The 503,882-nt window shown below is 34.7% G+C and overlaps 3 long non-coding RNA genes, 1 other non-coding gene and 1 pseudogene across 5 annotated transcripts; 1 reads left to right on the forward strand and 4 right to left on the reverse strand.

The window, feature by feature from the left end:
* Positions 1-2,596: 2,596 nt before the first annotated feature.
* Positions 2,597-269,892, reverse strand: LOC123379012. 2 transcript variants are annotated; one of them, XR_006582897.1, is made up of 3 exons: positions 269,160-269,892; positions 6,834-6,947; positions 2,597-5,185 (listed from the first exon to the last, which is right to left on the reverse strand). It is a non-coding gene; the product is annotated as an uncharacterized LOC123379012 (long non-coding RNA). The 2 variants fall into 2 exon arrangements; XR_006582898.1 differs by having other exon boundaries at positions 2,597-5,151; positions 269,160-269,890.
* Positions 269,893-297,395: 27,503 nt separating this feature from the next.
* Positions 297,396-338,056, reverse strand: LOC109502156. The gene is made up of 9 exons (XR_006582904.1): positions 335,528-338,056; positions 331,462-331,645; positions 328,676-328,796; positions 309,959-310,033; positions 306,929-306,988; positions 306,034-306,104; positions 300,533-300,581; positions 299,475-299,598; positions 297,396-297,502 (listed from the first exon to the last, which is right to left on the reverse strand). It is a non-coding gene; the product is annotated as an uncharacterized LOC109502156 (long non-coding RNA).
* A 40,871-nt stretch (positions 338,057-378,927) lies between these two features.
* LOC101097452 lies at positions 378,928-390,863 on the forward strand (annotated as a pseudogene).
* A 31,605-nt stretch (positions 390,864-422,468) lies between these two features.
* LOC123379016 lies at positions 422,469-486,667 on the reverse strand. Its single transcript, XR_006582911.1, has 5 exons — positions 486,542-486,667; positions 455,862-456,098; positions 454,641-454,782; positions 440,707-440,765; positions 422,469-427,242 (listed from the first exon to the last, which is right to left on the reverse strand). It is a non-coding gene; the product is annotated as an uncharacterized LOC123379016 (long non-coding RNA).
* Positions 424,151-424,253, reverse strand: LOC111556938. Its single transcript, XR_002736630.1, has one exon. It is a non-coding gene; the product is annotated as a U6 spliceosomal RNA (small nuclear RNA).
* Positions 486,668-503,882: the final 17,215 nt, after the last annotated feature.

Here is a 503,882-nt window from a genome sequence, read left to right on the forward strand (position 1 = left end):
TACACAGTTTTCCCAGGAAAATTAAAATATATTAAATGATACTTTTTGAATAAAAACTAGTGAGGGAAAATTATTTTCAAAACATAGGTACTGATTTTGTTTATCAAAACTTTGACATACACATATGTTATTGGAGGAGAAATAGAGTAGTAAATGGGAAAAAGTACTTCTAAATTGTAACATTTATACCAGAATGGAAAAATCTCTGCAAAAGTCTAGAACATATAAAAGGAAAACCTTTTCAGTTTTATTTCAGTATTATTTTATTCCAGTTTTATTTAGTTTTATTCCAGTATTATTTCACCACTGTATCAGTTTCCATGGCCATGCTCTTTATTTAGGATTACTGACCTGTTATTCCTCCATTGCATAATCATGTACCTTTTTCTCCAGGAGGATAGGACACAGGGGCATCTCAAATAGAGAGATTTCCAGTACCCATTATCTTCCACTGTCCTATGACTTTGAAAATGATTTCATCTCTAGATAGTTAAAAAAATTTTTTTCAGAACATATTGATTTGTAAAAGCACTCTGTGGTTTACTTGTTGAAAATGCACTTAGTACTAATAGCATGCTTCTTCTTTGCCCCTGATATTACAGAAACAGATCATTTTTCCAGAAATAAAGACAGAAATATTTTCATTTTGGAAGAGACTATCTTTTTCCTCCATGTATATTTCGATTGAGGCCTAAAATCTTTTAAGATTCATTGTTTAAAATAAATTAGCCTGCAAAATTAAAAAGTAAACATAAAAAATAGTAATGCTAATGAACATGACTAAGTATAATTCACAATTATAACAAAATATATGAAAATGATCTTTGGATGTTTAGAGGTAAGCTAATGGAAATATGTGTTCAAGATATCTTCATTGTTACATAAACTTTACTAGTTTAGGCTACTGCCAAATAATATACAATAAAAATATGTAGTAGGCAAACATTAGACATGAGTGATGCTATTCTATGATTAATTTTGCTATTTGTGGGATATAGCATTCTTCTATAAATAATCTCAGATTTGGGTATCCAAATACATAAAACAGAGCAAAGGTATATTGAGTTACCATTTTCTGTACTAATTCTTTCCAGGGTTTCTCAGTATACTGCTATCACTGATCACACAGTACATATTCCTTACCCAAATGACTAAAAAATAAATCCAGAAGTATAATTGCAACTGTTCCTCCCCTTTTCTTGGGTAATCTCATTTTAAAGCAATTAGGAAGACAAAGTAAAGTTGGCTTTTAGATGGAAGGGAAGGGTGGCATGGGGAGTCAGTTCCCAACCCAGGTAGAAAGGGTGCCCTGCTGGAGAACAGCAGGCTTACACTGAAATTTTTGAGAGAGAAGAAAAGTTCTTTGCATGGTACTTGTAACTCTTCTCTACGTTTGAGGTTGTTTTAAAATGAAAATGCCAAGGGGCGCCTGGGTGGCACAGTCGGTTAAGCGTCCGACTTCAGCTCAGGTCACGATCTTGCGGTCCGTGAGTTCGAGCCCCGCATCAGGCTCTGGGCTGATGGCTCAGAGCCTGAAGCCTGCTTCCGATTCTGTGTCTCCTTCTCTCTCTGCCCCTCCCCCCTTCATGCTCTGTGTCTCTCTGTCTCAAAAATAAAAAACATTAAAAAAATTTTTTTTTAAAAAATAAAATAAAAATGCCAAGAAATATAATTATGGAACTTTGTGCTTGCTTAATTGCAATAAAATAAAAATAAATCTGATTTAAAAGTTTCAAATAATTGTCTAAACTGTAGATTGGATATGCCCAATAAAACTTCTCATCAAGTGGTTTCTTTTTTTTTTTTTCTCCCACAAAGAAGCCTGACTACATTTTCAAATACTTGTTTAGATTATATGAAGATGGCAGAAACCATTATTTATCCTGGATTTTAATGTATCATTGAGCAGTAAGATAGGTAAACAACTCAATGAATGCTGACTGACTGAAAATTATAAACTATTAACACTCAATATGTATTGAAACAAGTAATACAATGCACACAGCCAGTTACTTCACAGTCTTTTGGAAAAAATCTAATCACAACTTTAAGCTTAGAAACCTATTCCTTTTAGGCAGTCTTATTTTCTCTGTAACTTGGTATTTTGTATGTAGAAATAAAACTGTTAGAATGATTAAGGATTTTAGAAATGGATTAAATCAGACCATCGTTATGTGGTGATGGTCTTCAATGACATGAACTAAAAAAATAAGCAATGAGCGTAGATAATCTTGTGTTGACTGTGAAGTGTGATAGAGACAGAAACAGCCTACTTCTATCTCAGCATTTATTTGAGTAAACACAAGTGAACACAGCTCTACATTCTTTCTAAAAATAGAGCCATTTCTCAAAGGTCTGACCACTTACGTATTTTTTGTTATAAACCTATTTATGGATCTCATATTTTTTCAGTTACAATGGATTTTTGTATGCAGTGATTGGTAGGTAAGAAGCTTAATAAACTTATTTTAAAAAGTGTTTAACTTTATTATTTGCTTACACGTTTAATATCTTAGAATAAAAACAGATGAATTAAAACATGTGCTAAAACTCATTAGACACTATGCATTTGAATAGTGTTCATATATGTGTAGAGCAAATAGTGTTAGGAGCTGAGGTTTATTTTCTGTAATTCTTCACTTACTTGGTAAGTGTGGTTGATGAGATTATTTTTTTAAACAAATATTCAGTGTCTCTTCCCCACACTGTCATGAAAGAGTATATTTTCTTTTACCCAAAGATGTTGGGTTGGCTGTGTGACTTTCTTTGGCTCCTGTGGTATTAGTGGAGGTGACGCAAGTAAAAGTTTGAAAACTGCTTTGAGGTTGGACTTGCTTTCTTGTGCTCTACCTTCTGCAGAGAGAACATACCTCAAATAGTTGTTGGCCCAAGGAAGGTTACATTCTTGTGAAGGAGGTAGAAAGAAGTGTCCCTTTATTCAGAGGTAGTAATACAATTAAAGTTCTTTATCAAGTAAGTACCATAATGTAGAGGGATCATAGGGAGAAAAGAAAAATCTGCAAATGGCAAAGACAGGAAAGGGAAGTTGGGAAGATGAAAAAGGGAAATTTGTAATAATACAAAGAATAGATATGGTAATGTCATCTAATTAGCAATTTTAGTCCAGACAGTTGCAGAAAAGTGTTACCACACACTCTAATGTTGTATTATATATTCTGATACATTATAACATCAAAATATAAAAAAAATATGGAAACTTACATTCTTTCATCCCCTTATATACATAACAGTCTTGAAGTCGATGCTGATGCATCTGTTTACATTATCCATATAATTATTCTAACTCTCCACTTCCATTTCTTATTAAAAATCTAATTCAACTAAAAATTGAAGGGGATACATATTGACACTAATTGGTAAAAAAAAGTCTGCTTTGGAAATTTAATTTTGAATATAATCTGAAGAGCACAAGTGATTATGTGTGATATTAAAATTTAATATCAATATTGCATTATTCCATTATCAAATTATCACTTAAATGAGCCTGGATTGGATTTATTAATTTGATATATGGGATTTCTTTGCAATATTTTTCTCAACAATTACTGAGGTACAGTATATGAGATTTTAATTAATATATGTAATCTTTATAAGGCAGTTTAAGTTCTTAAATTTTCATGTTTTTCTTCTGTTTATAGGCTTTTCTCCAACTTTTAAGATTCTTCTATCATTCATTAAATCATTCAAGTAAAATTTTTGACATATTCAAGTTTCTTACTATAGAAGGCTGACAGATTAAAAAAAATCATCTCATTAATTAAATGCACAAAAAACATCATTCAATTTTTTTCATTGATTTTGTGATGGTTTTAAATTAAGTTTATTCATTCACCAGGTATTGACTGCCTTTTGTGCATTAGGCATTGTTAAGAGGCGGCAGAACAAAATATTTAGCAAAACTATGTAATATTTTGGCTTTCATGGAACTTAAAATCTAGGTAAGGACAGATAATTAACCTAAAAATTTCACAAATGAAAATTTTGCCTGTTGGTCAGTGCCACAAAGGAGAAGTACATAATAAAATGAGAATCCCTTGACTTATTTAGCCAGGGAAGATTTCCATGAAGTGGTGAATGAGCTGAGGTCTAAGAAAGTAGATGCTAGGTCACAAGGGGATAGTCATCATATTGTATGCACATAGGAAACCATATGTGAAATGGTCCTAGGCAGGAGAAATTGCTGGGATATAAACTGGGGAAGGGACAAATAGCTACTACCATTGTGTGTATGGGTCTAGAGTCAATGAGAATAATATTGCAAACACAAATCCAATTTAAAAAGGCTATCATTTTGGTTATAATTTCATATTATAATTTGGTGCTATGCTAGAACCATAGGCCATAGCTGGTATTTTTCTTCAAAGTCAAAATTACGCAGCATGGGAATTACCTCAAGTCAGTAGACTGCTTTGCTCATTTCTTTGATTCTGGCTGTGTATAGCAAAGAGAATCTTTGAAGCATATGGTGGGAATGGCTTGTTTATTGTTAAAACAATGCTGTATAACAACCTACCCTCAACATCCAATGGCTTAGAACAGCTATGCAGTAAGTATAGTTCACAAATACACAGGTAGGCTAGATGATTCTGCTGGCCTCAATTGGACTTACTCTTGGGTCTCTGACCAGCACTTTATCTGCCAGAAGGCTCTTATGATCTCTTCTGGGCCTTTGTACATTTCTGTTGGCTATTAGAAAGCAGCCTTAGCTGGAACAACTAGGGTGATTCAGCTCTGTACCAGTTGCCTTATCTTCCAGCAGGCTTGGCAAGAGAGAGGCAGCAAGAGAGGAAGCCACTACTTTCCCAGTGGCTGGAACAAGTTACATGACAAGAACCAGAGTCAGTGTAGAGAGGATTACCAAAAGGCATGGGTGATGAGACTGGTGAAAAATTGGGACCATTAATTGAAATTATCAACCACACATGACATCTGGAGCAGGAACTGTAGTATCAGTAAAACAGGAGCACTCTGCTTTTAGTGAGTTTTCTAATAGGTTGTAGAGCCAGATAATGAAACCCCAAAGTCAGTGTGGCTGGAGCACAGAAAGCCAACGCTGGCAAAGCGGGAGTCAGACTGGAGAGGTTGGTCCGATGGGGAGTCTTCTTTCTGAAGAGAGTGGAATTTTTTTTCCTGAGTGAATGTATAAAATAAACAATAAACTTTCCTATTAGGGAAAAATTACAAATTTACAGAGAAACCATAATTAGTTTCTTTGGTATGTAATATTCCAAGAATAAGACTGAAATTTAATCATTCTAATGAAACAAAAAATATAAAAATCTCATTCTAATACATAAATCTACAATTTGACCTTAATTTAAATACCCTTTTCTTCTGATTCTTTGATGTTTTTAAATGGAAAAGAATTTTCCTATTAACTTCAGTACAAAAGCTGATTTGTTTTGTTTAAAATAGTTCAATTTGTTATCTGTTTTTAGTTTTTATGCTTATGATAAAATATGAGGTTTATATGGCTTATTACTCTTTTAGTTTTCCCAAAGTGTATTATCTCATTTTAATATCTTTTGATTCTCAACAATGCTTACTTTTGTTGGATTTCATGATATTTTTGAAGTATGATATACATGTAGAAAAGTGCACAGAACATATGGAGACAACTCACTTATCAAATTGAACGTAGTTGTATAAGCAATGCCTCAATCAAGAAATAGAATATTACCACTGCCTCAGACACAATTCATTCATTCTCTCCCAAGAACTACCACTCCTTCCCCAAAGGCAGCCTCCATTCTTATTTCAATCACCATTAACTAGTTCTGCTTTTTTGAACTTTATGCAAGAAGAATGATATAGTCTGATTTATCTTGGTCAACTTTGTGTTTGTAAGCTTAATGCATGTTTTATGTAGCAGTATTTTATTGGCTTGAATTCTTGGATAGAATCCTAGACATGAATACACTATGACTGATGTATTCTATCATGGATGAACATTGGTTATTTCCAGTTTTGTGGTTATAATAAAATGGTGCTTTATTTGTAATCTTGTACATGCCTCTTAGTATAGATGTGTGTACATTTTCAAGAGTCATATACATATGACTACATACTTAGGAGTACTGGATTTATGCCTTTCAGTACATACCTAAGAAAATTGGAGGGTAGATATACCTATGCTGTATACCAAGGAATAGTGGGAAAATACAAGAATATTAAGTTCACCTACAGTATATAATGCCAAATAGTTTTTTAGGGTGGGTGTTACTTATTTTCCCTTCCTCCAGCAATGTATATTTTTATTATTTCAGTTACTCTCAAACACTGGTACTGTCAGCCTTTATATAAGCCATTAATTTATTTTATCCATTCTGATACCTAAATAGTTAAATATAATTGAAGTTTTACTTTGTAATTCCCTGGCAAGGAAACAGGCTAAACACCTTTAATTTTGTTGTTGGACATTTGGATATCCTTTTTCCTTTCGTTTTGCTGCTGTTGTTGTTGTTGTTGTTGTTGTTGTTGTTGTTTTGTGTTGTTTTGTGTTGTTTTGGTTTGGTTTTTTTTGAAGCACATCTTTAAGTCATATTTTGCTTTTAGATTGTCCATTTTGTAGTGACTTTTTCTTTTATATTGTATGTCTTTTTGTTATTGATTACAGGAGTTTAAAAATGTATTCTGTGTTTGAGTCCTCTACTGGGTATTTGTGGTATGAGTGTCCTTTCCCAGCGTGTGGCTGTACTTTCATTCTTTTATTGGAGTATTGATGAACAGAGTTCTTAATTTTAATGATACCCAATTTCCCAGTCTTTCCTGTTTGGTACTTATTATGTCCTATTTAAAATATCATTGCTTACCCCAAGATCTTCAGGATACTCAATTTTTTTCTTCTAAAATTATTTTACCATCCATAATTAGATTTAGAGCCTATCTGGAATTTATTGGATTTTGTATATATACAATCCAGTCTTCTGCAAAGAAAGATAAATTTATTCAGTCTTTTAAACACTAATACATTTTTCTTGCTTTATTATACTGAAGAGGGCCTCTGGTAAAATATTAAATAAAAGTAAGCACAACAATGAATCTTTTTCATTCCCATTCTCAAGGACAAAGCTTTCAATTTCACATTTTTTTTAATGTTTACTTATTTTTAAGAGTGAGAGAGACAGAGCATGAGTGGGGGAGGCACAGAGAGAGAGAGGGAAATACAAGATCCGAAGTAGTCTCCAGGCTCTGAGCTGTCGGCACAGAGCCCCACACAGGGCTTGAACCCATGAACCGCAAGATCATGACCTGAGCCGAAGTTGGACACTCAACCGACTGAGCCGCCCAGGCACCCCAAATTCACACTTATTTCTAATTTGCTTTGAAAACAATATAATCATGAATGGTTGTAGATTTTTTTTCAAGTGTTTTATGTGTTATTGAGTTGAACATATTATTTTCTCTTTTATGTTATTAATATGATATTGTGAATTACAATTCATTTTCATACTGTTTAATTTTTAATTTTAAATTGATTTCAGTTATTTAAGCTGAAATAAATTGATCCTCTCTATATTATCCTTTTATTTTTATTTAAAAAAATTTTTAATGTTTATCTATTTTTGAGAGAGAGAGAGAGAGGCAGAGAGTGAGGTGGTGAGGGACAGAAAGAAGAGGGAGACACAGAATCCAAAGCAGGCTCTAGGCTCTGAGCTGTCAGCAGAGAGCCTGACAGGGATCTTGAACCCACGAACCATGAGATCATGACCTGAGCCAAAGTTGGGATGCCTAACCAACTGAGCCACCCAGGTGCCCTTTATATTATCCTTTTAAAAATACATCCCTGGATTTATATTAGAGTTTCCACAAAAACAGAAAATATCTCTATATCTATAGGGATAAAAGAGAGGGAAGGAGATGGAGGGAGAGAGGGAGAGAAGAGAGAGAGAGCACTGCAACTACTGATTATTCATATTTGGCAATTGTTTTCCTTAAAAATCAACTTGCCTATGACATTTCCCATAAATCTCATAAAGGTTACTTATAAAGTTTCCCAAACTTCAGTGTCTGAATTCAGTGATACTCTTCTACTCTTAGCGCCAAGGAAAGTAGTTTACAAACACAAAATTCCACAGTGCTTTGCAAAATCTTTTTATCCTTTACTATCACGACATCTCTATAGTTGACTATGGTGACCAGATATATGGACACTGTTAACAAGACTATTCACATTTCCACATGCCTTCTAATCTTGGTACTCTTTGTAGGAACAGTAGCATTCTATAGCAATCATAGAACATGTGTTGCTCTGTCCTGATATTCCGAGCAGGCCCCACATTGCTTAATGAAACCATCTAACTACTTCCCAAGGTAACCCTCCTTTTCATTCAGACAGATATTCTCTATATCTCTATTTCTTATTATCTTTATTGTATTCCCAAACATTATTCCAGCCTACTATTTATTGAAACAAAACAAAAACCTACTTCTTATCCTCTAAGCAATTGATCGCTTTTTCTTTAAAATCTTGCACAAAATTCACTCTGCAAGTTACTCAATTTTTCTCTGGCTCATAACTGAAGAAAAAAAGGTATTCTTATTGTATCACATTTTTGATAGCAATAATAAAAATTTCATATAGAAGTTATAGGCTGAAGTTTAAATTATTATAAATGGAAACATTGATTAATCCAAGCCCATTTCATACTGAATCTGCACAATTCAGTTCACTTAAAATATATATACCGATAACAACTATACCTTAAGCACTTGAGAGAATAAAATATTAATAATACATGGTCACAGCACAAGCTTGTTATGTACATAATGATACAGGTATAAATAATTTATATAAGAACATACTAACAATTATAAACTATTAGAAGCATAAAGAGTTGTAATGAAATCAGAACAAGAATAATAGTCCTGATAATTTTGGTAGCCAAAATTTTTGCATCAGTTATGCGGAACTGCTGCTAAAATTGTCAGCCAATCTATATTAGCCAAATGGATGACCTCAATCATTATTTTTTTTTCTTTTTGGCTTTCTTGTGAGGACTGTACAGTCATAATCCTTTTTTCAGCTTTCAGGAGGAAATTAACACATCCATTAAATTTTTAATCCATGAGCTTGTTTTCCCAATTTCTAAAAATATCAGACATTCAGTCCATGATTTTATAGAAATCAGAAATAATTTTTGAGCAGCTGCATTTTTCCCCTGCATCTTTCAAATTTGTTTTAGGTACTTTAAAATTAACAGATGCTTTTATTTCTCAGGATCTCAGTGATAAAAAGGAGAATAAATAGAAGTTTTGTAGTAGCCACTTCTCTTGACTGTACCTATTATAAGAACATATACAATATATAAAGAGAACTACTTAAAGCCATCTTGATTTCAGAATTGTTTATATTATTTGTATTGACTTCTTAGTTTTAAGAGGATGAATACAATCTTATTTCCACAGAAAATCAAACACTGTCAGAAAAGACGGGATTGCAGTTGATTCTATCCTTTTGATGTGGGGGGGGGGAACCCAGATGAATCAACATAGGCAAGAGAGGACTGACAGCAAAATAATAATCTACCATGTGCCAGGCATTATCGTAGACATGTGTTTCATTTCATTTACACTGTGATCCTTTCAAACATGTATTACAGTGCCTAATTTTAACTTACAACTCCCAATCGAACACAAAAGACATCTTTCTATGCACATGAGAACCTGATACAGTTTTATTGTCAGACTTTGGGAGCTTTAATTGTCTTTCATTGCAAAGGTCTTCATCTTCCAAGTTTTTGAAGATGGATTGTTCTTATATTCTTTCTTACGAGTTCCAGCCCTTGTAGATGACTGAAATTTAGACCGAATACTTTTCCTATTGCCCTAATAGTTGCCTTCAGTCTGCACCATGTTGTAATATCAGTGTCAACACTGATGCCAATATTGACACCAACAGAGGTATACACACCCAAGAGCAAAAGTGGCACCAATGCTGATGTCAGTACTAATACATCAATAACAGCACCAATATCAACATCAGCACCAATGCTGACATCATAATAGTAACATCAACACCAGCACCATTGCTGACACCAATATTAATACAACACCAACACCATTATGATCACTAATACCACTCTAACCATGAATAATAATGCCAGCATCAATATCAATACAATTACAATACCGATGCCTTTAATTTATTTCATGTCTAGGGCAATACTAGCATTCTACCTGCTAGCATCTGTGTCTTTGTCGTAGGGTTTTTTTCTGTCCTTTAAATTTTTTTTAATGTTTATTTATTTTTGAGAGAGAGAGAGAGAGAGCAAGCAGGGGAGGAGCAGAGAGAGAGAGGGAGACAGAAGACTAGAAGTCGGCTCTGTACTGACAATAGAGTCCAACGCGCGCTTGATCTCACGAACTGTGGTATCATGACCTAAAGTGAAGTCGGACACTTAACTGAGCCACCAAGGCATCCCCTAGTATGGCTCAGAGAGGCCATGTAACTCACTCATCATCTTAAGGTTAGCAAAGTGGTAGAATCAGAACGAGTTCTAAAGTCTGATTGCAACAAATGTAATATACTGTAGACCTCTTCATATTAGTTCTGAAATCTTTCAAGAAGAGTGTATTCTCCATCCCTTGCCCCACCTTGCCCCACCTTGCCTCGTGTAGGCTTCTTAAAATTAAACAGACATCATTCAGTTTTTGGCTTTCAGAAAGAAAGCCTCCATTCAGCTTTCAGAAAGAAATGAACATATTCATTAAATTTAATTTGAATTTCCCAACCAAATTGCAGAAATTTCTTCACTGATTGATCTTTCAACAATGTGTGTAATTGCTCATCTAGTCCCTCATTAAGGTTTCAGTGGGCCTCGGTTCTTCAACCACAGTTGAAGAATTTATTAAAATAGTTTTGAAGAAACACTTTTATATTTAGATTCTTAGCACAGAGACTTAGGTTCACATGTGACTTTTTGCTAATGTGCCAACGCATCCAACTATTAGCCTGGGAACCCTATTTTTCATGATCCCCAATAACCATAGTGATGCAAAAGTCACACTGTTTCATTCTAGACAAACTTTTATTTGCATTGTTCAGGACAGTCAATGGAGTTGATTTTGCCTCCCAATTCATATCACTAATACCGCCTTCTAAGCTTTTAAGTGTTCCAAATCCCCACTTCGAAAGGAATATTCAAGGGCCCTTGTAGCTCCTCATTATTTTTAATAAGTTCTCAGCAGCCAAGAGGCCACATTAATGGTTGAGAGACTCCTTTCCTTCATTTATCTTATTAAACTTTTATAATAACAAAGGAGTAAAAACCTAGGGTTTCCAGGTGCACAGAGAAATACACATTGATAAGATCACATCAAGGTGGAAACCTCATGCTTTGCTTATCTCAAAGCAATCCCAAACAGTCATTTACTCTATGAGAGTCAGCTCCAATCATGGTCTCTGCTTCCTCTGTCCAACTAATTATATTTTCCTGCCTCTACCTCCAATTGACAATTGAGAGTAGTCCATATTTTCAATTATTTCCTAATTTTTACCATCTAAAATATTCTTTCTAGGCTAGCTCTTTCTGATTGGTGTCCTATTTTTTTTCTGCTTTTACAATCTAACTCCTTAAAATCATTGTTTATTCTATCTCCACTTTTTAATAACTCTCATTCACTTCACTGCTCAAACTTCTCAACCAAGATGTGGCTCCACATTTTCCATATCCTACTTTACTCTTTTATTCATTAGTACCTCTCATGTGTAATTTACTAGATAATATACTCATTTTCATATTTATTAGTTAACACCTGTCTTTTTCATTAGATGTAAGTTTGAACATAGCCAGGGATATTCTCCACTCACCAAGCCCCCCCCCCCAGATATGAAGGGGGGCTTCATAATTCCAAGTATGTAGAATAGTGACTGGTAAAAATTAGTACTCAATTAACGTCTTATAGTGAATGAAAGGCCACAGTATCTGACCTGTTTACTTCTATTCATGAAAACTTTAAAAATCATAGACTATATGTTACTAATTAATCTTTTTCTTCTCAAATCCTTTTAATATATTCAAGGATGAATAAAATATTAAATTCTATGTTGCGATTACTTGTAAGTGAAGATGGAAGACTTTCTTTGGTGTGTGATACTTAGTAAACATTTCCCACAGTAGTAGCAACTGTAGTGACAAGATAAAGACTAAGATTTGATGAATGGATGCCATGGGGGAAAGCATTTCAGCTATGAGAAATAGCTTGAGTAAATGTGGAGAACTGGGAACGAATATGGCATTCATGAAGTCATCAGGGAGATAGCAGTCGAGAGCAAATATTACGCAAAGGAGAATTAATGTTAGTTAGTAGCTGGGGAGAGGCAAAGTATGGAGAACAGTAGGGTCTGACCAAAACCCCTTGATTTTAGAACAAAAAATAAATGAACAAATAAGCTCTCGATCTGGAAAGTGGAATGATAAAATACATGTTTTAGAAAGACTGGGCATTAACATCACTTGTAGTCTGTAACTTGAGATGTTCAGGGTACTAATGGAAAGTGCAATTAATAAATAATTTTTAGTAACTACTTCATGCCGAGCTCTGTCCTGAGTGCTTTAAATTTTTTATTTAACAAAAAGGTAATAATGCAATAGAAATGATTTTTTTTGTGCAAAATACATTAGTCTCCCACTCTTACAAGCAAAATTAGGACTCACCTAATAATATACTACATTTAGAGATATGGTCTTTTGATTTCTCAGATATATCTCAATGTTATGTGAAAATGTCCTGACTATAATGATAACTATATTCAACTACACCTGTTTTTTCTTTAGGGCAACGATATTACTTGCTAAAGTGTCCTATATTTGAAAGCATTTAATATGTGTTTCTGCATAAACTGTTTACTTTACAATATGAATGCATATATTTGTACATGTGCACATCCATATATAAGCATTGTGAAAAAATGTATCTATTTCAGTATATTACATCTTAAAAGGTGTTGAGAATATAGTTACAAGATTTAGTAAAGATTGGCCAATTTTTTATGTACTAATCTACATATGCATTGTAGTTAATAGATACTTAATTGGATTTATTCATATGTTACAATGTTTTCTGTATAAGAATTCAATAATGACCATGATAGAATATTCTATTAACTGATCAGTAAGGTGGCTGACTCTCTTCTTCCAATCATTTTCTGTGTTCTTTTAAAATATTTGGGAGAACTAATTTACTTAGTCACCTTACTACAACTTTTCTATCTTTATAAGAAATGCAGCAGTGGCCTTCGTTAGGATTTTTATTCAGGAAATAGGTACATATTTTTATCTATGTCCTCTAAGAAGAGTGCAAGGGATGTGAGTTAGATATAAAGAAAATGTTCTTGACAGTGTGAGCTGTTAAACATTGGACTAAGTTATAACAAGGGAAGGTTAGAAGACTTTACAAATGAGATGAATTATCATCTTAATAACCTAGCATAAAAGCACGTAAGAAATGTCATTCAAGATCAGACAAGTGTCTACCCAGCTGCTACCACGAAAATACTTAGAATGTTGTAGCTTCCTTCCCCAATATTAATCTTAAAAGAATGTAACTCAAGTACTCTTAGTTTCACAACAACACTTAACACAGTATTTGAGCAGTGAATTTACTCCACTTTAAACATATTCATCTCTTCATCGAGGACAACTACTTTTAGGATATCAGATAATAATTTTCCTTATTATTTTTTGACTTTTGCCATTCCGGCTTTATGGATGGGTCCACAGTTAATTAACTAACATACACATTCATTCATGTGATAGAGATAATTTGAAATATCATTAATTAGAAGAAAATGAGATAGGCAATGTATGAACTCAATATAAATGGCACTTTTTCAATCTGATCTCAGTGAAAAATTGCATTCAGTCGTGAGAACAGAGACCCACAAACCATTACTGTAACAAGACAGGGAACTCTTTCAAAACAATATACAAAAATATACTGTAACGTGTGGGAATGGAATGGCAGGTCACAGTATCATCAGGACTAAAGATGCTTCCATTCTTCCAATTAGCCTTCAGTAGGATATACTTATTGTTTCATGGTCATAAGAGGGAAGCTAGAGCTCCACCATTCACATATATGTTCTAGGAAGGAAGAAGGGAAAAATCTAAGAGCAAAATTTACCTGCCAGACAGACATAATCTTCCTTTTAAAGTATCGTTACTTACAGCCTACCCAAGAAATTTGGCCAATACGTAATTACATGGCCAGATGTACCACTGCAAGGTGGCTAGAAAATATCATTACTAACTCAGGGATATTTCCTCCACAAATGAATCAGAGTTCTGTTAGTAAGGAAGCAAACAAGAAATGCACATTAGACAAACAATGAAAAGTCTATGCCACATCTTCTACATATGCACCTTATGTTCATTGTACTAGTCCCATGCTAATTATCTATTTCTATATTTCCTTTTGTTTGCTCTTTGCTGTTTATTCCCCCTGACTAAAATGTGCATACCTTGTTCGCTACCAGTTGAAATCTTTACAGGTTCTGACTTTAGATCTTTGTTTCCTCAACTGTTCTTTCTCTACATTTTCCATCTGCTTCTATTTATGACCTCTCCTTTGTTCATAAATATGTACTATGCTCTCCTTTCATAAAATAAGAAATCATTTCTTTCCTGATCTTAATTTGCTTTTCAGCTACATGCATTTTTTAATTGTGTATTTATTAACAATTCTGGTTATTTTCTCTTTGCCTTCCAGATCTAGTCTTCATCCTTCTTTACGAGGAAGATATTAAATTAATGGTTTTCAAGACTTCAGGTGTCCTTTAGTTGTGGCAAAGAGGAAACTATCGGGGATAAGGGAGAATGAATGTGGAGTATTCATTTTCCCAATTCTATGCCTTAGAGATAAGTTTTAGGCTTGTGTGTCTTGACTAAAAGTCACTGTTCCTGTCAAGAAAAACCTGGGTTCCTGTAATTAATTATTTTATCCTAGTTCTTAGGTCTTAGGGGTAGTGACTGCCTAGCTGTAGTTCCCCTAGATCTGCCCCTATCACTGTAATTATTGTATTGCATTATATTATAAACTATTTTAAATCCTGATGAAAATTGACTCTATTTTTTTTTAAATTTTAATTCCAGTATACTTAACATACAGTGTTATATTCGTTTCCTGTTTTGTTACCGTAAATTTGTTCCTTAACTCTGCTATCTGAATTACCTTCTTTGTTCTCCTTTCAGAGAAGTCATTTATTGCTACTTGACAATGTTAACAGACCTCTGAAGATCCATTCCAAATCAAGGACCTTTCCCTCGAAGAAATGGTGCACATTAGGAAAACATCTGAGAGAACAGAGGTGAGTGAAAGCCTTATACTGGAAACAGATCAGAAGCATAGGGCACAAAATGAGTAGAAAACTAAGCCTGTTTTATATTTATCAGAGAAAATTAATACCGCATGGTCAAGTGGCTTGAAACAATTTAAAGCTGTCACACTAATATATTTGAATCACCAAGCATTTTCATATATTCTATGGAAGCATGTTCTTTAAAAATAGCATTTGGTTATACCATAGATTACCTAGATGGATCAATGGAGAAATTAGTGACTTTTAAAATATGTATCATTAGGTATTATGAACTATGAAGTAAGATTTACTCTAGAGCCCTGAAAAACATGGAAAATTGCAGCTAAATTAAATATGGAAAACAATAAAGTTGTAGTTAAATTACATACAGCACCAGTAAAATATAAAATAGTTAAATATTTTATATAACACTACCTAAATGAGTTTCATTGGTTTTATTTCTATTGCACTTTTTAATTCTATTGAACTTCCTTCTTTAAATAACATAGCACATATGATTACCCAAAAAAATGCAAACATCAATTCATGATTAATCTTATGACATATTATTTGAAAATATTTGATATTATGACTAAATTAAAGATATTGTTCTTAAAGATTAAAGATGATATTTAGCAACGTTATTCTATGGGTCTAACTGGGTTTTTGGAATAACAGTAAGAATGATATAAAACTAAATTCAAATTTTTAGCTAAATCTGTTTTTATTGTGTACATACAGAGATGTTGGTAGGAGGAATGACTAATTACATTAAAAAATTCTCTTGATATAATATTACCAAGGTAGTAGTTTCAGACTAATTCAAAACAGTTTGCCTTTAACTATCTCTCCTTTGAGAACCACAAGAGAAATGCACATGAGAAACGCAGGGAACAAGACCTGAAAAGATCACACTGAATGTTAATCATAATTACCCTTGGGTGGTAGGATTTCTGATGCTTTTTCTGTTTTTGTGTTTGCTCATTTGTGTTTCTAATTTTTATCTATGATAAATATATGTTCCTTATAAAATTAAAAAAAGAAATTATCCAAGGGGCACCTGGGTGGCTCAGTAGGTTAAGTGTCTGACTCTTGATTTTGGCTCAGGTCATGACCTCACAGTCATGGGATCCAGCCCTGCGTTGGGCTCTGCACTGATAATGCAGAACCTGCTTGAGATTCTATCTGTCTCTCTGCCCCTCTCCTGCTCATGCTCCCACTCTCTCTCAAAATAAATAAACTTAAAAAAAAATAAATCACCCATAACCTAAAAATGCTAATGAGAGGTGTCTGGGTGGTTCAGTTGGGTAAGCATCAAGCTCTTGATTTCAGCTTAGGTCCTGATCTCATGGTTGGTGGGATTGAGCCCTGCATCGGCTCTGCACTGACATCAGAGCCTGCTTGGGATTCTCTCTCTCTGTCCTTCCTCTGCTTGCATGCATGCTCTCTTTCTCTCAAAAAAACCCAAAACAAACAAACAAAAAACAAAACAAAAAAAAAAACACAGAAAAAAACTTAAAAAAAAAACAAAAAAATAAAAAATGTTAATTTTGAGAATATCTCATCATAACAAGCTGTCTCTTCCTATTAAAATCAACATCTCAGTTTCACTGATTTTAGAATATATCTGAACTTAACTTGATTCATTTCAGAACACACTGTTAAGTATCTATTATGTGCCCTGTGTTCCCTGCTAAGCCCTGAACAAGAATGAAGAGATGTAGTCTCTATCTTGAAGGCAGCCACAAAGATATTATAAATTATACTACAAAGTCAAAGGGGTATGAAGTCTACTCTAGGATTATACCAATTAAAGGACAGAAGAGGCTATTATTACTTTCTACTTTTTGGGGAATAAAGGATTTTTACAAGATAGCTATTTTGTTCAGAATCATAAATGATGAGCAAAATCTTAGCATATAGAAGGCTAGAACAATATAGAAAAAATGTGAGGATTTTTAACTTTGAGAAAGGAATACTAAGGTGATGTTTCAGTGTCCTTCAATTATAAAAATTACTATTATGTGGAAGAGGATATAGTTGCATTCTGTGTTGCCTTAGCCAGCAAGACTAGGGCATATCTTTGTTTTAATCATCCGCTGTTGGGTGATATGCTATATATAAACACACACACACACACACACACACATATACATACACACATATACATATATACGTGATATATATGTAATCTGCTTTTACATATATACGAATGCACACATATATCCTACATATATACCCATACATCTTACATATATATCCATCTATCTTACATATATATACATGTATGTATATATATGCACATATATGTATATATATCTTACATATATACATAATGTTTATTGAGAGTTTATCTTTGCTCTTAGTTTCACATGCAGGGTAACATCATGTCAACTATTTGTAACATTATGGACTGTAAATGGATGAGGAGGAAGTTTTTATTGGGTAAAATCTACTCAACAATTTATGTCAAATGTAAAGACAGTCTAGTAGATTGTTCTTTTTCTATTTTCATCAATGAACTTAATAGAGAATGAAATCAGAGTCAGAAACTGTCAAGTACAGAGATGAGAAAGTTTACTACAGGGAGAAATCAACTACAAAAGTTTAGTCTTGTGTTATGATGTGCACAAGCAGATAAGAGTTTAAAGACTATAAAATATCTTTAAGGCCCGAGTTATAGACCCAAACTTGAATTCAAGAATCTGGATAATTTTTGTGATTTGTGAACTCCCATTTGTGCTTCTTAAACCTGGGGGAAAAAAAGTCTACATAGAAGTAAGAAGAAATCACAAAAAGGAAGCTGACCCCTTAGTAACAAAGTGCTTGCTTTAAATGGAACTTAGTATGCTTTTATGTTTGTCTACTGCCACAAAGTTTCCTGTCTATAGTGTAGAAATATAAATGAAATAATGTAGCTCTTGGAGAAGGGAGTGCTTCCTTCAACGTCAATTACAAAAATTCAACATAGTCACTGAGTTTGAATATGTTGGAATTCTAGTAAGATGCAGTGTTTTGATTATTTTTTGATTAATTGAAATTCATCTTCTATGTTTTTGGAAAACTTTTACACCATGATTAAAAACTACCCCAGTTCGATGGACAAAGCATAATTACATTTGGTGTTAGTGGATGTTATAAGAATAACTATGATTAATTATCCTGAATATTCAAACATGTTTATATTCCATAAATGTTGGCAAAGAACTACCATATGTTGGCACTGTTCCAGGTATTAAAAAGATCAAACAAAAAATAAAATAGTAGATATTGAAGAACAGTACCAGTTGTTGAGGACATCAGAGATTACAATGAATTCATTCAACAATTATTTATGTACTGCTATAGGCTCATCATTGTTCTGGGTGCTGAGCATACAGTAAGAAAGAGCATGAACAAGAGAAACCGACAAACAACTGCCTTCATTAAACTTATTGCTAAGGTAATAATCAGAGGGCACTGCATGTAAAGAAGTTAATTTGGTGGAAAGAGGATATAAATGGTCTTTGCTAACCACTTCTATTTTCTCAGTGTAATAGGAATGAAGATGATCAGTTGAGAGTATGAAAGAAGACTATTGATAGTTTGAGGACAGAAAGGAAGGTGTGAAGTATTCGTTTAGGAAAGGAAAACAGGATTTACTGGAAGCACTAAAGACCTGTAAGAAGTTTGTGACCAGAAACTGACTTTGAGCATGGCTTGCATGTTTTTGTTTTTCAATTTTTTAAATGTTTATTTATTTCTGAGAAACAGAGAGAGAGACAAAGAGAGAGAAGAGAAGGGGCAGAGAAAAAGTGAGACACAGAATTTGAAGCAGGCTCCAGGCTCTGAGCTGTCAGCACAGAGCCTGATGTGGGGCTTGAACTCATGAAACATGAGATCATGACCTGAGCCAAGGTTGGACACCTAACCATCTGAGCCACCCAGGCACCTCATGCTTGCATGTATTTTTCCAAATAGATGTAGAATGCCAAGTTAGATTAAACCAGAATTGAAACTTTCCTCAGCAAATATAAGGCACAGGAGTAATAATAATGATTGGTGTGGAATCTGAGTCAGAAAAGGAAAAGGCTGAGGAAAATGTAGAATTAAGAAGAGTGAAAAAATGGCAGAATCAATGAATTCCAGGTTTCATAAAGAGTGAGCTACAACCAAAAGGTTGTAAATGGAGGGTTGGATGCTTAAAATTGAGAGTACAGAGGGGGTACAATTATTAGTAAAAAGTTCTAGAGCCTGATCATAAGAATGAGTTGAATGAAGAAAAGAGAAGAACAAGACATTGGAAATGAGGAAGTCCAAGCAACCAAAACCAGGATTTTGCAAATATCAGATACAGAAGCACTGAAATAATCAGAAAGCACTTGCACTGATCCTAGGCCATACTTTGCAGGAACTAATATAATATAAACCTCTAACAGTCACATGATTTTACTCATTATTCTTTATCCTAAAAATTAAATCACATAAAACCATTCAAACATACTAGGTATCCAAATATATTACTACACAAATGTACATATGTGTTTGTGTCCCAAATAATACAAGGTAGTCTTTTTCTTGAGCCACGTCTAATATTAGCATGGGTATGTAAGCAAAGGAAAAATAACTCTGGCTTCTAAAACCTTGAAAACTTCATTACTCTTCAATCTAGATTTGCCTGAAGAATATTATATAGAAGGAAGCATAGCACACAACCCTCACCAAAACTTTGTAAAACTTCTCTTAATCACTTTTTTGTCCATTCAATTTCTTTAAAAAACTGGTTTCCCCATCTATGCTAATGTACTTCTCTTTTTATTGCCTAATGCCCTTTGCTGTCTGGTCACCCTGATGAAACTGTAAGGCAATCTGGGACTTCTGGCACCTTGCCATTTCTATCTTCTCTCATTATGAAGCACAGGTCATATGATTTCCTTAACAGGTATGAGAAAGAAAAAGTTAAAAGTATTTATACTTTCATATATTTAGTCCCTATGAGATACATTTATGCTTATATAATAGGAATAAATATTTATTTGTATATGTCAAATATTAAGACACAGTTTACTCAATGACATGAGATGCAGTGGTTTACCTTAACTGTTGAGAATCAGAACTGTGGGAAATAAAAGTTTTATTAAATGATAGATCTTCACTGGTTGCATAGTCAGGTAAGTTTGAGAACATGACTGTAAATAAATGAATGAGGAATTGAGTTTGACATTTTCATGATGAAATATGAAGCACATTTTCAATAATTTCCGTGATCCCCTAAATATCATTCAGAAATGCTAGCTGACCTAAATTTCCATTTGGCTAATGACTTTCTTTGCAAAGCATATGACAAACTGTCACTGCCATAACGCTAGTAATACATCAATAAATTCCACCTTTTCTGAGTTTTTGTATATTTATACCAAAAGCAATGGAAAAATCCCCAGTAGAATAGAAATTGACATAATCTCTTATAGAACCAAGAGAGAATATTAATGTTTAAAACATTCATGTATTTGAATATAATGCAAAATGCAGGACTGGATATGTCTGTTAAATAAAGAACATTTAACTATATCCTAAGGTAAGCATTCTCATTTCTCATTTTTGGGTATAAAAAAATAACCTGGAGAAGTCTATAACAATATTTTTGGAAAAAGTACTTGCGAAGTCTAGAGGATTTCAATAAGCAAAACTTTATTTTCTTTTTTCTAAATAAGATTAAATCCCTAATAAATAATATGAATACACTTCTATCTTATCTGCTTAGGTTTCTCAATGGGAGTAATTAATAGGAAATAGGTAGAGAGAAGAAAAAACATTTTGATGTACATATTTCAATTATTAACTACAACGCTATAAACTGAAATTCTTATTAATTTATATACTTGAATAACTATTAGCTCATGATTAGGCGTTCTGACCACTGAATGACATGGGATCATTTTTTTTAAGTTTATTTATTTCATGGGAGAGAAAAAAACAAGAGTCGGGGAGGGGCAGAGAGGGTGAGAGAGAACCCCAAGTAGGCTCTGCACTGTCAACACAGAGCCCCACACAGGGCTTGAAATTAAGAACCATGACATCATGACCTGAGCTGAAATCAAGAGCCTGACCCTTAACTGACTGAGCCACCCAGGGGCCCCCATGAGGTTACTTTAAATTGATATTTTATAAATAGTTTGGTATTTGCATGGAAAATCTTTTATAAATAGTTTGGCATTTGCATGGAAAATAGTTTGGCATTTGCATGTGAAGGTCTGTTGCTGTAGGCAGAGATTATGTGATTATAAGAAAATGAAGCAAGGCAAGGGAGCTCAAACAAAAAAGATACTGGGCAGATGCGTACCACGTTACCCAGAAAAGTGAAAGGAAGCAGAGTCTCCCTAGGGCCTACAGTTAAGCATTCATCACCATTCATTCACATCCTCTTTCTCTCTCTTTTATACACACCTCTGCAACCCTGTTGATGCTAAACAGGCTCTCATCTCTGCCTACCATCTTGCTTCTTTTATTCTCTTTCTAGACTAACCGCTTTACCTTTACTCACAAATGGCCCATATATGGCTGTCCTAGTGGAGGCTTTTATGTAGCCTCTAGTTCAAGGGCCAAAGTCAAACTAGATATCTTGAGTTGCAAATTTACTACCTTGTATCAGTTGATCAGTTGAGTGGCCCAGAACCAATGAACTGTGATGTAGAAAGCAGTATTGAGACAAGGCACAATGTGGGGAAGTAACTCTGGGAGCACATTCTCTGAGAATGGCCCAAGGACAGTGATGGTTAAAATTCCCACCTATTTGCTATTATAAAAAGGACTAGAAAGTTCCTTATCCCATGTACCCTTCCACAGTTGCTCCCAGAACTCCCAAGAATTTCTATTCAGAAATCAGTTCATTTTTGGGGAAAGCACATTCTCTGAGAAATTGAAAAACCTTAGGGGAGGGACACTTGGGTGGCTCAGTGAAGCCATGTACCCTTCCACAGTTGCTCCCAGAACTCCCAAGAATTTCTATTCAGAAATCAGTTCATTTTTGGGGAAAGCACATTCTCTGAGAAATTGAAAAACCTTAGGGGAGGGACACTTGGGTGGCTCAGTGAAGCATCCAACTGTTGATTTCAGCTCAGGTCATGATCTCATGGTCAGTGGGATCAAGCCTTGCTGACAGTGCAGATTACACTGATAAGACATAACTAAAAAATACGTGTTTATTTGAATGAACTCAGTCATCTGCTTATAGTAAGTTTTAACTGCAAGGAACTTCAGATATCATCTAATCTCATTCTTTAGTTAGGGGAATAGGGAGAGTAAATTACAGAGGTTTAAGGCATGCCCAAGTCAATGTGACTGATTTTTCAAAGTCAAGGCTAGAGTCCAGTATTATTAACTTGAAGTCTAGTACTATTTCAACCGTATTGAAGTGTTTCTTTCTTTTTTTTTTTTTTTTTTACAATTCAGTTTGACCAGTGTACCAAGGAAATTGAAATTCTGTTGTATTGGAAGTGTATCAGTTTTCTTTTGCTAATGTTGAGACTTAAAACACAAATTTATTATTTTGCAGCTCTGCGAGGTCAGAAGTCTGTGTTCCTTTCTGGGGGCTCTAGGAGTGAATCCATTTCCTTGCCTTTTCCAGCTTCTAAAGTCTGCCCACAAACTGTCTAAAGTCTCCTTCCATCTTCAAAGCTGGGGGTGGTGAGTTGAGTCCTTTAACATCAAAACACTCTATTCTCTGCTTCAATCCTCACATCTTCTCATCCTTTTCATTTTTAATGACTTATGATAACATTAGGTCCACCCAGCTGATCCAGGAAAATCTATTTCAAGATCAGCTGATGAGTAACCTTAATTTAATCTGTAACATTAATTCCCCTTTGCTATACAACCAAACATATTCACAGATTTTGGGAATTAGGACATGAAAATATTTGAAGGGGATCTGGAGGGAAGCAATTATTCTGCCGCAAAGGAGGTAATTCTTAAGGAGGTCAATTAAGAAGGGACAATTATCAGGGAATGGATGGGTTGTGTGAAAGACAAGTTTCCTTTGGTCTCTGCCACATTTGCCATTCTGGCTCCTCCTCCCGACTTCTGAATTTTCTTTCTTACATTAACTAGGCTCCCATTCTTCTGCTGTACCTCCTAAATATAGGCATTTCTCAAGACTCAATTCCAGGCCATCTATTAAACTACTTTTTTCATAAAATTTGCCTGCTTTCAGTAGGTCATCTTATACCTTATCCAGTCAGTCATCTTACTTAAATTATTCCTCATTACTAACAATTTCTTTTTTCATCCCACTGAATCTAATTCTTTCTAGTCATTTGTGGGAAAAATTAATATCTCTATTTGCACATGTAGGGGGAAAAAAACAGAAATTGCTTTGGTGACTTCATATAACCCAAATCAAGAAGACAGTGATGTGGCTGAGAATAGAGTTTAGATCAAGTTTAAATTCATGTTTCCTGCAAAGCAGAGCCCAAAAACAAGAAAGAAATCCCACATGAATTAAACATTCTTCTTTGAATCAAAATAAGTTTTTCTTTTCAATATCAACACTTTCACCACAGGACATTCTGTGAACTGAAAAGAAAGACTGTGTGCTGAAGCTGTGTCATGCTAACACTTCAGCAGGTCTATTAACTTCTTGTTGGAAAGCTATTTAACTTGAATAAAACCTCAACAGTTACAATGGTAGGAAGATTTTATGTAACCTTCATTTTTTCTATTAGTGAAAGCTCTCCTACTTTTAAGATCTGAAAAGGCAAGACTTTGCCATTAAAAAAAAAAGTGCAGTCATCTGAAAGACATATTCACAAGCAGTTCACAAATACGGCATTGACTTTTACATGTTACTAAGGCATAGAAGAGGTGTAGTGATGAGATGAGAAATTGACAGAACTTCTAAGTTGAAAATAATACTGATTTGAAATGAATGTATGATTAAAATTAAAATACATACTTTTTTTACATGTTAAAACTTATACTGGAAAGAATTTAAATTTCAATCAAGAATATAAGATTAAAAGAAAATGGCCAATATTTTAGCTATAATTCAATGAATATAATTTTCTTGCACATAGGGACAATTAAAGTTGCAAAACTTTTACATTATTAAAACATAACTGAAATATTGTATTAGTTTCAGGTGTACAGCATAGTCATTCAATATTTAAATATATTACAAAATGGTCACCACAATAAGTCTAGTTACCATCTGTCACCATACAGACTTATTACAATAGTGACTATATTCCCTAGGCTGTATCTTAATTTATAAGACACAAGAGTGTAATTTGTAACTGGGAGATTGTATCTCTTAATCCACTTAATCTATTGTATTCATCCCCTCCCCACTCTCCTCTGGCAACCATCAATTTGGTCTTTGTTATCCAGGAATCTGTTTCTGTTTTGTTTTTTCATATTTTTTAAATTCTACATGGTAAGTAAAATCATGCAGTGTTTGTGTTTCTCTGTCTGATGAATTTCACATAACATAATACCCTCTAGGTCTACCCATGTTTTTGCATATGTCAAGATTTCATTCTTTTTTATGGCTGAATAATATTCTTTCATATATGTATATATATATATATATATATATATATATACACACACACACACACACACACACACACACACACACACACCACACTTTCTTTATTCATCCATTTATTGATGAGCACTTAGATTGATTACTTTGTCTATTATTAATGATACTGAAGTGAATATGGGGCACGTGTCTTTTCAAATTAGTGTTTTCATTTTCTTTGGACAAATACATAGAAATGGAAATGCTGGATTGGATAGTTCTGTTTCTGCTATCTTTAAGAAGCTCCATACTGTTTTCCACAGTGGCTGCACCAGTTTACATCTCTACCAACAGTGTACAAGGTTTCCTTTTCCCTACCAACATCCTTGCCAACACTTGTTATTTCTTGTCTTTTTGTTACTAGCCATTCTGACAAGAGTGAGCTGATAACTAATTGTGGTTATGATTTGCATTTCCCTGATGGTTAGTGATGTTGAGCATCTTTTCATGTGTCTGTTGGCCTTCTCTATGTCTTATTTACAATATATCTATTCAGGTTCTTGACTCATTTTTTAATAGGATATTTTTAATTGGATTGCTTTTTTGATAGAGGGTTTTATTAGTTTTTATGTATTTTAGATGTTAACCTCTTATCAGATATATCATTTGCAAATACCTTCTCCCATTGAATGGGTGGAATTTTGTTGATTGTTTCCTTTGTTGTGTAGAACTTTCTGCTTGATGTAGTCCCATTTGTTTATTTTTGCTTTTGCTGTACTTGTCTTAGGAGACAGATTCAAAAAGATATTGTTAAGAATGGTGTCAAAGAGCTTACTGCCTATATTTTCTTCTACAAGTTTTATGGTTGCAGGTCCTATTTTTAAGTCTTAAAACCATTTGTATTTATTTTGTGTATGGTGTATTTTATATATGATGTAAAAGTGGTCCAGTTTTCCTCACACCATTTACTGAAGAGAGTGTCATTTCCCCATTGTATACTCTTGACTCCTTTTGTTATAGACTAAATGGCCATATAAGTGCGGGTTTATTTTCTGGGCTGTGTATTCTGTTCCACTGATCTATGTGTCTGTTTCTGTGTCAGTACCATACTGTTTTGATTACTGGAGCTTTGTAGTGTACTTTGAAATCTCAGAGCATGATACTTCCAGCTCTGTTCTTCCTTCTCAAGATTTCTTTGACTATTTGAGGCCTTTTGTGGTTCCATGCACATTTTAGAATTATTTGTTCTAGTTCTATGAAAAACGCTGTTGATATTTCGGTAGGGATTGCATTGAATCTGTAGATTGCTTAGGGTAGTATAAACATTTAACAATATTTACTTACTCTTCCAATCCATGAGCACACTGTATCTTTCCATTATTTGTGTTGCCTTCAATTTCCTTTATCAATGTCATAGTTTTCAGAGTATAAGTCTTTTACATTCTTGGTTAAATTTATTCCTAGGTGTTTTATTCTTTCTGATGTCAGTGAAAATGGGACTATTTCTTAATTTCTCTTTCTGATAGTTAATTATTGGTGTACATAAACACAATAGATGTCTGTATATTAATTCTGTATTCTAAAATTTCAGTACTTATTAAACTTATTTTATATGAGTTATGATAAGTCCTAGGCTCCACTTGGCATTTCAGCAGTTAGCTCATGTCTGGTTGAGTTATTAAGATTAAGTTATTTATATTTTATGTTAACATGGATAAACATTTTGAATTTGATAAACTCATTTGAAATCTATAGCTCATAACAATGTATTAAGTGTCTTTATTCTAGTCACTGCAGTAAGTTCCAGAGAGCTAAAAAAGATAAGATACTGTGGAATATAAAACACATCCACAAAAAATTATTAAATAATGAAAAACTTAGTAATAGACATATATAATTTGAATCTTCAAACAAACAAAAAACCTTGTAGGGGTTATCCTGTAAGGTGAAGAGGAGGGTAAGAACATTCCCATCATAGGGAACTTCATTTGAAGACCCATGAAGATAGAAAATAACATAAAATAATTGGGGAACTACATAGTTCAGCATAGTTAGATCATAAAGTTCAAGCAGAGAAGCATGAAGATATGTTTGGAGAGATAGGAAGGGTCTATGGCAAGGTAAGTTAGTTGTGGCATATAGGGAATTTTGATATAAACTAAGGAGCTATTGAAAAGTTTTAGGAGACAGTTTCTGCTTTAACTAGGGCACCCTGGCAATAGTGTGGAGAAAAGGTATGAGACCACAAGATTAAAAGCAGGGAAAGCAAGTAGTTAAGGGACTGCTGAAATAGTGCACAGGAGGGATGTTTTGAACCTCAACAGGGACAGTGGTACTAGTGATAAAGAGGTGGGAAAAGATTAAAAAAAAAAGGAGATAAAACTGCCAGACCAAGGGAAACTGCCAATGGGCAGACTATCTGTGGGGCAGAGAGAGACAGAGCAATCAGGAATAATTATTTTTGGGCTCTTCATTTGAATGACTGGATAGATGGCTTGGCATCAACTTGACTGAAGAAATATGAGTTAGAAAGAGTAGGAACAAGACTTGAGGGATAGGGGGAGAGAGGAGGGAATTTTACTGATCATTGCACTTGCAGGCAAATTGGCCCCTTCTACATTGTGGATGTGAAATGAAAACACAGTGACATCAGAAGGTGTACACTATCTGAGGAGTTTTAATATACAATGGGTATTCTCAGCTACACTAGCATATTTATTATTCTCATTTTTCACTTTGTGATACTGTAGCATTTTATTAGAATTTCTTCTATTTTTCAAATATTCTTCATATATTAAATTGGGTTAAGCTTGCCCATTCATAGAGAAAGGCAGTAATGGATTAGACTGATTTTTTTAAGCATTCTATAATTCCATCCCAGGGTTTACATTTAATTTTAAAAGTTTAAGAAAGTTTATTAAGCATCCCTAGATTTATTAATGAGTTAAGGATTTATCAGCCTTAATTTATTTCATGGAATTATAGCTAAAATAAATAGTTAGCTCAAGCTATCATCTGGTTCATGTTTACTCTGAGATTAATGTTTATGCTTCTTAGATTTGGCTATTACCTCATCACTAAAATGCAGTTAGTAAAACTCAAACCAAATAAAACCAAACAAAAAATCATTTAACCCAAACTGCTACCCCATAAGGTAATAACCCCTATTCATTTCCAAGCAGCCATAAATTAATGGTATGTTAGACTATAAAAGGATTTCAAGGGGTGCTTGGGTGGCTCAGTTGGTTAAATCACATATCTTGATTTTAGCTCTGGTCATGATCTCACAGTTCTTGAGTTAGAGCCCCACATGGGGCTCTGCACTGACAGTGGGGAGCCTGCTTGGGATTCTCTCTTTCCTTCTCTCTCTCTGTCCCCACATCACTCACCCTCTCTCTCTAAAAATAAATAAACTTAAAAGAAAAACAAAAGGATTTCAAAGCCTGACTATATAGACATAAGAAAGACCTTTGTTCTAATAATTGATCCTGGAGCCACATATACTGTTGTGCATTTTCCCTTTGCTTTATTAATATAAGATTTAAAAGGCTAGACATATTAGATCACATAATTATAGAAAGATCTGATGACACAAAATTTCCAGCAACACTAAAATAAAGAGATGTAGATTTCTCACATTTCTGTGCCTCTAAACACTAAAAATTTCTTCACTTACATTTATCATAGTATATTCTGTAGAATTACACTTGCAGTACAAATGTTAGGAAGTCATTTATACCATGATTTGCTCTGTATAGGAGTCCAATAACTTACTTTGTTGTGATATAGTTTCTTTTAACTAAAAGGAATGATCTACAGGGGTGACACAAAGGTGGCATTTAAACTTCCAGGATATGAATTTTAATCATTTCTAAATTTTTATGGCTATAATGTACTAGATGATACCCAAGTGACTTAGAAGAGTTGATATGCTTTCCTAAACACCTAAAAGAGTACTACATTTTGGCCTAGGGAAAATCCAACATTTTATGTTTAATCAATTACAAGAAAAGGTGCTCTATGTATCTGTTGTTTACTTTGCTAAATATTCTTAGAACAATACTTAGATCTCAAAGGAATCAGTGTTATCCAATGGAAATTATGAAACTACTGAAACTAAAAGGATTTAAATGGAGCAATATGAGACATGGTCCATTTATATAACTGCACCTTGGCAAGAAGGTTCAGTGAAAGTCATGACTGGTTTGTTTAACATCTTGGTATATTCCAGATTAGGCAGATGGGTCGTGAGTATGAGACTGATATTTGAAATTTGATCTAGACATAGCTGTGATCATTTCCAGTTTTCTTTGTAAAGCAAATCCCAAGTATTTTTTTCTTCTGCCAGACTTTTTTTAAGAACCACTGTCTTGTAATAATTGTCCTCAACTTTATTTTTTTCCAAACTGGTTTTAACATGTAACTCCACAACTGTTTGAGAGCAATTGAACAAAGACATTTTCCCCAGGGAATGGGAAACAATAATTTTAATTCTACCATAAGTAGAAGTAATGATTCCAAGGTACCAAGTAGCAAGCCCAGCATCCCTATAAACCCACCACAGGGTGAAATTCATTTGAATGAGTATCTTATGGGAAAATTTGGCAGAATCGCTTTGAAGCATTTTTTACATGAGAAATAACACACACTTGTTAATTTCCTAGTAACCAAAGGGCCACATTAAAAAGATTTGCTACAGTTGAGGGATTTTTCAAGGTTATGATATCGCCCATCAACATCAAAACATGAGATGCACAAGACTCTGAAAAAAAAAAAATAAAACCAGTAACTTTCATTTTTATACTCAGTAGTGGGTCCCTGGGAAGTAACTGGATGTCCTTGATACTATACTATGGTTAGTTTCTGCTGCTCCAGGCATTTTGCTGAATACTGTTTTTACCTTTATGGACATGCAATCACGAACAGTGCCAGGAAATGGTGAAATAAGTACATGTACTTATTATTTTGTTCTGTTTATAGTAAGAATTCAGAAAATGTGGAACTCATGATTAGAATGAATGCTTATTGCTTTTCATGTGTTTAAATAATTCAAGTTGGTTGTTTTAAAAATTACGGTGGAATAAATTTGGAGTAAAAACTTCTTTCATTTTTGACTAACATTTGATTTCATGTGGAACTAAATTGTTGAATTTGAAATATAGTAGGCCATGGAATTCTAGTATATTTTTTCTTCATAGTACTGTATCTCTATTTTAATGAATTTAATGCAATTCAGCCTTGGAACTCTAATATGTTTAAAGCCAAAAATGTATTATGGTTCATAATCCTTGGGTTTCACAGATGGATCTACAGTAAGTGATTTAGTACATACAAATATGCAATGAAAGGACAAGCTCGTTGTGATGGAAATATACTTTGTTATGATTCATCCCTGGGAGACAGAACAAAATATAAAATATTTCTCATCAAATTGTATTTTTATATAGCTGCATTATTAGAAATATTACCATTAGGTTTTTTTTTTTGGCCATATTTATCTCATAGCCATAGCCTGATTTTAACAGAGACACAAATGGTTTCAGATGGGGTACAAAGTTCACACTTAACATAATGCTGACAACAACCTTTATTTGGCTATTCCAATCTTTCTTGAGCCAGATATCCACAAATTAACATGAACATCTTATATTAATTAGGAATATTAATGCCTCAAAGGACAATATCATTTAATTTCCCTCTATATCCTTGCGTCTGTCACATAGTAGGATCTCTATAAATGCTTCCAAATGAATGGATGAATTCACATAAAAGTGTCCTGAAAATTTACTATTTATAACCTTAATGTACATTATGTCATTGTCTGTACAAAATGCTTTGACATATTATGCATTAGCTATAAAACTAGAATTTTTAAAGTTCTTTCATATAATAAATTTGGTCATTTTGGGGGGTCTATAATTTAGATAACATATAATTTTACAAAACATAATGACATGCTATATTCCTGCCATATGCAGCAAGCCAGAGGTTTTGACAGCTATGCTGTGTTCCATATATATATATATATATATATATATATATATTATATATATATATAAATAATCAGGAGATTTTAATTTAGGTCAATAACTTATTTTCTCAAAAATGGGCACTATTTCCCATTAACCAAAATAATTCCTACATAGGTGAGGTACTTACGAAGTAACACACTAATGGAAAATATGGACTTAGGTGGGTTCAGGTTTTTAAGACTCATATCCCTAGCAACAAGAAATTCTCAATATAAATACAAAGTAAAGGTTTTTTAAAATCATACATAATATAAACAGAAGTATTATCTTGCTTGATTTGCATTTATCAGCATTTTAATAAAAGACTATATTAACTTCAGTGTTTTATCATTTCATTACTGTTAAATTCCTCGAGAGTTTTGTTTCTTATAAAATGTGGTCAATGGAACTCTAATGTATGAAAATGAGGTGAGGACAACAGATTATACAATTTTTAACATAACCACAAATAACTGTAATAAGGGGTTTATAAAGAAAGCTAAGATAATGTCAACTTCAAACTGTGTCAACACAAGGATAAATTAACCTCCTTGGCCTCAGTTTCATTGCTTCCCAAGACATGTCTTCTCATGTCTATTTATACGCTAAATATCCCATGCATGTAATGCTGTTATTATTACCATATCACTATTTCATCATCATTATTATTTTTGATTAAAAGTTATAAGAATTAAAAAGCCGCAGCACTTCTTCTAACAGAAGGTATAGCTTCATCTTTTTTCCTCTGGCCTAATAGATATCTCACCTTCTAGGAAGAAATCTGGTGACTATGGATGATGATTTTTTTTTATTATGATCTTTTTTTTTTTCTCAGTAAGTTATGACACAGCAAATAAATAAATAAAGTAAATGGAAAGTATGAGGATATACTCTCCACAATAACACATTTTTACTCTGCACTAGACTTTTCATTTATAAATTAAAAAAAATTATTTACATTTTAACCTAATACCTTTATAAATATGATTGAATTTATAAATTCATTGCAAAGAATTGAAAGCTGAATAAAATGTGATTTATTTCAGATTAAGAATATAGCTGGTAAACCTTGAATAATATGAGATAATCAAGACGGATGGATGGATGCTGACTGAGAATATGCTTTTTTATTTATTTCATCATCTGTTAAGGGGTTTTCCAAAAATATTTTCATCAAATTAAACGCTTAATGTTTTTCATTAACACTAAAACTAAGTAAATGATATTAACCTTCAAAAAAATGCCAAGTTTAATTCAAGAATAAAATGTCTTTCCATATCTAGTAATTTGAGCTCTTAACCCCTTACACCAGTGTACAATCAGTACCACTATTTATTTTTCCCCTATCAGCACTTCAGGGTGCTCTAAAGAACTGTTGTTTCAAGGTATTTCAGTAAAAGAAACCTTCAGGCATCTGTGCTTTAAATATTTATCTTGGCAAATTTCATTTTGACACATTTATATCTTCATAACATAACTATTCAACTTTAATTTTCCACGGTGGTACCAGGAAATATATATATTTATCCTGCTATAAAATGGTATATGTTGATATGTTCTTATACGTTAAAATTTGCCATGCTATGGGGCGCCTGGGTGGTGCAGTCGGTTAAGCTTCCGACTTCAGCCAGGTCACGATCTCGCGGTCCGGGAGTTCGAGCCCCGCGTCAGGGTCTGGGCTGATGGCTCGGAGCCTGGAGCCTGTTTCCGATTCTGTGTCTCCCTCTCTCTCTGCCCCTCCCCCGTTCATGCTCTGTCTCTCTCTGTCCCAAAAATAAATAAACGTTGAAAAAAAAAAACTAAAAAACTAAATAAATAAATAAAGGCCTGGCTAGTTACCAACCCCAAGACTGGTAATTCAGTTCTCAAGACTTGGATTCTTCATTCATAAAATGATACAAATAATAGTTTAGCTCATGAAGTAGCTGTGAGGGTTAAATGAAACAATGCTTGTGTAGTTCTTTTTTAATGTTTATTTATTTTTGAGAGAGAGAGAGAGAGAGCGAGCGAGCAGGGGAGGGGCCAAGAGAGAAGGAGACAGAGGATCCAAAGCAGACTCTGCGCTATAGCAGAAAGCCTGATGCAGGGCTTGAACTCACCAACCATGAGATCATGGCCTGAACCTAAGTCAAATGCTTAACCAGTTGAGCCACCCAGGTACCCTGATACTTGTGCAGTCTTAAACATAACTTTTAACATTCAGAAGGTAATGGAAAGAATTACAAGGGAAGTAAGTATGGAGCTCTGGTGAAGCACACCCCTGTTCTCCTTCTGGGTATCATTAATGGTGCAGAAGATGAATTTCGAATACTTTCTCCACCTCATTCCCATCTTAAATGGAGGTTTTATCAATAATCCAGAAAACAGGGGTTCAGATAAATGATAAGCATTTCCCTTAGTATGTGCTAGATTCTTTCTACTCTCTCAGTGAAACATAAAATCAGGAGGGGCCCATGCATTAGAGGAGCTTTAGGGTTACAGTACAATTAGGAGCTAACATTCAAAATGACTCTTATCTCACACATAAATGCTGATAATGGTGGGTAGTATATTAACGGTATCCCTAGTAAGTACTAAGTGGGGCAGGGGGTGATGTTTGCTATTGAGTAGACTTCATGGAGTATCAGAAAGTTCATGATTGCTGCTGCCATTTTCCAATCTTAGGAGGTACCTCAAGTATCATGACAGAAAGAAAAGAACACTAGTTTTGGATAGGTGATTGGATAGAACAGTCCCTGTTCCTTGTCACTTGAAAAGAATCTTCTTTATTATCTTGTTTTTTTAAGATTAACAGTGAGAATAATTTCCAGAGTTCACAGGCCCACATATTAAAGAACAGGATAGGATCTATGTGCCAACCTGAATACTACACTAGGCAAATACAAAATAGTGTACCTAGCATAATGGATGATGTTGTAAGGCAGCAAATCAGGCTGTGGTCTGCTGGGAAATACTGGACATAGCTTGACTCTCTCACGCATCCATGGTCTACAGGTCAGTAAGGAGGCTCTTCTTCTGGGGTAAGAGAAGCAACTGAATCATGTGCTTCTTATTTTCCAAAAAGGCTAATATGGACTTAATCACACACTTTTCAAAAGCAATATGTACTATTGCCATCCTGGGATCCTCAGAAATCTCATCCAAGTATGACACTGGGCTCAAAACCCTGGGATATGTGATCTATATTGATTTTTAGATGCTGCTATTTGGATGTGCCTTCCTTTGCTCCAGAGAAATAAGTGACAGACAGAAACAGAAAAACAACATAAGCACTCCCATCTGAGGGGGGAGACAGTTGAATATTGCAGTCACTGGTCTACAACAATTCAGAAATCCAATGACACAGATATTACCAGGCTACCTATTCTAGGAATAGGGAATTTGTTTTTGTTTTTTTTTTTTTTTTAACCAGATCCTTGTTCTGCTCCCTGGGAATCCCTCGTTCAGTCCATTGTTTTCCATGGCTTTCAGCTCCAACCTTGATTTTTCCTCCTTTCAACTCTCCTTGGCCACTGCTGAAGACATTATTGGAAACATCTCTGAAGACTTTTCCCAGTCTAGTTCTTGCTCTAAGAAAAATAGGGGTCCAATAGGCCTTTCCCCTTTTTAACCACCTCAGCCCCCTTTCATCTACGCAGGCAATGATTTTGTTTGTATAATTTTTTTAAACAATTTGTGGTTTCCAATTAATTTTGTGGTATGAATTTTCTCCACCAAAAACATATAACCACAATTCTACTTTGGTTTGGCATGTCAGGATGCTATGGAAGACACTTGAGATTCTTAGAAACACTTTTTTTCCCCCTAGTTGAGAGGATCTAATATACACTATCTGAATTCTTTCAAATGTCTTAAGAAGGAGTCTCACTCATAACTATACTATTGCCTGGACATGGACCCAGATCTTGTTTTTTTGAGAATATTTTGTCATTTTGATAAACTAGGATAAAAAAGTTTTATTTTCCAACCCAGCTACAAGCAGGTTAGACAGCACTATTTCTGAGGTTGGGCTAGTGACTGGGGCAATAGGGGGCAACCAGGAACGAGTATCACACGCTCTAATAGGTCAACTCTGGTCCTGTTCACAGGACAATGCCACAGTTCTAAAAGGGAATGGAGAAGAGCAAGGCTTCAGAAGTGTTGCACGGTCATTTCCACCACCTTCTAATGACCAGCTCAGGTTCCAGGGGGAAATGGAATCTGTCTCTTTATTGAAAGAGTGAAGAAGGGTGGACATTTTTGCAATCTGGCATAAAAATTATAACATGAACTGTTGGTTAGACATCATGTAGCATTAGGTAACCTGAAATTGATTGTTACCATTTTGTGTTCTTTGTGAGCATCCCATATACCATGAAAGTTAGAAATAGACAGTGGTTGGACAAAGGAAGTCTCTGTTGCTACCATCTGTTGAGATTTCTCTCTATTATCTCATTTAATCTAAAAACCAGACTATTTCCTTGTGTCCAGGAACACAGGGAAGAGCCTAGATACAGTCCGGGGCATTAGAAAATGGCAAATGCAAAATATCAGGCACAGCATAATAGTTAAAAAGAGACTCTTACAATTGATACTAATCATTGCTGGTGTCCAAGAGAAGTTTTCAGAGAGGAAACATAAACAGATCTCAAACCAAGATTATAATCAGAATGGCTTCAGGTTTTACAATTGTCAAAGTGGAAACTAGAAGATAGTGGAGCAATGTGTTTGAAATTCTGAAGGGAAATATCCACAACCTAGCAATCTATACTTATAAAACTTCCAATCAAATAAGAGGATTGAAATTCTTTAAAGTAAGAACTTTAAGGATTTGCTTCTCACGTGCACTGTTAGGAAATTACACAAGGATATGATTCACCAAAGAAGGGAGAAAGAAAAGGATAGGGAGAAGAACAGAAAAAAAAAAAAAAAAGAGGGAGGGAAGGCAGAAAGAAGGTGGATACTGTACACTGGAAAAGAAGATCCCATACTGAGAAGAGGGGAAGGAAATCCCTTGAGGATGGAGAACGCGCAGCCCAAGATCCCTGCTGCTGACAGATGTGTAAAGGTAAATTAGCAGTTTGGAGCAGGTTAAATAATTGGCAGACAAAGAAAGGGAACTCATTATCCACCAACCTAATGAAAGTCAGTGGGATTATCATTCTTATGGGTGATGATGTATATGCTAAAATGAACCGCAAGATAGTGAAGGGTTGGTTGTGTTCCTAACCTGATGGCTATCCTAACTCTTACACTAGTGTCTTCCTGCTAATCAGTATCTATGTAAGAGACTTCTGTTGCCTGTAGGCTACAACGCTGAAGAGAAGACAAATTTGCCAAATAAAAGGAATTACTTTATATTTTTATATATGCTGGTATATTCATAGATTTATCCCTATAAGGATACTGACAAAGCAGAGAAAACTGCTTGCTTCTGGATAGGAAGATTACATGGTTGGATATTAGACACTTCATTATCACTATTTACTCATCTCTTTCTTTCTGTATGTTGAGATGGAACGGTCTTCAAGGAATGCTTTTAAAAGATAAGAGTAATGTGCACAACGTTATGTATGGCAGCAAACCACCGTTTTGGTAAGAAAAATATACATTCACATACACGCATACATGTCTATGCACATAAACATGTATGCACATATATGCAAACACATTTATATTTTTTAGAAATGTCTACTTACTTTTGAGAGAAAGACAGAGGCAGAGACTGAGTGGGGAAGGGACAGAGAGAGGAGACACAGAATACGAAGCAGGCTCCAAGCTGTCAGCACAAAGCCTAACTCAGAAACCATGAGATCATGACCTGAGCCAAAGTCAGACGCCCAACTGACTGAGCCACCCAGGTGCCCCAACACGTTTGTATTTCTTATTCCTACAACACTCTCAGAATATTTTTTTAAACTGGTAAAATTGGTAACGTCTGAGAGAAAAAAATGGATGCACATCAATTGTAGATGGAAGAGGCCTACTTTTCAACTTAAACCTTTTCATACCTTTTGCTTTTGCAACATGTGTCTACATTATTAACTCAACTATAAGATATAAAAATATATTACTTTGATTAAAATGATAAAATTATACAAAAATGTGCCTGCCATAGAAACTGGAGGTTGTCCCCTGAGTCGTTTTTCTACTCTACAGTCTGTCTGGCCGCTTCACCTCAGTCCAATGATACAGCCACTCTATGGGTCTGTTTTATCATCTGAGGTTCAGTAATATTTTACCTAAAACATTTGTAATTCAGGTTTATTGTTATTTCTATCAAGAGATGACAACTTCACCTAATTTTCTGTCCTGTAACACAACTTTTTGTTTTGTTTTACTATTAAGTAACCCACACAGTGCCTAGAACAGTGACTGACAGTGACTGGATACAAGACAGAGGTTTATAGAGTGAATGACTGAACAGATAATGCCCCAATTATTATTGGAACAATTTACCAGGAGTCTGACATTTTAGGCACCATTTAGTTGCACTTAAGGTGTTAATATGCAACTATGCTCTCCCTGGAAGTGTAGCAACTACCCAAGGGTTCACCCTGTTTGAACAGTCTGGAAAGCAAGGCTCTCATTCAGAAAGAACCTGTTATTTGTATGTCTTGTCTCCTCTCCCTCAGTGGCTGCAGCAATACATATATACTCTCAAACTCAGTTGTGATTTAGGTGCCAGACATCAGTAGTCCAATTAGCACTCGTATCCCGACAGAATGAGGGACGAGTCACCTCATATTGTTAGAATTTACAAACTGAAATTCTCAGATTCTGTAGAGAAAGCCTACACCAAGTTGTCAAAAGAAAATCTGACTTGCTTGTTAAAAATGGAAATCTGGTTTTTTTAATATTGTAAATAGATGTTTGTGTCTGATTAGATATGAAAAAAATACCTGTGCCAGAATTTGATGGTGTGGAGGCTTGAGTAACATTAAAAAAAAACAAAACTATTTTTAACCGATTAATGAATAAAAAAGTACATTGCAAGAAATACATCAAAAAAACCTAATTAAATGTTCATCTGCGTTGTGACTACTTTTCTGTGGGTGACTTTTGCGATAATTAAGTTTTCATTTTTTAGGACACATAACTTTACAAAAAAATTCAGAAAGCTACATTCAAAAGTTCTGGTTGAAGGGGGAGACAACCTAAAATTGAACAGTATGGTTGAAAAAATTGTGTATATGTGACCTTAAACCATCTTAGATTTTGATATATTTTAGTAGAGATGAAATCCATATTGTAAAATTTTCCAACCCAACATTAAAATAAAAGAAGTAAAATGTATATGCACATTCATTCATTTATAACAGCTAGTCACAGTTGAGAACAGGCACTGTTTCAGTGTTTGGGTTTTAAAATGTGGATTATACATTAAATTTTTTTTTTGAGTCCTCGTAGCTTCATGTATATGTATCTAAATAAATATAAGCAGCCACTTAACTTTTTTTTTTAATCATGCAAATCTAAACTGCATATCCAAGACAGTTCAAGCAAACATAAGATTCACTCACGGGAGAGTAACAAATGAGTGCATTATTTCTAACTAGATTGATAAAATTTAAATCAATTCTCTAATCCATCTATTTTCCAGCATATAATTCATAAAATTCTTCATACCACACATATTTCTTGAGTGTGTCCTGTACACTAAGAAGTATTCTAGGTATTAGAGATACAGTAATGAACAAAACAAGTTCCAAGTAACCATGTTCACATTATCTAGTCTGCTATGGAACTGCAAAGCACACAGTCAATAAAGGAATTCAATTAAAAGCGTAGAGCTTCTGTTGGGTCAGCTCACACATTGCCAAGCACATAAGGGGAGGATGGAGGGATGGTCAATGTGCTTGGTTTAACACCACTGCTGTTAAACCAAAATTCTTCTCACTTCACACCCTTGCCACATCACACATTCCCCAACTTTCTAAATAGCTGACTCCTTTGAATCACTAGATCTAAAGTGGTGCTGTTCATAGCCTACCTTGCCACATCCAAGTCCCTTTTTAATTGCAAGCTCTCTTTTATTTCCTTCCTAGAACATTTCACAACCTACAGGTATCTCGTTTATCTTGAATTCCTGGATACTCTCCATCACCCTCCAATCTACAACCTCCACACCAGAAGTAAGGTCCTTATGCATCTTGTTCCCTATTGCCAAGCAAAGTCTATGACATATAAAAGAATCTCAGTAAATAATGAATGCAGCAATCTATGAAACATTTAGGAGATACACAGAATAGATAGTAAAGAGTCCTGTATGTAGTGAGCACATAACTCAGCTGACCTAAAGGAAAGAGAGGAGTGAGGCTAATGCTAATGTATGGGAAACGGAGATTCTAACCTCTTGCTCTTAACAACAAAAATATTTTGAACCCAGAACACTGCTTCTGCATTCAGGCCTAACCTGATTATATATTCTGTACTCAATTTCTGTGACACTGCCTCCTTTCATGCTCAGTATATATCTCTATAATAATCTTCTCTTTAGCTAACCTGGATGAGTCTCTCTCTGTGTCAAATAGTATAACCAATCTACCGGAAAACCTTATTTGATTTATGAGTTGTTCCCTTAGAGACTTGTGTCACAATATCTGTGATATAGGATAACATTTTTAAATCCTCTCCTCAGAGAGCTGACATATTTTTCTTAACAGTATTAAACCAGGAAGAAATGAAATTATTCTAGTTATGAGAAAAGATTTACCCTACTCTAGTAGTTGAAATCAATTCAGATTATGTTGATTATCTTGTGTGTGATCTGGAGCCATCAGAATATTTCCTGATGGTAATTTATATCACAATATTAAAACCACAATATCCAAGTTGGGTCCCAGTCATCAGCCAGAGGAAGCAGTTTAATGAAATATAAAAAGCTTTTTGGGTACCCTGAGCTCAATTGAGTTATTCTCATTTGACAGCTAGTTCCAGTTATAAGGCTTACACTCTAAGGAATTCGGAGGTTTATGATTTTTGAGATTACCTACCCTCTCCGTGGCTACCCAGTGGCTGAAGTTTGCTCTGTTTTAGAGATAACAGGTTCTAATTTTTTTATTTAAGTACTAGAAATAGAATGTTTTATCAAGTGCCCTGCATTCTAATGGAACTTCTTAGTATCAGCTGTATCAAGGGCTAAATATTCCACTCATAAAACACTGAATGTTTTTCCGGATTTATACAAACCCTAGGGAATTTTGTCATGAGTGTATTCCTTATGGATGTTTTGGAGAATTTTTGAGATCTGTGACTTGCATACAATTTCAGTGACTAATTTTTACAAGAAGTTCATTTAGATAAATAAGGTTCAGTTAGTATTTTCATTTCTAAGACTTATAGACCTTTCACAAATAACAGAAAGGAATGGCAGCAACATCGTCTCCCACTGGCAGGAAAGGAAGCAACATCTCCATCATTTCCTGTACAAGTACACCAAACTACTTGCATCCGTCTTCTCTGATGTCATTATAGATGCCTCTCACCTATTTCAAGCCACTTTTTTTTCATTTTGGTCCTAGATCCAATCTACTCCTGCCTTCTTAAAAACATTGCTTTTGCAATAATATTCCCCACTATAAATTTTTCCTCTCAGAAACTCTATCCTTAGAGAATAACTTATATTTTATCTTAACAGAATTAAAGCAGTAAGACTTGCAATTTTACTAGAGATGTAAACAGATTATCCTACAAGTATCAACATATAAGTCATGAGCAGTACCTTCTATTCTAAAAGCAATCAAAAACTCTCTTGGCCCAGTGGCGACACATAGTACATGCTTGCAAATGTTGAACAACCAGTTTTCCAGAGGATTGGTGGGGAAGAAGGTAGCTTGTAGCATTTTCCAAAGTCTATGGTATAATACTCTCACCCGGACTGATTTCAAGTCATTAGTGTAATGTCATTGAGTACAGAGTTGCAAACAAATGCTCAGTACTAACTAATATAAGTCGTCTTTCTGCCATATGGACACAGCTATAAATAAACTGAAGCACATTCATTAGAGAATCAATGGTTATGCCCCTTCCACTCCCAAAATCATATACTGAAGTCCTACCTGCCAATCTGATGGTATATTAGAATGTGGGGTCTTTAGGAGATAATTAGGTTTAGATGAGATCATGAGTGTGGTCCCCCATGACAGGACTGTTGTCCTTATAAGAGGAAGGGAGATCAGAACCTTTCTCTCTTTGCCATGTGGGGACACAATAAGAAGGCAAGCTAGAAAGAGGGCTCTCACCAGGAACCAAATATGTCAGCGGATTGATTTTGGACTTCTAGCCTCCAGACCTACGTATTATTAGAAAAGATGCTTTGCATAATTTCAATCTTTTAAAATGTATTAAGACTTATTTTATGGACTAACATATGGTTTATCCTAGATAATGTTCCATGTACACTTGAGAAACACGTACTCGCTGTTGTCATCTTTTTTCTTTGAGATATAATTCACATATAACATTTTATTAGTTATATTAGTTATATTAGTTATAAGGCTTAGAGTGTAAGCCTTATAACTGGAACTAGCTGTGAAACATGATTCGATAAATTTTATATCACAAAATGATCACTTTAAGTCTAGTCAACATCCACCACCACAAATAGTTATGATATTTTTTATTGTGATATGAATTTTAATACTCACTCTTAGCAAGTTTTAAATACGCAATACAGTATTATTAAATGTCTATTGTTTAATCCTCCCAATCTATGGAAATTTGTTATAGCAGCCCAAGCTAATCAAGATAGAATATATAATAGTAAAATCTTGCAAATTATTACAAAGTGATAAAGTTTGAGTTTCTTACCTTTGTTTATTTTTTTTAATTTTCCTTCTTTTTAAATAATAGCTTATTGGAGATATCTAATCTATACTTTATCCATAGGTGATCTTACTTTGGTTCACAGGTTAAAGATGATCTGTAGATTTATGATTCTCAAATCTCTGTCTCTGGCCTTATTTCCAAACTCAAAATCACCCCATAATCCACAATCATTTGCAAAGCTGCTTTCTTAACTTGTATATTTAATAGGCATCTGAAACAGTATATACAAAAGAGAACCCATCCTTTCCTATACAAATTTGGCTGTTATAAAAACCCTGTGGCTTCATGTTTTTACAATGTTCTGAGTTACTCAAACTGAAAATCTGGGCCTCTTCCTTCATTTCCTTTTCCCTCACCTTGCAGATCCAAGTTGAGTAGGTTTTATTTTCAAAACATTTCCTAAATCCATTCACTTCTCCCTATATTACCACCTTTATCTGATTTCTTCCTCTGGACTTATGCATCTTTCTTTTCTCTCTGCCTCATATCTTGAGCTTCTAAAATCTGCTTTCCAAATCCTAAAAAGTACTTTAATTTTGTAGTTTTCTTGATTGTTTCCTTTGCAGTGCAGAAGCTTCTTATCTTGATGAGGTCCCAATAGTTCATTTTTGCTTTTATTTCCCTTGCCTTCAGAGATGTGTCAAGCAAGAAATTGCTGCAGCTGAGGTCAAAGAGTTTGTTGCCTGTGTTCACCTCTAGGGTTTTAATGGTTTCCTGTCTCACATTCAGGTATTTTGTCCATTTTGAGTTTATTTTTGTGTATGGTGTAAGTAAGTGGTCCAGTTTAATTCTCTGCCTTTTGCTGTCCAATTCTCCCAGCACCATTTGCTAAAGAGACCACTTTTTTTCCATTGGATACTCTTTCCTGCTTTGTCAAAGATTAGTTGGCCATACATTTGGGAGTCCAATTCTGGGTTCTCTATTCTATTCAATTGGCCTACAGGTCTGTTTTGTGCCAGTATCATACTGTCTTGATGATTACAGCTTTGTATTAGAGTCTAAAGCCTGGGATTGGGATACCTCCCATTTTGGTTTTCTTTTTCAACATAACTTTGAGTATTCGAGGTCTTTGTAGTTTCATGCAAATTCTATGATTGTCTATTTTAATTTTGAGAAGAATGCCGGTGCAATTTTCATTGGGAGTGCATTGAATGTGTAGGTTGCTTTGGGTGTATTGACATTTTAACAATATTTGTTCTTCCAACCCATGAGCGTGAAATGTTTTTCCATTTTTTAAAATGTCTTCTTCAATTTTTTTCATAAGCTTTCTATAATTTTCAATGTACAGAGTTTTCAACCATTTGGTTAGGTTTGTTCCTAGATACTTTACAGTTTTTGGTGCAATTGTAAATGCGATTGATTCCTTGATTTCTCTTTCTGCTGCTTCATTATTGGTGTATAGGAATGCAACCGATTTCTGTGCATTGATTTCATATCCTGTGACTTTGCTGAATTTATGGATCAGTTCTAGCAGCTTTTTGGTGGAATCTTTTGGGTTTCCCATAATGAGTATCATGTTGTCTACAAAAAGTGAAAGTTTCATTTCCTCCTGCTGATTTGGATGCCTTTTATTTCTTTGTGTTGTCTGCTTGAGGTTGGGACTTCCAATACTATGTTGAATAACAGTGGCTAGAGTGGACATCCACTCTGTGTCCCTGACCTTAGGACGAAAGCTCTCAGTTTTTCCCTACTGAGGATGATATTGGCACTGTGTCTTTCATATATGGCCTTTATGATCTTGAGGTATGATCCTTCTATCCCTACTTTCTTGAGGGTTGTTATCAAGAAAGGATGCTGTATTTTGTCAAATGGTTTCTCTGCATCTACTGAGAGGATTATGTGGTTCTTGTTCTTTCTTTTATTACTGTGGTGTATCACATTGATTTGCAGATATTGAACCAGCCCTACATCCCAGGTATAACTCTCACTTGATTGTGGTGAATAATCCTTTTTATGTATTGTTGGATTTAGTTGGCTAGTATCTTGTTGAGAATTTTTACATCCATGGTCATCAGGGAAATTGTCTATAGTTCTCCTTTATAGCAGGGTCTTTGTCTGGTTTTGGAGTCAAGGTAATGCTGGCCTCATAGAATGAGTTTGGAAGTTTTCTTTCCATTTCTATTATTTGGAACAACTTCAGAAGAATAGGCATTAATTCTTCTTTAAATGTTTGGTAGAATTCCCTTGGACTCACTTTTTGGGAGATTTTTATCACTAATTCAATTTCTTTACTGGTTATGGGTCTGCTCAAATGTTCTGTTTCTTCTTGTTTCACTTTTGGTAGTTTGTATGTTTCTAAGAATTTGTCCATTTCTTCCAGAGTGCCCATTTTATTGGCATATAATTGCTCATAATACTCTCTTATTATAGTTTGCATTTCTGCAGTGTTGGTTGTGATCTCTCCATTTTCATTCTTGGTTTTATTTCTTTGGGCCCTTTCCTTTTCCTTTGATCAAACTAGCTAGGGATTTATCAATTTTTTAAAATTCTGTCAAAGAACCAGCTACTGGTTTCATTGTTCTGTTTTTTTTTTTAAATTAATTTTTTATTTTGATAGCATTGACTTCTGCTCTAATCTTTATTATTTTCTATCTTCTGATGGTTTGGGGTTTTATTTGCTGTTCTTTTTCCAGCTCTTTAATGTGTAAGGTTAGGTTGTTTATCTGAGCCTTTCTTCCTTCTTTAGGAAGGTCTGTATTGCTATAAACTTCCCTTTTATGACTATCTTTGCTGCATCCCAGAGATTTTGGGCTCTGTTGTTATCATTTTCATTGGCTTCCATGTACTTTTTAATTTCCTCTTTAACTTCTTGGTTAAAGAAATTCATTTTTTTTTAGTAGGATGTTCTTTAATCTCCAAGTATTTGTTGTCTTTCCAACTTTTTTCTTGGGGTTGATTTCAAGTTTCATAGCATTGTGGTCTGAAAATATGCACAGTATGATCTCAATTTTTTTTTGTTGTTGAGGACTGATTTGTGCCTCTGTATGTAATCTATTCTGGAGAATGTTCCATGTGCACTCAAGAAGAAAGTGTATTCCAGTGCTTTAGGATGAAATGTTCTAAATATATCTGTTAAGTCCATCCGGTCAAGTATGTCATTGAAAGCCATTGTTTCCTTGTTGATTTTCTGCTTTGATGATCTGTCCATTGTTGTAAATGGGGTTTTGAAGTCCCCTATTATTATGGTATTAATATCAATGAGTTTCTTTATGTTTGTGATTAATTGATTTATATATTTGGGTCTTTCATGTTTGGAGCATAAATGTTTACAACTGTTAGATCTTCTTGGTGGATAGGCCTCTTAATTATGATATAATGCCCTGCTTTATCTCTTCTTACAGTCTTTATTTTAAAATCTAGATTGTCTGATATAAATATGGCTAGTATGGCTTTCTTTTGATGACCATTAGCATGACAGATGGTTCTCCATCACTTTACTATTAATCTCAAAGTCTCTTTAGGTCTAAACTGGGTCTCTTGTAAATAACAGATAGATGAATATAGTTTTCTAGAAGTTAATATTTTTGAATAAAATTTCAGAATTGTGTTGAGCCTAGAGCCCTCTCCCAAGCCCCTCTTTTCCATCTACTATTCCAAACCTGAGGCAGCTATATGAAATTTCTAAGTCAACCAAAGGTATATCCCTTCCTCAGAATGCCTAGTACAGTGCCTTGCACAGAGTAAATGATCCCTTAACAGTGTGTTGTTTCCAAACAGCTTACAAGGGAGGTAACATATAGGCTCATGTGTGAATCTAAAAAATCATCAATCGTCTATTTCTGAGAATCCATATCTTTATCCATCCCAAAGAGCTCTGAACCAAGAATGGAATGGGGTTGGGCTAGGGAAGGGGTAAGGAGGATTGACAGGAGCTGATAATTACAATCATTAAAAGCATTTTTAAAGCTCTTAATTTTATATTTGATAAAATATGTTTGGTTATTTTGCTGAGCAGATAGGAGAAAATCTATTAATTGTAGTTTTCATACCTGTGGGTACATGAGTGTGAACACATACATATGTGTCATTAAGATTTTTATGGAAACACTAAGAAATGAAGAACTTATGAGTATGATAGGATATCCTTGGAAACCAAACCATAATCTTGTTAAATAGATTGAATGCTCCAAGGAGAAATCAAGCAGAATTGAAGGACTACTGCAGAGTTGTGGGAAATATCAGTGACAACACCCAGAAAATTTAACCTATTCTGATTACCTAAAGACTTTTTACTCATTTTGGAACTGTTTATTCATTCAGAAAATTAAAGAAAAAAATAAGTCTAACTGTTATAAGAAAAGTTATGATAGAAAAAAAGAGAATGAACCGAAAATTTCAGATGTTTGATGAGTATCAGTAAATAAGGTAATAAAATATAAATGTTACTATTCAACGGAAAGTAAATACTAAGTAGCAAGTAGGGACTCAGGATAAAACAAGAAGGGAGTGCACAATTCTAAACAGAACACTGATACCTGCCTCCTTATAAGCTTAGGGTAATCAGTGTTGTTGAAGCACTCCAGGACTGGAGGGAGAAGTCTTTGAAACATAGATAAGGTACTAAGTGCAGCAATTAGAGTGATAAAAAGGTTTTGACACTGAAGTAGCCTACTTCACACCATACTCTGACATCCTTTATCTCAGGAAAGAATCAGCATTTAGGAACTGCCATATTAGAAAACTGTGGGAATGCTTTCAAGAATGAGATGGAGCTAGAAAGAGATCAATCCAAGATTGACTTGTAAGCAAGTACTGTAACATAAGGTAAGAAAAGCCAGAGTAAGGCAAATATTGAACATTTTTATTTTCTAGGCAAACTTCATTAAAATATTATGAATGTTGTAGGTATTGGTTCAATAAATCATGATTTGTTATACCAAGTCTAAGGTTATATCATCTTTTGGATAATAACTCATTTTTAGTATAATTTTTTCTCACCCAAAACACACCAAATAAGTATATTATAAATGTAATACTTCAACATTATACTTTGAGACAAAAATAAGATGTACCAATTACTTTATACCTTTTCTAACCAGAAAATATCATAACAAAACTTAAGTTGTGTAACATATTTTGATGGACCCAAGAGAGCTTGCTTTGTACATTTACATTAAGTAATGGTAATTAAGAGGTAGCAACTTTTATTATTTCCACATGTTTTGAAGTGTTATTTTGTTTTATTTTGGATTTATTTTTCTGGAAAGGTTTTTATTTTTATTTTCCCCCCTGCTACAATTCTGTTTTCAAAGTAGTTTGAAATGAAGTAACCAGGAAACTCAACTGGTCAAAAGGAATGCACAGAAAGAAAACTGCATCCTTTAAAGAACGGCTCTACTTTTCCTTCATCACCTAGAATCACTTCTCATTTTTATCCTGGAGTAATACCACATTTTTCTCCATGTAATTTTTCTCCATGTAATACCACATTTTCTAGTTTCCAGTGTTGTTCCTGACATCTCGAGGCCTTGCTTGATGCAAGGGACTGCCCCTTTTGAGGTCAGTCAATTGCTAGGAATTAATAAAAGATTGACAAATCCAGAGCCAATGCCCTCATGGGCTTCTTATATGGGGGTTTTACTTTCAGGACTATTATCCCCCTGTACTAATGACCTCAGGGTCAACTACCAGACAACTAGAAACACCTCCTATGCTCAGAGCCTGCCAAAAATATTCCAACTAGCTAAACCTAAACCTACTTATGCTGCCTTGCCCATTCTCTCCCATGGATACCACATTAAAGACTATTGATCAAATCCTCTTCTCTCTCCTACTGCCTCCTGACCGATCCAGGTGCCTCACTAAGTGGCCCCTAAGATATGATGTGTCCCCTCCTCTTGGGAACTGTAATCAACTATCATAATGTCAGTCATCTTCTGTTTTGTTTTTCTCACCAATACCTGAATAATAAAACCAACAATTTTAAAACCATACAAGACACCCTATTTACGCTATGTTTTTTGTATACAGTATTGATTATATAGAGAAATTATTGTTAATTATGTATACAAATGCATCTTTGTTGATTTATGATGTGAAAATATTTGGGTATCTTAGATGGAAATAATATTTCTCATTAAAATTAGTGGGTTTTTTCCCAACTTAATGACTTTTTCTACCAAAGAGCCATGGTTTTCATGAAAAAAAATCAAAGTCTTTAAAGCAAAAGACAGATACACTTAGCATTTGAGTATTTTTAAAAAAGTTCCATTAACTTATTTGAGATATACATAGCGATGCAGATACATAAAATAAAATATATAAAATGCCAGTAACAGTCTGAGCCATGATCTCATGGGATATAAATGCTGTAATAGGACATTTGATTCCAACTATCATTCCAGAAGCAAAAAAAAAAAAAAAAAAAAAAAAGAGAGAGAGAAAGAAAGAAAGAAAAAAGAAACAAAAACAATGTTACAGTAAATACCTGAACATTTTTGCTTAAGTCCTGAAGTAAAAACTTATTTTTTTTTTCATTTTCATCTAAATAGGCTCTCTAATTACATGTGGAAGTTTCAGCAATTGTGGCCCCCAGAGCCACTGAGAAACCTGTGACCTCTCTAAGAAGATGTGTCAATTCAGTGCTATTAGAGAGGCTGTCAGCATTACCTGAGGGCAGACTGACTTGGGATAATGCAAAACCAAATCAGAGTATCACATCTAAAAGCTTAAGTGAAAAACAGCTAAAATACAAAATTTCACATAATTGTAGCTCTAATAAACAGTCACTGGATAAAATAGTCACATAACTTTAAAAGCTAAACTATGTAGAAAAAGAAAACAAGAAAAAAAGCTTAGAGTATCTTTGCTCTTTTAAAATTTAAGCAAATAGATATTCAGTAAGGAGGAATTCCCTCTTCAACTTATTGGATGCTTTTGAAATATTTATAAAGATGAAAACAACAACAAAAGTGATTCCATACAAAGAAATTAGTAGCAGGACTTGTCATTTTCATTTTATAGTCATATAATGACTGCATATCATCCAGTTTCTCAACTTTGAGAAAATTGCCATATCCACAGAATGGCTGGCGGCAGAAACAGTCTACAAATAGTATAGCTGTGATAGTCAAAATGTCTTGAATATACATTTAAATTGTAGCAATCACTTTAAGGATACAGCATTTCATAATTTGAAGCATTCCACATTTTATTGTAATAGAAAGAACACGGTCTTTGGGGCAGATCTACCTTTGTTCAAAATTAGGTGCTGTCACTCAGAGTAAGGCTTTAGGCAAAAAACTCTCAAATTAACATCACTCTGGTAATAATGATAATAACAATCAGGAGCAGGACAATAAAAACTGGAAAATAATATTTATTGAGCATTTACTACGTGTTAAGCAATGTTCTAAGTTCATTTTGTATATCCACTTAATTCTCAAATCCAATGAAATAAGTATTATTATTGTCTTCATTTTACAAAAGATAAAAGCTGAGACAAAAAAAGAGATAAATAAGTAAAAGGTGAAATTAAAAAGGAGACGTTACACTTTGACATCAAAATAGAAAGGGTAAGAAATAGAAAGGGTAATACAAGACTACTATAAACAATTATACACCAACAAATTAGACAACCTAGAAAAAAATGGATAAATTCCTAGAAACACACACCCCACGAAGATTCAATCACAAAGAAATATGATCTCTAAACAGACCAATTACGAGTAAGACTAAATCAGTTATCAAAAAGCTCTCAAAAAAGGAAAGTTCAGGACCAGATGGCTTCACTGGTGAGTTCTACCAAACATTTAAATAAGAGTTAATACTGGGGCGCCTGGGTGGCTCAGTTGGTTAAGCGTCCGACTTTGGCCCAGGTCATGATCTCACGGTCTGTGAGTTCGAGCCCCACGTTGGGCTCTGTGCTGACAGCTCAGAGCCTGGAGCCTGTTTCAGATTCTGTGTCTCCCTCTCTCTCTGACCCTCCCCCGTTCATGTTCTGTCTCTCTCTGTCTCAAAAATAAATAAACATTAAAAAAATTTTTTTAAATAAGAGTTAATACTAATCCTTCTCAAATTCTTCCAAGAATTCGAAAAGGACTCATTTTATAAGGTCAGCAGTACCTAGATGCCAAAACAGGACAATACAAGAAAAAAAAATCATAGGCCAACATCTCATGATCAAATGGGTTTTATCCCAGATACAAGGATAGTTCAATATGCGAATATCAATATGATGCACCAAATTAACAAAATGAAGGATAAAAATCATATGATATTCTCACTAGATGCAGAAAAAGCATTAGACAAAACACAGCAGGCATTCATGATGAAAACTCTCAACAAATTGGGTACAGAAGGAACCATAAAAGTTCACGACTAGATAAAGCAAAGTGGGAAACAACAAAGGTTGAGGAATCATACTTCCTTATTTCAAACAATATTACAAAGCCAAAATAATCATAACAGTATGGTATTGGCATAAAAACAGACATATATATCAGTGAAAAAGAATAGAGAAGCAGAAATAAACCTATTGATATATGGTCAATTCATTTATGGGGAAAGGATAGTCTATTAAATAAATGTGTTGGAAAAACTGGATAGTCACATGCAAAAGAATGATACTGCACCCTTTTTTTATACCATACACAAAAATTAACTTAAAAGCAATTAAAGATTTTAATGTAAGACCTGAAACTCTGAACCTTCTAGAAGAAAACATAGGGGGTAAATTCCTTGACATTAGTCTTGGAAATAATATTTTGGATCTGACACCAAAAGCAAAGACAACAAAAGCAAAAATCACCAAGTGGAACTATATCATACGAGAAACCTTCTACACAGCAAAGTAAATCATCAGCAAAAGGGAAAGCAACCTATTGAAGGGGAGAAAATGTTTGCAAAACATGTATCTGATAAAATAATAATATTCAAAATATATCAAGAACTCATACAACTCAAAAGCAAAAAACCAAAAAATCTGGTTTTAAAAATGGGCAGAGAAATTGGATACATTTTTCCAAAGGAATTGAATAGACACTTTCCATACCAATGGCCAACAGGCACATTAAAAAAAAAAAAAGCTCAATATTATATCATCAAGGAAATGTAAATCGAAAACACAATGAGATGTCACCTTACAACTGTGAGTATGGTTATCATCAAAAAAACACTAAGAAATAACAACTATTGGCAAAGATGTGGAGGAAAAGAAACTCTTGTGTACTGTTTACGGGAATGTAAATGGGCGCAACCACTGTGAAAAATAGGACAGAGATTCCTCATAGAACTACCAAATGATTCAGTAATTCCATTTCTGGATATTTACCACCCCCCCCAAAAAGAAAAACTTTTCTCTATCATGAAAAGACACCTGCATCCCATGTTTATTGCAGTATTATTCACAATAACCAAGACATGAAAACAACTTAAGCATCCACTGATGAATGACTGGATAAAGAAAACATGATACACACACACATACATGCACACACACACACTGTAATATAGTGTTCAGCCATAAAAAAGAAGGGAATCCTTCTATGTGTAACAACATGCATGGGTTTGAGGGCATTATGCTAAATGAAATAAGTCAGAGAAAGACAAATATCGTATGATCTTACTTACAGGTAGAATCTAAAAACAAAATTAGCATAGGTACAGAGAACAGATTGGTGGTTGCCCGAGGTCAAGGGTGGAGGAGTGGGTGAAGCTGGTCAAAAGATGCAAACTTCCAGTTATAAGATAAATAAGTCCTGGGAATATAATGTACAGTATGGTGACTATAGTTAACAATAACAAACTATATATTTGAAAATTGTCAAGAATATGTCTTAAAAGTTCTCACCATTAGGAAAAAAATAACTATGAAATGATGGATATTAAACTTACTGTGGTAATCATTTCATAATAAATACATATATCAAATCATTATGTTGTAAACCTAAAAGTAATGTAGTGTTGTACATGAATTATATCTGAATAAAACTGGTTGGGGCTGAAAACTGGTATGGATTCCATGTTGCACATTATAACTTCATGTATGTGTGTGTATATATATGTGTGTGTGTGTGTGTGTGTGTGTGTGTATAAATACACACACACACACACACGTGTGTGTGTATGTGTGTGTGTATACACGTTTATTTATTTGAATGGTGGAGGGGAAGAGAGAGAGAGGGAGACAGAGAATCCACAGCAGGCTTTAGGCTCCAAGCTGTCAGTGCAGAGCCCGACATGGGCTTGAACTCATAAACCGTGAGATCATGATCTGAGCCAAAGTTGGATGCTTAACTGACTGAGTCACTCAGGTGCCCTATGAATATATTTTTAAATTATGAAATATAAATGTGTAAGATGGAGATAATACTTATGAAGATATAACAAATTTGCATGAGGAAATTACAAATTACTTTATTAAAGTGTAAGTATGATTTTATTACCTTTAAGAAATGGATTATTGCTCAAATTCATATTTTTCTTTGTTCCCTTCCTTCTTTCCTTACCTTCTTACTTGCCTTCAGCCTTCCTTCCTCCCTTTGTCTTCCTATACCAGCCTAGCTCCTTCCCTTCTTCTCTTTGTACTCCTCTCTCTCCCTCTTTTCCTCCCTCCCTTCCTCTAGCGCTTGTTCTTTGGTCACAGAGTCTTCTCGGTAAATATTTCTTTGGTACTATACACTGTTCTCGGCCTTAAGGATCCTGTGGTGAACAAGATGGGCAGTTTTAATCCTAGTGGAGCTCACAGTCTTGTGGTGGGGAATGGAGGGAAGCATTAGAAAGTTGACCAATTTTTAAAATAGAAAAATGAAAAAAAATGAATAAATAAAAAATAAAATAGAGGAAGTGTGTTTAAGAACTTGTAACAGAGAAGCTGACCTAGACTATGGTTGAGAAATGACTTTCAACAGGTCAAAATTATTTAACACATAGAGATATGATCATAAACAGCTAAATTAATTTTATTTGTTCTGAGATTAAAGATTTGTATTTTCATATATGAAATAGCCATTTCTGTAGAACATTAGATTTATCTAAGGTTATTTTAAGGATGTAATCAAATTTTTAAATTTACATTACAATTACGACTTTAAAAAAACAACACTTATTCCACTTTACAGGAAGTATGATTATCTTATAGCCATTTTCTCTTCTGGAAACATACTTAAAATGTCAATGAAGAAATAATACACCACTTACAAAATTCAGCTTTTACAAAGGGAGCTTTATAGAAATACACCCTGTTGCATAATTCAAAAATACTTTAGAAGTTGGCCTGAAACATCAAAATCATCATGCATAAAATAATCCTCATTATGTTGTTTTGTGAGTCACAGATAATATCATGATTGGAAAAACTGAAGCACAAGTGATTTTTCTCAGCATGGCAAGTCAGTCGTATTTTCACCATATACTTTGCCTATCATTTCAATGTAATCATCTCATGGGGAATTTGAATTGGTTGGTCCAGTTGAAATGCAACTGTTTGAAATGAATGTATTTGAAGATATTATATTTCATATTTTGAAGAATTTAGAAATGAAAGAAAACTCAAGTTCAGTCTCTTAGGAGAAAATTGAAATGTGACTTGAATCCATTGAATAAACTAAGATATATTATTGGCTTCCTACCACCAGTTTTGGTCATTTTTTTCTTTTTTCCTTTTTTTATACCTTTTAAATTTTGGTGGGTTGTTTTGGGGCTTGATTGTTAACAGAATTTCAAGTATTTAACTTTGTTGTTTGAACTGGAGAAGAGTAAGTAGTGTTAAAGGTAAAAAGAGTATTTAATGACAATATAAGAAGTGTGAAAGTTCACCTGCCAGTATTTTCTCCCTACATCAATGCAAAGAGCACACAAATGACTTTTTATAGCTTAGTGCCAGAGAAAATGGTTGTAGCTAGGTCTGTTACTTTTCTATTGCTGTGTAACAAATAACCACCAAGTTACTGGTGAAAAGCAACACAAATTTATCATCTCACAAGCTATCCAGGTCCACTGCTCAGGATCTCACCAGGCTGAAATCAAGTTGTCAACTTCAGGTTCTCTCCAAGCCCACTTGCCCTTGACAGAATTGTTTCTTGAAGCTGTGGGGCTCAGCATCTAGAGGCTACCCACTGTTCCTGGTCTTGTCGCCTTCTCTGCACTTGACAATTTCCTTTCTTAAGACCAACAGGAAAAAGACTCTGCTATTTCAAATCTATTTTGTCTCTGACCTGTAGATCTTCTTTTAGTGGACTCTTTGATTAGGTGAGGGCCACCAGGCCAATCTCCTTTTTCATTAACTGAAAGTCAACTGCTTAAGGACTTTAATTACATTTACAAAATCCTTTCAAATTCACCATATAGGTTAATCATGGGAGTGACACACCTTCATATTCATTGGGTCCACTTGAACCGAAGACGAGTGGATTATGCAGAACATATACACCAGGGGACCAAAATTAGTAGGTCAGTAGAGCATTGTGCCTACCACAAGAGGTTTTCCCCAGGGTTACTGCAATCTGAATCATTTTCAATTATAACATAAATGGGAAATACTATCAGGAGGGAATGGTACTATTTCAAATCAATCATACATTACATGAATGGTTTGTCTTCAAAAAAATAATTAATACAAAAAAGATTAAATGTTAAGTAAACGTGATAAATGCAAAAAATAGAAATTAACCCATTTTTATTAAATTAGAAAAAAGTATCAAAATGCATTGCATCATTATGGATTTTACATTTTTGGTTTAAAAATGAAAATATAGACAATATATTGGAATTTTGTGATGTCTATTTTAAATTATCAACATTACTGGTGATTGAATTTTTAAATTAGGTACAACTGGAAGACTGTTCCTGTATTTTTCTTTCATCGTGGCATATCAGGAAAAATGTTTCACATGAATATGCTTTCAGAATAGGGAAGGAGACAGCAAACTGACACTTATGATACCTTGGAATTAAGGCTGTTCCCAGTCATTAACTGTTTCATTTTAGGCTGGTTACCTCCCATTTATTGCAAACCAGTGGATATATTTTGCATACTTTATTTAAAATATACTGACTCCTTTTTTTTAAATGTTTGTTTATTTTTGAGAGAGACAGAGAGAGGGAGAGAGCAGGGGAGGGGCAGAGAGAGTGGGAGACAGAATCTGAAGCCGGCTCCAGGCTCCCAGCTGTCAGCACAGAGCCTGACACGGGGCTTGAACCCACAAACTGTGAGATCATGACCTGAGCTGAAGTCGGATGCTTAACCAACTGAGCCACCCAGGTGCCCTCTGACTTCTTCACATTTAATATGACTATCCATTTAGAATTATAAGATTCACATCTTATCTTAATGCCTTGGGTCAAAGAAGAATATGATTTTATAAAATGAATACTAAATATATAACAATGAAATTCACAAAAGTTGAAATTATAAAAAAGATACAAAATGTGAATCAACAATAATAACAAAGCCAATGACATATATAAGTTTGATAATTAGAAGTGCTTCCTGGCATCCATATACAAATGGAGCATGAGGACTTCCTGTTGATGTATTATATACAACATACAACTTCCTGCTTATTCCTTAAAGACCTGACAGCAAGCAAAGTATAAAGACAAGTTTAGTCTTGAGTATACCTAATACTAATTTTATAAGAAAGATATTTCTAGTGTCTAGTATACTTATTACTTTTATGGTAACTTGTTTATGACTCCTAACTTCTCTCTGAAGTCAAATGCAGAGAAGAGTTTGAAAAGCCTGGTTGTGAGAAATTCTTTTTGTGCTGCACCAGATCAACAAGTGCTACTTTGCAGGATCCTCCAGGGGGCCATAACCCCATTGTGGAAGTATTTAGTGAAATACATATGAATTTATTGAGGGCCATGATATTGTCAGAGCACAGGCATTGGAGTCTGACAGAGGTGAAAGGCCGTCATTGGGGCTCAGGTACTTGCTAGCCAATGTCCTAAAGTTTGTTATGTAATCTCACTGAAGTCCAGTTTCTTCATCTCTGAAGTCAGATAATATACAAATGATAAATGAAAAATGATTAGTGTGATGCCTGAGGAAGCAGTAAATTTTGTTGTTATTAGGTTATGGGTATTTTATATTTTCTGATAATCAAAAGTGAATTTTTGGCTCCAATTTTACTCTTGCTTTATGAAGCGCTGGAATAGACTGTGGCAACAGTTTAAGCCAAACAACACAGGAGCTCATGTTCTTGCACAAGATAATATTGGTTAAACAAACAAGAGGTCTGTGTTTGTTAGAATACCTGCATATCACTCCTAAACTGATAATATTCTACATTGTTTCTGTGATTTGGGGAACTGGGCATCATTTCAATGCTTCATGTTAAGAGCTGGAAGGAAAATTACATTATGTCAACATGACCCACTCCCAATTTGTGATCATTTTATTTTTCCAGTATTGATGTTTTCCTCTTAAGCTTGAGGGAAAAAATAGTGCATGTAATTGAGGATTTGAGACAATTTAAAAATCATCACTTCAAATTAAAAACAAAACAAAATAAAATAGCCTCTCTATCTAGGACAGAGATCATCTAGGTTTTGCCAGATTTTTAACTCCAGGGAATATTGTTGACATTCTCAGTCTGCCATGGTTCATCAGAACATGGTAGGTCTTTAACAAAGACAGATGTCTGCCCGACCTTCTGCACTAAGTGCTGATCCCCAATTAACGTATCTTTTGCCAACCACTTGATGTTCACACAGATATCAATGATCACTGTCAATCCTATGCCAAGATTTCCTTCATGCAAAATCATTCACAGTTAGGGCTTCTGTAATCAATATAATGGGTCACCAATAGCTATAGTCACCACCATAGCTAACTACTCTATATCTGCTCAGTGAAACTATTTTGTTTTAAAGAACTGTCCCTTTGGGCCTTGAACTGCCCATGTCACACAAAAATTAATATATTAACAAGATAATGCTAGGAAATTAGGCTGATTGACTCACTGCATCAGTCAATATGTTTTCAATGATAGTCTACTCTTTTACAGAAGCTCTGAAGGAAAATGGGAAACAAAATAAATGGTTCTTGTCTTTGAGAAACAGTATTTTTTTTTTGAGAATATGAGAAATTAGGTGACTTAGGGGAAGGAATTCAGAAATATTTAGTGTTTAAATGACCTTAAAGTTAACACCTTTAAAACAAGAAGAAAAATCAAACTGACCTGAATAATCTGGGATCTGGGATAGTATTTAGTAGGCAGAAGTTCATATTCTTCAATTAAGAATGAGAGGGGCCCCTGGGTGGCGCAGTCGGTTAAGCGTCCGACTTCAGCCAGGTCACGATCTCGCGGTCCGTGAGTTCGAGCCCCGGGTCAGGCTCCGGGCTGATGGCTCTGAGCCTGGAGCCTGTTTCCGATTCTGTGTCTCCCTCTCTCTCTGCCCCTCCCCCATTCATGCTCTCTCTCTGTCCCAAAAAATAAATAAACGTTGAAAAAAAAATTTAAAAAAAAATTAAAAAAAATTAAAAAAAAGAATGAGAAGAAAAAATAAAACAAAAAATGATAGACATGAAATTAAGAAAGACTGTTTCCTTCTATACAACAAATTAAATATACAAAAGTAGCATTTAACAAGAGTTGAACATGGTATGGTTAACATCTTTATGATGATGTGAGATATAAGGGTTCAGTGTCCAGCACTCCACAATTTATAGTCTACATAGTCAATCAAAAATTCCGAAGGTTGGGAGACAATTCTCCATCAGGCTCACAGACATCTTGCAAACAGAGGCACTAATTAATCTTTGTAAGGCTATTATTGTAGCAAAAAGCATTGGAAGATATACATAGCACCTCCATCCATTGTATTTAGATTCCTTAACCTCAGATTTCCTCTCCTATAATACATAAAGATTCTATAGCACATAATTGCAATAATAAGATTATAATGATTGTGTTTTGTTATTTGTTCATGATTGAACTTCATTGTAATGCCCTAGATATCTATACATAACTGATGATAGCATATATCTATATTCTCAAAATATATTATTATAGGGCACCTGGGTGGCTCAGTTGGTTAAATATCCAACTCTTGATTTCAGCTCAGGGCATGACCTTGTAGTTTCATGAGTTTGAGCCCCAGATAGAGCTGTGTGCTGACAGCACGGAGGCTGTTTGACATTCCCCCCCACCCTCTGCTACTCCCCTGCTCACACTCTGTATTTCTCAAAAATAAGTAATAAATTAAAAAACACTTAAAAATATCATTATAGCCATTATTATAATACATATTTTCGCATAATATATGAATATTCTAGTTTATTTTTAATGCTAATTGAACAGCCCCTTATTCTGAATTAGAGATACTTTTGGTTTTTATACAATCATTTTCATCTAATATTAAATTTGTTCTTATTCAAAAGCCAATATATAAAAAGCATCTGCTCTATTCCTGATACTATACTAGGCATGAGGCATACCTAGATGACTAAGATACTGTCCCTGTCTTCACTATTATCACTTTTTAGCACAGAAAACTATTCTTTTGTAAGATAAATTTTATCTTGTTATAATTTGATAGAAGACATAATAGAGGATTGAAAACCCAGTATAAAAGCATATCTAAGGGAGTAAGTCATTTTCCATGGATGACTGTGTGAGAAGAGGGTAATGTGAAATAATGTAGTATCATAGTGAAAGGATTTGTAATTTTGAAGTTTCTTTAAGAAATCAAGCAGAGAAGGCTGATAAAGTTAAGGATGAGAAAGGCTTTCTGACAGAGGAACTACACACACACACAGACTTAAAAGCATAAAAACAAAATGAGAACCTAATGGGTAATAAATTTCCTGGTTTAGCAAGACTATACATTTTTTGTTTGTAAATCATTCAAAGATGAAGGGGCAAAAATTAATTGGGGAGATATCTTTAAGGACATTGTGCTTTAAATGCTAAGGTGTTTGGATATTTTCTCTGCAATAATAGGAAGTCACTACAGGTATTTGTATAAAGAGGGATTTGCTGATTTTTTTGTGTTAGGAAAAATTTGTATTATTGCTGTATAGAGTTTGGATCAGAAAGAGAAGAGATAACAGATAGAAAACTATTACAACTTCTTGTGTTCAATGAGAGAATGCTTCCGGTCATCTAGTTTCATGTTTAGAATTGCTTCTCTTGAATTTTTTTAGAAAGCAATTATTAAAGAAAATTTTTGTAACATAAAAATATGTCTATATTAATTCATAGTCAGTGTCTTCTGACGTGTAGGATCAGGGACAAGACAAATATATCCATTATCACTATTACTAGTTAGCACTGTTTTGGAGGTAGTGTCCAATATAATCAGACAGGAGAAAAAACTCAAGGACAAAAAATATAAGACAGAAGTAAAATTATCACTATTTGCAAATGACATGGTAGGATTCATAGAAAACTGTAAAATAATCAACCAAAGGAAAATTTTAAAACATAAAAACGGATTTTAAAAAATAACTAGAAAGACATATATCATTGTCAACATAATTAAGGTATGAAGTCAGTCTGAGCTAATTTTTAAATTTAAAATGCATTCAGTCAAAGTGGTATTAAATATTTTGATTGTAAACCAAGTCATTCTAAAATTTTGTCAAGAAATACATGAGCTAGAACAGCGAGGGAATTTAGGGGGGAAGCGGGGCATGAAGACTAATGCAGAAGAACTAACCCACACACATTAAAATTAATCGTACATTATAATTAAAATTGTGGGTTAAGAACATAGAATGGACAGAATAGGTGTCGTGAAATGGAAACAATGGACAAAAATACATATAAGAGCTAAATGTGGAAGTATGGCCTTTTCTGACTTGTATAACTAAATAACCATTTGGAAAAAAATGAAAACAATCTATCTACCTTTTTGAATACATTTCAATAGTTTAAATGTAATGAACCTATAAATATACAAGAAAGTAAGAGATGAGTACTTTATAAACTCAGAACATTAAAAGCCTTTCTAACAAGGATACAACATGAAGAACCCAAGAAATAAATGATTGATAAATATGACTAAAATACAGACACATATACTAAACATACAAATGTCAATACCAGAAGCAAAGTCAAAAAACCAAAACCTGGTCAAAATTTTCAACTCTTATTATAGGCCATGGACTAATTTTCTTACTATATATTTAGTTAAATTTGACTTCTCATCCAAAATGTACATGTTAATAAGAAAGAGACATACCTCTCAATAAAACTGGGCAAAACATGTAAACAGATAATTCTCTGGCAAATAACAATAGCCCTTAAAGTATTTTATATGCTAAACCTCATCCAAGAGAAATGCACATTAAAATTACACCTAGCACCCATTTCCCCTCCACCTGATTTGCAAATATTTTGCTATTTCTTTACATTCCTTGAATGTCTGAGTTTCCTACGATGTGTATAATGTTGGGGTTAATGGTGAGGTGGTTGTGTAGTGTGGAGGTATGGAAATACATGATGCTGAATCAAACCTCTTTCTCATGATTAGAAAAGTTCCTATTGTAGTCATTTTTGAACTCTGTAACACTAGTACAGTGTTCGCAACATACAAGGCAATCAAAAACAACTACAGAGGTGGCAATTTTTTTGACACCGTATAGTAAAAGGTCATGATGCCCCCAGAGGCAGTTTGCCAGAGTCCAGGATGTCATTAAATCTGCTCTATTTTTTTCACTAGGAATTATATAGGTTTCATTTAGAACATTTAGTAGTAACAAATGGATTACAGGTGCACAAGTTCAAATGTCAGTATCATTTGACAGATTCTAGTCAACTGGAACGAACCTTAAGCTCAACTGTTCAAATCAGAAGCATAAGTAGAATGGTGGATGATTTCTGAGATGTAGTTGACAAGAAACAGTTGCAGGAGAAAAAGAAAACAAAATAATGAAAGAAAATTAGAATGTTCCCCTAAAAATGTGATAATGTGCCTTCACCCATTACAAAGTCATAATGGGGGCACCTGAATGGGTCAGTTGGTTAAGTGTCCAACTGCGGCTCAGGTCATGATTTCGTGGGCCATGGGTTCGAGCTTCATGACGGGCTCTGTACCTGCTCAGAGCTTTGAGCCTGCTTTGGATTCTGTGTCTCCCTCTCTCTCTCTGGTTCTCCACTGCCCATGCCCTCTCTCTGTCTCTCAAAAATAAATAAACATTAAAAAATAAATAAAAAGTCATAATGGAAGCCTCTCTTCTTACCCCAGGGTTCATTTATTGCCTAGAGATGGAGTATAAATACTTTGAGATCCAATCTTCTACAATATAAAAGATTTCCTTAAAGGAGAATTCACTCCTTATAAATAAAATCTATTTCCAATATTTAAGTTAGAAACCAGTATCGCTCATTTTTAAACAACACAAATTAATTTTTAAAGTATTTGATGTTTACCTTAGATATTATAGGATTCTCATTCTTTCAAATATTGTAAGCTATTTTCCCTGCTTCAATGCAGTCTTGAGAACTTAGTTAATTGTCACTTTAATATTGTTAATACTTCCTTCAGTTTCTGAAGTTCTCTTGTAAAGAACATATATTACAGAGTTTAAACTTAGGATTTAGAAATCTAAATTTATCAGAAGTAGTCTTTCAGAAACTCACAGAGCTATGAATCCTTTAAAATATGTTCTTAATTTTGGGGGAAGCTATCTAAATGACACTGATTTTAAATAGTCTGGTTTTCTATGGCTCAAGAGGAGGAAAAAAAAGCCAAATTAGGAATAGAAAGAGGGAGAAGCAGAGGTCTCCCCTCTTTCCCAACATATGGGTATAGAATGGATTGAAAGTAAGTCAATGAATCGCTGATGCCCGCCACGTTCATAGTTAATTCTAGAAAGGGGGTTCCAAATTCCATTTCACCATATACTTCCCCATCCATGACAGTTTTCTTGCAGTGCCCCCTTTAAAGAAGGAAGAGGCCTCTTTATCTTTAGCCCAGGAAAAATGGACTAGAGAGTGCTGCATTAGCTGAAGGGGTCTTGAATTCTTTCCAAGCAAAGAGCTTAGTTAGCATCAAACCAAAGCATTCAAATCTTATTTTTAGAGGTTACTCAGTAAGGATGCTGTCTGAGGACTGCTGAGCAAAATTTTCAGTTGCTTTAATTAAGGCCATTTTGCACAACAGTTAGGAGAAATGGAGTTTCTTTTCTGTGAGGCTGATGAGGTATATTCTTCTTCTTTGTCATGTTTCTGTGTCCTGATAATAAGCTTCATAGTTATAAGTCATTTCCATGTGTTCTTGCTTGGGATCTTAGCAAACTGTCCTTCTGGACTGATAGGAAGTGGTTATATGTTCTACATTGAAGGATAGTATGTATACATTAGAACTACTTTACCAAACTTAAATTACGGTATTTAACTTGCCATATGGAGCTGTGTTATAAATACATTGATTGATATCACCGGATGTATAGTATTTCAGAAACCCATCTGTACCCTCTGTTTGTGTTCTATAATATTTGGAAAAACATTCTTCATCTCTTTCTGTGTAGCAATTTATATTTTGTTTTAGATTTTATTCTCACCTGTATCTTAATATATACATAGTGTATACATAAGTTTCCTATATATATGTATACATATATATGTATTCATACATATGAGTACATGTGCATATATAATAAAAATTTCTAAGAAATATATAAAACATAAGCACAATGCATGCATTCACTGATTTAAAACATATACCAAACGCAAAACACGTCTAAATTCAAACTTCAGAACAAGTCAAAATATCTGAACAACTGAACTAACCATAGCATTTCTTTTCTTTTAACTCCCAGCGATTTAAGCAACAACTGCTGTGTTCAGAGCATTTTTCCTTTCTTTATGAAAACCTTCATAAAAGGCCAAGAAACAAAGATGAAAATTGTTTTATTCTATTTAAATGGTTGCCCTGTGGGGAGCAAAGCCTTTTCCACACCCAAAGCATCATAAATCTGTCAGCATTAGAAAACTCCTACAGGTCTGACTCAGGTCCAGGGAGGCAAAGCTTCTGAAGGCTGCAAGACCTCCAAACTTCTTGAAATAGAAGAAATGTTTCTCTTCTGAATCACCTCCTTAATTTTTTTTTGTTCTTTTTCCTTCAACTTCCATAATTTTGGTGCCCTTAGCCACTTTAATACCACCTGCCCTAGCTTTCACAGGAATGATAGGATTAACACATCAGGGATGATAGAATCTTTTCTGTAGTTGTGCTTAGAAACTGTACCTTATATTTAAGCTATTTATATATTTAAATTATTCCAAATGTTATGAGAACCATACTAAATCTTGGAACACCTAGCAGAAGTATTCTCTAGAATGATAAGATTAAAAATAAAGTGAGAAAAATTCAAAGAGAGATTAATGAATTATGATTTTGGGGGGGGGGAAGCAGAACTGAAAAGTGAGCTGGTTCTTTTATGAAAACTAATAATATGGTCAAACATATTTAAAAACACATTTAAGAAACGAAAAACAAGAATATAAAATTAGAAATGTCAAAGTGAATACAGCAGGAGACACAGAGAACTTTTCTTTTTTAAAGATTACAGTACATTTAGATTTAACTTCTGGGACTGGTAAGCTTTATTAGTTTGATTCCTACTTATCTTAGGTCAAACACAAGTCTAAAATGAATGGGAGGAAGGGGAAACATGAGAGTCACTAGAGAGGAAAACATAGGCCAACACACAAGTGATGTCTCTGCCAAGGGATGATGCTGCTAATGTAGTGCTCTGTTTGATATGATGTACGAGTCAGGAAAGGAAGATGCTCCACTGGGTACACAGAGTATACTTTTGGTAGAAGGCTGGACAATGAACAGGCAATTCCAATGCAGTGTGATGAGCAATACATTGGTGGTGGTGGGGACGGATAGGGGGGCAGTGGGCTGTGGTGTGGAAGCTGTGTACAGAGAACTATCAGAATCATTCTGCTTCAGATGAGTATGAGGTCGCCTTGATGGCATAGGATCCAGGGAAGGGATAGAGATGAGACTTGACGAGATTAGGAGAGCCTATAGAATGAAGCACCATCATTCTCTAGAGATAGCTGTCTCTAGCTTGCTTTTTCTTTGGTTGTCTTGAATCAATCTTCCTGAGTGTCCTTGATATTTTATAGCATGGCATGGGCTATTACAGCACCCATCCTAGTTACTTAGTGGAAGACTTGAGATTTAAACACCGGTAATTTCACTCCACAGTGCAACCACACTCAGTCACTATGCTCTGATGTCCAAAATGATGTGTGAGAATACTAATACTCTAGAATAATTGGTGGGATTGACACCAACTAACCAGTGTTTTTAATCCCTTCAGTGCATATCTGAAAACATAGTGAAATATGCCTGAGCAATAGCATCTAGAAGAAGGCCTGGCAAATATTAGCATTAAATATCCATTTGTTATGTGAAATGAATATTTTTTAAAAAGGAGTAAAGGACTATTTTTAGCCTTCAAGCAAGTTTATCTTTAACAATGAGGCATATGTTTTAATTTTTTACACAGATATTGGAGTACTCCTAGGAAAAATCAAGGTGGCAAAACTGAAGCTCCAACTTTCTGATGTCTATCTAGCTCATTCAATTCCCTTTTTCTCTTTCATTAATTTCAGTGCTTTAACCAAGAAGTCTGGATTCTTTCTCTACTGGTTAGTTAATATCAAGCACACACAGTATCCCAAATCCCTACTTCCTCGGGACAATTAGGTATCCTTTCAGAGACATCAGAATGAAAATGCATGGGTTTAAATTCCAGCTCTACTAATGGGAACTGGGTATCAATCAGACTGGTTGCTGAGCAGCGTACTTATGGGGAAACTACTGGAAGGCAAGATATACATATGAGAAGTTGATATTTTAGGGAGACAAATTTTAATGGCTCTCTCTTGTTTCTGCATATCTTGCAAACAGAGACTATCTAGAGTATCATTGCAATGATGCTTGTGTAGTAAACAGCCTAAGAATATAGGGTATCTCCCTTTGGAAAAAAAGTATAATAAAATAACAGTAAAATAAAAACAAAGTCCTCCTCCAGAACAAAGTCCAGGCAAGGTTATCTTATTATCCATTATAAAACTTCCTATTTTCCTGGTTAGGATTTCCTAAGTGGTAACATGGACCTACTGCATGCACAGCATCCAATTGGATCCCTTTGTGCTGCGCATGTGGGATGTGGGGCAAAGGAACTAACACAAACATGAAACTAATGCATACTACACAGTAAATAATAATGCCTTTGTCTCTGATCCAGGAATCTTGCATCTTCTGCCAGCACCCATGAAACTGGCAGGCTAACTTGTTCACCCATAAGCAGGATAAAATCTCAGAGTCTTCACAGTTTTTCACAGGTTCCTTACTAAAATTAGTAAACCAATCTATTCCTCCACATGCACTTACATATCATGAACCAATAGTGCTTTAACAAAATTAGGACTGTATAATTGACAACGATCTCTTCCTATCAAAACAAAAAAGAAAATTCCCTTTCTTCTCCACAATTTTTGTTTTTGGAAAGCTCCCCTAAATTCCCTAAATTTTTCCATGGGCACTTTCCCTATGCTCTGTTGGATTTTCACATTTATTTCACCTTAGTTTAATACACACTTATTGAACAGCGATGGGGATACTGAGTTACAGAGTTTATGACACTGAGTACAGAAGACAGTGAACTGTTCACACTCATATGACATCCCTTAAATCAATTTTTAATAATTATGTTTAAAAAGCCAAAGCAAAATAAAACTTTTACTCACCCTTGAAAAGTACTAGAACCAAGTATGCCTTGAACTGCACATACGTATTCAGTAACTGATCTGAAATCAGAATGTCCTCATGCCTCTCCAGCCTATAGGTCCAATCAGGTCACATTAATATAAATTCCCCAATATTTCTGGCCTGTGTTTTTTTGTTTGTTTGTTTGTTTGTTTGTTTGTTTTTGGCATAATTTGAGGAAATCAATGTCTACTTCAAAATTCTTCCAAGTTATTTCTGGGAGTCTCTAGAAGATGTCTGAGGCAAATCATAAAGGTGTCTGCTCTGGTTCTGCATTCCTTTGCAGAACTGCTCCACTGGGCATGCCAGTGGCTAGTGTTACCTCTGTTTTTCCAGGGCAATCCCTCCTCTCTCATGGCAGGTATGTTGACCCCTGAGCTGCCAAAACTTTACAAATGTCTGGATCAAAGAGTGCGGCTGTTTTAAAATGTATATGTTGGAAACAATATGGTAAAGTTGTTGCAGCCACAGGAGGAATCAAGGGCAAGGCCTGTAAGGAAAGAGGTTATTATATTCCCAGGTCCCAGAGAAGGGAGACAGTATATGCTGCTGAGGACCACAGGAGATGATACCAGCATAGGTCAAGAGGCAGAGGGATACGAGCAAAGGGAGTGCTTAGGCCATGTCCTACAATGGGGTTTCCACAGAAAAAGTAATGCAAGGCAGGGTAAACAGTTTATGATTGACTAGTTTGAATAATTTCAGCAGGCGTGGGTGGTTTCTAGTTGCCTAGCACCTGGCCCTGGGATAATTCAGGCAGAGGAATATTGCCTGCCAGGGTGCACAGGCCACACCGAGGAGATCTGTGGCTCTACACTGGGTAGTTTGCATATCAAAGGCATGTTCCCAGCTGGGCCCTTTGCTATCTCTAAGAATTGGCTAACCCTAGGAGGGACAGTCTTTTCCCAACAAGAAAGGTTGCTTAAGACATCAAAACATCATATTATACAGAAAATAAGAAATATACATATATAGGCAGAAAAAGGCCTCTTTCCAACCCTGAATTGTATGTCTGCACATGGACTCTGAATCCACACTGCTAGTGTCAAACTTTCAAAACTGTCCTTTCTGACAATAGCTTCTTTGCCTTCTGCCCTCATTTGTTCTCCCTGTGATGGGCAAGCTTAGTCCCTGGGGTCTCGATGAGGAAAGCCATTCTATTATTTGTCATTTTCCTTTTTCTGTGACACATTATCCACATTACAAAATTTTGAAAGCTCTCTTCCCAATATCCATGTCATTTCAAGCAAATAGATACAGATATTTAGAACACAGCTGTTTCTCAGATTAAATTCTAATGTTTATTAATTGGTTGTTAAATTTGAGGCGGAGAAGATCACCTCCCTTTTATGTTTCTAATTCATTGCTTAGGAACCCATCAACTCTTTCTTTAGAACCCCATGAATTATTTATCTAAGTATGTTTGTCACTTAAACAGTTCAAAGTGGTCATTTCAGCCTCTGCAGATAAACAAAGAAAGCCTTGAATGCCCATCAGCCCACCTTGATATTGCCTTAATATGTTTCTGTTGACCTTTTGTTCTATCATAATTAACAGGCCTTTAAACACCCGAGCTGTGATTCTCAGCTGGCCAACGGACCTCCTCCACCCCAGCCAAAGTTGTAGCTCTCAATACACAGATTTTTTTAGTTCCCATGAAGAGTCATCTATAAAACCATCACCTAATTCCAGAAGCATCGTCTACAAAAAGATCCAGACAAGAATTTACTCCCTAGGTCATACAACCTTTTACCCACCCCACCCCCATTCCCCACACTATCTAGTGACGTTTAAGACTTTCATGTTCAACTCTCAAAACACGAAGGGTTTTATTGTGTCTTTCTTCTGCACCTTTCTAAAGGAGGCTAACTTTAATGACTCCAAGATAGTTCTCTGGCAATCCTTTCACTAGAAAATAGGAAAAAATACTTTAATCTCAGGCAGAGTACCCTCGGTCACGGTACCTGTCACACAAGGAGGCTCTGAACAGCAGTTAAGGCTCAGTCTCACCTGACTAAGCATTTATTACTGTTAACAACATAGCTTCAGCGTTTGACCACTGAGTCAAGAAGAAGTCACAAGATACATCTGAAACCCGGTGGGAGTTCATTTTGATAAGTGTAAAAGATGTGGACTTCAAGACAGAAAAAGTATATGGAAAGTAATACAGAGGTCTTGCAAGCGAAATAAGGCAGGGTTTAAAGACATGGAAGAATGGTACGTGTGTGAAGTAGAATACAATGGTGAGAAGTCATTAAATGGAGAGAAGGTATTAACAGATTCTCAAAGCCAATTAAATGAAAAATGAAGTCTAAGCAATTAGCAAAAAATGATAGCTATAATCTAGGAATGTGGTTGAAGATTAAAATGAAAATGAGGTTATATGTAAATTAGCTCTAAGGGTCACGAGCTTAGAGAGGAACCCTTCGGTATTATATAGAAGCTCTGTTATAGTAAAAATAAATAGGACTCAGCCTGGGATGGAGACAGGGGAAGCAAAAAGTACTGATTTTCTGCCAAGGAGCTGTCTCGCTGTATCACTTGACAGCTGTGACTGACAGTCCAGTTTACCTGGGATGGTCTTACTATTTCTTATTTTATTTGAAGAATTAAAGAGAATTTTATTGTTGATAGTACAGAAAAATTTAAGAATCTCAAAAGATACAAATGTAATTTATTAGACATTTAAAGTTTTCTGGAAAACCTGAAAATATTTTGTTTTTTATAAAGATAAATTTAAAAATATTTCCTTTAAAAATTGCAGCTAAAAATTAAATATAGTTAACCAACCTATATTTAAGGCCACTTTAAATATAATAAAGTTTACTACAATTATGCATTAGAATATATCTGATTTAAAATTAAAAGTGAACTAGATTTATGAATCTCCAAATGATAATAAATCTAATACAGATTTTAAAAACTAAAATAAATGCAAATAGTATTTTTATTGTACCTGAACGCCAAAACAACTTATTACGAAAAATATACTGTGGTAAAATATTCTAAGAAAAATGAGATAAGTAAGATTAATCTGATATAGTTAGGGGAATTGAGGGAATAAAGAAAAACTCTGTAATTACCAGTGTACTTTTTGGAGAAGTTTCTCTCCAGATTTGATAATCAAATAGAACTATTATTCAAAATGGTAGTGACCTACATTCTTTAAAAGACTTTACTTTCTATAGTTAGATGATAACTTCTTGATGTAAATAAAATACTTACAAATAGTAATTTTTTTAAGTGGATTTATTTACAGCAACTCTAATTGCTTCCTGAAGATATATTTTTTTTGGTTGCAGGAATTTTTTTTTTTTCCCATTGCATTTCACAGTAGTTCTCTTGTAAATTATTTACTTTCAGACTTTACTAGTATCAGAAAAATAAAGGAATATTAAATGATACTGGCTTTGTAATAACACTGCTGATTTGGGAATAATTTCCACCATAATACTGATTTGTACACTCAGATTCAATTATCTATCTGATCCCCTGGGCTATGTCCCCTTCTGACAAAGCATCTGTGTTGACCTTTACCCTGTTATGTCCATTATAGATACAAAAAAATGAATTGCTCGAAGCACAACATCAAAGCATTGTTTGATAAAAACACAGAGAAATGGCAGATAGTCCAAGGTAAATTGTGCGTGCCCCTACATTAAATATACATTGAAAGTATAAAGAGCAATCACTGGATCACCACAGCAATGGGGAAGTACTTAAAAATTGTCACAATGTAAAATAAGTTGCTCCTCTATTTACTGAACTTGCACTTTTTTTTTTCTTAACGTTTATTTATTTTTGAGACAGAGAGAGACAGAGCATGAATGGGGGAGGGGCAGAGAGAGAGGGAGACACAGAATCGGAAACAGGCTCCAGGCTCTGAACCATCAGCCCAGAGCCCAACGAGGGGCTCGAACTCACGGACCACGAGATCGTGACCTGGCTGAAGTCGGACGCTTAACCTACTGCGCCACCCAGGCGCCCCTGAACTTGCACTTTCATATCAAACTAGATAGATAGGGGCTACCTTTTTAAACTATTAATTGCCTAAGATAAAGACACTAGTAGAAAAGGCAAAAGCTAGGACTGACAGCTAACTTATTGGCAAACTCTGCGAGGATTTTCTACTAATTACAGGACTCCAACATGTGTAGATCTGGGACAAGAACATAAATGGAGACCCAGAAAATGTGGTAAATTGACTGTAAAAATGGTCTCAATTTTCTGCCCCCCTTTTTATCCTCACCCTTGCAATTTGAAATTATACATCCTTTCATCAAGAAAAAGTCTCTTGCCCCTCTCTCTCCCTCTCTCAAATAATTAAAACAAACAAAAAAGAATATTTCTTCTACTTATATTTAATTCATTTACTATACATTCGTATTTGCTTTTTAACCTTTTCTCCTTTTTCCCCCCACCTATAGGGCAGTGCTTTTATTTTCTTGCCTTCCAACTGGATTATTCATGAATTATTGTTTTTTTTCTGTTAGCCTGTAGATTATTTATTCTATTACTAATCTTTTAGAGATTATCCCAGGAATTATACTGTACATATACAAATTAATGCCTTTCTACTTCCCAAATATTGTAAGACTCTTGCCCCTTTATCTTCTTCAAATATATTTGTTTTAATTAAGCAGGTATTTTAAAAATTGCATATCCTTTTTGTTTTACATACTCAATATTCATTTGCATTTAACCACACGTTAACCCTTTCCATTGTTCTTTATTCCTACCTTTATTTAGTTATTTATAGCTGGGACTTTTTTCTGTTTGAAAAAAATTTCTTTAGTATTTTCTCAGTTTTTGTTTTTATGAAAATATATTTTTCTTTCACCTTTGAAGAATATTTTTGCTAAGTTTTGAATTATAGTTAGGAGTTTTATTCTTTGAAATTTTGAAGGCATCCTTCGATTATTTTCTGGTTTACTTCATTTGTAATGAAAAGTCTATAGTCAGTCTTATTCTTTTCAATTATTTATTTGTCTGTTCATTTAATTACTTTATTTATTTATTCAGTGATCATTCACTAGGTGCCTTGAACATGTTCTCTCTTTTTTTCTTTTTGTCACCACCTTGACTCTGATGTGCCTAGGTTTTACTTGTTTGGCTTTAAAAAAAATACGCTTATACAGATTCTTTAATTTTTGACTTGATAACTTCTGACAGGATTTCGAAACACTTTGGCCTTTAGATCTTTAAATATTGCTTCTATCTAGTTTTTCTCTCTTTTCCTTCTAACATATATTAGACTTTGCCATGTGCCTCATATATCTCTTATGCTGTCTGTTTTTTGTTTTTCCCCATTCTATTTCCTCTCCAGGTTTCAGTCTGAGTATTTTCTGCTAGCTTATTTTACGCTTACTAACATATTTTATTCCATCTATGTTGCAATTAAGTTCATTTATCTAGTTCTTAATTGTTGTTTCGAATTCTAAATTTCTCACTTGATTTTTTTAAATCTAAATTCCAGTTTTCTTCTGAAATTATTATTATCTACTATCTGACATATATATTTTTTTAGTATTCATTTTTGAGGGAGGGGGGAGAATATGAGTAGGGGAGGGGCAGAGAGAGAGGGAGAGAGAGAATCCCAAGCAGGCTCTGCACTGACAACGGGGCTCAATCTCATAAACAGTGAGGTCATAACCTGAGCAAAAGTCAAGAATCAAACGCTTAACTGACTGAGCCATCCAGGCACCCCTGACATACGTTAATTATAGTTATTTTAAACTTTTGTCTTCAACCTTCAATGACTTGTTTATATTGTCCATTTCTGTTCTTTTGGTTGTGCCATTTATCTCATCTATGGTGTATCTGGTAAATTTTGCTTGAATATAGCAAGTTGTGTCTAAAAAAGTGTAGAGATAAGTTGAGGCTCTGGTTTATGGTTACTCCCATGGGAGAGGAATTATTTTTGTTTCTCACAGGCAGTTTCAATGAAGAAAGATCATGTTAATCCAAATAATGTTTGAGCTAATTTAAGGCAGAGTTAAAGTCTTTGTAAAGGCAGATTTATAATTCAGTTTTCCTATTCCTAGATCTTATTCCTATCAAAAGGTTTCAGTTTTATGTGGGCTCACATATTCCTATATTCCTTTACTTCTAGGAAACAGACCTTCAGGGTTTCTGACCGAAAAACAAACGTTTTTCAAAGCCCTTCCTCATTGCCAGTGGTGAATTCTAATTTTTGTACTTTAACAGCATTTAACCCTCAAGATCTGCTCATCTCCTTAACATCTTTACCAGGGAGGTATCAAATTGGTGAATACATCAAGAGGGTTATGAGGGAGTGAGAGACAATACTTGGAATGTTGGATTTATGCCATTGTACTTTTCTGTTGAAACTTAATACCTCAAATTTGGTTGCCAGAATCTAATATTATGACATAGATGTTAGAATTTTTACGGCTTCATTAATTCTTTACTGTAGAAAGATTAAGCTAATTCCCCATAGCTAAAAGTAAAAAAAAGTCATATTTTCATCCAATCATCAATGGCTTCAACTTTGTTTTACAAATTATCTCACTGAACTTTAGCATGTATATCTAAAATATTTCTAATCATTATTTAATCATTATAATTATTTATTCTCTAAGTATTTGTTCCAATGCCACTCACCCATGCATATTTAAAGACTATAAGAGAGCACAACTTCTGTGTTTTTTTTATGGATTGATGTAGCTTGACTTTATGTCTGGCACATTGTCCTAATATGTGCCCAGTTTCTAAAAATTAAGTTCTTCCAAGTATTAAAAGGATGAAAGCATCACCCAGAAATCTCCATCTTTAGGGGTCATTCAAGTAAGCTTAAAGGACAATACATAAAAGTTTAGATTTGAAAATACATGCTCTAAATTCAGAACTCTAAAGGCTAATCCAGAAGAGTATCTTGAAAAATAATTAGGAGTAACAAAGTAGGTGTGAAACGTAGTTCTATCAAAATGGAGACGTAACTGAATGTTAATTACGTTTGAAAATTTAATGAATGGGGCACCTGGGCGGCTCAGTGGGTTAAGCGGCTGACTTTGGCTCAGGTCATGATGGCACAGTTCGGGAGTTTGAGCCCTGTGTTGGGCTCTGTGCTGACAGCTCAGGCAGGGCCTGGAGTCTGCTTCAGATTCTGTGTCTCCCTTTCTCTCTGCTCCTCCTCCTCTCGTACTCTGTGTCTCCATCTCTCTCGAAATAAATAAACATTAAAAAAAAGAAGAAGAAAAGAAAATTAAATGGATGATTTGCAGGAAGATACAGGCTAGAAAAAATAGGTTTGTGATAATATTGACCATTAGAAAAAGAAAAATTACAGGAGTGAGAGTCTTCCTAATAGAATTTCCAACTGTTATTTACTTGAATGCATTTTAGGATCTTAATTATTATATATCCTTCAATTTTTAAAATTTATAATGAATGACACTTTTCAATATTGAGAAAAAGCAGCTAAAATAATAAATGGATATTCTAGATCATGTCATGTTATTTCTTATCTGGTCACATAATATAGATTATTTTTTTCAAACAGTTTTCAGGTTCCTTCCAATTTTGTCAGTTTTAAAAGCTGATTTTTAAACATGTGATGAAATGTGTTACACAGTAAATTGAGTTCTAGTATTAAGGTGCTTGAAATGACTAGATTAAAAGTTTTTAGATTTAATGCTTTTATTTCTTAGGTAATGGTTCAGTTATAAAAGTCCACTGAAACAAGAGTATTTAATACATTCTTCAGAGCGAAAAATGCTGACAGATGGAGTAGTACTAGAAATGTACTCAGTTATAAATAAGCATGAATTTGAAACACAGTGATACAGAAGTTATTTAATCATTTGTATATAAATCTTCCTTTGAACCCTCACCAGGTTCATGATTTTCCATTAGCAAATTATTTGAGTAAATTCAATTCATACAGATTTGTCTAACCTCCATTCTATTTCCTAGGTATATCATTTCAAACATTTCTGACATTGATAAAGTGAAATTCATTATGTTTAATAACACCACAATTTCTTTCAAAAACATTTTTCAAACAAAAGTAAGAGACAGTGATGGGTAAATTAATTATCCTACCTAATGTTTTAAAATTATAGGAAAAAGTCTATAATAACTAATATCAGCATTTTAATAATCAGGAAGATAAATGGGAACATGCTAATAGTAAACTATTTTTATGAAGCAAGACATAAATCTTTGAATATTTTAACATCCTAATGTTGAAGCTATGACTCATTTATTGTGCATATTGTACCTTAGGCTCTATTCTAATTTTTAAATGGTTTTAAATTAAAAAGCAGGTAAACACCATTATAGTAAACTCTTCAAAGTAATGTCTGATGTTTTTCCTTTAATGTAATGCACTCTGTCAAATTCCATTTATATTACTTAGAATAAACAGACTAATAAACATAAACCATAATATGGTTAAGCATATTATGTTTAATTTTGGAAGCCATACATCAAAAGGATTTTAGGTTATAAAAAACACTTCAAGAAGGAAAACAATTGAAAGAATGAAAGTCTAGAACCTATGTTTTAGCAAGAATCACAAACAGGGCTGCTTAGCCCAGAAAACACATGTTCAGGGCTACTATATAGAAAAGGAATTATAACCCTTCTACTTGGCCCCATTAATTAAAATATAGAATAAATCAATACATACCACTGAGAAACAGAATTATTCCCACATAAGAAAATGTACTCCTAAAAATAAGAGTCATCTAACTTATCTAAAGATGAAGTGAGCCTGAGAATTCAAGCACCAGATTTGTGAGGGAGAGGAGACACAGGAAAAAGGTGGACTACGAATGTCCATTCAAGCATCTCAAATCTGTTATGAAGAATGATGAGATAACCTATGAACTATTAAATACATAGTTTTAATCCCTAATGAGACTATGGAATGATTTAAATCATCTTATACATGGATAGTAGAGAAAGATTCACCATGTTTTCATATTCTCAATACTAAGAAATGCTAAATTATCTAATCTGACTCTCCCATCTAACACATAAAGAAACTAAGGCCAAGATATATGAAACAACAACTTGTTAAATATTATTGTACAGAGAAAGTAAATTCCCTGCCCACAGACAATGGTATGCTAGTAGTGATTAAGAAATTGGTATTGTTATGAAAGAAGACACCCTGTGTCACACAGAGATTTTGAGTTCTTGGATAAGTTTTTTAGTTTTTCTAAACTTAAATTTCCAGTTATGTAAAGTTTGGATTTAAAGGAGGAAAAGGCTTCTACAAATCTTCATATGAAGGGTAGATAAACAATAAGAAATATGACAAAGCGGAGAAAAAGAGTAATAAGGCCTTTTCTTCATTTTCTACTTACTGCATTCTCTTCTGGAGCTTTTTGAAATGTCTGTATGTTACTATTTTTTTTTTTTTTACATTGGCATGAATTAGGACATTGGTATGCAAAGCCTTATTTCTCTATTATTTGTACAACTTCACTTAATTTTTATTGCCTCTAGGCTGTAATCTTAGAAATAGATAATCTTAGAAATAGGTTAAATTTATGGATTAACATTATGTAATTTACTAATTTTATTTACTAGCTTTATCTTCCAATTTACTTTGGAATTCTTTTTTACGCATCAACGAAAGTTTTGCTTGTTTTTTGTTTTGTATTTCAATTATTTCTAATAATAAGTATATGCAAATCTTGAACATTATATTTGTAACATAAGTGCTAAAAGAGAATGAAATAAAAATACACTGTAGAGACTACTAATCATGCCAAAAGTGATTTTCAATAAAGCAGTGAGCTTGGAAATATACTATTAATGGTTTTTCTGAAAAATTAGGAAAGGCTATAAATTAAGTGCCACGTATTTGATATCGAACTGTATTTCAGATATATTTTGCCAGACTAGATTAATTCTATGTGGTTTGAATTTTTGATAGGTTTCACATATTCTTTTTTGGTAAAGTACAAATATGACAACAAAACTAAGAAACAGATTTTGGATCACCTGTGAAAAATAAATTTGTTTTAAAATATTTAATGATTCAAACATGCCTGGATATAAATGCAGTACATGAGTTAACCTAAAATTACATCAATATTTTTGATTTCTCATGGAAGCATTAACCTTTCAAGACAGAGCTATTTCTAATAGCTCTTCCCAGAAGACTCCTTAAAGTTCCTCCATGATTTGAATTTATATGAATTAGTTATGTGTTGCTGCTCGGACAAGTTGTGATATTTCATTCCTATGGAAGAAACCTGCATTGGTCTTTCCTAGTACAACCAGATCCACCATAATTCCTGATGCACTCCTGACAATACACAGTTATGTTCTCTTAGAAATGTTTATTCCTTTCAAAAACCTTATCCATTATACTTTTTTTTAATAAAGCAAAAAAAAAAAAACAATATTGTGCTCTCCAAAGTTATTTGCAACCTTGAAAAGGATATTTGCCCTCATTGTTAAAAACAGTCTTTGAATGTGATTCAATATTGTCAGTATGCCCTTAGGAACTTGATAGTTCTTTAATTCATTTGATTTGCCTTTACTTTTGCTAATGAATTAAGTTGCTTTGTGAACATGAAAGTTGTTTTTATAAAGAAGTATTTTCAGGAGAGGAATGATATTTTCAAATACATTAAAAAGATGTGTTCACATACACAGTGATTTAAACTGAAGAGTAGGGCACTTGGGTGGCTCAGTCCGTTAAGTGCCTGACTCTTGTATTCTGTGGGGGTCATGATCTCCTGGTTCATGAGTTCAAGCCCCGCATGAGCACACCCCACATAGGGGAGTCCTGCTTAGGGTTGCAGGCTGCACACTGACAGTGCAGAGAATGCTTAGAATTCTCTTTCTCCCTCTCTGTCTCTGCCCCCTGCATGCTTATGCACACACACTCTCCCTTTCCCTTCTCTAAAAAACAAATAAATAAACTTAAAAAATAAAGTAACAAAATAGTTACAATTTAGCAGGGCATCTTCTAAAGATTTATTATCATTTTTAATCAAGGTGGACACAAATATTCATCCTGACTTTACAAAGACATGTAAACTTATTGACAGTCTAAATAGGTAAAACTCTTCTGGATTATAATGACTATCCTTAAAATAATAAACATCTCAGCTATAAAACCATTTCTCAGCCCAACTTGAAATAAAATTTCAAAGAATCTTTGAATAGCTTTGCTTATGAAAATTAAAATAGAGGGACAACTAGGTGGCTCAATCAGTTGAACATTCAACAATTCAACATCAGTTGATTTTAGCTCAGGTCAAGATATCACAGTCTTGAAATTGAGCCCTGAGTCAAGCTCAGTGGGGAATGAGAAGCCTGCTTGGGATTCTCTCTCTGTCCTTCTCTGTGTCGCTTCCCTGCCTGTGCTCTCTCTCTCACTCTCAAAATAAACAAACAAACAAACAAGAAAAAAAATTAAAAAACTTCAAATAGATGGACACAGAGAACAAGAACTCGTGTATGTTATAATCAATATACCCTATTTCATTTAGTTAATGGCAGTCATATATTTCTGTTGTCTGATTTGAATGACCTAGATTCATTCAGCAATTTCTTCTTGTAGCATCAAAAAATGCAATGTGGTATGTGACTTTTATGTTCACTTAAAGTAGGATGTTTATTGTATTCATTGGTTGTGTCTTGTACACGATGTGACATTTAATTATTTGTATTATTATTTCATCATTTACATATTCATTCTGACATTTAATACCCCAATTACAAATAAATGAATCTATACATATGGCATTTATGTTTTAATACATGAAACACAAATGAAAAACTAAGATAGATATAAAAGTTAATTGCTATTTATTTTTAAGTAAGGCCTGCTGCTTTTGTTCCACTAACAAAATCAAAGATTTGGAGACATAGAAAATGGTAGATTATCTATATGGTAGAATCTATGGCTGAGGAACACAATCAAGGGCATTAATGGATTTATTAGAAATGAACACCAGAGAAAAGAGCTTATGTAATCAAGGAACCACCTATCCTAATGAGAGTTTGCATTATCATGACCTAAGCCAAAGTTGGATGCTTAACCAACTGAGCCAATCAGGCACACCCATTCAAGTTCAATTTTAAGGATGAGTATTTATAGACAAATCTGTATTTTCTTATTGCATCATATCATAAAATATGTGTGTGTGTATGCGATTGTGTGTATACAGACACACACACAGTTGTTCCACATTTAGGGATACAAATACTAATCAGTGGATTCAGATGGTGACAGCCTTTTATCCCTTATAAAATTTCCACCAATCCTTTACTTATCAGGCTTAGTTTTCACTATAATCACTGCATAGACTGATTTTTCAGTAAGCCTTAAAAATGGTAATTTTTCTAATTTTATTATTCACCTTCTATAAAGACAGTCTTCTATAAAGAACTTTTTCTTCATCTTGAAATAAAATAATTCTAGGAAGGTAAATTAAATGCTTGATTATTTTCCTAAAAAGCCAAATGGTAAAGAGATAAATTTATAGGTGACTTCATTTGGTTGCTGATTTAGTTGATAGAGGATTATGGTGTGATATGCACCCTAGTAAATAATTTAAAATTATGAATGTGCATGTATATTAAAATGTGAGTGTGTCACTTATCTATATATAAATTTATATGATATATATGGAAAATGTATGTATTCTATATATTTTCTATATATAATATATAAGGAAAAATTATACCTATGTACACTCTTCAACTAAAAATTTGGTTTTCATAATGTGAGTGATCCTCGGGAATCCATGATGGCTTAAATGTCAAGTTTTAAAATTACAGGCTAGATCATTAGTCTTGTCTTACTGCTCAGCTAGTATGAGGAAACAGGGGAAACTGTTTCCTTTTCTGCATATTTTATAGATTCTGCTCCTTCTATTAACTGTGCATCTCTTTCTGTACTTCAAGTTCAAATGCCCCAAAGATGGCTACGTAGATTAGTCCCCATTCTTGGGGTTTTTGTGCTAGATCAGCAGTACAAGGTGACTGGAGACATGGAGCCAACTTGACAATTCATGTGTTAGAAATTACTTATGAATAAACTTTTCATACAATACCATGAATAAAAGTAAATATATATATATTTATATTTATATATATTTATACTATATATATATATATATATATATATATATATATATATATATATTGCTGACTGAATAAAACCAGGCAGACAAAATGAAAGAGTAACATTTTGTATAAACTTCTAGAAAATGCAAACAAGTTCATAGCGACATAAAGTAGAACAGCAGCTGCCTGGATGTAAGGGAAGGGGTTCAGGAGGGAGATTACAATGAAGTACAAGAAAACTTGAGTTGGTGATGAATATGTTTATTATCCTCGTTGCTAAATGACATCATGGTTTTACCAGTATATACATATGTTGAAATTTTTCATACTGTATGCTTTAAAAACATGATGTTTAGTGCATATCATGTATATCTTAATAAAGTTATTGTAAAAATACGTTATGAAAATAAAGAACAATCCGAAGACTATATGGACACTCCAGTGACTAATAAGCAATTCAAGTTTACTGGAGAGACAGAAAAAAGGGGAGGGTTTGGAGTACAGAGTGCTGCAGGAGAAAATCAGTCTGAGGTTAAGCACACCAATGAAAATATTTCAGAAACCCTAGAGTAATACAAGAGCATTTGTCTACCTGATCATTTATTTTTATTTTTGAAAAACTTTATTTTATTTTAGAAAAAACCATTTCAAAAGCTTTTAATAATATAACCAAAAAAAACTGAAATTTAATATTATAACTAGAAAATTGAAAAGTTTTCTACATTACATATTGTATGTCAGTTAATGACAAAGGAAGAAAATTATAAAGCACAGAAAGTATAAAAAGCATAAAAAGGAAATGGGGATGGACAGAGAAAAGGGTGTTTAAAAGAAAGAGAAATAGAGACAGACAGAAAGAAATAAAAAATACAGGCAGAGAGGAAGGCCAAACAGGAAGCTTTCATAGCCTTGGTTTATGCCACACATACTGTTTATCTGGTCAAAAAGTCCTAATTTCTGGAACATCAGTAAACTTTCTGGTAGTTTAAGGTAGTTCTTTTTATAATATGTCCCTCCTAATCTATTTTTCAATTACTTATTTTTATTTACTTTTGGCAGAATTCTCAAAGTTTTCGTGTAAATGAAGGGCTGACTTGGATTTCTAAAATATATCTAAGAAGGAAATATTTTAAACAAATATACTCCTATCATCAGATGATATATACAGACCAATGTGTCAGCTTACAAGAACCCTAAGTCATTATTTGGCTATCTTAGAAGACAAAGATAATTCATGCACAAATCTTTTTATAGAAAAATTGATCCTTCACCTAAAGAATTTAAAACTATTGCTTGTAATCTTAAACTATGAAAATCTTGTTACATGTAAATTTAAAATTTACTTGAAATTAGTAATATCATAAGTAATTACTAGCTGATGGTAAATAAGGTTATACAAGCAATAATGTTGAACAAGGAATTTAAAAAAATTCTGAGGGGCGCCTGGGTGCCTCATTCGGTTAAGCGTCTGAATTTGGCTCAGGTCATGATCTCTGTTTTTGAGTTTGAGCCCCGTGTCGGTCTCTGTGCTGACAGCTCAGAGCCTGGAGCCTGCTTTGGATTCTGTCTCCTCTCTCTGCCCCTCCCACTTGTGCTCTGTCTCTCAAAAATAAATAAACAAAAAAAAAATTTTTTAAATGATTCTGAGATTGAAGATTGTTTCTAAGATACTAGCTAATTCGACTTCTTGAAAGGAAATCATTGTGCAGACATCTAAGTTATTTTCAGGTATGTAGTTCCTAAACTCAAAACGTTGCATGGTAATGTAGAAAATTCAGGGGTAGCACACTGACATAATGGAAGGATTAAATCAGAATAGAGGTTAAAAAATAATGCTCATTGCGCAAACAATTGAATGTGTAGATGTGACCAGCTACACAACAAAAGAACACTTATAAATCATGATGTCCAGAGATATTTGAGGGCCATACAAAATGGTAGATGAGATAGTAAGTGGTTAGAAGATATGGACAAGCACCAACAAGGAGATCTTGCAATAGAATCTGTATGAGTATCAGACAGAAGATTTCAATGTTTTTTTGATCTAATACAAACTCTGCAGCTAGCAATTCATGAGTCATTAGATGTAATACTTGTGGGAGATTTTGGCATATTCTATAAAATAGAATCACAAATCTCCTAATATGGAGTTGGACAAGATGTTGAAGAGTGTTATTATACAAATTAATTAATGTTCTGTAGTGTGCGCTTATTTCAACAATTTAGCAGTTTTTATGCAGTGCTGTGATGATGTTGCTGAACAGTGAATATTTACTGATTATTTAGTTAATTTTATTTTAGAGAGAGAATGCATGTGAGCAGCAGAGAGGGGCAGAGGGAGTGAGAGAGGGAATCTGAAGCAGGCTCCACACTCAGGATGGAGCCTGACGTGGGGCTCAATCCCCCAACCCTGGGATGAAATACCTGAGCCAAAATCCTAAGTTGGATGCTCAATGAACTGAACCACCCAGGTGCTCCAACGTTTTTCAGAAAGAATCTTACACTAGTGTTACTATCTAAAATCCCTCTCTCATGTTACAGATGAGGTAATTGGAGCACAATAGGCATAGGTAACTGAACCAAAATAACAAAATTAGCAGAAAATTCAGTTTTAAACTTTTTGGTTGGGATTTGTGTTAATACCAGCAACTATGTGTCAGTCAATCTTCTGGCAGTAGTAGACACATAAATGAAGAAACCCTACATGCATTAACTTTGGCCTTCATGTAAGGTACCTTGTTTCCAAATGATAGGATAATTTAGGTACCTGTATTGAAGGAATGTGGGGTAGGATTTTGTTGCTAGAATCCTATTAATTCCCACCTCCTTTTAGAATTTCTTGCTGGGACTTTATACGTACTGTCTTTAACAACCAGTTAGAAGTATCCAACCTTAAAAGCAATGTCTCCAGTATAAGTTGCTGGAGAAAAAGGGTAATGCTACATTTAAAATGTTTTTTCAGTATTCCAGTTTTCTCTCTAAAAGTCAAATCCAGATTCTGAAGCCATACATTTTTATTCCAGATTAATGAAAAAGACAACTCTAACTTTGATTTCAATTTCCAACAAAAGGAAACACCATAGTGTCATGATTTAATCAGACATTTGCTCAATCTTACACTATATGATTTCTAATGATGAGTTTTTCTTCAAAATCTTTGTGATGCAGGGTATTTAACAAGATCGTAAATGTAAGGTCTAAGCTGTTGCAGCAGTGAATTCCAAGTATTGATATGGTTCTCTGTCCTTATCTTTAGTTGCCACTGACAGTCATTCTTCCTAGTATTAGAGTATTCATCTAAAGTTTCTTTCACTTGACATCAAGTTGTCTTGAGGATTGAAATGATTTTATTCTTACAAAAGATTGCGTTGAAATTGATCCCATTTTAGCTTACATTTGATTTTGCCATTATTTGAACTGGGCTTGAATATATTTAACACTGAGCAGACAAATTCTTATGGAAGGCTATCTTGATTAACTTGTTCTTCCAGCAAAGTATTGCACAAATTGAAATTGCACTAAAATATATAATATACTTGAATTTTGAGTAGGTTATTCTAGTGCTATTTAACTGGAAAAAAATGGGTAGAAAGTTGTTCTTTTCATCCCCCCAAAGAAAAAGTCTAATGACCTCAAAAGAATCCCTTTTCATTCCCTAAATATTTTACCAGTACACAAAACTAGTAATTCAAGACATCGATAAAACAAGTAAGAAATATTAATTTTTTAGTTTTGGAATTATCCTTCTTTAAACAACAACAACAACAACAACAACACCCCACCTTACCTATGAATGAAAATTCAGAAAGATCAGAAAAAACAGGGGGTAGTAAGCTGGGCTTTGCCATTAGGGAAGTTTATATGCCAGACTTTCTCTTCTCTTGGAGCTAAAATTCTCCTTTTCATTATAAATGGGAAAGGAAAGTTATTTCTTCCTAAAAACTCTTAGTCTTTCCAACTTAATTTAAGCACCTAGAACTGAAAAACTCTCATTTTTACACTTTGCTCCAGTTGTCTTCAATTTATTTGAGTATTTTATGAGCTAAGAAGATAGAATGTTTAATGATTTAAAGAGTTGATAATTCCCTTTCCACATAGACTAAGATGTTTTGTGGATTACATGGTCCTATAATGTTGGTAGGGGATCTTAGTTATCTCCCTTCTTTAAAAACAGGTTATTTATGATCATTTATCTCATTATTTTTATAGTAGAATACAAATGCTTAGCATATTTTAATATAGAAACATAATTTTTCTTCAGATTCATTAGAAAAACATTAAAATTAAGTACTAGAGTAAGTATTACTTGCCTTTAAGAAGATGGGAGCAAATTATCTATTTGATTTAGGCTGTGGAACCAGCAGCCACAAAAATCTATTTTGAAAGAGTAACAAATGAATTTTTGATTGGAAAAAAAAAGGAGGGCAACAGAGTGTCACTTTGTGAATATTTGGTGGTTGAATCTATCAAAAGGTGACCATGAAGAGCATTATTTGATGGGTCAGGAGCCAAATGGGAATCCAATTATCACTACAATGATCATATAATCAAAATACACAGCCTAGCCTTCACTTGAATGAGTTATACCTTTGCTGGTCCCTAAGAGCTACACTCGTTCTCCCAGCACCAGAAGGTGAGAACTGACTTCATCAGAAACCAACATCTTGCTACTCAATCATGTAGCAAATATTACACGTGTTTCTCCATGTTACAAAAGGTAACTAAGGAAGCCAAAAAAGTCACTCTGTTTATGGTAATTTATTACAGCAGCCCCGGGAAACTGATACAACTACTTAAAAAATATTCCCTCTTATTAGTACATGGATTGAATGGGCTCAGTTTGGCAACTCTTGCTTGGGGTCTTTCATGAGGTTGCTGTCAGATAGGCGGGAGTTTTACAGAATTAAAAGCTTGACTGGACTGGACACCAGGAAGGCCCACTAATATGGCAGATCTCTGATGCTGGCTATGAGCTGGGAGCTCAGCTAAAGCTATAAGATTGGAGACATTCCATGTGGCTTGGGTTTCTCACAGCATGGCAGTACCAAGAGCCTCCCAAAAGCATCCCAGGAGTGAGCTTGTCAAGAGACCTGAGCTAAAACTGCAATGTTCGCTATGACCTCACCCCAGAAGTCCCAGACATCATTTCCATTGTATTCTATTGGTCAGGGAAATGCAACGTGGTCCAAATCCAAAGATAGGTGAATTAGTTTCTACTTCTAAATAGGAAAATAAACAAAGTGTTTGTGGTCAACTTTAATTTGTGGTTATGCTTTAACCACGTCAGGTTATACTTTTTAGTTTTAAAACAATGTAGGGTAATCCTAACATTTGAATCTAGACAGTTTTATTTTATAATATGGTATGTCATACAACCTGTTCCAGGAACACGGCTTCTTGATTTTTCCTATACAACCAATATGCTAAAATGTTCCTTCAAAACTTAACATACAGTCTTCGGTTTGTCAGTTTTGCCAAATTCCTATCTAAGTCTTTGGACACAGTTTATGTCCCTGCTCTTCCATTAATCTCTCACCAGTTTTAGTCTAGACCTCCCACACCCTCCATGTGTATGTATAGTAGTGACAGGAACCCAAATGAGACTGAGAACTGGCAATTGGGTGAAAGGCTGCAATAATTTCTCGCAGAGGCTGACATCAGGCTTCTGTGTGCTTACTCCCAATTCCTTCTCATTATATGAACACTGTAACACACTAAGTGGTGCCCATCTATCTTACTCTTCGGAACAACTGGACTCATTCCCTTAATACTTCGTGGTCAATACACACTGTCACTTTGATCTTGCTGCCCACTGATGGAATCACTTCTATTTTACAGTTGTGAGTTTCCACCTAGGCTCTCTCATTATGCTTTACTGTTAGACTGATATTTAATAGCAATGGCACTGCTCTCAGTGCCCGCTTCTGGAGGACAGCTTCCACTGATCACCCTACGGATGCTGCCACCTCCATCGCTGGTGCATTCCTCACTTCTTTAGCAAAGGCAGCGTCCTCTGGCAACTTCTGAGGAGCACAGTCCTCAATGGATTCTCAAGCCATATGACGTTCCCTCCTAACATTCCCAAGTCCCAGAGCTGTCTCCAGTGGAAGAAGAGAGGGTGTAAGAAAGGAAGGAGGAAAATACAGAGTAAATGAAATACAGAGTCATAAGAGCTATAAAGTCAACAAAAATCTGTAACATGGAGGCATAATTTAATAGCTACTTTAGATTGGACTATCAGGTAAGGTCTCTCTGATGAAATGAGGTTTAATCTGAAAACTGAATGAAATGAATGAGCCAATTATTTAAAACTAATAGATGAAAGAGTATTAAGAAGGAAGGTTTAATTTATATTTTGAATTTATATCTTTCTTAATCTTCAAATTTTATATTTCCAATTCTTTCTGGATTTGTCCACACTTACTTCAAATATAACATATAAAAATCTGAATGAATAACCCCTAACCCATAAACTTGCTTGCTGTATTCGTTTCCTAGCTGTGCCATAACAAACTACCACTAAGTTAGGTGACTTAAAACAATAGAAATCTGTTGTGTCTCAGTTCTGGGAGCTAGAAGTCCAAAATCAAGTTGTCACAGTTGGTTCCTTCTGAAGGCCTTGAGAGATAACTGTTCCTGCCCCTTTCCTAGTTTCTGGTGGTTATCAGCAGTCCTTGGCAGTCCTTGGCTCCTGACAACATCACCCCCACCTGTGCCGACATCTCCACGTGGCCTTATTTCCTGTGTATGTGTGGCCCTGTGTGTCCCGTCCTCTCCTTGAAGGTCACCAGTCAATGGATTCAGGGTCTACTCTTATGCACTATGACTCATCTTAACTTGATTATATCTGCAAAGAATATTTTCAAATAAAGTCCATTCACCGAGTCCAGAGGTCAGAACTTGAAGAACACGTCTTTTTAGACAACAGTTCAACCCACAACACTTGCCATCGCCATCCTGTATTCCCAATATTAGTAGTAATGGACACCTATCCCAGCCTATCACTGTCCATTCAGTCACTAAAGTATTTTCCATTAGGTATTTTTAGTATTTCTTAAATGCATCCAATTCTATCCATATCTTGTTATATTATTTTAGACACTCATTACTTTTAGAGCCTTCTAAAAGGGCCTTCCAAAAAGTCTCTTTGCCTCTAATGTCTTCTTTCACTGAATCCATGCTTCCCAAATGCATTCTACAGCCAGATTATTTTTAAATCCAAAAAGAACCAAATATACTTGAATCATGTCACTCTCCTGCTAAAAAACATTCAAGGCTTTTATGGCAAATAAAAAAAAATATATATATATATGTATATATATATATATGTATATATATATAAACAAGTAAAAACAAACTTAAAAATATGATTTTATTTTTTTAAATGTTTATTTATTTATTTTGAGAGGGGGGTAGAGGCAGAGAGACAGAAGGAGAGAGAGAATAGCTTGCACTGTCAGTGCAGAGCCCGACACAGGGCTCTATCTCACGAACCTCAAGATTATGACCTGGGCTGAAATCAAGAGTTGGATGCCCAACTGACTGAGCCATGCAGGCACCTCTAAAAATATGATTTTATATGTTTTAGAGGAATAATTAAAATCTGCCTTTGAATTTAGAAACACTTTCATTCAGCATCACTTCTTACCCACACTGTAGCGTAGGTGATTTTTAGTCTTTGAATCTCACTTTTTTTTTCACTTGTTATATCCAACTAAAATAACTAAATGGAATTATAAGATTATTATGAAGATGAAGAGCTTAGCACAATTCCTGGCACATAGTAAAAGCCTAAAAATTCAGAATTCCCATCTGCCATCTCTCCCATTTGCCACACTCTCATGCCAATCTTGTCTTGCTCTTTGCTGAATGTGCTCATTCAGCAGAATGTCTTGCATTTTCTACATTGTACGATTTACTCTCCTATTTCTTGGCCTTTGCACCTGACTTGAAAATGTGTTGAACTCCCACATTTACTGGGTTATTTTCTTCACAAATCTTTAATCATGTTGGACACAGGTATCAGCTCTGCCAGGAAGCTAACTTTTATTTCTTAGTCTTAGAGTTTCTCCTTGTGCACACTCTTGTCCCAGCATTTGTCAGTGTCAGTTGCGACTGTCATTTCCTATTTCAGTGTGCTTCAATATGCTATCGGCTCTGAGAGCAGGAAGCACACCATAAACTCCTATCACCAGCTCCTAGCACAGTGGTCCATATTTCTAGAATGGAATTGCAGTATCTCCAACTTAAAATAGAGGTTGACATATAGTGAATGAACAATAAAGACATGATTACTGAATGGATATGAAAACTGCTTTATTTAAATTGACAAATATTGAAAGATACTTATCAGGAAATTTCACTCTGACTGTAAACAGTAAGCCAGTATAATTCAAACTCAGAAAGAAAGATGCATAGCTACTTTGATGAGTAAGTACTTGTTTGGCATCCATGAGACTTGGATCCTATCTCTCTGAGCATCTATATAGCTATGGACCAATTACTTTGTTTTTCCTGGTTACAAGTTTCCTTGTCTGAGAAGTAACGTTCTTGGATTACAATCTCTAAGGCCTATTCTAGGTCTAAATTCTTTAATTTTTATATAAGCAATTTTTATTTGAATTGAATTTTTATATATAATTGAAGAACCCATGGCACTTTTTCATGTAGATTTAAATTAAGAGAATCCACCTATATAGCCCTTGAGTTAAAAATAAGTCCTGCCTTGACAATTTTCAATAGGAATACTCTAAGTGCCCTAGTTACAGAAGAATTTTTCATGAGGAATGATGAAGTTTTATGTGTCCCCTTGTTGTCTATCCAAAAAACAAAGTACTAGGTACATTTCCTATAGTTAAAAATTAAAAGTAAATATTCTAAAAAATATTCAGCAGTGGGAGGAGTATGCAGGTAATTAGTTAAATCTTTGCTTTTTACAGATAGACCAGTAGAAACACAGAGGTTAGTCATGGCTGTCCAAAGATATTGGGGGTAAGGCAGTGATGGATGAGAATCCAGTCCTAATTCTTTCAGGGGTGGTCTTACTACTAAGCTAGACTTTTTCTATCTTTGGAATACTGATGACATTATCACTCATTTGAAAACTAGGAGCAATCAGAAACAAACATCCACAAGCACCTATAGCATCTACACAGTTACCAGCATCTATACCCAAACAGCCTGCCTTCTGCCTTGACCCTATTACTATGGATGGCCTCTCCTTGCTCTCCTAAGGTCAACTCTTTCATTTATGCCTAAGATTTCATTCCCCTGGCCTACTCAACAATGTCATTGCTATTTGACTTCTCTCTTCAAAAGCACCATCCATTTTTCACAGTGTAGAGAATCATTCCCATTAGCACACAAACATACTATTATTTGTCTCATGTCAGAACAATTTATTTTGGCCCCACTTTTCCTGAGTTCTAATATCCTGATTTTATTTACAGAAAAACTTCATACCAGAGTTGTCTCTATACTCTGCTTTGCCTTCAGTTTCTCTTTTTCCTTTGGTCTTTTAAAAATTTACTCCAACCAAGCTCAAATTCTTGCTAAGGGAAACACTAGTGTCCACATTGCCAATTCCAGTGGTCAGTTCTGAGTACTCATCTTACTTGTTCTATCAATAACATTTGACAGAGCATAACAGTTGCTCTTCTCTGAAACACCAGTTTCACTTGCATCTCATGACAATGTCTTCTTGATGGTTTTCTTCCTACCATTCAGTCACTACTTCTCAGAGTACTTAACTGTCTTCTGCTCATATGTCCAAACTCTAATTATTGGTGTCCCACGCCCTGGAGATGGAGGGGGCCACGTGACCAGGAATGAGAGTAGCCTCCAGAAGTCCAGAGAGGCTAGTGGCTGAGAGCCAACAAAGAAATGTGGACTCCAGTCCTACAAAAGCAAAGAACTGAATTCTGCCAATGATCTTAATAAACTTGCAAGCAGATTCTACCTCAGAGTCACCAGAGAAGAACTCAACTAAATTGATACCTTGTAATTATTAATTTTACTTGTCACATGGTGTGAGCTAGGGTTTTCCCAGAGAGCTAGTACAACATTTCTGGGTGTATTTGTGAGGGTGTTTCTGAAAGAGATTAGCAGGTGAACTGGTGTACTTGTAAACTAGGTGAACTGAGTAAAGCACAGAGTCCTTCCCAGCGTGGGTGAGCATCATCGAATACACTGGGGGCTCCCAATAGAACCAATGGAAAGAAAGGGCAAATTCACTCTTTGTGTTTGACCTAGTATATCCAACTTCTCCTGCCTTTGGATATCAGTCTTTCTGGTTCTTTGACCTTCAGATACAGGCAAGACTGACAACCACTGTCTCCCCTGGTTCTCAGGCCTTGGACTTAGACTATACCGCTGGCTTTCCTTGTTTTTCTTGCTTCTTGATGGCAGATAGTGGGACTTCCTGGCCTCCATTATTGTCTGAGCTAATTCCTGTAATAAATCTTCGTGTGTGAGTGAGTGTGTGTGTGTGTGTGTGTGTGTGTGTGTGTGTGTGTGTAATAGAATATAGCTATATCTATCCATCCTACTGGCCCTGGTTTTCTGGAGAACCCTAATATACACTTTAACGTCAGCCTTTGAGACCCTAAGCAGAGAACCCAAGCACACCATGCTTGAATTTGACTTAGAGAACTATGAGCTAATAAATGGATATTATTTTAAACTGTGTTTGTGGTAATTTGTTAAATAGCCACAGAAACTAAATATAGCATGTAATAATATGTGTTGAACCAATAACATTTTATTATTCAATCCTTTCAAAATAATTGATATTTTTATTGTCATGAATGATTTTATATTTAATAAAAGATTCAATTTCTCTATTTCCTGAACTATATTTTTGTTTCTTGTCAAATGCATAGTATTATTTTTCAGTTTCACAAGATTAAAAGACAGTTATTTGATAATTTAGAGACCTATTCAGTACAATGTCTCGTTTCTTAGAATTAAATCATATTTACATTTTCATTAAAACTTTTGTTAGTCAATGATGTGTTGGAGTCTTGAAATTTAATGTCTAAAGACAGGCTTAGATTTCAGGCTTTTTCACAATCTGAGGTCAAATGTATTTTTTTTCCACACCACTGGCTACTAATGACAGCTATTCCATTTTTAGTTTGGGAGATCACAATTTGAAAATGATTGAGCATGGCAAATTAGAGCACATATGCATAATAGGTTTTCACCTAGCACCTACTTTCCAAATTCCCATCTATTCTGCACAGCCTCACTAACAGGCAAGTGTTACATTTTAATCACACTTTCTAACACAAGCTTTTCCTTTTTCTGTTGAAAAATAAATTAGGTCTTCTTCCCATCTGCATATCCTCTCATAAGAAGTAAGTGCTATCCTAGTATTTTTATGTTAATTCAAAAGTAAAACCATCATTTCTTAACCTTTTTTTTTTCAATCTTCACAAAATCTACAAGTAACTTTTGGCTTATTACTCAGACTGAGAAATATTTGATGTTAATAGCTAAATGTAAAGATCAATTAGAGAAAGATTTAAATGTTCAGTATCATATGGAAGAGCCAAGATAAAATATGATAGGAGGTGGCTGAACTCTTTTCACCATTTGCCAGAGAATTAAAAATCTGTTATTACTGGTTTAATTGTTCTTCTGGTTGTCAGCTATTTATATAAAATCTTGAAATTTAAAAAATAAAAAGATTCACACTAAGAGATGCCATGCTGACACAGAGGCAGATTCTATTAGATTTATTTTTTAATGTTTGTTTATTTTTGACAGAGAGAGAGAGAGAGAGAGAGAGAGAGAGAGAGAGAGAGAGACAGAGCATGAGTGGAAGAGGGGCAGAGAGAGAGGGAGACACAGAATCGGAAGCAGCCTCCAGGCTCTGAGCTGTCAGCACAGAGCCCGATGCGGGGATCAAACCCATGAGCTGTGAGATCATGACCTGAGCCAAAGTTGGACGCTCAACCCATTGAGCCACCCAGGTGCCCCGAAGATTTCTTAAACCAGATACTACTCTTTTATTCAGTTAATATTTCTGATAAACTGCTGTTCATAGTTCTTAGTTTTCTTGGTTGATTGCCTATGAGAACAAAGTAAATGTTTTTCTCTGGATAACAATTACTACCAAGTGGGAAAATTTCTCCTTTTCACATTAAAAAAGTAGTAAAATTGTAGAATATGCAGCTAAAAGGAGACAGCAATTTTTTTTTTCCTGAGAGTTGATTAAAAATGAAAGCAGAAGTCTCACTCAAGGAATATTATTTGCTTGACTGTACTATCATCTGATGTGACTTTACCTGTGAGATGATAAGTGTTACAAAAAGTGGGCAAAAAGAAGGTCAGAGGTCTTGTTTTCAACTACAGCAGTAAGGCATGTTAAGATATACATTATGTGAACTTGCTTTATTCCTGACTGTATTCCTGTGTATTTTTCTCTCCTTTATCTTCCCTGGAATCCTGCTTTACTCTCTTCTTACATGTTCTTTCTCCAAGTCTCTTAGTAAACTACCTTTTTAAAAAAAATTTTAATGTTTATTTATTATTTTTGAGAGGGAGACAGAGTGCAAGTGGGGGAAGGGCAGGGAGAGAGGGAGACACAGAATCTGAAGCAGGCTTCCAGGCTTTGAACTGTCAGCACAAAACCCCATGTGGGGTTCGAACTCACAAACTGTGAAATCATGACCTGAGCTCAAGTCGGAAGCTCAACCGACTGAGCCACCCAGGCACCCCTACTAAACTACTTTAAATGCTTTTTTGGAATAGGTGAAAGGAAAAAGTCTTTATTCCTCCTGGGTAAGCAATACAAAATAATGGGGAGACACCTTAATTATCAGGCTATTGATATTTATAAACTTTAAACATTTTGCTTATGTATTTTTTTCTCCATGGGGTTGTTGCTAATGAGTTATCCACCAGTAAGATAGATTAAAAATACTCAAGCAATTTATTCCAAAAAGGAAAAAAAAATCTATTTGCTCTTTAAGATCAGGTGTTTGGAGAGTATTTTTTTGTGTGTGTGTGCTTGCTTTTGTTTTTGGCCAATACCTGAAAAACCTTAATTTTCAGGGGGAAATACACCAACTATATTATAAAAATTTGGATGACAAAATTAAACATATTCAAAGAAAGCATAAAAATCATGCTTTAAACAGAACTACCAAGTTTAAAGTAGAAAAAAAAAGTTACACTGAGCAAAATTTGGGTAGTGAAGCTCTGAACTTCAGTTTCTCTATTTATATAATGAAGGTGGTTGGAAAGAAAAATATTGAACTTTATCGCGTTCTGAAATTCCCCGACTGCTAATCAGTTTATTCTTCTGACAATTTAATATGTTGAAAAAGTGAACTTGTTTAACTCATTCTTTCATAGCTTGAACAAGTTCTTTGACGGGTCTTTGTTATAGTGTCCCTGTAGCAGTAAAAATGAAATAAAAATAAAGTTAAAAGACATAATTCTACAGAACAATAAAATCTGGGATCCATTTGTAGCTATGATAAAGACTGTTTTACATGTATCTACAATCAATAAAAGGAGGAAAAAACATCTCTGGAAGTTCAAGGCTCTAGAATCACGCCTACAAGCTCAGACAGTCAGGCTGAATTTATATGAAGCAGAAACTGCATAAAGTTATGAGAGCCATTACAGAAAAAGTTCCATTAGTCTTTTAGCTGAAATAAACTTCAGGAGACAAAAATACAGTGTGGACTAGGAAGGCAAGGGGGTTGAGGGAGTGAAGATGAATTTTTTAGTGGAAAGAATGAAGTATGATATTTAGGAAGCTAAGTAAGCCTGAATGGATACTGGAACAGGTCGGCAAGCTTCTTGGTTGAGAAAGTGAAAAATTGCTTGCCAATCCTAGGGTTAGAAATGCCTTGCGTGCTCTGGGAGGTCTTTTGATTATCTTATCTCAGAGGTTCAATTTGTAGTGAATGAATAATCTTATCATTTAAGGTTGTTGATTATTAACAAAAGGAAATTTTATCTGAGGAAAACAATGGCTTTTTCATGGAAAGTAATACAGCATTAGATCACCTCATGTAAAGAAACCAACAAAAAAACAACTTTTAAATTATTTCCCAGAATACCAAGCTGCAGTATTTGGGGAAAATAGGAATTAGGACTTTTAAGAATCTATTTTGAGAACTGCCAGCAAACAATGAGGGTCCTTGATTTAGCAATTTGGATAATAATTATTTTATTCAATTAATACTCAAATCTCTGCTAAAACGCCATTTCTTCTGAAGACTATTTCCTGGCTAATGCTTTTTCCTAAAACATAACTCCTGGCAGAAACTTCTATCCTTTAATTTCAACCTAATTCAAATCCTCTATTAGCACTTCCTTCTCAGAAGTGTAATTGTTTCTTACATGGCCATATCTAAGATTTATGTTATTTAAAAGGAAGTAGCCGTATCTTATTAAAATCTCTGTTTTCATTGCATGAACCTCATGCTAGTCACTTATAGGCACTTAGTAGTTAATGAGCAAATGAATGATTACCAATACAAACAAGCATTTGTCAGTCCAAGGCTTATCCCAATTTATATGTAACAGCTTAGTCTCATCGGACATTCTGATTTATTTTTTGACCAAAACATTATTTGGTTTGAGATAAAATTCTAGTAACTTCCAGAAACCTTGGATGCTTATCAAAATTATCCATGGAATATTTAGAGATTGACTTATCACCTAATTGATAAATCTAAATTCTTGCCTAATCTGTTCTTCATGGCTTAATACACATGTAGTAGACAGCTGTGTGAATCTCAAAAGTTGAATTTATTATGAACTTCTGAAATGTCTATTTCCAACTGCATGCTTTAATTTTGCCCTGTGGTTTAAAGATTTATCAAGTGCATTTTCTGAATGCCTAGAAAAGGCCTAGCACACTGAAATTGTCTTAATATTAATTATAATAAACCCTTTAAATTTAGGTAATATAATTTTCAGTTCTATCAGGTGATTAAAATTTAATTCTATTTCCTAAAATTACTGACATATGTTTACATGGGAAAGGGTATTAATGTTTATCAAACTTAAAGTCTAAGGATTTAAAACTAGGCTGTTACTCTATGTAAATTTATATCCAGTGTTACATGTAAGGTCAACCATACAGTAAAGTGCCTGGGCAGTTATTCCTGGAAGGTATGTGATTCTTCATCCTGACCAAATTTTATTTATCATTAATTTTATTTACCATGAAAGCTAGGAGAATATTCTTAAGAAAACCAGAAACTATAAATGGACCAGAAAAACCTGTATATTGTAATTAATGACAGCATTCCAATATATTGGGATCAGACAGTCATGTTTGCAGATCCTGGTTTTGTCACAGAGTTAAGTTATTTAAATCTATACAACTCAGTATCTTGATCTACAAAATTCAAGATGCATTCTTCATAACAGAAATAACCCTCAACAAACGCCAGATGTTATTACTACTTTACTGTCTAGCTTTTCTTTTTTCTCTCCTACCTTGTTCTTACCAATCTGATTTTTATTTTCTCTTATTCTTACCTTTTTTTTTCATTTTGTCTTTCTACTTCCTTGGATTTGATGGCAATTCTGTTATTCACTGCCATTCCTCTCCAAATAGAATTTGAATTAAATATTTATTCCAAATAAGATACAAAACTAAAAAAGAGACCTTATCTTCCATTTCTTTCCCTATCTCCCTAATCACAAGGTCTCTGTCCCTCTTACTCTCCCCCTTCCCTCATTTACACCCTAATTAAAGATTAGCAAATAATTTTGATATATAAAAGGACAGATTTAAAACTAATGAAGCTATCAAAGAATATTTAATGCATATCAGAAAATGAAAACATAATTGAAAGATGTACTGAACAAAAAATTTAAGAAGCCTGAGAACAGTTTTCAAATTTTAACATGTTTATGTTGCAGGAAAAACAATGGCCAAATCAATGTCAGGAAAAGAGATGGGCTCAATATAAAAAATGAATTTATAAACTCGAGTTATGACAATGAAGCAAGCAGTGATTTGGGGAAAGTGGCATCAGTAGTCAGAATTTTAGCTTTATCTGAATCATAGCCATGTCCAATGCAAAGAGTAATTTGTTATCTGTCATTCTCTGTGCTTCTGGTCCATGGTGAGTTCCAACATTAGAGAGACCATATTTCAGAGTAAGAAACAAACAGAATACTTCCAAATTATATGAAACGAAGATGTTTCCACATTGCATCTTCTTTCTTCTATACTACAGAAATTGTGTTGGCCTATCTTTCTAGGCAAATAAAACCCACAAGAAGTCCATCAAACTTTATGGGGTGATGTTATGGAAAAGTTCCTGAAGCACTATGCTAACTGAATTGTATTAGGGTTTTGGGATGGCTGTTCTCAGGAAACTCCAGTGTGATTCCACCACTGGCTTTTACCCATCTTATCTAATCAGAATTACATCTTAGAAAAGTGCTTTGCTAATCTTATTATCTGAAGCTATAATATAAAGCTTTCCACTGACATAGGACATTAACTTCTCCTATATCCATTACAACTTTGTTGCTTGATAACAATCTACTTATCTTTGTATTTTTTGGAGAAAAGATTTTTATTGTCTAGCCATCTCAATCCTAGCATTATGGTGAAAATCGAAAGATGAAAACAAAGTACAGTAAACTCAATATTACTAAAATATATACTTAGGTAAACTTCTGTTTAACAGAATGAAAGGTGGTCAGAAGAACAGTGAGTGCTTTGAAGAGAGGAAGTAGTGAATCTTTCAACTAAATACAGTGTTCATAAGTTGACTTTGTGAAAATCAGCACATCAGAGCAATATCAGACACTTTATTCTGCTCTGAAATTTTAGCACTTTTAGGTCCCTACATTGTTCCTGGCCAAATATAAAAGGTGGGAAAATAAAAGACCATTGACCTTCCAAACCTTTACCTGTAAATTTAAGGTACAAGCAAAGGTCAACAACAGTTTCTTTAGGCTTAGAGGTAATTCTTGACAAGTTCAAAAGATGTCAGTGTGAAAAATATGTGAGAGCTCCTATTTTATTGAATTTACTGTGGTGCAGTAAGACTTTCATTCCTGGAGACACCTGAAAGAAAACTGGAGTCCCTGACACAAAAAAGTTTTAGGGTTTAAAATTTGGACCTTGTGAGTCAAACACAATCATAATTTAAAACTGTATATGAATGTGAGAAAAAACATGAAATAGTTGAGTAGTATGTATTTATGATCCTGTCTCATCCTGACATTTCTATGAGATGTTGTCCCTGATTTCAGAAGTACCTGAGAAAAGAGAAAGGGGTAGGTAATTTATCCAAGATAAGAGAACTAAGAAAACATGAGACAGAGTCTGAAATCAAGATGGTGAGGGAGATAAGCAGACTGTGAAAGAGAAACTCATTTAGGTCATTCAAAGGCATCAGTGTTCTCAACAGATAAACACAAAATTTCCATAAGAGAAACATCTTCATTAAAAAGGCAACTGAAAATTTCAAATTTTGCAATAGACCATTTTCTAAGTGTGTTTTGAAATGTGTCACCAAAAACGTTTTTAAAGAAAAAAAATTAGAATTTTTTCTAACCTTGTTAGGGGCAGTAGCAGTAAGATACCAGCTCATGTTTATTATGTCCAGCAGACCCAAGGTACACAGGAGCCCAGTGTCTCCAGGCACTGGCACCATAGCCCCTGCAGGTCATCCAAGGTAAGTGTCAACAAGGAGAATCCCCTGCTTCCAAGATGAGCCCCCCATTCCTATCTCTTCTCCCCAAGCCCGCAGCTGGAGCTGGTTTCCAGCCCTAGGAGAACCTGCCCAACTCCAGCCTGTGGTAATTCAGCAGGGATGGCCACGATGTGAGCACTAAATTGGTGGAAGCAACAAAGACCTCCAGACACAGACAAGACCCAAAACACTGGAACTCATGCTCCATAACCATCCTCCACTGCTGCTCCAGCTTCTGTAGGCAGAACTTCTGGTGAAAAAGCCAAAGGGCTCCTGGGTCCCCAAAGCAGGTGAAGGGGATTCGTGTATCATCTAAGATATATGGAAACTGATTTGTTTTTTTCCTTCAACTGACAGCAATTCCTCAACCTCTTGAGAAGCTCTACAATTTTTAGTAAATACTGTCATTAGTAGGCTTTCCTCCCGATGTCCCCCCGAATTCTGCTTCATGAAAATTCAAAGCAAAATCCTTAATACCTGTCCTTTACAGAAACAGAGAGTATTTGCTCTATGAATTTTTTCAGTTCTTTCATATACAACACATACTGGGGAAATTTTAGTTTTTCCTTAGTTATTATGCATCTCTATCTAGTCTTAAGATTCTATAGCTTTTAATCTTAAGCTTCTAACAACCAGTTCATATTACTTTAATCTTTTCAATAATGTAGACTTACATATTTAATTTCAAAATACTATATCACTATCATTTAATATATGACTCCTATCATTTAGTATATAACTCTCTCTCTAATCTTAATTTTTCTGGAAACTAGTAAGTAATTCCATATCTTTAAATTTATAATCTTTAATCTCAAAGATGATACCATTTATTTTATTCTGCAGAAGTCAACTTACTCTGGAAAGACCATTCTACAAATTTTACTGCTCTGCAGTAGCAGGGCTACATAAGTACAAGTACTACAAATGTTGAATTCTGTGGAACCACAAAAGACCCTGAATAGCGAAAGCAACCTTAAAGAAGAATGAAGCTGGAAACATCACAGTTTTTGACTTCTAGCTATGTTGCAAAGTTTTAGTAATCACACAGTATGATATTAGTATGAAAACAAACCAATGGATAATGGAACAGAATAGACAGCCTGGCAGTAAGCCCACACATATATGGACAATTCGTTCCTGAGAAAGAAACCAAAAATATAAACTGGGAAAAGAATAGTCATTAAATAAAATGATGTTCAGAAAACTGGACAACCACATGCGAAGAAGTGTAACTGAACTCCTTACACCAAACACAAAAATGAACTCGAAATGGATTAAAGACTTTAATGTGAGTCCTGAAACCAGAAACCTCCTAGAAAATATTGGGGGAGAACTCCATGACATTAGTTTTGGCAATGATTTTTTGGATTTAACACCAAAATAAAAGCAAGAAAAGAATAAAGAAAAAAAAACTGTAACTACAGCCAACAAAAAGATTCTATGCAGCAAAGGAAACCACCAACAAAATGAAAAGACAACCTACAGAATGGGGACAACATATTTGCAAATCATATATAAGATGTTATAGCCAAAATATATAAAGAATTCATAAGACTCAATAGGAAAATAAAAACCAAGTTATGAATGGGGAGAACTGAATAGATGTTTTCCCAACGATGACATAACATATGGCCACCAGGTACGTGAAAAGGTGATAAACATTATTAATAATCACGGAAATGCAAATTAAAACCACAATGAGAGAGCACGTGAGACCTGCTAGAATGGCTAAAATCAAGAAGATCACAAACGTTTTAGAAAATGTGGAGGAAAGGAAACCCTTGAGCACTGCTGGTGGAAATGTAAATTGGTCAGCACTATGGAAAACAGTACAGAGGCTACTCAAAAGTTAAAAATAAAACTATGATATGGTCCAGCAATTTCACTTCTGGGTATACATCCAAAGGAAATAAAATCAGAATATTATGATATTTGCAATCTCATGTTCATTAGAGCATTATTCACAATATCCAAGATATGGAAAGAATCTAAGTATCTATTGATGGATGGAAGGATAAAAAAATATATGGTACATTTATACAATGGATTATTATTCATCCATGAGAAAGAAGGAAAATCTGTCATTTGAGCCAACATAGATGGACCTTGAAGGTATTATGCCAGGTTAAATGAGCCGAAGACAAATACTGCATGGTATCACTTATAAGTGCAATATAATCAAAAGCCAAACTCATGAAAACACAGAGTAGAAAAGAGGTTGCCAGGAGCTGGGAAGTAACGGAAATATGGAGAGGTTAATAAAGGGTATACACTTTCAATATAAGGTGAATAAGGTCTGAGGATCTAATGTAAAACTATATGACTACAATTTTATATGATATATAGTCAACTATGATGAGTACCGTTGGTAATACTTTATGTACAACAGTAATTCACTAAGAGTAGAACTTAAATGTTCTCACAAGAAGAGATTCACAAATGTAATTCTGTTCAATTTGGTGACACTGGTTTATTAATTTCCTACTGCCACTTCGAAAAATGTCACACAGTTACGCACTTAAAAGTGCATACATTTATTATCTCAGTTTCTGTAGGTTGAAACAGGCATGGGTTAGTTAGGTTCTCTGCTCCATCCTAGAAGGCAACAATCAAAAATTTCACCAGATTGTATTCTCATCTAGAGGCTAAACTTGTGAAGAATCTGTTTTCAAGCTCATTCAAGTTGTTGGTAGAATTAATTTCCTTGCATCTCTAAGACCTAGGACTCCAGTTTCTTGCTGGCTGTTGCCTTTGACTTCCTTAGGTCCTAGAAGCTGCCCATAGTCCTATGCCTTGGCTCTTCTTTCTTGGTAGTGTCTAATATGGCTGTTTTGTTTCTTCAAGGCCACTTGTTCCAGTCAGCTAAGACAGTGTCTTATGCAAAAAACGTATATAACTTTGCCATATTCTATTGTCTAGAAGCCTGGACTTCAGTCAGAGGAACCATATAAGGGTATTACTCATTGGGGTGACCACCCAAGGTACGTCTGTCATAGGGACCTGTTGAAGGTTTTCTCAGTATCATGACTAAATGACAAAGTGCAAGCATCTGAAAATTAGGCATATATTATTTAATGTTTTTTCCCATATCGCTCGTAAGGGTTTTGCTTGTTTGTTTGGTTTGTTTTGGTATGAAAGTATGCATCCCTAAAAGGTATATTAAAGAACTTTTGTTCTTAGCAGTGTTTCTTAACTACTTGAATACAGAGACTACTAACTCATTATAAAATTTTGTAAGAATAACATTCCACTTAGCTTCTATTTTACTTTTATTACAGGAACAATAAACTTGTAATTTGCTCCATTTTGCATTTATTCATATCTTGAGGTCTTCTCTTCTTGTAGCAAAACATATTTTTGATATTCAGTTATGGTTTCATCTACAATCCTATTTGTTTTTCTTACAAAAAGGGAGAATGAGAGAGAGGAAGCTCTACTGCTAGCAACTGCAGCTTTCAGAATAACAAAGATAGGCATTGAAAGGCTTGGCTGGGTTGCCATCAGTAGCAAAAACAAAGCATTATTTATGAAGCCTGCCTGGCTACAATTTTCCAATGGTAATTTCTATTCCCTGACTCATTCCTCTTTTAGCATACACATTTAATGAAAACATTATGGAACAAAATCCAAAAGCAATCCGATACCAAAGCACACTTAAGTATTGCTTAGCAGGATGAAAAATGTGGTAAGAACACATCACTGTGACTGGGATATTAATGGGACAAGCCGTGGCTTCAGAGTGGCTGTGGGTGTAGAACGTGGCACACCAGGTAAACAAAGTAGCAGTCTTTGCTCTTGGGCCACACAGAAAACCACACCCCTGTGTACTTGTCAGGCTGTCTTCCCTCCTTTTCAGTAAAGCAGTAGCGTTTGTACTTGGAAGCAGTTTCCTTGTGGAAATCATCACGATGGACCAGACGGCTGAGGTAATAATGTAACCAGGGTTACTGAACATTACACTGCTTGCATTAGCAAGGAGATAATATACTTAATCAATCCACAAATACTTTCTGAATTCTTATTAAATGCAAGACACGTAGTGACACATGGGCCTATAATCAGAGGAGATAATGCAAATGACAGTACCTTGTAAACTGTAAATCTCTGTTAAAATGTGAGTTATGATTATTTAGAATAACATAACTCATTATTTATATTATTTTCCAGCCTGACCTCTAAGTGGGAAGACAGTGCTTTTATTCTGTTGAGAGTGGCCCAGAATTATCTGGATTGAAGTACATTTTGGTTACAACAAAGCATCCTGGAAACTGTTTCAAGAGTTTAGCGGTGATGGATGCTAATTAACTTTATTACAGTAATCATTTCACAATATTTCAAAGTGAAAACATTATTCTGTACATCTTAAGTTTATAGGTTATATGTGTCAATTACATTTAACAAAACTATTTAAAAAAAAAAGGGTTAATAGAAAGCAGGTCAAATTCTTAGGAAAGTACCTGCAAGATTCCTTTATTTTCACTATGTAATTAGCAAGATAAAGGGTCTTTGACCCCCACTGAATAAATGGACTAAGAGAGAGAACAGTGCATTTGTAGATGACCAGTATTGTAGACTAATCTACTTTATTAAACAGTGTTTTCAATTAAAGGTGTTTTTCTGCTATGCAAAGTGCTATAGGCCTCGGTACCATCATGTTATCAGTACATTTACCTTTGATTATAAATGTGTAGCCTGGCATAACATTGGTGCATTTTATACATAGAGACATTAAGAAATGGCTCTTATACATTTCACCGGTTATGAAAGGGAAGTTATGATTTAGCCTTAAGCCAACTTCCCTGCCTTGGGCTGTAGGCTTTTTTTCTTATTTTCTATTTCTTTATCATTTACTGAGCAGCTTCTGTTATTCTTCGTTTCTCTTCCATGAATGGAGCCCTGGACTCAAGGCAACATATTCAAGAGAGAGCACTAATCCCAGTTACTTATTAAGCGGGCTTTGAATGCTTATAATTCAACGCCATCTCTTTTGACTTGTCAATTTCGTGTTTCCTTCAGCTGGAGGGCATATACAGGGAATCTCCTTTTTTTTTTCCTTTCTTTCTTTCTTCTTTTTCTTCTTCTTCTTCTTTTTTCATTCTGCTTTGCAGTCAGCACCAGTAATAACAGAACATAGACAACCAACGGCTTCCAACCCAGATGGTTTCTGGTGCTGCCTTCATGTTCTTAAGTGAAGGAGAGTGAGACTTTGCAAACCATTATAATATCCTTCCAATCTGTGCATTGCCATTTTGATGCTAATGCAGTATTCCTAAAGAATATTCCCCAAACTGCTAGTTGCTAAACAGATGCATTCTCCTGACATTCCCCTTCAATTCATAGGGAGTTTTGAATTTAAAGATACATAAAATAGTCTCCTTGCAGTGAAGGCACTTGCTTCTCTGTTTGCCAGTTGGCATTGCATACTTTTAAGGAAACCTTAATGTGTCTTGATTTTAAACTTAATTTCCACCTCCTTTAAATATTGCCAAGCTAATAATCAAGATACCATATTTTAGTACTTGGATTTTTTTTTTTTTTATGTAGAAGGTGCTTGGAGCCTAATTAATATCCTTTGAATCCTCAAGGAACCTAGCATACTTGAGCCCAAAGCATATTGGGACTGAGATTCAACTCTTCCAAATAGCCTCATTTTACCCACCTATCCACCTGTACAGAGATCATTTGGTCAACATTATGCAACAAGTCCTAAAAACCTGAAGTTTTCATTTGAGAGACTCTTACAACATGAGTGATTCCATGGTTATTTGGCATTCTTCTCAGAATATCCTGATGTTGTGTGGAAAGCTCTTGATCAAGAGTGGTTAAGTATTGAATGCCATATGAAGAAAGCCACCAGACAAGGGTAGGTACCTCCAAGCTCACTGACTACACACAGAAGATTAAAATTTAGAAAGAAATGAACTTTCCCAGGATAATCTACTTAAAAATAAAAATATGGTTTGATGGTGCATTTTGTAGAATTATTCCACAGTGTAGTGTAGTTCCTTTAATTAAGAACAATAGTGCTAATATGGGTGACAGAGATAATGATAGCAGAGGAAGCATTTTTGTTTTAAATCGGTTAATATTAAGCTAAATTTTGACTAAATGAAATAAAGCTTAATAAATCTAACATAAGAGAAATGTAAATACAGACTTTTTTTCCTTCTCAGTTAAAAGTCAAATAAGCACACATAGGGCTTATAGGTTGAACTACAGGGTCAGGAACTCAAACACACCTACAATTCCATTGTATGACCTTAACCTCATGTCAAAGACTATAGCATCTGCGTTATAAGCAGCAGGGTAGAAGGGACAGAAGGCAACAATGTGTGTGGGTGCTAGCTGTCTCTTGAGAATGCTTTCTGGAAGTAACTGTACTGCAAAACAACACTTTTTTTATATATTATTTATTTTGAGAGAGACTGAGAGAGAGAGGGAGGGAGGGAGAAAGCAGGGGAGGGGCAGAGAGAAGGCGAGAGAGAATCCCAAGCAGGCTCCATGCTTTCATCACAGAGTCCCACATGGGGCTGGGTCCCGTGAACCCTGGTCATGACATCATGACCTGAGCTGAAGTGAAGAGTCAATTAACCTACTGAGCCACCCAGTTGCCCCCAGACCACTTTGTTTTTAATGATTCATTGTCCACACCATACTACCTGGGTGTATCTAGCTGCAAAGGAGTTGGGGCAATGTGGTCTTCAAGATAAAAATTGAAAGATCCTATTCTTATGGAAGACAGAATAAATTACTGCAGAACAATACCAGCCATAACTGAGAACATATGAAATAAATAGTGACACTTGAAGAAGAAGAATGTACGAATGTCTCCTGAAATGTTATCCAAAATTTATAACAATTTTAAATATATATTTAATAACATGTTTAAAATCATTAAATCCTATCTGAATTCTTGCTATAATAATAAAACTGTGTGATTTAAAAAAGAGTCACCATTGTTATAATAGAATTAGAATATTTCAAGCAAAATATAAACTTCAGATAGGTTGATAAAGTTATTATGGCATTTCAGAGGCATTAAATACAACTTGAGTAAAAAAATTAAAATCATTTAAAAAATGTAATTTCTCCTAGAGGCTGAGAGAAATGTGCTATTCCAACACAGTCCGTGAAGATGAGAATTTGATTAATTTTAATGAGAATTTTCAACTTATTAATCAAAGGAGAAAATTATTTGGTAAAATTAGTAGATTTAATTGGAGAGGCAAGAATAGAGGTAGGCTGAGGGTTGGGTTAGAAGACTGACCATTTAGGGGTGCCTGGGTGGCTCAGTCAGTTAAGCATCTGACTTGAGCTCAGGTCATGATATCAGTGTTCATGAGTTTGAGGCCTTTGCTGACAGCTCAGAGCCTGGAGCCTGCTTCAGATTCTGTGTCTCCCTCTCTCTCTGCCCCTCCCCCATTCACACTCTGTCTCTATCTCTCTCAAAAATAAATAAACACTAAATAAATTAAAACAAAAAGAAGACTGACCATTTACTAGCAGTATATTCTTAGGCAAAATAATTAAATATCCAAGCCTCAGTATTCCTATCTCTAAAATGAGAATTAAAAGACCTACTCAAACAGTTGTTATAAAGACTAAATGATAAAAAATAAGCAAAATGCATATAGTAAGGTATTAAAAAAGATAATTACCATTATAATTGTGCCTCATCATTGCTACATATGTCATTTTTTCTACTATCTGGTTGAGTAGAAAGATGAAAGATGAACTATAGTGGGAGAAGGAGAAGGGGAAGCGAATCTGAAATTGAGTTCATCATTATTGCACACTAGTTATTTAACCCCCCTCAAACATTTACATGAAATTATAATGAACTTCCAGTTTCCAGGTCTATATGCAAGGATCTTGGAAGTTGCCACTTCATCTTAACAAGTAAAAAGCTGAAGAAACTGAAAAAATCAACTCCTCTTTAAGTGAAGGAAGAGAAGGACTAGAAGGAAGAGAAGAGCAAAAAGAAGGGATGGGGGGGGGATACAGGGCAAAATACTGGCCCCCAAGACTGAAGAGAAAAACAGGTGAATGTAAGCAGTTACAGCTTATCAGAGCAGAGACTCACTAGCAGAAACAGTCGTAGGAACCAATGTCTGGGGAAGAAAGCTGAACTAAAATTACTGATTTGCTGGAGACTCAATCTGGACACTGAGAATTAAAAAATCCAGGGGTCCCGAAGATAAAGAAACTTGCCAAAATATTTTGAGGTTTACCTCAACCTGGTTGAGCTCAACCCGGTTCTCACAGTAAATATTGGAGAAAACTCCCTTCCTGCTTCCCGTGGGGGTGGGGGTGTGCTGGAAAAGGAAACATTTGAAGTACCCCAGAGCACTCTGTTCTTCTAAACAAAGCTTGCCCTCAGGAAAACTAGTTTAAACGTTTTTGCTAACCTTATCAGAATCAAAATAATTTTGGGGATGGGAAATATCCAACTCCAGCCCACTTGTGTTTATGCTTGTGCTTATATATACGTGCTTATATGGAAGTGAAATATAGATAGATGACAGATATATAGACAGGGATATATTTATGCTTATATAAGCTTATATATAAATGAAATGAATGGCAGCTATGATATAAAAAATGAGAGGGAATAATCAGCATTTATTTATTATAAATTATTTAAATTACATGTGAAGTGTTACAGTGCTATTTGAAAGCAGAATTAGAGTAGCTATTAAGTATGTATTGCCAACTCTAGAGGAAGTGCTAAGTAAAAAAAAAAAGATGTATAACAGACATGGTAGGATAGGAGAGAAAATGGAATATAAAATGCTCAATTAAACCACAAGACTGAAAAAGAGTGGAAGACAAAGATAAAGAACAAGGTCAACAGCAACAACAAAATAACACACATGGTACATATTAATTCAACTATACCAAGAATGTGAATGGTCAATGTGCATAAATTAAAAGACAGAGATGTCAGAGTGGATCAAAAACAATACCCAATCCTATGTTGTCTGCAAGAAACCCATTTTAATGCAAAGACACATACAGATTAAAATAAAAAATGAATAGACAAAAAATACCATACTAACACTAATCAAAAATACACAGTAGTTATATTAATTTCAGACAGAACAAGGAAGGATATCAGAAATAAGAGGATATGACTAATGACAGAGGGTTCAATTCTCCAAAAAGTCATAACATGTGTGAGCCTAACAATAGAGGATCAAATTCTGTGAAGCAAAATCTTTTAGAACTACAAAGAAAACTAGATATCCACTATCATAGCTGAAGACGTCAACACTCTTATATTAGAAATGGACAGATGCAACAGACAGAAAGGAAGAACGTATTTGAACCAAACAGCATCATAAATTAACTGGATGTAACTGACGTCCATAGACTACTTCATCCAAAAGAGCAGAATAAACATTCTTTTTTAAGCTCAGATGGAATATTCACTAAGCCCACATAGTAGGCTATAAAATGTACTTTAACAAAGTGAAAAGAATAGAAATCATGCAATGTCTGCCCTGAGGCCATAATGAAATTGTACTAAAATCAACAGAAAGATAACTGGAAAATCTCCAGACTCATGGAGATTAAACAATACACCTCTAGTCAACACATGGATCAGGGCACCTGGGTGGCTCAGTCGATTAAGCATCTGACTACTGAGTTTGGCTCAGGTCATGATCTCACAGTATATGAGATAGAGCCTTGTGTCAGGCTCTGCACTGACAGCACAGAGCTTGCTTGGGATTCTCTCTCTCCCTCTCTCTGCCCTTTCCCTGATCATACTCTCTATCTCTCTCAAAATAAATAAACATTTTAAAAAAAGCACACGGATCAAATTAGAAATCTCAATAATTTTTTTTAAAATATTTTGAGTTAAATGAAAATAAAAACATAAAAAAAATTGGATGCTATGAAGGCTGTGCTTAGAAGAAAATTTATAGCATTTAACGCATATATCAGAAAAGAATAAACCTGAAAATGATAAGCTATGTTTCCACCTTATGAAACTAGAAAAAAAATTTAAATCCATAACAAGCAGAGAAAAATAAAAAAGAGAGCAGAAATCAGTGAAATTGAAAATAAGAATTCAATAGAGAAAATTAACAAAACCAAAAGTTAGTTCTTTTAAAAGTCAATAAAATCAATATCTAACCAGGCTAGCAAAAAAAAGAGGACAAAATTACTAACATCAGAAATCAGAGATGGGACATTGCTACCTATCTCATGGAAATTAAAAGGATAATAAAGGAACACTACTACCAACTGCATAGCCAAAAATTAATAATCTAGATGAAATGGGTCAATTTAAAAAAAAAATAATTTGCCAAATGCATACGAGAAAAAATAATTGGCCTTTATTTATTAATGAAATGTAATCAATGGTTATAACCTTATACAACAGAAAACACTAGGTCTAGATGAGTTCACTGGTGAATTCTACCAAATTTTAAGGAAGAAATGATACCAGTTCTCTATGATCACTTTTAAAGATGTACACAGAAGGAGTATCTCCTAATTCCTTCTATGAGGCCAGAATTACCCTGACACCAAAACCAGGAAAAGACACCACAGGAAGAGAAAAGTACAGATCTTTCATTCACATAGATACAAAAATCCTCGACAAAATATTCGCAAGTCAAATCCAAAAATGTATAATAAGAATTAAGCACCATGACCAAGCGAAATTCATACCAGGTATGCAAGCCTGGTATAACATTGAAAAATCTTTTAACACAATCCATCAACAAACTAAAAAGAAAAGTCTCATGATCACATAAATAAATGTAAAAAAGTATTTGACAAAATGCAACATCCATTCATAATAAAAACTCTCAGTAATCCAAGAGTAGAGAGAAAGTTTCTCAACTTGATAAAGAATAGCTAACAAATACCTACAGCTAACACCAGAGTTCTAACTTTCCCATTAGATCAGGTACAAAACAAAAAATGACTCCCTCAACACTTCTTTTCAACATCATACCTGAGAGTTCTTGCTAATGCAGTAAGGCAAACAAAACAAAACAAAACAAACAAACAAACAAAAAAACCCACCCAAGACAGAAATGACACTTCTTTACAGATAACATGGTCATCTACACAAAAATCCGAAAGAATTGACAAAAAAAACCCCACATGCAACTACTAAGCAATTAGAGCGAGATTGCAGGATACAAGGGACACAGGGTTAATAAACAAAAGTCAATGACTTTCCTATATACCAGCAATGAAGAGGCCGAATTTGAAATTAAAAATATAACACCACTTACATCAATGACTCCCCAAATGAAATAGTTATGTTTACATGTAGCAAATCATGTACAAAATCTCTATGCAGAAAACTACAAAACTCCAATAAATGAAATTTAAAAAGGAAAACAATCGAGAAAGATTTCATGTTTACAGATAGGAAAGCTCAATATTGGCAAGATACCAGTTCTTTCCAACTTGATATGTAGATTCAAGCAATCCCAATTAAAAGTCCAGAAAGTCATTTTATGGATATTGACAAACTAATTCTAAAGTTTACTGGACAGGCAAAAGACCCAAAATAGCCAACACAATGTTGAAGGGAAAGCACAAAGTCAGAGGACTGACAATAACTGACTTCAACACTTACTATTAAGGTACAGCAATCAAGATGGTGTGGTATTGGTGAAGGAGTAGACAAGTAGATTAATGAAACAGAATAGAGACCCCGGAAATAGACTCCAATAAACATAGGCAACTGATCTTTGATAAAGGAGCAAAGACAACACTGTGGAACCAAGATGGTCTTTTCCACAAACAGTGCTGGAACAAATGGATGTCCACATCCAAAAAGTAAATCTAGACACAGACCCTTACATCCTTCACAAAAAGTAACTCTAAAAGGACCACAAACCAAATGTCAAATTCAGAAAAACAAAACCAAAACCCTAGAGAGTACCATAGGAGAAACCCTACATGACGTTGGATATGGCCATGACTTTCATAAATATAACATATATAAAATATAACATCAAACACATAATTCATAAAAGAAATAATAGATAATCTAGGCTTTATTAAAATTAAAAAGTTCTTCTGTGCAAGACATTTTTAATAGAATGAGAACACTGTCACGGACTTTGAAAAAAAGCACAAAAAACCTATTATAAGCTTATTCAAAATATACAAAGAACTTTTAAAATTCAACAATAAGAAAACAACCTGATTTAAAAATGGGCAAAAACTGGAACAGATACCCCAGCAATAAAAGATGTACAATTGGCAAATAAGCATGTAAAATGGTGCTCCACATCATATGTTATTAAGGCATTGCAAATTAAAAGAAGATACCACTACATACCTATTAGAGTGGCCAAATTCTGGAATACTGACATCACTAAATGCTGGTAAGTATGTGAAGCAATAAGAACTCTTATTCATTATTGAGAGGCTGCAATTGGAGAAGGGCATCTTGATGATTTCTTACAAAAAAAGTATACACTTAACATGAATCCAACAATTTCACTCCTTGACCCAAAGAGAAGTACCCAGTCATGTAAAGATAAGGACAAAGTAGTCCAGACAATGGAATAGCAAAGGAAAGCCTTCTGCAATAAGAATGAACAGAGGGAGACTGTTGTGACCTGAATGAATGAAGCAGTTCCTAGGACATAGCCAGGGCCACACTCCCTTATGGTTGAAGGTTCCTTATTCAACAGGACCCACCTTCTGTACTCAGAGGTACCACATATCTTTATCACATCTTTTTCAAGGGTCAGAGCTGCTTCTCATTCATTGAAATAGACCCCATAAATTAAAAAAAAAAAAAAACGAAAAAAGGTATTGAAAACCTATGTCTGCAAAAAACTGTGCACTCAGATATTTAAAGCAGCTTTACTTATAAGTTGTCAAAACTTGTAAGCAACCAAGATGTCCTTGAGTAGGTAAGTGGATAGTGTGTTACATCCAGACAATGGAATATTATTCAGCACCACAAAAAATTGAATCAAGCCATGAAAAGACATAGAGAAAACTTGAACTCACATTAGTAAGTGAAAGAAGCTAATTCGAAAATGTTACCATATGATTCCAACAATATGACATTCTGGAAAAGGCAAAACTACGGACACAATAAAAAGATTAGTAGTTGCTAGTGACTGGGAGTGGACGGAGGGATGCGTAGTCAGGGCACAAAGGATTTTACAGCAATGAAAATACTCTGCATAAAATTATAAGGATGGAAACATATCATTACACATTTTTCCAAACTTACAGAATGTACAAAACAAAGAGTGAATCCTAATGTCAATTATGAACTCTGAGTAATTATGATGTGTCAATGCAGAAACTTCATTTGTCATTACTGTAGCACTCTGGTGGGGGGCGGGTATTGATAATCGGAGAGTCTCTGCATGTGTGGGAGGAGAGAGGATATAGGATATATCTGTACCTTACCTTCAATTTTCTTGTGAACATTAACTTTATTTTTAAGAAATACAGTCTTACTAAAGAAAAATAATAATCAAGGAAACTATAATACATGGTATGTGTCCTTACAAAATTTGTGATCTAATTATAGTAATATATTGTAAGCCATGAGAAGTTAAATAACAAATGTAAGATGTGATTCATGGTATTACATGCTGAGTGAGTCAAGAAAGAGCGATGAATTAAGAACAAGAAAATCTCTGAATGACCTGGAGTTTCCCAGGAAAAATGAAATGCTTGAGATATGAGACTCAAGTTGATACTTGACAGATAGTTTGGTTATAGGGAGAGGAGAATGACAAACACCAGCATTCATACCTTTAGGTAGGGTCCCTGCCCTTCTTGTTCTGAGATAAATACAGCAGTTCGCTGCTCCTGAAAAGATTCTTGTGTTGCTTTTTCAAAGGACTGGTGTGTGATTGTTACATAGTGTGGACAATCTTTATAATATTATAGTACTGGGTTTGAAAATGAATTTGATAGGCCACCTGGGTGGCTCAGTCGGTTAAGCGTTGGACTTCAGCCCAGGCCATGATCTCACGGTTAATGAATTCAAGCTCCACATTGGGCTCTGTGCTGACAGCTCAGAGCCTGGAGCCTGCTTGATTTCTGTATCTCCCTCTCTCCCTGCCCCTCCCCTGCTATCGCTCTGTCTCTCCCTCTCTCAAAACTAAATAAACATTAAAAAAACAACAACAACTCTTAGAAAATGAATTTGAAAAACAATTTTTTTTAGAATGTTTATTTTTGAGACAGAGAAAGCATGAGCAGGGGAGGTGGGCATGGCGGGGGGTGGGGGGAGAGAATCTGATGCTGACTCTGTTCTGAGAGAAGAGAGTCTGATCTAGACCTTGAACTCAGGATCCATGAGATCATGACCTGAGTTGAAGTCTGATGCTTAACCAACTGAGCCACCCAGGCACCCTGAAAAACAATTTATTGATTTCATGAGAAAATGCTATTCTAAAGGAAATTTTATATTAAGTAAAACTTGTCTACTCCTGCCTCATTTAAAATGAAAGGGTAGACCCCTTTCTTACACCATTCACAAAAATAAACTCGAAATGGATAAAGGACCTGAATGTGAGACAGGAAACCATCAAAACCCTAGAGGAAAAAGCAGGAAAAGACCTCTCCGACCTCAGCCGCAGCAATTTCTTACTTGACACATCCCCAAAGACAAGAGAATTAAAAGCAAAATGAACTATTGGGACTTCATGAAGATAGAAAGCTTCTGTACAGCAAAGGAAACAATCAATAAAACTAAAAGGTAACCAACGGAATGGGAAAAGATATTTGCAAATGACATATTGGGACAAAGGACTAGTATCCAAAATCTATAAAGAGCTCACCAAACTCCACACCCAAAAACAAATAATCCAGTGAAGAAATGGGCAGAAAACATGAATAGACACTTCTCTAAAGAAGACATCCAGATGGCCAACAGGCACATGAAAAGATGCTCAATGTTGCTCCTCATCAGGGAAATACAAATCAAAACCACACTCAGATATCACCTCACGCCAGTCAGAGTGGCCAAAATGAACAAATCAGAAGACTATAGATGCTGGCGAGGATGTGGAGAAACGGGAACCCTCTTGCACTCTTGGTGGGAATGCAAATTCCCACCGCTCTGGAAAACAGGGTGGAGGTTCCTCAAAAAATTAAGAATAGACCTACTCTATGACCCAGCATAGCACTGCTAGGAATTTACCCAAGGGATACAGGAGTACTGATGCATAGGGCCACTTGTACCCCAATGTTTATAGCAGCACTCTCAACAATAGCCAAATTATGGAAAGAGCCTAAATGTCCATCAACTGGTGAATGGATAAAGAAATTGTGGTTTATATGCACAATGGAGTACTACGTGGCAATAGGAAAGAATGAAATACGGCCCTTTGTAGCAACGTGGATGGAACTGGAGAGTGTTATGCTAAGTGAAATAAGCCATACAGAGAAAGACAGATACCATATGGTTTCACTCTTATGTGGATCCTGAGAAACTTAACAGAAACCCATAGGGGAGGGGAAGGAAAAAAAAAAAGGTTAGAGTGGGAGAGAGCCAAAGCATAAGAGACTCTTAAAAATTGAGAACAAACTGAGGGTTGATGGGGGGTGGGAGGGAGGAGAGGGTAGGTGAAGAGGGCATCTTTTTGGATGAGCACTGGGTGTTGTATGGAAACCAACTCGACAATAAATTTCATATATTAAAAAAATAAAGTTTATTATTAAAAATTTTAAAAAATTAAATGAAAGGCATGTCATTGGTTCAATGTAAATATCATAATATTATAGTCTTGTGAATTTAAAAACGTTAAATGAATAAAGGAGATTTAAAAATTAAGTAAAAAAAATCTGTAATAAATTCTGGGTACCTTGAGGATAATACCTAGTTTTACTTATTGATGCTTATATGAAACCTAGCATATAGAAGACACTCAAAAATCTTTTTCTATCTTGATTTTAAAATAATTCTAATTTAAGTCTAAATCTCACATTAAACGGTTTTTTCACATTTTTGATAAGGGTCCTTAAATAACCAAGTCATGGCCATTATACTGTATATATATTTTTTTGCAAACCTGCACATAAATATACATACATACACATTTAGATCTTAAGGTCTGCATGTATGCAGATTCTAAAATGTACTCAAAGATAATTATTACATAATATGTATATTTAAGAGTTGGTGATTTATGCACAGAATTTTGAATACAGTAACTTTTATGCATATAAATTTATAGACCAGCATATTTTGATTATGGAATGGGGATTCATCCCCTGTTGAACTTAATTATCTGAATGATACATTTTTCTCATATATATTATTTCATCTCCCCATATTTCCAAGTTTTTTTAGCTATTTCTTTAAATAATCAAGCAAGTGATGCTTTTTTAAAAAATGACAGGCCATGGGGCGCCTGGGTGGCGCAGTCGGTTAAGCGTCCGACTTCAGCCAGGTCACGATCTCACGGTCCGTGAGTTCGAGCCCCGCGTCGGGCTCTGGGCTGATGGCTCAGAGCCTGGAGCCTGTTTCCGATTCTGTGTCTCCCTCTCTCTCTGCCCCTCCCCCGTTCAGGCTCTGTCTCTCTCTGTCCCAAAAATAAATAAACGTTGAAAAAAAAAATTAAAAAAAAAAATGACAGGCCAATTCACTAACAACTTGTTCAACTTAAAACTTAGAGATTATTAAATTTCTGAGACTCATTCTGCATTAATACTCATACTGATTTTGAAAGCTTTTTAGTATATTGAGCTTGATATAAAATTAATATAAATCACTACTCAATGTTATTTAAAAGTTCCTAAGCCTATCTGTTGAGTAGCAGACATTTCTATAAATTGCTCAGGTATCAATAAGACCCACATCTGAGCTACAAAGACTGATGTATGTGATATAAGGGCCATGTTCCATTCACTTATCTGCTGAAGCAGTCATGCTCAGTCTTCTAGTTCCTTTTAATGCCTTTCACACTTGGTGATTTCCACATCAAGAGTGATGCACCATCTCTAAAATCTCTCACTGACATATTCTACTTTCTGAGCACATTACTGCATCCATTCAGTTAATGTGCTAAAGAAAGCCCTTTCCCTGAGTTAGAATTCTACAACATTTTGAGAATACCAACCTATGAATCCTATTGCTTCTGTCAATTACTTCCTTCCTTTGTTGCCCTCCTCACCACACCTGTATTTCATGATTCCTAATAATCATATTCTTGCAAACACATTCTCCCTATCTTCTTCATGCTTGGACCCACTAACTGAATAGTTCTGATAAAAGCAAAAAAGTTCAATCCAAATAAATAAGTAAAACCCCACACATGAGGAGTTTGGTTTCACTGTAAATGTGTGGTCACCTTCTACGTGTTTCTTTCCATCTTCTCCTCTCCCACTGCCACCAACTTCTTTCTCCTGATCTCTTCCTTTATACTAGTCTTCAACCTTAGCTATTGCTCTCCCTACTGCCTAATCTTTGACCCACTTTCATTGTGATCTTTGTGAAATGCAAATCACTTACCACCACTCCTGAGCTTCAAAACCTGTAATGGCCTTCAGTGGTCCGTAAGCACTACCCTAAAATCCCTTAAGGAAGTTTAAAACTTGACACCACAGAGCCTGTTTATCTGCTTCTGCTTCTTCTCTTAGGCTGTTTTCCTCTTCAGTACTCTTACTCCACAATTTTATTTCACTTCCTCAAAGATTCCAAGCTCTTTCTCACCTCATCTTAGGTCTTCTTTCATTCCTGTAGCTAGGTTGCTGGAAAGCCCCTTCTCATATTCAGGGAGACCTTCCCTCTTCTCCAGATCTAAGGTAGATTCACCATTATTAACTCTCAGAGGACCTTGTTCTTCTATCAGTTTTCACCATGGGTAACTGCACTTTTATATTTTTCTTTGCTGACTCTTCAATTCTTACAGTAGACTCTATGTTTCAGGCAGCAGAAAACATCATTGGATGCCTTTTGCAAAGTACAGTATGTGGAACACAGAGACTGCTCAATAAGTATTGGTTAAATGGATAAATAGATGAACGGATGAATAAAGTGTGCTATTACTTGGCAAATACAGTAACTTGGGAACATTATACTCTAAATACCAGTACCTAACTAAAGAATCCATTAGAATTTTTTTAAATCACCAATGGATTGACATGTTTTTTCTGAAAATATTCTCTCAATAGGTAATTTGCTCCTAATACAATGAGGTGTACCTTCATTTCTCCCACACAGATGTAATTGTGTAATTACTGATTTTTGTATTTTTAATAGCCAGCAAGAAGTGAATACATCATACGATTCTAATTAAACCTTATTATACACAGGTGGAAACAGGGCCACAGAATTTAAAGGAATCTCCAAATGCCACTACCTAGTACATGGCAGAAATGCTACCAGAATCTATATGTAAATCTTACATCTTCCTTTTCATAAACTGTAATAAAAAATCTTCCAAAAGTTGTTTAGGTTTTACCTAACTACTTATTAAAACTATCATGAGAGAGAGTTTTAATAAGCTAAGTTACTGAGTATTTTAGTTCATACAGTGTAACAATAATTAAATACTTTCCAGCTCAATGGAACCCAGTGTCACTCTGCTGTAGTTGGTTTCCACTGAGCCTGAGGCATCCGTCCACATTATAGTTGTTTCCCCTGATCTATGGGGGGTACATTACAAGGACCCCAGTGGATGCCTTACACTGCATACTATACCCAATCCTAATATATTCTGTCCTTTCCCTACACATACACATCTGTAATAAAGTTTAATTTATAAATTAGTCACAGTAAGATATTAACAATAGCTAATAATAAAAGAGAACAATTATAACAGACTAGAAATAACATGTAACACAAATCTAACAAACATAACAATATAAAAACAAAATAATAAAAGTAATGTGAATGTGGTCTCTCTCTCTCAAAATAACATACTGCCTTGTACTCACCCTTTTTCTTATGATGATGATGATGATGATGATGCAGGATGATAAAATGCCCATGGGATGAGATGAAGGGAGGTGAATGACATAGGCATGATGACGGAGGGTGATGATATGTCAGGAGGAGAGCCATCAGCTTCTGATAACCAGATGACCCTAACTGAATTCACTGAAGGTGAAATTGTAGCGGTGGGGGGACTACTGTATTTCTTTCTCTTCCTTATGTTCCTGGTAGAGGTTTTCCTATATGAAAGATACTTGCTTACTAACATGCACACTGATATTTAAGGCCCATTGAGCCTAATTCAGCTATCACTCTAAACTTATTAAATTGTATTTAGTTCTTGGTTGAGAGATGAAGATAAGATCAGATCTGTCAATTTAACTGTTTCTCTAAGACTTCCAGAAAGGAATTTACAGAGGAATTAGGAGACAGGCAGCTTTCATATTGAATCTCTGTCCATCCAGAGTAAAAACAATAGGCAGAATTTGTTGTAATTACATTCCTTTCTAAAATGAATTAAACTATATAAAAATAAAAATTACATATATATGTATATATGTGTGTGTGTGTATATATATATATGTATGTATATATATATATGTGTGTGTGTATATATATATATATATATATATATATATATATATATATATATATTCCCCTCAGCTTAATACTTGTCAATATGCTTGGAGAGTAAATTGTATTCAGCTTCTTTCCTTATCACCACTCTTTCCCAATTCTCTCCTGTCCTTGTCTCATTGTTTCTTCTTCCTATGGCTCATCTTTTAGTTAACTCAAAAATATTGAGACTTCAACAAAATAACTGTCAGAGAAATGTTTCCAACTAGGCAGGTTCATTCAATTAAAATAAAGTGAGCTCTATTTCATTGGAATAGGTAATGTTCTAGAGTTCCAAGGCAGAGATAATTGCATCCACAGGTCTTACTGTTTTTATTTATGGTTTTATTAAATTGTATTGCTTATTACCATGTACAAGTCTATAACCCACACTCATTCTGCTTTCTTTTTGTATTTCTTTGTTCCTAAAGAATAATATGCCTCTACATCTATTTCTAACCTCTCATTCATAGGTTGTTTTATGTTTTTCCCCTTTAGTTTGTATTGTGATTCTTTCCACTTTGTAGAACCTTTATGTAGAGATCCCTGAGAGCATTAGCGACAGCTATTCATAGCTTGTCTCTGAATTTTAAAAAGGTACAAACACAGTTCTCACTACAATAAGCCTGGCTCAGTTCATCTACATGCCCATCACATTGCAAATCTCTTGATCTACAAGTGGTATGAATCTCAAAATTGAAAAGCATTGTTACCTTGGGCAAATCAAACCTTTAAACTTCAATTTCTTTAGGGATAACAATACTGTCCCTATGCAATCCATAAATTATTATAAGGCTCAAATTACATATTCATTGGAAAGCAATTTGTAACAGATAAATATAATAAAACAAGCTATCATTAGGTCATTTTTCACTAAATCACATGCAGAAAGTAGGAGTACACACAGGGGGCTGTTCACCAATGAGAAACCTCCAAAATGTTTTAGAGGTTTTGCAGTCTTCCTCAGCTTCTCTTCTACTCAAGGAAATGTCAGTACAGAACTCACAGAAGTAAGCATGTACTTCAATTTTTAACTTGCCACTTTAAGTAAAAGATAGCGGGTTTTTTTTTCAAAGTCAGATTTTCACAAATGCAAAACTTTAGCAGGTACATTAAAGATATTGTATTTTAATTTTCTCAGATCAAATTTAATCTCCATATTTTAAACCTTTGTACTGTCCTTTAAGGTTTTTTTATGAATTTAGCATTAATATCTGTTTGATGGCTTTAATATTGTTAGGGTCACAATAATCTCATCCATTTGCTCAAGCACTGGAACTTACATGTTATCTTATATAAATTATTCTGTTAAGTTGCTTAAAAACATTTTTTTTACATTAAGGTGTGGCTATTTTAATTCTTATATAATTCATTAGAATTAGTTAAGTTTCTAAGTTTCTTTCAAATGGTTATGTTTGAAGCTTCATTTTAAATATTCGTTTTGATTTTTCAAATATATTGGGGATGAAAGTACATGTTTTTTGGGGGAACAAGCCCTTTAAGGCACTAAGTTTTAGCTAACAAATCAGTTTGGTTATTGGCTTCACAGAGTTCTAACCTAACATCCTAAAATCAATTGAATTCAAAAGATACTTATTCCTGGGACACCTGGGTCATTCATTTGGTTAAGGTGCTGACTCTTGATTTCAACTCAGATCATGATCTCACAGTTTGTGCAATCGAGCTGGGCACTGGGCTCGGGGCTGACAGCAAGGAGTCTGCTTGAGGTTCTCTCTTTCCCTCTCCCTCTGTGCCTCCCCCACTCACATGAATGCTCTCTCTTTCTCTCTCTCTCAAAATAAATAAATAGACATTAAAAGAGATGCTTATTCCATCAAACATGGTTGGTGAACATTGCTGTCCTCATCAGAATTTACTGATGAATACTTAGCATGACTGGCTGTAGGGAAACTAGACATTGCATGCTCCTAACATGACCATTGTTCTCAGATGTGGCTGCACATTAGAGCTTCCTGAGGCACTTTGAGAAAATAAAGGCAGCAATAAAAAATGCCCAATCCATACTTCAGACAATTAACTACATCTATCTCTGGTGGGAGAACCCATCCTTGCTCCAAAGGATGGAGTGGTTCATTCTCCCAGGTGTGCAGTCAAGATTGAGGATGAGTTTAGCCAAATTTGAATACAATCGAGCCTATAAAGCTAACTTCTATTTACAGAAGGGAATTCAGGTGAGAGACAAGAGCTTTTCAAATTTGAATGCGTACAAAAATCACCTAAGGATCTTTTTAAAATGAGGATTCTAATTGTGGTCTGGGGAATAGCCCAAGATTCTGAACTTATAATAAGCTCTCAGTTGTCTGGAATCCATACCGCTCATTGGCATCCAAATTTTAATTAGCACTGGGACAGAAGACATGTCAAATGACACCAGGAAGCACAAAGTAAAAAATGTGAGATTTGGCAAATCAAAATTAGTTTAGCCTTTTTTTATATCCTTATGGGAATTTTGTTGTTGTTGTTTTTATTGTCATTGCTGTCAGATAAACTTTTTATTATGATAAAATATAAAATTTACTATAACTATTTTTTTTTAATTTTAAAAGTTTATTTGCCATGCATGGCTCAAACCCACAAACCCGTCATGACTCTTGATTTTGGCTCAGGTCATGATCTCGCAGTTTGTGAGATCTCCTGGTTTGTGAAATTGAGCCCCAGGTTGGGATTCTCTCTCTTCCTCATTCTCTCTCTGCCCCTCCCCTACTCATGCTCATGTTTTCTCCCTCTGTCAGAAGAAATATATAAACAAAAAGAGTGGATTTTCTTTTTCTTTTTTCATATTATGTGTCCCTACTGCACCCTTGGATGAAGGGTTTCTTAACCTAATGCTTGTTATTTTTTTAGCCACAGTTCCCATTTCCCTATTTACCTTCCCACTGGCCATGAGATCCAGTTTTAACATGAAACTAGAAGTCCTTTGGGAATAAAATCTTTTCTGATAAAAAGGAATAGATTTGGTTGGTTCATTTATTCACTATTTTTTTTTTATAAATGCTTTTATTTTTTAGTTTATTTATTTGGATTGAGAGACAGAGAGAGAGAGAACATGCACAAGTAGGGTAAGGGCAGACAGAGAGAGGGGGGGGGAGGGAGAGAGAGAGGGGGAGGGGGAGAGAGAAAGAGAGAAAGAAGTCCAAGCAGGTTCCCAACTGTCAGCACAGAGCCTGATGTGGAGCTGGAACCCAAGAACCATGAGATCATGACTTGAGCTGAAACCAAGAGTCCACTGCTTAACAGACTGAGCCACCCAGGGCCACCTCCCCCCCACCCCCGCCATTTTAACTATTTTAGGTGTACTTCTCAGGGGCATTAAGTACATTTGCATTTTTGTGCAACTATCACTACTCTCCCTTTCTGGAACTCTTGTCATCATCTCAAACTGAAACTCTCTACTGATTAAATAATAACTTCCAAATCCCCCAACCCCCAGCCTCTGCTGACCACTATGTTACTGTCTCTAAGAATTTCACTATTCTAGGTACCTCATACAAGTGGAATCATACAATATTTATCCTTTTGGGTGTTGAATCACTTAGTATAGTTGTCTTCAAGACTCATCGTTACAGCATCTATGAGAATTTCACCCCTTTTAAGGCTGAGTAATATTCTAATGTTATCTGTATACCAAATTTTGTTCATCCAGTGATCAACATTTACCTTCTGCCTATTGTGAATGCTGCTGCTATAAACATTACTGTATAGTTTGTCCTTTTGTAAACAACAGAAATATTTGATAATCTGTACTGGATGATTCAAAAGAATGCCAATTTACTAAGGTGTGATTGTGGCATTGCAATTATAAAATAAAATGGTTGGTTGTTTCATTTTGTTTTTGTTTGTTTTTTGCATAGGAGTGAAATAAGATGGTATTTGGAATTAAGTCCTAACAACATTTCAGCAATGAACAATAGGGAAGAAAAAGTCATTAATAAAAGAAATGTGGCCAAATCTTGACAAGTGGTGAGTTTGGGTCTTGGGTTTGTTGGATTGATGCTTTCTATTTTTTTGGATATTTTAAAATACTCAAATACAGAACAAGATATATTTGATACTCAATTTCAGCTTCTGTATTTGTGAGTTTGCCCACTTGCTAAAATATATTGGGAACACCAAAGCCAGTGCTTGTGGTGCTTTTGTGGTCATTTGCCAACATGGACAGAGGGCTGAAAAATTAGTCCTCCAAAACTTTATTTTCCCAGCTGAGGTTAAACAAAGCTACACTCTGCCATCATGATGCACCTCTCATACTATGAACAGATGCCCTTTTTGCAGTTTAGTGTTATGTTTTGTGAATTTTTGTGCTTGTTATTGATTATTTTACTGTTTGAAATGCTGCCCCCCTCATACCAAATATAGCGCTGAAGTGTTTGCTAGTGTTCCTAAGCTCAAGAAGGCTGTGGTATGCCTTATGGAAAAAATACATGTTAGATAATCTTTGTTCCAGCATGGGTTGTACGGCTATTAACAATTAATTCAGTGTTGAGAAACAAAATATAATAAATAAGCCTTCTTTAAACAAAAACACACATAAAAGAAAGTTATGTATTGGTCTATTGAGGAAACATGTGGTTTGTAGAGCCCTAACCCTCTTTCTCCCCTAGGAACAATCATTCAGTATTAGCTGATTTAGGGTTGGCAGTGAATTTATAAAATATAACTACTGTGAATAATTAGGACTGACTATATTTGTTAAATGCCTAGATAATTTATCCACTTAAAGAATCTCAAACTGAGTAGTAAAAATACAATGTAAAACCACACATGATTATTATATTGGTGGCATCACACATAGGCGTTACAGGTAACCAGAGGAAAGTCAAAATGGCAGTGGTGTGTGAAGAGCCTAGACCAAAAACCTGGAGACAGACATTAAGTGCTTATTCCCTATTATTCTCCATCTATAATCAATCACTATTTCCTTTTGGACATCATCCAATAAATAATATGTCTGTACAATCCATCATTTATTCTATCATCACTTCTGGATATGTTGAATAACTTACTAACCATTCTTCCCATCTCCAATATTGTCTTTCTTACATCCATTCTATTGAAAAGGCCATAATGATACATTATTTAAAGTGCCACCCTGATTAACATAATTCAATGACTCCATAGGACTCTAGTAAGGACTTTTAACCCCGGTCCAAGAATAGTGTTCACGGATCAGTCTCCATGAAACTGTATGCAAAACTTTTAAAATGCTACTAAATGGCACACTCCCCATCCTTGGAGTAGACAATGTTTTATCACATTCTACAAGGAGTCTTGGTTACATATCCTTGCCAAAAATTAAAAGCACAAGGTCCTTAACAAAGCCTAGAAGACATCCCATAATCTCATTATTGCTACAATTCCAGCCTTGGTTTTCACCCTTTTCTATTTATGCTGCAGCAACATTAAACTGCTCATAGTCCCCAGCACACCCCATGGCTGTGTTCATCATTACCACATTCATTGAAGTGCTTTTGATCACACATTACTACACTTTACTTGGTTAAGTTCTTATTCTTTATAACACCCTTATCTAAAATTTCTAAATAAATTAGATGGGTTAAAGTAATAAAAAGATCAGCATATCTGAGCATGGGGAGGAGGGAGGTAAAGTGGTGTGAAATGATGTCAGAATATCAGAGGGGTAGTCAAGAGTCAAAATGTGTGGAGTTCTGTAGACTGGGCTGGTAAGTTTGGATTTATTTCTTAAGTCATGAAATTCCATTAGAGAACTGTAATAAGGGAGTTCACAATAGCCAATCTCCATGTTTACAAATATTCTGATATACAGTGTGGACTGTAGGTGGAATGATGGGCTGAAGTAAAGAGATCGATTGGGAGGATGTTGTAATAATCCATTCTAGATGGGTGTAATTTGCCATGGATGGTAGTAGTGAAGATGGAAAGAAGTAGACCTTGTGGATTTAGACTGGGATATGTTTTGGAGGTCAAACTGACACTATATACTGATGGACTCTATATGGGAAAAATGGAAGAACTCCTAGATTTTTTACTCCCGTAATTGGATGGATGATTGTGTCTTTTGGTGAGGGAGCAAAAGAAGAAAGGAAGCCTGACTCCCAATACTCTTGCTTGGAAGACTGAGTGGATGGTAAAAGGAATTATAAATATATAATCCATAAGGAAGAACAGATTTTCTAAGAGATAGACTGGATTATATTTAAACATATTGCATTTTAGGTACTTGTGAATACCTTCTTCAGAAATCTATCTCTAATTCTAAGTAAGTTTTGTTTTCAATGAATAAGTAGAAAGACTATCTTAAAACCAATATTCTTACCCTGATGACATTTATGAAATAACTCTATGGACATAATAAACTCTGTGAGGTGAAGTCTTCTGGCCCATCTGGAGAAGATTCACATTTAATACAATTATCCATACAGTGTTTCAGATTTTCATGTCAAGCTTTTAGGAGTATTGATGGTAGAGATTTATAAACGACTTGACTCGAGTCATTAAAATTAATCCATTTTGGGGGTGCCTAGATGGCTCAGTCGGTTAAGCGTCAGACTTCGGCTCAGGTCGTGATCTTGCCGTCCGTGAATTCGAGCCCCACGTCAGGCTCTGTTAGCCTGGAGCCTGTTTCAGATTCTGTGTCTCCCCCTCTCTCTCTGACCCTCCCCCATTCATGCTCTGTCTCTGTCTCAAAAATAAATAAACGTTAAAAAAATTAAAAAGAAATTAATCCATTTTTAAACAACTGACCTTCTAATAAAATAATAAACAGATTCTTAACAAAATCCTTTAGAAATTAGAGGCTGTAATTTTAAATACTGACAGTTGAGAGAGGACAATGGCTGTAATTCTAACTGTTGCATAAAAGTGACAGAATTTATTCTTTTGATCTTACTGCACAAATACTTCAAATTTTTTTTTTTTTGGGCAACTGTGGAATAAATACTTTGAATTACCTTTACTTAAACTATGCTTTATGACTCAAATTCAGTTACCTCATTAGGAAACTACTTTTCTCAGTTCTTTATCCTCCTTGGATTAAAACTGCTACATGCCATGCCATGGTGACAATGCTTCCACTTGCCCTCTTCGCAGTTACGTATGAAATCCAGAAGGACATTTCCAATCTCAAAATTCACATGGTCCACATGAGCTCCTTATTACTCCTTCAAGTAATTTTTGTCATTTCCCCTTCCATATGCCTCCATGCACTTGAATTTACTTAACCTCACTCATTTAAAAGTTCTGGCTGACTTCCCATTTCCAAATGCCAGTATTTGCATCTCTGAGCCTATGGACTCTTTCCCCAACATTAAAAAACCCACTCTGAGAGTCAAATTGCTGTGGAATTAACATCATCCAATGAGTGACTGGGAGTGGACAAGCACTTCAGCTTTTTCAATACCAAGGTGGGATAATTTGGAGCTGAGGTGCTGTTTCCCAGCCTTTTCACATAGCAGTAAGTCTCAGACACTCTTTGCATCAACTGGCTTAATAAAATAGTACATCTATATTGGCAGGCTTCCTTTGTTCCACCTCCACACTTCCCTACTCAAAATACAATACACTTACCTTCCCAAGTACAATCCTCATGTTTCAACAGTGTCCAAACAGAGATGCTCTCCTACAAACCTACTCTTCTTGACATCTTTCCTAGGTTAATCAAAAACGAAGATTTCAATTCTACTAGCTGCTGGGCTAAAAGCCAAGGTGTCTTTCTTGATTCTCCTTTTTTCACATCTCACGTTTGCTTCATCAGAAATTCTTGTAGAATCTATCTCAAGTTTATTTAGAATTTCACCAGCTGTCTCCATCTTTAGTGACTGTGTTCATCTGCTCTGATTGCCGTAACAAAATACCACTGAGGGGCTTAGACAAATATACGTAAATTTTCTCACAGTTGTGGAGACTAGAAGGCTGAGACCAAGGTGTCAGTAGGTTTGGGTTCTTTACAGGTCACTCTCCTTGGCTTACCTTCTTCCTGTGTTCTCACAAGGCCTCTGGTCTGTGAGTACATTCCTGGTGTCTCTTTGTGTGCCCTAATCTCCTCTTCTCATAAGGACACCAGTCACATTGGATTAGAATCCACCTAAATGGCCTGATTTTAAATTACTTCCTTCTTTAAAGGTTCTATCTACAAACAGATTCACATTTTCAAGTACTAGGAGTCAGGGATTCAACATATGAGATTTGACGTATTCAATTCAGCCCAGAAGAGTGACTCTGCATCTACTGACCCCAGTTTGGCCAAGCCATTAAACTTATTCTGCATGGAAAATCAATAGCCTCCTGTCTGCCCCACTGCCCTTTTCCTTACTGCAGTGAATTCTCAACACAACAGCTAGAGTTATCTCACAGAAACCCTCTCTACTCAAAACTCTTTACTGGCTTCCCATCTGACTTAGAATAAAATCCTATGGCTAACATCATCTACATTGCCTCCACTCCTTTCCTCTCTGGCATCATATTCTATTACTCTCCCCCTCTGTCACACTCATCCAACCACAATGGCTGTTCCCACATTAGGGCCTTTACATGCTGTCTCCTTTACCTGCAGTGATAGTCCCTGCTACCTCTGCATGGCTGTCTCCATTCCTCCTGCCAGGTCTTTATTCAAAACTCACCTCAGGGAAGCCTTTCCTGGCCACTGTATCTAAGAGAGCAACTCCTTCCTGATACTTCCCACATCCTACTACCATGTTCCATTTTCTTCTCCTTAGCACTTGTCATCTTCTAGAATATATATTTTACATGTTTATATGGCTTCTTGACTTTTTCACGAAAACGTAAGCTTTATGAGGACTAAAATTTTTGTCTGTTTTGTTCTTTTGCTACCACAGCAACTAGAAACATGTCTGCAACATGGCAGGTGTTCAAGAATGATCTGTTGGCTGAATGAGTAATTTTCTTCAGCATGTCAGTAAAATCATCATTGTTCTAAGAATTTGATCTAATATTGATTTGTCTGAGTATTACAGAACCTTTGTGTGTATCTTCACCATAATTTTTAGAAGAGCTTTTGTCTTTGAAATGTGATATAGACAATGTACCTTTTTTTATAACCTAATGACTGAAGTGAAATTCGCCTACTGTATTACCTATAAGAGATGAAAATACAGGAAAATAGTAGATGGAAGGGCAACACAACCTAGTCTGGCAGCCTCTGGAAGGTTTCCAGAATGGCATCACCGTTCTGATGTTTAAGGGGAAAATACCCATTCATTTAGCAATGGTTCACAGATTATTATGAACGTGCCGATCACTCATTTAAAAGCTTGGGGTAGAAAGACAAGTAAGGCCTGGGTTCTGCCTAGGAGGACGATCAAGTCCATAAGGAGTCATTCCTTCTGTCTGATTCAAAGTTTTAATTTCCAGCTTTGTGGGGTTATAAAGAAAGAGCAAGAGAAGGAGGATCAATCACTTACATGTTAGTAGTACTAAATTTCTAAGCAAACACACATAGAAAATAATGGGTGTCTTAGTGGTTAAGTGAAAAAAAGTCTTTACATGACTGAAGGGATAGAACAGAGGAGACTTCTCTCTACAGGCAGCCCTAAAATGATGCGTTGAAGCATTCTCGGAAGGCCCATATTGTGTCTTACCTTTCTTCTAGTTTTGACACAATTGATATCCAGCTCATCATAGGAGTGATAGCATAGATGATCAAGCAACCTTAATGAGGCTTCTGCTATGCCTGTAGTTGGATGGAGAATGCGTTCAATACGAAGAATTTTTAAACTGAGGGCAAACTCCATATTTACAAATATAGATTTCTTAACACATGGTTTGCCATCCTACTGAGAAGCCTGAACCTGATTTCTTTCTAGGCATGTGTGTTTGTGAGAGGGGAGAGGACCTTATTTGGGGGGGATGCTTAAACCTGGGCATGATTATTCCAGTCCCAATGTTTCCTCACGGGCACATAATAGTTGCTGTTAGCAATGTACTTTTCTAAAGTTCAAAGCTACAGCATAAGTAAAATAAATGTTTATAGATATCAGGCCTTACAGCCAGTGAAATTGAAACAAACATTCTTAAGTTGCTCCTTAGAGATGCACACAATTAATTGAAGACAGATAATTGCATGTGTAATGGCTTCTTGTACACTAAGTACCTGTTTACAAATCAAATTATTCAATTTGGAATCTCAAGTGTGTGCTGTCTCTGCTCAATTAACCCCTTATGGCTATGCATAAACACCTAGTTTGTAAAAATGGGGCCTTTAATATTTTTAAGATCATTTAAATTATGACTCAAATTTATACAACCAATTGTGAAGTAAAAATCTGTTCTCATTTCCTAAGTAAGGAGATGTAACATATCAAATATTGCTCTGAGTCATTTGCTGCTATTGGTTGAGGCTTACATCTTTATTTGTAAACTTGTATTGAAACAAGTTCTCTATGCAAGTGATACATACTCTAAGAGATATTAAAACATGCCTTATAAAAATCTAAAACGGCAATTTTCTAAAGACATTTGAGAGCGGCAACCAAGCTTCTCTAAAAAGCTGATGCTAAATGCAAAAGTAGGTGTATTAGAGTTTCTCATTTAATCATACATTCATCTGAATGTTACTGCACACCAAATATAAAGCACCATGGAATGTGTGCAAAGAAAACAAAGATACGGTCCCTGCATTTGACACACATTGAGCTGAATCTGATTCATAATGCTCGATTGCTGCAGGAAGCATAGACATGGTGCTCTGAACTCAAATCCTGTTGTCACACAGCCTTTAAAGTTAGCTCCATATATCAGGAAGTGAAGAAATAAGATTTGCATCATCACTTTTGGCCTCAGTTTTCCTAGCTATAGAAGTAGACCAATAATGTAAACTGCCCAGGTAATAATGTGAGAATAAAATGTTTAGCACATTCTAAAAGAAAAAAAAAATACACTTCATTGCTGTCAAAGAAAAATTATTTTTTCTCTTTTGCCATGATTTAGTTGCTGTCATCTTTACAGATGGTTAAAACTGGAGGAAAAAGACTCATAAAATACATAATGAAGCAAAGTCAAGTAGGCAGGGTAAAGAGAAGCAGAGGTAAGTTTAGGATTCATATAGTCAAGTGAGAGTATTTCCTGGAAGGTTGTGGGACCACGTGGCTAAATAAAAGGCAGAGTAATAGGGTTAGAGGCAAACTGTAGAAAGTATGCAGTGGATAAAAATTATACTTGTGTTTATATTGTCCTTTAAAAAGTTTCCTCTCAATAATAAAATTTGCTTTGGAGAACCTGAGTGGCTCTGTTGGTTAAGCTTCCCACTTTGGCTCAGGTCATGATCTCACGGTTCTTGCAGTTTGAGCCCCACATCGAGCTCTCTGCTTTCATCCATAGCCTGCTTTGGATCCTCTCTCCCCTTCTCCCTCTGCCCCTCCCCTGCTAATGCTCATAATCATTCTCTCTCTCTCTCTTTCTCTCTCTCTCTCAAAAAAAAAAAAAAGAATAAATAAACATTAAGGGCAGCTGGGTGGCTCAGTCGGTTAGGGGTCCGACATCGGCTCAGGTCATGATCTCGCAGTCCCTGGGTTCAAACCCCTCATTTGGCTTTGTGCTGACACCTCAGAGACTGGAGCCTGCTTTGGATTCTGTGTCTCCCCCTCTCTCTGCCCCTCCTCTACCCATGCTCTATCTCTCTCCATCTCTCAAAAATGAACAAATATTAAAAAAAAATTAATAAAAAATCAAAATCAACATTAAAAAAAAGTAAAATAAAGTTGGCTTTTTTAGTGGTAGCAAATGAAAATGCAGACATAACCCTGGCATTGCTTCCCCCAGGAGAGGAAAGTTGAAAGAAGGTTAATTAATTTCCCGAGCATTATTGTTTTTAACATTCACTTTAGTGACTGAGTATTGAATGTTTGAATTGGGTGAAGTTTGCCAGTAATCTATATTCATTTTATTCTGCTTCTGAAATATAACTGCATTGTAAGAGGCTTATAGGTTCAGGAAAACCAAAGCTTTCAAAAATGATTTTCTTTTTTGTTTCATCTCCCTCTCCTCCTCCCCTTCCTTCCTCCTTTCCTTCTCTTTCCCCTCCCTCATTCCCTCCTTTATTTTTCCAAAAAGGTGTAAGCAGTGCTCCCTATTTAGGTTTATATTAAAAGGAAGGAATCTTTAAAGTTATTTTTAAATTACTGGTGACTTATGCTCACGATGATTTGACTACATAGGTTTATTGTGTAGTATAAATTAAGTTTAAACAGAAGAAACACCTAAGTTTTATTGCATATGCTCCCATTGTTATAGTTAGGTAGCAAATATATATTCAAAAATAACCATACATCTGTTGCATGCCTTGTGCTGCTCTTTGGGGATTATACTGCCTATGGTGATTGCACATTTCCAGCAGTGATCCAAACCACAGGCTTCTGTGTCCCTGATGCATCTCAGCCTTTTCTGACTCAGATAGCCTTTGAATATGCTTTTGTTATGGCCATTTTCTCCATGCTCAGCAGTGTTTCACGAATGCATTGAGTTGTCAGCTGAAGTATATTTGTTATATACTCATCACTGGAAGAGGATATGTGTGTAATTCCATTAGATGGAAGAGGATTGAAAATATTACAAATTTATCAAATATTCATTACTGGAAAGATGATATCATTATTGTAGCCCTTCAAAACAGTAGGCTGTGGCTTGGCTTGTGTCTGAAATAGTGGCAAGGAAATGGGAAAAGAATCCTTGACTCCATCTATCTCCTTTTGCACTGGTTCTATTCCTTTGTATTATAACTCATTTTTAACTTTGTTATTTTTTGAAGACAAATGTTATTTAGCACATGGTGGTGGAGTAAAATATTTTATTTGAGAAAATTGAAGCATAAAAGCAGAAATAGCTATCTTAAAAATATTGTGAAAGAAAAAAATGGGTATATGTAAAATATTGATAATGGCAGAGCAAGCATTTCTTTTAAAATGCGGATCAGTTTCCCAGAGACAGAAAAATGTGACTTGTTGCCAAAGGTGTCACAGTAACCTTCATATTATTAATAAATAGGTAAGAAAATTTGCAGAAGTAGCACGGAGTAATGGCAAACATCTGAGTCTAAAATAGCATGGCATCACTAAATCTGACTGTTGTTCTGATTTTTATTTCTCTAAAGAACATACGGTATTGGAATATCCTTATCTTTTACCTTTTCTACCTCTTCTGGTAGTGTGTGTGTGTGTGTGTGTGTGTGTGTGTGTGCGCGCGTGCGTGTGTGTTTGCACGCGTGCGTGCACACACAAGGTTTCTGTCAGCAACTGAAAAATATATCAAGATATCTAAACTGCAGATGTCAACTTATTTACTGGATGGAATGGATATTTTCCACATTTCTCCAAAATTAAAAAATGAAATCTGGCATTTCTCCTGTTTATCTGTCACTTACCATTATGTATCAGAATTCCTTAGTTCCATGGTTTATTTTGTAACAAGACAACAATAATCTTCTGTGTTATAAGGTAGAAGTAATGTCTATTTTAAGTATCTCCCCCACACAAGTAACGGTGCATGAGCTCTGTGTTCCTACAGCCGGTGATGACCTCAGATGGCCTGGCGTATTGTGCATGGCTCTCATTCGATTACAACAAACTGAACTAACAGTAATATTTGCTAGTAACTCTAGTAACCATTCTAGTGATAATTGGTTGAATATCTGCCTTATACCACGTACTTGATGTTTTGGTCATTTGGTTCCGTCTTCTTGTTCTCTTTTTAGGGTTTTGGTAGCATAAGCTTTTAACACAAACATGAATTATTAATTGTGGACTTCCTGTAAATTCTACTAGATTACAATAATTCAAGCACAGTTAAAGTCTACATATAAAGAATGTCTCTGGAACAGTGATGAGGCGGTAGGTGTTAAGTGTAGCAAGGGAAGTTGTGCAGGAGGGAAAATACCCGGGTTCCTCCAAATCACATCTAGATAGTCAGTTGCATCCTTTAAACAACACCCTTCTGGAAAAGACTAAGACTTCATTGTCTAATTCATGTTTATATCCCTTTAACACAAAAGCAATGCATTGTAAGTAGTGAAAGCTTGAGACATACTGACTGAATTGGAGAAATTCTACTTCTGGAGAAGCTCTGGAAAAGGTCCTATTCAGAAACATTTTCTGGAACTTTAATGTTCTTAGTAAGGCAGTGTTATTTGCCATCTACCTCCCCAGATCCACAAATAAAGTAAGACCATCATAAGGTCAATTTATCAGACATATTAGAAACGGGACCTTTTGTTAATCAATTATTTGAATATACATCTGCATACCTGCTATATACTAATGACTTTTTACATAGTAGAGATACAACAAAATACACTTAGTACTAAAATTATAGGTATGAAAGATAAAACTACATCAATGGGAATTAGAGTTAAGCTCTAGGAATGCTTGATGGATTATCATTATAAACGTCAATTATCCTATTATAATTCAAGCAGTCAAGAACATTTACTGAATTCTCATAGGACAGAGCATGTAACAATTTACCTTATTGGAACTAAATAGATGGTCAGTAATTTACTTTTATTTTTAGGTCTCTAGCCTGAAACCAGAAAAAAAATTTTCAGAGAAATATTGACATCTTTGCTTTTTTATGTACTTTTATTGCCTTTTGCTAATATTTCTTAAGAAGTTTTACATTTTTTTAATTTTTATAATTGCATTTTTCCTTTTTTTCTTTTAAAAAAATTTTAAAAAATGTTTACTTATTTTTGAGAGACAGAGTGTGAGCGGGAAAGGGGTAGAGAGAGAGGGAGACAAAGAATACGAAGCAGGCTCCAGGCTCTGATCTTCAGCACAGAGCCCAACGTGGGGTTCAAACTCATGAACCATGAGATCATGACCCGAGCCAAAGTCAGGCACTTAACCGACTGAGCCACCTAGGTGCCCCATTTTTCCTTTTTTTCTTATAAATGATTTAGTTCTTTTACAGATTTTTAACATGGGACAGATTTTATTTTTTTTTTATTTTGTTTTTTAACGTTTATTTATTTTTGAGACAGGGAGAGACAGAGCATGAACAGGGGAGGGTCAGAGAGAGGGAGACACAGAATCTGAAGCAGGTTCCAGGCTCTGAGCTGTCAGCACAGAGCCCGCCGCGGGGTTAGAACTCACGGACCGCGAGATCATGACCTAAACTGAAGTCGGCGGCTTAACCAACTGAGACACCCAGGTGCCCCTAACATGGGGCAGATTTTATGTTCACGTAAGTATCCCATGCTTTCCAAAAGATAAGGTTCTTTTTACTTACTTTTCTTCATTGGTTTTAATTTTTCCCTAGGAACCCAAATTGATTATGAGAATAAAAACCTTATTCATCAACCAGCTGCTTAGGTAATGATGTGGTTTTTCTATTTTTATTTTATGTTGTTGAATCATATGATTTACAGAACAATGCTGAAGATTATCAGGAGAGATGTATGTTCTATGCTTAATAAAGAGAAATTCAAAAAGGTGAGTCATCAAGACAGAAATATTTTGAGAAGATAAGTAATATTTTTCCCTGACTTAACCTAATGGGTTTACATTGATCACACTCTTATATTAATCTACTCACTCCACGTCATTCTTATTGTGTTCTGCTAATATAAAAATGCTACCATTTTAAGATATAATTTCCTCCATAGGGGCTACATATTCATTATGCTATAATATTTGGAAAACAACAATTCTATAGGGTGTCATTTTTTTATGAAAAAGAGTAATGCTTCTTTTTTATTAGCCAGAGAAAATGTGAAGGCCAATTGTACTATAAAATGTTTCTATGAGTCACAAAACAACCTGATAACCTTGAGCCCTAACAAGGAATACCATGAACACGAATATCTTTAAGGTATGACTATGTTCAAGGTATGACTGTCTTTGTCACCAACAATTTTTATCAAAAAAGATAGTGGCAACGGGATGAATGCCTAAAAAACAATAAAATATGAAATGGTTTTGGGGAGATACTCTACCAACATGTTACCAACAAAGGAATACATATTGAAGTGTAAGTACAGTCATTAATTGGAAGGTAAAAAACAACAATATTGGAAGAATAGCTAGTTAGCTAACTTATGCTCTTCAGAATTTCTGAAATACATCAGAGAAAAGCATTAGAGTCAAGAAATCTGTGTCCAGAGATTTTCCAGAGAGTACAAAGAAACATCAGAAATCTGCACGTGTGTATTAGATTTATTATTTACATTTTACTTGGAGTTTTCAGAAGTTTTCACTCAGAACTACATTTTAATCCTCTGTTTCTTAACCTTGAAAAATAAACTTAACACATTAAAAAATCATGAATTCATGGTGTTGACATAAAATATTTTAATCACAATGGTATTTACAATCATAGAAAAATAGAGGCACCTGCGTGGGTCAGTTAAGTGTCTGACTTCGGCTCATGATCTTCGGTTCAAGCCCATGTTGGGCTCTGCACTGACAGCTCAGAGCCTGGAACCTGCTTCAGATTCTGTGTCTCCTCCTCTCTCTGCCCCTCCCCTGCTCACGCTCTGTGTCTGTCTCTCAAAAACGAATAAATGCTTAAAAAAATTTTTTTAATAAAATCATAGAAAAATAAACCCATATAGAAGTCCCTTGTGCTTACAGCTCTGGCACAATTATAAAGCCAAACAATTTTACAAATTAAATATAAACTATAAAAACAATAAAATCCAAATTATCAATATCAATTTTGTTTGACAAATAATGTTGTTTTGCTGAAACTAAATTGCCTTTCATGATGCAAATAGTAGCTTCTTAGGCACAGGCTCTTCCAACTGTCATAAAATTTTCAATTTCAAGCTGTACTAAGATTTTTATGTGGAGGACAGTGACACTATTTACTGTTCTCTCAGTGTGAATTGTGTTATTGTGTCCACTCAGGTTTTTTTTTTCCCGTATTAGCTGGTGACAAAATAGTACTATTGCCAACTCAATCATATAATAAACACAAACAGAGTCACGCAAATACAGTGATATTTGGTCTTAGGCATCTAGATGATCCAATATACACTAAAATAACTTTTAAGGTTTTATTACTGAGTACTGAGTGATCTCCTAGGATATGTTTGGAAAGTCTCAGAGAGACATAGAACTCAGGAGGGGAATATTAAATCAATTATAAACACAATACAGGACAAAAAAACCCTAAAACTATCATCTATCAGAATAAATAATGTCAGTAGACAATGTCACACACACAAAAAATAAAAACAAAATGAAAAATCTTCCAAACATCATGCTAGAATATCAAAACGGGAGAAATACAGGAAAAAAAATTGTTTTATAAAAACAAAAGCAAACTGAATTTCTAAAAATGAAAATTATGAAGTAGCAGTTACAATGCAAGTACTTTTATTTTTATTTTTTTCTCCCTCATAGAAAGATAAAGAGTGTTCATTAGGAATAATGCTAGGAGGAGGGTGGGGTCAAATTGAAGGTGGGCTGGGATTAGGACCCGATGCAGAACTACCAGAGCTCAAAGCATATCCTGCTTCTAACCGATTCAGAGCCCAAAAGAAACTAAAGTGGCCAGAAAAGGACAAATATGTTCACAATTATTTTTTGGAGATTTAATTTTGTTTGGCAGCCAGGCCTTTGTCCTTTGATGTAAACTGACTTCCAACTAAACTTGAAATGATTTTCATTCTCTTTTATTTTATTTTCTTATTTTTAGCATCATGATACAGAATGTTTTCCCTGGTTTTTGTCATCAGAAAAGGAGCTGCCTTGCAGGACAGAAGGAAGGGCCCTAACTATCTGATCTTCCCACAGAGCAGTCTGACTATGATGGAAATAGAACCTTCAATGGCATTCCACATGAGGGTTATCTCTGTAGTATCCCAGGCTTGTGTTTTCTCTTCTGTGACTACTGAAATGATAATTCTGTTGTGGTTTAATACAGAATTTTTGTCATAACATCTGCATTTCAATCAGATTCTTGCAGCATTTACTGCATTTCAATCAGATTCTTGTTTTAATGATTTTCTCGAAATGTGTATACTGGGTTGACATCTGTATTAACATTACAATTTAAAGGAAATCCAAATTTCTACATTTCACAGGTAAATTGAGTCCCAAATTGTATTTTGGTTTGGTAAAAGGTAAAAGTAAATAGTAATCAGAACTTCCAAGATATGTGCCAGAGATTTGCTGAATGTGCAAACTTTTAAAAACAGATTCTTCAACTATGGTAATTGATTTCCTGCTTGTAATAACAAAAATAACCATAATTACATAACTATTATATTTGGATTTCTTCCTTATGTGTTTGCTTAAACACATTTTACATAGATATAATGTATGTCTCTGTACAGTCTGGATTCCCATTAATATATCATAAGCAGTTTCCATTCTGCTATGTAGCATTTTAACTATAAGCCTTACCACTAAGTTTTATTAGAAAACATTAGATTATCAGAGAAACCCTAAAACACTGAAAAGCTAACCAGAAATCCAAAATCTAATCACCCAAATGTTATCATTAACATTTTTTAGATTTCAGATTTTCCTTTATCTAAAAATTTACCCCAAATTTCACCTAGACCCTCAATGACACATGTCCATGATGTCCTCTTGAAAACAACCATCAGGCTCTGCCTTCTAACTTTCTTCCCCGGGGAGCAGTGCTTGGTCAATAAAGATAAAAATTAAAAGATGACAAGCTTTGTTTCTTTGAAATTCAGGTGGGATGACTCTAAGATATTGTGGTGGTCCACTCCTAAGAGACATGGGACTCCTCCAAGAAGCAACTAAGGCTGGAGAACTTGGCATGAGCCTGCTAAAGCTCATGGAGTCTCTTTCTACCCAATCCTCCTTTGTTCCCCACTTCTTTTCATAGACCTGCACTGTGGTATGAAGACTTTCCAACTCCTCTTCCTCTACTATATTCTTCAAAGGTATTTTCCCAATAACCTCTCTTATATCTAATTCTCTCTTGACTACATTTTAAGAAATCCAAACAAAGGTAGTGCCAGGAGTAGTTAGAGAAAATAAGAGTAAGTTTTGGAATTAGCCAACTCATCATTCAAGGGGAAAAGATGCCATTGGTAAGATAAGGAAAACATGAATAGTAAGTTATAGCCACCACTTTGGGGACAAAGGCACTTTGGACTCCAGATGAGAAAAGGAGTCAACATGTTGGCCAGAGTAATTGACCCTCATAAGCAGAAGGTGGTGGAGCTGCTTTTATATACCTGGGGCAGGTGGAGTATGTATGCAACCTGGTGATCCTCATGTGCTCCTCAGTATGCTCATGTCTCTTGTAACTGTGGGCATTTGTAACAACCAAGGCCGAAGAAGCTATGGTTGCCAAGGGCGTAGTCCCTCAGGAATAAAGGTTTGGGTCACAAACACAAGGTTAGGCATCAAAACCTGCCAAAGCAATAGCTGAGGGTGAGGACATTTTAGAATAGAAAGTGGAAAAATAGAGAATAAAGTGGAAAATAGCTGAGTGTGACTTAGGTCTTCAAAACCAATTGCAGTCGTGGGTGTTGTAGGTGATGTCCTCAATCACTCTCTTCAACGTTTCCCCTCAAAAATAAAGGGCTATGCCAACTGTACTGGAGCTATTCTTTAAACCTACATTGAAAATCAGATGTATGCACTACAATGGATGGACTACAGAAAATACACTCTTCAGATCTTATTCTGCAGGGATCATAGTTGACTAACAGTTATAACGGCCACTTATCTGGACCCGACCTGATTTTGTGCTGCAGTCATACTTCCCCAGGGCTGTTCTCAGTGAATGATCAAGTGTGGTGGATTGTTAATGTCAGCACTTTTTGCAGTAGCTGAGACAACTCTAATGAGTACTCCCAATGGGCCTGACTGAAAAACTTTTAGAACTGCATTGCTGTTTTGTCTTTTATTTAAAAAAAAAAAATGTTTATTTATTTATTTTGTGAGATGGAGATAGAAAGTGAGCAGGTGAGGAGCAGAAAAAGAGAGAGAGAGAGAGAGAGAGAGAGAGAGAGAGAGAGAGAGAGAGAGAGAGAGAGACCCAAGCAGGCTCCACGCTGTAAGCAGAGCCCTATGAGGCACTTGAACTCCCGAACCATGCATGACCTGAGCTGAAATCAAGAGTCAAATGTTCAACTGACTGAGCCACACAGGCACCCCCATTTTTTTTAAGTTTATTTATTTTGAGAGAGAGACAGAGAGAATGGGCAGGAGAGGAGGAGAGGTGGAAAGGGAGAGAGACAGGGAGAGAGAGAATCTCAAATAGGCTACACACCATCAGCAGGGAGCCAGATATGGGGCTTGAACCTACAAACCACGAGATCACAACCTGAGCAAAAACCAAGACTCAGAAGCTTAACCAAATGAGCCACTCATGTACCCCTACATTGCTGTTTTAGACTCCGCCTATCAAATCTTCTCTTCTTTCCCTTCTCCCTTCACAGGGTCATGCCTGCATTGTAATCTACATGCTCTCCCTGCCTACTTTTTCTTCTTTTTAATCCTTCACAGGAATTTCCCCAATGCATTTATTACTCATCTAATTTCAGTTTGGTATCTGCTTTTCAGAGCACTCAAAATAACACAGGCATGTTCCACATCATCACCTAGAGGTTCCCAGTAGGAACTGAGTCCAGTTGCACACATTAATTATTAACCTGCACATTAGCATACCCTGTTTTGAGTATTTTCCATTCCATGTTTTATATTTTTATTCATCTATCATTCCTTCTTGAGATTAAATTAACATGGTGGTTTTAAAATAATTCATGCAGGTTTTGAAACATCTTGCAAGATGTGGAACCTAATCCCTCACCCCTTGAGTGTGAGCTGAAATTAATCACACAAGTCTAATAAAGAGAATATAGCAGAAGTGATGGTATGTTCAGGTAACAGCAAGAAACTAAGGCCTCTTGCCAATAACTATGTATGTGAGCCCTGTTGGAAGCAGAACCCCCTGGGTTAAGTCATCAGATGATGGGCTGACATCCTGACTGCAACCTCAGGAGAGATCCTGAATCAGAATTTCCCAATTAAGCCATTTCTATACTCCCAACTCCCAGAATCTGTGTGAGATAATGTGTGTTTTAAGATGGTATGATTTTAGGTAATTTATCACTAACAGATAAGTAATGCATCCCTTGGAGCAGGTCCCACTTTCATTCCCATGTTACTATGCCTCCACCAAAGAATCTCTGGGGCCAAAGAATATCCAAGGAGACACTGGTATATACATATCTGGGTTTCTTTGTAATTGCATTGCATCTTGCTTTAAGAGGAAAACTCTGAAAGGACAGCAAGTTTCCAGAAAGGGAACATCTGAAGGGTCTTAGTTTCTTGACAATCTCAGAGTTTTATTTTAAAGAGTACTGGGGCGCCTGGGTGGCTCAGTCAGTTAAGCGTCTGACTTCAGCTCAGGTCACGATCTCACGGTCCATGAGTTCGAGCCCCGCGTTGGGCTCTGGGCTGATGGCTCAGAGCCTGGAGCCTGCTTCTGATTCTGTGTCTCTCTCTCTCTCTGCCCCTCCCCTGTTCATGCTCTGTCTCTCTCTGTCTCAAAAATAAATAAACGTTAAAAAAAAATTAAAAAAAAAATTAAAGAGCACTGTTAAGTTTCTCAGGATCCACATACGAGTGAAGGCATATGATATCTGTTCTTCTCTGACTGACTTATTTCACTTAACAGAAGACCATGTGGGAAGGGAAGGGGAAAAAAATAGTTGCAAACAAAGAGAGGGAGGCAGGCAAACCACAAGAGACTCTTAAATACAGATAACAAACTGAGGGTGGATGGGGGTTTGTGGGGGAGAGGGGAAAATGGGCAATGGGCATTGAGGAGGGCACTTGTTGAGATGAGCACTGGGTGTTGTATGTAAGCCAATTTGACCATAAATTATACTAAAAAAAAGTAATGCATCCTTAAATTTACCACATATACTCCAATTCTTTTCTCAGGATCAGCTTCTGGAGGAATATAATCACACATACTGTCACACATGTTTATCTACATGATATATATACCAAGAATATTATCTACAGGTTTCTTACATGCATGAGTCATTTAGAAACAAGAGTTTATTTTTTACTATTAACATATTTTGAAAGAAATTTCACAAATGTCTCCATATAGCATCACATAAGTCATTCTATACTATTCTATTGTTTTAGCGTCTCAATATGTTCTAGCATCCCCCTTTTTTGTGAGAAAATAAAGATATTTTTCATTTTTAGGTGTCTAATTATTTAAAAAAATGAATAAAATAATACTGGTTGAAAACCACTGATTAAAAATGTAGAAACTTGGGGGCACCTGGGTGACTAAGTTGGTTGAGCATCTGCCTCTTGGTGTTGGCTCAGGTCCTGATCTCACAGTTTGTGAGATCAAGCCCCGTGTGGGGCTCTGTACTGACAGTGTGGAGTCTGCATGAGATTCTCTCTCTCTCCCTGCCACTCCCCAGTTCATGCTCTTTCTCTTTCTAAATTAATAAACATTTAAAAATAAATTTTAAAAAATCAAAACATAAAAATGTAAAAAAATTAAATCAGTCTATTTTGTTTTGTGACATAATTCCTACTTATATTCATACTCATCTTACAACTATAACTAGAACAAAGGAAAGACAGTAAAGGTTTAAAATGATGTGTTTATCAAAATCATGTGCACTGTGACATAATTTCTCACCATCACAAGTGTCCATTCATTAGCTGCTCCACTGAAACAGGGTCAATAAAATTTCAATGTTAATAGAATAAGTCATTCTATTATCTAAATATAAAGAGCATATTTATTATCTAAGGGAAAGCAAATAATGCCATGAACAAGGGTAACTTATAGTCTCATAGTTTTGTCTTCCTTAAATATAATAAAATGTTGTAAGAAGTCACAGGCTAGTTGATGGATTAAAAAAATGAATTAATGGGATGCCTGGGTGGCTCAGATGGTTAAGTGTCTAACTCTTGGTTTCAGCTCAGGTCATGATCTCAGTTTGTGAGTTGAAGCCCCACATCCAGCTCTGCACTGACAGCACAGAGCCTGCTTGGGATTCTCTCTTTCCCTCTCTCCCTCTCTATGCCTCTCCCCCACTTGTGTCCTCTCTCTCTCAAAATAAATAAACTTAAAAAAAGAATAATGTAGATATTATTGTGGGTATATGTTAAGTTTCTCATTTTAGGTATGTCTCTTCTGCTTGAAAAGATATATTTAAGATAATCTTAAGCACACAAAAAAGTCTTATGAGACTAGCAGAGTGGCTCACGGGACACTCACAGAGGAATTTACTAGACATCGAAGACAACAGAAGACAAGGACTCCAATACCATCAATTTGGTTATTTCTTATTTTCTGTAAATGAAGGTACACTTGCTCTAATTTTTGGTCTATAGTATTCTTAAGCAACAACAAAACAAAAGTAACAGTAACAACCATCAGTTATAGAGTATGTAATAACTTCCAGGTACTCTACAGATATTTTACCCTATGTAATCATCACACAGATATTTTACCCTATGTAATTATCCCAAGAGATAAGTACTTTTATTATTACTGATTTACATATGTGGAAACAGACATCAATTATGTGATAAAGAAAAGAACCAAACTGAGTCAAGTCTGATTCAGGAGGCTGCACTTATTACTGCTTTTCACACTGCCGTCCAGAATTAACTTGATTTTCTGAGTCTCAAGTTCAAATTCATGAGAAATGTATCCCCTTTACCAGCATGGATCATCTCCCTACACCTATTTACTTAGCTGTGGCTTAAAGATTGGACCATTTTGTGCTGTGACGTCCTCTTGAAACAAAGGATAATGAAATAGTGGAGGCTTTTCCTAGAAATAAAAACAATGTGTGGCAAAGTACAAAAGAATAAAAAACAGATGAGAAAATATGAACAAACATGAAGGTTTTGCTAAATTTGGATGAGTAAATAATAGTAACTTTTTTTGGTTTTCAATGGATAATTAAATAGTACAGGAAAAGAGCACACAGCAATTGAAGAAGTGTGACTTCTTATCCAAAAAATACAATGATGACAGATTCAATTTTAGAAGCTTAATTTTTTAAATGAATGTTCGAAAAGCATGAAATATTCTTTGCAGTAGCTCAATTTAAAAGTATATTTTATTATTTAATGACACAAACCTGCACAACATTAAACATCCTTGACAGTTACATTTGATGCTAGGTAGAGTGCCTATAAGAGGTGAATTTATGGCTTGGGTACAAAGATACAAGAAGGATTATAGTAAGAGGTGAGTAAAGTGTACTATCTTTTGTATATCCACCTATGTAAATGCCTATCCTCAATGAGACTTTCTAAACTGGTGACAGTTTTATTCCAAAAGAGCCAGGTATCTTCCATCATTTCCCTAGTATCCAAGAGCGTGTGTGTATATGTGTGTGTAAATGTATGTTTATGTACATGTACACACACACACATATATATACACACACAGACATATACACACATATACAAACATAGACATATATATATGTGTGTGTGTGTGTGTGTGTGTGTGTTTATATATCTATATCTAGATATAGAGATATAGAGATATAGAGATATAGATATATAAATTGTTAGCCCAGTTTAGGATTATATGTTGGGCACAAATGGAGAAAAATTGGTGATAAGCAAAGTTTAATGTTACATGGGAAAGTAAAAACTGTTCCAGATTATTTTTCTAAGTATGGTATTTTTACTGATAGCATTTTGAGGGTTTTTTTTTTCCCCATGATCATGGCTATGCTTATTCATTATTTAATTAAAATTAGTAACAGTATATAGAGAGTCTACATATTAAGGCAGAAACTTAATTAACCTGGCAGAGGTGATTTGTTTTTTTGAGATAAAAGGAGAAGAATCCTAACAATACAGACATATTAGACAAAGTCCAAAATTGAAAAAAGACAATCAACCCAATTGTTAAAATTAAGGGAACTGAATTTAAGAAGCATAATGCATAAGATGAAAAAAGACTTTCTTTTTCTCCCCATCTTCTTCAGCTTATTTTTGTAATCATATTTACAAAGTGCATACCACAGAACTAGTATTCAAAATCCAAGCATGTGTGACCCCCCAAACATTTAAGTAAAAACAGAACATGACTCAGACTCTAAATATGACTCAAAAATGATTTTTTAAGTATTAAAGTATACATCATATATAGTGATTTCTTTGAAGTCTGGTTGAATCAGTTTTAAGCTTTGGGTGTGGGGAGAGATTAGAACTTTGCCTCCTTTCCTTCCATACTTCTGAAATGTCACCCATGGTAACGCCGCTTTTTTCCCGAGTCTTCTATTGATTTTCATCCTTCCATTGTAAATAGTTCACATTCAAGTTCTGGCTTTCAGATTTCTATCTTGTTTCTTTTTTTCCTAACTGTATCTAATTATATATGTTGCTGTGGGAAAAAAATACACCAAAATCAAGCACTTTAAAACACACCCATTTATGATTTCACACTTTCTGTGGGTTGGGAATCAGGCATGACCTCTCTGATTCATGGTCTCAGGAGGCTGCATTCATTTCAAGGTTCAAAAGGATCAGGTCCCCTTCCAAGCTCACTCAGTGTCTGTTGGCAGGATTTTGTTCTTTGCAGGCTGTTGAATGAAATCCTGTTTTCTGGCTGTTGGCCAAAGACCACCCTCATTTCCCTTCTAGTGGTCCTCTCCATCACAGCAACCATGTGAGAAGAATGGAAAAATACCAGAAAGATGAAAATCAAAGTGTTCTATAATTGAATATTGGGTGAAATCACATCACTTTTGCCATATTATATATATTGAAAACAAACCACTGGAAATAGCATACACTCAGGGGAGGGGACTCCACAAAGGTGTAAATATGAGAAGGCAAGGATCATTGAGAATCGTTATAAAGGAACCTAACGCATCTACTCTGTACCAGTATCAACCAGGCAACATCAGGATTATTGTGGAGATTTTATTTACTTTCACTTTTTATTATGAAGGGATTTTAGACTTACAGGAAAGTTGCTATGAATAAAATCCCTAGGAATAAATTTATCCAAGGAGGTGAAAGACTTGAACACTGCAAACTCTAAGACATCAAAGGAAGAAAAGGAACATGACACAAATAAATGGAAAAATGTTCAGAGATCTTAGATGGGAAGAATTAATGCTGTTGAAATGTTCTTAATATTCAAAGCAACATACAGAGTCAATACAATCCCAAACAAAATTCCTGTCTTCTTTCACAGTAATAGGAGAATCCTAAGATTTCATGGAAACACAAAAGACCCTGAAGAGCTGAGGGAAATCTGACAAAGATGAGCAAAGCTACAGGCATTGTATTTCTTAATTACAAACTATATTACAAATTTATGGTAATCAAAACTGTATGCCATTGGCATAAAAACAGATAAACAGATAAATACAACAGAGGAGTGAGCCCAGGAGTAAGCCTATGCCTAAATAGTCAATTCATTTATGACAAAGGAGTCAAAAATATACAATGAGGAAAGAATAATCTCTTCAATAAATGGAGCTCAGAAAACTAGATGGTCACATGGAAAGGAATGAAACTGGATCCCTGTCTTATACCATACACAAAAATAAATTCAAAATGGATTAAAAATATGAATGTAAGATGTGAAATCATAAAACCCCAGTAGAAAACATACACAAATCTTCTTGACACTGATCTTGGCAATTTGTTTTTGGATTTGACACAAAACACCACAAAAGCAAAAATAAACAAGTAAAACTGTATCAAATAAAAAAAATGTTTTTTGTGTGACAAAGCAAACGATTAAAAAAGTGAAAAATCAATGCAGTAAATAGAAAATATTTCAAATCACATATTTAATATTGGGTTAAATCCAAAATATATAAAGAACTCAGACAATTCAAAAGAAAAAAATTCCAATAAAAATGTGCAGAGGAACTGAATAAACATTTTTCCAGATATACAAATGACCAACAGGTACCTGAAAAGATGCTCAGTGTCACTAATTATCAGGGAAATGGAAATCAAAATCACAATGAGATGTTATCTGTCACCAGTTAGAATGACTGTTATTAAAAAATACAATAACTAACAAATACTCAGTAAGATTGTGGTAAAAAAGAAACCCTTGTGCACTGTTGTAAGAATATAAATTGATGCAGCCACTGTGGAAAGCAGTATGGAAGTTCCTCAAAAAATTAAAAATAGAATGGTCACATGATGGAGCAATTCTATTTCTAGGTATTTACCCCAGAGATATGGAATTGCTATCTTAAGAGATAATTGTATTCCCATGTATGTTGCAGCTTGTTGACAATAGTCAAGAAATGGAAACAATGTAAGTGTCCATCAAAGGACAGATGGATAAATAACATGTGGTGTATACATACAGTGGAGTATTATTGAGACATAAAATGGAAGGATATCTTGCGATCCTGAAACAGCATGGATGAACTTTGGCGGGGCACCATGCTTAATGAAAGAAGTCAGAGAAAGAGAAATATTGCAGGAAATCACTTACATATGGACTCTTAATGAAACAAAACAGAATTCATAGATACAGAGAACAGATTGATGGTTGTCAGAAAAAGGGTTTGGGGAGATGGGGCAGACAGAGTAGAAGAAATTATTCAAATGGTATGAGTTACCACTTATAAGATAAATAAGTCCTGAGAACACAATATACCATGAGAAGCATAGTTAACAATACTATATTGTGTATTTCAAAGTTGCTAAGACAACATATTTTAAAAGATCTTATCACACACATGCAAAAATTTCTAATTATGTGTGATAATAGATATTAAATGAACTTACTGTGATAATAATTTTGCAATATACACAAATATTAAATCATGTTGTAATCCAAAACTAATACAATGTATGTCAGTTATATCTCAACTAAAAAATTTTAAAATGAAAAAAAGCTGACACAGTATTTCAGAGTTCATTTATATTTTTAAGCCTCTTTAAACTATTTTCACAACTTATATAACTATAATACAACTATTAAGAACACAATATTAATAATATTAAATGAACTAAAGACCCTGCTCAGATATCACTAATTTCTCAACAAATATCCTTTTTCTGTCTCTGGATCCTATAAAAGACTGTGCACTGCATTTAATTTTATTTCTCCGCCTATAAAATGCAAGGTTCTTCTGAGCCACTCAAATACCTTGAATGTATAGAAAAATTAATTTCACGTAACAAATAAGCAACAGAAAAGTTTCAAACTACATATAGAATTGATGACGAGAAAGTAAGAGAACAAAGAATATAACATTCCAATGAACAATCCAAGTCCACTGGGCAGATATACTCATCTGCTCATCTTATCTGCTCACAGAAGAGATGAAAACCATAACCTAGCGTTTCAAACTGATGAAAAAATGACAGAGGCTAAGAGGAAGGAAGAGAGCAGCGGAGCAAGAGGACCCTAGGCTCACCCAGCCTCACAAATACAACTAGATAACTATGAAATCACCATTAATACCCTAGAAATTGACCGGAAGACAGGGAGAACAAACTCCACAACTAAAGGTAGAAAGGAGGCCATATGGAAGAGAGGGAGTGCAGAGATGAGGCTTGGGAGAGAAACAGATCATGGCTTCTGTGCTGGGGAGGGAGCTGTGTTTGCACAGAAGGGTAAGAGACAGCACAAAGGGATTGCATGGGGAAAACAAATTTCCATAGCAGTTGGCTACAGAAATGAGAGGGACTGTACTTTGTCAACTCCTGCAACCAGTGGGGCTTGAAGCCTGGAGTTTTAAAGGTCAATGGAGACTTAGATCAGATAGAGCCTGGGAGTCACTGGGGCTGCTTTTGGAGAGAATGCAGTGCAAATAGCCCACAGACCTACCAGTGCAACCAGTGATCTCAACAGTGCCTGGGGCATACAGGGGGGAGGTTTAGTTGCTTATCTTAGATCATGTCCCAGAGAAGCAGTGTTCACAGAGATATCATTCTAGAAATACAAGAAATGGTAGGTGCCAAATCCCTCTCCTGTCCTTCAGCATAAACACAAGGCCACCTCTCCAAATTAGGCGAGCCCTTGACCTACTCACTTCAGAAAAAGGAGGGACTTATAGCTTTCTGGGGGAAGAATGCTGCTATTTTGTAAACCAATCAGGAATAGTCAGGACTAAGGTTAAGGAACTCAAGGAAAGAATTCAACGTAGACAACAGGAAAATATCAAACAATGGAAAGGATGGGATCTCAGGGATTGAGTATCCTGGTTTCCTGCCCTGGTAGGGCCCCTCCTTTACCTAATTTTACTTGTGACCATCAGCCCCTGTGTATTAAATACCCTGGTCCGTTTTACTGAAAACACTGTTGCTCCCCAAATTGTAGCACGTATCTTAACCCTCCCAGGGGACCAACCCTAGAACTAAAAAGTGATGCCTAATAAAAGATTTTTAAAAAGGCATCAAAGGGGGGAATGTTGGGAAAATGAATAAAGTTTTACACCATAAATGGATGATGGGACTAAAACAAGCTCTGGTCTCTGGCTTCAAAACCCCTCTTCTGAGTTCTTGCCCTGTTTGCCAGGCGCGCACATGAGCCCTCCTGCCAAATATGGAGGCTGACAACTATAAATTACCCCTCCCACTTGCATTCAGAGCTCCGATATTTGGAGAAAGAGTCTCCTCTGAGCCCGCTGGTGTTAAATAAACTTTCAATCCACCAAAAAACAAAACAAAACAAAAAACAAAAACAAAAAAACCACACAAGGCCACCTGTGGGAAACAGTGCAGTGTCAACACTCACTACCTAACTGGCTTATACCAAACTCCACTCTCTGGAACTCTGGAAAAACCACCATTCCCAGTCATCTTTGCCTCAGTCCCAGTGCTGTGGGTCTCCTGACAAAACTGGCCTCAAAACCTGCCAATCCTGTGTCTCCTGACCCAGGAGTTTCAGAAGGCCTCAGTTTCATTGGAAGGAGTGACAACAGTTCTCATTTTACAAGCAGGCCAGAGCACACCAGTGAAAACATGCCACATTCAGGCCAGGGACCTATCAGTGCCCACAATAGGCAAAGAGAGACCCTGTACATGACTGGCATTAACATGACACAACAGCAGAGTGCACACATCTCTCGGGAGACACACACATTGGAGACACTCCTGGAAATACCAGGCCCTGGGAAACAGGGGACATTACTTGACAAGGCATTATAAAACCTCTTCTTTAGGAGCACTTGAGTGGCTCAGTTGGTTAAGGGTCTGATTTTGGCTCAGGTCATGATCTCACAGTACATGGGTTCGAGCCCAGTCTCGGGTTCTGTGTTGATAGCTCAGAGCCTGGAGCCTGTTTCAGATTCTGTGTCTCCCTCTCTTTCTTCTGCTCCCCACCTTGTGCTGTCTTTGTCTCTCAAAAATTAAAAAAAATGTTAAAAAGTTTAAAAAATATATAAAACCTCTTCCTTATAAAGTCATTACCCTCAAAAAGAAGAGACATAGCTGATTTTCCTAACATAGACAATCAGGTAAAGAGACTTAGACAAAATGAGAATACAGAGGAATTTGTCCCAAATGTCAGAACAGGACAAGTCCACAGCCAGAGACGTGAGCAAAACAGATATAAGTAACATGCCTGATGGCAAATTTAAAGCAATGATTATTAAGATACTAACTGGACTTGAAAAGAAAGTGGAGAATATCAGTGAGACTATTAACACAGAGATAAGGAATAACATAGCAGATATAAAGTGATCAATAAGTCAAGTGAGAAATATGATTGATGGGATCAACAGCAGGATGGAAGAAGAAGAGGAACAGATTAATGGCCTAGAAGACTGAGTATGGGAGAGTAATCAAGATGAACAAAAGACAGAAAAAAAGAATTATCCAAAATGGGAATAGACTTAGGAAACTCAGTGACTCCATCAACCATAGTAACATTGATATTATAGGAGTCCCAGAAGACGAAGAGAGAGATGATATCTGACGCCAGTCAGAGTGGCCAAAATGAACAAATCGGGAGACTATAGATGCTGGTGAGGATGTGGAGAAACGGGAACCCTCTTGCACTCTTGGTGGGAATGCAAATTGGTGCAGCCACTCTGGAAAACAGTGTGGAGGTTCCCCAAAAAATTAAAAATAGACCTACTCTATGACTCAGCAATAGCACTGCTAGGAATTTACCCAAGGGATACAGGAGTGCTGATGCATAGGGGCACTTGTACCCCAATGTTTATAGCAGCACTCTCAACAATAGCCAAATTATGGAAAGAACCTAAATGTCCAACAACTGGTGAATGGATAAAGAAATTGTGGTTTATATACACAATGGAGTACTACGTGGCAATGAGAAAGAATGAAATATGGCCTTTTGTAGCAACGTGGAGAACTGGAGAGTGTTATGCTAAGTGAAATAAGCCATACAGAGAAAGACGGATACCATATGTTTTCACTCTTATGTGGATCCTGAGAAACTTAACAGAAACCCATGGGGGAGGGGAAGGAAAAAAATAAAAAGAGGTTAGAGTGGAAGAGAGCCAAAGCATAACAGACTCTTAAAAACTGAGAATTGAGGGTTGATGGGGGGTGGGAGGGAGGGGACGGTGGGTGATGGGTATTGAGGAGGGCACCTTTTGGGATGAGCAGTGGGTGTTGTATGGAAACCAATTTGACAATAAACTTCATATATTGAAAAAAAAAAAAAAGAAGGAGAGAGAAAAGGGGCCAGCAAATTTATTTGAAGAAATAGTAGCTGAAAAATTCCCTCATGTGGGGAAGAAAACAGATACTCACATTCAGGAAGCAGAGAACTCCCATCAAAATTAACAAAAGCAGACCCACACTAATACATATGAATTAAAATGGCAAAATACAGTGATAAAGAAAAAATATTAAAAGCAACAAGATAAAAGAAGAAAGTTAAATACAAAGGAAACCCCATAAAGCTATAGCAGATTTTGCAGCAGAAACTTTTCAAGCTAAAAAGAAGTGGCATGATATATTCATTGAAAGGGGTGAATGGGAAAAATCTGCAGCCAGCAATATTTTTCCCAGCAAGGCTATCCTTCATAACATAAGGAGAGATAAAACGTTTATTAGACAAACAAAACTAAAGGAGTTTGTGACCACTAACCCTGCCCTGCAAGAAATATTAAAGGGAAGAGTAAGTGAAAAGCAAAGATGAAAACTGACACTATTAAAGTAGGAAGGACAAAAGCAGTAAAAATTAATATTTCTGTAAAAACCAGTCAAGGAACATACAACATAAAAGTATGTAAAACATGACACCATATTCCTGGAACGTAGGGAAGAGAGGAGTAAAGAATGAGTTCAAATTTAAATGGCCATCAACTTAACATAGACTGCTATATGCAGGTGATGTCACACACAAACTTAACAGTCATCACAAGTCCAAAACTGCTAATTAGTATTCAAAGAATATAGAGAAAAAAATCCAAATATATCACTAAAGAAAAAAACCCAGCAAACTATGAAAGAAAGACAAGAGATGATCAGAAATGATCTCCAGAGAAACGGGAACCCTCTTGCACTCTTGGTGGGAATGCAAATTGGTGCAGCCGCTCTGGAAAGCAGTGTGGAGGTTCCTCAGAAAATTAAAGATAGACCTACCCTCTGACCCAGCAATAGCACTGCTAGGAATTTATCCAAGGGATACAGGAGTACTGATGCATAGGGCCACTTGTACCCCAATGTTCATAGCAGCACTCTCAACAATAGCCAAATTATGGAAAGAGCCTAAATGTCCATCAACTGATGAATGGATAAAGAAATTGTGGTTTATATACACAATGGAGTACTACGTGGCAATGAGAAAAAATGAAATATGGCCTTTTGTAGCAACGTGGATGGAACTGGAGAGTGTGATGCTAAGTGAAATAAGTCATACAGAGAAAGACAGATACCATATGGTTTCACTCTTATGTGGACCCTGAGAAATTAACAGGAACCCATGGGGGAGGGGAAGGAAAAAAAAAAAACAGGTTAGAGTGGGAGAGAGCCAAAGCATAAGAGACTCTTAAAAACTGAGAACAAACTGAGGGTTGATGGGGGGTGGGAGGGAGGAGAGGGTGGGTGATGGGTATTGAGGAGGGCACCTTTTGGGATGAGCACTGGGTGTTGTATGGAAACCAATTTGTCAATAAATTTCATATTAAAAAAAAATACTTAGCAAACATAAAAAAAAAAAAGAAATGATCTCCAGAAACAACCACGAAACAAGAAATAAAATATATATCTATCAATAATTACTTTGAATCTAAATGGATTAATGCTCAATCTTAGGACACAAGGTGACAGAATGGAATAAACACACACACACACACACACACACACACACACACACACGACTAATCTATATACTGCCTACAAGAGACTCATTTTATTTTTTTTTTAATTTTTTTTTCAATGTTTATTTATTTTTGGGACAGAGAGAGACAGAGCATGAACGGGGGAGGGGCAGAGAGAGAGGGAGACACAGAATCAGAAACAGGCTCCAGGCTCTGAGCCATCAGCCCAGAGCCCGACGCGGGGCTCGAACTCACGGACCGCGAGATCGTGACCTGGCTGAAGTCGGACGCTTAACCAGGCGCCACCCAGGCGCCCAAGAGACTCATTTTAGACATCTTTACATCACCTGCAGATTCAAAGTGAGGGAATAGAGAAACATCTACCATGCCAACGGATGTCAAAAGAGTAGAAATTGCTTATATTGGACCAACTAGACTTTAAAACAAAGACTGTAACATGAGACAACTAATGACACTGTATCATAATAAAGGCAACAATCCAAAAGATGGAACAATTGTAAATATTTATGCACCCAACATGGAAGAACTCAAATACATAGAACAGTTAATAAAAGCATAAAGGAAATCATCAATAATAATACAATAATAGAAGGGGACTTTAACACCTCAAATACATCAATGGATAGATCCTCCAAACAGAAAATCAACGAAGAAACAATGGTTTTGAATGACATATTGGACCAGATGGATTTAACAGATACATTCAAAACATTCAACCCTAAAACAGCAGAGAACACATTCTTTTTAACTGCACATGGAAGATTATCTAAATAAATCACATAGTGGGCAACAAAACAAGTCTCAAGAAATTAGAAGAGATCAAAGTCATAACGTGCATCTTTTCTGATCACAACACTCTGAAACTATAAGTCAATCATGAGAAAAAAATCTGTAAAGACCACAAATACATGGAAGTTAAATAACATGCTACTAAATGATGAATGGGTCAACCAGGAAATCGAGTAAAGAAATTAAAAATCATATAGAAACAAATGAAAATGAAAACACAATGGTTCGAAACCTTTGGGAAGCACCAAAAAATGGTTCTAAAAGGGAAGTTTATAGCAATATAGGCCTATATCAAGAAGCAAGAAAAATCTCCAACAACCTAACCTTACACCTAAAGGAGCTAGAAAAACAACAATGCACAAAACCTAAGACCAGCAGAAGGAAATATTAAAGATTGTGGCAGAAATAAATGATATACAAATAAAAGAAATAACAGATCAATGAAACCAGGAACTGGCTTAAAAAATAAAATTGATAAACCTCTAGCCAGAATTAAAGAGAGAGAGAGAGAGAGAGAGAGAGAGAGAGAGAGAGAGAGAGAGAGAGATAAGGGACCCACATAAATAACCACCACAAAAAATACAATTATAAGAGAATATTGTAAAAACTCTATGCCAACAAATTAGAAAACCGGAAAAAAAATGAATAAATTCTTACAAACTTTTTAACTACCAGAAATGAAACAGGAAGAAATGGTAAACTTTAACAGACTGAAAACCAGCAAAGAAATTAAATCAGTAATAAAAAATCTCCCAACAAACAAAAGTCTACAGACATGATAGCTTCACAGAAAATTCCACCAAATATGTGAAGAAGAGTTAATGCCTATTCTTTTCAAACTATTCAAAAAAATTGAAAAATGAAATTCCCATTTCATTCTATAAGACCCATATTACTCTGATACCAAAACCAGGTAAAGACACCACAAAAAAGAGAACTACAGGCCAACATCTCTGATGAACATAGATACAATAGTCCTCAACAAAATATTAGCAAACTAAATCCAAGAACACATTAAAGAAAATAACCCACCGTGATCAAGCGGGATTTATTCTTGGGTTGCAAGGATTGTTCAATATTCACAAATCAATTAACCTGGCACATCACATCAATACGAGAATGGTTAAGAACCATATGATCATTTTGATAGACGCAGAGAAACCATTTGAAAAAGAACAACATCCATTCGTGATAAAAACCCTCAACAAAATAAGTTGAGAGGGAACATATACCAACATAATATAGGCAATAAAGGAAAAACCCACAGATAACAGCATCCTCAGTGGGGAAAAATTGAGAGCTTTTCCCCTAAGGTCGGGAACAAGACAAGGATATCCACTCTCACTATTCTCATTCAACATAGTACTAGAAGGCCCAGTCACAGCAACCAGACAAGAAATGAAAGAAAGAAACACAATTGGCAATGAAGAAATAAACTTTCACTGTATGCAGATGACATGATACAATATATAGAAAATCTAAAAGACTCCAACAAAAAATGGCGATAACTGATAAATTCAGTAAAGTGGCAGGATGCAAAATCAATCTACAAAAATCTGTTACATTTCTATACAACAATAATGAAACAGCAGAAAGAATTAAGAAAACAATCCCACTGAAATTGTACCAAAAATAATAAGACATCTAGGAATAAACCTAACCAAAGAGGTGAAATACCTGTACTTAGAACTATAAAATCTGATGCAAGAAGTTGATGACACAAAGAAATGAAAAGACATTCCATGCTCATGAATTGGAGTAACAAATATTGTTATAATGTCTACCCTAGTACTCAAAGCAATCTCCACATTCAATGCAATCCCTATCAAAATATCAACAGCATTTTTCACAGAGCTAGAACAAACCATTTGTATGGAACCACTAAAGACCCTGAATAGCCAAAGCAATCTTGAAAAAAGAAAAGCAAAGCTGGAGACATTACAATTCTGGACTTCAAGTTCTATTACAAAGCTGTAGTGATCAAACCAATATAATACTAGCACAAAAATAGACACATAAATTCATGGAACAAAATAAAAAACCCATAAATGAACCTGCAACTAAATAGTCAATTAATCTTTGACAAAGCAGGAAAGAATATCCAATGGGAAAGAATATTGTCTTTTCAACAAATGATGTTGGGAAAACTGGAAAACAACATGTAAAAGAATGAGAGTGGGCCACTTTCTTATACCATACACAAAAATAAAGTCAAAAATGGATTAAAGGCCTAAAGATGAGAGACATGAAACCAAAAAAAAATCCTAGAATTTATTTTGTCTATTGCACAGGCACTAATTTCTCTGACATCAGCTGCAACATTTTTTTCCTAGATACTTCCATCAAGGCAAAGGAAATAAAACCAAAAATAAACTATTGGGACTTAATCAAAATTAAAACTTTCTGCACAGAAAAGGAAAAAATCAATGAAACTAAAAGGTAACTTCTGGAATAGAAAAAGATATTTGCAAATGACATATCTGATAAAGAGTATGCAAAATATATAAAGAACTTATAAAACTCAACACCCAAGGAACAAATAAATGAAAAAATGGGCAGACGACATGAACAGGTATTTCTCCCAAAACAACATAGAGAGAGGCCATCATATGAAAAGAGGCTCAACATCACTCATCTCCAGGGAAATGCAAATTAAAACTAAAGGAGTCATCACCTCACACCTGTCATGATGGCTAAAATCAACAACATAATAAACAATAGGTGCTGGTGAGGTTGTGGAGAAAAAGGAACACTTTTGCATTACTGATGGGGATACAAACTGGTACATCCACTCTGGAAAACACTATGGTATGGAAGTTCTTCAAAAAGTTAAAAATGTAACTACCCTACAATCCTGCAATGATACTACCACATATTTACCCATAGAACATAAAAATAATAATTCACAGTGATACACACACAACTATGTTTATAGCAGTGTTATTTACAATAGCCAAGATACAGGAGCTGCCCAAGTGTCCACTGACTGATTAATGGATAAAGAGGTGGCATATATATATATATACAATGAAATATTACTCAGCCATAAAAAAGAATGCAATCTTGCCACTGCAATGACATGGATGGAAGTAGAGAGTATAATGCCAAGCAAAATAAGTCAGATACAAATATGATATGATTTCATCCATATGTGGAATTTAAGAAACACAACCAATGAACAAAGGGGGAAAAAGAGAGAAACTGAGAAACAGGTTCTTAACTATTGAGAACAAACTGATGGTTACCAAAGGAGAGAGGGGTTGGAGGAATGGGTTAAATGGTAATGGGGATTAAGGAGTACACTTGTGATAAGCACAGTGCGATTAAAATAAAAACTTAAAAAATGATAGATGCTATGAAAGAATATCACACTTCAGAAAAGAGATTAGAGGAAAAGATTTGATAAAAGGAGTAGTCAAAATAAATTAAAAATTCATTTCATAAATTAAAGCTAAATTACAAAAAAAACAGTAAATAAAAGGACGTTATTGAAAGAAGAAAGATTGAAGTTACAAAAGTTTAAAAATGAAAACAATATAATTTAGATATAGAAGATAAAGATTATATAAACACTACATATATTTATAGAAAAAATACATATACGGGGTGGGGGGAGGGGGGAGAGAGAGCGAGAGAGATACAGACAGAAATCCTGAAGAACAAAACACTCAAACAATGAAACATAAGAAAAGTAGAACTCCAGAAAATCTTCCTGACCTAAAAGATAACTGGAGGCTACATACTCAGAGAGCACTGCTAAATCAACCAAGAATTCTAAGACAAGTCAAACTTGTCAAACTATGAGATTTTGAAAAAACATGAAAAAAAAATCCTTAAGGCATTCATGTATAAAGATTAAGTCATTTATAACTGAAAGAACTTCAAATTGTCATATTTTTCAGCATAGTACAAGATATTGAAATAACATTTATGATAATTCAATAAATTGTCAGCCATACTTTTTATCTAGTCGAAAGAAACTTTTTAATGAGGAAGCTTCAGATAAACTGAATAGAAGATACAGACATTCCCATAATTCCTTAGTGAAACATCTACAAACATAAGCCAAAAAAAAAGGAAAAAAAATCAGGATACACTGACATTAAAAAGGGATGGTATTAAATACATATTTAGCTGTTTACCTAAGACTAAATTATGGCTAGCAATACTGTATACTTTGCCAATGTGCATATGCTAAATTTGTCAGAATTGGAGGAAGAGGGAGGATATATGTAGGTATTAACTGGGATAATCCCTATTATTATCCTATTCAACTTGAATGCCTATTCAACTTAGATTCTGGGGAGACAAAAGAAAAGAAAGCAATATGATATAAATGACCACATGTAACAATACAAGTTGGCTTAACTCACCTAACACAACACAATTTTAAGAACAACTTCTGATTGGTTAACAAAGCTAATTCAACATTCTGCCATTTATATGAATCTCACTTAAAGATATTTGGAAGAATTAAAAATTTAAAAGATGAAAAAAAGACATTCAAGGGAAATGCCAAGAGAAAGATGAAATTGATATCTGTTAAGACAGAAATCAGACAAAAACTATTAAAAGATGGGGCGCCTGGGTGGCGCAGTCGGTTAAGCGTCCGACTTCAGCCAGGTCACGATCTCGCGGTCTGTGAGTTCGAGCCGTGAGTTCGAGCCCCGCGTCAGGCTCTGGGCTGATGGCTCGGAGCCTGGAGCCTGTTTCTGATTCTGTGTCTCCCTCTCTCTCTGCCCCTCCCCCATTCATGCTCTGTCTCTCTCTGTCCCCAAAAAAATAAAAATTAAAAAAAAAAAAAAAAAGAAACAAGGGGGTGCGCCTGGGTGGCTCACTAACTTAAACATCCAACTTTTGATTTCAGCTCAGGTCATGAACTCACAGTTCTGAGATCAAGCCCCAGATTAGGCTTTGATCTGACAGCACAGAGCCACTTGAGAATTCCTTCTCTCTCTCCCACTCTCTCTGTCCCTCCCCTGCTCATGTGCATTCCTATTCTATCTCAAAATATAAAAATAAACATTAAAAAAAACCAAAGAAGGATACATTATAACATTAAAGACTACATTTACAATACAGGCATATTTATATCCAATAACAACCAGCAACTTTTGTTCAAAGCAGAAAACAAACCATGCCAGCAGAAACAGTAATACATCGATTGACATGATACATTCTCTCAAGTTTCAGCAAGTCAATAATCTTAGAGAAAAACTACAACATAATGAATAAAGGAGACTTATATAACTAATCATGAATACAAACAATATAGCCTATTATTAAATTCTTTTATTTAATTAAAAAAAATAATTCCAGTATAGTTAATAGTGTTATATTCATTTCAAGTGTACAATATAGTGATTCTACAATTCTATACATTACTTGGTGCTCATCATGATGAGTGTACTCTTAATCCCCTTCCGTATTTCACTCATCCCCCACCAACCTCCCTTCTAGTAACCATTAGTTTGTCTCTATAGTTAAGACTCTTTTTCTTGGTTTGTCTTATTTTCTTTGCTCATTTGTTTTGTTTCTTCAATTCCACATATGAGTAAACTCTTACGGTGGTTGTCTTTCTCTGACTGATTGATTTCACTTAGCGTTATACTCTCTAGCTCCATCACGTTGTAATATAACCTATTTTTTAAATGTTTATTTATTTTGAGAGGGAGAGAGAAAGAAATAGTGAGCAGGGGAAGGGGGGGAGAGGGAGAGGGACAGGGAGAAAGAGATGAGATCACAGCCTGAGCCAAAATTAAGAGTTAGACCCTTAACCAACTAAGCACCCAGGAACCCTTAATATAGCCTCTTTTTAAGTGCACATGGCACACTCATGAAAATGGACCATATTTTAGGCTATACCAGCTTTGTATTGTATCATTTTAGTTAAGATGGAACTACAGTTGTTCTCTCTGGATGGTTCTGAGTTAGAGTTGGCTACAAGAACACTATTGTGAGATGTGGAATGTGGAATGTGGAATGTGGAATTGAAACAACAGACATGTTTTCACTCAAAGGATGCTGTAGCTCATGTACCTTGTGTGGGATATACTGTAGCGCTTTGTTGCGGTGAAGTAGCAGCTGTGTCATTAACTGTTTCAATTCATACTGGTTATTCTGCCTCCTTCAGTTTTTCTAATTCCTGGACCAGTTTGGGTACCGGTCCTTGGCACAGTGCATCACCATTTCTGCATTTCACCTGCACCATCAAATTTGGAGGCCTGGAAGCAGTGAGAGACAGATCCAAGTTCTGGAGAGAGACTGGTGTTAGTTCCAGGTCATCCTTGTGAATTTTAGTTTGTAGCTATAATCCTGTACTTCAGTTCCATCTTCCATGCCAAACTCCAGGTCCACTGCTGGACTCAGGGACCCAGACCGCTTAATCAGGTACCATGATTATTTAAATTCTAATATCTATCCCTTACACCACTCCCAGTAGAATCAGATTTCTTTTTCTAAAAATAACCTTACAATATTTCCCTTTCCAGAGACTCTTCCAGAATCTTGTTACTGTATTCTATCTCTCCTCTTGCTGAAACTGGGAGAGTTTTTACAATTGCATCAACTATTAAAGTAGACTGGAAGTGACTATTGGAACTTATGAAGTTAGGTCATAGAAAATGATAAAGCTTCTGCTGACTCTTTCTTAGGATGGGTGATGTTGAAATACGGATATGATAATGTGAGAAAGCCCAGACCACAAAGCAAGATGCATAAAACAATAGCTGAGACCCTCAAATTTCAGTCCAAGCTGAGTTCCCAACCACATCCTACATACACTAACTGGCAACCATGTTAGTGAATCATCTTGGAAGTAGATCTTTTGCTTTTCAGTTAAGCAACCCCAGCTAACGTAAACAGAGCAGAAATGAACTTTTCCCATTAAGTCCTGACCAAATTGCAAATTTCATGAGAATAATAAATGATTATAGTTGTTTTAACCCACTAAAGTTTTAGAATAGTTTGTTACACAACACTAGAGAATTAAAACAGTCATTTGATATTGCTATAATGAATCAGCCTACCATTTTCTTTCATCTGTTTTATGCCATGGCTGAATAACCGTATGAGTTCAGTAAGCATTAGATATCCTTCCCTTCTCTAAAAGATTTATTAATAGAACAAAGCCAAAATGTTCAATAGCAAAAGATGCTGTGGTTTGAGGGAAGGGCATATTAATCATTTGCACCTTCCTTCCTCCCGCACTCCAATATGACTGTGTCCTCTATGTATACCCAAGAGGCTGAGAGGGATCTGACCATCTTAGTTTGGCCTCTCGGGAGTCAGTTAGCAGGCAGGAAATGAGAGCCAACACCTGATCCTTCTAATAAATACAGTGGCAGTCTCTTAAATAGACAAAGTGGAGTTGTAAATATTTTCGTCTCACCCAACTATTAATCCAAGGGGTTAATTCCTGTCTCTCAGTAACAGCTTTACAGGAATTAGAAACCCTGTGTGAGAACTAAAGATATAACAATTGATACCAAGATTTCTACTCAGAAGACATAGGGAAAAAAATAAGGGAATATTTCTTCATTTATGTGATGAGTGTTTTGTAGAGATTACATAGGCTATAATGCTAAATATACCAATGGTTCAGTGGCCAAAATCATTTTTTTTTAATAATGTTACTACCACCTGTTTTTAGCTTGCAGCACTTACGAGATACGAAAATAAAGAAAAACAGAGAACCTAGCCACACAAGATTTATTTCCATTAAAACTTGGGACACTGTCATAATTAATTGTTCAATTATATCACCTCAGTTTTGAAGGTGGCAAGAAGAAGGGTTGGAAACTCTGTTTTTCCCTCTTTGAAGAGTTTCTTTTCCACTGTCCATGTGAATTTTCCTAAAACAAGTCCCTACCATTATACTAGCATTTTTAGTCTAAAACAGTATAAAAGTAACAATACTGTTTTCTAAATTAAGACATTATCTGTAATGGTTTAATTCCCTTATGCTAAGTCACTAGAAAAAATTAGCTTTTCCAAAAGAAGTTTGGGACTCACAGAAATCTTACTGGGAGAATCAGAAGGTTAGTCAATGCTTTATTCATATCCGCTCACAAGACTTTAATTTATTTAAAATACTTTTTCTCCTTATTTTTTCCACTTAGTAAGGAATTAGAATTTCTGAGAAGTCTTTCTGCTCAGATCCTAAAAATTCGTTTCCTAATAGTACAGTACTGAGTTGACTCACTGTTAATTCATAGCAGGTCTTGGGCATGTTGCCTGGAGTCAAAGGTTGTGGTTAGAAATCATACCAGTGGTGTTTTCTAAATGGCTTCACTGTATATTGTATAACACAGTCAGAATTTCTGTAAAGGCTGAGGCCAAGAGACAAAATTCACAGTGACTTCTGACTCTACCTACTCATTTGTCTGTGTTTGTACATGATAGGATATTATTTAAAAAAACAACAACATCATAGGCTATTCTTCTGTAAGATTATATTCACAATTTCCACCCCCACGCCCTTACAGGAGGAATGGAACTAAATTACTGGAGGATTTTGTTTTTAAATCTGACTTGTATTAGTTGGTAGAGGAAAAATGGAATGTAAATATAAATAGGACAAGGACTGGCTCTTGAGAAATTAATAGTGAAATAAGCCATACTGAGAAAGACAGATACCATATGTTTCACTCTTACGTGGATCCTGAGAAACTTAACAGAAACCCATGGGGGAGGGGAAGGAAAAAAAAAGAGGTTAGAGTGGGAGAGAGCTAAAGCATAAGAGACTCTTAAAAACTGAGAACAAACTGAGGGTTGATAGGGGGTGGGAGGGAGAGGAGGGTGGGTGATGGGTATTGAGGAGGGCACCTTTTGGGATGAGCACTGGGTGTTGTATGGAAACCAATTTGACAATCAATTTCATATATTGAAAAAGAAAGAAATTAATAGTCAAACGAGGGACAAAGGTACACAACATGATACACTATCAAAGGTGTTCAAAGTGAGATTAGAACATGCTTCTATGGAAGCAAGGAACAATTATGGATTAAGTAGAATGAAATTTAGAGCTCTCAGAAGAAAATAGAGGAGATATTCCTTTCTAAGAGAAAAAAAAAACAGTAAAATATAAAAACATACCAAGTATATTTTCTAAGGGTAGGTAGCTAAAGTGAGGTTATGGCATATGGATACGTAACAGCAAAACAAACTGAACTTATATCCACTTGAAATTTGAGTTCAATGATCTACTTGTTTTGTGTTTTATGAATTAAATTTTCAACAACCTGTTAAAAAATAGGTAGGTATTTAGGTTTATTTATTCTAATGGTTTCACAGTCTTCTTTATTTTTTGTTGTTCAGTTCTGTGCTTCCCTGTACTTCAACCTTAGTTCTGTTAAATTGTATTTTCTCTACCTATGCAGCTGCACCAGGTATCTTTAATTGACATATTTTATAGGTGCGAGAATAAATCAGCTGTTATGTTCCCTTTCCAGACTCCTAGAGGTACTGTTTACCACAATGAATACACCATCATCTTGTCAACAACTCCCATGTCTGCACTGTCTGGAAAAAAAGTATGCTGGGAAGTGAACCCAACCTCAATGGCAGTAAATCAGGACATAGGATTGAGAAAACATCCCTTAAAGGGACCAAACATTAATATTCTGACAGATTTAGAAATTAAACTGAAATAGAAAAAGTGATTTGGGTAATAAATTTCACTAAAGAGCAATTTCACTAATAGTTGGCAGAAGGTAAGTTGACCAAAGTTCATCAATAAGTAACAGCATGTTATAGTGAATAAGCTTTCCCAACAGTTCCATTAATCTTTATTCAGAATCATTATTCACTATTTGTGTATATACTACAAAATCCTAATGGTGGAAATACATTTTAGGATTGGGATCTAAGTTAAAATAGTGCACAACTGATTTGACATATTCACATGATTGGCTTTGTCAGAAACGTATTTGGAAACTTACCAGACCAATTGCCTCATTGTCATTTGCAATAATCCAGATGACAAAATCTGTCAGTGAAATATTTTTCCCAGCATGTGGCAGCATCATCAGCTGCTCCACTGTGGACTATTGTTACTGTAGGAAGTGGAAATGTTTACCTTTCTTTTTATACGCAAAAAGGTAAACTGTATGATCATAATCTATACTTCCAATAACTGATAATTTTGAGACTGTGGAAAAAAAAAACCAAAGGAATACAAGATTATAATATGAGAAAAAAGAGGGGTAAAAGTCAGAGCTGGATCCAGTTATACAAATGAGCAAGGGACGTGTGGATATTAGTATCACACAGACAAGGTATAGAGAAGACTATTGCCCCAGGTTTTCAAAGAATTAGTCTAATAAATTACAATTACTGATTACAATATTCCCACATTCAGGGATTAGTAATCCAATATTTACAATTTTTATACTTTAAAATAGTTTTAAACATCCTTCATTATCTTCATGAATGTCTTGGCATCTCACTTTTCTATATAGGAATTTCTTTGCTTGTCCAACTTTCCAGGATCCAGAGTAGGTCACTGACTTCCTCAAGATTGTATGGGAAAAATTACATAGACAGATGGCAATAAGCAGATGAAAAGATGGCCCACACTGTAGGTCATGGTATTATAAGTTAAAACAGCAATGAGTAGCACTACATAAATATTTAAATGGCTAAAATTTAAAAAACCAAAAATATCAAATGCTGGTCCGGTCATTTTTTTTCCAGGTAATTTTTCCATGTAATCTAGCATATCTAAAGTATGTTTTTATACTTAAAAAGAGTCTCAATTCCCACTAACTTGAAGATGTGACATGTTTAAACTAAGGATTCAATTCCTCCTACTACACTTCTGTGTACTTTTATATCTGTAAAAATTAAGTTCATTCTAGATTTCACTGGATCCCCTCCTATTCTATGGATGTTTAGAATAGGTAAGATACAATCCAGGTAAATTGAGTTAACCTCAAGTGTTCCTTTGAAACATTCTAAATATATCAATTGTTTTATGTAGTTAATAAATCAGCAGGTAAGCAGGGTGATGCTAAATGAGACTGACTGATGAATAATAGTGTGATATGTAATGGGGGAAAATGTTCCTATTAAACATACAAGTATGCCAAAACATGGCTAACAGTAGCTTTGATTTTCCAATACCATATTGTGAGACTGTAAAGCCAAAGGTCTTCGAACTCTGATTTCATTTTATTCCCAAACTGCCTTTAATCTTCCTACATTAACGTCTGAGAGGTACCATACATGCAGCTTAATGAACATGTTGTGAGTTCCTTATGTCATCATGTGCAGTAGGAAGGGACAATCAACAATACCTGCCCCTAGGATATATACCAGGCCTTTATATTAATGACTTTACATTGTATTCTAAGGCTGCCCGGAAGTGAACATTTTTGAGGGGTCCTTTTGGACATAGTTTGATTTGCTTATTCTCTCACTGCTGATTCCATTTAGATACAATCATGAGCTAAAGCATAGCTATTTTACTGCTCAGCAGTCTAGCTTTACAAAATCAAGCTGTCTTCTTTCTACATCCTTGAACAAACAGAATGATCATGGCTTGTGAACTGAGTTTCAGGAATCTATGTGAGGTGATGACATCTCAAACAAAAGCTCATGATTTTTCAAATGTAAGATACATCCTTAAGTGAAAAGCCACAAACAAATTATTTACAAGATACATTTAGCATATTGGAATGAGAAGTGAAAACCCAATTCCAAAATTTCAAATTTTAGCTTTATTTTATAATGCTTCAAATTTCAAACTTTATTTCAATACCGATAATCTTTGTTTTCATATATTCACATTAAAGCCACTGTGTCATTTCTTATTTATGACAAAACTCGTTTCCATTAAACATATACCTAAGGAAAAGGCTTTTTTTTTTTCTTTTTTGGCACAGAATACTGAATAGCTCAGAAACATTTTTGGAATAGTATTAAGAGTATAAAAAGTCTCATGACATGCTTAAACTTCTAACTTGGAAATACATGTAACATGGTCTTGGTATTCTTGCCCCAATAGTTGAGAAAATAATATCCATGAAATTACATGTAAGACAAAGAAACTTCTGAGAAATATGTGAAATGCTTAGGTTAAGTATACCTTGAGATTCCAACAGAAGAGACAATGCCAGTAAAAGATTTTGGTCTCAAGTTATATCTTTCTGAGGAAGACAAAAGCCTGATTATTCAGATCTATTTCTCAGTTGAAGAAAAAACACTGTCTTCCTAAAATTCCCTTTTAAGGAAGAAACTCTTCTTACAAAAAACTGCAGCCAGACCTCATATTTGCCACAATTGAACAGATAATTATGGCTAAACTAGCCCAGGATTTACCACAAAATACTTAATTCTACTTCCAGGATTTTATGGTAAAATATTTTTTCTACCTCTGCTATTAAAATGGAAACTTGTCATAAATTACATTTCAACTATATTTCAAAGTCTTTATTTTATTTTAATAAACACTAATGGATTAGTGTATGTCTTGCATAATATGAATTACTGCTGGATGGCTGAAGTCTCTATAACCACCTACCCTTAAATCCAGTCCCCTTTCCATACTAAATTTAGATTTAAAAATATATAGTCTTTAAAACTAGGTATGTGTTCAAAACCTTGTTTTTCTTTCTTTTAATGTTTTTATTTATTTTTGAGAGACAGAGCACACACAGGGGAGGGACGGGGTGGGCGTAGAGAGGATCCAAAGTGGGGACTTTGGCCAATAGCAGAGAGCCCGATATGGGGCTCAAACTCACAAACTGTAAGGTCATGACCTGAGCCGAAATGGGATGTTTAACCGATTGAGCTACCCAGCTGCCCCTCAAAGCTTTGTTTTCCTGTTAGTAGCTATTTATTAGTAGCTATTCTGGAGCAAATCTCTTAGGTCATTTGACTTTTAGTGTCCTTGAATGAATAAAGCAGAGTGTAGTTATAAACTTAGAGATACTGTGGCTAATATGTCTGTTAAGTACTAGGTGCTAAATACTTCTTAAATTACAAAAGTATTGGAAAATCGGATACAGTATAATTATTCTGACATTCTCAACCAAGAAACTAGAGAGGAATTTTTTGATGCTGTATCTACAGAATGAATTCCAGAGGTGATAAGTCTCATTCCTCAGAGATACAAGTGTCTTATCTCTATGACAAAGAACCTCTGGAGCAGAAGCCAAGAACAGTGTGAAAAACAAAAATGTTGTGTACCAAAAACAAAACAAAGCTAACGAAAAAACAAAATCTTATTTCCCGGTTTTCAAAGCTTAAACCTTGAGCTATTAACAAAAGAGGACTCTCCTAGTCTTAATCTATCACTCCAGGAAAAACAAGGAAAAAGAAAAAAGATCAGAATTCAAAAGTATATGGATTTAGTAAATTCAAGTCAATCTCAAACTGATTGCTTCATTTTCAAAATATTTTTGCTAAGGAGAAATTGACACTAAAAATACATCCCATATGATGTTTAAAGAAGGTCACATAAACCTCCTTGAATGCAAGATGCTAAGCCTGTGGCTCAAGTGTCTTAAAACTATGCATGTTCCTATATAGGCCAGGTTTGTATGATGTTCAGTCAGACCACCATCTGACAGTTGACATTTATTGTAGTACCAGACATGAATATCACTTTTGCATTTATAATTTTAGAGACACTTTAAACCAATTGCTTCAACTTTTGAAGCTTACAGGCTTGCAAATTTCAAGAATACAAGCTTTAAAAATGTGACTATTTTGAGAGGAGGCTTGGTAGGGGGTGGTGGACACACATCACTGATGAGAGTAAAAGGGCTTAAGTGGAGGATCCTTTACTTTCCAAATGTAATATGATAGCTTTTATAAAACCAAATTGAGAAACAAGCAAGCTTTTAACTATGAGGGAAAGGAACTGGGCGTTACATATGCGATGAATAAACGTCTTTAAGAGAAGAATGAAATGGGTATTGGATGAATCATGTCTGACTCCTTTGAATGAAAAAAAATGGGTAACTTTTAAGAAAATAAAACAATAAGAAAAAAAATAACAATCTGGTAGACAGGAATGAAAAGCCCACATTTGTGAAGACTCAGACACTATGCAGATTTTTAAATGTACAGTCTAATTTTAATCCCATGTGTGCAATAAGAATTTTGATTCATTCTCCTGTTTTCCCGAATAAGTCTTAAATTAGAATGAAGTTTAAAACATAGTAAATGAGTAGTACAATCATTCCTTAAGGGGCTGTTCATATTATTGGGCCACTGGCTCACTTGTTCAGATGTATCTCCATATTTTACGTATTCCTTTAATATAGTAAGTAGGCACTGAAACATAACCAAGAATTAGTAAAACTGGAAAGAATATCCTCATTATCTTCAGTCAATTTAAGACTGACATTGAATGACAGGCATTCTACCAAAATCATACAGAATCAGAGATAGGAAAGCTGCAAAATGTTTATCAGTTCACATGTTAATTTCAATAAATATTGCAATGTGTTTAATGGGATTTTATCAAAATCATTAAAAGAGTATGCACTTCCAATGTAAAACTTAAAACCAACAGGGAAGTTTAACTTAATTTTTTTTCTTTTTTTTACTGACAGACTGTAGGAGTTCAGTAAAAATAGACTCTTTTCAATGTTATGCTAATGTATTTATGAGTCTATTTTAAATCAAAAAGATAAAAAAGTATGAAAAATAATATTTATAAAAGGAGAACCAGAAAGCTTATTAAATATTTATGGAGAACTTATAATAATAGATAAGTATTTTAAGGTTTAACTAAACATGATGCTATTCTCTATTTTTATCAGTGCCATGTTTATGTTGAGTAAGAGAAAACCTATATATACACGGGCATCTTTATCTAGGTCTTTCCCACATGCTCTCATTTTTTTAAAAAGCTGTTTTTCCCCCATTAACTGGATTTTAATTATTATATAATAGCAAAGTATTTTAAAAACTGTTTCATGAAACCAACAGGGTTTGGATAGGAACCAGCACATTTCTACTGAGATTTATAGGATATTGATATTTTCTGGCACCCTAAGAAACATACTGAAATCCCTCCAAGCCCTCAGATAACACAGTCAGGCTATTAGAATTTTTTTTTTCAGTTTTGTTTGTATTTTCAGGAAAGATTAGGAGCGGCATGATGTTTTGGATCAAGTGTGAGCCAGAAGCACCGATGTGCTAGTTGGAGGTACAAACAGAAACTTTTTGGTGGGTTGTTCCCATCTCAGCTTAGATTTTACTTCCTGTCACTGTTATTTATTTCTTATTTATTTATTTTGGGGGTGGGAAGCTATTCTATGCACTGTCTTGGTGGCCAGAAGAACAGCTGGCACTTGCTATTCTTGAAAGAGGTGCCAAGGATAGAAATACGTGGGTAACGGGCAATGTAAAAGACTTTGAAATCTGTCTCAGCAGCTGTCACTGCAATGGACATAGTACAAACACTCAAAATGTTGCTCTTCACTGCCAAGGCCTTCTGTACTCTTGGCAGCATATCGTCAACAGTTCTGAATGCAGTGTGGCTGCCTTCTAGGTAGCAGGGCTGTGTGGGTCAGTATGTAGGAAGATGCTGGAACTTTCTTTTTGGGGCACATTTGCCGAAAGAAAACAAAGGGAAGGTATCTTTGTTTCTCTGACTTCATACATGTCCTTAATTTTGTGTCTTATGGTCCAGTAAATTTGGTGGTTTTAACAATCCTGTGGTCCTTAAGACAAGATGATTTGGCAGAGGGAAGCTAAATCCATAGGTACAAAATCTGCCATATATATTTAAAAAAAAGGGGGGGGGAGATCTGCCAGATGGCTCAGTTGTTTAAAGGTAATTTTATGTAAACAGCTATTGTTTCTTCATTATCTACAATGTAACTTTAAAAAATATATTTTGTGAACTTCAAAGACCATGGGGTGAGAGAATGTAAATGACTCAATGGATCAAACTGGGAAGAACACTCTATCTCTACATTTTTACATTTTCTTTTTAAGTACCTTTGCTATCTTTGTGCTAGGTCTATAAATGATTATCATATAATTTGGAAAATATCATAAGAAAAAGGTAAATAATCCCATTAGAAAAACAAAATATTAAATTTAAATATATTGGGGGAACATTGAATCTGCCAGACTGGTAACTGCTATAAAGAAATAAATACTTTATACAGCCTAACACTTTAAATGGAAGATAACACTGATTGGCCAAATACAAGCTGAAAGTTTTTAACATGTATCTGGGCTTGAAGCTAAGCACTTAGTAAAAGCCTTGTTGAAGGCTTAACTCTAAATAGTAGGGCTTTTCCACATCTCTTTCAATCTACTCTTGCCAGTAAGATGCTATAATATACATTTATTGTGCCTCTAAACTCAAGTAAAACATATTTTTAAGTGCATTATATAGTGTTAAGAGACACTTATATTAAATGAAAATTATATTGCCTTTACTTTAAGCAGCACGCTGTTTAGGGAAATATCAATGGTAGAATTATTTTAAAAATGCTTGGGTTAAATTGCATGGAGAGAGAGGGAAGGGAGTCCCTATGTTTAGTACCTTTCCATTTCTTTTATATTCTCTTGTATATAACCATACTATAGCTTACTTTAGAAAACTTAAAATAATAATAATTTGTATTTGTCTAACTACATTTTTAATTCGGTAACTTTTTAAAATTATTTGTTCTGGATTAAATAAACTGTTGCCTTTTGAGAACACTTCTAAGTGCACACTGCGATTAAGCACAGGCTTTTGTATGAAGTTCTTAACTTACTTTGGTAAATACCAAGTAGCATGACTGTTAGATCACATGGTAAAAGTTAGTCTGGTGTTGTAAGAAACTGCCACCCTGTCTGCCAACGTGGCTGTACCATTTTGCATTTACACTATTACCTAAGACAAACACAGCTAAACATTAGATAAAGTGGTGAAAATAGATTTTATTCGTTAAGTGCTGACAGTAGGGGAAAGAGCTGAACCTCATTCCCATTTGTGCAAAAGTGATTGGGAGTTTTAAAGGGAGAATGGAATGGGGATGGTGCGCAGGAGTGCAGCAGGGTCAGAGAAATGAAAAATTACAAAGTATAAATGAGATTAGGCAGGTTGCATTTGCTAAACTGTCAGTTATCAGGTTTAGGATTCTATCCTCTCACAGTTATTGGGATAAAGAGGCCCTATAGTTCCTAATGATTACATTTCAAAGGAATGGATCTCGGAATCTTAAAGATCTTAAAGACTCTGACTTTTAAGGGATACATATCCTCAGTTCTAAGTCATTTTTAAACAAAATTATTTCTTTAAATTCAAGTTAGTTAACCTACAGTGTAGTAGGAGTTTCAGGAGTAGAACCCACTGATTCATCACTTACATATAACATTCAGTTCTCATCCCAAGAAGTGTCCTCCTTAATGCCCATCACCCTTTTAGCCCATCCCCCACCCACCTCCCTTCCAGCAACTGTCAGTTTGTTCGCTGTATTTAAGAGTCTCTTATGGTTTGTGTCCTCTGTTTTTATCTTATTTTTCTGAAGTCAGTCAGAGAAAGAGGAGTATCATAGGATTTCACTCATATGTGGAATTTAAGAAACAAAACAGATGAACATAGTGGAAGGGACAGGAAAAAAAAAAGTAAGCCACTTGTAGGAACACTCTAAGAAACTGAGGTCAGGGACTTATGTTCATGTGTTGACTAGAAGGAGCAGCAAATTCTCCTGACAGTGCCCAGCCTTTTCAGGAACCTATGTAATGGAGGGCTCAGGTCATCTGAGGGACACACCCTTGTGCTGCTAGAAGTCATGATAGAAGCCATTTTTCAGGGCAAAGATTTACAGCACATTATTATGTGTCGAGAGTTCTGCAGTTCTCTTCAGCGTTGAGTGTGAGCTCCTGTTGCTCTCCATCCTCACTGGCATTTGGTGTTGGCAGAATTCTAGACTGTAGCCATTTTTAAGTGTGTATCGGTACCTTGTGGTTTTAGTTCATATTTGCTTGATGACATACGATGAACATCTTTTCATAGGCCTTTTACCACCTATACATCTTTTTTGGTGAGATAGTATTTCGGGTCTTATGCCTGCTTTTACATCAGGTTGTTCTTTTTATTGCTGAACTTTAATAGATCTTTGTAGATTTTGATTAATTGTGTTTTATTGGTTAGGTATCTTTTGTAAATACTACTTCCCAGGCTGTGGCTTCTCTTTTCATTCTCTTGATATTGTCTTTCACAGACTAGAAGTTACTGTTTTTTAAGTAGGCTCCACACCCAGCTTGGAGCCCAATGCAGGGCTTGAACTCACAACCCTGGGATCAAGACCTGAGCTGAGATCAAGAGTCGGATGCTTAACCAACTGAGCCACACAGGTGCCCTTATTAAGTTTTTAATTTAATGAAGTCCAACATATTATTTCTTTCATAGACCATGCCTTTATGTATCTCAAAAAGTCATTGCCATACCCAAGGTTGTCTAAATACTCTCTTATGTAATCTTCCAGGAGTTTCATAGTTTTGCTAAAGATCCGGAATAGCAACCCCAATACTGAGAAGAATAGTCAGAAAACTGACACTACCGGACTTTAATAATTACTATAAACTGACAGTCATCAATGCAGTGTGATCCGGGCGTAAGAATAGACAAATAGATGAGTGGAACAGACCCATGTAAGTATAATCAACTGAGGGGCAAAGATAATGCAATGAATAAATTAACAATCTTTTCAACATATAGTGCTAGACCAACCAAACATGAGCAAAAAAAATAAATCTAGACACAGAATCTATACTCTTCACAAAAATTAACTTAAATTAGATTTTAGGCTGAAATTAACAAAAGAATTATCTTCAAGAAAATATTGATCTCTTTAAATGTATGTGGCAGTTCTTTTTATGCCCAGGCTTCCTACTCCCAAATCTTGAGAATATTTTTTTATAATATTGGGATTATCTTGTTCTTCAGTGTTTGACAGGATTCTCAATAAAATTGTTTGGATTTTATCTTTATTTCAGCAAAAATTATTTAATTTCTTGGGGCACTGGAGTGGCTCAGTTGGTTCAGCATCCAACTTCAGCTCAGGTCATGATCTCTCTGTTCATGAGTTCAAGTCCTGCATTGGGTTCTGTGCTGACAGCTCAGAGCCTAGAGCCTGCTCTGGATTCTTTGTGTATGTGTGTGTGTATATGTATGTGTGTGTGTGTGTGTGTGTGTGTGTGTGTGTGTGTGTCTCTCTCTCTCTCTCTCTCTCTCTCTCTCTCTCTCTGCCCCTCCCCTACTTGTGCTCTATCTCAAAAATAAATGATTACACTTTAAGAAAAATTTTTAATTTCTTAACCTTTTATAGCTAATCAGGCTTTACCCCACCCTTGAACCATTTTTAGTAAGTTATATTTCCCTGGGATGTTGCGATTTCTATCCAGAATTTCAATTTTATGTATTAATCTGTTCACAATGGGTCTTTTTAAAAGTGTGCTATATCTACAGTTGTATTTTAATTCCAAAAATATTTGTGGTTTTTTCTCTCATTATTAATGTCTGAATTGTTATTTTTTATGTATTAATCTAGCTTCTCCCAGAAGCAGATAAGAAGATGGAAATAAACATGCAAGAGTTTTATTAAAGGAAACGCCTATGTAAGAGAAAATAGGGAGGGGGATGTGAAAATCTGAGAAAGCTGTCAGACCACAGTGCAAGTCTGAAAACAAGAAAAGAGGAGGAGCAAAGTTTCCTAAGCTGCTATCCAGTCTTTAAAAAAAAGATATGGCAAAGCCTTTGAGGGGTTCCTTGAGCTTAAGTCTGCCGTGAGAAGAGTTCCAGTTCCTCTAGTTGGACGCCTGTGAGGTTCATTCTCATCGCTGCTATAATTAGTCTCTGCAAAGAACCAGTTTTCTTGTTTGTTAATTCTATCTCACTTCATTTGCAATTTCATCATCTCTCCTCTAAACTCTATTATTTCCATTTTTCCTAAAAAACACCTAGTGTTTTTTCTAAAGTGTGATTCTTGCTGAATCTCATAAAGTTTTATACATGAAGCTTTATCGTGCAACTTTAAGAATTTTCTAATTTTTACCATGATTTCTATTATGGCCATTACGTATTTGGAGATTTTTCAAGTTTACTACTTTTTTAAAAGTTGACATTTGGTCCAGAAGTCAACAAACGTCTTGAATAGAAACCATATAAATTCTCATTTTTAATTTTTTTTTCCTCTCAGAGTTTTTAATTGCTTAAATACTGCATGCTTGATAACTCTGAAGACTTTTTTCTTTTGGTCACCTCAGACTGGTGATAGCAGCATGATCCTTTCATTTGGATTTTAAGTCATTAGCTCCAATAGGCAAATGCCGGCAAAGGGGCAAACTTAAGGAGAATTCAAGGCTCATATCAATGTGCTATTGTCCCTTTTCTTAGCCTCTCAAGTCTGGTTGTCATAGATATTTCCTAGCAATTTTTAAACATCTCTATGTATGTATGTATGGTATATATGGCTTATAAAGTATAGAGATAAATAATATATAAGGTAAACATTCATCTCTAAACATATTTTATATGTACAAATCTAATACAACATATATTTTATAAATATATGAATCAGCCTTTTACCCAGTACTCACCTTGTATAACTGCCTTCTATTGGAAGGTTAGTTTTTTTTTTTTTTTTTTTTAATTATTATTTTTGAGAGACAGAGAGAGGGAGACTCAGAGTCTGAAGAGCAGTCTATGACCTGTCAGGGCAGAAGCCCACACTGGGCTGAAACTCAGGAACCGTGAGAAGCTTAACCGACTGAGCCACCTAGGTGCCCCTGGGAAGCTTAGTTTGATACCAGTTATTCTATTATGTATATAACCTCAAGTGCGATTTTTAATCCTAATTTCATGCTTTATTTGGTCTTCTCAAGGATACTTTTTTAAATACTTTTTTTTGAAGTATGATTGACCAAAATACTTCCTTATATAATATTACTCTTTTTAAATAATTCAAGGACTATAGAAAGTGGTCTTTGATCATTCTTCTTCTCCTGGCTCACACAGTAGTTTAAACAAATATCTCAGTTCTATGTTTTCTTCCCTTTTTAAGTTATTAGTCATTCTCATGTCACATTTTGTAGTCAATATAGGTTGAGATTTACCAAGCTGAAAATTTCTTTACTTGCCAAATTTTTCTTGTAGTCAGGACTTCCTTTTAGGGGTGCCTGGGTGGTCAGTTGCTTAAGTGTCCAACTTCTACCCAGGTCATGATTTCATGGTTCGTGGGTTCAAGCCCCATGTTGGGTTCTAGACTGACAGCTCAGAGCCTGGAGCCTGCTTTGAATTCTGTGTCTTCCTCTTTCACTCTCTGCCCCTCTCCCACTCACACACTGTCTTTGTCTCTCAAAAACAAATGTTAAAAAATTAAAGGAAAGAACTTCCTTTTCTACTGCTTTCCTACTCCTTTATATTACTCCTAGAATTTTTAAGATTTTTGAAAACATTTTTTAAATGGACATTTTCTCTTAGTATTTTGGAAAAATTATTCCACTGCCTTTCCAATTCTGTTTTTGTTACTGTGAATTAAACAGCTAACTCTTACTAGGTAATTTATTTTCTGCCTCTAGTCCCTTTTCTTCATCTTTGGTGTTTAGTTTTAAAATGATATGCATTTATTTTTTTATTGATTTTTTGCAATAACTGTTTGTTGATTTTGAGTGTATATTGCTTCTCAAGAGAAAATACTTAGCCATTACTTCTAAAATGCCTTTTTTCCCTCATTTATTAGAACTCACTTTTTCAAGTTTCAAAAACCTTCTATTTTCTGACATTCATTTTGGATGTGCATGCTGGATAATTTCTTCATATAGTTCACTAATATTCCTGTAAGCTATTTCAAATATCTTACCTCTAAATTTCTAATTTATAAATATGTACATATGTTTTCAAATCTTTTAATAATTAAAAATATTTTGACCACCTTAATTATTTACAAATATTAACTAACTTATTTTGCATTGAGTACTTCAGACTTTCAATTCTTGCCTAAAACATTGTGCCATCTTACTAGCAAACTGGTGCAGCCACTCTGGAAAACAGTGTTGGGTTTCCTGAAAATATTAAAAATAGAATTACCCTATGACCCAGCAATACCTCTACTACGAATTTATCTAAAGGATACAGGAGTTCTCATTCATAGGGGCACAAGTACCCCAATGTTTATAGCAGCGCTATCAACAATAGCCAACTTATGGAAAGAGCCCAAATGTCCAAAGATGTGTTCTATATATACAATGGAATACTACTTAGCAATGACAAAGAATGAAATCCTGCCGTTTGGAACAACATGGATGAAAATAGAGAGTATTATGCTAAGTGAAATACATCAGTCAGAAAAAGACAAATATCATATGCTTTCACTCATATGTAGAATTTGAGAAACTTAACAGAGGACCACAGGGGAAGGGAAGGAAAAATAAATTGCAAAGAGAGAGGGAGGCAAATCATAAAAGACTCTTAAACAGAGAACAAACGGAGGGTTGATGGGGGAAAAATGGGAGATGGGCACTGAGGAGGGCACTTGTGGGGATGAGCACTGGGTACTATATTTAAATGATGAATCAGGAATCTACTCCTGAAGCCTAGACTACACTGTATACGGTGTATGTTAGCTAATGTGACAATTATTTTTTAAAAATAATAAACACTTAAACATAAGAAAATAAATTAAAAAATTAAAAAAAATAATTGTAACTGCCTCCTCCCAAAAGAATAAAAAAGAAAACTCATCTATTAAATAAAATGCATGCTAAAATACTTGTCAGAGAAATGTAAATCTGAAACTGTAGTCTAATAGGTAACCTGACATACTTTCTTTGTTAATATATTGCTATAATTAAAAACCTGTGAAAATAATAAATTAAGTGAACAAATAAAAAGGTAGGCTGCAACATGATATGCAAATTAATTTATTATATTAACATTTTTTATAAATTCCTTTCTGCGATACTTTTACATAGCGTCAGGAAGATAGACACTAGATTTCTATGTGAGCTGCTAAAGCGGCATTTACTTTACTTAGTCAAATGGAGATAACGTGGGAGAAATATATATCCATAATATAATTTATACTACACTTAATATAATAAATTAATAAATCATCTTATGTACATAGTATTTGGGGAAGATAAAAATGATCTCTATTCTTCAGGAGTTTATATTCTATTCAAAAAGAAAATAGAGTAAAACACTGAGTGGATGTTAGCGTTGTCATTTAGGTGTGAGGCTGTATTTTCTCTAAACCCTGCTATAACAAATGAAGGCAGGTAAGTCAGTTCAACTGTCTTTTAGTGATCTTTCTCATTTGTCTATGTCATTACTGCCCTACCTAATTCATGGTGTCGTAGTGAGATACAACCTGGTAGTATACAAAATAGTGCCTTATAAAAATCACAACTATGGTTTTGATTTTTATAGTGGAGACATCACTAACACTGTTTCGAAAAAGAAATGAGTTAAGTGTTGCTTTGTCTCTCAGAGAGTAAACCTGAGCCCTTAAGTTTAGTTACTCAAGAACAAAACGAAACAAAACAAAAACTTATAAATACATGTGAAAAGGATAATAAACAACTGGTAGGCAGTCTCATTCTGTTTTCAGTTCATAAGCTAAAGTCTCATTTCCAAAGGCTATCTTGAATATATTTTTATTACAAAGGAGACTGGAGGAGATTAAAGAATGAGCATAATTAATAGAAAACAATGCATCTCTTCTTTTTTTTTTATTTTTTTTTAACGTTTATTTATTTTTGAGACAGAGAGAGACAGAGCATGAACAGGGGAGGAGCAGAGAGAGAGGGAGACACAGAATCTGAAACAGGCTCCAGGCTCCGAGGTGTCAGCACAGAGCCCGACACGGGGCTCGAACTCATGGACCGTGAGATCACGACCTGAGCCGAAGTCGGACGATTAACCGACCAAGCCACCCAGGTGCCCCAACAATGCATCTCTTCTAAAACCACACCCAACTAGGTAGCCTTTTTTTTGGCTTGGTAAAATTGTACCATACCATGCCTCATGGAATGAAGAGTCCAGGGGTCTGTAGGGACACTACGGGCAACTGAGAATGGTGTTCCAAGAGCCTCTTGAGAGAAAAGGGTTGACAATTTACCTTTTTCCTTCAACTTCACTACTGATACATTTTTTAGTGACTGAGAAGAAAAAGTTTTACTGATATCGATGAGCAAAAAAGGTACCAAGTCTTCCACTGTATGAAAGGCAGCGAATGGGCTTTGGTGGTTACCAGAACTCACTTTGCCACCTGGATTATCATGAGAAAAGGCATTATAAGAAGCATGACATTTGGCTGAATCCTGAAACATTTCCTGAAAGTTACAGATAATTAATTAGTATTTTTTGATTTAGTGAGTGCGACATATTTCACTATGCATTTCAGGTGACAAATAAGTACAAACCCCATCCTCTAAGATCTCACATGCTAAAATAAATGTTATAGATGTTAATTATATTATGAAGCAGAAACTAATAAGCAACAAAATTAGACAATTTATATAAAATTAGATTAGCCTTCTACTATTTAAAATTGGGAAAGATTCTACAGATAAAATGGCATTTGAATGGAACTTAAAAAATGTAAAAAGTGGATAGATTAGTATAATATAGAGACATAGAGCAAGGCATTTATCACTGAAGATGGTAGATAAGAAGGGAGAAAAAATACAGAAAAGAGATCTGGGTAGCAATGGTAGTATTTTTGTCAAGAAAGGCATGTATCAAGTCACAATATGCCTTGAATAGCATTTAAAACTAAAATATTCATTTCTTTTATAATCAGGGCTTGTAAAAGACATAAAATAATATAATCTAGCACCATGCCAAACTTGCATTCAATTGAAAGAGTTTATAGTAAGGGTGATCCATTGGGAAGTTTTGTGCCACTGCCCAGACAACAAAGACAACGAAGTTGGAAAACAGGAGAGGGGAGGTGGGAATGGTGAAAACATGCTAACGCCAAACATCGTAGAGAAGAAAGATGGCAACTGTATGGTTTGAACTATACAGAGTCTCTTGTATACCTTGTATACTAACTCTGTCCTGGATTAATTAATTATATTTTCCAACTTTCCTATTCTCTTTTCTGTTCTGCTCTTTAGTCTTAGACACTTGTCTTACTTACATCATCTTCTCAGTTGGGGGGAGATGATTTTAAAAAACACAATGATACAAAATATATTAAAGGTCTATATTCCTATCAGAGTTGACTAAAATTTTGATGTCATTTTTAATCTTCTTAAAATAAACATAAAACTGAAAGTTGTATTATTCATCACCCTCCTCATTGCAATTATCATGAGTTCTGATATATACAGTTCATATGTCAGTATCCAACACTTTAATAGTTTATATTTCTAATGTACATTTACATATACACAAAAAATCATCTACATCTTGTCTTTTCACTGAACATTAAGCAACAAACTAAATTATGCCAACAATGCCTATGATCCATCAATTGGTCTTCTTGAAATATAACTAAAGAAGGATGAAAACTTATGACCATACAAAAGCCTGCACACATGTTTATAGCAGGTTTATAAAGGATTGTGAAAACATGGGAACAATCAAGATGCCCTTCAGTAGGTGAATGGAAAAACTGTCGTACATGTAGAAAATGTAGTATTACTCACTGCTAAAAGAATCAGCTATCAAGCTATAAAAAGATATGGAGAAAACTGAAAATACGAATTACTAAGTGGAAAAAGCCAATTTGTAGAGGCTACATATTGTAAGATTGTAAGGAAATACTGTGGAGACAGTAAAAACAAACAAACAAACAAACAAACAAACAAACAAACAAAAAGATAATAGTTGCCAGGGGCTGGGGGAATAGAGGATATATAAATGGAATATAAGATTTCCAGGGCAGTGGAACTACTCTGTATGACACTATAATGATTATTAACAACACTAAGAATGAACCTAATATAAACTACAGACATTATATAACAATATTGTATCAATGTAAGTTCATCGATTATAACAAATATACCACTCTGTTGGAAGATGTTGATAATGAGTGAGGCTGTGCACATACTTGTAAAGGCAGAAAGTATATGAAAAATCTCTCTGTCTTCTGGTCAATATTGCCATGAGCCTAAAACTGCTTTAAAAAATAGTCTAGGTAAGGGGGGGAGGAATAAAGTCTAGTAACACACATACACACATGCATGCACACATACACAGATGATGCCAGGGTTTGAGTCTTGATTACTGAGAGATGGTACAGTCAACAGAAATAATGGTAGAAAAAGGAAAAAAGAGGGCCATGTTGGGATGAGGAGCTGTGTTCAAAGATCACGGGGGATGTGTGTTAAAGTCAATGTGCTGGCAACACATCTCGGTGGAAGGGCACATAAGAAAGGTGGAAATGTGAAACTCGATTTTCAGAAATACATCAGAACTTTATGGAAGTTATTCTCAATAGAAGTAACTCAATGGAGCCATTTACAATTTTGTATTTTAAAACTACTATTCAGACTTCAAAGTTTTCCAGGCCTTTCATTTCCTAGACTTATGACTGAAGGAAAAAAAAAATCAAACTAGGTAAAATCCCCTTGATATATGTAGACCATTCTAATGTATTTTAATAAAAATTAGGGTTTCCTTAAGTTGAGACTAAACTTTAAAATTCCTCTGCCTAGTTTCAAAGTCAAGAGATATTATCATTTTTATATGAGCTACCAATATAACAATAAATAGTTGCTCTGAAGTATTATACTAAAAATGAATTATGCCCTCAAAACAGGTAACAGGCCCTGTTTTCTTTTGAGAACTTTTTTTTTAATTTTTTAATTTTTTTTATTTTTTATTTTTTTTAATTTTTTTTTCAACGTTTTTTATTTATTTTTGGGACAGAGAGAGACAGAGCATGAACGGGGGAGGGGCAGAGAGAGAGGGAGACACAGAATAGGAAACAGGCTCCAGGCTTCGAGCCATCAGCCCAGAGCCTGACGCGGGGCTTGAACTCACGGACCGCGAGATCGTGACCTGGCTGAAGTCGGACGCTCAACCGACTGCGCCACCCAGGCGCCCCTTGAGAACTTTTTAATGTGTGTTTTAACAGGAAAATTTCTTTTCTTTTTTTGCATACGTGTAATTTGTTTTCACTTTTGTAGTTTTGTAGCAGAGTTCAATTAGAATTTTATTCACAATCAGGCACATGGTTTTATTTAAGTTATTTAATTCAAATGGAAGAGTGTGCCCGAGAAGCCCTTTCCAAATAATTAAAAACTGTCTTTAGTTTAACCCAGATCAAGTGCTTATATTTTAAAACACATGTGAATAGGTTTCCTAGCAATTACCTGCAATCTGTCCCTGAGCTTTTGACATTAAACAATTAAGCTCTATTTCTTGACTTTCAATTAGTATATTCACTATCCCACTCCATATTTGAAAAGTTGATTAATGAATCACCAGAGCAATTTCAATCCTGTCAAAATAAGGGAGAATTCATGATGTTTGTTCTTACCGACTAAATTTTAAATGTTAATTCAGTCTCTGAGACAGGGCTTAGTGCGGGATCAGAAAGAAAGATGCAGAGTGGGAGAGAGAAGCGTAGGTGTCTCCAGAAAAGTTCTAGTGGCCATGTTGAAAGGAGAGTTAGGTGTGGACCTTCCCAGAGAGCTCACAATGCTGCACACAATTTACCTTTTTTTATTATGGTAAAGTTATAGACTATTTTTGACTATTGAGAGGTTATAAAAATATTTGGTTCAGAAACATTCCCTTCCATGTTTCCCAATACAAAGAATTGCTTTAATGATTCTGTTTGGACATCCGAGGCTGCCTCCCATCCCTCTAGGAACCAATTACTCATGCTGAAACATTTGTTTGCTGTCATGAAGACCTGGGTTAGGTGACAGAAATCACAGAATTTCAAAAGATTAGCTGAGACAGAGGAAGAAAATCTTTAAAGAGCCTGGGGGGCAAACATAGAAATAACCCACATGGAAAAACTGAACCAATGATGAAAAATTCCTCCTTTGATGCTTTACAGAGGCAAAAAAAAAAAAATGTGGAAATCATGTTGCTCAAAATAAAATTTATTTTGTAGTTGTATGAAGCCACTTTCAAGGATTATATACTGTGGGAGGTGAAAGGTAACAATGGGTTTGTGTAGCAAACGTTTTATCATGGATTCAGATTTACTGATATCACATATGAGAAGATACATGCCACTGACTATTCAGGGGAGAAATGGAGTTTTCAGAGCATAAATATCAGAAGGTCCCCTACATCTAAAATATTAAATACACTAATGAATGTGAAAGATGAGAATTTCAAAAATTCACAAATTCTCTCTAAAAGAGAGACTGGTTCCTCATTTGGGGCTTTGCAAATATAGGAGGGTCAAGTTCTATAGCTCACTGTACTGTTCCCATACAGTCAGCCAACCTTCTGCTCCCTGCTTATATACCTTGAGGTAACCTATTATGTCCTTGTCTTCCAAACTGCTAGTCTTCAGTGTCTCTGCTTTGGCACCAAAATATTTGTGTTAAATGGGAATCACTGATCCTTTAACTTTTTTTCATGAACACATTTTGGCACGGCTATGTGTCCCTTATCTATCCTGTAGCCAAGTCCCAATTTCTAGTTTTACTGGTTCACTATTGGCTACACTTGCCTTTTGTCCTTTTCCCTGAATGGTCACTTCTTCCCTATGACTCTCTCCACCCCTTCACTTGGCTGAAAACCAGGTTCTTGTTGTAAAGGAACAAATTCTCTCCACTTCATTTCCTACTCTAGGAGAACATTTCTTTTCCAGAAATGTTTTCCCCAGTTGTCTACTTCATCGCATTTCTTTGTCTGAAATCCACAATCGTTTCCAAAATAGCAGTTTCCTATAGAGACTGCCCCAAGGAAGTCTTTTTTCTCTGATAGCCTGTGACTTTACCAAAGAAAAGGCTAATGAACCTGGTCCCTGTTCACCAATTTCAGATTGCTATTCTGTTTTCTTAGTTACTCAAAGGATTCACTGTTTTCAAGTATAAGATTCCATCATGGAGTCAGATTCTAAATGTTAGAGCATGTCTATTACAGATGTCTCTGCATGGGCATCTCTCTTCCCCCTAATTTCCACAACATCCCTCTACGTCACTGAACAGTCTCTCTCAACAGAGACTGTAGGCAGTGCTTGGTCTCTCTTTACTCTTTCTTCCTTACCATCTGTTATAGTATTGACTTGTGTACCAAAATGACATCAATGGTGAATTGTATACTTTAACATCAGAATTCTCTGACTAAAAATGACTATCATTCTTTGAAAAAGACTCAGATACTTGGATTTAAATTTACACCCTCCATTACCACATGATAAAATCTACTGTTAACTACTAAAACCACTCATTTCTATAATTTTTAGAACATTTTTAATATATCAAATGCCTCCTTTTCAGTAATGGATCACTCCCAGCTCTTCAGTCACGTATGTCATATATTTCCTTACCGCGCTTTCACTATTATGTAATACTAACCAGACCCAAATACATCCTTACTACCTCTCAGCGGTTCTTTAATTCTTGTTTTCTCCCAACTATATTCCCCACAATGTCTGCTTCAAATCTTTTCTGATGGTACATAACTGTGAATCAGGGGCCCTGTAATCTTCATCTTTGCTTTTTCCATTTTTTACCAGAGAATGAGATGATTGACAGCATGCTTTCATCAACCCCAACAATCAGAACACTTTCCATACAATATCTGTGTTTCATCACTTAATTATTTCTTATCTCCTTTCCAAGATAGGTTGATACTCCTCTACTTTTTAAAATTTTTTAATGTTTATTCATTTTTTGATAGAGAGAGAGAGCTTGAGTGGGAGAGGGAGACACAGAATCCGAAGCAGGCTCCAGGCTCGGAACTGACAGCACAGAGCCCGACGCGGGGCTCCAGCGCATGGACAGTGAGATCATGACCTGAGCGGAAGCCGGACGCCCAACCGACTGAGCCACCCAAAGTCCCCCAACACTCCACTACCTTCTATGGTCTTACTTTTATGCCTCCTCCCCACCATGCCCCGTTTTCCCCCTGTAAGCTTTAATGTGACATTTCTCAGGATAAGCTTGGTATAGAGGTGAAGAGAATGTGCTCCAGCATAGGTCATCTGAATTCAGATATTCATGCTGCCATTTATTAAACCAAAGAACAGTTACATAAAACTTGTATCAGCTCCCTCATCTGTACAAGGCATTGTACTCCTATCAGTGGTGAGCACAGTGTTTTCAAAAAAAAAAAATTTAATGTTTATTTCTGAGGGGGGGGAGGGGAAGGGGCAGAGAGAGAGGAAGACACAAAATCCGAAGCATTCTCCAGACTCTGAGCTGTTAGCACAGAGCCTGGCTTGGAGCTCGAACCCATGAACCAGGAGATCATAACCTAAGCTGAAATTGGACGGTTAACTGACTGAGACACTTGGGTGCCCTTGAGCATAGCCTTTTGTATTATAAAAAGTATTTTTCCTAATTTCAGCACGACTGATTTTTGTAGTCTGCCAGCTCTTTCACCACAACGTATTAAATGGTCAGATTACTCATTTTAAAATAAAATTCTCCATAACTGGCAAATGTAATTGAAATGAAATGACTTGTCACAATATTTTTATTAAGATCTGTGCACTTTAGTTTTAGCATCACTATATAGGTTACTATATTCTCAGATAAATATATAGAAATTAGTGCTTACAAATATTTTTAATTGATGGAATGACTTACTTCATCTAAGTATTAATAGTTATAATGGCTAGAAATGCAAAGTATCACTTGATGCTGTGATGTTACTATATTAAAGAGCATTCACATATATTAAATATATCTTTAAACTTTCCTGTGTGGCTTTTAAATTTTTTTTTTCAACGTTTATTTATTTTGGGGACAGAGAGAGACAGAGCATGAACGGGGGAGGGGCAGAGAGAGAGGGAGACACAGAATCGGAAACAGGCTCCAGGCTCCGAGCCATCAGCCCAGAGCCTGACGCGGGGCTTGAACTCAGGGACCGCGAGATCGTGACCTGGCTGAAGTCGGACGCTTAACCGACTGCGCCACCCAGGCGCCCCACCTGTGTGGCTTTTAAAAATGTCTTCCATGTATAGAATTGTTGGATCACTATTTTACACCTGAAACTAACACTTTATGTTAATTATATTGGAAATTTTTTTAAATTTATTAATTTCAAACAAAAACAAAGGCCCGTCTTCCATGTTTTGTTCTTGGAAGGAGGGAAAGTCTTCCTTTTAGCTATTCAAATTTTATATTCCCCTGTTCTGCCTAGGATAAAACACATTCATTCTTGAATTCTAATCAAAGCATATAAACTTGTCTGTTACTTCCAACCAGGCAGATGTTACTAGGCTCAATGTCTCTCAGTTGCTATTACTATCTGGCGATGATGTTTGGAAGAGACCTGATAGGGTTGATTTCAGAGTTAGTGGATCCTGTTGGGCACCCACGTTACTCTGAAGAATACTTTGTAATTTGTCTCCATGCACATCATGTTTATTTCCTTAAATGGTAATGAAAATGTGCACATGTACAGATATGAATATTAGGTGTGAAAATACATAAACATAAATGTAAAGAATATTAGAAAAGAAAAAGTTTCACTACTGTGAAACTCTGCAGTGGTTTAAGACATATAAGCAATAGTTTAAAGCCTTAAAACATCATTTGCAATTCATATTGAAGCCCATATCTCTGTCGCAGGCATTTTAAAAGGTTGTGTGCATCAGAGTAGAAAAAGAAATTGCCTTAATCTAAATATGGTCTTGCTACAACCGTCTGGGACAAAAATATGAAATTGGATTCTCCTACATTCAGTGTGTTCTGCCTTTGACCATTATTTACAACCCTAGTGGCTGTTTCGAAAGTACATAGGGAATCCATGTTAAATAATCAAGAATCACAAAAATAATATGTTATGACAAGAAAAAGTCACAGTGAATAGTTTTAATGTCTAATGAGATTTGTCTTTAAACTCTTCAATAAGTTATTTAAATCTAAGCTAATAAAAAAAATCACCTTTTGGCAAAGTTTTGGCCTCGATATACATGATAGAAGGTTCCCTTAAGAAGTAAATAATAAAACTCAGAGATTGGGAATGCATATTCTTCTAATTTAAAATTTAACTTTAATTCTTACAGTGAGTTGCAGTCAAATGTAATAAAAAATGGCAACTAATTGTAGAATAAAATGCATGTTAAATTTAATTGTCTGTAGTAATTCAGTTTTGTTAATTTATGATTGAATTAGATATCAATACTTGGGGAAATATTTTTTTCTGTGCAACAATTCTAAAGTGATCAATTCTCATAAATTCCTGATTGAAGGCCTATTTTGAATGTCAGAAAATACACAACCTAAGTATTTCAGAAAAATACTATTTTCTGTGGCATGGACAATTATGCCTTAAGCAATACTACAATATCAATTTATCAATATAATTGACATAAATTCCTTTAAAAACTGACAGATATTTATCTATTTACTCAGCATCAAATCTAAAGGGCGCTGGCATTTTATACAGTACATTATGTATTATCTACCTATTTTCAGATTTATTGAGATTATGCTATTTAACTTGTCAAATTTACTTTATTTACATAGTTTAAAATATTATGATATACTTTAGTAGTTTTTGGTCCTCAATAAAAGGTCTGTTTCATTTATTTTCTGAGATTTTCACAGTATGTCACAAGGACTAGAATATTTAGATAATGATGGTGATAATCCATGGTATTCTATAGACCTTACAGCCTGAGTACTTTGTAACTTCTAAATCTTCTAGAGCTGAGTATGATCCCTGCAGTTCCCAAGCAGGGAGAAAATGTAATGGACATAATCAGGCTATCTGCTGTAAGAGCATTCTAGTGCTTAATAGCCCTTTATAAACAGGTTTTGTCAGTAAAGAGAAAATGCAGCAACAGACTCTCTTGATTCACTGATAAAAACGGAACAATGTACAGATTATATTGGTTTCTGAATTTTTGATATGGACATCCCTCAAGCATATGAGGCAAATACTATTCCCTTGTCATTTTTTCTTCCCAAATAGGTTTGTATTATACTGAAGGTGTCATTTATTTTGCCAACAAGCTATTGTTTCTGTTATTTGGGGCACAAGTGAACAAAGTATGCACAAAGGATCTTAGGGAGGTATATCCTGCAAATTTGATAAGGAACAACTATGTATCGCTCTTTCCCATCCTTTTTATGTTTTGCATTTTGGCAATTGCCCTGTTCTAACAGATGCCTGCCTCGTTACTTTTGTGGCTCTCCTTCCCATCTCCTAATGGGACATTAGCATAACTTCACGGATGCTGGGTCAGCGATGATTTTTCTGCTGCTTGTGGGACAATTCTTGATATGGAGGATAATCTCATGATTATAGCTAATTACAGTTGATTAGTGTGTGATCTTTCCTTAGAATGTGATTGCCTTTGTGATAGTAATTCAGGAATCATAGGAAAGACATGTGACTACCTAAAATGCATCCTTCTATCCTGGTTAAGTTTTGGAATCCTTGAACAAGGCAACTCCTTTCATCATATAATTTTAAAAAGTTTGCAAATTGAAATACCTCTGATAACATATTCTTCCTAATTGTATACTAATGTAAGGATGTAAAATCATAGAAAGGCAAGGAGAGCCAAGTGGCATTGATTTTTGTAATATTAAAGGAGAGGGGGTGAAGAAGGAATAAAAAATGTAATTGACATCAATTTACATCTTCAAAATTTTAAAAATACAATACGCATAGATTAATTATTTTTACTCTGCATTGTTGTGAGTGTAGGCCAACTGGTTGATTTTCTGCAACTATTAAATAACTTCCCTGTTTAATGATGAATCCCCTTTAGGCTTCTTTTCCTTTGGTCAGACCTTCAGTGTAACTTAACAGCCAGTTGAAAACATTGGTTTGAAATCATTCTGTGTTCTGCAGGTAGTAAACCACACTCACTGACTTGTATAGTGTAAAGACTGAAAAGTATCAAAATTACATTTTGATTTAATGACCAATGGCTGATCAAAGGCAATCAAGGAGAGAAATCTTTGAATAATGAAAGACTATTTTTAAAAGGGTAGAAGACCTATCTTCCCAATATTTGTAATACAGCATTATAATAATGGGCTTTTTTCCTCTTATTTTTATCCTCTTATTTTTTCCTCTTATTTTTACTTCTTTTCATCCTTCCTCCTTCCATCTCCTTTTCTATCAGTCTTTTTCCTCTTCTGATTTTTCTTCAAAAAATAATATCACACTCTGCCTTAATTTCCTTTCTCTGAAGCTATAGGGAAGCATCAAATGTCAACTCAAAACACCTGAAAACTTGTTTCCATTGTGGTTTGCTGAGGTTTGTTTTTCTTCCTGACAGTAACATGCCAAGAGTGGGTATTGAAATAATCCAGGCAGCAGGCATTGATCTGAAATTTTGATGGTTAATTACTGGATCAGGTATCCACAGGAAGTGTGTAATTATTATGATTTGTGAAAAGTAAGTCCCTTGTAGGCTCCTTACCTATTATTTAAACTATAGCACGTGGCTGTAATGAGTGCAATGTGTAGCCAACTACATTTCTAAGGATGATAAATGGGAATCAGATGCAATTATTCCTGATGCTTGACAGAGTTGTGCTGAGAGCATGTGTTTAGACAGTGATGCTCTGTTGAGTGCTTTTTGTTTGGGGCACTAGAGCTAACATTACCGAAAGATTTTAGGCTTATTTTGTATTTAAGCTGCAGACAACAGTAAGGGCTATTATCATTAAGGCAATTTGCAAGTATACTCCTCTCCTGGGTTCAAGCTGGTATTATTTAGGCCACATATAGTTAAGTGTACAACTCTCAGGTTTCCTTGTTACATGGGTTCTTTGGAAATTTTAGATGTTTACACTGGAGGAATAGCATGGTATTCATTTGTTATATAGTGAATTTATGTCTGTAAATATAGGGGAGAAAAACATCTGAAACTTTCCTTTTCCTTTCTTCAACCAGTTTTCTACTTCATGCTCATAAATAACAGAATACATCATCCACCCCACGATATTATAATAGTACATGTTCATATCTTAGAACATATTTCCTCTCTAAAACAACTGCCTACCAAGAACATAGGGAGAAATTTATTTTCATCTGAAATTTAGGAACCTCATGGTCAGTTCCAAAATGTAAATAAAATCTGTTTGGAGGATGGAAATTGCTGCTTTCCTTCTACCTCACCTCATCACAAGTAAATGGTCTTAGAATTGGGAAATATCTTATTTCACTATTTGTCTACTACAACAAAATTTGTCTTTTAGAATATGAAATGTGTTATGCCCAATACATTTGCAAATTAAGTAAGATAAAGAAAACAAATGAGACCCTGGATCAAGGAAAGCTTTACAAAAATAGTCTCAATTTTAATAAAAACACAATTTCTTATTTGACTTTTCTTTTTAACGTCTTCCAGCAACCGTACCAGTTGGGTCACTGGTGATAAAGCTATGTGTAAAATAACCTAGAAATACATGAATCATGATTTAGAATCTTCACAAAATAAAAATTTCAAAGTAAGTAAAATTGGGCTTTGGACTGTAGAGAAGAAAGATTAATTCCCAGAAGGGAAAAGTAAGAGAGAGAAGAAAGGACAGGCCTGGTTTGACCAAAAGTATCAAAGGTGAGAAATGGAAGATACAAGAGAGACCTGAGGAGATGTCTCCTATGACCCTATTCTAAATAGGCTACAGCCGTCTCACTGTACACACAAAAGGCAGTATGTCAGGAATTTCCCATCTGCTTTTGCTTATTGTCTTTTTTGTTTTACTTTGTTGTTTTTTTTTAACTTTTTTTTTCGTGTTTATTATTTGGGAGAGAGAGAGACAGCAAGCAGAGGAGGGGCAGAGAGAGGGAAACACAGAATCAGAATCAAGCTCCAGCCTCTGAGCTGCCAGCACAGAGCCCAACGCGGGGCTCAAACCCACAGACTGCAAGATCATGACCTGAGCTGAATTCGGTTGCTTAACCGACTAGCAACCCAGGCACCACAAGTTTTACTTTGTTTTTTAAATGCAAAATCAGACAGTTATCTAGGGAGGCGGTGTGGAGAAAGAGGACTACATTCACTTGAGTTGAAACTTATTAGGAAGAGCCTTGAAATACATCCAGTCTAATCAACTATGCACTGTTAGTAATTTTTAGCATTTTCTTTATTTTCTTATAGTCTCCTTTATTTCATTTCCTCCCATCATTATATATGTGGTTACATGTAGTTATTACATATGTAGTAGACATGACTATATGTTATGGTCATAAATATGTATTTAACAAGTTATATATTATATATGTAATAGGCATGTGGCGATATATGGTTATATACAAATAATACATATGTATTCTATGTATTAGGATTAATATGACTTCAAATTCTCAGTTCCTCAGAGTATTTCACCCTTTCATTTTAGAATTTCAACATCAGTACTATTATATTTTATGTAAAATGTTAAGATATTGTGGATATTTAACAGAGAATGCTTTAACATATAAAAGTACATTAGTATATTGAATTCCAGGTCAAATTTGTGTCCTGTAATATGATTTTCTAAGTGTGTATACATTCTATTTATATTAAAGGTCTTAAAAATATTACATAGGTTTTAGAAGATAAAAGACTAAAAGATTTTAAAATTTTGAACCTAATTGTGTGCATGCATATGAGTGTGTATTAAGAGAGAGAAGGATGAAATATAGAAAAAATAAAGGAGAAAATGCAAATGGGAGAAAAGAGAGATAACCCAGCTTATAAGTCCTATAATTGGAAGAAGAGAAACAATAATTTCTTTAACTGAAAAATAGTTTCAGTTCAAAGTATGCAAAAGTTGGTGTGCTTATAGTCTCTAGCAAGGATCAATTTTTTACTTGCATGAATAATGTGAATGATCTGCTTGAGGGACAGGTTGACTAATACAAAAAATGTTCTGAAAATTTAATTTTAGAAAATTCAGTAAGCTCTCTGAAGTTGTTAATGGAGCATGACAATATAAGGCTGAGAATCTGAATACAAGTACCAGTGCTCCTCATGTAATTTCCAACTCATTGATTCCTAGGAAAGAGAAGGAAGTGTAGGAATTTCCCGAGTATTTTATAATGGGCAATTTTAATTAAAATCCAACAATCTCTTTTGGCAAAGTTCAATACATTTAAAGTGTAAATCAATAGCATATGTCCAGAAATGCTTCAAGTTATAAATACTGAGTTTCTATAACTAAACAATTTCTGTGGATATAAACTTTTACATCATTCAAAATGTCTATTTTTTTTTCTTCTACTGGAGTTAAAACATCTGTGCAAATATATTAGGGCAATTAGCAAAATTGATATTGGTTTAGCTATTTTTAAACTCACAAAACAAGTACGTATTACTTAAAACTCGACTTACAGTTTACACCTAGAGCCTGCCTAGCTACCTTGAACCATTCTTCTTAATACAAAGATAGAGATATTTGATCTTGTCCAATGAAAAGCATAAAAATACATCAAATACTGTATTATACATTAAATGTTCAGATTTAGCATTTTAATAGTTTTTGATGTTATCTAAAGGCCACAGGATTTACTGAGTTTTAGGCCAAGACATTTTAATAGGATTTAAGATGAGAAATCTATGCTATTCGAACACACAGTTTGACAGTAAAAACTGTAATAGAATCCACACATCTGACTTTATTTTATGTCAAATACACTGAAACTGATTAATCTCTCCCACAGTCATGGACTGAAAAGCTGGAGGATAGATGCTATCCATCTCCTTTCTCCACTTACCAAGGTCATAGTCGTTCTGTAAGACTCATCCTACAAACCACATTTTCTGGAAGCTTTACTGTCTCAGGATTATTAACCCATTTTCTGTGCTCACATAGCATTCTGTCCCCCTCTAGTGTAACACTTGCACAATATTATCATTTTTTATTTCATTATGTGTCTCCTCACTAGACAGTTAACCTCCTACACAGGAGGAGTATCGGGCAGTCAAATTTGTAAGTACAGAAAAGGATGATCAAATGGAGCACATAGATCATGAACAGATATTAGGAGAGTCACTCGTTCTGTCCTCTGAGGAATGTCACCTCAGAATTGAGAATCACAGAAAACAGTCTCTGATCTTGTTATAGCACCAGGGTCAAGGATTATGATGTTTGGCTTAAAAACCCAAAGTATGCTCTCCTCAATCACCACCAACCTTAAATCCATACGGTCTGGTCCTGATTCGCTATTGTCTTGAAGTAGTGTTCTGAGGTACATTATCAGCCTTCCCTCATCGAGGACTGTTAACAAGATCCATGATTAACAGGGCTGTGAAGGTTTGGACTCTTGGAGAATACCTGTCTAGATAAACAGTAGTACTAGTTGCTCTTTCTTTTCCCTTTTCTGGGAGATCGATTCAGTCATTGCTGGGAAAGAAAGTATCAGAAAGAGCCTAGTGTATGCATTACATACTGAATTAGAAAGAGGAGATTGACTTTATTTTTGTTGATTGTTTCCTTTGCTGTGCAGAAACTTTTGATCTTGATAAGGTCGAGTAGTTCATTTTTGCTTTTATTTCCCTTGCCTTCGGAGACGTGTCAAGCAAGAAGTTGCTGCGGCTGAGGTCAAAGAGGTTGTTCCCTGTTTTCTCTTCTAGGTTTTTGATGGTTTCCTGCCTCACATTTAGATCTTTCATCAATTTTGAATTTATTTTTGTGTATGGGGTAAGTAAAGCGGTCCGGGTTCGTTTATCTGCACGTTGCTGTCCTGTCTTCCCAGCGCCATTTGCTGAAGAGACCGTCATTTTTCCATTGGATATTCTTTCCTGCTTTGTCGAAGATTAGTTGCCCATACATTTATTTGTGCATGCATTTCAGGGATCTCTATTCTGTTCCAATGATTTATGTGTTTCTTTTTGAGCCAGTACCATACTATCTTGATGATTACAGCTTTGTAATACAGCTTCAAGTCTGGAATTATGATATCTCTAGCTTTAGTGTTCCGTTTCAGGACTTCTTTGTCTATTTGGAGTCTTCTCTGGTTCCATTCATATTTTAGGACTGTTTGCTCTAGCTCTGTGAAGAATACTGGTGTTATTTTTATAGGGATTGCAGTTGATGTGTAGATTGCTTTAGATTGTATGGACATTGTAACAATTTTGTTGTTCTAATCCATGAGCATGGAATGTTTTTCCATTTCATTGTGTCTTCTTCAATTTCTTTCATAAGCTTTCTATAGTTTTCAATGAATAGATCGTTTACCTCATTGGTTAGGTGTAAATGGAATTGATTCCTTGATTTTTATTTTGGCTGCTTCATTGTTGGTTTATAGAAATACAATAGGTTTTTGTATGATAACTTTGTATCCTGTGACTTTCCTGAATTCACAGGTGAGTTCTAACAGTCTTTTTTTTTGGTGGAATCTTTCAGTTTTCCATGTACGATAACATGTCATCTGTGAAGAGTGAAAGTTCGACTTCTTCTTTGCCGAACTATATGCCTTTCATTTCTTTTGTTGTCTGACTGCTGAGGCAAGGACTTCCAGTACTATGTTGAACAACGGTGGTAACAGTAGACATTCCTGTAGTATTCCTGATCTTAAGGCAAGAGCTCTCAATTTTTACCCATTGAGGATGATATTAGCTGTGGGCTTGTCATATGGCTTTTATGATGTTGATGTATATTCCTTATATTCCTACTTTTATCAAGAAGGAATGCTGTGTTTTGTCAAATGTTTTTTCTACATCTATTGAAATGTTCATATGGTACCAAAAGAATGAGAGAAGATACTTCCAAATGACATTTTGGATAAAGGGTTAATATTCGAAACCTATAAAGAACTTATCAAAATCAAAATCCAAAAAGCAAAGAATCCAGTGAAAAAATGGGCAACAAACATGAACAGACACTTTTCCAAAGAAGACATCCAGATGGCTAGCAGACACATGAAAAAAAGTTTAATATCACTCATCATCAGGGAACTACAAATTAAAACCACAATGAGATACCACCTCATGCCTGTCAGAATGGCTAAAATGAACAACTCAGGAAACATCAGATGTTGGTGAGGATGCTGAGAAAGGGGAATGTTTTTGCACTGCTCATGGGATTGCAAACTGGTACAGCCACTCTGGAAAACAGCCCGGAGTTTCCTCAAGGAGTTAAAAATAAAACTACCCTACAGCCCAGCAGTTATACCACTAGGTATTTATCCAAAAAATACAAAAATGCTGATTCGAAGGGGCACATGCACCATACGTTTATAGCAGGGCTATCAACAATAGTCAAAATGTGGAAAGAGCCCATTTATCTATCCACTGATGAATGGATAAATTTGTGAGATATATATATACATATATGTATATACATATACATATATATATATGTATACATATGTATATATATGTATACATATGTATATATATGTATACATATATATGTATATGTATATATATATGTATACATATATATACATATACATATGTATATATATGTATGTATGTGTGTGTATATATATATATATATATATATATCTCACAAATTTATCCATTCATCAGTGGATGGATACTTGGGCTCTTTCCACATTTTGACTATTGTTGATAGCCCTGCTATAAACATATGGTGTATATATATGTATGTATATATATATGTATATATATATGTATATATATATGTATACATATATATACATATATATATACATATATATATACACATACACACACACACAGACACACACACGTGCAAGGACACACACATACACACAAAATGGAATACTACTTGGTGATCTAAAAGAATAAAATTTTGCCATTTGCCATAATGTGGATGGAACTAGGGTGTATTACATAAAGCAAAATAAGTCAGAGAAAGACAAGTATCATATTACTTCACTCATATGTGGAATTTAAGAAACAAAACAGATGAACACAGGGGGAGGGGAGGAAAAATAAAATAAGAATAGAGGGAGGCAAACCATAAGAGACTCTTAAATACAGAGAACTAACAGAGTTGCTGGAGTGGACGTAGGTGGGAGAGATGGGCTAAAGGGTGATGGGCATTAAGGAGGGCACTTATTGGGATGAGAACTGTGTATTACATGGAAGTGATGAATCATGGTTTTCTACTTGTGAAACCAATACTAGACTGTATATTAACTAACTTGAATATAAGTAAATAAATACAAAAAAATAAAATAAACATGAGAAATACCAGGAGTGCCTGGCTGGCTCAGTCAAAAGAGCATGTGACTCCTGGTCTCGGCGTCTTGGGTTCGAGTCCCACGTTGGGTGTAGAGATAAACAAACTTTAAAAAAAATAAGGAAGACTGGGGCGCCTGGGTGGCGCAGTCGGTTAAGCATCCGACTTCAGCCAGGTCACGATCTCGCGGTCCGGGAGTTCGAGCCCCGCGTCAGGCTCTGGGCTGATGGCTCAGAGCCTGGAGCCTGTTTCCGATTCTGTGTCTCCCTCTCTCTCTGCCCCTCCCCCGTTCATGCTCTGTCTCTCTCTGTCCCAAAAATAAATAAACGTTGAAAAAAAATTAAAAAAAAATAAAATTAAATTAAAAAAATAAGGAAGACCAAAGATAGGAAACCATCTAAATATCTATCAACATGTAATAGATAAATAAAACGTGGTCTCTCTATGCAATAGATTATTATTCAGTAATGAAAAAGGACAGACTATTGATACACACAACACGATGAACGTTGAAAACATTTTCTAAGTGAAAGAAACCAGCGACAAAGGACCATATACTGTATGATTCTATTGATAGGAAATGTCCACAAAAGGCCAATCTATAGAAACAGGAAGTAGATTAGTGATTGCTAGGGGACAAGAGCAGGAACAGAGAGTTAACCCTCTGGGCAAAAGGGATCCTTATGTCATCCATAAGGAAATGGAAATGTTCTAAAATTTAATTGTGCTGAAGGCTGCACAATTCTGTAAATTTCCTGAACTTATTGTACACCTAAAATGAGTTAATTCTGTGGTATGTAAATTATATCTCAATAAATCTGCTTTAAAAAAAAAAAGAAAAAGATGAGAAATTTGACCTCTAGAAATGATCACTTACCCACGAACACTCACTCCCCAGTCAGTCTTATGCAGAACAATGTATTTTCTACCAAATAATGAAATGTAAACTTGTAAACTGGCATAAAGAGACTAATCTGGGATTTGTTTCTCATTTTTAGGTTATAGATTGCTGTGTAACAAACCAATTTACTACTTACTTAGAGCGACTATGGTTTAGTGTTTCTCACAATTTTATGGGTTGCTTGGGCAGTTTGTCTTTTAGTTTCTCCTGGGTTCATGCACATGAACATGTCTGGCAGTTAACACTGCTGGCTGGCTGGCCACACCTGTCTACTACATGTGGCCTGTCAGCTTCCTGTAGGACTGACTGTCTTCCTTACCTTCCTAGCCTCTTAAAGCCTAGGTTTTAAAATTCACAATGTTACTTCTACCACTCCGTGAGAAGCTATTTAAGCAGCCATGTTTTCAATCTACTACAGCATTCTATTACACATACAGTGCTCCCAGTATCCAACATCACCTTCATTCTGTCAAGGTCAGCTACTATTCATGGATAGAGATTAAAATCGTATTATTTGTGGTGGTTGTGCTTAGTGCTTTTCTCGTGTTTCCTCTGTTGACTTGCATGAAAAATGAGGCTAGATCAAAAATTTCCTATTTCTTTTTTTAAATGAATACTCTAAATGAGTAAACAATGGATTTCGAAACATTGTCTCATGTTTGTGAAAAAAAATAAAAATGGAGAAAAAACTCAAGAGTGAAAAGCACTTGGTGCAGAATGTTGAAAGGGGGGGGGGTTCTGTTTCTCCTGATTTCCTTAAAGGACCAAAGGTAAGGAAAGTAGTTTTTATTATTGTAGGACCATTATCCTAAAGACACCTCCAATGGATGGCCACTTTCCTAGGTTTATGAAGATACCACTAATCCTCTTTTCCTTATCCTCAGTACACAAACCAGTCTATAGAAAGACCACAAATAAGCAGTTCACTAAAACAGGGATTTCTAGGTGCAGTGTAGACGGGGTAGCTAGTAGTGTGTTTTGGGAGAACAAATTTTCATAAAGTAAGTAGCAGAGAGAAGAAGCATCCAAAAGAACCAATGAATGGGATTGCCAGCACCAGCCAGAAGGCTGTGCGCTTCGTGCTCTCCATACTGCTGACAGGCAAAAGCATATTCTAGGGCTCCCACTGGCATGGAGCACAATGGAAGAATTGAAAGCCTGCAGGTTAGGGGAATATACATTAATGTAGAGACTAAATTTTTTTTTGTTTTTTTGGGGGGGGGTTGCGAAAGTCTGAGGCTACGTGGAGTAGTCCTTCAAGTCAAGGAGAAGAGAAACTGCAGAAGTGGAGCAACCTGCCCTCCCACTAAGGGGTTTTCCATTGGGCTAAGTGGATAGTCTGAAAGAAAGCCAGGCTTGAGGTCATCTCAAAATTACCCCACTCAAAAGCATAACATTTTAGGGTAAGGGAACTTCTATAAGAAGAAGCTGGGAAAGCACTTCATCGAGCATGAGAGAGGTTGGAAGAGATTCATAAGAGTATATTTCATAGACTAAGACCCACAGGACCTTGATGGGCCCACAAATGTGGCTTACAAGAGAACCTGCAGTGGGGTACCTATCATAAAGAGGTTATCTGTGACCATGTTACAACAGCATGAGCACTCTAAACTTTCTACCTGATACTGACCCTCATTTCTCTATTTTAACAGAATATCAATTTCCTACTTTTCAGCTTAACATGTGCTATTTTAAGAAATGGCCAGTAAAAAGTTTTACTAAAACATAAACTTAAGTTTATGTTAAAGGCAATGACCGGACACTGTTGAGGTTAATAAACCTCTAGGAGGTTCCAACATCATCTTAGAATCTTCCCTTTTATGTCGAGACTCCATACATTTACAAGGAGTTATGACAGACCCAACAGCATAAATCTAAACACTAGGTCATAGCCCAGTGATAAAAATAGACTATGACATTTACAGAATAAAATTTCTACAGCTTTTCACTCTAAAGTGTATTCTGTTTTTAGACGGATTATACAAGCACAGTTCCATTGCTTATATAGCTCATTTCCAGGAGCCATTTCTGAAAATATGAAGTATATTAGCTCCTGTCAGAGTGATCCAGGACAAAAGAAGATGTGAATTCAAAGTTATTGCCAGACCTTTTGCATAGTTTCAGCTTTTCTCCCTCTGCTAACCTTGTCCCCCACGTCCACACTGTCCCTTGCATTATTCTAGTCCCCAGTTATCGTCTTCCTTTGACTGTTTTGTAGCTGCCAAGCCCTGCACTAGGAGTTCCTTTACTTCCTTTCCTTGGTCCAAACACCAAGGTCTGCATTACACTGTCCCACCTGCCACGCATCTCAGAGCCTCTGTTCTAAGAAAAAACTAAAATATAACAATACATACTGCTTCATAAGCTAACACACAGAGGTACAAAAAAAATGCATTTAAAATTTCATACAAAATAATACTTTTGGGTAATTGAAGTCTTTTTTAACTGCCTCAGATGACACCATTTTGTTTACTGAATAAGACAATAAAGGGCATTGAAATTGATAACACGTATGTGGCATTTACAACACATTTCCTACCTTTAATTAGAAAATATGGGGCGCCTGGGTGGTGCAGTCGGTTAAGCGTCCGACTTCAGCCAGGTCACGATCTCGCGGTCCGTGAGTTCAAGCCCCGCATCGGGCTCTGGGCTGATGGCTCCGAGCCTGGAGCCTGTTTCCGATTCTGTGTCTCCCTCTCTCTCTGCCCCTCCCCCGTTCATGCTCTGTCTCTCTCTGTCCCAAAAATAAATAAATTTGAAAAAAAAATTAAAAAAAAAAAAGTAAAAGAAAATAGTAATTCAGGGGCACCTAGGTGGCTCAGTTGGTTGAGCATCTGACTCATAATTTAGGCTCAGGTCATGATTCTGGGGTAGTCAGATCGAACCCCATGTCAGACTCCATGCTAAAAGCTTAAGATTCGCTCCCTCCCTCTGTCCCCCTCACCTGCTTGCGTGCTCTCTCAAATCAATCAATCAATCAATTTTCAGTCTGGAGTTGGTTTGAGGCACCAATTCTCTTAAAAATTTTAAATGAATAAAGTTCAGGTATCTTTTTCTCCTCTAAATGCCTAAGTCCTTTCCTCCAAAAAACTTTCCTCCAACCATTTACTGTATTATAACAACATATGATGTTCATGATTTTCTTGTTCCAAATTTTTACATATTTATTGAGATATCATTGATAAATTATAAACTACATATATTTATAGTGTATAAGTTGGCAAAACTTGACATACATACATACCTGTGAGATCACCACCACCAAGATACTGATCATATCCTCAAAAGTTTACTCAAAAAATTCCCTTTGTAATTCCCCATGCTCTCTCTCCCCACCTTCTACAACCCCATCCCAGGTGAACACTGATTCACTGCTATCACTACACAAAAGTCTACATTTGTGAAAGTTTATGCAGACATAATTACACTGTGTGTATAATTTTGCTGTTTGTCTTCACTCACTCTGCACAATAATTCTGAGACTTATCCAAGTTGTTGTATTAATGTTTTGTTAGTTTTTGTTGTAAGTAACATCCCATTGTATAGATGAACTCTACAGATGAAATTTGTTCATGTATTCACTGGTTCATGGACATTTGTGTTGCTACTAGCTTTTTGGCTATTACAATAAAGCTATCTTAGGAACTTCTGTATTTATGTACACACCTTTGTATGGATGTATGCTTTCATTTATTTAAAAAAAAATTTAAGGGGCGCCTGGGTGGCGCAGTCGGTTAAGCGTCCGACTTCAGCCAGGTCACGATCTCGCGGTCCGGGAGTTCGAGCCCCGCATCAGGCTCTGGGCTGATGGCTCCGAGCCTGGAGCCTGTTTCCGATTCTGTGTCTCCCTCTCTCTCTGCCCCTCCCCCGTTCATGCTCTGTCTCTCTCTGTCCCAAAAATAAATAAAAACGTTGAAAAAAAAATAAAAAAATAAAAAATAAATAAAAAAAATTTAAGCTTATTTATTTGGAGACAGAGATAGCACGAGTGGGGGAGGGGCAGAGAGCAAGGGAGACAGAGAATCCCAAGTAGCCTGTGTGCTGCCAACACAGAATCCAATGCAGAGATTGAACTCACAAAACCACGAGATCACAACCTGAGCTGAAACCAAGAGTCAGATGCTTAACTGATAGAGCCAACCAGACACCCCTATATGCTTCCATTTCTTGATAAATACTCAAAAGTGGAATGGCTGGATCACACAGGGGGTATATGCTTAATGTTTCAACAAACAGCCAAAATGTTTTCCAAAGGTGTTACGCTATTTTACATTTTCCTCAACAGTATCTGAGTATTCCAGTTTTCCTGTATTCTCATCAACACTTGGTGTGGTGAATCTTTTTAATTTTAACCATGTTTATGTAGTAGAAACTCATTGTGGTTCCAATTTGTGGTTCCCTAATGACTAATGACATAAAGCATCTTTTCATATGCTTTTCATCTGTGTATCTTCTTTGGTAACGTGGTCATTCAATGCTTTTTCCTTCATTTATTTTTACTTGGGTTATTTGTTTCTTAGTGTGTTTTTAAAGTTTTTAGAGCAGAGACTTTTCTCCCAGGATTTGGCTCATCTTTCAATTCTCTTAATAGGGTCTTTCAGAAAGAAGTTTTGTTCATCAAAATGTGTGAGTTTATTCTTTCCTAACTTGCACATTTGATGTTTTTTCTATGAAATTTTCAGGCAAAGATCTCAAAGCTTTTTTTTTTTTTTTTGACATTTCCTTCTGGAATCTTTATACTGTTAGCTTTTACATGAAGGTCTCTGATCCATTTTGAGTCAATTTTTACACACAGGTAAGGTATGGTGTAAGGTTTTTCTTTTTTTTTTTTTTTTCTTTTTGCATATGTCTATTTTTCCAACATCATTTTTTGAAAAAAAAATCTGCTTTTCAACATTAATTGTCTTTGCATTGTGAAAAATTAGTTTGCTGTATTTGTATGGATTGACTTCTGGACTACTATGTTCCATTCACCTATTTTTGCATTAATGTCACACCATCTTGATCATTGTAACTTTATAATATGATCACCTGGTGTTAATATTTCATACTGCTATTTTCAAAGTTGTTCGGGCTACTACAGGTCATTTACATTCCCATATGAATTTTACAATCAGCTTGTGAAGTTCTATATCAGAGTCTTCTGGAGATTGTCACTGTGTTGAATCTATAGATGATTTAGGGAGAATTGACATCTTAACAATGGAATGCTTCACCCCATGAACATGGTATACCTTTCCATTTATTAATGTATTCTTTAATTTCTCTCAGCAATGTTTTGTAGTTTCACTGTGAAGGTGATTTATAGCTTTTGTCAAATTTGTACTTAAATATTTCATGTGTTCCATATTATAAATACACTGTCTACTAGGAATGAATAATCCCAAATGGGTATTAATCACTAATCTGAGTATATATCTCATCACCTTTTCTACAGACTCTTATGTCTATTAATAAAGGCAGTTATACTTCTCTCTTTCTAATCTGGATTGCCTTAATTTCTTTTTCCTACTTCAGTTCCAGTACAATGTTGAACACTGGTGGTAACAAGCAGATATATTGGTCTTATTCCTCATTATGTATTCAAGTTCTTGACTTTCTTCTTCTGTAGTGTTTAATCTGCTACAAATTCCTTCAGTTCATTTTTTATCCTCCACATTGTAATTACCATTTCTAGAAGTTCTATTTGGGTCTTGTTTGCCATATCCTCTATGGCTTTACTTAAATGTTTATACATTTCTATTATATAGTTGTTTTAATGTTCTTGTCTGATAATTTTAACATTTGTGTCATCTGGGTGTGTTTAGATGGATTCATTTTTCTCATTATGAGTTTTGTTTTCTGCTTTTTACATGCCTGGTACATTTTCATTAGTTTGAGATACTATAAATTTTACCTTGCTGTGTCCTAGATAATTCTGCATTTCTATAAATATTCAGGAGCTACATTCTGGGAAAGTTATTTGGAGGCAGTTCGATCCTTTCAGAATTTGCTTTTAAAATGTGTTACATGGGACACATTAATGTAAAATGTGTTACATTAGCCCAATATAGAGCTAATTGTTCCCCACTACTGAGGCAAAACCCTTCTGTGTATTCTCCCCAGTGCCTGTGAAACAAAGTTTTCAAGTCTGTGAGAGTGCCTGGCATGGTTACCTATACACCTTTGGGAGTGCATCTCATGCCTTGGGTAGTTTCCTCATACACATGCTCTGATTAGGACTAAGCTAACACTAGATGGAGACTCTTTGTAGATCTCCAAAGCAAAGCTCTTTCTCTGGTACTCTGACTTTTCCATGAAATCTCTTCCATTTTCTGAATCCTTAGCTCAGTCTCAACTTGTGGAGCCCATCAGGCTGTGGATTCCATACAGGTCTCTCTACTTACGCCAGACCCTGGGAAATTTTTCAAGCAGGAAGCTGGACATAACACTGCTGGGCCAATTCTAGGATTCATCCATATTATTGTCTCTCAAGGGTCACTATCTTTGTTGCCTGATGTTGATTCTCTAGAAAACCATTGGGTCACAAAATTTGTTCATGTTTTAGTTGTTTCAAGCAGTAAATCCAGTGAGTATTGCTCAACCGTGTCTGGAAGTGATAAGCAGTTCTTAAAAAATGTTAATCATCCCTTTATTTCCCATCTTTCCATGGGTAACTAGCATGTTTTGCCAAAAAAGGAAAAAAAAAGAAAAGGAAATATTCCCAGATCCAAAATCCTTCTCTTAGTCTAATGCAGACAACCTTTTAAGTCCTTTTAATTCTTTTATGCTATCCAGACACAGCTCTGGGGTAAGTTACATCTCCAGTTCATTCAGTTGACCAAATATTCTAATCAAATTTATGATTTGGGTTAGACATGTATGTAGGATACTGGAATCCTTAGCTTGTGGTTGATAGACATCCTACCACTAGTAATCTACTCCAGCCTTAAATCCATGTGTGGATTCAACACACGTATTGTTGGCTTTGTTTACAATGAATTGGTAAGATTACTGATTTATAGTAAGTTAGTGGAAAAGCAAATAAAGTAAGAGCTATAGCTAACATTTCTTAAGCCCTTTTCACACACCATGCACTATTTTTAATGGTTTACATGTATTAACTCATTTAATTCTTACAATAACATTTTGAGATCAGTACTATTACTGTTCTCATTTTAAGATGAGGAAACTGAAAAAGAAATATGAGGAAACTGAACCATATGTAAACCTATGGTGATTGCATGCATTTACTTGTCCAGCAAACCAGTTTTAGGGAAATATAAGGGAAATACAATTAAGGGATAATTATAAACAAATTGCTAAAAAAAATATAGTATTTAAATAACAAACCAGAGAGATAGAAGATGAAAGAAAAAGTGTAGCAGACAAATTATTAGCATTCAGAAAACTATAGATACATTAGGAAACATTTCTTTTTCCAAAGTTTAAAGGTTTTATTATCAGTACTATCCCTGTCAATAATAGAAGGCAAAAAGAGGGTTTCTTGGAGGTTTTTAATGTTTATTTATTTTTGAGAGACATAGACAGAATGTGAGCAGGGGAGGGGCAGAGAGAGAGAGACACACAGGATACGAACCAAGCTCCAGGCTCTGAGCTGTCAGCACAAAGCCTAGCACGGGGTCCGAACTCACAAACCATGAGATCATGACCCAAGTATAAGGGGACCGCTTAATCGACTGAGCCACCCAGGTGTCCCTTGGAGGTCTTTAAATAGGGAGTTGACTGGCTGGTGAGGAAGAACATAAGACAGCCATTAGAATAGTCTGAAAATGAATTGGAGTGGGTTGGCCCCAATGGAAATAGTAAGGAAGGACATTTGTGAGAGTTATAGTGATAGCGTAATTTAGTATGGCTAAGTGAACACACAGAGGGACAGACACCGTGGTGGGAAATGACAAGCAGAAGAGAAGAGGCAAAGATGGTTCTGATGTTCCAACCCATGGATGATGCTTTAAAATGGTGATGTTACTGATAGAATTAGGGTAGAGAGGGATAAGGAGGATAATAAAAGATCTTTAAAGAATCCTTTTTATGGATGGTAGAATGATCAGGTGGGCACTTTGTAGAATAAGCTGATAACTCCCTTTTAATCAGTGATGTGATCACATGAAAATATTAATGCAGCTTCCAAAAACATTTTATGATTTGAGAGAGATTCAGTTCCCAGAAGAACTGTTATTTAAAATCATTTGTGATTGAGTGTGAAAAGACAGAATAACAGATACCAATATTCATCAGGGGAAAAAATCTGGCATATACTCTATTCTTATTTTTAAAACCAATTTTTTTGGGCTTTAACATAGGTTTGTGGTAATGATATGAACTATGTTACATATGTTATGAAGCTAGAGACCATCAGTTTATAGGGAGATAATTATAAAATTATTGACAAGATTTTCAGAAGGGAAAAGTACATTAAAAAGTAGAAAAGTAACATTTCTTGTCTGATTAAAATTGCTGTTAGTTTTGGTATCTAGGTTTTATACCACTATTAAATCTTTATTTGTAAATTCTAAATTATCTATACATGGCAAGAAGATCTACAAGAACATCTACTAAGGATACCCTTATTCTCAACAGTGGCAGTTGGCAATAGGCCACTGGACTCATTACACAGTATGTAATGAATGCAGAGTTGAGAAAACCTTCCATTTGGTGGCTCAGACGAGGAAACCCCTCAAGAAAGCTGCAGAGCCTTAAAGTCAAAAGCTTAATCAATCTTATCTTACTTGTAAAATTCATGCAATTTTATTTTCAGTTTTGGTAGTTTTCTACATAAACTGAGTATTTTGATGGTTGTGTATGTGCTTTTCCTTGAAGGTGAATCCAGTAGCTTCAGAATCACTTTATTATATACTAAAAGGTAGGGATTTAATCACTTCTTTACCCCTTGCCTAGATTGATAGTTTCCCAAATTTCATTCTGTTTTTTTATTTTTAACTTCAACTAAATTTTGAGCCATTCATTAATAAAATACTGATCTACTGATGAACAACATAATTCTACTGATTATTATGTAAAAAGTTATAACTTCTTAATCATTTATTTTTACCTCTTATTTTTCATGTTTTCTGTTTCCTTTTTTGAATTTTGAGTTAGTTTCTTTTAAAACAAAAAGTATTAACATAGATAAAAATAATTTTTGTTGTTTTTGTTAGCACAGGTAACTAGTGAAGAGCACTGACCCTGCAGATGGAAGGCCTCGATTTAATCTTGGCCCCCAAATTCTGTTGTGTGAACTGAGGCAGGTTGCTGCCTGTTTGTGCTTCGTTTTCACTCCCTGGTAAAAATGAGACTGTAGGAATTATATGTAGCAAGCCAAGCAAAGCACCAATTGCTGAAACATATTTTAGGATACCGTTGCTGCCATTGTTAGGGCAAAGTGTCATTTCACTAAATCTGAGAGTGCTCGTCCTGTTTTGTTTTTTTTTTTTTTCTTCAACGTTTATTTATTTTTTTGGGGACAGAGAGAGACAGAGCATGAACGGGGGAGGGGCAGAGAGAGAGGGAGACACAGAATCGGAAACAGGCTCCAGGCTCGGAGCCATCAGCCCAGAGCCCGACGCGGGGCTCGAACTCCCGGACCGCGAGATCGTGACCTGGCTGAAGTCGGACGCTTAACCGACTGCGCCACCCAGGCGCCCCATCTCGTCCTGTTTAAAAGAGGCTCACAAGGAACATAATAACTGTGCCTTTTGAAAGTCTATCTTTTGCCTATAGATAAAAGTCGTGTGTGTGTGTGTGTGTGTGTGTGTGAGAGAGAGAGAGAGAGAGAGACAGACAGACAGACAGACAGACAGACAGACAGACAATGGAGTAAAAGGTATACTGAAGTGGCTAATCGTATATAAAGAAGTGATTCTGAATAATTACAAAGCTCTAATTATTGAACAGGTTTCCCCGCAAATTTCGTGAGTTTTTATTAGCAGAGTTAGTCAAGCAGGATCAAATTACCACTTACTGGTGATTTTTTTGAAGGGAGTCATGCGCTTAAAGAGTGTTGGAATCAATGACCTCCACAATCCATTAAATTAAAGGATTTTGTGAATTATATACACATAGTAACCAACTATCCTACCATTTAATCTAGTACCTCTGGCTCTTCTCTCCTTTATCACCTATTAAATTAGAGATACAACTTCCCTTGAGGCAGACTCTCATTTTTTCCCTCTTCTGAATTAAGTCAGAAGATGAACCCTCAGCTCTAGTTAAGTATCATGATCCCTTTGCCATGCGGCCACCCTGACTCTAATACCTTGTGGATCTGGCTTTAGCAGAATGGTAAACCTACAGACTAAGCATTTATTTCATTTATTTTACTTGGTGATGAAATTAGGAATTAATTCCCACCTTTTCTCTCCATCCTTAAATTAAATTCACTGAACATGATTAGTAGTTTCAGAGTGCTGGTTCAATATACTTTACACATATTTCTTTACATAATTCTCCAAATCAACACTGAATATGAAATAATTTAATATGTTACCTTCAAGACAGATTTTGCATACCAAATGCACCTGACCTACTGGGCACAGATCCTTCCTCAGGGTCTGTGTATCATTTACTTGAGTCACAGCCGACACCTACTTTCCACCTACCACTTTATACTCTGTCCTGAAACCTTCAATCTTAGAGTCATTTTCAAATGATTCTTTGTGATCCCATTCAATTTGCAAGCTGATTTACATGCCCTATGTCTGTGGGAAATGCCATGATACTTTCAATCTGTTCCACTTAACAAATTTGTTGCACAGTAGGAAAGCTATTCCAATCATTCTTTCATGATGTAAATTTGCATAGAAAGGAGATGTCCCTTTGTCAGTCTTTTGAAGGTTACGGACTTCACCCTGTTTATTAAGTGAACAATGTCAAGAAGCAAATTTTAAGGCACTATTATCTCTGTCCTTTTATCTCTTCTTCTTGTTTGTGGAATTTAAATTCATGCTGTGCAAGCACAAACAAAAAGTACATCAGAGGGAAATTAGATTATTCAAACAAATATATACACCATTTTTAGAATTCACCAATAATAAGTATCTTGCTCATATCAGCAGGAATTATTTGTCCTCTTCCCCACATTTAGGGGTGGGTATTAGAAATACAAGCCAAAGGAATACAGGTATTCTGTATTCTTGAGCTTACTAGAGGACACAATATCAACTTCTACAACTGCTTTATTGCTCTTAATCATTGTAACAATCCTCAGACTTGCGTATTTCTACTGCCACTTTTATTAAAGAGAAATGTGAAAGTTAGAGGAGTTTTATGATCATCTCATGGTAGCACTTGCACAACACCAAAAATAATGGAATCTACTCAAAGCTTCTAAATGAAGAACAATATGATCAAAACAGTGTTTAATTACAACACTTCCTCTCTATATATTTGCCCCAGTCATATCCTCTGGCTAATCCTCTTTAACAGAGCTTTAAAACCTTTTATTGACATTGCCTTTTATTATTTGGAAATAGCCATTAATATCATACCAACAGTATCTTTTTCAGAAATTTGTAATACAATTGAAAATTCTAAACCCTAATATGATATTTACAGTCTCTTTGCATGTACTTATAGAAATAAACCTTTCATGGAGTAGGACTTCAGAGGTAAACAAAGGTCTTCTGATATTTCATTATTAAAATTTAACTTCATGCTTCATTGACAATAAAACTTTCTCTACATGTGGTGGATATGTAAAGAATTATTCTTTCATTTCTACGTTAATATAAATGTGGAATAGTCTAATAAGGGGCTGAAAGGTAAAAACCTGAAGAAACAGGGCATTTCAAGATTAAGGGAATTAGGGCTATGGCTGGGATGGAGAAGTTAACCAACCGAAGTGGCTACTTGAAAAAACCAAGATGAACGCCGGTGAAGATAGTCTTGCAGAGAACAGAATGGAAATTAAGTGATGGCTAGACAATAAGTGCTACATTTCTACAGCTCTAACATACCATCAATTTATTAACAACCTTTCAGAAGTGTTGTGTCATAATTTTGGAAATGTTAAAATATACAACTCAAGGAAAGAATCCTTGGTCTTAAAATACCTAGGTACCTTAAAAAAAGGTTATCATAAATATTGTGACACTTAGACTAGAAGTCATTTTTCTATTCCTTCTAATAAGATTGTAAATACCCAAGTCTATATCACATCTGCCTTTCCTTTAAAATGCATAAGGTTATTCCTATATTCATTACTAAAACCTGCAGGGCTTGGGGCTAGACATGTTTTCTAGCAACAGATAGTGTTGAGTTGTGTTTTTCTGTTTTCTTTTTTGTTTATTTTTAAGGATAAATGGTATACTGGAAGTCTATAGCATAAGATGGCTTATGATTTTTTTAAAGCCTCTTATGTGCCTAATGAATACCAAACGTTGGTCAACCAAGTGGCTGTTGCGAAAGATCACTGGAGCAGGAATAAGGACTGCAAGTGTTGGGATGCGCCAGCACATCTGGCTGTACTGGAAAGCCTACACAAAGAAAATGGCTTGATCAGGCTTTAAATTCCTGGCTTGAGAAATACACAGAGGGCCAAGGAGCTATGATAACTATACTAATATAATCCCTTCTTTCTATTATCACATTGGTTGATGTAGCTGGAAACCAGGCAGAAGTTTAATCCACCATCTCCAATATTTTTTGTGAAATTTAATGTATAAACTGTTAATGACCAAAGCTCAGAGAAATAAAAGGGTATAGAAGCAACCTAACTGTCCATCAGTGGATGACTATATAAAGAATGTGTGGGATTTGTGTATATACACATGCACGCAGTGAACTATTACTCAGCCATAAAAAAAGAATGAAATCTTTCCATTTGGGACATGGATGGACCTAGAGGGTATTAGGCTAAGTTAAATAAGTCAGAAAAATATAAATACCATATGATTAACCTGTGTGTGGAATATTAAAAAAAGGAAGCAGACAGAGAAAAAGATTCATAAATATAGAGATAAACTGATGGTTGCCAGAGGGGAGGGGGACGTCAGGTGAGTGAAGGGGAGTAACAGATACAAATTTCCAGTTATAATATAAGTCATGGGGATGAGAAGTACAACATAAGGAGTGTAGTTAACAATATTGTAATAACATTGTAGTGTGACAGATGGTATCTACACTTGGGATAAGCAGTGCATAATATATAAAATTGTCAAATCACTATATTGTACACCTCGAAATGATACATCATACATCAACTACAATTGAAATTGGAAAATTAAATAAAAAATAAAATGTACTTTAAGTATTCATTGTTTAGCTCACAAATTCATGCATAAGTATTCTTGAACACATTATTTTTTTCTAATGTCTGTATCTGCAAATGGAACCGGAATTTACCTTTGCCCTGCTATAGTATACAGGATGGAGTAGCCTGAGTCAACCAGAGGAATAGTATTTGTAAAGACACAAGAAGGTGACAACTACGAATAGTTTAGTATGGCTAGAGAAAAAGATCAAAGTTGGCAAGTAAAAGATTGCTGTAAAATGAGACTTGAGAGTTTGAAAGGAACAGATAATGAAAGACTTTGGATTTTATTTCATAAGGCAATAGTAAGCAATTAAATTTATATGAGAGTAACATCATGTTTTTTGAAAAATGCCTTGAAAGGTATGATCAGAGACCAGGAGTTCAGTAAACGGTATGGCATAATAATTCATGTGTGATTAGTAAGAACATGGACTTAGGTAGAACCAGTGATGATAAATGTAGTTACCAATTCTATAGACATTAATAAAGTAAAATAAAATGTACATAATGATGGGCATGGGTGGAAAGGAAAAAAAAATAGCAAAGGATAAAACCTAGGTTTCTAGCCCATAGTTAAGAAATGGTGCAATGATGGTAGTAATAAATATGGAGAAGTTACTAAAGCAAAAAAAAAAAAAAAAAGCTTTTCGGTCCTAATGATTTTTTAAATTATCTGTTACAATGGACTAAAACATTAAACATAAAGCTTTTGTGTCCTTAGGGCTGGAAAAAGATTTCATGGTAAATTAGCATGCAAATAATTACAGCTGCCTCATCTTTTTAAATACTTAATCTCAGCAGGCAAGTGTGCTTGCATGTGTAGTAAGTGCCTCCTTACATTAAATCATTGTGTATAAGGAACCAAGCTGATTTTATTCTAGACAGAGCACTTACAGTAAGTGAGTTATAGTTGTGCCAATATCCTATGAAACCACTAAAAAGAACAGTGGATGCAGGTATTATTTATGAACTTAATGTGATAAAATGTATCTGATATAAACAAGATCCATTCATTCATTCATTCATTCTCGTGGGCAGATTTGGCAATCTCCCTCCAGATCACAGTAAGATATGAACCAAAATCTGAATTAAGGGCTGACTCAAAACAATGGGAATCAATTTTGATGAGGAATTAGCCAATAAATAGAATAGGCATTAAATGTTACTGAAGTCCCAAGTAGAACTGACAAGAAGCCATTCATATTCCTTGTTCCATTATGGTATGTCCAGAGTTTTGTTAATGCTCAAAAAGTTCTTTCTCAAAAAATGCATTTAGATTGTGATGTCTCAGAGGAAAATAATGTATTTTAAAGATAATGAATTACTTACCAGATGAAGAAATCAGTGACTTAGGACTTTTTCTTTAAGAGATTTATTTATTTTTGAGAGAGAGTGCACACGTGGGGGAGGGGCAGAGAGAGAGGGGGGCAGAAGATCTGAAGTGGGCTCTGTGTGGATAGCAGTGAACTCAATGTGGGGCTTGAACTCCTGAGCCATGAGATCATGACCTGAACCAAAGTTAGACGCTAAACCAAATGAGCCACCCAAATGCCCCCAATGACTTATACCTCTTGTTGTTAGAAAAATTGGACTAGAATCTGAGATTCTATTTAATGCTTGCTTACAGCCTGAAATCTCATGAGAATATACAAGAGGAGTAGAGGGAGCTCTCATTGTCCAAACTGCCTGGAATGAGGATTCAGGAAAAACCGAATATATTTTTTCCTGTCCATCAGGTAGCTATTTTCCCAAAGAGTGTGTGTTCTAATGAACAGAGAGATTTAAAGAAAAAGGTGCAAAGACATGAAGACCTAAGGGAGCATCTGCAAGGAAGGTCTATTCTTCTTGTGCAAAGTCCTCATCTTAAATATTCTACTCTAATGTGGTAATAGGCAAAGTTTAAGCTAACTGCCTAGTTCTTACTATATTGTAGTTCTTGTCTATATATTAGTTTTGGGTTTTATATTTGAATTGCAGTCCTATCATTGGTCTTATGAAAGTTGACATGATAAAATGCTTTTACTATGTTCCATCCAATTTCCTTCAGGGTTCATTGGAAGAGGGGGTGCTAACATATTCAGTGGTCTACTACACGAAGACTAATAGCTATTATTAGCGATGGGCCAACTTAAGACATGGAAAACATAAGAGGGCAAACATGTAGGAGGAACAGGAAAATTAAGTTTTCCAATTGATACATTAAGAGAGACACCATTTAGAAAAGGGAATGGTAGATATTAGGGAGACACATTCAATAAACATTCTTTTGAGCCAGGCCAGAGGGCCAGTGCTATGAGTAAAGATAGAAAAGAAGGGTACCTGGGTGGCTCTGTCTGTTAAGCATATGACTTCCCCTCAGGTCGTGATCTCAAGGTTCATGGGTTTGAGCCTTGCAGTGGGCTCAGTGCTTACAGCTTGGATCCTGGAGCCTCCTTCAGATTCTGTGTCTTCCTCTCTCTCTCTCTCTCTGTCCCTCCCCCATTCTCTCTCTGAAAAATAAACATGAAAGAAAGAAAGAAAGAAAGAAAGAAAGAAAGAAAGAAAGAAAGAAAGAAAGAAAGAAAGAAAGAAAGAAAGAAAGAAAGACCCTATCCTCAAAGACCTTATGGTTTTTAGCTAAGTAAAATAATATAGTCAATAACTAAAATGGAGAGAAGTATGGGGAAGAAGGTGTGCACAGCGGGCTAGAAGATCCCAGATAATGGGACGTTTAATGTCTGGTGGGCAAAAATAATAGAAGGGGATTTCAAGAGGAAAAGTTCAGTGCTTTCTTATTGCCAGGCAGAATTAACTGAAACTTGTGTAAACCGTGAATAAACTGTACTTGAGAATGATAGTTTTATGCTAAAGAAGACCTGAATTATCTTATTACTTGACACTTATTCCTCTCATTTTCCTCCAGTTTTTATCTTTTTCAGTATATATGGTGGTCTACCAGCCACTATCTCAGACTTAATATTCCCTTCTTTTGAGGGGGGCATCCACAATCATCTATTTCTACTACTACTCGCAGGTTCTTTGATTCTTAAGTCTTCCCAGATCCCTAGCCTTTTTAGGGCTCCAGCCTCAGAGTTCAGCCTTTTGTCATCTTATATCATTTTTAGATTTCAAACAAAACAAAAACAAAAACAAAAACCTATGTCACAGGTTTTAACATGTATTTGTGGACCAGTCAACTCCAAATTCTTCTCTAGGCTTTAGATCTTAACATCATCCTGAGAAAAACTGAAATGTGCTCCAAATTTATTTTTCATTTTGTATTGCCTCTCTTAATTGAATTGTCACTATTCTCTCACTCTAGCAAAAACTCTTATACTGAAAGCATTTCTCTCCCAGCCCTCAAATACCTTTAATAATGTAAGATTCTCTCTCCCAAGTCCCCTTCCAACCATATCCTCATCTTAATTCTCACTGCCATTGCCTTAATTTAGGTCCTCGTTGTCTTTTGCTTAAATAATCAGAATAATCGATTAGTATCTCTAACATCATTCATTTTGACTTATAATCTATCTTCTCTTCTTCCACAAGAATGATCTTAATACAAGTAGAAATGCTATTCTGTCTCTTGCTGGAAACCTTTCTTCGACTCCCATTCATCGGCCCAAGTGATAAATGATATGTTCCTTAGCAACTTGCTTCACATGCAAGCCCTATATGAACTGGCCAGTGCACTCCCTTGCCAACCTCAGAAAAAACATACCTTTGCCCCAGGCCCACTGCTCTTTATTCTCTATCAAACCTAAAGTATAGAGAACTCTTACATTCTGATGAGGCACTTTTATTTATCACCATGGCTATGATTACCAATTCTTTATTCATGACACTCAATTCTGTATCTCCCTCCTGTACCTATTTCCTGTGCTCCAGACATGGATATCCAACTTAAATGTCTATTTCTGCTAACGCGTACGACAGTATCTAAAACCCAACATTTCTACAAACTATGCTTATAATCTTCCACAAACATACTGCATATACAAGTTTTAAGGATTTGTAGTTACTTCAGGGGAATCCACTTATTACTACAGCAATACTTCATTTTATATGCATAAAAACGGACTCAGGAAGGTTTGTCAGGATGCTTAGTGTTTCAAAAATCCCAATTTCAAATAGCTTAGTGAAAAGGACAAGGATCATGTCCTATAATTTAAAGGCCAAAGTCAAATCACATTGGACTCAAACAATCACTTTGGTCTGTTATTCATATTCTTTTTCCTCACCTCCCAATTCCATTTAGAATTTTTCCTCATCGTCTCCTCAGACAGAAGTTCCCCTTTTTTAGGAAATATGGAAGGTGACCACTTTAGATTTGCATCACATACTTTCAGCAGCCATCAGATAAATACAATACAGTTTTCCTTTCCTAAGCATTAAAAAAAAAAAAAAAACATTCCAGTGGAAAATATTGAACATGTACATCCTTCTGAAACAATCAGTGTGACCACAGGGACAGGTTGTTGAGAAACATATTATCCCAGAAGCTAGGAGATGGAACCCCAATGGAACCACATGGACTGAATAAATGTTTAGAGTCATCCAGGAGGTAGGGAGCGGGGGTTATCACACTGTTAGCCAAAGGAAAAATGAATGCTAAGGAGGCAAAAGCAATAGCTACTTGCACATAGTTACTAAGCAAGTAAGTGGTCAAGCAAGGACTCAGACTTCGGCCATTTAGTTCCCACACTCTGCTTTTTATGCTCTACAACAAATATAGTCAGCTGTAACTTAGCAACTAGAGACACAGGGAGATGTAAGACACAGCCCTTATTCCTAGGGAACTGTAAATCTTATACTGTGGGTCATTAGATCCCAACCATTTTATCAACAATTTAGTGTTTTCTCTCAAGAAAGCTATGGTTGAAAGAAAAAGCAAGCAAGCAAGCAAGCTAGCTATGGTTTAAAAAGCCTTGTAAATGTCATTTATTATGTATTAATTGTGTGCACTTTACTGATATAGTGCATTCTATTTTATTATTCAGAAAATTACTTACTGAAATTGAGAATTACTATTTTTAGTGAAGAACACCAAAGGCTAGTGAGCTGGCATATTGCTTCTGCAGAAACCCTCCTGTCACTTGGATAGGTACCTAGCCTTATGTTTCTTCTGTGCCTGTTAGGTTTGTCTTTTATACTCTAAAAGCCTATTTTTCCTTTACCCCTCACATACCAATTTCTAGCCCTTATTGCAGAGAGCTGTCAGCTAGAATCTGGTATAAGAAACTAATTTACAATAGAGTGCTGTTGATCACTGGGGCTGTTCATAAATGTTCTATTCCTTCTCCCTCTGGTTGGACTGTACCTTCCTATCATCTTGAAGTTAGGCATGGTCATGGGACTCACTTTGGCTGACGGTGAGCAGTGGCATATGCCACTTTTCTGAGGAATTTTGAAATCTAGTTTTTAATCCAATGTCTTTTCTTTTCCTGTTCCAGCCATCATGAACACGTGTAAGGAAATGGAATTTCCATGAACCTTCATCCGTGAGTATAATGCCAAACCACATTGGACTGGTAGCATGAGAGGAACACATTTGTTATGGTATTTACCTACTCAGATCCTATGTCATTATAGAATAACATAGCCTATTTGGACCGAATCAGGAATTTTCACTCAAGTCATCCAAGTATGTGGACATGTACCTTTTCCAAAGAATTTACAGTGTTATAAAATGTGTGGAGAAATGTACCAAAGGAAAGAATACACAATGGGGAAATTTTAGAATTTAAGAGCCCTAAGGAGTATTCATATTTGAAAGATTCCGTATTAGATAAGTACTCTTCTGCTTGCTAGCAAATAAAAAACAAAGCAAAAAAGAATAGCCATAAAACTTCAATCTGGAAAGATGATCACAGAAATTTCTTTTTAAGTTCATTATTCTCTGAAACAACTGCACACACAGATATGCCCACTTTATTTTTTAATAAAATAAGGCACCTACCAAATGTAAGGAGGTGTCATTTATAGCAACTTCTAATTTAGTGACATCCAGAACATTAAAAAATAAAGTTCTGAGTCCCTATGCTTCTGTTCAAAATTCTGTCTTGAAGAAAAGAACACGATAAACTGCCCTTTAAACACTGTGAAAGGGAAATAAAACTTTATTATCTCTCTCTAAAGTTAGTTAGGGAAGGTTCTTCAGCTTGTCACAGGAATCTGGGAGGAAGGCTGAAGTTAATGAGCTGCTTGCATTGTGATGGGCTTCTTTGAAAGAAGCTGTGCTTCTCCACAGTGAAGCCATCAGAAAAAAAAAATCAGCATGGTAGCAGGAAGCATCATAATTAATAAGAAGCCCACAATAGAATGCTGTTTAATCTAACATGACTACTACGAACTGTAGACAATAACAGCATGAGTCTTCATTTACAAAGGCAATCTATCACTTTTCCTCCCCAGAAAATGAGAAAGTATCAATCTCTTCAGAAGTTCCAACTTAAAATACTGCAGAACAAAATAAACTTTCTAGAACAAAAAATATTCTAAAAGATGTGGAGACAAATGTGAAAGAGATTTAATCTCTGTATCTGAGATGCAGTAGAGAGTGGAAATCCCATTTACCATCTGTGACTAAATATTCAAATGGCCAACTTCTACTCTCTATAGTACCTTTAAGTGGCCTGTAGCTTATTATCTGAAGGCTTGGGAATTTTAAGTTCTCTCTAATGACTTGATAATTAAGGTAAAGGATAGCTTTAAATATTTCTTGGGGGAATGACTGATTAACCAAGAAACAAAGTTTGCATTCCTCAAATTGGCATTTTGAGAATATGGGAAAGAAAAGCACTGGGAAATGAGAGCTCTTTTGCAACCTTTATTCAGGTGTCCAAATTTGTCGTCTTCTTATAAGACCACTTCCTTTCTCTGCACTGCTTTCTAAGTAGCAGAGTCCTGAACATCCACTTTAAAAGAAATAGAGGATTAGCAAAAATGTAACTTCCTTTTAAAATTTTTGTTCCACAGAAAGTAAATGGACCAGGATACATGAAAACTGGATTAATGTGACACAATTCAATTTATTGATAAGTATTAGCATTAATCAAGTCATCTAGTTGAGGACTGTCATTGGAAGATTAAAAATATGAAAGATTGTCTCAGGATCAATGACCTCCATTATGGACCATCAAAAATTTTACTTTTATTAAAACATGTTTTACAGCACATATTTTGCAGCAAATCTATTTGCAAGTGGAATTACAATTTTTTAAATGCCTGACAGTATGTGTGATGAGGAGGTTCTAAGTGCTGTTAAATGAGCTTTGACTCTTGCCAAAAGCATTAGAAAGATAGGAGGTCCACTGTGGTCTATATTTTTTTCAGAATTCCTGGTTATAAAATAAAATCCTTCTCAGGAAGAAAATTACTATAAAGAATTATTCAAAAATTAAAAAAAAACCTTACTAATAACAAATTTATTTGTATCTCTGGAGAAACTGCAAATATATAAAATTTCAAGTTTGAAATAAATTTCAAGAATAAATTTATAAACATTTTCTTCTTCCAAGACTTCTGGCAAAGATGAGAGAGTAGGGGGATTCTAGGCTCATTTTATCCGATGGATACCACAAGATAACACTCATGTGAGTGTAAATAACCCAGTAAATGACCCCAGTGACATCATAAAATCCACAACTAAATGTAGAGAAGAGGCCACATCAAAGAGGGTAGGAAGGGTGGACCTATGGTCAGGAACTAAATGGACTCACAAGACTATCTGTGGAAGGGACAGAAATGGTGCGTATGGAGAGGGGAGAGAAACAGACCCATACATTAAAGAAGCCCATGTGGGGAACACGAATCCCCATAACATTTGGTTTTGAAAATCAGAGGGGCTGGATTTTGTGACTTCTTATAACCAGCAGGACTTAAAACATGGAATTTTAAAAAAATCAGAAGGCTGGGCTCTGGGAGAGCCAGGAGGGCAAGAGGAAACTGCATCCCCACCCTTAAAGAGACAACAGAACAAAGAGCCCTTGGAAACAAAACCTGGAAGCAGCACTTAGAAAGGCACCTGGGAGCACCTGAGAGGTTCGGTTGGTTAAGCATCAGATTCTTGATTTCAGATCAGGTCATGATCTCACGGTTCATGAGTCTGAGCCCTCTAACTGCTGGCAGTGCAGAGCCTGCTTGGGATTCTCTCTTTCTCCCTTCTCTCTCTGCCTCTCCCCCACATGGACACTACATTCTCTCTCTCTCTCTCTCTCTCTCTCTCTCTCTCTCTCTCTCTCTCTCTCTCTGTCAACATATACAAACTTAGAAAAAAAAAAGATAAGAAAGGCATCAGGGACATACAAGAGGTAGTTATTTACTAATCTCAGAGCCTGTCTCAGAGGAGCAGAAATTTCTGAGGAACTCCTCCAGAAATAAAGGAACTAGCAGGTGTCATTTACCTCTTCCATCCCCCAGCATAAACAGAGGGCCATCTACAGGACTCACTACCTACCTTGTTAGCACTACAGCTAATTGTGCCCCACTCTGTGCTTCCACTAATCCATTCCTTGGACAGCCCATCAGTCTGGGTCCTATAAGTCCCCTTCCACAGAGGAATCTGGGAGTGCAAAGCTTGTTAGCACCACTGCACTCCTCTGCTGTGCTTTGGCATATCAAACCTCTCCAATATGCTCTTGATCACAAGTCATACAGGGTGGTTCCACAGGCCTGGCAGTGTTCACATAGCTCCTACGATGGCCAGTACCATTCCAAAATGGCTCTTGCCCCAGAGAGAGGAAAATATAACTACATAGATAAGCCAGTCAGATGAAGACGCAGCAGTGGGCTGGAGGCCAACAACTGGTCTGATGGCAGTCCCCATACCCTCCCCTGCCACCAATGAGAGCTTCTCAAGGGACAACACAGGAAAAGTGCCCTGCTGTTTGGTGCTACTGCATCTCTGGCAAACACCTTGTCTGACTCAACTCAATCCCAAGGCATCCCTAGACTGGCCCACTAACACCAAAGGGACCAAATATTGCCCATAACAAAGAGAGCCATTACAGAAAACTGGATTGAGGGAAAAAGTGGCTCAGCCACAACAACAGGGCACATACGAGCTATCCCTGAGTCCCAGGTTCAGGTGAAAAGAGGACTCTTCACAGCATGACACTAGAGGCCCTTTTCTTCATAAGGCCATTACTTTCAAGCAGCAAGAGATGTAGCTGTGTTTCCTAACATAGAGAAACAGACACAGAGAGTTAGGCAAAATGACAAGATAGAGGAACATGCCACAAATGACAGGACAGGACAAAAATCACATAAAAAGACCTAACAGAAATGGAAGTAAGTAATATGCCTCATTAAGAATTTAAAGTAATAATCAGTAAGATACTCACTGGACTTCAGACAAGAGTGGAGAATATCAATGAGATCCTTAACAATAAGGTAAAAAAGAACCGCAGATGAAGAACACAATAAAAACGATATATTAGACGGAAGAAATAATATACTAGACAAAACAGAAAAATAAATGAGCATCCCTGAGGACAGAGTAATAGAAAGCAATCAAGCCGAACAGATGAGAGGAAAAAAAAAAAAGGCAAAGTGAGAAGAGACTTAGGATACTCAGGAACACCATCAAGCATAATACTTACATTATAGCAATCCCAGAGGGAGAAAAGAAAGTGGAGGTGGGGGGTGGGGGGTGGACGGTATTTATTTGAAGAAATAATATGTGAAAACTTCATAAATCTGAGAAAGGAAACATTCAGATCCAGGAGGCACAAAGATGCCCAAGCAAAATGAAACTAAAGAAGATCACACCAAGACACATGGTAACTAACATGGTGAAAGCAGTTACATACAAGGGAAACCCCTTAAGGCTATTAGTTGATATTTCAAAAAAAACGTTACAGGACAAAATGAAGTGGTAGGATATATTCAAAGTGCTATTATAGATGGGTTTTCCTAATTTTCATTTTAGATTGTTCATTTTTAGTGTGTAGAAATGCAACTGATTTTTTTGTGGTTTTATATTTTCTAACTTTATTGAATTTGTTAATTTTAATGCTTTTTTCTCAAATCTTTAGGATTTTCTACATGTATCTATAGACACAATTTTTTTTCTTTCTAAAAAATGGTATTCTTAACACAAACTTTAAAACTATATGAATTTAACGTTTGTTACCTTCTGTAACATAACTGTAATAGCCTAAAAGATCTAAGGAATCATATATAAATAAAATATACTTGGAAATACAAGATAATCATTAATTCTGGGGAGTTAGTGTATATAATTCCTTTCCAGTTTCAAACACCTTATATAGGACTTAATCCTCTAGTCTATTAACTTCCTTAATTATACTTCTTATAATTACTTAATCTATTACCCAAACTAGTATTTCAATATGTGTATTCTTAATAGTTACTGACATTTTCAATCACATTTCCTGGAATTCACAATTTTCAAAGGACAAGAAGAAAGCCTAAGCAACATTAATCCTGACAAAACTAAGGCAACCACTACATATACCTTTCATGAATTAATGTCAATACTGTCAATTCTATAAAACATAAATTCTCCATCAGTGAGAACAGCACTCTTAGCTCTATGGTCCTAATTACACATTCATCTTATCTGTGATTTATGTATGTATTACAGTTTGATTAAAATACTACTATATGAACAAAATTCAAGCTTTTATCCATAGCTGGGAGTTTACTTCCCCCCCCACCCCAAAACCTTAAGTTCTGTGAAAGATTTGGCCAGTTGCTTCAATTATATGGGCCTTAGTTAAATCAACATCAATGAAAAGGGTTAGACTAAAAAAAGGAGTTTTCAGATCCCTTCAATATGGAATATGTAAGATTATATAATCTCATAACCCATGATTAAAGAGCTTAAGAGCCATCTACTAAGGGTTAGTTACATTGGAGTCTGAAAGGCTACCCATGTTGAATGTTTTTTAAAAAGCACATTTAATGGAACCAAAGTATAAAGTGAAATAATACAAGTTATTTGTTTTTGGGCATATAGTAGTCCTAAATTTCATTCCACAGCCTTTCTGGAATGCTTTTAAAATAAAAACTTACTGATAAGTTCACATTGATGATCTTATCTACTTTTACCTGTAAACATAAGTACTAGAAAACTTTGGGAAATCAGAATCACTGAATACAGATGGACTGTCTACAAAAGGAAAACTTCACATCTATTTTACATGTACCATTTCTTTCTACTGAAACACTGATTTATCCAAAATTTTTAATGTGAGTTTCATGATCCTAAAGTTTTATTCAGTAACATAGGAGCTAAAGCATCACTCCTAATTATTATCGCAAATTAAAGAAAAAATAAGTATTATGGTGGCGAGCTCCTAAGAAATCAAAACACCCTTGGCAATAGGTGGATTCTGTCTACATTCACATAAATTTTGGCCTATTTTAAAAGTTGAATACTCCTACACTTACATATTCATAAATATAGTGTCTGTACTTTATTTCATGTTTTAAATTGGCAAATTAAGCAGATAAATTCATTCTATCATTATATGACCCCAGTATTCCATTGTTTTTTATATTTTTTTTAAAATTTTCATATAGTAAAGTCCACATATTAAAAGAATGAACACAGCAAAGGGTCAATCATTTACCTACTCTCTGGCCCCATTTTAGTAGAAATGTAATGCTTACAACTGGATCTGTAGTAATCAATAATACATTCATATAGTACTTCCTCATCTACCATTCCTATGGCAAACATATAAAATATGCATAATATGCCAGGAAATATGCAAAGTGTCTTCATTTTAAAACACAAACTTCTGCCTTCAAAGAGTTTATATTTTCTAGTGACAGATTTGGTGAAAGAAATATACCAAAGTATCTGCATTAATTTTAAGATAGAGATTTATAGAGCATACAGTAGAACAAAAGAGAAGGTGTCAGTGCTACTTGATGGGAGGATGGGAGTTAAGATGAAAAAAATTGTCATAGTATCTAAGATATCACAGAGAAATGAATCAAGGCACAGAAGCATGAAACAGCATGGTTTTCTGGACAAGTTCTAAATGGATTGTCTTGGAAAAGAGGGTCCTGGGATGAAAGGAGAAGATGAAATAGACTGAGGTGACCAATCTGTTCAGGGTCTTACAGGCTAAAATATTATTTGGACTTGGTCTCATAGTGGAAAACATTAAACATTGTTAAGAAACAATGTCTTGAGTACATTTATACAGATCTCGCTGGCAGCAAAGAATTTAAGATGGCTTAGGAAAATAAAGATGGCAGAAAGCAATGAAATGAATAGTTGAGGAAATCAGGGATAAAGCATGAAGATGATAGAGTCTGGGCCAAGCTAGCAAACAATTAGCAAGAAGGGCCAAATTTGATTCTGAGCTTCCTGAATGCATGGTAGAGAAAGAAAGGCAGACAAATGAATGATCCCTAATATTCATGAGCCAAAGAGCCTCCTCACTTGTAAGAGGACAAAGCAGTCACCTGCCAGATTTTATGCCCAAAAAGGGGGAAAAAAAAAGCAAATAGTAATTAAGAATGAGCATTTTCTGAAATAGCTGAGAGGGGCATCTGCGTGGCTGAGTTGGTTCAGCGCTGACCTTGTCTCAGGTCACAATCTCACTGCTCCTGAGTTCGAGCCATGCATTGGGCTGTATACGGCCATCTCAGAGCTTGGAGCCTGCTTTGGATTCTTTGTCTCCCTCTCTCTCTGCCCCTACCCTGCTCATGCTCTGTCTCTCGCTCTCTCAAAAATGAATAAACATTTAAAATGTTTTTTTTAATTGCTGAGAAAAATTTCTCCTGAGAGTCTTCTTAAAAAAAACATTGTATTACACACTGCAGCATGTTCTCAACAGCATCTCCAAAATAGAAATAATTACAAGTTTATAGTATTTATTATTTCTCATGCCCTTAATTGTCAGTTGGTAGGATAAATCCAGAATCAATTCAATAAAAGCATTTAGATGAAAGACCGAAATGGCAGAATCCAAAGCTCTTTAGTGGTCTAGCCTGATCCAAGGATAAAGTTGAGATTATCAAATGGACTGGATGAACTGAGTATATCAGTGTATCACAGGAGCCAGAGCAAGTATCTTCTCTTCTGAAAGATTCTTCCAGTACTTGGGGATGTACTCTCATCGTTAATTCATGTCATTTATGCTTCATCTGTGTGGAACATAAAAGCTTCATTCTGTAAATGAGAAACTTCCAAGTTCTTGTTCTTCCAAATTATAAGAAATGTGAACATTTCTAACAGTTCACATGCTTTCACCAATACCAAAGGAGGTACTGTCAGTAAATAGGAAAAACATTATGCTCCCCATGCAGCCTCATGATCACACAGTGCAAACTTCCCTTCATAAAATAGTCAAACAGGGGCGCGTAGGTGTCTCAGTCGGTTGAGCATGCAACTTCCTCGCAGGTCATGATCTCGCAGTTCACGTGTTTGAGTCCTGCACCAGGCTCTGTGCTGACAGCTCAGAGCCTGGAGCCTGCTTTGGATTCTGGTTCTCCCTCTCTCTCTCTGCCCCTCCCTCATTCATGCTCTGTCTCTGTGTCTCTCTCAAAAATAAATAAACATAACATTAATTTATTAATAGACATTAATACAAATTTTAAACAATAAATAAAATGGCCAAACAACCTATCTATAAATTTTGAGACAAAAAAAAAAAAACAACACAAAAAAAACCATGTAAGATCTAGGAATAGTGTCAAAAGTAAATAGGGACTCATTCTTTCAAAGCCAAACACAGATGTAAACATTAGTTTAATGAAATGGTGCAAATTAAGGAAAATGCTATGCCTTATTATTTAACAAACAAACTTGTTCACTCCTTTATTTAATACATCACTGTCAGGCATCATGCCAAGTGTCATGATGTTGGTATGAATAGCATTCGGAGTTTGCATTTCATTGGAGGGGACAGTCAAAAAACAAATGAAAAATAAACATGATCTTGACAATGGCTATGAGGACAAAATGCTGATTATGAGAACAGCAAGCTGAACTTAACATTACAATATTGAAGGGTATGTCAGCAAAGAAACTGGTAACTTGAATAAAGATTCCTGAGTTATGGGGTCAGTTCTAACAGTAGCTTTTCTAGCTTATAATTCATTTTAGGCTAGGCCTAATTTTATTCAGGCCCAAAACCTTACTGGTCTTGTCATTTGCATGACTAAAAAAGAGACCTTCTTGGAGTAGGATAGAAAAAAAAAATCAGCTGAAATTGTTCTGGTAAAGGTTGCTTCATGCCAAACAGGCAATAATAAGGTAATAAATAAGACTTTATATGAGTTCATGGAAAGAACTCATTAAAAGATGACTATATTCTACTCCAGAACTTTTGTCCTAGGTAGTCTGCAAAGTAGAATTTCAGATTTTAGATTATTGCTCTTATGTGGAGAGTCTGGCTGTACTTGTGATATCGTTTATTGTAATTAAATAAAGTGAGATGTGAATTTATCTTTTTTGATATTTCTTCTCTTTCTTAATAGGATTTTTAAGTGAACATAATTCTTAATTTAAGCTTTATTTTACTAAGTGATACATCTATCAGTGTTTTAGTACCAATACAGATTCTCTCCTTTTCAAAACTGATTGATGAAAAGTTCAGATTCCCTAAGAAAAAAATAAGTCTCTAATTTTTCTCTTATGCATGAATTTTACCAACACTAGTAGGGACTGTTTCCTGATTTATTATGTCTGCGGCCATTCTGTTATTGCAGTGTCCATGAAGGAATATTTTCTGTGCTTCATAATTGAGAAATAAGACATGGACAAATGCCTTCCTCTGTCTCCAGAGAATATTTACAAGAATTAAGGCTGAAGTGCAAGTGATTTCAATCATCAGAACAGTGTGATAATCTCAAAGGAAAAAAATAAAAACTTATAGCCTCTTTATGCTATTAAAAATAGAAATCATAAAAATGGAAACATCTCCAACTACTGGGTCATTCAGTAGGTGTTATTAATTCGGGAGGCTGTTCTTGGCAGCAAACCAGAAACTTCCATTTGTGTCAAGAGTCCTGAACCTGTTCCACAATGAGAAGTTACTTAGTTCTCTACTGACATTCTCAAAGAAAATGGCTTATCCCTGCAATTCACTTGATAGTAAAACTATGCAAATATATCCCAGGAGGAAATGCTAACTTTGAACAAAGAAGGAAATTTCATTGATTATTTGCTTGTTTCCAGACTTGGAAGCTGGAGAATGACTCAGTCTCTGATAGAAAACACCCTATTTAAATCCTTAATTCATTCCTGAGCTACAAAAATTTGTATTTGTTATTGTCTTTTGAAGTAAAAAATGTAAGTGAAATCATATTCTGTTCTATATAGTCATTATCAGCAGGCATAGTATGAGGCAGAAATCTGAAGCATATATTTATTGAACCTGAAATAACGGAAATCCAAATGTTTGGAAAATACTTAACAAATTTAAAGAAATAATCTGAGATAACTCCAATGCAGATAAAGATTCAACACCAAGAAAGAAAATCAGAGTATTTACCATTATCTAAGAAGATAAAGTATTAGCTGCAATCATATTTTTTTTTTTTTTCAATTAACTGCATGCCTGTCAGGGAAGATGGCAGTTGTACTAAAAGCTGTTTTGCAGAACCTGAGTGACATGCAAGACTAAGAGGCTTAATCATTACATTATTACTAGTTGGTGCTCATCAAAACTCTACTAGGCCAGTCAGGTGGTCTCTACAGGAAGGCCAGTGGTAATTCTTTTCTCTTTTTAAAGACAACAAAATATATCGGGGTCCCTGAGGGTGGAGCATGGGACTCCTGATCTCAGGATCATGAGTTCAAGCCCCACCTTGGGTGTAGAGATTACTTAAAACAAAAACAAACACAAAACAACTTATATATGATGCAGTCAGAGGAGCTCAAATTCCACTCCAATTGAAGACATTGAGATGTAAGGACAGGTTTACCATTAGCATTTGCAGGGCCTAGCACAAGAACCTAAATCAAGGATAGGGTATAAACCTCAATCTTAACAGTTATAAATGAAGCCACAGATTTTAAGTAAACCATGTTTCATCTTCCTTCCTGGATATCTACAAGTATCAAAATAATATTTAAAACACCCATGTTTTAACATGTTTAAACTTGGTAAAATATTCTAAAAATTAAATTCAATGATTACTGCACATGTCTGGGTATTCCGGCAGAGTCTGAATGAGTAGTAAGGACAATTCATATTTTTGTTTTTCTATTAAATGCAGGTGCTTTGATTTAATTTCAGAAATAAAATCTCTTATTATAATTAGGATGTTCGTGTAACTTGTGCTTTGTTGAGAGTAATACCATATTAAACTTTCTTGAGTGATTCTAATTCTTACATATATATTTTTATTTTAATTCCAATATAGTTAATATACAGTTAGTTTCAGGTGTACAATATAATGATTTATACATATTTTTAATATTAATTTCAGTGTAAAAAAGTTTGCTGGGAACTGCCAGGTGAAGTATCTAAGATTAGCATACTCATATCTCAATTTGGAAAAAGCTGTTCATTTTACAGTGAATGTTAAGGGCTCAGACACACAAGACTGCCAAACACTACAAGGTACAAACACTGTAATGGACTTCTATATGATTAATTTGTTTAAAAAAGACATATTTTAATTTTTTTTATAATTTTCATGTGGCTTAAAAATTATATCCCACTTCTGAAGTTCTAATTTTATTTTTTTTTTATTTTTCTTTTTTACTGAGAGAGAGAGAGCAAGACAACATGAGCAGGGGAGAGGGGCAGAGGGAGGTGGGGGGAGGGAGAGAGAGTGAGAGAGAGTCTCTCAGAGTCTCTCAGGCAGGCTCCATGTTCAGGATGGAGCCTGACAGAGGGTCCTTGCCAAGACCATGAGATCATGACTTGAGCCAAATCAAGTGTCAGACTCTCAACTGACTGAGCCACCTAGTCACTCCAGAAGTTCTAATTTTAATGCTGGGATATCATAAAGAAAGATTTTAAATGCACTCTGTAGACAACTTTGTTAAAATGTGTCTTCAGCTAGAAATATACCTTGATATATCTATACATTGTGATTGCTAAAAATATATATATATTTTATATATATATATATATTATATATATATAATATATATATTATATATATATATATATTATATATATATAGTCTTCATCCCTTTTCTTGTAGAGACCTAAAACCCTTGGAATCTCCTGAGTGGTAAGACCCATACAGGTGTCTTTTATTATTCATAATAAGTGCCATTCAACCATATCTGGGTTGATGTTAATGAAGTGATTTCTAGAAACCCCCTGAGGGTGGAAGGTGGTTACCAGGAGAACTATCCATATAATTTCAGGGTTGGAACTTTTAGCACTGCCCTCTAAAAACCAGGGCAAGGAGAGGGGCTGGAGAATGATCAAATCATTGACTTTTTGTGATTAATGAAGCCTCCATAAAAGCCGAAAAGGACTGGGTTCAAAGAGTTTCTGGGTTGGAGAATTTGTTAAAGTAGCAGTGGAATAATCCACCTAGAGAAATCATGAAAGCGTTGAGCCTGAGCCCTTTCCTTATACTGTGCTCTATGCAACTGGCATTCCTGAATTGTATCCTTTTAAAACAAATGGCAATCTGGTAAGTAAACTGGTTTCCTGAGTTCTGTGGGCCATTCTAGCATATTAATTCAACCCAAGATGGGGTCACGGGAAATCGTAGCCAGTCCATCAGAGGAACAGGTGACAACCTGGTGTCTGAAGCAGTCGAGCTGTCTTGTGGGACTGAGCCCCTAACCTGTGGGATCCATCAGATTGACAATTTAAGAATTGAATTGACTGACCCAGCTGGTGTCTGGAGAATAGGGGAATTTATTAGCATGGAAAACCCACACATTTGTTGATCCTAAGTGTCAGAAGTATTGAGAGCAGTGCTTTGACTAGAGAAAGCAACAATAGTTTTGTGTTTTTTTATGGAGGCAAAAATAATGGTATGTGCTGTAATTAATCTCAGCATTCATTGTATGAGCTTCCACTGTCACAGAAATATTTATTTCCTTGCTGTATTTTCATTATATTAGAATATCAATTTTGTCATGTATTCTTGAAAATCTCAATTTCCTGTAAATATTTTATAATTATTTCAACAATCATTTTAAGTACAATTGTTAGTTTTCTTTGGTAAGTTTTTTACTGACATTAGTACCAAGTAGAAGGTTATACCCAACTGATAAAGTAGGCAGTTAGATATGAGCAGGGGACAAGAGCTGTCCACTGATAAAAGGGTGCAAACCAAGTTCAAGTAGCTGGGACAGACCCCAGGGGATATGCTCTCATTCTCTCCTATGACCACTTTCCTCCTGTAACCTATAGCTTCATTATAATGCATTTTCATTGTAGTTTTAACCCCCTGGTGGACGAAGACTGCCATGGCTGTTTCCGCAAGGACCACACAGGGCCCTAAAATTCCCCCTCTCCCAACAGGTAGGAGAAGTCCCTTAGATGACTGGCTGCAACCCAGTCAGGAACCGCCCCAACTATGACCCATAACCTATTCAAACATAAAAGAACAACCCTGAATCCGTGCTGCAGCTGTCACCTCTGGGTCTACCCCCCTTTCCCATCTTGAGAGTATATTTTCATTTAAACTACTCGTAAACCCTTGCTTGCTTCAGAGTGTGGCTCTGAATTCTTTCTTGGCAGAACTCAAGAACAGAGGCCAGGGAATGGGATTGCTATAGAAATGACTATTTATAAAGCGAATGACCTCTAATGACCCTAATTTAGTTTATAGAAACCACGATTTTCTCTTAAAAATTGTCATTTCAGTAGTTTTTCTTATGCATCTTGATAAACTTAATCAAATTGCTTTAATACAAATTAGCTGACAGTCATGTGTCTGAGAGTGTCTGTAGGGTCAAGTTAGATATATGTTCCATTCACCAATATGTTTCATTTTGTGGTTGATTCAAAATATACTATATTGAATGAATTCTTACCAAAAATATCAGCATTTTGATGATGTCAAAATGCTGATCTTTTGATGATGTCAAAATGATGACATTTTTGGTAGCAATCCGGTAACAACCAAGGCTATGACCTGTATAATCAAATTTAAGCTAAGTGGTATATATGGCACACGCACACACATAAAATATGCTTCTGGATTTGGGGCCAAAATGCCAATAAAGCTCATTACATTGTCATATGTTTGTCATTAATATTTTAGATTTTTTTTAATATCGAATTTTTCAAGTTTCTTCATGCAGGTTATATATAAATATAGACTAAGAATGTAATTGCATAATATACCAAACATTCCTTAGCCATCATGTGCTACCATGAGAATATGCATTAATTTGTCTTATCTCTAGATAAAGGAAACAAGAAAAAATGGATACTTAGCACTGCCAGAAAATGATACTTCTTTATGAAAAGGCTACTGCATTCATCTTCTCTGAAAGGAGGAATGTGACAATTTAATTTGTTTTTATCTGTACACTTCTCCCATTCAAATCGTCCCCATACTCTGAAGCAGTGTCCATCTCCCACTTTGGCTGTGGCACTACCTGCACATCTTTACCTCATTTGAATATTATTGCCATGTGTTAAAGACACAGGGCAAGAGATGTCAAGACTTTTCTGGGCTTCTTTGAAGCAGTTAACATTCTCTGATACTAGCAGCCCAGGGCAGGGTCTAAAAGCCAAACTGTCTACGACAAGGTATTTAATTGCTCAAGATTTATGGCCATTTGGCAATAGTTTCCTGATTCCCTGTGCAATGCTTTCTTTCCCCCCCCCCCATGCCATTTCCAGTGTAAATCTATATACAAATATTTTAGTATTACAAATTTTATCATTCAAAGAAAGCATGAGATAGATAGACTAAAAATGCCCTCCAGTAAACTGTATTCTGTGACTCTGGCATATCACGTATTATAGATATTATACACTTTACATAAAATGAAGAAAAATTTATGGGAGAAAAGGCCAATGAAGTGAGAGTTCAGAAACCTTAATTTTAATTTCACCTTCATAAATGGTTATGCAAATCTTCTAGTCTCTCCATTTCATGTTTTCTTATCTACATATTTTCTTATTTGTTTTGCCTAAGATGTTTTTTAATGTATGAGCCTATGAATATTTGTAGTTTATGGAAAAGTTCGAAAAAGAAGTCTTAGATAGAACTATTATTTAATTACATGTTGGTGGAGACTTTTTTCCACACACAAAAAAGAAAAATGCCCTGCATTTTCTTCCAAAGGTGCAGTTTTCAAAATGGGCCCCCAGAAAGAGTATTATCTGCATAATATGACAGTATGTCACAGAAGTAAATTCTCAAGTTTGAGAACCTCTACTCCACAACCACTGGAGTACCACTGCTCTAGATACATTTATATTTAGAAAGATTTAAAGAGCAAGTGATAAAATTTGAAGGAACTAATTATAGAAGCATTTGACAGATATTAAAGATAGAAACTGTAGGTTTATATAAATAAAGCTGTATAAATGTAACCTTCCCAATATATAATACATAATTAAATGGTAATGCTCATCACCTATTTTCTCTGAGAAAAGGGTAAATCATTTGAGGCCCTAAGTGTCTTTCTATTAACCACAATAGCTAGTCCTTCAAGTAATTCAAACAGGGTCTACATTATTCCAGGTGGCACCAAAATCCCAAATGTGGCCAAGTGAATGCTTCTAGCCAAGAGTCCAGGAGTCCCAGAGAGCTTAGATTTAAGTATACAAAGAGGACCAGCACTCTCCAATCATTGTGAAGTGAGAAGCCAATATTTCCAAGGTTTTTTTTACAAGAAAGCAGTAATTTTTAGATTAATGACTCAAATTTCAAAAACCATACTTTGAGAAATGGCATTAAGCCCAATAGCTAAGTTATCAATGTTCAAAGAAGCAAATATCTAGGATATGTGAGTAGTAAGAAGGACAGGCTCATGGAGAGCCAGTCTCTAGAAGAATAACGTAACTATCCTTGCTTAATCTCATTTAGGTTAATCAGGAATTAAATAGAGAAAAAAAATTAACTACTGATACCACAAATCAGGGTGTGTTATGATGCAATAGGTTTAGGAAACTCATTTTGCTGTGTGATTTTAGTCATTTGATGTTAATTAGGAAGCATGTTTAATAAAGTTACATGTGCAGAAGAATCAGCTAGATATGGTTATTCATCAACATGTGAATTGGGTGGATTGACTATTTTAGTTCACATAGTGCATGTATAGAATGCAGTAACAAGGCTCATTGCTTCCTGCGCATGTATACCTTACTTCAGCATGACAGAAGTAACAAGAATACATTTATGTACTGAGGAGCTAAGAATAGCAAAAGATTGGGGTGCCTGGGTGGCTTAGTCGGTTGAGCATCTGACTTCGGCTCAGGTCATGATCTTATAGTTTGTGGGTTCGAGCCCCACATCAGGCTCTGTGCTGACAGCTTGCTCAGAGCCTGCAGCCTGCTTCAGATTCTGTGTCTCCTTCTCTCTCTCTGACACTCCCCTGGCTCATGCTCTGTCTCTCTCTCTCAAAAATAAATGTTTAAAAAAAATTATTTAAAAAGAATAGCAAAAGATTAAAATAGAGATAACTTTGAAGAAATGGAAGAATTAAAAATTCTGGGAATACACCAATATCCCCTTAAGAGATATTGATTAGCGACAGTTATGTCAAAACGTAGTGTTATTAAAAGCTAGATAAAGCCTGAAATCACTCAAAAAAATAAATGAGGAAGTTGAACTTACAGTATGAAAACATCAGAAAGAACTATGCAAAATAGATACATAATTTAGTTTAATAGGACAATTTAATACAGTTAATATGTAGAACATTTTCCCTTTTTGAAGTATACAGAGAAAGATGGAAAGAAGTTGGTATCATTCTATAGATTTCTGTTATTACTATCAAAAGTCCTATCAAACCAGACTCCTTAAAATTACTATTTCTCTAAACTCAAATTACAAGTCCCAAGTATTTAACTGTTCACTGATATTAAAGTAACTTTGGATCAATATTATTATGCACTCTTTAAAAGGCAATTAACAATATTCAAAATATTTTAATTAAGATTTCATATATTGATATTTGCATTGAGAGTAAAGCATATTATCAGTGATGTTTTCTGGCATACCAAAATATTCTCATATAGCTAAAAATTCATTATTTTGTGAAATTCAGTATTCAAGTTCAAAGAACTATTTCTAAAAATAAAATGCATCATCAGATTTCTTAAGCTTTCTACTATCTTAACTATAGACACGTAGAAGAATTTCAAGTAATTCCTTTGAAAGCCTAGTTTATCACTGCAGTTGTCTTCATACTAAAAAGTTTTGGGTTTCCATTCTGGCATGTAAGAAGCTTCAAAGTTGCTATTCCATTCTGACATGAAGTAAAAAGTTAAACAGAAAAAATTCAACAACTCTAGTTAGATTCTTTAAGAATAGTAAGGTCACAGAAAACAGTACTACCCCCCAAATTGGAGAGACAGGCAAATACAGAGCATTACAATTATCAGAACAGAAATACATGAGCAGAAGCCTCCTTGGGAACCAGTGCAAGGTAAGAAAATCTACACTGTTAACAGACTAGTTCTGGAGACTCCTTATGGCCAACTTTAAGACTAAAACCTCCAGGGAGATCCAGTCACAGGGAGGCTTCCCCATTTTTGTGGAAAAACTTTCAGTGAATATGAGAGAGAAATCAGTTTATGCTTCCAGCAGGGGAGAAGAAAAGCAACCATTTTGAACAATACTAGAGTACTCTGTCCTTAACAAGGTCTTCCCTCACCTAACCTGCTGGGATTTTATCAAAGCCTAAACCAGGAGAAGGGAAATGCTTCATTGCAGTCCACTCTAGACATCCTGTTCTGCTTAAGTGGTGACTGGACTGAGAAACACTTGTCAAGTTCACAGTCTAGAGGCATAAGCTCACTAAAAGACTGAATCCTAATCCAAGGACTATAGAATGCTTTCCCCTTTGCCCCACACTTCACGACAAAGCCTGTTTATAGCAGTTCTTTTTACCTAGTACATCATGTCTGGCTAACACGAAAAAATTTACAAAGCATACCAAAAAGAAAAAAAAAATAGAGCAAGCATTAGAACCAGATATGGCAGGGATATTGATTTATCAGAGTAGGAATTTAAAACAACTGTGATTAATAATCTAAGGGCCCTAAAGGACAAAGCTGACAGCATGCAAGAACAGATTGGCAATGTAAATGGAGAGCTGGAGATCCTAAGAAAATCAAAAAGAAATTCTAGAGATCAAAAATACTACAATAGAAATGAACACCTTTGAAGGGCTAATTAGTACACTGGACATAGCTGAGGGAAGAATCTGAGAGGATTTATCAACAGAATCCTTGAAAACTGAAAAAAAAAAAAAATCCAAAACCTATGAGGCAACTGCAAAAAAGTATAACAAATGTGTAATGGGAATACCAGAAAAATAAGAAAAAGAAAATGTTTGCAATGATAATGAGTGAGAATTTTCCCAAATTAATGTCAGACACCAAACCACAGACCCAGGAAGCTCAGAAAACATCCAGCATAAAAGTGAAAAAAAAAACTGTATTATTCATGTAATTTTAAAACTACATAAAATCAAAGATAAAAATTCTTTCCTACACAGGGACAAAGATAATTACAACCAACTTCTCAGAAAATATGCAAAAAGCAAGTGGAGTCAAGTATTTAGGGCTGAGAGAAAAAAACCAACAACCTAGAGGTTCTATATCCTCTGAAATTATTCTTCACAAGTGAAGAAGACATGAAGACTTTTTCAGACATACAAAAATTGAAGGAATTTGTTACTAATATGCCTGCCTTGCAAGAAATGTTAAAAGACGTTCTTTAGAGACACAAAACTAATATAGGTTACAAACTCCAAAGTATGTAAAGAAAAGAAGAGCACTGAAGAATGAATAATTGAAGATAAAATAATGACTTTCCTATTCTTAATTCATCCAATAGTTAAAGTTTCCAAATAATAGCAATGATGTATTCAATTATGTTATACTTATGTATGCATATATATTATTGTATCCTTATTCTAAGTTATGTGAATTGCTACAATGACACAAGGGACAGGAAAAATAATTAGGATTGTTTTTATAAGGCATATATACTACACAAGAAGCAGTAGAGTATTATTTGGCAGTGTACTTGAATTAGTTTTAAATGTATATAGCAAATTCCAGAGCAGCACCAGTGACAATGAAAACAATAAAGAAGAAATAAAATTGATACACTAAGCAAGGAAAGAATGAGATCCTAAAATGCTCCATTAAATCCATAAATGACAGAAAAAAAGTGAAATAGAAAAACAGGATCGAGAAATATGGGCAGCAAATATAAAAGTAACAAATATGGTAGATTGTAATCCAACTATATCAATAACTACTGAAAAGTGATCTACATTGGGGCGCCTGGGTGGCTCTGTCGGTTAGACGTTCGACTTCAGCCCAGGTCACGATCTCGCGGTCCGTGAGTTCGAGCCCCGCGTCGGGCTCCGGGCTGATGGCTCAGAGCCTGGAACCTGCTTCTGATTCTGTGTCTCCCTCTCTCTCTGCCCCTCCCCCTTCATGCTGTGTCTCTCTCTGTCTCAAAAATAAATAAAAACGTTAAAGATTTAAAAAAAAAAACTGATCTACATGAACAAATTAAAAGATTGTCAGAGTAGATCAAAAAAGACCCAAATATATGTTGTATACAAGAAATCAATTTCAATTAGAAAGACACATACTTATTAAAAGTAAAGGGAGAGTATCAAAACAGTACAGTCCTGGGCACAAAAATGAACACATAGATCAGTGGAACAAATAGCCCAAAAATAAACCCACACTTATCTGGTCAATTAATCTATGACAAAGGAGGCAAGAATACACAATGGGGAAAAAGCAGTAATTTTCAATAAAGGGTATTGGGAAAAGTCAATAGCTACATGTAAAAGTATGAAACTGGACGACTTTCTTATACCTTACTCCAAAATAAACTCAAAATGGGTTAAGGATTTCAATGTGATACCTCAAACCATAAAATTTCTCAAGAAAATTTAAGTAGAAAATCTCTTGGATGTCAACCTTAGCAACATATTTATGGATAGGTTTCCTGAGGCAAGGGAAACAACAGCAAAGGTAAATTAGTGGGGCTAAATCAAAATAAAAAGCCTTTGCAAAGCCAAGCAAGCCACCCAAAAAATGAACAGGTAACACAGTGAAGGAGAGAAGTTATTTGCAAATTACGTATCTGATAAAGGGTTAGTACTCAAAATACATAAAAAAATGTGTACAACTCAACACACCAAAACCTCCCAAAAATCTAATTAAAATGGACAGAAGTCATTAACAGACATTTCTCCAAAGAAGCCATACAGATTGTGAACAGACACATAAAAAGATACTCAACATCACTCATCAGAGGGAAATGCATATCAAAACAATAGTGTTATATCACCTTATATCTGTCAGAATGGCTAAAATCAAAAATACAAGAAACAAGTGTTAGTGAGGATGTAGAGAAAAAGGAACCCTTGCACACTATTTGTTGGAATGCAAACTGGTACAGTCACTCTGGAAAACAGTATGGACATCTCTCAAAAAATTAAAAATAGAACTACCCTACAATACAGCAATCACATTACTGAGTACTGTCAATTGGATATAATGAACATCTATACACTCCATCTTCCAACAACAGAAATATACATTCAAGCTCACATGGAACATTCACCAAAACAGACCACATCTTGGGCCATAAAACATATCTTAACAATTTAAAAGAATAGAAATCCTAGAACATCTGCTCTCAAACCACCATGGAATTAAACCGAGAATCAATACAAAAAGACAGCTGGAAAATCCCAGAATTCTTGGAGATTAAATAACTTCTACTTAACACTTAGGTGAAGGAAGAAGAAAAATACTGCAAAGAAAAAATGAAAAGACAAATCAAAATTTGAGGTATGCAGTGAAAGCAGTGATTAGAGGGAGATTCATAGCATTAAATGCATATACAGTAAAACCTTGATTTGAGAGCATAATTTGTTCTAAAAACATACTTGTAATCCAAAACACTTGTATATCTAAGTGAATTTCAAGAACCGCTGGCTCAGTTGTGATCATGTGACGTTGGGCATCACATATTACTCATATTTTAAGACATCACTCATTCATCAAGTTAAAATTTGTTAGACACGTTTGCCTGTATTCCAGAACACTCAGAGAACAAGTTACTCACAACCCAACGTTTTGCTATATTAGGAAAGATACCTCAAATTAATCATCCAAATCATTCTACCTCAGGAAACTAGAAAAAAAGAGAAGAAGAAAGAATTAGAGTAGAAATCAGTGAAACTGAAAACAGTTAATCAATATAGAAAAGTCAACAAAACCTAAAACTAATTCTTTGAAAGTATCAATAAAATCAATGAGCCTTTAGCCAAGCTAAGAAAAAAAAAATAAATGACACTAATTGCTAATATCAGAAATAAGAGACAGCATATGACTATAGATCATGGATGCTAACAGGATAGAAAATAAATACCATGATCAACTCCAGCCCAAAAATCTGATACCTAGATGAATGGACCTATTCCTTTAAAGACAAAATTATTCATACAGGAAGAAGTAATCTGAATAGGCCTGTATCTACTAAAGAAATTGAATAAAAAATTAATAACTTTCCAAATTAGAAAGTATCTGGCCCAGATGGATTTATTGGTGTATTCTCACATTAAAGTAAGAAATTTGACCCATGCTCTATAATCACTGTCATAAGACAGAAGTAGAGATAACACTTTCTAACTCATGCTATGAGGCCAGTATTACCCTAATACCAAAACCAGTTGAATGAGTGGCAAATACATACCAGTATCTCTCATGAGCATAGATGAAAAAGTCAATAAAATCTTAGCAAATTGAACACAAAATTTAAAAAAAAATTACACACCATGATCAAAAGTGACTTGTCCATGTATACAAAGCTGATTCAACATTAAAAAAAAAAAATCAATAAAAGTCCTATCAACAGGCTAAAGAAGAAATCACATAGTCATATTACAAGTACCATAAAAAGCATTTGACAAAATTCAATATCCATTCATGATAAACACTGTCTGTAAATTAGAAATGAGGGCATGACTTTTCAACTTGATTAAGACTATCCACAAAAACCTACAACTAACATCATACTTGATAAAGGTGGAAGCTTTTCCACTAAGGTCAGGAACAGGCAAGAATGTCTCCTCTCATAATTGCTTCCCAACATAGCACTGACAGTACTGGAAATCCTCGTTAATACAACAAGATTGCAGTGGGGGGAGATAGACAGCTTTGAAAAAATAAACTGTCTTTATTTACAGATGACATGACTATATTCAGAATCGGCATGTAAGTATTGACAAAGTAAGACCCCCCCCAAAAAAAAAACCCCTCATGGAATAAGTGATTGTACCAAGATTGTGGGAAAGAGGTCAACGTGCAAAAGTGAATTTTCTTCCTAAATACCAGCAATGAGTAAGTGGGATTTGAAATTTGAGACCTAACTTACATTCACACCACCCATTATCTACAGATTAAATTCAATTCCAATCAAAATTCCAGAAAGTTATTTTATGCCTATCAACAAAATGTTTCTAAAGTTTGTATGGAGAGGCAAGACGGAGAAGAGCCACCACAATATTGAAGGAAAAGACCAGAGTAGGAGAAATGCACCTGAGTTCAAGGCTTACTATAATGTTATTATTCATCTGGAATTGTAGAACTGGTGAAAGAATAGACAAATGCATCAATATAAGAGAATAGAGAGCCCAGTAATAGACCCACATAGTCAACTGTTATTTGGCAAAGAAGAAAAGGCAACACAATGGAACAAAGATAATCATTTTAACAAATGGGGCTGAAATAACTGGTCATCTACATGAACAAAAATGAATCTAGACACAGACACTACACTCAAAACAAAAATTAACTCAAAAGAGATCACAGACCTAGATGTAAAAAAGTAAATCTATAAACCTTCTAGAAGCAATCTAGGGGGAAACCTAGTTGATCTTGTGTTGGTAATGTCTTTTTAGATATGACGCCAAAGCCATGAAAGCAAGAATGGATATGCTGAACTTTGTTAAAATTCAAGTTCTCTGCCAAAGACACTGTCAAAACCATGAATAGACAAGCCACAGACTGGGAGAATGTATTGTTAACAGACTTGTATGGTAAAAGGTTATTACCCAAAATTACAAATAGTTTAAAATTCAACAAACAACCTGATTAAAAAATGGGCCAAAGACTTTAAATGACTCCTCACCAAAAAGCAGATACACGGGGTGGCAAATAAGCATATGAAAAGATGTTCAATATCCTAGGTCATCAGGGACATGACAATTAAAACAAAGAGATACTATGAGAAGCCTAGGATAATGGCTATAATTGGGCACACTGATAATACCAAATGCTAGTGACAATGTCGAGCAATAGTAATCCTCATTCATTGCTGGTGGAAATGAAAAATGATACAGCCACTTTGGAAGTCATTTTTGCAGTTTCTTATAAAACTAAACATACTGTTAACATACAGTCTGGTCAGTAACCATGCTCCTTCATAATCATTCAAAGGAGTTAAATTTATATTCATACAAAAATCTGCACATGGACATGCTTCTAATGGTTTTATTCATCATGGCCCAAAATTAAAAGCAACAGAGATGTCCTTTAGTAGGTGAATGGATACCTAGACTGTGGTAGAAAAAATGGAATTTGACTCAGTGCTAAGGAAAAATGACCTATCAAGCCACGAAAGGACATGCGGGAACCTTAAATGCCAATCCAAAAAGTCTCTTGAATATATTTTTTCAACTATATCATATCCTGAGAAAGGCACAACTATGACAACATTAAAAAAATCAGTTTTGGGTTTGGAGAAAGAAATAGAGAAGCAAAGAAAATTTTAGAGTAATAAAACTATTCTCTACGATGCAATAATAGTGGATACATGTCATTACGTATTTGTCCAAAGTAAGAATAAACACCACAAAAGAGTGAACCCTAGGAATAAATGTGGAGTTTGGGGATTATGACATGTCAGTACAGGTTCATTAATTGTTAACAAAAATATCACTCTGGTGGGTGATAATGATAATGGGGGAAGCTATGCACATGTGGGCCGGGGACTAAATGGGAAATCTTTGTACCTTCTGCTCAGTTTGTGGTGAACCTAAAAGTGTTCTAAAAAACAAAGTCTATTTAACCAAAAATCTAAGTACTAGGTACAACAACAACAAAAAGTATTGACTACATTTCTGAAGAAAAAGGAGTGGAATAGGTTTCAAACCACTCTCAACTCTTTAAAAAAAAAACAAAAAAACAAAATGAAAATCTGTAGTTTAATATCAGATAAAAGTAATGTGGGGGTGCCTCACCTGGGTGGCTCAGTTGGTTAAGCGTCCAACTCTTGATTTTGGCGCAGGTCATGATCTCACAGCTCCTGAGTTCGAGCCCCACATTGGGCTCTGCACTGACAGTGTGGAGCCTAGTTGGGATTCTCTGTCTGCCTCTCTATCGCTCACTCTCACTCTCTGCCCCTACCCTGCTCATATGTGCTCTCTCTTTCTCAAAATAAATAAATTTGAAAAAAGAAATAAAGGTAATGTGAACACAGTAGTGCAGAGGGCCAAGTGATGAAAGTAGCCACTTACTAGGAAACTTTTAATTTCTTAACTCTTATAACCATAATAAGAAGCGTCATGCTACTAAAATATAAACTGTCTTTGTCAAACCTCAAAAATGAAGTGAGCTGTGATCTTGGTTTATATGATCTCGCTATTATTATTAATCTTTGTTTTCTACTGGAGAATGATGCTGACATTTTAACATAGATATAGATTCGTGACTTAAAAAAAGTTTTAACTTTGTTCTACCACATTATAGTGTGAAAAGTTGGTTACAGTACTTTAGATTTTCTTTCAAATTTTATGTATTTACCACATTCTATTATATTCTTATATGTAAAAATAAGTATAGATTACAATTTACAGATACATTCTTTAACAAAAGCATTTCAATTCTTTTTAATATAAATCATACTTAACTATCAGTGTTCTGTTAAATATTTATCTTTACCTCCAATGCATCCAGCCCAACTCACATACAATTGGAGTTCAACTTGTGTTACTAACTCAATACGCCAATCCACATCACATGAGGTTTATACAGTGTTAGATTAACCACAGTTTGGAGAACAAGAGAGACAGTAATAGCCATGGAGACCTTAGAGAAATCATTCATATTGGCATCAGGATAGATACAGAAGTAACTACTGACCTCAAATCTCCAGAGCAGTCCAAATACTTGTCCTGACTGACCAAACATTTGCACATGCTTTTTCTTTTTTTAAACAGTTCTCAGAAATTATAATGGATTTGGAGAGAAGTCTGCACATGAATGTATTTGTTAGTTTAAAAGGAGAGTTCCACTTTTCTTCACTGGATTATTTGATATGTTGTTTGTTGTGGGAGGACTCTTGTGTCTTAAATTACAAAAACATCCTTGAAGTTGGGATTCAGAAACTTGAATTATAAATAAGCACACGCTTGGGATCACCAAGTTAACCTATGATCTGATTACTGCTGCTAGTATTGTTTATTGTACAAACACATCTAGAGTTTGGTTCTTCGCATAAATGAACTTTTTAAAGGGTTTGTTTATGTAATGGGGCACCTGGGTGGCTCAGGTGGTTAAGCATCTGCCTTCAGCCTTGAGGCTGAAGGAAGTATCAGAAACACACTGACTTTCTCTGAAGCAATTTCCTTGTACACAGAGTCTGAGCAGGGACAGCACCAGGCATTTCCCTGTAAAGGCACCTGCCAATGAGGATTTGACTGGAAGAACCTAGGCAAGAAAGGGGAACTTGTCATGCAGTCTCTGAGGGCAGGCCTGGGCTTAGCTCTTTGTACAGGGTGTGCTTAGGCCACACACGATGCTTGCCTTACTGTAAAGCTATTTGCCACAGTCCTGGTAAATAGTGTGGTCCTTTTGCAGTCTGGTGTGCATGCCATATGATCAAGACAGCTTTTTCACCTTATTTGGTCTCCTACGAGCAAGTAGGAAAAATAGTGAATTTACCCTAAAATGTCCAATCTGTATTTATGTACCTTGTCAGTGTTTTGTTGCTGGTTTTCTAAAACAATCTGATCAATAAATCTTATCCAAATCTAAACAAAACAAAAATAAAACCAAAAAAAAAAAAGAAAGAAAGAAAGAAAGAAAGAAAGAAAGAAAGAAAGAAAGAAAGAAAGAAAGAAAGAAAAGCCCGCCTTGAGATTCTCTGCCCCAACGCTGCTTGTTGCTGGATCCTACAAACCATGAGATGATGTCCTGAGCTGAAATTAATAATCAGACACTTAACCAACTGAGCCACCCAGGCACCCCAAGGAACAAATTAACTTTAATATCTCGCATTAGTAACTGAACAAAGAAAGCTATATTATGTCCGTTAGTTTCATTATTAGCTCTTAATTTTTAAATATGAACATATTTTTTATAATATAGCAGTAATACTTAAACTATTATAGAAAAACTCAATCTTCAAGTCAAAGTGGGGTCAGGAATTTTATATTACCTTGGAAATTTTCTCAGTTTTATAATAATACTTAGTCTTTAATTCCTTTGCTCAGGTACCTTCTGAAGTTTATACCCACAAGAGAGGTAGAGGTGCTTGACAAGCCCCACACTCCTAGACACAACCCAGTGATATGTGGTCAACTTGGTTGAAGTCTCATTGGTGAGTAGTTAGAACTCTGCCTTTCCAAATATACAGGAAAAAAACATTCTTCAGGAGAATAGAAAAAGTGAATTATTTAAATTATCAAGACTAATTAATGTCAAGTTTAATATTCTAAATATTTAAAATACAAATCATATGGCAAAAGTATAGTCACTCAAGTGGAGAAATGGAATGATACTGTATAAGCTTCTGACCAAAAAAAAAAAAAAATGTAATTCTAACCATATAGAAGTATGGACACCCGTTAGGGAAATAAAAACAAGCTACAATGGCTGAGAATCCAGATAGAGGTGTTGCATTTTTCATTTTGAATAGAAAACTCGTCCTAGTTTGATGACAAAGGAAAGTGAATAATGTAAATCCCAGAATAAGCCAGGTGTCTAGAAGCACCATAGGGAATATAACAGAAGGACACACACAACTGAAAGAAACAGGTCTTCTTAAATTACTTCTGGTACCCACAGTACCAGAATCCAACAGACTGTGGTGTCCTCTTCATCATAACCAACACAGTGATTGATTTGGGGCTGTTCCGGCACCTATATTTGGGGATCTAGACAAACAAATGGAATTATATCTTTTACATATTTTTCTTATAAATAGTGCTCTCCCAAGATTATTTTTCATGCTAATGAAGATATATGTATATATAATATATATCTAACACATCATGTAGAAGTCTATGCTTTGTATTAATCTATACAATGTTGAGTTGGATACCCTATTCCAGATCTTAAAAGATAGTACACGTGGTAAGTATGAGAATTATTGGTTTCCTAATTACAGTTTGCCAGACATAGATTGCTTTTCAATTCTAATAAATTATGGATTTTAAGATTAGACCCAGTATTAATTTGTCTGAGTCCCCAGTGCCTCAGTATAACGTAAAGTCTCAAATGAGAGTGTTGGATGCAAAGGCCTGTCTTTGGGACCGGGTAGAACAGGAAGGTTATGTTTTGGTGTCTATTCTGCTTACATGGAGACCAAAATTCCAAAACCTTCTCCTGAAGAGTAGCTAGCTGCTTTCAATTCTTCCAAGGTCAATACAGTATGGCCATGAAGGAAGTCACTGAGTGGAAAGCAGAACGATGGTCAGCATAGAGAAAGGCTGATATTTTAACCAGTTGAGAGTTCTACTGTATAAACTTATCGGCCATGACTGAGATATTAAAGTGTCTAGAAAGACCAATTTGCCAGTAGTGACTGCAGAAAATTGGTGACTAGAAAGAGAAGGCACATATATCTCTGAGCATGGCTCACTTCTGCAGGCAAAAACATGCAATTTAGGGCCCCTATCTGGCTCTTTCCAAGACTATGAAAATCTCTCATGGGTAACATCAGTTTAACATTTTTTTCCTACATCAAACTATTCTGCATTTGAACATACATACATTTTCCAAGATTAAAAACATCCAATGAAAAGGGAGATTGTTGGAAAGATTATCAAGATTGCCTTGACCTATGGGGCACCTTCAGAGAATTTTTATGTCCAGACTTCCTATGATTTAAGATACCTTTCACAGGTAAAGATCTTGCAAATGGGGTTTCTATTTCTCCACAGAACAGCCTCTGTAAATTTCCTGGCAACTCCAGCAAGTTAATCTCTGCTGTTGCTGTTTTGTGGTAGGCCTCTCAAGTACTAGATAGGTAATCTAGGATGATTCATTCTCCAGCTCTTACACATTCTGTTTGTGATGAATGTTCAAGAAATTCATTGATGTTCTGCCCCGATAATAAAGTTTTTGGACTGGTTTTGCAAATCTTTTACTTTAACCAAAGCAACACTGTAATACTTAAGTGCCAGACAGCATCACAGTCAAATTACATTGTCTAGAGCTGGAAAGCAATTTTTGCCGGTAAGATATAGGCTGACATAAATGAGGTGAAAGACAAATGAAGATATGCATGTATTCTGTTTGAGGTATATATTAACAGTTTTGATGTAGTATTTTCTTTGCACAGCTTTAAAAATAGACTTTTTTATAATCTTAATCTAAGTTAAGGTTTGAAGGACCCAAGGCAGACAAAAACAAAACATTTGAGTAATTGAGTAATATTCAGACAAACCCAAGCAATGCATAAAGTAGAGAAATCCAGTCACATCTATGAAGAAGTGGAATAAATCTTTAAGGCTTTCCTTATAAATATTCATTTACACAGACTACACCAAGTACTATGTATGTTCATGTGTCTGCATATCTATCAAATGCCAAAAGTCCACTAGCTAATCTCCATAAAACTAAAACTAGCTAATCTCCACAGACTATAAACCATTAGGTAATTCCTCTCTCAAGTCTAAGTTTTGCTCATAATTTTTAGGCAGCCATTTCTATTAGCTCCTAATAGTGTATGTGTTTGTGGTGCTGGGAATGTAGGGAGTTTTATTTTTGTTGCCTATCTTGTTTTCAAGGTTTATTAAACATGTATTAAGTGGCAGCTATGTGAGGACTAAAAAACCAAAGTAACAAAAACAGACACAGACCCTCCCATTAATGAGCTATAAATAAGAAGGGGGTCTAAAACAAGTAGCATCATTCCAATTGGGCAAAATAGAGAGTAGAGAACCATTCAAGAGACATAGTATCAAACTTCCTAAGAAAGTGAGATTTATTACACATAGGGAATTAGTTTACCAAAAGAGAGACTCTACAAGAGGGAGGACCATGCTTAATTTTGGGTTTAAAGCATTAGGAGAGTTTCCATTCCATCGTCATTTACATGGAGTTTTATACTTTTCATGCTACTAAATCTTGGGATTTAAACAGTGAACCATAGGATCTGCTGCATATTGGGAACAAAACTTTCTCTTTTTTGCTGATAAACTTTGTACTGCTGTCAATATAGCATTTGATATGAAGTCTATATTTACTTTATTCACTAAAGGGACATTTTTTTTTTCTTTCATATGAAAGGTAATTGCTACAAAGCATTATATATTGCTTGCTAATGGAAAGCTGAGAGGAAGTGGTTTAATTTTGGAGTCTGAAAATTAACCTCCATGGATGGTCTTAAAGAGAGGTTTGTTTTTTAAACTATCCTTTCACAGTAGTTCATTACTGTGAAAACTATCCTTTCACAGTAGTTCAATACTGTAAAATTATTAGATAAAACTTCTTTTAAATGATTATTTAAAGCATATAGAGATGGGCCAGTTTGAATGATAAACAAATTTCTTAATTCAGGGGGTAAAAGGGCCTAAAGAATGGGTATACAATTCAACAAAGTTCATTTTAAGAAGCCATATGGGTAAATAAAAAAGCAAGAAAGTATTTTCAGATAAAAGGAATATTCCACTCCCCAATACATCTCACTTTTTAATTTACCTGCTAAGTTCTTATTTGGATCAATGGTTGACCCTCTCCATGAAGCTCTTAAGTATATGTTTGCACAGGTTTTCATAAATGAGTAAATTATATGTATATCTTCAATTTGGTGTCATCAATCTTACTTCATTATATTAACTAACATTCCTGATGCATTTTTGCTTATACTCCCATATTATCATCACACCTCAGACACAAAGAAGTTCCTTGATTTAACATAGTTTTATATGCATGTATAGCTTTTATACAAAGATTAAAAATATATATGAATACATATGTTATACATAGATGCATATGAAGAGTTTCATATAATAATTAGTTCATTTATTATCATAATTATGCTCAAACACGTTTTTGTTCTCAAGTACCTCCATTTAGAAAAATAATGGCTTTCTTATGCAATAATCCATCACAACCCTATATGAAGTGATACAGTTTTCACAGCAAGATTAGATAGTGTTTTAATCTCAAAGGTTATAGTAATGCATCATACCAACAGAAAAATAGATCAAATCTCCTTTGATCTAATTTTCATTCCAGCACACTCACATGGAATTTTCAAAAGCTTATGTCTCAATTTCCCACTTAAGGGTAGCTTATTTCCATAACCCCAGAAGGTTCTTTCCAGCTCTTTTTCAGTTAATCCTCACAACCTTTGCTCCATAAACCATTACTGTTTTCTTACAACATACATTAGTTCCACTTCTTCTAGAGCTTCATAAATATAAATCACATATTATATAATTTTTGTTTCTAGTTTTTGTCAACACAATGCTTTTAATATCCTTTATGCTGTTGTATCAGTTTATTCTTTTTTATTGCTAAGTAATAAATTATATAATAAAATTAGTTGATCATTCTCCTGTTACTAGATATTTGAGTTGTTTCCTACTTTTGAACATTCCTAATAAAGCTGTTATGAACTTCTTTGTGAATTTTCCCCATTTCTCAGGTAAGTAATAAGATTATAATTGGTGAGTCACAGGTATGTTTATATTTATTAAAAAAAATTTCACAGAGCATTTTATAGTTTTAACTTCCATTTTCTTGACGACTAATAATTCTGAGAACTTTTCATGTGTTTATTGATCATTTGTAGGTTTTTGAAGTGTGTTTACATCTTTTGCCCTTTGTGGGGGTTTGTTGAGCTTTTTTATTAAGGATTTGTAAGAGTTCTTTATATATCCTGATATAATTATTACAATGTCAGTTATATGTACCATGGTTGTTTTCTTCCATTTGTAGTTTGCATTTGCATTTTCCTCAATGGTGTTTTTTATGAACATAAAAAATTTAAAAGGTAATCATTTTTTTCTTTTAAGCATCCTGTAAGGTATCTTTCCTACCTTGAAGGTTGTAAAGTTATGCTATCTGTTTCTTTTAGAAACTTTAGAGCTGTATTCTTCACATTTGTATCTATGATTCATCTCAAAGTATATGGTGTGAGGTAGGGCTTAAGGTTCATTTATTTCTTTAGGAATATCCAGGTGTGAAAATGAAATGTAATTTTCCTTAATCTTTGAATTACATTGGCACCTTTGATGAAAATCAACTGATTACATGTCAGTTTGTTTCTGCATCGCCTGTTTTGTTACCTTGGTCTTATTGTTCCTTCTTAAAGCAATTTCACACTCTGTTGAGTTTTGTAGTTTTATAATAGGTCTTAAAATTAGATACTCTATCTTCCTAATAATAAAGGAACATGCCCCCAGTTTATTAGTACCAAGTCCCCTGTCACTACATTGTAGACCTAATCTCTCCCAGATCATTTTTGGTGGTTAATTTTGGAAAGCTGACTATATGAAATGATTTTAAAATTTAAGGATGATAAAATAGCTCCAATAAAATATGGATTGATCCATAGTTAAGCACGTTGATTACATTCATGTATGGGTGAATTATAGGCAAATGTTGGAGTAATCATAATGGAATGGAACCAAGATGATTCTATTTCATCAGTTTTTCATAGCAAAAGTAACTGTTGTCAAATAAATAAAAAGGTTTCTTAGTCTTGTTTCTCAAATCTCCTATTCAAGGTGATTCCCTCATTCTGTGTTCTAAAATGGTTCTCTTCCCTGGTTCCTACTTTTACACACATGCTCATGCACATACACACACCTCATCCCTCCAAAGCCTGGTATCTTTAGGTTTCCCTTTTTACAAGTCTATCTTTAACTTCCCACTCCAACATCTTTTTTCCTGTTCTTTCTACGCAAATACATTTAGATCACGCATGCCTACAAAGAAAACAAAAGTAAAAAAAAAAAAAAAACACTAATCTCTCTTAACATTAATAAACATGTCCTTAATTTACTGCTTATCTCTTCCCTCTCCACAATGTCCCTTGTAGTATCAATTCATATTCATTCATACTGCCTACATATTCATCTGTCCTCATCTTATTTTCAAACAAAGGGCCATGTTCTAGATAGGTTCTTCTTTGTGTAGCCTTTCCTCTAGGCTTCCTTTTATCTCATTCTATTTCTCCTCTGCTTCCCCCTTTCCATTACTCAATTTGTCATTAAACCAAATACTTTGGAAATAAACCAAACATATGAAACCATTCTCAGATGGTGAAGGATTACAAAACTATGCCTGAATTTAACGTAATAGGTAGAAACCATCAATATAGAACAAAGATCTTTTTATGAAAGTAACATTAAGTTGGAGATCAAAACAGTATAATAAACTGATCAAATATCTAACTATACTGTGCATAGAGATTTAATATTTTCTTTAAAAAAACCCAATTTTAAAAATTAAAATTAACAATACAAATGTCCCAGTCATTATTAATTTAAAAAGCTTTGACCTCTTGAAAATTGTGTATACATTTTAGCATTCCACATTTCTGCCTACTTAATCTACTGAACTCATTCATTCATTTAGTAAACATTTCATGATAGTGTAGCTCATTCATGAATTTTTCTATAATTGCAAAACAAAGATTAATGAAATATGGTCTTATATCCAAGAAGTTCATATCAGAAATCTAAGATGTGAGGATTTTTTGTGGAGAGGGGATGATAAGTCTGGCAGGAACATACAAAAAAGACAAGTTCTAGGAAACAAGAAGTAGAACATTTACAAAAGTAATTTCTAAATATTTATGATTGTAAGATTCAGCTAAATCAAGTGTTTAAGAAATGGCTGCTCAGGACCCTGACTTCAAGTCTGTGACAGTGGTTTGGGTAGGAGGCAAGTGGTCACACACTTCTGAGAAATATAGACTTAGGCACTATTTTGAATAGCTACGTGAGAGAGTGAACAAATTAAAACTGTGAATGTGGACATGCAAAAGGGGAATCCTGTCAAATGCTGGTTCTCAAACACGGTCTCAGAATTCACAGCTCATTTGATGGAATCGGTTAGATTTAGGTAATGAGGAAAACGGGGATAGGAGTTGAGAATTCTTCCAAAATGTTTAAGTCTTTGTGTGCTCTCCACAGCCTCTCTTGTCTCATTTCTTCCTCTGCTCACTCACTCCATTCTGGCTACACTGGCCCATTATTTCTCAAATATACTTCATTGTGGAGAATAAGCTTAGGAATTCCCTGAGCCTTCGTTGATCGGTTAACAAGGCATAAAGAATTACAAAGCCATAGTATGATCACAGCCAAGTTTGGGTAAGCAAGATTAGGTAAATAATTATAGAGAGGCCTGGGCAAAGACCCTAATGCAAAGGTATATGAGGTAAGATTAGGCATTCAGGTATTTACCCCCCAATTTAGTACCATAGCAGAAAGCTGCTTTCACAGGAAGGAAGGACCAAATTAAGTAAACAGGTAAATAGGGCTGTAGGCCTCTGTGGGGTGATGTTGCCCAGAGTGGAGCTAATCAGCAAAACAAAGGTGCCTTTTCGACCCTGAGGTTGTATGCTCTGTCTTATGCCCTAGGCTAGCTAAGATAAACAGATATGGTGCCTTATGTGCCTCATGTCTGCCTTTAACAACCATCTTCCCACTGCCAGGATTTTGTTTTATATTGACCTAAACCCCTAACACCATTCATCTTCAAAACCCCCTTTCCCTCAGGCCCATGAGTTAATGATCACAGATTTATTGTCTCTTTGTTCACATCCACCACCATGTTTGTAAGCCTTCTGATCCTAATAAAAATTGAGCAAGGATGTTTATTTGGGGCTCTTGCCTTCTCTTGGACATTAGGCATCTTTCTCATTTTAATCCTGTGTCCTGCTTTCTTGCTGGACAAGAAAGAATTCTAGACCCAGAGTGTAAAAAACTCCATCTCAAGGTCTATTTCCTGTGGCTTGAAATTCTCTCACCTGAGTTATTCATGTGGCTCAGTCCACAGTATCTTTCAGGCCTTTGGTTACAAGTCACCTCATCTGAGACTTCTGTCACCATTTCACATAACATAGCAGTCCACACCTTTCTCCCATTGCTTTGTCTTAGTACACTCTGGTATGAGGTTGATGCTTAAAAAAAATTTGGTTAATTGATTTTAAAAACTCTAGTAGATATAACGAAAATTTTGATGAAATCTTTTAATATCCAAGGAATTAATCTCAAATGTTGGCGTGTCAGGCTCCTTTATAGATTTCAAAAGAGATCATTTTAAGGAAGAGAGCCTTTCCTACTTTGATGGAGATAACACAGCCATGCACTTATTTGAAAGCCCCACTGAATGGTGCTGTGTATTGTATTTGAGAAAGCAATGACCTGCAAATACCAAAGAGCTCCAAAAAAAATTTAGCCTAACTTGTAAAATCAAGTTTCAGAGTTCATGGTTAGCGTTATTTCCAATATAACCACTGTAATATAAAATGGCTCTACTAGTGAATTGCTCAAAAGAGTTAAATATCCAGCTTCAACTTGGGTCTCCCTTAACTTACTTATTATTTTTTTTTTCAAGCAGTGTCCTTAAATTAAAATGATTCCTAGGAATTTTCTGTGAAATACTGACAGGTTTGACATCAGTTTTTAAAGAATCCTGGGACTTACTCAGTTTAAGTATATTTGGTTTGTGGAACGGTGCAGATGCCAAACTGTGTACTGAATAAAAGATACAATGTGGTGATTTGTTCTGAGGGGCAATGAGCCAGAATTCTGCAATTTCACATTAGATGGTAGGTTGCAACAATAAATCTCTTTTAAGAAATGAAACAAATGGGACTGATGGAAAATTTTTAGAAAGGAAATCACCAACAACATATAGGGACAATACCTGTAAAATGTGTTATGTATTTTGATATATATCATTTATAGTACAGCTGCTTTCTAAAAAGGCAGCAATATGAAAGCTTTTGAGAGTCTAGGTACTCCATGTGGTTATATTTTCAAATATAGGATGCATAAATCGAACTTAGTTTTATATGGTACATTTGAACAGAATGTAGAAAATAGAAAATCTACTCTCTAGAAACACTATGAATATGTAAATGATGTTTTATAAATATAGTTCTAAAAGTGAGTCTCCGTTTTCTAACATAAAAATTTCAAATAAGGCTACATCTTTAAGAGAATATTTTTAAGTAGTATTGTTGGAGAAAAAGACAACAATGTTTTAAATAACCAAGTATTTGCCCCATACAACAAGTTTTAGGAACCACTCATTAGCACAAAATATTTTTCTTTACACACCAGAATCATATGAGAAGAGCTTTAAAAAATTATCTTTCCACTGACAGCAAGCCTGAAACACAACAATTTAATAGTAAATATACTTACATACTTTCTATTAGCCTGAGATGTGATCAGTGCCAGCATGTGACATAACAAAGATCAGAAAGTAGACAAAGAGCAGAACAGAAAATTAAATACCCTACACATTAATCTTAATTCATTCATTTATCACATATTCAATGTGTCATCTAAGTATAATTTATAGTATAGCTTTACAGTTTTCATATTACTGCCAAATACTATTATTTCCCTTTAGAAGGAAACTCAGAAGGAAGGATTTTAGGTATTTTCACATTTCTTCATGGAGAGAGTTTCCACTTCTCACTATGATAAAGTCATTTCAGGGGAGGAGGGGTTGCCTTTCTACTACCAACAATTACAAAACTGGATGAAATACATTATGTAACCATTTTTAGACATTGGATTAGAAGTACAGAACTGAGGAGTGCCTGGGTGGCTTAGTCACTTAAGCCTCCAACTTTGGCTCAGGTCATGAACTCCTGGTCTGTGGGTTCAAGCCCCGCATCGGGCTCTGTGGTGACAGCTCAGAGCATGGAGCCTGCTTCAGATTCTGTGACTCCCTCTCTCTCTGCCCCTCCTCCACTCACATTCTCTCTCTCAAAAATAAACATTGAAAAAAAATTAAAAAAAAAAAAAAGACATGCAAAGAAGAAAATGTGCTCTATAAAGAATAAAGCCAATTAACAGGAAGGGACCCCCACTACTCACTAGAAATACAAGAGTTTAATAATTAATATATTTAGTAACTTAAAGAAAGATCTGGTATTAAGGAATTAACAGACTGGAATTCTCAGTCTGTTTATTAAAAATAAACAAAAAACAACCAATCAAGAACTAGCAATACTAGCATAAAAAGTAAAATACAAAGTTACAGATAAACTTCAAAACTGTTATTGTGAGTATAAGAAGCTAGACACAAAAGCATATGGAAGATTCCATTTCTAGGAGACTACAGAATAGGGAAATTTAAGATGACAGACATAACAGAGATTTGGGGTGGGGATTAGGAGTGATGACAGAGAAATTCTCTATGATGTGTGTGGTATATGGTAGAATAATAGCCTTCCAAGGATGTCCACATCTTGTTGCCCGGAACCTGTGATTATGTTACCTCACATGGCAGAAATGGAAGGTAATGTCAAAATCATGAAAGTAGAGGTGATAACAGAAACAGAGGTTGGGGTAATGTGCTTTGAAGACAGAAAAAGGGCCCAGATAACAAGGAATGCAGATGGTCTCTAGAAGCTAGAAAAGTTCAGAAAATGGATTCATCCCTAGAACCTTCAGAAGGAACCAGCCTTGCTACATCTTTATTGATATAATAAGACTCATTTCAGGTTTCTGAACTCCAGAACTGGGAGTTAATCAGTTTGTCTTCTGTTAAGTTACCAACATGGCAATTTGTTGCAGCAGCAAGAAGAAACAAATACAAGGTGGTTGTTATCTGGGTATAGAAGTTTTTTAAAAGTCACTGAAGTGTATAATCACAACCTGTGTATTTAATTGTGCGTAAATTATGCCTCAATAAATTTTCAAATACACTGAAAAAAATCTCTATAGAAAATAGGTTTTGCATGACCAGTTCTAAGGCTATGTTGTCCAACACAGTAGCACCTGTTACATGCTATATGTACATGGGATTTTGAAGTTTTAGCACAAAACAATCCATCAATAAAATTATTACATGTTAAAATATTTTGCATATGTTGGGTTAAAATGTATGAAACCAACTTTACTTGTTTATTTTGTAATGTGACTTCTACAAAATTTAAAATTACATTTGTAACTTTCATTATATTTTAACAGACAATCCTGCCTCAAGTACTTTATGAGTTCAGAGAGGGTTAAATTCATATCTAGTTAGAAGATTCTGGGAGGGAATTCAACCCTGAAAATTTTTCCACAATGCGAGGTTAAGAAGAGAACACAGTATTCCAGGAAATCGGAAATGCAAGGTCAGAATTAGAAGGTGAGAGCTCAATGCATGTTTGAAGAATATCAAATAATGGAGGTTAGTTAGAACAGAGAACTAATATTGAGAAGTAATTGCAGATTAAGTGACTAATCTCATTAATTTTGTTTGAAGTAGCACAGATTCCCAGAATATTAGAAGAGCCCATATTCAAATGTAAACATAAATACCTTGTAATTCCAAACATAAAGGATGTTGGTATTATGGCTAATATTTTATATTGTTTATGAGACTATTCCATTAGCTCAGATAAATTACAAAGATAATGTCTTCCATTAGCACAGAGAGTCAATTGTCTAGGGAATCAATTTTTTTTTTTGTAGCAGTTTCATTCTTAATTTGCTCATCAAGAGAGTGAATAACCTACCAGAGGTCCCACTCTAATTTTTCTGTAGCTAAGCATGTTTTAAATTCATGAAATGGTTAAAACATGATTACAGTATACAATTTTTAAAAGAAAAATGAAAAGATAATTGTTTAAATAGTGGTATCCAGAATATCACACATCAGTTTACATAACCTGGAATACAAAAGAAGTTCTAGATCATTTGGGAAAACTATACACGTCCACATCCATTTAAATCACAGGAAATATTTGGCATGGGAAAAAATGCTCTTGAATAATGGTGATTGTTATAGATGTGTGTCTATACCATAAACACATATACCAAAATGTAGTATATACTTAAATGATAAAGAAGTTTTTGCCACTCTGGTTAATTCTGCAGACTGAACATGCATTATGGTAGCCTTTGAAAATAGGTCTTTATTTTTACGTATACTAGGGAGAGATATGGGTATATAAATACACATATACACATATGAAGTGTAGATTACCTTGTACATAGGAATAAATCTTAATATATATCAAATGTCTTAATAAGCACCTCTTTTTTTAACTTTGATAAAATCAAGAGGAAAAACTAGAACCATCTATAATTTGTTGAAATAAAAAAAAAAAAAACTAAATTCAATACTACCAGTTAAAAAATTAAACTTCTTCTTTGTACTAGCCACTATCACAATTAATAAAATGTTAGTTCCTGCACTCAAATTGGCAATCTATGGAAGAAGACACATGCATGATAGATGCTATCCAAAGTCAAGGATAGTAAGAGAGAGCTCACAAATGTTGTCTTTGGAAGGGTAGCTTGTTAATGGAAACCTCCTGTGATGTGTCAAATCTGAACAGTTTCCTTAGAAATAATGCTTTCAATGCAATGTTAATGATTTACTTAATGGTTTTAAGAAGATTCTTTGGAAGTTCTAGAACAAAATGTGAAATTCTAAAAATACTGACTAGAACATGGTACTTAATATAGAATATCATTACTACAAGAAAAAATGTTAAATTAATAATAGTGTTTTATAATATAACTTCTGTTTTAGAAAGTAAAATTATATATAATTGATCTTGAAAAATATACTATTCAAATTAGGTTAGGTACATATTATAAGCCTGATGAAATGCTGTGTCAAAGGGAATAAACACTCTTGCTAAGTTGTGTTCCAACAAAGCATTTCAAAGAGGTTTCATGTTAATTAATAATAGGCTAATAGATGTTCTCTGCTTTTTAATTAAAATAACTTGAAGGTGACTGTGAAAGTACAACATGATCAACTTCTTGTTTTGTGTGCTTTGTAATTTGAGAACGAAAAGCTGCAGTATGTGATCCATGTTTATGTGCAGTCATTTCTTCCAAAATATTTTATTAGTACCCAGAAAAGAGATAAAGAAGGTTGATAAGCTAAGATTAGTATATAGCCCACCTAATATTGTAATAAGATTGTCTAATTTCTAACTGGAGTTACTTATTTAAAAATGAGTCATGTGGGATACAAGAGTTTGGATTAATGAGGAACTGGAAGGACTTCCAATTTCAGCACTATAGCTGAAAATACTTTTAGAATTCTTATTCCTAAAATGTAAATCATATCATAAAGGGGGGGGAGGTAGAAAGCACTGAAGGATGGCCATAGTTGATTGGGCTGAATCAAGGTTCAGCACACTCTAGGTACAAATAGGGTGAAGAATAAAGAGCTGACTGGCCTTCCTCACTGAGGAATTGGAGGCTTTTACAACTTCAGTGTAGAAGATTCATTTTTCCTCTGTTCAGCCTAAGCCAGAGTTCCTAAAACATTGATTAGGAGACTCAATGGTAAGACAGAGGAATTTATGTTGATCATTATTATTCAGGGTCTATCTCCAACTGCCAAGCTTACAGGCTTGTAATTACAGCTTCCCTCAATGGAATAAATAATCTCAAAAAATTATAGCAATAACTGGCTGTATGACTTCAGTAACCTGCTCTCTGTTGTTGAGAACATGCAACTTTAAAATGTTTGACCATCTTCCAGTATTTGTGAAGATGAAATAAAATGTGATATAATGCATTCATTAGGTTGGAAAGAATATGCCAAAACTTCTAATTTTTGACATTGGTTGCTGATTGATTATATTAATGCTTCTAAGTGATACACTTTATTGTGTTAAAAAAATACAACTTTAACATAAGATAATCTAACAATGAATTTGAGATTCTTCACAATATCATTTGGCATAGTGGCATAAAACAGATGATAAGACTGATTCTATGGATAAATAATGGAATATGGATAATGATTCCATAGTGAAGTTCTCAAGAAATTTTATGCCTTATATTTACCTTATGATCTTCATCAATGTACCTCTATAAATTACCCAGAATGTTCATGTATGTAAGATTTTTAATGGATGTAAACATTTTAAAGTTTTGAGGCCCTTTATTACCTCTTGCAAACCAAATCTTCCTGGTAGAAATTTATTTTATCAATTTCCCTAAATCTATTTTTAATCTTTAAGTTTATTTATTTATTTTGAGAGAGACAGAGACAACACAAGTTGGGGGTGGGCAGAGAGAGAGGGAGAGAGAGAGAATCCCAAGCAGGCTATGCCCTGCTAGCGCAGAGCCCAATATAGGGCTTGAACCCACAAAGCAATGAGATTATGACCTGAGCTTAAACCAAGAGTTAGATGCTTAACCAACTGAGCCACCCAGATAACCCCTACTTTTTTTTAATACCCTATATTACTCCTATTTCCTATTTTATATATTTCTGTTTTATTTAAGAATATTTTATTTGCTATCGAGAATAGATAATACATGCAAATTAAAGAATTCAAAAGGTATACATTGGTAACAGTGAAATACATGACTCTCTTCACTCTTTCCCCCAGTTACTGGATTCTCTTTGCTAGAAGCAATCTCTGTTATCTTCATGTTTATTTTTATAATTATTTAATGCTTACATATATATATATATATATATATATATATATATAATTTTTTTAACTTAAAAAAATTTTTTGAGAAAAAGGGAGATGGGGAGAGGAAAGGGAGGGAGAGGGGGAGAGGTGTAGAAGGGTGAGAGTGGGGAGAGGGGGAGAGAATAGGAGACACAGAATTCAAAGTAGGTTCCAGGCTCCAAGCTGTCAGCACCGAGCCCCACATAGGGCTCAAATTCCTGAACCATGAGATCATAACCTGAGCCAAAGTCACACGCTCAACCAATTGAGCCACCCAGGTGCCCCACACATTTTTAATGCAATGGCATCACTATTTATATACACTATTGCCTAACTAGGTTTTCCCCCTTTAATCATCTTATCTATAACAGACGTTGGCAAACTGCATTTCACAAGTAAAATCTATTCTATCTCTTGTTCAAATAGAGTCACTCATTTATTGTTGTATTATTTATTTTTGCTTTCATACAGCACAAGAGTCGAATTTTGTTGCTAGAGACTTTATAGTCCCCCAAAACTAAAATATTACCTGGCCCTTCATAGTAAAAAAAGTTTGTGCAATAGCTAGAAAGTCTTTCAATACATATACAGAGAGAAGTACCTAAAACTTTTTAACAACTTTGTAATAGCCCATGGAGGAAAGGGAGCATGTAATCTTGAAGCTATCTTTATAGCTATACTATTATACAGTGTTCAGTATGTTTTTAGACAGTATCTGACTGCTTCTATATATAGTGAACATAGTGCATTCCCCCCCACTTCACTTCCTAACTCCCTTTCCCACTTTGATTGTATTTTCCAGAGTTTACCCTTATAGCTTTAAATATACTTGTATTTCATTACTTTTGTTATCAGCATAACATTGGACCCCAAGAAATTATATTATATAAATAATATCCGCTGTTTAAACTTCATCTATCTGTGTTAAATTAACTTCTACCTTTCCTCTCCAATCTCTAACTTTGCTACTTTTAAGGTTGACAGTCTGAATTTTTAGCACTCACCTTCTTTGGAAACCTAGTGCCCCATTTGCTATCATTCTAGTCTCAGAGTAAATGTGAATTTACTGACACCATTTGCTCTGTTTTTCTCTCTCTGGAGATCCAAGAAAAACAGAATTCTATTCTTGGTTATTTTGTGTGTGTGTGTGTGTGTGTGTGTGTGTGTGTGTGTGTGTATATATAAAGCCAAAAGCCTTTCTCTGTCAGTTGAAATGATTTGCTTCCCCTTTATTCTAGAAACTGTATTTTCATATGTGGAACCATTCTTGCATTGTTGGGGTAAATTCCACTTGGTCATAGTGTATAATCCTTTTAATATTCCTTTGAATTTAGGTTGCTATTATTTTTTTTTTAATTTTTTTTAATGTTTATTTATGAGACAGAGAGAGACAGAGCATGAATGGGGGAGGGGCAGAGAGAGAGGGAGACACAGAATCTGAAACAGGCTCCAGGCTCTGAGCTGTCAGCACAGAGCCCAACACGGGGCTCAAACTCACAGACTATGAGATCATGACCTGAGCTGAAGTCGGACGCCCAACCAACTGAGCCACCCAGGCACCCCAAGGTTGCTATTATTTTATTGAGTTTCTTGTTTCATGTATCCTTAAGAAATATTAGTATCCAGTTTTCTTGTTAGGTCTTGGCCTTGGTTTTAATATTAGGCTGATAGTGTCTTCAGAGACTGAGGTAGAAAATGTTTCCTGCTATTTTGGGGAAAAATTTGAGGATTCTTTTATTTTTTTAAACATTTGGTAGCATTTGTGAAAACAGCAGCAATGTGGTCCAGTGTTTTTCTTCTTTGGAATTTTTTGATTACTAATTTATTCTCTTTACTCTTGTGGGTGAATTCAAATTTCCTGTTTCTAGGAATTTGTCCATTTCATCTAGGTTATCCAATTTATTTTGGCACAATTGCTCGTAGTAATCTTATCTTTTTACTTCTATGTCAGTTATAGTGCCCTCACATTCTTTCTTGGTTTTAGTTAATTTTTTCCCCCTTTTCCCTTCCAGGTTCAAACTGGGTTAGGATTTGTCATTTTATTGATATTTTCAAAGAACCAACTTCTGGTTCACTTTTTTTCGAATTTTTCCTGACTTCTTTTTTTAGTTTCACAGCTATAGTTGTATGGAACATTCTATACATGTCTGTTAGGTCTACTTGGTTTATAGTGTTGTTCAAGTCTTCTATTCTCTTGTTTATCTTTTGTGTTGTTCTATCCATCACTGAAGGTGCCGTGTTGCAAACTCCAACTCTTGTTCAACTATTTCTCCCTTCAGTTGTGTTTTTGCATTATATACATTGCCCCTAACAACAGAGCTGCCTTTAAGTTGGAGGGGTCAGTACATTTGTTTTTTAATTTCACTACTGGTAAAGAAGTAGTTACTTCTGTCATTTGCTATATTTTTGTTGCTCATTTCCTCCATTACTACCTTCCTTTGTGTTAGATACAAATTTTCAAGTGTAACTGTTTTCATGCCTTTTTTATTTGTTTTACTAGTTTATTCTTAATGGTGTTCTTGGGAATAATTAATGTCTTAATTTATAACAATGTAGGTCAGATTAATACCATTTTACTTTCAATAGGATACAAAAACTTTGCTGTTTCCTCCACCTCATTTTATTGTTATTGTCACAAATTTCATCTTTATACATGATATGCCCATCAGTACAAATTTATGGTTATTGTTTGATGCATTTGTCCTTTAAATCATATGGGGGGAAAAAGAATTGCAAACCAAAAATACATTATTTAAACAGAGAGAGAGAGAGGAAGAGAATAAATAGGGAAGGTGCACAAGAGAGGGAGACAGGATCCAAAGTGGGCTTGCACAGACACTGGAGAGTACAATGTGGGGCTCAAACTCACACACCATGAGATCAGGACCTAAGCCACAGTTGGATGCGTAAGGGACTGAGCCACCCAGGCACCCCAAATCTGATCTTTACACTTATCTTTGTAGTTATCTTTTTATAAAATTTTTATTTCTTCATATGAATTTGAGTTGATGTTAGTATTCTTTCAAATTCAGTTGATGTTAGTATTCTTTCCGTTCCATCTTTCCTTCTCTACATTTCCCCTGCTTCTTACCCTGATGTGTGCCTCTTCTCATTTATCTTTCTTGAAATCTAGTTACATATTTGTTACTGGTATACAACAATCATTTTATGTATTTATATCAAATGAGTTTACGACAGTAAGTCTCAATAACAGCCATTATGATTTTTATTTTCTTATGAACTTTATTTTTTTTAGTTTATTTTGAGAGAGAGAGTGCACGAGCAGGGGAGGGGCAGAGAGGGGATGGTGAGAACAAGAATCTCAAGCAGGCAGCTCTTACACTTAACTGCCTAAGCTATCCAGGTGTCCCTTCTTGTCAACTTAGAAACTTCCAAGTATGCAATACAGTATTACCTACAGTCACCATAGTATACATTATATCCCCAGGACTTATTTTACAACAGGCAATTTGTCTTTTTGACCACATTTATCATTTCTCACTCATTCTCTTTGTACCCCATTTCCTAACCAAATCTTCTATTGATGGATTGGTGCTCCTTCAGTATAAGGATACTGTGAATTTCCCTCACTGATCTAAGTGGGCTGTTTCTGGTCATGAATTTTTTTTCTTGCCTTCATCAAAGTAGCCTCATAGAAATCTCGCCCTGAGCAAAGCTTTGCAGAAGATTTCCTCAGTCTTTTTTTCCTGAATCCTCGAGTCCCATCTTCTTTGTTTCAAGTATCAAATTGACATCAAAGCCTCACCTTGCATAAAGCAATTTTTATATAGTCTAGGGAAATTTTCATGCTTGGTCTCTGCACCTGTTTCCACACAACCTAAAGGGTGACAGTTCTATAGTTTCAGCTCAGCTTACAACACAACACTCTATTTTTTGTTCTATTTCTGGTTCACATAGGAGATGACTATTTCATAAACCTAGTTATTCAACACACACCCCCCAAGAAAATTTATTAATTCTAGGTTTCTGGGAATGAAGAAGTGTCTGAACACAAGATGTTGCAAAAAATCAAGACTAGAGTTGCATAATACAAAGTATTAATCATTATTGATAAACAGAAATATACAAGTTATGATAGGTTTAAAATTTTTATGTAGAAGAATACCCATAACAAGGAGGTCACATATGCCACCTGTCCAAATTTCCCATCTCTCTTATCAGTGACCAAAATTAGTCATCCTGTGTAAGAATTTACTATTTTTATGCAATGCATAACCCCAACACTCCACTTGTTCTTTCTTCAAAATTTCTCTTTCCAGCCTACGGTCTTCTTTTTGTCTGGTAATCAGCCAAGATAGGCAGACTTCCCCAGGCAATTCTTATGTTTTCCCACTTCAATTCCCAATGACCCATCCTATCAAATTTGAATTATTTTATTTCCCTGGAATTTAACTTTACTATCTGCCTTCCTCATAAAATAACCTAAGGACAAAAATATATAATATAGAATCATATGCCACCCTTTCAAGATAATATGTATGTAGTGAGTTTCATTTGCAAATGATGCTCTGAACTAGAATGGAGACCCGTTTTTATGCATACATGTAAATATTTAAATACACTCTCAATTAAATATATAATTCAAAATGGGTAATTTTGCCTTCTGTTAACACAGCAAATTACATACAGAGTAAAAGTGATTATGATTCTTAGTAACTGTGGATAAACTACATGTTAATTTCAAAGGTTTCACCATTTATTGCCAATATGAAAGGAGTGTGAATTTGAGAATAATATGTATTAGTAGAAATCTGAAGACAATATATTTGAGTATTGTTCCCATACACAGTGTTGTTCAGGTTTTTAGTGAAGTATTACTTGTAGGCATTGAAATGCAGGACCTGCAATTTTAATAAGATACTAGGCAGTCTTACAAAATAATTTGTTAGTTTTTATGTGCTACCCTCTGAAACAGGTAAAACCCTCTGAAACAGTTTTTATGTACTACCCTCTGAAACAGGTATGAAATTTATGAACTAAATTTCATAAACTAGCTATTTCCCAGTCCACCCTAGTTTGGGAATAAAACTGAGCACCAGTCTTCAAGTTCTTCAGCCCTGTTCCTAAATACCTGGTAAGAACTCTAGCTCCATGTCAGTTCTTCACAAATGGTTCTTGGAATTACCTTTAAGTGATTCTCTGAGATCTGCGAAAACTCAGTCTCTACTTTCACATATAAACCTATCCATCCCTCCTTAATCTGGTAATCTTTAAACACTGTTGATATCCAAAGTGGCAGTTCTGTTCCCAAAGTCTTCTAAAGTTTTTATTTCTTTTCTCTTTTTTAAATTTATTTATTTTTATTATTTTTGAGAGACAATGTGTGAGAGCAGAAGGGGCAGAGATAGAGGGGGATAAAGGATCCAAAGCAGGCTCTGTGCTAACAGATGTGAAGCTTAAACTCATGAACTGTGAGATCATGACCTGCGCTGAAGCTGGATGCTTAACTGACTGAGCTACCCAGGCACCCTTCTATTTTTTTTTTTTTTCTCTCATAGAAGGAGATCATGGTTGGTGGTACTGACCCTAGTAGAACTCAGGGCTCAGACACTGAAATGGGAACAAGCTGAAGTTCCATGATTAATCATGCGGTGTCCCTCAATAGCAAAATAACAGATACCCTCAAATTGTAACACTTCTTGTTGTTCAGCATTCACAGAAATTTTAGAGAGACATCTTGTAGTTTACTGGACCTTATCACTGGGTGAGACGCCATTCAATTGGACCTATTTGGGAGCAATGTTGAGACACACATCATCAACTCTCTTTCAAAACTTGCCTCACTAGCTTAAACCAAACTCAAGAAGCTCCTAGGTCCCACCTCTGTATGGACCCTTGCATTAATTTTCCCACCAGCTCATTAGACATGTTCACTATGTACATCTAGCTCTCACTCTGGTACCATACAGGCTGGCTACGTGGTCTTCTAAGCTTAATAGAGCTTATTTGAAGAAAATATCTTATTACTGAACACAGAAAAAAATGTCTGTCTCCAAAGTGCCTTTTGTTATTTCATGCTAAAATTCCAAATACAGTTGGGTTTCTACAAAGTGATTATTGAAGTAATGTTTATTCTGAAATTGATTTGGTAGATTTTAAATTATTGAAACAGATTTAAAAAGCATAGATAACAATTTGAAAATGTGTAACACCATTTTATGCATTTAAGGAGTAAAAATGCTAAATAGCAGTAATTCCCTTTTCTAGACAATTATAATGATATTCAGTTAATTTCTTTTCCAAATGTTTATCTTGTTTGGAACTGAAATGCTATATTGGTAAAGCATCATTGGAGACTATAGCTGCTAAGTAGAAAGATATTCAGAAAGTTAGTTTAATGATATCGGTTTTCCAATCTCTGAAGATAAATGACTTGAATGTAAAATGAGGGATATTATGCTTAATTAGAAAGCTTTGACATCACTTCCAGAAGAAGGTGCTTCTCCCCAGTGACAGGGGTCACAATAGAATATAAACTAGGTATTTTTACAAATGCTACTGGGTAATCTACTTCTGCTTTTCTAGATCTTGAAGAGCTCATTAAATGGCAAGCTTCACATATTATGCTACGCAGGATTTCTGAAATGCTGGAGAATTAAATCCCAGTGGTTCACTGCTTGTCCACTCCATATGATACTGTGGTCCTGGCTTGGAGTAGCTGATGGAAGTCAGTACCTTGGCAGATAAATGGCATTTGTTTAATTTAAATGACACTCGTCATGCTCCCTTTTGTTCTCCAGCACTATGAGGTTAATTGAGCAGATATGAAAAATTAGCCAGGCTCAAATTGCCTCTGCTCTAAGTCAGAATTATTAATCTACTGGCCTTAATTTAAAGCTTCTCCATTTTCTATGATAGACTGAATTATGTAGACTGTGTAAGGGACAAATGCTAATGATAATAACATAATTTAAAATTTTTCATAGGACTAGGAATTTCAGCCTAGTCAAATTTAACAGATTTCAAATTCTAACCAAGAAGATATGGCTTTTCTATCTAATTTATTTATGCCATTATATGCGAAGGGAAATATGAGAGTATGTTTTATCAATGACTTCTAATTTGCACGTTTACTTTTGACCTTCAAAACCATTTCACACTAAATATAATCTTAGATTTCATGAATACAGTGTCTTTCCACTTTATGTAGATAACAATGTGTTGCAGACTTCCTATCTTATAGTAGAGTAATTAAGGCCACATCAATTCTGTTTCCATATAGTAAGTAATTACAGAGGTGATTGGAACATTTCTGTAGAGGATTAGCTTAATTTATCAAGCAGTGGCTCTTGTGGAATAAATGAGCAGAGGCACCTTTCAGCTACATTGTCAACTCTTTTCTACCTATAGGATACTGATGGAATGATTTACTAGAATCCAATGACCTCCATGACTTAGAATTAAGCCCAGCTCCCCAAGTGGGGACCACCAGGGCAGAGTAGGAGCCTAGGGGAAGACAGTACAATTTCCTACTGCATCTCCATACAAATCCATTTCTTCCTGTTCTAAACTGTGTCCAGTTTCCATTTACAATTAAAGCATATCTTACTGTGTACATCAGGTACTAGATGTGGACATCTGTCATAGTCAGAATTCCACTTTGGAATCTTTTAAATCTACAAGGAACCATATTTGAAACTGAAAAGGTAAAGATTTATTTCATGTTAGCATGGCCTCATTTATAGTACTGCATTTTTGCAGCTGTATTTTTTCATGTGTTTTTCACATTTCAAAAATGTATTGTCTGTGTACATATTTTCCTCATTAAGCCTATATAATGACTTTTTTGGAAGACAAGAATTGAAGCACTTGATTCATTTGCAACTGTAACATGGGTACTTACTCCCCTCCCTTATTTTAAGTCTCTAGTATAGCACAGAGTTCAATTTTAGCCATGGAATTTAATTGTGAACATGACTAGGGACAGGCCACACAGAACTTGTGTCAGCTGGCATTATAAGCTCAAGTGAATACTCAGGTCTGTTTACAAATGCCACGTGGTATTAGGAATTATCCACATGTAATATTCCTGTGAGAACAAATGAGACTCTTGGAAGCTGTCTGCATAAATATAGGCAGTAATTTTGAATGAATGGGGGCAAAAAAGAGCATGAGGTAAAAGTGAAAACTAACTTTAAAAACATGTTGTCTATATAGATATTATCTCTATCAGTGGTAATTTCTACATGTGTTGGGAGATAAAAACCATATAAAAAGATAAACCAAAAACAATGATTGCCCTGACCCAGGAATTTACTCTAATTTTTATACTGATTGTCAGTCCTGGAGAAGAAATAAGTTCAAGAAAATAGCTTTTGTTCAGTTTTAAGTTTGTGTTACCTGATTTGTGGTCCAAGTTGTTTAGACAGTATCTCTTATCAGAAAATATCACTTATCTAGTTGGTGAAAATTGTCAAACTATGGAATATTTTGAGTTCTTTGTTAAAAAAGGAAATGGAAATGTACTCAAAAGGTAAATTCAAGGAAGTAATCCAGTTTAATATATTACATCAAGTTTAGAACTTTATTAAAGACGTAAGGAATTTGTTCAGCCTCTTTTCATAGGCTTTAAAATTTTCTACCCTAACATATGCATTAACATGTACACCAGTGTATTAAAGTTATAAGAACCAAGGGCTAAGGTTATCTGTAACTTTGCAGAAGTTTACAATCACACAGGAATTGTTTGTAATTAGAGATAATTTGGCTTCTTTAAAATACAAGTTATTTATATATGTAGAAAATAAGCCATGAAAGGATATAACATTCTGCATACAGAAAAAAAAAATCAACTAAATATAAACTTAACAGGAATAATGCAGAGAACAAGTAAAAAAAAATAATGGAAAAAAAAAAACAATGCAATATTTCTGTAAGGAACAAGAGTGTAGTCAAGGGAAAGGAAGGCATTTCCAAGAAATTAAAACTTCATAGATTGTCAATTGTCATATTGTGTTAAATGAAAAATGTTTCAATCACAATACAAATTGTTTTTTTCTTAAAGCTAGACAAGTCAATTTTAAAATTCATTTGGAAGAATACATACAAGAATAGCTTTGAAAAACCTGAAAATGATCAGTGGAAGAGAGATGAAAGATGTATTAAAATAGAAGGCTGTAAATTAAGTGTGTTTATATTGAAAAATTGAGGGATAAATGGTATGTTTTTAAAAAATTAAAAATTGATTGAAATGAGTAAGGAATTTATGATAAAGGTGGGGTGAGGAAGTTCATTTTAATCAAGAGTACTGAAACAGTTATATGCCTAGATGGAAAAATTAAAACTATATTAAATCCTATCATCCAATAGTATAAATTATATAAATATCAGATAGTTTCTAGCCAAGGGGTAGAGAAAACTTTTCTATGACCTAAGGTTCCAAAACCACCAAGAAAAAGCTTGATAGATTTAGCTACATAAACCAACAACAACAACAAAAAAAATGCATTCATTAAAGTGGGATGAAAAATTACAAAAAGATATATTTACAACTTACATTATAAATATTTTATAGTCCTAACACACAAAATGTTTCTAATTTTGAGGAGACCAACAACCCAATAAAAAGTGGGCATAACACAAACAGTTTATAGAAGAAATTCAAGTATCCCCCAGAGTAAGAGAAGATGCTCAATCCAGTTCATACCTATAATGCGAATACAAATTAAAACTGCATTGATACGCCACTACTCATCTATCAAACCCAGAACATTCAACAGTTTGATAACATAGCATGCTTGTAAGACTATTGCAAAGAGAAATAAACTCTCACATGGTTGGTGGAAATGAAAAATGATACAATTACTACTGTGGTTGCAATATGTGGCTAAATTATGTAAAAGTTTAACACCTAGAAATCTACTCAAACATATGATGGCAAAAAAAAATGAAATGTCTTATGCACACAGCTATTCATTTTTGAATTATTCATAGAACAAAACACCTAGACCTATGTTATTGCTACACAATAGAGTAGTATCTATCTTTTAAAGGAATATGGAAGGAAGGCCTTTGTAGAGTACCACTATATAAAAAGAGGCAGAGAAATATATATATACATACATGCACACATATTTCTAAGAAATCAAGAATAAACCTACAACTAATGAGAATAGGTGAAGGAAGAAAAACAAATATGGGCATAACAAACAAGACTTCCTGGAGTTTAGCTTTTTAAATGAATTTTTACATGGTCAATTATTTAAACGTTTTACAAAGCTCTAATAAAATTTTAAAATTCTCTGAAGCTTCAAAACTTATGAAAATACCCAAACTGCATATTGTTTGCCCAGGAAATAATTACTTTAGAGTTACCAAGCGTAGTCGATATGGAAAAGTTATTCTTCACTAATAAAAAAAATAAGTAAATAAAACAGTTAATAAATGTAGAGGAAATGAGAGGACAAAAAAAATATACGCAATTCACAGGAATTACTGTGGTAGTTTACAATGACAACCCATGGACCCAATAATTCGTTTGAACACTTCTGAGACAATCATCTATCATGTACCTCCTGGAACTGTAGCAGGATTCTCACACAAAGGTATGGGACAACACCGAGGCCTTTCTTTGAGAAAGTGGCTTTATTTGTGCCAGCATGGGCTCAACAGTGTGTAGCCTTTTATGCCATTTCTATTTCTTTGTCTCCTTTATATGGTGACACATTGTCTGATTGGTCACAGTCCAAGGGTTACAGAGTGGCGTCAGAGCTAGGCATATGTGTGTAGGAGTTGATGGGGCCACATGGTCTTGCTTTGTTCTGAGAAGGCCTCTACTACATTCGTTATGGACGGACTCTACCTCTGCCACAGAAAGTTACAATAATCAACAATACAATACACTGCTAACTAAGATATATTTTTGCTAAGATCAATATGCCCATTTACAGGTAATGCAGGGACTAACGGGACATGTTTTGACTCCATAAGGAGATCATCAGCCAAATCCAGAATGTGGAAAGACTGCAGGGCAAATGAGCAAGTCTTCAACAAATAAATAGTATGAAAAATAATGAGACATGAGAACATTACAGAGTAAAAGAAACCTAAGGGACATATCAACCAAATCTAATATGTGGACCTGATGTGGATCCTGATTTGGTCAAACCATAGTAATTTTGAGGCAATCAGGTATATTTGGACACAGACTAGGTATCAGTAAACATTGAATAAATTGGTTAAATGCGATAGTGTACTGTGATTAACGAAATCCTTTTTTTTTTTAATAGATGCTACACTGTGAAGTATTTAAGGTAGAAATTTTATGTCCAAACTTACTTTAGAATACTGAAGTAAAAAAAAAAAAAAGTGGGACAAGATTAGCAAACAATGGTATGCTAAAACTAGGTGTTTAGTAGAGTATCAGTTGATCGTACAATTCACTTTTTTATATTTGAACATTTTCATTTTATCCTGGAAATGTTCAAATATACACAACAAAAGAAGTGCTGCTGAGTCACATGCCACCATTTCAGGGAAGTTGGAAATTGGATGACTAATTGAAAACAATAGAGCATCCATAGTAGCACAATGTGCTTCTGTTTGAAAAGCAAAGATAAGCCTGTAAGAAAGCACTTTTATTTTCTCCGACTTGCATGAAGAGTTAATTAGAAACATGCTAAAGAGAGATCATTCTGAGAAGCAAGCCGTCGGAGGAGAGGCTGACCACTGATAACAGACTGGCTACTCTGGCAAAGACAAACAAACCATGTGAATAATATATAGTTCCTATCAAGTTTAATGAAGGCCAAGTGTGTCAGTGTGAGAAAATAAATATGGACAGCTATATCGTAGTGCATGTATTAGTCCTGATTTTTGGGTGTGCTTTTCACATGTGTTCTAGGTGATTAAAATGAATCACCAGGACACCTGCATAACCATTGGGTATCATAGAATGTGAGATATATTTACATCTATAATTATCCATGTACAGGATTATAAGATTGTGTAAACATATCTTAGCATATTTTGTATGTTTGCTTAAAACTTAAGTCACTTATGAAGCTGAAGCTTCATTTGTACTTTTTATTTTTATTTGTTATATTTTAGACAGAGTGTATGTGCTCCTGGGAGCAGGAGAAAGGGGAGGCTGGAGCCTGACATGGGACTTGGTACCATGACCCTGAACTCATGATGTGCACCCAAATCAAGAGTCGCACACTCAACTGACTGAGCCATCTAGGTGTCCCCGATTTGTACTTTTTAAGTTAATCTTGATTTTCTAAGTTATAGCTGCTAACATTAAGGTATTTTCAAACCTTCCCTTCTTCCCAAAATCAAGCAAAAACATTCACATATAGACTATATACTGTCAAAAACAGCACAACAGGCCTAAAATAGAGTTGATTATGCTCACCAAACAGAGATTTACCTAATTATAGTTTTGGCTCTCCCAGACATGTTTTTTTTTTTTTTTCCCCCCCCCAGATCTGGAATTTTAAACTAGTCAGTCAGAAACTGCCTGGTGAGCACTGGATAGATAATCTACTTAACAGACTCTTGCCATCTTCTAAAGGAATGTAACTTGCAGTAAGCAACCTTCTTTTTGGCCTGGTACAACTTTCTTTTTTTCCCTTCTTTTTGGTCTATAAAAGTCATTTTGTACAGCTCCTCAGAGCTCATTTCTATCTGCTAGATTGGATGCTGCCCAATTTGAATCAATTTTTGCTCAAGTAAATTAAAGTTTTTACTAAGCCTCAATTTATCTTTTAACAGTACTGGATGGTTCATCAGCTAGTTTGCACTTTATTGATAATGCTTATGAGAACACTGCCAAATACGGACCGTTTTCTCAAAGAAACTAAGGCCTAGGTATGTTCGATTTTAATATTTATTTATTTTTAAGAAAGAAAGCTCACATGAACAGTGGAGGGGCAGAGAGAGAGGATCCAAAGCAGAGGCCTTAACCAGGCTCTGCATGGACGGCAGAGAGCCCAATGTGGGACTCAAACTCATGAGCCATGAATGAGATCACGACCTGAGCCAAGGTCAGAGGCTTAACCGACTGAGCCACCTAGTGCCTCTGTGTTCTAGTTTTTATAACACAATGCAGCACAAAATTTTCATACATTTTGTTCATAAAAGAGTATTTTTCAAATAAAAATCCATTTCCCAATTATTTGGATTTCTCAAGTTATGTGCTATTCCTCAAGAGTTTGTATAGATGATACAGCATAAATCTTTGTTCTAGAATTTGGACCAAAACCCACTGATAATCTATTTAGGTCTCTTTCTGGAAATATTTTCTCCTCCATCTTATTGTTCCTCACATGGCATCTACAGTCTTTTGTTTCCCTGTACTCTCACAACACATTAACGCTTACTATATAGGCAAGTTACTACCTTGTAACAATGATTCTCAGACTCAAGTCCCAGCAGATTTAGAGTTCTGAAGAAAAAGGCATTCTTATCGATAGCCTAATCTCCAGGAACCTATAGACTCTGTTACCTGGAGCCCTAACATTTTGCCTCCTTAGTGATGTGGGAAACAAAGGTAGAAGGAAATGGCACATAGAACTAAATTTCCTCTAAACATTGGGGTACATGTGCCCCTACGCATCAGGTTTATATATACAATGGAATACTACTTGGCAATGAGAAAGAATGAAATATGGCCTTTTGTAGCAATGTGGATGGAACTGGAGAGTGTTACGCTAAGTGAAATAAGTCATACAGAGAAAGTTGGATACCATATGTTTTCACTCTTATGTAGATATTGAGAAACTTAACCAAAGACCATGGGGGAGGGGAAGGGGGAGAAAAGTTACAGAGAGGGAGGGAGGCAAACCATGAGTGACTCTTAAGGACTGAGAACAAACTGAGGGTTGATGGGGGATGGGGGAGAGGGGAAAGTGGGTCATGCACACTGAGGAGGCCAATTGTTGAGATGAGCACTGGGTGTTGTATGGAAACCAGTTTGACAATAAAATTAAAAAAAATAATAATAATAAAAGGCAGAGTAAAACCTTTCTCCAGGAACTCCCTACTGTGTTAATGCTAATGCTTTGCTAAGGGGAAAACAATCTTAGCCTGACAATAATTAGCCTCTAGGCAGCTCTTCCTGCCCTTGGGTCCCTTTCCCATTCTTTAAGAAAATCACCTTTTTGAACCAAAGAAGTCTTCAAGAATTCTTTCTTGGTTGTCAGTTCTGGACCCGTGAACCCCACTATCATCCCCAAAGCATCAGTAGTAAATGTCAAAAAAATTCTTCCATTCTCTCCCCGGTTGGTCTCACTTTTTTCTTAATGTGGATTCCCCTTCCTCTAGTGAAAATAAGGACAGTAAAGCAGGTAACAATCCGAGAGAAGAAACTCCTGACAAGAGGTGGTAGGAGTGGAACTAATTCCAAACCTTCATTATGCAGTAATTATCAGACTTGTTCTTTAGAGATGGTTTGGCATGACAGTAGTGAATTAAAGACCCTCATCAATATACAAAAGGGTAAAGGTTCCAGCTCCATTGCACAAATTTGAGAATGGGTAAATATTGCCCAACACAAACTGAAATCAACTTTCCACATTTGCATGTTACAGTAGATAGTGCCTTCCTTAACACTTAAAAACTATAAATGTGCATTTAAGCTGCCTAAATACTGAATCAGTATTCCAAATGTAAGACTACGACAGTAATTATGGCTTCCTGCACATAATATAACAAATTCCACAGCAAATTTACTGGACACTTCCGTTTCCAAAGTGACACCATCATTTTTGTGTGTGTGCCTTACCTGGCAATACTATTGAATGTGCATTCCCAATACAGACGTAAATGGTGAACTGAACAAAATATACTATTAGGTGACGGGATCTTGACAGTTTAATACTGTATGTTACAAAATGCTTAAAAAGCAAATTTCTTCTATTGAAGCAAATGTCGTCTTCATATGACTTACAATGTCACAATCAGCAGTCTTTTATTTTTCTTTTCAGTCAGAAAATAAAATCCAATAAAAAAAACATGAAGCAATATTGTCAAGGGCAGCCCTTCCTTTTAGTTCTATAGTAAAGAAAGACAAACCGCCATGTCAAATGAAGAAGTATAAATCATTTATTGGTCTGATGTGTAGTTTTTGTTGCTCATCGGGTTAGTTTTCCTAAAGTGGGGTTTAGGATTAGAGGCATGTGGGTGCTCCACCTGCAGAGAGGGGGGCTGATTAGCTCAGACAATGACTCAGCAAGAACATCTCCTAGAATTACATACACATATGTTTAAAGAGCTGTGTTAATGAGGAACCTCCTTCAATTAGCAAAGATACAAACAATGGAAAGGGAAGATGTTCACAATAACAAGTCAATCAAAAAAGCAAGCAGCTGGAGAATGTAACGCTAACAGATTTATAAAGGTCTGAGAGAACAGAGCAGGTCAAGGGCTTTTTCTCTGCATATACACAGGTTCTTAGCAAAGGAAAAAAAAAAGCCTCGTGTACATAAAATACGTTCAAAGAGTGGAGCCCCAAATCTTATTTGCTCACTCCTAAGAGCCCCCCAGGTTATTTTAGCTAAAAACAAGTTTCAGTTCTGTAGTTATTTCCTGTCCAGTATGGTAATCAAAATTCTGAAATCATTCAAACATAAGGGAGAAGAGAATTTAAGTCTGGTACTGTCTATTCTCATTAGGACAGAGGTAACAGATGAGAAACTGCCACCCTTCTTCCATGATGTCAAGAGAGGTTGACATGTCAGGGGAGGGGCAGGTAAAGAGGGAGACACAGAGACTGAGGTGGGGGGGGCGGTGGACATGAATTCAGGAGGTGTGAGATCATGACCTGAGCCAAATTTGGACGCTCAACAGACTGAGCCACCCAGGAGCCCTGAAATTCTCTTCTCTAATACAATGCTTTTATAACCTCAGGCATTTGGGACCAGGTGGCACAAAAAGGATTCTAGGCCCCTCCTTTTCATGCCCTGAATGATCTACCACCTCAATTTGGGCTGTGGGAATATTTGTCACGTACGGTTATTCTCTTGCAGCTATCTATATACATGAATAGAACATATAGGATTCATTGAACAGATATATACACAAAAAACATTTATTTTTAATTCTAGCAATTCTCTTTAGTCACATGAACGGGGTGCTTCTCCTCTGCTCACCTTACCATATTGCTTTCTTTAATCCATGAAGATTAACAAATTAAAGTCCTGTTTATAGTACCCAAGGAATACACTGCAGTCTGAAATACGAATTACCAAAATACGTGTCAGCTTATTGTCTGATACAGCCAAAAGAACATTCTTCAAATTCATGGACTTTGCTTGTCTACACAGTGCCAACAATTGTATTTATTTCACTTTAGATAATTTTTCTTTCTATTCTCTGCTACAATACTGCAGTGATGAATTCAAGTTCTTTCTGCACTCTGGGAAATGCCTGCAGCAAACTCTCTGAAAGAGAATCCTATAAAAATCCTTTCTACACCTGAGGGTCAGAGTGGCGTTTGAGACCTTCCTTACCTTAGGGGCAAACAAAACAAACTTTTTCAAGTGGATTATTACCTGGAAGATTCTCCCAGTAGTGTTTAGGATTGATTTCTTATCCTCTACCAGATACCGCCCTTTTGAAAATGTGGAGACTAACATTTCTCCTCAGGGTGTTGCACAGCTTTTGTTGCTATATTACTTCTGATTACCTAGGATTTTCCTTTAGTATGCCGAGTGTGTATCTTGTTTTGAAATTATCCAAGAGATAGAGAAATGTTGATGAGGAAAAAATATACAATTAAAAATCTATGCTATTATTTATGGAAAAAAACCCCACAATTTCTATCCCTCAGTCACTCCCTACCGCACTGTAATTTCTTCTGTTTATACTAATTCCACGAACTGCTCTGACCAACATCACCAGTGTCCCTCTATCTTCCTAATCATAACTTTCTCTGCTCCTCTAAGCCAGGGGACACTTTAGGCTATTTGAACCTTCATCAAAATCATGCTTTCGACTTCCACATCATATTCTCCCATCTTATTTTTTATTTTGTTCTGACAGTTGTCTTCAGTCACATGAATGGAGTCCTTGTCTACTACTCGACTGGCAATATTGCTTTCTCTCTTGGATCCACGAAGAACAACAAATGAAATTCCTGTTTACTCTTAAGGCACATCCATGGTGTTACAGACCACATTTACAGCAACAACTTTTGTGGTCCTATTTTGGGGTGGCACATTAGCATCCAAACTATTTTAATAAGCTTCCTGGACTATATATATATTAAAAGGCTAAAAGCTATGCTTATCAAATTCTTTTGCAGTTGAATATATGAATATGGCTTAGACTTAGAAAGAATGTATAAATTTCTAGAAACATACCATCTACTACAACTAGATCATGAAATAACCGAAAATCTGAACAGATCTATTACTACTAAGGAGATTACATCCGTAATCAAAAATGTCCCAACAAACCTAAGTTCAGGACCAGAAAGCTATTCAATGGCAAATTACACTAGTGGAAGACAAATTAATATGAATATTTCTCAAATTCTTCCAAAAAAAAAAAAAATAGGAGTGAAACATCTCCAAACCAATTTTACAGAGTCAGCATTATTACCCTGATACCAGAAACCAGACAAGGACTATATAAGAAAATTACAGGCCAATAACCTTGATGAACATAGATCTAAAAACCCTCCATAAAATATTAGCAAACAGAATTCTACAAAGTTAGTAGCTTAAACCAATGCTACTTTGTACACACATTTTATAGCAGTATTATTCATAATAGCCATAAGTAGAAGCAACACAAGTATCCATTGATGAACAAATCAACAAAATATACTATATGCGCACAATAAATTATTTTGTCGAAACAAAAGAAACATTCTGATATATGCTATAATAAGGATATACCTTGAACACATAATGCTAAATGAAATGAGCCAGTCACCAAAAGACCCATACTACAGGATTTGACTTACCTGTGGTATCTAAATTAGTCAAATTCATAGAAGTAGAATGACTGTTGTGGGGGTTTGTGGGAGAGAGAGAATGGGGAGTTGTTGTTTAATGGGTATGGAGTTTCAGTTTGTAAGATGAAAAGAGTTCTGGAGATTGGTTGAAAACATTATACTGTGAATATAGTTAACACTAATGAACAGTACACTTAAAAATAGCTAAGATGCTAAAACATAAAAACTTCTAGAAAAAAAATAGCTAAAATGGTAAGTTTTATATTTAACACAATTAAAATTAAAAAAAAATGAAAGCATTTTCAAATACACACAACCCCCCTCCCCCCAATTTTTTTTTTTTTTTACCTTAGAATTCTCCAGGTTGAAAGTCGAACACAGGACTCACTGGGAAAAATCAAGGTGTCTGCAGGGCGATGTCTCCCGAAGTTTCCAGTGGAGAAACTGTTTTCTCTAGAAAAAGCTTCTCGAAACGGTCATGTTACTCGGTGTTTATAGCTGCCTTCCTCTGTCCTTAAAACCAACAAGGTGATTTGAATCCTCTCAAGCTTAATCACTGATTAACTGCAGCTGAAAATGTGTCACCACTTGTAAAGATTGTATGTGATTAGATTGGCGGTTCACAAACTTGGAGTTCTGGGGTGAAATCCAAAACTGGTTCCCATAACAGAGAGCAAGGAGAAACTGAAGAAAGAGTCAGGACAATCCAGACTGGGAGTGGCAGTTTTAATAAGCAAGGGAACTTACTTCTGAGGTTTGTCTTGGGCAGTCAAAAGACAAAATAAATCTTATCACCCATCTGCCAGAATCTTAGAGGTTTATATAGAGGCTTATACTAGGTTCAGCACATATAATGTCCAGATAGATTCAATAACAACTTAACTTTTCCAAGGCTAAATTCTTGAATCATCTCCCAGTGTGGGAATGGTGGGCAGAATGTAAATTCCGAAGACAGAGGAGGGGCCAGAAGCCTCTGATTGCCCAAGCACAGCCCCTGGGTCAATCAGCGGTCAGGTCCTCTTGATGACCTTCTCCTACAGTTGAGCCCACCTGGATAACCCATAGCAGCTACCCATCTCAATCTTTCTTTTTTATTTTTAATGTTTATTTATTTATTTTGAGGTGGGGGAAGAGAAACAGAGAAAGAGAGAGAATCCCAAGCAGTCTCCTCACTGTCAGTGCAGAGCCTGACTCAGGGCTCTAAACCATGAACTGCGAGATCATGACCAGAGCCAGAATCGAGTTGGAAGCTCAACCCACTGAGCCACCCACTCGCCCCACCCCCACCTCCATCCCCATGTCAATTTTAAATACAACCCCTTATGTCAGGGTAGGTAGCATACCCACAGGTTCCAAGGAGTAGGGTACAGACCTATGGGAGGTCATCCTGCCACCCACAGTAACATAGGAGGCAAGCTAGGTAATAAGCGTTTGTTTTGCTGCCACAGTAGCAGTTATAGGAGCATGGCTTTGTAGTCGGTAATCAAAACGGCAGCTCTTTAACCCTGGCATAGAAAGTGTAGTTTTGTTAATAGCTTTGGTAAAAGTGGCTTCCTCTTTCAGTAGTTCCCTGATTATGGCTGAGCTACTTGTCCCTAGAAGTTCAGCCCCAAGTCTACTCCATTAGGCAATTTATCAGTTGGGTATACAATCTAAAATACTGTGTAATAAATCTATTTCTACAAAAATTAGCGACATTGGATTATATTGTCTGAAACTGAACTGTGGCAAGTTTGACATCTCTATTACTAAGCAGAGAACTTCCTGACAAACAATGCCCACTGACCTGATGGGTATCTACTTTTGGGAAATCTTTAGGGATTTCAAAAAACAGCATACAAAACCTAAATTCATAATTTTATCCTCACATTTGGACCTCTTTCTTGTTCCCTGATCTGAATTCCCAGTTTAAGCCTTGGGAATCATCCAATAATAAACTACCTTTTTAAATCTCTAATATTCACTTGAGAATAAAATAGTATTACATCTCCTCAAATTCATACCTGCCTATTGTTCCCTACTATTCATACTTCATCAACTCTTAACAAGATTACTATGAACACCTGTTAACCAATATCTCAATCACTAAAGGCTCTTTTTTCCCCCAGCTTTATTGAGATACAATTGACAAATAACATTGTGTAAGTTTAAGATGTACAGCATAATGATTTGATATATATATATATTGCAGAATGATTACCATAATAAGAATAGTTAGACATCCATTAATCCATAACCTCACACTGTTACTTTGTGTGTGAAGGGGGAAGTGAGGACTTTAAACATCTTTTAAAAAATTTTTTTAATTTTCTTTACTTGGACAGAGAGAGATAGAGAGACAGAGAGAGAGCATGAATAGGGTAGGGGCAGAGAGAGAGAGAAGAGACAAAATCCCAACCAAGCTCTGCACTTTCAGCTCAGAGCCCTGATGCAGGGCTCGAAATCCAGGAACCATGAGATCATTACCTGAGTTGAAAACCAACAGTCAGACACCCGACTGAGCCATCTAGGCACCTGATTACCACAATAAGGGCAGTTAGACATTCATCAGTCTCTCGCCTCACCTCACATTGTGTGTGTGTGTGTGCGCGCGCACGCGCGCGTGTGTGTGTCTATACGTGTATATGGATTGGTGAGAATTTTTAACATCTATTCTCTTAGCAACTTTCAAGTATATAATACAGTACTGCTAAATATAGTTACCATCTGTACATTACACCCCCAGAACTTAACTCATAATTGGAAGTTTGTACTCTGACCAACTTTACTGATTTCCCTCACTCCTTACCCACCCTCCAAACTACCGATTTACTGTTTCTATGAGTTCAGTTTCTTTTAGATTCCACATAGAAAGTGAGATCATACAGTATTTATCTTTCTCTGCTTGATATATTTCACTTAGAATAATGCCCTCAAGATCTATCCACATTGTTACAAATGGCAGAATTATTTTTTACATGGATGAATAATATTCATGAATATAATATTCATATATACGTATATACATATATGCACACACACATTTTCTTTTTTCATTCATCTGTTGATGGACACTTAGTTTTTTCCCATAATTTGGCTATTTTAAATAATGCTGCAATGAGTATGGGGGTGCAGATATCTTTTTGAGATAGAGATTTTGTTTCCTTCAGATACTTAACCAGAAGTAAGAGTGCCACATGTAGTTTTATTTTTAATTTCTTGAGGACACTCCATACTGTTTTCCATAGTGACTGTACCAATTTACATTTTCACCAACAGTGCACAAGGGTTTCCTTTTCTCCATATCCTCTCCTACACTTGTTTTCTCTTGTCGTTTTAATAATAGCCATTCTAACAGGTCTGAAGTGATATCACATTGCGGTTTTGATTTGCATTCTCCTGATGACTAGTGAAGTTGAGCACCTTTTCATGTAACCTGTTGACCATTTGTATGTCTTGTTTGAAAAAAATGTCTATTCAGGTACTTTGCCCATTTTTAAATCAGATAATTTGTTTCTTTGTGCTATTCATTTGTAGGAGTTCCTTACGTATTTTGGATATTAATCTCTTACCAGATAGATGGTTTGCAAACATTTCCATGGGGATATTTGTTTCATGGCTGTACAGAAGATTTTTTAGTTTAATATAGTCCCAATTGTTGGCTTTTTGCTCTAGTTGCTTGTGATTTTGGTGTCACATCCCAAAAATTACCGCCAAGAGGTAATTGTCAAGGAGCTTTTCCTCTGTATTTTCTTCACTGCCCTCACCAAGGCTCTTTCTGAAATGTATATTGGATCATATGACTACTTTGTTAGAAATCTCAAAGACTCCGTATCTTTTTGTCTACACTAACGTATTCACCTGAGCATACTATTTCACTTCTGCTGACTTCCACACTTTCAATTTTCATCACGATTCTAAATGCCACCCATGCTCAAGCACCCTAAAACACCCCTGGCTTCCTGAAACACTATACTCCCTCTTTTAATGAAATGCGATCATTTTTAGACATGCTATTGCCTTTATTTGAACCTCTGTCTACACATACGTGTTCCAGCTACCTAACTCTAACCTCAGCTTCAAATTTTTAGCCTTTGATGAACATCGGAATCTTTGGGTTTTTCGTTTTGTTTTATTTTGTATTGTTTTGTATTGTTTTGTTTTAGAGTAGGGGCTAGCTTGTTTTGTTTTTAATTATCTTGAGTCAAGGCATAATCCCTGGAATTTTCCACTCAATTGGCTTATGCCCAGGAAATTACTGAATGCCTAAGAAATATTCCCAAAATTGTTCTGATGCTCAGTTATGACAGAGAATTAATGTTATGGTGGTTAAACAGATCAGATTTCAGAGCTAGACAGGCTTTAGGTCTAATATAATTTCTGCCATTTCCTAATTGTATGATTGTGGACAAGTCACTTCACTGTCAAAACTTCAGTTCATATAATAATAATAATTAGACTTTCTAAATTGTGAGTTTTTTAAAAAAAACTTTTTTAGAACAGTTGTAGATTTACAGAAAAATTGAAAATGTAGGATAAAGCATTACTAAGTACTCTGCACCCAGTTTACGTTATTATTAATGTCTTATATTAGTATGGTATTTAAGTTACAATTAAGTATTCCTAACTGATATAGTATTAATAACTAAAGTTCATAATTTATTCATATTTTCTTAGGTTTTACATATTGTCCTTTCTCTGTACAGGATCCTAAGATACCCCATTACATTTTGTTTTCATGCCTCTCTAGGCTACTTTTAGCTATGACAGTTTCTCAGACTTTTCTTGGTTTTGGTGACCTTGACAATTTTGAGGAGTACTGCTCAGATATTGTGTAGAATGTGCTTCAATTAGGATTTTTTCTGGTGTTTTTGTCATGCTTAGACTGAGATGATGGTTTTTTGAGAAAAAGAATAGAGATACAAAGTACCATTCTCATCACATCATATCAAAGATACCTGTTAACATGTCATTACAGTTACACTGACTTGATCCCCAGGACAAGTTAGTACTTGTTATATTTCTCCATTGTAAAGTTGGTCATTTTTCCTTGCTTCCATACTGTGCTCTTGGGAAGGAAGTAACTACATGTGGGCTTTACTAAAGGAGTAGGGAGGTATGCCCTCTTTCTTGAGGGCATGGTAGTGATGTATATTATTTGAAATTCTTCTACATAGAGATTTATCTCTTCTCCTTCATTATTTATGTATTCAAATTGCAAATAAATATTGGTATGTACTCATAGATATTTATTTCATATATTAGGCCATAGTTCAATAGTAATTAATTTTGTTATCCAAATTATTCGAGCTTTAGCTCTTGGGAGCTCTGTCATTTGGATCCTATGTCCCTTTGACATACCTCCAACAACATAGTTTTGTTTTGTTTTTTCATTGATTCCTTTCTTTCTGACACTGCAAAACACTCAAAGTTCATCCTTTATATTTTTTACCCTAGTCCTACAATCAGCCATTTATCCCAAAAAGTTCAGGTTCTTTTTATTGTAGGATGGTAGTAGAAATCAAGTTTGGGGTGCTATGAATGCTAATTGATACTGGGGTGTTAATACTTCTAGGTTCTCTCAGCTGTCAGAGCAAGGGAATATATGTGTGTCCACGAATATACATACGTGTGTATAAATATATGTACTTCAAAACATATTTCTGTACATATTTCTATATGTACCTATCTGTATCTATATTATGCTAACCATTAGCTCATACTGATGTCTTCAACTCTAATTTGTTACCTACCATATGGCCATATGAATCATTCTTGACTCCTCCCTTGCTTATTTTGTGGCCATTCTCTCTGACAGTGAGAAATCTAACTCTCACAGTTCTTCATTTACTTACTTCCAGTGTGTGTTTATAGGGATATCAGAATTCTAAGCTTGTACCCTCATGGGAAGTACCTGTTTCAGCTCCAATATAGTGCTCAGGCACAGTTTCTATTCTCTTTAGTGTTATGTACTCTCTCCATTTCCAAAGTTATGGAAGTCAGCATTTTCTTCCCCTACTGTTCAGTGGGTGTTTTACCTTTGCAATATAGTTATATTATTTTGTCACATTCTGCATTCCATCCTTGGATCACCTCAACGATTGTTTTTTTTTTTTTTTAATTTGGCAAACAGTAAGGTTCATTTCTGTGATAAAAAGTTCTATGTGTAAGGTACCCAATATTACCATACCATACAGAATTGTTTCACCCCCTTAAAAATTTGTCTGCTCTCCATCTGCTTAACCCTTTTCCCCTAAAAAGGCAACAATTGATTTTTTTTTTTTTTTACAGTCACTATAGATTTTCATTTTCCAGAATGTAACCAATGACACATTATACAGCATTTTAACACTGGCTTCTTTCACTTAGGAATATACACTTAAAATACTTCCATCATTTTCATGGCTCAATACCTCATTCCTTTTTATCATATAATACAATATAATTGTATGGTGTACCATATTTTTTAAAAATCTATTTGCTTATTGAAGGACATCTTGATTGCTTCCAGCTTTTGGTGAATATGAAGAAAGGTGGTAAAACATTAATGAACAGGTTTCTGTGTGAACATGTTTTCAAATCAGTTGGATAAATGCCTAACAGTGTGATTGTTGGAGCATACGGTAAACTCTTTAGCTTTGTGAGACACTGTTAATTTGTCTTTTGAAGTGTACCATTTTTATTTACACCAGGAAAGAATGAGGGTTCTTGTCATTCTACATATTCACTAGCAATAGGCATTGTCAGGTTTTTGCATTTTAACCATTCTAATAGATGTAAAGTAAAATACAATTTTTGTTTTAATTTGATGGTCCCTAATTACAAATAATGTTGAGCATCATTTTTCATACACTCACTTGCCAACTACATATCTTCTTTGATGTTTGTTCAGGTTATTTTTAAATTGGGATATTTTTCTTACTGTCCAGCTGGAAGAGTTCTTTGCAAATATTGGATATAAGTCCTGTACCATGTATGTGTTTTGTGACTATTTTCTTCAGTCTCTGGCTGTCGTAGACTCTAAGTCTAAAGTTCTCTTTTGGACAGCAAACGAGCGGATGCAGGATTAAAGCGAGAGATGGCTAATGTCCGGGAAAAAACAAGAGCCCCGAATAAGGTCCTTGCCACGTTTTTATTAGGACCAGAAGGATTACAAACATGGCGACAGACATGTACAAAGGGACAATGAATCTGTGATCATTAACTTGTGGATGTGAGGGAAAGGGAGTCTTGAAGATATTCACAGTTAGGGGTTGGGGCTAATACAAAACAAAATCTGGGTGCCTGCTGTCAGAAGGAAGGTTGTTTACAGTGGACACGAGGCAGCACCTCTGTTTATCTTAGCTAGCCTAGGGGATGAGACAAATGGGAATAACCTCAGGGTTAACAAGGCACCTTCTCTTTTGTTAACCATCTGACTCTGAGCTGCTTTGCCTTCAGTGCAATGGTCAATAGTCCAATCCACCAATTTACCTAACCTGACCCTATCCTCCTGTGAGAGCAGCTTTTCTGCTACAGTACTAAACTGGGGGTGCTTCCACCCTGAATATCTAATCTTGTTTATTTCATATACCTATGTATTGGGCACCTTTGTGTCGTTTCTATTTCAGGCCTTTGTCTTTCCCTCTCTGTTTTGGGGGCTCTGCACCCCCTCTTTATTTTGAGGTGCCTTGGCACCTTCCTATTCCTGGCACCTTTATGCCTCCCTATTCTTGGGGTGCCAATCTGATTTACCCAAACTCGGGTGTGAGCCTTTTATGACTTTGTATTTCTTTATGCCTTGTTAACCCATTGGTGTAAGCCCTGGGGGTTCCTAAGCTTATCCCCCACATCTGGCTAATATATTAATTCTCTTAACAATGTCTTTCATGGAGCAGACGTTTTTATTTCAATAAAGTCCAATTTATCTTTTTTTTTTCTTTCACAGATTATACTTTTGGTGTTATATCTAAAAATCCTACATTAAACCCAAGTATCTACTTTTGCTTTATTTTATTTGCATATGGTCATCGATTTGTCCAAAGCGATTTAAAAAATATATAATTTTCCAATTAATTCATTTTGCTCCTTTGTGATAAATTAATTACTTTATTATTAATTACTATATGTTGTTTTTCTTTTTCTAGGTTCTATTTTCTGTTTCATTGACCTATGTGTCTATTATTTTCCCAACACCATGCTGCCAATATTACTGTAGCTTTATATTACATCATAAAATCTGGTAGTATTATCCATATGTAGAAAATAGCTACTGGTATTTTGACCGAAGTTGCAATAATTTATATATCAGTCCAGAAAGAATTGACACATTAACAATATTGAGTCTTCTCTCCATTAACATGAATATCTCTCAATTTATTAGATCTTGGATTTTTTATCAAAGTTTTATAGCTTACACATACAGACTCTATACGTATTTTGTTAGAAATATAACTAAGTATGTCAACTTCACCGCTATTATAAATGGTGTTAATTTTAAATTTCATATTCCAATTGAACATTGCTAACATATAGAAAACCAACTGACCCTTGTATGTTGATATACCCTGTGGCTTTGCCATACTTGCTTATTATTTCCAGGAGCTTTCTGTTGTTGTTGATTCTTTGGGATTTTCTATATAAACAATCATGCCATCTTTAAAAGATAAAATATATAAAATCAATAGAAATAATGAACAGTTGCAATGGTGCAAAGAGACTACACATATCAGCACTATCAGACACAGATGTTGATATTATTAATATTTACTACATTCAAGAACATAAAAGATATATTAATGATTTAATTAAACTCAAAATATAAAAATAAAAACGATCAGGTGAAAATTATAGGGGTAATGAAAAAGTAGAACCAAACAAATGTATATAAGAGAAGATGAGATAAAGCTGAATTAAAAAAAAAGACTATAAGTTAGTAGAAACTATACTGAATGAATATTGAAAGAATAAAAAAATAGAAAGCAGAGAACACATCGTAATATAGACATAGAGGAAACTGTGAGAAAATCCACTATGTGTATAACTGGAACACCTGAAAAGGAGAAAGAGAGGGAATGATAAGGTGGCAAGTGTATTAATTGAAGAGATAATGGGTGGAACTATGTCTGCTGGGACTGCCATAACAAAATACCACAGATCAGGTGGATTAAACAACAAAAACTTCACACAGTTCTGTAGAGTAGAAGTCTCTGACCAAGGTTCCAGTAGGTTTGATTCTTTTGAAGTCTCCTTGGCTTGCAGATTATCATTTTCATGCCATATCCTCACGTGGCCTTTTCACTGTGCTCATGCATCCCTGGGGTCTCCTCTTATAAATACTCCAGTCTTGTTCTACTTAAGAATTTTGGTGGAACACAATGTAGTCTGTAACTAGAACTTCACAAATTTGTTTAAAACACACACACACACACACACACACACACACACACACACACACATACACACACACATTGATCAACATACCCAAGAGCTATGCATAAGCACCCAATCATATGGTAGTTTTAAGTCAAATATTTGATAATTAAATTAAATATAATTGGAGCGAAGATTCCAGTGAAAATACAAAGATTGTTAGACTGTATGAAAAACTGTAGTCAAACACTGTATTATTTGTAAGAAACAAAATATAAGATTACAGAAAATGGGAGGTTGGAAAATAGAATATGCAGAAATACCAAAGGAAACTGATGAAGTTATATGATTATCAAAATAGAATTCAAAAAGTTAGTAAAAATATATCACAGATGAAAGTGTAACCATTATAGGGATGCCTGGGTGACTCAGTTGGTTGAGTTTCCAACTCTTGATCAGGTCACAATCTCACAGTTTGTGAGCTCACACCCCACATGAGGCTCTGCGTGTACAGCATGGAGCCTGCTTGGAATTCTGTCTACCTGTCTCTCTGCCCCTACCCCAGTCATTCTCTCTCTCTCTCTTTCTCAAAAAAAAAAAAAAATAAATAAATAAATAAATAAATAAAAACTTAAAAAAAAGAAAGTGTAACCCTTTATTTTGATAAATAATGAAACCCAGAAAAATACAACACAATTAAAAACATGTACATTTTAAAATATGGTATCGAAATATATAAAGTGAAATTGGAAGATCTGAAAGGAAAAATAGACAAACTCAAGACTGTACTGGAGAACTTTAGCTATCAATAAAACATGTAGATATGTATTTGAAAACAATGTATAAACTTTCAACAGCAGAATTAATTACTTAATCTATATATCATTATATGTTAATATATGTATATTTTTAAATATTTTTTAATGTTTATTTTTCACAGAGGGAGAGAGAGTGAGAGAGAGAGAGAGAGAGAGAGAGAGAGAATGAGTGGGGGAAGGGCAGAGAGAGAGAGGGAGACACAGAATCCTAAGCAGGCTCCAATCTGAGCTGTCAGCACAGAGCTGTCATCAGGGCTCAAACTCATGGACAATGAGATCATGACCTGAGCCGAAGTCAGACACTTAACTGACTGAGCTACTCAGGGTCCCAATATATGTATATTTTTAAATGTTTATTTATTTATTTTGAGAGAGTAAGGGGTGTGCACTTGGGCATGCAGGAACAGGATGGGGGGGGGGAAGAGAGAGAGAGAGAGAGAGAGAGAGAGAGAGAGAGAGAGAGAATCCCAAGCAGACTCTGTGCTACCAGCATAAAGACCAATGTGGGGCTTGATCTCACAAACCCTGATATCATGACCTGAGCCGAAATCAAGAGTTGGACACTTAACCCATTGAGCCACCTAGGTAGCCCCCCACCCCTTTTTTTAAAGTTCAATTTCTTTTTAATCAGTAATCTCTATACCCAGCGTGGGGCTTGAGCTCACACCCTCCAGATCAAGAGTTGTGTGCTCTTCTGACTGAGTCAGCTAGGCACCCTGTATGCTAATATATATTAATTTGTGTGTATTATAATATACATTAATTTACATATATAGAATTCAAAGCCAAACAGCAAAACGAACATTCTTTTAAAGCACATATGGGCTTTGTACAGAAATGACCATATGCTAGTATACTTCAGCAAAATTTAAAAGGCTGAATTTATATAAAGTATATTTTCTAAATTCATTGCCATTACCTAGAAATAAATTTATCATATGTTTAGGAATAAAGAAATATAATTTAAAATAGCAGGTGAAAAATAAAGTCACAATGGTGATCAGAAAGTGTTTTGAGCTGAATGATAAAATGAAAATACTACAAATCAAATCACTGAGATACAAGTGAATCTATCCTTAGAGAAAAATGTGTAGCTCTAACTGGATTTTGTAGGAAAGGTTTTTAAGAACAGCTAAAAGGTACACAGGTGTTTTATGTTCAAAATCAATTGGCAAACACTTAGACTCATTGCCATAGCCAATGAAAAGGAACGCTGGGGAATGTAATATTTTACGATGCATCTAGACAACATTTAACAAAAAAATGTATATTACTAGGGGAAGATAGGAAAATATATATGGAATTCAGTTAGCAGCAATTGCCACACAGTAGCGGTTGGTAAGAGAAATGTGAGCCTGACTCCTATGGACTTAATTTTCCCATCACATGTGACCTGCACAGAATGTACTTATAGTTTCCACTGTATTTCTTAGCATGATCAACTTTACCTGCAGTAACAATCTCAAAATCTCAATGGTTCATCAGAATAAAGCTTTACTTTATGTCTGTTGCAGAGTCAAATGTGAATTAAAAGGGTGGGAGATGGATGGTTGTTCTGCTCCAGGGGGTCATTCAGAAACCTAGGCATCTTCTCTCTCTTACCCTAGAACCCAGGAGTCCTCTGGCTTCTGAATCTCCTGTCTCTCTCTTGTAGACAAAAGGAGAGAGAAGGTTTGGAGGATTATATGAACATCTCCCATAGTAATTTCAAATGTGGTATACGTCACATTTCATTGGCAAGCACTTAATCACATGATTCTATCTACAAAGGGGGCTGGACACTGTAGTCTACATGCCGAGGATGAACACAGAAACAATTTCCCGACCGGAAGGCCAGTTTTTGCTATGTGCACAGTTTTCTAGTACATAATTCCTTAAACAATGCTAATACAACTAGAGTAGCAATATAATATTCTTCTCAGAGTATATGTTATAGGTAAAAACATGTTGGAATTAAATTAAATTAATCCCACTTTACACTGAAGTACACCTTACAGTTGTGAATTATGTCTTTCAAAACTACCATTATTTCTGAAATATCCTTATGATTGATGTTGAAGAAAGCATGGTTATTTACCTATTTTTTAAACATTTTTTAAATGTTTATTTATTATTCTGAGAGAGAGACAGACAGACAGACAGACCATGAGCAGGGGAGGGGCAGAGAGAGAGGGAGACACAGATTCTGAAACAGTCTTTAGGCTCGGAGCTATCAGTGCACAGCTGGACTTGGGGCTCTGAACTCATGGACTGCAAGATTATGACCTGAGCTGAAGTCAGACGCTTCACTGACTGAGCCATCCAGTCACCCCTACTTATTTTTATATATCAGATAGGAGAACTTATTTTTAAATATAATGTTAGGAGAACAAAAACATTTTTTATCAAATGTGGCCAACTTTTTTAAACTTCTGTCATGAATAAAATGCTATGAAAATAGGTTTGTTCCATGGTGCTCCTGTTTTTTTTCCTAATTAAAATTTATTACAGAAATAATATATAACCAAGGATGATTTATTCCACTTAAAATATTCAATATGTCCTTAACATTACAAAATGTATGTCCTGATCAAGTATGAGTCCACCAAATGTGATTTCAAAGAGAGCAAACGATTTCATTAAACAAGATACCACTATGGGGCGCCTGGGTGGCGCAGTCGGTTAAGAGTCCGACTTCAGCCAGGTCACGATCTCGCGGTCCGTGAGTTCGAGCCCCGCGTCGCGCTCTGGGCTGATGGCTCAGAGCCTGGAGCCTGCTTCCGATTCTGTGTCTCCCTCTCTCTCTGCCCCTCCCCCGTTCATGCTCTGTCTCTCTGTCTCAAAAATAAATAAAAAACGTTAAAAAAAAAATAAGATACCACTGAATGTCTACCATCTAATTCAATACAAATTTGATGACAAGTGTCTCTTTCAAAGTTGTTTTTCCAATATTTTTAATTGTGCATATGTCATAAAAATGAGGTCCCCAAATGATAAAACAAAAACTATTAGAATAAACAAAGTAATACAGATGAATTAAAAAAACTATATTGCGATTGCTGAAATATAAGCTAAAATATGGTTATCCTATTTTCTAAGCCTCTGGAAAAAAACATTAACATAACAAAACACAAAACAGCTACAATAACGTCCTAGCATTCCTTTCTTATAGGAAAACTTGTTGATTTTCTTGCTGAATTGATATACAGTATTTACTTCTGTTGCTGACTCCAGCACTTTGTTCCATCTCATTAATTCAAGGAGTAAGAAACATCAAGGAACATCAGGAACATCATTAATCCAAAGACCATTTCTGGCCATGCCTAAGTGAAGCTATTAAAGATATTTCAAGATCTGACTAAAATAGTTATTAAAAAGCCTAACCACTATGTCTCAATTTATTTTCCTAGATAATTGTTACATCTTTGTTTTGGGTCATGGATTGATACATGTCTTTGGTTTCATTTGCTGCATTATTTTCAGGCCAAGGTGAAAAGAAAATCAAAGTCACAATCAAAACTACAAAAAATCTCAAGCTAAGTTTTAGAATTTTCCCATATCATAATACAGTTCTCGTAGAAGGTATGGTTTACTTAGAACCATTAGACACTCTGGTGTATGATCATCTTTCATAGTCTGTATTAAGCAGAAAGTTCAGTTGTTATTCTATGTTTTGTTTAAGAATTGTAATTATATGTCACTACCTGATTAAGAAGTTCAACGGTGCATTACAGGTACATATATGGGCAAGCAGCATGAGCTTTCTGAATTGATTTTTATTTAAATGCATACTACTTTGGGTTTAGTATAATTTTACCACCCATTTATAATTTTACATTTAAAAGTGTGATTATTTCATTAATATCTGTTTCCCCACAAGACTGATAGCCTCATGGTGACAGCGACCTTATCTATTTCTCCACCCTAGCCCAGATAACCTAATCCCTGCTATACAGTTAATAGTTGATGAATGTTTGATTAAAAAACATTAAATTAATCAAATACACTGATAGCAAAATAATAAAATGTATAAATTGTTTTATTCTTGATTTTTTTCTGTCCATATTAATGATTAATTTAATTTTAAATGGTGGCATGGGAAGATACATACCTGCATTGATGCACGTAACACCCATACTCTCTCTCTCTCTCTCTCTCTCTCTCACACACACACACACACACACACACACACACACACACTTTTTTTTTCTAAATTACCAGACATGGAAAGAGTTTAAAGTAACTAAGTCTGACATAATGATTATTTTCCCTCCATTTATTCAAATACATTGACATCAGATCCAAATGTATTCATTTTTTACTTTTAGATTTTTAAATAGTCATTTTTCTATTTATTTCTTTTTATATGACTCAAGGGACAAGGATTTCTAGGGAATTGCCCAGAACTACATAAACTATGTCTCTAAACTAGCCAGGATTTTTAAAAATTTTTTTATTTTTGATTGATACTGGTTAATCATCCCCATTAAAATGGGGTGGATGCTTTTATTCCTAAACTGAGATCCTATACTTTCAGTCCATTTTATCTTCTCTCTTAGTAATTCTCAGAGCAATTGTAATTATCATCTTGTGTTTTCCCAAACCTTCATCATAAAACTCACTGAAGCTCACTTCCCACTTAGCACTGTATAGACCCAGAATCCGTAATACGGTTCATGGATCCATCCTGCTCTGCATCAAAGCCATCAAAGGCACTTTGAATCTAGAGGCAGCATGCTATAGAAGAAAGAGAAACACCAACTACAGTTGTTACAAAACTTAGAGTTCATTTCCAGTTTTGGCCTTCAGAAGCTGTTTAAGCATGTGTATTCTGCTAATGTTTCTGATCTTGGGATTTCTTATCTGCAAATGGTGATCATTCTATATTAACAAAGTTAATAGCACTTACCTTATTAATAATTATAAGCTACATATATGTAAGTTACTCAGAGAAGTCAGTTTCTGGCTACAACATTAGAATGACTAATTATTAGCTGAATTCAATAAAAGTATAATGTCATCTGGGAAGGAAGCCATTGAAAAGAACATAAGGAACATTACAAAAACAAATTTTACTTGGTCAAAATTTTCTAAGAGATTTCTCTGGTTATAAAAATGTCACCATAGCACAACTTTGCATTAGATTTCCTTATTTAACAACAAGGCCAGACTGAGTTTCTGCATTCTTCTGGAAGGCAAGAGACTTCCAGTTATTTCTAATCATACTCGTACACATTTTCATATTAACCTAAAAATATTTTAATAAAATTACAGAGTGGAAGAAATTATCTAGAACACCTAGTTCTAAACTTTTTTAAAACAAAACAATTGATATAGAGGGTAATTATGACTTTCTCATGGTTTCTTAATACCAAACAGAGAGAATAAATGTCAAAACTCTTCATTCCTTCTAGCATACTGGCTCTGACCTCACTGATTTGCTAAGGTCCAGTTCCTTTCTATTCTCCAATTCCTGTTAAATTAAAACTAATTCTACCACCAAAAGAATGTCCTGCAAAATTACACCGACTGGGTCTTTTCCAAGTTCAGAATCGTGCAATGGAAGTACCTATATTTCTATCTACTTCTTGTGTTTTATGATTAATCATGACATTTGCATAACCTCTGTATTTGATCTGCACCACTGAGGAAAACACAGAGAAAGAAAGCATGAGTGGTTAGTGACTGCTAGAGTACTTTGCCCATAGCCTGTGGTATGAAAGGACAGGAGTGGGTTTAAAGTTCTTGGAAATAAAGAGTCAGAAATCCAAAAGTGAGTAGAGACTTCAGAATTTGCCAGCAGATCCCACTAGGTTAGTATTTATAATCCAATCTGCTGGAGTTTATGAAGCAGAAGAGTGAAAAATGTGAGACTCTGCTTGAGGCTGAAAACAAAAGAAGAGTGCCTCATTCTGACTTATGAGACTTATAGGCCAATAAATCTAACATGAGAAATACCATCCTTTAAAAATGAATACATGTTCATCTGTGATTTTGATCTCTAAAAATGATCTTGTTTTGAGAAATAGATTTGAAACGTTGAGCCACTCAGGTTTGCTTACATTCTCTACACTATATTTATTTGGGTAGTGTAAAATGATCATCAAACTACTCATCAAATCTAACAGATGTTAAATATTGAAAGACAACTTCACCTGGCATGGACATGTTACTGAAATGATTCTATAATATGGATGCTATATCATGCTTGAGGGGCACTCTTCAGAAACATAGAACTCTTTAGAAACCCTTTTCTTTATATAAAGAATGACCAAGCTCAAGTGCAAGATGAGAATGGGATGACACAGAAATTTGTGATCGCTTCTGCATTCCTAGTTTAAAATTTCAATGATACATTCTTATACTTAATATATTAAAGGAAAATGAAATATTTAAAACTCATGATTTCCTAAATATTTAGCTACATTTTACTACTGTATACACTCTTGGAGTTATTTACATCTATCGTATCAGTGGGGTGAAAATAGTATGTAAGGGTGGGTTACTACTGAATATCTCTTCTCAGATATGTTCAGAGATGTTGGAGTCATGAAATTGGTCCTAGCTGGTAGGGTCTACAACACAGAAATTGTCAAATACTATAAATCAGTGATTGACTTATTGATTGATTATTATCCCTTTTTTAGTAAAAGGTGAAAGATTTATGCGATCTGAAGAGAAACCAGAGTACTATTGTCCCTTTTTAAAAAAATATGATAAGGAAAATACAGTAATGAAGGTAAAACTTTAAATTATGCTGTGTCTGCAGTTGTTATGTTGTGAATAGCACAAAACATTTAGAACATTTTCTTCTAGTATTCAAAAACTATCACCTAAGTTACCAAAGAAGTCACTCTTGCCATTGACTAGTGAGAGAAGTTCAAACATAGAATGTGTCTTCTTTGTTTCACTTTTGTCTTACTCTGGAACATAAACAAAAATATCAACAAGGATTAATATCAGAATTATACTTGTCAATGATGTAAGTGACTATTCTGTTGTACCAGATAGTAATTAAACATTTATTCATGACTTTGAGACACTACCCTTGATAACAGAATTGTTAAATAGTAGACTTTGGAAGAAATGACAATTCAATTTAGAGTTATAAGTATGCAGAATTCTTGATAAAGAAATTGTTTTACATGTCCCTCATAGTAGAAAGCTTTTTAATAACTTAATATATGTATGTATACACATGCTTTTTTTCTCTCAAAGACCCAGTTTCAAAATTTTGCCAGCTCAAAGAGAAAGTCTTGATATCATATAGAATGATTTCTGATGAGTTTTGGTGCCTACCTGGAACTATTACAAAGATTTGAACAGATGACAGGCAAGATCTAATGTTTAAAAGAATCGTTCTCTGATATTGTATTGAGAATAGACTGATGGTAATAACCTAGTATCAGTGACCCCTAATTTTTAGATAGGGACCCATGACTTAGGATAAAATTACGTTTCCTAGACAATGCTTGCGCTAAGCTGGGCCCATGTGATTGAACTCTGGCTAACAGGTTGTGGGTGAAAGTAATGGGCACAGCCTCCGGATTACTTAAAGGAGAAGTATATTATGTTTCTTGTCTACATATGAGGACACTGAGATAGGTCAACTGAAGTATCTTGTCCAATGTCATACAATCAGTAAACAAGAAACCTGCATCTCAAACTCAGTTGGCTTCTTTCTAGAATCTGTTTGAAGCCACTATATTAAAGGGCCTTATAGTATGTGATGTTTTTTTCACACCAGTATGTGTCAGATGGTGGTTTAAAATTACTAGAGGATTTATATTTCCAGTATATATTTTAAGCAGTCAATACAATTTCATTGAAGTCAAGATGGGTTGGGTCACCTGGGTGGCTCAATTAAGTTTCCGATTCTTGATTTCTGCTCAGGTCATGATCTCATGGTCATGGGATCAAGTCCCACATTAGGCTCCACGCTGAGTATGAAGCCTGCTTAAGATTCTCTCTCCCTCTCCCTGTGGCCCTCTCTTCAGCTCACACTCTATCTCTCTCTCTCAAAATAAATAAACATTTTTAAAAAGTCAAGATGGGTTGGGGAGATGGACAGATGGATGCCTTGGTCTGTGGATCAGAGGCTGCTGCAAGATACGCAGCATTGTCTTGTAACTCACCGCTTGCATATCATTTCAGGTAAAATAAATTTAATCTGTATGATTGTGGTTGTGTATTTGTAGATACACACACATAAACACATGTACACATACATGTATATGTGTGTGTACATGTGTATATGTGTGTGTATCTATGTATCAGTGATAAACTTAAAAATTTCAAAAATATATGCCTAAATGACGATTTTTAGTTTAGCCTACATTTAGTTTATGTAATTTTAATTCAGCATCATAGACACTATTATTCTAAGTCTCAAGAATGTGATCACTCAGAAATCATAAGAGCATAATCTAGTTTGGCTTTATTTCTGAGAAAATAAAAAGGCATGTTTGGAACCATTAAGTGATTTAAAAACTACCAACGTGCACAGTTATTTACCTCCAAAACACAACAAACTAGAAGCAAACATGGATTTTGACTTCTTGAATGATAAATAAGGGTCTCTGAATTCCAACATCTTTGCATTTGCTTTCTGTAGCCTCAGCATAATCACTGCCAACAATTTCAAAATATGAAATATTTCAAAGAACTTTATACAAAGCCTGTCAATAATTTAATTTGCAGATAAGATGAAACCAGGAGAGCAGCAAAAATTGACAACATACCCGAAAGAACACTATATTATTATAAAATGCCAAAGTCTAAACCTAAAAAAGCATGTTAGGAGAAAGTTTTCAAATTACTGGGGCTATCATACTCTAATTTATTTTAGTGTGGACTTCTCTGTTGTCACAAATGATATGAGTGGGCAGACATTGCTTGACAAGCCTGTCTTAGCATCAGAACGGCTATGAAGAATAGGTCATATCAAAGAGAATGTTATTGAAGACACCCTCTTTTGTAAAACTTCAAATTGGATGGAGAAATTTGAGGGAAGAAGAGTTCAATATTTCTCTGAAGCACTGAAAACTGTTTTTATTGAATCACCGGAAAAGGAGAGCACAGACTCTGTGAAATATAGCCATGGTAAAATGTGTGAATTCCTGTGGAAGGTGGAAAGCAATTTTCACAAGATTGGACTGTGAGGGTGTAAAGTTTAAAGAAGTTGCTTCTACAGCTAGATCCCAGTTCTCCAGTAGAAGAATACCCTCCCCACCACCCATAGTGAAATAGTAGCACTGGAACTAGTAAAATTTGATGTGGTAAAGTGTCCCTTTTGAGTTTACAAGGAATAAGTTCTTCAAGAAATAGTAACACTTGAGGATCTTAAAATACCTGTAATGTAAGACTCTATTGCAGGATGCTGTGTGGGTTCAAATGCAGAATGCTACCTAAAGATGCAAAAGCCAATTGTCTAGTAATTGCTGCAGCTGAATCATAAAGTGTACTTTCTTGACATTTCTTACTAAATGGTCTGAATAAATATAAATGACTGTGAGACTCTAAGTTTAGTCCTATACACAAGTGCAGATGAAATGAAAAAAAAATCATTTACTAATTTTGTTGAACTCAGTTCATACTTCCATCTGTGGGTACTGAACTCAAGTAGAAAATGTAGGCCATGCTTTTAAAACAATTACCTTTGTCCAGGGCAGTGTTTTAGATTTCATTTTAGCACTAGGATTTCAGATGAAGTAGCTCAGAGCCCACAGAAGTGAGCATGAGGAAAACATTCAGGGATGCTGTCTTTACAGGTAATTTCAAGTTGAGTGATGTATTTCTTTTTATGACTTTACATGTAACTTGGCTTGTGACTTTCTTTTTAGAAAGTTATCACAGAAATTATAAATGCAAAAACCTTTTTATTCTTCTCTCACAAGAACATAAACTGATGTAAACATGCATGTGTCTGAACACATATACACACATATATAATTTGGGAAGAAGGCCACAAAAGAATAAATTAAAACCCAAATTATTCATTCTAATGAAAGCAAAATAAAACTCAAAGTACCAACTTTAAGCAGTATTGGGTTAATTTCTCTCACGAAAAGAAGACAGATGTAGAAAATTCAGTTTTAATACAGTAGATTCACTTCTTAGGATCTAGGTCTTTTCCTTTTCTTATTTTGCTATCTTTGGCATGTGACTTTAATTTTTACGGTGTAAAGCGGCCATTCTACTTCCAGACATGTGATCGCCAATCCAGGCAAAAAAAAAAAAAAAAAAGTGGGGAAGGTAAATGGCAGGGGGTGGGAGGTGGTCCCCTGATTCCATCCACTTTTCAAGTGATTTCTGGGAGCCCCACCAAGCAATTTCTGGTTATGCTTTTTCCTTTTAAAACTGGATCCTTGGCTATCCTAGTTACAAAGAGTAGCGAAAGGTTAATGTGTTAGCATTTTACAACGTTATAACGAAGGAGGCCCAGGGACACCCAATCTTTGTATAGCCAATCATCATGCCTGCCACAGCAAATCCATAACTCAAATACTTCAACGTTATGGAAGTGTTTCATCACTTATTTCTAGACCAGTGAAACAAACTGTTTAATATTAGTTTTGCCAATATACTATAATTCAGATATTGGATAATAAAATTAAATGAAAGGAAAAAAATAAAGACATTTCTTATATTTAGAGACACTCTCATTCTCAAAGGCATTTGTAACAAGAAGTTAATATACATCATATAAAATGACTGTAATATACTTTTTGAAAGTCCAAAAAACAGTATTTTGGTTGATTATTTCAGTAATTCTGGTTAAATTACCAGAATTTAGGCTAAAGAAGATTCTTAGCTGTTATTACTAAAAAACTTTAAAAAGTTCTCTAATTTCTTTGTTGTGATTGAAACCATTAAATATTTAACAGTGCAGAAAATATTAAATCATGTTCTATGTTTCTGCCAATATAGTTCATGGCTGAAAGTTCCTACTTGTGGAGCTCTCTAAAAACAGGTAATTTCAAAATCCCTCTCCCAGTAACTCAGAATAATTACCAGAGCCTTGAATTTTCTCTGAGACACCCTGGATCACAAATATTAACACCCCTGCTAGCATTTACTATGTTTAGTGTTACATTCAAAGTCTACAAACTGAAGAAACAGGCAGTATTTTCTGTTTTCTTCATCTGCCTTTTTTCTTACTAAATAAACTGAACATATTATGTAAAATGTCATGGAAAAAAGTTTAGTGAACATGGCTAACTTTGTAATAAAAAACAACAACAACTTTTGATAACCTCTGTTAGATTTAATGGAAAAATATCCTGTAAACTGCTATGCACAGGGCAGGGGAGAGGTTTGTGTTGCTCCTGGGAAGGCATGGGTAGGTACATGAGAATAAAAATAAAAGACTTTGAGAGAAATTGGATACCTTAGGCCTTGAGGTGGGTGTTGGGTCCTGTCAATTACAACTCAAGTTTAGAAACACTTGAGTGGGATTCTTGTGAAAATTGGACAAGGGAGTTGAATTTTGTACACAATAGTTAAGGGAGAGGAAGAGAAAACTACTAAAGGCAGCAGAATCCAAATGTGCAAGAAACCCTCAGCTTGTATTTGCATAATATAGACTTGAAGAAAATTGAGTTTGAAAGTTGAGACTGTTTTCCTTTAGTAGTAAATAAATTGCATGTTCTTGATCTGAACATAGCACAATTTTAAATAGAAGCAAAGGGTTTTTGTTCAGAGTTCTTTGATTAAATGAAACAAATTAAACAGGCTGACTTGTAGCCCATTATAGAACCTAGATTTGCAAGGGCTTTAGTCTGCTGGAAAGTAAGGAAAGGTAATTCTCTTAATTGAATGTATGTATATATATTCATGGGCTGAATAACGGCCCCTCCAAAAATGCTTATGTCCTAATCCCTGGAACCTGTGAATATGTTACCTTACATAATTTTATTAATGTGATTCAATTAAGGATCTTATGACAATAAGATTATCCTAGATTATCCATCCAGGTGGGGCCAATATAATTATGGGTTCTTAGAAAAGGGAGTTTGGGTGACTCAGTTGGTTCAGGGCCTGACTCTTGATTTTGGCTCAGGTCATCATCTCACCAACATGAGACTGAGCCACGGGGTTGGGCTAAGTGGGGAGTGCAGAGCCTGCTTGGTATTTTCTCTCTTTCCCTTTCTCTCTGCCCCTCCTCCACTCATTTTCTCTCTCCCTCTCTCTCACAAAATAAATAAATGAGGTTTAAAAAAACTAAGAGGGAGGTTGGAAAAACAGAGTCAGACAAGAAGATTTGAGGATGGAAGCAGAGGTTGGAGATAAGAGAAGATGCTATACTGTTGGCCTTGAAGATGGAGGAAGGGGCCACAAGCTTAGGAATGTGGGCATTTCCAGAAGCTAGAAAAACAAGGAAATTGATTTCCTCCCGGAGCTTCCAGAAAGAATACAGTCCTACCAACACCTGGTAGACTTATGACCTCCCGAATGGGAAGATAATAAATTGGTGTTGTTTTAAGACACTGAGCTTGCAGTAATTATTATAGTAGCAATAGGAAACCAATACACATAATATTTTGAGACTACCATTAATTTCTGTGTTTGGCACGTCTAAGATTGGAAGATTTATTTTCCTTCCAACTCTACGTGAACCTGAATTGCATAGCACTTAAATGAAAGGTTTTCTTACTACTCTAACATATTTCCCTCCTTCAACACATGACCTTATTGTCAAGGTGTGGCCCATCGTTAGCATTTTCTTTCAGGAAAAATTGAATCTTTTCCTAATTCCTATTTTTGTTTTCTCTCATAACTACCACAGGTATTTCATTGTTACTGCTACTGGGCATGGGTCTTTAGAAGGTATTATTCCATTTTTTATGAGCAAGCCAAATACAGGTTTATTGTACTCTAAAGGTCAGTGCACAATTACTGGGGTCACTAATTGACTTTAATTTTTTATGGGATTTTCAGAAACTTGTAGTATATGTTCAGTCTGCATTTGCTATAAAAATGATTTAACAATTGGCAGTATTTCAAAAGTCTTAAAGAAAACACTGCCTGGACAAAAAGCACTGGTGAACTATAAATGTTTCATCAAGGCTAGGTTTCACCTAGGCTATGATGAGGAAATCCTATGTTGTAGAACAACTCTATGATAGGAATCAACTAAAAGCAAAGGAACAGTATATGTGACTGAAACCTATGGGGGAAAAAAAAGGATGCTTTGATGATTTTACTTCTGTCATTTGCCTATTTTTAAATAAACTGAAAATATAACAGAGGAACTATACCAGTATAATTTAATGTACTACACTGTATAGTTTATTGATGGAATATAGAAGTAGCAAAATTACATTACTTCAAAACTTATTCTATGAAATTAGCTCAATTTCTGCTACTTCTATCCATAATTTGTATTATTTCTGCACAACAGCTTTTGTTTATGATTTATAGACTTCAGGAGGTTTTCTATTTAAAAAAAAATTTTAAGACAAGATATCTACATTGAGTGGCAATCCAGATATTCCTGAAGACCCTTGGAATTACTCCACTACTGTTCTTAACATATTTGCTTCCATGTTACAGTGAACATAAAGAAGCAAATTTATCAAAGAGTAATCTTTTAGCTCCCTTAAAACAATGTCTAAATTGTTCAAATGGCTAAAAAACTTCATAGTTCCGGTATGTCTCTCTACGCACGGTTTTCCTTGGGTATTACATTTGGTGTTTAATTTCATTTGCTATTTCATTAATGAGGTGAAATTAATTTCACTTAGGCAATATTTCCATATTATGCCTGGGTATTTGATCAATAAACCATATATTTATTTCAATGTTACATATTGATTATATATTTTATGTATATGTAAACATAGGAGTCTATGTGTATATACATAATTTTATATAAGTCTATGTGGCATTAACATTTTGTGTTCCAAAATTTCTAAGTCTACAGGTCATATGTTTATATATATACATAATTTTATATAAGTCTATGTGGCATTAACATTTTGTGTTCCAAAATTTCTAAGTCTACAGGTCATATGTTTATATAAGCAAACTCATACATTTACAAATATGCTATTTTCAGTAATGAACTGAAGTCTATTAAAATATATATTGCAATAATTTCTAAACAATAATCTCTAGTTAATAATTTCAATTATAGAGATTAAGTTAGATAATTAGTGTTAATGATATTTTTAGCTACTTATTCAGTAATATAGAGATTATAAAATTCAAATAGTCTATATTTATGGGGGCCAGAACCACCTTAGTACTCCACTACAAGCCCAGTAAACTCTCAGTAGCAAGAATAAACTCTACCTTTTTTGACAGGAAGCAAGCAGAATGCACTTTTCCATTCCTTGGAGAGATAAACTGAATTAGGTACATGCAGTATTATGGTGTAAACCAAGGTAAAGTGGGTAATGGAGTTTATATTAGCAACTGCACAAATGAAGTAAGTATGTCTACCTGGTCATGAACAAGAAATTGCTCATAAAAATATACAAGAAATGATACTTCTTTGAACTTATTTGTAATTTGAAAATCATTTTATTTATATCACCACATTTAATATTCAACAACAGAAGTAGATGTTTTTATCTGGCTTCATGGAGAAGTTGTGCATTTTTCCAGTTCATTGGGTCATTAATTGGAGACGTATAGACTATTATGCTGGTAGTAAATGCACTGTTCTTTCTGGCCATATGTATGATTTATTATGCTGGTAGTAAATGCACTGTTCTTTCTGGCCATATGTATGATTTATTGGAAGCTGGATTTTCTTTTACTTGGGACTTCCCTTCATATCAGCCACATACGAACCAGAAACTGACTTTTTCCTTAGGCCTAAAAATAATTATGTAGGCCTATTGAAAAGTTGGGAGTCTAAATGCTGAGACACTATTCTCTTTGCAAAGTTTGTGTAGGATCTCTTTCAAAGGATCTCTACTAGTGAATTCACACCCTCTGTGTGAGTGTGTACAACAAAACCAAATGAACCATGACAAAGTACTTCATATTAGAATGGTTTGTTGAGGGCTAACAATAAGATCTCTCCAGATATGCTTAGCCAAATTGTATACTAACTTAGATCACCATTAAAATGTCATCAGAAAACTCTCTATTCTATGGTGATGTTTTTGCTAGGAGTAATGAAGATAAAAGCCTAAAATGCATTTTTCAGGCAGATATGTAATTAATTTTATTAAACAAATAATATGAAATGTAGTAATACAATATAGGGACACAGAAAATATTTGTTCTCTCTTCTGTTTCTCTGTGCCCATTGTTTCTCTCTGTATCATTGTTCATTTTGTGTGTCAGCTTGACTGAGCCACAGTCTCCAGATTAAACATTATTTCTGCGAGTGTCTGAGAGTGGCATCATCCAATCTCTTGATGGTCTCAATATAACAAAAAGCAGACGAAAGGAGAACTGTTTTCTTTCTTGCTTATTTGAGTTGGGACATTGGTCTTCTGCTTTTGGACTGGAATTTATACCATCATCTCCCATAATTCTTAGATTTTCAGGCATAAACTGAATTATACCACTAGCTTTTCTGGTCTCCAGCTTGCAGATGCTAGATCATGGGACTATTCATATCTACTTATCATGTATGTATGTACATATGTATGTATGTATGTGTCTATCTATCTATCTCCTAGTGACTGTTCCTGAGTCTTTTTTTCAAAGTTTTAGCTAAGATAATCAGATTGGCCCAACCTCTTATACACTCTTAGTACATTTTAGTATGGCCAACCTGTGGGGTTGTGCTGTGGCTCATTGTTCAGCCAATAGTGACAGTGAAAACAGATTCTTTGAGAAGAGGCATCAGAATGACAGGTAAGATACAATTATATAACATACGTAAAAAAGATATTTACTGCCACTAAGCTCTAGAATAGAATATGTCAAAGAGAAACTAAATTTACCAAAGGGAAATCATGTTTATAAATTAATAATATATTCATGAATAATTAATGATCTGAAAAGGATATTACACACTTATTAGAGTTAGTAGGATGAAGAAGGATTCAAAGATCCATTTGACAACATGTTCTACATAGAATACGGTATTCAACTGATAAATACAGTTATTGTGTTTGACCTTAGACAAGAACCTAAGACTGTATATACCCATGTGTTATGAAATTGAAGTACAGTTGAACATTTTTTTGTTTTCCTCCTGTATTTTGTGGTGGAGCTCTGTAAAGGGCAATTTTCTCAGGAATTGTGTACTTAATATTACACAGATTGTGGAAGAAAAATTGCAATGCGTGTACAAAAATTGGGTATCATTAGGCCATAGTGTGACTAAAATAAATTTTTAAGTTTGAGAATTATTCTTTTCTACTACTTACATAGGCTCCATATAAATTGTTTCTTTTTCTTCATGATCTTTTTTCTAGGAAAAGTCATATATTATGTCCAAAGCAAACTCTTCCATTAGTGATGATATCTTCCCACACACAATGAACCAAATGCAGATAAGGCAATTCACAAATATTGGTATTCTTAACAATTTAAATGGATTATCACAAATTCACTTCAATTTTATTTTTATGGTTGTGAAATAAAGTATTGGGGTCTACCTAAAATAGATATAACCTTTCTCTCACTGACACTAAAGTGAATCACTTGTAATTATCCTACAATGATTACTTCTATAATGTATTGCAACAATTCCAGAAAAGTGACAAAAAGAACCCACGAATTTAAAACATTCCATAAACTTTTATGCATAAAACATCCACTAATTTTGAAAATTATGTAGAAAAAAGTAAACTGGACAAAACGTATAGGACACAGGCAAGCATATGGTTAAAATAAATCATATATCCAGCCCTATGATTTTTATTATGCAAAAATATATGTTTTATAGTACAACAAAATATATAGGCAGTTGGGGCAGGGGGATAATTTCCTTACCAGCATTGTTTTTCTTTTCCCATTCTTCTTTTTCTCTCAAATTTTTATAGCACCAAATAATAATAACATTAGAAGTTGACATATTAGCCTGTAACCCTAAATTAGCAATCCCTTGACTGCTAATCACAGTTTTTTTTCCTGCATGCACCTAAATTTCATGTAAATTTCATGTAGCTGAAATATTGTATCTCCCATTTTTATTGTACCATAAGCCATGTCATTAGACCAGATGACTGAAAGAATGATAATGCTTTTAGTTTGGAGGCAATGCAATGAATCACCAGGAAACTGGTGGCAGATGTATCTTTCCAAGAAATAACGATGGAGGGCCAAAGAATACAAAAACTTTTGTACCGAAGTGAAGTAAGTTGAGGAAGTTCAAACTGGGGCACTTTAAATGATCTCGGTCATCTTGATAGACCTGTGCCAAGGGAATTACTCATTTAAGGAACATCATTCCTTTAAGGTTATTTACTCATATTACATCCATTGCACACTAATAGGGGATGGAAGAAATAAAACGTAAATGACTCAAGTTTTCTTTCTTCTTTTCTTTGCTTTTTTTTAGGAGATTATATTCTCTTGCTGAGGCAGCAAAATACATACTATGCACAGACAAAAATAGCATATCATATTTTTGACAGATGTGTTATCTGGTTACCTGAAATCAAATTCTGATGCTAAAACTTAGTAAATAAATTATATTAGACAATACATGTTTTTCTGGTGGCCAGTTTTATTATCTGAACAATGGAATAACAAGTTTTCTATAACTTAATGCCTTATCTAAATCTTCTGAAGAATCCCATAGGAGTACGTCTAATTATTATTCTCATTTCTACAGATAACAAACCAAGAACCAGAGAGAGGATGAAAAATATGCCAAAAGTTACATGGTTTATAAGCTGGGGTTGGAATAATACCTGTATATTTCTAGGACCCACGCTCTTATCTTCTACATTATGTTCCCTTTGACTATTCTCTTTGGCTACTTGCCTCAGGGTCAGATGCAATAAATGAAATCACTTTATAAATAGTAAATTTTTTTATAATGTTAGTTATTATTATAACTTTCTACATATTCTTAATGGATACTATTTGAAAGGCTTACATGATACTTTTATTAAACTAGCATTTCAAAATTTAAACCGCCATAACATTACTGGAGTCATGGTTTCACTTTTTTGGTCAGGTTTTTAGAAATGTATTGTTAGAGATAGCTTCAGTATTATAGACATGGCTCTATAAAAACTTTAGGTCCTTTTTTTCTCAAACTGTTCCAGATAAATTCTAATATCAAAAATATGAGTATCATGATTTTCTTTCACACATATTGCCAGAATATTTTCCAAAATAGCTGCAAAAATTTACATCACCTCCTATGTTTAAATGTGCTAGCTTCATCACATTCTCATCAACATTACATACTACATAATTTTTGATACATTTTTAAAATAGGATTTATATTCTAAGATTGTTTTGTTTTAATTTCTTTCACTATTACATGCATTTAATTATATTATATGTTTGTGGTATGTTTTGTCAAGTCATACTCACACAAATATATTGGTTCTTTATTCATTATAAATATTAATTTTCTCATATTTGAGGTTAACATATTGGATGACAGTTGTTTCTTTTATTTCATTCTTTTCCACTCTGCAAAAAAAAAAAAAAATTAAAGTTGTATCCGAAGCTGCCAAAATAGGTGGAAACTAGTCTAAATACTTTTGGGTCACTGTTTGTATGATTTAGTACATGGACTCATTTTAATCATATATCCTGATACATAATTAGGCAAGAAGCTGTGAGGACTCAATTCACACGTGAGATAATATCCGTGCCCAAGCCACAAAGAGTTGAAATGACTGAAATGTCAATTTACCTATGTCTAAATAACTTGTTTTTATGCACAGTGAGATTCCCATTAAATCCTTTTCCTAAAAGAAGTTAGATTTCGGCACAACAATTTCCTGCTGCTTTTTCATATGGCTCACTTTCCTCTATCATTATATTTGAAACTGCATCATTACTGTTGCAGAACATGAACTTATGATATGTGATGATGCTTTGAGGTAGAAGCACCGCAAATGAGAGTTGAAAGTCGTAATACTTCCTTATCCTTGTCTTCAGTTTGGGGATTGAAGACATTCTTTCTCTTTTCCCCTCTGTTTGTGTGTGGCTATAAAAGACCTTTGTGGTTTTGGCTTGGATCTTTATTTTTTTCCCCAATATAATTGAAAATACTATATTTTCATTTCTATTTCATTTCCAAGGCTTCTCTGTGCTGTAAAAATTCAGGGTTAAATTTTAGGTTGTATAAAGAACTTTTTCATAGACAACAGAATGAAATAATATAAGTATTTTACATGACAAACAGTCAGCAATTTCTTCATAGCTTTCCTGAGAGGAAGGAGCATTTCCATAAAGGGAGAAATACTAGGGAAAATTTCAATAAAGGCCATATCAGAAAGTAAAATTGATATCTATAATAAATCACCTTCTGTACTCCAGTGCCAAACAATGTCTTGACTAGACCTAGAAGGATTATTACCAGAGTGCTTTGGTGTATAATAATTTTGGTATTTTTTCCTCTATATATATCTCTAAAATCTTACTAGTATTTGAAGTTGCACTCCATATTTTTCCTTCTGTAAAAGATACTGCAGTCTGGGATTTTTAAAAGTCAAATAAGGAAGATTTCATCTTCTTTGAATTTACAAAAATTGACCAAAAAAATGACAATAAAATTATTAGCTATTTGGCATGAACACAACTTTCATAGCAAGATTTTATTTTTAAACTTCCATGTAACAGGTTAGTAGAAGTACAACTTTCTCATCTTACAGCTATTGGAACAGCTAACATATACTGAGTGGTTTCAAAGAAACATACTTATAATTAGCAATTAATACTACCTGGGTTTTTGTAACCCAATAAGGAGTGAAATCAGTTTTTATAAACTAAAGGAATTGAATTTAGACATATGTGAAGGACATTTAGACTAGATTGTTATCAATTATAACATTATAATCTAAATCAATCTGGTAACAGATTATTCCACACTGCTATTACTAATATCATTTATAGATGTAAAAAAATGAGGCTTAAATAGACTAATTAATTTGGACAAGATCATAGGACTTGTAAGTGGCAGGTTAGAATTGAAATTCTGATCTATCTGACTCCAGGACTCAGGCCCTTTTGGCTGCTAATTTTGTACCCAAGACTTCATTTGTCTATGTAAATTCCTTCTATGATCACAAAGGTATTTTGTTCTTCATCTTTAACAATGTGTACCTAATCTTTTAGGTCATAGTACCCTTGTTATTTAACCAATGTAACAATAATAACAATGATATATCCACATAACTATTCATTAGAATCTGTGGTAAATGTTTTAAAGCAATTATTATTATTATTATTATTATTATTATTATTATTATCATTATTTTGGTACTAAAAGCTGCCTTATTGTTTACATTTTAAACAAAAGGTACCCAAGATTTAGAGAGGTGAAAGTCCCAGAACAATTTTACACAAGAGGAAATGTTAGAGCTGGGATGCAAATTTAGTTCAGGCTCTGCAAAGCCCAAGCAGGCCTTAACTACAGGGATATGGTTTTCCTCACCTTCTTCTCAGTTGCTTAGATGAGTCTCCTTTCTCAGTCTAATGATGTATGTTATCATTTCTGCAATCACAGTATATCCCGATACATGGCTTAAATTCTGTTTACAAGAGGCTATATTACAGGGCTGTAAAAAGTATGAGTCAGGTTAGAGGCAGGCAGACCTGGGGTCAAATTCCATCTTCCACGTTAGCTAAATATTCACTAAAGGTAGAATAATTGGCTTGCCTAATTTCTTCATTTGTAAAAGGAAATCATAATGGTAATTAAATTCTGGGTTTTATTATTAACTAATACATACAAAATTCAAGGATAGTGACTGCGGCCTAGTAAGATTTGTATTATGATGCTTTATTTCTTTTCACCCCACATTTACTTCTCACATGTGTCTCTCCCTCTTTTCCAAGGACAGCAACTTCCATTCCTTAATTCAGACAATTGGCCTTGAGACTAATACAATTATAATAACCTAAATATATATTGGGTTACTTTGACTACTCGTATGGATACTGGACATATATGCTTCTTTTGGGAGTCAAACTAGTCTCTGTGTGTGTGTGTGTGTGTGTGTGTGTGTGTGTGCCTGTGTGTATATTCTTGTGCTTTCGGAGAATGTTGGCTGTTATATTAATTTTGTTTGAATATTAATTTAGTTTAACTGTCACAACAACTATCATTTACCAAGTGCTGATAAATTGCTAATCTCTGTGCTGAAAGTTTGTTCTTGGCTATTTGCTATTATTCTACATAAAACTTTGACAGGCAGGTACAATTATTATTCCCACTTTCTAGATGAAGAAATCTAAGCTTAGAAATGTTAAGTAATTCTTCTAAAGTCTCATAGCTCCTAGGTAATAGATCCCAGATTCAAACTGAGACCCTCTAAGACTTTATTTTTACTACTACAAAATACACATGCTCATTTGTACATCATGGTCTATTTAATTTTAGATTCTACACTTAAGCTTTTAGCCTTCAAATATGCTGGCAGTGTAGCTAGTGAGAAAATAGAGTCCTCATTATCCTGAACATTTAGGGTAACACAGACAAGGCCACTTTACCTATGAGAAGCATCAGAGGTCTTTCAGGTATTTATCACCTTTTCCTGATCTAAAAGAGAAGAGGCTAATTAAATTAACCACATTGCTTACCCTTGTCCAGTTTACTTGCTATAATTTAAAACTAGCCCATTTTGATATTCAAGACAAGCCACAGCCAAATCCATTTTCAAATAGTATTTTCCCGTTTGGCTAATTTTAACTATCTGATTCAATGAGAAAATTAAATACGTAATGTTTCCTTCTTAGAGGTTGAAAATATAATTAATATAGATATGGGTAAGTAAGAATTATTAAAGACACCTTAATGTATTCTCTTCATCTATCACTTGATATTTGCATGGGGCAGATAAGTGCACTGATGTTGACATTTCCACATTTTTTTCCAATCTTACACACAGATTTCAGAAATTAAATTTATAATACTTGTATGGGAACTTCAATTGACATTAAAAAATTAATTCTCTAAGATGTTCTCTTTTTTTCAGGAGAGTTAGTAACTATTTTACCTTATTTAAATGAAAGTTACATGTCTGAAAGCATCACCAATATGAAGCAGAGTGAACTCCACTGATATTATAGGTCACCTACATAGACATTCAATTTTATGTGTGAAGGCTAAAGATGAGATAATTCATTCAAAGATGTATATTTGGAAAAGGGCCCAAGTGAGATGTCTACAAATTAAACATTTGGCAAAATTCCTTAGATAAATGGAAAAGGTCATTTTGAAAATTTCGTTTGGTGGATTTTAACAGCTGCACTATAAACTGTAATTGCAATTTAAACAACCTCTGATGCCACTCCAGAAAGATCTTAACCTTCTCAACCTGTCACCCCTCAATGCTTGCAAGTAAGACACAAATATAATTTTATGAGCTGCTGGAGAAATTTCCCAATTATTACTTGACTCCACAGTTATTGTTACATGTAACTGACACAAAAGTTAAACATGATCCATGATTCTGTGAAGAAAAAAACATAATACTTGAGTGTGTAATTCCAAATGTATTCATAGAAGAGTCAGAAAATAAACATATTTGATCATTAAAAAAATAATCTTTTCAGACTGATTCTGTATGGGTGGTTTGTTTGTTTATTTATTTTTATATTTACATCAAAATTAGTTAGCATATAGTGAAACAATGATTTCAGGAGTAGATTCCTTAATGCCCCTTACCCATTTAGCCCATCTCCCCCTCCCACAACCCTTCCAACAACCCTCAGTTTGTTCTCCATATTTATGAGTCTCTTCTGTTTTGTCCCCCTCCCTATTTTTATATTATTTTTGTTTCCCCTCCCTAATGTTCATGTTTTGTCTCTTAAAGTCCCCATTTGAGTGAAGTCATATGATTTTTGTCTTTATCTGACTAATTTCACTTAGCATAATACCCTCTAGTTCCATCCACATAGTTGCAAATGGCAAGATTTCATTCTTTTTGATTGCCGAGTAATACTCCATTGTATATATACACCACATTTTCTTTATCCATTCACCCACTGATGGACACAGAAAACACAAATAATCCAGTGAAGAAATGGGCAAAAGACATGAATAGACACTTCTCTGAGGAAGACATCCAGATGGCCAAGTGACAGATGAAAAAATGCTCAACATCACTCATCATCAGGGAAATACAAATCAAAACCACAATGAGATACTACCTCACACCTGTCAGAATGGCTAACATTAACAACTCAGGCAACAACAGATGTTGGCAAGGATGTGAAGAAAGAGGATCTTTTTTGCATTGTTGGTGGCAATGCAAGCTGGTGCAGCCACTCTGGAAAACAGTATGGAGGTTCCTCAAAAAACTAAAAATAGAACTACCCTATGACCCAGCAATTACACTACTAGGCATTTATCCACGGGATACAGGTATGTTATTTCAAAGGGACACATAAACCCCCATGTTTATAGCAGCACTATCAACAATGGTTGTTTTTTTTTTAATTTTTTAATATTTATTTATTTTTAAGAATGAGAGAGGCAGAGCGTGAGCAGGGGAGGGCAGAGAGAGAGGGAGACATAGAATCCAAAGCAGGTTCCAGGCTATGAGCTGTCAGGATGGAGCCCAACGTGGGGCTCGAACTCCTGGAATGTGAGATCATGACCTGAGCCAAAGTCAGACGCCTAACCGACTGAGCCACCCAGGTACCCCTATGGTTGGTGTTAAATACACTGAAGATGGCAGTGTATATTTTCAGGATTGATTTAGGGTACCTGAAAATATTATATATTTCAACAATTTTATAGCAAGGTTATAACTTTTGGTAAAATAAGGTTTATAATATTATATTCATTTTTCATTGGGAAATTCAGACACATTCTTTTGGAAAGAACTTAGTAAATCACATTCAAAACTGTGAAAGCCATAATAAATAAAAATGATGAAGGGTGATTTTTAAAATATAGCACTAATGACATTTAAAATGTGTCAAAAGAAAATCATAGAAATAACAGAAATCTTTAAACAGCTATTGGATTACTCAGTGGGATAGGAGGATGTAGAAGTAGTAGGTCCTTACACCCTTATTTAACAATTTGGCTAATTTCAAATTTTTAAGTATCGTAATAATTTATACCATTATGGTCTCTTTTCTCTTATTCATTTCATGAAGTTATTTTCTCTTTCAAAAAACCTTGGTCATCAACAGATACCAGAGTGTGTGCCTACTGAAAAGATTTTTTTCAAAAGAAAAATAGTGTGGCAACACTTTCCACACTGACTTTTCTGCTAATTTGAGGTACGTTCCATCTGCATTACTCTAGATAATTAGTGTGGAGCCTTGTGCTAAAACTCTTTCAGAAAATAACAAATACAAATGAATACCAAGGAAATTCAGCAAAAATTTTCTCTGTCATTAAGAAATAAATCATAACAAATCAACCTGTTATAAAACAAGAGTTTTTTGAGTCAGATATTAACACCTAATATAAAGTTATCTTGTTCAGTGATTTAGATTTTTAAATGAATACTGCATATAATGAATCGAATGTTCAAAGAAATAGTTTTCTCTTCTAATTTGAAATTTCTAACATAAAAATTAAACAGTGCCATGTAGGGCGCCTGGGTGGCACAGTTGGTTAAGCGTCCGACTTCAGCCAGGTCACGATCTCGCGGTCCGTGGGTTCGAGCCCCGCGTCAGGCTCTGGGCTGATGGCTCAGAGCCTGGAGCCTGTGTCCGATTCTGTGTCTCCCTCTCTCTCTGCCCCTCCCCCGTTCATGCTCTGTCTCTCTCTGTCCCAAAAATAAATAAATGTTGAAAAAAAATTTTTAAAAAATAAACAGTGCCATGTATATTTCCTTATCTTTCATTTATCCTTGCCTTGTAATCTTTTCCTTAGATTAGCATAAACAAATCAATGAAATTTTAGAGAAGACACTGAAAATCTCTACTGTATTATTATACACATTCAATAGTTATTTTTTTTTTTTAATTTTTTTTTCAACATTTATTTATTTTTGGGACAGAGAGAGACAGAGCATGAACAGGGGAAGGGCAGAGAGAGAGAGGGAGACACAGAATCGGAAACAGGCTCCAGGCTCTGAGCCATCAGCCCAGAGCCCGACGCGGGGCTCGAACCCACGGACCGCGAGATCGTGACCTGGCTGAAGTCGGACGCTCAACCGACTGCGCCACCCAGGCGCCCCTCAATAGTTATTTTTTTATTTCTTTTCAATGTTTATTCATTTTTGAGAGAGAGAGTGTGAGCGGGGGAGAGGCAGAGAGAGAGGGAGACCCAGCATCTGAAGTAGGCTCCAGGCTCTGCACTGTCAGCACAGAGCCGGATGCGGGGCTGGAACTCCAGAACCATGAGATCATGACCTGAGCCAATGTCAGATGTTTACCTGACTGAGCCACCCAGGCGTCCCTCATTATTTATTAATTTATAAATAAACTTAAAAAAAAAAAACTAATATTTACCTTGAACTTTAGTGTTTTTATGTGCTTTCACATAAATTGTTACTTCATTTACATTATAATGGTAGTTTCACTAGTGATTCTTACCTTTAACATATGGGGAAACTAAGGCTCAAAACATTTTAAGGAAATTTTCAATACTCAATATTCAATATTAGTGAAACAAATTTAGAACTCAAATCTTGATCATTGAACCTCATATATTGGTCTGTTTTATCATGCTGCCGAAGGGTGTTAGTATATGTCACTCCAAAATATGCCACTTTGGTATGAAGGTTATTTTGATCTAAAGGCACTTGCAAAACAGCAAGTACAAAACACTGGGCCTCCTCTTTCCTTCCTGAAGGCAGGAGAGGAAACTTCCACATGAAAGATGTCCTCTCTTTAACAGAGAAGAAGAACGTCCTAAGAGATGGGGAGCCCAGGCTGAGAAAATTCTGTACAGATATTGTCAAAAAACGACTTTTATCTTTCTTTAGTGTCGCCATATATTTTGGTTAATTTTCCACAATTGCTTCTCTTTGTTCAGCTTAGTATATAAGCACTTAGGTTTTGCCACTTCTTTGAACTTTCACTTCCTTAATGAAGACTCAGGGAGTTACAGTTACAGAGCCCCAGCTGAGACCTAACATGGGTAGAGGAAAGATTTTTTTTCTCCCCTATACCACTCAAGACATTTTTAAGAAAACATTAATTATTTTCCCTGATTAGATCTCTATAGAAAACCAATAAAATTATAAACGGAGTTTAAACTGAACCAGAAATAGTTCTGTATATGGAAGAAGAATTTGGATAATTAAAGTTAATAAATTATGACAGGCAAAAATAAACACAAGCATATGCAATTAAACTAGTGCCACTGAGGACCATATCAGCTATCTGACAGAAATCGCATATGCATGTTATTTATGTAGTTGGATAAAATGACAGCACAACATAAGAACTGTGTCACTCTAATCTCAAGTCTCATGAATACAATTATTCCTTAAAGGAAGAAATTATTTTAGTTTATGAAAGGATGAAAAAAATGACCCACAGAAAGATAGAGAAAGAAAACCAAATATTCTTCCCAAGTCAAAATTCTCAGCTTGTGTAGGGACTTTAGTTTAATAGCAGTGCCTACTCTCTGGTGCACTCTGAAGGGATGAGCCAAACCCTTAGAGATGTTACATTTTTGACATTTCATTAACCATAGCTCTTTCTTTTATTTTCAATAGAGCCAAGTTAAAGTTGCAGATCCCATGGCACATGTGCCCTAGTCAAGTATCTCCTTTGTCAATAACACAACTTCTAATTAGATGTGGTCTAGCAATTTCGTATGAGATATGGAGATTAAACCATGTATTTTTTAACCAAATTAGGTAAACATCAAAGGTTTTTGAAATTCATTTCAAGACAAGAGATTAGCTTATTCAGCCTCTCCCTGCCTATTACAGCTTCATGGGAGGCTTACCTGGTAGTACCATGGAATGTTCCTATAACTCAAAGTTCTATAAGCTTTTAGATACTCAGTGAGATGTGTTGACTTCATTCAGAGCTCCATAGGGTATACAACTATATATATTTTTAATACTTACCAGTGAGTGTGCAAAACAGGGCCCTTAGACACTAAGAGCCTGCCTTGGCCACTTCCAATTATTTAGGCTCCCTGGTAATTTGAAAGAAAACAAAGTGTAAAACCATAGTCACAAAAAAATGTTAATATTTTACATTTGACTAGCTCAACCATAAAACACACAAAATACAATGACTTAAATGTAACAACATTACATTTAAGGTTCTTTTTTGAACGTGAAATTTAGGCCAAATGTACTTTTTGGTTTCTCCATAAAATAAGCCTTGATATAACAGTCTTAACCTCGTCAGGGGTGTGGAAAAACCAAAGTTTGAGTTTAAAACTTTTGGAAAAACCAAACTGTAGTTTCTCAAATAAACATTTTTAAAAGAATACTCAATTAAATATAGGTATTATAGTTAACAGTAGAGTGTGTGTGGGGGGGGTAAATATTGGCTCTGTTATTTGTTAGCTGTATAAACTTATGTTTTGTTTCCTCTTTTGTATAACGCGAATAATATTACTTATTTTATGGGGTTGTTGTAAGGACTAAATGATTTACTATTTATGAAGTGCTTCAGAGAATTCCTTGACACATATGCATATATATCTCTTGTTAAATAAATAACAAAAAGCATTGTATATTATGTTAGTCAACTTCTGTAACAAACACCCCCCAAATCTCAGTGGTTCAAATTAATAGAATTTTGTTTATAACAATATCATGTGAGTTTGGAGGCTCCACAGAAAAATCATACTCAAGGGAGTCAAATAGCATAATAGTTCACTTCTGTGGTTCTCTCATCCCGCTGTGCCTCTCAGGTATCCTCTGCATTCAGCTGGTTGACACATACATGAAGAGAGTATATGGAGGCTTACTTAGTGTGTTTTACGAGAGGTATGCAATTTCTACTCACACTAGACCTCAGTGGCATGGCTCTGTCCAAGTGGAAGAAGGCTGGGAACTGGTAGTCTTTCTGTAAACACAGGACAAGGAAACATGGTTGATTTACGTCTGATGAACCAGGAACATAAATAATAAATGTCACATAAAGATTTTATCCAAAAGAGTTTGAAAAAACTCAGCCCCATGGTACTCAAAGTTTATAAAGAATCTCAAATGAATTTTTGCCTTCCACATTCTTTTTTATTCCAATAAAGATGCAGGAGTCAGTCATATAAAGATGGGGAGTAAGATTGGCAATTAGGTATCTTTTAAATCAATTGGAAATTATTGTTAGTTTGACCATGTAAATACAATAGCTCTAGTGTATTTATGAAGTCTGTTTTTCTTTTGGACAGATCTAGTTCCTTTCCCTCTCCCCACCTATTTTTGGTTTGTTTGTTTTTTATGACCCTAAAAACCAATTTCTCTAAATATTTTATCTCTATTTTAGAGATAAAATAGCTGATTTTATCTCTAAATATTTCTGAACGGCATCCGTTTCCCTCCATCTCTTTGGGATAACTTGAGATCAAATTATCATTTTTTCTTGCCTGGACTATCACATTGACTTCTGAACTGCTCTCACAGTATCTACCTTTGCTTCCTTCCAATTTATTCACTGCAGCCATTTGGTTTTATCCCCTAAATCTTTTTATAACCAGCCCATGTATTTAAGTCTGTTCCACAAAATTCTAATGTAACTGACCCAGGTTTCCTTTGGTGTCACTCTTTATCTGATCTCTACCACACCAGTCATCCTTCACTTCCAGGACATATTGGAATGCCTGCTGCCCCAGGGCTCCAGCAAATGCTATTCCTTATGTCCACAAGTTTCCTTCTCCATGCATTGGCTACTGAATTCCTAGTTATATATGAAATATCTGAGATAGTTCTTCAAAGAAGCAGTGACCACCTAGACTATATATCTCTTTGTTTACTTTTACACTGCACTCTTAGTTCTCAGTCACAGCACTTTTTTTTTGTAATTGTAACTAAATAATAAATGCTGCCATTAGATATATAATCTCTGTGTCCTTACTAAAATGTTACCCACAGAAGAGTGTGTTGATCAGAACATTATCTCTAGCACCTGGCAGTATGTATTACAAAGAAATATTTTGTATTATAAAGAATAGGTATGTATGAATCAATGAGGCTCATTTCAATTCCACATCACCAGATAACTTCATTCATTTCCCAATTTACATTTGATGTCTTATAATATACCAAGGATTATGCTACATGTTATAGATTCAAATTTGAATAATACTCTGGTCTTCACGTTGCTGATAACACAGTGTGGGGACAATAAAGAATGGAAATAATTAAAGGCAATAAGCAGTATATGGGTACAAAGTTCATGAAGAAGCAAATGAATATACATATATATTTTAATGAGGGGATTTTCGGGAAGAGTAATATTTTGGTAATTTTCATTCTGCTTGTCATTGAAGATCTTGATTATCTATCAATTTGGGGAGGACAGGTGCCTGCACAAAGCCCTGTGAACTTAAATTCCAAAGCCATCACTGATTTATGAAATCAGTCTCCTTCTGAGAAAAAGATAATACTATCTTGTTGGAGACATTACTGATTGAAAGGAAGAGAAACAAACTGACTAAAAGAGGTTCATTTTAGAGGTACGAAGAGGTACCGTGGAATCCAGAGCAATAGCTGGAGGTAGCTAATAAATATAATGATGAAAATGTTTTTTGAACCCTTGCTTTATTCATGCATTGAGGTAAGTGCCACACAAATATCTCAAATTAACTAGGTTTCAACAAAAGTGACAATCAAAAAAATTGTGAAGAAAGACTACTCTCAACTGCAATTTTCCCTATTTGTCTTCATGAGCTCCTCTACCTTCTTGTTCTTGTATCTAAATCTTTTAACTGGAAAACACTTGTCCAATGATTTTCTTCATTTTTTGATAATTTACCATGACTGACTCCTCATTGTGAATTTCATAGCTCAACAATCTTACATTCCCAACTTTATATACTAAACAAGATACAAAAAATCTTTATATTAATATTATATTAAGCCCATTAATTTTATGCATTCATTCTTTTAATTTTCTTTTATTGATGCTTTACATAGTATATCCTATGTACTAGGTATTGACTAGAAATATGACAGAGAAAAATACTGTTTAATGTCTGTGACCCAGGTAACTCTCCAGTTGCCAGCACCATTCAATGTAGACCCTAATTGAAAAGAAAAAACAAAAAACAAAAAAACAAAAACGTTTCATATACAAAACAAACATTTGAAACAGAAGAACTTACCCAGAGGTAACATAGTCAAGAAGAAAAAGGGAATCAGTAAAGTAAATATAATAATGATCTATGGAGTTATTTTGAGGGGATAACACATTCGTTAAAAAATGTGAGGGGCGCCTGGGTGGCGCAGTCGGTTAAGCGTCCGACTTCAGCCAGGTCACGATCTCGCGGTCCGTGAGTTCGAGCCCCGCGTCGGGCTCTGGGCTGATGGCTCAGAGCCTGGAGCCTGTTTCCGATTCTGTGTTTCCCTCTCTCTCTGCCCCTCCCCCGTTCATGCTCTGTCTCTCTCTGTCCCAAAAATAAATAAACGTTGAAAAAATGTGAGACACTCTCCACTTTTGTATTAAAGGAAATCATATAAGCTGGAAATCCTTTAGCTATAAAGCCACAAGAAAATTTCCCGAAAATACTGAAAACACACTCACATAGTACAGCTGACCTGTCAGGGGACTAAGGAAAATCCATCGGTTTTCTGCACGAGAGGGAAAACTGAAAATCCAAGGGACGAAGCACAGGCTGAAGCTTTCATGGTGGTGGTGGTGGTGAAGTACAGGTGTATGGGAAGGGAAGGGGTGGTTGCCTATCTCTTTAAATAAAGGGACTTTTTACCTCTAACTTTTTATTTTGATGTAAGTTCAGAATCACAGAAAAGTTGTAAGAGTAGTACACAGAATTCCCATATATTCTTTGAGATTCCAAAAATGTTGAAATCTACTTACATATACTTTTTAATTTCTTCAACCACTGTCTTTCCCTTTGCATTCATTTGAGAGGTATCATGTGAGGATTATTTACTGAAATTAAATGAAAAAGTAATGAACCAATTGTTAAACTAATTTTAAAAAGCTAGGATAGTACAACTAAAAAAAGATGAAGGAGAAATTAGCATGTTCCCTAAATTCAGATATGAATATTATGTACATAGAAACTTCAATTACTTTATCTAAAATTCTCTACTGATAAGACATACATTTTGAACGAAGAGATTGTCACTATGGAACTCAGTAGCCAAACCTTTGAACTCCTGGATGTTTGATAATACAGAGAGTTGCTCCATCTCAGAACTGTGAGAAACAATTTCATCATAAATTACAGTTTTATGTATCCGGGTGATTGTTAACCAGCCGTAGTTGTTTTAGTTTGTGCATACCTACACAGCCAATTCTAACATCTTTGGGGTACAATAAGAGTAAAATGCATTCACTAATGTAATAGAAAGGAATATGCTTTCTATTTAATTATTACCTTAGGAAAAATGATTGAGAACACAAGAAATCCCTGCTCACATTTTACACTTGATTTCATTATCATCAATACCTCTAGTAGTCTGAGATCATTTATCGGCTTATAAACATCTCTTGAAACCTATTCTGTGGAAAATATGTTTTCTGAAATTGTTCTCTACCATTAGTGGCTTCTTATACAGAATACATGCTGTCAAAATTCCCTTTAAAAAGTGTCTCTGTAAACACACAGATTAGTTTAACAACTACAGCTATTTGCTTATCTTTACTCATCTTCTGCATACAAATACACGTCTGTTTTCTATTATTGTTTACTTACAACTGAAACTTAATTATTTTAAAGTCTTACTGATTCACTGGGTACTCACAAACTAAGTTATCTAAAGATTTCTAGATACCATTTTATGCTACTTTATATTCATAATTTGACTTCTGCTTATGTGATGAGTCTAAAAATAGTTGAAAATATGTTTCTAATGCTGATATTCTACTTAAAAGAAACCCAAGACAATAAAGTAGTAGTTTAGAAAGATAGTTCTAAGAGCAACATTTCCATGTTTGTTGGAGCTGGCTCTATGCTGGTAATGCTGATAAAAATGTGCAATTAATTATTCAAATGGTTTCCAAACCTGAGTTTAAATTATGCAAGTAGATTTCAATAAAATTTGCATCATTAGAAAAACATTCAAAAATATTCATTCACCTCATTTTACCTAGAAATACACTACCTGAATTTCAACTTGATGCTAAAACTGCAGTTAGGCCTGTAAAGTCTACAAGACACATATCTGCAATTTTTGTGGACTAAATTTTGTCTGAAGAGCAGATAGATACCAATTATTTTTTGGCTACACAAGGCAGAATATCTGCAGATATCCTTCAGTGAAACAGAATATCCTAGCTTGAATGAAACATTTCTAAGCGCTGAATCAGCAGAAATTTATGCCAGTCCATAGCTTAGTGCTGGGGGAACTTCTACCTGCAGCCCAATGACCACATGATGACCCTAACGGACCTTATTGGACTAGGGAAAGCTAAGCCCCAGGGCATCCATTAGTTCAGCTAAAACTTTAATGTGAAGAGAATGGAATTACTTCACACTCCAATTTAAAAATCAAACAAATAAACAAAAAAACAGCTGTAATCTAAATTTGTGAGAGGAGCTTGAGGAAACTGAGAAGAGAAGACAGTCACTGAAGAAAGCAGAAGTGCTAGAAAAGAAGGGTAGAGATGGATTCCTGAGTCGGATGGGCAAGGACATTCACCTGGTATTCCTGACTTTGTTCCTCTGGAAGAGCAAGCACTGTTATCGTTTGTTTCTTAGATTCTATGAGATCTTGCTGACCTTAAAATAACATTTCTCTGTATTTTTACTCTATTTTTCATCTATTCTGAAACTTGAATGAGGCTGTTTATTAAAACCAAGATAACAGTGGATAGGCTGAGAGATTCAAATCAGAAAAGACAGGAGACCTATGGTAAAGTCCATGGACTTACTGAGTACATAACTTTTTTATTAAATAGAGCCTAATATCCCATCACATATGTCCAAATTTTGCTAGACTAAGAAACATTAACATAAAGCAGATAGAGGGCATACTATAGGCAAAGTGATTGTAGGAGTGATTTGCAAATGTTATTTATTTATTTATTTATTTATTTATTTATTTATTTATTTATTTAATTTATTCATTCATTCATTTTGGTAGATGTGTACTATCTCAGAAATATTCAGTAAATACTCACTGTTTTCGTTAACATATTGATAATGCTGATAATTACATATTTTCTGCATTTGGTTAATTTATCAAGGCAGGATACTAATGAGGTTATAGTTACAGATCGTATAGTCAGCTCAGTTCCATTTAAGTGACCACAGATTGACTTCTCACCTCAATAAGTCACCACTGTTGTGTATCATTAACTGCAATGAGGACTAAATTAAAGTGTGAGATTGCATCTGCAAAACGATGACTACTTTAGAAAAATAATTCAAACCTTGTGCTTTATTTATTATGGGTCACTAGCTTCATCTTTGCGTATGAAAACTAGGATAGTTTATATCTTTCATGATGAGACAGAAAAAAGCAGGCCTTTTTAACATTTTTTTGTCCCTGTGCATTTTCATATAGAAGACTCTTTTTAAAAATATCTTGAAATGTAAATTAATCCTTGCTTAAAGTTTGGAAGACTAATTTCTATTTTTTAACAATTACATCAGCCATTTTAATTGTTTTGATTGTCTGATCTAGCTTTTCCATATAATTGCTCTAAGAAGAGACACTAACAATTAAAGTTGCTCATGCAATTAGAATAATTATCTTACTGTTCTAAACTTACAGTAGATCCAGTGGAATTATTAATGGCAGCAGTCAAATATTATGTAAGTAAATTAGATTTTTTTTACCTCCACTGATTTGATTTGCATTAACTTTTTATATTAAAGAGAAGGGAAGTCTGAGAAAAGAGCAGAAATTACAATGAATTATAGAGTAAGAATTTAGTAAACGAAAAGCTTCCAGAAAACTGTAAGTCCTGTATTTTTCAAAGATAAAAATGTAATGGGTAGCCCAGGTGGCTCAGCTGGTTAAGCATCCAACTCTTGGTTTCGGCTCAGGTCATGATCTCCCAGTTTTGTAGGTTCAAGCCCCCCGCTGGGCTCTGTAATGACAGTGGGGAGCTGCTTGGGATTCTCTGTCTCCTGAGAGTCCAGAAGGTCTGTTCCTCTCCCACTCACGCTGTCTCTGTCTCTCTCAAAATAAATAAATAAACTTAAAAAAAAGATAAAGCTTTAAACAAATAAAAATTTAATGAACTTCTAATCTCAGGACAATTTCTGAATTACTCATATAAAAGTTGTAGGTGGTTCACCAGGGCTTTACTTAAAGTTGGTCTTGAAAGACTTCAGATTATAACCCTGGGTCAATTTGAATAATGGTAAATATTTATTTTATGGACCAAATAGTATTCTGTAAGAATTTATAGCAAAGTTTCTCAAACTTTCTCAGTTTATGGGGGGGGTGTCTCAGTATTTCTTTTTCACAATACCCCTAGGGAAAAAATAGTTCTATTTATTAAAAAGTTAGGTGCAAACAATTTAATAAGCTTTTACATTCTAATAATATCATCCTTAATAAGCATGTGTATCCTTAATATATCGCATTATTGTCTTTAAGAAGCATTTATATCTTAATTCCATTTGAAAAATAATGCAGATAAAATAGAAAACAAAACAAAACAAAGCATCGTATTCCAAATAACCACTATCACAGATGGGACGTCTGCACCTTTCGACACACACACACACACACACACACACACACACACACATGAATAAATGGCAAGTAGGTGAAATTCTTGAGTGTCTACCAGATGCTAATTAAGTGAATTAATTCTCCTTGCTACATCTTGAGTTTAAAAAGGAACCCAAATTGTATTATTGCATTAGTCTCTACTTTTTTAAATGTAAAGAGGAAGTTTACATTGTAAATGTAAAAAGGAATGTGGGCAACACATTAAATCAACTATGCTTACATTACCAAATTCCCATAGCTAAGTGCATGTTTTGACCCAGCACTCATTAAATACCTTATTACTGGATCTGAATGACAAGCTCCAGGGAATCTCAAACTTAATACAATTCTTCCCAATCCCACTCTGTAAACTAATGCAACTTCAATTCTGAGATTCATTTTATGAATAGATTTTGTACCTCAGAGAATATTTCTCTTTCTTTAAACCTACTATGTTGTAAGAAAGATGCATAAGTGTACATACACATAATATAGTTTTATGTTTGATTTGACTATAATAGAATATTATAATCACAATAAACCATTTTTGTGATCAAATATAAGGTAAATCCCTACAGATTATTACATAAAGATTTTTTTCAGGATCTTATACTGGTACACAAAATGTATATATGTAGATATATTATTTGATATACATTGGATTATCTTATACATGTTGTTCAATTTTTCCCTGGCTGGCACAGGGTTGTCAGATTGAGCACAATTTAAAAAAGCAAATACAGGATTTCCAGTTAAATTTAAATTTCAGAAAAACAAAAATACAGTTTTAGTATTCTTATGTCCCAAATATTAGATGTTGCATAATTATACTAAAATATTATTCCTTGTTTATCTGAAATTCCAACTTAACTGGGTGTCTTATATTTTATGTGCAACCCTGGTAGGCAGTTTTTTTTTTTAATTTTCTTTTTTTTCTTTCTGTCTGCCTCTAGCTTCCTTGCCCCATCCCTTTATCCATTACTCCACTGTCCTAAACAAGACAACCTATGTCACAATATAAAAAGTAAATCCTTTGAATATTTATTTATTTATTTATCTATCTATCTATCTATCTATCTCTGTATCAGTTTTTATAACAACAATAGCCGTTACTGAGTGCTTACTATACAAGGCCCTTTTTAAAAGTTTATTTATTTTGAGACACAGAGAGAGAACATGAGCAGGGGAGAGAGAGATGGAGAGAGAGTCCCAAGCAGGCTCCACGCTGTTAGCACAGAGTCCAACGTGAAGCTGGTATCCAAGAACCGTGTGAGAACATGACCTGAGCCGAAATGAAGAGTCAGACACTGAATTGACTGAGCCACCCAGGAGGCCCTAAAATGCAAGGCACTTTTAGGTATGTTACTTACGTGTTCAGTTAATTCCCAGAAAAGCAAACCCTGTAAGTACTTCTAATAGCCTCATTTTACAGATTTAGAAAATGAGGCTACAAAGGTTAAGCAACATGACTGAAGTGGTGCAACTAGGAAATCACATACCAAAACTTGGATTTAGACCCTGGGATAGTGACTTCACATTTTAACCACATATTGTGTTTTATACATACATTTATATACCTGTGTTTTACAAATATTAAACTGAGAGGTCACCTAGGAAATGCTGAGATCGGAAACTCTGGCTGCCCAAATCCAAAAAGTTCAGATAATTCAATTTTCATAAGCCCACTCTTGCATTATAGCTAAAATGGTATTGTAAAATATAGCAAATTAGCATTATAATAAAGTTTGTTTCAAAACTTTGTGTGGCATAAATTATGACTATTGAACCATTTGATTTTTTCAAATCTTATTTCTCTTACTATTTTTCTCTCTACATTTTTCTCTTTCATGTACATATGAAAAGGAAGAGATAGTACAGATTTTACATCATTGTTTATTATAAAAGTATAGATATAAATGTAGAAAATATCTATTAATATTTTTACCAAGCATGTGTGCTTAATCTTAAATTTTTTGGTTTTTGTTTTCTTTTTAGTTTGTATGCCGGTGTAGGTTTTCTAAACAAGAACTATGCACTTACATGTCAAGTCAGTTTGAAACACATAGTAACCATGGTTATCTGAGTCCCAAACTACCACATTCCAATGTTAGTGAGCCAGGCTTGAAAGCAGAGAAGATCTTATAGCTTTTCTTTTATATCTGAACTATAACATGTTTTCAAAACACTGGGGTAATAAATTCTGCACTGTTTAGACAGGAAAAAAAATGTTTCTAAGTTAATAGCCCTCTACCAAAATTTGAGATAAAAAATTGAAAAAATTTATCCATCCACTATCTAGTATTTTCAAATTGTGGTTTTCTATACTAACACATTTGTGATTTAATTCTACATTAATAAGAGCACAAATGTGAATGCCATGTATACTTTCTTCAAGAACAGGCAAAGCCAATACTTAATAATAGCACTGAATAGGTTACATGAAACCTATACAGAGCTGTGCTGACAAAAATAAAAAAAGTATTTGATTATTAGAAAAAGTATCAGTATATGTTTTTAAAAAATATTTTAAGTGTCTAGTAATCTTAGAGACAAAGACCTTCAAATCCTGTTGAATATGTTGATACAAAGAGTGATCATTATAATGACACATTTTAGGGAGCATTATGGAGATACTACTGCTAATGAATAATAAATAATAAAATGAATTGTAATAATATAAATAATTATATCAATAATATGTATTGAATGATTCCTATGGGTCAAGGATCTTTTAAGGGTGATAGATATATCACGATATTTATTTAACCATCACATGGTCATAGTGGGATGGACAGTGTCTTAGTCTGTTGAGTCTGCTATAGTCACACACCACAGATTGGGCGGCTTACAAAGAGCAGACATTTATTGCTCACAGTTCTGCCAGCTGCAAGTCTGAAATTAGGGTGCCAGCATGTCAAGTAAGGACCCTGTTCCAGGTCACAGACTTCTAGTTGGTTCTCACATGGTGAAGGGTTTAAGGATCTCTCGAGAGCCTCTTTTATATGAGTACTTACCTATTCAGGAGAGCTCCACTCTCATGCTTTAATCACCTCTCAAAGGCTCTACCTATTAATACCATCACCTTTTATACTTAGGATTTTAACATATGAATATTGAGGGGACACAAACACTCGGACCATAGCAGGTACCATTTTTGTCCATTTTCAAGTAAGTTAAGGCACAGAAAGATTAAACTAGAGGTACAGCATTACCAGATCCTATGTGTTGTTTAAACACCAGTGGGCTTCCGGCACAGTCTGGCCTCTTAAAAGATATCTGTGAAAGTTTCTCCTGATGTTGAGGAATAAAGATGTAAATTCAAGAAAGAATGTTGCCTCTTAAATAAAAATGTGCACTAATTAAATTTTTATTTAAAATTATTATTAAGCAATACATGTTTGGTATGAAAATTAATCCAATGATTGATAAATATAGAAGTCCCTCTGTCTATTCTCTGACTCCAATAGTACAAATAGTACAATTAGTACTCAACAGTACTCTCAATAAGTACATGAGATCCAATAATCTAAAATATGGGGAGGGGAACCTTACTTTGCCTTATGTTTGACATGATTTTTAAAAGTTTTTATTGTTTTGTATACTTTTTTCAAATAAACTGTGATGTTCTTGGCGATGCTTTCTTTAGTTTTAATTTTGTTATCACCTTATTCTACAACTTTCATATTTTACATATTTACATTACACTGTCCAAAGCAAACCTGTTTATTGTTTATTATCTCAGCCACTATATAAAAATCTTGAACATCTCTCTGATTTATCAACATAGTTCACAAGGTCAAAACAATCACGGTGCCCAGGAGAATATCAGCTATAGGACTGATTATCAGCCAATTCAGTGTATATGCCCACCACTGACCTAATCATAAAGGCAAGGAATTGGTATCAATGCCACCGGTAACTAGGGGAGAGGTCAAGCCCTCCAAAACTTCCTGGCTTCTTTGAAATGGAGAATGTTTCATGGGAAATGATGTTTACCCCATTCTTTAAATAAATCTACTTATTTCTCACACCGAGAGGGCAGATGAAGTGAGTTTAATTTTCTTTTTCCTTTGTAAGAGACCTATGCAGACACTTGTAAAGATTATCTTATTTATCCAGAAAAATTTCCTTATATTCACTGGATATGACTAAGTCTCCATTTAAAAAAATTACATTCAAGGATGTGACCTTTTAATGATAGAATAAGGTCTTTGGACATTTCAGGAAAGCTTTATTGTAAGTTTGAATACTTTTTATTGTTCTGTTTTATTGTTTGTGAAATAGGTAATATGTATGTATAAACACACACATCTCTCTCTCTATATATATATCTGTACACATAGAGAGAGATACAATCTTCTAATGGCTGTTTATTCTTCATCCTTTTTCATTTTGTTGGTATAACCTTTCAAAGCTTTGTGGTTATTATGTGTTTTCCAAAGTAATATCAACCCATAAGTTACTTAATTTATTATAATCTAGTATAATATGATAAGTCAAACTCCATAATTCCACAACAGTCATTGTAGAAAGTTAGCATTCATAAACAGTTATACAGTTTATATTTTCATGTAGATGTCCCTATTTTCACATGGATTTAAGATGTGAAACACACATATAAGTGCTCCTATGCATGCCAATTGATTGAACTATGACAATTATAAATGATTCTTCAGTTTTAAAGAGTTTGCTCTTTTTAATATTCTATTATTCTGACAAATGGATGTTTTCTTGTATGAGTAGTTTTAAATTTAGAAAGAAAAGAATCACTTCAAATAAAAGTCTGAGAGATTTATAAACAAGAATTTCAACAATCATCCTGCTGAATTGTCTAGTTAGACACTGATTTATGAGAAAGATGTTCCTCAGATGAATAAAGGGAAAGAAGAACTCAACTAATACGATCCATAAAACTCAGTGTGGAGTCTATTAGGGCTTGAAGACTTTTTACTAGTTTGGAAAATGAAGCAGATGTCTCATTGAACAGGAGACAATAAAGAGAATACTAAAAATATGCAGCAGCACAGCCACATCTGTGTCAATTTTTCTGACCTGGTATTTTTGAGAAAATTAAGTCAACGCTCATTTTCCACTTGTTTTAGCTATGTCCACTGTAATTGTGACACTGAATTCAAATTTGTAATTCATAAACATGGGACTGAGGTGCCAACCTGAAATAGAAGTGATAACTCAGGTTTTATACTTTAATTCATCAGCCAAACATACCAAACAGGCCAATATAGTATGAAGGTGACAATTTTCTTGTTACTAATGATAACATAATCAATCCAGCTACATATTTCTGGAAAGCAACAAAGTAATGTTCTTCCTAAAAGATGGTGTCTAAACTTGAATGGTTCACATTACTTCACTCTAGTTTTCTGGTTGTATTCTATGATTTTAAAAAATTCCTTTGAAATGAGAGCATTCTTAGTTGTCGTATAAGGGTACCTGATTCCTTTCAAAATTTCTCATAAAATAGTTTTGTGGAATGCAAAACAAAGGAGTGCAAGTTTGTTGCTTTTATATAAACTCAATACCGTAATAATAGTCTCCACAGCTTTATGTTTATAGACTTCTATGTTGTGTACAAAGCACATTCCTAAGATATTTAAATAAGCATATGCAAATATATATAATATTTTCTTATTTTAGTTAAAACAATTAGCAGAAAAGACTTTTAAAATATCACTTGGGATTAAAATTATTTAGAATTAGATAATGGTTACATTGTAATTTTTCACTTGGGCACATGATTTTGGAGATAAGGAAAAAAATCAAATTATTAGAAACTAACCTAGAGGAGCTTCTCTTCAACTGGCAGGAGGAAACCAAAAGATAAAATTAAAAATTTATTATATGCATAAATATTCATTGAGATATTTCATTTATGATTTAATTTGATTCATTTACTTGAAATTGAAATAAGTACATATTAAGGAATATATTCCCTAATATGAATCAGATGACTTAAAAAAAGAAGAACGAGAGAAATAAGTATGTATGAGATATAATCAGGTGTACAATTCCTTATTCAAATCCCAGGGGCCAGATGTATTCTAGAATTGGGATTTTGTCTGAATTTTTTAAAGGTAACATTTTGCATGTATCTTGTATTATGTAACATCTAATGGAGTTCGGGATGGCACCACCTAATCAAACATGTTAATACTTCATATATATACATATATATACGAATATAAAATATGAATATTTAATTTAAACAAAAACATCAATAAATATTCATATATAAAGTAGGTCTTATTTTGTCACTATATGAAAAAACCTTTTGGTGATTAGAATTCTTTGGATACTGGAATTGCAGATGAGACACTTTGGATATGTATTACAACACAAATTTCCCTATTTATGGGTTTATTCTGCTTTGTACTCTGAACTATGTGAAATGTTCCTGGGTTCCAGCCATTTGACTACAGTCATGAGCAGTTAATAATTTTTGATGATCAAGGTGGTATTTGGGCTATTCCAAGCTCTTAACTATTATTAAAACATGAGGAACTTCATTAAGCAGCTCTGAGAATAGGGAGCCTATTATGAGGTAAAAGAATTATGAGGTAAAAGAAAATATTCCTTACTATGCTAAGGACAACCAAACCCAGACAGAATTAGATCAGATGCATTTACATTTATTTACATTTCTATCATCTCATAATCATTAAATTTCTTACTTAGAGTTCTTTTCTTATACTTTCAATTCTTTTATTGAAGTTGTTGTATTATCTCTTATCTTTATGATTACATGTTTCTGTGAACATTATACATTCTTCTCTCAAGTGTTTGTTAATCTTTCATTGAATAAAATGATTTCCATTTTCTTTTCTTTTTCCCCCCATTATATAAACAATCTTATATTATTCTACATATGAGCAAGACTGGTTAGAAAATTACTTATTTTTTTCCCTGAAGAGGTTAAAGAATTGTAGAGGATTGAGCTCTGAGCCAAACTCAGAAATTATGGGCCTTAGAAGTTTAAGTCCTTTTTCAGATTCACAGAGCTCTATGACCATTCAGGCCAGAAAGCTGGGATGTTCCCCCTATATTTGCTCTCAGGCCACAGTATCCTCTAAGCACACACCAAATCTGCACCTTCTTGAATATCCTTAGATTCTGCAGGTACTTGGATGGTTGGTCATCTTCCCATGTCAAAATAAGTCAATGCCAAATATCACAAGTATCACAAACTTGTAAATGGTGGAATGAGAACTTGAAGTCAAGTTCTCTGAGGCCAAGTCTTCAGGTGTCTCTTTTTATAATTCTATAGATATTTCAAAAGGTACCTTTTGATGAGTGGAGTCTTTTATTACCTCAAAATATTTACCCTTTCATGAACTGCAAAATTTGATCTGTTTAATTCTGGCAAATGTCTTCGATATGATTTTGCTCTACTGCTAGATAATAAACAAAGACAAACAAACAAACAAACATTAAAGGGCTGGACTTTAATTATAGACCTAAACCAAACAACTAAGGAAGAATCTCTGTGCCTAGTTCCAGAACTGTGCTAGAAGCTCCACACTTCCTCACACTCATATGTATTCATAAACTGTTTCTAAACATTGACCTTAAAGGAATATCTTTCAACTTGATAAATTTTAGAATCCTGCTACTAACTGGTACAGAATGGATTGTCAGTCTTGAGATTTTGGTTTCACTTGGAAAAGATGGGTTTATTCTATGTTGCCAAAAAAGAGAAAGTGAATAAAGATATGTAATTTAACTCATTAATAAGGGGAAAGAGAAATGTATGAACCTCAGAAGAAGAGAAAAACATGTTTGAAAATTGTTTGATCACTTAAACTTTTTATTCTTATCAACACTAAAGCATATCCTCCATTAGAAAAACAGTAGGTGTGACTGAATTGCTTTTAAATGACTTTCAATGATTCCTTTTTGTGATGAGACATTAGAATAATTTTACTATAATTTCATAAAATTTTATTTTCATTTGTTTTGTCTCTCTGTCAAACTTGAGATGACTGATGAAAAGAATGTGTAAAATAGAATAATTTTTGCTATTGAAAATTGTCTAGGTTTCTGTAGATAGAACTATGATCTCTATTTTTAAAGTTTTAAAATCTTAAAAGAAGAAGACTTGAAGTTTGTGATACTTCTATTAGACAATAAGATGGTGAATTCATCAGAAGGTCAAGGATTTTCAACAGATAATAGTTAATGTTCTGGGAAAATGTTACAAGAATAAATTTCCCAAATTATGTTAAACCTCATAATAAATAGAAGTAAATTTGGAATAGGGAAAATTACAAAAAAATAATTATTGCTTCAAACCTCAAAAATAGTTTCATAATGTAAGAAGCACTATTAAATAAACTGGGCATTTCTTTGTATTTATTGTATAAATACATACATAGTTACATGTCAATTCTGCTGGATTGTATTCAGAGAATTTCTCAGAATTCCTTTTATTAAAAAATGTATCTGCAGAAAAAATTAAATCCCTTAGGAATTTCAAAATCACATCTCAGAGAAATACAAAAGGAAGTACAGACTTGTATCTGAGAATTAATTTTAACCCTTTGTGTCTAGTTTGAAGCTTCTTGTCTTTGTCTAAAATTACAAGCCAGAATTTTGTATCTCCATTGATTATAAAAAAATGTGTACAATGTAAAGAAGTTTTGCATATACTTGTACTGTACATGGGCTGAATTAAAAAAAAAATAAAGAGTTGAAGCAGAACTTTGTAATTTGTGTAAAGTATGAGTGTACAGTTTTACCGTAAAATCCTAAAAATATACATTGTTTCAACTAAAACCAAAAAATTCAGTATTAAAATGTGCAATTGCTTTAAAGATAAAAAAAAAAAAAAGAAAAGCTTAAGTCACCTGAAATCTAGCAAATTATACACTTGATGTAGAATCTATGATTTCCTCTAACTCATATTTGGTAATATTATTACTATTTCAGGATAAGATAGATATCAACTGAAGTGCCCTCTTCAAATTACATTTGAGATCTGCATGCTTCCTTCCCATAAGGGCAACTTCCTTCTTGTTGACTTCTGGCTTCTACAGCTTATGGATCATCTTACCTCCCTTCCCAGTAGTTTGCTCCTGTTTTGGGTCACACTGTCCTAGATGTGATATATGGCCTACTTTATTTGATTTGTATACCATCACTAAAATAACAAGCAAGCAAATAAAAAAAATAAAATGAGCTTATATAATTGATCTCATTATAGGTCTAGAAAAATCAGTTAGGGTGTTTCCACAAAAACACCAAGCCATACATTTTAAATATTGAAAATTATTTCAAAGTTCATTAGCCACTATTCACAATTTTTTGATACCACTGTATTCTTTTTTTTAAGTTTTATTTTTTTATTTATTTTGAGAGAGAGAGAGAGAGAGAGAGAGAGAGAGAGAGAGAGAGAGAGCAAACAGGGAAGGGGCAGAGAGAGAGGGAGACAGAATCCTAAGCAGGCTCAACACTGTGAGCCCAGAGTCCAACACGGGATGGGGCTCAAACTCAGGAACTGTGAGGCCATGACCAAGCCCAAATCAAGATTGGCTGCCCAACCAACTGAGCCACCTAGGTGCCCCTGTTCCTTTATTTATTTATGTATTTTAAGATTTTATTTTTAAGTAATTTCCAGAGCCAACATGGGCTTGAATTCACAAGCCTAAGATCAAGAGTCACACACCCTACTAACCTAGCCAGCCAGGCATCCCTTGTTTCTTTTATCTATTGTGTTCCTCATTCCCCTTTTTCTCTCTGCTTATCTCCATCACCAGGTTTTATTTTGTTTTAGTGTTTGTTTTAATTTAAAGCTACTGATTATCTATCTGCTTCCAACCTGTCTTCTTAGAGTCTCACATGTACTTTAGAGTATTTTCCTAATATATCCTTGAAAAAACTTCTTTCCAAAATGGAACTATAATGCTAGTGAATGAAAGAATCGTTTTTATAGTTACTATAATTATATTTTATAATTATTAAAATCATATAATCATTATTAAAGTTTAGTATTTTTTCAACAAACTCTGTTTTCCAATAGTAAAATTTTGTGGACTCTAAAAAAGCTGTCTGTTTGCTCCCCAAATATAACATTGTCATGACAAAGTACATTTATTATGTAGCTGGAACATTGTGTCATTGAAAGATCTTCTCCTCAGGGGTGGCTGGCTGGCTCAGTTGGTATAGCATGTGACCCTTGATCTCAGGGTTGTTTGAGCCCCATGTTTGGTACAGAGATTACTTACAAATAAAATCCTTTAAAAAAATGAAAAACAAGAAAAACAAGAGAGACATTCTCCTCAGTTTTCTAAGTATGCTTGATGCAATGTATCAAATAGTGTTTGTTGAACAATGAAGATATTTTTCCCATGTGGCCAAGGGACAATGGAATTAAATAAGAGCTAAATATTTTCTACCCTACAGAGGGGATGCCTGTTATGTGTTATATGTTCTATGTTATATGTGGCTCTATACTATGTATTACTTTATGCTATACAATATTATCTCTTTCCCCTAGGTGTTTGCTTTCCAGTCATGTGAAGGGCTCTCTAAATGACTGTCTAGCTTTAGATGTCCTAAATTTGGAATAGATGCTGAGGTAAATGGAAGAGGAAGAACTGGTTCACTCTAGAATGTTCCTTTCTGCATCTTTCCCCTCTGACTCAGTTCTATCTTGGTGGTGAATTATACTCAGGTACATAGGGGAATGTTACTCATCTTTCCCCATAGGTTGTTGGCTCTTCACACTAAATCTCAACCCTAGTGCAATCCTCTATACAGCTGGGTTCACTGTGCCAGACAAAATTTCTATGCATCAGAGAGAGTTTCCAGTAGACCTACGGTAATTGGGGGATAAATAGCTGTTACTGCCATAATATACAGCGTAAGGGATTATACCTGATGGGAAATCAGGCTAAATCCCTGGGCAATGCATGTGGGCCTTGCTCAACACAGATGTTAGGAAATTAGATTATTGCCCTGACAGCTTTAGGCCCTGAAGCATGAGTTCCTGCTTTCTTTGAAGTTGGTGTTATTAATCTTTCCCATTCTGTCCTCAGTATTTCTGGATAAGCTTTAACTTCCATTTGGGCTTTAATGCCTTTAACTTCTTTAACTTCTCCAGGACCAAATTTTCAGAATTGTGAAGTCTGTTGTAGCTAAAATAGCATCCATAATACGTGCACCACTGTTACATGTATCACTAAAAGGAAGGGAAGGACAAATCTCTGCCAATTTAATGTGGACCCAATTTTTTATGTCACCTAGAGTTTTTTTTTTATTCTTATTGAAATGTCTCTTATATATCACTTTCATGCATAAGAAAGAAAACGTGAGAAAAATAATTGATTGATTCTAAAACTATGACTTCTTTATATTCAGAGTACAACTTTTTGAATTGGGATCATCAGTGTGCTTACTTTTCCCTCACATAATTATCCTCTGATTATCAGCATTAATGATTTGTCATTTCCTAAAAGAATGCTGCACTACATTCTCCAGGATTATTACCCAAACAGCTGACACCATTCTAAAATTTTTGATAGATGGGGGCAGGTAATAACAACTACCTTCTCCCAGATGACAACAATTATAAGTTGTCCAAAATTTGGTATGTTAAAATCTCAAAAAAAAAATCCATGAAATAATGCAGTTGCATTTTATCTGGAAATTTCAGATTCTCAATCACCATAACTAAATTATGGGCATGTTGGCTTCCAAACATCTAGGACTCATCCCCCATAAACACTCCTGACTCTGCAGTGGCACATTTTCAGTAGTCAAAAAAAAAATCCATGTATTATTGAGTTCTTGGTAGCACAAGGTTGCATTTTGTGTAGAAAATCTTGCTTCCCTATAACCATGGCGAAAATATGAGTAATTTTAAATTGCTTCCAGTCATAGATTTTGCCCCAATAAGCTGTCCTCATCCAGGGCTTGGAAAATTTCCAGAAACTGGTGGTATAATTCATTGTATCATGGAAAGTGTGGTGCCAACAGAGTCCTATGCATTCTGGGAAATCCCTAATCCCCCCTCCCCCCTCTCTCCATACACATGTGTTCACAATTATTCCAACATTTTCAATGTTGCATGGAGAAATCTTGTAAGCAGATTATAGGGGTTTATATTTCATTAATGAGCCAAGTGCCTATACTGGTAGTAAACTAAGGTTTAATAATTGATAGGTATCCTACCACAGAAAAGGGAGTCTGTCAGCATGTCCATAGTAACTATTCCTCAAGTCTGTGGCCCCAGAAGTAAAACACGGTCCTCTATTCTCCTTGATTTCTTCAAAGGAATGTCTGGAAACATGTGTGCATGTACATAGGAAACATTACCAATATTTGAGAAGACAGAGGGAAAACATGAAAATGTAACAAAAAACTTAAATTGAGTATTCTTCATCCTTATCCTCAACAACATTTTCGTGGAGATCTAAGCCCCCTGACCCTCTCTCATTCTGCTGTTCACAAATTCTTTTCTTATTCCTCCTCTGCTCTCTTTGACACATTCAACATTCTGTTTCACACTCTTCTGCTCTGCTCTATTTTACACACACACACACACACACACACACACTCTCTCTCTCTCACTCCTCTGCTTCCTTTTGTACCATAATTACTACTTCTTTCTTGTCTATAGAGGTTTAATGATCTCTTCTCTATTTCTTCAACTCGTATATTAATTCTTCTAAGGGTTCATGGAGGTAAAAAAAAAAAACTCAAATAGAAATTAAGCCAGCCATATTTCCCATGGCCTGTATAGTTCTCAAAGACATCATGGAAGGGTTAGGCTTGAACTGGAAACTGAAGTACAGAGAAAAATGAGAAGAATCGGAAAGAAATTCTTGGCAGGAAGTCATAAGGAATAACAGAAGCATGAGGGAGAATTATGCCTCACTTATTTGGAGAAATTAGCTCCCCATAATTAGTTTGAACCAGCCAGTCACTTTAGCATAAGCCCTTCGGCTTCACTCGGGCACTCTTGCTTTGGCATCAGTGGTAAAGTGCATGCTTACTAAAATCAATTCATTGAACAGGCTGCATTAGGGAATGTCTTTTTTAGTTCTAATTTCCTAAGCCCCTCCTCCAGAAGTTCATACTAACAGCTTCTGGGATTGGTGCTATGAATATATAATAATTTTATTCGTTTTAAAGTTTCCATCTGACTTAGTGATCAGCTAGATTAGTAAATTACTTCATTTACAATTATTTAATTTAGTTACATGATCTAATATTTGAAGCAATCATTCTGAGGAAGAAAACATGTTTTTCAGGGAGAAACAAGTAATAATGCAAGAGTAAAATTCTGAAAGGCAGAGCCATGGGATGTACCACTAAGATGGGCACTTTAAGACACTGAGTTTACTATGTAGTAAGAAGGTAAAGGGAATTTATAGCATAGGGGAAAATAAAATTTGGGATGTAAATATTATTCCCAAGGAAAGGACCTGGAAAAGTAGTAAAATAAACTTTCTTATATTTGCTATTTTGTTAGCAATGTTAAACAAACATTTGTGTTCATCTGAATATCATCTGATTGACATTGTTTATTATCAAGGCTAGGGTTGGGGGTGGTGGTATTTGGATGAAACTGACTGTTGCTTATATTGTCCAAAGCCCATGAGTCTTGTGAAGGAACTAAAGCATCTTTCTGGTAGAATTATGTCATACATGTTTCTGCACAAGATTACTAACTCTCCTTTGTTCACTGTCCAGAGTCCCCTGGGGGAATTACATTCTACTATGTTTCAACCTCAGGATCTCTAAAAATCTATTTGTTTAACTTAGTAATTGCCACTTAGCTGCTGTGTAATAAACATCTTTTGAATATGTGAATGATTGAATATATGATTGAATGTAGAGCAAGCTCATCCTGAAGAAGGAAAGAAAAGTTTTACTCTCCCACTAAGCTCTCCAGAGTTCTTGGAATGGTCAAACCAGATTTCTTATATCATGTGTCCATACAGCACTTCCATCAAAAATTATATCAACTATCTAAATTTTCCCATAAGTCCTTTAAACCAATGAAAGTCTTTTCCATTATTATAGAACAGCAACCAGAACAATAATAATATTGAATACAATTAATATTTGTATATTTATTGTGTTTCAGAGATTCCCAATAGCCGCCGAAAACTTCTTTCTTCCTCTGGCCAGGCAACCTTTCAGAGAAAATTCTTTTGTAATAAGAGAATGCTTGTAGAAGCTTCTGTGCTGACCTCCTCAATTCCAAAATCTTATATGGCTTGAAGAAGAAATTTTACTTTTAACCTGGTCTTTAGGGGAAACATTCCTGCTGATTCCATGGCCCAAATAACATATGATCTATAGGTTTATGCCATCATGACTAAACAGTGATTTCCTATTTAAATGGTAACTCATTATGCCCTATCATCATGATTATTCATATAGTGATATTAACTAGGCAAAGCTCAACTGCTCTGAGCAGATTAGCTACTCAAAAAGTCCAGTATTTAATATCACTCTTCCTTAACATTTCCAGTAATTGCCTACAGGTTCTTACACCTGTTCCGAATCAAGCCTGATTATTCTGTGATGGCATGGAGACACAGACACTTCTTTACATATCATAAAACGCTTGCGTTCCTGGGTTATACTAAATTTATCTTGTCTATCACATAGTCTGGAATATTTGGGGTTATTTTACATTTTTTAAATTATAAATTGTGTCAAAGGGCTGTTAGACCAAATACCAATCACCTAGAATGGAAGTCTTTGGAAAGGTCACATTTCCGATTAGTCCCTTCCCACTTGCCAAGTGACAAGATCTTGGCCCTCATCTTTCTATGTCCCTACTGAACCTAGTAGCCCTGCTTTGTCACTTATTTTCCCCTTTTTTGGCCTTGTTATCTGCTATGCTTTGACATGACTACTAATAACTCACCTGCACAACCACAGTGGAGACACTGTCAGTTTTGACACTCCAGGGCATCTTCTATTCTTTTTGTGGTTATCTTTTGGAATTCTTCATAAAGTTGATTTCTGAAAGCCCATTCATTTTTCGCCTGCATTCAGGACACATATATCACACTGTTTCCCTCACATTTCCATCTGGACATTTAAAAGGCATCTTAGATGTTAATTCAGAATCTTAATTTCCTCCCCCCACCCCCCCAACCCCGCAACCGTCCCACAGTATTTTCTAAAGCAGCAAATAGCATTCTATTGTTGCAACTGCTTACATAACAAACTTGGAGATACCTGTTTCTCACACACCTCACATCCAGTCAATGAACATATCCTGCCACATCACATTTCATACACACACACACACACACACACACACACACACACACACACGTCCATTTCTCACTCTTTAACAGCTGCCACCATGATCTTAGCTACCATCATTTTGAATTTGGATTATTGCAGTATCTACCTAATTGATCTCCCTGCCTCAGTGCTTGCCCCTTCTACACTCTATTCTCAACATATCATTCTGAGTGATTCCATAAAGTTGTTAAAGAAGATCATTTTATGACTCTTCTCAAAGATCTTCAGTATACTTCTCACATCATGAGCAGTAAAAGGCAGAGTCTCAAAGAGGATTATATGATCTCAAGTGGTTGAGCCCTTTGACTTCTCACCTCATCGCCACCACTCATATCCTCCCTGAGCTTCAGGGGCATCATCTTTCTTGTTGATCTTTGTGACAAGCAATGCCCCACTTGGAGGGGGGGGTGTTACACTTACTGTCTAATCTGACTTAAATATTCTTCTCTCTTTTATCCATATAGCTCCATTCCATATTGTTTTCATAACTGTATTTGTGAAAAAAAAACTCTGACCAAATAACGTAAATAGTAATCCCATATTAACTCACTCCTCCTGCATAATTATTACCTTTACTCTGCTTTAATTTCCTTCCACATAGATACACAAATACTTAAAATTTATTTCCCTGTTATCTAACTAACCATAGCATATAAGCCTCATGACATCTAGGTTTATTTGTTTTCTACTGCTATATCTTTATTACCTAGGAAAATGTTTGGCACAATTGGAGGGTAAACTAAATACTTGCTAAGTACATTGAGAACAACATCTGGGGAATTATAGATTCTTACATAGTGACTAGGACTGAAAGAATAGAAGAATGGGATGGAAATTTTTACCTTTGATTTATCTATCCACATAATAAAAATAAACACATCTTTTTTTTAATTCATAAGATGTGTATGTGAGCATGTGAAGGTTTAAATGATCTCTGTATAAATTCAATAAGCTATTCATTCCATGAACCATTTTACAATGGCAAGAGATCAGTTGGAATTGTCATCAAAGGAACTTGTATAAAGGTCCTATATAAGGATAAACCACGTAAAAATGCACTTAATATCCTTTCCAACCTGACAAAGAACTATATTAGGAGGGTCAATGCCCATTATATAAAAGCCAAATGATAAATTCTCTTCGACTACCAGGAAATATGTTTCTCCTTATATCTTCCCTAACATAAAGTATATTTTATTTAAACCAGAGAATGATATTATAAAAATATCCCCTTGTAGTTAACTTAGTTATTAAATTCAGCATCCATTTTACTCTAGATTTCTGGTTTAATTATTATTTCCTATTCCTTAAATGATTTTTTTCATCTTCTATCCCTATTTTATAGGAAATTATTATTTCCTATTCACCAAATTATTTTTTTTATCTTCTATCCCTAACAAACATTTCTTTGTTTTGGTGTTTTCAAACTTCAAATCAGTTGTATGGAATGGGTTTTTATAATAACCCTCTTTCAAAGGATGTGGTCCATCATATTTCTCCCCATAAGAGAAAATTATTGGATTAAATAATACTGATCTCTTCTTCATTAATAAATCATCTGAAGATATGGAGTAATAGCTCATCTTAATGGACAGAGTCAAACATCCTCTGGGCTAGTGTTGGGAGTTTGATATTCGTTCCATAAGTTGCCTAAACCTAACTACAGGCCATGGCACAGATTGTCTTCTTCCAACAATGAGGTGAATAGATACTCTCTCTCTGTTCTGGCTCCCCTATTAGGGAATAGCAGTTCTTTAGTGTAGGCATAGTTGACATTTAATCATCAGAGTTTGACTGTGGATCCAAGCCTCATTCTCCAAGCCAGCTTTCAGAGCAAGCCTTATACTTGGACTTACTGAGCCAAAGAAATGGCAAAAAGTGGATGAGAGAAAAAAAATCAAATAAATATTTAAAAGGGACAACAACAGGCCAGTACAATGAATGAAAACACATCCGCAGACACACAGCCCTGTGCAATTTTATATTCCTGGGGACAGATTCTGCAAACGTCTGAAGGGAAGAAAGAGATGGTCCACATACAAAATGTAAGGAAAAATAATGGCTTTAAAGTTATCAATATAACACTTCTAGCAAACACGGTGAAAAAATACTTTGAAAACATTTTTACAGAAAATGATACCTAACAAATGATTAAAGACAGAATGAAGATATTTTTAGAAATGTAAAATGTCAAAAATTATCTCCCATTATCTTTTCCTGGAAGTTATTTGATATGCTTCAACGAAAACAAGAGAGTAAACCTAGACCATGACCCCCCTCCCCCCCAAAAAAAAAATACAAGCCTACATTAAACAGGATTTCACTCCTGGAAAGAAATAAACTGAGGAATATATGCGACACTGGTGAAGGGATAAATGATTGATGACAAATGCATACCAGACTTAGAGCAGGCGTAGTTTGGTCTAGGGAAAGTCAGAAGCCTCTGGGAGTTCTTCAAGAGTTTTCAAGTTCTTCAAGAAAATTAAATCAACAAATTCTTGATGCACTGGAATACTGAGAGGGGACTTAAAGAACTGAATGAAAGTTGGGAGTTGAATTAGTGCTGTTTTCATAGAAAAATCTGCAAAAAGTTAAAAATGAGAGTGAACTTCAGAGGGAGAATATGCAAGAAATGAAAATCAACAATATATATGTACATATTAATTGCATTTATATATATACACAAGGCAGAAAAGTATTTACAGTATTAACATAATATTAACAAATACTGTTGGGAGAACCAAAAGATGATAAGGGAATGGATGGGATGGTAAGGAAGATAGGGAATGGTACTTAATTATTTTTGTAATATACCCTGTCGAACTTTTAACTCCTTAAATTCTATTCATGTAGGTAAGATACAGATTCATCCTGTTCACCTGGGATTGCCCATGAGTACATCTGTAGTCTTGGTATAATCATCAATAGCACACCATTCATTCTCAAACGATTCCTAGTCTGGATGATAAATTATAGTGTCACCACGATTTAGAGCAAAAGGGCTTATTTCTTGCTCGTGTTAAATGTAAGGGTTGCACTACTGCTCCTTGTGTTTTCTTTATTCTAAGATCTAGACTGCAGGAACAGCTCCCAATAGGATATGCTGTTCCTATGACAAAGAGGAAAGAACAAGAAGGCAACAAATGAACATATTGGCTCTTAAAGCTTCTGCTAGAGAAAGGCACACTGTCACTTTTGCTCAAGTGGCCAAGGCAAGTCACATGCCCAAGACTGCTATCAGGGGTAGGATGACAAAGAAGGTACTACTTGTCACAGAGTAATAAATCACCAGGTATAATGTCTCTACAAAGAAAGTGGGTATAAGAGTGGGGAGCAACAATAAAATCTGCCACAGTAAATAATGAAAGTAAAACCTGAAAAACATACAATATGAATAATAGCTAAATAACTGCTTTGAGAATTGGATGTGAAATAAAAATAATTTATATTTTGCTTTTTACTTTACTTTAGCCTTTATATATGTAATCACATTTGATACATTAATCATAGAATGTAGATTTGTTAATGTCCATTTTAACAGCTGATGATATTGACATTAAAAGGCTAAATAATCAACTTAATAATTTGATACAAATAACAAAGTGGTCTTGTTACATATTTAGTTGTTTTGATCTTTGCAGATGTCTAGCTTACTGTCATACTCCATGTATCTATGTAAAACAAAAGAGATGTAGAACCATGAGCTGCTTTAGGACCTTAGCAAATTTGAAGTGGTTTAAAATGAGGTTGTATTTCTTTTCACTGGACATGGGGTTGTACCTCATAAATGCAGTAATAAATATTGACTCTTTGATTTCTTATTTTTAAAAATTAAATCTGGTCCAACTGCAAAGTTGTGTTGGGTGGTAAATGAATGATTATGGAATATACATATATATATGTACATTCCATTTAACAGGACTATGTGATTTCTGCTAAAATAGAGACTCAAAATATCTGTTTAAGACTCAATAATAAAAGCATATGAGTATAACTGTTGACTAAAATAAATCTTCTATAGGGATAAAATGTACTGATCATGTATAACAAACACATGAAGGAATGCAGAAGGTAATGACACACTTTTATAGATTTTTATTTTCAAAACAAATTTCTACCCCTATTTGTTCACTTGACTGTTCATTCATTTAATAGTGTTTTAATAATTACTTGTGCCAGTGAGAAAACTTCCTGTTTTAAGAGCTCAAAATCATGTGGTGGTGGCAGAAATATATACTAGCAATTGTTAAAGAGTGATATACATGCTAATACAAATAAATACAAAAGGCCAAAATAACACTTATGATGCACCTGTGGTTTTATAACATTTGAGTCAAGCAGAGAGTTAAGAGAAGAGTGTGAATCTGTCAGTTTGCTCTAGAAAGAGGCAGGAAGAGGAGTGGACAGCAGAGGTTAGATAAAATTCTTCATAGTAGAAGGAAAACACCAGACACATATATCCTCTTTGCAGTTTCTCTGAGATGAACCTTACCAACTTGAAACTGTGTACCAGTGAATCTTAGATCTCACTGCCTTGCTTCATCCTTCACTTCCAAATGCTAGATGTAGCAGTCTATGCTTAAGGAATCTCTAGAAGTACCAGGGAAAATAGGCATGATAGCTTCAATGCATAACAAAAAGACAACGCTGAAGACTCTGAAAGCCTTGAGCAAGAAATTCAAAACACATAGGAGGAGTAGAAGCAGCAAAAGTAGGGAAGGCCAGAAACTCTGGTGCCAGTAAAGGTGCTGGAAAGGTAGGTAAGGTCAATCACAGTAAGGCTTCTGATGTGAAAGGTAAAGTTTTCATTTAAGATTGGGAGGCTTTGGACAGTGGAGGAGCCCAGAATAACCAAGAAACACATCTACTACATAAGATCAATGCCATTTTTAAAGCACCAGGATAAATTGGACTGCTTTGAATTTCCTGCTGTGATTCTAACACTCCCACTGCTCAGCTCTTCCCAAGTGAAGCTTTAATGGCATTACAGAAGCTTTTATTTGTCTGGTAGTATCTAAAGAAGGCTCTCTGTTTTCAGCAGCCAATTCAAACAACCAAAATAACTTGGTTGTTGCCTGTCTCAGACTTAAATTCATTGATTTATTAGAGATTTTTCTATTTTTGGCAATATTAAATTGTGAAATCATTGACTTTTCTTAATAATTTGTTAATGATATGATGTTATCCAAAAAACTGTGTTCTTACTAAATCTGAACAAACAATAAGCATGTTTGAGTACTTATATATATATATAGAAATAGGAACACATATGTATATATTTTATGTCATAGGAACATATATGCATATATTTTATGTCATTTGTGTTAAATTTGTGAAGGTAATTATTTTGTAGCCCAAACCACAACAAAACAAAAACCAAAAAACAATAAAAAGTATCAGAGAACCTAAATGAAAAAAGATCATTTATATAATTTAAGAAATGCTTTAGTTTGTAATTTTTGCACCTAATGCTTATAAAAAAGAAAATTGTTTGAGTCTTTGATCAAATGTTTTTCTTCCCTGAATTACTGTCTTTGATTTTGATTATTGATATGTACTTCAAACACATTGATTTTCAAAATTCTGAACACTGATTTAATAAAAAAGCAATCAAAGCATAGTTTCATTATGGTTAAATAATTATGTAGTACTTCATGACGTGAGCTAATTATAGATTTGGTTCAAGGTTTCCATTTATTTTATTCAATATAGCATCAGGTCTAAGTAACAAGTCTGGCATATTTGGAAAGCAAATAATTATTTATTTTCTATACTTTTTGTAAACTAAAATTAAAATTCTAGCATGCTAAAATAAGTTTTGTTTCAAGTTTTATTTTATTGTTAATTAATAACTAAAATGCCTTGATTGAATTTTAATATAAATTTTAGTTTTATTTAATAAATAATTATGGAGATTAAATTTTATAAAAAGCAGGTCAGATAACATATGATATGTCAAAGTTAATAAATGAATCTAACACATAGGAGAAGGATATGCCAACAACTGTAATAGTTACATTATCAATATAATTATAGGTCAGAATTCAGTGTAGAATTCCCTATGTAAGTAAGATATTGTTATTATAAAGTATAGATGTTTCTTTCCTTCAAAGGAACTTGATGACTTGAAATATAATTAAGCTGATGGCATACACCTTACTTAATCATTTTACTTCTAGTTTCTTGGATTAGCTTGGTTAAATACCATAAAAGGGTATGGTTAGTGTCAGAAAATGAAATACTTTAATATACGCAGTGAAAAATCAATAACTTTTATAGACAATAAATTTAACATTTAATTACATTAACTCAAGCTATGTATGTGCTTATTTTTTCTTAAACATTTAAAATATAAAATACAAAATTAAAAATTTATCACAGTTTGAGTGTCTGATATAGACATTCATTCTTCAAATGAATATTAATGAGATAATTCAAACCAAAAACATTTCAGCTAAATTACCTGTATGACTTCATTTTGCATTGATTTTATATTCAACATTTGTCTTTTTCATAATTGTCTAAAATTAAAAAAAATTACACATTAAAATATGGAATTCAGAGAATTAAGTGAATGGGTAATGAATTTAATCAAGTTTCCCTTAAACTTGACCCCCAGAAGACTAAAATAATTTTCACATAAATTACACAGGGAATTAATTACCTCAATTGACCGTTTTATCTTGCATCATTAATTGGAGATTAAATTCTCTGTTAAGCATTGTCAGGTTTATTTGTAAACATGAAAAATGTAAAAATGAATTTGAAAGTGAGTATTTTTTAATATTTTATTTTGCTTAAAATATGTCCAAAAATGCACAAATATTTTATAGTTTAAACAACAAAATATTTCCAGCATCTATGTAAAATGGAAATTCAGAATAGAAGGAAAGAGTCATTTTATAGAGGGTGAGCCTGTGACTGTGTTATTCCCGGAGGGTAGCTCACATTAGTGAAAGTTGGTGTTCAGAAAGTAAGGGAGGGGTGGAGGGGAGAGAAGGCAAAATTCAAGGCAATAAAGTGCGAAGTATTTGGGAGTCAGAAAACCTAGGCTCTGATTGAGGTTTTAGCTATTATGTGTGAACTTTACCAAGTTACTTAGCTTCTCTGTGAATGTTGATTTTCTCACAGGTAAATGCAAAAATGAATGCAATCTGCACATGGCTATTATGTGGACTGAACAACATATTTTCTATAAATAGCCTGATATCACGACAGGCATATTTCATTAAATATTTTTTCTTTTTCTTTCTCTTTTTCTCTTCATTCTTTTTCCTCCTTTTTCTTCCTCTTTTCCTTCCCATTTCTCCTCCTCCACCTCCTTCTCCATATTTTTCCTCCTCCTCTTCTGCCTTTTTTCCTTTCTCGTCTCCTTCTCCCTTTATTATCATCACTACTGCGAGAATGGGAAAGGGAAAGAAAAGGAGCTGCTGAAGTTTAGAGTCTGATGAAAAGTGAGATATAAGGGAGCCATTTGGTTTGTGCCAGGATAATTTATTGTTTTGAAACCATTTGGGGACATATTAAAAATTGATAAATTACAGTGTTCAGTATGTGCTCAAATGCTACCTAAGACAAAACAAGATAATGGTTAATAAGTAAAATGATCAGTATTTCCCAGATGTTAAAAATTTAGCAAGGCACTCATAAAGAATGTATAATTTAGGAGGTATCAAAAATATTCAAAAATGTTATTTAAAAAGAATTAATTTTGTTTTTTCTGGGACATTTCATGGCTTTGGTGTGGTAAATAAAGACAATGAATCTGTGTTAACTACATCACTACACACATTTAAGTAGTATTTGTTATTAAATTGCATCTCCCTAGTTTTCTTAGTTTCATATATATGAGATAAATCTAATCAACTTGCTTTTGCTATACCATTGAAATGCTAATCATCTGATTAGTACCTAGACTGTAGGCAGAATATAGAAGAGATCATGTATCTGTGACTTCTGCCAAATCCAGAAAATGTTCACATTACTAAATATTACATATTGGAAAAATATGGTCAAAATACAAATTATAATATTATTCATTTGATTATCATGATAATTATAATTGGCTTAAAATCTGCCTCTTTCTGAAAGCTATCTATTTTTTTATTCTTGAAAGCATATTGGCTTTTATAATAAAATTATGTATGTGTGTGTGCACATATACTCATTGTATAAAATTTAGACTATAAAAAAATCATAAAATGTAAAATAAAATTCTGTGTTGCAAACCAGATACAAAGAGTAAATATTTTGTGCACACCTATCCAAAATACACACATATAAATTTATATACAAGTATTTAACAAATGGGATCATAGTGTCTACACCATTTTGTACTCTAAATTAACCATCACATTGTGTCAAGTGGTTCTCCAATGCTAGTGAATTGACTTACATAATAGGAAAAATGTTCACATAGCATTCCATTCCTGTTTACTTTGGAAAGATGACTCTGTGAGAAGAACGACATTTGATAAGACAGACAGATAAGTTTCCCTAAAACTGGGAGCAGTTTCTTTCCAAAGATGATTCAATTTGTGGGTTAAATCTAATTGTTCCTGAATATCTAATAGTATATTTTCAAGCAATGTCCATCAATCATTCAGTAGCAACTGAGTACACTATTCCTATACATTTCCTTGTTATAATTGTTAAACAAATGTTTCATATTCTACAGCTGTGGCAGAGTTCTTATTTTATCTGAAAATCTAATTATTTTCATGATTTTATTTTTCTTGCTTAAAAGAGAAGTATTTCTAAAAAAAATATTGAGAATGCTTTTTAAATTATTAATATGAAAGTGTACTTTAGGAATACAACCACAGTAATAGATCCAGACAGCATGTCTCTGGGTACTAACATGGTGCTTCGTAGTGCTTTCCTTTTAGGTAAAGAAAATGAAAAATATTGATTCTTCAAAGCCATGTTAGTATAGAAAAGGTCAGATATTGACCCTTTGTAGTTTGAAGCTTTATTTATTTATTTATTTATTTATTTATTTATTTATTTATTTATTTATTTATTTATTTTGGTCTGCAGATGGCCTATTCCTGTAAACATTTATTTACAGGAAATAATCAATTTATGAATTTTCCACTTCAGTTATGAACTCTCACACAAAATAAACCTGAGGTTCAATAAACTTTACATTATGCTATTAAAAATAATCTCTTTGATCTTAACCATATCTATATCAGCTAAAAGAGTTAAGGTATTAAAATTGACAAAATAAAATTGGGAATGACTAAAACGTTAAGATTTAACAAGAAAGTACTCTCAAATAATACTAACAAATTCAATGGTAATATATTTGTACCAAATTCTTGATTATATTGATATTTCAAAGGGTTGTTTTGGTCAGTTGCAGATAATACAGATTCCCCAACAAAGTTTCATTTCAATTGCTAAAGAATCCTCTTCTTTGACAGATAATGCTTCCTTTAGATTGGCTCACTTCATTTATTAATTTATTTTTTTTTGGTACTTTTTGAATCTAATGGTACATCTCTAGATCCTTATGCTGAAATTAAGTAACCTGGGAAGAGAAATCATCTTGTCTTACAGTTCTTCTCAAAATGACATACTTGGACTTTCTGCTGGGGTCCACATGTGACCCATGGGAAAATTCACTTATCTTTATCCCACTTCCACTATTCTGCAAACCGCCTTTCTGACCAGATCTCAAACCTTGTACTGCATATCCTTACTCCTCAAAGTGGCACCACTCTCCCAAAGTTTCTATATTTCAAGAGGGGCTATTGCTCATTGGCACTTTTGGCTTCAAAGAACTCAGAAAAAGCAGAGTATCATTATTATTACAAACCTATTACTTTTTTTTCTTAAGAAGATGAAGTTAAGTAATGCTGGGGATCAAAACATTTCAGTGGCTGGGTCATGCTGACCAGTACAAAATTATCTCTAAATTGCTTATTCAAATAACTACACCCAAATATATTCAGTTTGGCTCTGAATTTATCAAGGTATGATAGGATTAAAACTATTCTTGGGACATTGACCACACAATTTAGTCTAATGATTGGTACCTCCACATCCTTCATTTCTTCCCTTCTCTGCCATTTCCTACTGGGCTCAAATCTTACTCAGAATCCATAAAGACTGGAAAATAGAACTTGGAAATAAATAAAGCAAATAATATATTTAGACTCTTTAATATAAAATATTAGACAATGATAGTTTGGTTCCAGTTCTACCCTACAGAGCCAAAACTTTTTAATATAAGACAGAATCAAAATATTGGGGTTCCAAATCCCACCTGAATTTCTAAGTGATATAGTATTTACTCTTCATGTATTTCAGTTAATACATTATTAATTTATTACTGCATCACAAATTGTCTGTAAGTACCACATTAAAAAAAAAGGTGAATATGACTTCCAATTTCCGTGGAACAGGGATTCAGACATAGGTGAACTTGATCTTCTGGTGCAGGATATCCCATGAGGCTACAGTCCAAGGTTCTGGCTGGGACTGCAGTCATCTCAAGGCTGACTGGGACAGCATCTACTTCCAGGCAAACTCGAGGCCTTAGGTTCTCACTGGCTGTTGGACAGGTTCACTTGCCCCATGAACCTCTCCAGAGGACAGCTGATAAGACTAAAAAGGTATATAGCAAGAGAATGGATATCTATCACTTCTGTCATACTCTGTACATTAGAAGTTACTAGGTCTAGCTTTCAGACAAGGGAAGAGGACTGCCCAGCTTATGAAATCTAGAAGATGAAGCTGATTTGGGGCCATTTTAGATGCTGATAGGTAGGGTTAATCATTTATTGTTCATCAACCTTCTAACAGTAGACATATATTTAATACACCATTGACCATTTTTTTGGAGCACTGAAAACTGCTTTAGTTCTAGGGGATACCATGTTGCATAGTACCTGCCTTAAAAGTCTATGTAGAATTCAGATATTAAATGATTCCTCCATGTCCATGAAGTTGAGGGTATGTGAGATGATCAAAGGGAAAGTGAAAAGCCTCCCCACTCAAAAATTTAATTTACAGAAACAGCTTACCATTTGTGATACAGAAATTTTATTTAAACATTTGATACCCTCACAAAGATTAAAAGCATTGCTAATCTACTATTTTGCAGTTATCCAATCAAATAATTAAACAAAACAAAAACAAAAATCTACCAATGAAATAGAATTTCTTACAAAATCGTTTCCTATTTCTTCTTTAACATATAACCACAAAGTTAGTGGCTTAAAAAAACATGGATTTATTATCTTAGTTCTGGATGTCCAGAGTTCAAAATGGGCTACCATCAGGGGATTTTTAAGGCTATATTCCTTTTTGGAGACACTAGACTGGAATCTTATCAGCTTCTAGAAGTTGCCTACATTGTTTGACTTGTCGGTTCATACCATCTTACAAGCCAACAATGACTAGTTGAGTCTTTCTAACACTGTGTCAAAGGGACACTGACTCTCATGCCTCCCACTTTCACTTATAAGGACCTTGAGATGTTATTAGGCCAACCCACATAACCCAGGATAATCCTCTCATCTCAAGGTCTGATGTTTAGCAAATTTAATCCCATCTTCAAATTTAATCCCCTCTTGTCATCTAACATGACATATTCATTGGTTCTGGGAGTCGGATATAAACACCTTTGGGGGCCATTGTTCTATGTATGACAATTTGAAATGTAAGATTTACTTGATGTAAGCTTGGACTACATTTATACATCTTTAATATACACAATACGTGGCACAATTCTTTTAGCAACTTTAGAGCAGATCTATATTTATTTATTTGTTAAATGAATAAGTCAATACATATCCATCAGCTTGAGTTGTTCTGACTTTGCTCTACACAAAGGAGCTAAGTCTCCTAGGCTGAGTATGAGTGGAGAGACACGGACACTTACGTTTTCGGTTCAGAATCCTTTTGACTTGGCAATCCTTTGATTGCCACCATTTCCAAATTATGTTTTCTTTGTTCTTTATTCTTAAAGTATAATGGGCACAGATGTTATTTAAGAAGATATAATGAAAATAAGAGCCACAGGAGGAAAGAAAGGAGTAACCCAGATAAGGTGAATCACCACCAGGAAGGAGCATTAGCGTAGTGAATCAAGTACGCCATCTATCTTCTTTATGACCTAATCATCAGTCCCCTTTTCTCTACGGGTTCAATGACATGACTTCTGTTCTTTATTTTTCCAAGATTCCCTATTATCTGAGTTCTTCTGAGTACTACAGTGGTGCAATTTGATAAAGTCTAATAAATGAACTCCTTATTTTCCTGCGTCCACTTCTAAATCTATGTTATCCATTTTAGTGAGTGGTCTCACACACCGTGGCTAACAAATGGAATTCATCTCTGCTCTTTATCCTCCATCCCCTTCCAACCCAATCCTGTTCAGTCCTGTCATTTCCACGCTTTCACCTCCATCTTCACTTCCTGAGCATACTTAGGCCTCGTTGGCTTGTGCAACTTTAATCTCTGTCTCTTCTGCTTCCCATTTGTCTTTTACATATTGTCAGAAATACATTTTCAAATTCATATATGATTGCAATGATCTTCTACATAAGTTTTCTCAAGGACACTCCATTCATTATAAACTCGAGCCTGGCATTTGGGGCTTTTCATAATTTTACTTGGAACTATTTTTTCAGATTTGTTTGCAATTGTTCCTCTACATATAGCCAGTATTCTAATCCCCCTGATTCATTTGCAGTTTACACAGCACACATCCTTACTTACATGTCTTTATTCAAGGCTTCTATTAAGTATGCCCTTCCTCTCTTCTGCTTCTTAGATTCTTATAATTACCCAGGAAAGCTGTGATTCTCCTCAGCTTCGCTTCCCAGCTCCCAAACCAACTTAAGTAAAATCAATCCGTCTTGTTATTTCATCCACATCTATTTTTAAATCTCTATTATAACAATGGCCTGTCTCCCTCCCTTCCTTCCTTCCCTCCTTCCTTTCCCAGTTTGGCCAAAAAGTATTTAGGCTGGTATTTAACCATCTTGCATTGCGCACCCTGATTTGAATTCAGATGGGATCCTGAATATGTGCACATATATAGTGTGTGTGTAGATATCTAAAATTAAACTCAGCTTGGGAGAAAAGAGCACTGAGTAGTGGAAGAATTCTCATCCAGGGATGTTATGCAAATGTACAGAGCAAGGTCTGGACAACCTTGTCAGTTTTTGAACTTTTCCATCTCCTTATCACTCTCCCCAAAGTAGACCCTCAGGACGTCCCCTCTCTGGGACAGATGCTTCCCTGAGACCCTGGAGACTCTCCTCCTCAGTGTGATGGAGCCACCCAACACAGATTTAATAAATGTGCAAATAATGATGTTAAATGAAAAATAATGCACCTCAGCCTCATGTCATTTATGCTTTTCTCCCAGATGTGCACTGACCCATTACTTACATCAAACTCAGACTATAAATCTTTGCATTTACATATCCTTGGAGTTCTGTGAGTCACACTTCACCTGAATAACTTTAAGAGGCTCCTGAGGGCAAAAGAGATGGAAAATTACATGTTCATCCAGAGACTAGATTACATCAATTATTATTACTGGGCTCTATTATCCTGCTACCCAGTCTCCCCTCTGTGACCATTTTTATTACATAAATTTTTTATTACTATTATTTTTTAATTTGTGAGTACTACGTGTGCACTATGGTGTGCGGTACATGACACAAAGAAGTCATCACTCCTTTTCAGGGTTTTCCAATGAAAGTAATCAAGTTCAATACTTAGGCTTCAGTGTTATTTTATACACACATATACAAATACAAACACTGCACACACACACACGTCAGTAAACGAAGTGACTGAAAACCAATGTGCAAATAGAAAATGATTAATAGCTACTTGATAAGGACAATTTAAAAGGGAATATATATGTCAGTTCACAATTTTAAATCAGAGCAATTTTTTCTATTTCTATTTTTCAGATAGAATTCCGAATACTTAAATAATTTCATGGCGCTTTCTATATATTCCCTTCCGCACCATTACCACATATTCTCAAAGTGCCCCAGGTATTAAATAGTGTCCTCTCCTAGCTTACAACTAGAAAATGTCTCAGGTGTACATATCAAAGTCATTTAGAAGACAGTTGAAAAGGGGAAGTAAACTAGTCTACATGAGTTTCATAGAATCTAGATCTAGGTAGAATCAGAGTTATTAGAGAAAGAGTATTTGTATAATTAGCAGGCCAAGAAAACATGCCATTTGGTGGAGGTTTTACACATTAAGTACGCTGGTACAAGAACTCATGACTGATGAATCTGCCGAATGGCATGCTTTATTTTCAGTAATTAATAAATACAAATGGGCTTTATTACAGCTGGTTTAATTTTTTTTTAAACGTTCATATATTTTTGAGAGAGAGACAAAGTGCAAATGGGGGAGGGGCAGAGAGAGAGGGAGACAGAGAATCTGAAGCAGGCTCCAGGCTCTGAGCTGTCAGCACAGAGCCCAATGCAGGGCTTGGGGCTTGAACTCAGAGCCGTGAGATCATGATCTGAGCTGAACCCACTGAGCCACCCAGGGCCCCTACTGCAGCTAGTTTAAATACAAATCAAATGGAGAGAAGTAGCAGGCTATAGTGGCTATAGGAGCAGCTGGAAAAAGAAAGAACATGAATTACCAGATTGGTGATCACCAGAGCCAGATCTTTTTTTTTTTTTTTTTTTTTTTTGTTTCCTAAATTAAAATCCAATCCTGCTTGAAGCTTGGCTTTGTGATTGCTGAGACACTGTGCTCTCTACTGACTTATTTCCCCCAGAAATTGATATCATATGCCTTCAGCACTTCATGTATTCTGAATCTGCCTCTATTTACAACACGAAGAAGCTAAAGGCAGGAAAAGTAAGAGGTGAGAGGTTAAAACGGAAGAAGAAAAAACAAAAAGAGGGCAAAGGATGGAGGGAGGGATGGAGGGAATGAGTTCGAAGGCTGAGGTATTGGGGGTTTGGGAGGAAATATCAAAGGAATTGAAGACGTAAAGTTACAACTTTGGGGGTACTGATTTATTTTTATTACACAGGTAACTTTCAATATATTTTTAATAAAGTTTTGGAAATAACAAAAAATTACCTACATGGTATGTTTTTTAGGAGTCTATTTTTGGGATAAATTTTAGGTTGCCAAGCAAACTTGTTCAGAAAGCAAAGAGTTTCCATATATCTCCTCCCTACACATGCACAACCTCCTCTGCGGTAGACATCCACACCACAGTAGAACATGTGTTACAATCAATAAGCCTACAGAGGCACATTGTTATCTAAATCTTTATACTATTTCCATAGTCTTGCCTTCTCCAGAATGTCATACAGTGAGAATCATACAATACATAGTCTCTTCAAATATGTAGTACTGCTTTATGTGAGGAAAATGTATAGAAATTATATGTATCCTTATGAAATATTATTTTAACTCAGCATAATACTCATAAAATTGTATCCATCTTATCCAACCAGTATGTATACCTGCTTCATACATTTTAACTCCTGAGGGAATTGTAAGTATTAACCATAGGTTGATCCATTCACTTTAAGGGATGGTTCACAACTGTCATTATCTATAATTTTTTTCTCTTGAATGTTTAATCTACTCATAAAAAAGTTTTCCAATTTCTTTCTGACGGGTGTCAGACTGCTGTCATCCTTATAGGAACCAAGCGTTAAGAGGTCAGTACTAGAGTCTTCCCAGTTAGTACACAGAATTTCTCCTCTTGATTTCTCTGTACTCAGCTTTGCCTAGTGTCTTGGAGTGTCTTATCTATAAAGCCACTTATCTTATTTCATTTAAGTATTCATTTAACCAATATTTATTGTGTATCTATTAATTCTATGCTCTGTTTTAGATGCTTAGGATATGGCAGTGAACAATGCACATAAAAATCTCTGCCTTCATGAAATTTCCTTCTAGTGGAGAAGGGATGGATAATAAGCAATAAAAATAATGACTAAGTAAATGATATAGTACCTCATAATGTAATAAATATTATGGCAAAAAACTAGGTAGTTTATATAAGAATTTGCATTAATAATTTTATAAAGAAATATAAAGAAATTACAACAAAACATATGCTAACCATTTATGTTTATGATGATTATTTAATGAGTATCCATTACATGATATGTGATACATGTAATGAATCTATGACCAACATTGATTAGAACAAATTTAATTAAAATTCAGTTTTATAAGTACACATTTCTATTATAAAGTGAACCCATCAACAAATCACAGAATGAATCTATTTTCTAAGTAAACTTTTTTTTAAACTTTAGTTGTTGATTTTTTTATTTTAGAGAGAGAGAGAGAGAGTGAAAAAGGGAGAGGGGGCAGAGGGACAAAGAGAGAGAGAGAGAGAAAAAAAAATCTCAAGCAGGCTCCACACTGAGCGACATGAGGCTCAATCCCAAGACCCTGGGATCATGACCTGAGCTGAAACCAAGAGTCATATGCTCTACCAACTGAGCCACCCAGATGCCCCTCTAAGCATACTTTTTAAAGAGTAACTTATGGCTTAGCTGAAATGAAAAAAAAAACTATATATATATATATAATGTATATATTACATATACATATATGTATATTTTATATATGTACATATATATATATATACACATATGGAATGAATAATAAAGTATGGATTTTTCAGTTTTTGACTTAGATTAAATTCAATTAACAAATTAATTAAATATTTTTGTAATGAAGGCATATTAATATCTTATTTGAATGAGTTAAATGTTAGTCACTTCATATTTGATACAACTCAAGTAGCTTCAGATACTTCTTTCCAACAACAACAAAAAATCATTGCAAACAATGTTTTTAGGAAATGAAAACATACAAAGTAGAGAATAATTTCACCTATTTATCAATAAAGGAAAGTTACTTTAACAATTTTGTTCGATATACTGAGTGAAACTACACCTTACTACGACCACAGCAACACCCCTAGGGGAAGTCATATATCACTGAATATTCATACACATACATAAAATAGATTCAAACAAACTTACACTAATACAATCAGTCTATTTAAAGCCTTTGTTAATAACAACAAACCCGCCTCCCCCAACCCCAAAGCATCTGTTAACCAATAACTTTCTTTGCCAGTTTGTTCCTCACAATATGTAATATGATAGGGTAGCTTTATAAAAAGAGATTGCTGAGTGTAGCTATGTGTGATATGACCTCCATTTGATGTAACTGGCAATTTCTTTAATGGAAAGTGCTCAGAATTGCACAGCAATTGATTTTGTTTCCTTCCTTTAGTGAACAATAAGTGTTCCTACTTTGATTACTGTTGCATCATAAAGACATATTCAAAACTCCTGAGAAAACAAAGCCAATAACTAGAATCACAATTTATCTTTTACAATAGTTGTATACTATACCTGAGCAAAATTAACATAATTAAAACAAGATTTAAATTTTACTTTGAAAATTGGCCCAAGATTACCTTTGTTATTCAAGAATATCAAGTGAATTCTCCATAACAACTTAATTTTTTTCTTTCAATTCAATGCTTTATAAAATGGCAGCAGAATTCTAGAAGACATATATTACATTCAAAATAAATATTTAAAAAGTTGTAAATGCATATTTTATATGCCTTAATGACTACATGAAGACATTTCTTTTGTAGTATTTGGCATTCAAATCATATAGCTATGTTCCATATATTATTTAAGCATTCTAAAATTAGTTAATTTCTGTTCTAAAATATTTTGTTCTATGTAAGTGCAGAGAGTATTGCAAAGCTCAGGATATGTTGCTAAAATTCATTTTTATAAGGCAGAATTAACTAACTCACTGATATGATAATTATATACAGATATGCCTGCAAATTATTAATAGAATTCACGACTGCACCCAATTTTTATTTTATTATTATTATTTTTAAAAAAATATTTATTTATTTATTTTTGAGAGGGAGATAGAGAGACAGAAAGCGGGGGAGGAGCACAGAGAGAGAGAGAATCCCAAGCAGGCTATGCACTGTCGGCATAGAGCCAAACTCATGAACCCTGAGATCATGACTGGAGCTGAAACCAAGAGTCAGATGCTTTTTTTAAACATATATATACATATGCATATGCATATGCACACATATATGTATAGATTTTTAAGTTTATTTCTTTATTTTGAGAGACAGCGTGAGCACGCAGGCTATATCAGGCTATGCTCTGACAGTGCAGAGCCCAATATGGGGCTCAAATTCACTAATGGTGACATCATGACCTGAGTCAAAACTGAGTTCAACGCTTAACCGACTGAGCCACCCAGGTGCACCGGCACATAATTTTTAGATAATGGCTTTGTGTTATTTATATAGAGTGTTCTCTGAAATATAAAAAAACATTTTATAAAAAATCATAAATGATACATTGCAGGTAAAAAAATAGATTATTTTGTAGGTAATTTGGGTTAAAACTTTTGAAAGACAGTATCTAAAATATATTTTTAAGATTTCATTTTATTTATTTTTATTTTTATTATTATTTTTAATTTTTTTTTAATTTACATCCAAATTAGTTAGCATATAGTCCAACAATGATTTCAGGAGTAGATTCCTCAATGCCTCTTACCCATAATGCCTCTTAATACGCCCTCCCACAACCCCTCCAAGTAACCCTCTGTTCTCCATATTTAAGAGTCTAAGTAATCTCTACACCCAACATGGGGCCTGAACTTACAACTCTGACATCAAGAGTCTCATGCTCCACCAACTTGAGCCAGCCAAGCACCTCTAAACACAGTTTTGCTTCAAATAAGTCTATACCCTCGTGAAGCTATAAGGAAAATGTAGAGATTTTAAATCTAATTGGAGTGAACACATTAATCAAGGAAGCATTAATCTGTGGTTATGAGAGAATAAAAGTAAACTTTCCAGATATGATAACCTTACTGGAATTATTAGAGATAATGCTATTATCACATCAATATACATAACTTTTTTAACATGTAAAAATGTTTTTTCTGTTACAAAGTTTTCTTATTCTCTTGCATTTTTAATACATAAATATTAAAGAGTGTCAGCTTTAATTTCTCTTTGTGCTTTTGTTTAAACACAGTTATATTGAACCAACACTAAGCACACACAAAAAAGCATTTATTTGCCATCAAATATTGCTTCTGGAAGATTTCCATTGCAATTTCACTTGATTTGCTTTTGAATGATGATAACAATAACAATACACACTAACATACATATCCCTCTGCCCCCAGTTTAAGTATTAATATGTAATAGTTTATTTAATCATCATGACTACCTTGTTAAGTGGATATTATTACACAAGTGGAAACTAAGCTATAATTATGTTAAATAACTTTCCAATGTTTCATACATAATAAATGAAGTCAGGAAATGAACTCCAGTCTATTGGGTTATATCAACCATTTTCTTTAAAATATTGAATTTACCTATCTTTACATAAGCATGTAAAAATAATTCCAGACCAATCACCGAATACCTACAATGTGCAGTCATTCATTTTATACAGAGTCTACATATCTGGGAAAATGTTATGTTGATAGTTGATTAGAACTTGAATTAGAATCCAAATTGGCTGTAGCACATTTAAAAATGCTTATTAAATAACTCAAAACTCAAATTGCATTTGTTTTTACTAACAGAAACTTGTTTGAATATTTTGGTAGAATTGATTGGCCAGGAAGAAAAAAACAGATCATAAAGAGACAAACTATTCTAAATATGTTGATCGTTTCTGATGAGCAAGTATTCATTAGTCAAAACATGTTTTATTCACGTAAAAACTACCTAACATTGGAGGACATAAATCACTGAGTTTTAAAAAGTTGCCTATGGGGGGCGCCTGGGTAGCGCAGTCGGTTAAGCGTCCTACTTCAGCCAGGTCACGATCTCGCGGTCCGTGAGTTCGAGCCCCACGTCAGGCTCTGGGCTGATGGCTCAGAGCCTGGAGCCTGTTTCCGATTCTGTGTCTCCCTCTCTCTCTCTGCCCCTCCCCTGTTCATGCTCTGTTTGTCTCTGTCCCAAAAATAAATAAACGTTGAAAAAAAAATTTAAAAAGTTGCCTATGATTTTTCTGTAGGTTTAATGACAAATCATGACACTTTTCATGGCATTACTTTAATCATTACGTGTGCCAGATTCATAATTGTGTATTATATGTACCAGTGAATCAAATAAAATATTTAATCCTTAGTTTACTTCATTCATTATTCATTCATTCATAGGACAAATAACTTGTACTCCTTCCTATGATTCTTCTATCTGCTGAGGATATATTATGAAAAAGATAGACTGGTTCCTTATCCTTTATAGAATTTACATTTTAGTAAGTGAGACTGGCAATAAATAGGTAAAGCATTAAGAGAAAGAAATAAATATGATACTGCTTTAGAAATCAATGGGTAATCTGTAAAGGCCTTTCAGAGAATGTGACATTTTGAAGGGAAGTAAAGGTAAGAAAGAATCTACCCACAAAGAGTGGTGGGAAATCTAATTCAGGGCTCCCAGATGGGAAGAGCTCGGTATGTTCTACAACTCACAGAGGACTAGTGTGATGCTGTACGCGAAGAAAGAGGAAACGTGGCATGAGATGTGCTGGAGAGAAAGACAGGAGCCTGTCATGATAAGACTTACAGGCCACAGATAAATAGCGTGAACATAAGACATTAACAGTTAGTCGGGGAGTTATATATTCTGATTTATATCTGATAGAACTCTGGGTCTTATGTGAGAATGGATCGGAGAGGAATGGGGTAGAAGTGGGGAGGGGATGGTGACCAGTTCACAGTCTATTTTCATAATTTGTTTCACAAAATGATATTTGGACAATGGTGGAGGTAAGGGAATTATGAAAAAGTGGATGCATTGGAGGAAGAATTCGCCTAGCTTTCTGGTGCAAGCTTTTGATCCAATGATGAAAACAAAACAAAACAAAACAAAAACAAAGCAAAACAACAACAACAACAAACTGTGCTCTAGTGAAGATCAAGGGAAATTTTGCCTGCTTCAGCTCCCCATAACATATGCTGGCTTCGTATTCTGTTCAACTGCTTAGATTAAGTGAGTGCATTTGCCTGGTAGCTGTTGAAACTAGGTGCAATAGTCTGAGAAGCAGGTGAGGAGGTGGGGGGCTTGCCCTGTTTGGCAGAGGGCCCTGTTTTTTGCCAATGCTCCTGCTGTCTGCCTCTGAGGCCTAGACACTCCTGCCAGGACTCTAGAGTCTTCTAATGAGTACAATTCCTAACAGACAGTAAAATTAAATGATTGCTATGGCTGCTGAATAAAAAAGAGAAAAAAAGAGAGAACAAGTTCAAGAAATATTTATTTCCTTTAAGGTTAATTGTATTATACCCTTTGTAGATTTTCTCCCATCCCTCTAACTGCTCTTTTTCAATTTCCTTTGAAGGGTTTTCATCTCCATTCTACCTCTAAATATTAAGATTCCAGTTACCCAACACTCTTGCCCTAGGCCTTTTCACTCATTTCCAAGGCTTCAAATATTTATAAATGGTAAGTGTAATATATCTAATTCGGAGTCATCTGAGTTCCAAATCAGTTTATCCTGTCTCTAAACACCCCCTTCTTAGAAACATCTAATAATATAATATAATATAATATAATATAATATAATATAATATAATATAATGTTACATAGTATATTCAAAAATAAATTCTTGCTTTTCCCCACACTGGAGTGAATTCTTCTCTCATTAATGATACTTCCAACCATCTAAGTTTCTATTCTATTCTGATATATTAATTGAAATCTGAGGACTTCCCTCTTTACTACTCAAATATAAAGAAATCATAACTAATCTTTGTCAATTCACTAACCTTAATGTGGTCTGTAAATGTGGTCCTGGCCCCTGCCCGCCTCTGTGGTTTTATCTTGTCCACCTGTCTCCCTCACTCAAATATTTCCAGCCGTCTGGTCTGTTTTCTGACCTCCAATGCTTCAAGCACTTTCATGACGCAGGGCTCTTCTAAATGCTGTAGTCTCTGCTCGGGGTGTTCACCCCCTCTGCCTTCTTGCTTGAACTCTGATAAAGGTTACATCCTGCTCAATGTCCATATTGAACTATAAATATCACTTTCTCAAAAAGGTCTTACGAAACATCTTCCCAGTCTACATTACGTTCATCTACATTTTCCCAAAGCCTTCCCCATTTTTTCTGTATTTACTTTATCATAGTTTGTCATGACACTTCTGTAATTATACCTTTTTTAACATAACCTGAGACACTAAATCATATGCTCCATGGCAGTATGAATCTTGTACATTTTGCTAACTACTAAAGTTGCTAAGCCCTAAAGTTGCTAAGGATTTGGACTTCCCATGTAAGTGCAACAAGAATTCTTCTCTTGTTTTGTTTGCAGTATGGAGAAAATCTTATTTTAAAGAATAATTTTTAGGGGCGCCTGAGTGGCTCAGTCGGTTGAGCGGCCGACTTTGGTTCAGGTTGTGATCTCACGGTTTGTGAGTTCGAGCCCCGTGTTGGACTCTGTGCTGACAGCTCAGAGCCTAGAGCCTGCTTCGGATTCTGTGTCTCCCTCTCTCTCTCTGCCCCTCCGCAACTTGTGCTCTCTCTCTCTCTCTATGTCTCATAAATAAACATTAAAAAAGTTTTGTAAAAAAAAGAATAATTTTTAATAAACAATATGAGATAACTTACATTTCAAAATTAACGATCTTTTCACTTAATAAAGAAAAGTAGAAATTAAAGCAGTTTCAAAACATGAACAGACTGTTACAAAGTACAGCAATATAGAATTATAATACATGCAATTAATGTAGCTTTTGAAATTTTAGTCATTTTTTTAAAGATTTCACATGGCAGGGGAGTTATTAAAAAATGAATAAGAGGATCTGCAGCCAGTGCATTTTCTCACTTCTTATTCTTTTCAAAATATTCCATGCAAATATGTGGATTTTTCCCACTGGTATGCCATTGAAAAATAATTATTCACTAGTGATATGCCATTTTTTGTGGTATAGTTTATTAGTTTGCTTAGAAGTCAGTGGAATTCAGAATTCACTGAAAAAAATTTAACAGCGCAGAAATTATTAAACTTTTGAAAGCTACCATTGTAGCAGGTTGGGCTAATGTTAGGCAATTATTGAATAAACTATTCAATAGGTTACTTAAATAAAACATTTTAAAGTAAAAGAAAATGACAATAAAAGGAATAAGCAAGAAATATTGAGACCATATACTGAAATATTATTTTCAGTAATTCTAATTTTTCCCAAAAGTATACTTTTGTATTTAAATCTACATTAACCATATTCCACAATATTTTAGAATTTTTATCATATTATATAATTATCACTGATTTGTTATTACCAGCTAATAAAGATTCTAATAATAACAACAACAACTAATGACATTTAGGAGGGTATATATTATCTTGTTTTAGGGAACAGTTTGCTTGTTGGTTGTTTTATTTATTTTGTTCTTAAGTGACTGAAATGGATACTTGTATGCAAGTTCAGAGTTATACATTTATATATGCAAAACTTGATAGATGAGAAAAAATGATGAGAAAATACGGTATTCGGAGCAACATTTTCTCATCAACTTAACCTTTATATTTTTCTTTTCTTATTAATGACATATAAAATTCTTTGCAATCTGAATTTTTTTGTAATAATATGAAAATGTGGTTTGGAGAATGAACAATACACCCATGATTATAAGATTGTGACTATGTAATTCTTTGTAATTTCCTGTATATAATTTACTTCTTTCTTTATAGAATTTATTTCTAGCCGGTTCAGTTTCACTAAAAGAGTATCTGAAAAAAGTTAAAAGATTCTTTACTCTTTCCAATGTATCAGGAATATCAGCCTTGATAAATACCATGATGAAAGTTCCAGGACTTAGCTCACAGCCCTACTATTGTCCTCCCCTCCTCTCCTCCTGTGTTCCTGCAAATTAAAATCCAGTTGCTCTGTCTGCAAAGCAGTTTTCCAGATGTCTCCAAGTCTAAGTGAAAAAACGACAGATGAAACATAAAAATGGAAAAGGCTTAAAAAAAATGAAAGCCAGAAAAATGAACCAGGTTGGGCTCAATGTAGTGTGTACAGTCTTGCCTTAATTTTCTTACCAACACCTGTTAGGATCAATATAGATGATAAAACTCACATCATTAGTCCTAAAATGAAATTCTATTAAAGAAAATATCAAACAGTGTAGCTTTTTAAATGCTCAATCATTCAATTTCACCAGTGCCAAGTCATTAAAAAATAATTTTATAGGTCTGTGCAATCTGAGCCATGGATGTTTGTTTTTCCTAAGATGTTAAATGTATAATTTTAAATAGTGGGAAAGATGAACAAGAAATACTTCCTGCAGATAAGAAAATAAATGATTACAACTACTGTCACATTAAAAGTGATCAAGGTTTTCCTAGAAAGGGCCAAAGAAGACAGAGAAGTCCTAGATAATTTTCCAACTCTTCCGTAGCCAGGGATAAGTATTATAGAAAAAATAGATGAGGAGAATGTTGCTGCCTAGTTAACAAAACATACCATCAACATCCAAACAAATCTTTCTTTTCTTTCTTGCAGGATTACTGATTTTATAATTAGAAATAAAAACACTGCCAGATCTCACCCATGTAGTTAAATACATTTCATATGTTATTTTTGTTTTCTAATAAAATGCTTGTTTATTTTTCCTGAAGCCAATTCCTTGAAACAACTTTCCTATTAATTTTTTATAGTATTTTCTATTAGCTAATATTTTGAATTCTTCATGCTTACCCCTTGTTCTTCTGTTCTCTCTGACTGAAATGTTCTTTCCCTGTCCCTACATGCTGTCTCTTTCTTGACAGATAGGACTTCCTGGCCACCTTATTTATATTACACTTCACTTATACCTTCCCCATAACTCCTTATTATACTATCTTAGGTTGTTTTGTTTAAAACAAATAATCATTTAAAATTAATTTTGCTATTTATATTTGTTATTTTATTTTCTATCTTCTCTCTCACGAGAATCTAGGCCCAAAGAGCAAGAACTTGTCTGACTGATTTACTACCATGTAGTGATTTGGATACTTTCACACATAGGCACTTCATACATATTTATTTAATTGCAGCATTTTTTTTTTTGGTAAAGAAAAAGAATAGTGGAGGCAATACATCTTTGTTTTATATATACTTTCCAACTACATTATCTTACTTTAAGAATAATAAAAGATTTTTATATTAACTTTAAAGCTTATATGTACATATTATTTTATTAACGTTACTAATATTGATGTTAATGTTTGTCTTGCTTCTCCAACAACATTTTAATCCATGTATTTGTCTTCTATTTTTTAATTAATTTTAAACGTTTATCTATTTTTGAGAGACTAAGAGACACAGAGTACAAGCAAGGGAGGGGCAGAAAGAAGGAGACAAATTCTGAAGCAGGTTCCAGACTCTTAGCTGTCAGCACAGAGCCCGACACAGGGCTCAAATCCACGAACTGCAAGATCCTGACCTGAGCGAAGTCAGACACTTAATGGACTGAGCCCACCAGGCGCCACTGTCTTCTACTTTTTAAATCTTTCCCAGGACCACTAGAGCTGTTAGTATAAAGACAGTGTTAACCGTGTTAGTTGAAACTGAAAGAAAACAACAAGAATAAAGAAAGCATCGAAGAAAGGAAGGGAGAAAAGAAGGAAGGAAGAATGGAAGGAATGAGGCATGTGTTGAACAATAACTTTTCATATGGTCGACACATTACAAAGATTTCTTTCAAGAAAACGTGACAAATAACCCACTTATTTGAGAGGTATTTTTTTTTAACTTTCTGCTCTTTAAGTTTCTTCTCTATTTTTTTAAAAATTTAAATTAACGTACAATAAAATTAACTTCTTTCTTTTGATGCACAGATCTGAGCTTCAGCTCATCTCTAAATTTGTGTAAGCAGCCCAGATGCTTACAGGTTTCACAGTGGTTCTGTCACCCCTAAACAAAACAAAACAAGCCAAAAAACAAAACCTGCCCCCTACCACCACTAATCCCTGGAAATCACTGATCTGTTCTCTTTCCTTACAATTTTGCTTTTTCCAGGATGTAATGCCAATAGATTAATATAGCATGGAATGATTTGAGACTTGATTCAATCACTTAGCATACTTTCTAAAAAAAAGTTTTATATTTTTTATTTTTATTTTTTTAAATTTTGACAGAGAGAGTTTGAGTGGGGGAAGTACAGAGAGGGAGAGGGACTCCCAAGGAGGCTCCATGCTCAGGGCAAAGCCCAATGCAAGCTGGTTCCAATATCAAGGCCTGAGGCAAAATCAAGAGTTAGATGCTGAACTGAGCCATCCAGATACCCCAACACTCACTATACTCTTGAGGTTAATCCACGTAGTGTTTACATACAGTTTGTTCCCTTTTATTAATGTGTACCATTTTATTATATGAGTATGTAAGAGTATATGTCCCATTTAAGGACATATTGACTGATTTCAGTCTTTGGTTATTATGAATAAGGCTACATGAACATTGGTAGGCAGGTTTTTTTTATATTAAATATAATTTATTGTCAAATTGTTGTTAAATACAACAGTCAGGGCTCATCCCAACAGGTGCCCTCCTCAAGGCCTCACTTTCCCCTCGCCCCCACCCCCATCCACCCTCAGGTTGTTCTCAGTATTTAAGAGTCTCTTATGGTTTGCCTCCCTCCCTCTCTGTTAACTTTTGTCCCCCTTCCCCTCCCCCACGGTCTTCTGTTAAGTTTCTCAGGATCCACATCCTTATGCATAAGTAGACAAGGTTTTACGTGTGCATATGATTTTATTTCCTTAAGGTAAAAAAAAAGAAACTAGAAATTGCTTGAAAACTAGAATTATTAAGTTGTATGGCAACTATACGCCCAGTTTTATAAGAAATTGCCTAAGTGCTAAGTTTGTTTCATTTGTATTACCAACAGTAATGCATGTTGCTGATCTCTGCATCCCGTTAGTAATGCTAATCCTGTGTGTGTGTGTGTGTGTGTGTGTGTGTGTCTGTGTGTGTGTGTGTGTGTGTGTGTTGCCAATCTAAGTGGTGTGCTGTGGTATCTCACTGATGTCATCATTTGTCATTTCCCCACTCACTACTTACGTTGATCATACTGTTGTGTGCTTATTTGCCATCCTGTATATCTGCTTTGTTGCAGTACCTTTACACATATTTTGCTCATTGAAATAGAATTTCAATTGATTATGTTTGAGTTTCAAATATTGATGTTTATTATTGGTGAGTTTTGAGAATTGTTTACATATTCTAGACAGAATTATCTTGTTTGATATCTGACTTGCAAATATTTCCTCTTAGTTTGTGGTCTGCCTTGACATTCTCTTAAGGAGGTCTTTGGCATAGCAAACATTTTTAATTTTGATGAAGTCCTAATTACCATTTTATTCATTTATAGATCATGCATTTCGTACCATATCTAAAATCTCTTTGCCTAACCCAGGTTTAGGCAACTATTTTCATATTTTTCTCACTAAACATTTATAGTTTTACATTTTATAATTCAATATATGGTCATTTTTGAGTAGGATGTGAGGTATAGGTCAAGATTCACTTTAAAAGAAAAATATAAACCTCTAAGTGTGTCCATTTGCTTAAAAACACTTTCATGTTTTCATTGATTGCCTTTACACATTTGTTAAAAAATCATATTTGTTTGTCTCTTTCCAGAATCTGTTTTAGATCTATGTCTGTCCTTATGCCAATACCGCATTTTTGTTACTACAATAGTTTTATTGTTAATCTTAGAATCAGGAGTGTGACTTCTATATTTTTTTCTTTTCCAAAACTGATTTAGCTACTTTATGACTTTTCCCTTTTTATATACATTTTAGAATGTCTCTAAAAACCTTGCTGGGATGTTTTTGACGAATTGCATTTAGTGCATACATCAATTTGGGGGAAATTAACATCTTAAGAATGTTGAGACTTCTAATTCATGATATATGAATTTCCAATTATTACTTTCCAATTATTTAGGTCTTTCTTTCTTTCTTTTTCAGGATTTTGTACTTATCGGTATATAAATCATGCATATATTTGTTAGATTCATATCTATAAACTTCATTTTGTTGGAGCAAGTGAAAATATTTTAGAGAAGTATTACTAATCATTGATTAGTAGCATATAGAAATATGATTGTAATTGGTAGTTACTCCTTACTAAATTCACTCATTAGTTTTAAGGACTAAAAACATGCTTTAGGAGTTCTTTGGTAGATTTCTTGAAATTTCAATTTAAACAATTGTATCTGCAAAGAGAAACATTTCTATTTCTTCCTTTTCAAACTGTATTTTTTTTTTCCCTTATTGCACTGACCAGGACTTTAAGAACTGTATTGAATAATAATGATCAAAGGCGGGTCCCATCCTGTAATGGTTAGCACTCTGGATTCTGAATAATAATGATGAGAGTGTAAATAAATCCTTGACTTGTTTGTGGTCCCAGCAGAAAAACATTTAGACCTTCACCCTAGGATGCTGTCTGTAGGTTTTTGCTAATGCCCTTCATCAGGTTCAGAAATTTATTCCTCTTCCCAGTTTGCCAAATGTCTTATCTTAGATGTTGAATTTTGATAAATACTTCTGCATCAGAAGGTTTTTAAAAATTATTATTTGGTCTATTAAAAGTGGATTGTTACATTTATTGATTTTTGAAATTGGAAACTGCCTTAATTTTTGAGATAACCCCTATTTGGTGGCAATTTCATGTATTGTTGGATTGAATTTGTTAATATGTTGTTAAGGAATTTGTTAATATGTTGTTAATATGTTGAATTTGTTAATATGTTGTTAAGGATTTAGTTCGTATGTTCATAAAGAATATTAGCTTCTTTCCTTTAATGACTTTAGATGACTTTGATATCAGGGTAATGCTGCCCTTATTAAAAATTTAGGGAATAATTTCTTATTTATTTTCTGAAAGTGATTACATGGAATTGCTATTGATTAAAAAAATACATATTTGAGGGGCACCTGGGTGGCTCAGTCAGTTGAGTGTCTGACTCCTGATTTGGGAGCAGGTCATGATCTCAGGGTCATGAGATCGAGCCCTATGCTGGGCTCTGCACTGAGTGTAGAGCCTGCTTAGGGTTCTTTCTCCCCTCTGCCCCTCACCTGCTCACTCATACATGCTCTGTTTCTTTAAATACACACACACACACACAAACACACACACACACACACACACACACACACACACACACACACACACCCCAGCTGGGCATCAGATTGCTTTTTCAGAATGTATTTTATTATGAAATAAATTTATTTATAGATATGGTGCCATTCAGGTTATCTGGTTCTTCTTGAGTGAGTTTTCATAGTTACTGGCTTTCAAAAAATTCATGGTCCATTACATTGAAGTTGTTGAGTTTATGCACATGGGTTCCTCACAGTATTCTACTACTTTATATTCCTCCACATAATATCCCTTTTCATATCTGTGGGATCTCTACAGATGCTTTTCTTTCACTTCTGTAATTATTAGTTTATGTCTTTTGTTTCTTGTTGTTACAATTGTTTTTCAACTTGGCTAGAGTTTATCAATTTCATTAATCTTTTCAATGAACCAGTTTAGAGGTTTATTGATTTTTTCCATTGTTTGTAATTTTCCATTTCGCTGATTTCTGCTATTTATTATTTCTTTTTTTCCTGTTTGCTTTGAGTTTGTTTTGCTCTTCTCATTCTAGTGTCTGAAGGTAGAGCTTGTATTATTGATAGGAGACTTTATATTCTCATAAAAGCATGTAACACTATGAAACTCCCCTCAAGATCTTTTTAGCTGTATCTCATACATTTTGATATATGTATTATTTTGTTCTCTTTGAACTATTTCTAACTTAAGATTTTCCTTTTATCAATATATTATTTATATGTCTTGTTGATTTTTCAACTAATTGTGAGATTTTCCATACATTTTTCTGATACTTTCCATATATTTTTCTGGCATTCATTTCTGGCTTAATTTCATTATGGTCAGGGAACATAATTTGTTAAGGTTTGTTTCATGGGTATCATGCATTTAAAAATACTATGTATTCTATTTGATACGATAGAGTTATATAAATACCAATGAGTTCAAATCAGTAGATCATATTTTTCACATCGTCTATACCTTTACTGATTGTCTACCTACTTTTCTAATCTATTGCTTTGAATACAGTGTTGAAGTTTACTGTTAGACCTGTGGATTTTCTCCTTTAGTTTTATTAGTTTTGTACTGCATGTATCTTATGGCTGCATAGTTAGGTTTATATATAATAAATTTATTATGTCTTCTTAGTGAAATAACCTTTGTATTATTATGAATGCTCAGGAAAGTCTAATATTATGAAGTCTACATTGCTTGATATAAATATAGCCTCTACTGCTTTCTTTTCCTTAATGTTTGCATGGTATTATTTTTCTATCCTTTCCATTTAAACTATTATATTCCATTATATTTAAAATGGGATTCTTATATAAGGCTTAGAGTTGGCTTTCTTTTATTTGTTGAATCAACAATCCCCATCTTTTGTTTTGTATAAATCACTTACATATAAGTATTAATATGTCTGGATTTAGATCTGCCCATGCATTCATTACTTGTTTTCTGTTTGTCCTCTTTCTTTATTACTCTCTTTCCCCATTACAGCTTTCATTTTGATTATTTAAATATTTTTTAGTATTTTATTTTATCCATTGAGTTTGTAACCATATCTATGAACAGTTTTGGGGTTTTTTTTCATTGTTTGCTTTATAAATTACAATACACATTCTAAATTCTTCACAATGTCAAGGATGAAGAAGTCCCAGATTTTACCTCATTACAGAGCAAGCAGCATGAACTTCATGTTCACATCTGTTCCCCTTTCCTCTCAAATCCCGTAAAGGCTACATGAAGAGTCCAGAGCATGCACTTTGGCTTTGCACTATTGCTGAAGAACTGAGTGGCTGGAAATTCACATTTTTATAATAGCTGCAAATATACTTCCCTGGATGGAGATATTATTTTATCATACCAGAATAAGTCAACCTGTCTTCTGTTCTGGATAGATACACTATGTCTGTCTTCAAAGTCTATTAGGTATACAAGCAGTCTTGAAGAGGTATTCTGAAACAATATCTCTGCTCATAAAACAGAACAACACAAAAGACCCACAGATAATTGTTTTCAACGATAGTCACCCCTCATTTCAATTTTGTCTCAGCTTCTATCAGGTTTTCTCATTATACATCCCTCTGTTGGTCACTCTGATTAATGTTAACTATAGAGGTTAATTTAATTGGCCTTATACAGTATTTAATTAAGACTACTATCAAGAGGATTCTAAGAAGCAGGTTAAGACCAGTCTTCAGGACTGACCTCAGTCATGGTTCTCAGAGTCTTAGAACCAACCAGGTAAACAAATTCCATAAACCATTACAATTTCTTTAGGTTTCTGTATTGACCTCTGTACTTGGCCTGATGTATCAATCTAGGTACAGTAGAATGTATTAGTTATTGCACAGGCTGTTTGGGCCCATAAAAAGGAAAATAAGGTACATTGTAACATTCATAAAACTGACCAGAGAGTTGAGGGTGACATGAATGACTTTCACTGCTGAGGTAATGCCATTGTTAAATACAGCTAAAGTCAAAGGACATATTTCATGCCATCTTATCAGCTTGAATATTCCTCTTGTAGGGAAAGCTTCCCACAGGATGGATGTATATGATTCAGCTATCCATCTGGGAACTTTCTTAAGCATCACTTCAGAGTCCTCTCTTAGTCTTTCCTTAAGAATCAGAAGATCTTCTAGGAAAACCCCTAATGTGTATGTCATCTTGTTTTAGAGAGGGAGACAAATTTATGCCTGGATCCCAGAGTGTAATCTTGAAGGAACACATAATGATATCACACCCAAGGAAGAAATTGTGATAGCTATTGGTTTGTTTTACAAGTGTCGGGACCTATATCATTAGGGGCCATGGGTTTAAAGTTATCCTTATTGGCCCTTCTGACTGGTGAATAAGCCTTAGCATGCCAGCAGGGCTGGTACTATGCTGAGGCAAGTAGGGTAACTAGGGTGCAAACCTTAAGGAGTTCTTTATTTTCAGGTTCATGCAGATTCTAGTGCTAGCTCTGGTAATGGGTCTTAATTAAGTGCAAATAATTGAGTCTAGTCTTTTTTTTTTTTTTCTTTTTCTTTTGAGGGTTTACTTGAAAAGAAGTCAGTCCAATCCATCTTGTTTAGGTACCCCAGGAGCTATGTGGCATTTGCTCACTCCAAGGAATGACAGAGTGACCACTACGAGAATGGGGGTGAGGGTAACATCTGGAAGAGAGGAAGGTATTTTGAGTGAGAGGTAGAGGAAGTGAGGTATCCCCTGTTGCTTCTGATAGAATTCTTAGAAATATTAAAGTGTGCTCAGAGTCATCAGGCAGAGAATAGCATATCTAGAATTCATTTAAATTTAAGATGCTTATAATAATTTGGAAGAATCATACCAGGGAGCTTAGTTATGTGAGAAAGTTTTGAGGGTCTTTTGAACCTGGAATGGATGATACGAGGGAGAAAAAAACGTAGACAATGCACCACTGTTTTGTTTGTACTTTGTGTTCTGGTTTCCTTTCCCAATTTATCTTCTGCCTTTAATTTATCAGTACCCTCACACAGTTGCTCCATATTTTCTATTTTGGTTTTCATAGTCAGGGTTGCTATACCTAAAAAAAATCAAAATACAGGGTGCCAAGTTAAATTTTAATTTCAAAGAAATAGCTATTTTGCTATTACAAGTTTATCCAAAATACTGTATGGGGCACCCTTTTACTAAAAGAAAAATGTTGTCTGAAATTAAAACTTAACTAGATGCTCTATATTTTGTGTGTAGAATCTATGAGAGAGGCGGAGCAAACTATAATTATTATCATCTTAGCCAGAATCAGAACCAAACATGTATACTGAAGCACTACTTTTATAACAGAAATGTACATACGCAAATTCTTAAATAGCAGCATTTAGATAAATGATTTTTGGTACATTCATTTGATAGAGTAATGCAAAGTATTTTTAAAAAAGTAACAGAAGAACATTTAATCACATGCGAAAATGTTCATAGTTTATTACTACACAAAGAAATGTTTTACCCCAGCTAACTAGCTACACAGATAGAAACATTGATAGATAGATTTTCCTTTCCTTTATTAGGTGCCTGCTAAGATACACAATTTAAATGAGATCCTGAATCTTATGTCCACATTTCAATTAAAAAAAAAAACCCAAAACTCATCATACTTAGAACCAAGAAAATTTCCACCTAGATGAGAAAGGATAATCAATAGATGCCAGCATCAAAATGGCAGAGATATTGGAATTACCAACAATAATTTTAAGGTGTAAATCATAAAAATGCTTCAAAAAACATTCATGAACGCAGTGGAAAAAAATTAAAAAACATAAATTCTCAGCAGTCTCAGCAAAGAAAAAATGTTACAAAGTAGAGCTGAACAGAAACTAAGAAATGTATAATACAATAGAAAAAGCAATGAATGGGTTCAACAGTAGAAAAGCAAGAACATAAAAAGAATCAGTGAACTTTAAAATTGAACAATGGGCATTACCCAGTGTGAACAATGACAAGAAAATGAAATGGAAAAAAAAATGAATAGAGTCTCCAGGACATGTGGGCATATAACAAAAGTCTGGCAATCATGCCATTGGAGTTCCTCCTTTTATAAGAGAGAGAAAGAGAACATGGTTGAGAAATCATTTGTGGAAATAATGACAGAAAAAGTATCAAATCTTGCAGATAAACTAAAATTACAAATTTAAGCAGATGAGTACATCCCAAACATAATAATCACACCCAAGGAAATTCACACCAAGATAGTAAAATTTATGAAAACTAAAGACAAAGGAAAAAAAATCTTGAAAATAGCTAGAGATATACATTCCTTAAAGGAGAAAAAACTTGAAATAATGGCGGATTTCTCAGCAGAAGGAATGTGTCCTAAGAAGTGACACAATATTTTTCAAGTGATAAAAGTAAAGAACTATGAACCTGGAATTCTATATCCTACAAAGATGAAGAAGAAGAAATCAAAACATTCAAACATGTAGGAAAACTACGAGAATTTCTCACAAATGCCTCTATCCTGAAATAATGGCTCAACAAAGTTCTCTAAACAGATAGCAGAAGGGAAATACAAACATCCGAAGAAAATAACTAAATTATTATTACTAAATAATATTATTATTATTACAAAATTGTTATTATTACTAAAATATAAAATTATTACTAAATATAAAAGACTTTTCCTTGTCTGTAGTTTTAAAAATTATTTTTGAAAATTGAAGCAAAAATTATAATCCTATCTTGTTTCTCAATGTATGTACATACAATATTTCAGACAATTATATTAATAGTGGGAGAAGGTAAATAGATGTAAAGAGAGGTAATGCTTCAACACTTCAATTTATCTGGTAGAATGCTGCCATCAGCATACTTTCATAATTTACATATATACTGTTAATCCTGACTGGCCACTTGAAAAGATATACAAAAAGATATTCAAAATATCACATATAAATGAAAATCGAATTCTAAAAAAATAAAATAAAAAAGTTTAAGTAACCTACATTAATGAAGAAAAAAGAAAGCAGTAGAATTTTTAAAAAGAAAGATCATAACAAAAAAGGCAAATGTAAGCCTTATATGTAACAGTTACATTACATATAAAGAATCTAAATATATAAATTACAAGTCAGTGGTTGGCAGAGTGGATAAAAAAATCATGACTAAACTATATGCCGTCTACAGAAGCTCAGTTGAAATATACTGAGATTTGTAGGCTGAAAGAAAATGATGAAAAAGATACAATATGCAAACATCAATCAAAAGAAGCGAGAGTGGCTACATTAACATCATGTAAAATAAACTTCATACAAAAGACAAATATCATGGAGGGAGGACTATTACATAATTATTGAAGGGTTAATCCACCAAGAAGTTATGGCAATCTTTTTTTTTAATTTTTATGTTTATTTATTTTTGAGAGAGAGAGACAGAGACAGAGACAGAGTGTGAGTTGGGAAGGGCAGACAGAGAGGGAGACACAGAATATGAGGCAGGCTCCAGGCTCAGAGATGTCAGCACAGAGCCCGACAGGGGGCTTGAATTCACGAACCACAACATCGTGACCTGAGTCGAAGTTGGACGTTTAACCAACTGAGCCACCCAGGCGCCCCTGGCAATCTTAAACGTATATATACAAATAATAATAATAATAATAATAATAATAATAATAATAATAATAATAAATTTAAAAAAGAATTATAAAATATGTGAAGCAAAAATAATAAAATTTGGGTTTTTTCAAGTTTTTATTTAAATTTCTGTTAGTTTCAAATACAGTGTAATAGTAGTTTCAGGTGTAGAATCTAGTGATTCATCACTTACATACAACAACCATTGAAAAATGATAAAATTTAAATGAGAATTAGATAAATCCACAATTAAAGTGGAAGTTTTCAACATCCCTCTCTATACATGTGATAAAAAAATGACAGAGAACTATATATACACTCATATTGTACCAATGTCAACCTCTTGGTTTTGATATTGTATTCTAGCTATGTTAAGATGTAACCACTGGGAGGACACTGAGTGAAAGACTTCTCTGTACTATCTTTGCAACTTCCTGTGAATCTATAATTACTTTCAATTGTCATTATTCCTAATAGTTATGTTCTATAAAGTCACCCTGAGCTCTAAATTAGCAAATACTGAACCACTGTCTTTGGAGGAAAATACAGCGTCAGGCTCCTGTGAGCTTCTGGTCACAATATTTCAAAAGTGATCAATACATAACCTTGTTTTATGTGTGTTCCTGTTTTAATACATCTTATTTAATATGTATTTCTTTATATAAATAACTTATATAATTTGTTTAATTTGTATTCTGTTATAGAAATAATTAATTGTGTCAAGTAGTTCTTCATAATAAAATACTAGCTGAGAAGGGTTTAATGACTTCCTGACCCAGGGTAAGTGGCCATAAATTTCTTTGACTTTCAGCTTCAGAGCAATGCTGTCTGTTCCACTTTCTAATCAGTTATCATTTTATAAATTCACATCTTCATCATGCACTATAGATGTTACATGTAACTACAGATGTTACTTCTCCAAGCAGCGTGACATACAGATTAGCAAAATTCTCACTTTATCTCCTTCTCTCTCTGTTTTTTCTGAATGTACCATATTGTTGATTACCACTGAACTCATGGCCACCAGCACTGTAACTCATGACTGAACCAAGCTAATCTAACACAACATATTTTCTTTCTAAGGTACATTATGACATTCATGTGCTTGGGAACACTAGACAGTACTTCAGCACATTACAGTTGGCAGGAAGGGGGCAGCTTAAACAACAAAAACACTAGCAAAAAATACAAAAATGCAAAAATAAAACAAAACAGAACATGGCACTGACTAGACCATGAATATGACACTTGAGTTTGAAAGCTCAAACAAGAAGCAAGAGTATTGACTTGTTCAACCTCAGCTGGGAACACGTGCATTTGAGGACTCAAAAGGCTTTGTTACTCTGGGTATGTCCACAACTGATCAAGAAAGAACTGTGAGTATTGATTTGGGGGCTATAAATAATGTTAAAAAGAGAAAAAAAAGTGATTACCAGGGCTGAGGGTGAGGGGAAATGGGGAGACGCTGGTTAAGGGGTACCAGGTTTCAGGTAGGCAAGAATAAGCTCTATAGATCTAATTTATAGCATAGTGACTCTAGGTAACACAATTGTAAGGTATACACAATTTCCCTAAGATGGTAAATTTTCAGTGATCTCACAACTCAGACATACACAAAAAGTAATGATGTGAGGGGATGAAAATGTTAATAACATTGATTGTGGTGATTATTTCACAGTGCATACATTTATCAAATCATCAGGTTGTACACCTGAAATATACACAATAAAAATCCAGGAGCAGGTGAATTTACTAATACAGAATTCACAAAGAGGAATGACTATTTCAAATTATAGAGCTAAAAATTAGAAGTTAAAAATAAATGACTGGAGGTTGCTGTGCATGAACATCTTACTACCATTTAGTACACAAAATAGCTAGTGGCCTCTTCTGGAATTGTGCAAAACATAATTCAGCACAATTATACACAGCAACCATGGGCATTACATATTCCAGGAGGTACATGGCACATAGTTTGACCATATATGTAACCGTTTAATTGAAAGCATTAGAGACAGACATCCTACTGTGGGAACTGCAGAGCAACAAAGGTGAAGCAACAAGTCATTGCACATCATTAAAAAATTCAGATATATTATTTTGGAATGTGGTCAGGAAACACAAAGCTAAACTGAAGAAACATTCAAAGGAAATCCTAGCCAATTTATGTGGTGCAGTGCTAATGGGAAAATAGCTTTTAATTTTAATTTTAAATTTAATTTTAATTTTAAAAATATTTTGCTAAATAGACTTTTCAGCATTTAATTTTTTAGAAGTTATTAAAACATGATTAGTACTGGCAGAGTAGATATTAATGTACTGCAGCAACTGTGGCTTAGCCTTAGAAACTAAAAAGTAAGCAACATATGTAGATTCTACAGAGTAAATAAATTAAGAAATTAAATGTCTTTCTAACATCCTTGTCACTTTCAAATAGATACCCGTTCCCAGAAAAATAAAATTTGAATAAGAGAAATGATATTTAGTTAGTGCAAATGTTTATGTAGGAAATGAAAGATGAGGAAAAAGAAAAAGTAATCCACACTTTATGTTTAGTTTAGAAAACAAATTATATGAAATAACGAAAATATCTTCAGCAAAGATCACTGAAGCTTTTAATCAGTTATTGATGTCAGCGTGGCTATAGTGAGATGGGAAAGAAATCTAAGATAGTCATTAAAATAAAGCTCTTATTAGTTGCAAATGTCTTTATCCACTTATTCTGTCACACACAGGCAAATAAAGGAGATTATGATTTGTCCTTTCAGAATAGGTTTTAAGTGCTTGGTAACATTTAACTGACACACTCTTCTGTAACAAATTTAATTAACTACAAGCCCTGGGTTTATTACTGATAATTATCCTACCATTGCTTGCAAAATATACCTGTGGCTAATTCCATTATAGTTATAAGGCAACAGTCCTCTTACAGATCAATATTCCGTTTGTATGCCTGATTTCTGCTGCTGGGTAGGTGTGATTAATTAAGCTTAGTGTCACATAATTTTATTTAATGGATTTAAAACAGGATAACTTCAGGTCACAGAGAATAGACAGTGATTTCACAGTTCAAAGGTTAGCATTAATGCACTTCGGTTAATATATTAAAATTAGTCAGTAATAGTAAGTAGTCATCCCTTGTTAGGCAACTCTTCCACTCTTAACCATGTGAAAAGAAAATGTTCTCAATATATACTTTATTTCAATTGCTAGACCAGCAATTTCACAATGGAGACAATTATATATTTGTGCCTGTACCTATCTGAACTATTGGAAGAACTTGAACTTTTTCAATTATATTGTTTTGTTCTCCTTAGTTAAAAACAACATAGGGGCACCTGGGTGGCTCAGTCTGTTGAGCGGCTGGCTTCAGCTCAGGTCATGATCTCATGGTTTGTGAGTTCAAGCCCCGCATCTGGTTCTGTGCTGACAGGTCAGAGCCTGGGGCCTGCTTCGGATTCTGTGTGTGTCTCTCTCTTCCTCTCCCCCATTCACACTCTGTCTCTCTCTCTCAAAAATAAACATAAAAATTAAAACAAAAACAAAAACAATATAGATGTGCATTGTATTCATACACCATGAATTTCTTAAATAACACATACTTATAATTTGAAATAATCAGGGTGAAGTCCAGACTGATTAATGATATCTAAATTAAAATATTTATGAAGGGATGTAGTTTCATTACTGTTCTGTACTTCAAACGATGTTAATCATTAGATCCACTGACACCAGAGTAAATGAAAATACGTTTGAACTGTATGTAATGTTGCTAAGTCACTATGAGGTTTAAAAAAAAATAAATAAAATATTTTGTTCTTCAAAAACGTGAGCTTGGTAATTTTTCATAGAATTTCATGAAAAGCATTAAATTGCATAGAGTACTTCCTTCCTCAAACAGGAATCACAGCAATCGCAACTAAAACGCTCAAATAATGTATACTGTATTTCAAGCACTTTAAGAGCTTTACATATATTCCCTTATTTAATTCTCACAGCAATCTTACAAGACAAGCACTAAAATTATATTCATTTTACAACTGAAGAAGGTGAGGCACAGAAATATTAAATAACTTTTCCAAGGTCACAGAGCTAGTTAGTTGTGAGTTCAAGATGAAAATCCATACCACCTCGCTTTAGAGCTCATGTTTCATATCTACACTTTCTCTCCCAAACACTTAGTTACATTGCTAGTAAATTTTAGATGCTGGGCAATTGTAATCCTGTTTTTATACTTTTTCCCTGAATTCACTTTCATATTTAATGCTCCCATAAATAATAGCATGAAGATAGGTAATTTTTAAACTTCTCAGGAGAAGGGGTCTCCTGTCAATGTGAGGGGACCCACACACTATTTGGCAAGACAAATATGTGAAAATGTAGTATAAATGTACACATTTATGTACATATTCACAAAATTTACTCTGTAGGCTGCTTGCAGCTTACCTTATAAAGCCCAGTTTAAAAATTCTTCCCCAAACCTACTCTACCAATCCTGTCTTTGTTTAAAATTTTGATACCTTGTCAAGGATAGGTGTTTTTGCATTAAATTTGATTTTTCAAAATGCATTAACACATTTATATTGATTATGTAGGGTGTTTGTTTTGTTTTGTATTGGTGTTCTCATGCCTAGGACTTGGAATAAGTGAGTGAGACACAGGTGTCCCATCCTTATAGGCCAAACTTTGAAACATGAGCAGCTTTTATTGTGTTCAATAAAGGCAATGAAAGCGGACTTGTTAGGTCCCCTGGCTCTCTGTGTATTTTCTAATCATGTGAATGCAAACAGATGAAGTTTATGGCCAATTCATGCTCAACATAATATACTACTAGTATATTTAGTTATTCCTAAATTTATCTTTAAATAATAAAATAATATTAAATAAGAAAGTACTTCTTTCATAAATTATATTTTTATAATAAAATTTACATATTTAAGATGGAAAGTGAGATTTTGTCATTATTCTGATGTATTTTCAGTTTCTGAAAAGAAATTCCTATGTAACATAATAGATTTGGGATTACTTATATGTTTCAGAACATCGTATGTTTAATGCTCATTAATGATTACCTATGATTAACATTTATGAATGACTCTTCATCATTTCCACTTTTGCCATTAAATTTAAAAGGTTCGGTAACAAATCACTGGCACTGTCGCTGAGTCTTAAACCCAGAGGCTCTTGTCCATATGAAATCTTGAAGTCCAGATACTGGTACAAGTTTTCTACTCCATAATCTACATACCAGATCTTATAATAGATTATTAATTTATCAGTCTTTAATATATGAGTATGAATTATTTCATAAATATTCTCACAGCAATTTGAAAGAAGAAAACAAGGTGAAATTAGAAGTGGTGGGGCAAACTAAAAATTATTAGCTAATGAAGAGCCACCTCATCTTGGAGAGATATAACAAAACGAAGGTCTAGAGAGACAAGGAGATACCTTGAGGGGTTTGAAACCTGAGGAGTAAACACCTGGAAAAGAGCCTGGGATAAACAAGAAGGATATACTGTAATTGTTTCTAAATACTTAGGTTCAATGAACTGTCATTAGTGTATGTATTCAATTCATAATATAATACTTATCTTTATAAAACAAGATTGCCATGGAATACTTTGATAGTCAAATAAAGAAAAGAGATAGCATTGGATATTTATGACTGCAGATTGTAAACTCAAGAGTAACATTCACTGAGCATGAGAGGGCAGGAAAAACTTATGAGTAATCAGAGATTTCATTTAACTTGTAGAAGCCACCAAAATATTAAATACCTGAAAACTACTATAACTTGGAAATGGATTATAAATCTCAGAGGCTTTTGGCTTTGTTATAATAGGTATATAATTCATATTCTTGGTTTATGGGGAATACTGATTTTTGTATATTCACTCATTTTCCTATACTTTTTAGGAATCCAAGTATATTTAGAATATATCCATGATAGGACAAGAACATGAGAGTGAGTGAGGAGAAGAGGGAGGGAGGCAGGGAGCAGAGAGCACAACCACCAGAATTTCTGCACTTTTACATGTGATTTTCTGAAGAAATGTAACTGGCTTGTTATTTATGCATTTATTCATTCATCAGATATTTATTGATTGATTTTTGAATATTCAAAAATTTCCCTGCTTAGAACCCTTGTTTGGGTTTGAACTCACATTACTGTTTTTTCTGCTGAAACTGGTAATTAAACTTTATTAGAAAGTTGCTGATCACTTCATATATAGAACCAAAGTAAAATTATTTCACAATGGTGAAAAACATGGAAAAGAATATTCTCTGTGGCAGTGGTATAACTGTGGTTTGCTTTGGTGAGAAAATTTGAGAGGGAATGATGGGTGCCACTTCTGGGGAGAAGGTCAAGGAACCAACATGAGCTTCACAAGGTGTTTTCCCCTTGCCACAAGACTGGTGATGTCCCAAACAGGACTCCTCCTCCAGTCTAAGTGTCAAAGTAAAGACATGGAGTCATGTGGCAGGGCCATAGATGACATATAATGAGGATATAACTTGAGGGAGAAATAAACCTTGGTTGTTGTCAACCATTGAGATATGGGAGAAGTTTGGTTATGGTGCTATATAATTTAGCCAAAATTAACGTACTCGTTCTTCAAAATGTTAAAAAGTTGAACTTCATTTTAAATGTTTATTTATTGGGGTACCTGGGTGGCTTAGTTGGTTAAGCATTCAACTTCAGCTCAGGTCATGATCTCATAGTTAATGGGTTCGTGCCCCACATTGGGCTCCGTGCTGACAGCTCAGAGCCTGAAGCCTGCTTCAGATTCTGTCTCACCCTCTCTCTGCCCCTCCTCCGTTCACGCTCTCTCTCTGTCTCTCTCTCTCTCCTTCTCTCTCTCTCTAAAAAAATAAACATTTAAAACAGTTTTAAATGTTTATTGATTTATTTATTTTGAGAGAGAGAGAAAGAAAGTGCAAGCAGGAAAGGGGCAGAGAGAGAAGGAGAGAGAATCCCAAGCAAGCTCCATGCTAACAACACAGAGCCCTACGCGGGGATCAAAACCATGAACTGTAAGAACATGACCTCTGCCGAAACCAAGAATTGGATGCTTAACCCACTGAGCCACGCAGGTACCCTGAACTTCATTTTAGAGTATACAAGTATGACTATTCCAGGTGATGGACAACTATTCTCTGAGAAGCTTTCGTGATCCTGATCTAAACGTACTTTCTGACTGGTTGAAAAACGAATGCCACAACACTTATTCTCCACGAAATTGCTTTGACATTGTTGGTCATCTCAAACAGTCCAAACTTGATAGCCATTACAAATATTACAAGATGTTCTTTTCATCTTGAGAAGTAAATCTGAACATAGTGAAAAATCATTGAAGGAAGAAAACAAAGTGGAATAGGAAAATGTAAAAAAGAACCAATAAGAAAATATATCAAACGCTGCTTCTCACATGCTGATGATAGCTTACTCTGACAAAAAATTTAGATAAGTTTTTATGCATCCCTTGTTCTTAGAGTCTTATGTAAACTTCATTTGCATTATTTTTTTCTGACAAAATTACAAATATGGTTGAAAAACCCAACAAATATATATGTAAATGACAGATAAAAAGCTGAAATTTAACACAGTAGTCACTTAACAGGACTACCATATGTCTGAACATTCATTATGTAGAAAAAACAGTGCGTGAGATTTTGCCTGAGAGACAAATAGATCACATCATATCCTGAAAAACAACATTTAAATGAATTGGAATTATTTTGAATGTTCCAAAAGCAATAAACTTTTCAGAGAGGTGGGAACTTAGTTTGGAATCTACCACAGCTTATGAATGATGATAGAAACACTATATAGAGGATATACATTTTGCAGAACCCCAATATTCTGATGATCTTGCTTTGCTAAACTCAAGATAACTTCTGAGAGAACAGTATACCGGGAGCTATTACGAGCAGTTATCATAAATGTAAAATGATAAGTATTAAAGAAAAGATACTTATTCATATATCAATGAAAAAGAATTACTAAAAAATAATCTGGAGAAGTAAAAAGGAATTTTTTAAGTATAAAGTAGTATTTTAAAAATTCTTACAAGGCTTTCTGCACATTTCATCAAAAGTGCATACCCACTGGATTAAAAAGAAAAAAATCTACCCTGTATAAATTATGAGTGAGGCACTTGCTTTTACTTGATGCAATGGATATACAAGGTGCAAAACAGCTGTTTTCTATCGCTCAACTTTGAAACTAATAAGGACAGGAAAAAACATATTATTCTTATTGTTATATAAATTGAGAAAGAAAGCTAAATTATATATATTTTGACATTTTTATGTTTTCCTAACCTTAATATTTGTGCTGATATTTAAAAGTCTATAAACCTATTTTTGCAAAATATAAAGCTATTTAGGGGTTTGCAGAGAATGTTAGGATACACCATAGATCAGACAACAAGGTTGCACTTAAATTTTTTTGAAGCTGTAATACCAATGAACTTGAAGCTGTGACTCAAAGGTACTAGGTGGTAAGTGGCCTCTAAACTAAATTTAAAAGCATAACAAATGGGTTTTGACAGAGCTGATTTAGGATATTTCCACATGGTAAATCTCCACTTTTCAATCTAACTAAAAATGTGACCCAACAGATGTTGAGGCTCCTATTGTTGTTGAATGTGGTATCACCAGCCACATCTTTAAACTTTTAACAGCATTTCAAGTCACTGCACAGGATATAGGGCCTGATAAACTGACCGTAGTTAGGTACTAAAAAAGAGAAAAGTAGAGATAAAAAATTGAAGAGGCTGTAAATTATAAGCCATTCTATCATCAGATACCCTTAGAGCTAACTTTGACACTGATGGAAAATGAAGTTAAAAGAATGACAGAAGTGTCATATTGTTGTTAGGAAAATGCATGCATTTCTTTATTAAACATACCAGATGTCTAACCCTTTCTGCCACATGTCAGAACACAATAAAGGAAGATCATAGCTGTCGTCTATGTAGTCCCTAATTTATTCTTTTCTTCCAGATGTATCTTTTTGATCATGTAATTTATTGAAGCACTGGATAAATCACAAAATATACATTAAAAACAAAAATATCTATTAAAATATATATTTGCCATATAAAAATAGCATAAAATTTAAAATACATAGCTATTATACATTTTACCCTCACACATTTTTACCCATAAATTATTATAATATTTATAGCATATAAGTCTATACTAATTTAATATCATTTAAAATATATGTGAATAAGGAGTAATTTATACCTAAGGAAATTATCTACACCACTCTTTTAAGAACCAAATATATTGCCTTGTAAACGGCAATGTCAAAGTCAAAGTATAATGTTATTTTTTAAAATATTTTTGTAAGGATTTTTTTGTGCACCACAAGCCAAACTACCTGAAGATGAAAAGTACACTTTTGACCAAAATATCCCTTCCATTTTGTAAACATTCAAGGGGTGATAGAGAATAAAGGGTAATGGGTGCATTTTGATTTACTGTTTTTAAGAGATGGATAGCATCTCCAAGGTAAAATCTGCCAGATTAGAGGTGATCTAATACATCTAATTATCTTGTAGCCTTGCCTCACCAGACTTTGTTGTTGTGTGTCCTATGGAGAGAGAAAAGGCACAACCATGAAGGATAATTCAGCTAGCGGTAGACTGTCTTCATTACAAGTACAGTAAAACCTGGGATTGCGAGTTAACTTGTTCTGTGAGTGTTCCACAAGGTGAGCAAACATTTCTAGTAAATTATAACTTGATGAATGAGTGATGTCTTCCAATATGAGTAGTATGTCACATGATCACAACTGAGCTAATGGTTCTTGATATTTGCTGTGATACACAAGTGCTTTGGACTACAATCATGTTTTCAGAATGCAAACCAAGGTTTTACTGTATATAAAATGAAAGTACCTGAATTTTCCCTTATTCATAATCCCTGAATTATCCCTTATTACCTATTCTGAGACACAGCCACAACAACAACTGCAATTACTGAGAAAGATTAACTATATTTTCCTGCTCATTTGAGTGGACTCCCAATTCTGTCCTGTGGGCTGTCATGTAAAAATCCCAGCAGATTCTGTGTCTAAGTGAAATGTTCTATTCACTATAATGATAGAGATGGACCACTTCTTCCTCCCTGATGATTTGAAATTGCAGGAGCTACTAAATTATTATTATTTTTTAATGGTCTTATTTATCTCCAGTATGGGGACAAAATAAAGCCTAATACAAACCAATCATCGATAGCCTGTAAGTCGAAAAAAAAAAAAGATGATTTATAAGCTTCAATTTGCAAAATATGACAGTAATCATTACTTTAGGTTAAGCTCAACTATAAAGGATTGTGTAGGAAATGGGGGAGTGCCTGAAAGAGAAAATTTATGAGTAAGTGTTGAAATTGAATTAAATGTAGACATTTAACTCCCCAGGCTTGTCACCCACAGATTTCATCAAAAATATTGTATTGAATGTTCTTCAGAAAGAATGAAACTTGGTCTGAGATTTATAAAGCAATGAAGAGCAGAAAGGCATTGGTGAGTACGTGAGAATACCTAAACAAATACTGACTAAATAAAACAAAATAAATAATGCCATGTAGCATTAAATACAATGTAAAACTCACATATGTAATGACTAGTATATAAATCAAATGGGATCGCAATCGAAATTCAGTCCCTTGCATTTCAAGATGGAGGATTAAAGAATAAGTGACTTTAGATTTTAAACATAATAAGAGGGGACAGGACTAAATGATAAACTGACATTTGAAGTTTGAACATTTAAAATTTTCTATGGTAATCAATAAATGAAGCTCCCAATGTAACTGAAGAAAACTATAGAATATTAAAATTCCTCAATGTACAATGAGGCAGGAGTAGAGAAAATAAATGCATAGAAAGGCAGAGTACATGGGAAGCACATAAAAGTGATGGCATAAATCCAAACATTATAAAAATAAAAATGCTTTTCTCACAAAAAAAAATGGAAAGAATAAAAAATAAAAATCCAGTGTTGTATTATTTACCAAAATCATATTAAAATGAGAATAAAAAAAATAAAAGTAAAATGATAGAGTGGATACCTGCATGGCTCAGTCAGTTGAGTGGCAGAATCTTGATTTTAGTTCAAATCATGATCCCAGGGTCCTGGGATTGAACCCTGTGTTGGGCTCCACACTGAGGGTGAAGCCTGCTTGAGATTCTCTCTCTCTCCCTCTCTCCCTCTGCCCCTCTCTTCCACTGGCTCTCTCTCCTTCTCAAATTGAAATAATAATAATAATAATAATAATAATAATAATAATAATAATAATGTTAAGAAATGAAATAAAATAGAAAAAGTTATGCCAAACTAAAGCTTACCAAAAGAAATAATGATAAAATGTTCTTTACATATTTCACTAGAAATAAGGAGGATGTGCTTGAACCTAGCTTGTTTTCCTTGGATCCACTCGTCAGTCTCCCTGGCCGTATCCATTGATACAGGGTTCTGGCCCTTGCAGGCTCTGTGTCACCTGATCAGGAGTGGCAGTGGCAGGAGACTGACGTGGGCAGGAAGGGAAGAGTAGAGTGTTGAAACTGTCTCTCTGTGCATTAGGCTGTGTCTACCCCAGGGGCCCCATTTTCCCTGTAGTTGAAGCACTGTATGGACAGATCCAACCTGGCTCCTGGGGCTCAGGTAACTCCAGCTCCTGCCTTCTTGCCTCCAGTCTAAGTATGGTAGAGGCTTCCTTCTTGTTGTTAATTCCTAGGCTGTCTTAACACTTCCTGTTGGCCTCTCAACTCCCCTGTGAAAGTTCATTCTTGGTTTTCAATTCGCTCTCTTTGAACCACTTTGTGTGGTTTCTGTTTTCCTGACTGGACTTTGACTTCATAGTAGAGATCATCATATGATGTTGCGATTTTTTTTTTCATCAGAAATGTGTAATGATTTCAATTTGGTACCACAACTTCAAGAGATACAACACAGACAAAAAAATGACAGAATTACAAATAGAATTAGGTAACAACCATCACACCAGGAGATTTTTTCTTAATGTTCATTTATTTTTGAGAGAGACAGAGAGACAGAGTGCAAGCAGAGGAGTGACAGAGAGAGTGTGAGACACAGAATGTGAAGCAGGCTCCAGGTTTCAAGCTGTCAGCCCAGAGTCAGTGTAGGGCTCGAACTCACAAACTATGAGATCATGACCTGAGCCAAAGCTGGATGCTAACCGACTGAGCCACCCAGGTGCCCCGACACTAGGAGATTTAACACACCCCAAGCAAAATTTCTCCTCATCTACACCATTCTCCTAAACTTATTAGCTATGAATTCCTACCTCTAGGCAAACTTTATATAAGGCATCAAATGAAAAACAACTCTTGGGTGCACAATTTTCATTTGTGCTACCCATCCTCATTCTCTGTGAGCACATCTGGAATACCCACTATGTACTAGTACTGCACACATGGGGGGGGGGGCATGAGGATGTCTAATTCTGTGGGAATTCAATCAACTCACATCAGTATGAAACAGAAAAAGTATGATGATAAGGACATGTGTAAAAGTGCCATAGGAGAGAAATTGCTTGTGAAGAAAATTAAAACTAGGCCTTGAAGAATAAAAAGAATTTGTGAGGAGAAAATGTCAAAAGCATATTAATGTTTTTCTTGATATATCCAATTTTGCTCATACATTTAGCATGCCAGCTACAATTTCTGGTACCGAGCATAAATAGTGTAAAAATAGAACAGCTACCCTATGGAGCTCATAGTCCACTGGTAAACCTGAGAAGACTCAGGACAGACCTGCTGTCCAGGCAGCAGGAGGGAAAGCCAAGGAGAGTTTCCTAAAGGAGGGGAAGGAAATATAAGGATTTTGAAAAACAAAGAAGGTTGTATATCAGGAGCATGAGAACACTGGCCTTGGGGAACAAGGATGGGGAATGACACTGTTTCAGGAGGTGAGAAAATACTTCTGTAAAGGAAAACATCTTTTACTCTCCCTTAAAAAAAAAGTCCCCTCTGTAGTCCACCACTCTTGCAAACTGAATCCCTGTTAACAAAAGATTTCCTAGCATGACGTTTCTGTAACTGCAACTCCCAAGTCAGCCTATTTTAAACATGGGGATGTTCTCAAAGGAGGTGAGACAAAGATTATACTTTGTATTTGAACTCTGTCTGGAGAACTGTCATTCAGGAAGACATCTTTCCACTTTAACAAGTCTTTTTGGATTTTGGTTCCCTTAGTATCCCTTAAAGTAAAAAGGAAAGAAAGTAAATTTCCTAAAGCCCAGAAATATCAGTTGTTAGTTTAAGGCAACTTTGTTTACTAATAGCTCTAGAAGAAACTGTGAAGCAAGGAAAGATATAAAAACTTTATCTCTTTTAGGTAGAATGTTTTCCCTATTTTATTTTTCTTTCCCTAATTTTCCCTCAGATCGTCAAGTGTTTCTTCAGCTCCCATACAGTACGTGAGTTGCTGTTTGGGAAATGGTACAGATTATGTACTAAACTCAAAATTGACAAACTGAATACTAAAGCCTTTCGAGTCGTAACACAAGGAAAGACGTTTTGTAAAATTTCAGGCAGCATTTTTGGTTGGTCTGGTGTTCTATATATATCATAACAGAGAAGTGGGAAGGGATAAAGCCCTCTTATGGGGTAAATTATGTTCCTTTTCCCAACAATAATTTTACCCCTTCCCTGAAATCTTATCAGGGAAAGGACCTCCTTCCAATAAGAGAGCCAGAAAAACCCTCTTGTCACAATTTTGTTCTCATTTACTGTTTCCTTTTGCATTGAATTTTGATGCTATTCTAAATCCCTAAATATCCTAAAATCAAAATATTGAATCCTGAATACCCTATAATCTTCATAGAAGTAGGCTACAAATTCTAAGTGCAGAGAAGCACTATTCAAAATTGGAATAGAGGACCTCACAATTTCTGAAAAATATAAAGTTTTAGAAATCAAGTGTACCCGTTAGTACCACTGGCAATCAATGGCCCAATTCGCTAACACAGTTATCTACAACTGAGATGGATATTTGATTTTTGAAAAGTTATTGTTTTGGATTTTGCTTATTCTGTTCCACCTTAAAACACATCTGTATATTGCTAAATTAATCCCTTCTACAATTAATTTAACATTTAAAAGAACAAAGGCATTAAAAAGTTTTAGCTATATTTTCATACATGTTCCTAGAGTTATCCTTGTATTAAAAATTTCACAGATGTCAGATTACTCAAAAAAAATCCAACATTACCAAAGCAGTAGCATTTATTATTTAAACTAATACCTTTCAACATGCCCGCAAACTCCCAGACCTGCAAATATTACTCCCTAGAGAGAACTTATCAATCATACCTTTTATGAAAAGCTGTATCACTGTGCTATATTGCATTTCCTTTATACTTCACAAGAAATAGTTTTACTCAAATAGTAAGCTTAAAAATTATTTTGTAGTTTTCCCCAGAATCTTGACATTTCAAGTTTTTGAGGCTCCTGTGTTTTTTAATCTGACCTTTTCTACCTAAATATCATATTTTTGCATTGCATTTTGATAACTCAATAACATTTTTAAATGAACATTGTGTGCTTTCGACTTGAAAGTATACAGAACAACATGGAAGGGTAAGTTCCATTTTTTAATTTAAATTATTTTCATGGCTTTGAGCAAACTTTAACCTTTAAAACAGCCCGGGTACAATTCTGATTAACATCTCCACTATTTAGCCTGGTGATTTAGCAGTGATGAACTCTTTCCCCTATGGCAGTGGTAAACAAACTTTTCTTATCTGAACCAATTGAGAAAAAAAAAATATTTCCATGCCACACATCCTTTCATTCAACATGGAAACATTATTATTGATTTCCATGATGCAGGAATGGAGAAACTGTCTAAGTGAATGCATTCAAGAATATCAACAAGACAATCAACCTTTTATTAGACAGTAAAATATTAATATACATGACTATTTGTGAATTTTCAGCATGAGTGCTTATCCCCAATACTTATATAGTACTTTAGAGTTCCAAGAGAATATTCATATACCTTATATTACCAGAAAAAAGTATGAGTTAGGCGTTATTACATTACTTTGAATTAATAAATTCAGAGCCATGAAGTATGTTGCCTATTCTCACAGGAAAAATTAACTCTGATTATAGTCTTGGAGTCACGTTTTTATATTCCATGATTTATTAATTCTGATGTACCCTAGATATTCTACCACTAAAGAATAAGCCTTTTTATCATAAACAAAGAAGGCATTTTTAAGAACGTCTATGTTGTGTGACTACAGAAACCTAGGGTTTTATTGGGTTCTAGTTCCTAAGTATATCTGGACCACAGGCTTCCAGTCACTAGCAAAAGGGTTCTGGTTTGTGATCCAGCTCCTGAAGATCACCTAGTTACTTGTTCTCTCAGCCTGCCACCAGTCTGCCCATAATTCTCCACTCCAAACACAAGAGCAGATTTCTCCCTTAATACTACAAAACTCTGCTTAGTCCAAGCTGTAACTCTCAACTAAACTTTAGTGAAAGCTTGGAGATAGCAGGACGAAATTACAACTCAGAAAAGAAAATGTTAGCACCAGACAAGGGCCATAAATTCTCCTGGATACCACAAAGGATGAGACTTTACAGGGTAAGTCTTTCTGGCTCTCTCTTGCCTTATTGTCCATTCTCCTGCTGTCAGATGGCAGGGGCCAGTTTATCTCCCTCAATGGTGACATGTTGAACCTGACTTCTACCTTAGCCTTCTCTAGATTGCTGCACTGACAGAGGGAGAGGTTAGTTTCTATTTCCCTGCTCTTGCCTATGTCCATTCAAAATCTTAATAAACTTTAGAAATGCAAAAAATCAAGAACTAAGACAAACTTTCAAATCAATGTGCAGAATAGTTTGGCTTGATATACTCCATAACAACTTGTAATTTGTTTTTTTTTTTCCTTTTGCAAAAAAAAAAAGCTGAATTAATATCTTCTATTAATTCAAAAAAACAGTTTTTGCTTAAAATAAAGATTAGAAACTACTACTTACAACCTTACAACAGTTTCCCCCCCTTCTTTGTCTTCGTGGTAAAGACTGACAGCTTATCACCAAATTCATTCCCTTCGTTTTGGCCATACTTCCCGGCCTCCTTTGCACTTATGTGTGCCATATTAGCCAAAAGACTGTAAGAGTAAAACAAAGCACTTTTCGGCCATACCCATAAAAATCTTTTGTGCCTCATCATTCATGCTTTTCCCTTTTGCAGTTTCAGGCAGAGGAGTATGGCAACCTTGGAAGCTACATATCGAAGGTGGCAAAGCCACAGACAGCAGCCAGCTCTCTCTTATTATGTATTGAATTGGCAAAGCCACAGACAACATCCAGGTCTGTCAGTCATCACTTGGAGGAGATCTCCTATCAGGGCAAGGGCACTGGACTATTCGGTAAAAATAGTTTTCTTGTTTTAAGATATAAAGTTTTTTAAAATAACATCATATTTCCTTACCTAATGCATCTCTCTTCTACCCTATTAAGTTTGAAAAAAAAGTGGTTGTTTTTCAAAATATGTTTTATAGCTTTATGTTCTGGATTCTTTGGCAGAGAAGCAAGAGCAACGATGAAAGCAATAATGGCTCCAGTCCTTCCTGAATCTTCCTTTACTGGTTGTTGGAGGTTCTCTCTTTGCTGGGCTTTAGGAGAGCTGGATGTGAGGCAACCCCAAACTGTATCAGTGCTGCCAGTTTACCTACTCTGTGCCTACAACACCTGGCTTAGTGTAAGCACTTACTACTCACAGGAAACCATGACAGATTATGGATTTTAGTTCCCACATTTTTGGCCTTTGTCTTAACATCCCCACTGGACATTCTCCCCTGTAATCTCCAGTTTCTTCCTCAAATTCTGCCTCTTTCTCATGAGTATGCTTCAGAAGATGTTTCCTTTCAGTTTTATTGCTTCCTAGTTGCTAAAAATCTGCATTTGACAGATCTTAGGATTCTATTCAAAAGCAACATGCACCCCCCCCCCAAAAAAAAAACAAAAACTCCAACCCTACTTCACTGTGATACTCTTTAAAAGGAAGAAAAGCAATGCACCTTGCCCTAAATTGCATTACCTGAAATTGTATAATAAGGAACATCTAAAACCCCACCCCTTCATTTCTGATAAAAGATGAGGATGCCCTGGTTAAGGAACAAAGATAAAGTAAAGGCACATTGGCAGGGGGTTTGGGATCACACCTTAAATGGGCAAAGTGCCCAAAACTACTAAGGCTGGAGACCTGAGAGATGCCTACCACTCTGTGAACAACAACAACTGACACCGTTGATCCGGTTACTCTCTCAAGCTCTCAGGCTTTTCCTTATTAACCCCAAACCCTCTCAAAAGAAGTTCTTACCTGGTTGCTTTATTTGTTGACTACTTACCTACTTCTTAACTACTTAATTAACTTATGAAAATTATGTGAAGAGTCACAAATTCTGTGGAACACTGCAGTGGTTAAGAAATGGACTTTGAAGTCCTAAAGATGTGTATTTGAATCCAGATCCTCCTATTTAACCAAGGACTAAAAATGTTGCTTGATCTCACTAAGTTGCTGTTTTTCACCACCAAAACGTATATGAGAGTATTCAACTCATATGGTTATTATGATCGTTAAGTGAGGTGAATGAAGGTGAAGTACTTGCTAAAATTATTGATGTGGGTAAATAATAAATGGTATTGTTAATCACTGAATCTAATCTCTCTCATCAGTCTTTTTCCTCTTGACCTATCAGAAACATTCAACAATAGTGAATTCCATGAGAATGTCCCCTTCTTTGGGCATCATTAGTATATACCTCCTCCTGAATGGGAACCACTCTTTATTGTGACATTCAATATATCCTGTCAGCCATACTTAGCTGTAGTTTTTCAATATTATTTCAAAAAAAAAAAAAACACTCTTCATGAACTTTCACTCCACTCCAATGAAATTTGGATTAATCCTCCAGATATACATCTCAAATTCTGGATTTTTCCAACTCTTCATTCTAGTTCTTCTGTTTGCAATTACTTGCTAAGCCACCATTGCTGCATTTTCCATAATCTGAGGGGAATTCCTATACATTTTAGAAGCCTAGAGTTTCATAGAAAATATTATGATTTATTTATCATGGTCTAAAGTGATTGAATCATTACACAAATTGCTCCTTTTCTTTTTTTCTTAACTTCACAGAAACTGCCATAACTTCTTGTCCATTAACATTTTTATTTGAGGATTATAAATATGCTTGGACTAGAACAACTGGATTTGTATTTTGTCTAAGCAACAAATATAAGAATCCTGATATGGATTGTTGCTTTCCAACAGAGGTGAGACAAATTAATCCAGCAAGTGACACTTTCTATGACATGTTTTATGCCTAGCTTGTCACTGGTAATTGAAACAGAAGGTAGAGTGGTTTTAAACCTTCCTGATAGGATATCACTTTACTGTGGTTTTTCAACTTTCGCTTCTCTTCCTGTTTCCAAACAGTTCATGGCTCAGATAAGAAACCAAAGTTTATTTGAAAAAATAGTGTGGATTAGTTAAGGTAGCAGGAGTGACAGAACAAAGATAGAACCCACGATAGTGGAACCTGCAATTTCTAGGGGCACTTTTAATCTTCTCCTCTCAACTTAAGAACTTTGTGCACATTTCCTAAAGACAAGGACAAGTTGTTTTATGTCTCTTGTTATGTGCATTCAGGTTTTATAAAGATTGCTATGAAATTATCAACTACATGTTAATAAACCTTTTCAAAATACAACTTGCCAAGATATTCATGATCTCAAAAACTCAACAAATGCAAACATTTACTAGAATATTTAATATAAATGTATAACCAGTATCTCTATTTCTGAGACTATTTCAGGTTAAATATTATTTATTTCCATGAAAACATCATTTTAGTAGGTTTTTCATTTTTACTCTTTCCACATATTTATCTAAATGAGCATAGTGTGTGTGTGTGTGTGTGTGTGTGTGTGTGTGTGTGTGCGCGCGCGCGCGCGCGATGGAATGATGGAATGAGAACAAATTCTCATGAGGCTTATGTAAATTCAGGTCTTCTGACAAGCAGGCTTCAATATGGAAACAAAAGAAAACACTAAAAGATGTATTAGGGAAAATGCCTATGTGATCAAATTAAAAGGGCAAGAGGGAGGTGGTGCCGGGAAAGCTATCCCACTGCAAGTAGCACTGACCTGGTGAAAGAGAGGGAAGGAAGGAAATGTGTTTGCGGCGGGCAGGGCAATCTTAGGTAGATGAAGCCCAGCACTGTTGGCCTCAGTCAGTTATGTTCTTTGATGTCAAAGTTCTGAGGGAACATTGTTATGGTAGGCACAGAACTCAAATTTAAAACCCTCTATTACAGAAGAAAAATAAGAAAGTATACATAAACTTGTTCTTAAGTGATCAGGTTATGTGGTAGTATTTTTTCATTATTTCGACATTGTTATTTATGATGTTTGTACTTTTACTGTTGTTTATTAAAACATCCATTAATTTTTCCACTGAAAAAAACAGCAAAGTGCTTAACATGAATGGATCCTTTATGTCTATCTTTGAGGGCAACCAAGGAAAGGTTTGGGCAATCATCATTACAAACCACAGTAACTTCTGGAAGAAGAAGAAATTCAAAGGATAGATTGAAAGGTGTCTCCTTTAGAGAAGTAAAGTCACAAAGTTGAGCCCTTAAATTCTGCTACAAAGAAAGAAGGATAAGAACATATATAGTAACACCTTGGTTTGTGAGCATAATTCTTTGCACAAATGTGCTTGTAATCCAAAGCGCTTGTATATTAAAGTGAATTTCAAGAACCATTGGCTCAATTGTGATCATGTGATTGTTGGCATCACATACTACTCATATGGCAAGACATCACTCGATTATCAAGTTAAAATTTATTAGAAATGTTTGCTTGTATTTGGAACACTCACAGAACGAGTTCCTCACAATCCAAGGTTTTACTGAATATATGTTCATCTATATATATGTACATACATATAGTACAAAAGTCTAATAAATATGTGGCTCTGATAATTCCTAAGAAAAAAGTCAAGTATTTCAGTTATTTACCATGTCAGATTCTTTACAACTTTAACAAAACGTCAGTTGTTCACTCTTAGAGGTCTTCTGATTGACTAGACAAAGTTTGGATCTGCTTACTTTTAAAAACAGATAGCTGCAGGGGCACCTGGGTGGCTCAGTCGGTTAAGTGTCTGACTTCAGCTCAGGTCACGATCTCACGGTTCGTGAGTTCGAGCCCCGCGTCGGGCTCTGGGCTGATGGCTCAGAGCCTGGAGCCTGCTTCCGATTCTGTGTCTCCCTCTCTCTCTGCCCCTCCCCCGTTCATGCTCTGTCTCTCTCTGTCTCAAAAATAAATAAACGTTAAAAAAAATTAAAAAAAAACCAGAAAGCTGCAATTTTTGTATTTGTAATTTTAAACTAAAACTTAGCAGTTAATTACAAGTAAATACATTGAAAGGATTTTTCTATATATTTCCTCTGTTAGTTTACATGAAGAATTTCCAAGAAGAGCTAAGAACTATACAGTTAGTAATATGTGGCCAATGAGAAAATGATCATAATGATATATGATTATATTTTTGCCAAATGTAGTCATCAGTTATATCAGTAACTAAGATAAGCTGTTGTTCCTGCTAGAGGAGATGAAAGGCACTTGGAAATGCCTCACTCTCTTCTGGGTTCTTCATATCACAATGAAGACACCCATAGATACTTGGCACAGTTAGCATTAAAGCTGTTTTCCCCATATTTGCTGTTTATGATTGACCAATATCTCAATCACCATAAATATTATGTATTGACGTTGACTGGCTGTTTGTATGGCAATCTCTACCTCCTAGCATTGCCCCGGGCACCAGCTGTGTGCAGTGCTCTGAGCCACTGGTGTGACATTTTAAATGCTGCTTTATCAACTAGAATTAACTATCATTGGAGACCATGGAATGAGAAACTATGAGAAACATAAGAAAAACTAAAAATCAACAAAATGAGATTGTACTATCTTGAAAATCATGGATATTTTATTCCTGATGATTTTTCTTCATAATAGTTCCCCTATTTAAAAAAATTATGTTTTTATTTTTGAGAGAGACAGAGATAGAGTGTGGGAAGGGGAGGGGCGCATAGAGAGAGGGAGACACAGAATCTGAAGTGGGCTCCAGGCTCTGAGCTGTCACCACAGAGCCCAACACGGGGCTCGAACTCACGGACTGTGAGATCATGACCTGAGCTGAAGTTGGACGCTTAACTGACTGAGCCACTCAGGCGCCCCAGTTCTTCCTTATTTTTTAAGTGGAGTTTGTTATAATGATGGGAAGACAACAGACTAGGAGGCAAGAAGTGGGAGGAACTTGATTTTGCACTGTAGGTTTAACTTTGGGCATGATATTATTGCATTGACTTCTGTATTCATTACATTTCACCAATGGCCCCAAGATAATCCAGTACTGGGGAACAGGTTGGAAGCAACTTCTACTTTGATATACATGCATATAAATCAAGGGTGTAGCTATTGGTAATGAATAAGGTGGACACTTTATTATTTAAATTTGGGACAGGAATAAAAGAGAAAGGTAGTGATGTAATCATGATCTACTACACAGATCTCCTTTCCTTTCTTTGTTAACAAAGCAGGACAATCTTAAGGGGAATTAGTTGGACATCGAGTGGAAACATTTTATGTTTTATTTTTATTTTTGAGTTTTTTTATTTTGAGAGAGAGAGAGAGAGAACAGGAGCATCAGAGAGATAATGAGAGAGACAGAATCCCAAGCAGCCTCACACTGTCAGCACAGAGGCTGATGTGGGTCTCAACTCGTCAACCATGAGATTGTGACCTAAACCAAAATCATGAAACAGCTGCTTAACCACTGAGCTACCCAGGTGTGTCTCAAGTGGAAACATTTCAAATGTTCCACTTCAAGCGAAAGTTCAATAAATTACATTTTCTATACATAGTTAACAATGATAACTGAAATTTACTAAGACTTAGGTAGGTATCAGCATATCCCAATCACTTAACATGGACTATCTGGTTCAGAAAATACTCTATTAAAATACTCTATTATTTTGTTCATTTCAGGAGTGAGGAGTCTGAGATATGAAGTATGTCCAATGCTTGCCTAAGATCCTGCTAGCAGAAACAAAACAAACTATCTAGAGCCTTTATGCTCAAACACTTGCTTTATTGCCTTCCTTGTTGCTACTGAGAGAAAGACCCCTACAGAGAGGGTATTTCATGGATAAACTTAGGCTATCAGTGTCTGCACAACTGACTTTTAAGATTTTTTTTAGAGGAGGGGCGCCTGGGTGGCCCGGTGATTTAAGTGTCTGACTTTGGCTCAGGTCGTGGTTCATGAGTTCAAGCCCTGTCTCGGGCTCTGTGCTGACATCTCAGATCCTGGAGCCTGCTTCAGATTCTGTGTCTCCTCTCTCTTGCCTTCCCTGATCACACTCTGTCTCTTTCTGTCTCTCAAAGATAAATAATAAAAACACCAAAAAAGATTTTTTAAAGAATTTTTTAGAGGAGATTCCTGAATTTGTTAAGAAACAATAAAAGTTGGATTTAAAGCTTTTAAGATTCTAACTTTTATAAATTTACTCCATTCAGTAACATACTGATATTGTGGACCAAAAAAACCAAAACCACAGTAACAACAAAAAACCCACGAGTTTGGTTTAAACTAAAAGTACAAAGTACACACTTGTTTTATCAATGCCATTAAGAAGTCTTAGTCAGATTTTTTGGAACATGTAAAAGTCTTTGGCTACATAGCTATTCAATGGCCCAAATCCAGCAAACTGACAACACCAAAAGCTGGCCAGGATGCGGAGCAACAAGAGCTCTCATTCATTGCTGGTGGGAATGCAAAATAGCATGACACTTTAGAGAACAGTTTGGTGGCTTCTTACTAAACGAAACATGCTCTTACCAAATGATCCAGCAATTACACCCCTTGGAATTTACCCAAAGTAGTTGGAAACTTATATCCACACAAAAGCCTGCATGTGGATGTTTACAGCATCTTTATTCATGATTGCCAAAACCTGGAAGCAACCAAGATGTCCTTCAATATGTGAAAGGATAAATAAACTGCGGTGCATCAGAAAATGAATTTTTACTTAGCACTAAGAAGAAATGAGCTATCAAGCCATGCAAAGATGTGGAGGAAAGTTAAATGTACATAACTAAATGAAAATCCAACCTAAAAAGGCTACAAACTGTATGATTCCAATTATATGACATTCTCAAAAAGGCAAAACTATGGAAGCAGTAATAAGATCACTGGTTTCTAGGGACTGAGGTAGGGAGGATGAACCCGTAGAGCACGGAGGATTTTCAGGGCAGTGAAAATACACTGTATGACACTTTAGTGAGGGACACAAGTCATTGTACATTTGTGTGTACCTACAGCATGCACAATACCAGGTGCGAACCCTAATGTAAACTTTGGACTTGGGATTATGATGGGTCAGTGTCCGTTTATCAATCGAAACAAAGGTATCACTCTCATAGGGGACGCTGATGATGAGGAAAGATATGCATGTGTAGGGGCAGGAGGAATATGAGAAACCTCTGTACCTTCCTTTCAGTTGTACTATACATCTAAAACTGCTGTTAAAAAAAACTTTAAAAAGCAGTTGGAAACACTTGCTTTCATGTACTACAGAAGAAGAGCAATTTCTCTTGTCCCCCTTCTGTTTTGCAGAATCTCAGTTTGTCGCTCAGCTTTTTCCTAATTACTACAATTCCTCGCCCCGTCAGAATCAGCTTCTCACTCTACACCCATCACATATACACTAGTCTCATTCTTCCTTCCTACCCTGCTATAATGCCAGTTAATTAGAATGTGGATCTGATGTGCTAAAAGAAGAGCAGAGAGAGAGAAGAGAGACAGGAGGAGGAACAAAGAAAAAAGAAAGAAATATATCACTATTCTGGTATACTGCAGCTACCTGGTACCAGTTCAGAGCTTTGAGATAAAATGAATATGCAAAGGACTTGACTTGTATTCCTCCATCTCTTATTGTTAATAAGTCTCTTCATTCATTTTCTTTAACTGCAGTCCTTGATAACCTCGAGCAGCAACACTGAGGATAGTAACAGAAGAGATAAGAGGGAAGACCTCTTCCAACCACTGCTCCTTAATTTCCCTGGATCCCCATTATGTTCCTTACCATTCCTTTTAATACTTTTTTTCTTTTAGATTCTTAATGTGTTAAATAGAAACTTATAAAGTTGTCAGATATCCTAACAATCATATTTTTAAATAACTGTATTTATAATTATATATATGTATATATATGCACATACATACATATGTACATATGTATGTATGCACATATATACGTACATATGTATATATGTGCATATATACATATGTACATATGTATGTATGTGCATATATATACATATGTATATATGTGTATATATGCATATATACATACGTATATTATATGTTCGTATATGCATATATACACATACATATATGTGTATATTTGTACATATATATGTATATTTGTATATATATGTATATATATAATTATGAGCAGCATATTAAATACAACCAGTTTCTGAGTTAAGAAGAGATTGCAGCTAAATTATACACACACACACACACACACACACATTCACACTATTTTTCTGGTATGGCTGTATCTTATTTATGTAGTGTAATCTAGTCCAGTATCTTGCATCTAAGGTCCTTTGAACCTGATATCATGGTAGAAAAATGGAGGATGAATTTGAAGATAAACAAAAAAAAATCACTGGTATTATATCTATATTACTTAAAACAGCTCATCTACAACTGATAAGAAATCACAATTTGAAAGTTGCTTGTGTTTATATCTCTCCTTGTCTTTCACTTGTCCTTTAAAAAAAAGTGTAGGAAAGTTAAGGGGAAAGTTACAGAATATACTATATAAGGATTATGCAGTGAGATTTCATAAGTAGAAATTCTTACTGAACATGAGAAACAATATCCACGAGGAATAACCCATCTCCCACTAGAAGACATTCCCCCCACTCCCTGCAAAAAACTACAAGATGGGTCCTGCTCTCACTTTAAGAAAGAACCTAGTCATTTGGTTGGGAAATTTCCACACATTTGGCAAGAAATTGGAATAAGATACAAATGAAGGTTTGTTCTCAAGTAAATTACTAGTGAATGGTGGATTATTTTGCTGAGTGAAAATTTTCTCTGTAAGACTTGATTCTCAGAGAAATAACCCAGGTTAGGTTAAAGATACCAAAGCAGAAGTGTTTTAAAGGATTACATACTGTTTGAGGTGGGAAGAAATACAGCCATCAATTTATACTTGACAGGTAAGAAAACTGACCTCCAAATACATTAATTAATTTATCCATGTATTAATTTCTAATTATTACAAATATGAATGCCTAAAAGAAAAGATAATACATCTGACCTCATAAAAATTAAAAGCTCTGCAGCACATAAATAAAAAATCATAATGAAAGTTAAAAGATAAATGACAACTAAGACAAATATTAGCAACTTAACAAAAAAAAAGGAATGCTTTCCTTTTACAGAAATAAGTGGTTCAAATTAATTACAGAAAGATGAACAATCCTATGGAAATGAAGCAGAGAACATGGACATACAGCTAACATGAAAACACCCAGTTAACTTATGAAAAACTATTCACTTACTAAAAACAAGTACCTCTGCTAATCTATAAAATGGAAAACGCTTAAATGTTGGATAGCACCATAGTTAAGTGATTGTGAGGAAGCACAATGAGTGGCGTACTACAGACAGGTTTCCCAGCTCAGGAGAGCTGATTTGTTCATTTCTGCACAACTGTAATTTCAGTAACATTGTTCAGGTAGTTAGTATGAAACTGGTGTTGGCTGGAGAATTTTTGTCGCGGAGTTTGCCAATCACTATCAATAAAGATAGTTTTGTGGTTTCGGTTTTTTTGCTTGTTTTTGTTTCTGTTTTTTTAAGCCAGAGACCCACTCGCTAAGCATTCATCAGCATACCACTATGTATACTCACAATTTAATATGAGAATTTAACTCTCTGAGGAACTTGCGGTTGCAGCTACAGCAGAGTTCTAGATGACCCGCTCCCGTTCCTGACTCAGCTCCGTTCCCTTTCTGCGAAGCACAAGTTAATCAGGAAACCACCACTCAGCCACAGCTTTTCAAGACTCCGGGAAGACACCCGTGGAACCATAGGTGGCGATTCATCAAATGAGAATTAATCTACCTAGCAGCAACATAAAGCCTTTCGAAAGAGTATGTGCTGACTTGATCAGAGGCACAAAGGAAAAACATCTCAAAGTGAAAGGACAGGCTGATGCCCACGGTGACTCTGAGAATCACTACAAGAAAACCCTGTGGTGACGGTTCTAAGACCTGGGATCTTTCTCAAATGAGGATCCATATGCGACGCATTGATTCACAAAGTCCTTCTGAGACCTTAAGCAGATTGTTCCCATCAGTACTGAGCCAGGAGTCAACACTGAAGTCACCAATATAGATGTTTAAATCAACCTTTTTAATAAATCGATTATCAGTTGTAAATAAATAAATAAAATGAGAATTTAGTTGATACAACTTTCCTACCAGAATGCTATATATAAATATATAACCAAAATTTTAATATATATATATATATATATATATATATATATATATATATATATAGACTCAGCAATTTCACTTTTATTAGTCTATCCTTAAATGTATTTAGACAGGTGTGTAAACGACTATGAAAAAAAGATGGGCATGGTGTCACTTTTTTAAAAAAAGAAAAACAAATGGAAACACTCTAAATATCCAGTGATAAAAACTGACACAAAAAAACTACGGACATCTAGACAAAGGGAAAATTTTGCATTCATTTGAAAACAAAAAAGAAGTCCCACATATAATGATATGTAAATATCATATACCAAACATTATTTGAAATGAGAAAAGAAAGCAAGTCACCAAATAGTAGACATAGTATGATATCTTTGTGTTAATAAAATTGTATAGCCAAAAACAAACAAACAAATAAATAAGTAACATCTGAAAGGTTAAAAAAATGTTGATTAACACTATTTGCCTTTAGAGAGTGGTACAGTATGATACATCAGGAGAAAATATATACATATATAGATACACCTACAGACACACACATATTTTCTGTTCTTCTATTACACAGAATCTTATATGCACACACATATATGATACATACAATTTTATACATACATATTATATATACAATATTCTTTATAAATTATCCTTATTTAAATGTTTAGTTTCATCAATCATCATTTTTAAAGGGGAAATACTGCTTTGAATAAGATTAATAATTAAGTAAAATGATGACCTAGACTTTGAGTAAAGTATTATTTTTGTGTCTGTTCGCTTTAGTCTAATTGCTTAGTAGGTGCTAGAGTGTTGAGGCCATCCTGACAAAAGAGTTTTCTCTGAAAGCAGAGACACTATTACTCTCAATCTGAGAAAAGAAATATAAAACACTTAGAAATCTCAGAAGGCTAGCCTTATGTGGGATGTGGAGAGGTTTATTTTCTTCTTTAAAAGAGACTTCATGATGGAGTGGATGTGTGGTTTATTGAACTTGTCATGAGTACACGGGTGGAATTAAGCTTGTATATGTATGTTTTGCTAGGGGCAGTATAAGTAATTACAGTATTTTGGAAAATTAGTTGGCAACATTCACTAAGTGCAAAAAAAGTTTTAGTACTCATTGACCCAGGACTTCTATTTCTAGTGTGTTCTAATAAATAATCTGAAACAAGGAACAAGCTAATGGCACCAAGATGTCCAATCGTAGCATCATCTATTTTAATGAAAAGTTGAACAGAGTTTAACTGTCCAGCAATGAAGAAATTCTAAACAAAATGAAGCATTTACATTCAATGGAACAAAATGCAGTCATTAGAACTCCTCAGTACAAGACAATAGTAACATGCTTCTTGATAATTTTTGTATGTTTCAGTACATCTTCTAACTCATGAAAGTGAACAAATCTGACTCTTATGCAGTGTTTCCTACTCCAGAAAATAGCACCATAATCCACAAACATACACAAATTTGGTGTCATTCTTTCACCTCTCCCTGGAAGCCACTCCTATATTCAATGCACTGCTGCATTGGTTAGTGTTATCTACTAAATATTTCTCAAACCCACATCCTTTTTTTCCCCTGTATTTACTACTAACATACTCACAAACATCACTTCTCATTTGGACTACTGTGACAGCATCCAAAACTGGTCTTTTAACATCTTAGCTCCTATAATTCTGATCTTCATATGTAGCCGAAAGATCTTTTCAAAACAAAAATCTGACAAAATTTTGCTGCCTTCTCTTTGTTCTTTGGATTTAAACAAAGAAACTAATAACTATACATATCACAATCATCGTATTCTCTGCCACTAGGAGTTTTCCTGAGTTTTTTTAAATTTTGTTATAGATGTAGAATTTAGTGATTCCATACTTAAATACAATCATCACCACTGCTCATCACAAGTCCCTACTTTTTGACCATCAGCTATTTAACCCATTCCCCTGCCACTCCCTTCCGGTAACCATCAGTTTGTTCTCTACAGTTAAGACTGTTTCTTGGTTTTCCTCTCTTCTCTCCCCCCATGTTCATCTCTTTTGTTTCCCAAATTCCACGAGTGAAATCATATGGTATTTCTCTTTCTCTGACTTATTTTGCTTAGCATAATACTTTCTAGCTCTATCCATGTCAATGCACAGGCAAGACTTCATTCTGTATCTAGTCTATATCATCTATATCTATATCTAATCTATATTTATCTATATCTATATCTATAGATAGACAGATAGATGGATATAGATAGATACATGGATAAAGAAGAAGTGGCATAGATTTATACACACACCCACACACCACCTCTTCTTTATCCATTCATCAGTCAGTGGACATTTGAGCTCCTTCCACAACTTGGCTATTGTTGATAATGCTGCTATAAATCAGGGTGCATGTACCCCTTCGATTTAGAATTTCTGGATTCTCTGGGTAAATACCTAGTAGTGCAATTGCTCAATCATAGGGTAGTTCTATTTTTAACTTTTTGAGCAACCTCCATACTGTTTTCCAGATTACTGCATCAGTTTGTTTTCCCACCAATAGTGCAAGAGGGCTCCCCTTTCTCACATCATCTTCAACATCTGTTTTTTACTATGTTGTTAATTTTAGCCATTCTGACTGGTGTGAGGTAATACGTCACTGTAGTTTTGATTAGCATTTCCCTGATGATGAGTGACACTGAGCATCTTTTCATGTGTCCATTGGTCATCTGTATGTTTTCTTTGAAAAAATGTCTATACATATATCTTCTGCCCATTTATTTACTGGACTATTTGTTTTTTGGTTATTATGTTTGAGAAGTTCTCTATAAACTTTGGATACCAACACTTTCTCAGATATGTCTATGGAAATATCTTCTCCTGTTCCATAGGTTGCCTTTTAGTTTTCTTAATTGTTTGCTTCATGTCTAGAAATTCTTTTCTTTTGATGACGTCCCAATAGTTTATTTTGCTTTTGTTTCCCTTGCCTCAGGAGACATACCTGTAAGAAGTTGCTATGACTGATGTCAAAGAGGTTACTGCCTGTATTCTCTTCTAGGATTTTGATGGTTTCCTATCTCACATTTAGGGATTTCATCCATTTTGAGTTTATTTTTATGTATGTTGTAAGGAAGTGGGCCAGCTTCTTTCTTTTGCATGTCACTCCAGTTTTCCCACTACCATTTGTTGAAGAGACTGTCTTTTTTTTCCATTGGATATTATTTCCTGTTTTGTTGAAGATTAATTGATCATATAGTTGTGGGTTTATTTCTGGGTTTTCTATTCTGTTCCATTCATCTGTGTGTCTATTTTAGTGCCAGTACTATACTGCCTTGATCACTACATATTTGTAATAGAACTTGAAGTCTGGAACTATGGTGCCCCCAGTTTGCTTTTCTTTTACAAGATGGCTTTGTCTACTAGGGGTCTTCTGTAGTTTCATATGAATTTAGGATTGTTTTTCTAGGTCTGAAAAATGCTGATGGTATTTTTATAGAGATTGCATTAAATATATAGATTACTTAGGGTAATATAGGCATTTTAACAGTATGTGTTCTCCAAATGCATGAGCATGGAATGTCTTTCCATTTATTTGTGTCCTCTTGAATTTCTTTTATCAGCAATCTATAGTTTTCAGAGTATAGATCTTCTACCTCTTAGTTTATTCCTAGATATCTTATGATTTCTTGTGCAATTGCAAATGGGATTGATTCCTTGATTTATCTTTCTGTTGCTTCATTATAGGTGTATAGAAATGCAACAGATTTCTGTATCCTGATTTTGTATCCTGAGACATTACTGAATTCATGTATCAGTTCTAGCAATTTTTTTTTTGGTGGATTCTTCCAGGTTTTCTACATAATGTCATCTGCAAGTAGTGAAAGTTTCACTTCTTCCTTGCCAATCTGTATGCCTTTTATTTCTTTGTGTTGACTGATTGCTGTGTCTAGGTCTTCGAGTATTGTGTTGAATAAAAGTGGTGAGACTGTACAGCCTTGTTGTTTTCCTGACCATAGAGGAAAATTTCTCAGTTTTGCTCCTATTGGTAATGATATTAAGTGTGGATTTTTCATATATGGTTTTTATGATGTTGGAGGTATGTTCCCTCTATCCCTACTTCGTTGACAGTTTTTATTCATGAATGGATGTTGTATTTTGTCAATTTTTTTTGCATTTATGGAGAGGATAATATTGTTCTCTTCTTTTATTAATGTGCTAGATCATGTTGATTGATTTATGAATATTGAACCACCCTTGCAGCACAAGAATAAATCCTAGTTGCTTGTGATGAATGATGTTTTTAACGTAGTTTTAGATTCAATTTGGTAGTATTTTGTTGAGAATTTCTGCATCCAAGTTCATCAGGGATATTGGCTTATAGTTCCTTTTAGTGAAGTCCTTTTCTGCTTTTTGGTATCAGGGTAATGCTGGCCTCATAGAATGAATTTGGCACTTTTCTTCCATTTCCATTTTTTGGAATAGTTTGAGAAGAATAGGTATTAACTTTTCGTTAAATGTTTGGTAGAATTCTCCTGTGAAGCCATCTGACCCTGGACCTTTGTTTGTTGGGTGATTTTTGGTTATTGGTTCAATTTCTTTGATGGTTTTAGGTCTGTTTAAGTTTTCTATTTCTACCTATTTCACTTTCAGTAGTTTAGATATATATATAGTTTCTGGTAATTTATCCATTTTTTTCCAGGTTGCCCAATTTGTTGGCACATAGTTTTTCATAGTTTTCTCTTATAATTGTTTGTACTACTGTGGTGTTTCTTGTTATTTATCCTCTCTTATTTGTGATTTTATTTTTTTTTTCCTTTTTCATTTCTTTTTGATAGATCTGGCTAGAGGTTTATCAATTTTAATATTATTTTCAAAGAACCACCTCGTGGTTTCTTTGATCTGTTCTACTGTTGTTGTTGTTGTTGTTGTTGCTTGTTTCTACATCATTTATTTCTGCTCTAATCTTTATTATTTCCTTCCTTCTTCTGTCTTTAGGCCTTGTTTGTTGTTCTTTTCCTAGCTCATTTAGGTGTAAGGTTAGGTTATTTGAACTTTTTCTTGCTTCTTGGGGCAGATCTGTATTGCTATATACTTCTCTCTTAGGCACACTTTTGCTGCGTCTGAAAGGTTTTGGATTATCATTGTCTCATTTTCATTTGTTTCCATGTATTTTTTAAAAGTTTTTTTCTTTTATTTCCTGGTTGACCCATTCCTCATTCAGTAGTATGTTATTTAAACTCCATGTATTTGTGATCTTTCAAAATTTTTCTTGTGGTTGTTCATAGAATTGTGGTCAGAAAATATGCATGGTATGATCTCAGTCTTTTTGTACTTGTTGAGGCCTGATTTGTGTTCTACTATGTGATCTATTCTGGAGAATGTCCCATGTGCACTTGAAAAGAATGTGTATTCTGCTACTTTCAGATGGAATGTTCTGAATATATCAGTTCAGTCCATCTGGTCTAGTGTGTCATTCAAAGCCATTGTTTCCTTGTTGATCTTCTATTTAGATTATTTGTCCATTGATGTATTTGTTTTGTTACAGTCCCCTACTATTATTATATTATTAACATTAAGTATTTTAATATTTGTTATTGTTTTATATATTTGGGTGCCTCCATGTTGGATGCATAAATATTTATAATTGCTGGATCTTTTTGTTAGATTGTCTCCTTTATGATGATATAGTGACCTTATTCATTTCCTGTTACAGTCTTTGGTTTAAAAACTAGTTTGTATGATATAAATATTGCTATTATGGCTTTCTTTTGATGTCCATTCCCATGGCAAATCTTCCTGTATTCCCTCCCTTTCGATCTGTGCAGTGAGAGTCCATAAGAGGTGTGTGTTTGGGGGATAGTTGAAAATAGAAGAGACACAATATGTTCATTAGTGCTGTTAAATTCTTAACTGAGACACTTATTTCAGTAGTAATATCAGATGTGTGATATATGACCAAAAAAGACCCCAAATAGCCAAAGTTATGTTGAAAAAGAAAACCAAAGTGGGAGGTATCACAGTCCCGGACTTTAGCCTCTACTACAAGGCTGTAATCATCAAAACAGTATGGTACTGGCACAAGAACAGATACATAGACCAATGTAATAGAATAGGGAACCCAGAATTGGACCCACAAATGTATGGCTAACTAGTCTGTGACAAACCAGGAAAGAGCATCCAATGGAAAAAAGACAGTCTCTTCAATAAATAGTGCTGGGAGAACTGGACTACATGCAGAAGAATGAACCTAGATCACTTTCTTACACCATGCACAAAAATAAACTCAAAATAGATGGAAGAACTAAATGTGAGACAGGAAACCATCAAAATCCTACAGGATAAAGCAGGCAACAACCTCTTTGACCTCAGCCACAGCAACTTCTTACTTAACACATTTCCAGAGGCAAGGAAAATAAAAGCAAAACTGAAAAACTGGGACCTCTCCAGACAAAAAGCTTCTGGACTGCAAAGGAAACAATCAACAAAACTAAAAGGCAACCAGTGGAATGGAAGAAGATACTTGCAAATGACATATCAGAAAAAGGGTTAGTATCCCAAATCTATACAGAACTTACCAAACTCAGCAACCAAAAAACAATCCAGTGAAGAAATGGGCAGAAGACACGAATAGACACTTTTCTAAAGAAGATATCCAGATGGCAAACAGACACTTGAAAAGATGGTCAACATCACTCATCAAAATGGAAAGACAAATCAAAACCACAGAGATACCACCTCAAACCAGTCAAAGTGGCTAAAATTAACAACTCAGGCAACAATAGATTTTGGTAAGAATGTGGAGAAATGAGAACACTCTTGCACTGTTGGTGGGAATGCAAACTGGTGCAGCCACTCTGGAAATTTTGGAATTTACCGAAAGAATACAGGAGTGCTGATTCATAGGGGCACATGTACCCCAATGTTTATAGCAGCACTTTCAACAATAGCCAAATTATGGAAAGAGCTGAAATGTCCATCAACTGATGAATGGACAAAGATGTGGTTTATATACACAATGGAATACTACTTGGCAATGAGAAAGAATGAAATCCTGCCATTTGCAACAACGTGGATGGAACTGGAGGGTATTATGCTGAGTGAAATAAGTCAGTCAGAGAAGGACAGATATTTTATGTTTTCACATGTGTGGAACTTGAGAAACTTAACAGAAGACTATGGGGGAAGGGAAGGGGAAAAATAGTTTCAAACAGAGAGGGAGATAAACCCTAAGAAACTCTTAAATACAGAGAACTGAGAGTTGATGGAGGGTTGGGGAGGGGGGGGGAAATGGGTGATGGGCATTGAGAAGGGCACTTGTTGGGATGAGCAGTGGGTGTTGTATGTAAGTGATGAATCATGGGACTCTAGACCCAAAATCAAGAGCACACTGTATATACACTGTATGTTAGCTAACTTGACAACAAATTATATATATGAGCAAATAAAAATAAAATAAAATAAATAACTATAAATAGATAAATAAATTTTAAGAGAGTGAAATTGAGTGTGTGGGTGTGTGTATATGTCTATTTAAAATACCTATATGTGTTCACATTAAATGTTAGAACATTTTCATTTCATTCATTATAGAAACATAAATTGTTCTAAAAATTACAAAGTATTCACAACATATTCCCAAATTTCCAATTTATTTAAAAGAAATTTATATTCATGATTAAGCATGAAAATATCTTTATGAAAAAATCACCCTATTTGAAATAGTTTCCCTGGTATATAGTCTAGAGGGTTTTATTCCCTTTTTAATACTATTTCCTACTACTGCAAGATTTTATCGTGCAAATTTATCACTTTTTTCATTTTTAATTAATGATATTTTATTGTTGCTTCTGGAAACATTTTAGGCAAGGAGAGGATTTAATAATTAAAAAATGAACAAATATTACTAGGAAAAATGTGCCAGTAAGAGAAGGATTTTCAGTTTCAGCGTGCAGAATGAGAGCTGTCTGAATCACATTGTATTCAGGGAGATATGCTGAGAAAGGATTCACCAAGCAATATTAATGTTTTACTCAGCCTTTGGGTCATTTTTCAGCAAAAAAGGATAATCACCAAAGGTGAATGCTGTGGTATGCATGGTAAACACAAAGAGAGTGTTAGCATGTGTCAAAGCAACAAGAGACTGATGAAGTTAAACAGGCAGAGGCTCTTGCTACAGAGGAGAGAGGACAGAGGACAGCTACCTTTTAAACTCAATTCTCCTGAAACAAAGAGCTAGAGAGTTTTTAAGAACTGAAAAGAGGGTGAGAAAGAGGGGGAACATAGGCCATTTGTATTTACTAATTTGCCTACACAAAGGAAAAGTAAACTTTCTCATATCTTTATGAAAGGAGATCATTTTAAAATTTAGGGCAAGGCACCCCCTGATGCCAGGCTCCTACTCTCCCTCAGAGACCAAGGGCCTGTCTTCCTTAATGATTACATTTCAAGGGAATGGCCTCTGATCCTTAAGACAATCCTGGATAGTAAATCTGGCAAAAGGCTTTAAAATTATTTTTTATATCTGAAAAGGGCAGAGGAAGAATTCACAATGACAAGTTTTCTAAAGTAAATGATCTAAAGAAAGGGAGGTTAGGGCTTAGATAAAATCTGGAAGAAGTCTGTCTAAAGTTTAGTCAACCTGAAAGAAATATTAGCACCATCTTGGTCACAAGACCTTTTTCTTAATACCTTGTTTTACAATGGTCATATAAGTTATTTATCGTTTTAAGATTCATGCTTACAAGGGAAGCAAAGTTTCAGAGAGCTTGGAATTAGCCCATGATTATACAGCTAGTTCAACTGCAAATTCAAGATGTTCTTACTTTACATGAGTGTTTTCACCTCTACCTTGTGTCAAATTCTTGACTGAGTGAGATATCACTTTATCTCTTTGGAAGAACATGCTTTTTATTCTTAATTTTACCTGTTTCAAAATTGTGTTCACCTTCCAGGGGAAAGAAGTATGGAACTGACTGCTGTATTTATTTTTATCTCTATTAAACACAGCTGTCTGGAACCAGCATAGCACAATGGAAAGTGTCCTAACTAAATGGCACAGCATTTACACTTGAGTATTTTGAGCCTAGAAGATATTATAACTGATCTTCCCTTTTGCCCCCAAATCAGGGATAGGCTGTCTTTTCTCAAGAAGAACTTCCTTTAGAGCCTGACACCCAAACGAATCAGCAAAAGGGTCTTAAGAGTTCTTGACAGCTCTCTGTCAAGTACTCAGACCAACAGTGCATAGCTCTGTGGATCTGACAGGATGAGAGGACAAGCTGCTTGCTATGTTAAAGCAAGCATAAAAATAATGAGCAAAGAAAGTTCATAGACACCATTATGATAGTTGGAGCTAAATAATATATGACATTAATGGCTTGAACTTAACACAGCTTCTTATTAAAATCTCTTCTTTCCTTGAGGGATCAGGAAACACGATAAATTACAAGTCTTTGGTACATGAAGCATTGTAGACAGACGGGTTACTTTTACTTATAACTTGTAGATGAATAAAATTCTATCAAAAATCTAATGAGCTTTACCCGTCCAGATAGTTGGAAACTGAGTAATTTTTAACTTAGTTTTATAACTTTGCAATTTAAGAACACTCTGTTTTTGAATGTGTAACTTTTTGTGAAATATAGCTTTGAATAATTATCTTCCTTCAGAAGCGTATCACGTGATTTCACAGATAAGCAACAATTGGGATGTGAAGCAGGTCATTATAAACTAAACATTTTTAACTCTTCAGACCCAGGAAGCATCCCAGCACAGTCTACCTAATGAATAGGGTAACAATATCTAAACAAGGATTTATATTATGACAACATTTTACACTTAAACTTCTTATGTATTCAAAGTAATTAACAAAATGTCTGGTTAACAAATGGAAATTCAAAAATGTATTATTAATGAATAAAAGGAGGAAATAAAAAAGAAATGTCATGTCTTCAACAAATATTTGTTGAATACCCACTGTATATATCATATTCTAAGCACTTTGCCTCCTTAGGAAATAAAACTGGCAAAGAGTCAATGCTATATTATATATTTGGACATAGATATCAAAACTGTCAACAAAATGATGTTTCTGAGGTTTTAGAATGAATTGCATGGTTTTGTGGAAATTTTATTTTGTTACCTGTGGGAATGGACATCATTAGTTTACTGAGCTACTAGAATATGTAGTATTTATAAAAAGTATGACTTTTACATGAAAATGAAAGAGAATGATGAAGGAATTCCTGTTATGTAAATATGGCTACAAAATTGAAAGACATTAAATACATTAATAAGCTTCCCAGTTGCTAGTGGAATTAAAGCAACAGAACTCTAACAATAGCTTAGGTAGGGTTTGGAATACAAATTAAAAGTATTTTATAAGTCTTTTTCATTTTATAAAACTTTTAATCAAAGAAAAAATTTGAACATAGAAACTTTTTCTTACTTACTTTCTTCAGATCATTATCCACTTCTGCTTAGTTTGATGGTTATATGCAGATTTATTTGAATGTTCTTTTTTAGTTCTAACTAGATGGCCCATTCCTATGTAAGCATAAAGGTAATTAGAGTAAAACTCATTAAAAAAGGTCTATAGTAAATGAAAAACTGTATGTAAAATAATTCATAATTTACAAAAATATAAAAACAATTATGTACTAATATCAAAATAATGTATTGCTGGGTCACATGTGTGGCTCAGTTAGTTGAGCAACTGATGCTTCATTTCAGATCAGGCTGTGACACAATGGTCATGGGATGGAGCCCCACATCAGGCTCCATGCTGAGCATGAAACCTGCTTAAGACTCTTTCTCTGTCTCCCTCTGTCCCTCTCTCCCACTTGTGACCTCTAAGAAATACAAATTAAAAAATAGAAAAAAAAAAGTATTGTTTATCCAAGATCTTTAGTTTACATCTCAATAAAACATTAATATACAAATATTATAAATATAAAAACAATTGAGTCACTGAATTCAAACTCAGCTTAGAATTTTTCAATCCAAAGACTACATAAGTATGAACCTGATGGTAAATTTTCATGTAAAATTCTAAATAAATCCTACAGAATAATCTCTCAGTACAACTTTGACAGAAAATAAAATAAAACTGGTTTAGCACAAGGTTTTAGATGTGTGATCCAAAGAGTGCTTTTACATTATTTTATTTCCCCTTTATCCCATATAACCCCTAAGATTATCACTTTATCATACTTCAATTACTCTTGAAACTTTCTTAAAATCATGAGTTTTCTAGTCAGACAAATCTAGGCTCATATCACAACTATAGCTCTTACTGGTTGGGTAAACAAGGCCAAACAATTTACATTTGCTACTTAGAATATTTCCCATTATAAAGTACAGATTACATAGAAGTTAGAGATTTTCATTGGAATTATACAGATAAGGTCCTTAATATAGTTTCTGGCAGTTAAAAATGAGTCAAGGAAAGGTAACTATTATTAAAATTATTTCTATGATTCTTGTCAGTATTATCAGACACTTTCCCATATCTTTATCAGAATCAATCAGCACCTGGATATTCAAGTAAAATTGATCTTTTTCTGTCAGGAAAAAAATGTTTCTCACTGGAGGTTCTCAATAGATTACTATTAAATGTTATTCAGCAGACAAAACGTTAAAGAAAGCTCAAATATTTTAATTCTGCTAATGAAAGCAGCTTTTTTAAGGGAGGGTGGTGAAATATGCATAAGCAAAAGTAAACAAAAGACATATGATAGGAAAATCTCAGAGGAATGAAAAGGCAGAGCCACTAAAAAAGTAGTGATGGCTGCCTGAAACCATAGAATACCTAGATATGATGTCCTTTTTTAAAAGGATATTTCCCTAGATATCTCTTGTGATGTTATTGGGCCAGCCTAGTTACTAGTCTTCTCAAACTATATTTTTAAATGTCTACTTTACACACAATGTGGTAAAGGAAAGATTTACTTAAAAAAAATAAGAGTCAAATAAACTGTGAGGTCCTAAGGAGATTCTTAAGTAAATTTTATCATCTTAAAAATGTAGAGTAGATAGCTTTCTCCATGGATTTTTTTTTTTACCTAATATGTTACTCTTTCTTTCCAGAGTGTATCTTACATATTTCAATTTGTTCTTTAATTGATTACTTGAAATATGAGGTTTTTTTTATTGTGCAGAAATCATCACTTGAAATCATATTTATGTACGAAAAATAGTATCAGCTGCTACTTACAATACATACTATTACACTGTTAAGTGAGTCACAGAAAGCATCTATTTTTATTTCTAAGAACTCAATAAAATAGGTATTTTTACTTCCACTTAACAAAGGATCTGAGACTTAGATAGGTTAAATTCCTGTCCAATATCCCACAAGTATTGTGGTAGACTACAAATCACAGAATTTAATTAGAAGAGTATTTGTTTTCTATATAGGCTTCATTAATGTTTGTTTAAAAATGAATTAAAAGAATGAGTGCCAATCTCATGTTTTACTGTGATATTTGATTCTTTAATATAGTTTGATTATTGATTCTTTCTGCCAAAGATGTGAAACTGGAAACTGCCTCATGTCTCAGCCCATAATTTCACTCTGATGTCACAATTGCACATATATGAGTTGCATATATATGAGTAGGTTCTGTGAAATTTTCCTAGAAGTCATGAAGTTTATTCCAATACATTTACAATTCAGTATGTTAGTCTTGAAAACTTTATGGACATGAGGCCTTGCTAAATTTATATAACTACAATACAGTAAAATTAAAATAGTCATATGTTAAAAAAAGTCATTGTCTACAGGAGTGTAAATCTAATACACTAAGAAATGACTAACAGGTGTTCTCAATTTTATATTAATTGTTAGACTTCAGAATCTTAGGAATGAACGGGATCTTAGAGGACAGATATTTCAGTATCTAATATAATGTAACAATCTTTCTAAAATACTCCTGACAGGTGTCCAGTTAAACTTTGATTGAATACTTCCAAGGACAAGGAACATGCCACTTTGTAAGGCATCCTATTCCATTTAAAACGATATTAGCTACTGTCCTTAGTTTTTCATAAGCCTCAGTTCATTCTAGATTTTATGGCCATAATTATAAGTACTATAAATTACTTCTGCAGATTCAAGTATAATAGCCTACTCTACAGATTTAACCCCATCCTTACTGATTTTAAGTTTAATTTAGGTAATGCCTAATAGAGAACTCTAATATTTTGACCTAATATACCTGCCTCACGTCTGTCTAAAATATGCAAGTGTGACCTAGTGGCTTACAGTACTTGAATGAGAATTGTGCAGTCAATATCTAAAGAATATAAACCACAGAAATAAAATATGCAAATGTTTTACTGTGGTTGCAAATAATGAAGTGGTCTGAATATCTATCAACAGGTAATGATTGACTGAATTATACTGCACCCATAATATGCAATAATGGAATAAAGATATGAGTTTCTTCTCTCTATCTATTTATAGCAAATACAAGATACAGCTCCTTAAGGTTATGCAAGTTGTAGAATGTTGTGTGCATTATGACAACTTTTTTTTTTACTTTTTATTGTAGTGAAATATACATAAGATAAAATGTATTATTTTAACCACTAATAAGTACAATTCAGGGGCATTAAATACACTTATAATGTTGTGTAACCATCACTGCATTGTTGAGGAAAATAGAAAAAAAAGTTACAGATGTTTTCTTGCATTTGAAAAGTTAAAATCTTAAACAGGATGATGTAGTTTAACATTTTCCTAGAATACAGGATATAAAAGAGAAAATACAGGAAAAATTGAAATGAAAATTGATGTAGAAATTCTCATTCACATAAGAAAAATACATAGAAATGTCTCTTTGTTGAAGATAGAGCCAAGTTCACATGCACACACACACACACACACACACACACACACACACACACACAAGCCTGGAATGATGAATAAAATGAACGAAGAGTGATATCTAAAATAATTATGGTGACATTTCAGAACTCTAAAAGGGTAAACATAGCATCCCTAGAATATAAGCTTCACAATGGCTAATATTTTCATTTTATTGTTCAATTTTCTTTCTCTAGTTTATTTGTTTTTAATGTTTATTTATTTTGACAGAGAGAGGATAGTGAGCAGGAGAGGGGCAGAGAGAGAAGGAGACAAAGAATCCCAAACAGGCTCCATGTTGTCAGCACAGAGCCTGATGCAAGGCTTGAACTGACAAACAGTGAGATGGTGACCTGAGCTGAAATCAAGAGTTACATGCTTAACCAACTGAGCCACTCAGGCGCCCTTCTTCCTCCAGTTTAAAGAAGAGTACCTATTTTGTCTGCAAGTGCTTATTAATAACATTTGTTTAATAAATGAAGGAATGAAAATGAGTGCCAATCTCACACAGTTATATTTTGATTTTTGATACTTTCATTATTGTTTCTGCCAAAGACATGGTGTTGGAGGGTGAGTGACATAACTGAAACTGTTAACAATAAAAGAAAAAGAATATGTAGATTGAACATTTCTGGAACTTTTCTGCATGCATAAGTAAATACTCAAAATATTATTTTTAAATTAAGTATTACTATGATAGGGCAGAGTGATAAGACCAGCTGAGGCAACAAAAGTCATTTAGAGTCAAACCTTTTTTTAATACTCGGATCCCCTCAAATCCATGTTAAATACACTCTAAGTTGTAAAGGGACAATTTTGAAATGCTAGTGCAAGTATCTGTAACTGAATTCTAGTATTTATTTTATACCTCCCTAATGATTTCACACAAACTTTATAACCATGTTGTCTTTCTGCATGAAGATGTTCTCTAGCTGTTAAAATATTTTCATTAGTCGAAGGAACAGGTCAAACATCAGGGGTCTTAGGGTCCTAGGAGCAAACCTAAGGCAGTAAAGGACCCAGATTGGTAAGTAAATATTACACCCCTTGGTGGGAAAATTCAGAAGTTTATTGTACAGTGACTCACAGTGGGGTTGAATCCCAATTGACCACGTGGTTATCCCAGTCACAAATGGATGTTTTTTTTTGGTTTTTCTCCCTTCCATACCAATTTCCTTCTCTATTACCAGAGTTTCTGAAGTCATTTTCCAGATAAACTATTTGCACACAAATGCTTTCTCAGCGTCGTCCTCTGGTGGAATCCAAACTAAAATAAATTTAATATTATACAAAGAGAGAAAATCTTTTCATGAAATAAAATTGTAGATATCTCTGAAAAGAATTTGTCAAGAAAGTACAAAACAGGGGCGCCTAGGTGGCTCAGTCAGTTAAGCATCTGACTCGATTTCGACTCAGGTAATGATCTCATGGTTCGTGAGTTCAAGCTCCATGTTGGACTCCACACTGACAGTGTGGACCCTGCTTAGGATTCTCTCCTTCTCGGTCTGTCCCTGCCCTGCTCTAAATAAATAAATAAATAAATAAATAAATAAATAAATAAATAACTTAAAAAAAAGAAAGTACAAGACGAAACACCTAAAAGGGAATTATGAGGAGGTGGGTTTCAGCTTTGATATGTAAGAGCTTTGAAGTCATCACTCCTGCGCTTACAACAAGTAAAAAAGCTGAACAAAAAGAATGTCAACACCTTTCTTGTATATATCTGATAAATGTATATAGCAAACTGCTATCCCCAAATTTAGAGAGACAAACTTCAGAGAATCACAAATGAAATAAACTTTAACGAACAGAAGCCTTTGGAGCCATAAATTGGTAGGAAAACTTAAATGTTAATTTTGACAAGCTGCCAGTGGTTGAATGTGAACTAGTATGAGAGTGAAAAACTTCTGGGAGTTCAGTCTTAGGGGGGCCCCCACTTTCATGGGTTTCACTTCTAGAAACACTATCATGTTCTCATGTTGAAGATCAGAGAAAAGTTCCCTTATAGATCTGGCAAGGGGAATGTAAAATCACCCCTTTAAAATACAGCCAAGTTATTCTCCATTGAAAAGACTTACTCTCCAGGGAAAAAGAATACAGCTTTATTACACCTAAGAATAAGATTTTTATAAGTCCAGTCACTCTGGCCTTCCTGTCTCACCTAAGGGGAGGAAAAAACCTAAGAAACACTTGTGAAAGTCATGCCCAGAGACAGAGGCACAAGGGGAGGAAAAAACCCAAGAAACACTTGTGAAAGTCATGCCCAGAGACAGAGGCACACCAAGAGACTGACATTCTGTCATGTGATTATATGCTCATCCTCTTGTACACTTTATTACCACATCAACATGTTTCCAGTAAAATAACAAAAGATCACAGCTGAAAGAGCCATAAGGCACACAGACTATTTAAGGGGAAGTTGTTAGTGAAATCTAAACACAATCGGTGGATCAGAATGAGGACCCTATTTGAAGTTTCTGATCCCTACAGCCTCAGACAACATTAAACACTATCCAATTCCTATGAAAATTAACATAAACTCTTCTACTAAAGGTTGATTTATCTCAGTTTCTGTTACCTGACAAATCATGTTTGGCTTTCAACAAACAGATTAGAAGATGTGTCATAAACCAAGAAAAATTATAGTCTAAAGAGATGAAGCAAGCATTAGAATCATAATGGTATGGAATTATCACTCAGGGAATTTTAAATAATTATAACTAATATGTTTATGTTAGGGGCTGTAGTGGAAAAGAAGAGACACTAGAATAGAGAGGCAAAATAAACAGAGAAGTAGACAATCTAAGAAAAAATCAAACGGAAATGGTACAAATAAAAAACACTATTATAAAAATGAAGAATGCCTTTGATGGGCTTATCAGTAAACTGAAAATGACTTAGACACAAGTAAGTGATCATGAGGGCACCTGGGTGGCTCAGTTAGACTCAGGTCATGATCTCACGGGTCTGAGTTCAAGCCCTGCATTGGGCTCTGTGCTGACAGTTGCTGGGGATTCTGTGTCCCTCTCTCTCTCTACCCCTCACCAGCTGGTTCTCTCTCTCTCTGTCTCTCTCTCTCACACACAAAAATAAGTAATAGACATTAAAAAAAGTTAGTGATCACGGAAATATGTCCATGAAAACTTCAAAAACTGAAATGCAAGAAAAAAGAAAGAAAGAAAGAAAGAAAGAAAGAAAGAAAGAAAGAAAGAAAGAAAGAAAGAAAGAAAAAGGTAAGAGAAGCCAGACCAAATTCTAAGAACTGTGGGACGATATGAGATGTAACATACATGGTGACTGGGATGTCAGAAGAAGACAGAGAGAATGGAGCAGCAGAAATATTCGAAATAATAATAGTTAAAGATTTTCCACAATTAATAACAGGCTCCATACCACTGATCCATGAAGCTACAAAAACAATAGGAGAAACAGAAAAAAACCAAAGACATCTAAGTAGATCATAATCTAATGCAGAAATCAAATACAAAGTAAAAAATCTTGAAAGAATTTAGAGGGCAGGGATCTTACTACAGAGTATAACAACTGCATTATTATATAACAAGTATAACAATTATACTGGACATCTTGTCACTACGCAAGCAAAGGAAAGTAGAACATGTTGAAAGAGTAAAACTCTACCACCCTAAAATATGACATCGAGCACAATTATTCTTCAAAAACAAAGGACAAAGAAAGAATTTCTTAAAAGAAAAACCTGAAGAAATTCATTGCTAGAAAGTTTGCCTTGCAAGAATTGTTAAAGAAAGTTTTCAGTAAAACAAAAAATGATATAGATTAGAAACTCAAATCTACATATTTAAAGGAAGAGCAACAAGAAAAGAACAAATGAGAGTAAATAAAATATTTTTTGTGTTCTTAACTGTTCTAAAATTCACTGTTTTAAAAGTAATTATAGCAACAATATATTGGATTGGTGAAATGGATGACAGCAGCATTATCAGAAATGAGAGGAAAAAAACTTGGGACACTTTTATAAGGTACATGTGAATACTTTAGTGTTTGAAGGTGACTTTAAATTAATCATAAATGTATACTACAAACTATAGGGCACTCTTTCTTTTTTTAAGAGCATAATCAATATCGAAACAGATGACAGAAAATGAAATTCTATAAAACCTTCAATTAAAATCAGAAAAGGCAGGTAAATAAAGAAAATGAAAAATAACAAGTGCAATAAACAAATTACAAATAGATACAATCCAACAATATCAATAATCATTTTAAATAGTAATGCTTTAAATATATTAATAAAAATGGTAAAAAAGAGTATCATGGACAACTATGTGCCTACAAATTTGACAACTTATATAAAATGGACCATTTTATTGAAAGGTACAAACTACCAAAAATTATGCAATAAGTAAATAAATAAATAAATTGAATCGGGCTGCATATTTTGAAGAAACTGAAAGTATAATTAACCTTCCAAAAAAAAAAAAGTAATGCATTACGGTTCTACTGGAGAAGTCTACTATTTAAAAAGAAATGGTACCCTTCTACACAACTATTTCTAGAAAGCAGAAGGAGAAGAAATGCTTCCTAACTCATTCTCTAAGGTCTGCATCACCCTGAGCAAAACCATATAAAAACCATTACAAAAACAAACAAACAAGCAAACAAACAAAAACTATAGATCAACATCTATCAAAAACATAGATGCAAAATATTCAACAAGACCTCAGCAAATTGATTCTGACAATATATAAACAGAATTACCATAACCAAGTAGGAATTATTCCAAATAATGTTGGTTGCAAGGTTGGTTGTATATTTAAAATCCAATTAATGTAAACCACCACATCAATACAATAAAGAAGAGAAAACACATGATCATATCAAAACACATGATCTACAAAGATAAGAAACAAGATAAGGATCACCCACCCCATACTCCAATTGCACATCACAACAGAAGTCCCAGGCAGTGCACTAAGAAGGAAGGTATATGATTGGAAAGGAAAAGGTAAAACTATCTTTGTTCAAAGATGATAAAACTATCTACGTAGAAAATCCCAAAGAACCTAGAAAATTTTTCTGCAACTAATTAATAAATATACCAAGGCCACAAAATGCAAGTTTAATATCCATAAATTGACTGCTTTCCCATATGTGAGTAATCAGCAATTTCAATCTGAATTTAAAAAATGCAATTTACACTACCAAAAAAAGTGAAATTCTTAAATATACATGTAGTGAAATATGTACAACATCGATATGCAGAAAACAGCAAAATCATGATGACTAGAATAAAAGCTGATTCAAATAAATGGAGAGATGTTTAGTTTTCAGGGACTGGAAAATTCAAAATTGTAAAGATATTAATTCTTTCCAAATTAATCTATAGACTCATTTAAATTATGATCATAACCTTAAGAAGTTATTTTTTTAGATACTAACAAATTCTGAACTTTGTATGAAAAGACCAAAGACTGAAAATAACCAATACATAACTGATGAAGAATAACAAAGTTAGTGAACTCACATTACCCAAATTCAGTATTTACATTACAAAGCTATAACAGTCAAGGCGGCATGATACTGATGAAAGAATAGACACACAAATAAATGAAACAGAATAGAGAGTTAAAAAAATTGACCCATATGAATACAGTAAACTTTTTTTTTGACAAAGAAACAAAGGCAAATCAAGGGACAAAGAATAATATTTCAACAAATAGTGCTGGAACAATTGGACATCTACATGAAACAAGAAAAAAAGAATCTAGATACAGACCTACACAAAAATTAACTAAAAGTGGATCATATATCCAAATGAAAAACATAAAACAATAACACTTACAGAAGATAGCAGGAGAAAATCTACATGACCTGGTTTTGGTGAAAAGTTTTAAGATGGAAAACCAAAAACATGATTCCTGAAAGAAAACACTGATAATTTAGATATTATTGAAAATTAAAATCTCTGTTCTGCAAAAGACACTGTTAAGAGCATGAAAAGCAGGGTGCCTGAGTGGCTCAGTCCCTTAAGTGACTGACTCTTGATTTCAGCTCAGGTCATGGTCTCAAAGTTCACGGGAATAGAGCCCTGTGTTGGGCTCTGTGCTGACAGCATGGAGCCTGCTTGGAATTTTTTTATCTCCCTCTCTCTGTGTCCGTCCCCTGCTCACATAGGCATGTGCACTCTCTCTTTCTCTCTCTCTCTCAAAATAAATAAATAAACATTTTTTAAAAAGGCATGAAAAGATAAGCCACAGACTTGGAGAAAACATCCCTGATAATGGTCTTGCATTCAAAATGTACAAAACCTCTTAAGCTCAAGAATAGGTACACAACTCCATTCTAAAGTAGGCAAAAGAGCTGAATGGACACCTCGCCAAACAGGATATACAGATGAAAAACACACATATGAAAAATGTTCAATATCATTTGTGATTAGGGAATTGCAAATTAATACAACAATGAGGAATCACTACACACCTGTTAGAATGGCTAAAATCCAAAAACCTGACAATACAAATTTCTGGTGAGGATGTGAAGCAACAGGAACTCTTATGTGTTGCTAGTGGTAATTCAAAATGTACCAGGTGAAGGAACATTATTCAGTGATAAAATGAAATGTTATCTATCCACAAGTAGACATGCATAAATCCTAAATATATATTGCTAAGCAAAAGAAGCTACTCCAAAGAGCCTACAAAATGTATGATTTCAGTTATATAACACTCTTTAATATACAAAACTATATTATAAAATTATACAAAGGTCAGTGATTGCCAGCGGTTCAGGGGAGGACTGGTGAGTTGAATTGGTAAAGCACAAGTAATTTTGTAGTGTTGTAAACTATTTTTGACACTTTAATAATGGATAATTGTCACTAGGTATTATTCAAAACACATACATAGAACTTTACATCACAAACAGTGAACCCTATTGCCCATTTTGCCTTCCTTCCAAAATGTAAGGGATGGAAAGGCAGGAGAACAGAGCACCCTCATCTTGTAGAAATGTGATTAACACTACTGCCATCGGATGATCAAGGTTCTCATTAACAGTGATAAGTCTTGAGGTAACACGGATCCTTGATACAATACAATGAGAATGCAACTTTATCTCTATGGTTTTTCTTGCAAAAACTCAACCTCAGTTTCATCATGAGAAAAGTGGACAAAGCACAAAGGGGAATTCCACAAAGTACCTTGACTCCTCAAATTTGTCACAGTCATCAAAAATGAGGAAACTCAGAAACTATCACACCCAAGATGGGTTAAAGGAGGCACAACGACTAACTGCAACCTGCTATCTTAGATGAAATCTTAAAACAAATAAATGTCCTGGGATGCCTGGGTAGCTCGGTTAAGCGTCTAGTTCTTGGTTATGGTTCAAGTCATGATCTCACTGTTCAAGCCCTGTGTGGGAATCTGTGCTGACAGTGCAGAGCCTGCTTGAAATTCTCTCTCTCTCCCTCTCTGCCTCTCTCTCTCAAAATAAATAAATAAACAAACTTAAAAAAATAAGAAACAGCAACAACAAAAACAAAATGATGTTAGGTCAAAACTAAGGAAATCTGAATGGAATATGGACTCTAATTAATAATTGTACATCAATATGGGTTCATTAATTTTAACAAGCGCACTATACTAATATGCTAATAGTAGGAGAAATAAGTTGAGGGTATATGGTAACTCTCTATTATCTACTCAATTTATTGTAAGCCTAAAATAGTTCTAAACAGTAAAATCTTTTTTTTAAAGGCAATTATTGGAGAGAGTTGTGGAAATCATATACAAAATCTAGTAAATAAAATTATGCATTATAATAGTTGGACAATAAAAATATGTTGATATTGTAGACATACACATATCTAATATAAAGAGGAAAAATTTACTATCATTGCAGTAGATGTTAAAAAAGCATTGATCAAATTTAAAATATTACTTACCAGAATTTAGATGATCCAGTAATAGGATTAATCTCTCTAAACAAGTTTTAAAAATAATAAAGCAAATGAGCAACCTGTGCAACACTAAATGAGTTTCATTATAGTGAAGACTAAGGAAGTATAATATCATTGCAATGATCAAAATGTGTGGTTGAAGTATTAGCTAATACACTCAGACACATATATTAAAAGTTAGAGAATAAATTTCAGTTTTTTCACAGAAAAGTGTTGTTTAAATAAACTAAAATCAAATGAAAATCATTAGTACTAATATGAGAATAATATGGCTACATGGATTTCCTAGGGCTGCTATTACAAAATCTCACAAACTAGGTGGCATAAAACAAGGCAGATGTAATGTCTAAAGGTTCTTGAGGCTGAAGTTCAAAACAAAGGGTTGGTTAGGTTATGCTTCCTTTGAAACCTCTACGGGGGGGATCCTTCCTTGCCTTCTGCAGCTCTGATAGCCTCAGGTGTCCCTGGCTTTTGGTCAACTCCAATCTCTATCTCTTCTTATAAACGCACCCGTTTTTGGATTAGGGTCTTTCAACTAACATGGACTCATCTTAACTTCATTGTATCTGCAAAGATCTTATTTCCAAATAAGGTCGCATTCACAGGTTCTGGGAGTTAGTACTTCAGTGTACCTTTTTTGAGGATACAGTTTAAACTTTAACACTGGTATACAATATAACAAATACATAAATAGGTATCACAGATAATGTACAACATATACTTATATGGTATGTACTTTTTTTTTTTAATTTTTTTTTCAACGTTTATTTATTTTTGGGACAGAGAGAGACAGAGCATGAACGGGGGAGGGGCAGAGAGAGAGGGAGACACAGAATCGGAAACAGGCTCCAGGCTCCGAGCCATCAGCCCAGAGCCTGACGCGGGGCTCGAACTCACGGACCGCGAGATCGTGACCTGGCTGAAGTCGGACGCTTAACCGACTGCGCCACCCAGGCGCCCCGGTATGTACTTTTTTTAAGTTCATTTATTTTGAGAGAGAGAGAGAGAGAGAGAGAGAGAGAGAGAGAGAGAGAGAGAGAGAAAGAGAGAGGACACCAGCAGGGGTAGGTCAGAGAGAGAGGGTGAGAGAATCCCGAGCAGGCTCCACACAGTCAACACAGATCCTGACACTAGGCTCAAACCCATGAACCATGAATTCATGAAATGAGCCAAGATAGAGTTGAACACACTTAACCAACTGAGCCACCCAGGCAGCATCTCTGGTATGTAATTTTATTACAAAAATATATCATAGTGTCTCCATCACATTGTAGCTCCATGACCTTAGATGCTTTCAAAAATCGCTCAGTTTTCTGTTTTCACAGCAGTAAAATGAGATAGTAGTAATACAGGCACCAAGGAGTGATAGTGATGATTAAATGTGTTGCATTTAGGAATGGGGACTAGCATAAAGTCAATTCATGATAATAGTATCTAGTAATTAAATTGTAAGAAATGTAAGCCCTATGTGAAGGATCATATAAAACTTTACCATGAAGCATTAAGAATAATTTATTCAATAAATATCCTATCTTGGAAAACATTCTAAAGATAAACATTTCCCTCAATAAAAGTACAGATTAATGCAAACTCAATTAAAACCCAATTTCAATTTATGGAAAAACCTTATAATGATAACCATCTGTCATTTGATGCAAACTGTGTAACAACTCTGAAGAAATTTTTGAAAAATAAAGGTAGTAAGAGAAGTATTATAAGCTATAAAAACCTGATTTTAAAAACACTATATTAATCAAACATAATGATAATGGTGTATGAATTAGACTTTTGTATTTAAGTCTCATTTGGATCAGCGGATGAAGAATTATTAATTTAATATTGCTTCTGAGAATATAAATTATATATTAAGTATACTTTGAATTTATATTCAATATGAAAACAATTTTCAGATGAATATGACAGCTAACTGTATGGAAAAAAACTAACAAATCAAAGGCAAATATTTATTAAATTCTCATGGTGGAGAAAAAAAATGGTGTATTAGTTTAAAAATATTTACCCAGCAATTCCAACCTCTGTAAATTTAAAAAGGGAAAAGTACATTTGAAAAAAATATTTATTGAATATTAAGAGAAAATAACTGGAAGTGAAATAAATACCTATTAACAAAGAAAAGTTTAAATAAACATAGTACATCAATACAATTGAATTATATTGAGTATTATGTAACCATTAAAATATATTTTGTGGGGGCGCCTGGGTGGCGCAGTTGGTTAAGCGTCCGACTTCAGCCAGGTCACGATCTCGCGGTCCGGGAGTTCGAGCCCCGCGTCGGGCTCTGGGCTGATGGCTCAGAGCCTGGAGCCTGTTTCCGATTCTGTGTCTCCCTCTCTCTCTGCCCCTCCCCCGTTCATGCTCTGTCTCTCTCTGTCCCAAAAATAAATAAACGTTGAAAAAAAAAATTAAAAAAAATATATTTTGTGAAATAATGAGTGAATAAAACCATCTTCCTATATAATTGTAAATGAATTAATGAGTATTAAACTAATGTATTCAGTGTCCTCTTCGGTTTTACAAGGAAATAAATGTGTTCAATAGAAATATATAAACAAATGTAATTATTTTAATGTATTATATAATAAACTTCTATTATTTATATAATCCTAACAAAAAATAAGGGCTCGTTTTTGAAATTTAACATAAGCAATAAAACTTTGATTTATCAGTTCAAGATCTTTCAACGATACACTCACAATTCATATTTATCTCTACCTAATGCATTAGAATGGTTCTTTCTAGCAGCACTCTGCAGACAATCTGCCCCATTTTTTTTAAAAGGGTAAGATTTTTCCTCCACTAAATCACAGGCTTATTATCTGACCAAATATGTTGTTTGAAATTATATAAATCTAAACATTTCTTTATAAAAGTCCAAAATTCTGTAGGAATATCTGACAAGTGTAGACAGAGCCCCTTCATCGTATACCCAACATTTTACACTGTATTACACTAAAGAGCAATTTGTTTCTGTCTCTCAGGGTCGAATCATCCAAATAGAAGTCAGTTCTAAGTCAAATCCCATGAAGTCAATATTAATCACCAACTACTGATGTTCACCCAAATCCTACACACTGGCATTTACTCTTAATAATGAACAATCACTGATGAAAAATAAATATGGAAAAGTTTTCAGAATTTAACAAACTTTAAACAAATCAAAGGTTTGACAGGTAACTCATTTCCTTAATAAATTAGTGGTTTACTGTGGGAGAAAAAAATCCAAGAACAAAAGTTACATAAAATGTGATATACTTTGGGTATTAAATTAAGGAGGCATTACTAGCTGAGAAGGTATCAAAACATAAATTAATAAAATAGTATGTACGTAAGAAAAATTAATAATATGCTTAACTTAAATTATTTTTAAAGATAATGTACTCTCAGATCAGGAAAAATAAAGTATGACAATACTGACACATGAAACATAATTACATTAAAAATACATGTTTTGCTTAAGCAGTTCTTGAATCAAGCCTGTAAAACGAGTCTTCGAATATTTGCTATTACCAAAATGGAAAAATTTATGGTGTGTATATCAGAAGAGAAGTGAAGGTATTAATTTTTAGATATAATTGAAAAGACTATTTATTGAACTAAATTTTCAGAGAGAAATGAAAGGGGTGAGAGGAAAAAGTCTGCTATTACTTGCTGGTGACCTTAGGCAAACGTTTTCAATGTCTCAGTTTCTTCATCTAAAATAACATTTCTAAGCCTTGGGATTTTGGATCAGACAGGTTTTTTTTTTTTAATTTTATTTATTTATTTTTTTAATTTTAAGGGGTGTTCTATGCATTGTATGATGTTCGCTAGCATCCTTGGTCTATACCCACTGGATGCCAGGATACCACTCTGTATACATCCTATTATGTGGATTTTCTATCACTATTACACAGTAATTTTCCCAAACATAAAGGTCTTATTCCAAGGTATTTTCAGAGAATTAGCAAAATTAATGTGGAAAAAATAGATATACAATCAAAGTACACAATATATACACTTAGGAATACATTATCTTCATTATATTTCACTTCATATAAAATCGTAACTTGGAAAGGAGGCAAGTTTCTTAGTCTTGCGATATATATCAAATGCGTTTCTTTTCAACATTTGATATTGAAAATGATCAAAAATTTTCCTGCATTTAAAATTATCTATTAAATACAAATTGGTAGACTTATTTATTTTTCAAACACTAAAAAATAATTACATGGGGGCTTCCGTTATTCCTTATTTGGGTGGTTTAGTTTTCTTTCTAGTATTTTGTGCTTTTACTACTATACATATAAGAATATTGTGTAATTTTTTTTTCAGTTGCTAACATTTATTCATTTTGTTTAATGGTTTTCCATATTTGCTTTCTAAGTGACATTTGCTAAAATGCCATGTTATTCTCCATATCTCTCTGCAGAGCACATTTATCCTCAATTTTTTATAATTCTTTCCTGCAATTATATGGGATTCTCTTTGTTATTAGAGATTGCTTTTTGCAGTAGAAGGACATTCTTCTCACTTTTAATTATGTTGTCTCTTAGAGGCACTTCCCCCCTCCCTGCAACAGTTGGAAAACTTGTTCTCAATGTACCATATGGTTGTCACCAAATTTTTTTATTTCTTCACATTTGATTAATATTCCTACAGTGTTATGATTAGTAAACACATTACCTTCTGTCATGCTGTAAGTTTAAATTATTGACCTCCAAGCAAACATTTATGAAATTCCTTTTATCTTTTTTCTCAATATAAAATAAACGGCTCTCCTGAGGAAATGTATATTTTCCCTTGTATGTTTCCAAAAATAAAGCATTTATTTTGGAGGTGTTTTAATTTCAACATACAGCATTAACATTACTAATCTATATTAATAAAGAATTCCAGATCCAAAATAAGACAGCCCCTTCTTTCAGTAAATCTTTGGTATTCTTGAGTTTAATTGTGGTTGTATCTTATTGGTATATAGGAGTCTGATTTTCCATGTCTGAGTTAACAGTTCCTGTGACGAGGCGGACATAATGATCCTGATTAAGCAGGGTTGAGATGTGGGTGCATCTCTTATGTGGACAAGATAGGAAAAAATACAGACGACCCATATGTCCTACATCTGTAATATCATATCATATCATATAATGTTATAGATGTTGTTATATATGTTGATTTTATATATATCAATCACATTCTGTAATTATGTTATTTTATTTAAAATCATAACTATCCTGAGTGAATTTATTACTAAAGAGTACCAACTCTCTCTCTCTCTCTCCCAGCCCCTGCCTTTTCTTTTACATGCACTCACACACGCACATACCACTGATCATTTTGAGGTTCCCCCCTTTTTTTCATAATATAGGACTTCATTGTCTGATCTTTTTTACAAGTATGACTTATGTTGTAATCAAAAAACGTTACCTTACATAAATGTGTGAAACATTCTGTTGCAGATAACAGAAGTTATTAACCCAAACTAGTTTAAGCTCACCTGGCAATTTTTTGCTTTAGACAACAGAAAATCCACATACACAATGTGGCTTCAGAAATGGCTAGATTTAGCTTCATAAATGATGGGTCTGAACCCTACTTCTGTGTCTCGACCAGATTTGGGTTATGTCTCCATCTCAGAGTTAACAATTCCTGTGACAAGGCAGGCATAATGATCCTGATTAAGAGGGTTGAGTTGTAGGTGCATCTCTTATGTGGATGAGATAGGAAAAATTGCAGACGACCCAAGAACATGGAGATTAGATAGATATAGATATAGATAGATGTAGATACAGACATTTCTCAAAAAGAAAAAGAATGTTGAATAGATGGAAATAGGAGATGTCTCTTCCATGTGTGGTTAAGTTTTGGTCTGAAACAAATGCATGAACTATTAATTTCCTGAGGGCAGTGTCCACTGAATAAATTGTTGAAAAGGTAAATGAATCTTTGTTAATAAAATAAATATATCCAGATGTGCTTGTCACATTAACATGCCTCCCTCATCCTCTATATGATAGGAATTCTAGCAGAGGACAATGTTGGCAAGTATCTTCTCAGATACCTTAAGGATACTCATAGGAACTTTCTATTCACTATAAGAATTGACCAAACTATCCTCATTCTGTCAGACATACCTAGTCACGCAAACGTGGTACTCAAAGGAACTGACGATAAATAGGAGAACTTTATCATACTAATGATATCTTACCACTCCTTGGAAACCAGAAAGCTCAATGTACTATGCTGTTTTGTGTTAATCATGTAGAAGTTTGACATTTTGCAGGCAAAACCATGGATCTTTCTTGCAAAGTGTTCAGAAAAAGATCAAGGTAGATTTAACAAAGGATTTAATGCCTAATACTATTTACATATTTGTTGAATAAATGAATAAATGAAGGAATATAAAATAAATTTCAATGAGCTATAATTGAGTTAGAGTGAAAGTCTTGGTTTCTTAAAAAATTAAGCAGAAATCTCTTCGGTTATGATACTTCGTGAAGCTGAAATAAACATATTAATCACTTTCTAAACTAAAATGTATTAAATACTTCCTGTTTAGTAATCAGGGATTAAATAATAAAACTGAATCTTCCTGATATTTGTAGAACCGTTCTGTGCTCATTAACATAAATCCTAGTATCTGTGATTACCGTCCACAATTTACATGTAAATGTGGAAAGTGTTCGATGCTGTGCAGCTCATTCAGTTCCACATACTGTGGAGATCACCCTCCCTTAAATAAACACCTGGCTTTATCACTTTTAAAAATTCCTGGTTTCACTCTTATGTGGATCCTGAGAAACTTAACAGGAACCCATGGGGGAGGGGAAGGAAAAAAAAAAAAAAAGAGGTTAGAGTGGGAGAGAGCCAAAGCATAAGAGACTGTTAAAAACTGAGAACAAACTGAGGGTTGATGGGGGGTGGGAGGGAGGAGAGGGTGGGTGATGGGTATTGAGGAGGGCACCTTTTGGGATGAGCACTGGGCGTTGTATGGAAACCAATTTGACAATAAATTTCATATATAAAAAAAAAAGAAAAAAAATTCCTGTAAGTTAAATAATTTTAAGCCATTCATTTATTTTACCTGAATCTCTTTACATCAGATGCTTGGTGGGACTTCTAGTGTAAAATGTAGTGTGAACTCAAGAAAGTATTTAGAGTCCCTAAAAGAGCATACAGAATAGAACTCTGAATAACACAGGAGAAGAATTAGCCATCGTATAACTATAACATAATAAACAGGAAAGCACTCAATAAAATATTACAGTAATTAACTGAATCCTATATTTGTGTATACAAATGGAATCTGCACATGTTAGAAAAGCAAAGTAATTAGTATCTTCTACTTGAAACTGATTAATTCTCTTTTGAAACTGAGGGAGTTCAGAAGAGACTAAGTGTTCAATCCATTTTAAGATAAACTTCAGAATGTTTTTTTAGATTTTGGAAAGATATGTATTGCAGAGGAACTTCAAATAAATGTGACAAAGAAGGGCCAGTATTAAAAGTAGGTATGAAAAAGAAGATCAGAAAGAAAAATCTCACTTCAGAAATGTAACAATTAGATTTTAAAACAGGAATAAAGTACTGCACTGTGAATGTGTGGAAGAAAAATCAACAATCCAGAAAAAGCACAGGATTAAATGGGAGGGGTAAAAAAGACCTGTCCTCCATTAACAACATCATTTAAAATTGCAAACATACATGAAATGTCAGTTAAAAATGTTAGAATTAATTTTGCAGGACAGCCAATGCTTGGGAAGGCTGGACTAACCTAAGGCATTTTAATCTATAAGTGAGGCTTTGTCCAAGATCCTGCTGGATACAGCGCTCCTGAGAAGCTAAAGACTTGACAACACTCATTAATGTTCACACAAAGATGCTGTCTAAAAAATGTAATCCATGTTGGATATGTATTTCCAGATTAGATACGAAAGATGAATAAAAATATTCCCATAAATCTTTGATGTCTTAAAATTCCTTTGGTCAAAGATTTTCCTAACTTTTTGATGCTAGGTAATGTTTGCTTTTGTTGTTGTTATTTTGTTTTCTTTTGTTTTCAATTGCTAGCATTTATTTTTAAATTAATTACTAAAAGCCCTTAAACATGTCCTGAGGTTTAGACATCTCTTTAATTTTGATTTTTATTCTCGTTATTGCTATTAAATGCCAGAATTATATTTGCCTCATCTCTGTAATTATTGCTTTATCTCTCTAAGAAGCTTTTAAAACTCAGAGCCTTGAACCTGTTTTTTATTACAATTTAAGAGAACAATAGCTGAGGGTTTTTTTTTTTTTTGGCATATTTTCCAGGTTTGAAGGACAGAGAAAATCCCTCAAAATTTAATCACATGCAGATATTTAGAAGGAGGCATGGGAGGTAATAAATTTTATATTTAACGTAATTAATTGCTTGGCTAATCCTTTGAAGTTTGAATAAAATATCTCCATAATTTAACATTAATTTCCATTTGGATAATGCAATGAATAATGTATTATGCTTTGTTAACTAGATATCTTTTAATAGGAATAAGAGTGAGCAAGAAACTAGACAAAAAGTTTTATGCACAGAATTGATTATAGAAAAATAAAAATAACTATTACATAGAAAAATGGTATAAATAATTCAGTTAATATCATTAATAGTCTTATCTAAGAAATATCAGGGGTTTTTAAATTGTTTTTTCTGAGCTTAAATATTAACATCACATCAAATTTTATTTCTTTTTATGTCCTTTTGCTTCAGTGTACCGCAAAAAGTAAGGCAGTATCTTCTTTTACAAGCATAATACCTGAGACATTGTGGGAAACGTGGCTACAAAATCTGTATTAAACCAAATAAATTATAGTATTAGATATTCTCTCCTCTTGTAGTCAAAAACTTAGCTAGTAATTTTCAGGGTGCCTTATTAACTTTTAAGGGCTGAGTGGAGAGTTCTAAGATTGCTATTTGACTGGTATAGATAAGGACTGTTATTGGCAGTATTTACAATATTACAGGTTTTCCCCTTTGCAAATATGAAAGCAATCATCTATAAAGGTTATTTAAGTAAAAAAAGAGTTCGCTAAAGCAGTAGGGAACATATCTTAATATTTCTCATTTATACTGTGCTTTTCTACACTTACAGTATGATACATGCAATTTAAAACTTTTACTATCCTTGTTGGCTTTAGTTAGGCACTTTATGGTACATGAAATAGTAACATGATTCCAAATGGTCAACTGTACAAACACTGTCATTCTAGTATTAGATGTGCCATTCTCACCCATCCTGTCATGGAAAGAAAAATATCTCCTTAGATTCTGGTTTATCCTTGCTGTGTTTCTTCCTATACAAATAAATGGTATATATTTTTTAAATTATTTTTTATTCAAAAAAAATTTAACGTTTATATTTTATTATTGAGAGACAGAGCATGAGCATGGGACAGGCAGAGAAAGAGGGAAACACAGAATCCGAAGTAGGCTCCACGCTCTGAGCTGTCAGCATACAGCCCGACATGGGCTCGAACCCACAAACTGTGAGATCACAGTCTGAGATGACTTCAGATGCTTAACCGACTAAGCCACCCAGGCGCCCCTTTAAATATTTTTTTAATGTTTATCCATCCTTGAGAGAGAGAGACAGAGTGCCAGTGGGGTAGGGGCAGAAAGAGAGGGAGACACAGAATCCGAAACAGCCTCCAGGCTCTGAGCTGTCAGCACAGAACCTGACAGGGGGCTCGAACTCATAAATGGCGAGATCATGACCTGAGCAAGAGTCAGAAGCTTAACCGACTGAGCCACCCAGGCCTCTGTGGTGGCTCAGTATATATATATTTTAGATCTCATTTTCTATAAAGAGTGCTATACTGAAGATAGTCTTTCCGCCTCACCTTTTTTGAAAAAGGTGACTAACACATCCCTTGGGATTTCCTCCACTTTATAAATATCCGTATGTTTTCAAGTTTTTCGGGTATTTTTCTACTTCTTTTTATATTAACACAGTAAACTTAAGATATTTTGTGTACAATTCTTTAATTTTGATATATATATATATATATATATATATATATATATATATATACAGACTTTTATAAACACCATTGTAATAAACACCAGCCCCGAATCTATTGGGTATTACCCCTTTGCAGTCACATCCTCTCCTCTCTCACCCTGGCAACCACTCATCTGTTCTCCTTGACTATAGTTTTGTGATTGTGAGAATGTCGTGTCAGTGACGCATATAGTTTTTAACAATTTGAAACTAGCATCTCTCACTCAGTGTAATCAAAACTATCAAAACTATTTATGCATATCAAGTTTATTCACTGTTATTTCTGATTAATATTCTGGTGGGTGGATGTGCCAGGGGACACTGACCCATTCACCCACTGAAGAACATCTGTGTTATTTCCAGGTTTTGGAGATTATGAAAGAGCAGCTATAAACATTGGTGTACAAGTGATTGTGTAAATATAGGTTTTCATTATTCTAGAACAAATATATGAGTAGAATTTCTGAGAAATACAATTAGTTTAACTATATAAAAAACTGCCACAACTGTCTAAAGTAACTACACCATTTTGCTTACCTACCATCACTTTACGCCAAGTCCCATTTAGTCTGCATCCTCACCCACACTTGGTGTTACTAGCATTTTTCATTTTAACTATTCTATTAGGTGTGGAATAGTATCTCATTATGGTTTTAATTTGTGTTTCCCTAATAGCTCAGAATATTGAACTTGGTTCATATGCCTAATTGCTTTCCATATGTCCTATCTGATGAGGTTTCTCAAGTCTCTGATTTTTTTTAATTGGGTCATTTGTTTTCTTACTATTGAATTTTGAGACTTCTTTATAATATTCTGGATAAAAGTCCTTTTTCAGATATGTTATCTGCAAATATTTCCTTCTAATTTGTAGCTTGTTTGTTTTTTCATTCTGTTAGTATCATTTCATCCTCTTAGTATCATTACTTTTCTATGGCATTTTAGGCATGCAGTTTATGTCTATTAAGTATAATTTGTCCATTTTTTTTATGCTTCTACATTTTTACTTGCAGTTAGAAAGCATTTCTGCACAAGGAGGAATTCACCTACGTTTTCTTCGAAAACTTATTTGGTTTTATATTTTTATATTTAGAGCTCTGAACTCTAAATATTTAGCCTTGTGCAATGGTGTGAGATTTGGATCTGATTTTATCCTTGTCAAACGACCAGCCAATTATCCAAATAATGTTATTTAAAAAGCCTCTTGTTTCCCAAAAGATTTGAGATGCTACCCTCATCTCATATTAAACTGTCATATATTTTTAGTGTAATTCTGAACGTTTGTTTCTCTGGTTAGCATGACTCTTCATGCATCAGAACCATGTGTTTTAATCATGTAATGTCTATGTTATAATCCAGTGTGGGTTTATTCTCTTTCAAAGATTTTCTTTTTTTTTATGGAACACGTCACAAATTTGTGTGTCATCTTTGCACAGGAGTCATGCTAATCTCTATATTATTCCAATCTAGTATATGTACTGCTGAAATGAGCACTCTAATGGTGTCCTTAATCAGTATACCTAATGCTAGTACCACAATCAATAAATATATGCTAATTTTTTCTTGCCCTATTTCCTTTCCTTATTTGTAGCACTATATTGTAAGATACACGTGACATACATCATATAAAGCATTTTATTCCAACACCATTCATACATTCCTTTTAGTCTTTAATCTAGAATTAAGTATACAAAATGTCTGTTAGTCCTTTTGTTGTTATTGCCCCTATTCTCTCTTGATTGGATGAAGTTCATCTTCTAATAGATTCCTCAGGAAGGGCTAATGAGTACACAATTCCTTGACCTCTTGCATATTTAATCTTTTCATGTAACCTTGATAGAAACAGTTTTGCTGTTTATGAAATTCTTTGTCCACAATTATATTTGAGTTTCCTGAAAATGTTGATCCCTCTCTCAAATTTTTCTTGTTTTCCATAAGTACATAGGATGGAGCATGGCCAGTAGCTTGGTGGAATGTGCTATTTATTTTTTCACTTAGAGCAAAGATAAATTGAGGATGGCCTCTTATATTTATCCTAATAGCATGAATGGATATTTATAGTTTTATTTGTTCTTATTTTTATTTTATTTTTCTGTTTTAGAGGCGTGAAGAGGACATGTTGCAAGATTTATATTTATACAACCACCATTATTATTATAATTCAGAAAATATGTAAATGAAATTATTTTGCTACCAAATATGGAGACAAACATAAAATTCCTAGGTCATTGTCAAATCAGTAGCTTATTTTGTGTTGTAACTTGCCGGAGATAGTGACACCACTAGCTGTTTTTGCTTATATAGCAATAAGGGCAATGCACTCCCATGTAGTTGGGCTTAATGAATGCTTATTGGCTGAATAAATACTATATGTTGCTGAAAAATTAGTCAAAGGCATAATCCTACAGTTTATTCATGTTAAAATCAATCCCAAACACCAGAAATGATGCTCAGAAAATGTTATTTTTCTTGGCTATTTAATCTTAAATGTATGCCAATAAACCTAATAGTCACTGAGAAAAGGGAATCATGGAAGTTCAATAGCTGATTTGTGTTCTTTCTTCCTTATATCCATATGGATCTTTTTGACAACAATGCACAAACCTTCATTATCCACCTAATTGCTTTGAGGCAGCCTCCCTCAAGGTGGACTATTCCAAATCTCAAATGTCCTCAAGGAATGAAAGGACTACTCAGCCTTTAAAGTAGAGCAATAACAAATTTATATCATTTTGCCCTTTCAAAGCCTTGCTAATCATTAAAGAATGAGGCTAGGATAAGCAGCATCAACATCACTTAAGAATTTATCAAAATCACAAAATTTCATGTGTCTTCTCAGACTTAACTAAATTAGAACCTGCATTTCACTAATACCCCAAGTAATTTAGATGATTATTAAAGTTTGAGAAGCACTACTTTATATGGATTGGAAAAAAAATTTAATAAAAAAAATACTAACAAAAGATAAGGAAGAAAAGGAAGAAATCAAGGTTGTCTACAACAGAGTTGAATTTAGCCATAATATATTTAAGCAACATCAAGAAAAAAGATGAAAAGGCTAAGACACCAGCTACAGATTCAAAAGTCAAAGCAGCTGAGAAAGGGACAAGTTCTTCCATATCTAGGTATCTTTTCCTAGATCTATAATCATACATTTTCTTGAGATGCTTAGGAATCTATAGAAAACATACGTTTTTCATTCTGGACCTAAAAATAGCAAACCATATGAACTTGAAAAAATTAGTTTGTCTCTCAGCATCAATTTTCTTATGTGTGAAATAAAATGGTTGGCTAACAATTATAGTTTGACAATAATGTGAATACGGTCCTTTACAACAAAGAAAAATACTGTCAACTGAGACCATATTAGAAATAATGTTCTTCCTTTCTTCCTTCATTCCTTCTTTCCCTGTGTAGGAAAAAAGTCTCAAGGGCAGGGAACATTCTATTTATTTTTTAATCTTCAGAATCAAGCATAATAATGTCTCATGGTGAGTTCCCAGATGATGTTAGTGGATCAAACTGACAGAATACAATCACCAATGTTGGAGAATTCAGGTATTTCTTGCTTAGTAGATATCTGGTGGCCTCTCTTAGTGATAACTTTTTGCCAAGTGTTAATACAGTTTGGAATGTAGTAAAGTTTATAACAAGGTAAGATGTAAAAGACAGATATTGTTCTGGGTTAAGACTATTAATGTACAACTCATTCCATTAATTTTTCTTTTATTTTGAGAATATTTTATTTGTGCAAGTGTACAAATGTCTGCAAGGAAAATATTTACAAAAGATATAAATTTGCTGTTATGTTACTGCCTATATTTAGACTTAAATGCAAACACAATTTTATCGCTAATTAATTGGCTAACACTTGACAATAATAAAAATAAACATTAGTAAATGAAATCATTAAATAAATAAAAATGTAAATATTTCAGATACTCATTATTGACCTCTCTACAAATATTGTTAGTATAGATTATTTTTTCCAAATGTTTATTTATTTTTGAGAGAGCATGCAAGCAGGAGAGGGGCAGAGAGAAGGGGACTGAGGATCCAAAGTCGGCTCTGCACTGACAGCAGTGAGCCTGATGTGGGGCATGAACTCATGAACCGTGAGATCATGACCTGAGCTGAAGTCTGATGCTCAACCAACTGAGCCACCCAGGTGTCCCAATACAGATTATTTCTAACACCTGGACTAGATGAATGTATAATACGTATCTTTGGACCTGTAGTCATACTGGAAGTTTTGTACTGATATACATCAAAGCACCAAACTATTCTAACTTATATGTGCATGCATCTGTATTGACATTTCAGGATTATCTGTAAAATGCCTAATTTTATTCCAATATTGATACAGATACTAACACATAAAGATTTAATACAATGAGCTGTAAGGTAATCAAATGAAATTACCTAGAATCACTAATTATCCTTTTGTGGTAGTTGGCTTGATCTCCATCTACTTCTTAATATCCTGAAAATGGGTAAAAATATGGAAGCACCTTCATTTAATCTTAAAAAATATCACATTTCATTTTCAACATAAAAATAAGGCACTCAGAGTAAAGGGTAAATTTGTTAGTTTTATTACTGGGAAAAAAGAGGAAAGTACTAAAATAAACTTTTTCTCCAACTTTGCAATTCATACCAATGTGTCTAGTAGTATCATTGAATTCTGATGGCCTCAAACAGACATAACCATAAATGCTAATTAGGAAAAAAGAAGAAAGTTAGGATGCTTCATTAATAATTAGAATGTGCTCTTACTATATAACCAGAATCAGAGTTCAAAAATAATTCATATTTTAATTAATTTCTTAAATATTTGCATGCAAGTCCAGTACAACTTGATCTTCAAAGACATACTGCATCAGTATTCTCTAAATATTACTGTGGAGAGTTTTAATAAGTTTATGGTTATTATAAGGCTGGAAGTTATAGTTAATTACTTTTTCTCTCTTGCAACCTATTAATAGTCTTCATGAAAATAAATTAGTCCTTTCCATATGCATGCATTATCACCAAGCCCAGCGATTTACTGATTACAAGTATAGAATGGAAAGGATAAGAACTGAAGCTCACATTTAGAGAAACAAACCTTGCTCCTACTCCACTTCCCACCTCTTAGGACTGAATCTTCTACTAGCTTAAACAATTAAAACTTTTAGGGGATTTTTTGTTTTGTTTTATTCTCATTTGAATGATCACAAATGGGGATACTAACAGTACCAGATTTAAATGTTACATTTTAGCAATATTTATTTTAATTTTCTGCTATATTTTTGTAAACCATTTATGATTTCACCAAAATTCAAAATGCATTTCTCCTTGCTCTTAGATTTTCACCATAACCACAACGCTATTTGTTTCTTTTGACTGTTTAATCATTTCACTTTCTCTTGCCTAACTTAATGTGCGTGTGTGGACATGTTTACATGTTGGTGCTTAAACAACAAAATAATCAAAAGATCAAGATCAGGATTCAGTTTCTCAAACTATTGCTCATCTTAACTTAAAAAGTTATGGACAAGCTTCCCATCCCCCAATGTGTTGAAGAGATGTGAAGAAAAACATTTGCAAAGGCAATTAAGAGTCTAGATGTAATTAGAACAACACAATCATTCTCATGAAAGATATGAAAAGCAGATAAAAGAAAATGGATCATTTTTTGTTGTTCTTTTTAAAAAAACATGTCTCAACAAAGCAAACAAAAACATTGATTTGAAAAGATATATGCACCCTTATGTTTTATTGCAGAATTATTTATAATAGACAAGATATGGAAGTGTCCATCAATAGATGAGTGGATAAATAAAATGTGGAATATTACTCAACCATTAAAAAAGAATGAGATCTTGCCATTTGCAACAACATGGATAGGCCTAGAGGGTATCATGCTAAGTGAAATCAGTAAGAAAGACAAATGTCATAGGATTAAATTTATATGTACAATATAAAAAACAAAACAAACAATTAAACAAAGAATGGTCTCTTAAATATAAAGAGTAAATTGGTGGCTACCAGGGAAGTGGTGGGTAGAGGGATGGGCAAAATAGATAAAGGGGATTAAGAGGTGAAAAAATCTTCCAGTTATATAATAAATATATCACAAAGATGAAAAGGAAAGCACAGGGAATATAATCAATAATATTGCAATAATACTGTATGGTGACAGATGGTGACTACTCTTACTCTGGTGAGCATTGTGTAATATATAGAATTGTCAAATTATATGTTGTAAACCTGAAGCTAATATCATATTGTATGTTATTTATACTGAAAAAAGAATACAATCCAGGCCGTGGTGGTATAATGTAGCTCAAATTTTTATTCATTTTCTTATGTGTGGCCTGAACCAAGGTTCAGGAAAATTTGTAACCTCCTGCTTCAATGAATGGAATTCACGGAATAAACTTGGGAGTTAAATCTAGATATTTGCTGAAGGAAAGTTATGTACTAAAAGACCAAGAAGCTAAATCTTACAACAAGGAGACTGTCCTTTTTAAGGGTGGTAATACAGGCCTGATTTTGTATGGCATATAGCCTTCATTAAGTAAATCCACATGAAGAACCCTGGATCAGCTAATTCATAGAGAAAATGTATTAGAGATATAGTACCTATAATAGACAAGTAGATCCTCATGGCTGATAAAAAAATATGATTTATTTTATATAGTTACCTTTTCACTTTAGCCAATTCATCACATATTATGTTTCAAACTTATAAAGTGCAGCAACATTCATTTACACCCATGTGCGCGCACACACACACACACACACACACACACACAACACACGTTAGGCTGCACATGGGTTCTCTTTCCAGTCATTACCTAATCCTTTAGGGACCCTGGAAACATTGGGTTCAAGAGATTCTATAATTCTTTTCTAGGTTTTCTCATTTATTTAAATAAAGCCTCAGTGATGAACATATTTATATGCAGAAGTTCCCCCTTGTCTTTCTAGGTTAATTCTGGAAATATAAATTTCAACGTTATTGGCAGATATATGGCAACTGAAGTCAGCAAGTTTATGTTATTCTTATTTTCATGTTTATGGCATTGGTTTATGTGTACCTTAAATTCACAGATAAACTCCACTTAGCCACAAAACATAATACTCCCATTGGATATTCCATTAGCAGCAGCCCATTTTATCCAAGTTAAATTTTACCCTGGGATTAAACATTAAATTCATAGCATAGAGCAAGGCCTTCTACGCTTGGGGTGACACTTGACTGTGGCATTTCGGGAGTGGTTTGTATGAAAACAATACATGGAACAATTAAAGGTATAAATATGCTGTCTTTATCAAGCCATGGATGCTGACTGAGGAATGAAGTGAAGGGAAATCTATTCTTTCTCTTTATGGTGACTATAAATTTGTAAATTTGGAGTGGATAAAATATCCTCAAATTTTAAATTAAATATATGCAATATAAATATTAGGATTCATGGATTTTTCTTCAATGAAGCACATAAACAAAGTTAACAGATGGGGTGACAGCTTGGACTTTGATATTTACAACATCTACAACTGACAAGGGATTAGCATCAGGAATTTAGGAGGAACTTTTGCAAAACAACTAGAGACAGGAAAAACAATAGGAAATTGAGCAAAGAATATGAATACGCCAAGAAGTTAAAGTAGAAAATTCAGATTAAATTAAAACTAAACTAATATATTCACACCAATGGAAATTCAGATTAATACAATAATGAGGCAACATTTTAAGATGATATGCTTAGCAAAAACTAAAAGATAATACCAATGTAAGAGATCTGGGAAAATTCAGTGGCTCATGGCAGAACTGTAAACTGGCTATATTCTAAAAAGAAAAACATTGTGGAACTTCGTGAAATTAAGTAGCATACATTAACATTCCAGAAATTCAGTACTGGGCATTTTTCACCAGAGAATCTCCCATTGACATATAAAGGAACATGAATATGCTCATTTTCATGGTGGGAGAACTTACATGTAGGAAAATCTAGATATCTATTTTTAGGGGGAAAAATAAGTAGGATTCTTTGGATATATGCCTCAAAAGAGGCATACAGGGACACCTGGGTGGCTCAGTCAGTTAAGCATTGGACAATGAATATTGGCTCAGGTGATGATCCTACGGTTCATGAGTTTGAGCCCCGCAACCAGCTCGGCACTGATAGCACAGAGCCTGCTTGGGATTGTCCTTGTCTCTCTCTCTCTCTCTCTCTCTCTCTCTCTCTCTCTCTCTCTCTCTCTCTCTCTCTGTCTCTGGCCCTCCCCCACTCTCTCTCTCTCTCTCTCTCTCTCTCTGAAAATAAATAAATAAGCTTAAAAAAAAGCAGCATACTAGAAACAGAAAAAGAAACTAGAACATATCTTAAACTTCTGATGTTAATTCTATTCTTTAACATTATAGTAGAAACCCTATTTTTTTTGTTTTTTCTTGTTCTTTGATTTATTCATCTTCACCCTAATAATGCTGAATTGCTTTGTTATATTTGACTGTCATTTTCATAACTTTGTTTTATATTGTCTTTGTATTTGTCTTTATTTTTATGTTCCCTCTCTTAAAATATGGCTAATTTTAATACATTTCTCATGTTTTTAATCGTCAAAATAATTAATGTTAAATGTAGATTTATTAATGTAATTTAATTTATATTTCCTTTTTACTTTCTTTCTTTTTTTACATTTTTAAAACATTTTTTCTATGCTTCCATTTGTTCTTTTCTGCATATTTTGAATTATTATTCATCTTTTTCCTCTACTAGGTTATAAGTTATATGCCCTATTTCTATCAAATGTGTTGTTGAAATTTTAAAATGTGTATTCATTCAACTGGGTTCACAGATGATTACTAACATTCCTCTCCTCCTGAAAAATAGAATAATCTTAAATGGTCCTGTGAACTAACTATGCTTCTTCTTATCCTGTGTTGAGTTACTCTCATTTGCTTTTTTAATTCCTCAGAGAGAATTATCATAGTGTTTTACAGCTGTGGATATTTAATCCATGTTTACAGCTTTTTCTTACTATCTGTCTTGCATCTTGAATTATTTTAGGTATCACTTTACACTTTCCTCTTCTTTGAGGACATACTGTAGAATATATATATATGTATATATATATGTGTGTGTGTATATATATATATACATATATACACATATATATACACACACACATATATATACACATATATACATATATATACACACATATACATATATGTATATATATTCTACATATATACATGCATATATGTATATGCATGTATATATTAGTTTTTAGGCTGCATTCTACTCTTGAACACAAATAATACTTTCTTATCTGAAAAAGGGTAAATCTGCAGTAAGTTTTGTAGGTATTTTGAAGCTATTACTCCATTCTGTTGTCTTTATATACTTACTGTTAAAACATGTCTTGTTTTAACAAGTGAATCCCCCATATGTAATATCTTCTTTCTCCATATATAATCTCTTCTTTCTCTGATTATTTTTAAGATATTATTAAGTTTTTGGCACACTTAATTATCTGCACATTATATGTAGTTTGTTATGGACTAATTATATTTATCTTTGTTGGAATAAGCAGTAACATCAGTATCTGAAAATTCATAGAGAATAAAATCAATATGGTCATCTTAAAACATTCAGAAGAAGCATATTAAATAAAAATGCAACAACTACCTATGATTTTAAAAACAAAAGTAATAACCCTAGGAAGAGAGAAAAACATCCTCAATCTGATAAACAGCATTTTGGAAAAATATATAAAAAGAAACACAAAACTACAGCTAACATCATTGTTAATGGTGAAAGACTGCATACTTTTCCTCTAATAATGAGAAAAAGACAAAGATATGCACTAAAAACGACTATTTAACATTGTTCTACAGATTACAATAAGTCCAAAGGACAAGGGAATGGAATAAATAAATCAAAGCATGCACTTTGGATATACAAAAATTGTACATTTACAAATAAAAATTTTATTTACAAAAGGAAAAATGGAATCAAAAGTATGAATGAAGGGAAAATAAGATAATATAAAAAATAGAGAGAGACTTTACATTGACCAAGGATTGTAGAGAAGTTAACTCCATATAAGCTAGCTATCAAGCATATGAAAATGTACTCATATCATTAGTCATGAAGGGAATGCAGATTAAAATTACATTTTGAGGGGCGTCTGGGTGACTCAGTCGGTTGAGCGTCCAACTTCGGCTGAGGTCATGAACTCACAGCTCGTGAGTTCGAGCCCCACGTCGGGTTCTGTGCTGACAGCTCAGAGGCTGGATCCTGTTTCGGATTCTGTGTCTCCCTCTCTCTCTGCCCCTTACCCACTCACATTCTGTCTATGTCTCTCTCAAAAAATAAACATTAAACACAATTTTTAATTACATTTTGAAACAGTTACAAACATACTACAATTAATAAATAGTTAAAATGATACTATCAAATGCTGACAAATATGAAGTCATTGGAACTTACAGACTCTTGGTGTGGATGTACAATTTTACAAGCCTATGAAAGCAATTTATTAGTTTCTTATAAATTGACACACACAACACAGCAATTCCTTCCAAGAGAAACAAAAACATAAAATGCTCTTTATCCTCAATAGCCAGAAACTAAAACATCTCAGATTCACATGAACAATGTAATTACACATGAATATGTAAACAAACATGTGTGTGTGTGTGTGTGTGTGTGTGTGCGCGCGCGTGTGTGTGTGTGTGTGTGTGTGTGTGTGTGTGCTGCCATGTGAATAGTCTTGATGCTCCCAACTACCTGGCTACAGCCAGGTCAATGATCCTATTCAACCATAAGTTCTTTCCTTGGCAATTTAAACCCAGGTGCAGAGGCCCTTCATAAGCGAGGCAGTGAGAATTTGGGGGCACACATCTGGTTTAAACATAGCAATAAGAAAAACCTGATTTTTAAATATCTTTTTTTTTAATTTTGTTTTTTAACGTTTATTTTTGAGACAGAGAGAGACAGAGCATGAACGGGGGAGGGGCAGAGAGAGGGAGACACAGAATCTGAAACAGGCTCCAGGCTCTGAGCTGTCAGCACAGAGCCCGACGCAGGGCTCGAACTCACGGACTGCGAGATCGTGACCTGAGCCGAAGTCGGCCGCTTAACCGACTAAGCCACCCAGGCGCCCCAGAAAAACCTGATTTTTAATAAACATGGACTATAAAAGCAAGTCTCTACTAGCTCTGCTGAATGAAAAAAATAGTAAGTAGGGGTGCCTGGGTGGCTCAGTCGGTTAAGCGTCCGACTTCAGCCAGGTCATGATCTCGCAATCCGTGAGTTCGAGCCCCGCGTCGGGCTCTGGGCTAACGGCTCAGAGCCTGGAGCCTGTTTCCAATTCTGTATCTCCCTCTCTCTCTGCCCCTCCCCCGTTCATGCTCTGTCTCTCTGTTTCAAAAATAAATAAAAAACGTTAAAAAAATTAAAAAAAAAAGTAATTTGGATTTTAATAGAGATACAGTAGTAAATTATTAATAGAAAATAAATATCAATAGATTATTAAAATACACTGATGACAAAAAAGCTTTTTCATGAAAAGCTCTCTTATGAATAATTTTATTATAGAAACAGTAATTATTTACATAGATTTTTAAATTAATGTGAAGTTAATTTATGTGATTATGAATCATAGTTAATGTAACTATGGCAGTAATTTAGGCTATAGTTTCTGAATCTTTAGGTTTAGCAAATTGACTGAGCTAAACATTGGAGACTCATAACCACACTGGAGCAGGATTCTCCCACATAATGGAAGATAAAATAGAAAATAAAAACAAATATATGACATTTAAAGAAATCCTCAATAACACAGAGCCAAACACTCTGCAAGATTCAGTGACTATTTTCATATCCAGTTAAGCAACTGACGAGATACAGATAATAGTTCACATAGACACCCAAATATTTTTGAAATTGACAAGAAAAATAAAAAGTAACTCAATTACTAAAATGAAACTACTGAGGTAAGATGAATGTATCATGTGTTACATGAATATGAGCACTAGAAAGAAGGCTAAAACATGGATCTTTTTAAATATATAAAATGTATACAATCTAAATAGGAGTGGGATTCAAAATGAGTTGGCAATAGAAAGAAGATAAGAGGGGCAAGGGATTCGACAGCCAGAACTTGAAGGTTTTCCAGACTTATATAGGACAATTTTGAAACCCCAGCTATTACACCTGTGGAAGCACCTAACTATAAAATACTCTAAATAAATGTAGTCAAAAGAGTAAGAGATTGAAGTGATCCAATCAATCCTCAGATGATTATCAGAAGACCAATAATCCTCAGATCCACAAGGAGGTCAAAGTGGGAAGGGGGACTTCATTTCACTGAAGGCATATTACTCAGAGATAGCTACATACAGTAAAAGGAAAATGTGAATGGGGAATAGTGGCAAGAAATTTAGGAAAACTCAGCTGTTCCCCTTTTAGTAGCACCTGCATGGTAAGGGTTATGTGACATTATCTTAGATAAGGAGTAAGGGCTTCAAGACCCAGAACAGAAAATGGAATAATACCTGCTCATCACCTCTATCACTTTACTTGGCCCCTAAATGAGCTTGAGTACAACAGTGAAAAATGAACATCGAGGTATTAGATTTTTCTTCCCCTTGTTGAACCCAAGTATTTTATAAATGTTCCATTATCCAGCATGAAGGATTACAGATGAAAATACAAAAGAAAAAAAAAGTGTAAAGATATAAACATGCATGGCGCCTGGGTGGCTCAGTCAGTGGAGTGTCTGACTGATTTCCACTCAGGTCATGATCTCACAGTACATGAGTTCAAGCCCCAAGTCAGGCTCCACACTGACAGCCCAGAGCATGCTTCAGACTCTCTCTCTCTCACTCTCTCACTCTCTCACTCTCTCTCTCTCTCTCTCTCTCTCTCTCTCTCTCTCTCTCTCCCCCTCTTTCAAAATAAGTAAATAAACAAAAAAAAAAAAATGAAGGTAAACATGCATTGTGGGAAAACAACAACCACTCTTTAAACACAGTGCCACACGACCTATGACTTACAACTTAGGATATTTCACATCCCCATCCTACTCCATCCACTGTAGTCCTTTCCTTTACTGCTACTTACATGGGTCCTTGTTTCTCTCTTTCCCACCCCATTTTCAGAATTTCCTACCTCTACCTTCTCTGTCTGATAGAATTCTCAGGATTAGAACTCTTCCGTTCCAGGGGCGCCTGGGTGGCGCAGTCGGTTAAGCGTCCGACTTCAGCCAGGTCACGATCTCGCGGTCCGTGAGTTCGAGCCCCGTGTCGGGCTCTGGGCTGATGGCTCAGAGCCTGGAGCCTGTTTCCGATTCTGTGTCTCCCTCTCTCTCTGCCCCTCCCCCGTTCATGCTCTGTCTCTCTCTGTCCCAAAAATAAATAAACCTTGAAAAAAAAAAAAAGAACTCTTCCGTTCCAAACTGTCTTGAAATGTAATGATTTCACTACATTTGTATTTGTATGGGATCTATGGTCATTAAGCCACAATTTGGGCTGCCACATCTGTGTCTATTTTGCTCCAAATACCTAATAATTGCTCTTTCCTTAAGATAGGTCTACATTAAAATAGGTCTTTCCCATAATTTTACAAGCTTTTAAATTATAAAATATTTTAAAGAATGTATTGATCATCTCAGTTATTATATACTCTTTTTTTTTCTTAATACCTTTTTTTTTAAGTAGACTCTAAGCCCAGCACAGAGCCCAGTATGGGGCTCAAACTCACAACACTGAGGTAAATACCTGAGCTGAGATCAAGAGTCAAATGCTTAACCAATGGAGACAGCCAGGTGCCCCTTAAAACTTTTTTTTTAAATTGAAGTATAACTGACATATATTATATTCAGTTGTACATTCTAATGATTCCATATTTGTATGCACTATGAAACGATCACCACTAAGTAAGTCTGTCATCATCTGTCAGCATAAAAGTCACAATCTTTTTCTCATGAGGAGAACTTTTGAGATTCATTCTTAGTGACTTTCAAATACACAATAAAATATTATTGACACTAGTCATGTTGTTCATTACATCCTCATGGCTATTTACTTTAAAACTGGAAGTTTGAACCTCTTCACCTCATTCACTCCCCAAAACTGCCAAGACCAATATCAAGGAGCTAATTGCTTATGTTTTCTTCTATAAGTTTTATGGTTTCAGGTCTTAGGTTGAAGTCTTTACTTCATTTTGAGTTAATTTTTTAATATGATGTAAGACATTGATTTAGTTTCATTCTTTTGCATAGGGCTGTCCAAATTTTTCCAGCACCCTTTATTAGAGAATGTCCTTTCCTTATTTTATATTCTTGACTACTTTATCACAAATAACTGACCATATATACATAAGCTTATTTCTGGGCTCTTTGTTCTTTTCCATTATTTGTGTGTCTATTTTTATGCCAATACCATACTGCCTTGATTATTATAGCTTTGCAATTTGATACATCCAGTTTTATTCTTTTTCTACAAGATTTCTTTGGCTATTCAGTGTCTTTTGTGTTTCCATATAAATTTTAGGGTTATTTGTTCTATTTCCATATAAAATCCATTGGAATTTGAGAGGGACTGCATTGATTCTGTGTTTCTTTGGGTACTATGGGCATTTTAACAATATTAATTCTTCCAGTACATGAGCAAGGATGGTTCAACATCCACGAATCAACCAATGTGTCTCAAATATTTCATTACTTAAGCAGCTCAATTTATTCTTAATTAACTGGAAGCCAGATGCTCAGTCAACAGTTTTCAAAGTATATATATATATATATATATATATATATATATATATATATATATATGTATATATATATATATATATTCCTGTGGAACTGCAAATCATAAACACGGCTCACCTCAAAACCAGGCAGTCCTAGAGAAGTCCCCTATGTGACAGTTGCAAAAATTGGAGCTCTATATGAGTGTGTAACTTCCTTCCTGGTCAGTACTAGTGAGCTGTAGTGAGGCCAAGGGAAAGCCCAAAGATGACACCCCCAACCTACATTCTCTGAGAGCACCTCAGAAGTCTCTAGATATGTGACAAACTTAAAGCATATCTTTCAGACTAAAGCTCCAGGACAAATAAAGAGGCATTTTCCACAGGAAGACTGTGGTATATTTCAGTCTGCTGTCTGTGCAGTGCCCTGTGGGGTGTATACTGACAAGGACTGCCTCTGGTTGTTTCACTTCCTTGGGTCCCAGACATATAAGCCCTGCCCCTTGCAACAAGAGGTGATAAGGGGCATCCCTTGTGTAGACTTCATATGCCCACTAGCTTTAGTGAGGCAGAGGGAGAATAGCTTTAGTGAGGCAGTAGGAGGATCCTGTGGCTGCATACACTTGCTGCGAAGGTAGAGGCAGAGTACAAAGACAGCACCTGCCAGTACCTCCATCCAGGCGAGAGTCTCAACAGGCCCCTGCTCCTCTGGGAGAAGCTTTAAGATTGGCAAATGATCTCTTTCAAATGCTGCTTTTGTGCTAGGTCCGAAGTAAATCTGAGTACAAATACTTTAAGAGCAGAAACTCAGTTCCCAATGGCCCTGTGAGTGAGATCCATTGGTTTTCAAAGCCAGACAGTTTGGGGGCTTGACTTTCTGGAAGAGTCCCAAGGCTGGGATGCCTGATGTGGGGCATAAACCCCTGGACCCTTAGGAAGAAGCTCCATATTTGTGAGACCCTCCTGATTATGGCTTGCTGCACCTGGGGTGAGGTTTTCTGTGAGACTATGCCTCTGCCTCTCCTAACCATCTTGATGTGACTCATCCTTTGTTGAGGAAATGCTGTTCAAATAGTTTTGAGATCTTTTCCAGAGATAACTGCTCCATATGTACCTAAAGATTTGGTATATCTGTAGGAGGAAGTGGGTTCAGGATTTTCCTATATCGCCATCTTTTTTAAAAAAATTTTTAATGTTTTCATTTATTTTTGAGACAGAGAGAGACAGAGCATGAGCAGGGGAGGGGCAGACAGAGAGGGAGACACAGAATCTGAAGCAGGCTCCAGGCTCTGAGCTGTCACCGCAGAGCCCGACGTGGGGCTCGAACTCACAGACTGTGAGATCATGACCTGAGCTGAAGTTGGATGCTTAACCGACTGAGCCACTCAGGCACCTGGTATGCCACCATCTTTTAACTGCCTCCATATCCCTTCTGTGATGGCAATAGTGCAGAAAGCAGACAGTCTTTCCCAGTCTAATTGGACAGAATTCCATAAACAGAACTCAGCTAAAAATAACCCATCATGAAATACATTATATTGATACTTATTCAGTGCTGAGAACTCTAGTCACATATTGGAAATACATTGGTAACAAGGTATACACAATCCTTCTTTTTAGGGTGTTAAATATTCTAAAAGGCATATAGGCATTACATAAAAAATACCCCAAAATATTTAAGTAACAATTTTAGTAGGGGATACAGAGAAATACAGGATATTCAAAAACTATAGATGATAAAGATATATTCCAGGGAGACAGCATTGGTCAATCTAATTTTTAATCCTACAACCCATATTCTAGTCACATTTCAATTACTTACAAGAGGTGAATTATGGCTAGTCAGTAGTATCAGAACATTTTATACTTTATACGCTTTAACTGTATTTATGTAACACAGAATGAATTGGAAGAAGCAAGTATGTGGTAAACTTTATCTGTATCCTGTCCAACTGGGTAAGTTAGCTCCATAACAAGTGTATTGAAACTAATGGGCAATTAGCAAATATTTCCTTTATTTCATGTAAACCTAGGAAAAATAGCAGGATAATTACTAAAATCCTTCTTTTAAGAGAAATAGTAATTCCCTACTTGGGAACCAATAGTATAATATATGTTAAATGAATATAATTTAAATAAAAAAATTGAAACCAACAAAAAATAAAATAAAAATGCAGATAAAAAAATTCCATACTTAGTATATCATATTTTTTCAGATTTCTGTATGACTTAGAAGTATTTCATAAACACATCAATTTATTCACTTTTTAAAGCTGAAGAATCACAAGCAGAAATTTTCAGTATACCTCATGTTACCATCTGCATTTTTAAGTGAAAATCTGAAACAATTTTAATATTGTATACCATGGCCCTGATTTATCCTTATTATTTATCTTATAATGTAAAACATACTAGTAAATACAAATTCTTGGTGACAAATATTTCTCTTTCTCTAAGTAAAATTTAGGATGGATTAACTAAATGATTTTCCTAAACATTCTATTACTTCCTCTATTAATGTTTTTTTATATGTAGAAAGATCTTTTAATTATGGTTTATATACAGCAAGAGTACAAAGTAGACCCATAATGAGGAAATGACAACCTTGCCAACAGAGCCTAAAATCTCCTAATACTAAGTTCCAAACTCCATTCTTTTTTTTTTTAATTATTTTTAATGTTTATTTATTTTTTAGAGAGAGACAGAGCTTGAGTGGGGGAGGGGCAGAGAGAGAGGAAGGCACAGAATCTGAAGCAGGCCCCAGGCTTTGAGCTGTTAGCACAGAGCCTGATGTGGGGCTCAAACTCACAAACCATGAGATCATGACCTGAGCTGAAGTCAGACACTTAACCAACTGAGCGACCCAGGCACCCCCAAACTCCATTCTTTACAGATCTCCTATTTTAAAGAAATGACAAAACACTATTCTTTCATGTTTTTTCTTTAAAAAGATATGTGATTTAAATTTATTGTTTAAGGAGATATTTTAGTTGCTACTTAGGCTAAATATCCATATATATCAGGTACATCACATATATATATATATATATATATGTATATATATATATATATACATATATATATATATATATATGTGCTAATTATACCAATAGCACAAACACACAATACATTTATAGACTCCATATGTATAGAAACCTGGATTTGTAAATAATAAATGTATTTGATAGAGAACTTACAGAATAGGCAGAATTTATTCTGTAGGTGTCTTTGTTTCTTCTTGTGGTTTTCAGTTGACCTATGAATACATAAGGAATAATTCAGACCAAGAAAATAAAAGGGTACAATAGCTTTGATTAATAGTAACACATATAGAGAGCCTCATTATAAATATATATGGTGATATTATCTCTGCTTGTACATTAGCCCAAATGAACTTTGGTATCCCTTTGGAAATAAGTAACACAAACTTTCTAGAAATACATTTTCAAAAACAAGACACATGAGAAATTACAGTAGCTATAATGTAAAGCAGTTTACTTAAAACATAACTGTATATATAACTCTAATGTATTTATAAATTTCAAATATTATATACATTATTTTACTAGTCTTTAAAGAGACATTAATAAGAAGGAAGAGATTTGTTCTTATCTATATAGCTAGTAAAGCAGTTGCTTCCTGAATAAAGATTTGTTCTTTTCCACTACCACGTTTTATAGAACAGTTTGAAAATACTCATGGTGCCATGCCAATTATGTAAAAATCTCTATAGAAGTAAATCACCCCATTAATTTATGTCATTAATGAAAGTAAATTATAAATAATGGCATACAGACATTTTATTTCTCTAATTCAGTGAGGTTTACTGAATACATACACACATCATCAACCTAATTTTTTAAAATTTTTTTTATGTTTATTTATTTTTGAGAGACAGAGAGACAGACTGCGAGCAGGAGAGGAGCAGAAAGAGAGGGAGACACAGAATCCGAAGCAGGCTCCAGGCTCTGAGCTATCAGCACAGAACCTGATGTGGGGCCTAAACTCATGAACTGTGAGATCACAACCTGAGCTGAAGTTGGATGTTTAACCCACTGAGCCACCCAGGTGCCCCATCAACAACCTAATTAAGATGAAGAACACTTCCATCGCTCCAGAGAATTCCTTCATGTGACCAATACCCCTTGGAAGTCGATGTTATTATTTCAGTCACCAGAAATCAGTTTTAAAATTTGTTACAAAATTTAATATAAATGAAACAATACATTGTATATTAATATGCATCTGATTTCTCTTAATAAACTAAGGTTTTTGAGACTAATCATTGTTTTTGCATATTTTGGTATGTTTCTTTTAAACTGTTGAGTAGGATTCCACCATATAAATCTAGAAAAAATTTATCTCCCCATTCGTTAGTTGATGGATATTTGGGTTGTTTCCACTTGTAGGTTATTAAAACCAACCTATAATGCATATTCGTTTAAGGTTTTATTAATTCTACTTAATTTGTCTTTAATTTTTTACTATATTATGCTTTTTAAGTTAGAAATTTAGAAAATGGATTTTTTAATGTTTTTAATTTATTTCTTCTTTTAAGTTTATTTATTTTGACAGAAAGACAGTGATCGTATGAGCAGGGCAAAGGCACAAAGGGTGAGGAGAGAGAGAGAATCTCAAGAATCCTGATAGCACAGAGCCTGACAGGAGGCTGGATCTCATGAACCATGAGATCATGAACTGGGCCAAAATCAGGAGTCAGTCAGAAGTTTCACCAACTTAGCCACCGAGTCACTCCCAATTTTTTTTTTTTAATAGAAGCACTTATACTAAGAAAATTCCTTTTAACACTGTTTTCACTACATCCCACAAAAAGAAATATACTGTATTATTATTATTCAGTTGAAAATAATGTCCCTTGTGGTATATATTTTAACCTAAGGGATATTAATATGTATGTGGCTTAAGTTTTCAAATACATGAATATCTTACTTTTTATTAATAATTACTAATTTTGTTCTGTTTGGTCACTGAATATGTACTCCATAAGATAGCATTTTTTTTTGAAATTTTTAGACTAACTTTATGGCCTACCTTATGGTTATTTTGTTGAAAATTCTATGTTTACCTTAAAAATATGTATTTTATTGTTGTTGGATGATGTGTTCTAAAAATGTCAATTAGGGCACTTGTAATGAGCACAGGGTGCTGTTGTAAAGTGTTGAATCACTATATTGTACATTTGAAACTAATATTACATTGTGTGTTAACTACACGGAATTTAAATAAAATCTTTTTTTTTTAAGGACATTTGTTTTTAGTGTTGTTGAAATCATCTAGTTCCTTACCAATTGTTCTGAATGTTCTATATGGCTACTTATGATATGCATGTTTTACCTATTAAAAATAACTTCCATATTTTGGAACTAGGATTGTACATATATCTTTTTCTCTTTTATGTTTTTGCCGTATCATTTTCCTAACTTTGATTTTGAGTACCACCTGCTTCATTTCTGATATTTGTTATTTGTGTTCTTTTCCTGATAAGCATGTCTAGATGTTGGTAATAATCTTCTGAAGGATACAACTATTCTATTCACTAATTTTCCTTATTTTCTCATTTTTATAGATTTTGCTTCTTTTTTTTAATTTTTTCTACTTTAAGTTTAATTTTTTTTAATTTAACTTTATTAAAAAGTATTTTAGAGCAATTTGGGATTCAGAGCAAAATTGAGAGAAAAGTACAGAAATTTTCCATGTATATAAGCATAGCCTCCCCAAGTACCAAATCCCCCACCAGAGTGGCACATCTCTTGCAAGTGATGAACTGACAATTGACACATCAAAATCAAAGTCCATACTTTATATAAGACTTTATTCTTGGTGTTGTACATTCTATGGGTTTGGACAAATGTGTATCATGTAGCCAACAAATAGTATCATAAGGAATAGTTTCACTGCCCTAAAAATCCTCTATGTTTCACTACTCATCCCTTTATTTCCCCCTTAACACTTGGCAACCACTGATCTTCTTACTCTTTCCATATTTTGCCTTTTCCAGAATGTCACTGAATCAAATCACGCAATCTGTAGTCTTTTCAAGATTGGCTTCTTCCACTAAGTAATATGCATTTAAGTTTATTCCATGTCTTTGCATGGCTTGATAACACATTTTTTTTACTGCTGAATAATATTCTATTGTTTGAATGAACCAGAGTCTAGTAATCCATTCACCTACCACAGAACATCTTGGTTGCTTACAAGTTTTTGCAATTATTATGTAAAAAAAATATGTTTATTTATTTTTGAGAGAGATAGAATGCGAGTGGGTTAGGGGCAGAGAGAGAGGGAGACACAGAATCTGAAGCAGGCTCCAGGCTCCAAGCTGTCAGCACAGAGCCTGACACGGGGCTTGCACTCACAAGCTGTGAGATCATGACCTGAGTTGAAGTCGGACGCTCGACCGACTGAGCCACCCAGGCGCCCTGAGTTTTTGCAATTATGAATAAAGATGCTACAAATATTTCTGTGCAGTTTTCTGTGTGGACATAGTTTTAAACTCTCTTGGGTAAATACTAAGAAACACAACTGCTGGTTTATGTTGTAAGAGTATATTTAGTTTTGTAAGGAACCACAAAACTGTCTTCAAATTAGCTATACCATTCTGCATTCCCAATAGCAATAAATGAGAATTGCTGTTGCTCAATATCGTGGCCAGCACTTAATGTTGTCACTTTTCTGTATTTTTGTCATTCTAACACGTAGAATACTTGATTATTGTTTGAATTTGTATTTCCCTGAAGACATATGATGTGGAACATCTTTTCATGTGTTTATCTGACATCTGTATGTCTTACCTGGTGAGGTGTCTCTATAGGTTTTGGACCATTTTTTAATCAGGCTGTTTGTTTCCTTACTGTTGAATTTTAAGACTTCTTTGTATATTTTGAATAACAACCTGTATCAGATATATATTTTACAAATGTTTTCTTTCAGTCTGTAGCTTGCCTTTATTCTCTTGATAATATCTTTTGCAGAGCAGAATTTTTAATTTTAATGAAGTCTAGCTTAATTCTTTATTTCATGGGTTGTGGCTTTGGCATCCTAATGTCATGATCTAACCCAATATCATCTAGATTTTCTTCTATATAATTTCTATGAGTTTTATAGTTTTTTGTTCCACATTTAGGTCCATGATGCATTTTTTAAAGATTTTATTTTTAAGGAATCTCTGCATCCAATATGGGGCTCAAAACTGCAACCCCATGATTAAGAGCTGCATGCTCCATTGACCAAGCCAGCCAGGCATCCAAGTCTACAATCCATGTTAATTTTTTATAAAGTGTGTAAGGCCCGTGTCTAAATCTTTTAAGCATATTCATGTTCAGTTGTTCTATCACTATTTGTTGAAAAGACTATCTGCTCCATTGTACTGCCTTTGCAACTTTTTCAAAGATTAGTAGACTATATTTCTCCCTCAATATTGTGTTGGCTATTCTGAGTCTTTGCCTCTCCACATCAACTTTAGAATCAGTTGCTCAATGTCTACAAAACAATTTTCTGGGATTCTAACTGGGATTGCATTGAATCTATACATCAATTTTTAATGCACTTATTGATATGATTTTTCTTTGTTTAGTCCATTGATATGATGGATTACATTAATTTCCAAATGTTGAATAAGCTTTGTATAACTGGAATAAATCCTTCCTAGTCAGGTGTATAATTTTCTCATAAATTATTGGATTCAATTTGGAAATAGTTGGTTCAGGATTTTTTTCACCTATGCTCATGAGACATTGATCTAGTTTTATAATGTTTTGTCTGATTTTAGTGTTAGGCTAATGCTGGCCTTGTAACTTGGCTTAGGGAGTATTCCTTTGATATATATCCTTTGAAAAAGATTGCAGAGAACTGGTATAAATTCTTCCTTAAACAGTTGATAGAATTCACCAGTGATCCTATCTGGGCCTGGTGCTTTCTGATTTGGAAGGGTGTTAGTTATTAACTATACTTATTTAATAGACATAATATAGTTAGATAATCCATTTCTTCTTGTGTGAGTTTAGCAGAATGTGTATTTCAGAGAATTAGTCCATTTCAACTAGGTTATGAAATAGCAAGAATAGAGTTGTTCATAGTATTCCTTTATTATGCTTTTCCCATCCATGAGTTCTATAGTGAACTTTTATTTCTGTTATTAGTGATTTGTATTCTCTCTTAGCCTGTCCAGAAGAATATCAATTTTATATTTTTCGAACAGCCAACTTTTGGTTTTGTTGATTTTCTCTATTGATTTTCAGGTTTCTATTTTATTGATTTCTGCTTTTATTCTTATTATTTCTTTTCTTCTTTGAATATAATTCACTCTCCTTTTTCTAGTGTCCTAAGGTAAAATCTCAGACAATTTTAGATATTTTAGATCTTTCTCTTCTTTAAATTTGCATACAATGCTATAAATTTCCCTCTACGCACTACTTTCACTGCATCCCACACATTTTGGCAAGTTGTGCTTTCATTTTCAGTAGTTCAGTGTGTGTGTGTGTGTGTGTGTGTGTGTGTGTGTGTGTGTGTGTGTAGAGAGAGAGAGAGAGAGAAATTACAGATTACTTTTTTAATTTTTTCAGAATTTTTAAAAATTTAAATCCAAGTTAGTTAACATATAGTATAATAATGATTTCAGGAAAAGAATCCAGTGATTCATCACTTACATATAACACTGCTCATCCCAACAAGTGCCCTCCTTAATGCCCATCACCCATTTAGCCCATCCCCCACCCAACATCCTACCAACAACCCTGTTTGTTCTCTGTATTTTAGAGTCTCTTATGGTTTGTCTCCCTCTCTGTTTGATCTTATTTTTGCTTCCCTTCCCCTCTGTTCATCTGCTTTTGTTTCTTAAATTCCACATATGAGTGAAGTCATATATTTGTCTTTCTCTGACTGATTTATTTTGCTTAGCATAATACACTCAAGTTCCATCCACATTGTTACAAATAGCAACATATATATAGGTATAGATAGACAGATACACACATATCACATCTTCTTTATCCATTCATCAGTCGAAGGACATTTGGGCTCTTTCCATATTTTGGCTTTTGTAGATAGTGTTGCTGTAAACATTGAGGTTCATGTGCCCCTTTGAATCAGCATTTTTATATCTTTTGTATAAATACCTAGTAATGCAATTACTGGGTTGCAGAGTAGTTCTATTTTTAACTTTTGAGGAACCTCCATACTGTTTGCCAGAAGGGCTACACCAGCTTGCATTCCCACCAACAATGCAAAAGAGATCCTCTTCTCTGCATCTTGCCAAAATTTGTTGTTGCCTGAGTTGTTAATGTTAGCCATTCTGACAGGTGTGAGGTAGTATTTGTGTGGTTTTAATATGTATTTCCCTGATGATAAGTGATGTTGAACATTTTTTCATGTGTCTGTTAGCCATCTGGATAAATTCTATGGAAAAGTGTCTATTCATGTCATCTACCCATTTCTTCACTGGATTATTTGTGTTTTGGGTTTTGAGTTTGATAAGTTCTTATAGACTCTGGATATTAACCCTTTATCAGATATGTCATTTGCAAATATCTTCTCCCATTTCATCAGTTGTCTTTTAGTTTTTCTGGTTGTTTCCTTCTCTGTGCAGAAGCTTTTTATTTTGATGAGGTCCCTGTAGTTCGTTTTTGCTTTTGTTTGTTGCCTCCAGAGACATGTCAAGTAAAACGTTGCTGCAGCCACGGTCAAAGAGGTTGTTCTCTGTTTTCTCCTCTAGGATTTTGATGGCTTCCTGTATTATGTTTAGGTATCTCATCCATTTTGAGTTTATTTTTGTGTATGGTGTAAGAAAGTGGTCCAGGTTCATTCTTCTGCAAGTTGCTGTCCAGGTTTCCCAACACAATTTACTAGAGACTGTATTTTTTCCACTGGATATTCTTTCCTGCTTTGTTAAAGATTAGTTGGCCATTTGTTTGGGTGATCCATTTTTGGGTTCTCTATTGTGTTCCATTGATCTATGTGTCTGTTTTTGTGCCAGTACCATACTGTCTTGATGATTATCACTTTGCAATCATACTTGAAGTCTGGAATTGTGATGCCTCCAGATTTGGTTTTCTTTTTCAACATTACTTTGCTCTTTGGGGTCTTTTTTGGTTCCATACAAATTTTAGAACTGTTCCTTCTGGCTCTGAAGAATGTTGGTGTTATTTTGATAGGGATTGCACTGAATACATAGATTGCTTTGGGTAGTATTGACATTTTTAACAATATTTGTTCTTTCATCCATGAACATGGACAGTATATTTTTCAATGTCTCATGAGATTTCTTCTTTTATGTTTACATAATTTAGAAGTTTGTCATCTAATCTCAATATAATTTGGGATGTTTCAAGTTATCTATCATTGATTACTAGTTTAATTGTGATCTGAGAGCAGGCATTGTATGATTTATATTCTTTTACATTTTTTAATGTATGTTTATGGGCCAGAAAGTCTATCTTGGTCTACGTTTTTGTGAGCTCTTCTTTATTTTATTTTATTTTATTTTATTTTATTTTATTTTATTTTATTTTATTTTATATTTATATTTATCTTTATTCACTCTTATTTATTATTATGTTACCCCTCTGTAACTCTGATAATTTTCTGTTTTGAAATTTGCTCTATTGAAATTCATATAGTTGCCCCTTTTATTAGTGTTAGCATGTTTCTCCATTCATTTATTTTATTATTTGTTATTTATTTTTATTTTTTTAAATTTATTTATTTTGAAAGAGAGAAGGCATGAGCAGGGGAGGGGCAGAGAGTGTGGGAGACAAAGAGAGAGAGAATCCCAAGCAGGCTCCATGCTGTCTGCACAGAGTCGGATGTGGGACTCTGAGCTGAAATTGAGAGTCAGACGTTTAACCGAATGAGCCACCTGGGTATTCCTCAATTCATTTACTTTAAATCTATGTGTATATTTATACTTAAAGTGAGTTCTTATAGATAAGATAGAGTTGGGTGTTATTTGATTCATTCTGATCATCTCTGTCTTTTTACATGGTGTATTTAGATCTCTGAAGTTCAAAGTTATTATTGTATATTTGGAGTAATATTTATCTACTGTCTTCTATTTGTTGCTCTTGTTCTTTGTTCCAAATTTTGTTTCACACAATTTTTCTGCATTTTTTTGGTTTTCACTGAATATTTTATACCATTCTATTTTCTCTTCCCTCTTAGTATATCGGTTATACATTTTTTTTAATGGTTGCTCTAGAGTTTGCTATATGCATTTACAATGAATCCGAGCCATCTTTCAGAAAACACTACACCACTTCATGTGCAGTCTGAGTACCTTATAATAACCAAATAATTCTAATTCTTCCCTCCTATCTCTTTTTTTTCTGGTATTTATTTCACTTATATATAATCATTTGTACACATATATACAGAAGTATACATAATCAAATATACTGATGCTATTTTAACTTGAACAAATTCTTACCTATTAGGTCAATTAAATTTTATTTTTACTTATTCCTTCCTCAGTGCTCTTTCTTTATATCAATTCACATCTGATTTATATTAATTTGCTTCTCTCTAAAAATTTCTTTTAATATTTCTTGCAAACCGAGTCTACTGGCAATAAATTCCTTAAATTTTTGTCTGAGAAAATCTTTCCATCCCTTCACTTTTGAAGCATAATTTCAGAGTAGTCACTCTTGCAGGTGACTATTTTTCCCCCCTTCATCTGCTTTATCTATCAGAGCTCTTAGCATAACAATCATAGCTGTTTTAAAATCCCAGTCTGATAACTCCAACATCCCTTCCATGTCTACATTTCTTTTTTTTTTTTTAATATGAAATTTATTGTCAAATTGGTTTCCATACAACACCCAGGGCTCATCCCAAAAGGTGCCCTCCTCAATACCCATCTGTCTCTTTAAACTATTTTACTTTTGTTTGTTTGTTTTGCCTGTTAGTACGTCTTGTAAATGCCTTGGTAGCCAGACATGATGTACTGGTTAAAAGAAACTACTATAAATAGGCCTTTAGTAATGTGGTGGAGGGTGTGGGGTAGACAGATGTTATAATCCTATAATTTTGGTTTCAGTCTTTTCATTAGTCTATGCCTCTGGACTGTGAGTTTTACAACTACTTCTGAGTTCCTCCACCCCCACTCCTCCTTTGGTGGTACTGGATCACTAGAGTGGTCTGGAGTTGGATGTTTCTTTTCTTCCAATGAATTAGGCTCTGAAAAAACCCAAGGAGATTAGTAACTGGCTGACTAGTTTCTCCTGAGGAATTTTTTATTAAGAAGAGCAGGGTGCTCTGGCATATTTCAAAATCACTCCTGTTTCCTTCCACCTGATGTAAACAGGAGGCTTTTTTTCTCTAACATAGGGATAACTTGTGTTATTATACTTCACATTATTGTGTTTCACAGAGAGTGCATTTTTCTTCCAAACTGAAGATTAGTAATAACCCTGTGTCAAGTCCATCAGTGCCATTTTTCCAAAATATTTGCTTATTTTATGCCTCTGTATCACAATTTGGTAATTCTCACAATATTTCAAGGTTTTTATTATTATATTGGTTATGGTGATCTGCAATCAGTGATTACAATTTTCCAAAAGCTCAGATAATAGTATTTTTAACAATAAAATATTTTTAAATTAAGGTAAGTACATTTTTTTAGATACAAAATTATTGCACACTTAATAGACTAGAGTACAGTGTAAACATGCATTTTATATGAACTGGGAAACCAAAAAGTTAATCTGACTTGTTACTTGTGATATGCACTCCATTAGAGTGGTCTTAAGCCAAACTTTCAGTATCTCTGAGGAATGCCAGTATTTATAGTGAGAAAATGGCTGAACTCTTGGAGGTAAAATTCACAAAGCACAGGGCCCCTCTATGACTGGAGTTTTTAACTCTCAGAGCTGTCCACACTGAGCCTCCAGAGATTTGTCAATTATAGTTCAGGTTTCCCACTGTCATGGGGTGTCTTGGTTCCTGCAGATGTTTCTCCACCAGGATGTTGTGATCCTCTGTATCCATTTGTCTGTTTCTCCATATAGGGGAGCATGGCTTCCCTGTGACTTCATTTCTCTTAAGAACCTAAGATTTGTTCACTTTTCAATTTGTTTAGCATTCTACTCATAAGAAGAGAGGGGCAGCTACATGCTGAACTGGAAAATCTGTCCCTTATTTAGTTTCTTGAAGTGGACACTAAAGGACAAACCATTTATTTGAACTATTTCTTTATTTCTACTATATGTCCTTCATGCTATATATATAAATATAAGTACTGGTGTAGCTGGATTCCACAATTTTCAAAATATTTTGTTTTTACTTTCTTTCAGTTTATTTCTCCTAATTTTTCTGTTGATTTCTTCTTTGACACATGGATTATTTGGAGTGTTTCTATTTTTCAAATAATTTGGCATTTTCCAGATATTTTTGTTATTGATTTCCAATTTACACTGCAGTCAGGTTACATTATGTACAAATGGCTTGAATCTTCTTGAATTACTTTATACCCCAGAATGTTGTTCTCCTTTGCAAAATGTTCTATGTGCTTTGTGAAACATATATGCGCTGTTGTTATTGAGTATAGTGTTCCTTAAGTATCAGTTAAGTCAAAGTATTTGTTTTATTCAAGTCTTCCATAACCTTACTGATTTTCTGTCAATTCTTTCAATCATTTATTGAGAAACATGTTGAAATCCCTGGCTGTGATTTACTTTGTCTATTTGTGTTTATAGGCTTTTCAGATATTGCTATATATATATTAGTATATTGTAAATGTTTTATTATATGCAAAAATGTTTACTATTTTTCTGTTATCCTGATGAATTGACACACTTATCATTAAAAATCATTGTGATAATGTTCTTTATTATGAAAATTATTTTGCCTGATATTCATATACCCACTACCAGTCACTTGTCATTAGCATGGTATACTTCTTTGCTTATTTAAAGTGTTTTTCACTGATGAATGGCTAGATATGAGGCTGCTTTGTTAATATATACAGTTTGAATTAATCCTTCTCTAAATATTTTGTAAGTATATTCAGTTTCAAACCTGCCACCAAAACTAGTTAATAGCATTCATTGTGCATAAAGTTTTTCCTAAGTGAATAAAATTGCACATCTGCAAAAAAAATAAATTGTTTTTATTGTAGGCTGCATATAATTGGCATTGCTTTTATATACAATCTGATAATCACTGCTTTCAATTTGCATTGTGAGATGATTTATACTTATGTGATTACTTATATGCTTGGGTTTAAATTTATACTACGCCTATTATTACAATACATTATTTCACATGTGTGAAAGAATTCTACATTTGTATTTTTTAAATTCTTTTTTTAATATTTATTTATTTAATTTTTTAATTTTTTATTTTTTTTTACGTTTATTTATTTTTGAGACAGAGAGAGACAGAGCATGAATAGGGGAGGGTCAGAGAGAGAGGGAGACACAGAATCTGAAACAGGTTCCAAGCTCTGAGCGGTCAGCACAGAGCCCGACGCAGGACTTGAACTCACAGACCACGAGATCATGATCTGAGCTGAAGTCGGACGCTTAACCGACTGAGCCACCCAGGCACCCTTAATGTTTATTTTTGAGAGAGAGAGAGAGAGACAGAGCATGAGCAGGGGGAGGGACAAAGAGACAGATACAGAATCCGAAGCATGGTCCAGGCTCTGAGCTGTCAGCACAGAGCCTGGTGCGGGGCTTGAACTTACAAGCCGTGAGATCAAGACCTGTGCTGAAGTCAAAATCTTAACTGACTGAGCCACCCAGGCATACCCCAAACTCTACCTTTGTAATTAAGGTTCAATTAACCAGCTCACTTTGAATTAATCAAAGCAAACTCCTCCTGGGTAGGCCTGACCTAATCAAATGGATTCTTTTAAAAGGCAGTCTAGAGATCAGAGAAAAACTCTCCTGCTAGCTTTGAAAAAGCAAGTTTGCCATGAGTTCCATAGTTGCAAAGAAATTTATTCTTATAACCACCACATGATCTTGAAAGAGGACCTTGGACCTCAGATGAGAATGTAGTCCTGATTAACACCTTGAATGCAGCCTGTGGAACCCTGTACAGAGAACTCATCAAAAACAAGCCTGGACTGGTAACCCAGGGAAATTTGGTAACAGAGTGAAATAATAGGTATAAATTGTTTAAAGACACTAGGTTTGTGGTAATTTATGTGGCAAGTGAAACTAATACATGATTATAAAACTGTTCTGGCACTTACAGGTTAATTTAGGGTTTATAGTGCACATTGTTCACTTATCACAATTTACTAATAAATATAAATTCAAGTTTTATTTATCAAAAAATAATATATAGAAAGAACATGATAACAGTATATTTTGGATTTCTTCCTTTATGACCTGTGTGCTATTGCTGTCACACATTTTCCTTCTACATGAGTCCCCCATGGTACAGTTTCATTTTTTCCACTTTAGACAGTTAATTACCATTTTAAAGGATTTAAGTGATAATTTTAAAAATATTTATTTTATTTTTTTTAATGTTTATTTATTTTTGAGAGAGAAAGAGAGTGCAAGCCGGGGAGGGTCAGAGAGAGAGGGAGACACAAGATCTGAAGCAGGGCTCCAGGCTCAGTGTCTGTATAGAGCCCGATGCGGGGCTCAAACACACGAACCATGAGATAATGACCTGAGATGAAGTCGGAGGCTTAACTGAGTGGGCCACCCAGGTGCCCCAGTAATTTTAAAAATCTTTGCATTTATCCATAAAGTTACTGTTTCTGGTGTTCGTCATTCCTTTATTTTGAACCAGATTTCCATCTGGTACCATGTTCCTTCTACTTAAATAACTTCTTTTAGCATTCCTTGTAGTGCAGTTCTGCTGGGATGATATATGCTTTTAGCTCTGTGTCTGAAAAAGATCTTTGTTTCACTTTCATATTTGAAATACATTTTTTTTCTGGATAAAGAATTCTAAGCAGACAGATTTCTTTCTTTTTTTTCCTTTTACTACTTTAAAATTATTTTCCACTATGTTTTTGCTTGTATTGTTTCTAATGAGTGATCTGCTTTCAGTCTTATCTGGTTTTTTTTTTCTGTATATAACACGTCTTTTTCCTCTGGATGCGTTTACAATTTCCTACATTTTACTGTTGTTGAGCAATTTTATTGTGATGTGCCTTGGTGTGGTTTTCTTTATGTTTCCTGTGCTTGGGCTTAATTAGCTTCTTGATGAGTGAGTTAGAAGTACTGTGACACATTCTAACTATGCATTATAAATTCACACTCTGAATCAATGTGTTCATGCACTAATATCAAGTTTAAAAGTAAAACCATCCAGAATGTCTCAGAGATTATAATGATATAATATTGAATTTGATGGATATTGAATTTCATGTGATTTGAATGACTCAGTGTTTATTATTTTTAAAGAACTGCTTAAATTCACAATTATAAAAGGAAAATGTGGATTATGTACATAAATGTTGAGATTGAAAATAGTATTATAGGTTACTGAACATTTTATTTAATTATCACTGTGTGCCTTGTGGCATTACCAGTAAAGCAAAGTCTCTTTAAATTATCTAGTCATGTACATTCACTGGGAATTTGGGGGAAGGGCCCTTTTGGGTGTAGTACTCTATTAATATGTTGTGATGGTCTTTTTTTTAAAGTTTTTTTCAATGTTTATTTATTTTTGAGAGACAGAGAAAGAGAGACACAGAACATAAGAAAGGGGTTGGGGGTGGGGAGCAGAGAGAGGGAGACACAGAATCTGAAGCAGGCTCCAGGCTCTGAGCTGTCAGCACAGAGCCCTATGCAGGGCTCAAACCCACAAACCCAGAGACCATGACCTGAGCTGAAGTCAGAGGCTTGAATGACTGACCAACCCAGGCGCCCCTAATATGTTGATAGTCTTAATGAGCCTCAAAGACAACATCTATTATTACTATTTAAATCCTAGTATACACTTTCTGTTTTATGGCAACATAATGAAATCATACAATAAAATGCTTCAAGAAACTTTCAAAACTGGTAGCACTTTATGGTCTGGCAGAGGCTAACCCAACACTCTTAAATAGCATGTTCCTGGCAGCTGCCCTGTGAGTACAGCAGGAGAGATATTGGCATTCCAGTCCTGCCTACCAGTTTCACAATACCACCTGCCCTGAACATACCTGCTGAGAATGCTGGGGTCATGGAAGAATCCAAAGGTCAGGCTTCTGGTTTTGGTGTAGCTTTAGAGGAGATAGAAAAAGCTTGGAGGGAAATTTGCTCTGTATTTTTTCTCAGCAAAAGGAAAGTACATCCTCTAAAACCCTGTGTAAGAAGTGAAAAAATAAAAAGAGGACATTTATTCTGCTGCTAAAGTAGGACAAAAACACAACTTAGAGTCATGAGTTAAAAGTCAGTAAACATATTGTAGTTCTTTTCCAAAGAGCTCAGTTGAGATAACGGTTCTTTAGGAAGGTGTAAGGAATAATAGTACTTATGATTTGTAAATGCTGTCATTTGAGGTGGTCAGAATGCAAGACTAGAATGCTGAATTGAAGTATAAGACAAACAACAAGCTTCTGAAATCATAAATCCGGCATGCAATTTTGAGAAGTGAGGTACATTTGTTTTGAGTGGGCTATTGGTGAGCCTAGGCCAACAGTCTTTGGAATTGAAAGCAAGGCTCATATGACTTGTAATAAATTTTATATGTTTCAGACCTAGTGAGGTTCAAAAGTGAGGAATTTGTTTGCATTCTGATGCAACACCAATTGTATTAACAGATGTTTAAGGATGAATGTTCTAAACCAAAGGCATTTGTTTGATATTTTCAGCATCATTTTTTCTACCCACATATGTCAAAACAATTCTGAACAGCATGCTTTCCAAACTGCTAGTAATTTCTTTAGAGAAATAACTTCAGAAGCAAAAGTAATTAACTAAGCAAATAAAGTTTGTATAAAATTAGAACCTATTCAAGTAGAACAAAAAATTTTTTTTTGTTAAGAGCTAATAAAGAGGGATCACAGTGAATTAGATTAAATTTCTTTTTCACAAATATTAATATTCTTTGTACTATTACGGGCTACGTATTCTGATTCAGGTATTAACAGTTGTCATAGTCCAACTGTTTTTTGTGGTGGAGAAGGAAATGTTCACCTTTTATATTATCTTTTTGAATAATTTTTAAATTTACAATTTTTAGTAAAGAAATAAGCTTGGAGGTCAGCAAACTATACTTATAGAATCAATGTTGGCTTATTACTTGATGTTCTCCAAGGCATGTGCTTTTCTTCTATTTACCCACAGCATAAACTAAAAACTGTCAGTGTGCAGGACCCAGAGAAGAGCAGCATCATTCTGTGGACAACAACCATCATATATACCTTGCAGCAGAAACTTACTGTATGGGTCATTCTCTCCACACACATATCAGTATACCCAGGTCAGGTTAAGCTGTTGAGTCATTTTGGTATCTTAGAGCACTTTTCCTTGTGTGGAATCCTCTTCTTTGTAGACAGGCCTAATTATAGTCATTGACGATTATCCAATGAACAAGTCTTCTAGAACGTGTAGATACCTGTTTCCTACCCAACTCCTCCTTAAGAATCCCGGTACCTCTGGGAATCCTGAGAGAAAGACTGGAAAAGAAACAGACTCTTGGCAAAAGAAGTGGACTGGAATTAGTTTTTGAATTCTCTAAACAATGAGTTTGCACAGCAATGGAACTTTAAACTGGTACCTCCACTAACCATAATTCTATAGAGTTGATTGCTTTGAAAGATCTGTAACATACCACACTGTGAAAATACAAATAATTCACAAGATGAGTTATAGAATTTATTGTTTTCTCTCTCAAGTCTAATTGGTTATTAAAATCACAGGAATATTTTTGAGTGTTAATCAGTGTATACATGCAACTTCATATCTCTATGGTAAGTTGGTCATCATTTCCCTCAGTAATTTTTATTGTATTAAATATATTAAATATTAAATATATATAAAGTATTACTTTTACCTTAAATTCCAAGTTGCAGATTATGTTCTTATTGCATACCAATGCAATGAAATGAGGAGCTATTTCTACTGCTAAAAAGCATGTATTGATTAAAGAGTTATAGCTATAATCATATTAAACCCCCAAACTGTGGCAGATGCTGGTTAAAAAAAAATGCAGAGGCACCAGGGTGGCACAGTTGGTTAACCGTCCTACTTTGGCTCAGGTCCTGATCATGGGTCCGTGGGTTCAAGCCCCACATTGGGTTCTGTGCAGACAGCTTAGAGTCTGGAGCCTGCTTCAGATTCTGTGTCTCCCTGTCTCTCTACCCTCCCCTGCTTGCACTCTGTCTCTCTCTCTCTGTCTCTCAAAAAATAAAATAAAAAGTTAAACAAAAGTTTTTTAAATACAGAAATCTCGCATATTCTCACAAAAGATAGGATAATCTCATTTTTTCCCCATACAAAACCATTTTTGTAAATAAACAAGTCTTCTGTAATGTGAAGCAATTGCTTTTTGCAAAAAATGATACTTCAGTATAAAAAATTAATTCAGTTCATAGAAGATGGTTAGAGCTTGACAAGTTTTATTCCAAAAATAAATAAAGGTCTGTCACTGTACATTTCTCAGACTCTAGCAATCTTTCACACAAGGTGTTATCTGTAATTTCATTGAAAATAAACATGACTACTTTCTACCATGCATAAAGATATATAGTTATATGTTATTCTAGGCCAAGTGAATTATTCTGTGTTACTGATTGGTTTAAATTAGGTAATTTGTGAGAAATAAGGAAATCCTACAACAACAAAGCACACGGATTGCTTCAAAATTGAAATGCTGCTATAAGGAAGCTCACACAGCAAGATGCCTTTCTTTGCACAGTAAGAGACCCACCTTTTGAGAAATACAGTCTGCACATGTTTATAACATCATGATCTTAAAAAAAAAACACTTTTCAGAAAGCTGTTCAGTATCTATAGATTCTATGAAGCAGAAATCATGCTGATGTCTGACAGGTGTGAAAAAAATTAGGGTTCAGCAGGGTTTTTACATGACCAAAATTTGTGCTGAATCCACGTAGCAAATTTGTTGTGTGTTTTTAGTCTTCAGTGGAGAACAAAACCAGTTGTATGCTAAAACAGCCCCTCCTTTCCCCACCATACTCTAGAATCCATCTCCCACGTGCTGGGGAAAGGGACATCTTTCTTTTCCATCACTTTAGCAGAATGATGAATTCCCCAATCCAGTGGAATTTACTCTTCAGTTTAACTGTTTAAAAAAAACATGTTTGTTGTGTTATGTAGGCCCAGGGCCTCAGAAAAACAAACAGGCAAAAGCACAGCAACCCCAAACCTTCCCTGATCTAGGAGTTACGAAACCTGCTCCTGTCATATAGCACTGATCTATCCCTTTATCTCTAGGGTCCTCAGTTTACCCACTTACATAATTACATAGTTGAACGAGGTAACATACTAGCTCCCTAAAAGATTTATCTGATTCTAAAACAGAAGTTTTTAATCTGATCATTCAGTATTGTCTCTCTGGTTTCCCACAAACTTAAAAGAGTCAGTAACTGACAAAGCTTGATTTACTGTGAAATAGATTCTTAAGAGACAATAGCAATTTAATAATCACAAACTACTTACTATATCCTCTATTAATATTCCATTGTCACGTGAAGTAATGTATTTTATATTTTCCATTCTAGAAGTGTTAAGAAAATATCTCCATTGAACAAAAATACGTCCCAGTGACAATTTCCTTTTTGTTATTATCTTCTCCTTGTTTTCTTTTCTAAATTTTTTTAGTGATTTTCAGTAAATTAGATGAAATGGTGAAATAGATTGACCCTGTATTGCAATAGTAGTTGTTTCCTTTTTATTCCCATCAAGGTATCTTTCTGTTTTTCTGGTTCATGTAAGCTCACAGCTGCCCCAGACACTACCTAAGAAGAATGCCACTTCCTTATCCACAACATGAAGTTAGAGTCACACATCCCACATTCTTCTTTTCACATGGCTGTCCAAGGAACTACTATTGTTAATACAATCATGCTTTGGAACATTACTTTTCTCACCATCACTACTATTTAGTAAAGTTTAATTTGTATTTGGCTAAGTTGGAAAAAAGTTCAAATCTGAATAAAGCATGGCATTCTGTAAACAGACGCTTCAAGTAGTAACACAATGGACAGTAAGATGGGAACAGGGCAAACTAGATGTTTAGCATCAGCAATACAGAAAAAACAAAGGCTAAAATGCTATTTATTTTTTTGACAGAGAGAAAGAGAGAGCGAGAGCGAGAGCGAGAGCGAGAGAGAGAGAGAGAGAGAGAGAATTCCAAGCAGGCTCCTCATTGTCAGTACAGAGCCAGGCAGAGCTTGATCTCAGGAACTGTGGGATCATGACCTGAGCCGAAAACAGTCACTCAACCGACTGAGCCACCCAGGTGGCCCTAGAATGTTATTTTAAAATTCAACAATTGGGTATTACTCTATAAATACTGGATACAAAACAATACCCAGGAAATGCAGGGTAATTTAGTATGCAATAATTAAATTGGTATGTGGCAGAGGATAGAATTATCCTTGAAACAATAAAAAAAAAGTGTATTGCAAGTGTTGCTTTTTTCCCAATTAATAACAGACGTAGCTTTCAATAAATGTATACACTAGTATTTTTCAATGTAGGAAGTTCACAGTGTAGAGAAAAGCTGAAGAACTGGAATTAAATAGGTAATATATTTCAGGAAATAGAAAGGTCATTTTCTCAAAGACATAAAGTAAAACTATACAGATATCTAGATCTAGGAGGTTATGTACAGAGAAAATTTCCACATACACATACACAGCCTGCCCTCTCACATACACATAAGCACACACAAATGTACAAATGTCAGTCTGTAGATAGAGTTAATAAAAGTAGAGAAACAGCTTAACTCAGAGTTCGAGTGGTAATAAGATTAACTTCCAAAGTATATTTTTTAGCTTTAAATGCTTGCCAATTTTTAAAATTTTGTTCAGTTTTGTAAAGAAAATGTTAGAAAAGGTTTGAACTTACATTGCCTTTTGTAGTAAAATGTGACACGCATTAACAATGTTCACAAAACTACTCTGCACCTTAATAAAAGTATTGTATACATAAACTGTTTTGGTGTTTTGAGCCCTGAGAATGCAATTCTCTTCATTCTGGTAATTACTCCCTGGCCACTCACAGATGACAATTTCATTGTGCCTGATCTGATTCTTAACAAAGAAGATCAAATTAGACATAGTCTTACATTGATAAGAAATTCTACTCCTTTCTTATACAAGTTACATTTGTCAAAGTGAATTGAACTAAATAAAAATGTATGCCAGATTCATTTTGGAATTTTAAAATATATACTTATTATTTATATTGCTCTCTATTAATTTAGCCATATTATAAATTGAGCAGTTTAATGAATTAACGTCTCCTGCTCATTGAGAATATTAGCAAGAAAAAGATCCACTACTCTTTTAGTATCACAGTTTAATTGCTAATATAAACCAGGATTTATCCTTATTCACATCATCTTCTTGCTTTACTTGATTCCTATGATTGCTGCTTATATCCTGTCAACTTAATTATAATTTCATGCCAACTTCTTTCTGCAATTCTTGCAAGGATTATCAGTTATGTATTTATTTTTTCCATCCAGATGACCCCTGCTACTGTAGCTAGACATATCTAACATTGAACTTCTCACTTCTTTCTTCGACTCATGTATGTACATTTCCTTGAATTTCTCTCATTTCACTTGTACTGTCACTGTCCCCTTGTTTTTCCATATCTGTTTGTGGGGATGACTCTTTCAGTAAACTTTAAACTTCTAAAAGGAAGCCTATCTTATTTATCTCTATATAACTCATTCTATTGCACAGTACAGTTAAGAACACTGAATCTGGGACCAGACTGTCAAAGGTGAAATCTCAGCTATTTATTTTACTAGTGATGTGATATTGGGCAAATTGATTAGCCATTTTTTTTTTTGGTTTTTTTAGTATTGCAAAATAGGAACTACAATAGTTCCACCTCATAGGGCACTATTCAGGATGAATTGGGACAACAGATGTGAAATAAACAGAAAGCACTTAATAACTGTTAATTACATGGGGCGCCTGGGTGGCTCAGTCGTTGAGCGTCTGACTTTGGCTCAGGTCACGATCTCGCAGTTTGTGAGTTCGAGCCCCACATCAGGCTCTGTGCTGACAACTCAGAGCCTGGAGCCTGCTTCAGATTCTGTGTCTCCCTGTCTCTCTGCCCCTCCCCTGCTCAGTCTCTGCCTCTCTGTCAAAAATAAATAAACATTAAAAATTAAAAAAATAGCTGTTAATTACAAATTATTATTGAATTTAGTATTATTTCATTTCCATGACTGCCACAGTGACTAAACTATATGTACTGAATGACTAAATCAATTAACGCAGGCAGCCGAGAACTAAATTGCAATAATCCTAAAATGTCCTTGACATATTACTGCAAACATCTGTGTTTCAAAGGAAAAGAAACATGTTACTTCAGATGTAAAGTTATTAAATTAACAATTGTTTACAAATGATTTATAGTAAAGATGTTCTCTGGTACAAGAAAACTACAGGCCAAATTCTAAAGGTATTGGCCATATATTTAGAGGTTACTGATACTATAATCTTCACAATTTCCTCTAGAATAGGAATTAAGAAAAAAATTTAGCTTGGCATACAATTTTCCCAAACATATTTGTTTACATCAAATAAGAGTTTCTCAAGGTATATTCTTCAAAACATTGGTATCAGCCGATAGCTAGTACTTGGAGAATAGCGCTCTCTGGCCAATAGTTTTGTGATATAATGTGTTAAAGAGCTAAGCAGATGTTTTCACTGCAGTAATTCTCATAACTTTTAATTTCATTATGTAACTTTCATTATGATACCTAGAAAAGGAAGTCTATGGAACAGACTTTTCCCTAAATTTATTAAACTTCAGTATGAGAGAATCATTCAGGACTCAGGGCTCTGTCAAGCAAGCAACTGGGAAAAAATTAATTTAAACTTTTATTTGTTTATTTCCTTATTGTTTGATTTGGATTCTACCTGCATAGTGGATTCAGTTCTTTACATAAAGGGGAACAGAATGCATAGGAACATAATTTTCCTAATAACACTGGACTCTTTGTCCCCTATTTATTTTGTCAATATTCTTTCTTGGATTTTGTAGGGCCAGTCAGTGGCACACTGGAACTTTAGGAAGGGATAAGGAAGAGGAAAGTTATAGAATTAATGGGAAATTTCCTGAGGACTTCTCAGTTTCTTTCCTTTCTTAGCATATTAGATGATACTGTATCTAGTGGGATTGCCAAAATATTTTTTGTGTGGTCAGTTGGGAGAAGGGTACTTTAGAGAATGTGGAGGATATTAAAAAAGTTTATTTTACTTAATAACTAAGACAATGTCATTTATATGACTTCTTTTGTTCAAGGGAAAGTAGGACTCAAAACTTAAATGCATGTTTATTCAAGTATATCTCATAGAAATTCACGAATTAAACTCATCTGCCTTATGTAATTAAAAGTCTTAGGGGTACTTATAATATAATTGAATTATAAGGTGCCCTGCGAGCTTTTGAGGGAGAAAACCATAAAACTTAAATGGCTCTCTGGCTGACTGCAGAATGAATGAGGCCTCTATAATTCATTAACGGATGGTCCCAAGATCCTTAAAACTTGAATAAACAGTGAGACCTCTTAAGAATCTTTGTCGTTCTAAAATCTAAGTAAAACATGTTTAATTTCCTCCTTTTCTTTATTTAAAACACAAACAACACTTAAGCCTTCCAAATGATCTACATTATTTGTAGCTTATTTTTTTAATTCTTTTCCCACTCCAGTTCAAATTAGCTTATTTCCTTTTTTTTTTTTTTGGGTTTTTTTTCTCACATTTATGAGTATTTCCCCAACAAGTAACATTGAAGAGGAAAAACATAAAACAGTGCTTATTATGCCACAGGTATGTGTGCACCACATGCATGTTTGTGTTTAATATAAATTTTTCTAAAAGTATATTATTAAGCCAAAAGAAGAGAGAAGGAGAGAGGGAAAGAGGGAGGGAGGGAGACAAAACAAACATGTAAAACACGCAGAATGTGGAGCTGAACTCTTGCCATTGTGAACTTTATTCATTCCTCCTCCTTGCATGCATTTGTTCATTTTGTGAAAAGCAGAAGCTGACAGAAGATTCCCTATGATTCTTACTCAGTGTCCAGTGCCCACGCTCAGAGAGGAGAAGGGAAATGCCACAGCTGTTTACTTGCTTTGTGCACTCCCTCTCTTTGTGACCAGAACCATCCAATTACCATAATACTTCACCGTAACATGGTATAGTCACTGTAAATACTGGAGACTTAAATATAGCAGTGAAAAAGAGAGACTGATTTCAGAAGATTAAAGAAATGTAAAAAAAAAACCAGCAGATTCGTGAGGAAGTACTCTGAAAATTACTTTAGTTCTCTCAGATTATTAGGTCAAAAACAAATCACTCTTACTATTATATTTCAATTTATATTCTCATCTTTCCTATTTCTCATATCTGAAGTGCAACAACCAAATCACCACAGCGGTCCATCAAGTTTCCATATAATAGTATCCGTGTTCCATTTTCTTTCTTGGAGAATCTTGTTAACATTGCTTTCACACAGGCACTGATGCTAAGAGTGAAGTTTACACAAAGGCAGGTTTACTCAACAATTCTATATGCCAATGACAATACCACCTTGCTGTAGAAGTTGGCACTTCCACTTAGATGTGGCACAAGTTTATTTCAATTTTAATTGTTTTATTACTTTATTACTTTATTTATTAATTTATGTGTCAGTCCTTGCAGTCCTATTTATTCCAAAGCATCATAGATCTATCTGTACTATATACATAACCACTATTATGTAACAGAGAAATGATAATTACTGACCCTCTTAACAATATTTTAAGTGTATAATACAGTATAACATTGTTAACATTGTAACTACTGGTATAATTTTGTACAACACATCTCTAGAACTTCTTCATCAAAAACCAAGATAACCTTTTAGGTATTCAGACATATATTAGAAGCGTTATCTTCATTTCTACAACAGATGATTTTTTTCTTTGTGTGACTTTTCATTTACAAATAGTACCCGGTGGGTTAAGAAGCATCCATCTAATTCTTAAAAATTATATTTCTATAGTTTACTCTTCATATTAAAGTCTCAAATTACCATGTTTTATTTTTATTAATGTTTGTTTAATTATTTTGACAGTGTGGGTGAGAGAGAGAGCATCAGGGAGGGATAAGCTGAGACAGGGAGAGAAAATTGCAAGCAGGCTGTCTGACACAGGGCTTAAATTCGCAAACCATGAGATCATGACCTGAGCTGAAACCAAGAGTCGGATGCTGAACTGAATGAGCCACCTAGGCACCCCTCAAATTACCATGTTTTAAAGTGTTAAGCTGCATGCTATTGAATGCTGCATGCTTCCTTAACAAAACTAATGAAACTAGTATGGATCAGATATACTGTATCTCAAGCACTGAAGCCAGGAAGTTTTCCATATGACAAAGTTGATACTTTTAACACTTTCTGTAAAATTATAGGTCTCACTGAAAACAGTGGCTCAAGCTTTTCTTTCACAATCATGCTCAACTGCTAATATGAAATGCATGAGAAAATTCTAGTACTAGAGCACTGGGAAGAAAATGAACTTCAAACAATTCCTCCTCATCAGATCTATGTGGTAATCTGAAAGAAATCAATAAATAGCAAAATAAGCATTTATTTTACTCTTTATTTCTTTCTTCCTCTCTTCTTTTCTTATAATAAAAGAAATATCTCAAAGAAGGCAAAACGAGGCCAACTCTATTTGTTTCTGAGCACTTAAATACCCCATCTCCCAGACCAAAAAAAAAAAAAAAAAAAAAAAAAAAGAAGAAAAAGAAAAAAGAACATATCAAAACAAAAATGCAGTCCTTGCTGTTAGAGATGTTCTTATTTATAGGCATTAGCACTTAACCTGCAAAACTTTCAAGAGAATTATCCATGGCAATTTTCTATGTTCTTAGGATGATAGACATCATGAAATATCTCATTTAAACTTTTTAGTATAACAAGAGATCATCATCAATCAAGTAAAACAGGGACATAACTTGTCAGTATTAACATACTCAGTTTTTAGATAACATACAGTATACTTACACAAAACAAATACAAAAACTGAGATAAATAAGCGAGAAATATATTTATATTGCTTTTCAAAGGTAGATTAATTTTTCAACTAAAATTTTTTCAACTAAAATCTTACATGTCATCTTTGTTCCTGGTTCTTTGATAATTATTAAGAGAAATTAAGGTACAAACTATGTATATGTGGACACAATTTTATAGAAAAATTTGAAGTTTAAACATAGTTTACATAAAGTCCCTCTTGTTATTACTTCAAAAGTCCACATATACTATTTCATAATTAAACACACTTATGACATAAATATTCCAAAAAATAATCATATGATAAACATTTAGCCCAGATGCACTCAAACTGATTAGAAAATAATTGTTCTAGCTAATAGCAGTGCAGTAGTTTGTGGAAATAGAGAGTTTTTAAAATTTTGTTTTGTTTTCTTACATAATATGCACCACCCAAAGTCCATATGCCCCCAAATGGAAAAGATAAATCTTTTACTATAGCAGAGGCATAATATTTATTTTTTTAGTTTCACATTTTTATTTAAATTCTAGTTAGTTAACATACAGTGTAATATTAATTTGAGGAGTAGAATTTAGTTACTCATCACTTACGTACAACACCCAGTGCTCTTCAAGAGGCACAATATTTCTGTCTCACTTCAAAATTTTAAAAAACACAACATAAAATAGAACAAAACAAAACACCAGGTGTACCATGAACTGTTTTAATCTTGTGATATCCAGTCATTCCCTTCACAACACAGATATGCAAAGAAACACAAACACAAATGTCCATATACATTCAAATTAAAAAATTTCCCATACCGTGATAATTCCATTAGTCAACATTTTTCTTTTCCTCAGGTAAAATAGTTCCAAAATTTTAATTGTAATACTTACTAAATTGATTAGAGCTTTGACATTAGATTAGCAGTAGTGACTAAAATAGATAAACATTATTAATTTGTGGGGCTTTGTAAATGTTGACTCTCAACATTTGTATTTTTAGTATCTGGTCCAAATGGCTACTAATTACCAATTTTTATGAGAAGTTAAGGGAAAATTTAACTTCCATTAATGATGGAGTGAAGACTTTGTGTAAGGACATCCTATTCTAAAATAATGAGACGAGCCAGAAACATATTTCAATAAATTTATAATCAGACATTCAAAGAAATATTTTAGAAGGATTTTTAGTATGAGAGAACGACTCATTTTAAAAAATGGAAACATACTAATTCATCACTTACTAATATTTAAAGATATGAGTGTCAAGAGTAAATATTAACTCAAGAACAAAGACTTTTTATAGAGTCTAAAATGATTATCATTGAGGCTCCTAGGTGGCTCAGTTGGTTAAATGTCCAACTTTGCTCACGGTTCATGGGTTCCAGCCCTGCCTTGGGCTCTGTGCAGACAGCTCAGAGCCTGGAGACTGCTTTGGATACTGTGTCTCCGTCTCTTTCTCTCGCTGTCCCTCCCCTGCTTGTGCTCTATTTCTCTCAAAAATAAATAAACATTAAAATAATAATAAAAAATAAAAATATTACCATCTATTTCTTGCAAAATTAATAGAAAAAGGCCTAAGGGTATTCATTTCTAGTTTTGCATATTATGATATCATATTCTGCATTCAGCTTACATCTTAGGAGGTATGATAGGAAAGCTTATCCGGACACCTGTTAAAATAAACGTTTCATTGATTTTAGAGTATTGTTATTGGTATACATAATTGTTCAAGAAGAAAGTCAATGTTAGGTGAAACTGTCACTATACATTTATAGAAAACTGTAACTATATGATAGCAGTTTCATCAATAAACACAGTAAGTGAAGTAGCCACACACCATTATACTGCGGAGCTAAGGGAAATCTGCAAAAAAAAACAAAAAACAAAAAGACCAAAAAAAAAAAAAAAGAAAGAAAGAAAGAAAAAGAAAGAAAGAAAGAAAAAAAAGAAATTTACAAATTTACAAAGTGTTCAAATATTAGGAAACTGAAGTTGGGATTCATGGTGGCATGCCCCAAGTCTGGAAAAGTTGAGATTTTCTATAACTCAAAATAGAACTTCCATCCTGGAAAAATAAAATGAGCATGTGGACAAGCACACACACACAAACACACACTTATACACACACCATATATATATATATATATATATATATATATATATATATATATATATATAATGTTTTTATATATAAAATTAGGTGTGTGTGTGTGTGTGTATATATATATATATATATATATATATATATATATATATAATATTTACCTAAAATTACTAGAAAATAAGTTGGAACTAAGTGTATCCCAAAATGACATTGTCCTGCTGGCCATGATTTAAACTTTTCTGCTTGTTGGCATTGTGTGTGGGGGGGGGTGGGGAGGATGGGGGGCGTTCTTTTCTGTTTATTCATCCCCATGCTTTTATTTTTAACTTATTTATTTCAATTCAAGTTAGCTAAAATATAGTGTAGTAATCACCCCTGCTATTTTCCAGGGCCCAGGACATTTGAAAGCACTAGCAATGTACAAGATGCAGGCAAACCATGGAAGATAGCAAACTCCAGATTTTCTTTGGACCTTATTATTTAGCTTTTAAAACAAATTATTCTTAGGGAGGGTATCTTTTCTGCTTTTCTTCAGTCTCTGTATATGTTCAGGAAGACAATACTGTTAATCTTCTCAGGTTGAAGCATTCAAACAAAATCTGTATATATCTGCCAAGGGGAGTCTCTGTGAAGTTAGCTATTTAACTAAATGACCTTTAAAATTTCTCCCCCAAAGAAGTGCCATTTATTTCATGAGAGGTTAACAGAAACAAATCAAAGTTGTTTATAACAATTCATTTTACTCAGTAGTCAAAAAATATTTAAGTAGTCAAAAAATCCCACTACTGACCGGAAATTGCATGATATCAGAATATTACGGAAATAAAATAGATTTGGATGCTATCATCACTGATTTTTTATTCTAGTCAGGGAAAAAGATGACAAAATAAAATTAAGTGTTTGTAATTATGGTACTTGTAATAATGAGGTGAAATTAAGAGATGGAGTTGAGAAAGCAATAGACTCGTATAAAACACTCATTTGTATAGGCTGTTTATTAGAGAAAATATCTCAGAAAAGGAAATATTAAAGCATATACCTAGTGGATCAGAGGTTCATTAGAGTGGAAGCAGAACACTCCAGGTAGAAGGAAAAGCATACATGTTGGCACTATGCCTGGAAAGAATTTGAAGTGGTTAATGAACTTAATCATCAGTTGGCCTAGAACACAATTTTTGAGAAGGACAGTCATAAACAATTAAAATTGAAAATTAGGTAAGGACCAAATTATGACATGTCTTGGTGAGTCACTAAAAGGAAGCCTGATTTTTTTTTAATTGCAATGAAAATTGAAAAAAGCACTGAGGTACCACAACACAATTATCAGAATGGTCAAAAACTAGAGCAGTGACATTAAATGTGGACAAAGACGTGGAGCAATGGGACCTTTGTTCATTGCTGGTGGCAATGCACAACAATGCAGCCACTTTGGAGTTTTCTTACAAAACTGAACACACTCTTACCATAAGATCCAGATATCATCCTTTTGGTATTTACCCAAAGGAAGGAAAAACTTATGTCTGCACAAAAGCCTGCACACAGATGTTTGGAGGGGTTTTACTCATTTCAGCCAAAACGTGGAAACAAGCAAGGTATTCAGTAGGTGATAAATAGTCTGTGGTACATCTAGACAATGAAATATTCAGTGCTAAAAGTAAATTGGCTATCTAGCCATGAAAAGACATGAACCTTAAGTGCATATTATTAAGTGAAAGAAGTCATTGTGAAAAATCTACAGGCTGTATTATTCCAACTATATGACATTCTGGAAAAGGCAAAACTATGGAAACAATTAGATGATTAGTGACTGTGGGAGTTTGGTTTAAGACGGAGAGAAAGGGGGAGGGAGAAGCACAGAAGATTCTTAAGACGGGGAAAATACACTGTGTTGTACTATACTGAAAGCTACATGTCCAAACCCACAGAGTGTACACCATCAAATGTAAATGCTAATTTAAACTACAGACTTTGGGTAATTGTGATATGTCAATGTATGTTCATCAATTTTAACAACTGTACCATGCTAGTGGCGGATGTTGATGCAGGGGGTCCAGAGTGCATAATGGAAATTTCAGTACTTTCTTATCAATTTTGCTGTGAACCTAAAACTGCTCTAAAAATATAAAGTCTTTAATAAAAAAAAAAAGCTGCAGTGAAGAGCTGTTAAAGGGATTTTAATGGAGATATTAACATGATCTAATGTACATTTTAATGGCACTTTTGTTGCTCTGTGGAGTGTGCAATTGAGGGGACAAGCAGTAGACACAGAAAAGCTGTTAGAGCAGTCAACATGAGAAATTTTTATCTTCTCTGTCAAGGTGGTATAGAAAATTAAAATACACTGACGTATATATTATATGTATTTTGTAGATAGGTGGACTAGGTATGGGGATAGAAAAAGAAAACAGAATTAACATGTATTAGCAGTTTCTACCATTAAAATAAAACAGTTTCTATCATTAATAATTGAATGGATTATGGTAACATTACATTCATGGCTGGGGTGAACATACATCTTTTTTTTCTGGAACGATAATTTACACTTTTATGCTCTAGAGTGTTCCACTTACAGAAATGATACAGTTGGCATGGTTTTAAAAAGAGTGGAGGTGGTAGTTAGCTTTGTATAAGTTGAGATATATAAATACATTCAAGTGGAGTTTTATAAGTCACAATTTTTATACATTTTCAAGTGGAGAGTCAGATGTTAGATGAATGTATGAACTGAATACTTCGATCAAATTTAGGGATTGAAATACTCCTTTTGGAAATGCTTGAGATGTGCCTATTACCTTTGTGTAAAAGAAATGATACTTAAGCCTTTCTGATTTTATGAATCTCTTGGGAAGTGCCAACTTTTTAATGTGCATTTTATATTCTCCCACTTCCTTAATGTTTGAAAACTCCTTCCTGCTAACATAAAAATCATGCAAACGATTTTATTTTCTTCCTTTCCTATGCTGATAAGACAGATGAGAAAAAAAAAACATGAAATTCTGTAATTTTGGCTTCATTCATAGCCATCCTGCATTTGATTAATTTTAGGTAACATTTTATTCAAAATTTTCAAACTTAAGTAAAGTACAAATGCTAAAATAAATTCCAAACCTGAAAGAATCCTAAGTGACTCCAGGACTCCACTGTTACCATTTTGATAAATATTTCTCTGAGAAACTGAAGTATGTCCTCTATGAAACAATCTTACTTGGTAGAAGAAACAGAGATCATAGTTCAGGGATGCTAAGCAGGTGAAATTTGAAGATTAAGATACTGGAGAGGAGAGAACTATAAAGAGAAAAAGTTTAAGAAATCTGCATGTAGTACTGTGTGTCTCTGGCCAAATTATAAGCTGGAGAGGCCTGGAAAAAACACGGCTGGAGACCATGTCTTGAATTACAACAACTCTAGCCCTCCTGAAAGGGCTAGTATGGATCTTATCCAAGTAGGCCCCAAATACACCTTGGCAGAGAAATCTCATCCAATTGTAAATATATTTCCTGCAAGAATAAAAATCTACAATCTTTAAATAAAATAAAATCTACAATCTCAACAAAGTAGCGAACCAAGAGATCAGAAGTTTTTAATTACAAATTTATAACGCATGTGAAGAAACAGAAAAGTTAAATCCATAGTGAGGCAAAACCCCATCAATAGGACAAAACCTAGACATAGGTCACATACGAGAATTAGCATTCAAGCAACAAATATTAAAATACTGTGTGAACAAATGGGCAACACCAGAGAAGAAACTATCAAAGGAATCAAATGAAAATTCTAGAACTGAAAAATATCTAAAATTTCATTAGAGGAGCTTAGCAGTAAAATGGATACTGAAGAATAAAAGATCAATGAATTTAAAGATACAGCCATTGAAATTACGCAATGTGAACAAAGAGTGGAAAAAGAAAAAGGAATGAAAAAGAGAATAACTCTTCAGTAACCTGTAGGACAACATTAAGTACTCTAATGCATGTATCTGGAAGATACAGGAGAATAATTGTGGAGGAGAAAAAAAAGTATTTGAAGAAATAATAGTTGAAAATTTTCTAGAATGAACTGTATGGAACTTGTTCTATATTTTAAAATATAAATACCAACTTTATGTCTTAAATATAAAATATAAAGTAAATGTGAAGGCTTGACTATATTAAAATCAGACAGAGTAGATATTTATAAATTTTTTTAATGTATATTTATTTTTGAGAGAGAGACAGAGCGTGAGTGGGGGAGGAGTAGAGAGAGGGAGACACAGAATCCAAAGTAGGCTGGATGTTAACAGCACAGAGCCTGATGTGGGGCTTGAACTAGTGAACCACAAGATCATGACCTGAGCCAAAGTCAGACGCTTAACTGATTGAGCCACCCAGGCGCCCCAAGATAGATATTTACAAAATAAACATTTATACAAATGTGATGGGCAAAATTGAGAAATATGGAAAAAATATACAACATACAAACAGTAAGAAAAAAGAAAACTTATTTGCCTCTGTTAATATCAGGCAAAGTATACTTCAGAAAACATAATACATGAGATAAAAATTAGATTATCCAAAGATAAAAGTACTTTTCACTAGAAGGACATCACAGTCCTAAATATTTATTAAATTAATTAAATCCTCAAAATAAAGAAGTCAGAAGTTGGAGTTCCAATAATTGCTCTAGGTGCTAAAAAAAATAGACAAAAATCACTAGAGTCAAAAAATTGCATAAGTAAACCAATTTAACCTTATTGACATTATAGAGCAATATACCAAAAAACAAAACAAAATCAGTACAACAAATATTCTTTGTAAGTTCATACAGATCATTAACTGTGACAGACCATTTGTTTGGCCATATAACAAATTTTCATAAATTTAACAGATGCAAATCTTAAAAAAATAGTTCTTTAATGATTTCAATTAGAAATCAATTGCAAATACACCTTTAAAATCCCCAAATAACAGCAATTTAAATAACATATATCTCTACATAACTCATGCATTAAAGAAGAAATTTAAGAGAGAAATATAAAACACCTGAATTTAAAAAGTATAATGTAACATGTTAAATTATGAATTGCAAATAATGTAGTAGTTGAAAAAAATATATTAGAAAATAAGAAAGATTTAAAATCAATGATGCAAACTCTACCTTGGACAATTTGAAAATAAAGGGCGGCATACATTAAACACAAACTAATTAAAGGAAGTAAATAATAAAGTGACAAGTGTGTAAATTAAGAAAATAGAAAATGAACAAACAGAAGAAAAAGAAAGTTCTTTATACAAGATTAAAGCAACTTAAGAACCTCTAATAGAAAAATTTCCTATATAATTTCCTATATAATTTCCTATATAATTGGTGTCTACCTATTTTTCTTTTGTGAACTCTTCATAGACAGATACTATATTAGTACCTAACACATCGATAGCTGCTACACACTTGTTGAAAGAACCATTAAATTTTAATCAGGGAATTCAGAAAGCAATACCTCACACTGAGAGATGATTCCAATAGGGGAAATGTCAGGCAGCTAAAAAGAGAGATGGGGTCAGTGGGAAGGGAATAGTGGTTTGCTGGAACCAGCTGGTACTGGCTCAACTGAGGCTATTATGAATACCATATCCCAAGTGTTCACTGAAAATGGCAAATGCTACCAATCAGAGCTGCTCCTCACCACCTATGGCCCTCTTTGGAGTGCCTTTACCAGCACTGCACTGGAACTAAAACTCTCTTGCTTTATCTCATATCAAAACAGTTAGCCATCTCTCAGCTTCCAAACATTTAGGAGAATAACAAGAATAGTTCATCTCTCCGGAAAATGGAAAGTCATATCATGTAGATGACTAATAGGTATTTATTTCCAATGATAATTTTGATCATTTCTATTAAGAAATAGCATCATATAACTAAATAAAGGAAAATTAGAATACTAAGATTTTTAAAATAATTCACCAAGTAGGAAATAAGGAATGTGAGATAGATTCTTTAGGCTATTAAGGTTACTGAAAAACAAACCAAAACAAAACACAGCAATCCTATGTTAACAACAAGAAAACAACAACAAAAAATGAAATAGCTTGAAGGGTACAGCACTGATATAAGCATCATGGAGAAGAGCCTGGATCTAAACAAAACAAAAATAAAAACATATAACAACCCTCCCCCCAAAAAACTTTAATAAAACTTCATATGGAAGTTAATCAGGCTTATCTATCCTGGGGCAGGCACTACTTGAAAGGATTATTGTTTAGTACAGAGAAAAGGGCATAGACAAAATGGTAAATCTTTGACAAGCTTTCAGAAAGTCGAAGTAGGCTTTTAAAACTCAGAATCATATTTTCTTTAAATCTTGTTGGACTCATCTTTCTGTGGCCTGAAGCAAGTCAATAATAATTTTTAAAAAAGGATACTGTAATGTTACTAAATAATATAAAAATGCAATTCAAGTAGAAATATCACACTGGAAGTGATTCAGCATTGGGGGAAAAATTTATGGCACCATAAGCAAGCATGATTTATTGCCCTTTAATAGAATATAAGATCCTCAAAACATGCCAGTTTTTATCCTTAAGAATTGACAAGACTATTCTTTAAAATAACTATTTAGGAAAATTCCAATTTAGTGTAAATGTCCATTTTTTATAATTATATAAAAATACTAGAAATATATTTTGAACTTTAAAAGTCTAAGATAACTTTATAGGGGAAAAAATACAATTTAAGCCTATTCTGACATGTTGGCATATTTCTAAACTATCCATTCTTTTCCCAAAGAATTTGGTTTAAAAAAAAACAAATATCCCCATAAATAGAAAATAAACACATATTTGGCAATATGATACAGCATTTTTGTGTTAGCCACTCCTTTAGCACAGAAGTCTGAGAAAATCAGTACTAATTCTGAGAAGTTTTTAAAACCAATGCATGTAGTGTATTGTTGAAAAATTTCTTTTGGAATTGTATTAAGTATTTTTCACTGAAAATTAATATCTCTTTAGAAGATAATTTAAACACGGTTATAAGGTAACTGTTTTCTTAACTAAAACATTCATTCAGAGCATAAAGTGATCTGTTCCACCTCATTATTATACAAGGAACTTACTTATAGGGTTTTCCGATGTACAGAAAGGGTAATAACCATCCTTTATAATCACTGTGGTTTAAATCTGTGATTTCTATTTCTCAGACCAAGGAATGATTGAAATTACTAAAATTTACCCAAGAGATCTGAAAAAAAAGTAAGTCTGGGAGAGGGAACCTAGAATATTTAGGAATATCAGATTTTACTGAGGACTAATTTCAGAATTTTTATAAGACAAAGTCTTCATTTTTTCTTTTATCAGAAAACTTAGGATATATTCCTTTTAATCAAGACTCATCTTTGACCAATTTAAATTATTTGGGGCAGCAGACACCAAGTGAAATTCATGTAACTTACTATCCAACTAGAACTCGATGCAAAGGTAGGGATATCAGTTTTCCCTGCCATCAAAAAATCAGGCCTCCATCAGTTTCTTCCTGTTCCCAAATACCTGGCCTATTTTAGGACATAAAATATTTCACTTGGGGTTATTATATCATCTCCAGAATGTTAAAGATAAATATTTCATTTATTAATGTATTTACATACCAGGGCGTATTGAGCGATGTTGATATAGTCAGCATTGTGTAGATACAAAGGAAACGTAAGACACATAATCTTCCTTCGAGGACCTTAAAGTCAGTACAATTAAATAATAATTCTAGTACTCAACATCCTGTACTCTCAATTAATTAGCTGAGCCAAAACAGTCAGCTTATATACTCAAATGAAAAACCTGGAAGGCATAATGCTTAAAATCAGAGTAGCACAAGGGTTATATGCATCTACAAGTAAGTATACTCTTGTCTCTATCTTTTTTTTTTAACGTTTATTTATTTTTGAGACAGAGAGAGACAGAGCATGAACAGGGGAGGGGCAGAGAGAGAGGGAGACACAGAATGGGAAGCAGGCTCCAGGCTCTGAGCCATCAGCCCAGAGCCTGACGCAGGGCTCGAACTCACGGACTGCAAGATCATGACCTGAGCTGAAGTCAGATGCTTAACCGACTGAGCCACCCAGGCGCCCCTACTCTTGTCTCTATCTTAAACAACTTATTCTAAAGTTCAGGTTTTGTAGGACAGAGATGACAAATATAAAGTAGATAACTGCTGGAGTTTCATTCTTTAAAATTCAGATAAAATTATCTTGGGCTCTCATTCTAATATTCACTAGAGTTACTAGGGTGTGAGATGAAGGAACTGATCACATAGTCACCTTCAATTCCAGGTATATGGGTATGCTTCATTTCCAGTTAAGTTTACATATTGTATATTCTTGTTACATCCTCTTCCTTCTGCTCCATGTTGATCACATTTGGACAGCAACCCATTTCTATTTATGTTACCTACTGAAATTACTTCAGATAAAACAAAAGAAACAATGTTGTGCACACTTTGCAATAAAAGGATAATTCATGGTAGCTCATCTTAAGGATGCAAAGAGACCAGACTCCCGTTATACTTCCCAATGAACTAAGTCACCAGGGACTTAGAAAAAAAGAGGTCATGAAAATAGGTACATGGAGTATGACTGAGGTTAAGTGTACACAGATTTCTATAGATTTATAAAGACCTGCCTGACATTTTCAACAGTTATATAATAAGTCATATTGGTTGAACATTCAGGCAGAAAGCAATGAGAAAACTATTGTTGGAAACTAGAAAGATGGTAATCCATGCTATATATTGTTCATTCACTGCAAAATATTTAATGTAATTTAATTAATTTGAACTGTGATATTTTGGAAGGCAGATAATGAGAGTGACTATATGTTATAATTTGCTAAAATGGTATATAGTTACAATGGTTGGGGAAAAAAATTAGGCAGGCCATTATTTAAACAGCAACTCTTGAGCACATACTTTGAACCATGACTTGCATTCTACTTCATATCAGAGATTATATATATTAAAAAAGGAAAAAAATCTATATACTGTGACTTAAAAAGTTTATAACCTAGTTGGGGATAATAATTATAATAAAGAAAACAGTAAGATAAAAGTTATAGGGTGGTCTGCACAGAGCATAATGGATGTAAATATATAGCCTTATCAGTCCCAAGGTAATACCGCAAGTGATTTTACAAGTCTCATTAGAACTACTCACTGATATTTCAGTTCTTTTGCGGGGGGGGGGGGGGCGGGGGGTTGGCGCACATGACAGGACTGCATTTCTCTAACCTCTTGAAGTTAAGTGTCGCCATGTCAATTGTATAATGCATCAGCAATTTAGGCTTTAAGTTCACTAATTTCCCCTGAGTTCACACCTTGTTAAAGAGAACAAAATGCTCTGGCATATTTCAAAATCGTTCTTTTACCCTTCCCCCTGCTGAATGCAGGAGGGGACTTTTTTCAGATATCTACTATGGGAAGCTGGTTGAGTTCCCGGAGGCAAACCTCTAATATTATGAGACCTCTCCTATGACTGGGTATCCCTGGAGATTTTAAACCTCAGACTTGGCCACAGGGAGTCTCCATCAATTTGTCAATCACAGTTCAGGTTTCCCTACCCTCGCACTATTTCTTGTGGTGGTTTCTGTTCTATGTATCTGCTCTAGTGAGCCAGGACTCCTTGAATTTGCTTCTCTGTCTCTCTAATCCCCAAGATTAGAGAAAGGCAGCAGTTTGCCCCTCCCTTTTTTATGTATCCAAAAAGAGCTGTTGATTTTTCAGTCTGTTCAGCATTGTTGTTTTTTAATGTTTTATTTATTTTTTTGAGAGAGAGACAGAGTGTGAGTGGGTGAGGGGCAGACAGAGAGACGGAGAAAGAACCTGAAGCAGGCTCCAGGCCCTGAGGTCTCAGCTGTCAGCACAGAGCCCAACATGGGGCCTGAACTCATGAGCCATGAGATTATGACCTGAGACAAAATGAGATGCTTAACCAACTGAACCACTAGGCTCAGCTTTGTACTCTTTGTTAGGACAGAGTGATGACTTCCAAGTTCCTTACTTACATGCAGAACTGGAACAAGGAAGTATCATGTGTAGCCATGTGAAGTGTTTTGCCAATTAAATGTGAAAAAAATATAGATATAAAATTTCCTGGTTACACCTTTTTATAGTAAGTGTGTAATTTATCATGATTCATTCTGCCCAAGTGGCCATGAACATCCATATTCTGATAGGGCATTCAACACCTGGTTCCTTGAGTCTGTTTACTAGGACTGCCATAAATAATAAGAGATTTGGATTGGCTTAACAGAAATTAATTTCTCTCACACTTTTGAAGGCTGGAACTTTAAGATCAAGGTGTCCACAGGTTTGGGTTCTCCTGAGGCCTCTCTTCTTGCCTTGCAGATGGCCATGTTCTGGCTACCTCTTCAAATGGTCATCTGTGAACTCATATTCCTCATGTCCCTTCTTCTTAAAAAAACACCAGTTCTATTGCATTAAGACCCACCTATATGAACTCATTTAATCTTAATTTCCTCTTTGAAGGCCCTATCCTCAAATACATTTATATTCTGAGTTATATGAGGGCTTAGAACTTCAACATATTAATTTTGGGAGGCATAATTCAGTCCATAACAGGCTCCAAAGTGGGCAGGGATATGCTGCCAACCCAGAGTGTGATAAGAAGCATATTAGACAAATATAATTACATTGCATTAAACTACAATACATTTTAGCATTTATTTTTAAACCACAACAGAAACTAGCCCATGTTGTCATATAGAATGTAATGTACAGAATTTACATGCTGCTATAACAAAAATTTAGAATTGTTTCACAGACAGTTAAAAAATGGTATTTGAAACAAAGGAAGATGTTGATACTGGTTATATAATAGAAACATATTTTGCAAAACTCATCTGCCATGATTTGTACAGCAGATAATTAGAGTGAATTTGTTTGTTCAGTATAGTCCCAGTTTGTATCTACTGCCCAGCATTACTATTAATAGTCTACCCTTCCTCTCAAATGCCCTATATATAATTACAGATGATTTACTTCATAACTGTTCATCTCTATTGGGGCAAGGTAGAAAATGGATATTGGTTGTTAGTTATTATAGGAATTATTATAAACAGATTGATTTAGAAAGGAATCATCTACTTTATAGCAGAAAAGAAAGGAATTCACCTGATTTCCAGAAATTCACAGCCTTGAAATATTAGAAAATTCAGTTATTTTAAACGGATTTAGGAAGAGAAAAATTTGAAAAAAAAATTGAACCATGAAAGCCCAATATAAGAGTGAAATTAAGAGTAAAACCATTCATTCATTCTTAAAAACTGAGTAATACTCTTGAGAGTAAAGGCCCAACTATGGGTGAGGTATTAAGTAAAATCTTTTAAATGTTTATGTCAAACAAGAAGAAAAAAATACAACTAAATTTTATAATAATAAAGGTCTTATAGGCTCAAGTTAGCAATCTAATTTCAGAGAAGGAATGACACAAGGTCAGTAAAACAGAAATTACAGAAAATGCAAAAAAAAAGTCACAGGGTCAAGAAAACACAGATTATCAAAAATTCAAAAACAAGACTCAAAAATATGAAAGTGTGTATGCTCATGGAAATGATTTAAGTTAAACAGATGGAAAACCTACCAAGTACATGAGAGGTGTGCCACTAAAGAAATCACAAGTAGGGAATAAAAAGCAAAACCGCCTAAGACCTAAAATGACCCTTACCCTTAAACAATTTTTGGCATAATAAACCAAAAATGGTATATGATCCAACACTCCCTTCATATGTGTTGAAGGAAGATTTAGAAAAGGAAGAATTCTACTGGGTATAGAGCCTAAAGCCAAATCTGAAACTCGCAAGGAAACTATAGGGCGCCTTTACCTTTGAGCTTGATGCCATAACTGAATAAGACTTTATTAGTCTGATATTCTTTGGGAGAGGGTCAGAATATTTCTCACAAGGGAAAATATATATATTGAATATATGATATATAGCCAGCCCAACATTAGGGGTCATTCTAATTATCTTCCAAACATGAGATAACATTGTATTCTGTGTATAGAATTTTGACACGACTATATTGGAAGTCACAAAGCATTTTATACATCCATATACATTAAGATTTGTGTGCTAGTGAAATTATCTGTTAAAGATAATTTCCTTGAACTGTCATTGCTAGATCTGTGGGAGTGCACATTATCAAGGCATTAAGCATATACTGTCAAATTACTCTCCATAAAGAGCATATTAACATAATACCATATACAATGCATGACAGTTGCTGTAAACTGCATTATCTCGAACATTGCACTTTTTGTGTGATTGTGTATGTATACATAGCAATAGGTAACACCATGACCTATTATTTTTCCTAAATATTCATTTTGTTTTTTTCTGAAATAAATATTTTTATATATTTTGGACCAATTGTATTTATTCTCCTCTGTGAATTGCTACTCCTTTGCTTTGTGTATTTTTTTCTGTTGTAATAGTATGGTTAAGAACACAGACTTTTACTATGACAAGAGGCAAATGTTTCATTCCCACCTTTGTACTGTAACAGATTGTGTGGCCTTGGGTATTTTACTTAAAATTTCTGTAAACCTCAGATCATAGTCACTCAGAGACCCAAGATGACAGATGTTCAATCTCAATCTATAATTCAGAGTCACCTAAGAAGGGAAAGGGAAAATGGTGAATTGCATACTGGCTCTTAAAGCTTCCACCTGGAAGTATTATTCATCACTTTCATTCGCATTATATAGGTCAAACCTAGTCAGGTGGCCACACTTTCTTTCAAAGGGGAACAGGGATATATAATCGTATCATGTGTCAGGATTTTTTCTGAACAGCCCCATAACAACCACAATCTGCCTTTGTAATGTTCATTCATGCTATCAGGTTCAAAATCCAAGGTTTCTGGGTGATGTGCTATAGATGTTCTCTCTCTCACACATACTCTCTTCTCCTTCTCTCAATGAACTTTAGTTCAGCATATCAGGTTTTAATGATACACACATATTATCTTTAAAGATTTTATATAACTAAAAGGTGCCACAAAATGAGTTGGATCTTTCCTCTGAAATACATTTAGTCCATTCAGAGTTTTTGATAATTGGTGTGAAGGCCTTGGTCTAATCCTTCTGTAAGACTTATTCTCAAACAGATTTTATAGCTCAGATTTTATATTGTGGTTGACAAGCAATTACCTCTTCCATTTGGGCAATGGACTTTTCTTTCATACCTACATGAGGTCTTAATTATAAGGGAATCTGATTACAGGGTATATGGGAACTCCTGTGCTATCTGCGATTTTCTGAAAATTGAAATGTGTTTAAAATAAAAATGATACTTGAAAAAGTATACATATTTGGACTATATAGAAATTACATTCTAGAATTCAGAAGTAGGAAATGAAACCTTGTTTTTCTGTTACTGAATTAAACTTCTTTATAAGATCTTATTTCTGTTGATGTGAGGGCAAAATATTGGCCTTTTAAAGTAAGTTAGAGTATTCTTAATTATAATTTAATTTATTTCAGGTAACTTGAATCAGTTCAAGCATCTACCCCTCTCCTCGTTTTTTTATTCTGTCTTCAGATAGCTCTGGACACCTGGAAACTTACTTGCCATAATGACAGTGAGGTTTGAATTCTGATTAATGTAAGGATGTCTAGGATCTCATGGACTTTCACCAAGACACCCAGTTCTGGGTTTGTTAAATTTTCTTGTTCCCTTTGTCACTGGGATATGTGTGACCTAAACTCCTTTCTAAATTTTTAGCTATATACCTTGTATTCAAGTCAGTTTTATCTTATATGCAGTCAAATTTCTTACATTTTTATATTTGTATCCTTTCCTTTTTTTAGTGTTTATTTATTTTGAGAGAGAATGCACATTTGAGTGGAGGAAAGGGAATAGAGACAGGAGAGAGTGAATCCCAAGCAGGCTCCCCGCTATCAGTGCAGAGCCCAAAGGGGGGCCTGATCTCATGAACCTTGAGATCATGACCTGAGCTGAAATCAAGAGGATGCTTAACTGAGTCACCCAAGCACACCTGTATCCTTTTATTTTCAACTCAGGCTTTTATAATTAAAGTGCCTCTCCACATCCTCTCCAGCACTTGCTTTTTTTGTCTTTTTGATAACAGCCATTTTAATAGGCAAGATGTGCTATCTCATTGTAGTTTGATTTGCATTTTTCTGATAATTAGTGAAGTTGAACGTCTCTTAATGTGCCTCTTGCCATCTGTATGTCATTTTCTTTGTAAAAATGTCTATGCAGATTCTTTGCCCACTTTTTTCATTGGATTTTTTTTTTGCATTTGAGTTGCTTCTTTATATACTTCAGATATTAACCCCTTGTTGGATATATGATTTATAAATACTTTCTCCCATTCAGGAGGCTGCCTTTTCATTTTGTTTTTAATTTCCTATGCTGTGCAGAAGCTTTTTAGTTTGATGTAATCTCATTTGTTTATTTTTGCTTTTGGAAACACAACCAAATATTCAACATCAAGATCCATGTCAAGGAGCATACTGCCTACGTTCTCTTCTAGAAGTTTTATGATTTCAGGTCTTAAATTCAAGTCTTTAATTCCTTTTGTGTTAATTTTTGTGTATGGTGTAAGACAGTGTGATTCATTTTTTTTTTCATGTGTCTCTCCAATTTTCCCAGCACCATTTATTGAAGAGACTGTACCTTCCTCATTGTATACTCTTGGCTCCTCTGTCATAAATTAATTGACCATACATGTGTGAGTTGATTTCTAAGTCTCTATTCTGTTCCATTGATCTATGTGTCTGTTTTTATGCCAGTACCATGTTGATTTGATTAGTAAATGTTTAAATTATAACTTTGTAGTACAATTTAAAATCAGAAAGCATGATAACTCCAACTTTGTTATGTCTCATGATTGCCCTGGCTATTCAGGGGATTTTGTGGGTCCATATAAATTAAAATATTATTTGTTCTACTTCTGTGAAAAATGCCACTGGGATCTTGATAAGGATTGCACTGAAACTATTAAATAGAATGGCTATTATCCAAAAGACAAAAATTTGCTGGATAGGATGTGAAGAAAAAGGCACCCCTGTGCACTATGGGTGGGAATATAAATTGGTGTGGCCATTATGGAAAACAGTATGGAGTTTCTTCAAAAATATTAAAAATACAAAAATAGAATTACCATGTAATCCAGCTACTCCATTTCTGAATGTTTATCAAAAGAAAGAAAAAATATTATTTTGAAAAGATATATACACCCTTATGTTCACTGTGGAATTATTTATAACAGCCAAAATATGAAAACAATGTAGGTGTCTACTGATGGATGAATGGATAAAGAAAATGTACACACACACACACACACACACACACACACACACACACACAGGAACACTATTCATCCATACAAAAGGAAAACCTTGTCATTCCTCAGAGCATGGATGGACCTGGGTATTAAGCTAAGTCAGACATGGAAAGACAATATAGTTTCATTCATATGTGGGTCTACAAAAACAAAAGCAAAAGAACAAACAAAACAAAACCAACCTCAGAGATACAGAAAATAGACTAGTGGTTATCCAAAGGCAAGAGAGTTGGAGGGTGGTGAAAAGCGTTAAGCGGGTCAAGAGCTACAAACTTCCAGTTATAAATAAGTCATGCGATGAAATGGGTAACAGCAGCGAATTATATGGTAATGGATGGTAACTAGACTTATTGTGGTGATCACTTTGTAGTGTACACACAGATAAAATTTATATGTTGTATAACTGAAACTCATACAATGTTATATACCAATTTTACCTTAGCAATATTTAAAAAATGTGCTTGTCTTATAAATATTATATAATCAAATTTGCTTTTTTATCTAGTTTGGCAACCACTGCCTCATAATCAAACAGCTTAATCCATTACATGTAATGCAGTTATTCAGCCAGATGGGTTTCTTTTACCAATTCTACGGCAGTATGTGCTGAAGAATAATTCTCTCAACTAGAATAATTCTCTCAGTTTAAAAACATTTAAAAATGTTTTTGCCTTATTTTCAAAGGAGAGTTTTGTGAGATATCAAATCCTAGCCAGACTTTTGGGTTTCTTCATTGCCTCAATAGTTTAATTAAAAATTTTTACCATTCTTTATTGTTTCTCTCACATAGTATCTTTCTTTTACTTGGCCCTTAACATTCTTAACATTTACTGTTAGTTTTCAATAGTTTGCCTACAAAATTTCTAAATATTGCTTCCTTAGTATTTAGCCTGATTGAGGCTGAATCCATGAAACCTTCCTGAGTCCATGAGTTAATATTTTAGCCAAAATTGACAAATGTTCAACCAGCAGTACATTAGACGTCTTTTTATATTCTCTCTTTTCTTTCTCTACGAGCTTGAATGACACAATTAGAATGCTTGATACTGTCCTACATTTCACTGAGGTTATGATCTTTTATTCATATTCTGTTTTTTCTTTATATTTTAGTTTACATCATTTCTGTTCTCTTTTTAAAGTTCACTTTTCCTTGTGCATTGCACCTTTGGTTCTACGTGCCATGTAATAAATGCTTTATTTCAGAAACAGCATTTTTATTTCTAGAATTTCTTTTTGTTAGAGATTTTTTACATTTTCCCTGATATTTGCCATATCTTTAACTGTAGCATACAATTATCCCATAAAATCCTCAGCAAATTCATCAATTTTTGTACAGACATTGTACTAATTCCAACATCTGGGTTATCTATGGTTCTACCTCTATGAATAGTTCTATCTCTTTATTATTAATTACATTTTCTATTTCATTTCCATTTCTATTGCTTTCTTTATTGTATACTGGCCATTGTTGCTCAAAGAATGTTGAAAATTTTCCAGCCAGGCAGTCATCTAATAAATGGATCGCTTTAGTTCACTAAATGCTTGTTTTTATTCTTTGTTAGGGAAAATGTTTTGATATTATCCTTAGAACTGGTGTTCAGATCTCATTTCTGAAATCTGGTTAATATTTCTAAGGCCTATCAGACATTTTAATAGAAAGTCCAATGTATCCAACGTAAGAGAACTTGAATACTAAACTTGTATCTAATATAGTACTCAGTTGCTGAAATTTTCCATTTATTTACTTATTTGTTTGTTTGTTTGTTTTGCCTTACAAGTGTTTTCTCTTAGGTTTCTTGGAGTCACAAACCTCACAGGAACACGTCAGTAGTCAACCAAGTATAGATGAGAGTTTGTATTCAGATGGGGGCTTCCCTCTTAGGAACACTGGATCCCTAAACTCTGACCCCATAAGGCTGCAATTTACTACTTGAGTTATGTTCCCATCGTGTTTCACTGTCTTGGGTGTGCCATCAATGGAAAAAAAGTCAATCAAATATAGATCTCATGACATTTTTCCCTTCTTTCAAAGGCTGTATCTTAAGTTTCTTCCTGCTTTTCATCAACCTGTACTGCCTTCAGGTAGCATTTTTTCAAAAAAGAGTAAAAGTTTATCATTCTCATAAAAATATTTAGGATAAGTTACTCTACCAATACCAGAAGTAAATTTAAAAAATATATATAGTATAAATGTTAATATCAAAAGAGTAAGACAAAATAATAAATTCCCATGTATCCATTATCAAGTAGTAGTAAATAGCAATCTTTTGGACAATCGTGTTCACCTATTCCCCTACCCACCATACACATATTTTTATTTTTATCTTTTTCTAGACCTTATTTAACAGAAAAATCTCAGAATAATGTCATTTAACCTGAAAATATTTAACATATATTTATGAATAACAGATGCTTTTTCTTTAAGGTAGACATATGATAAAAATATATTTGTTTCATTAATGTTTATTTATTTTTGAGAGAGAGAGAGAGAGAGCGTGAGTAGGGGAAGGAGAGAGAGAGAGAGAGAGAGAGAGGGAGACACAGAATCCAAAACAGGCTCCAGGTTCTGAGCTGTCAGCACAGAGCCCAACGTGGGGCTCGAACTCACAAACCGTGAGATCATGACCTGAGCCAAAGTCAGATTCTTAACTGACTGAGCCACCCAGTCACCCCACCGTATAATAATAATAATAATAATAATAATAATAATAATAATATCTAAAAGTTATTTTAATATCATAAAACATTCAGTTCACATTGAAATTTGCTGAAATGTCTCAATAATTTTTGTAGCTTCTTTATTTGAATCAGAATCTAACAAGATCAAATTTGCATTAATTCGATTGATATGTCATTCAAGTCATTTTTAATCTATCCATTATTAACCTTTTCCCTTTTATATATATAATACTTAAGGTGGTTATTGAATAAACCGTGTAAATTGTGCTGTGGCTTTTAGTTTTCAAAATAACTATCAACTATCAGAGACAACCTGAACATCAAAATGCTCTTCATTTGTAAAAGCCAGGCTTCCAAAACACAGAAATAATTTGTAATTTTTATCCTTGGCTTTTTAAATCAGAACTAGATCTGGAAAACATAAAATATGAAGTTTTTATGCTGAACAATAATGTAGAAGAGAGTAACTGTTGACTGACATTAAGATTTTGGTTGATAAACTGGAACACAGGAAAGAGAAAACCCTAATATAAGTATTATATATTTTAAGAGAATGAAGAATTTATCTGAATATAATATCTAGGATTTTAACCAGAAAAGCCATAAACTTACTTGGTATTTCATAAAAATATGGTGCGTAGGTCATGAGTTTGAAGAAAATGTTTGAATTAACGAACAGAAGAAAAGCTCTATAGAGATTGTCATTGTATTAGAGAAGATTTTCCAAAAATTTCCCTGACTCTCCCAGCACCCATTTACTCAAAATGACTAAAAGCATGATGTTGGATACAAAAAGCAAGGGATTAAGATAAGGAATAAGCAAGGTATTCAGACGTCATGAAGAGGGGCCATGACAGGTGTTCGCTGATATCTGTCACAAAAGCCGATAAACTCAACCCAAAATATTATTTGAACAAGATATGCTGCAGGGATGCTCAGGAGGACAGAGGATGATACTGGATAAGATTCTATTTCCCCAAAGGCAGTGACTAACACTGCCATTCTGGCACTTTAAAGTATATGAATATAATAGGAAATGGGTGCAATCCTAAAACCAATGACTGGTAATCCTAACACAAAGAAAAATTAACTGGCTCTCCCAGAACTCCTAAATCATTGGAAACAGTATCTCAAAAGCCAAGTGAATTTCAGTTACAGAGAAATAAAATGAGTTACCTCACAGTACATGTAACTTTGTAATTGACAAAATAATAAAGCCCCAAACATACGATTAATATTATCAGAAAAATAAGTCTTGATTTGATTATGTCTAAAACTAACCATATTTAAGGCCTGGAAAGTTTAATGTTAAAATAATTAGTTGGCATTGGGGCACCTGGGTGGCTCAGTCGGTTGAGTGTCTGACTTCAGCTCAGGTCATAATATCACGGCTTGTGAGTTCGAACCCCATGTCAGGCTCTGTGCTGTGACAGCTCAGAGCCTGGAGCCTGCTTCTGATTCTGTGTCTCCTTCTCTCTCTGCCCCTGCCCCACTTGTGCTCTGTCTCTCTCTGTCCCTCAAAAATAAATAAATGTAAAAAAATAAAATAAAAAAACAGTTGGCATCTAAGCTTTCTAAATTCATATATGCATTTTCCACATGAGACTGAGATGAAAAATCTTTAATGCAAATAAATGAAATATCTAATATAATTCTGGTTGAGAAATCGAAAGCTTGGAAGCAACTATACTATTTTCCAGAAAAAAAGGAAACAATTTCTGCACTTACCCATAAACCTCTAGGGTTCAAATAAGAAGACATCTTCAGGAAATGTAAAATATCTAAACAAATTTTCCATTTTTCTTCTACACTCTTCCAATCAACCTGGTAACAAATAAATGATATAGCAGCTGAAAATAAGTTATAAACACACTGACCTCTTTTAAATGCATCCATATAATAGTTATTATTAATGACTATACATGATTAGCATGGCCACAGGTGACAAATCTCATGCTCTTTAACACTTCATTGCAAGCTTTGCATTTGTTTCTTCTGAATTATGCCAATATTCATTACAATGTCATTTGTTGAAATTCTGGAGTGTTGTTTCTCTCTCTCTCGTCCAGTTGATCACCTCTAGATGTGTGTAGTCAAGGGAATAAAAATTCTAAGAGAGACACTTAAAATGTGGCTTCTAGGTCAATGCTCCGACTAAAACTGTCTTCCTTGATTATAATCTAAGAACCAGATACAGAATATATTTCCAGCTTCAGGCTCCATAGCTTTATCGTAGGGGATTCTGAGTCTGGTTTTTATCATCAATGAAGATCGCTTCTGAGAAAATGGGGAAAACTTTCACATTAGTTTTATGTTTCTTCTTTAAAAAGTTTCTTTAACTTCTTCAAGTAAGTTTAGTGAGTCCTGCAGAAGAGAAAAGCATTCTTTATGCTAACGATGTCTCTCTCGATTCTGATAAATGTAGACATATTTAAATTTAAGATTGATACGTAATTCTGTGTTGGACTGGATATCCACTGTTAGATAAACAGTTCTGCTGACTATGTGTAATTTAACTCCAGTACAAAATCTGTGGAATACCAAAATAATGCAATTTTTTAAATTACAATTGGAATGTGTAAAATTATGTTCTCAATTCTCAGAACAATGATTGTCATATGAACAGATTTATGCAGTGCCATTTTCTGTTTCATTACAGTCTTTGTCATAAGAAGGATGTGGTAGAATTTTAATGTCTCATACATTCAGTCAATTACAGGATTCTACTATACAGCTTTGACCTTTTCAATGTTCTGTGATTTGATTGGCTGCTCAATGCATTTTCCCCTTGCTTGCTGTTCCACTAACCTGTAGGGAAGATATAGAATGGGCAGCCAATTAAAGTGCAGAATATTGAAAAGGTCAAAACAGTACAATATGTTATCCGTACTCAGAATACATCAGAAACTAACCATATGTTGTAGTTGTTCTACAAGGAGAAGGAGAAGTGGGGTTGTAAGGGGAGAAAAAGAGCAAAAAACAATTACTCTACATTTCAGTCGACAAATTACAAAAGCCTTATTTTTTCTGAATATCTGCTATTTTCAAAATTAAAAAGTGGAAGTCCATTTCAAAAGTGAATAGAAAGTATAGTTTTTAACAGTTAATCAATTTCTTTGGAAAATGTTGAAGTATTTGTGCCTATACACCTGAAAAGACACAAAGAAAACATCCCTTCCTAGCACTCTTGATCTTTTTTTTTTTAATACTATGTAACTTTTAATTTGTTCCAGTATTTCATTGGTTTAAATTATCATGGTTATATAATCCTTATTAAATAAAGAATAAGTAATATTATAGGACCGGCCACATATTTTAAAAATTTAGTCACCTTCCTTTTTCAGACCTTTTCCACTGACAGAATATTAAATTCTAACCTTTAAAAGGATATGTAATTACCTATTATTGTGATGAAAACTCTGACTGTTGGTTTGTTATATCATGACAGCATTGCATTCCATGTCCATTTTTGTTACGCAGCTCATGATTTCAATTATATTCATTCAGTGTCCCCAAGAAATAAACTAATTTCAAGTTTCTAATTACGACCTGGACTTACATATCTCACAACAAAAACAACAACCAGTACCAGCCAAGGAATCTACTTTCCCCTCCAAATTTTATTGTGCCTGTTTACCATCTTTATTCTAATTTTGTCTCTTTTTAGTCAATTTGTTTAGACTGTTTAAGCAAACACTACTCACTAGAATTTCATATTACACAGAGATGCAATTATTTCACAGTACTTTAGAGGTTAACCTAATAATACATGGTGTTGAACAAGTTTGACCACAATTTGACAGGAATGGCTTTATGCAGATATAAACTGAGTATCTGTTGCAGCCAGATAAGTATTCAGAGAGAAACATTAATCTCATAAACTTTTAGTTTCTTTTATCCTTTTTTGTGGTTATCCTTTAAATTGTTTAAAACTTAAATGTTTACAATATATAGATACATCCTTCTCTCTATTTAATGAGTCTTTTCCTTAGTCCTACTTTCTATACTTTTCTTATTTTTTACTTATCTATCACACAATGAAGGGTATAACCATTCCAGTACCACATTTTCACCATGTCTGAAAACTGCATTTAAGGACAAATAGTTCATTGCCAACTTTCAGAGACAATAAAAGTCAGGTACTATATTCAGAGCAATGTGGGAAAATCAAATTATTTTATTTTTTATTTTTTAAATTTTTTAATGTTTATTTTTGAGAGGGAGTGACAGAGCGTGAGCAAGGGAGGGGCAGAGAAAGAGGGAGACACAGAATCCAAAGCATGTTCCAGGCTCTCAGAACCCAACATGGGGTTCGAACTCACAAACTGCAAGATCATGACCTGAGTGGAAGTCAGACGCTTAATGGAATGAGCCACCCAGGTGCCCCACAAATTGATAACTTTTAAACAGCAGCGTTTGGATTAAATTTCTCTGCATGCATTTATATTTCTAAGGAGTATGGCTAAGGATTCAGAGGGAGGATAGAATACTAAGCAATAAATAAACGTGTGTTCTTCTGCCACCTACATCGGCAAGATATTATCAGATGTGAAATAGTGTGTTTCAAGAGAGAACATTGGAAAATGGAGTTAAGAGGGGAAACATCAGTGGAAGAACATTATGAATTGAATACTGGAGCAATGACAGATGTAATGAAAGAGGAAAAAAATGGGTTATGTACAGAAAGTAAAACATGCAAAGGTGAGATACAGCAAGGCCAATAATTAAAGCAACAGTAAGGGTAGTAGGGAATAATTGTGGGAACAGCAAAGACTAAGCAATTCAAGAGTGCTAGATTCATGTGTCAGAAGAGAAAGCCTGGCATCCATTATATAATTAAGAAGGATCAGAGCACGATATAATTACCAGTGTGAGGTTAGTTTGGTCATATATGTATGAAGTAAACAGTATTTTACCTAGTCTGACAAAGGTAAGATTGAAGAGGCATTCACAAAGTGGATATTGAGGCTTGAAAGAATACACAATTTGAATTAGATTAAAACTGGAATCATAAAAATGGATGACGAAGAAAATATGGCAGTAATGACATAAACTGGAATGGAAGCGTAAAGGTAAAAGGACTTCATTCAAAACTGATGTGTTGGGGCGCCTGGGTGGCGCAGTCGGTTAAGCGTCCGACTTCAGCCAGGTCACGATCTCACGGTCCATGAGTTTGAGCCCCTCGTCAGGCTCTGGGCTGATGGCTCAGAGCCTGGAGCCTGTTTCCGATTCTGTGTCTCCCTCTCTCTCTGCCCCTCCCCCGTTCATGCTCTGTCTCTCTCTGTCCCAAAAAAAATAAATAAACGTTGAAAAAAAATTAAAAAAAAAACCTGATGTGTTAACAATTCTTGGCACTCTAGTATTGAGAACTGTTTGGCAAAACCTGCTTCATCATTCATTCATTAATTCATTCATTCAGAAATTAAGTGGTTGAAGCCCTTCTAGGTGCTAAACAATGCTACACAGTTCACTGGCCAATGGAGAGATCAGGGAAAACATTAGGGAAAGGGCATTATGAACTCTATCTCTAGTTTCCTGAGAGTTCTCTAGTTCTCCAGTTCTCATGGAGTTTACCTTCTAGTGGGGGAAAATGACATCAAACAGCCACTGGGGGAAATACATATATAATGCCAACAAAAGGCAGTATTAAGAAGAAAAATGAGAGCAAGGGGTAGACTGGGGGTGGGTGGGGAGGAACATTATTTTAGATTAAGTGATCAAAAAAAAAGTTCTCCAAAGCACTGCTATTCTAACAGACATAAGAAATATATAGCATATCAGTAATATGAAGATCAGGAGTAAGACTCCAGGCAAAGAGAAAAGCAAACAGAATGGCCTTGAACCAGAATGAGTTTGGTGTGATAAAGAAACAGCCAGAGTTTATAAGATGAGCATTAAGAAGCATGAATATTGGATACTAGGGAAAAATAAAATGAAATTATTTGTTTTGTTTTGTTTTTTTTTAATTTTTTAACGTTTTTTATTTATTTTTGAGACAGAGAGAGACAGAGCGTGAACAGGGGAGGGGCAGAGAGAGAGGGAGACACAGAATCGAAGCAGGCTCCAGGCTCTGAGCCATCAGCCCAGAGCCGGACGCGGGGCTTGAACTGACAGACCGCGAGATCGTGACCTGAGCTGAAGTCGGATGCCCAACCGACTGAGCCACCCAGGCGCCCCAGAAATTATTTGATTTGTGATAAAATAATTTATACTAAATTTTACATACCAAAATGCAAGTGTTAAATCATTCCTAACATATTTTTGTAGCATTATAAATTCTATAAACATTGCCTTACCAACATTTTCCCTAAGGGGAATATATTTTTTGGTTCTTCCTAAAGTATTTAGGTGCTTAATATTCTTTTTAGTTTGTTGAAACTAGAAATAAATGTTTGTCAGTGATCTGGGAAAGTCTAATTATGGAGCTTCTACAGTCCTGATGGAACAGGAAAGCTACTGTTATTTCCTCTGAAATTTTAGAGAGCTTCTTACCACTTAACAGCATTCACCACAAAGGTGGTATGGTGTGGTAGTAAAAAATTATTTGGGATTCAGGATTAAAGAACTTGATTTCAAATGTTGGAAATCTTATTAGTTGCATGACCTTACTTAAAATACTAAATAATTTGAAGCCTCAGTTTTTGAAACTGACTTAAGGAACTATTGTCAAATTTGTCCCTTACAGACTGGTACAGAGAGGGAGGGGCCGGCATGGTAGAGAAGTAGGGGGATCCATACTTCCCATTCTCTCAAACAAATAAGTGCAGAAGCCAAAGGACTTTGAACACCAGAGCCTGGGAGGAAAAGAGAATGAATCTACCAGGAAGAAAAGGGGGCAGCTGGAAAAAAGATAGGTGGACAACTGAACTAGGGGAGATAAAGAAAGGCCTTGTGGGCACTGAAGGGCACCCCCTTCTGCGGAGAGACAAAGGTAAGAGAAAGAGCATCTAGGGAAGTGCAGGACCATTTATGGACAGGAGAAAGACCTTGGACTGAGAATGAGAGGGATCCGATCTCTAACTGTGGGGCATTCTTTGGCCTGAGGCCGGTTCCCTGTTTGCGCATGTGGGGAGGAGGGGAGCCAAGGGCCTTGGAGGAGGGGAGCCAGGGGCCTGGGTGTGGTGGTAGGTCAAGGGCTCAGTTTGCAGTTGGAGAAAGTGGTTTCCTCCCTGGAGGGCTGCCTGATAGTATAAAACCTGCCTGTTTCTGCCACCACCAGGCTCAATGGCTGGGCCTAGGTCCCAGTCTGCAAAAGGAGAAAGTGGCCCCCTCCCTGGAGTGCTGTGGGAAAAGACAAGGCCTGCCTGTGACCACCACCCCAGGGGCTAGGGGGAGGGCGGTGGCTCTCAGTCCCCAGTAGGAGAAGGTCATCCTCCCTGAAGTGCTGAGGTACAGACAAAGCCAGCTGAGATGACATATTGGCTGCTTTGAGAGGAGCTTCCCCAGTGTCAGAGTTCAAGGAGCAGACTTTGAATCCTAGTCAAGGGCAGGGTCAGGGGAGTTGGTGCAGTGAGGAGGACTGCCCCATCTGCACCAAAGGCACACTGAGGACAACTCAAATGGAGTCGACAGCCTCTGGGTCCATGGAGAACAGACTGGGGGATTGCCATTTCCTCCCCTGCCCAGACACCAACCACCACGACCAAGGCAGGGCCTCAGGGATCAATCCTAGGGCCCATAGTGCAGGTGGGTCCAGACTACACCAAACCACACCCCTTTGCAATGGGTAACTGAATATCCACCAGAGCAGCACAGACCCTGCAGAATAGAAAGGGAAGGAAAACTTCCAGACTCACTCTATGAAGTTAGCATTATTTTGATTCCCAAACCAGACAGAGACCCAGCAAAAAAAGAGAGAACTACAGTCCAATATCCCTGATGAATATGGATGCAAAAAGTCTCAACAAGATACTAGTGAATCTAATTCAACAGCATATAAAAAGAATTATTCACTATGATCAACTGGGATTCATTCCTGGGCTGCAGGGCTGGTTCAATATTCGCAAATCAATCAGTGTGATACATCACATTAATAAAAGAAAAGATAAGAACCATATGATCCTGTCAATCAATGCAGAAAAAGCATTTGACAAAATACAGCATCCTTTCTTAATAAAGACACTCAAGAAAGTCAGGAAAGAAGGAACATATTTAAACATCATAAAAGCCATTTATGAAAAGCCCACAGCTAACATCATCCTCAAATGGGGAAAAACTGAGAGCTTTTCCCCTGAGATCAGGAACACAACACGGATGTCCACTCTCACCGCTGGTGTTTAACATAGTGTTGGAAGTTCTAGCAACAGCAATCAGACAACAAAAGGAAATCAAAGGCATCAAAATTGGCAAAGATGAAGTCAAGCTTTTACTTTTTGCAGATGACATGGTATTATACATGGAAAACCCGACAGACTCCACCAAAAGTCTGCTAGCACTGATACATGAATTCAGCAAAGTCTCAGGTATAAAATTAATGAACAGAAATCAGTTGCATTTTTATACACCAATAATGAAGCAACAGAAAGACAAACTGATCCCTTTCACAATTGCACCAAGAATCATAAAATACCTAGGAATAAATCTAACCAAAGAAGTAAAAGATCTGTATGCTGAAAACTACAGAAAGCTTAAGAAGAAAATTGAAGATACAAAGTAATGGAAAAACATTCTATGCTCATGGATTGGAAGAATAAATATTGTTAAAATGTCAATACTACCCAAAGCAATGTACACATTTAAGGCAATCCCAATCAAAATTGCACCAGCATTCTCCTTGAAGCAAGAACAAGCAATCCTAAAATTTGTATGGAACCACAAAAAACCTCGAATAGCCAAAGTAATATTGAAGAAGAAAACCAAAGCAGGAAGCATCATAATCCCAGACTTTAGCCTCTACTACAAAGCTGTAATCATCAAGACAGCATGGTATTGGCACAAAAACAGACACAGAGACCAATGGAATAGAGAGTCCAGAATTGGACCCATAAAAGTATGGCCAACTAATCTTTGACAAAGCAGGAAAGAATATCCAATGGAAAACAAACAGTCTCTTTAACAAATGGTGCTGGGAAAACTGGACAGCAACATTCAGAAGAATGAAACTAGACCATTTCCTTACACCATTCACAAAAATAAACTCAAAATGGATGAAGGACCTAAATGGGAGACATGAAACCATCAAAACCCTAGAGGAGAAAGCAGGAAAAACCTCTCTGACCTCAGCCGTAGCAATTTCTTACTTGACACTTCTCCAAAGTCAAGGGAATTAAAAGCAAAAATGAACTATTGGGACCTCATGAAGATGAAAAGCTTCTGCACTGCAAAGGAAACAATCAACAAAACTAAAAGGCAACTGATGGAATGGGAAAAGATATTTCCAAATGACATATTGGATAAAGGGCTAGTATCCAAAATCTGTAACAAACTTACCAAACTCCACACCCGAAAACCAAATAATCCAGTGAAGAAATGGGCAGAAGACATGAATAGACACTTCTCTAAAGAAGACATCCAGATGGCCAACAGACACATGAGAAGATGCTCAATGTCACTCCTCATCAGGGAAATACAAAACAAAACCACACTGAGACCTCACGCTGGTCACAGTGGCTAAAAATGAACAAATCATGAGACGACAGATGCTGGTGAGGATGTGGAGAAACGGTAACCCTCTTGCACTGTTGGTGGGAATGCAAACTGGTACAGCTGCTCTGGAAAACAGTGTGGAGTTTCCTCAAAAAATTAAAAATAGATCTACCCTATGACTGAGCAATAGCATTGCTAAGAATTTACCCAAGCGTTACAGGAGTGTTGATGCATAGGGGCACTTGTATCCCAATGTTTATAGCAGCACTTTCAAAAATAGCCAAATTATGGAAAGAGCCTAAATGCCCATCAACTGACGAATGGATAAAGAAGATGTGGCTTATATATATAATGGAATACTACTTGGCAATGAGAAAGAATGAAATCTGGCCATTTGTAGCAACATGGATGAAACTGGAGAGTAGTATGCTAAGTGAAATAAGTCAGGAGAGAAAGAGAGATACCATATGTTTTCACTCATATGTGGATCCTGAGAAACTTAACAGAAGACCATGGGGGAGGGGAAGGGGGGATAGAAAAAGTTACAGAGAGGGAAGGAGGCAAACCATAAGAGACTCTTAAGTACTGAGAACAAACTGAGGGTTGATGGGAGTTGGGGGAGAGGGGAAAGTGGGCGATGGGCACTGAGGAGGGCACCTGTTGGGATGAGCACCGGGTGTTGTATGGAAACCAATTAGACAATAAATTATATATATAAAAAATAACAAATATAGATTTTTGGCAAAATGTTTGGTTATGTGGTTATTTGTAGTAGTTATTTATGAGTCATTCTCTCAATTTTATGTATAAGAAATGGCTTTTGATAAACTTTTTTGGAAAGTTTATTAGTTTTATAGGACTAATATAAAATATATATTTGTACTACCTTTTCTGCAGTTATTAGGGTAGACTTACTGAAAGAAAAGCTACATCATTTACCTCTTAAGTTTTTATTTTTAGTTAAGATACTTACTTAACCGCTTACTTACTACACTACTCATGCTATTATGTAAGATTATTTAAGCCTATTATCAACGAAAGCATTGACTAAGTTTTGTTTTGTTTTGTGTTTTTGTTTGCTTTGTTTTTCACCTAATTGCAATTTTAACATTGGATTTAAGTATAGTTTAAGAAAGTAAGAACATTACATAGAAGAGACCCAAAACAACAAAGAACACAGAAGAATGGGGTTTTTGGCAACAGGACTTCAAAATGGGAGTTTGGAAAGCAATGGGATTATGTAGATGGTGAAAAGGAACAGAGGAAATTATAGGCCAGAATTATTTCCAGAAGAACTGGCTATTCTATTACAAGTAGGCTTTCTTAGTGGAAATCTAGAAATGTTCTAGAATCAAAGTTAAAATACTAAATGTGTCTGTGAGAAGTGAAACACTTAAAATAGAAATTAATTGAGGGGCACCTTGTCGGCTCAGTCAGTGAAGCGTCTGACTCTGGTTCAGTTCATGACCTTGTGGTTTGTGAGTTTGAACCCCACGTCAGGCTTTGCACTGACAGCTCAGAGCCTGGAGCCTGCGTTGAATTCTGGGTCTCTCTTTCTCTCTGTCCCTCCCTTGCTCACACTCTGTTTCTCTCTTTCTGTCTCTCAAAAATAAATATTTAAAAGGAAAAGGAAGAGAGTATTTTTTTAAAAATAATAAAAATTCACAGAAATAAAGAAAATCATTGGTTGGTAGAGTCTACCAACTCTCTCTAGTAAAAAAAAAAAAGACATTCAATATATCTTTCTCAAAGTTCAAAGTACCAAAAAAAACCCATACATTACAAAAATTTCCAACGATTAGGAGAAAGTCAGCCAACAAAGAAATGAGTATTAGAAGAGAAATACTAAGAATATCAGAACACATAAAGGCAAAGAAGCATTGCCTTCCAATAAAAAAAATAGAATTCTCTACCCACAATAAAATGTGAGAGATATGGAAATATTTTCAGATACTTGGTATGTGATAGTATATGGAAGTATTAATTTATGCACTTGTCTTTTCTACACTTCCTAGGAAGTAATCTTTCCACTAGCAAACCAGAGGCACTCACAATGCCACAGGAAAATTTATAACTGCATTACAGAGAAGCAAAAAGGTGCAAATATGATATATATAAATGTTTTTATTTATGTTTTTATAAATGTTTTCTCAAGGTTTAAATTAACATCGTTTTTGTTACTAGAGACTTGAGTATATATTCATACTCTTGAATTCATCTGAATCCCCTATTTTTCTATTCAGAAGAATTTTTACAAATAAAAATTAAGAAGATTTGTACAAATGCTAGTTTATTCTAGATATTAATCCCTTTCTGTTATTGAACATAAAAATCCCCCTAATTGAAAAATATATACCTGTATATCTTCTTCTAATAATTTAACAGTATTGTTATAACCTTTAGATCTTTAACCACATGGACTTTACCTTTGTATATTGCATTGTAAAGGTATCAAACTATAATTTTTAATATATATTGAGCCAATTTTCCATTAATATCACATAATATTTTATGTGGTGTCACATTTATCATAATGTTCCTATATGAAACTTTGGTTTGTTTCTATTTTTTTTTATGACCATGCTGTTGAAATATGCTTAAATATTTGGTACATTAAGTCTTTCTGTAGGAAAGATAGTCTTTGCAGTTATTATAAAATTTCATTACCAATTCATCTATTTTCAAAGTTAATTTTAGAATCTATTTGTCAAACTCCTCAAAGAATATGAGTAGAAATTTGCTGAATTCCATTGATTTATGGTTTAATGTGAAAAATCATAATGTTACATTATTTCGGTTGATACGTGTCACATATTTTATTAGTTTGTGTGTTACTTTTAAATGTTTAATGTGTGGTACAAATTTGATGTCTTATTTTGGGTAATATTCACTAGCTTATATATATATATATATATTAAATAAAGTAGGATATGATTTTATAGTCTTTGTAAATATACATTTTTTCTATTGATACCTAAACACATGAATGTAACTGGTAATTTCTGTCAAGATCCTAGAGCACAGACTATGCAGGTAATTAGAATAATATGCTTCACATTATATAGACCCATAGAGCAATCTGCTGACAGAATTTATAAGGAAAGGCAGGTAGCTTCAAGAATTGAAAAATTTATTAAATGGCTAATAACAGTTATTTTGTCAAACCTTTCCAAACATATCCTAATTATCAGTGAAAAAATATGTTGTATAAAATGCAAACATTTTCTTTCTTACAGTGTAATTTTTGCAATAAATAATACCTAGTTTCCACAAATCTATGTTAATACTGACTTTGCTGACATGGATTAAGGCATTTATTTTGCCTTTTCTGGAATAGTTTTGTCACTGAGTTTATTTTTTATAAGTTAATTTACTTATTTTGAGAGAGAGAGACAGGAGAGGAGAGAGGAGAGAGGAGAGAGGAGAGAGGAGAGAGGAGAGGAGAGAGGAGAGAGGAGAGAGGAGAGAGGAGAGAGGAGAGAGGAGAGAGGAGAGAGGAGAGAGGAGAGAGGAGAGAGGAGAGAGGAGAGAGGAGAGAGGAGAGAGGAGAGAGGAGAGAGGAGAGAGGAGAGAGGAGAGGAGAGGTGAGGAGAGGAGAGGAGAGGAGAGGAGAGGAGAGGAGAGAGGAGAGGAGAGGAGACAGTGAGGAAGAAAAAGAATCCCAAGTAGGCTCTGCACTGAAAGTGTAGACCTAGGGCTCAAACTCAAGAACCTTGAGGTCATGGCTTGAGCCAAAATCAAGAGTCAATCAACTAAGCCATTCAATCTCAGTGATTTACTTTTTTTTTTTTTTTTTTTTTTTTTTTTTAACAACTTGATAGAATGTCTCACTGGAATAAAATGTCATGATTACCTCAGAGATAATCATTGACCAAAAAAAAAAAAAAAAAAAAAGAGAGAGAGAGAGAGACAAAAGCATCTAGATGTTGCCTTGCAGATTTTTAATAGCTATCATCCAGAAAGTTTAAAACAACTGCTTTTTCTGTTATTGCATTAACTTCTACAGGAACAATGTTATTATTCATTATATTGAGCTAAATGAACTATGACTGCACGTTAATACAATTTAATTGCAAAATATTCAGAAGAGGAATCTAACATGTTTTGAACTCCCTCTGAGGTTGACTCTCACTATAATAGACAAGTTGGAGTTATGGAGCATGGGATTGGTATGTTTCCATCTTATGGAATGCAGTTAGCTACATGAAATGGCTACAATTATCTGTTTTTTAGCTATCAATTTGTTTGATCATGTATATTCTTCTATATTGGTTCTTTAGGGTCCTTTCCTTCCTTCCTTCCTTCCTTCCTTCCTTCCTTCCTTCCTTCCTTCCTTCCTTCCTTCCTTCCTTCCTTCCTCCTCTCCTTTCCTTTTTTTTTTTTTAGTGACAATATATTTGCTCCATCATGTATTCTTTACCTTCACTCATGTTCAATGTAGGCAACAAAATGCAAACCATCCATTTGCTTTTATATGATGCTTGGCTGTCTTTGTACCTATCCAATACTTATTTATCTCCACAGCTAAACTATAGTTTGAAGGAAAGTTGTGTATTTTCTATAATATATTAAGGAGACTAAAGGTGGGCTAAAATAGCCTTTGTGAAGGAACTTAGCTTTGTTTTCTTTTCTGAAGCTTTACTGAATGTTGTGTTCAAAGGTGGGTGGGCATTGAACCACATTCTGATGAAGTGATTCACCTTCAATGAAGCTCATCCCCTGATTCTATATGAGGCATTGTAATTTTTTTTTTTAAATCAGAGTGAGCTATCGCTATTTGTCTACTGTTCCTGTCTCACATATCTTTACCTCAAAGTTATATGGCTTCCCTCAAGTGGAAAAAAAAAAAAAAAGAAACAACAAACAACCAAAAGAAAAAAAAAACCAAAACCCTTAGCCTTCTACTCTCCATATTTGGAGTTATTACTGAACATTTTCAAAATATTGTCCACTCACATTGCATTTAGTTGTCATGGTCTCCTTAGTCTCCTCCAACTATGACAGTTTCTCAGTCATTCCTTGTCTTTCATGACCGAAGAGTAGTGTACAGTTATTTTGCAAAATTTTTCTATGTAGGTTTGTTTGGTGTTTTACATTATTAGCATGATGTTATGTATTTTGGGGAAAATATCACAGAGGTGATATGCCCTCATTGTATAATATCAGGAGGCACATAGTACCAACATGATTTATTATTGGTAATGTTAATCTTGGTCACTTGACTAAACTGTTTATCAGGTTTCTCTATGGCAAAATTTCTACTTTTTCCTTTTGTAATTATTAAATATTTTGGGAGACTTTGAAACTATGTAATAGTTTGATACTGCTTAAACTTTCATCCACTAATTTTAACATCTATTGGTGGACATTATCTGTGGCAATAATTACGCTTGTGTTTTAATAATGATTTTGTAATTCTCTATTGATTTTATATTATAATTGGAATGCTTCTATAAGGAAATGTTCTTTTCTTTATTATTTGTTTATAGCAGTATGGACACATGAATATTTCTTATGTTTTTTGAGTTATAGTCCAATACTAATACTTGTGTGTGGGGGGGGGCAGTGGCCAATGGGCAGTCTTTCAGGTTGTCTATGGTGCCCTAGAGATAAAGATCCATCCTATTTTCCATGCTTTTTTTCATCTTTTCAGTATTCAAAAATTCTGGAATAATTCTTTACCACTTTCAGCTTTTAATCGGTCAAATCTACATTTCCTGACAAAGAATCTGGTATAGATCCATGAAAATGGGGATGGAAGAAAGGAACACTGGGGAAGGGGCTGCCATTTCAAAAGATACCATACCCATACAACCACAGAAAGATAAATCACACTTGCCATATTAATTATAGTTATTCTAAATTCCCTGACAGTATTCTCCCTCAGTCTAGTTTTGATGGTTGCCTAATCTCTTGTGAATGTATTCTTTGTTGCTGTTTTATATGCCCTGAAATGTATTTGCTGAAATCCAATCATTTTGTATAGAATAGTAGAAATTGATAGTTTGTTTTTTTGGTTTTGTTTAATTTAGTTTTTGTTTTTTTATTCTGGGAAATGGAAATGCTTTCCTAGGCATTTAGTGGATGGAGATGTTTAAGTGAATCTACTTAGGGTTTGGTCTGGGTTTATATTTGATGCTGTCATTGTTACAGGAATCTTTTGTTTTAGGGTATGATTCGGTTTATCAGAGCAATTAGTGTTTGCTTCTGATCTTTATATTGTATTTTTATCTGACTTGATTTTGTATTGTATTACATCTCTTTGATTGCTCTTGGTCTTTTCACAGTTTTCTACTGTTACTTGTTATAAAAAGCACATTATCTTGGTGATCGGTGGTAGAGTGGAGGAGGCTTTTTCTGTTGCTCTGATTAATCCCGAATCTTAGGTATGCATGGGTCTCAGGTCTTAGGAGTATGGCCTTTTTGCTTCTCTTATTCCTTTCCCAACTATAATTGGGGGCCAAATATATTATCTTACACTTTTCTAGGAGTAAGGTTTATTTTTTCCCTCCCTTTTCTTTACTCAGATGCAATGAATTTTTACAAATAATCCAAGGAGAGCATTGCTCATTGCCCTTTTGTCCACAGTTTAAGAATCTTGTTTGGGAGTAAACATAAGATTAGGTAGAACTTCTTGCACGTTCTATAAGACTTCTATTCCTGCCCATTAGATGCTTATTTTTTAACATTTTTTATCTTTTTATTGATTTTTTTAATATATGAAATTTATTGTCAAATTGGTTTCCATACAACATTCAGTGCTCATCCCAACAGGTGCCCTCCTTAATGCCCATCACCCACCCTCCCCTCCTTCTCACCCCCCATCAGCCCTCAGTTTCTTCTCAGTTTTTAAGAGTCTCTTATGCTTTGGCTCTCTCCCACTCTAACCTCTTTTTTTTTCCCCTGCCCCTCCCTCATGGGTTCCTGTTAAGTTTCTCAGGAAAAGTATGCATGGTATGTTTTCAATTCTTGTATACTTATGAAGGGCTGTTTTTTGACCCAGAATGTGATCTATCTTGGAGAATGTTCCATGTGCACTTGAGAAGAAAGTATATTCTGTTGCTTTGGGATGCAGAGTTCTAAATATATCTGTCACGTCCTTCTGATCCAGTGTATCATTCAGGGCCCTTGTTTCTTTATTGACCGTGTGTCTAGATGATCTATTCATTTCTGTAAGTGGGGTGTTAAAAGTCCCCTGCAATTACCACATTCTTATCAATAAGGTTGCTTATGTTTGTGAGTAATTGTTTTATATATTTGGGGGCTCCCATATTTGGCACATAGACATTTATAATTGTTAGCTCTTCCTGATTGATAGACCCTGTAGTTATTATATAATGCCCTTCTTCATCTCTTGTTACAGCCTTTAATTTAAAGTCTAGTTTGTCTGAGATAAGTATGGCTACCCCAGCTCTATTCTGACTTACAGTAGCATGATAAATAGTTCTCCATTCCCTCACTTTCAATCTGAAGGTGTCCTCAGGTCTAAAATGAGTCTCTTGTAGACAGCAAATAGATGGGTCTTGTTTTTTTATCCATTCTGATACCCTATGTCTTTTGGTTGGTGCATTTAGTCCATTTACATTCAGTGTTATTATAGAAAGATATGGGTTTAGAGTCATTGTGATGTCCGTAGATTTCATGCTTGTAGTAATGTCTCTGGTACTTTGTCTCACAGGATCCCCCTTAGGATCTCTTGTAGGGCTGGTTTAGTGGTGACGAATTCCTTCAGTTTTTGTTTGTTTGGGAAGACCTTTATGTCTCCTTCTATTCTAAATGACAGACTTGCTGGATAAAGGATTCTCGGCTGCATATTTTTTCTGTTCATCACATTGAAGATCTCGTGCCATTCCTTTCTAGCCTACCAAGTTCCAGAAGAGAGATCGGTCACGAGTCTTATAGGTCTCCCTTTATATGTTAGAGCACGTTTATCCCTCGCTGCTCTCAGAATTTTCTCTTTATCCTTGTATTTTGCCAGTTTCACTATGATATGTCATGCAGAAGATGGATTCAAGTTACGTCTGAAGGGAGTTCTCTGTGCCTCTTGGATTTCAATGCCTTTTTCCTTCCCCAGTTCAGGGAAGTTCTCAGCTATTATTTCTTCGAGTACACTTTCAGCACCTTTCCCTCTCTCTTCCTCCTCTGGGATACCAATTATGAGTATATTATTTCTTTTTAGTGCATCACTTAGTTCTCTAATTTTCCCCTCATACTTACTCCTAGATTTTTTTATCTTTTTCTCAGCTTCCTCTTTTTCCATAATTTTATCTTCTAGTTCACCTATTCTCTCCTCTGCCTCTTCAATCCGAGCTGTGGTTGTCTCCATTTTATTTTGCATGTCGTTTATAGCATTTTTTAGCTCCTCCTGGCTGTTCCTTAGTCCCTTGATCTCTGTAGCAATAGATTCTCTGCTGTCCTGTATACTGTTTTCAAGCCCAGCGATTAATTTTATGACTATTATTCTAAATTCACTTTCTGTTATATTGTTTAAATCCTTTTTGATCAGTTCATTAGCTGTTGTTATTTCGTGGAGATTCTTTTGAGGGGAATTCTTCCGTTTGCTCATTTTGGATAGTCCCTGGAGTGGTATGGAACTGTGGGGCACTTCCCCTGTGTTGTCTTGAATAACTTGCATTGGTGTGAGGGGCCACAGTCAGACTGGTGTGTGCCTTCTCTTCCCCTCTCCTAGGGGCGGGATTCACTGTGGGGTGGCGTGGCCCGTCTGGGCTACTTGCACACTGCAAGGCTTGTGGTGATGGGGATCTGGCGTATTAGCTGGGGTGGATCAGCAAGGTGCACAGGGGTGGGAGGGGCAGGCTCAGCTCACTTTTCCCTTGGTGATCCGCTTCAGGAGGGGCCCTGCGGCACCTGGAGTGAGTCAGACCTGCCGCCGGAGAGATGGATCCACAGAAGCACAGCCTTTGGTGTTTTCACGGTGCAAGCAAGTTCCCTGACAGGAACTGGTTCCCTTTGGGGTTTTGGCCGGGGGATGGGCGAGGGAGATGGCACTGGGGAGCACCTTTGTTCCCCGCCATGCTGAGCTGAGCTCTATCGTCCAGAGCTCAACAACTCTCCCTCCCGTTGTCCCCCAGCCCTCCTGCTCTCCGAGCAGAGCTGTTAGCTTATAACCTTCCAGATGTTAAGTACCGCTCGCTGTCCCAACACACTCTGTCCGGTCCCTCAGCTTTTGCCAGCCAGACTCAGGGCTCTGCTTTGTCGGCGGGCCACCCCTCCACCCCAGCTCCCTCCCGCCAGTCTGTGTAGCTCGCACCACCTCTCCGCCCTTCCTACCCTCTTCCATGGGCCTCTCCTCTAAGCTTGGCTCCAGAGAATCCATTCTGCTAGTCTTCTGGTGGTTTTCTAGGTTATTTAGGCAGGTGTGGGTGGAATATAAGTGATCAGCAGGACGTGGTGAGCCCAGCGTCCTCCTACGCCACCATCTTCCTGAAAAAATTTTAACATTTTTTAAATGTTTATTTTATTT

Source organism: Felis catus, chromosome A1 (genome assembly GCF_018350175.1).
Source record: "Felis catus isolate Fca126 chromosome A1, F.catus_Fca126_mat1.0, whole genome shotgun sequence".
NCBI lineage: Eukaryota > Metazoa > Chordata > Mammalia > Carnivora > Felidae > Felis > Felis catus.